The sequence below is a fragment of the Myotis myotis genome, unplaced genomic scaffold (genome assembly GCF_014108235.1).
Source record: "Myotis myotis isolate mMyoMyo1 unplaced genomic scaffold, mMyoMyo1.p scaffold_m19_p_5, whole genome shotgun sequence".
Taxonomy (NCBI): Eukaryota; Metazoa; Chordata; class Mammalia; order Chiroptera; family Vespertilionidae; genus Myotis; species Myotis myotis.
In genome coordinates this window covers 109113607-109690322 of record NW_023416357.1, presented here as the reverse complement: position 1 = coordinate 109690322, position 576716 = coordinate 109113607, and the positions used below count along the sequence as shown (strand labels likewise).

The following is a 576716-nucleotide window of genomic DNA, read 5'->3' as shown; positions in this document are numbered from 1 at the left end:
CCAGTGGGAGATGTGCAGGAGGTGGCTGATCGATGTTTCTCTCCCATCGATGTTTCTAACTCTCTATCTCTCTCCCTTCCTCTCTGTAAAAAAAATCAATAAAATATATTTAAAAAAAAAAAAAAAGAAGGGAAGGAAGAATCACTCCTAATAGTGTTTTACTTCATAATATCCAATTTCTATTTGGATGCTGCAATTTAATTCTAGATGAGGTTAACTGATTTCTTAACAAGAATTTTCTTTTTAATATTTTATCAGGGTCACGTTTTTGGCCACTTCATACTCTAAACCAGATCTGGTTGCTTGACACCAACTTGGTGTCTCTGTTTATGTAGGCATCCTTATTTGCCCTCAGTACCCTGACATAGACTGAATATCAGTATCTGGAAACACAATCTAGGTCAGCAGTAGCCAACTTGTGGTCTGGGGACCACTGGTGGTCCATGAGAAAATTTTGGTGATCCACAGAAAAATTTGGACCTTATTTGCATTTTTAAAAAACCATTTGAATATTTTCAAAGAGTGCATGAAAATATGCAAAAGCAAGTAATTGCTGTAACAAAAATGACTGTTGGAGATAAATCCTCATTAAAGGCTTCTTATCTGATAGCACTTCAGATCTCGAAAAATAAAAAGCCGTATGCAATTGGAGAAGAATTAATTCAGCCTTGCATGTTACAAGCCTGGGAAGAGGTTTTGGGAAGGCAGGCTGTCCAGACGCTGAAAGCAATTCCTATGTCTGTTAACACTGTCAAATGCAGAATTGAAGACATGGCTGAAGATATTGAAAATCAAGTTATAAAATCAAGTTATTCAATTCAACTTGACGAATCAATGGTGAAAGTAACAAAGCGCTTCTTTGTTTTGTGCGGAGAGCTGCAGGAAGAACTACTTTGTTGGCTCAGCTTGCCGGTGGAACAACCAGCTCTGGGATTTCTGAAGCAGGTTAATAGTTATTTCGTGGAACTCGGAATTGAATGGGAAGAATGTACAGACGGTGCCGCAAACATGACTGACATCTTTCAGGAATTGTTGCAAAGGTGAAAAATGTTGGCCACCCGGACATTTTGTCTACACACTGCATTATACATCGTGAGCAATTTGTGGCGAAAAAAATTTCCCCAGAACTACACGAGGTATTATCAGATGTTATTAAAATTATAAGTGAAATTCGACACAAAGCACTCAATTCTCGAATATTTGAGGCGCTTTGCGAAGAAGTGGGTTCCCAGTATACTCACCTTCTTCTTCACGCTGAGGGGAGACGGCTGTCGAGGGGCAAGGTACTAACCCAACTGTTAGCCCTGCGCGAAGTCAAACTATCTTCCCAAAGTAAATTCCAGTCATACTTACCAAGACCCCATTTTTGGTTCTCCATTAAAAGTGAATACCCATTGCTGAGTGAAAAAGCAATGAACATTTTGATTCAATTTCAACAATATATTTGTGCGAAAAAAGCATTTTCATCTGTCACAGCAGTTAAAACTCGGTAGCGGTCTCGGTTTGAAATAAATACGGCTCTCTGTCTTGCAGTAATGTCATTGGAGCCAAAAATCCATAAATTTATTTCAAGCAAACAGGAGCAAATATCACACTCTAAAAATGTGTAATACTTAAGCTTCAATTATTTCGTAAAAATTAATATTTTAATAAATTTGTTACAATTAAACAACCTTTGAAGATTTTGTTATAATTAAACAAGTATTTATAATGTTATATCAAATAGGTACCTTTCATATTAATAAAATGGAAGTTCTCTGATTATTATTTTACAAATGTATTTTATCTTTTTTTAAAAAAATCATATTAGTGGCCTGCGAGATTTAAAATTATGAATTTAGTGGTCCGTGAGGTCCAAAAGTTTGGTGACCGCTGATCTAGGTATTTTCTGATTATGCCAATGATAGTATTTACAATATTTTATGTTGGGTGATAATAAATATGTAAATTTCCATTAAAAGCTGCAATAGTCATAGTTACTGCATATCTAATGATAAATTCAAGAGAAAGTAGTTTTTTAAATGTTTTAATTTTCATCTTTTATTCATTCAAAAAATACTTTTAAGCACTTAATAAGTGTCAAACATTTTATAATGTGCTGAGGAAGTAGTGGTGAGCCGAGCAGACCAACGTCTATTCTCAATGTGCTTCAACTTTTAGGGCACTCGTAATAAAACCAAGGTATTTTTATTTCAGATTTTCAGATTGTTTGACTTGACCGTATTATTTCTCTCTGATTGGCAGCACACTTTGCTATATCTATTGGAGGCTTCATTTATTTAATCAGCTACTTTCCAGCTCCCAGGATCTCTTCAAGTTATGCACAGATGACACTCATCAAGAAGCTGGCTTTTTCCCTCAGCTCAAATGTCGTAATGGCACTGGGAACCAAATACCTTGTCAGGGCAGAAACAGACAGTGAGTGGTAACCTTGTAAATTTCGCCACGTTCTCATAGGGTATTCAGAGTTTTAATATTACTGATATTGCTAAACTGTCCTAAAAAATTCACACTACTTTATACCGTTGCCTATAGTGCATGAGTTTGCACATTCCCTCCATAAATTTACTCAGGTCTTTTAAAAATTTTAAATGTCTTTATTGATTGCAGAGAGAGGAAGGGACAGGGAGAGAAGGATAGAAACATCAGTTATGACAAAATATCATTGACCGGTTGCCTCCTGCATTGCCCACTGCAGATCCAGCCCCAACCTGGGCATGTGCCCTGACTGGGAATCAAACTGTGACGTCCTGTTTTATAGGTCGATGCTCAACCACTGAGCAACACTGGCCAGGCCTCAGGTCTCTTAGGGACTCTCCCTACTCCTTTTGGAGTTGCCACCTTCTGTTTAGGGGTAGGGATGAAGTGACATGGTTCTGCCTTTTAGTAACTTCCTTCTTCCTTTTTCCATCAATGAAAAACTATGCAAAACCCTTCTAGTGTGTTCTTTAGTTCTCATTCATCTCTACTGTGCAGTGACTGCATTTTTCCAAAATTATATATGTCAGTGAACATTTAGTATGAGGACGGGGTGGGGAGAGGAGCCACTGTCTAAGCCAGGGGTGGGCAAACTTTTGGACTCGAGGGCCACAATGGGTTCTTAAACTGGACCGGAGGGCCGGAACAAAAGCATGGATGGAGTGTTTGTGTGAACTAATATAAATTCAAAGTAAACATCATTACATAAAAGGGTACGGTCTTGGTTTTTTTTAGTTTTATTCATTTCAAACGGCCCGGATACGGCCCGCGGGCTGTAGTTTGCCTACGGCTGAAACTAAGCATGTTAACCTCAAAGGCTAACATGGGCCAAATAAACAAGGTTTAACTTTACATGGGCCGCAAATAAGCAAAAGCTTTAATTTTCATAGAAACTTGGGTTTATTTTGATAGAGACATGCTGAATACCAAGGTCTGAAATAAATGAGTCGTCATTAACATAAAATATAGAACATTTTAATAAAAATTAATATTTTTTCTTGAACATTAACTTAGCAGACACTGAATATCTGCACAAATTAATAAGTGTAACACAAATAAACCTAATTTTCTTGTTCTCCGAAAGTGAAATATTTCCTGTTGTGCCCACCTAACAAGTCAGTCCAAGACTAATGACAATCAAGACTAATGACAATCAAGACTAATGACTAGTCCAAGACTAGTGGCAATCAGCTGCTAAAATATTCGCTGCTGGTATTAGTGGAGAGAAATGGTGCGCCTGCACGTAAGGCGCGTAAGGAAAATGAATGAAACATGATTGTAGTAATCAGTCATTAGCGAACGTTGTAGTTCGTTATTAATAATTATGTATAACAGGATATTGTAAAAATTAAGTTATGAAATTTTTGTTAAAACATTTCTTACATACCGTTATATTGGCTGGGCTGCAAAAATATTCGTTGTGGGCCACATGCAGCTCGCAGGCCGTGAGTTTGACATGCTTGGTCTAAACCTATAGCTCTGCTTATTTTTTGTAAAACTCATTTTCCTGACTTTTTAGTATATTTTATTTTTGTTTAATTTATTACTGATTGTCTTTGTCATAGTAGGAAGCATATTACATGATTACTTGCTCAGATGTCCTAAATTCTAACAGCATAAGAAAGTAGCTGAATATAATAGTAATCTCTAGAGAACATTAACTTTTTTCACTCTTTTATTATGATACACATGAATAACTTTGTCAGTTGCCACCTAAATGTAATGTCTCCTGTTATCTCAGAAATTGGAATTAAATGGAGTAACATCTTCTCACCAAACACGATGGAGAACTTTGTCTTTGCCTACATACTGGGAATATTTTTACTTGATGCTGTCTTGTACGGCCTTGTGGCTTGGTACATAGAAGCCGTCTTTCCCGGAGAGTATGGTGTGCCGAAGCCATGGAACTTCTTTTTGCTGGTGAGTTGTACTGCTTCTGTTATTGAGAGAGGCCACAGTCCTATGGACATGATCTGTAATTTATATAAAAGGCAGCAGTAGTTAATTTTGCCCTGTCTATAATTGAATCAATAGGTCAGGTGAAAGAATCATTCTAATTACTTCAGGCATATGAGTTCACTAACCTTTCCCTAATACACTATAAAGCCTCTACTATATATGTAATCTGTAGTTCATGGCCTGCCATCCAAAACTTCAATAATCCATCACTTTTGCAGGCTAGTGTTTCATAAGGGATTGGACCCCAGTTAACATAGGGTGGCGTCTCCGGATACTAACACGGAGAAGTTTAGTTATGTTCCATATCTTGCTTGGCACTCCCCACGTTTGGTTAGCCACACTTTTCACAGCCAGAGCCACAGCAAAATGGACAGCATGTCTCCCTTCTTTTTCCCCTTATTATTACTGGCTTATGTGTTGCTAAGAGGAGATATGGCCGAGTGATAGGATATGTTCTACTGTGACCTCATGTTGCAGTGATTTCCTTTTGTTTCTCTCAGAGTCATCTCTTTTTATGCCTTGGGGTTCAAATTATAGCCAATTAGTTCTAAAACTTAATCCCAAGCAATGTTCTGCCCATCTCAACATAAAGAATAGCAGGCTAACTGACTTTCTACTGTGTTTTCTTCAGTGGTTTTTGCAATGATTACATTTTATTCTCTTCTTAGTCCTCTTACTGGTTTGGGGAAAAACCAAAGAAAACAAATGAATCAAGGCAATTTTACAAGACAATTGAAACCAAGTATTTTGAAGCTGAACCTACTGATTTGGTGGCAGGTATCCAGCTCCAACATTTGTGCAAGGTATCGTTTCACACATCTCTTTTCTTGATGAAACTGATACTTAGTTTACAATTCATTGTCCATGTTTTTGTTATTGTAAATACCAAGAAACAGATCACATGATAATAAAAGAGGGCATTCTGCTTACTTCCTTTGAGAAAGGTATAAATGAAATTTATAGAAGATATAATAAAATTTTCTCCTTCCTCCAGAATAGTATCAGGCTTTCTATAAACTATAACTGTGGTCTTCTATGAATATACTCATTTTAAAATGTAGAGTCTAGAACAGTGATTTTCAACTGGTGTGCCACAGTGTTTTAAAATGTGATTATTTGGGGGCACTAATCTCTTTTTTCTTAGATTGTCAAATAAAAATGACAACAGCCAACACAAAAATAGCCATCCAGTGTGAATGAATCAAAATTATACCAATTTTTATCAGATCAGCAAGAAATATATTTTTTGGTGTGCCACAGCAATTTTAGTAATTAGTTTGTGCATGCCACGAGATGAAAAGGGTGAAAATCTCTGTTCTAGAACATTAGTTTCTGTTCACAATGTTTTGCACTTGTCTATCTGTACTCTCCTCTGTTAGGGAAGGGATTCTTGTATCTCTCAATCTATTTGGATCAGTTGCAGGCATGTAGCATTCAGGTATCCTGTGTACTTACTGGCAATACATTGCCTCTTGAAGGTCTACCTACCTTGATTTGAGTTCCTAACCCTACAGCTTTGGTAATCACAGATCCTTCCATGCAAATTCAGGTTAATTTTGGAGGTGTTTATACTCCAGTGTGCTATATGCAGGTCTCTCTTTTGGTTGTGTAAGCCAAATACAAAACTCATTTTTTGCTCCTCAGGATTGCTTTGGCTATTTGGGTCTTTTTTGTGGTTCATACAAATCTGGTAATTGTTCTGTTTCTTTTTTAAAATGCCATTGCAGTTTTGATGGGATTGCATTAAATATGTATATTGTTTTAAGTAATATGGGCATTTTAACTATCTTGATACTTCCAATCCATGAACATGGAGTATCTATTCATTTCTCTGTATCTTTTTCAATTGCTTTTAATAATGCCATGTCGTTTTCAATGTATACATCTTTCACATCCTTTGTTTAAGTTTATTCCTAAGTATTTTATTCTTTTTGTTTCAATTATAAAATAAATTTTTTCTATTTCTTCTTCTGAAATTTCATTGTTAGTATATAGGAATGCAATGTGTTTTTGTATATTTATTTTGTATTCTACAACATTACTGTATTTGTTTATTGTTTCTAATAGTTTTTTGGTGGAGTCTTTAGGCTTTCTATATACAGAATCATGTCATTTGCAAAAAGTGACACTTTTACTTCTTTATTCCTAATTTGGATGCCTTTTATATCTTTCTCTTGCTTGAGTATATCTTTCTGATTGCTCTGGCTAGGACCTCCAGTACTATGTTGAATAAGAGTGGTTAAAGTGGACAGACTTGTCTTGTTCCTGACCTTAGAGAAAAAAGCTTTCAATGTTTCACTATGAAGTATATTAGCTGAGGGTTTGTCATATATGGCCTTTATTATGTTGAGGTACTTTCCTTCTATACTCATTTTATTGAATGTTTTAATAATGAATGGATGTTATATCTTGTCAAATGCTTCTTCTACATCTGTTTATATGATCATATGATTTTATCCTTTATTTTGTTAATGTGGTGTATTACATTGATTAATTTGTGTATGTTGAACTATCCTTGCCTCCTTCAACTGAACCCCTCTTAATCATGATGTATTATCTTTTTAAAGTATTATTGAATTCAATTTGCTAGTATTTTGTTTAGCATTTTTTACATCTGTGTTTATGAGAGATATTAGTCCATAGTTTTCTTTTGTTATTGCTACATTTGCCAGTTTGGTCTTAAGGTTATGATGGCCTCATAAAATGTGTTGGGAAGTGTTGCCTGTCTTTTAGTTGTTTGGAAGAATTTGAGAAGGACAGGTATTAAATCTTCTTTCTCTGAAAATATGGCTACTGTGGATGCTGGCCACCCTCCCAACAGTAACCTCAGCTGAACAGTCACCTCACACAAAATGAGGCCCATTTTCTTGTGGGGTTGTCTTTGTTGCGACTATACTACAAGCCAACTCTTTTCTGTTCGCGCACAGGTGCTGATCTCAAGAGCATTCCTACACACCAATTTCTATCTTATATACACTTCCTGGATGCTAACTCCTATATTAAGGTGTACTTTCCAGAAAACCTGATTGGTGATTGTCTGTACCTGAGTGAACTGAGAAAGCAGATGACAAGATGAGAGGTAGACTAAAGTACAGTGGGGCCTTGACTTACGAGTGTCCCGACTAACGAGTTTTTTGAGATACCAGCTGTCTCTCGGCCGATTTTTTGCATTGAGTTGCTAGAGTAATTTGAGTTAACGAGCTCCTTAACGAGCTCAGTCTCAGAACAAATTAAACTTGTAAGTCAAGGCCCCACTGTATAAGGAAGCAGTACAATGTCCACATGTGGTGAATTGGGGTGGTATTCAAGGGAAAAGAAATTTTCCTTTGGTGTCATGTGTCAAGTGTTTGAAAAAAAATGTGGGGAAAGTAATTATAGGGATTATGGAAGTGGATGGATATTGTTGGGTGAACTGATACACTGGAGATGGAAAATGAAAGGCTGTATGTGATTACCCATTAGAGGCTAGCTGAAATCCGGTGAGATTACCAGGAAGCATATGACAATATTTTCCTCTCCAGCAGCCAAAGAGCATAAGAGCTGAGAACATTGCCCTATACTGAAACATAAGAACAGCAGGGCTCTAGAGAAGGTTAAATTCCTAATTAAGCAGGTCTGCCATCCTAGGATGGGGGTGGGGGGGTGGGGGGCGATCTTTCTTGGGAAGGAATATAACATGGATACATAGGATAGGAAATGTAAGATGCAAAAATCTTGAGTTCCAATTTCCCCTGAACCCTCAGCCTGCCAAAATGGCTCACTCCCCCCATTTAGGGGCAAGAATTTCTTTCTCTCTTCCTTGAAGATGATACAGTAGCCTCTGCCCCACAAGACAATCCACACCTCCTTCTTGCAACTAGAAATATAACTTGGGTGATGTCACAAAGGGTGGTAGACAGCCTCTAAGAGGACCTTCAGTGACCCACATCTCTTGATTTTCATGCCATTGAGTAGGACTGGCCTGTAGAACTAATAAAAAACTGCACAAGTGACAGACTGCCTCCAGGGCTAAGTCACAGAAGGGAAGTCAGATTCTAACTTAGGAGGGTCCTCAAGCCGTCACCTAAATGACTGAAGAGAGTCTCACATGGGATGAAATGACTCCTTCTCCCAGCAACTAGTACCGACTGTCAGCCTTCTGAGTAAGCTACTTTAAAGTGGACCCTCCCATCTTGATCAAGCTTTTAGATGACTATAGCCCTTGCTAACATTTTAAATACAAAATCATGAGACAAAGCTGCCCAGTTCAGCATTTCTGAGGCCAGAAACTATGAGAAAATTACATATTTATTGTTGCTTCAAGCCACTTTGTTTTGGGTCATTTATTACTCATCAATAAACTTTAAATAGATTTGGCACCTGGAAGTAGGATCCTGCCATAACAAGTAACTAATAATGTGGGAGTAGTTTTGGGATTGGAAAGTGAGGAAAGCTGGAAGAACCTTGAAGAGAGTTTCTGGTGGAGCTTAAAGGGCCTAGAATAGATTGTTAACAAAAGCCAAATGGTCTTAGAGGTGGCTGCCACTGAAGTCTTAATCAGTGGTTTTCAACCTTCTGGCCCTTTAAATATAGTTCCTCATATTGTGACCCAACCATAAAATTATTTTTGTTGCTACTTCATAAGTGTAATGTTGCTACTGTTATGAATCGTAATGTAAATATCTGATATGCAGGTTAGTCTTAGGCGACCCCTGTGACCGCCAAAGGGGTTGCGACCCCCAGGTTGAGAACCGCTGGCTTAAGTGGAAGTGAGGAACTGCTGTTTAAACTGGAGGAAAGAATATTCCTATTATATAACAACTAGTGGCCCGGTGCACAAATTCTTACACATTGAAAGGAAATTAATTAGAAGAAATATTTTAATATTGCTATTTGACTTTTTTCTATAATAGAAGTGTCAGAGGTGAAAGAAAATTAGTAAAATGTACATGAAAATAGTATGTAAATTGATTAATAAATAAACAATAACAACATGATATAACAACAACAACAAAGACCTGGTATGAAAACAACAAAAACATGAAATAAAAACAACAAAATGATATGAAAACAATAAAAACATGGTATAAAAACAACATTGATACAAACAATGACTGGTAAATTGATTAAACTTATTCTAATATCTCCATGTATACCACATTAAGAGTAAAAACACTTTCAGAGTGCTTGACTAATTTCCCTTGTGATGAAGTATTTACAACTTTAACTTAAACATCACATGCTCTTAGAACTCGAGAGAAAGCAACATATAACTGACCATGTCCAAAAACGGGTTCAGGTAGGAATAGTCCTACTCTGTCTAGAGTTTGTCCTTGTGATTTGTTAATAGTCACCATGAATGATGGCATCATGGAAAACTGTCTTCGAATTAATTTAAATGGAAGGCCAGTGTCAGATGGGGACAAATCAATTCTTGGAATCAGAACAACCTCTCCTTTGCAGATCCTATTAATACTTCAGCTTTGATTATGTTAGGTCACAATCTTGTGATAATAAATCTGGTATCATTACAAGACCCCATTTACTATTAAGATTTCTCAGTAGCATGATGATTGCACCTACTTGCCAAATAAATTGAATTTACATATATCATTTAAAAGAGCATTCAGCTTAATATTAAAAACCCTGGCTACCAAGTCAGATCTGTTTTCACTTTTTTTGCCAGCGTTTTAAATTATTTATAACATCTGCCCATTTGGGGTTGCACGTCATAGTTACAAATAAATAGGGCTTGCCATACTTAGTTACAATTGCCATAGCATCCTGATATCGCTGCTGCATATTTCGGGGACTACCATCAAAAGATGATAGAAGTATTATCATTTTACCAATCGGCACATTGTCATTTTCAGATCTAGATGTGAGATAATCCATCAAACCACTATATTTTTCAACTCTCAAGATTGGTTGCTTTAATGAAATTTACCTGATTGGCTTCCATTTTTGAATATGAATTGACAATATACTGTTGAGTGTCCTGCATTTAAAATAGGATTGAACGTGTCCCAGATGGAGAGATGAAATCCATAATATTGCATTTGTGTGACTTGCGTCCTTACATTTCATCTAGTATTATTGTCAATTGCTGGGGTCCAACCCCAGCAGGTCCAGGGGTTCCCAAAGGTGTAGACGGAGTCAGCAAAGAAGGAATGACACAGAGACAGCGTTCAGTTGATCAGCAGCCTAGCCAGGATCTCTAGCCAAGTTCTGGTCAGGCTCTCCAGCGAAGTTCTGGCTAGGATCTCCAGCCAGGTTCTGTGTCCATGTTCTCTTGCTAGGTTCTCCAGCCAGGTTCTCCAGGTTCTCCAGCCAGGTTCAGTCACCAGGTTCTAGTCAGGTTCTCTTGCCATGTTCTGTCTCTAGGTTCTGTAGCCAGGTTCTCTCGCTAGGTTCTGTCTCTAGGTTCTGTTGCCAGTTTCTGTCCAGGATCTTTTGCCATGTTCTCTCCAGTGAAGTTCTTCTGTCTCTAGGTTCTGTGTAGGTTCTGTCTTCTTTGGTTCTGTCTTCTAAGTTCTGTCTCGTTACATCTGTATTTATACCAGTTGATTCCAATCCTATCAATCTCTATTCCAAAGGTTAGGGCGTTTCTTATCTCCATTCCAGGGAGTAAAGATTATGTAGCTTAAGCATGATTGTTCATAGTTAAAGTGATTAATTACCCGCCTGGCACTTAGTTAAGAGGTTTTATTCCCTCTCTAACTTCAGGGGAAAATCCCTACCTGGGGAAACAACCTTTCTCAGAGACCTTGGTTAAAACACATAGTGCCAAGAAGGTGAGCAAACATATTAAGAACAGTATGCCATATATGCCAGGTCCCTTGAAACAGCAAGCATGGACCGGCTCCCGGCAGTCAATTACACTGTTGTCTCTGAGTCTTAAGGCAATATTTGTTTCCCAGCCTTTTTCACCATGTGAAAAAAGAATAGGATACATCACCCTGACCGTTTGGCTCAGTGGATAGAGCGTTGGCCTGCGTACTCAAGGGTCCCGGGTGTGATTCCAGTCAAGGGCATGTACCTTGGTTGCAGGCACATCCCCAGTGGGGAGTGTGCAGGAGGCAGCTGATCAATGTTTCTAACTCCCTCTCCCTCTCCCTCTCCCTTCCTCTCTGTAAAAAATCAATAAAATATATTTTTTTAAAAAGAAAAGAATAGGATACATCATTGCATCTCATGTAGGAAACAGGATACTGATTTGTTTCATTTTAGTGGCATTTAGATTATTGGGATCTGGTTTACAATGAATGAGCAAGTCCCTTTCAATAGGAGGTTCTCCATCTTCGTTTCTGAATATGACAGCAACCTCGGTTACCCCGGGGAAAATTATATCTACCCAGGTAACTGTTACAATCGTATTTAATTGCCATTGTTACTTTTGAGGGAGCAATACCTTTCACTGCTGCTTCAGATCGGGCTTCCTTTTCTAACTCATGTAGCATCTTGTATGATTTTGTTAATTTATTTATTTCATTCATGAGGTTGCTGATATTGATCATGAGTCTTTCTGAGCAAGCTTGGCTTTCTGGCATTGCTAATCTTTTCCTCATTGCTACAGCTGTATCTAAAATATAGAGTTGAGCAAACTTCCGAGAAACACCATCCGAAGGATGTGAAGTTCCAGTACGGTGATAAACTTGACTGTGTATTCTAAAACACTATGGCCCATATCCTGATGGTGATGTAATATTTGCACCCATTGAAGCAAAAACAAAAGAACTATTTATCAAATGAATATTTGCCATGAAATTTTTTCTGTCAGAACCTTCGTTTATCATTAATTGTTTTAAATATGCCGGGTATTCTGGAAAATTTATATAATTTGGAGAATTGTTGCCTTTGCTACAACATTAAGTAAATTTACCATCAGATGGTTTTTCATTGGAGAAATTTAGGGATAGACAAAAAAACAGTCATCCTGCCACAACTGTGTTTGATAATTGCATCCTCATTTACCTCATTTTCGCTATGAAGGCAGTTCCTACCAGTATTGGTAGTACTTGTTGATAACTGTTCTTTAGACATATTCTGTCGATGACACCGCTTTCTTTCAGCCTCAGAGGTATGTTGTGCCAATAGTTGGTCTTCAGACATATTCTGCCGACAGTTTCAGCTTCAGAATGTCAACAAAAATGTGACGTCATTATCCGGCACCCACAGCCACCGTTTGCGGGGTGGGCTGGGCTGTGGGCCACATTTCATGCCAAGGCAGCATGGGCTGCGATTTGGTGGGCTGTTGCTCCGGGGTGGTGGTGGGGCCTGTGTCCCACTTGGGGGAAGCCAAGTGTTGTTTTGTGGTGCTAGGTCCATGGTGTTGTTTCTCTGTGCGCATCATGGCAGCTCCTGCATTGAGTGTCTGCCCCCTTATGGTCAGGGCATGTTATAGCAACCAGTTGGAAAGTGGGAAGGACAGTTAGCTTATATATATATATATATATCATCACCTCCAATAACGTGGGAGCAGAGAGAAAATGTACCTTATGAACTGTTTGAGCTAAAGTTATTTTCAGGCATATTAATGAAGGAACTGCCTGCATTTTTGTTGCCTTAAGTAAAATGTAGTTTATGTGAGAGGAGAGAGAAGCAGAAGAAAGGACTGTTGAACATAAAGGAGACAGGTATTGGTTTTGATAATTCCTAGCCTCTCTAGGAATTATGATGTTGAAATTAAAGAGTGGCTTCCAATCAAAGAGAAAATCCAGGTCATTGTCAGAAAAACATTATATAATGTTGAAGACAAAATGGTGAGTAAAACCTTTTGTTTTTAAGATAGCAGAAGGATCTAAGGCAGTGCCTCAGAGAGCTTTTCTTTCTTTCTTTTTTTTTTTTTTAAATATATTTTATTGATTTTTTACAGAGAGGAAGGGAGAGGGATAGAAGAGTTAGAAACATCGATGAGAGAGAAACATCGATCAGCTGCCTCCTGCACACCTCCCACTGGGGATGTGCCTGCAACCCAGGTACATGCCCTTGACCGGAGTCGAACCTGGGACCCTTGAGTCCGCAGGCCGACGCTCTATCCACTGAGCCAAACCGGTTAGGGCCAGAGAGCTTTTCAATCAAACAGCATTGTGGGAGCCTCAGCAGAAGCCACAGGTAGAGAAGAATTGTTTCAAATTTATTTGTGGGCCTGGATTTTGTCACTACAGTGAGTGCAATGTTTTAAATAAAACTGTACCAGAAGAAATACCAGCAGCTTATACCTAAAAGGACAGAGATAGTAAAAAATAAAAAGCGGACTTTGGATTACCAAAATCTACAAATAGAAAGCAGGCCAAAAATAAAACTCAGCTGTAGACATCAACTGCCTTTCATGGAAGCATAATTCAGAAGGCAGAGCTGACCAAAGGGGGAAAAGCCAAGAGCCTTGTAGAAGGATTCTCTTGTTTTGAGACCTAATCAAGGAACTGCCAACATTCTGATTAGTGGATTTCAATGTTTTCCACTATTTCGGCGGGAATGTATGCAGTGGTTAACCTTTGTGTGTACCACCATTTTATGTTGGATTTCTGGGGAAGGATGGGGGATGATAGATTTCATGTCTCTTTGGTTGACAGGTTTTCAGATATGGAGTAATTGTACTTTAGGAGGTGTTCTCTAGAAACTAGACCACAGAAGTCTTATTCACACCTGGACTTGATTTAGGTGACAAGTCCCTGGAATTTGAGCCGATCCTATTAAAGGATTAAAACTTTTGTGGAACGGAAGCAGATGAAGGCATGTTTGAGAAGAATACGAATCATTGGAGACACCTGGTGGATGATTGTTGGCAGCCTTCATGACGGCTTCTAGGGATTCTCACTTCCTTGCATTCACATCCTTGGACAGCCCCCTCCTGCACTGAATATGGCTGACCTCTGTGACTATGTAATATTGTAGCAATGAAGTATGGGACATCCAGGACATGGAAGTCATTGTAGCTTTTTCTTTGGTCTTGAATATCATGCTCTGAATACAGCCACCATGTCATTTAAGCTGCCATGTGGAGCAGCTCATATGGATAAGAACCGAGGCTTCCCAAGACAACCAGTGCCAACTTAAGAATGCCTGCTGGGTAGTAAATGCACAGGTGTCAGCCAGACCTTCAGATGACTGGAGCCCTGGTTGTCATCGTGATTGCAGCCTCAGAGAGACCTGCACCAGTCCCGCCCATCTAATGTACTACGTGCCTGTGCTTCGCTGGTAAGCCCGGAAGACATTCATTAACGTCTAGTGAGAGGAACACAGCATCACTGATAACTACTGGAAGTAGGAGCTATTTTAACAGAACTGGACTCACTGATAGCAGTGGAGATAATATGACTCCAAAAAAATCAAAGCCATGCCCTAGCTGGTTTGGCTCAGTGGATAGAGCGTCGGCCTGCAAACTGTAGGGTCCCAAGTTCGATTCTGGTCAGAGGCATGTACTTTGGTTGCGGGCACATCCCCAGTGGGGAGTGTGCAGGAGGCAGCTGATCGATGTTTCTCTCTCATCGATGTTTCTAGCTCTCTATCCCTCTCCCTTCCTCTCTGTAAAAAATCAATAAAATATATATTTAAAAATAATAATCAAAGCCAGGTGGTGGCATGGGGAAGAACATGTTTTTAATAAGTGGCAAGTATGGAGTGCCAGTTTGGGACACCTGATCCACAAATGATTGTTAAAAAATCTCAGGTTTCTTGAGGCAAGATAGATGGATAGCCAATGAGGGTATTGCTCAAGCCATACAACTAGAAGCAAGAAAAGTAGATCATCAAGGGTTGAGGACAGGTGCCCAGTGCAAATTAGTGGTCTCTTCCACAGTTTCCAGTGTTCAGATCTGACGACACCCATTGACTGAAGGAAGAGCTGGATTGCTAAGGGAAACACTCAGCAACATCATTGCAAATGTACTTGATAATGACTACACACCTTTTGCAAAGGGACGTCAGCCATTTGAGTAACCATATCATCATGGACCACTTATTAGAGCAGGGGTATATGCAGGCTGGGTAATTAATGGAATTCTGGCCCTTGTCTGGCATATAGTGGGTACACTGGGACTATAGACCCACTTAGTTGGCATTTTCACAGTAGTCAAATGTAATTAGAAATGACATACTTGGTAGTTATATTAACCCATGTATTGACCCCTTGGCCTCAGAAAGAGCTGTCATACTGGGGAAAATCAAGTGGAATCCTTTGAAAATCAAAAGCAATCACATTCTGGGGGGAGTGGCAAAGATTAGAGTGGTATGAGTGACAATACCCCAATATATCTCCCTCCATTTAATTTGCCATTTTAGTTTTTGCAAAAATCTATCCAGATGGATCCTAGGGGATGACAAATACCAGAAACTCAAGCAAATAGCACCTAGTTACAGCTGTTGTGCCAGATGTGGGACTTTTCATCTATGGTAGGAGATAGACACAGCCCAAGAACATGATATTGGGCCATTGATATGGCAACTTCTTTTTTTCCATCACCAGCAGAAATGAGGATCATAGAATTTTGTATTCATTTGAAATGAGCAAAAACAGTACTCAAGTATTTGCCCAGGGCTATAAATTCCTTGGCCCTCTGTTCTAATATATTACGAACAGACCTGGACTTTCCATTCATCTTGCAGAGTGTCACTCTGGTCCACTATATGATAGTTGGACCAGATAAACAAGAAATGGGAAGTATGTTGGAAGCCTTGGTAAGACACATGTACTCTAAGGAGGGGACAGATAAAGTCTATAAAGATTCTGGGGGCTCACCACATCAGTAATATTTTAGGAGTTTAGTTGTCTGGGACCTGCCAGTTATCCTTTCCAGAGTAAAGGAGGACTTAGTGTAGTTTACATCTCTCACCATGAAAAAGGAAGAATGATGCCTAGTAGGCCACTTCAGGTTTTGGAGGCATATTGTGTACACAGGGATACTGCCTTTCCCTATACTAAATGATGTGAAAAGCTGCCACTTCTGAGTGGAGTCCAGAGCAGGAATGGGTGCTGTAGCAGGTCCAAGCTGTAGCAAAACCAGCCCTGCTGCTTGGACATCACAACCCAGAAGACCCTGGTATTAGAGGTGTCATGCTGGAAGAGGATATGCTGATTTCATGGCAAGCTTCAGTGGGAGAATAACAATGCTGATCTGCAATTGAAGCTGAGAACTATATCTTTCAAAAACAGTTCCTGGTATGCTGTTGGGCTTGGTAGAGATGAAGCATGGGGCACCAAGGAATGCTGTGTCCAGAATGGCCATTATGAGAGGGTTTCAAGATCGTGGTGGAGTAGGTGGAAGCTATACTTGCTTCCCAGGATCAAACTGGAATTACAACTAAATCTACAATAATAAAAGTGAAATATGCTAATTAGATTGGATATCCTTCTGGACGTCCTTCGGGACAACCTTCCAGACAAAACCGGGGCTGCGAGGGAAGCCTGGGTCCTGGGTGCCAGAGGGAAGCTGGTGCTGGCAGCTGGGGGAAGGAAGGCCTACTCTTGCATGAATTTTGTGCATCAGGCCTCTAGTTAAAGAATAATCATCCTGAATAACCAACTGGAGACTAGCTGAAGAGAAGACTTTTAACCAGGGAAGAAGCCATACCGAGACTGATAGGAAGGGTGGAGATGTGAAAAGGCCTGGTCCCACTCCCATGAGTGGCAGCTGAGGTTCTGGAGGGTTATTTCAGCTGAAGGAACGTTCCCACTGAGAAGGTGGATCCTAAACAATAAGCCTGACTCCCCAGCCCAGAGCACCAGAACCAGGAAGAAGCGTCCACATAATATTCAGTTGTGAAAAGCAGAAGTGTTTCTGTCCACCATTGGAAGACCACTAGAGACACAGGCACACTCTTAAATGGCCAACACACAAAATTTTGTTCACAGCTATTCATCCTGGGCTCCAGCAGAGGGAGGGTGGAGTGGACTAGAATTGCCTGAGGAGAGTCTGGGGTTTGTGGCTCTGGGGAGGGAGCTGAGGTGACAGCCCCCATACAGCATATGCCAACCTTCTTGGGTGGAGCACTCTCCTCTGTGAGGCATCAGCCTTGGGAAAAGCAATTGCCTCACCTTCTGGACACCCTCTCATCCCACCCTGCAGAATTCAGGCCCTGCTGAAGAGTGAGCTGCACGGCCAGGGCGTTAGAGGTCTGGACAGACTCAGGGGATGTCAGTGCCTGAGATGTCTGGCTATGGATTGGGGGCCATTCCCTACACGTTCTTGTGAATTTGACTCACACTTTCCCCTCATGGAAGATCTGACTGAACCACCTTCCTGGGTTCTGGCTAAACCAATCTCTGGGCTTCAGAGGCCCCACTCACCCAACTTCTAGTGACTCCACCCAGCTAGGTTCAAGGCAAAATTTGTACAGACACACTCATGTGACCCTGGGGCAGGAACCACACCCATTACCTTTCCAGAAGCCTGACCAGTTCCTTCCCCTCACAGGAGATCCTTCTGACTCCACCAGAGGCTTTTTCAGTGACTGGGCCTAACAAGTAGCCAGCAGGCAAAGGCAGGTGGAAGCAGATCTTGGGAACCCTTTGAACATTTGCTGACCTGCCTCTGGCCCAATGCTGGAAAAATACCTTGGTGCGCAGCTTAGTCCTTTCTACATGCACCCAGGCCCAGCAGAGGCCACCACAAACTATGAATTGCATGTAGCTCCAAACAGGTTGCTGAGGGCCAGTCACACACATGCCTGACATTAACCTGCCCTGCAGTCCCTCCAAAGAGGCTCAGAACCAACACACCCAGTGGCTAGCTTCAGACAACATTGGAGCAGGATCCAACAACTTCACAAGAAGCATATTCAAAGGGAGATCTCAGCAGGCACTAAACCTGCTGAATTCTTCTTTGTGTGGTCAGCACCTGCACAACAGCTCGCATGCTATAGTCATGGTTGAGCCTCATAGGCAGCCAGCCTGAGTGTCAATCCCATGCACAAAGGGGCCAATAACAAGCAAGACTCAATCACAAAAGGAGGGCCCACATAACACACACAAAGGACATTCCTAGTGCACCCAGCTCAGGAGATCAAGGATAATGTGTGACTAGGTCCCACATGACACCTACTACATAAGGCCACCCCACAAAGACTGGGAGTCATAGCAGATCTACCTAATACATAGAAACACACACAAAGAGGCAGCTAAAGGGGACCCAAAGTGAAAGAACAGGAAAAATCTCCAGAAAAAGAGCTAAGTAAAATGGAGGCAAGCAGCTTATCAGATATAGAGTCCAAAATAATGGTCACAAGGATGCTCAAGGAACTTAATGAGAACTACAACAGCATGAACAAGGACATAGAAAACATAAAAAAGGACCAGAGAGAAAGGAAGAATACAATATATGACACCAAGAGTACTCTTTAAGGAATAAAGAGTAGGTTCAATGAAGCAGATAATCTACTCAGTGATTTGGAAGACAAGATAGGAAATAAAATCTTTTATCAGAGCAGAAAAAAGAAAAAATAATTAAAAAGAATGAGGATAGTTTAAGGGACCTTTGGGACAATATGAAGCTTAACAACATCTGCATTATAGTGATATCTGGAAAAGACAGAGAGTAAGAGATCAAGAACTTGATTAAAGAAATAATAACCAAAAACTTCCCTAACCTGGTGATGGAAAAAGACGCACAAGTCCAGGAAGCACAGAAAATCCCATACAAGATGAACCCAAAGAGGCTCAATCCAAGACACATCATAATATGCCAAAGGTTAAAGACAAAGAGAGATTCTTAAAAGCAGCAAGAGAAAAACAGTTAGTTACCTACATGGGAACTCCCATAATACTGTCAGCTGAAATATCAACAGAAACTTTGTAGGCCAGAAGGGATTGGCATAAAATATTCAAAGTGATGAAAATCAAGGACCTACAACCAAGACTACTTTACCCACCATGGCAATCGTTTAATATTGAAGGAGAAATAAAAAGCTTCCCATGCCCTGCCCAGTGTTCTCAGTGGATAGAGTGTCAGCCCATGCACCAAAGGCTTGCAGGTTTGATTCCCAGTTGGGGGCACATACCTGGGTTGCAGGTTTGATCCCCAGCCCTCGTTGGGGTGCATTCAGGAGGCAACTAATTGATGTGTCTCTCTCACATTGATGTTTCTCTCTCCCTCCCTTTCACTCACTCTAAAAATTAATGAGGAAAAAAAAAGTTCTCAGATAAGGATTAACAAAACAAAACAAAAAAGCTTCCCAAACATGAAAAAGCTAAAGGAGTTTGTTACCAACAAACTTGTATTATGAGAAATGTTCAAGGGCCTGCTTTACTAACTAACATTAGTAGTAGTAGTAGTAGAAGAAGAAACAAAACAGAGAATTATAATTTAGAAAATAAAATGGCAATAAATATATACCTATCAAAGTTCACCTTAAATGTAAATAACTTAAATGCTCAAATCAAAAGACATAGGGTGGCTAAATAGATAAGAAACAGGACCCATATACATGCTGTCTCCATGACCCACCTCAGAACTAAAGATACATATAGACAAAAGTAAAGGGATGGAAGAAGATATTTCATGCAAATGGAAATGAGAAAAACTGGGGTAGCAATACCTACATCTGACAAAATAGATTTTAAAAGGCTATAGTAAGAAACAAAGAAGGATACTACATAATGATAAAGGGAGAAAGCCAACATAACTTTTGTACACATTTATACCAGAATATAAAAAGCAAATTTTGATGAACATAAAGGGGGAGATTGACAGTGATACAGTCATAGTAGGGTATTTTAAGACCCATTGACATAAACGGATAGAACTTCCAGAAAGAAAGTCAATAAGAAAACAGTGACCTTAAATGACATATTATATCAGATCGATTTAATTGATATCTTCAGAGAATTTCACCCCAAAGCAGCAGAATATACATCCTTTTAAAGGGCACATGGAAGATATTTTTAGGATAAACCAAATGTTAGTACACAAAACAAGTTTCAATAAATTTAGGAAGGTTGAAATCACATCAGGCATATTCTCTGACCATAATAGTATGAAACAAGAAATCAATCACGAGAAAAAACTGAAAAATACACAAAGACATGGAGGCTAAATATCATGTTACTAAACAATGAATGGGTTAACAATAAGATCAAGGAAGAAATAAGATACCTTGCAACAAATGAAGATGGTAACACAACAACCAAAATCTATGGGACACAACAAAAGCAGTCCTAAGAGGGAAATTCATAGCATTACAAGCCTACCTCAAGAAACAGAAATATCTCAAATGAGCAATGTAACTTTACACTTAAATAAACTGGAAAAAGAACAAGAAACAAAGCCCAAAGTGAGTACAAGGAAGGAAATAGTAAAGATCATAGCAGGAGTAAACAAAATAGAGTCTAAAAACATAATACAAAAGATCAGTGGAACCTAGAGCTCTTCCTTTGAAAAGATAAACAAGATCAACAAACCATTAATCACACTCCAAGGAAAAAGAGAGAGGACTCAAACAAAATCAGAAATGAAGAAAGATATAACAACTGACATAAAAGTGATACTAAAGATTGTAAGAAAATATTATGGACAACTCTATGCTAAAACATTGGACAATCCAGAATAAATAAATTCTAGAAACATACAATCTTCCAAACCTGAATCAGGAAGAATCAGAGAATCTGAATAGACAGATTACAACTAGTTAAATTGAAGCCGTAATTTAAAAAACCTCCAGTAAACAAAAGTTCTGGGCTGGATGGCTTCACAGTTGAATTTTACCAAACATTCAAAGAGTAACTAACACCGATCCTTCTCAAACTATTCCAAAAGAATTCAAGAGGAGGGAAGGCTCCCAAGCTGTTTTTATGAGGGCAGCATTACTCTAATTCAGCGGTTCTCAACCTGTGGGTCGCGGCCCCTTTGGGGGTCGAACGACCCTTTCACAGGGGTCGCCTAAGACCATCGGAAAACACGTATATTGTCTTTGTGATTAATCACTATACTTTATGTTCAACTTGTAACAATGAAAATACATCCTGCATATCAGATATTTACATTACAATTCATAACAGTAGCAAAATTATAGTTCTGAAGTAGCAACGAAAATAATTTTATGGTTGGGGGTCACCACAACATGAGGAACTGTATTAAAGGGTCGTGGCATTAGGAAGGTTGAGAACCACTGCTCTAATTCCAAAACCAGTTAAAGACATGATAAAGAAAAAAAAATTATAGGCCAGTCTCTCTCACAAGCATAGATGCTGAAATCCTCAACAAAATATTAGCAAACCAAATCTAGCAATACGTTTAAAACGTCATACATTGTGATCAAGTGGGATTTATTCCAGGGATGCATTATTGGTACAGTATCTGCAAATCAATAACTGTGATATACTGCATAATAAACAAAATGATAGGATAGAATCACACAGTCATATTAATAGATGCAAAAAAGCATTTTATAATATCCAGCACCCATTTATAATAAAATTTTTTCGTAAAGTGGGAATAGCATGATAAAGGCCATATGTGACAAACCCCACAGTAAACATCATTCTCAATGGGCAAAACTAAAAACATTTCCCTTGAGTCAGGAACAGGACAGGGATGTTTGCTTTCAGCAGTATTATTCAACATGGTTCTGGAAGTCTTAGCCACAGCTATCAGACAAGAAGGAGAAAAAACCAGGCATCCATTGGGAAAGGAAGAATTAAAACTGTGACTGTTTGCCGATGACATGATATTGTATATAGGGAACCCTAAAGATTCCACCAAAATACTACTAGAACTGATAAATGAATTCAATGAAAGTTGGAAGATATAATATAAATATCCAGAAATCAGTTCCATTTTATTTTATTTATTTTTAAGATTAATCTCTTTTTTAAAAAAATATATTTTATTGATATTTTACAGAGAGGAAGGGAGAGGGATAGAGAGTTAGAAATATCGATGAGAGAGAAACATCAATCAGCTGCCTCCTGCACACCCCCCACTGGGGATGTGCCCCCAACCAAGGTACATGCCCTTGACTGGAATCGAACCTGGGACCCTTCAGTCCGCAGGCCGACGCTCTATCCACTGAGCCAAACCGGTTTTGGCAACCTAGCAGTAATTTAACAAAGGATGTAAAAGACCTATATTTGGAAAATTATAAGACACTTGGTAATACTTGGATTCTATTTTTTAAACATTGGGCAATAATTATAACTATAGGAATTTATGAAGTAGAGGGACATGATCTGATTTATATTTTGAAAAGACCACACTGGCAGCTGTGAGGAGTATGAATGGAAGGAAGAAAACAGATTGGAGGCTTTTATAGAAGCATAGGTAAATGAAGGCAGCAGGGATAGGCTTGTGGTAGTGGAAAACAAATTATGCAGATTCAGAATATATTTTGGAGTTAGAACTGAAGAAAACTTGCTCTTCAGTTGGATGTATGATTGAGGGAAAAGGAGGAATTACAGTGGCTGTCAGTTGTAGCTTGAGCAAATTGGTGGTTAGTGGAGCAATTCGTGGATACTGGAGACACTGGGGGTAGAATTTGAAATTTGTTTGTTTTCAAGTGAAGCTTTGGGGAATTAAGAGCTACAGAGACACTTAAACATTCATCCAAGTGGAGATTTAAATAAGCAGTTACACAACAGTGGTGTTCAAGCCTAGGGACAAGGCAGAATGAGGACACCTAGATAGAAAACACCCACTGCCGTTTGGGGTTAAAAAGGAACAGCATCTTCTTTTTGTTACACAAGATGGTTTGTCTTTATTCACCATCAGTGGCATGTGTTGGAAGGAATATATACTTTAAGTCTGAATGAAATGTGCTTGAATACCAACTCTCCCATTAAATATTGTTTCTTAAGCTGCCTTTACTCAATTATAATTAAAAATTTAACCAATATTTTCTCACTAGTTTTTATAGTGACTATTTCTGCTCTAGGTAAGCAAATATTCATATACCATGTCTCCTTGAAGGCATCTATGTTTCCTTAAATTTAAAGCTAGTTGCCTGATAAACTCACCTCTCTGAGGGGTTCAAGTAAAGTTATGATTTTGTATCTTACTAGGTACTTGCTTGCTAGAGTGGGAATGATGCTCTTTCCATATTTTTGCATCTTAAGCAGAAGTGCTGCAAGTCTACACATAAGAAATTTGAGATGCTGATAGAACATCTAAGTTTTAGATGTCCTATCTATATTTTCAGTTTTGAGATGCCTATAGAACATCTAAGTTTTAGATGTCCTATCTATATTTTCAGTTTTGAGATGCCTATAGAACATCTAAGTTTTAGATGTCCTATCTATATTTTCAGTTTTGAGATGCCTATAGAACATCTAAGTTTTAGATGTCCTATCTATATTTTCAGTTTTGAGATGCCTATAGAACATCTAAGTTTAGATGTCCTATCTATATTTTCAGTTTTGAGATGCCTATAGAACATCTAAGTTTTAGATGTCCTATCTATATTTTCAGTTTTGAGATGCCTATAGAACATCTAAGTTTTAGATGTCCTATCTATATTTTCAGTTTTGAGATGCCTATAGAACATCTAAGTTTTAGATGTCCTATCGATATTTTCAATTGTCCTATCTATATTTTCAAATTAGGAAAAAGGCTTTGACTGAAAAAGAATATAGCCTTATCAACTTGAAGATGATTATTGAAACAAACAAGAATGGATGAGATTGCTCAAGGGGTATTTATAGATTTATTGTGAAATTCTGAAACTTTTGTTATGCTATCACATTTTTCCCTTTTCACAGTTTTTACTTCTCACATTTTGATTTTTCTGCCTCATGAGCTTATGTGGTATTGTTTTTTTCTATAGATAAGTCATATATATGTGCTTGTTCTTCCAAAGTGATATATGTAGATAAAATTAGTATTTTGGTGTTTTTCCTTCACAGGAATTCCGAGTGAACAACACTACCAAACTAGCTGTAAAAGACTTGTCTTTGAATGTATATGAGGGACAGATCACTGTTCTTCTAGGACATAATGGGGCAGGAAAATCTACTACTCTATCTATTCTCTCAGGTATGTATTTACCTCTGGTCAGAGGGTGTCCTCACATAGACACTGTAGATTAAGCTTACAAATTTTTATGAATTCACTTCATGTTAACAGTTTAGTCATTTCAGTGATACATAAAATTGTTTAGTAACACTCTGTCTTTTTAAGTTGTAAATGACTTGTGAGAAATACCAGGTGTCAGATTTTGCAAAGACATCAAAGTAGCCATTATAAACGTGTTAAAAAAACAAAGAACTTATATGCATATATGCATAGCACATGGACATAGACATTAGTGCAGTGAAGACTGGGGTGGGCAGGAGTGGGGTGGAATGGGTCAATGGGGTAAAAAAGGGGATATACGTAAAACTTTCAACAATAAAGATAAATTTTAAAAAAAACTAACGGAAACAATGATTAAAGAAATAATGGAAAGTATGAAAAAAATCTCATTAAGTAGAAAATATAATAGAAAAATTGAAATTATTTTTATTTTATTATTAATCCCCACTAGAGTTTTTTTTTTTTTTCATTGAGAGAGAAAGAGAGTGGAAGAGAGGGAGGGGAAGAGAGAGAAAAACATCAATGTGAGAGAGACACATTGATTGGCTGCATATTACATGCACTCTGACCAGGGCCAAGGAGCAAACCCACAACCCAAGTACGTGCCCTTGACCAGGAGTCAAACCCATGATCCTTTGTTCACAGGCCAATGCTCTAACCAATAAGAAACATTGGCCAGGTTAGAAATTATTTTTAAAAACCAAGTGGAAATTCTGGAGTTTAAAAACACAATAACCAAAGTGAAAAAATATATTAAGAAGCTCATCGATAGATTAGAATTGTCAGAGAGAATCAGTGAACTTGAAGATAGAATGATAGAGGTTATACAGTCTGAAAAACAGGAAATAAAGAATTAATAAAAATTAACACAGGTAAGGGATCAAGATGGCAGTGGATCAGGTGGAAATTACACTCACCTCCTCACAGGACTGAATTGGAATTACACTAAATTATAGAACAATCAACCTGAATATCTAACTGAAGATCAGCTGAACAGAAGTCTTATAAGCAAGGATTTACAGAAGAAGCCACTTTGAGACTGGTAGGAAGGGCAGAGATATGAAAAGAGCTGGCCCTGCATCCCCATATAGCTGTTGAGAATCAGGAGGGATATCTTATCAGCAAAGGTGACCCCTTAAAAGTGTGCGGTCTCAACCCTATGCAGAGCTCCTCAGCATAGAGCACCAGAACTGGAAGAGGAGACTGCATAAAACCTGGCTGTGAAAATCAAGGATTCTGTCTTCCAGAGAGAGAGAGGGGAGTCTGCTTGAAACCCAGGCAACCTTTTTTTTTTTTTTTTTTTTAAATATATTTTATTGATTTTTTACAGAGAGGAAGGGAGAGGAATAGAGAGCCAGAAACATTGATGAGAGAGAAACATCGATCAGCTGCCTCCTGCACACCCCCCACTGAGGATATGCCCGCAACCAAGGTACATGCCCTTGACCGGAATCGAACCCGGGACCCTTGAGCCCGTAGGCCAACGCTCTATCCACTGAGCCAAAACCGGTTCTGGCAACCTTTTAAAGGGCCAGTGCACTAAATATCATTTGTAGCCATTCGCCCTGGGATCTGGTGGAAGGAGAGTGGCTCAGAATGGGCTGGAGTCATGCAAAGAGAAAATGGGTTGAGGCTCCAGGGAGAAAGCCAAATGGATAGCCACCAGGGTCTTTGTTCTGAGTCTCTCTCCCACACCACCCACAGACACCGTTTTCCCTGGATCAAACACTCCTCTCCCTATGACATTAGCCTGGTAGAATGCAATAGTCACTCCTTTCCAATTCCCTGTTGCCCTGCCAAGCTCATGCCCTACAGTGGAGACTTTTCTAGTGGCCTCTTGAGGAGGTTTAGACAGACTTAGGATGTATTAGAGACTGAGTTGTGTGGCTCTGGGGTGAGGTCCATTCACTCTCCCATGTACACCTGACTAGTGTTGCCCTCCCTGGGCGGGGATCCTCTACTCTCACCCTCCCAACTCCTGGTGGCCATGTCCTGCTAAGCTCATGCCCTTCAGAGAAGTCTGATGGCTATTGCCAGCCTGACCCCATGATGCAGACTTTCATGGAAGACTCTCAAGGAGGTCCAACCAAAATTGCAGCAGACTGAGTTGTGTGGCTCTAGAGAAGGGGCCATTTATCTTTTGCACGCTCTACTGGTGCCACTGTTTTTGTATAGAGCCCTCCCTCCACATGGGCAAATCTTGGTCTGTTAGGGCCGGATGAACTCTGCTGGCCTCACCCAGATGAGTCTCTGAGACCCTGCCCCACCACAAAGTTCTGTGGATACCCAGCAGTTGGTGAGTAGCCTTAGTGTAATCTGGGACTTTTACTGAGTGGCCTCAGGCCAAGTACTGGCTTCAAGTTTACATATGTATCAGTCTGGTGACCACTATTCATCCCTACCTGGTGATTCACTGAGAAACTACCTCATGCAACTCATGTACCACCAGAAGCTCCTTTAGTGATGGAGCCTAACGGGAACTAGTAGGCTGGTGCCTTGGGCTTTTTTCCGACTCACCCCCAAGATTGGTGCTGAGAGAAATGAGCCTTGGCTACTCTCATGCATAGCCATGCACTGCAGAGGTAGCCAAACACTGTGGATCACTTTATAGTACCCAACTAATAATTGAGGGCCAGTCACAGGAAGTGCCTAATATTGAACTGCATCAGAGTCATGGCCAACATACCCCAGAACCAATACACCTGATGGTATGCTTCAGACCACATAGAGCACGACCGAACTATCTCCACAGCATCACAAAAAGGAGATCTCAGCATGCACCAGATCCTGCTAGGGCCAATTCTGCTTCATGGTGTTATCCCTGGCACAGCAGCTTGTTCACCATGGTCGGGGTTGATGCTCATAGTCAACCTGCCTGAGGGTCAGCCCCACCCCACAGAAGTACAAAAAGCAATCAAGACTTAACTACAACAGGAGAGCTCATATAACCCACACAAGGGACATTCCTGGAGCACCTATCTCAGGTGATCAGGAAGACTTTAATACTGAGCTCCACAAGACACCTGGTACATAAGGCTACCATGCCAAGACTAGGAGACATAGCAGATTTACCTGATATACAGAAATGAATACAGAGAGGCAGCAAAAATAGGGAGACAAAGAAACATGACCCAAATGAAAGGACTGGAGAAGTCCCCAGAAAAAGAATGAAATGAAATGAAGGTAAACAATGGCTGATACAGAGTTCAAAGCAATGGCTATGAAGATCCTCAAGAAATTTAGAACTTAGAATTTCACCAAAGAGATAGTAATCATAAAAAAGGACACAGAGCCCTAGTTAGAGTGTCAGCCCATACACCAAAGGGTTGTGGTTCAATTCCCAGTCAAGGGCATGTACCTGGGTTATGGGTTCTATTCCTGTCCCCAGTCAGGGTGCATGCAGGAGGCAACCTGTCAATGTGTCTCTCACATCAATGTTTCTCTCTCTCTTTCTCTCTCTCTCTCTCTCTCTCTCTCTCTCTCTCTCTCTCTCTTTCTCCTCCACTCTCTCTTCCCTTCCACTCTCTCTGAAAATCAATGGGAAAAAATATCCTCAGGTGAGGATTAACAAAACAAAACAAAACAAAATGGATGTAGAAACCATAAAAAAGAACTAGTCAGAAATAAAACAATATCTGAAATAAAGAATACACTGAAAGGAATCAACAGCAGATGATTAAGCAGAGGACCAAAACAGCAATTTAGAAGGTAGCAGGAAACTCCCAATCAGAGCAGCAAAAAGACAACAGATTTTTTTTAAAAAGGAGGATAGTTTAAGGGATACCTGGGACAAAGAGTAGTATAACAATATCAACATAATAGGGGTTCCAGAAGGAGAAGAGAGCAATTGATTGAGAAACTATTTGAAGAAATAATGACTGAGAACTTTCCTAACCTGATGAATGAAAAAGGCATACAAGTCAAGGAAGTGTAGAGAGTTCCAAACAATATGAACTGAAAGAGGACCACAAGATACATCATAATAAAAATGGTGATAGTTAAAGACAAAGAGCATCTTAAAAACAGAAAGAGAAAGTCAGTTATCTACAAGGGAACTCCAGTAAGACCATCAGCTGATTTCTCAACAGAAACATTTAAAGCCAGGGGGATTAACACAAAATATTCAAAGTGAAGGAAAGCAAGGATTTAAAACAAAACTAATCTAGCCAGCAAGGCTATCATTTATAATTAAAGAAAAAATAAAAAGATTTTCAGACAACAAAACCTAAAGGATTTCATTATCACCAAGTAAGCATTGTGAGAAATTTTAAAGAGACTTCTTTAAGAAGAAAAGAGAAAACAAACAAACAAAAGGAACATAGTTAGAAAGAAAAATATGGCAATAACCACTTTAAAGAGAAATACTCCAGTCAAAGCATACGTAGCTGAAAGTATAAGAAAACAAGAATCTTATATATGCTGTCTACAAGAGACTCACCTCAGAATAAAAGACAGGCTAAAAGTAAAGGTATGGAGTTATTTCACACAAATGGAAATAAGAAAAAGCTGAGGCAATAATACTTATATCAGACAAAATAGACTTTAAAACAAAGGATCAATCCAAGAAGAGAATTTAACCCTTGTACATACTTATGTACCCAAATATATAAAGCGACTCTTCATGGGCATATGGAAGAGATCAACAGTAGTACAATCATAGTTGGGGATTTCAACACCCCATTTAAATGAATGGATAGATATTGCAGACAGAAAATTCACAGGGAAACAGTCTTAAATGACATACTATAACTGAATTAATTGATATCTTCAGAGAATTTCACCCAACAAGCTGCAGAATATACATTCTTTTTAAGACGCATGAAACTATATCTAGGATAGACCATATAATAGCACACAAATCAAGTCTCAATAAATTTAAGAAGATTGAAATCATTTCAAGCATTTTCCCTAGCAACAATGGCATACAAGTAGAAATAACAAGAAAATAAAACTGAAAACGACATGAAAGTTAAATAACATGTTATGCTCTAGCTGGTTTGGCTCAGTGGATAGAGCACCAGCCTGTGGACTGAAGGGTCCCGGATTCAATTCCAGTCAAGGGCACATGCATGGGTTGCAGGCTCAATCCCAATTTGGGGGCATGTAGGAGGCAGTCAATCAATGATTCCCTCTCATCATTGATGTTTCCATCTCTCTATCTCTCTCCCTTACTCTCTGAAATCAATAGGAATATATTTTAAAAATAAATAAATAACATGTTACTAAACAATGAATGGGTTAACAGTGATGTCAAGGAAGAAATCAAAACATACCTTGAGACAAATGAAAATGAAAATTCAACAAGCCCAAATCATTGGGACACCAGGAAAACAGTCGTAAGAGGAAAATTCATAGCATTATAGAAAGAAACAAGAAAAACTCAAGAAACAAGAAAAACCTCAATCTAACCTTACACCTAAAGTAACTAGAAGAATAACAACAAACAACACCTAAAGTGAGTAGAAGAAATGATAAATATCAGTGCAGAAATAAACAAAATAGAGTCTAAAAAGACAAGACAAAGGTAAATGAAACCAAGACCTGGTTCTTTGAAAAGATAAACAAGGTTGACAAACATTTCTTCTTGACAGACTCTTCAAGAAGAAAAAATAGAGAGGACCCAAATAAATAAGATCAGAAATGAAAGAGAAGTAAGTGACCACAGAAATACAAAGGATTATAAGAAAATATTACAAACAACTATATGCCAACAAATCAGAGAATATGGAAGAAATGGTAAGTTTCTAGGAACATACAATGTCCCAAAAGTGAATAAAGAAGTAAGAGAAAATCTAGGAGGAGCGAAGATGGCAACCAGCAGGACGGCAATGAGGGAGAGTGTGAGGGAGGGAGGGAATGAAAGGGGAGTGAGTGGAGGTGGGGTGTGTGTGTGTGTGTGTGTGAGTGAGGGGCAGTTAGATCCTGTGGGAGTCTCAGGGCCTGGCATACTGGCCTCTCCTAGATGAGAAACCCCCACTACTGCTGCAAACACTCCTGGGCGTCTGGCAATGACACAGAAACCATTTTATCTTGAAGGGTAGAGCTGCTGTGACTAGGAGCCCAGCCTCACCACCACCCAGACTGGCCTCAGACGCAACCCAAGACTCTATAGCCACTCTGGCCATGACCTGCTACTATAGCTGCAGACCCACAAACACCAGGACTCCAGCGTTCTTTGCCACAGGCTCCTGTGAGTCCTGGAGTGTATTCCTCTCCCACTGACCTACCACAGTGGCACAAGCCCCATGCATTCCGGCCCCTGGGCTCTCCCATGACTCTTGGCATGTGTGAAGCTCCCGCTGACCCACTGTATCCACGCATCCTGGTGCCTGAGCTCTCCCGAGACTCTTGGGACGCATGATGCTCCCGCCAACCAACCACTGTGGCACAAGCCCCACACAGCTCAGCACCTGGACCCTTCAGTGATAGTAAAAATAGGGAGACAAAGTAAAATGTCCAAAGGAAAGAAAAGGAGGATCACCAGAAAAGGAACTAAATGAAACGAAGGCATGCAATATATCAGACAAATAATTCAGCGTAATGGTCATAGAGTTCATAAACCAGATGGATGAGAAAATCAACAACTTATGTAAGGATCAAGAGGAGCCCTCACTCGCTACCAATTGCCTGCCTCACCATCTGCATGCCCTGCAGAAATGCTTCGATTACACACAGGCCTTTGCCAGGTTAGGCCCATGTCCAGGGCATTGGCTCCTCATCTCACTTGTTCTTATGCCAAAGATGTAAAATTTGGTGCAGAGGCTAAAGCCATAATGCTTCAAAGTGTAGACCTTTCAGCCAATGCTGTAGCCATTACTATGGGGCCAAAGGGAAGAATAGTGATTATTGAACAGACCTGGGGAAGTCCCAAAGTAACAAAAGATGGTGTGACCGTTGCAAAGTCCATTGACTGAAAAGATAAATATAAAAATATTGGTGCTAAACTTGTTCAAGATATTGCCAATAATACAAGTGAAGAGGCTGGGGATGGCACCATGACTGCTACTGTGCTGTCATGCTCCATTGCCAAGGAAGGCTTTGAGAAGATCAGTAAGGTACTAATCCAGTGGAAATCAGGAGAGGTGTGATGTTAGCTGTTGATGCTGTAATTTATGAACTTAAGAAGAAGTCTAAACCTGTGACAACCCCTGAAGAAATATCAGGTTGTTACAATTTCTGCAAATAGAAACAAAGAAATTGTCAACATAATTTCTGAGGCAATGGAAAAGGTTGGAATGAAAGGTGAAATCACTGTAAAGGATGGAAAAACACTGAATGATGAATTAGAAATTATTGAAGGCATGAAGTTTGATCGAGGTTATATTTCTCCAAACTTTATTAATACAGCATAAGGTCAGAAATGTGAATTCCAAGATGCATATGTTTTTTTGAGTGAAAAGAAAATTTCTAGTGTTCAGTCCATCGGACCTGCTCTTGAAATTGCCAATGCTCACTGTAAGCCCCTGGTCATAATTGCTGAAGATGTTGGTGGAGAAGCTTTAAGTACACATGTTTTGACTAGGCTAAAAGTTGATCTTCAAGTTGTAGCAGTCAAAGCTCCAGGTTCTTGGAACAGTAGGAAGAACCAGTTTAAAGACATGGCTATTGCTACTGGTGGTGCCATGTTTGGAGAAGGATTGACTGTCAATCTAGAAGACGTTCAGCCTCATGACTTAGGAAAAGTAGGAGAGGTCATTGTGACCAAAGATGATGCCATGCTCTTGAAGGGAAAAGGTTATAAGGCTCAAATTGAAGAACATATTCAAGAAATCATTGAGCAGTTAGATATCACAACTAGTGAATATGAAAAGGAAAAACTAAGTGAATGCCTGGCCAAACTCTCAGATGGGATAGCTGTGCTGAAGGTTGGTGGGACAAGTGATATTGAAGTTAACGAAAATAAAAAGTCACAGATGCCCTCAATGCTACCCGAGCTGCTGTGGAGGGAGGCATTGTTCTGGGAGGGGGCTGTGCTCTGCTTCGGTGCATTCCAGCCTTGGGCTCATTACCTCCAACTAATGAATATCAAAAAATTGGTATAGAAATTATTAAAAACTCCTTCAATGACCATTGCTAGGAATGCAGGTGTTGAGGAATCGTTGATAGTTGAGAAAATTATGCAAAGTCCCTCAGAAATTGGTTATGATGCCATGGTTGGAGATTTTGTGAATATGGTGGGAAAAGGAATCATTGCTCCAACTAAAGTTGTAAGAACTGCTTTACTGGATGCTTCTGGTATGGCCTCTCTGGACAACAGAAGAAGTTCTGGTCACAGGAATTTATAAAGAGGAGAAGGACCCTGGGATGGGTGGGATGGGCGGCATGGGAGGAGGGATGGGAGGCAGCATGTTCTAGCCCTTTGCCATCATTACTGAGAACTGAGAGGAAGCTCAGGGCATCTCCTCACCTATAACTTCAGAGAAGTTAGTTGAAGGAAATGATTGATGAAAAGGCTGGCTGAGATTCAAGAAAATCACTCTAACCATCAGTTACTGGTTTTAGTTGACAACATGCAATGTTTACTGTTGTCATTGTCCATGCCTACAGATAACTTATTTTTCATCTTTTAATAAAAATGCATTTGTACATTTCTGATAAGTGCAAGAGCCATATACCAATGTACTGCTTTGAACTTAAATCACTGAGGCATTTTTACTACTATTCTGTTAAAATCAGGATTTTAGTGCTTGCCATCACCTGATGAGAAGTGAAGAAGCAGCCATTCTGTGGAGAGTAAGAATAATTGTGTACAAAGTTGAGAAATATCCAATTATGTGACCTTTGTAAAATAAAAACTTAAAGTTAAAAAAATAATCAAGAGGAAATCAAGAATGATATGGCTACAATAAATAACATGATGGAGGGTGTCAACAGTAGACTAGAAGAAGCAGAGAACCATATTAGTGAGTTAGAAGACAGGGCAGAAAAACAAGCCCGATCTGAACAACAATTGCAGAAAAAAATTAGAAAGAAAGAGGAGAGCATAATGGAGCTTTGGGAAAAAGTGAAATGAAGTAACATACATATAATAGGGGTGCCAGAAGGATGGAAGAGGAGCAAGGATTAGAGAACCTATTTGAAGAAATACTAACAGAAAACTTCTCTGATTTGTGGAAGAAAAAGTCACATAAGCACAGGGAGTCCCAAACAAGATGAACCCCAAAAGACCTATATAAAGATATGTCATAATTAGAATGGCAAACATCAACAGCAAAGTAAGAATCTTAAAGGCTTCAAGAGAGAGAGAGAGTTACCTACAAAGGATATCCCATTATATTATCAAATGATTTCTCAACAAAAACACATCAGACCAGATGGTAATGGAATAAAGTATACAAAGTGATGCAAAGCAAGGGGCTGAATCCAATAATACCCTATCCAGCAAGGCTATCATTCAAAATGGAATCAGGAGATTCACAGACCAAAAAAGGGCTAAGGGAGTTTATCGCTACCAAGCCAAAAATGCAAGAAATGCTAAAGGGGAAATCAGGAGCTTTTCATACAAAAGAAAGGCTAAGGGAGTTTATCACTACTGACCAAGCAATGCAAGAAATGCTAAAGAGAATGCTGTAAAAAGAAGAAATAGATAAGGAGGAAGGAACACAGGCATAAAGTACAGAAATGGCTACAAACAAGTACCTATAAATAATAACATTAAATGTACATGGATTAAATGCTCTAATCAAAAGACATCTTTGTAGGATAAGATAACATGACCCATATATATCCTGTCTACAGGAGACCCACCTCAGAACAAGGGACTCACACAGACTGAAAGTGAAGGGATGGAAAAATATCATTCAGGCAAATGGAAATGAAACAAAAGCTGGGGTAGCAATACTTATATCTGACAAAATAGACCTCAAAGTGAAGACCACATAACAGGAGACAAGGAAGGCCACTTAATAATTCTAAAGGGATAAATACAACAAGAGGATATAACTCTGGTAAACATATATACACCCAATGCAGGAGCATCCAAATACATAAAACAAACTTCTGGAAGATATCAGGGGAGAGATCAACAGCAATACAATCATAGTAGGGGGCTTTAACACACCACTGACATCATTGGATAAATCCTATAGACAAAAAATCAGCAAAGAAACAGCAATCCTAAATGACTCACTAGATCAGATGGACTTAATTGACATCTTTATAACATTCCACCCCCAAACTACAGAATATACATTCTTCTCATGTGCACATGAGACATTTTCTAAGATAGACTACATATTGGGACACAGGCAAAGTCTCTTCAAATTCAAGAAGATTGAAATCATATCAAGCATCTTCTCAGATCACAATGGCACAATATTAGAAATAAACTACAATAAAAACAATAAAAAATTCAAACACTTGGAGGCTGAAGAGCATATTATTAAACAATGACTGGGTTACCAAAGAACTCAAAGAAGAAATAAAAAACATCCTGGAAACAAATGATAATGAAAACATAACAATCCAAAATCTTTGGAACACAGTGAAAGCAGTCATGAGAGGGAAGTTAATAGCATTACAGGCCTACCTAAAACAACAACAAGAACAAAACAACAAGAAAAACTGGTAATAAAACATGTAACTCTGCAACTTGAAGAATTAGAAAAAGAGCAACAAGAAAAGCCCAGAGTGAGCAGAAGGAAGGAAATAAAAAAGATCAGAGTGGAAATAAATGACATAGAGACAAAAAAAAATTACAAAAGATCAGTGAAACCAAGAGCTGGTTCTTTGAACAAATAAACAAGATTGATGAACCTCTAGCCAGGCTCACCAAAAAAAAAAGAGAAAGGAAAAATGGAGAACAGGAGAGAAACAAAGATGGCAGCATAGGTAAACACCTGAAATTGGTGCCTCATACAGCCACTAGAAAACTACAACTAAAGACAAAACAGACATCAACGAGAACCACAGGAAGCCTGGCTGAGTGGAAATTCTACAACTAGAAGGAAAGAGAAAAGCACACTGAGACTCAGAGGAGGTGCGGAAGTAAGGTGCAGAGGTACAGAGGCACGCGCGCGGAAAGGGCTGGCAACTGAGGACGCTGGTGTCTTCTTCAATTGGGAGGGAGTCTCAAGCTCCCGACAGCCCTGACTCCAGCTCCGGGCGAGTCTCTGGGGACCCAGACTCATATGGGGAGAAACTGGACTGTCTGGCAATGGGTGGAACTCAAGGAGAGCTTTCTCAGAGGTGCTTGCAGTGATTACCACAGGACACTGAGAACCGGGGGCCTCAGGGCAGGGCTGAGGATCTGCCATAGCTGTTTGCTCCACCCTGTTGATTCCCTGAGATCCAGCCCCACCCAAGCTGTGAGCAGAGGCTTTTGCATATGAAAGGCCTGGCCCTTTGCAATCTGAAAATTACATAACAAACTGCAGCTGGGTCAGAGAGACCCAGAACTTCCAAAAGAAGGCTCAAGGCCCCACAGCAGCTTGCATTGCTTCACAGCTGGGCCTCATCTGGGCACCTCCAAAACCCAAACAAGGAAGAGGAATCTGCAGATATCTCTGTAGGTCCTGCTGTGTAGCCACAGGCAGAAGCTAAATTAGCACCTCCTTAGAGATCCAAGAGCCTGTGTACCTAGTGGTCAGAGTGGGACCATCCAGATTACAACTCCTCAGATCCATAAGGGACACACTCAGGGGGCAGACTCAGTGAGCACCAAAGCCCCATTGAAGCCAGTCTTGCCCCTTAAGGGTGACTTCAGCACAGAACTTCTCCCACTGTAGACACAGCTGATTCTCACAGCCAATTGGCCTGGAGGTCAATTCCTCCCAGTGATACCTACAACAATCAAGGCTTAACTACAACAAGACTGTGCACACAGCCCACAAGGGGGTCCACCAAGAGTGTCCACCTCAGGTAATTGGGGAGGCTGAGCTACTGGGACCTATAGGACACCTAGCACAGAAAGCCATTCTGTCAACACAGGGAAGCAGCCAAAATGCAGAGACAAAGAAACAGATCACAAATGACAGAAATGGAGGAAAGCAAACTACTGGCTATAGAGTTCAAAACCAATCTTATAAGGTTTTTCAAGAATTTTCTAGAAACCTCTGATAAATTTAGTGAGACCCTCGAGGATATGAAAAAGGACCAATTAGAAATTAAGCATATACTGACTGAAATAAAGAATAATATACAGAGATCCAACAGCAGACAAGAGGATCCCAAGAATCAAGTCAAAGATTTGAAATATGAAGAAGCAAAAAATACCCAACCAGAAAAGCAAAAAGCAGAAAGAATCCAAAAATATGAAGATAGTGTAAGGAGCTTCTGGGACAACTTCAAGTGTACCAACATCTAAATTATAGGGGTGCCAGAAGAAGAGAGAGAGAGCAAGATATTGAAAACCTATTTGGAGAAATAATGACAGAAAACTTCCCCTACCTGGTGAAAGAAATAGACTTACAAGTCCAGGAAGTGCAAAGAACCCCAAACAAAAGGAATCCCAAGAGGACCACACCAAGACACATCATAATTAAAATGCCAAGAGCAAAAGACAAAGAGAGAATCTTAAAAGCAGTAAGAGAAAAACAGTTACCTCCACCGGAGTACCCATACGACTGTCAGCTGATTTCTCAACAGAAACTATGCAGGCCAGAAGGGAGTGGCAAGAAATATTCAAAGTGATGAATAGCAAGAACCTACAACCTAGATTACTTTACCCAGCAAAGCTATAATTCAGAATTGAAGGTCAGATAAAGAGCTTCACTGATAAGAAAAAGCTAACGGAGTTCATCACCACCAAACCAGTATTATATAAAATGCTGAAAGGTATTCTTTAAGAAGAGGAAGAAGAAAAAAGGTAAAGATAAATATTATGAACAACAATTACATATCAACAAGTGAATCTAAAAATCAAGTGAATAAAAAATCTGAGGAACAGAGTAAACTGGTGAATATAATAGAATCAGGGGCATAGAAAGGGAGTGGACTGACAATTCTCGGGGGGCGGGGGGTTGGAAAGGGGTGTGTGGGGTGCAGGAAGAGAGTGGACAAAAATCGTACACCTGTGGATGAGGACAGAGGGTGGGGTGGGAACTGGGTGGAGGGGATTTATGGGGGGGGGGGGGAAGAGTAACAACTGTAATAATCTGAACAATAAAGATTTGTTAAAAAAACCAAATAAACAAAGAGAAAGGACCCAAATTAGCAAAATCAGAAATGAAAGAGGAGAAATAACAATAAACCCCACAGAAATACGAAGAATCATAAAAAAGATACTATGTGCAACTCTATTCCAACAAACTGGTTAACCTAGAATAGACATATTCCTAGAAAAATACAACCTTCTAAATCGCAACCAGCAGGAATAAAAAAAATCTGAATAGTCTGATATCTATGGAGGAAATAGAAGCAGTAATCAAAAAACTTCCAACACACAAAAGCCCTGGACTAGACAGATTCACAGGGGAGTTTTATCAAACATTCAAAGAAAAAATAAAACCTACCTTCCTCAGACTATTTCAAAAAATTCCAGGGGAAGGAACACTTCCAAGCTCTTCACAAAGCAACCATTACCCTAATCCCAAAACCAGATAAAGACAATACAAGAAAGGGAATTACAGGCCAATATCTCTCATGAACATAGACGCCAAATTTCTCAACAAAATTCTAGCAAATCGAATCCAGTATTACATTAGAAAAATCATACACCATGACCAAGTGGGATTTATTCCAGGGATGCAAGGATAGTACAATATCTACAAATCAATAAATGTGATACATCACATAAACAAACTGATAGAAACCATATAATCATACCCAAAAGCATTTGACAAATTCCAACACCCTTTCATGATAAAAACTCTCATCAAGGTGGGAATAAAAGGATCATACGTTAACATAATAAAAGCCATATATGACAAACCCACAGCTAACATTATACTCAATGAGCAAAAACTAAAACCATTTTCCCTAAGAACAGGAACAAGACAGGGATGCCCACTCTCACCACTCCCATTTGACATAGTACTAGAAGTACTAGCCATTGCAATAAGACAAGAAGAAGAAATAAGAGGCATCCAAATTGGAAAAGAAGAAGTAAAACTGTCCTTATTCTCAGATGAGATGATATTGTACATAGAAAACCCCGAAGACTCTATCTAAAAACTACTAGACTTAATAAATGAGTTCAGTAAGGTAGGAGGATACAAAATTAATACCCAGAAGTCTATGGATTTTCTATACACCAATAATGAACTCACAGAAATAGAAACTAAAAAAACAATCTCATTTACCAATGCAACAAAAATTAAGATAGGTAAGAATAAATTTAACCAAGGAGATAAAGGACTGTACTCAGAAAATTTCAGGACGCTGAAAAAAGAGATCGAGGAAGACATGAACAAATGGAAGAATATACTGTGTTCATGGATTGGTAGAATTAACATCATTAAAATGTCCAGAATACCCAAAGCAATCCATAAATTCAATGCAATCCCCTTTAAAATACCAATTGCATACTTAAAAGACCTAGAATAAATTATCTAAAAATTAATATGGAATAAAAAAGACCTCAAATATCTGCAGCAATCTTCAGAAAAAACAATGTTGGAGGGTTCACAGTACCAGATACCAAGCTATACTACAAAGCCACTGTTCTCAAAACTGCCTGGTCCTGGCAGAAGAACAGACATATAAACAAATGGAACAGAACAGAGGACCCAGAAATCTACACAAGCCATTATACTCAATTAATATTTGACAAAGGAGGCAAGAACATACAATGGAGTCAAGACAGTGTCTTCAATAAATAGTGTTGGGAAAATTGGACAGATACTTGCAAAAAGAAATGAAACTAGACCACCAACTTGCACAATACACAAAAATGAACTCAAAATGTATAAAGGACTTAAATGTAAGATGGGAAATGATAAACATCTTAGAAGAATCCATAGGCAGCAAAATATCAGACATATGTCATAGCAACATCTTTACCAATACAGCACCCAGGGCAATGGAAACTAAAGAGAAAATAAACAAATGGGACTACATCAAAATAACAAGCTTCTGCACAGCAAAAGAAACCATCAACAAAACAACAAGAAAGCCACTGCATAGGAGAACATTTTTGCCAATGTTATCTCAGATAAGGGTTTAATATCCAAAATTTACAGGGAACTCACATAGTTTAACAAAAGGAAGATAAACAATCCAATCAAAAAATAGGCAAAGGACCTAAATAGACATTTTTCTAAAGTGGACATACAGAAAGCCAAGAGACATATGAAGACATGCTCAAAGTCACTAATCATCCAGAGATGGAAATCAAAACAACAATGAGGTACCATCTCACGCCTGCTAGAATGGCTATCAACAATGAATCAACAACCAGTGGTGGAGAAAATGCGGAGAAAAAGGAACCCTCATGCTCTGCTGGTGGGAATGCAGACTGGTGCAGCCACTGTGAAAAACAGTATGGTGTTTCCTCAAAAAATTAAAATTGGAACTGCCATTTGACCCAATAATCCCACTTCTAGGAGTATATTCCAAGAAGACAGAAACACTAATCAGAAAGGATATATGCACCCCTATGTTCATAGCAGCACATTTTACAATAGCTAAGATTTGGAAACAGCCTAAATGTCCATCCGCTGATGAGTGTATTAAAAAACTGTGGTACATCTACACAATAGAATACTATGCTGCTATAAAAAAGAACTAATTCTTACCATTTGCAATAGCATAAATGGAACTGGAAAGAATTATGCTAAGCAAAATAAGCCAGTCGGAGAAAGATAAATACCACATGATCTCATTCATTTGTGGTGTATAAAGAACATTATAAACTGATGAGCAAAAATACAGAGGCAAGGAAGTATCAGATTGTCTAACTACAGCGTGAAGGCAGGGGAGCATTGGGGGGAGGTAAGAGATCAACTGAAGGACTTGTATGCATGCATATAAGCATAACCAATGTACACAAGACACTGGGGGGGGCGGTGAGGGCACATTCGGGGGGTAGGGGAAGCTGAGAGGAGGTCAATGGGGGGAAAAGGAGACATATGTACTACTATTTGTAATGCTTTAAACAATAAAATAAGATTTAAAAAATAAAGATAGTGTAAGGAGCTTCTGAGAAACATCAGAGGTACCAACATTCACATTATGGGGGTGCCAGAAGGAGAAGAGAGAGAAAGATATTGAAAACCTATTTTAAGAAATAATGACAGAAAACTTCCCCTAGCTGAGGCGGGTGGCGGGGGGTGGGGGGGTGGTTAGAGAGCAACCAAAGTTCTTGTATGCATATATATTAGCAGAACCAATGGACATAGACACCGGGGTGGTGGGGACTTGCCCGGGGTGGGAATGGCTAGGGCTGTGGGTTAACTGGGGGAAAAGGAGACATATGTAAAACATTAGACAATAAAATAAATAAAATTTAAAAATAAAGAAAACTTCCCCTACCTGGTGAAAGAAATAGACTTACAAGTCCAAGAAGTGCAGAGAGTCCCAAACAAGAGGAACCCAAAAAGGCCCACACCAAGACACATCATAATTAAAAGGCCAAGGGTTAAAGACAAAGAGAAAAATCTTAAAATCAGCAAGAGAAAAGCAGTTAGTTACCTCAAGGGAGCTCCCAAACGACTGCCAGCCGATTTCTCAATAGGAGCTTTTCAGGCCAGAAGAGAGTGGCAAGAAATACTCAAAGTGATGAATAACAAGGACCTACAACCAAGATTATTCTACCCAGAAAAGCTATCATTTAGAAATGAAGGTTAGATAAAGAGCTTCATAGACAAGAAGAAACTGAAGGAGTTCATCACCACCAAACCAGTATTTCATGAAATGTTGAAGGGTATTCTAGAAGAAGAAGAGGAAGAGGAAGAGGAAGAGGATTAAAATATGAACAATAAAGTGGCTATAAATACATATCTATCAACAATTAAATCTCAAAATAAACGAACAGGGAATCTAATGAACAAAAATAAACTGATGACTAAAATAGAACCGGGGGTGGAGATTACCCAAAGACTTGTATGTATATATGCATTACCTATGGCCACAGACAATAGGGTGGTGAAGGGCTGGGGTGGGGTGGGAACCCCTTAGAGGTAGAAATAGGGGGAAAAGGATACATTTGTAATACTCTCAACAATAAAGATTTCTTTTAAAAATAAAATTAGAACATACAGTTAATGAAATAAAAAATTCTTTCTAATCTCTTCACTCCAAAGATAACAATTTATGTTTTCTAGAATTTTCCTTTGTGTGAGGTATTCCTAATTATTTTTTCAGGTGGATGGTATGAGGATTTATTATACTGTTCTTGCAAATTTTCTGTAGGTTTGGATTTTTTGCAAAATAAAAACTTAAAAACATGGAAACAAAATGCCTCTCCTAAATGTACCACTAATATCACAAAAGCCTCATTTTTTTTTAAAGCTCAGTAGGGCTTCAATATTAGTTTATTTTTCATTAAATGTATCAGGTTAATATTGTTTAAGAACAAATTTCAGGTGTACAACTTTATAATACATGTGTATACTCTGATGTGTGCTCACCACCTACAGTCTAGTCTCCTGCCATCATCATATATTTATTTCCTTTACCCTCTTCATCCTTTCCTCACGCCCCTACCCCGCTGGTAACCATCATTTTGTTGTCCATATCTATTTGTTCGTTTGTTGCTTTTTGTTTTATGTCCCACATATGAGTGAAATTGTATAGTTCTTATCCTTTTCCATCTGGTTTACTTCACTTAGCACGATATTCTGTAGGTCTATCCATGTTGTGGTAAATGGTAATGTTTCATGTTTTTATTTTACTTATTAAGTTGATTGGAGTGACATTTGTCAACATGAACATAGGGGCTTCATGTATGGGTTTCTATGTTACAAGACCTGTATACTGCTCTGTGTGCCCACCACCCAGAGTCAAATCTTCTCCTGTCACCTTATATTAGGATCCCCTTCTTCCCCTATCCTCTTCCCTCTGACAACCAATGTCACCCAAATCAGCCACTATTTGTGTTGCATGTTTTTATTTATATATATATGTATCACTCTTCTTTAATCATCCGCTGAAGAACTCTTGAGTTGTTTCCATGTGTGGTCCATTGTAAATAATGCTGCAACGAACATATGTAATCTCTATTTATGAATAATTGTTTTCAGAATTTTCAGGTAGATACTTGGTAAAAAGCTTGCTGGGTCATATGGTAGCTCTAGTCTTAATTTTTTTAGAAACCTCCATACTGGTTTTTCAGAATGATTATACCCACCAGCAGTGTACGAAGGTTCTCTTTTCTTCACATCCTCTCCAACACTTATTATTTCTTGTCTTATTGATAATAGCCATTCTAACAACTGTGAGGTGCTGAGATATTTCTAATTCTAATGAGTAATCTACAAGTATATTTTGAAGTTTGGGTGCTAATGAACAGTTTGTTGTCCTGGTCCCTCATGAAAACTAAGCTTCTGCATGTCTTCTGCTTGATTCTAGGTCTCTATCCTGCCACCAGTGGAGAGGCCTATATTAATGGATTTGCCATCTCAAAGCAGATGGTCCAGATCAGGAAAACCTTGGGCCTGTGTCCCCAGCAGGACTTGTTGTTTAATTACTTGACAGTATCAGAACACCTTTATTTCTATTGCACGGTAACCAAAGACATGTTGCTTTATTTCCACTCTGTTCCTGTACTTAAGACAGAGTACCTACTAGCAATATTTTTATTCTTTGAACTTTCTTTCAAAAACTTATTTTTGGTGAATTATTCTTTAAACATACAGAGACGCAAAGGGAAGAAGACACTGTGTAGATGATGTAAGAAAAGAGCTGGCGAAACATGTTTCTGACGATGAAGTTGGAAGCACCATATAAAGTCTGCCTTTTCTTTCTAGATTAAAGGAGTCCCTCGAAAGATGTACCCTATAGAAAGTGACCGTATGCTGTCTGCTTTTAACCTGATTGAAAAGCGAAATGCATTTTCAGCATCACTGAGTGGAGGAATGAAGCGCAAACTCTCCGTCATTATAGCACTTATAGGGGACTCCAAGGTAAAAGTAAAATAAAAGCTAAAAATGGATCCCCACTGAAGCATGTCTAAAAAAAATAAGCTGACACAAACCCATGTGCTTCTATGTACCTAACACTCTAAAAGGAGCCTGCCAAATCCCAGATGTGCTTACATTATCAACCTTGTTGGAATAAAATGGTCATAGGTTTGGAATCAGTCCAGCATTCCTCATTCAGTTTTAGTCTAAGCTTATCATCTTAGCTCAGTTGGACAAGTGACTGGAAAGACCCCAGTGCACTAATCTGTCGTGTTTAACGTGGTCATGGAATTGTTCTTCTGGTCTCTAGGTGGTGATACTTGATGAGCCCACAGCTGGCATGGACCCTGCCTCGCGAAGGGCCACCAGGGACCTCCTTCAGCAATATAAACAGGGCCGCACCATCTTACTGACCACCCACTACATGGATGAAGCTGACATCCTGGGTGACCGCATTGCCATCATGGTGAAGGGATCCTTACGATGCTGTGGCTCTTCACTTTTCCTCAAAAACATATATGGTCTCTCTCCCTTTAATCATTCTTTTGATATTGATGTCTTAATATTATTCTGACATAACTTTTATGAATATTGATATCTTAATATTATTTAACATAGTTTTTGTGTGTGTTTTATATCTACCAATCACTTCAGTGATTCCCTCTATTTTTTTAATTGGGTTCAACTATGAGCCCTTTGAAATAATGGTCATATTTCAATTTCTCAAAACTATTGCATTGTCCAGATTTCATGTTTATTTCTTTCATATGACATCCATATAAATTGTAATTTGCCCAACTGCAGTTGGGCCTTTAGTGAGCTAGATATCTCAATACATAGATAGATGATAGATGATAGACAGTAGATGGATGATGAATAGATAGATATATTCATGAATTATATGAAAAATGTAGGGAATAAATATCTACTCCTTGTTTAAATCAGTATAAAATTGCTTCTGTATGTGCAGAATATTTTGTTCTAATTTTGAGAAGACTTTTTCTAAACATAAAAATGCCAAATATGTCTTAACTAGAGGCCCGGTGCACAAAAATTTGTGCACTCGGGGGGTTGGGGGGGGGTCCCTCAGCCCGGCCTGTGCCCTCTTGCATTCTGGAACCCCTCAGGGGATGACTACCTGCTGGCTTAGGCCTGCTTCCCAGGGGATTGGGCCTAAGATGGCAATCAGACATCCCTCTGGCAGCCCAGCAGCGCTCGGGGGATGTCCACTTGCCAGCAGGGAGCAGGCCTAAACTGCAGTTGGACATCCTTAGCGCTCCCACCACCACCACTGTACTGGCAGCCATTAGCCTGGCTTGTGGCTGAGCAGAGCTCCTCCCATGTGAGAGCGCCCTGACCACCAGAGGGCAGCTCCTTCATTGAGCGTCTGCCCCCTGGTGGTCAGTGTGTGTCATAGTGACCAGTCATTCCTAGTCCTTCTGCTGTTAGGGTCAGTTTGCATATTACCCTTTTACTATATAGGATAGAGGCCTGGTGCACGGGTGGGGGCCAGCTGGTTTGCCCTGACGGGTGTCCCGGATCAGGGTGGGGGTCCCGCTTGGGTGCCTGGCCAGCCTGGATGAGGGGATGATGGCTGTTTGCAGCTGATCACACCCCCTTCAGGGTGGGGGTCCCCACCGGGGTTCCTGGCCAGTCTGGGTGAGGGGCTGAGGGCCGTTTTCAGGCTGGCGGGTGACTGAAGCTCCCAGCCTCTCCTTTTTTTCTTTTTTTTTATTCTGGGGTTTTATTTACCTTCTGTGGCTGTCACTGAAACTGAGAGCCAGCTTTAGCTCTGAGGCTCGGCTCCAGCTCTGAGACCTCGGCTGCTGAAAGCAGGTATCTGGGTTTGTTTGGCTTCTATAATTGCAACATTGCTTCTTAGAGTGCAGCTCAGAGCCCAGCAGCGACAGGCGGGGAACCTTGGCTTCCTCCATCACTGGAGCAAGCAAGCCTCCTGTTCGCTTCAGCTGCCTGGCTGCCAGCCGCCATCTTGGTTGGCAGTTAATTTGCATATCGCCCTGATTAGCCAATGGAAAGCGTGTTGGAGGTATGGTTAATTACTATGTTTGTCTATTATTAGATAGGATAGCTTCCTTACCTCTTTTAGGTAATTATTTAAAATTATCTATCCATCAGTTTTCTTTGGCCCGCTAAATAAAATTTCAGCAGCTAATCTCCAACTTTTCATATTTCTTTCCATTTTTTCCTGAAGCATTAGCTTAATAAAATATATAATTTATTCATTTACCTTGTTTATTATCTGTCTCCCCTCTATAGAGGAAAAATTGTCAAGGAAAAAATTTTAGTTGAAGTCTAATTTATGTAATTTAGTTGAGTACAGTGAGTAGATATTCCATGCTCAGTTTGATGAGTTTTTACAGTTATATATGCCCATTTGACTCCAAGTAAAGCAAGATACAGAGTATTTCTATGACCCCAGAAAATTCCCTTTAACCTCTTTCCGTCAATTCCTTTTCCAGAGGCAATTGCCTTATCATTTTTATTACCATACATTAATTTTGCCTGTTCTTAGAAATAACAGAAATGAGTCATACACAATAATTTCTTGTTTCTGGTTTCTTTACCTCAGCACAGTAGTTTGAGATTAATCTTTGTTGCTGCATGTATCAGTAGTATACCTGTTCTACTCTTCATGGATTTTTAGGTTGTTTTAGGTCATTTCCAATTTCCAAATATCATGAGTGAATATGTTGTAAACTTGCTTGTAAAAATCTCTGTTGGATAAAAATTTATCTTGGGTGAAAATACATAGGAATGTAGTTACTTGGTCAATTATTAAGTGTAGATTCAGCCAAAAGAGTCTCCAAAGTGCTTGTATTATTTTACAACTACCAGCATATTTGAGAAATCAATTTGCTCTACATCCATACCAATATTTTGGTATTGTATTTGGATTTTAGCTGATCTAGAGAATGAGAAACAATATCTATTACTTTAATTTTCATTTTCTTAGGAATAATTATATTTAGTACATTTTCATGTACAAATTGGTTTTTTGTATAATTTACTCTGTGAAATATAAATGTTGGTTTTGTATCTTTTTTGTTGTTAATTTGCAGTTCACATATTCTAGAAGTCCTTTATCAGATATATGTATTGTGAATATTTCTCAAATGCGTTTCTTGCCTATTTATTTTTTTGCTAGTATCTTTTTATTGAGCATAAATTTTTAAATTTGGAAAGCCCAGTTTATCAATTATTTTCCTTTTTTTGGCCCATGCTTTTAAGGAAACCTTTGCTTATGTAAAGGTTACAAATATATTCTCTTATATTTCTTCTGGATTTTTTATGGTTCTAGCTTCTAAAAGTTTATGACCTATTTCAAGTTAGTTTTTGTGTGAATGGTGTTAGATAAGTTGTTGATGTTGATTTTTCCGTGTTAATATCCAGAATACATTTAACTTTTTTTTCTGTTGAATTGGCACTTTTGATGAAAATCAGTTGATTCTTTATATGTTGGTCTACTTTTGGATTTTCTATTCTTTCATTGACCTATGTCTATCTTTCTACAAATATCATAGTCATGAATACTGTGTCTTTGTAGTAAGTCTTGAAAACAGGTAATATAAATCCACTAACTTTTTTTTCCCCAAAATTAGTCCCCCTGTTTTAGTCCCTTTTTAGTTCCATATGAATTTTAGGGTCATTTTGTCGAATTCTACAAAAAAGCCTGGAAGGATATTGATTGGGATTGCTATGAATCTTTATATCATTTTGAGAAGACTGTTCATTTTAATAATATTGACTCTTTTCATATATGAACATGGTATAATTTTCTTTATTTATTTAGGGTCCATCCATTTAATCATTTTGGGCTGTATTTTGTTGTGTTTATTGGGAAGGTCTTTCATTAGATTTATTCCAAGCTATTTTTGTTTTTAATTTTATGTAAATAATATTACCTATTTAAATTCATTTTATAATTGTGTCTTTTCTAATATTTAGATATATAATGACTTCTATATTGATCTTGTTTCCTATGAACTTGTTTATTCATATATTAGGTCTGATAGTATTTTTGTGGATTTTGTGCAAAAATCTTGTCACCTGTGAATCAGTAAAGTTTTACTGGTGTAAGAACAGACACATAGATCAATGGAACAGAAGAGAACCCAGAAATAATCCCACAAATATATGGTGAATTAATTTATGACAAAAAACTCAAGAATATATAATGAGAAAAGGGCAGTCAATTCAATAAATGATGTTAGGAAACTTGGACAGCCATATTCAGTTGGAACACTATCTTACACAGACACAAAAATCAATTCAAAATGGATCTATGACTTTTCAAGTCAGTGTTTTTTGTTTTCCTCAGATAAATGCCCAGAAGTGGAATTGCTGGATCATTTGGTAGTTCTGGTTTTTTAATTTATTTTATTGAATTTATTGCAGTGACATTATTTTGGTTTGCAAAATTTATTGTTTTATTTAAGCATAGTTGTTATACAACCTTATATTGGTTGTATTAGTTTTTGTGTACAGTATAGTGACTGGACATTTTTATACCTTGCATTATGATCAGCCAACTAATTCTGGTAATCATCTGTCATCTTGTAAACTTATTGCAATACTAGAGGCCTGGTGCATGAAATTTGTGCACAGGTAGGGTCCCTAGGCCTGGCTGGCGATCAAGGTCCATTAGAGCCTTCCGGCTGCCAGCCGGGGCCTTCCTTTGTTCTGTGCCACCCCCTGGTGGTCAGTGCACATCATAGCGAGCGATCAAACTCCCTGTTTCCTGGTCTAACTCCAGAGGGGACACTTTGCATAGTAGGCTTATATAGAGATAGATTATTGACTATATTCCCATTCCTCTTTCAACCATCCCCTACCAACTTTCTTCTGGTAACCATCCCTTTGGTTTCTGTTCCTATGAGTCTGTTTCTGTTTGTTTTTTAGATTCTACATATAAGTGAAACCACATGGTATTTGTCTTTCTCTGACTGACTAGTTTTAAATTTTGAGGAACCTCCATACTATTTCCTACTGTAGCTACACCATTTTGCATTCCCACCAACAGTGTACAAAGGTTCCAGTTTTCTCACATCTTCCCCAACACTTGTTGTTTTTGTTTTTTAATAGTTGTCTTAATGGGTGTGGGTGATATCTCATTGTGGTTTTGATTGGTAATGTTGAGCATCTTTCCTTTTTTTTCTTTTTTTTAAAATATATTTTATTGATTTTTTACAGAGAGGAAGGGAGAGGGATAGAGAGTTAGAAACATCGATGAGAGAGAGACATCAATCAGCTGCCTCCTGCACACCTCCTACTGGGGATGTGCCTGCAACCAAGGTACATGCCCTTGACCGGAATTGAACCTGGGACCCTTGACTCCGCAGGCCGATGCTCAATCCACTGAGCCAAACTGGTTAGGGCATGTTGAGCGTCTTTTCATATACCTCATGACCATTTCTGTGTCTTTGAGAAATGTTTATTCAAATCTTTAACACATTTTAAAATCAGGATATTAGGGTTTTTTGCTATTGAGTTTACTACTGAGTTGGGATTCCTTATATATTTTAGAAATTAATCATTTACTTGTTATAATCTCTGCAAATACTTTTTCTCATTCCATAGGTTTGCCTTTCCATTTTATTGATTGTTTCCTTTGTGGTGCAGAGGGTTATTAGGTTGATGTAACCCTACTTGTCTATTTTTGCTGTTGTTACCTGTACTTTTGGCGTTATATCCAAAAAAAATTATTGCCAAGACCAATGTAAAGAAGCTTTTACCCAATGTTTACTTTGAGGAATTTTGTAGGGTCAAGTCTTATGCTTAAGTCTTAAATACACTTTGACTGTATTTTTTGCAATTATGTAAAATTTTTGTGTATGATGTCAAATATGGGCCCATATTCAGTTTTTGGTAGGTGAATATCCAGTTTTCTCAATACTATATGCTGAAGAAACTGTCTTTTCTCTATCGTGTATTCTTAGCACCTTGTTGAACAATTGACTATATATGTGTTGGTTTATTTCTGGACTCTCTACGTATTACATTGATCTATTTTTTTTCTTCTAATTTTATTCCAGTACCATACTGTTTTAATTACTGTTTATTTATAATATATTTGAAGTCAGAAAGTGTGATGCTTCCAGGTTTGTTCTTTCTTGAAAAAATTTTTGATTACTCAGGGTCTTTTGTGTTTTCAATTAATGTTAGGATCTTGTTCTATTTCTATAATAAGTGCCATTGGGATTGCATTGATAGGGGTTGCATTAATTCTGTAGATCACTTAAGGTACTATTGACATTTTAGCAATATTAATTCATGAACACAGGATATTTTCCCATTTGTTTGTGTCTTTATTAATTTTTTTATTAATGATTTTTATCAATGAATTTTAGTTTTCAGTGTACAAATATTTCACCTCCTTACTTAAGCTTAATTCTTTATTCTTTTTTTTAATGCTATTGTGAGCTTATTTTCTTAATTTTCTTTTTGGGTAGTACAGTGTTAATGTGTGGAATACAATTTATTTTTGTATGTTTTTTTATATTTTATTGATTTTTTTTACAGAGAGGAAGGGAGAGGGATAGAGAATTAGAAACATTGATGAGAGAGAAACATTGATCAGCTGCCTCCTGCACACCCCCTACTGCCGATGTGCCTGCAACCAAGGTACATGCTCTTGACCGGAATCAAACCTGGGACCCTTCAGTCCACAGGCCGACGCTCTATCCACTGAGGGAAACCAGCTAGGGCTATTTTTGTATGATTTTTTTGATGATTTTTTTATTCTACCTATTGCTGAATTATATTAGCTGTAACAATTTTGTGTGGTTTTTTTGTGTGGAGTCTTTAGGGTTGCTTATATATATCATCATGTCATCTGTAAACAAAGATCTTTTTTCTCTTTCTGATTTGGGTACCATTACTTTTCTTGCTTATTACTTGAATAGAACTTTCAGGATTTGTTGAATAGAAATGGTGAGAGTGGTTACCCTTGTCTTATTCCTGATCTTAGAGAAAAAGCTTTTAGTTCTTCACCATAGAGTATGATATTAGAAGTCAGTTTTTCTTATATGGAATTTATTATGTTGAGTTACATTGCTTCGATATCAGATTTATTGAGAGTTTTTATTATGAAAGGGTATTACATTTTGTCAAGTGCTTTTTCTGCACCTATAGAGATGATCATGTGATTTTTTTCTTTTATACTGTACATGTGTTTCTTTTATTAATTTGTACATGTTGAACCATGTTTGTATATCAGGAATAAATCCCACCAGATCATGGTATTTTTCTTTTAATGTGTTCTTGGATTCAGTGTGCTCATATTTTGTTAATGATGTTTACATCTATGTCTGTCAGTGTTATTGGCCTGCAGTTTTCTTTTCTTGTGCTGTCTTTTTCTGAGTTGGTTATCAGGGCAATGTTGGCCTCATAAAGTGAGTATAGAATTGTACTATACTCTTCAATATTTTTTGAATTATAAAGAATTGTCATTAATTCTCTTTAAAATGTTTAGTAAAGTTCCTCAGTGAAATTATCTGCTCCTGGCATTTCCTTTTCAGGAGATTTTGATGATTGATTTAGACTCCTTAGTAGTGATAGTTATGTTTAGACTATCGTCTCATGATTTAATCTTGGTAGATTGTGTGTTTCTAGGAATTTACCAATTTTACTAGATTATCCAATTTGTTGCCATATACTTGTTCGTAGAACTCTCTGGTGATCCTTTTTACTTCTATGATATTAATTGTAATGTCTCATAATTTCTGATTTTATATTTAAGTCTTTTTCTTACTACTGTAGCTAATTATTTATTTATTTATTTATTTATTTATTTATTTATTTATTTATTTATGTTTTTAAACCACCAACCCTTAAAAAGAAAAACTCATGGACAGAGATAGCAGTATGGTGATTGCCAGAAGGAAGAGTATGTGAGGGCAGGTAGAAAGGTAAAGGGACGATAAATGGTGATGGAGGGAGACTTAACTTGGGGTGGTAAACATACAACAGAATATACAGATGACATATTGTAGAACTGAAACCTATATAATTGTATTAACCAATGTCACCCTAATAAATTTAAATAAAAACATGGGAAAAATAAGTTTCATAAATTTTTTCTATTGTTTTTATATTCTCTATTTCATTTATTTGTGGCATATTCTTTACTATTTTGTTCCTCTGGTAACTTTGCAATTAGTTTGTTCTTTTTCCAGTTCCTTGAAGTATAAACTTAGGTTGCTTATTAGAGCTCTCTCTTCTTTTTAATGTTGAGGTTTATCATCATAAACGTTCATCTTAGTACTGCTTTGCAGCATCCCATAAATTTTGGTAAATATATTTTTATTTCAGAGAGGAAGGGAGAGAGAGAAACATCAATGATGAGAGAGAATAATTAATTGGTTGCCTCGTGCACATCCCACACTGGGGATTGAGCCTGCAACCCAGGCATGTGCCCTGACCAGGAGTCGAACTGTGACCTCCTGGTTCATAGGTCCACACTCAACCACTGAGCCACACTGGCCGGGTGGTATGTTGTATTTTTATTTTAACCTGGCTCAAGATATTTTCTAATTTGATATCTTCTTTGACCCTTTGGTTGTTCAAAATGTGTTGCTTAATTTTGAACAAATATTGGGATGTGTTACAACTTTACAGACAGTCCTCGGGTTATGTTCGACTCGACGTACATCGTTTCGTGGTAGCATCACCACCTCCCATCCTATATAATAAAAGGCCATGGACCATAAGCATAACAACCAAAACGACTGCTTGACCAGTGGCCACGAGGTGCACTGAACATCTCTTGGTCCCTCCCCACCCCTGGCCTGTGAGCAGCGGCTCACGGGGGCGAGTGGGGCAGCATGCAGCTCAGTGAGTGGGCAGGGTGGCTCCCAGCTCCCAGCGGTGAGCAGGCAGGGCAGCAAGCAGTGGCGGGTGGGGTGGCAAACAGTAGAGAGGTACATGTGCATGATTTTGTGTGCTGGGCCTCTAGTTTATTTATAAAAAAATAAAGTTCCGTCATTTCAACATATGTACATCTGTACTTTGTTTTTTATTATTTATTTACCACAAGTAAAGGTCAGGAATTGTTATCTTTCTTTTAAATTTTTTTTACTGTTTCACTTCATTACTGCTGTGTATGTGCTCCATGTGAGTGACGTAGGTGCTTATGCAGGTGGGTCCAACTTACAGGGAAAATTGCGTCACATCACGCAGTAGGAACGGATCTCTGGCGTAACCCGAGGACCTACTGTATTTAGATTCTGATCATAGCTGTCTTCAAACATTTTAAGAATGGGATTAGGATTTTGCTCTTAACAGAGGTTGGGATCTGTGCATAAACGAGATTATAGAGATCACTTTACGTTACAGTCTAGTTCCCAGTTGTCTTTTTATCTGACACATCCTCTTTGTTATCCATCACTGCAGTATTTTACCTTAAAGGGTTTCTCTCTACCCTACTGCCCTCTCCCAAACCTTTGAAGGGCCATTGCAATAAAAGACTAATGAATCCCACAGCTACTTCTCCAGCCTTTTTGTCATACCCGGGGCTATCAGAATGCTATGCAATGTTTTCTACCAAGTCCTGGAGAACCCTGGAGGGATTTTTGTCACTACCCATCCCCAGATTCTGGAAGGCTTGTGCAGTGCACCTAGTAAAAGTGCAGGATACTCTGGAAATATTTCTCAGGTCTCTGAAGGATAGGAGTTTTAGCTGATTTATTTACTTACTTGCACATAATAGGCACCCAATAAATATGTGTTTAATGAATAAAAATCTTGTCTTCTCAGAGTTCATTGTATATAATACAAGTGGCCAGATAACAGAAGCTTTTCTTTCTATCTCTCATCTATTGGTCTGTAAGAAAATTAATAAGGTTAAAATAGAAGCATTTATTAGACTTTTTAGACTTGTAATCAGATTGAATTGTGGCATGCCATATCTTATTCTTGCTCATCCAAGTCATGAAAATCCAGTGGATTCTCACTAGAATAAGGGAAGTAACAAGATTTTTTTTTAATGGATTTCCTCAGGTGTGGGATACCATATAGTCATAGTGAAGGCACCTCACTGTAATGTTGAAGAAATCTCCAAATTGATATGTTATCATATACCATCAGCCGCTTTGGAGAAGAATGTTATGAATGAATTATCTTTTCTTCTACCCAAAGAGTACACACACAGGTATGGATTAAGAGAATGCTAATGTGGATGTTTAGATAACAGGAAATTATTGTTGCTTTTCCTGGTTTCTTCAGGCTTAGCAAGTAGAGTTCATTCAACAAGCCAAATCTCCAGTCCTTCCTGCCACTTGCACTGAAGAGAGGGGTGTAACTTTATGGTTGTAGTGGGCTGGTTTCAATTGGTGATAATGGATGGGATGGTGTAGGTAGAATAAAAGTTGTGTGGTGAGTAGAGTGAATGGAAATATTAAGATAATGAGAGAAAAAGTGCTTACAGTGGTGGCCCTTGAAGTCAGGGTGACAAGAAACTAGAGGAAAGAGGCAGTATTACTGCATTAGTTAGCCAAGTTATTACTCATCAGGGGGAGTCACAAAAAATAAAAACAGCCCTAACCGGTTTGGCTCAGTGGATAGAGCATCAGCCTGCAGACTGAAGGGTCCCGGGTTCGATTCTGGTCAAGGGCATGTACCTGGGTTGCGGGCACATCCCTGGCAGGGAGTGTGCAAGAGACAGCTGATCGATGTTTCTCTCTCATCGATGTTTCTAACTCTCTATCCCTCTCCCTTCCTCTCTGTAACAAATCAATAAAATATATTTAAAAAAAATAAAAAATACAAATGCCCAGCTGGTGTTGCTCAGTGGTTGAGTGTCAACCCAAGAATCAGGAAGTCAGGATTTGATTCCTGGCCAAGGCATATGCACAGGTTGTAGGCTCAATTCCCCTTAGGGAGCATGCAAGAGGCAGCAGATCAATGATTCTCTCTCATTATTGATATTTCTATCACTTCTTCTCCCTTCCTCTCTCTGAAATCAATAAAAATATATTTTAAAAAAGAATAAAAACTTTACTGAGGTAACCATCCTAAAAATTTGAAATGAAAACTAAGAGTACTCATCAGTGACTTTCAGAGTACTTATCTTTATTTCTTGTCATATACAAATAAGTACTTGCTTTGGTTTTTCCTAGAGTCAAGCCAGTTGTCATAATCAAGAAGAATATGAAAAACTTTCTGTCTCCTTTTCTAAGAAAAAGAGGAATGTGTCAAAAATATTTAAAAAGGAAAAAAACATGATTTTAACTATTTTTTCTTTCAATTCTTAATGTAATATAATTTTTTAAAGATCACATTACATTCAATGAACTCCATTTAAAAGTATGTGCAAGATGCTATAGAAATTGCTTTTTTTTAAAAACAAAATTACTTTATTGTTAAATAAGCAGGTCAGAGAAAGATAAGTACCACATGATCTCAATCATATGTGAACAAAATAAGTCGAATGAACAAAATAAACTGATGAATAAAATAGAACCAGAGACATACAAGCATGGAACAGACTGAAAAATTTCAGAGGAAAGTTGGGGGTGTGGGGCTGGAAGAGAGAGATTAATTGGGGAATGTATATGCATATATGCATAATCATGGACAGAGACAATGGCGGGGTGAAGGCCTGGGAGAGGTGGGTGCAGAATGTTGGGGGGGTCAATGGGGGAAAAAACACACTCAACAAACAAAGGCAACATCTGTAAGACTTTCAATAATAAAAATAAATGTAAAAAATAATAAAGAAAATAAATTTTTGAAAAAGTATTACAGTTTGCCCCCTCCCCAAGGCCTCTGTTGCACCATTGTTGTGTCCATGGGTTATGCACATATAGACAAGTTCTTTGGTTAATCTTTACTCCTCCCTTCCTTTTGAGATTTGTTAGGCTATTGCTCATGCTTCCATGTCTCTGGATCTATTTTGTTCATCAGTTTATTTTGTTCATTAGATTCCACATATAAGTGAGATCATGTCTTTCCCTGATTAGTTCTTTTTGCTTAGCATAATGATCTCCAGGTCCCTCCATGCTGTTGCAAATGGTAAGAGTTCCTCCTTTTTTATAGCTTCGTAGTATTCCATTATGTAAATGTACATCTTTATTATTCACTTATCTACATAATTAAGAGCTAGAAATAGCCCAAGTGCCCATCATTAGATGAATGGATTTTAACTTTTTATTTAGCAATCTAAAAGTGATTGAAAAGCAGTAGCATGGAACAATGGGATCGAGTAGTGGAAGAGAACCCAGACCCTCATCATAAGCAGGAATGAAAGAATAGAGCATCATAGGGAATTGGGAGTAAAATTCTAGACATGTGTCCCTAGAGAACCGGGAACCAGGGGGGAGCTGTGGACCATCATGATGGTTGTGGTTCATGTGAGGCTGCAGCATTTCTCTGGTGATTAAGGCAAAGCACTTCTTAAACTGATCACACTCCCCACCTGGCCTCACTCATGTGGACACATGGGATTTTTAAAGATAAAAAAGGAAATTAAACTATTTGGAAGCAGATGATGTTAATTATATCCCCTACCAATCATTTGGACCTAGAGGACAAGAGAGAGGAGAGAGGAGAGGAGAGGGGAATGGGAGGGGAGGGAAGGGGAGGGGAGGGGAGGAGAGAAGATCTTAGAGGTGAACAACTAATTGTAGATTGCTATACCATACATCCAGATTTGGAATGATAGACTCACTAGAAATAAAATAAAAACCATGAAATTAGGGAAGAATGTTTTTTCTCTAACACACAGAGTTTTAAACGAAAAAAAAAAAAAAGGTAGGGGAAATTATAAGAAAAAGAAATACCTATGGATCCAGTTATTTCAGAGATTCTTAATGATTTTCATTCCAGCTACTGTTTTGATAGCTAATAGTAATTGAGGTCTTACTTTTTACTAGGCATTGATCTAATATACATTTATTTACCTGAATAAATATCAATCTATTTTCATAAGGATGAAAGAAAAATAAGCTATAGGAAGGATACTGAATTTGAAAATAGAAGGACCACAAGAAATGCCTACTTTGAAAATTAATGTACTGAAAAAATATAAAACTTAGAGACTCTGTTTTCATGATGTGAATCCAATTGAAGAGGACACTGTGAATCTTTCAGAGGGCTCTGTGAGGAAGGAAAATGACATAAAGTGAAATAAAATTCCTTTTGGCTAATAAAAATCTGACAAAGAGAAGCAATGAAAGAGAAGACTGTGTCAAGAATTCTTCCCAGAACTATAAGCAACATTTCAAAGAATAAAAAGAGACGAATACATTGCCACCACACAGCCATGAGAATGGTTAAAACTGAAAGGACATGTAAACGTGGCAATTGACTCTCACTGCTGAGGGAAGTGTAAAATGGTAAAATGGCTTTGGAAAATGTTTGACCATTTCTACTAAGCTAAATTTGTGCGCATACTATGACCCAGCAATTATTCCTAGTGTGCACCTCAATGAATGTTGATCAAAGATATCCTATCTAATAATAGAAAAAGATGCAAATTGACCGTACCGTCACTATGCCCACCATTGGTTAATCAGCAATATGCAAATTAACCACCAACAAAGATGGCAGTTAATTTGCATACATAGGCGCGAAGCAGCTGAGCGAAGACTGAAGGCGGCTCCGGCGGAGCAGCGAAGGCTTGAAGACGGCTCCGGCCGGAGCAAAGGCCTGGGTCCCGGGTGCCAGAAGAAAACCAGTGCCGGCAGCCAGGGGAAGGGAAAGCCTATTGCATGAATCTTTTCATGCAACAGGCCTCTAGTGTCTATATAAAATAGTGTTTATAAACACTTTTTCCTAATAGTTCCAAACCCCAAACAGCTGAAAATGGTTGAATATTACTCAACAATAAGAAAGAATGAACTAGTGGTATACACAACATGAATAAATCCCACAGACATTGTATTGGGCAAAACAGTATAGACTGTAGGATTCCATTTACATAAAGTTCAAGAAGAGATAAAACTAAAATTTTTGGTTATGGGATTCTAAAATTAAAATGATAAGATATGTAGGGTGTGTGTGTACACACATATGCAGGGGAGTGCATTATTGAGTAGAAAGAGGAATGCTAAAATTGAATTCTGGGATGCACAAAATGTTCTCTATCTTATATGAATGGTTGTCTAGTTATGAACATATGTAAATATTCATTTATAATTAATGTACTTTATATATGTTATACCTTAGTAAAAAGAAATCTAAACTTAATATATGTAATAGAAGGAATTACATCAAATGCTAATAATAGTACACTCTATGTGGTCACATATTGTTTCTTTTCCTTTTTATATTTCTTGTATTTCCCTCAAAGTATATTATACATATATAATCTAAATATTTATATATTAAGTACACTATATATTTTAAATATATTCATATGTATAAGATATTGTATATACTGTATCATGAAACATAACTAGGAAAGCAGCTTTATTCAAGTTTATCAAATATGTTTTCTTTTAAAAAAATTTTTAAATCTTTATTGTTGAAAATTTTACATATGTACACTCCCCCCCCCCCCATTGACCTCTTCTAGCCTGTCCCCCACCCTCTGCCCCAGGCCTTTACTACTCTAGTGTCTGTGTCCATGGGTTATGCATATATGCATACAAGTTCTTTGCTTGGTCTCTTTTCACCCACCCAGGAGGTTCAACAGTGTGTTACATGCTTCCATGTCTCTGAACCTATTTTGTTTATCAGTTTATTTTGTCATTAGATTCCACATATGAGTGATATCATGTGATATTTTTCTTTCTCTGACTGGCTTATTTCACTAAGCATAATGCTCTCCAAGCCAGTCTATGTCAGTGGTTCTCAACCTGTGGGTCAAAACCCCTTTGGGGGTCAAACGACCCTTTCACAGGGGTCGCCTAAGACCATCAGAAAACACATATATAAAAACAATATATAATATATTGATTTTGTGATTAATCACTATGCTTTAATTATGTTCATTTTGTAACAATAAAATTGGGGGTCACCACAACATGAGGAACAGTATTAAAGGGTCGTGACATTACGAAGGTTGAGAACCACTGATCTATGCTATTGTAAATGGTAAGAGTTATTTTTTTTACAGGTGCCTAGTATTCCACTGTGTAGATGTACCATGGTTTTTTAGTCCATTCATCTGCTAATGGGCAGTTGGGCTGTTTCCAAATCTCAGATATTATAAATTACTAGAGGCCCGGTGCACAAAAATTTGTGCACTCAGGGGGGAGGGGGGCGTTCCTCAGCCCGGCCTGTGCCCTCTCACAGTCTGGGACCCCTCAGGAGATAACGACCTGCTGGCTTAGGCCTGCTCCCGGGTGGCAGAGGGCAGGCCTAATCGCTAGGTGCAGCCCCTGGTTGGGCTCAGAGCAGGGCCAATTGGGGAGTTGGGGTGCCGCCCCCTGTCATGCACAGAGCAGGGCAGCTTGGTAGGTTGCAATGCCACCCTCAGTCACACTCAGGGTAGGGCCGATTGAGGGGTTGGGGCACCGCCCCCTGTCATATTCACGGCAGGGTCCATGGGGAGGTTGCAGCACCACCCCCTGTCATGCACAGAGCAGGGCCAATCAGGGGGTTGGTGTGCTACCCCCTGTCAGGCACAGAGCAGGGCCCATCAGGGGGTTGGGGAGCTCCCCCCTGTCACTCACAGAGCAGGGCCCATCAGGGGGTTGGGGAGCTCCCCCCTGTCACTCACAGAGCAGGGCCCATCAGGGGGTTGAGGAGCTCCCCCCTGTCACTCACAGAGTAGGGCCGATAGGGGAGTTGGGGAACCGCCCCCTGTCACACACAGAGCAGGGCCGATCAGGGGGTTGGGGTGCCGCCACTCTCACACTCAGGGCAGGGCCAATGGGGAGGTTATGGCTCTATCCCGTCACACACAGAGCAGGGCCCGTGGGTTGGGGAGGTTGGGGCGCCACACCCTGTCACACACAGAGCCGCAGGGCAATCGGGGTTTGGGCGCTGCCCCCTGTTATGCTGATCCTGGTGCCTGGAGGCCTCGTGGCTCTGCTGGGAGGCATATTACCCTTTTACTATATAGAATAGAGGCCTGGTGCATGGGTGGGGGCTGGCTGGTTTGCCCTGAAGGGTGTCCTGGATCAGGGTGGGGGTCCCCACTGGGGTGCCTGGCCAGGCTGGATGAGGGGATGATGGCTGTTTGCAGCTGGTAACACACCCTTCAGGGTGGGGGTCCCCACTGGGGTGCCTGGCCAGTCTGGGTGAGGGGCTGAGGGCTGTTTTCAGGTTGGCAGGTGACTGAAGCTCCCAACTGCTCCTTTTTCTCTTTTTCTTTTTTTTTTTTTATTCTGGGCCAGCTTTAGCTCTGGCTCCAGCTCCGAGGCCTCTGCTGCTGAAAGAAGGTATCTGGTTTGTTTAGGTTCTATAATCGAAACTCTGTATCAACTCCAGCTCTGAGATCCCAGCTCGCTGAAAGCTGATTTCTGGGGTTTTGTTTAGCTTCTATATTTGTTACAATGTTTCTTAAACTGCAGGCTCAGAGGCCAGCAAGGCAGGCGGGGAACGCTGGAGTCCTCCGTCACTGAAGCAAGCAAGCCTCATGTTAGTTTCAAGCTGCCTGGCTGCCGGCCGCCATCTTGGCTGGCAGTTAATTTGCATATCTTGCTGATTAGCCATTGGGAAGGGTAGCGGTCGTACGCCAATTACCATGTTTCTCTTTTATTAGATAGGATATTACTATGAATGTAGAGCTGCATATAGACTTTCTGATTTCTTATGCTATATTAGAGGCCTGGTGCACGAAATTTGTGCACGAGGGCGGGGGTGTTCATGTATATGTGTATCCCTCAGCCAGGCTTATGCCCTCTCCAATCCAGGACTGCTGGCTCCCAACCACTCACCTGCCTGCCTGATTGCCTGTAACTGCCTCTGCCTGGCAGCCTGATCACCCCCTAACCACTCCTCTGCCAGCCTGATCGATGCCTAACTGCTCCCCTGCTGGCCCGATTGCCCCTAATGCCCTCCCCTGCCAGCCTGGTCACCCCAAACTGTCCTCACCCTGCAGGCCTGGTTGCCCCTAACTGCCTTCCCCTGCTGGCGTGGTCACACCTAACTGCCCTCAGTGCTGTCCTGGTTGCCCCTAACTACCCTTCCCTGCTGGCCCGGTTGCCCCCAACTTCCCTCCCCTGCTGGCCTGGTCCCCCCCAACTGCCCTCCCCTGATGGCTTGTTTGCCCACAACTGCCCTCCCCTGCTGAACATCTTGTGGTGGCCATTTTGTTTCCACATGGGGGCGGCCATCTTGTATGTTGGAGTGATGGTCAATTTGAATATTACCTCTTTATTATATAAGATTCTTAGCAGTGGGATCACTGGGTCAAATGGGACTTCCATATTTAATTTTTTGCCAAGACTCCATACTGTTTTTCACAGTTTTGTTCAGGTTGTCCAGTTTGTTGGAATATAGTTGTTCATAGTATTTTTTTAAGTGTCCTTTTTATTTCTATGAGGTCAGTTGTTACTTCACCACTTTTGTTTCTGATTTTATTTATTTGGGTACTCTTTGTTTCCTGGTGAGTCTTGCTAGAGGTTCATCAATCTTTTCAAAGAACAAACTCTTAGTTTTATTGATATTTTGTATTTCTTTTTAGTTTCTATGTCATTATTTCCTCTCTGATCTTTATTATTTCCTTCCTTCTTCTTACTCTGGGCTTTTCTTGTTGTTCTTTTTCTAATTATTTAAGTTGTAGGGTTAAATAGTTTATTATTAATTTTTCTTGTTTTTTTGAGGTAGGCCTCTAGTGCTATGAACTTCCCTCTCAGGACTGCTTTCAATGTATTCCATAGATTTTGGGTTGTTATGTGTTCATTTTCATTTGTTTCCAGGATGTTTTCTATTTCTTCTTTGATCTCTTTGGCAGCCCATTCATTGTTTAATAGCATGTTATATAGCCTCCATGTGTTTGAATGTTTTTGAGTGTTTTTATTGTAGTTGATTTATAATTTCATGCCATTGTCATCTGAGAAGATGCTTAATATGATTTCAATCTTTTTGAATTATAGAGACTTAGCATATGTCCTAATATGTGTTCTATCTTTGAAAAATGTCCCATGCACATTGAGAAGAATGTACATTCCATAGCTTTGGGGTGAAATGTTCTGTGTATGTCAATTAATTCCATCTGATCTAGTGTATCATTTAGGAGCACTGTTTTCTTGTTGACTTTTTATCTAAAAGATCTATATAGTGATGTCAGTGGGGTTTTAAAGTCCCCTACTATGATTGTATTCCTGTTTATCTCTCCCTTGAACTCCCCCCAGAAGTTTTTTTAGACATTTGGAAGCACTTGTATTGGGTCCATATATGTTTACTAGTGTTATAGCTTCTTATTTTATCAATCATTTTATGATTATGAAGTGGCCTTCATGATCTCTTGTTATGGCCTTCACTTTGAAGTGTATTTTGTCAGATATGAGTATTGCTACCCCAGATTTTTATTCATTTCCTTCCCTTCACTTTCATTCGTGTGAGTCCTTTGTTCTGAAATGGTTTTTTGTAGATATCATATGGGTCATCCATTCAGCTACACTATGTCTTTTGATTGGAGCATTTAAGCCATTTACATTTAAGGTTATTATTGGCTAGTGTTCCAGTACACTGATTTGTGCACATTGAAAGGAAATTAATTAGAAGAAATATTTTAATATTGCTATTTTCCCTTTATCTATAATAGAAATGTCAACCAAATTCATGATTGACAATGACACATCAAAACACACACGTGTGATTGGCTCCAGTGAGAGCTTTATATGTATCGCACATGTGTGAGTCAACTTAGACTTTTATATATATGTAGAATAAACTTGCTTAATTAGACCTGCTTTCTAATGTAACTAAACTTTTTCCAGCCCAGTGAAGCACCCCAACTTCTCTTTCAGGTAATTGTTAGCAACACTGCAGTAAATAGCAACATGAAACAGATTATTATTGTAGATCACGTAGGGAGAACAAAGGGTAAAATATTTAACTGTCACAGTGTTTGACTATATTCTGCGCAGTGAGAAAACCTGAAGTCATTTTCAAGTTCCACCATTTCTTACTTCTTTTCAGTCGGGTCAAGTTTCTAAACCTTCTAAATCTCCATTTTCTGGCTAATGAAAAGAAAATAGGATTCTACTGAGTCTCCTATCTACCTACTCCAGGACTTCTGTGAGGATCAAATGAGATGAGGCACGGGAAAATGCTTCACAGACATTTGGTTAAACTGTAAAATGTTTGCACCTGGCTATAAAGCAGATTGGGTTTCTGGGCTGAAGAAACTCAAAGGAGGCTAGTTGCTAGGAAGAGGAAGCCAGGCGTTGCTATGTGACATCATTACCCACTGCCCACAGCGACCATTTCTGGGCTGTGCTGGGCTGTGGGCCGCATTTTGCGCCATGGGGTCTTGGCAACATCAGCTGCGATTTGGTGGGCTATCACTCTGAGGTGGAGGTGGGGCCTGTGTCCCACTTGGGAAACTGAGTATTGGTTTGTTGCTGTCAGGTCCATGGTGCTGTTTATTTTTAAATGGACAGTGCATGTCATAGCAGCTCCTCTATTGAGGGTCTGCCCCCTGGTGGTCAGTGTGCGTCATAGCTACCGGTCGGACAGACGGACACTTAGCCTTTTATATATATACTAGAGGCCTGGTGCACAAAAATTTGTGCACTCGGGGGGGCGAGGGGGGTCCCTCAGCCCGGCCTGTGCCCTCTCGCAGTCTGGGACCCCTCAGGGGATGACCACCTGCTGGCTTAGGCCTGCTACCTGGGGGATTGGGCCTAAGATGGCAATCAGACATCCCTCTGGCAGCCCAGGAGCCCTTAGGGGATGTCCACTTGCCAGCGGAGAGCAGGCCTAAACTGCAGTCAGACATCCTTAGTGCTGCTGAGGAGACAGGAGAGGCTTCCACCACCACCGCTGTACTGGCAGCCATTAGCCTGGCTTGTGGCTGAGCAGAGCTCCTCCCATGTGAGAGCGCCCTGATCACCAGGGGGCAGCTCCTGCATTGAGCGTCTGCCCCCTGGTGGTCAGTGTGTGTCATAGTGACCAGTCATACCCAGTCCTTCTGCTGTTAGGTTCAGTTTGCATATTACCCTTTTATTATATAGGATATAGATAGGTACTTATTTATTTTTATTCTTTATGCCTGTGTTCTTCTCTTTCTATCTCTTGTTCTTAAAACAGTCCCTTTAGCATTTCTTGCAGTGCTGGTTTGGTGGTAATGAAGTCTTTTAGCCTTTTTTTTTCTGTAAAACTCTTTATTCACCTTAGGTTTTGAATGATAGCCTTGCTGGATAGAGCAGTCTTGGATTCAGTCCCTTGGTGGTCATTACCCTGTATACTTTGTGCCATTCCTTTCTGGCCTGAAATGTTTCTATTGAGAAGTCAGCTGACAACCTAATGGGAGCTCCATTGTAGGCAACTCTCTGTCTCTTCTTTGCAGTCTTGAAGATTCTTTGTCTTTAACGTTTGCCATTTTAATTAATATGTGCCTGAGTGTGGGTATTTTGGGGTTCCTCTTGATTGGGATTCTCTGTGTTTACTGAACTTGAGTGATTTTTCATGAGAAGGTTAGGGGAAATTTCTGCAATTATTTCTTTAAACAAGTTCTCTATTCCTTTCTCATATTTTGCTCCTTCTGATACCCCTATAATGTGGATGTTGTTATTTTTCATAGTTTCCCAAAGCTCTCGTAGACTCTCCTCCTGCTTTTTAATTTTTTTTCCATTTGCTGCTCTGAATGGGTGTTTTTGTCTACTTTGTCTTCTAATTCACTTATTCAGTCCTCAGCTTCTTTTAGTCTACTACTGAATCCTTCCAGGGTGTTCTTTTCTTTTTGTTTGTTTAGCCTTTTAAAAAAAATCTTTATGTTGAGATTATTACAGCTGTGCCTCTTCCCTCCTCACCCCCCATAGCTCCCCGCCACCCAGTTCCCACCCCACCCCAGGCCCTCGCCACCCTATTGTCCATGTCCATAAGTACTGCATTCATGCATATAAGATCTTTGTCTAATCTCTCCCCACACTGCCCCCCACACCCCCTTCCCTCTGAAATTGTCAGTCTGTTCCATTTCCATGCCCCTGATTCTATTACATTCATCAGTTTATTCTGTTCATCAGATTTTTTATTCATTTGATTTTTAGATTCACTTGTTGATATATATATATATATATTTGTTGTTACTTTGTTGTTCATAATTTTTTTATCTTTACCTTTTTCTTCTTCTTCCTCTTCTTAAAGAATACCCTTCAGCATTTCATTCAATACTGGTTTGGTGATGATGAACTTTAGCTCTTTCTTGTCTGTGAAGCTCTTTATCTGACCTTCAATTCTAAACGATAGCTTTGCTGGGTAGAGTAATCTTGGTTGTAGATTCTTGCTATTCACCACTTCTAATATTTCTAGCCACTCCCTTCTGGCCTGCAAAGTTCCTGTTGAGAAATCAGCTGACAGTCATATGGGTACTCCCTTGTAGGTAACTGACTGTCTTTCTCTTGCTGCTTTTAAGATTCTCTCTTTGTCTTTAGCCCTTGGCATTTTAATTATGATGTGTCTTGGTGTGATCCTCTTTGCATTCCTTTTGTTGGGGTTTCTGCACTTCCTGGACTTGTAAGTCTATTTCTTTCACCAGGTAGGGGAAGTTTTCTGTCATTATTTCTTCAAATAGGTTTTTAATATCTTACTCTCTCTCTTCTTCTGGCACCCCTATAATTTAGATGTTGGTACGCTTGAAGTTGTCCCAGAGGCTCCTTGCACTTTTTTCATATTTTTGGATTCTTTTTTCCTTTTGCTTTTCTGATTGGGTGATTTTTGCTTCTTCATATTTCAAATCTTTGCCTTGATTCTTGGGGTCCTCTAGTCTACTGTTGGATCTCTGTATATTATTCTTTATTTCAGTCAGTGTATGCTTAATTTCTAGTTGGTTCTTTTTCATATCCTTGAGGGTCTCACTATATTTCTCAGAGGTTTGTAGAAGATTCTTGAGTAACTTTATAACCGTGGTTTTGAGTTCTATATCCAGTAGTTTTCTTTCATCCATTTCTTTCATTTGTGACCTGTTTCTTTGTTTCTGCATTTTGGCTGCTTCCCTGTGTTGATAGAGTGGCTTTGTGTTCTAGGTGTCCTATAAAGTCCAGTGTCTCAGCTTCCCTAATTACCTGAGGTGGACACTCTTGGTGCACCCCTTTGTGGGCTATGTGCACAGTCTTGTTGTAGTTAACCCTTTGAATGCTGGGGAGTGCAATTGCACTCCTCCTGTCTTTTGCCAAAAGTGCCGGGAGCGCTATCAGCAATTTTTTTCTACTAGTATTTTATAATACAACTAGAGGCCCGGTGCACAGAATTTGTGCACCCCTATATTCATAGCAACACTCTACAATAGCTAAGATTTGGAAATATCCTAAGTGCCCATCAGCAGATGAGCGGATAAAAAAAAACACAGTGGTACATCTACACAATGCAATACTATGCTGTTGTAAAAAAAAAAAAAAAGAAAAAAAAAAAAGAAGGAATTCTTACCATTTCCAACAGCATGGATGGACCTGGAGAGCATTATGCTAAGTGAAATATGCCAGTCAAAGAAAGATAAATATCATATGATCTCACTGATTTGTGTAATATAATGAACAACATAAACTGATAAACAAATATAAAATTCACGCAAGATTTGAATTTTACACCATTTGTGCCATAAAGTGTTGCCAACGAAAAAAAAAGATACCGTGACAGCTGACAGTTCAGAGTTATTAAAAATGGAGCGCTACACAAAAGAACAACGCATTTTCATTGTTGAGCAATATTTTAAAAATAATAAAGGTTTGGCAGCTACAGTTCGCAATTTTTGTGCAAAATAGGGTCAGAATAATGATTTAACTTCATCAACTGTGAAGAGATTAATTAAAAATTTTAGGGAGATTGGATCAATTAGTGATCTTAAACACTCTGGCTGTCCTTCAACAAGTCGTTCAACACAAAACGTCGAAGCAGTTCGTGAGAGTGTTGCTGAGAGTCCAGGGAGATCTATTCGGCACCGTGGTCAAGAATTGGACATTTTGAGAAGCTCTCTACAGTGTATTCTCACGAAAGATTTGCATCTTCATGCTTACAAAGTTCAATTGACCCAAAGTTCTACTGACCATGCACAGCAAATAGAGTTCGTTGAATGGATTATGGAACAACAAGTGGATGCTGATTTTTCTAACAATATCATCTTCAGCGATGAGGCTCATCTTCATCTTGATGGCTTGGTTAATCAACAAAATTGTTGCATTTGGGATTCAGAAAATCCACGAGTGATTGTTGAGAAACAAATGCATCCACAACGTGTCACTGTTTGGTGCAAATTTTGGGCTGGAGGCATCATGGGATCATTCTTCTTCGAAAATGTGGCTGCTCAGGCAATAACAGTTAATGGTGCTCGCTATCGTGACATGATAATCCAGTTTTCTGTGCCTAAATTGCAAGATATGGATGTGGACGACATGTGATTTCAACAAGACAGTGCCACATGCCATACAGCCTGAGAAACAATTCAATTACTGCATGAGTCATTTCCTGTTTTGGTGATCAGAATTGGCCACCCAGATCATGCGATTTAACACCGTTGGACTTTTTTCTTTGGGGTTTTTTGAAGTCTAAGGTTTATGCCAACAAGCCCACGACCACCCACACCTTGAAGGAGGAAATTGAGTGCTGTATCAATGAAATTCAGCCACATTTATGCAAAACGGTCATGGAAAATTTCAACAAAAGAGTGTGTATGTGCCAGCAAAGCTGTGGAGGCCATTTACCTGATATGCTATTCCATCTATTCCATACATAACCCTATACTGTATACTTTATGAATCAATAAAAATTTACAATTTTTAATTATAAACCTGTGTTTTTTATCAAAATTACTTCTTGCGTGAATTTTGGGACACCCTATAGATATAGAACAAGAACAACAACAAAAAACAGACCATCAAACCTTAGAGGGAAGGCGGGGGTGGGGGTAAGAGATCAACCAAAGGACTTGTATCCATGCATATAAGCATGACCAATGGACACAGACAATTAGGGGGGTGGGGCATGTTATGGGAGGTGGGAGTGGGTGTGGAGAAGTCAATGGAGGAAAAAGGAGACCTATGTAACACTTTCAACAATAAAGAATTAAAAAATAAATAAAAATCCCATTTTAGTTAAATCTTATTGTATCATACAGTCATATTATAATGTATCTACTTATTTACTAAACTGTTGATGGATCTTTATCTCCACTTTGTGCTTTATTAGTACACTTTAAAGTACCACACAGTTTAATTCTAATTTTGTCATATATTGTGTAAAGCCAAAAGAAACTAATAAATATGTGAAAATATTCATGTATTAACACTGTTTATCTATGAAGGATATTATAATTATTTTTATATGCATTCATTTTCTGAATTTTGTACAATGCACTCATATTAATTTCATAACTAATGTAAAAGCAGCAGAAAAAGATGTGGGTGAATCCTAGTGGAAAAGCCAGGCATTGGGAAGGATGAAGCATAGAAAGAAATGGACTTAAAACATGTGAATGGCTATCATGTAGATAGATTATATCTGATTATATAACTTAAAGGTGCCAGCTGGGAACCAATGTGCAAAACTATATAGAATTGAATGGAAAGCAATTTAAGCTCAAATATGAAGCTTAAATTTTAATAGATATTCCAAAAAAGGGAAATTTGAGTTCTTCAACACTGAGAATGAAAAGATAGGTTCAGTTGCTCATACTGGGACTATAATAGGTGATCTTGAACACCTGGAGGTTTCTGGAAAAGATGATCCTTTGAATATGAAGTACAGAAAACTGTTCTTTAAAAGCCCTGATGTCTCCACATTTCATCTGTCTTGGATTCTACAGATTTCCTTGGCTGTTGAGTCACATGGTTCTCTCTACATCTTCATCTACTGAACCTGATCCATTTTCTATTTTTGAGTGTCTTTTTCCCACTATTAACTTGAGTCTGATTTTCTATCTTGATTTACTAAATAATTGACTGAGGGACCATAGCATACATGTGTGTGATAAGTCAACTATGTCAACTTGATAGAGTTTTAGCATAGATAGAGTCTCTTGATATTTTATTAGAAGACCAAAAATTTGTGTATCCAAGTACAAAGTAGAGTGGGAAACAATTTGCTATAGTAATTTGCTAGTTTCTTTTTTTATTCAACTTTCACACCTTTTTGATTTACCAGAGGCATGAAATTATAAAGAGCATTGAAGTGAAGAATGATCTACATTTTCCCCAATGCTGAAAAAATGTTAATTTAGAATAAAAATGCATAACTAAGAAAATCTTCTGATTTGGTGCTAGCATTTTCTCCTCCCTCCTCTTCCTCATTCTTACTCTTAATCATATTCTTACTCTAGGTTTGAAGCTCTGTTTACTGATCTGGAAAGGAGACATACAGAGCTGGGCATTGCTAGCTTTGGTGTCACTATCACTACCATGGACGAAGTCTTCTTTAGGTGAGCAGCAGTGCATAGGGAGCACCAAAACATTGAGTGGGGAAAGGACCACCTCTTAGTCCCCTTTATAAACTCACCACACTCTCAGATGCACACATTAATAATTTAAGAATTGTAGGGGGCGGGGCCTGACATAATTTCTTTTACAATAAGAACATTGAAAAAATATCATCACCATCATTTTATAAAGAATTTAGAGGCCCAGTGCATGAATTTGTGCACAGATGGGGCCCCTCAGCTGGACCAGCAACCAGGCCGATGATCGGGCCTATCAGGGCGATGGGAGGTTGGCCGGGAGGAGGGACCGTGGAAGGTTGGGTGGCCAGCCTGATCTGGGCCACTGGGGTGGCCATCTGGGGGGAGGGGCTGAGGGAGATTGGCTGGCCAGGGGGAGGGGCCGCAGGAAGTTGGCCTGCAGCTGGGGGGAGGGGCCATGGGAGGTTGGCCGGCTGGGGCAGGGAGGGTTCAGGGGAGGTTGGCCGGCCAAGGCAGGTTGTTGTGGGAGTGCACTGACCACCAGGAAGCAGCTCCTGCATTGAGCATCTGCCTCCTGGTGGTCAGTGCACGCCATAGCGACCGATCGTTTGTCATTCAGTTGCTTAGGCTTTTAGATAGATAGATAGATAGATAGATAGATAGATAGATAGATAGATAGATAGATAGATAGATAGATAGATAGATAGATAGATAGATAGATAGATGATAGATAGATATTTTAACTTTCTCAACGTAGGAGTTAAACCTTAATCTTTAACTTGAATGAGTTCCACTTAATGAAACATTGTGTTGCCCTTGTTTTTCTAGCTTCCCATGGTCTGGCAGCAGTCATGTGACTGGTGCTGGGGAACCACTTGCTCTACCATATTGCTTTCATATAGTGCTCCTACCAGTCAGCAAGCAAACCAGGGAGTCTTCTAAGTTGGGTGTTGTGACTCATTCTCCAAACAAGATGTATTGGGATAAAGTCGAAATGTAATATTTTGTACTTTTTAAATGTAGGGTCAGTAATATGGAAGAGACACAAACAGACATTGTATCTACCCCACCTCAGCCTCTCTCTCAGATGAGTGAAGTGTCAGTCAAGAACCAGAATAGGAATATGTCAAGAAATGAGGGAGCAGATTTGTCTACTGTGAATGGAAGACCTGCTGTTATGTTTAATACTGGGGTAAGGACCTTTAAGGAAAACTGATATGTATTTGGTTGGGGCACAAGAGATACATTTTGAAATACTTGGACAAAAAGAGTGTGGAATTCGCAAGCATTGCAGAGCCAACCAGATATGGAGCACCCTGTACCATGGTCTAATTAATTTCTCAATGCAGAGGAATGTGTTCTAGATAAAGATCTTAATAGTTACTTCTCAGTTGTATTTGTTTTCTGTTTTAGAATTCTTTTGTTTTTTCAAGTCGATAATCCAGAAATTTGTTAGTTCATTGAAGCTAGAATGAGCTGGAGTGAGCATAATTCTTAATAATCAAGCATGCACAATATTTTAAATTTTTTGCAATGGTAATTGATATTACATAAGGAATTTCTATTTAATCACTATGATTCTCAGTGTGGTAAGTTTGTTTGAGTTGCCAAGCATTTCTTTTATTCTCCTAATTATCCATTCCTCCTATAAAACACTTTGGTTTTCTTGACTATAAGAAGACTGAGGAAAATCATCTTGTTGAGACTTTTAAGTATGCTATATCAAAAGCCAGAACGTAAATATCTTAGTTAATCCTTATAGCAAAAGTTAGAAAACTTTATGTAAGGAGATGATAAATATATAAGGCTTTGTGGGCCATATGGTCTCTGTTGCAACTACTCAGCCCTGTCATTGTGGCAAAAAGCAACCATAGACAATGCAGAAATGAATGGGTGTGATTGTGCTGACCCCTGTTTTATATAGACAAAAGGATGCACATACTCTTGTGCATTATCATACTATGTTTGAATTCTATTCCAAGTATGTAGAAACTATGTATCTCTACCATAAAATTCCAGTGTTCATGTTTAATTTCAATGTGAGTGGCCTGTTTAGGTCTATAAATATTGTAATGTTCTGTTTCTCCTTTCTTCAGTGTTCCCTCTACCACCAGCAGTTCTGTGCCATGTTCATAAAGAGGGCAATATTCAATTGGCGCCACTGGAAACTCATTTTGCTGCAGATACTGGCACTTCTAGGATCACTTATCCTTCTCTCAGAGACTGTTACGTTTACACATAGTAATGATGATACGGCCAGACTAATGAGTTTGAGTCAATATGGTCAAACCATTGTGCCTTTATCAATTTCTGGGAATTCTAATTTGACTCTGATTTTCTTAAAACATCTTAAAAGTATGCTAGAGCCTGACAACCACACACTTAAGGAAGTGCAAGGTAAGGCTCATCAAGAAAAAGTTTGTTCTTAGATGAAGATCTGGTTTTGTAAAGAAAGGTCTTAACTGTATATGTGGCTTCCTCTCCATTCTTTTCCTGTTAGTCACTAATTTTATAGAGGCAGCTCAGAATCAAGAAATGCACTCTTTAAGGTTACTGGCCTCAAAATGTTAATTATTATTGGCATTTTAGCTGTGAGTTGCCTACATGACACTTGTCCCTTCCAGTAAATAAAAGTGCCAAAGTACCATGAAATTAAGCATGAATTTTGTTTTGTTATTCGAGATCTGGTCAGAATGCAATGTATCACATGACTCCCTTACAGAATAGAATGGTGGCCCCCAAGCTATTCTTCCATCTCCCGCATCTTTTCCACCATTCATGTCATTATTTTTATTTTAGCCATCCTGGTAGGTATGTAGTGATATTTCATTGTTGTTTTAATTTGCTTTTTCCTAATGTGCACATCTTTTTCATGTGTTTATTTTTCATCTGAAATATGTGTTCATGTTTTTTGCTCCTTTTAAAAAATATGTTTTTATTGATTTTAGAGAGAGAGGGAGGAAGAGGGAGAGAGAGGGAAACAGATGTGAGAGAGAAACAATGATTGGCTACCTACTGTACATACCCCAACCAGGAACTGAACCGGAAACCTCTCCATGTTCCCTGACGGGGAATGAAACTGATGGCCTTTCAGTGCACGCGGCAACACTCAACCAACTGAGCCACACCGCCAGGGCTCTTTTGCTTCTTTTAAAATTGATGGTGTTTTCTTTTACTGTTGAGTTATGGGGGATCTTTATATGTTTCCTCTTATACTGTCAACTGTATTTTCATCATCTTAATTGGTTTTCCAGAAAAAAGTTTTATTTTGATGAAGTCCAATTTGTTAAATTTTTCTTTTATGGATTGTGTATTTTGTGTCAAGTCTGAATTTCTGCATAGCCCTAAATAATGAAGACTTTTCTCATAAAAACGTTTATAGTTTTCTAAAATTTTTATAATTTTATATTTTATATTTAGGTTTATCATCCATTTCACATTAATTTTAGTATAATGTATAAGATGTGCATCAAGGTTAAGTTTTTGTGTTCCAGCAACATTTGTTGAGTGATGATATCCATTTAATATTTTTATACCTTTATCCAAAATGAATGGGGCATGTGTGGGTCTATTTTTGGGTTCTCTATTCTACTCATTAATCTATGTATCTGTTAATTCACCAATAGTGTGCTTAAAATATGGTAGACTATTATTCCTACTTTATTCCTGTTTTTCAAAGGTTTTTAGTTCCTTTGATTTTTCCATACAGATTTTAAAATAACCTTGTCCATACCTATAAAATAATTTGTGGGAATTTTTATAAGAGTTGGATTATATCAGTTTGGGAGAATGAACATGGGTTTTCCAATCCATGCACATAATATATGTCTCCATTGAATTAGATCTTTTAAATTTCTTTCATCAGTGTGGTGTACTTTTCATCAATGAATCCTGTGCACATTTTATTATATTTATAGCTAACTATTTCCTTTTTTTTGAACAGACTTAAATGGCATTGTATTTTTAATTTTTGTGTCCATATATTTATTCTAGTGTATAGAAAGCAATTGGTTTATATGTTTATCTTGCATCCTGCAACCTTGGTGAACTCACTTATTAAAGCTAGAATTTTTTGTTGATTCCTTGAGATTTTTCTAGATAGACAGTTATGTCATCTGCAATTAATAGTATTATTTCTTTATTTATGGTCTATATGCCTGTTTTTTCTCTTCATGCTTTATTGCACTGGACAGAATCTCAAGCACGATGTTGAATCAGAGTGATGAGAGTGGACATTCTTTCCTTGTTCCCAGTCTCAGGGGGAAAGTATATAGTTTTTCACCATTAAGTGTAATGCTAGCAGTAGGGATTATATAGATGTTCTGTATAAAGTTAAGGAACTTCAACAATATTCCCATATTCTTATCATGAGTTGAGTACTGAGTTTTTTCAAATGTTTTTTTCTGCATAGATTGATATTATTATGTAATTTTTATTCTTCAGCCTATTAATACGGTGGATGACATTGATTGACTTTAAATATGGAACCAGCCTTGCATTTCTAAAGTAGACCCCACTTGGTCATGGTGTTTTATTCTTTTTTTATGTTGCTTAATAATTTTTGCTAATATTTTCAAGGAGATTTACACCTATATTCATGAAAGATATTGGTCTGTATTTTAGGTTTTGTACTTCTTTTGTATGGTTTTTCTATCAGGGTATTACTAGCTTCATAAAATAAATTGATAAATGTTCCCTCCTTCTCTGTTTCCTGAAACATATTGTCTATAATTAGTGTTTATTTTTCCTTAAATATTTTTTAGAATTCTCTAGTTAAAACATCTGGACCTGGCAGTGCTTTAGAGCCTGCCCACCTTCCACATCCCTGAGGGTGTACTAATACCCTTTAAGTCAAAGTAAAATCTTGCCATCATATAAAAGAAAGGAAGAAAGAAAGAAAGAAAGAAAGAAAGAAAGAAAGAAAGAAAGAGAGAAAGAAAGAGAGAAAGAAAGAAAGAAAACACCATCCAGACCTGGATATTCATTTGGGGGAAATTTTTTAATTTGTAAATTAAGTTTCCTTAGTAATTATTCATTAGTCTCTATTATATTGGGTGAGGTAAGCAATAGTTTATGTTTTGAGAAAGTAGGCCATTCCATCTAAACTGTCAGAGTTATGTGTGTAGAGTTGTGCATAGTATTACTTTATTATTCTTTTGATATGTGAATATCTATAGTGATTTCCCATGTCATTGAGAATATTGTTAATTAATGTTTTCACTCTTATTTTCCATTCTGCTTCTGCTTCTTTTTTTTTTTTGTATTGTGCGATTGGCTAATTTTTTTTTGAATCAACCTATCTTTCTTCATTGTAATTAATATGTGTTTTTCAATTCTAACATCAACATTTATTTATTCTATGGACTCTAGTTCTCTTTTGAATTCTTTATCTCTAATGCCTACTTTACCTGTGGCTCTGCTTCTCTTATTTGTGCTTTTTCTTGGTTCTGTTTTTGGTATACCTAGAAATTTTCTTATTGAATACCAGATATTGTGTATTAAGGTTATAAATAATTTGCATGAGGTTATATTCTCCTGAGAGGTTTACTTTCTTTCTTTCTTTTTTTAAATATATTTTATTAATTTTTTACAGAGAGGAAGGGAGAGAGATAGAGAGTTAGAAACATCGATGAGAGAGAAACATCGATCAGCTGCCTCCTGCACATCTATCACTGGGGATGTGCCCGCAACCCAGGTACATGCCCTTGACCGGAATCGAACCTGGGACCCTTGAGTCTGCAGGCCGACGCTCTATCCACTGAGCCAAACCGGTTTCAGCAAGAGGTTTACTTTCTGATGGCCAATAAGATTAAGGACAGGTGTAAATCCAATCAGGGATTTAAGTGATTTGATACTAGATTGAAATTGTTATGAGGACTGGTCTATTTCTTACTGTCTTACTCCTAAGCTATAGCTCTTCATGAGCTCTATTGAGGACTAAAGGATTTACCACAAGACACCACTACCATTAACAGATCTAAAATGCCTCAAAAGGAAAAGGCACATAGAATGAATGCATTTCATTCTTTCCAAGGTCTTGGACCCCAAATGTTTATTGCTTTCCTAGATATATGATACCTTAAAATAGGTGATTTCTCATTTCTTTTATCCATTTTCTCATGGGAAGTTTTTGTCTGCTGTAAGATAAGCAATAAAATCTATAACTGAAAGTAATCATAGATAAAGTTAAGACATGTAAGCAAGTATAAAGAGTCTATACCAGGTCACCTGTGTTTTCTCAGTGAAGTAGGAATTTAGATTATGGGCAGTGAAGTGCTTAAGGAGAATAGAAAATGTTTGAAATAATTATTATCAGAAACTGAAAAGGATAATAACCAAGTAAAATTAGTTGTTGTTCTTCCCGAATATATATTGTGTTTTGGACAAACTGACCAATATTGTGTCCTCATACTAGGTGACCTACTAAAATATTTGATGGAAAATGAAGATTGTATTCACTTATGCATTGTTGCATTTTCCATTGAGGTGAAGAAAGATAAAATAACATTTACTGGTCTGTTCAACAATCAAGCATATCATTCACCAGCCCTGTCACTGGCAATGCTGGACAATATTCTTTTCATGTCAACTTCTGGCCCCGATGCTTCCATAACAGTCTTCAATAAACCTCAGCCAACCTCTACTTATCAGAAATACAGCTCAATGTATGTTTTTCTTTTTATTAGAATAGAATTTTATACTTAAACTAGAGGCCCGGTGCACAAAAATTTGTGCACTCGTGGGGGGGGGGGCGGTCCCTCAGCCCGGCCTATACCCTCTCACAGTCTGGGACCCCTCGGGGGATGTCCACTTGCTGGCTTAGGCCTGCTCCCCAGAGAATTGGGCCTAAGCTGGCAGTCAGACATCTCTCTGGCAGCCCGGGAGCCCTCAGGAGATGTCCACTTGCCAGCAGGGAGCAGGCCTAAGCTGCAGTTGGACATCCTTAGTGTTGCTGAGGAGGCGGGAGAGGCTCCCGCCACCACCGCTGTACTGGCAGCCATCAGCCTGCCTTGTGGCTGAGCAGAGCTCCCCCTGTGGGAGTGCACTGACCACCAGGGCCAGCTCCTGCATTGAGCATCTGCCCCCTGGTGGTCAGTGTGTGTCATAGTGACCAGTCATTCCCGGTCATTCTGCTATTAGGGTCAATTTGCATATTACCCTTTTATTATATAGGAGTTCATGGCCAGCCTGGGTGAGGGGCTGATGGCTATTTGCAGGCTGGCCACAGCCCCTTCAGGGTGGGGGTCCCCACTGGGGTGCCTGGCCATCCTGGGTGAGGGGCTGAGGGCCATTTGCAGGCTGGCCACAGTCCCTGCAGGGTGGGGGGTCCTGATGGGGTGTCTGGCCAGCCTGGGTGAGGGGCTGAGGGCCGTTTTCAGCCTGGCTAAGCCCCCCAGCAGGGACCCACACCCCATGAGGGTGTGGCCAGCCTGGGTGAGGGGATGATGGCTGTTTTCAGGCTGGCCACAACCCCCAGCCACCCAAGATCCCAGTGGAGGCTGGCTGGAAGCAGGTATCTGGGATTTATTTGTCTTCTATAATTGAAACTTTGTTGCCATGAACAAAGGCCACAGCTGGCTCAGGGCAGGCGAGAACCTTGGCTTCCTCCATCGCCCGGCAACCAAGCCTCCTGTTTGCTCCAGCTCAGTGGCTTCCGGCCGCCATGTTGGTTGGGTTAATTTGCATATAGTTGCTCTGATTGGCTGGTGGGTGTGGCTTAGGACATAACGAAGGTATGGCCAATTAGCATCTTTGTCTTTTATTAGTGTAGATGCTTTCATACAATGTTGATGATATCTGTATGATTAAAATAGCAATTGATGGAAATTTATATTTTCTGCTGTTGATTTTTTAATACACCTACTTTTGTTCCTAATTTTCTAGGTTGTCAGAAGGAGACCAGGTGGCCATAAATATACATTTTGGGATGGCTCTTTTGGTCAGTGGCTTTTGTCTCCTGACAGTGACTGAGAGAATCACTAAGGCAAAGCTCATCCAGTTTCTGAGTGGGGTCTATGTCCTTGCATACTGGCTTTCTGCTTTACTGTGGGATCTCACCATATTCTTCATTGCCTGCTGCCTACTGCTGGTGAGTGTTAAATAAAGATTTTTTTGAGAGCTTCTTTATTTTAGGTACACTGTGGAAGTTTGCTACTCTCAAATTATATCATAAACTTAACTCTGCTGATAAATTATCTTTGCTCATTATCTTAGAAAACACACTGAAATGTGTGTACATTTTAATCAAGAGGCATGTGAAAGAAAATCTTTGGAATTTATAATAATTTTTTATCCTCACCCAAGGATATGCTTATTGATTTTAGAGAGAGAGGAAGGAAGAGATAGAGAGATGGGAGAGAGAGAGAGAGAGAGAGAGAGAGAGAGAGAGAGAGAGAGAAATGAAACAGAAACATCAAGGGATTACTTCCCGTATGCACCCCAACCGAATATTAAACCCCCAAACTAGTTATGTGTCCTGACCAGAAATCAAAACCGCAATCTTTTGGTGTATGGGATGACACTTCATCTGATTGAGCCACCCAGCCAGGGCCATAATAATTTTATGAGCTAAATTATATTCCCCAAATTTCATATGTTTAAGTTCTAAAGACCAGTTCTTCAAAAATGTAACTATATTTAAAGTTGGGGCTTTCAAATAGTTATTATTGGCATTTCAAATTCAAGTTAAAATGAAGAAGTTAGGGTGGGTCCCAATTCAATCTGACTGGTGTCCTTTTTATGAAGAGAAAATTTAAACATACAAAAAGACAAGGTAGTATAAACCACCCAAGCACTGCAGCAAATAGAAAAAATACTTAAAAAGCAGGAGGAGAGCCTAAGGGAGCTTTGGGACAACATGAAACAAACAAACAAACGAACAAACGAACAAAAAAACCCATCCACATAATAGGGGTGTCAGAAGGGGAGGAAGTGGAGCAAAGAGTAGGAAACCGGTTTGAAGAAATAATGACAGAAAACTTCCCTGATATTGGGAAGAAAAAAAGCCACACAAGCCTAAGAAGCACACAGAGTCCCAAACAAGATGAAACCAAAAAGACCGACACCAAGATACATTATAATTAAATTGGCAAATATCAAGGACAAAGTAAGAATCTTAAAGGCTGCCAGAGAGAAAATTACTTACAAGCGATCTTCGATTAGACTATCAACTGACTTCTCAACAGAAACACATCAGGCCAGAAGGGAATGGAATGAAATATACAGTGATGCAAGGCAAGGGACTGAAGCCAAGAATACTATACGCAGCAAGGCTATCATTCAAAATTGAAGGTGAATTCAGGAGCTTAACAGACAAAAAGGGCTAAGTGAGTTCATTACCACCAAACCAGCAATGCCTGAAATGCTAAAGGGGCTGCTGTAAAAAAAATAAATAGAATGGGAAGAAGGAAAACAGGCATAAAGAATAAAAATGGTGACAAACAAGTACCTATCAATAATAACCTTAAACATAAATGGGAGGAGAAGGGAAGATGGCGGCGATATAGGCAGACGTGTCCCAGGTCGTGTCCCGGAGCAAATGGAGTGAGCAGCTGAAACTAATAGCATCCACCCGAATTGGCGAAATTGCTCAGCTGGTGAGACGGTTTGCAGCCGGGAAGAGCAGAACTCCCCTGGAAAGGTAAAAAAACCAGGGTTTTGGGCAGGAAAGTTTGCCAGACCTCTGAGCCCAGAGAGTTGGCGGGAGACCGCGTGGCAGACAGCCGCGTCCCTTGGGACAGGCACAGCCCCTGATGGGGGAAAGGAGAACCGCGGGATTCCTGGCGCCGCCGGGGGAATTGAGAGCTGGGTTCTGTGATCACAGAGGACTGAGCCTAAAGGGGACAGCCTGAAGAGCTGACCAGACCAGGCAGTCCCGGTAAGAGAAGAAGCTTACAGAAACCAAGCCTTCCCCGTTTCCACGGCCAGCGTTTGTTTGTTTGTTTTCACTGAATCCTGTTCATGGGACATTTCGGATACAGACATTCACCTGTGCTGAAGAGAGGGAGAGTGTGCAGAGGAGTGGAATCTGGGGAGAGACTGAAGAGAGAAGGGGGGCCGGGAGAGGTGGCAGCGAATTGAGTGCTGAGACATCCCTGAGCCCAGGTCTGGGGCAGCCATTCTCTCCGGAGAGTGAGACTCCTTCCCTCAGCCCCCAGGCAAGGAGCACAGCCACACCCAAATTCCACCCTGTAGGAGATCAAGGACTAAAATAACCTGATCAGTCCCTGGGAGTTAACAGGGTCTGGCCTATAAAGGGATTTTCAATCCCAGCAACAACACAGCGCCAGTAACTAACTATTACGCAGCCAGCTCTGGGCAGTGAACTTCTACTGGACAGAGAGGCCCTATAGCCTCAGAGGCCAACCCGAGAACACTGCCACCCAGAGGCTGACCCACAAACTGACTCTTTGCTAAACACAAAATAAGGCAGTCTGGGAAACAAATGCGGCCTGCTTTAAAATAAGGACTGTGGTTTACAACACAGAGGAACAGTGTATTTCAGGGAAACCAAACACTCTCCTGAATACCTGGCAGGTCTAAGGCAAGCCACACTGAAGAATAGAAGAACCGAAGAACCTTCACTACTGCAATTTTTTTTTTCTTTTTTCACCTTTTAACTAAGAAACCAATTTTTTTTCTTCTTCTTTTTTTTCTTTTCTTTTTTTCTTCTTTTTCCATCACCTGATTTTACCCTTTTAATTACTACCTTCTTATTTTTAACCAGTATTATTACTGCTACCATTTTACCATTTTTTAAAGTGCCATTTTATTTTCTCTTTATTTTATTTTGGGATTAGTGTTCTCCATTCTATTTTCATCATTATATTATTGGTTGTTTCTAGTTTGCATTCATCTCCAGGGAGCTGTTGCTGGAATCTCTTGGGATTAATGGCTGTTCTATAGGAGTATTCTCCTCATATTAAAAGTCTCTTCCCCTCTTCCACTTCATTCTCTCTTTTCGCTCTTTTTTTTTTCTTTTTTCTCTTTCTTTTTTTTTCTTTTCTTTTCTTTTCTCACTTTTATTTTCCCCCCTCCTTTTTCCCAATTTCATTTTTGTACTCCTTTTTTTGGTCCCTACTTTTCTTTTCTTTTTTCTCTTTTATCTTTTTCCCTTCCTTCCTCCTTATCCCCTAATTCTGTTAATTCAGGTGGTCACCTTTATTTGGGGTTATTAATATCGTGAATATATTTGTGTATACTGCCTGGTACGTGGTGCCTTGTTGTGTTGTATTTTGTGCCTTTGAATTAACGCAGCAGATCGAAGCTACAGCAACCTCCAGAGCACCACACCCTCTGCTGAGGAACAGCAGCTGTATGTGAAACCTCGCCCCACCAGCCAGAAGAGCCACCTCAGCTGTGAACAGCACCCACCAGAGGAGATGCTGCCAACTGAAGAGCAGCTGCTACCGCAACCGCCCGAAGAGCAACGACAGACCAAGGAGTCACTGCCACCAAGGGAGCAACCACTGAATGACTCAACGTCTAGATATGTCAGTGAGATCAAACATGGGTAGACAAAGAAACCCCCAAAGGAAAGAGAAGGAGGACTCTCCAGAAAAGCAGCTAAGTAATACAGAGGCATGCAACATGACAGAAAAAGAATTCAGAATAAGGGTCCTAGAGTGCATAAACCAGATGGAAGAAAAAATCGACAACCTCTGCAAGAAGCAAGAAGAAACAGATGAAAAAATCGATAACATATGGAAGAAGCTAGAAGAAACAGATGAAAAAATCAACAACTTAAGTAAGACCAAAGAAGAAATGAAGAGTGATATAGCTGCAATGAAAAACTCCATTGAAAGTATCAACAGTAGACTAGGAGAAGCGGAGGACCGAATTAGTGAATTAGAAGACAAGGAAGCAAAACACACCCAAAATGTACTGCAATTGGAGAAAAAAATTAAAAGACAGGAGGAGAGCCTAAGGGAGCTTTGGGACAACATGAAACGAAACAACATACGAATAATAGGAGTACCAGAACAACAGAAGGATGAACAAGGATTAGAAAATCTATTAGAAGATGTAATATCAGAAAACTTCCCTGAGGTGGGGAAGAAAAAAGTCACACAAGCCCAGAGAGTCCCAAACAAGGTGAACCCGAAAAGACCCACACCAAGACACATCATAATTACCATGGCAAATGTTCAGGACAAAGAGAGAATCTTACAGGCTGCAAGAGAGAGACGGAAAGTTACATACAAGGGATCTCCCATTAGATTGTCAAATGATTTCTGAACAGAAACACATCAGGCCAGAAAAGAATGGACGGAAATTTACAAAGTGATGCAAAGCAAAGGACTGAATCCAAGAATACTCTATCCAGCAAGGCTATCATTCAAACTTGAAGGGGAAATAAGAAGCTTCACAGACAAAAAAAAGGCTAAGGGTGTTTATCACCACCAAGCCAGCAATGCAAGGAATGCTAAAGGGACTGGTATAAAAATAATAAAAAGCTCAGAAAGAAAACAGCCACACAAAAAAAGAAATGGCTATAAACAAGTACCTTTCAATAATAACTTTAAACGTAAATGGACTAAATGCTCCAAACAAAAGACATCGAGTGGCTGAATGGATAAAAAAACATGACCCATACATCTGCTGTCTACAAGAAACCCACCTCATTAGAAGGGACTCACACAGACTGAAAGTGAAAGGATGGAAAAATATCTTTCAGTCAAATGGAAAGGAAAAGAAAGCTGGGGTAGCAATACTTATATCGGACAAAATAGACCTCAAAGTGAAGGCCATCACAAGAGATAAGGAAGGCCACTTCATAATACTAAAGGGATCAATTCAACAAGAAGATATAACCCTGGTAAACATATATGCACCCAATGCAGGAGCACCCAAATTCATAAAAAAAACTCCTGGAAGATATCAAAGGAGAGATCAACAACAATACAATCATAGTAGGGGACTTTAATACACCACTGACAGCACTGGATAAGTCCTCTAGACAAACAATCAGCAAAGATACAGCAATCCTAAATGACTCACTAGATCAGATGGTCTTAATGGACATCTTCAGAACACTTCACCCCAGTGCCACAGAATATACATGAAAGGGCGAGGAGTACGCCCTCCACCTTGCCCCAGGGTAAGGGCTATGCCCTTCATCTTAACTTGGCCATGTGCTCAGCAAGCTTCTTCCCGGAAGATAGTCAAGGGAAGTGCACGCCATCACTATGACCACATCCTGTGTACTCGCGCCTGGCCAATCAGCAGGGCCCACAGTCCTTTCTCCTCCCCTTACCCCAAACCCCTATAAAACCTCTCTCCACACAGAGTTCTCTCTCTCTCAGCCACTGGAGCTTACCGTTGCATCGGTGAGTGTGGCAGGGGAGCCAAACCTAGGTTTGAAATGAATGACTCTTTGCTTTTGCATAGGACTCGCTGGCTCCCTGTGGGTTCTTGGGAATCATGAAATCTGGGCACAACAATACATTCTACTCAAGTGCTCATGACACATATTCAAAAATAGACCATATATTGGGTCACAAGCAAAGTATCCCCAAATTCAAGAAGATTGAAATCATAAAAAGCGTCTTCGCAGACTACGATGGCATAATATTAGAAATAAACTACAATAAAAACAACCCAAAATACTCAAACACCTGGAAGCTGAATAGCATGCTATTAAATATTGATTGGGTTACCAATGAAATCAAAGAAGAAATTCAAAACATCCTGGAAACTAATGAGAATGAAAACACAACAATCCAAAACCTATGGGACATAATGAAAGCAGTCCTGAGAGGGAAGTTTATAGCTCTACAGGGCTATCTCAAAAAACAAGAAAAAATGGTAGTAAATCAGCTAACTCTACAACTCAAAGAATTAGAAAGAGAGCAACAAGAAAACCCCAGAGTGAGCAGAAGGAAGGAGATAATAAAGATTAGAGCAGAAATAAATGACATAGAGACCAAAAAAACAATACAGAAAATCAATGAAACCAAGAGCTGGTTCTTTGAAAGGATAAACAAGATTGACAAACCTCTAGCCAGACTCACCAAGAAGCAAAGAGAGAGGACCCAAATAAACAAAATCAGAAAAGATAGAGGCGAAATAACAACAGACCCCACAGAAATACAAATGATTGTTAAAATATACTATGGACAGCTCTACTCCAACAAACTAGACAACCTGGAGGAAATGGACAAATTCCTAGAAAAATACAACATTCCAAAACTCAATCAGGAAGAATCTAAAAATCTCAACAGGCCAATAACTATGGAAGAAATTGAAGCAGTCATCAAAAAGCTTCCAGCAAACAAAAGCCCAGGACCAGATGGTTTCACAGGGGAGTTTTACCAAACATTCAAGGAAGAACTAAAACCTATCCTCCTCAGACTACTACAAAAAATTCAAGAGAAAGGAACACTTCCAAGATCATTCTATGAAGCCAGCATCACCCTAATACCAAAACCAGGTAAAGACAACACAATGAAAGAGAATTACAGGCCAATATCCCTCGTGAACATAGATGCCAAAATCCTCAACAAAATCTTAGCAAATCGGATCCAGCAGTACATCAGAAAGATCATACACCATGACCAAGTAGGATTTATCCCAGGGATGCAAGGATGGTACAATATCCGCGAATCAATAAACGTGATACATCACATAAACAAATTGAAAGAAAAAAACCACATGGTCATATCAATTGATGCAGAAAAAGCATTTGACAAAATTCAACACCCATTTTTGATAAAAACTCTCAGCAAGGTGGGAGTAGAAGGATCATACCTCAACATAATAAAAGCCATATATGACAGGCCCACAGCCAACATCAGACTCAATGGACAAAAACTAACACCATTTCCCCTAAGAACAGGAACAAGACAGGGATGCCCCCTCTCACCACTCCTGTTCAACATAGTACTGGAAGTGTTAGCCATTGCAATTCGGCAAGAAGAAGAAATAAAAGGCATCCAAATTGGAAAAGTGGAAGTAAAACTGTTCTTATTTGCAGACGACATGATATTATACATACAAAACCCTAGAGACTCCATCAAAAAGCTATTAGACTTAATACATGAATTTGGCAATGTAGCAGGATACAAAATTAACCCCAAGAAATCTGAGGCATATCTATACACCAATAGTGAACTTTCAGAAAGAGAGATTATAAAAACAATCCCGTTTACCATCGCACGAAAAAAAATTAAGCTACCTAGGAATAAACTTAACTAAAGAGGTAAAAGACCTCTACTCAGAAAACTACAGGACATTGAAAAAAGATATAGAGGAAGACATAAACAGATGGAAGAACATACCGTGTTCATGGATTGGTAGAATCAACATCATTAAAATGTCCATACTACCCAAAGCAATCTATAAATTCAACGCACTTCCCATTAAAATACCAACGGCATACTTCAGAGATCTAGAACGAACTCTCCAAAAATTCATCTGGAATAAAAAAAGACCCCGAATAGCTGCAGCAATCCTGAAAAAGAACAAAGTAGGTGGGATCTCAATACCAGATATCAAGTTGTATTACAAAGCCACTGTTCTCAAAACTGCCTGGTACTGGCACAAGAATAGGCATATAGATCAATGGAATAGCATAGAGAGCCCAGAAATCGGCCCGAACCAATATGCTCAATTAATATTTGACAATGGAGGCAAGAACATACAATGGAGCCAAGATAGTCTCTTCAATAAATGGTGTTGGGAAAATTGGACAGATATATGCAAGAAAATGAAACTAGACCACCAACTTACACCATACACAAAAATAAACTCAAAATGGATAAAGGACTTAAATGTACAACAGGAAACCATAAAAATTCTAGAAGAATCCAAAGGCAACAAAATCTCAGACATATGCCGAAGCAATTTCTTCACTGATACAGCTCCTAGGGCACTTGAAACTAAAGAGAAAATGAACAAATGGGACTACATCAAAATTAAAAGCTTCTGCACAGCAAAAGAAACCATCAACAAAACAACGAGAAAACCCACTGTGTGGGATAACATATTTGCCAATGTCATATCTGATAAGGGCCTAATCTCCAAAATTTATAGGGAACTCATACAACTTAACAAAAGGAAGATAAACAATCCAATCAAAAAATGGGCAAAGGACCTAAATAGACACCTTTCAAAAGAGGACATTCAGAAAGCCAAGAGACATATGAAAACATGCTCAAAGTCACTAATCACCCGAGAGATGCAAATCAAAACAACAATGAGGTACCATCTCACACCTGTCAGACTGGCTATCATCAACAAATCCACAAACAACAAGTGCTGGAGAGGATGTGGAGAAAAAGGAACACTTGTGCACTGCTGGTGGGAATGCAGACTGGTGCAGCCACTATGGAAGACAGTATGGTGTTTCCTCAAAAAACTGAAAATGGAACTCCCATTTGACCCTGTGATCCCACTTCTAGGAATATATCCCAAGAAACCAGAAACACCAATATATCAGAAAGGATATATGCACCCCTATGTTCATAGCAGCACAATTCACCTTAGCTAAGATCTGGAAACAGCCTAAGTGCCCATCAGTAGATGAATGGATTAGAAAACTGTGGTACATCTACACGATGGAATACTATGCTGCTCTAAAAAGGAAGGAACTCTTACCATTTGCAACGTCATGGATGAAACTGGAGAGCATTATGCTAAGTGAAATAAGCCAGTCAATGAAGGAAAAATACCACATGATCTCACTCATTCATGGATAATAGAGACCATTATAAACTCTTGAACAATAATAGATACAGAGGCAGAGCTGCCTCAAACAGATTGTCAAACTGCAGCGGGAAGGCCGGGGAGGTTTGGGGGGCAGGAGGTAGGGGGGTAAGAGATCAACTAAAGGACTTGTATGCATGCATATAAGCATAACCAATGGACATAAGACACTGGGGGATAGGGGAGGCTGGGGGACTGTCTAGGGCGGGGGGATAAAATGGACACATATGTAATACCCTTTGTAATACTTTAAGCAAAAAAAAAAATTCAAATAAAAAAAATAAAATAAAGTCAAATCTCTGTAAAGACAAAAAAATAAATAAATAAATAAATAAATAAATAAATAAATAAATAATTCATTCAGCTAATACATGGAGGACCGTCTGTGTGTGAGAAAGGCCGAAAGCAAACCCCGGGCCTTCAAGAACTGTCAGCCAATCAAACAGCCCACTTAGGCCAGCAGGTGTAAGAGAAACAGAGCAAGTGCAACTCTGTTAAAAATAACACTTCTGTCTCTATAAGGAAAACATATATTTATTGTGAACAAATGGTGCCCAACTGGAGTGACTCAGTTGGTTGAATCACTATGTTGACTCATATGTTGTCCTATGCACCAAAAGGCTGCTGCTTTGATTCTAGTCAGGGCACATGCCTGGGTTTTGGGTTTGATCCCCAGTTGGGTCATGTATGGGAGGCAAGTAATCGATGTTTCTCTCTCATGTGGATATTTCTTTCTCTCTCTCTCTCTCTCTCTCTCTCTCTCTCTCTGTCTCTCTCTCTCTCTCTCCCTTCCTCTCTCTAAGCATGTCCTCGGGTGAGGATTTTTTTTAAATGGGAAAATGATGAATAAAGTACTTTTACTATTTAAAAATTATATACATTATTTATAAATAAAATATATTTTATCTGTAAAAAAAAAACAACAAACATAAATGGATTCAATGCTCCAATAAAAAGACATAGGGAAGCTTAATGGTTAGAAAACATGACCCATGTATTTGCTGTCTACAATAGACCCACCTCAGAACAAAGGACTCACACAGACTGATAGTGAAGGGATGGGAAAAAATTTTTCAGGCAAATGGAAATGAGAAAAAAAGCTGGGTAGTAATACTTATATTTGACATAATAGACCTCAAAATAAAGGCCATAACAAGAGATAAGGAGGGCCACTACATAACACTAAAGGGAGCAATTCAACAAGGATATAACTCTGATGAACATATATGCACCCAACACAGGAGCACCCAAATACATTAAAAAAAACTTCTGTAAGATATCAAGGGAGAGATCAACAGCAGTAAAATCATATTAGGGGACCTTAATACCCCATTGGCACCACTGGTAAATCCTCTAAACAAAAAATCAGCAAAGAAACACCAATCCTAAATGACTCACCAGATCAGATGGAACTAATTGACATCTTCAGAATATTTCACCCCAAAGCTACAGAATATACATTCTTCTCAAGTGCACATGGGACACTTTCAAAGATAGACTATATATTAGAGACCACATATTAGGACATAGGCAAAGTCTCTTCAAATTCAAAAACATTGAAATCATATCAAGCATCTTCTCAGACCACAATGGCATAATATTAGAGATAAACTACAATAAAAACAAACAAACAAATTCAAATACTTGGAGGCTAAATATCATGTTATTAAACAATGATTGGGTTACCAAAGAGATCAAAGAAGAAATAAAAATCATTCTGCAAACAAATGACAATGAAAACACAACAGTCCAATATCAATGAGACACAGTAAAAGCAGTCCTGAGGAAAGTTCATAGCATTAAAGGCCTACCTCAAAAACAAGGAAAACTGGTAATAAATTATCTAACTCTACAACTTAAAGAATTAGAAAGAGAGCAACAAGAAAAGCCAGAGTGAGCAGAAGGAAGGAAATAATAAAGATCAGAGCAGAAATAAATGACATAGAGATGAAAAAAACTATACAAAGGATCAATAAAACCAAGAGCTGGTTCTTTGAAAGGATCAAAGATGAGTGGATTAAAAACTGTGGTACATCTACACAATGGAATACTATGCTGTGGTAAAAAAAGAAGGAACTCTTACCATTTGCAACAGCATGGATAGACCTGGAGAGCAATATGCTAAGCGAAATAAGCCAATTGGAGAAAGATAAATATCCCATGATCTCACTCATATGTGTAATATAATGAACAAGGTAAGCTGATGAACAAAAATAGAAACAGTCATAGAAGCATGGAACAGACCATCCAACCTAAGAGGGAAGGCATGGGAGGGGGGTAAGCAATCACCCAAAGGACTTGTATGCGTGCATATAGGCATATCCAATGGACACAGACAGTAGGGGGTGAGGGCCATGTGCTGGGGAGTGGGAGTGGCTGGGGAGAATTCAATGGGGGGAAAAGGAGACTTCTGTAATACTTTAAACAATAAAGAATTTAAATGGTGGGGGGAAAAGAAGTCTCATCTGGGTTGTCTGACAATGTGACTCCCCCAGCCTCTGGTGCAAGTTGTTGTTGTGTGCTCATGGTTCCGGCTCTTGTGGAAAGGGTTGCCTGAGGTCTCACTGGCTGCACTCGCCGTGGATCCCGGAGTCCATGGCCTGAGCGGAAGGGTTCTCTGGGCCTGAGGTAGTGTGACTCTGGCCTGTGTGGTGTGACTCTTGCTGGGGTAGTGTCACTGCAAATCACTGTGAGGGTCCACGAGCCTGTGATGATGGGAGGCACATGTCCCGTGTCTGTGGATGAGGCAGCGGGGACTGGCCAGGGTGATTTCACTCTGCGAATCACAGGGGGTAAAGGTGGAGAGGTGGCAGGAGCCAGCGGCTGGGGATGCGGGAATCTCGGAATCTGTGGCTGAAACAGCACAACTTTGACCAGAGAGGCAGCACGGGAGGGGGAAGTCACGGGGTCTGCTGCTGGAGCCTTGTGTCCTCAGCTGCAGAGGCACGCACTCAGCAACTCCTGAGGGGCCCACGTCCTGGGGCCCGGGAGTGGTAGCGGCAGGTTCTACAGCTGAAGCCGAGCGCCCTTGCCTGCAGGGTCGCACACTCAGCAACTCATCCATGGGCCCAGGATCCAGTGACCCAGCAAGCAGTATTCTTGGTGTCCGTTGCTGGAGCAGCAGGACTGCAGTGTTCAGAAGCCGGCCTGGGAGGGGGCAGTCACGGGCCGCCTCTGGGCTGGAGTGGTGCAACTGTGGTGTCCAGGAGCTGGCAGCCGGGAGGTGGACGTCCTGGGGACTGCAGGTCTGCACCGAGGCAGCATGACTTTGGCTGTGTGGCTGCAGGGTCCCGGGCAGTGTCCAAGGCAGTCTGGGGGGTGGTGAGGCTGGGTTCCTAGTGGAGGCCACTCTCCCCTTCTAAATGGCATGGGCTCCATGCCCAAGCCCCACAGCCGGGGGAGTGCCCACAGCAGTGGCAGGGGCTCCCGGTTCATGAGAGCTCCGTCTGCCAGCCCCTGAAACTCTCGAGAGATCTGTCCCTCACTCACACATGCACACACCACACACGTCCACACACGCCTCTTTCACTCCCTTACTCACACCCTCTCCCTCACTGCTGTCCTGCCAGCTGCTGTCTTCTCATCTCCTACAAAGCATTATTAAAAGAGATTGCAAAAAAAGCCTGATCCGTGTGGTTCAGTGGTTGAGAATGGACCTATGAACCGGTCAGTCACAGGTCAATTCCTGGTCAAGGCACTTGCCCAGGTTGTGGGCTGATCCCCAGTAGGGGTCATGCAGGAAGCAGCCAATCAGTGATTCTCTGTCATCGTTTATGTTTCTATCTCTCCCACTCCCTTCTTCTCTGAAATAAATAAAAATATATTACAATTTTTTAAGGGATTGAAAAAGATACAAGAAATGGGAAGATATTCCATGTTCATGGATTGGAAAAATCAACATAGTTAAAATGGCCATATTACCCAAAGCAATATATATAGATTTAATGCAATCCCCATGAAAATCCCAATCCCATTTTTAAGAGAAATAGAACAACATCATCAGATTTGTATGGAATCACAAAAGACCTCAGTAGCCAAAGCAATCCTGAGAAAAAAAAGAATGAAGCTGGAGGTATCACGCTGCCTGGCTTCAAATTATACTAAAGGACAATGATAATCAAACAGCAGAAAAACAGATACACAAACCAATGTAACAGATTTGGGAGTGCAGAAATAAAACCACATGTATATCGGCAAATAATTTTTTACAAGGAGCCAAAACATACAATGGAAGGAAAGCCTCTTCAATAAATGGTGCTGGGGAAATTGTAAAGATACATGCAAAAGAATGAAAGTAAAATATAGTTTGTCTCCATGTACAAAAACTTATTCAAATGGCCTACCCCGTGTGGCTCAGTGGATTGAACATCATCCCATGCACCAAAAGGTCACCTGGCCAGGGTACATGCCCAGGTTGCGGGCTCGAGCCCCAGTAGGGGGTGTGCACTAGGTGGCCGATTGATAATTCTTTCTCATCATGGATGTTTCTTTATCTCTTTCCTTCTCCCTTTACGTCTATCTAAAAATCACATTTTTTAAAAAGTTAAAATATTTACTCAAATGAACAAAAGACATAAATATAAGATCTGAAACAATAAATTACATGGAAGAAAAGGTAGGTACTAAATTTATGAGCCTTGGTCTTAGAGAACATTTCATGAATTTGACCCCAAAGGCAAGGGAGATAAAAGCAAAAATAACGAATGGGACTATATCAAACTAAAAAGCTTCTACACAACAAAGAAATTGCCAACAAAACAAAAAGACAACCAGAAAAATAGAGGAAGATATTTGGAAACAACAGCTCTGACAAGGGGTTAATATCCAAAACACATAAAGAGCTCATACAATTCAACACCCAACAAATAACCCAATTAAAAAACGGGCAGAGAACCTGAACAGACACCTCTCCCAAGAAGACATATAAATGGCCAACAAATATATGCAAAGATGCTCAACTTCACTAGCTATTAGATAAATGCAAATCAAAACCACAATGAGATCCCACCCACACCTGTTAGAGTGGCTGTTATCAGTAAGACAAGTAATAACAAGTGTTGGAGCGGTTTTGGAGAAAAGGAGCCCTCACTTACTACTGGTAGAAACGTACACTGGTACAGCCACGATGGACACCAGTATGGAGGCTCCTCAAAAATTAAAGCTGTGGCTACCATATAACCCAGCAATCCCACATCTTCCTTATCCAATCATCTATGGAAGAGCACTTCAGTTGTTTCCATGTCTTGGCCATGATGAATAAATAAGGATGCAGTGAATATAGGGGTAAATATATCTTTTTGAATAAATGCTTTCAAATCTTTCTGGTGGATATTTATGGAATACTACTCAGCGATAAGAAAAGATGAAATACCGCCGTTTGCGACAAAATGGATGGATCTTGAAAATATCATGCTAAGCAAAACAAGTCAGAGAAAGCTAAGAACCATAAGATCTCACTGAGATGTGGGCTATAAAACTGAAACTCACAGGCACAGACAACAGAATGGTGGCTACCAGAGGGAAGGGGGTTTAGGAATAGAAGGCAAAGGACGTCAAATATATGGTGATGGAAGATGATTTGACTTTGCATCATGGGCACACCATGCAATATACAGATCATGTATCATAAAAATGTGATACATGATGCCTATATAATATTAACCAATGTCACCCCAATAAATTTAATTTAAAAAAAAGATGGACATGGATACTAAGGAAAGCCTATTGTTGCTTCATGTAATTACTCTGTGCAATGAATTATGGGGTGGGGAGTGAAAGACAAATTAAAAAGCAAAAAGTGTAATAGCAAAAACATAAGAGAAAACATGGGAGTGGGAATTTAGAGTGCCAGCGAGGCAAAATTTAAAGAGCACAGAATCTGGAGACAATAACCTTGGCTACTTTGGAATCCGCCACCTCTGGCAAACTACTTAAATGGTTTGTGAAATGCGAATAATGACACAACCTTGCTTACTTCACTGGCTGCTGAGAATGACACTGTAAAGGGAAAAGTACCAACAAGAAAAAGAAATTTAGAAAGAAATCTCAGAGTTGCTGCAGTGGATGTGATGAAGTGTGGGAGTGGAATAGAACCAGGAGACCTAGCTTAAAGGTGGATAGCAGTGAGAGGTCAGGCATGTAGTCAGGAGGAAAAATATTTAAAGAAATAGTTTCTCTTTAGATAAATAATCTACTTTCTGGGAAAGTGGAGAATTCGGATTATTTGGGGAAAATGATACTGATTCTGTTTATGAATTTAAAAAACTTTCCCAAAGGGAGTTACAATGGTTCTGTCTCTGGACTGCCCTTGGAGAAGATGAAGCGAGTAGGGCTTTTTTTTTTCTTTTTTTTTTTTGGCAAAATGATCTAATTAATGAGTATTCTGTGCTAAATAAGAACAGGTCTTGCTATTTCCTTTTCTAAGTGTTCTAGCTTGAATTATTTTTGCACTTAGGCCTCACTTGCCTTTATCACTGTATCCTGTGTATTCCAGGGCGTGTTCAAGGTCTGCCAACTGGACGTGTTTCTCACAGACTACCACTTCCTGGACACAATGCTGATCATCATGCTGTTCGGCTGGAGTGCCATCCCCCTCGTATATCTGCTGAGCTTCCTGTTTTCCCAAAGTACTTCTGCCTACATCAAACTTGTGGTGTTCAGCTACCTTTCAGGCATTTGCAGTCTCATCATAGATGCCACATTTCAGTTTGGTAAGTGTAAATAAATGAGGACATTAGGAGACAATTATGTTCCAGGCTTGGAAAAATCCTGAACTTGATGTAAGTCAATAAAAATTACCTTGAGCCTGGCCAGTGTGACTCAGTGGTTGAGCTGAGGTCATGGTTCAATTCCCAGTCAGGGCACATGCTCAAGTTGTGGTCTCGAATCCCAAGAGGCCCATGCAGGAGGCAGCCGATGATTCTCTCTCATCATTGATGTTTCCATTTTTCTCTCCCTCTCCCTTCCTCTCTGAAATAGATAAAAATGTACATTGAGAGCCTGTGAACCCACTCCAGGTCTGCTGGAACGGGGTCTTCCTACTGAAGTGACGGGACTGAACCTGATATATGGTTCTTTGACAAGATTCCTCCTTCTTACCCTCACATCCAGTAACACTATCACATGACTTAAGGAAACTGTTTTGCACAAGATTTTGGACATTTTAGGAGCATTTGTTTCTGAAACTCACTTGTCAGAAAAAGACAGAAAAATGAAAACAAAAGAGCAACTTTATTCTTAAAAGGACAGGCCTCAGTAAGTTAGAATAAATCATATTAAAAATACACTTGACCGTAGGCCCTCATTATTTTTAAAAGTGAGATCCCTTGATGTTAGGCACTTTATAGTGTGGTGATGGGAGGGAAGAGTGGAGAGGAATCCTGAATTCTTGAGAGAGGCCAACAGTTTCGTCGAGGAAAGGTGTATGGTGCAGCTATTCTTCCCAAACTTAAAGATCCTGAGCAGCCAAATGTGATTTTCCAGAAAGAAGAAAAACTCTGTATGCACCTGACACCCTTACAGCTGAGCCAGCTCGGCTTCCTTACTGCACGTCAGCCTGGCTTCTGCAGGATTCTTACATTTGTCTCTCCCCCGACCCCTTCCTTCTCTGGCGAGAGTTTGAACTGGCTTGAGCACTTGACCACGTCATTCTCCCTGTTATCACAGAGCCCCATAAGCACAGGCTTCCCACCTCATTCCCTGCCACAAAAGAGTATTTCACATGAGTAAGGCTTATGCCTCTGGATGGCAGCAAAAAAATGTTAAGAGATATGCCTTAGCACTAATTCTCAAAGCAATCCCAAAATTATGGGAAGCAGTATCTGTATATGCTGCACACCTCTTTACTGTGCTAAGTGGGGAAGACTCCCCTTAAAGCATCTGAGTTTGTGAGTTTATACATATAAAACACATAGACATAGACAACAGTGTGGTGTTAGCCAGAGGAAAATGGGGGGAGGGAGGGGACAAGGGGGAAGAGATGGGGGCAGAAAGGGACTGTTCTTTGAGCAATAGGTGCATGATGTGGTGTGAAGATGATATTTTGTTGAGCCTGTTTGGTTTGGTGAACTAATGTCACCCCAATAAAAATCCTATTTAATAAAAGGCTAATATGCAAATCGACCAAATGGCAGAATGAATGCTCACTATGACACACACTGACCACCAGGGGGCCGATGCTCAGTGCAGGAGCTGCCACCTGATGGTCAATGTGCTTCCACAGGGGGAGCGCCACTCAGCCAGAAACTGGGCTCATGGCTGGTGAGTGCAGCAGTGATGGCGGGAACCTCTCCCACCTCCATGGCAGAGCTAAGGATTTCCGACTGACGGCTCCTGGACTGCGAGAGGGTGCAGGCCAGTCTGAGGGACCCTCGAGTGCATGAATTTCATGCACCGAGCCTCTAGTAATTAATAAGAAGAATTAGAAGAAATTACTGTTTCAGAAAGTTTAAAAAACATTTTGGGGGAAGAATATGTTTCAAAGAGACATGAAGGGTGAGAACAAAAAAAGAAGCCAATAGATTTGGCAATTAGAATGTCAAAGGAGACTTCCTTTTTTCAGTAGCAGAACAAACACTGTAAATGATACTCTATCAAAATAATGAATTAAGAAGAAAGTATGGAATTGGCAGAGGCCAACAGTAAAATGGAAGCTCGTGTTCCTGAAGGTAAGCAAGCATGAAAGGTAGCTCTGACGTGAGCTTGTTGACAGAATCTGGTTCCCTGCACTTTACATTCGCACAGGTAGTGAGTAACCTGAAGTCAGAGCAGAAAGCATGAAGCATGTACCACAAAGGTTTCAGTAGCTTCCTACCTAAAACTGGAGTTAGAAGGGCTTCAGGACAAGGGTGAATAAAACCTAACTAATGCCACAACGGGACACAGAAAGAAAATTTACAAAATTTGAATTTGGCACTGGAACAAAGAATAGTAATTTCCCTTTTAATTTGTAACCACAGGCAAGTCCCCATACGTTTGTTTCCTGAAATCATAGTACCTATGTAACCCAAAAAACATACCAGATCATTTATTTAAAATAACTTCAGTTGATTGTGTTCCCAGGTGAGTGGCAAAGGTATACACAGTTCCCAGACTTCAAAGTACTCCCACAGGTAAATTATCTAGAGAAATTGAGATCAACTTAAAATTACAAAGAAAAAAAAGAAGCAAGGACCTAAGAGCAAATGCTACCAGAAAACACAAACTGTAGAATAAGAATCAGGCCTGCAACATTTAAGATTTGAGGATTTTTAGAATAGAACATAAAATATGTATTTTTAAAATATTTAACTAGTAACAGAGAGTGTCAGGTCTATGAGCATATAGAACATATATACATATATTGCACATATGCATGTACTATAGATACATATGTATGGGCACTATATATGTATATGGAGAGAGAGAGAACAAGTAGATTTGAAAAAGATCCAAATAGAATCTTAAAAAATGAAAAGAATTAATTTAAATTAAATACTTAATAGATAGAAGTATCAGAATATTAGACATAGTTGAAACAGTTGAAGAGAGAATTGGTGGTTAAAGATGAATAAAAAAGAGTCACAGTCTTGCAGCTGATCAACCTGGTTAAATCCCTCCTATTGAAATACCAACAGCAATTAAGACTCAGCTACAACAGGAGGGTGTACAGCCCGCTGGGCCCTACAGGATACCTACTACATTAGGCCATGCTACCAAGCCTGGGAGATGTAGCATCTTTACCTAATACATAGAAAGAAACACAGGGGGTGGGAGCTGCCAAAATGAGGAGACAAAGAAACATGTCCCAGAGGAAACAATAGAACAAAAGTCCAGAAAAAGAACTTAATAAAATGGAGACAAGCAATCTACTAAATGTAGATTCAAAACACTGGTTATAAGGATGCTCAAGGAACTTTGTGAGGACCTCAACATAAAAAAGAACCAGTTAGAAATGAAGGCTACACTAAGAAATAAAGAATAATTTACAGGGATTTAACAGTTGAGTAGATGAAGCTAAGAATCAAGTCAGTGATATGGAATATAAGAAGGCAAAAAACACCCATTTGGAACAGCAAAAAGAAAAAAGAAGGGATAGTGTAAGGAGTCTATGGAACAACTTCAATCATACCAACATATTATCATGGGGGTGCCAAAAGGAGAAGAGAGAAAGCAAGAAATTGAAAACTTATTTGAAAAAAATGACAAGATTTCTGTAACTTGGTGAAGGAAGCAGACATAGAAATCCAGGAAGCACAGAGTCCCAAACAAAGTGAACCCAAAGAGACCCACATTGAGACATATAATTAAAATGCCAAAAGTTAAATTAAAAAAAAAAAGAGAGAATCTTAAAAGCAGCAAGAGAAAAGTTCCCTACAAGGGAGTACCCATATGACTATCAGCTGATTTCTCAACAGAAACTTTGCAGGCCAAAAGGAAGTGGCAAGATATATTCAAAGTGACCTATAAGCAAGATTACCCAGCAAAGCTATCATTTAGAATTGAAGGTCAGATAAATAACTTTACAGACAAGAAAAAGCTAAAGGAGTTCATCACCACCAAACCAGTATTATATGAAATGTAAAGGGTCTTATTTAAGAAGAAGAAATGAAGATCAGAAATATGAACAATAAAATGCAATAAATACCTATCTATCAACAATGGAATCTACAAACAAAATGAACAAGCACAACATAAATAATATGGGAAGGGAGTGAGAGAGGGGGCAGAAAAGGTGAAGAGATTAAGAAGTACAAATTGGTTGTTACAGAATAGTCATGGGGATATAAAGTACAGCATAGGGAATATAGTCAATAATATTCTAATAGCCAGGAATGCTGATTGATAAGTACAGGATTTATTGAGATAATCATGCATTAAGTTATGTTAAGTCTGGTCACTGGGGTACACAAAATGTTTTAAAAATATAATAAAAATAAATAAATAACACTTAGAAAGATGAATACAAAAGAAATATGAGATAACAAGATGGAAAATATTAAATAAATGTGAAAAACCATGGAAGATGGAGTGAGGAGATTTGATATATTGGTATAGAAAGAATTAGTGGAAGAGCAAATAGTGTTAAAAAGATAGTTGCTGATAATTTCAGAATTGTTTAAAGTCAGACATCCTAAGTTTCAGAAAGCCCACTAAATCATTTTGAAAAATTACTTGCCTATACATATCATCATAAAACTTCAGAACACCAATGCTAAAAAGTTATTTGAAGCAGCCAGAGAGAAAATTTATGTAGGCATGATTAAATTCAGTGTAAACACTAAAAGGATATTTTAAAAGTATAATTTCCAAAACATAATGAAAAAGAAGGAAGAAAATAAATTCAGTCACATCCAAAAAGGATAGAAATAAAAGTGAAATAAAAATAATAAATAGCAAAGTAATGTGATGATAGTAATTAGCCCAAATATATCAGTAATAAAAATAATTAGCATCAAAAGAGGCTTATTAAATAAATGACAAAAACTGCTATTTTGGATCAATTTTAGCATTATTCCCTTTATAGGAGACATTGTTAATAAATAAAGATACAGAAAATAAAGGAATGTAAAAAGATATATTAAACAAGTGCCCACAAAATAATACTGATATCAGAAAAAAAGACTCGTTGAGATAAAAAGTATTACTAGAAATAAAGAGGCTCATTACATGATAGCAGATTCATTTGCACATTAAGTTGTAACAATTATAAAATTTTATTTAGCTAGTAATATTATCTAGAAGTATATTTAAAATTTCCAGAGCTACTTGAACTAGGCAAACTATACATAATAGAGGAGATATTAGCATACCTCTCTTGTAACTATAGAGAACATAGAATTTCAAACACATGTTTTCAAACACACATGGTCTTCACAAAACTGACTAGATGATACACAATGAAGACTAATGAATGACACATTCAATACATTTTGCAATTAAATTAGACATTAGTAAGAAAAATAACACACAAGCCCTAACCGGTTTGACTCAGCAGATAGAGCGTCAGCCTGCTGACTCAAGGATCCCAGGTTCGATTCCAGTCAAGGGCATGTTCTTTGGTTGTGGGCACATCCCCAGTGGGGAGTGTGCAGGAGGCAGCTGATTGATGTTTCTCTCTCATCGATGTTTCTAACTCTCTATCCCTCTCCCTTTCTCTCTGTAAAAATCAATAAAATATATTTTAAAAATATAACACACAACTGGGAATTTTAATACAAGTTTTTTTTGTGGTTTTTTTTTTTGGTTTTTTGTTTTTTGGTTTTTTTTTTCAAAAAATATGGAATGCTTCACGAATTTGCGTGTCATCCTTGCGCAGGGGCCATGCTAATCTTCTCTGTATCGTTCCAATTTTAGTATATGTGCTGCCGAAGCGAGCACACAAGTTTTTATACAAGTTTTTAATAGGCTAATGAGGGAATCATAATGTAAATTTGAGAATATTTAGAACTGAAGAATAACATAAATACTGTGCAGCTAGATATTTTATAGCTTTAACTATTACCATGAAAAAGGTTAAAACTTAACAAACTGTTCAACTTAATAAGTTAGAAAAAAAAGCATAGTAAACACAGTTGAAATAATGAGCAAATAAGTGCAAAAAATTAATCAAATAGAAAACAAATATATAACAGAGAAGACCAACAGTCCCATGAATCAGCAGTTGGAAGAATTAATAAAATTTACATAAATATTAGGTATATATATATATATATATATATACACACACACATATATATATATATGTGTGTATATATAGAGAGAATATATATATATGCTAATTAGACCAGATGTCCTTCTGGACGTCCTTCCTTCTGGACAAAGCCGCAGCGGACAGAGGCCATGGCAGAGGCCGCAGAGGCCCTTGGCCGCGGTGGCGGGCGGGAGCCGGGGCCAAGGCCCTTGCATGAATTTCATGCATTGGGCCTCTAGTATATATATATTTGTTACACATTGAAAAATAAGAGAATATAATAATGTAAGGACAAGTCTAAGAACTTTGAACAAATTGTTATATTTCTAGGAAAAAATGAAATTCACTAAATCTGATTTAAGAAGTATTAGAAAATTCCAGTTGTACTACAAGAATCCAAGTAGTTAATAGTTTAAATTATTTTCAAAAAGAAAACATAAGGCCTAGGTGACTACTGGTGAGTCCTGAATTGTCCTCCAGGAGATACAGAAGAGTAAGATCACACTTCCAGCCCCTTCTACAAGACTAACAAAAGCCTCATGTCAAAACCTGACAAAATAATCATGAACTAATTTCATTCATAAACATAGATTCAAAAATGTTAAATAAAATATTAGCAAACAATCTAAAAAGGTTGTTTTTATATTAGAAAAATCTATAAATAAAATTCCCATTTTAATGGGTTAATAGAAGAAACATAATTATCTCAATAGATGCAGAAAAATAAATGATATGTGATAAAATTTCTTAGTAAATAGGATTAGGGGAGAAAAGTGCCTAACTTTATAAAGGACAAAACTCTATAGCAGGGGTCCTCAAACTTTTTAAACAGGGGGCCAGTTCACTGTCCCTCAGACCTTTGGAGGGCCAGACTATAGTTTAAAAAAAAAAACTATGAACAAATTCCTATGCATACTGCACATATCTTATTTTGAAGTAAAAAAACAAAACGGGAACAAATACAATATTTGTATTTGCATGTGGCCCGCGGGCCGTAGTTTGAGGACCCCTGGCCTATAGCATAATATTTGATGATTCATTGAAAGCATTTCCTTTACAGATGAAGAGCTGGATAAGAGTGACTGCTGTTGCCACTTGTATTAAACATTATACATTAGGCTGTGTAATGTATAAGAAAAGTAAATAAAACAAATGCAGAGTGGACAGAAAGAAACTACCATAATTCTAAAATGTGACAAACCGAGAACTGCTACTGGAGTATATAAAACAAATGCTGGGGCTGGTGAAGTGAGCACATAAAATATTCCTTCGCTGGGAGTCTCTAGAGAAGTGGCGTCCCATCATGTACGTCCAGATGGCCACACCAGGGGTATAGTAGTTTACAATTTAGTTGATTTATAGTCTGTTCTGAACAGTCAATGCCATGCTGAGCTGGATGATAATTATTTTTAGTAACACTTTTTTGCCAGTTTTTCCCTTTTCCCATCCCTAAAGAGTCTTTCATCGTTTGCCAGGTAAGATATTTTGTTTCTCTTCCTCACCTAAGATTTTTCTCTACTCTTTGGAAGAGAAGACACTCATGATTGCTACAGGGTGAGTTCACAAGATATCAGACTATATCTGAACTGTGTAATATGGTAGCCACTAGCCACATGGGGCTTTTTAAACTTAAATTTATTGAAATTAAATACAATTTAAAATTCAGTTCCATAGCCACACTAGCCACTTTCTAGTCCTCAATAGCCATACTTATATCTGAGTGCAGACATAGAGCTTCCCATGATTAGATATATTAGATAGTGCTAGTCTATAAAATTAGTGCCATTTTTTGCATTTGTTCAAGTAGACAATAAGCAGAATTCTTTAATCTGGATCAATTGTTTGCCTCTATATCAAGTTAATATCTCCACAGGACAGAATCACCATGGCTTTGGCACTGCTTGGTCACCTCTTCTTGCTCAAAGTGTCTTATGTGAACTTTGTGTTTAGGCTAGCCTGTATCTTCTTCCCCAAGAACAGAATTATCAAAATTCATAAATTAAGCATGTTCACATCTCCAGGCATTTAGTCTAATTATTATTCATATCCAATACATTCTTTAGAGAGATATCAGTTACACATCAACTGGTTTCTTTGAAGATTTTCCTACTCTCAAATATATCATAAATTCCCTATGTGTTCTCTATTGGTGAATTCTAGGCTGCATCTCATACGTTGCCTCCCCGATTGATTTGATTCATTTAGAAATGTGGAAAAGAGACCGTAGTTGTTTTCTGTTCATAACGGTGCCAGGAAGACTTATGCTGGCATCCACTTCATCCAAGAGACTTTCAGACTCTTCAGTTATCAACACAAACTGTTATTAGCTGTCAGCAGGAACAAACCTATTGGGAAATAGTGTTCTTCAAGCATAATCATCTGACTTTTGATTCCCTGAGCTTGGTTTGATTATAAATTGGAGATTTTTTTTTCCTGGGATAGTTCATTTCCTATAATGAGGCTCAATCTTATCATCTTTTTAGAAAATGAAAGTATGGTATCAAATTCCACCAGAACCTTCATACTGAGATCGTTACTGCTCCTTCCCAATTACAACCTGGGGAAGTGCATCATGAACTATTTTGATTTCTACTACAATAAAAAAATGTGCATGGAAAATCCTTATGCCTTCTTAGACTGTGATGAAAAAAGTAAGTATCTTGGGAGTCCCTAAGTATCTAGGAAGTTAGTTTCAGGGTCAGCCCATGGGACATGTGGGGTCTGCCCATATTTCAAAGGAGTCAGGCTACCTGTATTTAGGTCATTTTACAAGGCTGGGGAAAAGAACTTTTAAATATAATAAGCCTCAAAAGAAAATCCAAGGTAAATTTGAAGTTGTCATCAGAACTAGGCGGTGCTAACAATCAACCACCTAATAACTTTATATACATTATTCTAAATCTTCACAAACTCAACCTTCTTAAAAGTCACTTTGAGGAAGTGCCTGTGCCCAATCTTACACAGCTTTCCTGGGCTAGGGCTGGGATTCACAGCTATGTTCTTTCCTTCTGTGATGTACTTCCTCTATGGCAGGAGTGGGGAACATCCGGCCCACGGGCTGTCTAAGGCCTGCAAAATCATCTTGTCTGGCCCTGCCAAGGCATTAGGAGTGAGTTATTTAAATGTTTGACCAAATACTAATTTTTAAACTGATAATTTTGTGTGGCCCACAAATTTTGTTATAAATATCCAAATGGCCATTGGTAGAAAAAAGTTTCCCCACACCTGACCTATGGGAAAGACCTCTAGGGAAAGGCTTTGTATTGTAATTGTATTATATTTACTTGTATTCCCCCCAACACCATCACCACTCAGAATCACACATTAATTGGCACACAAGTTATTTCAAGGAATGAATCATTTGGGTATCCTATTAATAATTTGGGAGCTCTAGCTAGTTTTGCTCAGTGGATAGAGCATCATCCTGCAGACCAAAAGATCCTGGGGTTTGATTCCAGTCAAGAGCACCTACCTCAGTTGCAGGCTCCTCCCTGGCTGGGGCATGTGCAGGAGGCAACCAATTGATGTGTGTTTCTCTCACATCAATATTTCTCTGTCTTTCCCTCTCTCAAAAAATCAATGGAAAAGTGTCCTCAGGTAAGGATTTAAAATAATAAATAATATGATAATTTGAGGAGAGGCATTATAGAATTTTTCTAGGATCATTTAATTTACCTACATTTTAAAATTTATTGGAGTAAATTTGTTTATAATATATTATGGTATTTTAACAATTATAAGTTTGAATAGTGATGTTGCCATTTACATTTGTGATATTCCTAATCTTTCCATTTATATTTTTTCTTGATAAATCTTACCAGAAGTAAGATTTTATCAATTATATTAGTAGCCTTTTAAAGAAGCAAGCTTTTACATTTATTGATTCTTTCTATTGTATCTTTGTTTTCTAAATTTTTTTTAATTAATAAATCTTTATTGTTCAGATTATTACAGATGTTCCTTTTTTTCCCCATAGCTCCCCTCCACCTGGTTCCCACCCACCCCATGCCCTTACCCCCCGCCATTGTTCTCAACCATAGGTGTAAGATTTTTGTCCAATCTCTTCCCGCACCCCCCTCACTTCCTTCCCCCCAAGAATTGTCAGTTCACTCCCTTTCTATGCCCCTGCTTCTATTATATTCACCATTTTAATCTGACTTAATTTTTAGGTTCACTTGTTGATAGGTATTTGTTGTCACTTTATTGTTCATAGATTTTATCTTTACCTTTTTCTTCTTCCTTCTCTTCTTAAAGAATATCCTTCAGCATTTCATATAATCCTGGTTTGGTGGTGATGAAGTCCTTTAGCTTTTTCTTATCTGTGAAGCTCTTTATCTGACCTTCAATTCTACATGATAGCTTTGCTGGGTAGAATAATCTTGGTTGTAGGCTCTTGCTATTCATCACTTTGAATATTTCTTGCCACTCCCTTCTGGCCTGCATGGTTTCTGTTGAGAAATCAGCTGACAGTCGTATGGGTACTCCCTTGTAGGTAACTAACTGTTTTTCTCTTGCTGCTTTTAAGATTCTCTCTTTGTCTTTAGCCCTTGGCATTTTAATTATGATGTGTCTTGGTGTGGTCCTCTTTGGATTCCTTTTGTTTGGGGTTCTCTTCACTTCCTGGACTTGTAAGTCTATTTCTTTCACCAGGTAGGGGAAGTTTTCTGTCATTATTTCTTCTAATAGGCTTTCAGTATCTTGTTCTCTCTCTTCTTCTGGCACCCCTATAATTCGGATGTTGGTACGTTTGAAGTTGTTCCAGAGGCTCCTTACACTATCTTCATATTTTTTCATTCTTTTTTCGTTTTGCTTTTCTGGTTGGGTGTTTTTTGCTTCTTTATATTTCAAATCTTTGACTTGATTCTTGGGATCCTCTTGTCTGCTGTTGGATCTCTGTATATTATTCTTTATTTCAGTCAGTGTATGTTTAATTTATGACTGGTCCTTTTCCATTTCTTTGGCATTCTCATTAGGATCCTTGAAGGTCTCACTAAGTTCCTCGGAGGTTCGTAGAAGATCCTTGAGTCACCTTATAACTGTGGTTCTGAACTCTTTGTCCTCCATTAGTTTGCTTTCCTCCATTTCTTTCATTTGTGACATGTTTCTTTGTCTTCGCATTTTTGGCTGACTGCGAGGACCCACTGTGTCTATAAGAAGTACTGCTGTGCTGGAGACACCCTTATGGGGCAGGACTTGCTTCAGTGGGGCTTTGGTGCTCACTGAGTCTGCCTCTTGAGTGTGTCCCTAATGGATGTGAGGAGTTGAAATCGGGTATCTGACCAGGGGTACCCTGGCTCCTGGATCTCCAAGTCAACCACTGTGTGAGTCCACCCAGCAGGAGCTACAGCAATATCAGCAGATTTCTCCTCTTTGTTTGGAATTTGGAAGTTTTGGAGCTCTCTAACCCAGCTGCAGTTAGATTAGGCTGCAAAAGCTGAGGTGATTCCTTTGCACCGCTGAGCACAGCTTGGGAGGGGTAAATTGACCAATTTGTAAATTGAATGGGGCGGGGTCTCAGAGAATCACCAGGGCAGAGCGACTGTCATCAGTGTGTCTGCAACTCCTGGCGTCTCTGCGACTCTGTGTCTCTGTAGTCCCACACCCCCACAGCAACAATGATCCCTCCAAGCAGCTCTGCGAGAAAGCCCCCCTCACTTTCCAAACCACTGAAAGGCAGTCCAGTTTCTCCCCGTAAGAGTCTGGGACCTCAGAATCTTGCCTTAAACGAGCTCAATGCATTCGAGAGCTTGTATCCCCTTCTGATTGAAAAAAACTGTGCACCAAGGTGCAGTCTCCTCGCACACGCCTTCATACCTCTGTTATTGGCACCTCTGCACCTCCTACCTGTTCTCAATGAGCTTCATTCTTTCCTTCTAGTTGTAGAACTTCCACTTGGCCAGCTTTCCTGTGGCTCTGGATGATAGCTGTTTTGTCTTATAGTTGTAATTTCAGTGTTGTTGTGGGAGGCAGCACGCACAGGTTTATACCTTATGCTGCCATCTTGGTTCTCCTGTTTTCTAAATTTTTAATTGATGTTATTATTTTCTTTCACATTCTCCATTTTGGGGGATTACTTTTCTAACATCATAAGATGGGTTCTTAAGTAATTTATTGTCAGCCTGTCTTCTTTTCATTACTAGGATATATCTCACTGGAGCTTGGGAGGTTTGTATTTTTCTTAATTAGATTCTCTGACCTTCTTGCCTCTGTGACTTGATGTCTCAATACTTTTGGAAAATTCTTATCTTGGGAAGGCAACACTTTTGAGAAGAGCAACTTGAAAGGCTGAACAATCCCTTAGAGGCCTGATATATAAAAAGGTGACAACAGCATAAGTTAAAAGTACTGCAGAAACAAAGGATTAAAGGGGAATTAGAAAACTTCATCCACACCACCACTAGCAGAAAAGCATTTATTAAAGAAATTATATTTTGACTTACAACAGAAATAGCTTTCATATAGTAAGCAACCAAGTAATCATCCCAGAGCCATCATCACCACCCCATAACATTGTTGTTTTGATTGTGCAACAGAAAGAGACAACCAATAGCTATGCAAAGTTGATATGATTATAAAAATATAAATAAAAATATAAGAAATTAATCTATTAAAAACCATGGATTCAAGTTAATTAAATATATACATTTGGTGGGGGTAGGCATGGGGAGGAAATATGGCTAAGATAGTTGATACTAGGTGGAGGAAATGGTCTTTATTATACAATTCAATTTCACTTCATATGAGAGATTTTTTAAAATGACAGCATGGAGGGGGTATCCAAGATAGCAGCAAAAGTTACAAAGTTCAAAGTGGAATTACAAAGGAGTCAGCAGGAAGAAGCCATGACCCAGTGCCCCTAGACCACAGACAAACTGCTGGGACAAGAAACCCTCAGACACATGGGCCTGATGTTGCAACCTGGTGTGCCTGAACCATGACACTGGGATGACCGGTCCCACTGCCTAGGTGAGTACATGCCCAGATGCATAGATCTAATGTCCTGATCTGGCAAGCAAACCCACTGCCACTGGATGACTGGTCCCACTGCCTTGACATGGCACACCTGGCCGTGCCACTGTGCTTCAATGACCCCAGATGCATGGTTCTGCCATCAGAACCCATTGTGACTGACCCGGTGCTCCCAGATGACTAACCAAGCTGCCTTGAGACCAACCTTGCAGTTATGACCCAATGTTCCCTGCATCCATGACCTGATGCCCCTGGACATATGGACCTGCCACCATGACCCAGCACACCTAACCTGACACCACCAGAAGATAGGACCCACCACCACAAACCAGTGCAACCCATTGTCCCCAGATGCACAAACCTGCCCCTTCAATTGGCCCACCTCACCTGGTGCCCCAGACAACTGGACAGCTAAAATGGGGAGACAAAAACATAATTCCCAAATGAAACAAAAGGAGGAATCTTGAGAAAAAGAACTAAATGAAATTGAGGCAAGCAATTTGTCAGATAAAGAATTCAAAGTAATGGTTATAAGGGGGCTCAAACAAATTAGTGAGAACTACAAGCAACTTAATGAGAACTATAAAGAACCTACTGAGAACTACACCAGCATGAAAAAAGTGGTAGACAATGAATAAGAATCAAGCAGAAGATTCCAATATGGCAGTTGGCAGGACTGGAGTTAGGGAGAGGGTATGAGTGAGTGAGTGGGTGAGTGAGAGGGTGCATGTGTGGACGTGTGTGTGTGTGTGTATGTGTGTGTGTGTGTGTGTGTGTAAGAGAGAGAGAGATAGATAGATAGATAGAGTCCGATGGTGCAGGAGTCTCAGGGGTGGGTGGTTTGGGCTCTCCTGGCCAAAGAGTCCCTGCTATTGCCACACGCATGCCCCTGGGTGTGGCTCTGGCTTGGAAACCATGCCATCTTGAAGGATTTACAGGGTCTTTCTTCGGAGAAGGTTGCAGGAAGCTTCAGAGGCTAAGCACCCAACCTCACCACTCCCCAGACTAGCTGTAGTCAAGGCCTGAAACCACGAGCACCCCACCTCAAAACCCACACAAACATGTGCCCCAAGGACACAACCCAGACCCAGTGCATGCCAGCCAAAGACACTACCAGACAGTACACTTAAGTGAACACCAGCTGGACTCTGTGTATGCCCACCACAGGCACCGCTGGGGCCCTGCACCTAAGTTAACATTAGCCCAGACACCCCTCTAGTCTGTGCAGCTATGTGAACATCAGCTGAAACCTCTGTGCACCTGCCACAAACACTTCCAGGACCAGCTCCATGGGGGAAGGGAGTGCTGCTCAGAACAGGAACAATCAAGACATGAGACTCAAGGCAGACCCAGCCTCTTGACTGAGGAGTCTCTGTCTTCTGGACAACTAGGGGCTTGATCCTCTCAGACCTCAATCAGGTTGCCCAGGGCCAGAAAGGAACGGTGAGTAACATTCGCCTGCACAGAGAAGCTCCCAGGAGGCTCAGGATAGACACGCCAAGGGACCAGACTCAACAACATCAGAGCAAAATGCAGTGAGCAAAATAAATTGTGTACCCAAAGGATTGAGTGTGTGTGCGTGTGTGTGTGTGTGTGTGTGTGTGTGTGTTGTTTGTGTTTTTGTTGCTTGTTTGTTTTTTCTCCTTTTTTCCTCTCTTCTCTTTTTTCTTGCATCTCTCTAATTTCTCTCTTTGATTCTATTCAACTTTTTTCTATTATTATTAATTTTTCTTATTTATCTTGTTTGTCTCCTTTTTTCCATTTCACTTTTCTATCTATATCTTAATATATCAATTATTATTATGTTTTAAATTTATTTTGGTTTCTTTTTATTTTTTCCTTCTATATTTGCTTTTTTATATTCTTCCTTGCTTCCATATAGCAATTTTTGGTCTCCTTCTTTCTCCCATTTTCTTTACATCACCTCTAAGTCTTTGGTTGAGTGTTTTATGGTATTCTTTTTATATTTTCTTTGCTTTGCTTTTTTTGTTTTTCCTTCTTAGTTTTCCTTTTGTTGCATTGAGTACCTTGATTTTCATGGTGTGATTAGTTTGGTCCTGTTGGTTCTTATTCTATTCTATCAGCACCTGTATAATAGCTGGCACAATGACGTTGGGGTTGAATCTCACTGGCAGCAAGTCAGAAGAAAAATTTCTCCTGCAAATGGGACATCAACAATCAAGTCCCAATTACAATAGGAGATCCCAAATAATACACACAAGAGGCATTCCTAGATATCAAGTTCAGGTGAACAAAGAGACTGTACCACTGAATCCCTCAAGATACTTTCTACATAAGGCCATCCCCAAAACACTGGAAGGCATAGCAGTTTTATCTAATATATAGAAGCAAATACAAAAAGACTGCTAAAATGGAAAGACAAAGAAACAATCTTCAAATGAAGGAGTCTCCAGACAAAGAACTAAATAAAAGGAGGCAAGCAACCTATCACACATAGAGTTCAAAGTAAAGGTTATAAAGGTGCTTAAGGAGCTTAGTGAAAATTACAAGGAACTCAGTGGGAACTATAGCAGCATGAAAATGAAATAGAAACCATGAACCAGAACCAGATAGAAATGAAGAATGGTATATCTGACATCAAGAACACACTGGAAGGCATTAAAAGTAGATTGGATGAAGCAGAGGATCAAATCAGTGATTTGGAAGATAAGGTAGAAATTAATACTCAAAGCAGCAAATAGAAAAAAGAATGAAATAGCAGGAAGATAGCTTAAGGGAGCTCTGGGACAGCATGAAACAACAACCTTCACATTATAAGAATGCCAGAAGGGGAAGAAGATGAATAAGGAACAGATAACCTATTTAAAGAAATAATGACAGAAAACTTCCCCAACCTGATGAAGGAAAATAGCAGTTTTATCTAATACATAGAATCAAATACAAAGACACTGCTAAAATGGAAAGACAAAGAAACAACCTTCAAATGAAGGAGTCTCCAGACAAAGAACTAAATAAAATGAGGCAAGCAACCTATCACACAGAGTTCAAAGTAAAGGTTATAAAGGGGCTTAAGGAGCTTAAGGAGCCCAGTTGGTGTTCACTTAGGTGCACTGTCTGGTAGTGTCTTTGGCTGGCATGCACTGGGTCTGGGTTGTGTCCTTGGGGCACATGTTTGTGTGGGTTTTGAGGTGGGGTGTTCATGGTTTCAGGCCTTGACTACAGCTAGTCTGGGGAGTGGCGAGGCTGGGTGCCTAGCCTCTGCAGCTTCCTGCAACCTTCTCCCAAGGAAGGCCTTGTAAATAATCACACAAATTCAGGGGGCAGAAGGGGTCCCAATAAAGATTTACCCAAAGAGAACCTCACCTAGACACATCATAATTAAAATGGCAAATGTTAAAGACAAAGAAACAATTTTAGGGGCAGCAAGAGAGAGACAGAAAATTATCTACAAAGGAGTTTCCATCAGAATGTCAGTTGACTTCTCAATAGAAACACTTCAGGCCAGAATGGAGTGGAATGAAGTATTCGAAGTAATGAAAAACAAGGGCCTAAATCCAAGACTACTGTGTCTAGCAAGACTATCATTCAAAATTGAAGTTGAAATAAAAAGCTTTACAGAGAAACAAAGGCTAATGGAGTTTATTACCACCAAACTATAAATAGATGCAAAAAAAGCATTCAACCAAATCGAGCACCCTTTTTTGTTAAAAAACAATCTCAGTAATGTGGGAATAGAGGGATTATAGCTCAACATAATAAAGGCCATATCTGACAAACTGACAGCCAACAGGATACTCAATGGTCAATAACTAAAAGCATTTCAGTTAAGAATGGGAACAAGACATGGATGCCAACTTTCACCACATTTATTCAACATAGTACTTGATTTCCTAGGCATAGAAATAAGATGAGAAGAAATTAAAGCCATCCAAATTGTAAAGGGGGAAGAAAACTGTCATTATTTGTAGATGACATGATATTGTACAAGGAAAATTCTAAAATCCCACAAGGGAACTACTAAAGTTAATAAATGAATTTGGCAAGGTAGCAGGATACAAAATCAACAACCAGAAATCAATGGCATTTTTATATACCAATCATGAACTCTCATTGAGAGAAACTTTAAAAAAATCCCATTTACCATTGCAACAAAAAAATAAAATACCTAGGAATGAACTTAATCAAGGCAGTAAAAGAACCTGTATTTGGAAAACTATAGGACATTGGATAAAGAAATAGAGGAAGAAAAAATGGAAATGTATTCCATGTTCATGGATTGGAAGAACTAACATCAGTAAAATATCTATATTACCCATTGTAGTCTATAGATTCAATGCAATTCCTATTAAAATACCAACAGCATACTTCACAGAACTATAAAAAATACTCCAGAAATTTATATGGAACCATACAAGAACCTGAATACTGGTAGCAATTTTGAGAAACAACATCGAAGAGATCACAATATTGCATATCAAACTCTACTACAAAGCCATTATAACCAAAACAGCCTGCCACTGGCACAAAAACAGGCAATGGATCAGAACACAAACCCCAGAAATTGACCCACACAATTATGGTCAATTAATATTTGACAAAGGAGGCAAAAACAATGGCAGGAAGATCATCTTTTCAACAAATGGTGTTGGGAAAACTGGACAAATACATAAAAAAACCTCACTCTGAGCAGCAATTTGGGTGGGGGGAAGCAGTAGAAGAGTTTAACAGAGCTTTGGGACAACATTCTCATCATAGGGGTGACAGAAGAAAAAGAACATGAGTAAGGAATAGAGAACCTGTTTGAAGAAATAATGACAGAAATCTTCCCTGATCTGGTGAAGGAAATAGTCACACAAGACTAGGAAACACAGAGTCCCAATCAAGATGAATGTCAAGCCGAAACCGGTTTGGCTCAGTGGATAGAGCGTCGGCTTGCGGACTGAAGGGTCCCAGGTTCGATTCCGGTCAAGGGCATGTACCTGGGTTGTGGGCATATCCCCAGTGGGAGATGTGCAGGAGGCAGCTGATCGATGTTTCTCTCTCATCGATGTTTCTAGCTCTCTGTCTCTCTCCCTTCCTCTCTGTAAAAAATCAATAAAATACATTAAAAAAAAAAAGATGAATGTCAAAAGACCCACACAAAGAAACATCACAATTAAAATGGCAAACTTTAAAGACAAAGAAAGACTCTTAATGGGAGCAAGAGAGAAGCAGAGAGTTATGTGCAAGGAGTTCCCATTAGGTTGTCACCTGATTTCTCAATAGAAACACTTCAGGCCAGAGGGAGTGGCATGAAGTATACAAAGTAATGAAAAACAAGGGGCTGAACCCAAGACTACTATATCCAGCAAGTCTATCATTCAAAATTCATGGTGAAATAAAGAGCTTTACAGAGAAACAAAGGCTAATGGAGCTTATTACCACCAAACTATCCCTGCAAGAAATGCTAAAGGGACTGTTGTAAGAAGAAATGGGAGTGGGGTGGGGGGAGAGAGAGAGACACAAATATAAGTAATAAAAATGGCAACCTATCAATAATAATCTTATGTAAATGGCTCAAGTGCTCAAATGAAACTATACAGCATAGCTGAAGGGATAGGAAAACATGACCCATATATACATATCTTTATAAATAAAAGCCTAAGAGAACATTATGACTGAACAACTGAATTACCAGTCACTATGATGCGCACTGACCACCAGGGGGCACACGCTCAATGCAGGAGTTGCCCCCTCGTGGTCAATGCACTCCCGCAGCCAACCTCCTGTGGTCCCTTCCACCCCACATGCAGGAATTCGTGCACCAGGCCTCTAATGCTATATATGAGACCCACCTCAGAACAAAAGACTTACACAGGATGTAAGTGAAGGGATGGGGAAAAATTTTTATGCAAATGGAAACAAAAAAGATGTGGGATAGCAATACCCACATTTCCCAAAATAGACTTCAAAATGAAGGCCATAACAAGAGACAATGAAGGCCACTTCATAATACTGAAGGTATTGATCCAACAAGAAGATATAACCCTGGTAAACATATATGCACCCAATTTAGGAGCACCCAGATATATAAAAACAACTTGTGGAGGACTTAAAGGGAGAGATCTACAGCAATACAATCATAGTAGAGGACTTTAATATTACTGATATTACTGGGTAGATCTTACTGATATTACTGGATAGATCTTCCAGACAAAAAATCAACAAGGAAACAGTGACCCTAAATGACACAATAATTTTAATGCATTTAATTGACATTTATAGAACATTTCACCCCAAAGCTGTAGAATATACATTCTTCTCAAGTGCACATGTGACATTTTAAAAAATAGACCACATGTTAGGACAGAAACTAAGTCTCTACAAGTTCAAGAAAATTGAAATCATATCAAGCATCTTTTTGGATCACAATAGCATAAAACTAGAAATCAACTTCAATTTAAACACCCCAAAGCATTAAAATGCATGGAGGCTAAATAGCATGTTATTTAACAATGAGTGGATTACCAATGGGATCAAGGAGGAAACCTAAAACTTCATGAAAATGGACACACAATAGCAAAAGCAGTCCTGAGAAGGAATCTCATAGCATTACAGGCTGTGGAAACCACACCAGGGTCCCCAGATAGTCAAGGCCAATGGGAGCACAGAGGCCTTGTTGTCAATACACCAGAATGGCCAAAGCCGCACTGAGCATGAGCCTAATTGGGGTGCCCAAGGCCAAGATACCATGAGCAGGTGCAAGGACACTGTGCCCTTCTGTAGCCAAAATACAGTTGATGTAACTATTGGCACGAAGCCTTCTTTGCCTAAGGAGTAATATACAAGTATATTACTAAGGCCAGTGTGTTGGGCAGAGCAGAGGCTAGAGAGCTCAGAGAAGCAGAGGCAGTAGGCACAGAAAACGTAGCTCCTATGTATGTGGGCGGGAGAGGCTAGAGAGCGCAGACGGAGCTGAGAGCTGCTGCTGCGATGTAAGATGAAGACTCATAGCTCAGAAGTAGCTACTATGTGATGCTACAGAGACCAACCAGTGTGCTGGGGGCAGGAGAGACAGGAGAAGCTGCTGAGGCAAAGAGCCAAGGTACCACTACGATGTGAGGTGGTGAGTCCAGGGGCCAGCGTGCAGCTACTTAGATTAGTAGCTGTGGGTACAGAGACTGATGCTGCTGTGTGGAAAAGATGTACAGGTTAACCAGCCAGTGTCCAGATGCCTGCCCATAAGAGACTTTGCTGTATTGGACTGTCTTGTCTGATGGCTATGTGGCCACTGGCTTCTGCAATAAAGACGCATTCTTATACACCCACAACCTCTCATGGCTTCTCCATCTAAGACCTGGTGTCCTAGGAGGTCCAGACCCAGGCAGAGGGCTCAGACCCAACACTTGTAGCTAGTGAGCAGAGGACAAAGGAGGAACTTGGACTAAGTTCCCAACAGTTAGTACAGTGGGCAGGGTTCCAGAAGGACCTGCCCTGGCATAGTCCGGAAGCATTTAGAAGAATATATGGACTCAGGGCAACTCAGAGCAGCAGTGCTCGGGCAGTGATCCTGCTGTCTCTGACACAAGCCTACCTTAAGAAATAAGAAAAATTTCTAATGGACTATATAATCCTACAATTTAAAGAATTAGGAAGAGAACAATAAGCAAAGCCCAGAGTAAGTAGAAGGAAGGAAATAATAAAGATCATAACACAAATTAATGACATAGAGACTAAAACACAACACAAAAAAATCAATAAAACCAAGAGTTGGTACTTTTAAAAGAGAAACAAGATTGATGAACATTTAGCCAAACTTGTCAAGATACAATGAGAAAGACCTATATAAATAAAATCAGAAACAAAAGAGGTGAAGTATCAACTGACCCCACAGATATACAAAGACTTTTAAGAAAATACTGTGAGCAACTATATGCCAACAAACTGGACAACCTGGATGAAATGAACAAATTCCTAGAAAAATACAATCTTCTAAAACTAAATCAGAGAGAATCAGAAAACCTGAATAGGCCAATAACTACTGATGAAATTGAAGCACTAATTAAAAAAACTCCCAGCAACAAAAGCCCTGACCCAGACTGCTTCACAGGGTAGTTTTACCAAATATTAAAAGATATAACACCTATATGCCTCAAACTATTCCAAAAATTCTAAGAGAAAGGAAGACTTCCAAACTCTTTTTACAAGGCCATCATTACCCTAATTCCAAAACCAGATAAAATCAAAGAAAGAATTACAGGCCAGTATCCCTGATGAACATAGATGCTAAAATCCTCAACAAAATATTAGCAAATCGGATCCAGCAGTATATTCAAAAGATCATGCACCATGACCAAGAGGGATTTATTCCAGTGATAAAAAGATGGTACAGAGAAACCAAGATGGCGGCATAGGTAAACACTGGAAATTGCTGCCTTGTACAACCACTTCAAAAATACAACTAAAAGACAAAACGGACATCATCCAGAATGACAGGAAGGATGGCTGAGTGGAAATTCTACAACTAGGAGGAAAGAGAAAAGCACACTAAGACTCAGAGGACGTGCAGAAGTAAAGTGCAGAGGTATGGAGGCACACGTGGAAAGGGCTGGCAAGTGAGGACCTGCTTGTCTTTTTCAATTGGGAGGGAGCCTCAAGCTCCTGACTGATCTGAACTCTAGTTCTGGGTGAGTCTCTTGGGACCCAGACTCTTATGGGGAGAAACTGAACAGTCTGGCATCAGTTGGAACTCGAGGGTGGCTTTCTCTCAGAGGTGCTTGTAGCGATTACCAAGACACTGAGAAGCGGGACCTCTTATGGCAGGACTGAGGATCCGCCATAGCTGTTTGCTCCGCCCTGTTGATCCCCTGAGACCCCGCCCCACCCAAGCTGTGCGCAGAGGCTTTTGCATATGAAAGGCCTGGCCCTTTGCAATCTGAAAACTACCTAACAAACTGCAGCTGGGTCAGAGAGACCCAGAACTTCCAAAAGAAGGCCCAAGGCCCCACAGCAGCTTGCATTGCTTCACAGCTGGGCCTCATCTGGGCACCTCCAAATCCCAAACAAAGGAGAGGAATCTGCAGATCTCTCCATAGCTCCTGCTGGGTAGCCTCAGGCAGAGACTAGATTAGCACCTCCTTAGAGATCCAAGAGCCAGTATATCCAGTGGTCAGAGTGGGACCATCAGACTACAACTCCTCAGATCCATAAGGGATACACTCAGGGGGCAGACTCAGTGAGCACCAAAACCCACTGAAGCAAGTCTTGCACCAGAAGGGTGTCTCCAGCACAGAAGTTCTCCCACTGTAGACACAGCTGATTCTCACAGCCAATGGCCTGGAGGTCAATTCCTCCCAGTGATACCTACAACAATCAAGGCTTAACTACAACAAGACTGTGCACAAAGCCCTCAAAGGGGTGCACCAAGAATGTCCACCTCAGGTAATTGGGGAGGATGAGCCAGTGGGCCCTATAGGACACCTAGCACAGAAAGCCACTCTATCAACACAGGGAAGCATAAAAAAATGCAGAGAAAAAGAAACAGGTCACAAAGGACAGAAATGGAGGAAAGCAAACTACTGGGTATAGAGTTCAAAACCAAAATTACAAGGTTTTTCAAGAATTTTCTAGAAACCGTCGATAAATTCAGTGAGACCCTCAAGAAATCTATTAAGACCCTCGAGGATATGAACAAGGACCAACTAGAAATTAAGCATACACTGACTGAAATAAAGAATAGTATACAGAGTTCCAACAGCAGACTAGAGGATCTCAAGAATCAAGTCAAAGATTTGAAATACGAAGAAGCAAAAATCACCCAACCAGGAAAACAAAAAGAAAAAAGAATCCAAAAATATGAAAATAGTGTAAGGAGCCTCTGGGACAGCTTTAAGCATACCAACATCCAAATTATGGGGGTGCCAGAAGAAGAGAGAGAGCAAGATATTGAAAACCTATTTGAAGAAATAATAGCAGAAAACTTCCCATACCTGGTGAAAGAAATAGACTTACAAGTCCAGGAAGTGCAGAGAACCCCAAACAAAAGGAATCCAAAGAGGACCACACCAAGACACATCATAATTAAAATGCCAAGAGCAAAAGACAAAGAGAAAATCTTAAAAGCAGCAAGAGAAAAACAGTTAGTTACCTACAAGGGAGTACCCATACGATTGTCAGCTGATTTCTCAACAGAAACTATGCAAGCCAGAAGAGAGTGGCAAGAAATATTCAAAGTGATGAATAGCAAGAACCTACAACCTAGATTACTCTACCCAGCAAAGCTATCATTTAGAATTGAAGGTCAGATAAAGAGCTTCACAGATAAGAAAAAGCTAAAGGAGTTCACCACCACCAAACCAGTATTATATGAAATGCTGAAAGGTATCCTTTAAGAAGAGGAAGAAGAAAAAGTTAAAGATACAAATTATGAACAACAGATACACATCTGTCAACAAGTGAATCTAAAAATCAAGTGAACAAATAATCTGATGAACAGAATAAACTGGTGAATATAATAGAATCAGGGGCATAGAAAGGGAGTGGACTGAATATTCTTGAGGGGAAAGGGGTGTGGGGGTGCAGGAAGAGACTGGACAAAAATTGTACACCTATGGATGAGGACATTGGGGGGGGGGAGTTGTAAGGGCAGAGGGTGGGGTGGGATCCAGGTGGAGGGGAGCTATGGGGGGGAAAAAAGAGGAACAACTGTAATAATCTGAACAATAAAGATTTTAAAAAAGATGGTACAATATCTGCAAATCAGTAAACATGATACATTACATAAACAAATTGAAAGACAAAAATCACATGATCATATCAATAGATACAAAAAAGAATTGGACCTATTCTACCACCTACTTATGATAAAAACTCTCAGTAAAGTGGAATAGAGAGAACATACCTCAATATGATAAAGGCCATAGATGACAAACTCATAGCTAACATCATACTCAACGGGGCCAAAGTAAAAGTGTTTTCCTCAAGATCAGGAACAAGACAGAGTCATCTACTTTCTCCACTCTTACTCATCATAGTAATGGAAGTCCTAGCCACAGCAATCAGATAAAATAGGAAAGGAAGATATAAAACTATCATTATTTGCATATGGCATTATATTGTACATAGAGAACCCTAAAGATTCCACCAAAAACTATTAAAACTGATAAATTCATTTAGTAAATACCAGGATACAAAGTAAATATTCAGAAATTGGTTGCATTTTTACACACCAAAATGAACTGGCAGAAAGGAAAATCAAAATATATTCTCATTTACAATTGCATCAAAATACAAAATACATAGGAATAAACTAAACCAAGGAGATAAAGAAACAAATAAACAAACAAACCTGTATTCAGGAAATTATAAGACACTGAAGAAAGAAATGGAAGCAGATTCAAATAAATGGAAGCATGTACCATGCTCTTGGATGGAAGAATTAACATAATTACTACCCAAAGAAATCTATAGATTCAATGCTATTCCTATCAAAATACCAATGGTGTATTTCACAGAACTAGAACAAATAATCAAAAAATTTGTATGGAACCACAAAAGTCCCTGAGTAGCCGCAGCAATCTTGAAAAAGAACAGAGTTGGAGTTATCATGCCACCTGATATAAAACTAAACTATAAGGATAAAGTAATCAAAGCAGCATGTTCCTGGCATGTAAATAGACACATAAATCAATGGAACAAAATAGAGAGCCCCAAAACAAGTCCCTGGTCGATTAATAATTCACAAAGGAAGCAAGAACATACAATGAAGTGAAGACTGTTTATTTAATAAATGGTGTTGGGAAAATTGAACAGATATGGTCAAAAAATGAAACTAGATCACCTTCTTACTCCACACACAACAATAAATGCAAAATGAACGAAAGAGTTAAAATGTAAGACTCAAAACCATAAAAGTCCCAGGAGAAAACACAGGCAGTAGTATCTCAGGCATTTTTCTTAGCAGTATTTTTTCTGATATATCTCTTCATGCAAGAGGTAAAGAAAAAAAGAAACAAGTGGGACTACATGACACTAAAAGGACTTTACACAACAAAGAAAATCATCAACAAAATGAAGCCAGCCCACTGAAGGGGAGAAGATATTTGCCAAGGCTAAAAAAACTCCTAATACTCAACACCAAAAACAAACCAAACCAACAATTGCCTGAAGGATGTGGAGGAAAAGGAACCTCATGCACTGTTAGTGAATACAGACAGGTCTGGCCACTGTGGAAAAATAGTATGGAGGATTCTTAATAAATTAAAAGTGGGCCTGCTTTATGACCAAGCAATTCCACTTCTGGATACATATACAAAACATTAATTCAAAGAATATATACACCCCTAAGTACATTGCAGCATTATTTACGAGAGCTAAGATATGGAAGCGGATAAAAATGTGGTGGTACATATATACAATGAAATACCACTCAGCCATAGAAAGGAATGAAATCTTACCACTTGTGACATGGATGGACATGAGGATATTATGCTAAGGGAAAAAGTTAGACAGAAAAAGACAAATACCATATGATTTTACTTATATGGATCTAAAGAACAAAACAAAGAAACAAACAAAAATTTAAACAGGTTCATAGACACAGAGCATAGAATGATGGTTGCCAGCATGGAGGAAATTGGGGACCTAGGTGGCAATGGTGGAAGGATTAAGCAGTGCAAATTGGTTGTTACAGAATAGTCATGAGGATGTAAAATACAGCATGAAAAATATAGTTAATAATATACAATAACTATTTATGGTGTCAGGTGGACACTAACCACCATACTATAAACCTGAAACTAATACAAAATAATATTGAATGTCAAGTTTAATGGAAAAATAAATATTAAAGATTAAAAATAGAGAGATCTGCCCTGGCCAGTTAGGCTCAGTGGATAGAGCATCAGTCTGCGGACTGAAGGGTCCCAGGTTTGATTCTGGTCAAGGGCATGTACCTTGGTTGCGGGCACACCCCCAGTGAGGGGTGTGCAGGAAGCAGCTGATTGATGTTTCTCTCTCATCAATGTTTCTAGCTCTCTATCCCTCTCCCTTCCTCTCTGTAAAAAATCAATAAAATATATTTTAAAAAAATAAAAAAATAGAGATCAGAAAAAAATAACATGGAGTAACAATAGTTTCCAGAAGACCACATTAAGTATTATACTATTTTTATGAAGTTCAAATTTTAAAATTAAAGTATTATTTACTGAATATATATAAATGTGTAATTGTCTACTTGTATTTAAGATAGGAATTCAGAACGCAGTTATTCATAGTGGTTACTTCTGGAGGATGGGAAAGTGAAGGAGCACGTAAAGTATGGAAGGGAGTGAGAGGAGTAGCTTGACAGCAGAGAGAGCTGACAAACTACCTCAAGCAGGTGATCAAGGTCAACATCCACAGTGATATGGCACTTCTGTGATATTCCTCCCCAAATCCCTAATTATTTTCATAATTAAATTTGTCTAATTATGAAAAAAAAATCGATCCCAATTGAAGAGCATCCTATAAAATGCCTGACCAATACCACTCCAAACTGTCAGTGTCATCAAAAAGAAGGAAAATCAGAGAAACTGTCACAGCCAAGACATACCTAAGGAATCAAGACTACTAAATGTAGTATTCCGGATTGGATTATGGAGCAACAACAAAGGAACATTACATTATTTATTTAATTTTGAGAGAGAGAGAGAGAGAGAGAGAGAGAGAGAGAGAGAGAGAGAGAGAGATTTGCTGCTCCACGTACTTATGCATCATTGAGCGTGCCCTGACTGGTGATGGAACCCACAGCCTCGGTTTATCAGGACAGCACTCTAACCAACTGAGCTCCTGCCCAGGGCAAGAACATTACATTATTTTAAACTAGAAAATCCAAATAAATTAGGAACTTTAGCTAACAATGATGTATTCATATTTGTTCATTAATTGTAACATGTACCACACTGATGTATGCTGCTAATAATAAGAGAAACTGGATGCAGGGTATATGGATTTATTTCTCTGTACTATTTTCATTTTTTTGTTGTTGGTAAATTTAAAGCCATTCTAATTTTTTTAAAATAAGGGGCATTTGCAATTCTATCATAACAATCCTTCTGTTCTTTTTACTCAACTTTCTTCTCAAGAAAGTTCAGGCCCTGGCTGGTGTGGCTCAGTTGGCCGGGCGCCATCTGTGCCCAGAAAGGTTGCCAATTTAATTCCTGGACCATGCAGTCTGTCTCTAATAGGGGGGCCTGTGTGCAGGAAGCAGATGATTGATGTTCTGCTTTCATATCAGTGTTTCTCCTTATCTCTCCCTCTTCCTTCCTCTCGCTCTAAAACTCAATAAGCTATTCTTTTAAAAAGAAAAGAAAAAGCTCACAAGTGTCAGATGGTTATTTTTTTTTACCATTTTAAAGCATAGTAAAAATAAATAAATAAATAAAATAATAAAGCATAGTATGTTATCTTTTTCAGTAGTATTTACATTTTAATATTTTCCTCTAATTATCAATGTAAGATTTTACACTTCTGAAAGGATTTAAGGAATATTTTTATGGCATGAAATAATTATGAAACATATCAATTAACATGTCAATAGTCATAGGCTTATTTGATTAACTTGAAAATAAGCTTTCAAAATTTATTATTCAAATGGTATTTGTGTAGCAGAACAATCACTTCTCACACTCTAAATGCTTGTCAACTTAGCCTAACATTTCATTTTATCCTATATTTCTTACTATTTGCTGTTTTTCTTAGACTGTATTTATTCTGTCAATGTCCTGCAGTAAGCTCTCTCTCCCTTTGCCATTCTCAGACGCTGCAAAGACTGTTTATTCTTTGGAAAAGAAGAGGATTGGACTATATATGGTCATGATGAGTACCATAGGCTTTATTTGCCTTCTCTTGGTTTTTTTTTGTGACACAGCTTTGTGGAAACTAAGAGCATTTCTCAATCAATATATTTACTTTGGTATCTATAAGATATACCAGAAGGTGAGTAATTAAGCATGGACCTTAAGAATAACTCTAAAAAAAAATGGAGCATTAGACCTGAATAGCATGTTACTACATATAACTAACTCAGTCACTAGAGAAAAGAAAACACTATGTCTCCAGAAATATATTTTCTTAAATAAAATTTTATTAAGGTATAATTTACCTACAGTAAACTGTATTCATTTTGTTGATCACTTCAAAGAACTAAATTTTATCTGTTAATTTGCTCTATTATTGACTATTTTATCTTTTATTGATTTTTTTTTTTTTTGGTTCTTTATCATTTCCTTCCATCTACTTTTGGTTTACTCCCCTTTGTTCTAGTTTCTTTAGGTGAAACCTAAAGCCATAGCGTTTATGTCTTTCTTCTTTTCTAATATAAACATTGAATGCTAAACATTTCCCTATAAGCAGTGCTCTAGCTGTACCCTGAAAAAATTTGATTTCTTATATTTTTATTATCATTTAAATGTTCAAAGTATTTTCTAATTTCCTGTATGATATCTTTTTTGACATATGGATTATTTAAAAGTTTGTATATTAACTTCCAAGTATTTGGGAGTTTTCTAGGTATATTGTTGTTATTGGTTGCTAATTTAGTTCCTCTATGGTCAAAGAACATACTAGCATGTAATTTTTTTTATTTTTATTTTATACTAGAGGCCCGGTGCATGAATTCATGCATGGGTGGGGTCTCTAGGCCTGGCCAGTGATCAGGGCTGATCAGGGCCTTCCAGCTGCCAGCCAGGACCTTCCTTCATTCCACGCCACCCCCTGGTGGTCAGCGCATGTCATAGCGAGTGGTCAAACTCCTAGTCGGTTGAACTCCCGTGGGGGAAATTATTAGCCTTTTATTATATAGGATTTTAAATTCTTTATTATTGAAAATATTATATATATTTCTGTTTTCCTCCAATCATCTCTCCCAACCTGCCCCATCTCCCAGCATATGCCCTCACCCCCTACTGTCTGTGTCCATGGGTTGTGCATATATGCATACAAGTTCACTGGTTGATCTCTTCCCATCCATCCTCCCCTACAATCCCTCTGAGGTTCAACAGTCTGCACATGCTTCTATGTCTCTGGGTTTATTTTTGTTCATCAGTTTATGTTGTTCATTATATTCCACATATGAGTGAGATCATGTGATACTTATCTTTCTCTGACTGGCTTATTTCATTTAGCATAATGCTGTACAGGTCCATCCATGCTGTTGTGAATGGTAAGAGTTCTTCTTTACAGCTGCATAATATTTCATTGTGTAGATGTACCACAGGTTTTTAATCAACTCATCTACTGATGGGCACTTAGGCTGTTTCTAAATCTTAGCTATTATAAATTGAGATGCTATAAACATAGGGGTGCATACATTCTTTCTGATTGGTGTTTTTGATTTCTTGGGATATATTCCTAGAAGTGGGATCACTGGGTCAAATGGGAGTTCCATTTTTAATTTTTTTTAAGGAAACTCCATACTGTTTTCCACAGTGGCTGCACCAGTCTGCATTCCCACCAGCAGTGCATGAGGGTTTTTTTTTTCTTCACATCCTTGCCAACACTAGTTGTTTGTTGATGATAACTATTCTGACAGGTGTGAGGTGATGCCTCATTGTTGTTTTGATTTGCATCTTTTGGATGATCAGTGACTTTGAGCATTTTGTTATACACCTCTTGGTCTTCTATATGTCCACTTTGGAGAAGTGTTTATTTAGGTCCTTTGCCCATTTTTTAAAAAATCTTTATTGTTCAGATTATTACATTTGTTCCTCTTTTTCCCCCCATAACTCCCCTCCTCCCAGTTCCCACCCCACCTTCCTCCCTCACTCCCCACCCACTGTCCTCATCCATAGGTGCACGATTTTTGTCCAGTCTCTTCCCGCATCTCCCACACCCCATTCCCCCCCAAGAATAGTCAGTCCATTCCCTTTCTATGTCCCTGATTCTATTATAATCACCAGTTCATTCTGTTCATCAGATTATTTATTCACTTGATTCTTAGATTCACTTGTTGATAGATGCGTATTTGTTGTTCATAATTTGTATCTTTACCTTTTTCTTCCTCTTCCTCTTCTTAAAGGATATCTTTCAGCATTTCATATAATACTGGTTTAGTGGTGATGAACTCCTTTAGCTTTTCCTTATCTGTGAAGCTCTTTATCTGACCTTCAATTCTGAATGATAGCTTTGCTGGATAAAGTAATCTTGGTTGTAGGTTCTTGGTATTCATCACTTTGAATATTTCTTGCCACTCCCTTCTGGCTTGCAAAGTTTCTGTTGAGAAATCAGCTGTCAGTCGTATGGGTATTCCCTTGTAGGTAACTGAGTTTCTTTCTCTTGCTGCTTTTAAGATTCTCTCTTTGTCTTTTGCTCTTGGCATTTTAATTATGGTGTGTCTTGGTGTGGTCCTCTTTGGATTCCTTTTGTTTGGGGTTCTCTGCGCTTCCTGGACTTGTAAGTCTATTTCTTTCACCAGGTAGGGGAAGTTTTCTGTCATTATTTCTTCAAATAGGTTTTCAATATCTTGCTCTCTCTCATCTTCTGGCACCCCTATAATTCGGATGTTGGTATGCTTGAAGCTGTCCCAGAGGCTCCTTACACTAACTTCGTATTTTCGGATTCTTTTTTCATTTTGCTTTTCCGGTTGGGTGTTTTTTGCTTCTTCGCATTTCAAATCTTTAACTTGATTCTTGTGCTCCTCTGGTCTGCTGTTGGGAGTCTGTATAATATTCTTTATTTCAGTCAGTGTATGTTTAATTTCTAGTTGGTTCTTTATCACAACATCGAGGGTCTCATTAGATTTCTTGAGGATCTCACTATATTTATCGGCGGTCTCACCAGTCTTTTCGAGGGCCTTACTAAGTTTATCGGTGGCTTCTAGACAGTTCTTGAGACACCTTAAAAGTGTGGTTTTGAACTCTATATCCTCCATTTCTGTCATTTGTGTCCTGTTTCTTTGTCTCCGCATTTTTTATGCTTTCTTTGTGCACCCCCTAGTCCTTTGCCCATTTTTTAATTTGAATATTTATCTTCCTTTTGTTAAATTGTATGAGTTCCCTATTAATTTTGGTGATTAACACCTTTGCCAATGTATCATTGGCAAATTAGTTCTCCCATGCAGTGGGCTCTCTTGTTATTTTTATGATTTTTTTTTCTCTGCAGAAGGTTTTTATTTTGATGTAGTCCCATTTGTTTATTTTCTCCTAGGAAATGTATTGGTAAACATATTGCTATGAGAGATGGCTGAGATTTTTCTGCCTATGGATTCTTCTGAGATTTTAATGGCTTCCTGTCTTACATTTAAGTCCTTTAACCATTTTAAGTCTATTTTTGTGTATGACATCAGTAGGTCATCTAGCTTCATTTTTTTGCATGTATCTGACCAAATTTCCCAACACCATTTATTGAAGAGACTATCTTGACTCCATTGTATGCTCTTGCCACCTTTGTCAAATATTAATTGAGCATAATAGTTTGGGTTGATCTCTGGGTTCTCTGTCCTGTTCCATTGGTCTAAATGTCTGTTCTTGTGCCAGTACCAGGCAGTTTTGAGAACAGTGGCTTCGTAATGTAGTTTGATATCTGGAATTGTGATCCCTCTGAGTTGTTCTTCCTCAGGATTGCTGCGGCTATTTGGGGTCTTTTTTTATTCCAGATAAATTTTTGGAGAGTTTTTTCTAGATCTTTGAAATATGCCATTGCTATTTTAATGGGGATTGCATTAAATCTATAGATAACTCTGGGTAATATGGACTTTTTAATGATGTTGATTCTACCAATCCATGAACACAATATATTCTTCGATTTGTTTATGTCTTCTCTATCTTGTTTTTCAATGTCCTGTAGTTTTCTGAGTACAGGAGGTCTTTTACCTCCTTAGTTAAGTTTATTCCTAGGTCTCCTAATTTTTTTGTTGCAACAGTAAATGGGATTTTTTGTTAGTTTGTTTTTGTTTCTCTTTCTATGAGTTCATTACTGGTGTATAAAAATGCCATAGATTTCTGGGTGTTAATTTTGTATCCTGCTACATTGCTGAATTCATTTAAATCTAGTAGTTTTTTTATGGAGTCTTTAGGATTTTCTATATATAATATCACGTTATCTTCAAATAATGACAGTTTTACTTCCTCTTTTCAAATTTGGATGCCTTTATTTCTTCTTGTCTGATCACTGTGGCTAGCATTTCCAGTACTATGTCAAACAGGAGTAGAGAAAGTGGACATCCCTGTCTTGTTTCTGTTCTTAGGAGGGATGGTTTTAGATTTTGCCCATTGAGTTGTACTCAATAATTTTAAATCTAATCATATTTGTTCTTTGGCTCAACATATGATCCATCTTTGAAATGTGCCATGTGTACTTGAAATAAATGTGCATTTTGATTAGTTAGTTGTAATGGTATTGCTTATATCACTTAGTCTTTCACTGATATTTTTGTCTGACTGATTATTGATTGCTAACAAAAGCAAAATTTCCAATCTTGATTGTAAGTTTGTTAATTTCTCTCTTTAATTCTGTGAATTGTTCCTCTATATATTTTAATCTCTATAATTATTTCAATAAACATTTATTATTGTATATCCTCCTGGTGAATTGACTAATGAAATGTCAACCTATATCTCTGGTAATATTCTTGGTCTTGAAGTCTATTTCCTCTGATATTCAAATGGCACCTCCAATCTTCCTGTGCTTACTATTGTATAGTATATCATTTTACACCCATTTATTTTCAAACTTTTGCCTTTATATTTTAAGTGGCTCACTGTAAACAGCATGTAGTTAGTTCCTAACTTTTAATGTATTTTGATAGTTTCTGATGTTTAAATTTGAGCATTTAGTTCTTCATTGATATGGTTGTATTTCCATCTACGATATTGATTATTTGTCTTCTCTTTGTCCCTTCTTTTTCTATGCTTTCCCATTCCTGGCTTTCTTTGGGTTACTTTAATAAGCTTGGAATTCTATTTTAATTTTCAATTGACTTTTTAGCTATACTTCTTTGCATTAGCTTTAGTGATAAGTGTAGGGTTTACCAAATATGTACATAATGTTTCATAGTCTTTTTAGAGTTAATATTTTAAACTGTAGATGAATGAAACCATAAATGTCCATTTTAACCCCCCTTGGCTATAATGCTATAGTTTTCATATGTCTTATACGTCTATGTCATTGTGTTATTTATTAACTATGATGCATAATACTATAAGTGTGGCTCTGCTTTCCACTTCAGTAATCATGTTCATTTCTTTTTGGTGATGGAAAGCTGTCATCACATATTTCAAAGTAATTAATAGGAAAATTCTTTTGTATTTACCTAGATATATGGCATCTTTGGTGCTATTCATTTTTCCATTATATGTGAGTTTGCCTCTGCTATCATTTCCCTCTAGACTGAAGACTTTCTTAAACATTTCTTAAGTGAAGAACTGGAGAAGAACTATCTTAGTTTCTTTTATCTGAAAATTATTTGCCTTTATTCTTTTTTTAAAATATATTTTATTGATTTTTTACAGAGAGGAAGGAAAAGGGATAGAGAGTCAGAAACATCCATGAGAGAGAAACATCGGATCAGCTGCCTTCTGCACACCCCCCACTGGGGATGTGCCCACAACCAAAGTACCTGCCCTTGACCAGAACCGAGCCCGGGACCCTTCAGTCTGCAGGCCAACGCTCCATCCACTGAGCCAAACTGGCCAGGGCTGCCTTTATTCTTGAAGTACATAATTTTAAAAGTCTGGATTTGTAGGGTTTTTTTCTTCCTTTCTTTTTTTTCTCAACACTAACAATGTCATTGTACTTCCTTCTGGTTTTTAAAAGTTCAGATGGGAAATTATCACTCAGATCATTTCCTTCTATGTAATGCATTGTGTTCTTTGCTTTTTCTCAAGAGATTCTCTTTATCTTTAGTCTCCACACCAGTTTGATTATTATGTACCAAGGCATGATGCCAACGGGGCTGAAGCCATGTTTTCCAGAACCCCATTCCCTGCATTATTCCAGTCTAGAGTTGGTGATGAAAAAATTCACATGAGATTGTGAAGACAGGACTGAAGCAGCACAGTGCTCTCTTAAAGTCATTGTGGTTAGTGGTAGTGAAGACAGCTGCAAAGGGCTGTTGGAGCCCAGCCTGTGTGTGCTCTCCCCAGCCTCCCTTCACTTCTGACAGCTTGCCCCCCCTGACAACAGCCAAGGCTCTAATGCACAGACCCCAGAGCCTCTCTATCCACTTTCCTCCAAAGTTCCACCCACCAGCTGGAAGTGGCTGGCTTTCAAATTCCCTGGCAGGTTCTGAACTCTCTACCTGCACTATTGCTACAGCATATCTGTTAGTGACTTTTCTCTGCTTTGCCAGTGTTCCTGTTTATTTTGATTTACATCTATTTTTTTCCTTCTTGAGTCAATTTCAGTAATTTGTGTCTTTGAAAAACTATAATTTCACCTAAGTTATTTAATTTATTTGTCTGCAATTGCTTATCCTATATAATAAAATAGAAACATGCAAATTAACCATCCCTCCATTACACTCAAGCCATGCCCACAAGCCACACCCACAAGCAATCAGGAGCGAGTATGTAAATTAACCCAACTAAGATGACAGCGGCCACAGAGCTGGAGTGAGCAGGAGGCTTGGGTTGCCCACGGCGATGGAGGAAGACAAGCTTCCCACCTGCCCTGGCCAGCCCTGGGCTCCACTCAAGGCTACAAAGTTTCAGGTATAGAAGATAAATAAATCCTAGATACCTGCTTCCAGCCGGCCGTGGCCTCCACTTAAGGAGGGGCTGGGATCCTGGGTTGCCAGGTGCAACCTTGGCTCCATTCAAGGCTACAAAACTTCAATTATAGAAGATAAATAAATCCCAGAAAAATAAAAGAAAAAAAGAAGAGGCTGGGAGCTTGGGTCGCCGGGGGAGTGTGGCCAGCCTGAAAATGGCCCTCAGCCCCTCACCCAGGCTGGCCAGGCATCCCAGCAGGACCACCACCCTGATCTGGGACACCCTTCAGGGCAAACCAGCTGCCCCCCCTCCCACCATACACCAGACCTCTATCTACACTAATAAAAGACAAAGATGTTAATTGACCGTACCTTTGCTATGCCCATCAGCCAATCAGAAGTGTATGCAAATTAACCCAACAAAGATGGCCATTAAATTTGCATACTGCAGGAGGGGGGGACAGCGCGAACCACCATTAGGGCCTCCCGTGTGCGACCCGGGGCGGCAGGGCGGGACAGCGTGAGCTGCTGCCTGCCCCGCTGCCATCTGGGCCTCCCATGAATGAGCCAGCAGGTGGTTATCCCCTGAGGGGTCTCAGACTGCAAGAGGGCACAGGCTGGGCTGAGGGCCCCCCCACCAAGTGCACAAATTTTTGTGAACCAGGTCTCTAGTCCTATCTAATAAAAGAGAAACATGGTAATTGGCGTACAACCGCTATCCTTCCCATTGATTAATCAGGGCAATATGCAAATTAACTGCCAGCCAAGATGGCAGCCGGCAGCCAGGCAGCTTGAAACTAACATGAGGCTTGCTTGCTTCAGTGACGGAAGACTCCAATGTTCCCCGCCTGCCGCTGCAGGCCTTTGAGCTGCAACTCTAAGCAACTATGTTACAAATATAGAAGCTAAACAAACCCTGGAAACCTGCTTTAGTCCACCGGGCTTCAGCCAGCAGGATTGCAACATTGTAAGCAAAGGTCAGAAACATACTTTCAGCAGCGGAGGCCTAAGAGCTGGAGCCAAGCCTCAAAGCTAAAGCTGGCCCAGAATTTTAAAAAAATAGAAAAAAGGGAGCGGTTGGGAGCTTCAGTCACCCCCAGCCTGAAAACAGCCATCATCCCCTCACCTAGGCTGGCCAGGCACCCCAGTGGGGACCCCCACCCTGATCCAGGACACCCTTCAGGGAAAACCAGCTGGCCTCCACCCGTGCACCAGGCCTCTACCCTATATAGTAAAAGGGTAATATATGCCTCCCAGCACTGGGATCAGCAGAGCCATGAGTCCTCCCGACACCGGGATCAGTGTGACAGGGGGCGGGGCCACAACCTCCCTATCCACCCTGCTCTGTTTGTGACAGGGGAAGGTGCCCCAACCCCCTGATCATCCCTGCTCTGTGCCTGATAGGGGGGAGCTCCCCAACCCCCTGATCGCCCTGCAGCTCTGTGTGTGACAGGGTGCGGCACCCCAACCCCCTGATCAGCCCTGCTCTGTGGGTGATAGAGGACAGGGCCCCAACCCCCCCCCCATGGGCCCTGCTCTGTGCGTGACAGGGGGCAGCACCCCAACCCCCTGATTGGCCCTGCTCTGTGCATGACAGGGTACAGAGCCGCAACCCCCCTGATGGGCCCTGCTCTGTGCGTCACAGGGGGTGGCGCCGAAACCTCCCCATCGACCCTGCCTTGAGTGTGACAGGGGACAGTGCCCCAACCCCCCAATCAGCCCTACCCTGAGCGTGACTGAGGGTGGCATCACAACCTCCCGATTGCCCTGCTCTGTGCATGACGGGGCGGTGCCCCACCTCCCCAATCGGCCCTGCTCTGAGCCCGACCAGGGGCTGCACCTAGGGATTGGGCCTGCCCTCTGCCACCCGGGAGCAGGCCTAAGCCAGCAGGTCATGATCTCCCAAGGGGTCCCAGACTGCGAGAGGGCACAGGCTGGGCTGAGGGACTCCCCCTCCCCCCGAGTGCACAAATTTTTGTGCACCGGGCCTCTAGTCCTATATAATAAAAGGGTAATATGCAAATTGACCCTAACAGCAGAATGACTGGGAATAACTGGTCACTGTGACACACATTGACCACCAGGGGGCAGATGCTCAATGCAGGAGCTGCCCCCTGGTGGGAAGTACGCTCCCACAGGGGGAGCTCTGCTCAGCCACAAGCCAGGCTGATGGCTGCCAGCACAGCGGTGGTGGCGGGAACCTCTCCCACCTCCTCAGCAACACTAAGGGTGTCTGACTGCAGCTTAGGCCTGCTCCCCACTGGCAAGTGGACATCCCCCGAGGGCTCCCAGGCTGCTAGAGGGATGTCTGACTGCCAGCTTAGGCCTTATCCCCCAGGGAGCGGGCCTAAGCCAGCAGGTGGACATCCCCCAGGGGGTCCCAGACTGTGAGAGAGCACAGGCCGGGCTAAGCGCCCCCCGGCCCCGAGTGCACAAATTTTTGTGCACCGGACCTCTAGTTCCTTTATAAGCCCTATATATATGGGTATATATACACAATACGCACACACACACACACACACACACACACACACACACACACACATCAGTAATGATATCCTTTTTTCTTATTTTTAATTTTAGTAGCTTTAGTGTACTCTCTTTTTGTCTTGATAATTGTAAATAAAGGTTTTGGGATGTTTTCATCTTTACAAAGAATAAACATTGATTTTATTGATTTTCTTTATATTTCTACTAGAGGCCCAAGGCAGCAACCCTGGCTGCCGCCCCGGCCCTCGCAGCCCCGCTTTATCCAGAGGACATTCTATCTAATTAGCATATTATGCTTTTATTATTATAGATTTTGTTTTTATTAATTTCTGCTCTAATGTTTATTTTCTTCTTTTGCTTGCTTTAGGTTTAGTATGCTTTGTTTTTTTTTCAGTGTCTTAATATGGCAGGTTATGAAGCTGATTTGAGATCTTTCTTCTTTAAATACAGATGTTTAGAGCTGTAAATTTCCCTCTAAGCCAGTGGTTCTCAACCTTCCTAATGCCACGACCCTTTAATACAGTTCCTCATGTTGTGGTGACCTCCAACCATAAAATTATTTTTGTTGCTACTTCATAACTGTAATTTTGCTACTGTTATGAATCGTAATGTAAATATCTGATATGCAAAATGTATTTCCATTGTTACAAATTGAACATAATTAAAGCATAGTGATTAATCACAAAAACAATATGTAATTATATATGTGTTTTCCGATGGTCTTAGGCGACCCCTGTGAAAGGTTCGTTCAACCCCTAAAGGGGTGGCGACCCACAGGTTGAGAACCATTGCTCTAAGCACTAATTTAGCTGCATTTCAAAAAGTTTGTAAACGATTTGTTAAACAAATCGTGTCTCTTAATTTTTATTCATCTCAAAGAATATGGGGTGCATATATTCTTTTAATTTTTTTGTATTTTCTTATTAAATTTGTTAGGGTGATATTGATTAATACAATTATACTGGTTTGAGGTATACAATTGTACAATACATCATCTGTACTAGTATTGTGCATTGTGTGTTCACCACCGTAAGCCAAGTCTCTTTCCAGCACCATTTATCCTGTTTGCCCTCTACTACCTCCCCCTCAATCCCCTTTCCTCTGGTAATCACCATACTTGGTCTGTGTCTATAATTTTTTTTCGTTGTTTAATCTCTTCATCACTTTTTTTTATCTACTTGTCTATTGATGGGCACTTGCATTGCTTTTATATCTTTACTATAAATAATGCTGAAATCAGCATGGGGTGCATATAGTCTTTCAAATTAGTGTTTTGGGATCCTTCAGGTATATATCAAGGAGTGGGATTGCTGGGTCATAGGCAGTTTCGTTTTTAAGAACTTCTGCACTTTTTCCCATGGTATTGCACCTATTTGAATTCCCACTAACACTGCACTATGGTTCTCTTTTTTCTTTTCTTTTTTTTTTTTTCTTTTCTTTTTTTTTATATATATATTTTATTGATTTTTTACAGAGAGGAAGGGAGAGAGATAGAGAGTCAGAAACATCGATGAGAGAGAAACATCGATCAGCCGCCCCCTGCACATCTCCCACCGGGGATATGCCCGCAACCAAGGCACATGCCCCTGACCGGAACCGAACCCGGGACCCTTCAGTCCGCAGGCCGACGCTCTATCCACCGAGCCAAACTGGTTTCGGCTGGTTCTCTTTTTTCTACATCATCAGCACTTACTTGTTTTTGGGTTTATTGGTGATAACAATTCTGACAGGTGTGAGGTGGTATTTCATTGTTTAATTTACATTTCTCTGATGGTTAGTGATGTTGAGCAAATTTTGATATGTCTATTGACCATCTCTACGTTCTCCTTGGAGAGTTATCTATTCAGGTTTTCTGCCTACAATTTAACTGGATTGTTTGTTGAGTGTGTGCATCTGTGTGTGTGCACGCGTGTGTGTATTGAGTTGTGTAAGTCATTAAAAATTTTGGATTAATTCCTTATCGAATCTATCATTGGAGAATATGCTCTCTCATACAATCTTTATCTTTTTTTTTGCTGATGGTTTCCCTTCCTGTGCAAAAAAATTTAGTTTAATGTAGTCCCATTTATTGTTTTTACCTTGCCTGAAAAGATATATCAGAAAAAAAAATATTGCTAAGAGAAATGTCCGAGATTTTACTGCCTACATTTTCTTCTAGCAATTTTATGGTTTCAGGTCTTACATTTAAGTTATTAATCTATTTTAAGTTTATTATTGTACTAGAGGCCTGGTGCACAAAAGTTTGCCCCTCAGCCCAGACTGTGCCCTCTCGCAGTCTGGGACCCCTCCAGTGATGACCACCTGCTGGCTTAGGCCCACTCCCCAGGGGATTGGGCCTAAGCTGTCAGTCAGACATCCCTCTGGCAGCCCGGGAGCCCTTGGGGGATGTCCACTTGCCAGCAGGGAGCAGGCCTAGCTGCAGTCGGATATCCTTAGCGCTGCTGAAGAGGCAGGAGAGGCTCCCACCACCACCACTATACTGGCAGCCATCAGCCTGGCTTGTGGCTGAGCAGAGCTCCCCCATGTGGGAACACACTGACCACCAGAGGGAAGCTCCTTCATTGAGTGTCTGCTCCCTGGTGGTCAGTTGCCAGAAGCCGGTCCATCCTTGCTGTTTGACACAGGTGCTGCAGGGAAGAAACATCTGCACAGCATATGTTTCAAGGGACCTGGCGTATATGGCATACTGTTCTTAATATGTTTGCTCCCCTTGTTGGCCCTATGTATTTTAACCAAGGTCACCTCTCTGAGAAAGGTTGTTTCCCCAGGTAAGGATTTTTCCCTGAAGTTAGGGAGGGAATAAAACCCCTTAAGTAAATGCCAGGCAGGTAGTTAATCACTTTAACTACAAACAATCACCCTTAAGCTACATAATCTTTACTCCCTGGAATGGAGATAAGAAACGCCCTAACCTTTGGAATAGAAATTGATAGGATTAAAATCAACTGGTATAAATACAGATGTAACAAGACAATAAAATACAGAACCTGGCTGGAGATCCTGGCTAGAACCAGGCAAGAGAACCTAGCTATGATGATCACCTGAATGCTGCCTCTGTGTCATTCCTTCTTTGCCGACTTGTCCACACCTTTGGGAACCCCTGGACCTGATGGGGCTGGACCCCAACAGTCAGTGTGTGTCATAGTGACCACTAATTCCAAGTCGCTCTGCTGTTAGGGTCAATTTGCGTATTACCCTTTTGTTATATAGGATAGAGGCCTGGTGCATGGGTGGGGACCAGCTGGTTTGCCCTGAAGGGTGTCCCAGATCAGGGTGGGGGTCCAGCTGGGGTGCCTGGCCAGCCTGGGTGAGGGGCTGAGGGCCATATTCCGACTTGCCACACCCCCTTTAGGGTGGGGGTCCTCACTGATGTGAGGGGCTGAGGGCTGTTTTCAGGCTGGCCACACCCCCTTCAGGGTGGGGGTCCCTGCTTGGGTGCCTGGCAAGCCTGGGTGAGGGGCTTATGGCTATTTGCAGGTTGACCAAGCCCCCCAGTGGGGACCCTTACCCCATGAGGGTGTGGCCAGCCTGGGTGAGGGGCTATGGCTGTTTGCAGGCTGGCCACAGCCCCCAGCCACCCAAGCTCCCATTGGAGGCTGGCTGGAAGCTAGTATCTGGGATTTATTTAGCTTCTATAATTGAAACCTTGTTGCATTTTGTGGAGGCCAGAGCTGGCGAGAGCAGGCAGGAAGCTTGGCTTCCTCCATCGCCAGGGCTACCAAGCCTCCTGCTTGCTCCAGCTCCGTGGCTGCCAGCCACCATCTTGGTTGGGTTAATTTGCATATAGTCACTCTGATTGGCTGGTAGGCATGGCTTAGGCATAGCAAAGGTATGGTTAATTAGCATCTTTGTCTTTTATTAGTGTAGATATGGTATGTGAAGATGGTCTAGATTCATCTTTTTTTCATATATTTGTCCAATTTTTCAAGACCATTTATTAGACTACCAAATTGAATGTTCTTGATTTCTTTGTCAAATATTAATTGACCATATAGTTTCTGTCTAGTTCCATTAATCTATGTGTCTATTTTTATGCCGGTAACATGCTGTTATTATTATTATGGCCTTGTAGTATAGCTTGATATCAGGTAGTGTGATACTACTTTGTTCTTTTTCAAGATTACTGCAATTAGTATTTGAAAAATTTTGTGTTTCACACAAATTTTTGGATTATTTGTTCTAATTCTGTGAAAAATATCATTGGTATCTTGATAGGAATTGCATTTTTATCCAGTCATCTATCAATGGACACTTAGATTGTTTTCATGTCTTGGTTATTGTTAATAATACTGCAATGGACATAGGGGTACATATATCTTTACAAATAAGTGTTTTCATATTTTGGGGGCAAATACCCAGAAGAGGAATTTCTGGATATTATGGTAGTTCTATTAAGTTTTTGAGAAACCTCAATACTATTTTTCATAGTGGCTGCATTAATTTATATTCCCAACAGTGTACAAGCTTTTTCTTTATTCCATATCCTCAACAATACCTATTTCTTGTCTTTTTTACAATAGCCATTCTGAAAGTATGAGGCAATATCTCATTGTGATTTTGATTTGCATTTCACTGAGGATTAGTGATGTTGAGCATCTTTTATTTTTAGTTTTTAAAATCTTTATTGTTGGAAGTATTACATATCTTTCCCATTCCTCCCCATTGGCTCCTTATAGCCCGCCCAGTCCCGGTCCCAAGCTTCCACCACCCTCTTATCTGTGTCCACGGGTTATGCATATATGCATATAAGTTCTTAGGATGATCTCTTCCCACCCGCCCACCCACCCACCCTCTCCTTTCTTGTTGGCCATCTGTATGTCTTTGTTGGAAAAATGTCTGTTCCAATCTGCCTGCTTTTTAAACCAGACTTGGATTTTTGTTATTGAGTTTTAGGAGATTCTTATATATTTTGCGTATTAACTGTTTGTCAGATATATTATTTTCTTCCATTTAATAGTTTGTCTTTTCAACCTGTTGATGATTTTATTTCCTTGCAGAAGCTTTTTAGTTTGTTGTAGTGATGTGATAGGCATGAGCAGAGAAGAAAAGATGGACCAAGTACAAATGGTCACAAAGACAAAGGCCCGGGTGCCTAGCAATAGGCAAAATTGGGAAAAGAAGAACTTTCCCCCCAGGATGACCTTTCTTTCTTTAGCACATTGCCGGTCACATGGTTTACATCCCCTGACCTTTCCTCCCCTGGCATATTGCTGGTCATGTGGTTTTAGACCCCCTTAGAGGGGGAACAAGGGACAGGAGAATAATTTCATGGGCCTCCCATACAAGTCCTTGCACAACCACTCCCTTAACACATTAAGCATCCAGTTAGTCACCGGTGACTCACACTATACTTTTCGTCGGGAAGACAAAACAGGCTGGGTGCTTAACGTGTTAAGCATTAATCCCTAGGAACACCATCTAGGCCTCAGTTGTGTTTCAGCTCCAGGCCCTGAAAAGCAGCAAAACCAGACAAGTGATGCCATGACTGACATCAGGACCAGCTGCATTGATATTGACCCCCTGCCCTGGCATTGACCAATAAGTGGAGGTCATGACCTTGAAAGGACACACCTGGAAAGCTGATGAATATTCTATGGAGATCCTTACCCCTGAAACTCTCAACCTTAAAAGTCCTTAGGATTGAGGATCCAGTTCCATCTCTCTCCCAGGAGCATGCCTTTGTCTTTCCCCTCACGCTCTTCTTCCTCATAGGTGTGTTACCTTTACCTTTTTCTCTCCTAAGCTCCAAGAGCCCGTCTTTTGCCTCTGTTTCTAGAGCCCATTTATCCTACAGCTCACTTCTACTACCTCTGTGACTTTCTAAATAAACGTTCTTTTCTAGTTTGAGTCTTGGCTCTGAATTCTTTCTTTGCCAGAAATCAAGTACAAGGTTGCTGAAACAAGGTCCAATCACTGGTAACATTCTGGTGTTGTTTGGCTGCCAACAGTACACCTATCTATTAGGGTCACCAAAGGAGGAATGCATGAGGCCAAACATAGTAAGGGATTATAAATTTATTAGGTCATTTGGAAAACCAGATGGCTGAGCCCCCAAATGGTGCCAGCACACAGGGGCAGTGAGTCATAGATTTTAAAGGACTCTAGTTGAGCTTTTTCTAGGCTGAGAATTCTCTGTGCAAGTCCAGATCCTGGGAAGGTCCAGAAGGGAAGGATAATGGTCTTAGCAAGTGGAATGTGGTCTAAGCGAAAGGGAATGTCCATTGTGAAGTGGTCTAAAGGTTAGTTCCCAGAAGAGGGGTATCAATTCAATTATTTGATCAGCACTGACATTCCAGCCTTTTTGTTTTATGGAACAGGGATGGAGGTCATACCTTCCATAGTTACTTCCTGCTGAGAGGGGGCATCAAGATCATGGACTTTGATTGTAGTCTGCTGAAACACTGAATAGATTCTTCCTGGTTGGAGTGAGGGGTTGCAGCAGCATGGTTTTCCTGAGAGACTGGTTGGTGAAGGCTCAAAAGCAGTCCTGAGGGAAGATAAAAATGGTGCAGAATACATGGGCCCAAAATAGGAATGTTAATAGTCTTATGAAGGGAAGTAGTCAGGTATACTAATTTATATTCTTCAGCCAGTACTCCCATGAATTTGATTGACATTCTCTAATCTTTGTGGCCCTTTCTGTCAATATTTGGGTGGCATCCCTGACAGCTTCTGGTGAGTCTATCTGATCCTGAATTTGAACTAAAGTTTTGGCAATGCATCTAGGCTTTCTTGTAGATCCTGATACAGGATTTAAGAATATGATAGAGTAGTGGTTAGGTCCTCTATGCCAGTTCCAACCTCTGCTCCGATGCAGAGGATTATGAGGACAGGGATTATCTGGACTGACCTTTGTGTCAGATATGGTAGGTTACGGGAAAATGTAAAGACTGATTATTGGTGGCTACATCTACATTGAATGAGAGATAGAGAGTACAGGTTCCTATCCAGCTGGTCAGGAGGCAGATGTATGTGTTTTCCCCACCGAGGAAGAAAAATCCCTGATCATGGAGAAAAGCTGAAAGGAGTAGAGAGAAGAGGTGATTAAAGGATATGAGGTTTCTCTTCCTGGTTCTGCACTCTAAACCAAGAGTGTAGTTGCCATGGCTCTACTGGTAAGGGGGTGACAGATGAGTGCTTGAGATTCTATTGTAGTGAAAGTGGGTAGGAATGCTAGAATGGGCTGTTATCCAAGGGAAAAGTGTAAAGGAAGGAAAGAAGCTGTTGAAACTTTGGGTCTTCTAGATGGTTAGATAAGAAGTAAAACAGACCAACTGTAGGAAATAACCATTGGCTTCTGGGGGAGACCTCATTGTCAACCCGTTGGGACCAATGGCCATTCAGTAGTTCAAGGCTGACTGTGGTGTTGCAAGTTGATGATGGGAGGTGGCCTATTGCTATATTGCCTTGTGACCTTGTAAAACACAAAGAGTGTGGGCGATTAGTGGGTGTGTAAAGTGACCCGCAGGGAGGAAGTAACTACCTTAGTAAGAGGTAGAATATACATACAGAAATGAAAGGAGGCTTGATGCCTGGGCTTTAGGGTAATTACCTGGAAGGGTGTTTGACGTTTTAAGAAATATACTTTCCTTTTCCTTTTTATAAGCTAGAATGATTTTTGCCTGATTCCATCTCTTGATTGGTATAGGAATGGTGGTATACACTGAAGAGAAGAGGAAAAAGTATAGCCAGAAATTCCTGGCTAAGGCTGAATTGGTCTGGTTTAGGATGGAATGGGTAAGGTTACGTATTTGTTTGAGATGAGTGGAGTTGAGAAAGTTTTCTGTAAAAGTAGGAGTAGAGGGTTGAAATAGGATGAGAAGGAGAGCTAATCCCCTCTTCCAAGGTCAGAATTGTCCCAAGGGAGGAAAAAGGTATGTTTGGGATCTAGAAGAAAGGAAATCTCTTCCCATGGGTAATCAAAGTCCCCCTGCAGTAGAGCATCCCATGGAAGGATGAGAGTCCTGCTGGGAAGGAAGGGGGGCAGGACCTAGGTCCTAGAGGATTTGTATTGGGAAAGGAGTTGGGCTTTCAGGGAAGTCAGGGTTATTAGGGTCAGTATATAGAAGGCACATGCAGGGGTATTCACTAATTCATCCTCTTCTGGGATGCAGGTAAGGTAGAGTCTGGTAGGACTGTGATACTTAGGGGACTCCAGCTCATGGGATGAGGTGTCCCGGGGATGGGTTTTAATCTGGAAATTATCTGATGGATGGATTTTCTTTAGGAGGACCCAGTCCCCTGGCTGTTGAGGAGTAGGGGAGGATCTAATCAGCATGTTCCCTCAATAATTGTTGGATGAGACTTAAAATGGGGACATAGTCTCCTAGAGGGGTACCTGTGGAAGGGAAGTTTTCTAATAAGAAGGGTCTTCCATACATGAGTTCAAATGGTCCCAGAAAATTTGGGAGGACAGAATGAGTGGCCCCAGTGTCAATTTAAAAATGTGATCAGCTTACCTGCCACCACAATCATTACCCAAGGCTCTGTCCTGGTGATATAAGTCTGTAGGGCCTTGTAAGGGCCTGGGCAGCTTCAGTCTCCAGTGGCCAGTCCCAGGTGGTCTGGGAGCCTCACACTGGATCCAAACGGCTGCCTTGCTGGATTGGCTGAGGTCTGACCTGGAGGGGTCAGACTTCAGTCTGATTTTCAGTGACCTTCCCTTCCGCACCTTGGGTAGGGCCCAGGCGGGGGTCTTGGGTTTGGGCAGGAGTTGGCCCAGTGTCCTTCCTTGTTGCATTTGAAGCATCGGCCTGGAGGAGGCTTAACCTCTGACTTACCTTTGTTTGGAGGACTGGCACTTCATTTGGAGGTTGTAAGAGTGGTGGCTAGGAGCTGAATAAAGGCCACCTGCTGGGCCTTAGTCTTGGCCTGATCTCACCTCTGTTTTTGGAGCTCGTCATTTCTATTATTAAATATCTTAAAAGGTCATATTAAGGAGGTCTTTTTGAAGGGTTTGTGAACCTGTGTTTACTTCTTGAAGTTTATGGCATATGACAGGGCTGATCTATACTAATAAAAGCCTAGGTGGTCCTCACACCTTCTCACGCAATTTCGTCACAAGATGGCTGTCACAAGATGGCCACATGAACAGTAGAGGTGGGGTCCGGCAGGTGCTTCATGCGGTGAGGCCTGGGGGTCCCACAGCTCCACATGGCGTGGAGGAGGCTGGTCCCAGCGTCTCTGCCACCTCATGCAGAGGAGGCAGGTCCTGGCAGAGGAGGTGGGTCATGGCAGGGGAGGACAGTTGGGGGCAATCAGGCGGGCAGGGGAGCAGTTAGGCATCAATTAGGCTGGCAGGGGAGTGGTTAGGGGGTGATCAGGTTGGCAGGAAGAAGTTTTTAGGGGCAATCAGGCAGGCAGGCAGGCAAGCGGTTAGGAGCCAGCAGTCCCGGATTGTGAGAGGGATGTCCATGTGCCAGTTTAGGGATCAGGCCTAAACCGGCAGTTGGACATCCCCCAAGGGGTCCCAGATTGAAGAGGTACAGGCTGGATTGAGGGTCACACTCCTCCCCCTGCATGAATTTCATGTACCAGGCCTCTAGTTGGGATATAAAATGGGTGTTCAGAAGGGTTCCCTCTGGGGAGGTCATGTCTAAGGTGGTAAATTTCTGTAAGGCCTCTATGAGGCAGGAGAGGAAGAGAGCTGGGTTTTCATCAGGGCCCCAAGTGATTTGTATTAAGTTTGTCATAGTTGAGCACCTATGGGCAGCCTTTTTGAGCCTAGCAATGAGACAGGTGATTATATAGCTATAGAGCTGGTGCTTTGGAGAATTAACCTGATAGTCCCATCTCTGGTCAGTTTAGGGAAACACATCAGTGCCAAACAGGGTTTGCTGCTACGTTCTGTCTATGGAGGGCATGGGCATGGTCCTGAGCTGCTAACCAAATGCTATCCTTCTCCTCTGGGGTTAGAGAGGAGGACAGGATGACATAGATGCCTTGCCAGGTAGGTCATAGAACTGGGTCAGAGACTCAAATTCCTTGGTAAATGTGGTTGGGTCTGTGGAAAAAGACCTGAGATGCCTCTCAATCTGTGCAAGGTCAGACATGGAAAATGGGATGTGTACCCAGACAATACCCTCAGTTCCTGCTACCTCTCTCATAGTAGAGTGGGTGCAGGAATAGAAGTGGCTGTTGAGGAGGGTGGTCTTTGGATGGCCCAAGAGTGAGTGTTAGGTGGGGAAAAGGCTATATTTAAGCTCAAGTTCTCAGGATTTCAGCTCTCAAGAGCCAGGAAAGAAGATGGTTGCTGGTTAAGAGGGTATAGGTTTTTGGAATCTACTGTGGGGGTGTATAAGGGGTGCAGGGGTTCTTGTCCCAGCATCAAGAAGGGTTCAGGAATCTGGAGAAGGCTGTGAGTAGATGTTAAATAAGAGTCCAGAGACTAATAAAGAGTCCGGAGACAAGATATAATTTTGAATGGCATTTTAGGGGTCAGAGGAGCTTAGCTAAAGGAGCTAAGTTCTATGGTCTTAAGTCTAAGGCCTTAGGTTCTCCTTGTCCCCAGGGCCCCATGCTTTTTATTAACACAACTTGTCCTGAGGTGAGGCAGAGATATACACTTCAAAGGGTCAGGGTTTGGTACAGAGTCCATTGTCAGAATGCGGAAATTAGCCTACAGCTGTTCAGGTGTTTGGCCAGTAGGAGGCAATAACATGTAGATTAAGATGCCCTTTAACTGTCTGGCAGCCAAGCAATAATCCCCTTTCAGGTTTGGGGAAATGCCTTCAACCATTCCCAGATGCAGCCCTGCTGTCATGCTGTAATTGGTCTCCGGCAAAGTGGGTGGAGGTCGGTGGGTCAAAAGTAGATTCAGAATCAGAAGTGTTAGGGTAGCCCTAACCGGTTTGGCTCAGTGGATAGAGTGTCGGCCTGTGGACTCAAGGGTCCCGGGTTCAATTGCGGTCAAGGGCATGTACCTTGGTTGCGGGCACATCCCCAAGTAGGGGGTATGCAGGAGGCAGCTGATCGATGCTTCTCTCTCATCGATGTTTCTCTCTATCCCTCTCCTTCCTCTCTGTAAAAAAAATCAATAATATATATATTTTTTTTTAAAAAAGAAGTGTTGGGTAAGAGGTTTTGTGTGAAGGAGAAGGATCTAATGGGTAGAGAAGGACTGACAGAGAGAGGGTCTGGACTGAATGGTGAAAACAGCCAATCACTGACCAATTTCCATTGTGGTTACAGCAATGATCTAAATCATGCAATGTGTTTGTTATGCCCAGATTTCAAGATCCCCAATAGTTCACCAGGGAGCCAGCCGAGTCCAATGCAAAAGCAGAGAGTCTTTATTCAAACTAGTTTGGGCCCCCCATCAGCCACACTCGCGGACGCAGCGGCAAGCAGCCAAGAGAGTGTGAGAGCCCTGTGGGAAGAGGGGTTTAATAGGGGGGTTGGAGTAAGGGGAGGAGAGAGGACTGTGGGCCCTGCCAATTGGCCGGGCGCAAGTCGGTGTTTTGTTACACAGGATATGGTCATATCTATGGCGCTCATGTCCCTTGATTGTCATTGGTTAGTTTAAAGAAATCTTGGGTGTGGCTAGCAGAGGCTTGGGCTTCCTGGATGAAGCTCCTTGCCGAGCACATGGCTGCCCAAAAATGGAGGATCCAGGGTAAGATGGAGGGCGTAGCCCTTACCCTGGGGCAAGATGGAGGGCATAGCCCTCACCCTTTCAGTGTTAAAATTGAAAGTGCTGTTCTCAGGCCATTAAGACTTATTATCTAGTTTATATTGTGACCAAATAGTGTTACAAAGGAAAATGAGGTGTTTAGGCATGATCTCCCCCATGAGTGTACAGAGGGAGTGTGGCGTGGGCCACGAGAGAGGAAGGGTGACAGACCCCAAATCCAAAGTTGACTGTTTAGGGCAGGCATCCCAACTGCTAAACCAATCATCACGAGAAATGAGGAGTGACCCTCCAGACTGGGTGTCCCCAATCCAGAAGGACCCAAAGCCAATGGCTGAGGATTCTTCTGACCAAGTGCTAAGACTTTTGCAATGAGAGGATTTTTAAGAAGTCAGTGAGAGTGAGTTGGCAGAAGACTCAAGACAAGGGAAATTGTGGAACATCACTCACCTAGAGAAGATTGTTGGTGTGGGATAGAGGGTCAGCAATGGAGAAGGAGAGACTCCCAATCCACCATCCTCCTTGGCTGGTTCGGGAGGGCCATTAAGAGAGGGAAGTCTAATGGAGGCCAGCAATAGAGTCACCTGAGTATATTCAGAAGCTAGCCCAGAATGAGCTGCTACTGCCTACTGCTCTCAGAGTAGCAAACTTGGGTTGACTGAAGCCAGGGCGATGGCTCCCTGTGCACTGCCAGCACAGCCAAGGGTAAACCTGAGGAGGTGTGGTGAAGGATTGAAGAAAAGACAGACAAGAGAATATAGCTGGGGCTTGGTGGATCTCCCATGCTTGGATGAGGACACAAAAGACCCAGCCTGCAAGCTGATGCTTTATTTTATAGTCTGATGAAACAAGGGTAGAGTAACATGTACACAAATGTTCTTGTTTTGGCAACACTTGCTGCACTTCCCACAGCCGATTAGCTACTTAGGAAGGAATTAGGGAGGGCTACAAGGTCAGGCTTAATTATGCTAGGAGAGCTCTGCCCTCCAGGCTGGGACTTGTTTGTGACCCTGCCACAGGTCAGCCGGAGGCTTGACTCTAGAGCCACTCCCTACATCATCCCCTTTTTTGTTTTTAAGCTACTACAATAAAAATAAACTTGAACATAACTTTGGCTATTAAAACAATAACAAAACAATCCTAAAGCAACACAGCAATAAGAGAGAAATCAAACTACAGTCATGTTTAACATTTTGGGCTACAAAATGATAGTTTCTTTTTTGCTCTGGTGTCCTTGGACTTGGCTGTGCAAGACTTTGCAGAAGACTGGCAGCTAACCAATGCTAGCATAGCCAGAAACATGGTTGAAGGAGTAGCTTCCACTTCTTGCTTTTCTACCATCTGCTGGGCTTCAGTTGTTAGCTTCTTCAGCTGACCCCATGTTGGCTGTTATGTGTTGGCTCAACGAGATAGACCACTGACTCAGAATTGAAATTTAAGAGCCTTTTATTAAGCTGGCCAGCTGACCACAGCGCCTATCTCCCCCTCTGGGAGATTCGGAGCATGTGGCGGAGACCAAGGGTGCAGTATGATCTTTATGTAGCAAAGCAGTGTTAAAAATCAATTACAAAGCATTCCATTAAAAGTTCATAAAGAGTTCACAAGCACAAAGGGGGTAAACAGAGTCACACCTGCCTGGAGCATATCATAATTCATTGTTTTTCTAAGACAATCTAACAATTTTTCTTCCACTGTTACCCTGACACAATCCTGCTTCCACGGTTACCCTGACACAATCCTTGAACACAATCCTCCCTCGTACATCCCCCTCCCTTCGAGCACATTCAATTTCTCATGTCTTATTTCCTCCCCTCAGCACATTCTATAACATTCTGTAACCCTTCCATGGCACAGTCCCTCGCCCTAGCACATTGGCCCCTTGGCCCCTTGCATAGCCTTCGTTTTCTTCTTCTTCCACATTGCTATCATTGGGGCAACTCTCAGTCTTTTGAACGAAGAGACAAGGAGCTTCTCTGGGTCCATTATGGTGACGCACGTAACGTTCTGGCACCCAAATTGGCTGAACTGCTCCTTCTGGAAAGATATGAACACAACCTCTGCCCCACATCATTACTGGACTAAACCATTGTCCATTTTGTGCATCCTTCCACTGGGTTAACCCAGTGGAGGCTATTGTACTGGAGCCCGATGCCTTTCAGCGGCTGTACAACCCTCTGCATCGCAATTCAAAAAATTTAAAGTATAAAGAGCATGACTGAGTTTATTTTGAGGTAACATTCATCTCCCCCTTTTTTTGTTTTAGTAATTGCATTTTAAGAGTACGATTGACTCTTTCCGCTATTGCTTGAACTTGAGGGTTGTGAGAGATACCAGTTTTATGACAAATTTGATATTGCTGACAAAAGTGCTGAAAAGCAGAACTAGCATATGTGGGTCCATTGTCTGTTTTTAGCTCTAAGGGAGGACCTAGTACTGCAAAGGTGGCTAAGCAATGATTAATTACATGCTTGGCACTTTTCCCTGTTTGGGGAGTTGCAAAGATAAAGCGGGTGCAGGTATCTACATTAACATGTATTCATCTATGCTTGCCAAACTCTGGGATGTGGGTGACATCCATTTGCCAATTTGATTAGGTTTAAGACCCCTAGGATTAACCCGTAACGATTGTACAGGGCAATGAATTACACACTGAGAGCACTGCTTAACAATTTGATAAGCTTGCTCCTGAGAAATACTGAATTGTTTGTGCAAGGCAGCAGCATTTTGATGATGCAATGCGTGGGAGGACTGGGCAAGAGAAAATGGGGTAGCCTTTTGCATTACAGCAAGGAGGCAATCAATAGCATCATTGCCTATAGCTAACGGACCAGGGAGACCTGAATGAGATTGGATATGACCAATAAGGCAGGAAAATTGTTGTTCTCTAATAACCTTTTGAAGGCTGAGAAATAAATGAAAGAGTTCCTCTGAATTAGTGTGCCATATAGTAGCTGTTTCAATAATTTTGGCCATACTTACCACATAAGCACTATCACTATATAGGTTGATGGGCTCTGTAGCAAAGTCTGTCAAGGCATAAATAAGAGCTTGTATTTCTACCCATTGTGCTGAAATATAAGGGGTTTGAAGGACTTTTGCTCCCCTGTTGCAGTAGATCCAGCCTTTCCAGAACTGGATCCATTTGTAAAAATGGTTAGTGCTTGAGGTATAGGTTGTGATTTCACTATCTTTGGGAAGGTAAACGTAGTAACTGAGAGAAAATATAAGACTTTATTTGCAGGATAATGGTTATCAACCTGTCCGGAGTAATTAGGAAGGGCAATTGCCAACTTGATCATTGCCAGAGCCAGTCTTGCTGTATAGCTGTAAATGGCACTACAATGAGGTCAGGGTCTTGGCCCACTAACTGGCCTGTTTGAAGGCGGGCTCAAGCTATTAGCTGGGAAACTGAATCATGGGAAGGAGTTAATACCTTGGTCGGAGAATAAGCCAAAGATAGCCATTCAACAACTCCAGGAGCTTGCCAAATGACCCCAGTGGGTGTATGTGTAGTAGGGAAAATTAAAACCTGTAAAGGAACTTAAAACCTGTGCTGAACTTTAGGGATCCTAAACTTTATGTAGGGCTGTCCAAGCAGCATGGGGACGATGGAGATGAATCTCCCCTAAGTATATTAAATAAAGGGCTTAAGTCAGCAGTAGTTAATTTTAAAGCAGGTTGAATATCTCCTAATAATTTCTGGAAGTCAATTAATGTAAGTAAAGTGCCAGTCTGAATTTGAATTTTCGGAGGTTTTATTGTTTTTCCCCTCAATAATGTTGCCAAAATAAGAAAAAGGAAATGTCCTTTGAACCTTTTCAGGTGCTATGCATAATCCTGCACAATGCAGGGAACCCTGCAAATCTATATAGATAGTATTTAGAAGCGTTTCATGATTATGAGCTAAGAGAATGAATTATCCATATAATGAATAATATAAGCCTTGGGATATTTTTTCCTTATAGGATGTATGGCTGCATCCACAAAATCCTGACATCAGGTAGGACTATTGGCCATGCCCTGAGGCAATACTTTCCATTGGTACCTCTTTATGGGCTCCTTAAAATGTATTGCAGGGACACTAAATGCACATCTTTTGCAATCCTCAGGATGGAGAGGAATAGTAAAAAAACAGTTCTTAAAATCTAATACTAATAAATGGTATTTCAATGGGATACCTGTTGGGGCTGGTAACCCTGACTGAAAAGGCCCCATAATCTCCATGGTTTTATTAATTGCCCTTAAGTCTTGCAATAGTCTCCATGTACCAGATATTTTCTTTATTACAAATATGGGTGTGTTCCATGGACTGTGAGTGGGTTCAATATGTCCTGCCTCAAGCTGTACTCGAACCAACTCTTATGCAGCTTTTAACTTCAGGGGCCACTGATCAACCCAGACAGGGGTATCTGCAAGCCAGGTCATTTTAGCTGCTGTACTCTGGGTGGGAGAGATAATCAAGCCCCCTGTTGAAAATTCTGGTAACCTAATCCGTGCCTCCCCTTTTGAGTGGACATGGGAATAGATGAATGCCTCCCTTGCTGATTCTTTCCTAAATCCCCTTAGGGGGTGAAATCCTTGATTAAGCATTTGAGAAGTAACAGTGGAAATGGGACTTGTTACTAAAACCCCCATCTGCTCCAGCGTATCTCATCCCCATACGTTAACAGGTAAATGTTGCAATACATAAAGTTGAAAATAGCCTGTATTTCCATCTGGATCTTCCCATCGAAGGAGTTGAGCACTCTGCAAGGGTTGAGTAACATGGCCCACTCCTTGCAATTCGGAAGCCATGAGGTTTAAAGGCCAGGCCTGCGGCCAGTGTCTGAAAGCTCCAATATCTATAATCCCTTTAAAAGGCTTCCCATTAATCCTTAGTTCTCACTCAGGCTAGCTCTGCTTAACTATTCTTGCTCAGTATACTGAGTCGCTGGATCCAAAGCCCACTGCACCACGGGGCTGACCGGTTAAAGGCGGCCCTTCTGGATAGTAGGGCAGAGGGAGAATTTGTGCTATTTTTGTTTCTGGTAAAACCTGAATCATAGTATTAGTTGTTTGTGCCATTACTTTAATTTCTCCAGTATAGTCCTGATTTATCACCCCAGGGAGAACTTGACATCCTTTCAATGTCAAATTGCTCCTCCCTAAAATTAATCCCATCGTGCTTGTGGGTAGGGGACTATACACTCCCGTAGCAATCGCCTGAGGCCCCATCTCAGGGATTAGTACACATCGGGAGGTGGGACTGAGGTCCAACCCTACACTTCCCAGGGTGGCACAAAAAGGTTTCGAACGGTTGGCTTTGGGACTGAGTCGGCTGTAAAGGCTGCAGTGGGGTCAAGGATAAGGCCCCTACTGTTTGGTGGGACCGGGCCCTGCCTAGGGGGCATTGAGTTATCATCAGCATCAGTCTTGGAGCGGCATTCATTTGCCCAATGCTTTCCTCTCCTGCATCTTGGACATAGTCCAGGCTGCTTGTGTCCACTCCCTGTAGCCTGTTGACTTCCATTTCCAGCACTGCAGTTTTTAGCAAAATGCCCTAGTTTGCCACCGTTAAAGCAACCCCCTTTCCTTTTCTGCTGACCAGCAAACAACATTTCTTCTAAGGCGGCAGCTAATACTGCACCTTGCACGTAGGCTGGTCCAAGGTCAGCACAAACGGATGAAATCATGTCCAGGACCGTTCTTCTTGTGGGGACTTAAAGCCTCTTAACATACTCCATTTGCATTTTCAACAGCTAATTGTTTCACAAGTATCATTCCAGCCTTGGGGTCAGCCACAACCCTGCCTATGGCTTGGAACAAACAGCCACAAAATCATGATATGGCTCCTCAGGGCCTTGCCTAATCATGCTTATGTCTAGAGATTATTCCCCTTTTGTTGGTAGTTGCCTCCAGGCTTTGGCGGCACAGATTTTTATCTGCTGATAAGCTCGTGTGGGGTATACTAACTGAGCCTGCAAAGCCCCATGAGGCCCGGTGCCCATGAGCATAGTAATTGTAATGGGTCCCCCATGAGTGTGGTTTCTGCTGGCCTGCTCCGCACTAAGCTCTGCCCAATTACACTTCCACAGTAAGTGATCTCCAGGTGAGAGAAGCCTTCCCGACAGCATTCCAGTCACCAGGAGCCACGGCTTCCTCAGACACTGCATCTCGTAACCCCAGCACAAAGGGGGAGGTTGGTCCATACATAGGACAAGAAGTGTTAACTCCTTCAAAGTCTTAAAAGGTATAGACTGACGGCCACGGAGCATCTGGCCTGGATTCTGAGGACCAGGCTGCTCAAATACAGGATATAGACTGAATCCTGACATATCTTCCCCAGCCTGCCTGGCCTTTACGAGTCTGCTGGAGTAGAGACAAAGGCACTATATTTGTTTCTGCTTGTTTTGGGGGTAAAAGGAGAGGCTTATGAGCAACAGTAAACTCCCTGGATGCTAGCATCAGACCCCCACCATCCCATTCAAACTGGCGCTGTTCCCTTGCTGCCTCCTCCTCCAATTCTCATTCATTTTGGGGAGGAAGCACATTGTTCAGAGGCTCTCCCCCACAGGAGCTGTAGCCCCAGGGACTGGAAGAGGCAGCGGAGGCACCAATGGTACAGGTGGAGTCGGAAGCCTCTGGTAACCTTCCCCCATCTGTCTTTTTTTTTTTTTTTTAATTGTTTTATTGCTTAAAGTATTACAAAGAGTATTATATATGTCTCCTTTTTTTTCTCCCCTTGACCTTCCCCTAGCCTCCCCTACCCCCCCAGTGTCTTGTGTCCATTGGTTATACTTATATGCATGCATACAAGTCCTTCAGTTGATTCCCCTGCCACATTCATTCATTCCTTTTCCGAAGTGGGCTCTAGGCAGTCCCGAATCAGGGACCACAGACTAAAAGGAGAGGCAGAAATTCCCTCTGGACCTTCAGCTATGTAAAGATCTATAACTTGCTTTCCTACCTTCTCCCATGCCTCTACATTTACCTTTCCTTCCTCAAGAAACTACGGGCAAGTTTTATTTACAAAATCTAACAAATAAAGGAGCTGTTGATGTCTAACAGAACAGCCCCATGCTTGGAGCATAGCTTTATTTATTATTTTTTAAAATAAATCTTTATTGTTCAGATTATTACAGTTGTTCCTCTCCCCCCCCCCCATAGTTCCCCTCCACCCGGTTCCCACCCACCCCATGCCCTTACCCCTCACCACTGTCCTCGTCCATAGGTGTATGATTTTTGTCCAGGCACTTCCTGCACCCTACACTTCTACCCGCTGAGAATTGTCATTCACTCCCTTTCTATGCCCCTGATTCTATTATATTCACCAGTTTATTCTGTTCATCAGATTTTTTTATTCACTTGATTTTTAGATTCACTTGTTGATAGATATGTATTTGTTGTCACTTTGTTGTTCATAATTTTTATCTTTACCTTTTTCTCCTCCTCCTCCTCCTCCTCCTTCTTGTTCTTCTTCTCAAAACCGTGGTTTTGAACTCTATATCTAGTTAAGTCTTGCTGATTTTTTTAGCTCTCACTGTTTCTTTTTGGCAAAATTTATTTATTGTTAAAATTTTATGACTGTATTTTTTAGTTTTTTATCCTCTTGAGATAACTTCTTTCTTAAGAATCTGAGTGATAAAAACAAAACAAACAACAAATAAACCACACCCATTTACCTGAATATTTTAAATTCTATCTTTTAAAGATTTAAATTTTACAAATTAGCATGTTAATTCACACTCTTTCTAGTATATGAAATAACCTTTCCTTCTCCTCTGGGCTACCCCCTCATTCTAGTGATGAACTATTTATTATTTAAAACTTAGTCAAGGTGTACATGGGATGCTGAGCTGATATCAAGAAATTTCTTGAATTGACTCAAACCTTCAGTTTTGACATCTTTGAGATTATCCTCCAGTTTAGGTTTCATGAAGCCATTCAGTCTAGACCAGAGGTCTAAAGGGTATCCACTTTTGTAATTTTTGTCTTGAAAATATAGGGGAAAGTGTCTGAGGAGTTATCCGGGGAATGTAAAGATGAAGACGTAGAAAATGAAAGAAAGAGGATCCTGGAGCAGCCGCAGGAGCTGCTGAATTCTTCAGTACTTATTAAGGAGCTCATAAAGGTAACATCTTTCACTGTCCAGCATAAGCTGGCTCATTGCCACCCCAGAGCATGCCATTGGTGTCCAGGGTTCACTATACTTCTTTGGGATCTGTGTATATTTCCCAGTGTAATGGAGGAATTTTTATTGTCTGAAGATAGTGGTCCATGGGGTTGTTTTACTTGACCTACAAATATTCTTTACTATATTGCTTTTTTTAGATCTATTTTAAGTGTCCAGTCATTCTGGCTGTGAAAAATATCTCCATTACAATCCAAAAGGGGGAGTGCTTTGGATTGCTTGGACTCAACGGAGCTGGAAAAACTACTACCTTCCAAATTTTGACTGGAGAAGAGACTGCTACATCTGGGCATGTGTTCATTGAAGGCTTGAGCATCACTGACAATATCCACAAGGTAAGACTCTATTACTGTCTGAGATGTGAGGTGCATGATGAGTGGGGTACTGGTAACAGCAGATGGCAGGAGAGAATAGATAGGAATTATGGGAGGAATTGATATGATACTGTTGACACAGATTCTGGAGAGATAGTGAAGCATCAAAAGCAAAATCAAGAGTATGTTTGAAACTGTTAGTGTAAAAGGTAAGTTCTATCAATATCTAGAATATGCCAGACAGGGTGCTGTAAGGAAAGAAAGACTGGCCTGAAGGAGAAGGTGACCTGAAATTGAGTTGCAAACTGAAGCTTTGATTCCTCTTGGGGGGGAACAGGATGGCCTGACTGAGCAATCCCAAATTGAAACCAGATAGCTGGCCTCTGTATCCCTGAAAAGCCAGTCATTAGCTGCGCGTGCTACATGAGAGGACATAACCTTGAAAAGAAACCAAGTGGGGAAAACATTCAAGAAGGGAAAATGGGCAAAGATGTCAAGTTCAAGGAAGTCTCAGGCACGGTAAAGCCGGAATAGGGTCCATTGGCTTTAGTGACTAGAACCGCACTGATGAACCGCACTGATGCACTAGGGCTGCACTAAGGTGGTAATGGGAGCCTGGATGGTGCATTCTTTCCTCTCCAGTTCACAGAGAACCACCATCATAACATCAGAAGATAGTGCTAGGAGAGCCTGCATATTGTAGGACAAGCATGTCAGAGTCAAAGGCTAACACGGGCCAAATAATCAAGGTGTAAGTTTCTGTGGGCCGCAAAAAACCTCCAAAAGCTTCAATTTTCATAGAAACGTAGGTTTATTTCAATAGAGACATGCTGAATACAAAGGGCTGAAATAAATGAGTCATTGTTAACATAAAATAATAGAACATTTTAATAAAAATTAATATTTTTTCTTGAACATTAACTTACCAGACACTGAATAACTGCACAAATTAATAAGTGTAATGCAAATAAACCTATTTTTCTTGTTCTCCAAAAGCAAAGTATTTCCTGTTGTGCACACCACACAAGTCAGTCCAAGACTAATGACGTGGCAGTCGGCTGCTATAATATTCGCTGCTAGTATTAGCGGAGAGAAATGGTGCGCCTGCGCATAAGGCGCAGAAGGGAAATGAATGCAACATGATTATAGTAATCAGTCATTAGCAAAAATTGTAGTTCATCATTAATAATTATGTATAACAGGATATTGTAAAAACTAAGTTACAAAATTTTTATTAAAATATTTCTTACATACCATTATATTGGCTGGGCTGCAAAAATATTCGACAATAGTCTGGTAACAAAGGTGAAGCTAAGAATTTGGATTATAGTTTGAAGAAAGTTATCTGTGAGACAAAGGGAAGACTTAGAATTTATTCAGAGTTGTGAGAATGAGACAGCGGTTATTTTACACATTGAGCCATTTGATCACTAGACTGGAAGAAGTTGAGGAATTAGAGGAAGAAGTGGTAGATGATGAAGAAAGGTGAGCGGGTCCTGTCAGGTGGTTCTTGGATGGAAGGGTGAGTGGGGCTCATCCTAAGAATCCCCATCCACACCACTGAGCAAGCCCCTGGGGGGACATAGGTTTGTGAGGAATGACAGAAAAATCAAATGAAGATGGTGCCAAACAGAAAAGGCTAACTTAGGAACAAAAGAGATAGTCCATATAAAGTGTCAAATTTAAAAAGAGATCGTGCAGACAAGTAAGGAGCCTTTTGCAATGGTGCATTCAGTGAGTCTGAGAGAGCTTTCCAGTCTTTAAGGAATCTCTCCAAGTTGGCTCATCTGAAACATAACAGGTGATCTTTTCATTTCCTTGGGCTTTAAAAATGTTTCTAACATTGTACATTTTATTGTGGTAAAAATATGTAACGGGAAATTTACCCATTATAAACATTTCTGAATGTGCAATTCATTGGCATTCAGGACACGCACATTATTGTGCAAACTTCACCACTATCCATCTCCAGAACTTCTGCATTTTTTTCAAAATGAATGTCTACCAGTTAAACAGTAACTCCTCATCCCCCTCCTTCCCTGGTATCCACTATTCTACTTTCTGGTTTTATAAATTTGAGTATTCTAGGTACCTCATATCAGTAGATTAATATAATATTTGTTCTTTTATGTCTGACATTTTATCTAGCATAATCCTTTCAAAGTTCACATATGTATCAGAATTTTATGCCATTTCAAGACTGAATAATATTCCATTATAAAAGGACCATGCTTTGTCCATTAATCTATTGATAAATATTGGGGCTGTTTCCACCCCTTGGCTATTGAATGCTATTCTGAACATGAGTGTACAAATATCTTTTTTTTAATATATTTTTTATTGATTAAGATATTACATATGTGTCCTTGTCCCCAAGTTACCCTCTATACCCCCCACCCCCCCGCTCATGCCCTCACCCCCCCACCCCCCGTTGTCCGTGTCCATTGGTTAGGCCTATATGCTTGCATGTAAGTCCTTTGGTTGATCTTTCCCCCTTACCCCACCCTCCCCTACCCTCCCCCCAAAGCCCGACAGTCCAATCAATGCCTCTCCTTCTCTGGATCAGTCCTTGTTCATCAGTTTATGTTGTTCATTATATTCCACAAATGAGTGAGATCATGTGGTATTTATCCGCTCTCCAGTTCCATCCATGCTGTGGCAAATGGTAAGAGTTCTTTTTCTTCTTCCTCTTCTTAAAGAATACCTTTCAGCATTTCATATAATGCTGGTTTGGTGGTGATGAACTCCTTTAGCTTTTTCTTATCCGTGAAGCTCTTTCTCTGACCTTCTATTCTGAATGATAGCTTTGCTGGATAAAGTAATCTTGGTTGCAGGTTCATGCTATTCATCACTTTGAATATTTCTTGCCACTCTCTTCTGGCCTGCATGGTTTCTGTTGAGAAATCAGCTGACAGTCGTATGGGTACTCCCTGGTAGGTAACTGACTGTCTTTCTCTTGCTGCTTTTAAGATTCTCTCTTTGTCTTTTGCTCTTGGCATTTTAATTATGATGTGTCTTGGTGTGGTCCTCTTTGGATTCCTTTTGTTTGGGGTTCTCTGCGCTTCCTGGACTTGTAAGTCTATTTCTTTCACCAGGTAGGGGAAGTTTTCTGTCATTATTTCTTCAAATAGGTTTTGAATATCTTGCCCTCTCTCTTCTTCTGGCACCCCTATAATTCTGATGTTGGTACGCTTGAAGTTGTCCCAGAGGCTCCTTACACTATCTTCATATTTTTGGAATCTCTTTTCTTTTTTCTTTTTCGGTTGGGTATTTTTTGTTTCTTTGTATTTCAAATCTTTGACTTGATTCTTGGGATTCTCTCATCTGCTGTTGGATCTCTGTAAATTATTCTTTATTTCAGTCAGTGTATGCTTAATTTCTAGTTGGTCCTTTTTCATGTCCTCCATGGTCTCACTATACTTATTGAGGGACTCATTAAATTTATCGGCGGTTACCATAAAATTCTTGAAAAACCTTATAAACGTGGCCTTGAACTCTATATCCAATCGTTTGCTTTCCTCCATTTCTGCCATTTGTGACCTGTTTCTTTGTCTCCGCATTTTGGCTGCTTCCCTGTGTTGATAGAGTGGCTTTGTGTGCTAGGTGTCCTGTAGGGCCCAGTGGCTCAGCCTCCCCAGTTACCTGAGGTAGCTATGCCTTGGTTGTTGTAGGATCACTGGGAGGAATTGACCTCCAGGCCAATTGGCAGTGAGAATTAGCTGTGTCTGCAGTGGGAGAACTTCTGTGCTGAAGACACCCTTCTGGGGCAAGACTTGCTTCAGTGGGGCTTTAGTGCTCACTGAGACTGCACCCTGAGTGTGTACCTTATGGATCTGAGGAGTTGTGTTCTGGATGGTCCCCCTCTGACCACTGGGTACACTGGCTCTTGGATCTAAGGAGGTGCTAATTTAGCCTCTGCCTGAGGTTACACACAGGACCTACAAAGAGAACTGCAGTTTCCCCTTCCTTTTTTTGGCCCTGATGAGGCTCAGCTGTGAAGCAATGCAAGCCGCTGTGGGGCCTTGGGCCTTCTCTTGGAAGTTCTGGGTCTGTCTGGACAGGCTGCAGTTAGGTAATTACAGGTTACAAAGGGCCGGGGCATTCATATGCAAAAGCCTGTGCCGCAGCCTGGGTAGGGCGGGGGCTCAAGGAATCAAAGGGCGGAGCAAGCAGCTATGGCGGAGCCTCAGCCCTGCCCTAAGGAGTCCCGAGTCTCAGTGTCCCGGTAACGGCTGCAAGCACCTCTGAGGGAAAGCTGCCCTCAAGTTCGCCCGCTTCCAAACAGTCCAGTTTCTCCCCGTATGAGTCCTGGGTCCCCAGAGACTTCCCGGAACCAGAGTTCAGAGCTGTCGGGAGCTTGTGACTCCCTCCGGATTCAAAAAGACAGCTGCGTCCTCAGGTGCCAGCCCTTTTCCGCGCGCGCGAGTCCCCTACATCTGCACTTTACTTCCGCAGCTCCTCTGGCTCTCAGTGTGCTTTTCTTTCCTTCTAGTTGTAGAATTTACACTCAGCCATCCTTCCTGTAGTTCTGGATGATGTCCGTTTTGTGTTTTTGACGTAGTTTTCAATTGTTGTGGGAGGCAGCAATTTCCCGGTGTTTATCTATGCCGCCATCTTAGTTTTTCCTCCAAATATCTTTCAATTATTTGGGATATTTTTCTAAAAGTAGATTTTCAGACTATAGGGTAATTAGTTTAATTTTCTGAGGAAATGCCATCCTGTATTTTAAAGTGGCTGCACCATTTTATATTCTCACCAGCAATCACAAGAGTTCCATTTTCTCCACATCATCACAAACACTTGTTTGTTTTTTTGTTTTCTTGTTTTTTATCGATAATACCCATCCTAATGGGTGTGAAGTGGTATGTCATTGTGGTTTGACTTGCATTTCTCTAATGATTTTGATGTTGAGCATCTTTACATGTGCTTATGGGCCATTTGTATATCTTCTTTGAAGAACTTTCTACTCAATCCTTAGTACATTTTAAATTTGAGTTGTTTGATTTTTATTGTTGGAAAAGTTCTTTATGTAATCTGGATAATTATCCCTTACCATATGTGTGATTTGCAAATATTTTCTTTCATTCTGTTGCCTTTCCAATATCCTTTGATGCACAAAATTTTTAAATTTTGATGATGTACAACTTATATACTTTTTTTTATTGCCTGTGCTTTTGGTTTCATATTCACACATCATTACTAAATCCAATATCACGAGCTTTTCTTATGTTTTTTTCTAAGAGTTTTATAGTTTTAGAACTTATTTTTAGGTTTTTAATCAATTTTAAGTTAGTTATTATATAGCAGAAGGTAAGGGTCAAAATTCAGTCTTTGCACCCTGGCTGGTGTGGCTCAGTTTGTTGGGCATTGTTCAGTGCACCGAAAGGTTGCCAGCTTGATTCCTGGTCAGAGCATATGCCCTAGTGTGGGCTCATTCCCTGGTAGGAGGCATGCACAAGGCAGTTGATTGATTTTTCACTCTCACATCAATGTTTTTCTCTGCCTTCCTCCCTCTTCCTCTCTCTCACAAATATATCATTTTAAAAATCTTTTTTTAAAAATCAGTATTTTCATGTGAATATACAGGTGTCCCAGCACCATTTGTTGAAAAGACTGCTCTTTCTCTCATGAGTGTCCTTGGCACCCTTGTTGAAAATCATTTGACTATTTTTGCAAAGGGTCGTTTCTGAGCTATCTTGTTTCATTGTTCTACATGTCTGTCTTTATGCCAGTATTACAGTGGCTTTAAAGCAAGTTTTGAAATCAGGAAGTGTGAGTTCTCTAAATTTCTTCTGTTTTGAGATTGTTTTCAGTAATTAGGGATTCAAGCTCCCCACACAAAATTTAAGAATGGGCTTTTCTATTTCTGCAAAAAAAAAAAAAATCATTAGGATTTTGCTAGAGATTGCATTGAACCTGTAGATAATTTTTGGTAACTTTGACATCTTAATTTGAGTCTCTTAATCTATGAACATTGGATGACTTTCCATTTATTTATGTCATCTTTAAATGTTTTGTAGTTTTTAGTGTACATGTATTTTGTTATTTTCTTTTAATGCTCACCCAAGGATATTTTTTTCCATTGATTTTTAGAGAGAGTGGAAGGGAGGGGGAGAGATTGAGAGTGAAACATTGATGTGAGAGAGACACACCGATTGGTTGCCTCTTGCATGCAACCCGATTGGGGCTGGGGATCGAGCCTACACCCAAGGCATGCTTTTGACTGGAATTGAACCCAGGACCCATCAATTTGAGGGCTGATGCTCTATACACTGAGCCAAACCAGCCAAGGCTAGTGTACATGCATTTTGATTCCTTGGTTATTCAGAATATTTCTATTCCGAAGTATTTTATTATTTTTTATGTTACTGTTGATTGAATTGTTGTTGTTGTTTAATTTCCTCTTTGGATTATTCATTGTTAGAAATGTGACTGATTTTTGCATGTTGATTTTGTATTTAATAACTTTGGTAAATTTTTCTATTCATTGTGTATAGAAATGTGACTGATTTTTGCATGTTGATTTTGTATTTAATAACTTTGGTAAATTTGTCTCTTGTAACTGATTTTGTGTGTCTGAGGTTTCCTACATATGGGATCATATAATCTGTGAACAATGGTAATTTTACTTGCTTTGAATTTGAATGTTTTTAATTTATTTTTCTTGAAAATGTCTCTGTATAGAATTTCAATCCTTTGTTAAATAGAAGTGGTGAAAGCATGCATCCTTGGTTTGCTCCTGATCTTTGAAGGAAAGCTTTCAGTCTTCCACCATTGAGTGTGGTGATAGCTGTGTATTTTTCTATATTTACTTTTTTATGGTGAGGAAATTTCCTTCTATTGTTAGTTAGTTGTGTGTTTTTATCATGGACACATATTTTTTTTTTTTTTTAAACTTGGAAAATTTACTTTCCCACCTCACCAATCACTGATGTAAGTAGCTAAATCATATATCTCTTCAGGACAAGATAGACACTATTGAGTGTCTATTACATCCTATGGAGAACTTCAATTTTAGGTCACAGCGTTAAGAGCTCCTGGTTTTAGTCCCATAAGCTCTCTTTGAAATGACCCACATGGACACATATTAAACTTTGTCAAATGCTTTCTCTTCATCGATTAAGTTGATTATTCATTCTGTTAATGTGGAGTATTGAATTGATTGATTTTCATGTTAAATCATACTCACATGCCAGAAATAAATCCCACTTAGTCATTGTCTATAATCCTTTTAACAGGCTACTGATTATGTTTTGTAGTATTATGTCAGGGGGTATTGCATCATTGTTCACAAATGATATAGGTCTGTTGTTTTCTTTCTATGGCTTTGGTTCTAGGGCAGTGGTTCTCAACCTTCCTAATGCCGCGACTGTTTAATACAGTTCCTCATGTTGTGGTGACCCCCAGCCATAAAATTATTTTCTTTGCTACTTCATAACTGTAATTTTGCTACTGTTATGAATCGTAATGTAAATATCTGATATGCAGGATGTATTTTCATTGTTACAAATTGAACATAATTAAAGCATAGTGATTAATCACAAAAACAATATGTAATTATATATGTGTTTTCCGATGGTCTTAGGCAACCCCTGTGAAAGGGTCATTCAACCCCCAAAGGGGGTCACGACCCACAGGTTGGCGACCCACAGCTTGAGAACTGCTGTTCTGGGGCATTGCTGGCATCGAAAAATGAATTAGAAAGTGTCCTTAAGATTTTGGAACAACTTAAGAAATACTGTTGTTAATTTGTAACTGGATAAACAATGGGTCCATGTTGCCTGTCACTACTTGAGTCAATTAAGCAGAGACAGGGTTGAATCATTATGAGCATTTATCCCAATACTGCCGGCAGTACTGGAGAGCAGCAGGTCATCCACAAAAATCTACTCTGCCCCCCACCATAAGCCGGCTGTTTATATTGGTAGAAGTACAAAGGAAAGTAGGCAAAAGGGCAAATGGGCAGTTTACAGATATGTAAAAGAGCTAGGGTCTTCAAAGGGCTGGAGATTCTGGTTTCTGGCTTTAGTTTCTGCAACAAAGTTGTTAATCTTCCATGCTAATAGGCAGCTCCAAATGGAAAGGTTGAACTGCATTTCCAGGTGAGCTCCCAGGTCCAGAGTGCGGCTGCCAGCCAGGTTAGAATGTGCCTTCCTTAATCAGAGCAAAACAATCACGGTTAACAGAGCAGGATTAATATTTCTCACAATCCTAGCTGGTTCCCCAGCATCCTGTTTCTGCCCTATCAAATTCTTCTTGAAGTGTTTGGTAGAATTCACCAGTGAAATCATCTTGTTCAGGACTTTTCTTTGTTGGGAGGTTTATGATTAGTGATTTGATCCCTGTTCTAGTTATCAGTCTATTCAGATTTTCTTATTTTTTTAATTCAGTCTCAGTATTTGTGTCTCTAGGAATTTTCCCATTTCATCTAGGTTATCCAATTTGCTGCTGTGCAATCATTCACGGTAGTGCCTTATAATCTGTATACAGGGGTGGTGTCAGCCAGCATCAAGAGCACTGCACAGCTCTGCTGGGCTGACCGGCTCTGAATGGCTGAGTCCATGTATTCTTCTAAATCTCCCTATCCGACTACGCCAGGGCTGGTTCTTCTCGAACCCTGCCCACTGTGCAAACTGTTGGGAACTTAGTTCCTCCTTTATCCTCTGCTCGCTAGTCACAGGGGTTGGGTCCGAGTGCCTCTGCCTGGGGCTGGACCTGCTAGGGCCCCGGGTCTTAGACGGAGAAGCCATGAGAGGCTGTGGGTGTATAAGGATGAGTCTTCATTGCAGAAGCCAGTGGCCACATCGCCATCAGACAGAACAGTCCTCACAGCACAGTCCATGCAGGCAGGCAGCGGACACCGGCTGGTGAACATAGATTTTTCCCATAAAATAGCATCAGTCTCTGTACCCACAGCTATTATCTGAGCAGCCGCACGCTGCCTCCTAGACTCACCACCTCCTGTTGTAGTGTGATCTGAGTTCTCTGGCTCAGCAGCTTCCCCTGTCCCTCCTGCCCAGCTGCTCTCTCTAGCAGACGTCTTCACACTCCATCCCAGCTGCTCTCTCTTCATACTCCAGCAGACTTCTTCTCACTCCTGCCTCAGCCAACTATAAATAGGTCAGTAACCTATTTTTATACCATTTAGACAAAGAAGGCTTTGTGCCAACAGTGACATCAATTATATTGGCTATTGAAGGGCACAGTGTACCGTGTGTTCTTGCACCTGATCATGGTATCTTGGCCTGATTAGGACTCTCAGGCTCAGAGTCCTTGAACATTCCATGTAGGCACATGCCCAGAGCGGCCTTTGGCCATTCTGGTGTATTGATAACAAGGCCTCTGTGCTCCCACTGGCCTTGACTATCCGGGGACCTGGCATGGTTCCCACAGGTGAGCAAAATATGTTTATAGTTGTTTGTATGGAAAAATAATGTAATAATTAATAAATTACACAAGAATAAACTGTGTTTCACATATTCACAACTGTAAACTTACTTTTGCCCACCCCATATTTGTATAAAAACAGTAGTAATGTTCACACTTTACTTCTGATTTTAGTGATTTGTGTCTTCCCTTGTTTTCTTAGTCCATGTAGTAAAGGTTTGTTAACTCTGTGATCTTTTCCAAGTACTAACTTCTAGTTTCACTGATTTTCTCCAGTGTTATTTTAGTCTCTATTTTACTTATTTACCTGATTCTAATCTTTATTATGTCTTTTGTCAACTGATGGTCATTGGCAGGAATTCAAGGCCATCAGGAATTCCCAATTTGGGGTGTGATGAAGAAGAAAACTCTATTCAGTGCAAAGCAGCTCAACTGTGATACAGCAGGGTGTGAAAACTCTAAGGCCAGACAACTCTGTTCTGCTCCATGCTGGTCTACTCAGCACCGTGCTGGTTTGCTCCCGGTGCTTTGGTCTGCTCTGCTCTGTGCCAGTCTGTTCTGGCCTGCACTGGTCTGCTTCGCTCTGCTCCAGTGAGACAACCTCAGTGTTTTAGCTCAGCCAGGGGATGTAGTCTTCAGTCTTGAAAGGAAATTACTCTCTTAGAGCCAGTGGGGAGCTGGCTTCCCTGGACAGAAGTCCTCACCCCTGGACTGAGAACTCTAAATCCTTGCAGTTGATTGATCCAAAAGGGACTGTCCTGATTGACCAAAATAGGGCCACTCTGGTTGGTCAGAGCTGTGCAGGTCTGATTGGATGGGAGAAGCCTCCATCCTATTGGTTGAAATCAAATTCCAAGGACTCCTTCATAAGGGGTGGCTCAGATGCAGAAACACCATGCAGTGGGCAGTTTAGTGCAGAGGCAAGAGGTCCAGGGCAGGCTGCTCCCTGAAGTGCATGTAGTGTGAGATCCTCTGTGTAGAAATGGCTGCTGGGTTCTGTTTTTCAAAAATGAGCCCAGTTAGCCACAGGAGCCCTTCTTAGTAGGTTTGTTTTTTCTGCTAGATTTGAGTTTAGATTATTCTTTTGTGTACTTGTTAAAGATGTAAAGTTAGGTTATTGATTTGAGATTTTCCCTTAAAAATAGTTTTCTATTGGTTTTTGAGAGAGAGAAACATCTATGTGAGAGCAAAACATCTCTCAGCTGCCCCCACACCCACTGTGAGGGTTTAACCGCAGCCCAGACACGTGCCCTGTCTGGGAATTTCCTTTCTGTGCACAGATGACACCGAACCAGCTAAGCCACACTGGCCAGGGCAAGATATTTCTTTTTCAATGTTAGCATTTATAGCTATAAAATGTTCCTCTTAGTACTGCTTTCAATGCATTCCATAACTTTTGGTGTGTTGTTTTAAGTATTTTCTAATTTCCTTTGTGACTTCTTCTTAACCCATTTGTTGCTGAAAAAAAAAGGGTTGTTTAATTTCCACATACTTGTAAATTTTCAAGTTTTCCTCATGTTATGATTTTCAACATAATACCAATGTGGCCATGAAGATGTTTTGTATATATTTTTAAAGTATTAGACTTGATCTGTGGCGTACTATATGGTCTCTCTCAGGAATGCCTCATATACACTTATAAACGATGTGTATCCTATTGTTGTTGGGTTGAGTATTCTGTATATGTCATTAGTTCCAATTGGGTTACAGTGTTGTTCAAAAATTCTCTATTCAAGACTCTAATTCAGCCAGAACCGGTTTGGCTCAGCGGATAGAGCGTCAGCCTGCGGGCTCAAGGGTCCCGGGTTTGATTCCGGTCAAGGGCATGTACCTTGGTTGCAGGCACATCCCCAGTGGGGGGCGTGCAGAAGGAAGCTGATCGATGTTTCTCTCTCATCGATGTTTCTGGCTCTCTATCCCTCTCCCTTCCTCTCTGTAAAAAAGCAATAAAATATATTTAAAAAAAAAAAGGACTCTAATTCAGTGGTTCTCAACCTTCTGGCCCTTTAAATACAGTTCCTCATGTTGTGACCCAACCATAAAATTATTTTCGTTGCTACTTCATAACTGTAATGTTGCTACTGTTATGAACCGTAATGTAAATATCTGATATGCAGGATGGTCTTAGGCGACCCGTGTGAAAGGGTCATTTGACTGCCAAAGGGGTCGCGACCCACAGGTTGAGAACCGCTGCTCTAACTCCTATTATTCAGCTGTCTATTTCTCCCTTCAAATCTGTTACTCTTTACTTCATATACTTTGAAGCTCTGATGTTTGATGTACGTGTATAACTGTTATATCTTCATGGTGAATTGGCCTTTTATCAATTTATAACATTGTATTTGTTTGATTCTGAAATTTTTTTATATTTTTCAATTAAAGTTTACAGTCAATATTATTTTGTATTAATTTCAGTTGAACACATAATAGTTAGACAATCATATACTTTACAAAGTGGTTCCCCCAATATTTCAAGTACCTACCTGGCACCATACATGGTTATTACAATATTATTTACTTCCTTATGCTATAATTTACATTCCTATAACTATTCTATAACTACCAATCTGTACTTCTTAATCCCTTCAGTTTTTTCACCCAGATTCCCAAGGCCCCTTCATTCTGGTGACCATCAGTCTGTTGTTCTCTGCATCAATGAGTCTGTTTCTATTTTGTTTGTTTATTTTGTTCTTTAGATGGCACATATAAGTGAAATCATATGGTATTTGTTCTTGTAACAGTTATTTTTTTTTTTTTGAGATACAGTGTTTGTTTATTAAAAGGAAAAAAAAAAAAAAGAATGGTAGAAGGAGAAGCTCTTCTCATCCTCCCCTTCCTGTCTGAGTGAAGGAGGTGAGGATGCCTGTCTGTCAACCATATTTTGTCAAGGGTACGAAATTCATTCCGAAGGAAAGCTCGATCAATTTATTTTTGCTGCTTGCAATAACACAGCTGGACGATGCTTTGAGCTCATGCTAGACTGGGGCTCATCATTCATTCGCCAAGAACGGGCCTAAATTGTGCTTGTGGGATTAGGTCAATTTTAGTGGATCTACTTCGCCTCATTTGGTTACTAATTGGTTTCTTGTTTTATAAATCGAAATCTCATTTTCAGGAAATTACAAAACCCGCGCAGTCAGTCCATTGAGGTAATCCTTGGGTCAGGGGGTATTTAAATGGAAATGGCTCCTCCGCGCACTGAGGGTAAAGCAACAGTGAAACTTGTCAGAGTTTTCACATGAAATGTCTGTAACAGTTATTGACTTAAATTCTATTTTGTCTAATAATAGTATAGCCATCCAGATCTTTTGGGCACTATTTGCATAAATTTATTTTTTCTCCTTTTACTTTCAACTTCTTTATGTCCTTAAATCTCAGTGAATCTCACTGGATATCATATAGTTGGATCATTTTGTTGTTGTCTTTTTACATTCATTTTGCCAATATGTGCTTGTTGAATGAGGTATTAAATTCATTTGCATTCAAAATGAATATTGCCTTGCCAGTATGGCTCAGTGGTTGGGCATCAACCATGGGCCAGGTGATTGCAGTTCTGGTGTTGATCTCCAGTAGAGGGCATGCAGGGAGCACTTGATCAATGATTCTCTCTCAACATGATGTTTCTATTTCTCTCTTCTTCTCCCTTCCTCTCTCTGAAATCAATTTAAAAAACATATTAAAGTGAATACTAATAGGGAGAGACTTATTTTTGCCATTTTGTTGTTTTATGTATGTCTTGTTTCCTCCATTACTTTTTTCTATTGTATAGAGCAACGGTTCTCAACCTGTGGGTCGTAACCCCTTTGGGGGTCGAATGACCCTTTCACAGGGGTTGCCTAAGACCATCGGAAAACACATATATAATTACATATTGTTTTTGTGATTAATCACTATGCTTTAATTATGTTCAATTTGTAACAATGAAATTGGGGGTCACCACAACATGAGGAACTGTATTAAAGGGTCATGGCATTAGGAAGGTTGAGAACCACTGGTATAAAGTACTTTTTAAATAAATCTTTATTGTTCAGATTATTACAGTTATTCCTTTCCCCCTCCCCCCCATAGCTTCCCTCCACCCGGTTCCCACCCCACCCATTGACCTCATCCATAGGTGTAAGATTTTTGTCCAATCTCTTCCTGCAACCCCCACCCCCACTTTCCCTTACCCCCAAGAATTGTCAGCCCACTCCCTTTCTATGCCCCTGGTTCTATTTTATTCACCAGTTTATTCTGTTCTTCAGATTTTTTATTCACTTGATTTTTACATTCACTTGTTGATAGATATGTATTTGTTGTCACTTTGTTGTTCATAATTTTTATCTTTACCTTTTTCTTCCTCTTCTTAAAGAATACCTTTCAGCATTTCATGTAATGCTGGTTTGGTGGTGATGAACTCCTTTAGCTTTTTCCTGTCCATGAAGCTCTTTATCTGACCTTCAATTCTGAATGATAGTTTTGCTAGATAGAGTAATCTTGGTTGTAGGTTCTTGCTATTCATCACTTTGAATATTTATTGCCACTCCCTTCTGGTCTGCATAGTTTCTGTTTAGAAATCAGTTGACAGTCATATGGGTACTCCCTTGTAGGTAACTAACTGCTTTTCTCTTGTTGCTTTTAAGATTCCCTCTTTGTCTTTTGCTCTTGGCATTTTAATTATGATGTGTCTTGGTGTGGTCCTCTTTGGATTCCTTTCGTTTGGGGTTCTCTATGCTTCCTGGACTTGTAAGTCTATTTCTTTCACCAGGTAGGGGAAGTTTTCTGCCATTATTTCTTCAAATAGGTTTTCAATATCTTGCTCTCTGTCTTCTTCTGGCACCCCCATAATTTGGATGTTGGTATGCTTGAAGCTGTCCCAGAGGCTCCTTACACTATCTTCGTATTTTTGGATTTGGTTTCCTTTTTGCCTTTCCGGTTGGGTGTTTTTTCCTTCTTCGTATTTCAAATCTTTGACTTGATTCTTGGGATCCTCTCATCTGCTGTTGGATCTCTGTATATTATTCTTTATTTCAGTCATTGCATACTTAATTTCTAATTGGTCCTTTTTTTACAACCTTGAGGGTCTCACTAAATTTCTTGGAGGTTTCTAGAAGATTCTTGAGTAACCTTATAATTGTGGTTTTGAACCACAATTTTTTTCATTTGTTACTTGTTTCTTTGTCTTCACATTTTGGCTGCTTCCCTGTGTTTGTTTCTATGTTCTGGGTTGCTGCTAAGTCTCCTTGAGTTGATAGAGTGGCCTTGTTTGGTGGGTGTCCTATAGGGCCCAGTGGCTCAGCCTCCCCAGTCATCTGAGGTGGACGCTCTTCTTGAACCCCTTTGTGGGCTGTTTTCACAGTCTTGTTGTAGCTAAGCCTTGATTGCTGTTGGTATCATTGGGGGGAATTGACTTCCAGGCCAATTCGCTGTGAGGACCAGCTATATCTACACTGGAAGATCCGTTACACATGAGACACCCTTATGGGGCAGGACTTGCTTCAGTAGGGCTTTGGTGCTCCCTGAGTCTGCCCCTTGAGTGTATCTCTTATGGATGCGAAGAGTTGTAATCCATTATGGTCTCACTCTGACTACTGGGTACACTGGCTCTTGGATCTCCAAGGAGGTGCAAGGTCAGCCCCTGTCTAGGTCCACCCAGCAGGAACTACAGAGACATCTGCAGATTCCTCCTCTTTGTGTGGGGTTTGGAAGTGCACAGACGAGTCCCAGCTGTGAAGAAAGGCCACTGCTGCTGCCAGGAAGTGGGCCTTCTTTTGGAATCTCTCAGGCTCTCTGACCCAGCTGCAGTTTGTTTTAGGCGAAAGGACAGGCCATTCATATGCAAAAGCCAATGGGCACAGCTTGGGTGGGTTGTAAATTGGGTGGGGCGAGGTCTCTGGGAATCACCAGGGCAGAGTAAACAGCAGTGGCTGCCATTCAGCCCTGAACCGGAGAAGTCCCTTGTTCTCTGCGTCTCGCGCACCTGTGCAGGAACAATGGTCACTGCGAGCCCCTCTAAGAGTAAGCCGCCCTCACACTCCTGTCCCAATGCCAGACAGTCCAGTTTCTCCCCATATGTGTCTGGGTCCCCAGAGTCTTGCCCAGAACGGGAGTTCAGTTTGTATCTCCCTCCTGGTTTAAAGAACAGCACACCCAGGTGCCAACACTTTCTGTGCCTCCGCACTTCTTGCCAGTCTCAATGAGCTTCCTTCACCTCTATAGTTGTGGAATTACCACTCAGCCAGCTTTCCTGCGGTTCTGGGTGGTAGTTGTTCTGCCATTTAGTTGTAATTTTGATGTGGTTGTGAGAGGCAGCAAGTATAGGTTATTACCTATGCCACCATCTTGGTTTCTCCTTCTGTATAGAGTATTTTTTGTATTTAAATGTTTTGATACTTTTCTTGTTTCCTTTCATGTGTATTCAAAGATATTTCTTTGTGATTACCATGGGGATTTCATATAACATTCCAATGTTATCACAATCTACTTTGAATTGATACCAACTAAATTTCAATCACATATGAAACTCTGCTCCTATATAGCTTTGTTTCTGCCTCCACACTTTGTCATTGTTGTCACAAATTACAACTTTATACATTGTGTACCCACTACAAATTATAATTATCTTTATTCATTTTTTTTTAAATCCTGTATAAAATACAGTTGAGTATAAGTAAAAATTGCAATAGTATTGGTTTTTATATCTGCCAATGCACTTAGCTTTCCCAGAGAGCTTTATCTCTGCATATACCTTTGATTTACTGTCTAGTGTCCTTTAATTTCAATTTAAAAGACTCTTTTTAGCATTTATTGTAGGGTAGATCTAGTAGTAATGCATTTCCTCAGCTTTTATCAGGGAATACTTTGTTGTTTCTTCTATTTTTGAAGGACAGTTTTGTTGGCATAGAGTTATTGGTTGACAGGTGTGTGTGTGTTTTCTTACAGCACTTTGTATCACTTCACTACTCTACAGCCTCCAAAATTTCAGCAGATGATCATATTAAGGATCCCTTCTTTTGTGACTGCTTTCCCTTGCTGTTTTCAGGGTCCTCTCTTTTATTTAGTTTTCTACAGTGAGATCATTATTATCTGTCTCATTGTAGATCTCAAGCACTTTTCTTAGAATTCATAAGTTTCTTGAATTTGTAAATTTATGTATTTCATTACATTTGAGAAGTCTCTTTCAATAACCTTTCCTCCTCTTTCTTTCTCTCATCTTCTTCTGAGACACCAAAATATATATATTGCTTTCATTGATGGTGTGCCATAAGTCCTTTAGGCTCTCTTTACTTTTCTTCATTCTTTTTTCTTCTTACAAGTCATACTGAATAATTTCAAATTTTCTATACTCATCACGTTCACTGATTCTTTATTATAACTGCTCACATGTGCTGTTGAACCCCTCTAGTGAATTTTAAATTCACTTATTATATTTTTCAGGTCCCAATTTTCTCTTTGTTTTCATTTTATAATGTTTATTTGGTGATTTTTCCATTTGTTTATGTATAATTTTCCATATTTTCTTTAGTACTTTGTGGTTTTCCTTAGTTCTTTGAGCATATTTAAGAGTTATTTTAAAATCTTTATCTAGTAAGTCTGATGCCAATTTATTTTCCTTCAATTGTTTGAGCTTATTTTCATGTTTACTTATATGTCTTGAAAATTGGCTTTTTTGAAAATTAAAAATGTAACTGCCTTTGACTCAGTGATTCCACTTCTGGGAATATATCCAAAGAATAGTGAAATACTAATCCTAAAAAATATATGTATCCCTATGTTCATTGAGGCATTATTTACAACTAGAGGCCTGATGCACGAAATTCATGCAAGAGTTCGCCTTCCTTCCCCCAGCTGCGGGCACTGGCTTTCCTCTAGCATCTGGGACTTGGGCTTCCTTCTCAGCCCTGGCTTCATCCAGAAGGTCGTCCAGAAGGACATCTGGTCTAATTAGCATATTACGCTTTTATTATTATAGATAGCCACGCTTTGGAAGTGCTCATAAGTAGCTGAGTAGATTAAAAAAGCTGTGGTACATTTATACAATGGAATATTACTTAGCCATAAAAAAGAAGGAAATCTTATCTTTTGCTACAAAATGATGGACCTAGAGGGTATAATCCAGTCAGAGAAGAACAAGTACCATATGATTTCATTTATCTGTGGAATCTAATGAACCAAACAAACAAACGAGCAAAATATAAATGGATTCATTGATATAGAAAACAGACTGACAGCTGTCAGAGGGAAATGGAGTGGGGGGCTTACGTGAAAAAGACAAAGGAATTAAGAAAATCCCAGTATGGTGATTACTGGGAAAGGGGGGTGGGGCAGGTAGAAGAGGTTAAATGGGGTGGAGGGGTAAATGGTAATGGAAGGGGATTTGATGTTGGGTGGTAAACACACAGTACAACATACAGATGATATATTATACAACTGTGCACTTGAAACCTATATAATTGTATTAATTGTCACCCCAATAAATTCAATACAATTTTTTAATTGGCTTTTGAAAACAAGTCACCTCTCCCATCTTTTCAGACTGGCTCTGTGCCAAGGCACTTTTTCACTATTTAGCTAAGTATATTCTAAACCAGTGATGGCAAACCTTTTGAGCTCAGCATGTCAGCATTTTGAAAAACCCTAACTTAACTCTGGTGCCGTGCCACATATAGAAATTTTTTGATATTTGCAACCATAGTAAAACAAAGACTTATATTTTTGATATTTATTTTATATATTTAAATGCCATTTAACAAAGAAAAATCAACCAAAAAAATGAGTTCGCATGTCACCTCTGACACACGTGTCATAGGTTCGCCATCACTATTTAGCTAAACATGTTTTAAACCTAGGGATCAGCTCTAGGTAAAAATGTATGTTATTCTCATGTCTTTTCTGTGCATGCAGCTTGCCTGTGCCTGTTTGTGTGGGTTTTTATATTCTTCTATATACGTGGCTTTTTAAAAAAGTCTTAATTTATTAAAGAGTGTCACTCCTGCTTGTCTTCGAGAACTTAGATGTTCTGTCTTCACCTGTAATCTCTTGGCCCAGGAGTCTGCAGGTCTGTAATCCCCCTGCAGCTTCCATAAGAAGTACCCTCTGGTTTGGGGCCGAGTTAAAAGGAACACCAGTCCTTCAATCAACTCCCCAAACAGGTTAGGCCACTGAAAATAAGGTTGGCTTTTCTTCTGATTTGAAAGAGGCAATAGGAAAATGGGCTGCTGCCTCCTCCAGACCAACGCTGCTCTGAAACAGTGTTGTGGCAAGGGTGCCGCAGCGTTTCCTAACATTTTGGAAATAGCTTTTTCTTGATTTTTCTGGATATCCACTTGGTTGCTGTAAACTTGAGCTGTGTTCTAGGGTTCCTGTAAAGTTAGTTCAGTCACTTTCTGGTTGTTTTAGAGTTTTCCCAGGAAAAAGGACTTGTAGCTTCCTTGTCTTCTGTTTCACTAGTGTCACTCTGTAATATGTGTTGTTTTGTAATTCTACCCCTGAAGTCTTTTACAATTTAGCAGATTTATTTCCTTGTATCTTACATACCTTACTGATTTTATTTATGCTCTTAAGGCTGTCTTTTTTTTTTATCATATTATAAATTGCTAGTATTTAGAAATGTTATTGAATTTTACATGCTGATCTTATTACCAGAAACCTAGATCAATTAATTTTCTAATTAGTTTTTACAGTTTTTATACGATTATCTTGGCTTTCCTAGATAGACTTTTAATCTAGAAATAATGACACTTTTTCTTTCTTTTAAATTATCAAACCCCATTTCTTGTGCTATTGCATAAAGTGGGACCACTGGTACAATACTGAATACTGATGGCAATAATAGATATCTTTTTTCTTATTTTTTTTTTTGCTTTTGAATGGAATACCTTTAAATTTCTTCTACTGTATATTATATTTGGTAGCTACCCTTCATCAGTTTAAGAAAATTCATTTCTATGCCTAGTTTACTACAAGTTTTTAGCATTTTACTGTTGGTTTTTATTGTATGCATTTTTGGTATCATATGAAAATATTATATAGTTTTCTCTTTTAATTAATTACTATCTCTTGTTAATGTAAATATTCATTTTTAATCAATCAATTCCAATGTAAACTACCATGCTGACTTTTTAATTACACATTAGTCTCACTTATTTATGAATATAATTGTACTGTATACTTCTTCCTGGCTTCTTTATTCCAATATTATGTTTGTAAGCTTCATCCACATTGTCACTTATAATGGTAGTTTGTTTATTTACATTGTTGTATAATATTTAGTTGTATGAATCTAAAACAATATATTTGTTTACTGTAAGTTTGAGGAACATTTATATTGTTTCTGAACTTTAGTTATTATTAATTTGCCATGATGTCTTTTGGTACAAGTATGTACACATTTATGCTAGATATATACTTTAATACATAATTACTGGATCTTAAAGTATATAAATATTCAACTTTAGTCAATACTTCCAATACTTTCCATCATTCTACATCCTTGCCAATATTTGGTGTTGACAGTCTTTTAGACTTTTAATTTTGAACATTATGTTGAGATTTTGTACTTTCCATTTTTTCTTTGATAATGTATGAAGTTGAATAGATCATCAAATATTTATTGAAAACTTAGATATTTAAATCATTGACCCATTTTTCTATTGAATCACCTGTCCTCCAATAATTATTTGAAGAAATGCTTTGTATATTTTTCTTTCGATGGAAAGTTTTTTTAAAAAAAATTTCAATGCAGTCTCTTTTTTCCCTTTGCTCATTGTTTTATGAGTTCTGTTTAAGAATTCCTCACCAGTCCAATATTTAAATTAAATATTAAACATCCTTTGTTCTCATGCTTAATTTCATTGCATTGCATTATCATTCACTTTCAATATTTTAAAAAATTCTTTATTGATTAAGGTATTACATATGTCTCCTCCCCCACACACACTGCCCCCTCTGCATATGCCCTCACCCCTCACACACAATTGTCTGTGTCCATGTCCATTGGTTATACTTATATGCATGCATACAAGCCCTTTCGTTGATCTCGAACCCCTTCCCCCACCCTTTCATGCATTCCCTCTGAAGTTTGACAGTCTGTTTCTTTTGCTGTGCAGAAAATTTTTATTTTGATGTAGTCCCATTTGTTTGTTTTCTCATTAGTTTCCATTGCCTTAGGAGCTGTGTCTATAAAGATATTGCTATGACATATGTCTGACATTTTGCTGGCTATGAATTTCTCTGACATTTTTATGATTTCCCATCTTACTTTTAAGTCCTTTATCCATTTTTGTGTGTGGTGTAAGTTGGTGATCTAGTTTCATTTTTTTTTTTGCATGTATTTGTCCAGTTTTCCCAACACCATTTATTGAATAGACTGTCTTGACTTCATTGTATGTTCTTGCCTCCTTTGTCAAATATTAATTGAGCATAAGGCTTGGGTCGATTTCTGGGTTCTCTGTTCTGTTCCATTGGTCAATATGTCTGTTCTTGTGCCAGTGTGAGACAATTTTGCGGTCAATGGCTTTGTAATATAGCTTGATATCTGGTATTAAGATCCCTCCAACTTTGACTTCTTTCTCAGAATTGCTGCAGCTATTTGGGGTCTTTTTTTGTTCCATAAGAAATTTTGGAGTGTTTGCTGTAGGTCTGTGAAATATGCTTTGGTATCTTAATGGGGATTGCATTGAATTTATAGATTGCTCTGGGCAGTATGGACATTTTAATGATGTTCATTCTACCAATCCATGAATACAGTATATTCTTCCATTTGTTTGTGTCTTCCTCTATCTCTTTTTTCAATGTCTTGTAGTTTTCCAAGTAGAGATCTTTTACCTCCTTAGTTAAGTTTATTCCTAGCTATCTTAATTTTTTTGTTGCAATGGTAAATGGGGTTTTTAAAAATTTCTCTTTCTGTAAGTTCACTATTGGTGTATAAAAATGCCATAGATTTCCTGCTATTAATTTTGTATCCTGCTACATTGCTGAATTCATTTATTACATCTAATAATTTATTTTTCAGTCTTTAGGGTTTTTTATGTTCAGTATAATGTCAATCACCTGTGAATCATGATAGTTTTACTTCTTCTTTTCCAAATTGGATGCCTTTTATTTCTTCTTCTTGTCTGATTGCTATGGCTAGCTCTTCCAGTACTATGTCGAATAGGAGTGGTGAGAGTTAGCATTCCTGTCTTGTTCCTGATCTTAGGTGAAATGGTTTTAGTTTTTGCCCATTGAGTATGATGTTGGCTGTAGGTTTGTCAGATATGGCTTTTATTATGTTGAGGTATGATCCCTCTATTCCCACGTTGCGTTTTATCAAGAAAGAGTGTTAGATTTTGTCAAATGCTTTTTCTGCATCAATTAATATGATTATGTGATTTTAGTCTTTCAATTTGTTTATGTGATGTATCACGTTTATTGATTTGAGGATATTGTACCATCTTTACATTCTGGGAATAAATCCCACTTGGTCATGCTGTATGATCTTTCTAATGTAATGCTGGATCTGACTTGCTAGAATTTTGTTGAGGACTTCAGCATCTATATTCATGAGGGATATGGGCCTATAATTCTCTTTCTTTATATTGTCTCTATCTTGTTTTGGGATTAAGGCAATGCTGCTTCATAGAAAGAGCTTGGAATTGTTCCTTCCTCTTGAATTTTTTGGAATCATCTGAGGAGGATACGTTTTTTTAAAAAAATATATTTTATTGATTTTTTACAGAGAGGAAGGGAGAGAGATAGAGAGTTAGAAACATCGATGAGAGAGAAACATCGATCAGCTGCCTCCTGTACATCTCCTACTGGGGATATACCCGCAACCAAGGTACATGCCCTTGACCGGAATTGAACCTGGGACTCTTCAGTCTGCAGGCTGACACTCTATCCACTGAGCCAAACCAGTTTCAGCAAGGAGGAGGATAAGTTTTAGTTCTCCTTTGAATGTTTGGTCAAACTCCCCTGTGAAGCTGTCTGGTCCTGGGCTTTTGTTTGCTGGAAGCTTTTTGATTGTTGCTTCAATTTCCTCCTTAGTTATCTTCCTATTGAGATTTTTTAATTTTTTTTCTGATTTTATTTATTTGGGTCCTGTCTCTTTGCTTCTTGGTGATGAGTCTGGCTAGAGGTTCATCAATCTTGTTTATACTTTCAAAGAACAAGCTCTTGGTTTCATTGATCTTTTGTATTGTTTTTTGGACCCTATGTCATTTATTTCTGCTTTAATCTTTATTATCTCCTTTCTGCTCACGCTGGGCTTTTCTTGTTGCTCTCATTCTAATTCTTTGAGTTGTAGAGTTAGGTCATTTATTACCAGGTGTTTTTTTGTTTGTTTTTTGAGATAGGCCTATAATGCTATGAATTTCCCTCTCAGGACTGCTTTCATTGTGTCCCATAGATTTTAGATTGTTGTATTTTCATTGTCATTCATTTCCAGGATGTTTTAAATTTCTTCTTTGATCTCTTTGGTAACACAATCACTGTTTAATAACATACTACTCAGCATCCAAGTGTTTGGATTTATTTTCTTGTTTTTCTGGTAGCTTTTTTCTAATCTTGTGCCATTGTGGTCTGCGAAGATGCTTGATATGATTTCAGTCTTCTTGTATTTGGAGAGACTTTGCCTGTGACCCAATAGGTGTTCTATATTTGAAAATGTTCCATTTGCACTTGAGAAGAATATATATTCCGGAGCTTTGGGTGAAGCTGTTCTGAAGATGTTCGAAGATGTCAATTAAGTCCATCTGATCTTGTGAGTCATTTAGGATTGATGTTTCTTTGCTGATTTTTTTGTCTAGAGGATTTATCCAGTGATATTAATGGGGTATTAAAGTCCCCTACTATGATTGCATTGCTGTCAATCTCTCCTTGATATCTTCCAGGAGATTTTTTTATGTATTTGGGTGCTCCTGCATTGGGTGCATATATGTTTACCAGAGTTATATCCTCTTGTTGTATTGATCTCCTTAGTATTATGCAGTGGCCTTCCTTATCTTTTGTTATGGTCTTCACTTAGAGGTCTATTTTGTCAGATATAAGTATTGCTAACCCAGCTTTTTTTTTTTTTTCATTTTCATTTGCCTGAATGATATTTTTCTATCCCTTCACTTTCTGTCTGTGTGAGTCTCTTGTTCTGAGGTGGGTCTCTTGTAGGCAGTATATATATGGGTCATGTTTTCTTATCTATTCAGCCACTCAATGTCTTTTGATTGGAGCATATAGTGCATTTACGTTTAAAGTTATTATTGATAGGTACTTGTTTGTAGCCATTTTTATTTTAGTGCCTGTGTTACTTCTTCCCTTTTTATTTCTTCTTTTTAAAACAATCCCTTTATATTTCTTGCATTGGTGGCTTGGTAGTGATAAACTCCCTTAGCCTTTTTTTGACTATGAAGCTCCTGATTTTCCCTTCAATTTTGAATGATAGCCTTGCTGAATAGTGTAGTCTTGTATTCAGTCCTTTGCTTTGCATCACTTTGTATACTTCCTTCCATTCCTTTCTTGCCTGATGTGTTTCTGTTGAGAAATTATTTGATAATCTAATGAGAGGTCCCTTGTGGGTAACATTCTGTATCTCTTGCAGCCTTTAAGATTCTCTCTTTTTCATTAATGTTTGCCATTGCAATTATGGTGTGTCTTGGTCTGGGTCTTTTTGGGTTCATCTTACTTGGGACTCTGCTTGTGTGATTTTTTTCTTCCCCAATTCAGGGAAGTTTTCTGACATTATTTCTTCAAATAGGTTTTCTAACTCTTACTCCTCTTGTTGTTCTGGCACCCTTGCTATACGTATGTTGCTTTGTTTCATGTTGTCCCAAAGCTCCCTTAGGCTCTCCTCCTTCTTTTAATTTTTGTCTCCAATTGCAGTTCATATTGGGTGGGGTTTGCTGCCCTTTCTTTTAATTCACTAATTCGGTTCTCTGCTTCTTCTAATCTAGTGTTAAAATCTTCCATAGTGTTTTTTTAATTTCCGCTTGATTCTTACATAAGTTGTTGATTTTCTCATCCATCTGGTTTATGAGCTATATGACCCTGATTCTGAATTCTTTTTCTGACATATTGCATGCCTCCGTTTCATTTAGTTCATTTTCTGGATTCCTCCTTTTCTTTTTTTGGTGGTTATTTTTTGCATCCCCATTTTTCTCTCACCAAAGGATCTAGGTATTAGATTGCATGTTCATGGCTCCTAGGTCAATTTTTTGGGCTTGGCAGCAGATCACACCGTCACGGCTCCTGGGGTCAATGCATTGGGCTTGGTGGTTCTTTGTGCAATCACTAGACCCAGGGTTGAAACTGATGGCTTGGCTTGAGTAGTCGCAGTGATGCCTGCTCAGGTGGCTGCTCCTCAGGCATTTGCAGCGGTGGCTGCACACGTGGTTGCTTTTGCAGTTGTGTGGCGGATGCTCCTCAGGCATTTGAGGGCAGCGGCTGCTCCTCTGGCGGTCATGATGATGGCTGCTTATGCAGTTGTGATGGTGGCTACTGGCCTGGTTGCAGTGCCCAGGGCTAAAACTTTGGGCCACCGTTTTCTAACCCTGCCTCTGGTATTTCTATCTGAAAACTAGATAGAACCTGCCTCTGTGGAGGATGGAGTCCCAGTAGTGGGTTCACAGCCAAGGCCTACCTTTCACCTTTAAATCTATAATTCATCTGCATACTGTCCATAAGGGTAAATATTCATTTTTTCCCCCTAACATATAGCCAGTTGACCCAGCACATTTTGGTGAGAGATTGTCATTGCTCCAACTCCTCTACAATGTCAACTTTGTCAACTATCAAGTATTACCTAAATATGAGTCAGTTTCTGGACTATGTTGTTTTTCATAGGTTTATTTGTTTAGCCTTTAGCCAGTACTACACTTTCTTAGTTATAGTAGTCTTATAACAAGTCATAATATTTACTAGTGAAAAGTGTTCTTCAGTGTTACTTTGGTTATTCTTGAACTTTTAAAAATTATAGATATATTGAGGAAATATCCTATCTTTGCATATACTTACTGAGATTTTTGAGTGGGCATTCCAGAAGATTAACATATTTATAGTACATATGTCATTTCCATAAATTTGTTTCTCAGTAAGTGCCTCAGAATAATAGTTTAATAGTTGTGCATGGATGATACATTAATAAGAGAATTCAGCTTATTGTGTACAATTTATTTCAATATATTTTGTTTTAATATTAACTTAAATGATTTTATTTTTATGCTTTATTGATGGTCTATAGAATTACAATAGACTTGAAATACTAAACTTGTTCAACAAAATTGCTAAATTCTATTAATTCTAATATTTATTTATAAATTTTATTAGAATCTTTACTTACACAATCATGACCACCTGCAAATAACAAAGATTTGTTTTCCTTCCCAATCCTATGCTTGTTTCCCTTGTTTACAGCAAGGGCTACAGCCTCTACTCTGCATTGAACAGCAATGGCAATTGCAGACAATTTCTCCCTCTTAATCTCAGGGGAAAACCTTTTATTATTTGTTTTCACTTTCTTTCTGCAAATGCCATTAATTCACCCTCACTGGCAAAAGATAATTTCACTATGTGTAGAATTTGAGGTTTGCAATTATTATTTTTAAAATATAGTTTTATTGTTTGCAGAGAGGAAGGGAGGTGGTGAGATAGATAGAAACACCAATGATGAGAGAGAATCATCCATTGGCTGCCTCCTGCATTCCCCCTACTTGGGATCAAGCCTGAAACCTGGGCATGTGCCCTTGACCTGAATCGAACCCTGGATCTTTCAGTCCACAGACCAATGCTCTATCCACTGAGCCAAACCAGCTAGTGCTGCAATTATTTTTAATGAGCCAGTTATTATGTTGTTTCACTATCACCTAGCTTCCACCACTACTTTTAAGAAATCAGCTGTCAGTATGACATACTTTATATTATAATCTTTTTTCCTCTATGGGCTGCTTTATAATTTTTCTCTTTGTTTTACACAAGCTTCAATATGAAGTACTTAGACGTGGATCTTTAAATTTGTATTCTCTTGAAAGTTATTGGCATTCTTGAATTCATTAATATGTTAAATTAGTTCTGTATAATTTTTATTAGTTTTCAAATATTTTTCTTGTTCCCATCTTTTTGTCCAGATGCAATTCTGATGATCCAGACGTGATATTTCTAGTTTATCATCCCAATCTCTCAGTGTTATTTTATTCGTTCCCCACTTTTTATTTTTGTGCTGAATTCTAGGAACTTTCTTATGACCTATCTTCAGCAGATTAATTTCTTCCATTGTAATTAATTCAACCCATTCACAGAAATTGTAACATGATTTTTTCATTTTTAGATATTTAGATATATGGTTCATTTCTAAAAGGTCTACATGACTTTATACTTTCCTCTTTTATCAAATAGTTTTAAACTTTTAAAATTTATTTAAATATAATAACTACTATCATTTTTTTCATCAGATCTACTAATCCCAATACCTGAAGTTATTACAAATGTTTCTGGTATTGGCATTCATGTTATTTTTTTCCTAGTTTGTTGACTTATCTTTGCATGTAGCTCATTTATTATATGAGAGAAATTATATGAGAGAATAATTTCATATCTAGAATAAAGAGTTTAGTTAATTTCTGCCAAGAGTCTAGGATCACTGTAAATGAATTAATAAAATCCCAGAGAAAAGCTATGAATTTTACTTATTTAAAATAACTTTATTTAAAATGTTTAATTAATTAATTTTAATAAACTAATATTCATCTTTTCTCTGGATATGCAGTCTATGTACATCTGAAGACAAATATACAAAAGGCTTGGTTAACTGATAAAGCAACTCATTGATTTACCCTGCTTATGAGCATGGGAAAGGCCTGCTTCCAGTTCAACCTTCCTATGAAACGAGGTCTACAATGACTGTGCAACCTGTGCAGGGCAAGAACATCCTTTGTGGCCATGTGCCTTGGAATTCTTCATTAATGAGGAGAGAATCTAATATTCTAATGCCCCAAATTCAATGGTGCTATAGGATTTTATTTCTAACTTCTTCATCCTCCAGATTATTAAAACTGAATTGGGGAATCTGTTATTTTAATTTGAGACAATAGATCCACTCATCATAATTTGTAGTCTTTAGAAAAGAAAATTCTTGGTAGTACACTTAGAAGCATAGCCTGGAGAAGTGAAGGTCTTCTATCTTATTAAAAAATGCTCAGTGGGACTGATGACTTGGGTCCTTATCAAGGCAATTCTTATAATCAGGTGAAGTCAAGAGTTGGCTATTGTCCTCAGTCTGATGCCTTGCTGGAATATATGACTGGTCGGGAAATAATGATCATGTATGCCAGATTATGGGGAGTCTCAGAGTCCCAGATTCAGCTGTATGTGAGCAAATGGTTGACTTCACTGCAACTGGAGTCTCATGCTGACAAGATTATCAGAACCTATAGGTGAGTCAATATACTGATCTTTTCATTGTGGCTGCTAATGTTGTGATGCTTCCCTGTGCTTCTGATGTTTGAAATAAATGCTTACAGCATCACCTAATTCCCTCTATCACACAGTTATTTAATTGTGAAACCGTCTAATGAGTTGTTAGGTTAAAATGCAGTAATAAGACAGGTCAATGTGGTTCCATGTCTTTCCTATACAGAGATGAAACTCAAAATCTTAGTTATGATTGAACCATAGCCTCTGAATCTCAAAGGTGAGCATCTTATTCTTCCTAGTGGCCACATGGTTCTTTGTGTCTCAACAAATTATGGTGGAATTTATATACCTGGAAAATCAGAACATCCTAAGAACTAGTAAATAAATGTCAGTGATAATACTGCTAAAATCAGTTACCTAACAGTCACTCCTTTTCATTTCAAATGAAAAAAATTAGATATAGATATAGATACAGATATAGATATAGATATAGATATAGATATAGATATAGATATAGATATAGATATAGATATATCTGTACTTGAGCCTGCTATCTCATTGAAGTCACATTTAACCAGCACCGTGGATATCCATGTTTTGTGCTTGCTGAGACTCTCAACATTTGAAATGTTACTATCCTATAAGCAACTGATTTATATATCCTTCCCTTTCCCTGCATTCTCTCTCCTCCTATGACCATGAAGTGGAGGAAACAAACGTAGGCTGAGTACTGCTATTGCCCTGATGGGAAAACCCACAATCATTTTGCTGGACGAGCCATCAACTGGCATGGACCCAGTAGCCCGACGTCTGCTCTGGGATGCTGTGATGCAAGCACGTGAAAGTGGAAAAACCATTATTATAACCTCCCACAGGTGTGACTCATTGGGAGGCTTGGAAGAGGGTTGGCAAGCATTGTAGTGGTTGTTCACGAGAATTATTTGGGGCTAGGAATTTGGACAGCAAACTTGCTTGAGAATGTGAGTTCCTCATTAATCCTAATCAGTGGAAGAGTCAAGAATCCATTAAGTTACATAACCAAGAGTGGGGAGAGGACAAGGAGTTCAGATGTTCTATGTGAGGGTTTCATACTCATTATTTGAAAAATTTCCACTTCTCAAGTATGAGCTTTATGATTGGCAAATTCCACTTCTCTTTGGAAATAGAATCACAAAATCCTGAATTACAGAAGGTCCTCCAACAGGAAATGTTTCAATTTTACATTATTCTGGTACCTTATTTTGCTAGAATGGAGGAATGCGATGCCTTCTGTACCAGGCTGGCCATCATGGTGAAGGGAAAGTTTGTGTGTCTGGGCAGCCCTCAGCACCTCAAGAACAAGTTTGGCGATGTTTACATCCTAAAGGTCAAGGTCAAGACTGATACACACAAGCATACATTAAATGATTTTAAAGATTTCATCACAATTACATTCCCAGGTAAATTATATTGGGCTGTTTTGTTCAAGATGTATTATATCATATTTGTTGTTCTCACTATGCATAAGTTTTATGTCTTCAGTACCTGTTCCCTATGGGTTACCAATATAATTCCTTTTGGTATTGTTGTTTCTATAACTTCTTGTGTCTGGTTATGCTAAGAAATTTTGCACACACAGAAAAAGGGTTCACACTAAATTCCTATATCACTTTAATAAGACAGATTTGGATTTCTTCTGTCCATGTAAATTATATCTCTAAGTCACAATTATCATCATAATTCTCAATTATCTATATACTAGAGGCCCGGTGCACAAAATCTGTGCACGGGTTCGGGGGGAGGGGTGTGTCCCTCAGCCCAGCCTGCACCCTCTCCAATCTGGGACATCCCTCTCACAGTCCAGGACTACTGGCTCCCAACCACTCGCCTGCCTGCTTTCTTGATTGCCCCTAACTACTACTGCCTGCCAGCCTGATCCCCCCTAACCACTCCCCTGCCAGCCTGATTGAAACCTAACTGCTCCCCTGCCAGCCTGGTCAAATCTAACTGCCCTCCATTGCCAGCCTGGTCGCCCCCAACTTCCCTCCCTTGCTGACCTGGTCGCCCCCAACTGCCCACCCCTGATGGCCTGGTCACCCCTAACTTCCCTCCCTTGCTAGCCCCGTTGCCCCTAACTGCTCTCCCCTGCAGGCCTGGTTCCCCCCAACTGTCCTCCCCTGCTGGCCTGGTTCCCCCCAACTGCCCTCCCCTGCCAGCCTTGTTGCCCCTAACTGTCCTCCCCTGCAGGCCTGGTCACCCCCAGTGTCCTCCTCTGCTGGCCTGATCGCTCCCAAGTGCCCTCCCCTGCCGGCCATCTTGTGTCCACATGGGGGTGGCCATCTTTGACCACATGGGGGCAGCCACCTTGTGTGTTTGGAGTGATGGTCAATTTGCATATTACTCTTTTATTAGATAGGATATATATAAAAGCCTAAGTGACCGTTATGGTGGAATGACCAGAACAACTGGTTGATATGATACACACTGACCACCAGGGAACATCTCCTGCATTGAGTGTCTGCCCCCTGGTGGTCAGTGTGCTCCCACAAGGGGAGCACTGCTCAGCCAGAAGCCAGGCTCACAGCTGGTGAGTGCAGCTACCATGGCGGGAGCCTCTCCCAACTCCGCAGCAGCAGTACTGAGCGGCGGCAACAGGCACAGCGGGTCGGGATGAGCATGAATGGCATGGCACCCGGCCCCAATTCTGGCTCCTCTCTGGCTGCCTGCCACTTGGTGCACTGCTACATCCCCCGAGGGGTCCTGGACTGCGAGAGGGATGTCCAACTGCCGGCTTAGGCCCCATACTGGTGCCGTTCTCTGTAGAAGGCAGTCAGTCAGAACAACTCAGTGACTCAGGGAAGTGCAAGGAACTCAGGGTGAGCCTGCCTTCGCATTTGACTCACCCACTCGATGGTGTTCACAGGACAGTCCATGGTGACCCAACCCATGCACGTGCAGCAGCTGCTGAAGCTCATACAGCAGGCCGTGCAGCAGCAGAAGGCCATCAAGCCACAAGCCAGCAGGCAGACATCCCCTGAGGGGTCCTGGACTGTGAGAGGGCACAGGCCAGGCTGAGGGACCCCTGCTCCACTGCACAAATTTCATGTACCAGGCCTCTAGTTTTTATATAACATCCATGCAAAGTTTGAAGGCTTTTTCCCTCCAGCTGAACATGTAACTCTGGTCTTTTGGTCTTAGCCAGGATAAGATATTACAATACAAAGAAGAACCACTAAGCTTTTCTCTCCTTTCATGAACATATCTGCTGGCAGGGGGCAGGGGTGGGTAGAAGGGGTCCATGAGGGAAAGAAGGGCCATGTGTAATTCTTTCAACAATAAAGATTTTTTTAAAAGAACAGGTCTGCTTCTGTATGTTAAAATCAATAAGCCTCTCTCTGCCTACATGTTACCAGAGATAGAAACTCTTTCTCTCCTTTATTGCTCTTTCCTAAACATAAAACAGGGACATGGCAAGGCTCTTAATAGTTCTGTTTTTTATCTTAGTTTCTAATTTTCTAGGTTGTGCAAACTACCACAGAAGTTCCCATTGTGTGTCAGACTGAGGAGTTAGAAGTTTATCCCTAGGCAAGGGGAAATAGTATGATTAATTACACAGTAAAAATGGGGATCAGAAAATTGATAAAAAATGGATGGTAGAGCAGATGTGGAGAACAGATATATGGGAAAACAATTCCTCACTGCTGGTCATAGGGAATATGAAGTGCCTATGACACATGCACGTTGATATGTCCATTGACTTATATATTCATTCAGCAAATATTTTTGAATACTTTTGCATCAAGAGTTCTATTTCATGTGGCCTCTAAATTACCACAATGAGAAGTTGTGACCAGAAAACCTCTTTTACTGTCAACTGTCCTAGCAACTTGCTCTTCCTGAAGGAGAAACACTAAACTCCGACCCAAGGCCTATCCTCAACACTGTGGACACAAAAATGTGTCCTTTAATGGGAATGTGGGTTAGAGGCCCAGTTTCAATACTAAGGTGGTTGTTGCCAAGTCCTTCCTCACAATATCCTTAAACAAGTAGCCATTAAAATATGACAGAATCAAAAAGAAATTAATATGAAACCTATACCTAAATATTGATTTTTAAAGAAAATAAATAAATATTACAAAATAGTCATCTAGAATATATATTTTTAAAAGGACCAAAGTAATGAGAATATTTAGTAATGATTCTACATAATCTCAAGGAAAATTAAGTAACCATGTATTTTTTTTAAATGCACAAGTAAGATGATTTTGTTTCTGCCATATGGAAGACTATGTACTCTGAAAAGCCATCCTAGTGAAATAAAACAAGAAATTGGTAGAAATTAAACGCCTATATCTTTAATTGAGAACTGGCTCAGAAGCAAAAGTCTGAAAACTCTTTTTAACAAACAACAGAGAAAACAGGAAAAAAAGGAGAAAAGTAAAAGAAAGGAAACTGAGCTGTAAGAAAATGCAAATCCTGGAAGCAAATACCGTTGTCAGCACTGGGATCAGTGATAAAGCTCTGGACCCTCCCGTTGGGGAGCTCATGCTGAGATGCCATGTGAAGGGGGCTTCTAATGGGTGGTCAGTAGCACCCTCTAATTCCAAGCAGGAGCACACAGCAATCTTCTGTTGAGAAGAGCATCCCTAATTTAGGTTTGGACTGAGGCAGATAGCAGGAAGTCCCAGAGAAAGATCTCCACTGAGAAGCCATATGATTTAATACATCCCAGAACACTCTGAAGCGGGAGCCCTACAGTACAACCTAAAGCTAAGAAAGTTTTTCTGGGGTCCAAGATAGATTATGACCAAATCTACCGCTATGTATGGAACAATTTCTGCTGAAAAAGACTAAAAACTAGCTGAGAAGCTTTTCCACACAGGAATACAAGGGCCGCATCGAGATGTGTGGGAGCGGCAGAGGCACAGTCTCACCAAAACCACCCCTGGTGCAGAATCCACAACAGGGGGATCTCCACGCCTCAGCTTCTCCCTAGGAGCGAGAGGCTTGAGCCCACACTGAGTACTCCAACCCTTGGGACCTGCCCTGAAGAGACGAGGCCCACAGAACATTTTACATGGGAAATCAGCGAGGCTATGCCTAGGGGTTGGGGGTTGGGGGGTTGTGGGATCTGAGATACTTCTTCTAGGGGGATAACATGACCCAGGACCTGGTGCAAGGGCAGCAGCAGTTTGAGAGGTACATGGATTATGTGTGAAGGCTTTTTTGCTAATCTTGTGTGTGTGTGTGTGTGTGTGTGTGTGGCCTTGGAATTAAAGTGTTCAGGTCTCAGATCTGCTACCTTCATTGGTGTCTTTAATCTAGTGACTTATACTCTCTCCCTGGCCAACCTTTGTTTCTTTATCTGTAAAAATGTAGATAATTATTTTAAGCATAAGATTATTGTGAGGATTAAGTGAAATGATGTAAAAGTATTGGGCAATACATGCACTTTATGCAAGTATAAGGTATTATATCATCAAATATTATATTAACTAGAAGCCCAGTGCACAAAATTGTGCATGGGGGTGGGGGTGGGGGTGTCCCTCAGCCCAGCCTGCACCCTCTCGCAATCCAGGACCTCTTGGGTAGGGTCCCTAGGCCTGGGCAGTAATCAGGGCCTATCAGGGCTTTCCTTCCCCTGGCTGCCAGCAGCTGGCCCTGCCCCCACCACTGCCACTGCTTGTGATCTGTGCGGTGCTGCCCCCTTCCCATGCCACCAGTTGCCTCCCTCTGCAGGCAGCAAGTGTGGGGTCCGATTGCTTGGCTGGCCTGGGCTTCCCTCTGCAGGGCTATCGCTGGCCGCCCTGCACACCTGCCACAGCACTGCTGGCCGGTGGCCTGGGCCTCCCTCTGTGGGGCAATCAATTGCCAGGAGGTGGGGGGGCGGGCTGATCGATGGCCCCAAAGAGGGAGGCCCCACCCACCCAGCTGGGGCTCTGCAATTAATCGCAGTGCAGAGGGTGGCCTGGGCATCCCTCTTTGGGAAGATCAATCACAGAGCCCTCCCATTGATTGCCCCACAGAGGGTGGCCTGGGCAATCGTGGGGTGAAGGCAGGGGCCCCTCGCCAATTGCATTGCACTCACTTTGGCTGGCTTGCGTGTCATAGTGTGGTCGTCCGTAAGGTCGTCCAGACAGTCGTTCTGCTGTTTGGTTGTTCAGTCAACTTGCATATTATGTTTTTATTACTATAGATAATGATATAATTCTAGGCACTATGATAGATTGTGGCCTTCCTGTGGCCACTCCCTTTATACTAGAACATGTTCTAGACAAAAATCTATCTTACTAAGGTAACATACAATGGGTGGAAAGGGATGCTTATTGATTTTTCCAAGTATAAGCACCAAAACCATGACCACAATAGTAGAATGAAATCAGCCTAGTCCAGGTAAGTGTCTATAACAATTCCTGGAGGATTTCTTTAGTTCTGAACTTTATGAAGTGAACAAGAGATAGTTTAGGAAGAAGTGTCCGAGTCTACACAGAATCTATTAAAAGAGGCTGGTAAATAGTGTCTGCAGGCAAGGGTCAGGAAATTGCTGGCAAAACTAAATCAACTCATCACAAATTGTCCAGTGGCTATTTGATTCCTATGTATATTTCTTAATTCCGTCTACTTCAATTGTAATAATCAGCACCTAGACAAATATTGAAAAAAAGTTGAGTGATACCTTCATTTTTGCCTCCTTTCTCCCAATAGAAAAGTTCTTTGTTCAGTGCCCAGAGGGATCTGGCCAAATATACACCCTGGGGCTTTCCCATCATTCAGAGAGTCACCCTTACAGAACAGTCACAGGATGCTCAGAAGGAGTGGCTGAGGCTGTGTGCCTACTTTATGGGCAAGACTTCATTTTCCCCAGTGCTTTGAGTTTCATGGGTCTGCCATTTATGAATCTCCAAATCAGGATGTGTACCTTAAAAGTGTTTTAAATTTGTGAGCCTCTTTTTGTAGAAAACCTGACAAATCACACATTTAGAAATTGCCTTAGTTGAAATAAAAGTTGAATTCCATGAAATGGGACCATCTTTAAAAATGTGAAACGGTATTGTACAATAGAACTTTCTGTCATGATTGAAATGTTCTAGATCTGTGCTGTCCAATGAGGTAGCCATTAGCCACCTGTGGTAATCAAACACTTGAAATGTGGCCAGTGCAACGAAAGAACCTAATTTTTATTTTATTTTATTTTATTTTATTTTATTTTATTTTATTTTAATTGATTTAAATATATATTTTTAATTAAATCTTTATTGTTCAGATTATTACATTTGTTCCTCTTTTTTTTCCCCCCATAACTCCCCTCCTCCCAGTTCCCACCCCACCCTCCGCCCTCACTCCCCACCCACTGTCCTCATCCATAGGTGCACGATTTTTGTCCAGTCTCTTCCCGCATCTCCCACACCCCTTTCCCCCCCAGGAATAGTCAGTCCATTCCCTTTCTATGTCCCTGATTCTATTTGTAATCAACAGTTCATTCTGTTCATCAGATTATTTATTCACTTGATTCTTAGATTCACTTGTTGATAGATGCATATTTGTTGTTCATAATTTGTATCTTTACCTTTTTCTTCCTCTTCCTCTTCCTCTTCTTAAAGGATACCTTTCAGCATTTCATATAATCCTGGTTTGGTGGTGATGAACTCCTTTAGCTTTTCCTTATCTGTGAAGCTCTTTATCTGGCCTTCAATTCTGAATGATAGCTTTGCTGGATAAAGTAATCTTGGTTGTAGGTTCTTGGTATTCATCACTTTGAATATTTCTTGCCACTCCCTTCTGGCCTGCAAAGTTTCTGTTGAGAAATCAGCTGACAGTCGTATGGGTATTCCCTTGTAGGTAACTGAGTTTCTTTCTCTTGCTGTTTTTAAGATTCTCTCTTTATCTTTTGCTCTTGGCATTTTAATTATGATGTGTCTTGGTGTGGTCCTCTTTGGATTCCTTTTGTTTGGGGTTCTCCGTGCTTCTTGGACCTGTAAGTCCATTTCTTTCACCAGGTGGGGGAAGTTTTCTGTCATTATTTCTTCAAATAGGTTTTCAATATCTTGCTCTCTCTCATCTTCTGGCACCCCTATAATTCTGATGTTGGTACGCTTGAAGCTGTCCCAGAGGCTCCTTACACTATCCTCACATTTTTGGATTCTTTTTTCATTTTGCTTTTCCGGTTGGGTGTTTTTTGCTTCCTCGCATTTCAAATCATTGACTTGATTCTTGCGCTCCTCTGGTCTGCTGTCGGGAGTCTGTATAATATTCGTTATTTCAGTCCATGTATTCTTAATTTCTAGTTGGTTCCCCAGTATAAGATCGAGGGTCTTATTAGTTTTCTTGTAGATCTCATTAAGTTTATCGGCGGCTTCTAAACAGTTCTTGAGAGACCTTAAAAGTGTGGTTCTGAACTCTATATCTTCCATTGACAATTTTGTCCTGTTTCTTTGTCTCCGCATTTTGTTATGCTTCCTTGGTGCACCCCCTAGTGGTCTTTGTTCGCAGTCTTATAGTTAAATCTTGATTGTTGTAGCTAATTCCAGGGAGGGTTTGACCTCCAGGCCAAGTGGCTATGAGAATCAGCTGTGTCAGCAGTGAGAGAACTTCTGTCCTCTAGGGAGGTGCTAATCTGGCGTTTGCCTGAGGCTATCCAGCAAATGCCTGTGTTCAGGGCTTGGGCGGGGCGGGTCGCACAGGATCAACAGGGTGGGCCGGAGAGAGCAGTTATGGCGGCTCTCAGTCCTGTCCCCAGGGGCTCTGCCTCTCTGAGTCCCAGCACCCGCTGCAAAGCTCAGAGAGAAAGCTGCACTCACTCTGACCGAAGCCAGACAGTCCCGCTTCTCCCGTTTGAGTCTGGGTCCCTAAAGACTCGCCCGGATCTGGAGCTCAGAGTCTGTGACTCCCTCCCGATTGAAAACGCCAACCGATTGAAAACGCCAACCGCGCCCTCCGCCGCCTGCCCGCTCCTCGCACTCCGCACCACAGAATTTGACTTCAGCACTGTGCCTCCTCTGAGTGTCCGTATGCGTTTCTCTTTCCTCCTAGTTGTAGGACTTCCACTCAGCCAGCGTTCCTGTGGTTCTGGGTGATGTCCCTTCCGTTTTTTGGTTTCACTTTTGAAGTAGTTGTTCAGAGCAGCAAACTCCGGCGTTAACCTATGCTGCCATCTTGGTTCTCCCCCAAGAAATCTCTGATTTAAATATTTATGGCCACATGTGAGTCAGTGTAGATTTTGGAACATATAGTAGCTTCACTTATTTACCTCTATTAGGGCTTTCTTTTTTGGTTACACCTTTGTACTACCTTCTCTGTGGGCTCCTTCACATTCCTCTAACACCATAAAATGATTACACTTGCTGATATGAGGCTTGGAAAGTAGAATAAAAATGTGTCCATTCTCTGAACAACTATATCCACGTGTCAAGAGTTTTATCTTGGGAACTTAACAAAGAAGATTTAAGAAGATTTATCATTTAATTAATATTAGGATAACAGTATGTGTCAGGCACTAAATGCTTTATCAATATGAATACATGTAATACCCATTACAATTCTATTTGGTAGGTACTCTTTTTTATTTTTTTAGTTAAAATATCTTTATTTTATTTATTTTTCTTTTTTATTTTATTATTTTTAATATTTCAAGAAAAATTATTTTAAATATAATAATGTTACATGCAATAAACATTAATATTTCAAGAAAAACTTTTTAAATATAATATTACATGCAATAAACATTAATATTTCAAGAAAAAAATTTAATATAATAATATTACCAAAACTGTACTAACATAGTATAATATCATAAAAGTTATAGGAAATATAAAAAACTACAAATAACAGGATTACTTCTATTGTATTCTAGAATATTTTTTTCCTCTGGCTCTATTTTTGTTCATCAGTTTATGTTATTCATTATATTACCCCAAATGAGTGAGATCATGTGATATTAATCTTTCTCCGACTGGCTTATTTTGCTCAGCATAATGCTCTACAGCCAACATCATACTCAATGGGCAAAAACTAAAACCATTTCCCCTAAAAACAGGAACAAGACAGGGATGCCCACTTTCACCACTCCTGTTCCACATAGTACTGGAAGTGCTAGCCATAGTGATCAGAAAAGAAGAAGAAATAAAAGGCATCCAAATTGGAAAAGAAGAAATAAAACTGTCATCATTCACATAAAAAACCCAAACACTCCATCAAAAAACTATTAGACTTAATAAAAGAATTTGGCAATGTAGCAGGATACAAAATTAACAACTAGAAATCTATGGCTTTTTATACACCAATAATGAGCTCACAGAAAGAGAAACTAAAAAAACATTCCCTTTATCATTGCAACAAAAAAATTAAGATGCCAAGGAATAAATTTAACTAAGGAGGTAAAAGACCTGTACTCAGAAAACTGCAGGACATTGAAAAAAGAGATAGAGAAAGATATAAACAAATGGTAGAATATGCTGTGTTCATGGATTGGTAGAATCAACATCATTAAAATGCCCATACTACCCAAAGGAATCTACAGATTCAATGCAATCTCCATTAAAATACCAATGGCATATTTCACAGACCGAGAACAAACTCTCCAAAAATTCATCTGGAATAAAAAAAGATCCCAAATAGCCTCAGAAATCCTGAGAAAGAAGAACAAAGTTGGTGGGATCATATTACCAGATACCAAGCTATATTACAAAGCCACCGTTCTCAAAACTGCCTGGTACTGGCCTAAGACATATAGACCAATGAATGGAACAGAACAGAGAACCTAGAAATCGACCCAAACCATTATGCTCCATTAGTATTTGACAAAGGAGGTATGATCATACAATGGAGTCAAGACAGCCTCTTCAATAAATGGTGTTGGGGAAATCGGACAGAAACATACAAAAAAACTGAAACTAGACCCCCAACTTACACCATACACAAAAATAAACTCAAAATGGATAAAGGACTTAAACATAAGATGGGAAACCATAAAAATCTTAGAAGAATCCATAGGCAGCAAAATATCAGACATATGTCGAAGCAATATTTTTACTGATACAGCTCCTAGGACAATGGAAACCAAGGAGAAAATAAACAAATGGGACTGCATCAAAATAAAAAGCAAAAGAAACCATCAACAAAACAAGAAAGCCCACTTCATGGGGGAACATATTTGCCAATGCTATCTCAGATAAGGGTTTAATCTCCAACATTGACAGAGAACTCATACAACTTAACTTTAGGAAGATAAACAATCCAATCAAAAATGGGCAAAACCTAAATAGACACTTTTCAAAAGAGGACATACGGAAGGCCTAAAGACATATGAAAACATGCTCAAAGTCACTAATCATCCAAGAAATTCAAATCAAAACAGCAATGAGGTATCATCTCACACCTGTCAGAATGGCTATTATCAACAAATCAACAAACGACAGGTGCTGGTGAGGATGTGGAGAAAAGGGAACACTTGTGCACTGCTGGTGGGAATGCAGACTGGTGCAGCCACTGTGGAGAACAGTATGGAGTTTCCTCAAAAAATTAAAAATGGAACTCCTATTTGACCCAGTGATCCCACTTCTAGGAATATATCCCAAGAAGCTAGAAACACCAATCAGAAAGGATATATGCACCCCTATGTTCATAGAAGCACAATTCACCATAGCTAAGATTTGGAAACAGCCTAAGTGCCCATCAGCAGATGAGTGGATTAAAAAACGGTGGTATATCTACACAATGGAATACTACACTGTGGTAAAAAAGGAATTCTTACCATTTCCCAATCTTAAAGCATCTACTAGCAGCAGTTCTCAACCTGTGGGTCCTGACCCTTTGGTGGTCGAACGACCCTTTCACACGGGTCGCCTAAGACAATCCTGCATATCAGATATTTCCATTACGATTCATAACAGTAGCAACATTACAGTTATTAAGTAGAAACAAAAATAATTTTATGGTTGGGGGTCACCACAACATGAGGAACTGTATTTAAAGGGCCACAAGGTTGAGAACCACTGTGAGGGTCAGGGGCCAGCTGAGATTTTCTTGGGTAGTGGAGGTGCTGAAAGCTGCCACTTTTGTGCTCTCCCTCTCCGTCGCTAGCCCAGGTGGGCATGCAGGCCAGGCATGTCCCTCTTCGGGTGCTCCTCCTCTGCATCGGTAAGGCTGTGGGCACCTTTCTTCAGCCGCACTAAATCTGGGAGTTCAGTTCACACAGGGACCTCCCTTGATCACACTGCCCTTGTGACCAGAGGAGCTTGTGTTCCTGGGCCCCTAGCCTGGTGACTGCACCCAATGCACTGCACAGACAGCACACTGACACACACCCCCAGTCTGCCTACGAAAAAGACTCCTTAGTTATCCTGGAGCTCAAACCTGAGGTCAGGCTTCAGGTTTGCCACACATCAGGAGGCTATAGAGGTGCTTAGGGAATGAGGGAGGGAGACGCCATCCTGGGGCCTCACCACAGCTCACTAGTTTCTCCCAGAAAGGAACTTACACACTCATCTGAAGCCGATTTTTTGCAGCTGTCACCCAGGAGTCACTTCCAGATTTCCTGGTCAAGAGGTCAGCAGCGTTTACAATGGCAGACCCACCGGACTGTATTTGCAACTTTAAAAGCTGCTGCCTGAGGATCTGGCTTCCACCCAGCCTGGAGCTAGGTGCTGGCTGGGATCACCTGAGACCTATTGAGAATAAATCAGGCCCGGCTGGTGTTGCTCTGTGGTTGAGCATCAACCTATGAACAAGGAGGTCAGAGTTTGATTCCTGGTCAGGGCACATACCCAGATTGCAGGCTCGATCCCCAGTAGGGGGCATGCAGGAGGCAGCCGATCAATGATTCCCTCTCATCTCTGATGTTTCTATCTCTCTCTTCCTTTCCCTTCCTTTCTGAAATCAATAAAAACGTATTTTAAAAAATAATAAATCAGGCTACTAAAATAATCACAAAGGTTGAAGAGACAATCAAAAGCTAGGCCAAGGTTGAGTGATAAGGTTTATCTCCTATACAAGGCCATTCCTTCAAGAATGAAAGATGTCACTGTTTTCCTAATACATAGAAATAAGCACAGACAAGCAGAATAAGGAAACAAAGGAATACATTCCAAACAAAAGCAGACAAGAAAACATCAGAAAAAGACCTGTCTTTTTGGAGATTAATATTCTTATACAGTGGGGCCTTGACTTATGAGTTTAATTCCTTCCGTGACGGAGCTCGTTAAGGAGCTCGTTAACTCAAATTACTCTGTCATCTCAAAGCAAAATATCGGCAGAGAGATGGCTCGTATCTTGGAAAAACTCGTTAGTCGGGACACTCGTAAGTCAAGGCCCCACTGTAGTTTCAGTGGCTAAATGGAAAATACATTGTGGAATATTTAGAAGCCAGATTATAGTTTAGAAAGGAAAATAAATGAATTGTAGCAAGATGCAACCACATAAATGAATCTTACAAAAACTGAGTGAAAGAAGCAGAAAGAAAAGAATGTATCCTACATGGCTCCATTCACATAAGGTTCAAAAGTAGGAAAACTCTGCCTAAATTTTTAGGGGCACGTGCATAGATAAGAAGACACTAAAAAATAAATGTCCACAACACCAGTGGCGGCATTGGTTATTTTTTATGGGGGCCAGAGGCTGGGAAGTGGCACATGGAACTATCTGAGTTACTATCACTTGACCTAAATGAGGTAGTTTCAGCAGTGTTTGCTTTGAGTAACTCCTTAAGCTAGCTGAAGTATTTCAACAGGGAAAAACAGAGCTTTATGTGATCATGGAGATAATACATGTGTTAAAATTCTTATTGAGAAAAGCCACACATCATTGTAAACATGTATTTTTTTTTACTTTAATACATTTTAATTACAGTTAATCCAATTTGCAGTAACCTGCAAATATGCATTGTGTAAATACCTCAGTTCGTTCTAAATTAGAAATGGTTTCTTACCTGTAAAAGAAACAATACAGCCTCCTGTGGGTGGTGTACTTGAATGGTGGCCCCTCTCACATGGGGTGTAATCGTAGCCAGGACTACTTGTCCTTCTCTCCTCCCCAGCAAACACACTGTACAACACTCCTCCTCCTCACACAGGCCGGCTGAACGTCCTCCCAGCGCAGATGCTCAGCACATGTTTACAAACAAAGTCTACTAGTGATAACCTTAGAATTGTTGAAGGCTTGGTTTCATTCACTGGGCATGTGAGCTGATATTTTGTGTGTGTGTGACTGCAAGCCAGCCTTAATTATTATAAACCTCACATAATAAGGCTATTTCTTCAGGAACAAATCTGCTGACAGGAATGAACCATGTCATGTAAGTCAGAGAGAGTGGGCTATTTGATCATACCGCCTTTGTTATAACGGCATCTATTCATAGTTCTATTATATATAACTAATAAATGTAGCAATATCTTGGCAATTTTAAATGAAATCTGTAAGATTACTCACCTATGTGTAATATATTTACTTTTTTTAGGTAGTGAATTAAAGCAGGAGAACCAAGGGATCCTTAACTACTACATTCCCACAAAGGACAATAGCTGGTCCAAGGTGACTATAGAAATCATGCCATTCTAACATCACATGTTAAGAGAGCACTAATGATGGGGCAAATATTTGCTATTCAGGCATGTGTAATGGCAGCCTGTTATAGGAGCAGAGACTGCAGGTTACTCTTCAGACACCCTAGATTTTAATTGCTTCAATTTCTGCTCCCTAAAGTCCATTGTTAGTCCATGTCCATCAACAGAACGGGGACAGAGAACTGCTTTCTCTCAGGCTCTCAATTATGATGTCCTCCCATGTCCTCACCTCCCCTCTGTGCCTTTTCCCCACGTGAACTTCGCAGCAGCTGGGAGTGGAGGAGAGGCTCATTTGGGTTGGGGCCGGAGGGGAGGACAGCGATGGTGATTGCACTTTTCTGTCATTGAAGGTGTTTGGTGTTTTGGAGGAAGCGAAAGAGCAATTCAATTTAGAAGATTATTCTGTCAGTCAGATAACGCTGGAACAAGTCTTCCTGACCTTTGCCAACCTAGAGAACAACGGACTTGATGGCAACGAGGAGGTGCCCTGAGATTCAGTTCCAACCCGAGGCCTGTCTTCTTAGGCCTCTCTCTGCTACACCTGGATACGTAGAGGGGCATTCCTGTGCGTGTGTAGATGTTGGCGTAAATATGCTTATGTAATAAAGAGTCCCCCAAAGGACCATATGTCCCTTCTTTGTAGACTTACATGGGTGGCCTGTGAAGCCAGCATGTGCAAATCTAAAGACATGTGGCGAAATTCATGCTCTCTCACCTAGAAATATGTAACACCAGCTTTCATCAAGGTGGGAACAACCTATTTCTGAGAATTCTGAGTGTTTGAACAGAAACATCCAGAAATGATGGCGCTGTTAGATGGGAGAGCTGGAAGACCATGAGATTTATTTTTGAGTTATGGGTAAGAGAAGCATTATGCCTTGAACAAAGCATATTTCCCGTGTGTGTGTGTGTGTGTGTGTGTGTGTGTGTGTGAAATACACACACACACACACACACTCACCAATTTTATACCAAAAATAATTTTATACCAAAAGTAAGATATTTGTACCAAGACCATTTTAGAGTCAAAGAACATAAAGCAAAAACATTCTTTGAAAATAGAATGTTTTCCTTCCTACTCTTGCCTACCTCTGATTAAGAAGTAAAGAGGAGAAACTGGATTGTTAGGTAGGATAGATAGATACTAGGGCAGGAGAGGGGGCATATTATCACCCCCAAGTAGTCCTGAGACCTGCCAAGACAAGATTATCAACAGTTAATGACAAAGGGGAGCTTGAAACCCTGCATGCTAATCCCAATACCAGGCGAGGGGTACCTTGAAACTTGCAAAAAAGAGATAGATAACCCTTACAACCCCAATGGGTGGGGTGCTCAGGCTAGATGAGTTGCCTGTTTGTGCTTCATGCCAAGTATCCTATCTAATAAAAGAGAAGCATGGTAATTGGCGTACGACCGCTACACTTCCCATTGGCTAATCAGGGCAATATGCAAATTAACTGCCAGCCAAGATGGCGGCCGGCAGCCAGGCAGCTTAAAGCGAACATGAGGCTTGCTTGCTTCAGTGACGGAGGACTCCAACGTTCCCCGCCTGCGGCTGCTGGCCTCTGAGCTGCAACTCTAAGCAACTATGTTACAAATATAGAAGCTAAACAAAACCCCAGAAACCTGCTTTAGTCCGCCGGGCTTCAGCCAGCAGGATCGCAACATTGTTTCAAATACAGAAGGTTAACCAAAGCCAGAAACCTACTTTCAGCAGCAGAGGCCTAAGAGCTGGAGCCAAGCCTCAAAGCTAAAGCTGGCCCAGAATAAAAAAGAAAAAAAGGAGCAGTTGGGAGCTTCAGTCACCTGCCAGCCTGAAAACAGCCCTCAGCCCCTCACCCAGACTGGCCAGGAACCCCAGTGGGGACCCCCACCCTGATCCAGGACACCCTTCAGGGCAAACCAGCCGGCCCACCCATGCACCAGGGCTCTATCCTATATAGTAAAAGGGTAATATGCCTCCCAGCACCAGGATCAGCGTGACAGGGGCCAGCACCCAAACCCCCTGATCGTCCTGCGGCTCTGTGTGTGACAGAGGGTGGGGCCACAACCTCCCTATCCGCCCTCCTCTGTTCATGACAGGGGAAGGCGCCCCAACCCCCTGATCAGCCCTGCTCTGTGCCTGATAGGGGGAGCTCCCCAACCTCCTGATTGCCCTGCGGCTCTGTGTGTGACAGGGTGCGGCACCCCAACCCCCTGATCGGCCCTGCTCTGTGTGTGACAGAGGACAGCGCCCCAACTCCCTGATCGGCCTTGCTCTGTGTGTGACAGGGTAGAGCCATAACCTCCCCATCGGCCCTGCCCTGAGTGTGAGAGTGGCGGTGCCCCAACCCCCTGATCCGCCCTGCTCTGTGTGTGACAGGGGGCGGCGGCCCAACCCCCACCCCACGGGCCCTGCTCTGTGTGTGATGGGGTAGAGCCATAACCTCCCCATTGGCCCTGCCCTGAGTGTGACAGTGGCGGTGCCCCTACCCCCTGATCGGCCCTGCTCTGTGAGTGATAGAGGGCGGCGCCCCAACCCCCTGATCCGCCCTGCTCTGTGACAGGGGGCAGTGCCCCAACTCCCCTATTGGCCCTACTCTGTGAGTGACAGGGGGGAGCTCCTCAACCCCCTGATCAGCCCTGCTCTGTCTGTGACAGGGTACAGAGCCCAATCCCCCAGATGGGCCCTGCTCTGTGCGTGACAAGGGGTGGCGCCGCAACCTCCCCATCGACCCTGCCTTGAGTGTGACAGGGGGCGGTGCCCCAACCCCGCAATCGGCATTACCCTGAGCATGACTGAGGGTAGCATCGCAACCTCCCAATCTGCCCTGCTCTGTGCATGACGGGGTGGCGCCCCAACTCCCCAATCGGCCCTGCTCTGAGCCCGACCAGGGGCTGCACCTAGGGATTGGGCCTGCCCTCTGCAACCCAGGAGCAGGCCTAAGCCAGCAGGTCGTTATCTCCCAAGGGGTCCCAGACTGCGAGAGGGCACAGGCCGGGCTGTTGCCCCCCCCCCCCCCCAGTGCACAAATTTTTGTGCACCAGGCCTCCAGTCCTATACAATAAAACCCTAATATGCAAATGACCGAATGGTGGAAGGACTGCCCGCTATGATGCACACTGACCACTAGGGGGCAGACGCTCAATGCAGTCATTTTGGGATGGTTTGTTCAAGGTTTTCATTGTCTCAGTCTTACAGTACAAGATGATATCCAACAGGTATTCCCTGTTCTATTGTTTTTAGCTTAATATAACTTCCGGTGAGTCCCATTCCCATACTACCATTGGTCTCCCAAAAGCGATTTCTGTAATTGTAAAATTTGTTTCCTTAGCTAGCCGAGTTTCAAAGGGGGAGAGAAGCTACTTAGTAGCTCTTGCATCTAGTCTCCCAGTTGGCTTCCTCACTGACCCTTTAAGACATTCCCTTCCTCTGGTAGCCCCTCCCACTGTCCCTCCCTGCACCCAGCTCACCTCTTCGTCTTCCAGCAAGAAACAAAAAATATTATGCATCAGGTCCTCTGCTGAGCACTTTCACAGGGTTAGCTGTAAGGAGGCACCTAAAGCGCATGCCCTAAGCCCGAGGCTAAGGGAAATGACCCAAGGAAGAAACAAATCTGAAGAGAAGGTGGGGATGTTGATGGCCCTGGGCCAGGCCTGTTTCACACCTGCCAGCAGCAGGAAATGCCCTCAGGGTCAGCCTGCTGGACCACTGGGAGCTGTGGCCTGGGCTGGCAAACAGGATACACCGTTCTGGGGTGGCTGGCAGGCTGCTGGCAGTAGGGGCACCTGCGTGAACCACTGGGAAGCCACACTTAATGGGGTGTGGACGGGCGGGGGTGGGGGCGGGGAGGCACGTGCGGGGCGGGGGGTGTCCGGGGAGGGGCAGCGCGGAGGGGGCGTGCGGTGCGGTTGGGCCGGGCGTTGGTTGCCGCGCGAGCCCTGCCGGGCGGAGGCGGTTGAGAAGTCCGAGGGGTGAGTGTCCACTGCTCCAGCTCCCGGTCCCCGGCGCCGTGCCCGCCCCGTCCTGCTCCAGGGGCTGCACCTCGGACTCCCCTGGAGGCCGCCCGCTGTCCGCCCTCTGAGCGGTGAACCCTCAAGTGCGTACCCCCTTCCCCTCGGCGCCCGAAAAGGACAAGCTCCGGCCTCCGCAGCCTCTCCCTCCACAGCAGCCCGGGCGTAGGTCACTGTCCCGACCAGGCCCGACCCGGTGCGCGGCGCCCTCCCGCCCGGCCCCCGCCCCGCCCCGCCCCGCGGGCCTCCGGGCGCGGCCCCTGGGGGTTCAGGGCGGAGGCGGCCCGGGCCGGCGGGCCAGGCGGGGCGGCAGGTGCCGGTCCTCCCCGCGCAGCCTGTCCCGCTGCCGGTCCCGCCAAGGGGCCGCCTGCAGAGCTCACCTGCCTTCTTCCCGCCGGTGACCTTATGATCTCTGAAGCCGGGGCTTGGGGCAGGACAAAAGGAATCGTTCAATTCATTGTTAAAACTATACATTGTTTTAGCCTCTGAATTCAGGAAATCTGTTTGTCAGGTGTTTGCGGTCTAGCTTGGAACTTGGCTTCAGTGGTGTTTGCGATTTTAAAATTTGATCTGAGCCTTTGGATGAGGAATAAGCTCCCTTATTGTTTATTTTGCGGACGTTTACCAAACGCTCAATACCAACTACCGTGAGGGCAATATTTGTACAGAATTTAATGATTATTTTGAAGGGAACCGAATAAAATATAACCGGTGAATGAAATGAAATTATGTAAGCCCTCCACTACCCCCTCCAATTAAAAATTCTCTTAATGTTAGAAGCCGCTGGCAAATGGCCTAGAGCCGTGGTCAGCAAACTGCTGCTCCGGAGCCACACGCGGCTCTTTGGCCCCTTAAGTGTGGCTCTTCCTAAGCCTTAGGAGTACCTTAATTAAGTTAGTAACAGTGTACCTACCTATATAGTTTAAGTTTAAGAAATTTGGCTCTCAAAAGAAATTTCAATCGTTGTACTGTTGATATTTGGCTCTGTTGACTAATGAGTTTGCCGACCACTGGCTAGAGTAGTTTGTTGGTTTGTCTGGTTTGTTTCCTTGGCCTTGGGAGATGACTTTGGGAGTGTTTTCTCCTCCTCAATTTTTTTAGAGAGTTTATTCACAGTAAAACTATCTGGTCCTGTTTTTTGTTGTTGTTTTGTTTTTAATTTATTTTTTATTTTATTTTTTCCCATCACCATTTATCCCCTCTATGCCCTCTTCCACCTCCACCCCCACAAATCGCCACACTTCTGTCCCTGTCCATGAGTTCTCTCTCTCTCTTTCTTTTTTGCCCAACCCTCCCCCCAAACACACACACACACACACACACACACACACACACACACACACACACACTGGAGCTGTCTGCCTGCTCTCTATCTATGAGTCTGCCTCTATCTGGGTTTTATTTTTTTGTTGTTAGGAGGCTTTTGATTACTAATCCAACCTCCTTATTCAGTATTGGTTTACACAATGGCCAGTTTTTGAAAATAACTTCATCTTGGTAGGTTGTATATTTCTAGAAATGCATCAGTTTCTTCTAGATCAGTGGTTCTCAACCTTCCTAATTCCGCGACCCTTTAATACAGCTCCTCATGTTGTGGTGACCCCAATTTCATTGTTACAAATTGAAGATAATTAAAGCATAGTGATTAATCACAAAAACAATATGTAATTATATATGTGTTTTCCGATGGTCTTAGGTGACCCCTGTGAAAGGGTCGTTTGACCGCCAAAGAGGTCACAACCCACAGCTTGAGAACCGCTGTTCTAGATTATCAAATTTGTTGGTGTAGAATTGTTTATAAGTCGTCTGTCATGACCCATGGTATTAGTGTGGTGTCATTTGTAAATTTAATCTTTAAAAAAAACCAATTCTTAGTTTTGTTGATAATTTCTATTGTTTTTCTGGTCCCTTTTTCTTTTTTTTTTTAATCTTTTTTTTTCAATTAAATCTTTATTGTTCAGATTATTACATTAGTTACTCTTTATTCCCACCATAACTCCCCTCCACCCAGTTCCCACCCCACCCTCCGCCCTCACTCCCCACCCACTGTCCTCATCCATAGGTGCACAATTTTTGTCCAGTCTCTTCCCTCACCCCCACACCCCTTCCCCCCCCCACAAGAATAGTCAGTCCATTCCCTTTCTATGTCCCTGATTCTATTACAATCACCAGTTCATACTGTTCATCAGATTATTTATTCACTTGATTTTTAGATTCACTTGTTGATAGATGTGTATTTGTTGTTCATAATTTGCATCTTTACCTTTTTTCTTCTTCTTCCTCTTCTTAAAGGATACCTTTCAGCATTTCATATAATACTGGTTTGGTGGCGATAAACTCCTTTAGCTTTTTCTTATCTGTGAAGCTCTTTATCTGGCCTTCACTTCTGAATGATAGCTTTGCTGGATAAAGTAATCTTGGTTGTAGGTTCTTGGTATTCATCACTTTGAATATTTCTTGCCACTCTCTTCTGGCCTGCATAGTTTCTGTTGAGAAATCAGCTGACAGTCGTATGGGTACTCCCTTGTAGGTAATTGACTGTCTTTCTCTTGCTGCTTTTAAGATTCTCTCTTTGTCTTTTGCTCTTGGCATTTTAATTATGATGTGTCTTGGTGTGGTCCTCTTTGGATTCCTTTTGTTTGGGGTTCTCTGCGCTTCCTGGACTTGGAGGTCTATTTCTTTCACCAGGTAGGGGAAGTTTTCTGTCATTATTTCTTCAAATAGGTTTTCAATATCTTGCTCTCTCTCATCTTCTGGCACCCCTATAATTCTGATGTTGGTATGCTTGAAGCTGTCCCAGAGGCTCCTTACACTATCTTCGTATTTTTGGATTCTTTTTTCATTTTGCTTTTCCGGTTGGGTGTTTTTTGCTTCTTTGTATTTCAAATCTTTGACTTGATTCTTGCGACCCTCTGGTCTGCTGTTGGGAGTCTGTATAATATCCTTTATTTCAGTCTGTGTATGCTTAATTTCTAGTTGGTTCTTTATCACAACATCGAGGGTCTCATTAGATTTCTTGAGGATCTCACTACATTTATCGGCGGTCTCACCAGTCTTCTTGAAGATCTCACTACATTTATCGGCAGTCTCACCAGTCTTTTTGAGGGCCTTATTAAGTTTATCGGCGGCTTCTAGACAGTTCTTTAAAGACCTTAAAAGTGTGGTTTTGAACTCTATATCCAACAGTTTGCTTTCCTCCAATTCTGTTGTTTGTGTCCTTTTTCTTTGTCTCGGCATTTTTTATGCTTCGCTGTGTCGATAGAGTGCCTTTCTGTGCTAAGTGTCCCAATTACCTGAGGTAGACACTCTTGGTGCACCCCCTTGTGGGCTTTGTGCACAGTCTTGTTGTAGTTTAGCCTTGATTGTTATAGTTATCACTGTGAGGAATTGACCTCCAGGCCAGTTGGCTGTGAGAATCAGCTGTGTCTGCAGTGGGAGAACTTCTGTGCTGGAGACACCCCTCTGGGGCTAGACTTGCTTCAATGGGGCTTTGGTGCTCACTCCCCTGTTTCATTTATTTCTGCTTTTAAGCCTTGTTATTTCCTCCCCTCTACTAATTTTGGGCTTAGTTTGTTCTTTCTCTAGTTTCTTCAGGTGTAAAGGTAGGTTATCTATTTCAGATCTTTCTTTTTTCTCAATGTAGATGTTTATCATTATAAAATTCTCTCTTAGAATCACTTTTGCTGCATCCCATTAATTTTGGTATGTTGTGTTTCCTGTTTCCTTAGTTTCAAGATGTTTTTTAATTTTCTATTTGATTTATTCTCTTTATTTTTTATTAAATTTATTGGGTTATGACTTTGGTTAATAAAATTATATCCTGTGTCCCATGCCCCATTCAACCTTTATTTGCTTCAGAGAAGATTACAATATAGGTTTTAAGTGTATAATTACATCATCTATAATTGTATTGTGTGTTTACCACACAAAATCACATCTTCCTCTGTCACCATGTATTTGACGCCTGTTACACTTTACTGCCCCCTCCACCTCTCTTCCCTTTGGTAACTACCATGCTGATGTCTGTGTCTGTGAGTTTTTGTTTGTTTCTTTTTCTTATTTGTTCAATTCTTGTGCTCAGTTTTATATCCCACATATATGAGTGCAATCATATGGCTCTTGATTTCTGTCTGACTTATTTAACTTAGCATAAAATTCTCAAGATCCATCCATGTTGTCACAAATGGCAGTATTTTTTCTTTTCTTATAGCTGAGTAGTATTCATGGTATGTGTATACGTATGCATCTTCTTTATCTAACCATGTATGAGGGACACTTTCATTTTTTCCATGTCTTAGTCACTGCGAATAATGCTGCAATGCTTAAGAGTATATATATTTGTGCAAAGTATTGTTTTAAAATTTTGTGGGTAGATAGTCAGAAGATGGGTTCTGGGTCATATGGTAACTCTATTCTTTAATTTTTTTGAGAAACTTCCATACTGTTTTCCATAGTGGTTGTACCAGTCTACATTCCCACTAACAGTGAGTGAGGGTTCCTTTTTCTCCACAATCTTATTACTTGTCTTGTTGAAAATAGCCATGTTAACAGGTGTGAAGTGGTATCTCATTGTAGTTTTGATTTGCATTTCCCTAATAGCTAGTAATCTTGAGCATCCTTTCACATATCTGTTAGCCATTTGTATGTCTTCTTGGGAGAAGTGGATGTTGAGTTCCTCTGCCTGTTTTTTAATTGGATTGTTTGTTTGTTTGTTTGGTGTTAAGTTGTATGAGTTCCTTATATACTAGTATAGGATGTCCAAAAAAATGCATACACATTTAAGAGCTGATAGCTCAATTGATATTTATTTCTTTTCAGATTTAACAGATTGGAATTAATAATTATTCAAAGTGTGTATACACTTTTTGGGGGGAGCACTGTGCATTTTGGATATTAACCCTTTGTCAGAACTTTTGTTGCAAATATCTTTCCTGAACCGGGTTCAGCACGGCCAGGGGTGAACCTGAGGAGGGGCGGTGAAGGATTAAAGAAAACAGACAGGAGAATTCAGTTGGGGCTAGGTAGGATCACTGTGCCTGGATGAGGAAACCGTGACACAGCCTGTAAGCCGAAGCTTTATTTTGTAGTCAGATCACACAAAGCAAAACAAGGGGAGTGGTCAACATGTATACAATGTTCTTGTGATTTTTAAATCTATTTTGTTACTCAAGCCTTGTTTGGCAGCACTTGCTGCACCTCCCATAGCCCATTAGCTACCTAGGAACAAGGGAGGACTATTAGGTCAAGCTTAATTGTGCTAGGAGGGCTCTGTCTTCCAAGCTGGGACTTGTTTATGGCGGTGCCACAGGTCAGTCCCAGGCTTAACCCTATAGCCACTGTCTACACTTCCCCAATTACATTGGTTGCTTTGTTTTGTTTTGTTTTTTGTTGGTAGTTTCTTTTGCTCTGCAGAAGTTTCAGATAGTCCCACTCATTTACTTTTCCTTATACTTCCCTTGCCTCTGGGGTTAAATTCAGAAAATCCTCTCTAACACCAAGATGCATAAGTTTAGTACCTAACTTTTCTTCTATGTAATTTATTTTTCAATTTATATTTAGGTCTTTGATCCATTTGAGTTAATTTTTGTACATGGGGATAAACTGTAGTCTAGTTTCGTTCTTTTCAATGTGGCTTTCCAATTTTCCCAGCACCATTTATTGAAGATGGTTACTTGTCATATATATATATATATATTTTGTTTTAGTGCTTAAAATATTACAAAGAGTAGTACACATGTCTCTTTTTTTTTCCCTGCTGACCTTCCCCGGGCCTCCCCTAACACCCAGTGTCTTGTGTCCATTGGTTATGCTTATATGCATGCATACAAGTCCTTTGGTTGATCTCTTACAACACGCCCCCCCTCACCCCCCCGAACCCTCCCCGGCCTTCCCGCTGTAGTTTGACAGTCTGTTCGAGGCTGCTCTGCCTCTGTATCTATTTTTGTTCATAAGTTTATAATAGTCTTTATTATCCATAAATGAGTGAGATCATGTGGTATTTTTCTTTCATTGACTGGCTTATTTCACTTAACATAATGCTCTCCAGTTGCATCCATGCTGTTGCAAATGGTAAGAATTCCTTCTTTTTTACAGCAGTGTAGTATTCCATCATGTAGATGTGCCACAGTTTTCTTTTTTTTCTCTAACAACAATAATTAGTTTAATTTATTTTTTTTTATTAGTTAGGTATTACAAATGTGTCCTCATTCCCCCCATTAACCCCAACCTCCCCCCTCCCCCGCCCCGCACAGTCATGCTCCCATCCCCCTGTTGTCCATGTCCATTGGTTTGGCTTATATACATGTATACAAGTCCTTCGGTTGATCTCTTCCCCTTACCCCCGCCCTCCCCTACTTTCCTTCTGGGGATTGATAGCCTGATCGCTGTTTCTCAGTCTTTGGATCTGCCCTTTTCATCAGTCTATGTTGTTCTCTATAATCCACAAATGAGTGAGATCATGTGGTATTTATCTTTCTCTGACTGGCTTATTTCACTTAGCATAATGCTCTCCAGTTCCATCCATGCTGTTGCAAAAGGCAAGAGTTCCTTTTTTTTTACCGCAGCATAGTATTCCATTGTGTATATGTACCACAGTTTTCTAATCCACTCATCTGCTGATGGGCACTTAGGCTGTTTCCAAATCTTATCTATGGTGAATTGTGCTGCTATGAACATAGGGGTGCATATGTCCTTTCTGATTGGCGTTTCTGGTTTCTTGGGATATATTCCTAGTAGTGGGATCACTGGGTCAAATGGGAGTTCCATTTTTAGTTTTTTGAGGTAGCTCCATACTGTTCTCCACAGTGGCTGCACCAGTCTGCATTCCCACCAGTAGTGTACGAGGGTTCCCTTTTCTCCACATCCTTGCCAGCACTTGTTTTTTGAAGATTTATTGATGATAGCCATTCTTATAAGCATGAGGTGATATCTCATTGTGATTTTAATTTGCATCTTTCTAATGATCAGTGACACTGAGCATCTTTTCACATGTCATTGAGAATCTGCATGTGCTCTTTGAAGAAGTGTCTATTCAGGTCCTTTGCCCATTTTTTAATTCGATTGATTTTTTGGTGTTGAGTTTTGTAAATTCTTTATAAATTTTGGATATTAACCCTTTATTGGACGTATCATTGGCAAATATATTCTCCCATTCAGTGGGTTGTCATTTCATTTTGTTGATGTGCAAAAATGTTTGAGTTTGATGTAGTCCTATTTGTTTATATTTATTTATTTTTGTTTCTCTTGACTGAGGAGATATATCAAAAAATATTGCTATGAGAAATGTCCAAAATTTTACTGCCTATGTTTTCTTCTATGCCAGTGGTTCTCAACCTGTGGGTCATGACCCCTTTGGCGGTCAAACGACCCTTTCACAGGGGTCGCCTAAGACGATCCTGCATATCAGATATTTACATTACGATTCATAACAGTAGCAACATTACAGTTATGAAGTAGCAACAAAAATAATTTTATGGTTGGGTCACAACATGAAGAACTGTATTTAAAGGGCCAGAAGGCTGAGAACCACTGTTCTATGCTTTTTATGGTATTAAGTCTTACATTTAAGTCTTTAATCTATTTTGAGTTTAATTTAGTACATGGTGTAAGTACATGGTCTAGTTTCATTTATTTTGTACATATCTCTTCAATTTTCCCAACATCATTAAATGAACAGACTGTTTTTACCACATTGTATATTCTTGCCTCCTTTGTTAAATATTAATTGACCATGACTTTATTGAGGTTGGGTTTATTTTTCTGCTTTCTGTTCTGTTCCATTGATTAGCATGTTTGTTTTAATTAGAATAATATGCTGTTTTCATTACTATGGCCTTATAGTATAGTTTGATATCAGGTAGCATTATTCCTCCAACATTGTTCTTTCTTAAGATTGCTATGTATTCAGGCTCCTCTGTGGTTCCATATAAATTTTTGGAATATTTGTTCTATTTCTGTGTGGTATCCCATTGGTATCATGATAGGAATTGTGTTGAATCTATATACTGCTTTGGCTATTACGGAAATTTCGTGATGTTATACTAGTATATTCTTATGCACGAACATGGTATATGCTTCCACTTATTTGTATCTTCATCAATTTCTTTTTTCAGTGTCACATAATTTTATGAGTACAGGTCTTTTACATCCTTGTTTAAATTTATTTCTAGGTATCTTTTTTGATGCAATTATAATTGGGATGATTTTCTTAGTTTCCCTTTTGATAGTTTATTATTGGTGTATAAAAATCAACTGACTTCTGGCTATTTTGTATCCTGCCACTTTACTGAATTCATTTATTTGCCTATTGTTTTTATGAAAGGACTATGAGCAGTTTTCACAAATATTTCATGTGCGTTTGATCAACAATATGAATTTTTGTGTAGAAAAATATATCTATATATATAAAAGCCAAGCGACCAGAACAACTGAAACAACAGGAATGACCAGTCACTATGACATGCACTGTGGCGGCCAACTGCCCCAAATTGGGGCACCAATTTCCCCCACAACCTCCCACGTCCCCTCGCCTCCTCCCCACTGACCCGGCCCCAGTCAGTCCCCATTGGGACGGGCTGGTTGGATCCCACCCATGCACGAATTCATGCACCAGGCCTGTAGTGTGTGTGTGTATATACATATACATTTATGTATATGTATACACACACACACACACACACACACATACATATATATATATAACTTGTTAATTATGTTGTGTTTGGATCTTCTCTATTTTTCCTGGTATTTTTCTGCGCCATAGGTCTATATCAGTGATGGCAAACCTTTTGAGCTCAGCATGTCAGCATTTTGAAAAACCCTAACTCTGGTGCCGTGTCTCATATAGAAATTTTTTGATATTTGCAACCATAGTAAAACAAAGATTTATATTTTTGATATTTATTTTATATATTTAAATGCCATTTAACAAAGAAAAATCAACCAAAAAAATGAGTTCACGTGTCACCTCTGACACACGTGTCATAGGTTCACCATCACTGGTCTATATCTTTGTTTTTCTCCTAGTACCATCCTATTTCAATTACTGTAGCTTTTTAATATATTTTGAAATCAGGAAGTGTGATGCCTTTAGCTTTCACCCCTCCCGTCCCTCAAGATTGCTTTTGCTATTAAGTCTCTATGTCAGTGGTTTTTAACCTTCTAGCCCTTTAAATACAGTTCCTCATGTTGTGACCCAACCATAAAATTATTTTTGTTGCTACTTCATAACTGTAATGTTGCTACTGTTATGAATTGTAATGTAAATATCTGATATGCAGGATGGTCTTAGGCGACCCGTGTGAAAGGGTCGTTCGACCGCCAAAGGGGTCACGACCCACAGGTTGAGAACCGCTGCTCTATATGTACTTTAGGGTTGTTTTCTATTTTGGCTTTAAAATCGTTTGAATTTTGATAGGGATTGTATTTCATTTGTAGATCCCTTTATTTTTTTTTAATTTACTAGTAAAGGCAGTGTTTATTAAAATACATTTCATTTTCAAAATGTAGTAGAATTAGCTGTTAAGTGCGTATACATTTTTGGGGGACACCTTGTATTTTCCGGGTAGAATGACAAGAAGAGTGAAAGTGAGGTGGAAATCACTTTTTAACTTGCTCTAATCTTACATATATATATGGTATTTCTCAAAATATTTTCCAAATGTGTTAGATCCTAACATGTGAGGTTCATGATACCACACTTAGAAACAAATTTTAAAAACCAGTTGGAGAAAAACATCCTAATATGCATCCACTTTAGCATTCCGTCCTTCCTTCCTCCAAGAGTGAAAAAAGAAGAGCCCTTCAGACATTTCTTAATTATAACAGGAGGCTTGGTGAGGCCGGCACCGAACCTCAGAGCCTTCTGGAAAATAGAACAGAAATAGCCTTCCTCCCCTTAACGTTTGTATTCACTTATTATCATTGGGATTGAAGAGTGTCCTGAGGAAAAAAGACTAGAACGATTGCACTATTGGAATTCAGACATAAATGTGATGAATGGGTGGCCCTAGTGAAAGACTACAAGTAGGAGCCATAGGGCTTCTGAGGGAACATTAGAGCTAAAGCATAAAGTCAACACGTTACAATCTTCTATTTACACTTAGAAACATCAGAGTTGGTGCCAAGAATTGGTGAAACTTCTTTTAGACTTTTCGTTTGTACGGAGGGCATAAAAACACCTGGACTCAGAGGGCTTGGGAAAGGGGTTTTCCCTGAAGAGAACTGTGCTATGCGACCTTTGGGTTCCCCGGGTTTGGAAGGGTGGGGGGACACTTGCCCCTCATCACAAGCTAGTGATCAGGATTTCAACAGGACTGCAGAGAACACACGCACTGGTGTCTGATTCTCACTTTAAACTTAATGAGTGAATGAATACAGCAAAAAGTAAATGGCGGCATGGGCAGCCTATACTCTCAGGTTTGGTCAATGGGAAAAATGGGTGAGTGTTTCCCAAGGGCAGGGCTACCTAACCAAGAATGAATGTGGGGTCAGCTTTGGTTCTGTCCAGTGAGACTTCCTGGAGGGTCACACAGGCCCTAGTGGAGAGAATCTACAGATCGCACCAGGGATCCGTGGTGTTCCTAGACTGATGACCTTCCACTCTGTGGCTTAATCCCTTGTTTCTCCTGCTCCCTTCTCCTCCTTGCTCTCCATTTGTAGATCCCTGTAGATTATATGGACAGTTTAACAGTTACAAATCTTCCAATACATTAACACAGGACATCTTTCCACTTACTGGTGTCAGCTCTAATTTCTGTCATCAGTTTTATAGTTTTCAATGTACAAAATTTTTACCTCTTTGGTTAAGTTTATTTCTAAATTTTTTTTTGTTTTTGATGCTAGTGGAAATGGGATTGTTTTCTTAATTCCCTTTTCAGTTATGTTATTAGTCTCTAGAAACTCAACTTATTTTTCTATGTTGATTTTGTGTCATATAACTTTGCTGAATTCATTTAATTAGTTCTTTTAGTTTTATTAGTTCTAATACTGTGTTTTTTGTGTGGAGCCTTTAGGGTTTATATATGATTATGCCACCTGGGAACAGAGAAAATTTTAGTTATTTATTTGGATGTATTTGATAATCTTGAATATTGTTCTTATCAGGACTGCTAGTATTATGTTCAATAGAAGTGACAAGAGTGGGCATCCTTGCCTTGCTTTAGGTCTACCAGGAAAAAGCTCTCAGTTTTTCACTTTTGAGTATGATGTCAGCTGTGAGCTTCTCATATATGACCTTTATTTTGCTGAGTAATTATTTTTGTATATATAATTTGTTGAATGTTTTTATTCTGAAAGAGTGAATTTTGTCAAATGCTGTTTTTGCATCTATTGAGGTGATTAGATGATTTTAAACCTTCATTCTGTTATGTGTTATATTACATTTAATGATTTTCATATGCTGAACCATCCTTGCATCCCAGAGATAAATTTCATTTGATCATGATGTGTGATTTTAATGTACTGTTGACTTCAATTTGAATACATTGAGGATTTTTCATCTGTGTTTATCAGAGATATTGGCCCATTGTTTCTTTTTCTTGTAGGTTCCTTATCTGGATTTGGCATCAAGATAATGGTGGCCTCCTAAAATGAGTTTGGAAGTGTTCTTTACTCTATAATTGTTTTGGAAAACTTTTGAAGAGGATTGGTATTAACTTTTATTTAGATGTTTGGTAGAATTCACCTGTGGATCTACCTGGTCCTAGAAACTAGGATAGGAAACATCAGGTTCTGGAGAAATAGAACCACTTCTTACTGTTATTTCTTTATTTTCTTGTGTTTTAAAAACATATTGGAATTTCATTAGATATTAAGTAAATTAATAGATAGAAAAATATAAACAATATAATTTTCTTTATCTCAAATACATAATTATTCATGTATCAATCTTTAAGTCTTAATAAGAAGAAAATTAGGAGAAAGGAGTAATGCTGTTATTTGCTTGATCTTCACATTATTAGGTAGCTTAACATTAAAAAAAATCCTTTTCTCCATAATTGGAGTTGAATATACACTCTTTGTAGAAGAATGGATTTCTTGACATTCAATCAATTTGCCGTGCTTCTCTGGAAAAATTTTACCATAAAGGTAGGTAAAAGCATTCAAGGAAAATTTCTATAAATGCCTGCCTGTTGCAATTCAGGATATGTGTGTTTTAAAAATCAATTTAATAGCTGTAGGTTGCTCTTCCAAACCTATAAAACTATATTAATCAATAGTATAGTCTGATCTATAAGAAGGTTGGTAGTGGAGAGGGGAGGGGGGGGTACAAGAAAGTCCAGGAAAGACTAGTATTTTCTAGTATTAAATTAGAAGAATATAATAGAGCTATTCATTGGCATTTAATGGGTACTCTTAATTAACACTATCTTTTGTTCCTCTTCTAGAGAAGGCATTACATTAATTTATTATTTGAAGTCCTGACAGCAGTGGTGTTTCCAATGCTGCTTTTGCTGTTCCGTTCACTTACTACTATATATGTTGCTGGACCTCAGTATTTTAAACCTGTACACGTCAGTGGTTTGCCTTCTTTCCTCCAAAATCCTCAAGAGTGGGAATTGATTTACGTGCCTTCTAATATTAATGTGGTAAAAGAGATCATTGAGAACATGAAGATGAATTTAAACATCAGTATAAAAGGTTAGAAATAAAGGTTTTCTGTAAAACTTATCCTTAATTTGTTATAGAACTAAAACAATCCTATATAATAAAGAGGTAATATGTAAATTGACCATCACACCCTTGCACAAGATGGCTGCCCCCATGTGGTCAAAGATGGCCACCACAAGATGGCCAGCAGGGGAGGGCAGTTAGGGGTGATGAGGCCAGCAGGGGAGGGCAATTGGGAGGGACCAGGCCTGCAGTGGAGTGCAGTTATGCAGTTACGGGGGACCCAGGCATGCAGGGGAGCAGTTAGGTGTCGATCAGGCTGGCAGGGGAGTGGTTAGGGGGTGATCAGGCCAGCAGGCAGGAGTGGTTAGGGGCAGGCAGGCAGGCAGGCGAGTGGTTGGGAGCCCACAGTCCTGGATTGTGAGAGGGATGTCCGACTGCCTGTTTATGCCTGATCCACTGGGATCAGGCTTAAACAGGCAGTCGGACATCCCTCAAGGGGTCCCAGATTGGAGAGAGTGCAGGCTGGGCTGAGGAACACGCCCCCCCCCCCCCCGCACAAATTTCATGCACTGGGCCTCTAGTGTAAGAAGTAATAAAGTTGGAGGAATTACACTTTAAAATTACAATTTTAAGACTTATAATAAATTGTAGTGTTAAAGACACTGTACTATTGGAGGAATAGACACATAGAACAAAGAACCCAGTGATAGACCTACACAAATAGTCCAGAATATTTTTTATAATGGTGCAAAAGAATTCAGTGGGAGGATAATTTTTCAACAAATGTGCTGAACAATTGGACATCAATAGACAAAACAATAAAAATTGCATCAAAATGAATCAGATCTAAAAGTAAAATGATACAAAATTTGGAAAGAAAATATTTGTAACTTAGAGTTAGTTGAAAAATTTTCAAATATGACACCCAATGTATCATCCATGAAAGAAAAAAAATGGATTAATTATGCTTCTGGTATATATGGTTGATCTTGGAGTTAAAATATACATACTTAATTTTCACACTTTACCTAGTTTACCACTTGTCATAATGTCAAATGATTACCAATATATATAGATCCCTTTATTTCTCTTTATGTTGTAGTTTTCAAATCTACATAAGTTGAAAATCTTACCAGGAAATGTTATAATTCACACACATATTTTAAAGAACATAAGAGCCAAAACCGGTTTGGCTCAGTGGATAGAGCATCAGCCTGTGGACTGAAGGGTCCCAGGTTTGATTCCGGTCAAGGGCATGTACCTGGGTTGTGGGCACATCCCCGGTGGGAGATATGCAGGAGGCAGCTGATCGATGTTTCTCTCTCATCGATGTTTCTAACTCTCTATCTCTCTCCCTTCCTCTCTGTAAAAAATCAATAAAATATACATATATTTTTAAAAAAGAACATAAGAAAACTATTTTTCGCATATTTACCATAACTGTGGCTCTTCCTTGATTCTCGAAGTTCCAAGTTTTCTTTTGATATCATTTTCCTTCTTTCTGAAGAAATTCCTTAAATAATTTCTTAGAATAGGTCTATTAGTAACAAATTCTCTTTGTTTTCCTTCATGTGAGGATGTATATATTTCAACTTCATGGTCTTGAGGTTATTTTCATTTGTTATAAAATTCTGGATTGACAGTTATCCCTTTCAGCATAAAAAAAAAATATTTTCCACTTTCTTCTGATCTCCTTGGTTTCAAAGAAAAAATATCTGTGATACTTTGAATCCTTGTTTTCCTATATATAATGTGTCATTTCTCTCTGGGTGCTTTTAAGACATTTTCTTTCTTTGTCTGTCAAAAGTTAGATTATGATATGTCTGAGCATGGATTTCTTTTGGTTTATTCTGTATAGAGTTCACTGAGCCTTTTGAATCTGTAAGTTTGTCTCTTTCAACAAATCTGGAGAATTTTGGGCATTATTTCTCAAATTTTTTTTTCAATAAGGCCTTCTTTCTCTTCTAAGACTATGAAGACATAAATGCTAGACATTTTGTATTTCCCAAAAGAGGCTCTATTCAATTTCTTTTCAAATTTTTTTCTCTCTTGTTTCAATTAGGTAATTTCTCCTGATCTGTCTTCACTGACTCCTTTCTCTGGTATTTCAGTACAGCTATTGATCCATAAATAGTGTTGTTTTTTTTAAAGTACAGTTTTAAGTGATCGCCATCTTCTGATTTACCTAAAAAAAGAGAAAAAAAACCCAATAGCTTTTTTGAGATATAATGCACATACCATACATTCACTCATTTAAATTCAATGGCTTTTAGCATATTTCCAGAGTTGTGCAACCGTTACCACAATCAGTTTTAGTGCATTTTTTCATCAAAAATAAAGTCGCATAACCTTCAGTCAGGACACCACCATTTCCTATCTTCACCAGGATTAGGAAAACATCTACTTTTTTTCCAAATACATTTGCCTATTATAAACCTTTTATATAAATTGTTTATATACACCCTTTCCATATTGATTTTATATAAATTCAATATGTAAATTTTTGTGATTGGCTTCTTTCACTTCATATAATGTTTTCAGAGTTTATCCTTGTTATAGCATGTATCATTACTTCATTCCTTTTTGTTGTTAAATATCCCATTGTATGAATATACTGTATTCAGTCGGTATATCCTTCATCAGTTGATGGGCATTTGGGTTGTTTACACCTTTGGGTTATTATAAATTGTACTTCTGTGACTACACATTTGTTAGTTTAATGTAGACATATGTCTTCATTTCTTTTGGGTATACACCTAGGAGTAGAATGAGTACCTCATGTGGTAACTCTGTGTTTAACTTTTTGAGGGACTGACAGGCTTAATTTAAAGTTGTACCATTTTACATTCTGGTCAGCAGTGTATGGAGGAACCAATATTTCAACATCCTCACCAGCACTTGTTGTCATCTATCTTTTTATTGTAGCCATCTCAATGGATGTGAAATGGTATCTCATTGTGATTGTGATTTGCATTTTCCTGATGAATAATGACTTACCTGTATACAGGGGTGGGCAAAACTAGGTTTACAGTTGTGACTACATGAAACACAGAGTTTATTCTTATATTATTACTAGAGGCCTGGTGCATGAAAATTCATGCACTGGAGTGGGGGTCCCTCAGCCTGGCCTTCCCCCTCTCACAGTCCAGGAGCCCTCAGAGGTGGGAGGTGACCCAGTGATCAGGGGAAGGCGATGCCCCCATCACACCTCTGCTGCTGCCACTGCCGGCAGCGCAAACCTCAGCTGGCCATGGTTACCTGAGCCTCGGGCAGCCCTAGGCAGCTGGGCAACCACCATCTGAGGCTTCCCTGCACCTCAGGATGGTCCTAGGCTGTTGGGCAGTTGCCATCTGAGGCTTGCTTGCGCCTTGAGCCAGCCCTGGGCAGCTGGGGGGCTGAGGGGTCGGGGGACTCCAGGGGCAGGTGCGCAGCAAGGCCGGGCCTATCTGAGGGAGGGCCTGGCCTTGCCGTGCACCTGCCACCCTGGCGGGGCTCAGGGGACTGGGTGCTGCCATCTTGTGGCTGTGGTCACCATCATCTTTGAGAGTGGGGCAGTCAATTAGCATATTCCTTCCTTATTGGCTGTGGGCACCTCCATCTTTGCAATGGTGTGAGGGTCAATTAGCATATTCCCTCTTTATTAGATAGGATTTATTAATTATTGTATTATTTCCCTTATGAACAAGTCTAAACCTACTTTTGCCTACTGTATATGCTTTATAATGATTATTATTTAAAATTATAGTAAAATTTTATAAAATACCTAAAATTGTTTTGAACTCCAAATTCCATTAAGTAGTTATGATAGCAATATTTGAGAAACAGTGTTTTTAAACTTATAATATTTAGACAAAATTTTGTCCATGTAAACTAGTATCTCCCCCCTCATGAGGAATTATCAGACATTTTTATTTAAGTGAACACTTTTCCTCTCTACAGTTAAAGGCTTTTATTCAGAAAGTGAGTTTGAGAAGTATGTGAAGTATGACTATAAATCTCAAAAAGTGCTGGCTGCCATTGTTTTTGACAATGACTTCGAAAACATCAATGACTCTCTGCCACTTCAGGTGAGAAAGTTTTATTTACAATTTTCTAATAATTTCCCTTCTAGTTCCTAAAATCTTAATGAATTTGACAAAATTAACTCTATTTTATAAATGAAAAAACCAATTTTTCCAAGAGGAAACTGCTAGTATACAGTAGAACAAGAATATGAATCCAGATCTTGTGCCTTAGATTTATGGGAAACTTTGACTACTCAAACAATGCTTCTGGTTCTATGAAGCATGGTGGTGTAATAAATAAAGCAGATGCATCTTCACTAATAGACAACCAGTCATGAGAAAAAAATCCTCTTTCTTTGAATGAAACAGAATTTGAGTCCTTTCATAAATCTCTAGGGAAAACTCTAAGGCTTTGCCACACTGATTTAGAATTAGGTCATCTATAGGCATTGAGAATCTGATTATAGCATAGCCACTGGGAAGGAGAGAGAAAGTGCTTTGAAATTGTTATCTCCTAAGAAGATCCTATAGAGATTATATTGGTGGTGGTGATGGAAATAAATGGTCAGTCTGCAATATATAAACACTAGAAGCCTGTTGCACGAAGATTCGCGCAATAGGCCTTCCTTCCCCTGGCTGCTGGCACTGGTTTTCCTCCGGCACCCGGGACCCAGGCCTTTGGTCCGGCTGCAGCGGAGAAGCCAAGCCTCTTCAGTTCTTCAGTCTTTAGTCTTCAGTCTTCACTCTGGCTGGAGCCTCCAGTCTTTGCTCTGTGCCTGTGTATGCAAAATAACCGCCATCTTGTTGGGTTAATTTGCATACTCATCTGATTGGCTGGCGGTGTAGTGGAGTGACACCAATTTGCATGTTTCTCTTTTATTAGTGTAGATGGAGCCAAATTCTTTGTTTAAAATACAGATGCTTGTCAGTTTAAGGCAATATTAATAAAGCCACTACTAGAATAGTTCATGTTATTTCTGTGTGTCCCATCCTTACATGACTATTCTTCTGTTCCAACTTCTTTCCATTTATGGAATCAAAATTATCCATATGCTTATATGGGTTTAGGCTCAACAATATACATTGGCTTAAAGTATATTCAGTGCTATTTCAACTTTTATTTTTATCACTGATTGACTGTGCTATGTCCCCAAATATTTGAACTCGATTCCTGACACCAAAATTTCTCAAATTTTTTGCTCAGGTGCTTGGCCTTCTCCCCCAGTTTTATTTAGATACTAGTGGCCTGGTGCACGAAATTCATGCACATTAAAAGGAGATTAATTAGATTTTATGAGACTGATGTGCTGCCTACTGCGCTAAGAGGGCCCCCTGTTAATTAGATTTTAATATTGCTATTTGCCCTTTCTCTATAACATTATATTTAGATTTTTTTCTCTATAATAGAATTATCAGAGATGAAAGAAAATTAGTAAAATGTATATAAAAATCTTCCTCCTGTCAGAGTCTGGGGTGCACCTCGGGACCCAGAGTCAAGTCCCCACCCACCTGCGTGTACCTCAAAATCGCATGACGCCAGACCCAGTCAGCCCCCCTCATTGGGCTAGATCCAGACCTGGCTGGTCCCACCCTTGTCAAGCCCCACCAGGTGGGGGGCACAGCCTCAGGTCCCCTGGCCTGGTGCCAGGGTGAGGATGTGGCCTGAGGTCCCCCAGCCTGGGCTGGGGCAGGGGGCATGGCTTGAGATCCCCTGTCAAGCCGCACTGGGCAGTGGAGTGGCCTGCCATCCCCCAGCCTGGCTCTGGGGCATGAGGTGCAGCCTGAGGGTCCCCTGTCAAGCCCCACCGGGTGAGGGGTGTGGCCTGAGGTCCCCTGGCCCAGCACTAGGGTGGGGGGCACACCTTGATGTCCCTAGTTAAGTCCCACTGGGTGGGAGGCACAGCCTCAGTACCCCTGGCCCAGTGCCAGGGCGGGGGCATGGCCTGAGGTCCTCTGGCCTGGCACCAGGGCAGGGGGCACAGCCTGAGTTCCTCCAGCCTGGAGCTGGGACAGGGAGCAACCTGAGGTCCCCTGGCCCAGCACCAGGGCAGGGGGTGCACCTACAGGTCCCCTGTCAAGCCATGCCTGGCGGGGAGCACAGCACCAGGTCACCTGGCCTGGCGCCGGGGTGAGGGGCATGGCCTCAGGTCCTCTGGCCCAGTGCCAGGGTGGAGGGCATGGCCTGAGGTCCCCAAGCCCAGCACCAGGATGGGAGGCGAACCTTGAGGTCCCCTGTTAAGCCCCGCCATGTTGGGAGACACGGCCTCAGGTCCCCTGGCCCAGTGCCGGCTGGGGGCATGGCCTGAGGTCCCCTGTCAAGCCCCACTGGGCGGGGGTGTGGCCTGAGGTCCCCCCCTTAAGCTGTGCAGGGTGGGAGGCGCAGCCTCAGGTCCCCTGTCAAGCCCCACAGGGGGCAGAAGGCGCAGCCTCAGGTCCCTGGTGGGAACTCGGCCTCACCTGTGGGTGCAGCCATCTTTGTGGCTGAGTTATGGTCAATTTGCATATTCCCTCTTTATTATATAGGACTAGAGGCCTGGTGCACAAAAATTTGTGCACTCGGGGAGGGGGGGGTCCCTCAGCCCAGCCTGTGCCCTCTCGCAGTCTGGGACCCCTCAGGGGATGGGGTGGGGGTCCCCACTGGGGTTCTTGGCCAGCCTGGGTGAGGGGCTGATGGCTGTTTGCATGCTGGTCAAGCCCCCCCAGTGGGGACCCTCACCCCATGGAAGTTTGGCTAGCCTGGGTGAGGGGCTGATGACTGTTTTCAGGCTGGCAACCCCCCCTTTAGGGTGGGGTGTCCCCACTGGGGTTCCTGGGCAGTCTGGGTGAGAGTCTGAGCGCTGTTTTCAGGCTGGCCAAGACCCATGGCGACGGAAGCTCCCAGCCTCTCCTTTTTTTCTTTATTTTTTTATTCTGGGATTTATTTACCTTCTATAATTGTAACTTTGTTGCCTTCAATGGAGTTCAGAGCCCCGCGGCAGGCGGGAAGCTTGGCTTCCTGCTCGCTCCAGCTCCGTTGCTATGGCCGGCTGAAGCAGGTATCTGGGGTTTATTTACCTTCTATAATTCAAACTGTGTTGCTTTGAGTGGAGCTCAGAGCCAGCCACGGCAGATGGGAAGCTTGGCTTCCTCCAACACTGGAGCAACCAAGTCTCCTGCTTGCTCCAGCTCCCAGGCTGCCGGCTGCCATCTTGGTTGGGTTAATTTGCATATAGTCGTTCTGATTGGCTGGTGGGCATGGCTTAAGGCAGGGGTGGGCAAACTTTTTGACTCGAGGGCCACAATGGGTTCTTAAACTGGACCGGAGGGCCAGAACAAAAGCATGGATGGAGTGTTTGTGTGAACTAATATAAATTCAAAGTAAACATCATTACATAAAAGGGTACGGTCTTTTTTTTTTTTAGTTTTATTCATTTCAAACGGGCCGGATCCGGCCCGCAGGCCGTAGTTTGCCCACGGCTGGCTTAAGGTGTAGTGAAGGTATGGTCAATTTGCATGTTTGTATTTTATTATATTAGATAATTGACATATAATATTGTATATGTTTAAGATGTACAAGTATATATTGCAAAATGTTTACCACAATAGGTTAACTACATATTCATCCCCTCACAGAATTACCATTTTTGTTGTGTGCTGAGAATATATCTATCTATCTATATATATAGATATACCCCTTCCCGCAGCAAATGCCTTCACCCCCCTAGTGTCTGTGTCCATTGGTTATGCTTAAATGCATGCGTGCAAGTCCTTTGGTTGGCTCTATTGCAACCATCACAACCCCCCCCCCCTTCTTCCCTCTGAAGTTTGATGATCTGTTCCATGCTTCTCTGTCTCTATTTTTATTCATCAGTTTATGTTGCTCATTATATTCCACAGATAAGTGAGATTATGTGACAGTTATCTTTCTCTGAATGACTTATTATGCTTAGAATAATGCTCTCCATGTCCATACATGCTGTTCCAAATGGTAAGAGTTCTTTCTTTTCTACAGCAGCGTAGTGTTCCATTGTGTAGATGTACCACTGTTTTTTAATCCACTCATCTGCTGATGGGCACTTAGGCTGTTTCCAAATCTTAGCTATTGTGTTGCTATGAACATAGGGGCACATATATCCTTTCTGATTGGTGTTTCTGATTTCTTGGAGTATATTCCTAGAAGTGGGGTTACTGGGTCAAATGGGAGTTCCCTTTTTAATTTTTGAGGAAAGTCCATACTGTTTTCCACAGTGGCTGAACCAGTCGGCATTCCCACCAGCAGTGCAAGAAGGTTCCTTTTTCTCCACATCCTTGCCCGCCCTTGTCATTTGTCGATTTGTCGATGATAGCCATTCTGACAGGTGTGAGATGGTACCTCATTGTTGTTTTGATTTTCATCTCTTGGATTATTAGAGACTTTGAGCATGTTTTCATATGTCTCTTGGCTTTCTGAATGTCCTCTTTAAAAAAGTGTCTATTTAGGTCCTTTGCCCATTTTTGATTGGATGGTTTATCTTCCTTTTTTTAAGTTGTATGAGTTCCCTATAAATTTTGGAGATTTGAGATTGAAAAAGACACAATGAAATGGAAAGATCTTCATTGTTCATGGTTTGGAAGAGTCAACATAGTTAAAATGGCCAAATTATCCAAAGCAATATACTGATTTAATGCAATCCCCATCAAAATCCCAATGAGAGCCCTAGCAGGTGTTTTCAATGGTTAGAGCATTGGCCCATGCACTGAAGGGTCACAGGTTCAATTCCTGGTACCTAGATTACAGGTTCATCTTCGGTCCACTGGGGGGTGCACAGGTGGCAACCAATTGATGTGTTTCACATCGGTTTTTTTCTCGCTCTTTCTTCTTCTCCCCCTTTCTCTCCCTCCCTTCCACTCTCTCTAAAAAGCAATGGAGCCCTAGCTAGTTTGGCTTAGTGGATAGAGCATTGGCCTGTGTACTACAGGGTCCCGGGTTAGATTCCGGTCAAGGTCACATTCCCAGGGTTGCAGGCTCGATCCCCAGTAGAGGCATGCAGGAGGCAGCCAATGGATGATTCTCATCATTGATGTTTCTATCTCTCTCTTCTCCCTTCCTCTTTGAAATCAATAAAAATATATAGTTTTAAACAGCAATAGGAAAACTATCCTCCAGTGAGGATTAACAACAATAAAAATAATCCCAATGACATTCTATGAAGAAATAGAACAAAAACTCATGAGATTTGTATGGAACCACACACACACACACACACACACACACACACACACACACACACAAAACAACAACCTGAATAGCCAAAGCAACCCCCCCCCCCAAAAAAAAGGATGAAGCTGGAGGTATCACACTCCCTGACTTCAAGTTATTCTACAAAGTGACAGTAATAAAAACTGTATGGTATTGGCAGGAAAGCAGACACACATACAAATGGAACAGAATTGAGAGCCTAGAAACAAAACTACATGTACATAGGCAAATAATTTTTGACAAAGGAGCCAAAGACATACAATTAAGAACAGAAAGCCTTTTCAATAAAACATGCTGTGAAAATTGGAAAGTCACATGCAAAGAATGAAATTAGACTTTTTTTTATTCCCACATAGAAAAGTTGACTCAAAGTAGATCCAAGACTTAAATATAAGTCCTGAAACAATAAATCATGTAGAAGAAAAACATAAGCACTAAACTTATGGACCTAGGTTTTAGAGAATATTTAAAGAATTTGATCCCAAAGGCAGGGGAAGGAAAGGCAAAAATAAATGAATGGGAATATTGGACTTAAAAACTTCTGCACAGTAAAAGAAACTGCCAACAAAACAGAAAGGCACCCAAGCAAATGGAGAAGGTATTTGAAAACAGTTCCAACATGGGTTAATGTCGGGACTGTCCAGCAGACCCTGAGCAACTGATGAATGATTACTCTCACACATTTCTGTGAAAAAGAGGGCTAAGGGACTGCCTGGCTAAAGGAATCAGATAGCCCTATTCACCTGCCTCCTTGGGCTTTTATTGTAGCAACAGTTTGAACTAAAATCTAGATGCTATCAGCAAGGTAAGTCTCCCTGTAGTGTCTTTAAAACAAGGACATTTTGAAGTCTAAATATAAAGATCCAGGAAAATACCCAGGGGCTCAGACTTGTTTGCAAAAGTCAAGGCAGGGTCTGCCACTTTTGGCAAGAATCTCTTAGAGCAGCGGTTCTCAACTTGTGGGTCATGACCCCTTTGGCGGTTGAACAACCCTTTCACAGGGGTCGCCTAAGACCATCCTGCATATCAGATATTTACATTACGATTCATAACAGTAGCAACATTACAGTTATGAAGTAGCAACGAAAATAATTTTATGGTTGGGTCACAACATGAGGAACTGTATTTAAAGGGCCAGAAGGTTGAGAACCACTGTCCTAGAGGCCTCCAACCTTTCAGTGAATCCTCCTTACAGACTTTCCAACCAAGTCTCTTCTTCCCCACAGGTTAATATTCAAAATATGTAAAAACTCATACAATTCAACATTACAAAAATAAATAATCCAACTAAAAATGGGCTGAGGACCTAAACAGACACGTCTCTCAAGAAAACATACAAATGGCCAAGATATATATGAAAAGATGCTCAAGTTCAGTAGCTATTAGGAAATGCCAATAAAAAATAAAGTGAATTTAAAATAAAAAACGATAATGAGATACCACCTTACACTTGCTTGAATGGCTATAATCAACAACACTAGTAATAACAAGTGTTGAAGAGGTTGTGGAGAAAATGAAACCCTAATTTACTACTCACTGCTGGTGGTTCAGGCACTAATGAAAACAATATGGAGGTTCCTCAAAATATTAAGAATAGAGTTACCATATGACCCAGCAACCCCTCTTCTGGGTATATACCCCAAAACTTTGAAAACATTTATTCATAATGATATATGCACCCCTATGTTCATTGAAGCATTATTAGCGGTGGCCAAGGCATGGAGAAAACCAAAGTGTTTTTTAATAGATGGTTTGATGAAGAAGAATGGTACATATATACAATGGAATACTACTCAGCCATAAGAAAAGATGAAACACTGCCACAAACAACATCGAAGGAGATTGAGAATTTCATGCTAAGTGAACTAAGTCAGAAAAAGTCAAGCACCATATGATTTCACTCATAAGTGGAATATAAAACTGAAAGCAACAAATGAACAAACAAGAAAAGCATACAAAACTCATACACTCAGACAGCAGTATGGTTACTAGATGGAGGTGGGGAGTGTGGTAGGAAAGGGTAAGGGGGTCTAATATATGGTGATGGAAGACTTGACTGGGCACACAATGCAATATACATGACCTGATGTATGAAAGAAATGTACACTTTTTAAATTCACCAATGTCACCCCAATTCATGTAACTTTAAAAAATAAACATTAAACAAATAAAACTAAAAAGATACCATCCATGGAGAGATTAATATTTAGAATATATAGAGAACTCCTAAAAGCCCCAACAAGAAAAATTTAAAAAAAGAAAATGAATTCAAAGATAGGCAATGGACATCAACACATGTCTTCAAAGGGGTTAAATAAGTAGTGAATAAGCACATGAAAAAATGTTCAGTATTGCTAATCATGAGGGAAATATGCATCAAAACTACACTGAGATGCCACCTCACATCAGTTAGGATAGCTAATATCAAAGCATGGAAATAGGTGTTGGTGAGGATGTGGAGAATTAGAGCTTTATGGACTTTGCACTGTTGGTGGTAAAATGGTATAGCAGCTGTGGAATCACATGGAGGTTCTCAAAAATTAAAAATAGATTACTACATGTCCACACAACTCCACTTCTGGGTATATAATTAAAAGAATTGAAAGTAGGTCTCTACCCAATGTTTATAGAAGCATTATTCATAATAGCTTCAATGTGGAATCCACCTGAGTGTCCATGATGGGTGAATAGATAAGTAAAATGTGGTTTATACATACAGTGGAATGATATTCAGGCTTAAATGAAGGAAATTCTGATACACAATTCAACATGTATGAATCTTGAGGACATTATTCTAAGTGAAATAAATCACAAAAAGACAAATATTGCATGATTCTACTTATGTGAGGTATTTAGTCAAAATCTTAGAGACAGGAAATATAATGGTGGTTCCTAGGAGCTGTGGCTGGAGGAAGAATGGGTAGTTACTGTTTAACTAGAGGCCCAGTGCATGAAATAATGCACTGGGGTGCAGGTGAGGGGGTGCCTCAGCCTGGTCTGTGCCCTCTTGCAGTCCAGAACCCCTCAGGAGATGTCTGCCTAAACTGGCAGTCAGGCATCCCTCTCGCAATCCCGGATCCCTCTCTCCTTACTGCGCACCTGCTCACTCCTTACCGCTCGGCTCACTGCTCCTGAGCACTGCCGCGGAGGAGGGAGAGGCTCCTGCCGCCACCACTCCACTCGCCGCCATGAGCCCAGTTTCTGGCTGAGTGGTGCTCTCCCTGTGGGAGTGCACTGACCACCAGGGGGTAGCTTCTGCATTAGCAAAATTCATGCTCAGGCAGGGTCCCTACGCCTGGCCAGCGATAAGGGCTGATCTGTGAGGCGACTGGTGGGGTTATGGGGGGGACTCCCTGGCACCCACCTTGGCTGGCCTGGGGCCTGCAGACTGGGGGCAGCTCCTGTGTTGAGCCAGTCTGCCCTCTGGTAGTCAGTGCACATCATAGTGACAGGTTGTTCCACCGGTCATTCTGCCATTTGGTCAATTTGCAAATTAGGCTTTTATTATATAGGATAGGTATAGAGTTTCAGTTTTACAAGATAAAAAGAAGTATAGAGATGAATGATGGAGATGGTTACACAAAAATGTGAGTATATTTAAAACCACTGAAGTGTACACTTAAAAATGGTTAAGATGATAAATTTTGTTATGTGTCTTTTATCATAAATTAAACAAATAAATAAGCACACACAACTATTTAGCTAAATCTCCAAGGAATTATATGGGTTGAAAAAACAATTTCAAAATATTAATACTGTGATTCCACTCATATAACATTTTTTACAATACAAAATTTTAGAAATGAAGAACATATTCTTGGCTGTCAGAGAATAGCTAGCAGGATACAAAATTAACACCCAGAAATCTATGGATTTTTTATACACCAATAATGAACTCACAGAAGGAGAAATGGGAAAAAAAATCCCATTTACCATAGCAACAAAAAAAATAAGATACCTAGGAATAAATTTAACCAAGGAGGTAAAGGACCTATATTCAGAAAATTATAGGATGCTGAAAAAAGAGATAAAGACATAAACAAATGGAAGAATATACAATGATCATGGATTGGTAAAATCAATATCATTAAAATGTCCATACTATCCAAAGCAATGTATAGACTCAATGCAATCCTCATTAAAATACCAACAGCATACTTCAAAGACCTGGGACACTCTCCAAAAATTTATCTGGAATAAATAAAGCTGTAGCAATCTTGAGAAAGAAGAACAAAATTCCAGATATCAAGCTATATATTACAAAGCCACTTTTCTCAAAACTTCCTGGTACTGGCACAAGAACAGACATATAGACCAATGGAACAGAACAGAGAACCCAGAAATTGGCCCAGGTCATTATACTCAATTAATATTTGACAAAGGAGGCAAGAGCGTACAATGGAGTTAAGACAGTTTTCAATAAATGGTGTTGGGAAAATTGGACGGATATATGCAAAAAATTGAAACTAGACCACCAACTTATACCATACACAAAAATAAACTCAAAATAGATAAAGGACTTAAACATACAACGGAAAACCAGAAAAATCTTAGAAGAAGCCATAGGCAGCAAAATATCAGACATATGTCATCTTTACCGATACAGCTCCTAGGGCAATGGAAACTAAGGAGAAAATAAACAAATGGGAATTCATCAAAATAAAAAGCTTCTGCACAGCACAAGAAACCATCAACAAAACAACAAGAAAGCCACTGCATGGGAGAACATATTTGCCAATGTTATCTCCAATAAGGGTTTAATCTCCAAAATTTATAGGGAACTCACACAATTTAACAAAAAAATGGCTGAAGGAACTGAATAGACACCTTGAAAGAGGACCTACAGATGGCCAAGAGACACATGAAAACATGTTCAGATGCAAATCAAATCAACAGTGAGGTACCATCTCACACATGTCAGAATGGCTATCATCAACAAATCAACAAACAACAAGTGCTGGCAAGGATGCGGAGAAAAAGGAACACTCGTGCACTGCTGGTGGGAATGCAGACTGGTGCAGCCACTGTGGAAGACAGTATGGACTTTCCTCAAAAAGTTAAAAATGGAACTCCCATTTGACCCAGTGATCCCACTTCTAGGTATATACTCCAAGAAATCAGAAACACCAATCAGAAAGGACATATGCACCCCTATGTTCATAGCAGCATAATTTACAATAGCTAAGATTTGGAAACAGCCTAAGTGCCTATCAGCAGTTGAATGGACTAAAAAACAGTGGTACATCTACACGATGGAATACTACACTGCGGTAAAAAAGAAGGAACTCCTACCATTTGCAACAGCATGGGTGGAACTGGAGAGCATTATGCTAAGTGTAATAAGCCAGTCAGAGAAAGATAAATATCATATGATCTCACTCATTTATGGAATATAAAGAACAACATAAACTGATGAACAAAAATAGAACCAGAGTTGAACAGACTGTCCAACCTATGAGGGAAGGCGGGGAGTTAGAGATCAGCCAAAGGACTTGTATGCATGCATATGAGCATAACCAATGAACACAGACAGGGGAGAGGGAGGACATATGCTGAGGTGTGGGGGCGGCGGGGGAGTGGGCAATGGGGGGAAAAGGAGACTTAACATAAATATTATTTAAAGTATTATGTAAGTCTCCCTTTTCCCCCCATTGACCACTCTCCCAGATAAGGACACATGTAATACCATAATCAATAAAGAAAAAAATTTTTTTTTAAATTTATATTTAAAAAAAAAGAAAATAAACCTCTAAAATAAAAAGGGGGGTGTCAGGGAATAACTATCAGAAAAAAGGGATGTTGGAACTGTTTTGTATCTTGAACTTTCACATCTGATAAAGTTGTATAGAACGTAATACATATGACATGTGAGTACAAGTAAAACTAGGGAACTCTGAATAAGATTAGTGATTTGTATCAGTGTTAATACCCTGGGTATAGTATTATATTATAGTTTTATGAAATTTTATCATTGGGGAAAATTAGTTAAAGATTATACACAATCTGTTTATTATTTCTTAAACCTGCATGTAAATTTACAATTGTCTTATATCTATCTTGCTCTATATAGCCTATATAATAAAAGCCTAATAGCTAAGTGTCCGGTTGTCCGATCATCCGTTCAACCAATCAAAGTGTAATATGCTAATGATATGCTAAGGCCACTCAACTGTTGGCTATGATGTGTACTGACCACCAGGGGGCAGACACTCAATGCAGGAGCTGCCCTCTGATGGTCACCCCACAGGGGGGTGCTGCTCAGCCAAAAGCTAGGCTCAGGTGAGAGCAGCAGCCATGGCAGGAGCCTCTTCCACCTCCACGGCAGCGCTAAGGATGTCTGACTGATGGCTTAGGCCCGCTCCCCCGCCATCAGTCAGACATCCCCCAAGGGCTCCTGGATGGTGTGAGTGTGCAGGCTGGGCTGAGGGACCCATCCAAGTGCACAAATTTCATACACTGGGCCTCTAATATGTTATATTACATTCAAAAAGAATTGTTTTCTTGATTGAGAAAAGGACATGAAATGCAAAATCACACTTTTGATAGTTGGAAATTGCCGATTGTTTTGCAGTACTTTATTATATTGGGTGTCTTGGCTTTCTTGCGTTTTTTAGTTAGCTAATGAGTGAATATATTAGATAATTTGGGGTTTTAGTTGGGATTTTACTTCTTTGGATCTTTGCTGTTTCTATTAACCCAGTGGTCAGCAAACTGCAGCTCGCGAGTCACATGCGGCTCTTTGGCCCCTTGAGTGTGGCTGTTCCACAAAATACCATGTGCGGGCACACATGTACAGTGCGGTTGAAACTTCATGGCCCATGTGCAGAAGTTGGTATTTTGTGGAAAAGCCACAGGGACCAAAGAGCCGCATGTGGCTCGTGAGCTGCAGTTTGCCGACCACTGTAACAACCATGGCATTATTTTAATAAATGTTATACTACCAACCTAAAAAAAATTACAGTTGTTTTAATATTTAAATTAGTTAAAAATATTTAAAAAATCTATATAAGGAGGTAATGTGCAAATTTGTCCTAATGGCATCATAGTAATGACCAATTTGCATATTAACAGGCCAGCAGGAGGCTGCGCGTGCAGCAGGGGGGTTTTCTGTGCCCGGGCACTCACAGCTGCGGGAGTCAGGCCTGTGTCACAGTCGCCCGCAGCGGCAGGAGTCAGGCCTCTGTCCTGGGTGCCACAGTGGCAGGAGTCAGGCCTCTGTCCTGGGTGCCACAGTGGTGGGAGCCAGGCCTGTGTCCCGGGCACCACAGCAGTGGGATTCATGTGTGGTCCATCACCAGTTAGAAAGCATCTCAGAGTGAGGACCATCACCTCAACTAGAACTCAAGATGGTCACCTGGCCTGGCCTGGGCCCTCCTCAGAGGCAAGCCTTTCCTCCATATTCACTGCAGAGGACAGACAGGGATGCCTAAGAGGCTGGAGCCATGGTGCCCCATCCCTACCCTACTCCCCTGACCTCCTTCACTGTGGCCTCCACAGAAGGGTATGTATGAGAGCCCTTCCCCTGCTACCTCTCACCACTGTCTCCGGCCATCCCTCAACACACAGGCGTATCGGCTTTCAAGTGAGTAGTGCCCTACTCACTTCCTCTCACTCCATTCCAGGGCCTGTGCTCTGGATGGGGCCTTTGGAATCAGGGCTCTGGGGTTTTACAACAGACCTGGGGTGGGAAAGGGTAAACAGCACCAAAGTTGGCTGATATGGCCACCCACCTCTGCCTCAGCTTGACCAATTAGTTCAGCCTCAGAACATGGCACTCGGGGAGGATGCCTACTTCCCCAGCAATGGCTCTAGGGCAGCCGTGGGCAAACTACGGCCCGCGGGCCAGATCCGGCCCATTTGAAATGAATAAAAATAAAAAAGAAAAAGACCATACCCTTTTATGTAATGATGTTTACTTTGAATTTATATTAGTTCACACAAATACTCCATCCATGCTTTTGTTCCGGCCCTCCGGTCCAGTTTAAGAACCCATTGTGGCCCTCGAGTCAAAAAGTTTGCCCACCCCTGCTCTAGGGTCTTGGCCCCAGTACTAACCTCCTCTTCCCCTTGGCCCTCCCCACAGCTGGTGCTTGCTGAACCTCCGTGTGCCTTACTTAACCACCTTCCTTCCCTGTTCCTACAAAGGAAGCTGCATCTTTGTATGTTATCCTATATAATAAAGAGGTAATATGCAAATTGACCATCACTCCAACACACAAGATGGCTGCCCCCATGTGAACACAAGATGGCCAGCAGGGGAGGGCAGTTGTGGGGGACCAGGCTGGCAGGGAAGGGAAGTTAGGGGTGACCAGGCCAGCAGGGGAGGGCAGCTGGGGGCGATTGCGCTGGCAGGGGAGCAATTAGGCGTCAATCAGGCTGGCAGGGGAGTGATTAGGAGGTGATCAGGCTGGCAGGTAGAAGCAGTTAGGGGCAATCAGGCAGGCAGGCAGGCGAGCAGTTGGGAACCAGCATTCCTGGATTGTGAGAGGGATGTCCGACTGCCTGTTTAGGCCTGATCCCGGTGGGGTCCCAGATTGGAGAGGGTGCAGGCTGGGCTGAGGGACACACACACACACACACACACACACACACACACACACATGCATGAATTTCATGCACCAGGCCTCTAGTATTCATATAAACTTTGTAACATTTTCTGGGGGGAAAAAACGATGACCAAGAGAATGCCACAGTCACTGTGTCTGGAGTCCGGCTCAGGAGAACGGAGAGACGGGAGAATTCTATAAATTGGCCGATGCCAAGATATTTCTGAGTGACTGCCTGGCGTGTGACAGTTGTGTGACCGCAGAGGAAGGAGTCCAAGTTTCTCAGCAGAACACCCAGGACTTCTTCCATGTTTTGAACCTTTGCTTTGGTTTTCAGAATTCCCTGCTCCCCATCTGTTGGCTCCCTCCTTCTGAGAGGTGCTGTCGTCATCACATGGGTGCAACTGGAATATTGTATCTCAAAAGGATTGCCCCAATGTACGTATCCATTTATCTGACAATGAAAAAATCCCAAAGAATAAGAATGGAGATGGAGACAGACTACTGACCTTTAGGCTTAAAAAAATCTGGAAGTGTCCTGCAAAGAGCTGAGACTTGGTTCTGTCCACGCACCTCAGAGAGATTGGATGAGGAAATGGCCCTGTTTGGCCCTGACTTTACCCATTTATGTTACTCTTTTTTTAATATATTTTTTATTGATTAGGATATTACATATGTGTCCTTATCCCCACGTTACCCTCTACCCTTCCCCCCCCCCCCCGCTCATGCCCTCACCCCCCTGTTGTCCGTGTCCATTGGTTAGGCCTATATGCTTACATATAAGTCCTTTGGTTGATCTTTCCCCCTTACCCTCACCGTCCCCTACCTTCCCTCCAAGGCCTGACAGTCCAATCAATGCCTCTCCGTCTCTGGATCAGTCCTTGTTCATCAGTTTATGTTGTTCATTATATTCCACAAATGAGTGAGATCATGTGGTGTTTATCCTTCTCTGACTGGCTTATTTCACTTAGCATAATGCTCTCCAGTTCCATCCATGCTGTGGCAAATGGTAAGAGTTCCTTTTTCTTCTTCCTCTTCTTTTTTTTTTAATATATTTGTTTTATTGATTAAGATATTACATATGTGTCCTTGTCCCCACGTTACCCTCTACCCCCCCCCCCCGCTCATGCCCTCACCCCCCCGTTGTCCATGTCCATTGATTAGGCCTATATGCTTGCATATAAGTCCTTTGGTTGATCTTTCCCCCTTACCCCCACCCTCCCCTACCTTCCCTCCAAGTCCCGACAGTCATCAGCTTATGTTGTTCATTATATTCCACAAATGAGTGAGATCATGTGGTATTTATCCGCTCTCCAGTTCCATCCATGCTGTGGCAAATGGTCAGAGTTCCTTTTTCTTCTTCCTCTTCTTAAAGAATACCTTTCAGCATTTCATATAATGCTGGTTTGGTGGTGATGAACTCCTTTAGCTTTTTCTTATCCGTGAAGCTCTTTATCTGACCTTCTATTCTGAATGATAGCTTTGCTGGATAAAGTAATCTTGGTTGCAGGTTCTTGCTACTCATCACTTTGAATATTTCTTGCCACTCTCTTCTGGCCTGCATGGTTTCTGTTGAGAAATCAGCTGACAGTCGTATGGGTATGCCCTTGTAGGTAACTGACTGTCTTTCTCTTGCTGCTTTTAAGATTCTCTCTTTATCTTTTGCTCTTGGCATTTTAATTATGATGTGTCTTGGTGTGGTCCTCTTTGGATTCCTTTTGTTTGGGGTTCTCTGCGCTTCCTGGACTTGTAAGTTCATTTCTTTCACCAGGTATGGGAAGTTTTCTGTCATTATTTCTTCAAAAAGGTTTTCAATATCTTGCCCTCTCTCTCCTTCTGGTACCCCTATAATTCTGATGTTGGTACGCTTGAAGTTGTCCCAGAGGTTCCTTACACTATCTTCATATTTTTGGAATCTCTTTTCTTTTTTCTTTTTCGGTTGGGTATTTTTTGTTTCTTTGTATTTCAAATCTTTGACTTGATTCTTGGGATCCTCTTGTCTGCTGCTGGATCTCTGTAAATTATTCTTTATTTCAGTCAGTGTATGCTTAATTTCTAGTTGGTCCTTTTTCATGTCCTCCATGGTCTCACTATACTTATTGAGGGATTCATTAAATTTATCGGCGGTTTCCATAAAATTCTTGAAAAACCTTATAAACGTGGCCTTGAACTCTATATCCAATCGTTTGCTTTCCTCCATTTCTGCCATTTGTGACCTGTTTCTTTGTCTCCGCATTTTGGCAGCTTCCCTGTGTTGATAGAGTGGCCCTGCGCGCCAGGTGTCCTGTAGGGCCCAGTAGCTCAGCCTCCCCAGTTACCTGGGGTGGACACTCTTGGTGCACTCTTGGTGCCTTGGTTGTTGTAGAATCACTGGGAGGAATTGACCTCCAGGCCAATTGGCTGTGAGAATCAGCTGTGTCTGCAGTGGGAGAACTTCTGTGCTGAAGACACCCTTCTGGCGCAAGACTTGCTTCAGTGGGGCTTTGGTGCTCACTGAGTCTGCTCCCTGAGTGTGTCCCTTATGGATCTGAGGAGTTGCAATCTGGATGGTCCCCCTCTGACCACTGGGTACAGTGGCTCCTGGATCTAAGGAGGTGCTAATTCAGCCTCTGCCTGAGGCCACACAGCAGGAGCCACGAAGAGGCTCAGCTGTGAAGCAATGCAAGCCGCTGCGGGGCCTTGGGCCTTCTCTTGGAAGTTCCGGGTCTGCCTAGTTCGGCTGCAGTTAGGTACATTCACATGCAAAAGCCTCTGCCGCAGCCTGGGTGGGGCGGGGTCTCAGGGAATCAAAGGGCGGATCAGGGAGCTATGGCTGATTCTCCGCCCGGAGTCGCGGGTCTCAGTGACCCGCTAATTGCTGCAAGCACCTCTGAGGGAAAGCCGCCTTCAAGTTCCCCCACTGCCGGACAGACCAGCTTCTCCCCGTATGAGACCTGGGTCCCCAGAGACTTCCCGGAACCGGAGTTCAGAGCAGTCGGGAGTTTGTGATTCAAAAAGACAGCCGCGTCCTCAGGTGCCACCCCCTTTCCTCGCGCCCACGAGCCGCCGTACCTCTGCACTTCACCTCCGCAGCGCCTCTAGCTCTCAGCGTGCTTCTCTTTCCTTCTAGTTGTAGAATTTACACTCAGCCAGCCTTTCTGTTGTTCTGGATGATGTTTGCTCAGTCCTTTGCGGTAATTTTCAATTGTTGTGGGAGGCGACAATTTCCCAGTGTTTACCTATGCCGCCATTTTAGTTTCTCCCTTCTTCCTCTTCTTAAAGAATACCTTTCAGAATTTCATATAATGCAGGTTTGGTGGTGATGAACTCATTTAGCTTTTGCTTATCTGTGAAGCTCTTTATCTGACCTTCAATTCTGAATGATAGCTTTGCTGGATAAAGTAATCTTGGTTGTAGGTTCTTGCTGTTCATCACTTTGAATATTTCTTGCCACTCTCTTCTGGCCTGCATGGTTTCTGTTGAGAAATCAGCTGACAGTCGTATGGGTACGCCGTTGTAGGTAACTGACTGTCTTTCTCTTGCTGCTTTTAAGATTCTCTTTGTCTTTTGCTCTTGGCATTTTAATTATGATGTGTCTTGGTGTGGTCCTCTTTGGATTCCTTTTGTTTGGGGTTCTCCGCGCTTCTTGGACCTGTAAGTCCATTTCTTTCACCAGGTGGGGGAAGTTTTCTGTCATTATTTCTTCAAATAGGTTTTCAATATCTTGCCCTCTCTCTTCTTCTGGCACCCCTATAATTCTGATGTTGGTACGCTTGAAGTTGTCCCAGAGGCTCCTTACACTATCTTCATATTTTTGGATTCTTTTTTCTTCTTTTTTTTTTAATTAAATCTTTATTGTTCAGATTATTACATTTGTTCCTCTTTTTTTCCCCCCATAACTCCCCTCCTCCCAGTTCCCGCCCCATCCTCTGCCCTCACTCCCCATCCACTGTCCTCATCCATAGGTGCACGATTTTTTCCAGTCTCTTCCCACATCTCCCACACCCCTTTCCCCCCCAGGAATAGTCAGTCCATTCCCTTTCTATGTCCCTGATTCTATTATAATCAACAGTTCATTCTGCTCATCAGATTATTTATTCACTTGATTCTTAGATTCACTTGTTGATAGATGCATATTTGTTGTTCATAATTTGTATCTTTACCTTTTTCTTCCTCTTCCTCTTCCTCTTCTTAAAGGATACCTTTCAGCATTTCATATAATCCTGGTTTGGTGGTGATGAACTCCTTTAGCTTTTCCTTATCTGTGAAGCTCTTTATCTGACCTTCAATTCTGAATGATAGCTTTGCTGGATAAAGTAATCTTGGTTGTAGGTTCTTGGTATTCATCACTTTGAATATTTCTTGCCACTCCCTTCTGGCCTGCAAAGTTTCTGTTGAGAAATCAGCTGACAGTCGTATGGGTATTCCCTTGTAGGTAACTGAGTTTCTTTCTCTTGCTGTTTTTAAGATTCTCTCTTTATCTTTTGCTCTTGGCATTTTAATTATGATGTGTCTTGGTGTGGTCCTCTTTGGATTCCTTTTGTTTGGGGTTCTCCGCGCTTCTTGGACCTGTAAGTCCATTTCTTTCACCAGGTGGGGGAACTTTTCTGTCATTATTTCTTCAAATAGGTTTTCAATATCTTGCTCTCTCTCATCTTCTGGCACCCCTATAATTCTGATGTTGGTACGCTTGAAGCTGTCCCAGAGGCTCCTTACACTATCCTCGCATTTTTGGATTCTTTTTTCATTTTGCTTTTCCGGTTGGGTGTTTTTTGCTTCCTCGCATTTCAAATCATTGACTTGATTCTTGCGCTCCTCTGGTCTGCTGTCGGGAGTCTGTATAATATTCGTTTTTTCAGTCCGTGTATGCTTAATTTCTACTTGGTTCCCCAGTATAAGATCGAGGGTCTCATTAGTTTTCTCGTAGATCTCATTAAGTTTATCGGCGGCTTCTAAACAGTTCTTGAGAGACCTTAAAAGTGTGGTTCTGAACTCTATATCTTCCATTGACAATTTTGTCCTGTTTCTTTGTCTCCGCATTTTGTTATGCTTCCTTGGTGCACCCCCTAGTGGTCTTTGTTCGCAGTCTTATAGTTAAATCTTGATTGTTGTAGCTAATTCCAGGGAGGGTTTGACCTCCAGGCCAAGTGGCTATGAGGATCAGCTGTGTCAGCAGTGAGAAAACTTCTGTCCTCTAGGGAGGTGCTAATCTAGCCTTTGCCTGAGGCTATCCGGCAAATGCCTGTGTGCAGGGCTTGGGCGGGGCGGGTCGCACAGGATCAACAGGGTGGGCCGGAGAGATCAGTTATGGCGACTCTCAGTCCTGTCCCCAGGGCTCTGCCTCTCTGAGTCCCAGCACCCTCTGCAAAGCTCAGAGAGAAAGCTGCACTCGCTCTGACCGAAGCCAGACAGTCCCGCTTCTCCCGTTTGAGTCTGGGTCCCTAAAGACTCGCCCGGATCTGGAGCTCAGATTCTGCGACTCCCTCCCGATTGAAAACGCCAACCGCGCCCTCCGCCGCCAGCCCGCTCCGTGCACTCCGCACCTCAGAATTTGATTTCAGCACTGTGCCTCCTCTGAGTGTCCGTATGCGTTTCTCTTTCCTCCTAGTTGTAGGACTTCCACTCAGCCAGCGTTCCTGTGGTTCTGGGTGATGTCCCTTCCGTTTTTTGGTTTCACTTTTGAAGTAGTTGTTCAAAGCAGCAAACTCCGGCGTTAACCTATGCCGCCATCTTGGTTCTCCTCTTTTTTCTTCTTCGGTTGGGTATTTTTTGTTTCTTCGTATTTCAAATCTTTGACTTTATTCTTGGGATCCTCTTCTCTGCTCTTGGATCTCTGTATATTATTCTTTATTTGAGTCAGTGTATGCTTAATTTCTAGTTGGTCTTTTTTCATATCCTCCAGGGTCTCACTAAATTTATCGGCGGTTTCCATAAAATTCTTGAAAAACCTTATAAACGTGGCCTTGAACTCTATATCTAGTCATTTGCTTTCCTCCATTTCTGTCATTTGTGACCTGTTTCTTTGTCTCTGCATTTTTTTATGCTTCCCTGTGTTCATAGAGTGGTTTTGTGTGCTAGGTGTCCTATGGGGCCCAGTGGCTCAGCCTCCCCAGTTACCTGAGGTGGACACTCTTGGTGCACCCCCTTGTGGGCTTTGTGCACAGTCTTGTTGTAGTTATGCCTTGATTGTTGTAGGATCACTGGGAGGAATTGACCTCCAGGCCAATTGGCAGTGAGAATTAGCTATGTCTGCAGTGGGAGAACTTCTGTGCTGAAGACACCCTTCTGGCGCAAGACTTGCTTCAGTGGGGCTTTGGTGCTCACTGAGTCTGCCCCCTGAGTGTGTCCCTTATGGATCTGAGGAGTTGTAATCTGGATGGTCCCACTCTGACCACTGGGCACACTGGTTCTTGGATCTAAGGAGGTGCTAATTTAGCCTCTGCCTGAGGTTACCCAGCAGGAGCTAAGAAGAGAACTGCAGATTCCCCTTCCTTTTTTGGAGTTTGGAGGTGCCCTGATGAGGCCCAGCTGTGAAGCAATGCAAGCTGCTGTGGGGCCTTGGGCCTTCTCTTGGAAGTTCTGGGTCTGTCTGGCCCAGCTGCAATTTGTTAGGTGATTTTCAGGTTGCAAAAGGCCAGGGCATTCATATGCAAATGCCTCTGCCGCAGCCTGGGTGGGGTGGGGTCTCAGGGAATCAAAGGGCGGAGCAAGCAGCTATGGCGGATCCTCAGCCCTGCCCTAAGGGGCCGTGAGTCTCAGTGTCCCGGTAATTGCTGCAAGCACCTCTGAGGGAAAGCCGCCCTCAAGTTCCGAGTTCTGCCTGCTGCCAGACAGTCCAGTTTCTCCCTGTATGAGTCCTGGGTCCCCAGAGACTTCCTGGAACTGGAGTTCAGAACAGCTGGGAGCCTGTGACTCCCTCCAGATTCAAAAAGACAGCCGTGTCCTCAGGTGCCCGCCCCTTTCCGCGCGCGCTCGAGCCTCCGTACCTCTGCACTTTACTTCCGCAGCTCCTCTGAGTCTCAGTGTGCTTTTCTTTTTCCTTCTAGTTGTAGAATTTCCCCTCAGCCAGCCTTCCTGTAGTTCTGGATGATGTCCGTTTTGTCTTTTCGTTGTAGTTTTGAAGTTGTTGTGGGAGGCAGCAATTTCCCGGTGTTTACCTATGCTGCCATCTTGGTTTCCTTTATGTTACTCTTGAAGGTGACTTTGCCACAATGTGAATAAACTGCCACCTTTTGGAGTAGGGGCTCATACGAAAGTCTGCATTCCCAACTTTTCTTGAAACAGATCTATGTTCTGCAGCTGTGGCCATCATCCTGAGACCAGGTCCTGTCGCTGGGATTTAGGGGGCACTGGAGTGGAGGCTCTCCCCACCGTGCCCTTTTACATTCAGGGATTGAGCTGAACTCACTTTGGGGGAGGCCTGGCAAGGGTGACAGGTGTCACAGATAGAAGGATAGAGAATGGAGAGGCAGACAACCTGCTTGGTCCCTGCCTGGGTAGGGTCAGGCAGATGAAGGCCAGCCAGCCTTCCCCATAATTGGGTGAGATAGTGTCTTATGTGTCCACCTCTCATCCCATGGGCCCGGCCACACCCCTCAGCTCTGGGCAGCCCACTGTGTTCCATGACAGCACGGTCTACCCTCACATGTTGCTCGCCCTAAATGAGTAGGAAGAGAGCAGTTGGCCCATAGACAACTACACAGAAAGATAGGGCTCATGGCTGGTGAGTGCAGTGATGGTGGCAAGAGTCTCACCTGCCTCCGTGGCAGCACTAAGGGGCAGCAAGCCAAGTGGTAAGGAGCAGTGAGTAGGCAGACGGTAAGAAGCGAGGGGTCCCAGACTGCGAGAGGGATTTCCAACTGTTGGCTTAGGCCCGGGCCTAAGCCAGAAGGTGGACATCCCCTGAGGGGTCCTGGACTGCAAGAGGGTGCAGGCTGGGCTGAGGGAATTTTGTGCACTGGGCCTCTAGTACATTAATAAAATGAAGTATCAAAGCACAGTGTTGGAGCATTTATTTACATATATGTGACAATGTATTAGCAGCCAAGATACTTATTTTTTATTTATATATTTATTTATTTTAAATCTTTATTGATGAGAGTATTATAGATTCTCCCAGTTTTCCCCCCATTGCCACCCTACACCCAGTTCCCACCATGCCCCAGGCCTTCATCACCCTATTGTCTGTGTACATAGGTAATACATATCCTATATAATGAAGGAAACATGCAAATTAACTGTCCCTCCACTATGCTCAAGCCATGCCCACCAGCCAGTGAGGAGTGAGTATGCAAATTAACCCAACAAAGATGGTGGGTAATTTTCATACATAGCAGAATGGGAGAGCCAGCAGCTTGGGGGGTGTGGCATGACTCCCTCGGTCGCTACCTTAGGGGAACGTGGCTCCCTCAGTCACTGGACGGAGAGCAGAGCAGGAGAGCCGGAGGCTTGCAGGGACATGGCTCCCTTGGTTGGGGAAAACCCAGAGCATGGGGAGCACCAGGAATTCTGGGAATAGTAGTTTTGATGGCAGCCCCAGGACTGGAAGTGCTCGCCAGCCGTGAGCCCAGCTTCAGACTGAGCAGTGCTCCCCCTCTGGGAACACACTGACCACCATAGGGCAGCTTCTCCATTGAGCGTCTGCCCCCTGGTGGTCAGTGCGTGTCATAGCAACTGGTCATTCTGCCATTCAGTCCATTTGTATATTAGCCTTTTATTATATACAATATTTTTTATCTTTTTATTCTTCTTATTAAAGAAGACCCTTTAAAATTTCTTGTAATATTGTTTTGGTGGTGATGAACTCCTTTAGCTTTTCCTTGTCTATGAAATTCTTTATTTGACCTTCAATTCTAAATGATAGCTTTGCTGGATAGAATAATCTTGGTTGTAGGTCCTTGCTTTTCATCACTTTGAATATTTCTTGCCACTCCCATCTGGCATGCAAAGTTTCTGTTGGAAAATCAACAGTCATATTGGGCACTCCCTTATAGGTAAGTAATTGCTTTACTCTTGCTGCTTTTAAGATTCTCTCTTTGTATTTAAATTTCTGCATTTTAATTATGATGTGTCTTGGTGTGAGCCTCTGTGGGTTCCTCTTTTTTGGAACTGTCTGTGCTTCCTGGACTTGTAACTCTTTCCGGACTATTTCTTTCACCAGGTAGGGCAGCAGTTCTCAACCTGTGGGTCGCGACCCCTTTGGTGGTCGAACGACCCTTTCACATGGGTCTCCTAAGACCATCCTGCGTATCAGATATTTACATTACAATTCATAACAGTAGCAACATTACAGTTATGAAGTAGCAACAAAAATAATTTTATGGTTGGGTCACAACTTGAGGAACTGTATTTAAAGGGCCAGAAGGTTGAGAACCACTGAGGTAGGGGAAGTTTTCGGTCATTATTTCTTCAAATAGGTTTTCAATATCTTGCTATCTCTCCTCCTTCTGGCACCCCCATAATGTGAATATTGGTATGCTTGATACCAATTGATATGCTCGAAATTGTCCCAGAGGCTCCTGACATTATCTTCGTATTTTTGGATTCTTTTTTCATTCTGCTCTTCTGATTGGGTATTTTTTTCCTCATATTTCAAATTGTTGATTTAATTCTCAGAATCCTCCACTCTACTATTAAATCCCTGTAAATCATTTTTTATTTCAGTTAGTGTATGTTTAATTTCTGACTGGTCCTTCTTCATGTCTTTGAAATTCTCCCTAAGATCCTTGCACGTCTCACTAAGTCCCTTGAAGCTCTCATTAATTCCCTTGAAGCTCTCGTTAAGATCCTTGAGCATCCTTTTAACCACTGTTTTGAACTCTGTATCTAAGTTTGCTTGCTTCCATTTCATTTAGTTCTTTTTCTCGGCATGTCAGATTTCACCTGTTTTTTCATTTGTGACACTTTTTTTGTCTGTATTTTGGCTGCTTTCCTGTGTTTGTTTCTATGTATTAGGTAGAGCTGTTATGACTCCTGGAATTGGTAGAGTGACCTTGTGTAGTAGATGTCCTGTATGGCCTAGTGCAGTGATGGCGAACCTATGACATGCGTGTCAGAGGTGACACACAAACTCATTTTTTTGGTTGATTTTTCTTTGTTAAATGGCATTTAAATATATAAAATAAATATCAAAAATATTAATCTTTGTTTTACTATGGTTGCAAATATCAAAAAATTTCTATATGTGACACGGCACCAGAGTTAAGTTAGGGTTTTTCAAAATGCTGACACGCCGAGCTCAAAAGGTTCACCATCACTGGCCTAGTGGCTCAGCCTCCCCAGTCACCTGAGTGGGCACTCTAAGTGCAAACCTTTGTGAGCTATTGTGCACAGTCTTGTTGTAGTTGAGACTTGATTGCTGTTGGTGTCACTGGGAGCAATTGACCTCCAGGTCAATTGGCTGTGAGGACCAGCTGCGTCTATAGTGAAGCGCTGCTAAGAAGACACCCCTAAGGGGCAGGACTTGCTTCAGTGGAGCTTTGGTGCTCACTGAGTCTGCTTCTTGAGTGTGTCCCTTGTGGATGTGTAGGCTTGTGATCTGGTTTGGTCTGAAGGTGTCCACCAGGTGCACTGGCTCTTGGGCCTCCCAGGAGGTGCAAAGTCAGCCACTACCTAGAGCAGTGGTTCTCAACCTTCTGGCTCTTTAAATACAGTTCCTCATGTTGTGACCTAACCATAAAATTATTTTCGTTGCTACTTCATAACTGTAATGTTGCTACTGTCATGAATCGTAATGTAAATATCTGATATGCAGGATGGTCTTAGGAGACCCATGTGAAAGGGTCGTTCGACCGCCAAAGGGGTCACAACCCACAGGTTGAGAACCGCTGACATAGAGTCATCTGGCAGGAGCTACAGAGCCCCTTGCAGATGGTTACTACTTGAATTGAGCTTGGAAGTGTCCAGGCCAGGTCAAGCTGTGAAGCAAGGCAGGCTGCTGCTGGTATAGGGTCTGGGCCCACTTATTGATAGGTATGGGGCACACTGATGCCAACTACTACTTGTTTGAGAGATTTTAGAAAAGTCTGAAGACTGATCCAGGACAGGCCATTCATATGGAAAAGTCTCTGCAAACAACTTGGGTGGGGCTGCAAATTGGATGGGGCAGAGTCTCAGGGAATCACAAGGGAGAGCGGACAGTGTGTGTCAGGCTGATGGAGACTTAGATATGGCTGCCAGACAGCTCTGCGACAGGGAGGCCCCAGCATTAGAACAATGACCCCGCAAGTACCCCTATTTGGGAGAAAGCCATCTCCAAGTTCTTGCCCTGATGCCAGACAATCCAGTTTCTCCCCAAGTGTCCCAGGTTCCTTTTAAGCCATAGCCCTGGGGCTGGAGCTCAGAGGGAGCAAGTCTGACTAAGACAGTGATGGCAAACCTTTTGAGCTCGGCATGTCAAAATTTTGAAAAACCCTAACTTAACTCTGGTGCCGTGTCACATATAGAAATATTCATAATTTTTTTAAATATTTGCAACCATAGTAAAAAAAAGATTTATATTTTTGATATTTATTTTATATATTTAAATGCCATTTAACAAATCAACCAAAAATATATATAAAATGAACAAAAACAGAAAAACAATGTACATTTAGGAAAAAATAATAATAAAAACAATGATAATCAAATGGTATGAAAACTAGAAATTAGTGACTTTTTTGGTGCTGAAGTTTGCCTGCTAATTCTTTGATTGCAGGTTCATACTTGGTGCACTTCAAGGCCAAGCAAGCGCCACTAACTTCATCTGTTAGCCGGTTTCTTTTGTTTGTTTTAATATTATTTAATGCTGAGAACAAAGTCTCACAAAAATATGTTGATGAAAAAATCGTTAGCAAAGCCATCGCTAGATTTTTTATGTTGCCAAAAGTGTCAGGTACTCTGTTCCAAGCACTCAAATTTCTTGTTCGTAGTTGCACTCTTCTTCATTATTCAAACGATTTCATTCCAGATTTTCAAGTTTCGACCTTAAGTCGACAAACACATGAGTCCAAATGCTACCTTGATAATTTGCAAGTTGCATCTCTAAATCGTCAATTTGCATCCATTGGAAATCCTTTAATTTCAAAGTACTGTAAACAACTACATCTGGATACTTAATTATTTTAATGGTCTGTTCTAGGCTTCTAAATTGGTTGAATCTTTCGCAGAACTGTTCAAATAACGAGTTTACTATATTCTGGTACATAAGTATGGACTCCATTACACTTGTTGTAGTGGCCTTCTCAAAATACTTTTTTATCCAAGGAAAATACTTAATAAGTTTTAGTTTCAATATCTCACTTGAAAATTTTAAGTTTACTTTCAAAAGATTTGATGTATCCAAACATAACGTCAATACTTTTGCCAAAACCTTGTAATTTTAAGTTCATTTCATTCATATGAACAGAGTGATCTGTAAAAAACATCAAATTGCTGACCCACTTATGATCATTGATCTGAGGAAAGTTTGCCAGATCCTTATTCTCAATAAATACCGTAATTTCTTCAAAGCACTCCGCAAATCACTCAAGTACTTTACCTGGACTCAGCCATCTCACATTATTGAACATCAGTAGTCCACTGGAGGTTGAATCAACTTCCTGTAAAAGTGCAGAAAATTCTCGCTTGTGAAGGGGTCGAGAAGCTATAAAATTCACAATTTTTGTTACAACTGACATTAAATCATTCAATTCTGAGAATCCCAATTTGGCACACAACACCTCCTGATGGGTAATGCAATGAAAAGGTACAAGTGGATGTCTAATAGCTTCCATAAACAATTTCAGGAATCCCACATTTTTCCCCACCATATTTGGTGCCCCATCTGTCGTGACTGACACAATTTTAGAGATATCAATGTTTAGGTCACTGAATGTTTTTATAACAACCTTACATATTTCGTTTCATGATGTACTTATTGGCACTGATTCTAACTTTATCAACTCTTCTCTCCTTGTGAGACCATCAGAATATCTAGCAATAATGGCCAACCGAGCATTTGATGTGACATCAGTAGTTTCATCAAGAGAAATCGAAAAATATTTACAACTATTTAAGTCTTTTTTTAATTGATGTTGTACATTTTTGTTAAGATCTATTATTCTGTCTTTGATAGTATTTCTACTGAGTGGTAACTCAGAAATTCTTTTAATAATATCATCTTTATTTTTCATATTGTGAAATAGAGCTGGCGCACATCTTAGAAATGTTTCCTTAATAAATTCTCCGTCACTGAGGGCTTTTCCATGCTGAGCTATGGAGTGAGCAATACAGTAACTTGCTGATGTTAAATTTGTAGAGCATCTTACAAATTTAATGATGGAATTTGATTGACTTTTATAGAGGTGTAGCTGCCTAGAAATGTATTCCTTCCTTTCATCGATACTTTTTTTCAAGAGCTGACAGTGATTAGTTTCAAAATGTGTCTTTACATTCCATGTTCTGCTTACTACCGTTTCATTACACAGTACGCACAATGATCTGTGGTTTCTGTCAACAATCCCGTACATCTCGGTCCGTATGTCTTGAAAGGGTCGGCTACTGCTGCTTCCACTTCCTTTATCATTCAATCTTGCTTTTTTTTATTTTTATTTTTGTTTCTCCATCACAAGGCTGCAGAAATAAATAAATATAAATCACGGCGTTTTTTATAAAAGGTTGGTAGGTTTCTTGCCTAGTAACTTTTTGCAGTGTTGTTGCACTGACTCCTGGTGCAAAACAATTCAAAGGTAGTATGTATAACCAACAAATATATGGTGCTGTAATCAATTATCCGACACACAGAATGTCTCGTCGAGCCCTGTTGCACTGTATATCTTTTTCTTCTAACCCTCCCACTCCTGTCTCCTAACAAACATGGCGATCAAGTGCGTCCGTTTGCCGAATGCACCCGAACGCACGGGAAGCTCATCTGAGGCACATGTTGACAATAAGGAGGCTGTTTCCAGAACTGGGCATTTTGTCACTCGAGTAAAAATAAAATGTCATGAGTAAAGATTAATCTCTTTATAGTGCAATTCTTAACCTTTTTATATTAATGTCAATATTGGAACAATGTATCTTGGATGTTTTCACTGTGTATCTTTGCTACGAACACCGATGTACATGTTTACATCCGGTTTTAGAATTGCATTATTGATCATGAGTAACGTGAGTAATAATATTACTCGAGTGATGCCCAACTCTGGCCATTGCGAGAGACAGATATTTGAATTATGCAACTTTTTGTCTCTGTCATCCAAAATGAGTTCATGTGTCACCTCTGCCACGCGTGTCATAGGTTCACCATCACTGGACTAAGACCATTTGCTGGCTCTTTAAGAGGAACTGCTGGGTTTCCAGCAACCTCAGTGTTACTTGCCACAATCCCCGCTGGTTTTTAAAGCCTAAAGTTACAGGGACCTCTCTTCCCATCTCTGTCACCTTGGAGTGGGGGTCTGGTGTGGGGCTGGAACCGCCTGCTTCTCATAGGTGGCTTCCGCAGTGAAGATATCCCTCCTGATTAAAAACACGATGCAGGTGGGTGTTGGACCAGCTCCTTCTGCGCCTCTTCCCCTCCTACCAGCCTCAATGTTCTTTCTTTTTTGCTTCTCTATTTGTAAAACTTCCATTCAGCCCCAGATTTCAGGTGGTTCTGAGTGATGCTGGTTCTGGATTTTAGTTGTAATTTTGATGTGGTTGTGGGAGGCAGCAAGTATCGCCATCTTGGTTCTCCCAAGATATTTTTAAAAGTCCTACAACTCAATAATAAAGAGACAAGCAGCCCAGTTTCAAAGATAAACAAAATATTCAAATAGTTTATCAAAGCAGATATACGAACGGCTAATAAAGACATGAAAAGTATGCAATTCCATTATACATCAGGAAAATACAAATTTAAGCCATATGAGACACCTCTACCCTCCACCAGGAAGGCAAAAATTAGTCTGACGATACTGTTAAGGATGTGAAGCCACTGTTGGTGAGACTATAAAATGGTATGATCAGGTTAGAAATATGTCTGCCATTTGTTTGCTCAAATAAGTCTAAACACACATCTATTCTATATGAGTCATCAGTTGCACTCCTATGAATTACCCTAAAGAAGGAAAACATATTTTCACAAAGAGATGTGTAAGAATGTTCATAACAGCATTATCCATATTAGCCGAATAATTATTGGGAACAGTCAGGTAATTTTCAACCAGAAAATTAATGACCTCTGTTATATTTACACTGTGAAATATTGCTCAGTGACAAAAATGAATTAACTACTGAAAAAAGCAGTTACATTAATGAATCTTTTTTTTATATATATTTTATTGATTTTTTACAGAGAGGAAGGGAGAGAGATAGAGAGTTAGAAACATCGATGAGAGAGAAACATCGATCAGCTGCCTCCTGCACATCCCCCACTGGGGAAGTGCCCACAAGCCAGGTACATGCCCTTGACCGGAATCGAACCTGGGACCTTTCAGTCCGCAGGCCGACGCTCCATCCACTGAGCCAAACCGGTTTTGGCTACATTAATGAATCTTATTCTTTCTGATAAAGAAGCCTTATGGAAAAGAGTATAATCTTGTGGGTTTTATTTATATGAAATTATATTACAGGCAATATTACCCTATGGTGAAATAAAAAAAAAAATGCATCTCTGAGGGAGTGTGATCAGGATCGACTGGAAAGGGGCATGAGAGAACTTTCTGGGGTTGAGGCTCTTGTTTATCTTTTATGTGGTTTGGATTATGAAAACTGTATTTGCCAAAATGTATGTATAGTTAAGCAGATATACAGTTAAAATTTGTCCATTTTATTGTATCTAATTTTACCTCAAGAACTATAAACAAGTATTGAATTCTAGTAAATGCTGAAGTATTTTGGTGGAAGTGTACTTATATTTCCAACTTCTTTGGCAGTGCATCCAAAGATTAGATGTATTGATATATATAAATTACATAGGTATTATATATGAATGCATGGAGATATATACATTTAAATTAATATGTTATGTAGTATAAATTACATATGTATACTTCATTTTTTAAATGTATACTTATCAGTCTCTTTTTGAGCCATAAATCCATTCTTTTACTCTGCTCTTTAATGCTGTAGCTACGCTTCTGTTTTTTCAGCCAGCTCTGTGTAAGACTCTACTGCTAAAGCACAGGACTTGGGGAAGAAATTTGATCTTTCCTGCTGGCTTTCTGTCTGCTTGTAGTTCCTGTGAGTGACATCCCAGCAACACTTCTTTTTTTGCAGTAGCACTTTCTTCCTATAGCAGCAGCCAAATACAGTTTGCAGATTGTCCAACAGTTTTCAAAATCAGCCTCATCACACCCTCTCAAAGGTGACCAGCTCGAGGTGGCTGGAGCTCCTTCTCAGAAATCTAGGTCCAGTCCCAGAGGGCCCTTCTCTCACACTCTGGGACAGCACCAGCTGACTCATGCATTCTCCTCAGAAGTTTGGTGTTCAGCCCCACAGGACCTCTCCTCTAAGTTTATAATTTTTAGTAATTATAAACTCTTGCTCTTGTTCCCTTAGTCCTAGGGCTGGTGGCTGCTTGCTGCTGTTGCTACCTGATACCTTAGAATTTTCCTACCCTTTCTATTTTCTGCTGTACCTTGAACAGATACATAGCTCTCTATTATGTTCATATACCATAGTTTATGCAGTCTCCTATTTATGAGCAATTGATTTCAATGTATTTCCACCACAGATAACATTAACAACAAACGTATACGTACCTTTTCTTCATATTGTTGGAGATATATATTTCAAGTCTGTTCCTGGAAGTAAGATTGCTGAATCAAACAGTAAATGCATATGTAATTTTGTTAAACATTACAAGATTCTCCATTACAGTTGTGCCATCTTGCATCCTACAAGCAATGAATTAAAGTGCCTTTTTGTCTATAATCTTGCTAACAGAGTGTGTGGTTAAGCTTTTTGATTTTTCCAGTGTGATAGGTAAGAAAAATATCACTGTGGTTTTAATTCACATTTATTTTACGTGTGACATTGAGAAACTTTTCATGTATTTGTGGGCCACATATATATCTTGCTTTTGTGAACTGTCTGCACATTGAGAGGACTTCAGATGTAGATGTGATTGGAGCATCTATATTATGTTGGGAGTCACTGCCATTTCCAGGCATTCAGTATCATGTTGACATCAGATGAGTCTCCTCTTTCAAATCACATGGTTTTCCTTATGTTCTTAACTGTCCTTTATTTATAATATTTGCTTTTCAGTTTGTTCAGTTTTAAGCATAGTTTGTTTCCTGTTGCTACTTCTAGGTAAAATACCATCTGCGTTTTGTTAGGATACAAAGGACTATCCAACATCCAAACCCATCAGGCTGGAAAACATCCTTACTCTTTCCTATTTACCCCTCTTCAGGACCCAGGAACCCAAAAGACCATGACGGAGGGAGTCCTGGTGAGTAGATATTTAAGCAAACTTATTTTATTATCCCAGTTGATACTAGCATATACATATATATACATACACACACATATACATATATACACACATATATACATATATACACACACACATAAATATGGTTTTATGTGTGTATATACATATACAACTATCCTATATAATAAAAGCCTAATATGCTAATAATATGCTAAGGCTGCTCAACTGCTCGCTATGATGTGCACTGACCACCAGAGGGCAGACAGTCCACTGGTCGACCAGTTACTATGATGTGCACTGACCACGAGGGGGCAGATGCTCTGACTGGTACAGTGATGGCGAACCTTTTGAGCTCCGCGTGTCAGCATTTTGAAAAGCCCTAACTTAACACTGGTGCTGTGTCACACAGAGAAACTTTTTGATATTCGCAACCATAGTAAAACAAAGACTTATATTTTTGATATTTATTTTATATATTTAAATGCCATTTAACAAAGAAAAATCAACCAAAAAATGAGTTTGCGTGTCACCTCTGACACGTGCGTCATAGGTTCGCCATCACTGGACTGGTAGGTTAGCTTGCTGCTGGGGTCCTGCCAGTTGGGACTGAGTGAGATGGGCCAGACATGCCCTGGAGCCCTCCCATGTCCCCCCCAAGCTGGCCAACCTCCTGCACCCCTCCCCGGCCCCGACCATGCACAGGTGGGTCCCTCAGCCTGGCCTGTGACCTCTCTCAATTTGGGCTGAGGGACGTCCCCCAAGTACATGAATTTCATGCACCGGGCCTCTAGTACATATTAAGTTTGTTTATTCTTGTGGTAATTTTAAGAATTAGATTTATATTCTATGAAAACCACTTTTCAATTCCATATATTTGACAAACTTAAAAAATATATATAATATATCTATATCATGCTTTATTCTCTTTCGATTCTTTTTAAATATATATATATATTTTATTGATTTTTTACAGAGAGGAAGGGAGAGGGATAGAGAGTTAAAAACATCGATGAGAGAGAAACATGGATCAGCTGCCTCCTGCATACCCACTACTGGGGATGTGCCCACAACCAAGGTACATGCCCTTGGCTGGAATCGAACCTGGGACTCTTCAGTCCACAGGCTGATGCTCTAGCCACTGAGCCAAACTTGTTAGGGCTCTCTTTTGATTCTTATAGCAATATATCTATCTTTATATAGTTGTGGTTCAGTGTTATGCTTTTCAAATGTGCATATTTTCATGTGTTGGCATTGCTTGCCTATTTATGTCTATATATAATTTTATTGATTTGATCTAAAAGTTTTTACATTGGGATGGTAATTTTTAAGTCAAATTTTTCACTTGGTATATTATCATATGTGAAAAACCCTTAATGAGGAATTTGCATTTACTGAATATCTTGAGATTTTATCTTTGGCAAATATTAAATAGAAGGAAAAACTATGCACATTCTAGCATTAGCAACAAAAATTGGAAACAACATAACCAGTAAGAGAATAGGTGAACCTGTTAGGCAGTCATTAAATATACTCTTTTATGATATATCTGTTGAGAACAAAGTATTTAAATTGAATCTAGAGGTACCTGAATAACTAGCTAAATGGAGATGGATGGGGTTATTCCAGGCAATGGAATTATACTCATGAACACATGTAGGACAGGAGGCCATATTCAGGGAGCTACATGACCTTCTGTTTACTTTTTAATAGCTAGCATGGAGGGTGCACATGGGAGACTAGTAGAGATGAGGCTATGAGGAAAATAGGTCATTAACGATCTAGTTTGTAAAGTGAAAAAGTATGAAATTTCTCCTGGAAGTTATGAGAGAGAATCAGAACAATATTTAACATGAATAGGAGAAATGATATGATGTGGTAGTAGATGCATCTCTCCAAGTTTTTGTTTGTATCTGAACACAAAAGTTTTGTTTTATACTGTTGCTGAACAAAGAATATTGTGACTTATGTTTTGAAATCCTATATAATAAAAGCCTAGATGGCGTCAATCCTCATGTGACATCCTCGTGTGATGTCATCACAAGATGGCTGCCACAAGATGACTGCCACAAGATGGGCAGCAGGAGAGGGCAGTTGTGGGCGATTGGGCCAGCAGGGGAGGGCAGTTAGGGGCAATCAGGCCAGCAGGGGAGCAATTAGGCGTCAATCAGGCCGGCAGGGGAGCGGTTAGGGGGAGATCAGCTGGCAGGCAGAAGAGGTTAGGGGCAGTCAGGCAGGCAGGCAGGCAGGCGAGCAGATAGGAGCCAGCAGTCCAGATTGTGAGAAGGATGTCCGACTACCAGTCAGTCCCATAGGGGTCCCAGATTGGAGAGGGTGCAGGCTGGGCTGAGGCACCTCCCCGCCCCACCATGCACGAATTTTATGCACTGGGCCTCTAGATTATATAATAATTTGTGTAATTAATCAAATTAATTTAGCTCGGCCATAGTGGCTCAGTAGGTTGAGCATTGTTCCATGCACCACAGGATTGCTAGTTTGATTCAGTCAGGGCTCATACCTGGGTTGCAGATCTGATCGACAAGTGGGGGAGCATATGGAAGGTAACTGATTGATGTTTCTCTCTCACATCAATGTTTCTGTCTCTTCCACTTTCTTCTCTCAAAGCATGTCTTCAAGTGAGGGGAAAAAAACCTACAGTATTTAAGAGAATGACTTGTTTTTCCTTGAACATTGGGATTTTATTTTGTCATCACTTACCAATTTTGGGTGGCATATTACTTGAGAACAGGCAGTATACCCTTAAGTTTCCTTAATGCCACACTATTTCTGGGGGAATGTTAAATATAGAGAAAGAAGGATGAAAGACTGAACATTCAAATTAAGGAGAAATGACAAGAGACAAGGGTACAAGGACTAAGGATTGGAAGGAAAACAAGTAGGAAATTTAGATATATATTACATGAAATGAGGGAGAAATGGAAAACTATGCCTAATATTTTAGTTCAAACCCACAAAAGACCTTATTGATATTTTTTCCTTTTTTATTAAATTTATTTGGGTGACATTGGTTAATAAAATTATATAGGTTTCAAGTGACATTTCTGTGATGCATGATCTGTCTATTACATGGTGTGTTTACCACCTAACGTCAGATAATCTTTCATCACCATATATTAGGCCCCTTTAGCTTTTACTATCTCCTAAACTCCTTATCTCTGGTAACCACAATACTGTTGTCTGTCTATGTTGTTTGTTAATTTGTTGCTTTTAGTTTTATACCCCACATATGAGTGAAATCATTATATGGTTTTTAACTTTTCCTGATGGACTTATTTTGCTTAGCATGGTATTCTCAAAGTCCATCTGTGTTGTCACAAATGGTAGTATTTCATTTATTATATCTGAGTAGTATTCCAGTATATATATGGACCACATCTTTATCCAATCATATATCAAAGGACAGTTCAGTTGTTTCCATGTCTTGGCCACTGTGAACATTACTACAATGAACATAGGGGTGCACATCATTGTGAATCTGTATTTTCAAATTTTACCCAAAAGGGAATTTTCTGGGTCATATGGTAAATCTATTCTTAATTTTTGAGGAACCATCCTACTGTTTTCTATCGTGGCTATACCAGTCTACACTCCCACCAGCAGTGAATGCAAGTTTCTTTTTTTTTCACATCCTCTCCAATACTTGTTATTACTTGTTTTATCCTATATAATAAAAGGCTAATATGCAAATCATCCCCTCGGGAGTTTGACTGACTGGGAGTTTGACCACTCGCTATGACATGTGCTGACAACCAGGGGGATGCGCGGAATGAAGGAAGGCCCCTGTTGGCAGCCAGCAGCTGGGGGAAGGAAGGCCTTGGCCAGCAGCTGGCAGCCTAATCATACATGAATTTAATGCACTGGGCCTCTAGTCTCTCTATATAACAGGCTAATATGCTAAGTGTCTGACCATTCGACTGGTCGCTATGACACACACTGACCACCATGGGGCAGGTGCCAACACAGAAGCTGCTGAGCTGCAGTGACTTAGCAGCAGCGGTTCTCGGGTGACGCACCCCGAAACCAGACAGGAGAGAGCCCAATTTCTTGTGGGGACCACGCGATTCCACCTTCGGCTATGAATTATGTTGTTGCTGGGGCACTGTTGGCCCTGCATCTGATTTACTGCACACTTGCATTTGTGTTCCACATCCTGTATGACTGAAACTTTGCAGAGTGCCCTCTCACACTCCGGGACCCCTTAAGGGATGTCGGAGAGCCTGTTTCAGCTCAATCCCTGCAGGCCAGGCCAAGAGACCCCACCTGCTGGAGGGACCACACTAACTCCACAGATGTCTTTTGAGCCATGGCACCCCAGGTGCAGCTGGCTGGGGAGGGACCACAGAAGGTTGGCTCCAGTGCATGTCTGGCCCGTCTTGCCCAGTCTCGCCCTGCCAGCCACCTTTTAATTAATTTCCTTATCAATTAAGGAATCTTAATTAATTCATGCAATCTTAATTGCATGAATCTGTGCACTGTGTCACTAGTTTATAATAGCCATTCTAAAGGTGTGAGATAATATCTCATTGTATTTTTTTGTTAATCCTCACTCAAGGATATTTTCTCCATTTATATTTAGAGAGAGTGGAAGGGAGAGGGAGAGACAGAGCGAGAGAAACATTGATGTGAGAGAGAGATATCAATAGGTTGCCTCCTGCACAGCTTGGGACTGAGCCTGTATCTGAGGTAGGTGCCCTTGACCGGAACTGAAGCCAGGACCCTTCAGTCCACAGGGTGCTGTTCTCTCTACTGAGCCAAACCAGCTAGGGCTCATTGTAGTTTTTATTTGCATTTCCCTAATAGCTATTGAAGTTGAGCATCTTTACATATACCTGTTGGCCGTTTGTATGTGGCCTTGAGAGAAGTGTCTGTTCAGGTTCTCTGCCCATTTTTGTTTTTAATTAAATCTTTATTGTTCAGATTATTACATTTGTTCCTCTTTTTTCCCCCCATAACTCCCCTCCTTCCAGTTACCACCCCACCCTTCGCCCTCACTCCCCACCCACTGTCCTCGTCCATAGGTGCAGGATTTTTGTCCAGTCTCTTCCCGCATCTCCCACACCCCTTTCCCCCCCAGGAATAGTCAGTCCATTCCCTTTCTATGTCCCTGATTCTATTATAATCAACAGTTCATTCTGTTCATCAGATTATTTATTCACTTGATTCTTAGATTCACTTGTTGATAGATGCATATTTGTTGTTCATAATTTGTATCTTTACCTTTTTCTTCCTCTTCCTCTTCTTAAAGGATACCTTTCAGCATTTCATATAATCCTGGTTTGGTGGTGATGAACTCCTTTAGCTTTTCCTTATCTGTGAAGCTCTTTATCTGACCTTCAATTCTGAATGATAGCTTTGCTGGATAAAGTAATCTTGGTTGTAGGTTCTTGGTATTCATCACTTTGAATATTTCTTGCCACTCCCTTCTGGCCTGCAAAGTTTCTGTTGAGAAATCAGCTGACAGTCGTATGGGTATTCCCTTGTAGGTAACTGAGTTTCTTTCTCTTGCTGTTTTTAAGATTCTCTCTTTATCTTTTGCTCTTGGCATTTTAATTATGATGTGTCTTGGTGTGGTCCTCTTTGGATTCCTTTTGTTTGGGGTTCTCCGCGCTTCTTGGACCTGTAAGTCCATTTCTTTCACCAGGTGGGGGAAGTTTTCTGTCATTATTTCTTCAAATAGGTTTTCAATATCTTGGTCTCTCTCATCTTCTGGCACCCCTATAATTCTGATGTTGGTACGCTTGAAGCTGTCCCAGAGGCTCCTTACACTATCCTCGCATTTTTGGATTCTTTTTTCATTTTGCTTTTCCGGTTGGGTGTTTTTTGCTTCCTCGCATTTCAAATCTTTGACTTGATTCTTGCGCTCCTCTGGTCTGCTGTCGGGAGTCTGTATAATATTCGTTATTCCAGTCCGTGTATTCTTAATTTCTATTTGGTTCCCCAGTATAAGATCGAGGGTCTTATTAGTTTTCTTGTAGATCTCATTAAGTTTATCGGCGGCTTCTAAACAGTTCTTGAGAGACCTTAAAAGTGTGGTTCTGAACTCTATATCTTCCATTGACAATTTTGTCCTGTTTCTTTGTCTCCGCATTTTGTTATGCTTCCTTGGTGCACCCCCTAGTGGTCTTTGTTCGCAGTCTTATAGTTAAATCTTGATTGTTGTAGCTAATTCCAGGGAGGGTTTGACCTCCAGGCCAAGTGGCTATGAGGATCAGCTGTGTCAGCAGTGAGAGAACTTCTGTCCTCTAGGGAGGTGCTAATCTGGCATTTGCCTGAGGCTATCCGGCAAATGCCTGTGTGCAGGGCTTGGGCGGGGCGGGTCGCACAGGATCAACAGGGTGGGCCGGAGAGAGCAGTTATGGTGGCTCTCAGTCCTGTCCCCAGGGGCTCTGCCTCTCTGAGTCCCAGCACCCGCTGCAAAGCTCAGAGAGAAAGCTGCACTCACTCTGACCGAAGCCAGACAGTCCCGCTTCTCCCGTTTGAGTCTGGGTCCCTAAAGACTCGCCTGGATCTGGAGCTCAGAGTCTGCGACTCCCTCCCGATTGAAAACGCCAACCGCGCCCTCCGCCGCCAGCCCGCTCCGCGCACTCCGCACCTCAGAATTTGACTTCAGCACTGCACCTCCTCTGAGTGTCCGCATGCGTTTCTCTTTCCTCCTAGTTGTAGGACTTCCACTCAGCCAGCATTCCTGTGGTTCTGGGTGATGTCCCTTCCGTTTTTTGGTTTCACTTTTGAAGTAGTTGTTCAAAGCAGCAAACTCCGGCGTTAACCTATGCCGCCATCTTGGTTCTCCCGAAAATATCTCTCTGCCCATTTTTTAATTGGATTATTTGAGTTGTATGAGGTCTTTATACATTTTGGATATTAAACTCTTGTCAAAACTGTTGTTTGTAAATATATTCTCCTATTTTGTTGGTTGTCTTTTGTTTGTGGTTTCTTGTGCTGTGCAGAAATTTTTAGTTTGATAGAGTCCCATTTTTTTATTTTTCCTTTGTTTCCCTTGCCCTTTGAGATATGTAATAAAAAAAATACTGTCTTTGCTCCGTTGAGTATTCTTGCCTCCTTTGTCAGATATAAATTGACCATAAAGATATGGGTTAATTTCTGGGCTCTCTGTTCTGTTCCATGGATCTATAGGCCTGTTCTCATCTCAGTAACAGGTTGTTTTGATTATGATGGTTTTGTAGTATAGTTTGATATCTGCTACTGTGATCCCTCCAACTTTGTTCTTCTTTCTCAAGATTGCTGAGGCTGTTTGGGGTTTTGTCAATTCCATACAAATTCTGGATTTGTGAAGTATGCCACTGATATTTAAATAGGGATTGCATTGAATCTAGATTGCTTTGGGTAGGATGAACGTTTTAATTATGTTAATTCTTCTAATCTGTGAACATGGTATATATTGACACTTGTTTGTTGGTTAAGTTTATGACTAGCTACCTTATTTATTTTGTTGCAGTCATAAATGGGATTGTTTTCTTGGTTTCTCTTTCTGAGAGTTTGTTATTGATGTATTAAAATACCCCTGGATATTAATTTTGTATCTTGCCACTTTGCCAAATTCATTCATTCAATCTAATAGTATGTTGGTGGAGTCTTTGGAGTGGTTCTCAACCTTCTGGCCCTTTAAATATAGTTCCTCATGTTGTGACCCAATCATAAAATTATTTTTGTTGCTACTTCATAACTGTAATGTTGCTACTGTTATGAATCATAATGTAAATATCTGATATGCAGGATGGTCTTAGGCGACCACTGTGAGTCGTTCGACCGCCAAAGAGGTTGCGGCCCACAGGTTGAGAACCACTGCTTTAGGGTTTACTATGTATGATATCATGTCGTCTACAAATAATGTCAGTTTTATTTCCTCCTTTACAATTTTGATGACTTTCATTTCTTCTTATCTGATCACTGTGGCTAGGACTTCCTGTACTATCCTATATAATAAAAGGGTAATATGCAAATTGACCCTAATGGCAGAACAACCAGGAACGCTATGACATGCACTGACCACCAGGGAGCAGATGCTTAATGCAGGAGCTGCCCTCTGGTGGTCAGTGCACTTCCACAGGGAGAGTGCTGCTCAGCCAGAAGCCAGCTCATAGCTGGCTAGCGCAGTGGTAGTAGCAGAGCCTCTCCTACCTCCGTGGCAGTGCTAAGGATGTCTGACTAATGGCTTGGGCCCGATCCCCCGGGGAGCGGGCCTAAGCCATTAGTCGGACATCCCCTGAGAGCTCCCAGGCTGCTAGAGGGATGTCTGACTGCCAACGGGCCTAAGTGGACATTCACCTGAGGGCTCCTGGGCTGCCAGAAGGATCCCGGACTGCGAGAGGGTGCAGGCTGGGCTGAGGGACACCACCACCCCCACCGAGTGCATGAATTTTCGTGCACTGGGCCTCTAGTGTTGAATAAGAGTGGTGAAAGAAGACATTCCTGTCCTGTTTCTGACAAAGGAAATGCTTTTAGTTTTTGCCCAGTGGGTATGAGGGTGGCTTTAAGTTTGTCAAATATGACCTTTATTATGTTGTGGTATGATTCCTCTATTCTCACTTTGCTGAGAGTTTTTATCAAAAATGGGTGCTGGATTTTGTTGAATTCCTTTTCTGCATCTATTGATATGATCATGAGGTTTTTATCCTTTATTTTGTTTATGTGATGTATCACTTTGATTTATTTACAAATATTGCATCATCCTGTATCCCTGGAATAAATCTTACTTGGTCATGTGTATGATTTTTGTAATGTATTGCTGGTTCCAATTTGTTAATATTTTGTTGAGGATTTTAGCATCTTTTTTTTCAGAGATAATGGCCTATAATTTTCTTTTTGTATTGACTCTTTGTCTAGTTTTTCAATTAGGATTATGCTGACCTCATTAAAAAAAGCTTGGAAATCATCCTTCATCTTAAATTTTTTGGAATAGTTTGAAGAGAATAGGTGTTAACTATTTGAATGTGTGGTAAAATTTACCTGTGAATCCATCTGATTCAGAATTTTTGTTTCCTGGGAGTTTTTTTATTACTCTTTCAATTTCTTTTTTTTTAAATTAAATCTTTATTGTTCAGATTATTACATTTGTTCCTCTTTTTTCCCCCCATAACTCCCCTCCTTCCAGTTACCACCCCACCCTTCGCCCTCACTCCCCACCCACTGTCCTCATCCATAGGTGCATGATTTTTGTCCAGTCTCTTCCCGCATCTCCCACACCCTTTTCCCCCCCCCAAGAATAGTCAGTCCATTCCCTTTCTATGTCCCTGATTCTATTATAATCACCAGTTCATTCTGTTCATCATGTTATTTATTCACTTGATTCTTAGATTCACTTGTCGATAGATGCATATTTGTTGTTCATAATTTGTATCTTTACCTTTTTCTTCTTCCTCCTCTTCTTAAAGGATACCTTTCAGCATTTCATATAATCCTGGTTTGGTGGTGATGAACTCCTGTAGCTTTTCCTTATCTGTGAAGCTCTTTATCTGACCTTCAATTCTGAATGATAGCTTTGCTGGATAAAGTAATCTTGGTTGTAGGTTCTTGGTATTCATCACTTTGAATATTTCTTGCCACTCCCTTCTGGCCTGCAAAGTTTCTTTTGAAAAATCAGCTGACAGTCGTATGGGTATTCCCTTGTTAGGTAACTGAGTTTCTTTCTCTTGCTGCTTTTAAGATTCTCTATTTGTCTTTTCTCTTGGCATTTTAATTATGATGTGTCTTGGTGTGGTCCTCTTTGGATTCCTTTTGTTTGGGGTTCTCTGCGCTTCCTGGACCTGTAAGTCTATTTCTTTCACCAGGTAGGGGAAGTTTTCTGTCATTATTTCTTCAAATAGGTTTTCAATATCTTGCTTTCTCTCATATTTTGGGACCCCTATAATTCTACTGTTGGTACGCTTGAAGCTGTCCCAGAGGCTCCTTACACTATCTTCGTATTTTCGGATTCTTTTTTCATTTTGCTTTTCCAGTTGGGTGTTTTTTGCTTCTTTGCATTTCAAATCTTTGACTTGATTCTTGCGCTCCTCTGGTCTGCTGTTGGGAGTCTATATAGTATTCTTTATTTCAGTCAGTGTATGCTTAATTTCTAGTTGGTTCTTTATCATAACATCGAGGGTCTCATTAGATTTCTTGTAGATCTCATTAAGTTTATCGGCAGCTTCTAGACAGTTCTTGAGAGACCTTAAAAGTGTGGTTCTGAACTCTATATCTTCCATTGACAATTTTGTCCTGTTTCTTTGTCTCCGCATTTTTTTTATGCTTTCTTGGTGCACCCCCTAGTGGTCTTTGTGCACATTTTTGTTGTAGTTAAGCCTTGATTGTTGTAGTTAATACTGGGGGGATTTGACCTCCAGGCCAACTGGCTGTGAGAGTCAGCTGTGTCTGCAGTGGGAAAACTTCTGTCCTCTGTGGAGGTGCTAATCTAGCCTTTGCCTGAGGCTATCCGGCAAATGCCTCTGTGCAGGGCTTGGGCAGGGCGGGTCGCACGGGATCAACAGGGATTGCGGAGGGAGCAGTTATGGCTGCTCTCAGTCCCGTCCCCAGAGGCTCTGCCTCTCAGAGTCCCAGAAACCGCTGCAAACCTCGGAGAGAAAGCTGCCCTCTCGTTCCGACCGAAGCCAGACAGTCCCGCTTCTCCCGTTTGAGTCTGGGTCCCTAGAGACTTGCCCAGAACTGGAGCCCAGGACCTGAGCCTCCCTCCCGATTGAAAATGACAACCGCGCCCTCAGCCACCAGCCCGCTCTGCGTGCACCTCCACACCTTTGTATTTTCCGCACTGCGCCTCCTCTGAGTCTCAGTATGCTGTTCTCTTTCCTTCTAGTTGAAGAATTTCCCCTCAGCTAGTTTTCCTGTGGTTCTGGGTGATGTCCGTTCCGTCTTTTAGTTGTATTTTTGAAGTGGTTGTGCGAGGCAGCAATCTCCGGTGTTTACCTATGCTGCCATCTTGGTTCTCCTACTCTTTCAATTTCATTAGTTGTTATCCATCTATTTGGTCTTCTCATTCTTTCTAATTGAGTTTTGGATAATGGTATTTAAATATTTATTTAATGATTTATAATTATTCAAGATTTTCACATATAGTTTACATATATCCTTGTTTCCAAATATTAAAAGTACCTTTTCCAATCTATGATTTTATCCATTCTGTTCTTTATTGAACAAAAATCTTTACTTTGACATAATTCATCATTTTTTTGCCATGTGGTCTCTTCTATTAGGTCTTCATTTAAGAATTCCAACGCTACTCCTAAATTCATAAATATTCTCCTAATATTTCTCTTTTATGGTATTTCCTTCTATAATTTTGTTGTTAATCTATGACAAGTTCACATTTGTATTTGGTTTTGGTTAGAATTCCATATTATTTTCCTTCCCATAGAGAAAAACAGTTTTCCTAAAATAATCTGTCCTAAAATTATCTCTTTCTCCATATTAGTCTGTCTATTCTTACACAGATGTCATATTATGGTTAACAATTATTTTTGGTTAGAAATAGCCTCCAAGAAAATCCATATTATGGAATTTAGCAAACAAGGACTTTGAAGGTGGCTATTTTAACTATTCTCATTGAAATAAGAGAAAATAAGTGTTCTATGAAATAAATGATTTTTAGAAATTGCAGCCAATAAATACAAATGATAATAAAGAAGTAAGACACTAAATCTAGAATTAGAAAATACAGGACAGATTTAATAGCCAAACTGAGATGACAGGAGAAAGAGGAAATGATATTGGAACAGTAAAATATATTCAATTAAAAAATAAGTAAATCAAAATGGAGTTACAGTGAAAAGTGGGTAAATAAAAAAATTCTAACATATGTGTTACTAGAGTCCTCAGGGAAAAGGAGAAAAGAAGGTAGAATAAATTAGGTATAGAAAAATGGCTGTAAGAGTCCTAAATTTAAGACAATAAACATAAAGTGACTGGAGCAGATACAGTGGGGCCTTGATTTACGAGTGTCCAGACTAATGAGTTTTTCGAGATACAAGCTGTCTCTCAGCTGATGTTTTGCTTTGAGTTGCGAGCTAAAATTCAGGTTACGAGCCAGCTTCAGATACCCCACCGCTAGTTGGTGCAGCGAATGTCACAGTGAAATCACAACATCATCCCAGCATCACGTGTCTCACTCGTTCACAATTGATTTGACATACGAGTAATTTGAGTTACAAGCTCCGTCACGTAATGAATTACGCTCATAAGTCAAGGCCCCACTGTATCTTATCTAATAAAGAGGGGATAAGCAAATTGACTGTCACATTGTAATGGTCAAGATGGCTGCGCCCACAGCGGAGGCCGAGTTCCTGTAACGAGCCTTAACGAGCAATCAGCAGGGACCTGAGGCTGTGTGGTGCTGGGCCAGGGAAGGGGACCTGAGGCTGCATCCCCCACCTGGTGGGGCTTGATGGCGACCTCAGACCACGCCCCATACCTCTGTAGAGCTTGATGGGGGACCACAGGCCACGCCCTCGACCCTGGTACCCAGCCAGGGGAACTTACAACACACCCTACTCCCTGGCGCTGGGCCAGGAGGCCTGAGGCCGTGCCCTCCCCCCTCCTGCACCAGGCCAGGAGACATCAGGCACGACCCCTCCAACCCCGGCACCAAGCCAGGAGACCTCAGGCCATGCCCCCTGCCTGGTGGGGCTTGACAGGGTCCTCAGGCCACTCCTTGCCTGGCAGGGCTTGATGGAGACCTCAGGCTGTGCCCCCCACCTGGTGGGACTTGATAGGGGACCTCAGGCCATGCCCCACACCCCAGTGCTGGGCCGGGGGACCTCAGGCTGCACCCCCCCACCTGGCGGGGCTTGACAGGGGACCTCAGGTTGCGCCCCCTGCCCAGTCGGTCTTTATGGGGATCTCAGGCTGCACCCCTCGCCTGGTGGGGCTTGACAGGTGACCTCAGATCACACCCTCCCACCCCAGCGCTGGGCCAGGAGACTTCATGCCATGCTCCCTGCCCCATTGCTGGGCTGGGGGACCTCAGGCCGCTCCCCCTACCTGGTGTGACTTGTCAGGGACCTCAGGCTGTGGCCCCCACCTGGCAGGGCTTGACAGGGTTCCTCAGGCCATGCCCCCCCCTCCCGTGCCAGGCCAGGGGACCTCAGGCTGTGCCCCCTGCCCCAGGGCCTGGGCTAGGGGACCTGAGGCTGCACCCCCCTCTCAGAGGGGCTTAACAGGGGGGTGTCTTGCTGGGTCTGGGTCTCACCCAGTGGGGGTGGGGCCAGCCGGGTCTGGGTCTCCTGCATTTTCGAAGTGCATGTGGGTGGTGGGCAGGGACTTGACTCTAGGTCCCACAGCACACCCCAGACTCTGAAAGGAGGGAGATTTTCATTTACATTTTACTAATTTTCTTTCATCTCTGACACTTCTATTATAGAGAAAGGGCAAATAGCAATATTAAAATATTTCCTCTAATTAATTCCTTTTTAACGTGCACAAATTTTGTGTACTGGGCCATGTTTTTATAAAATGAATATCTCTTCCCAGAAAGGAAATGGCCTTTTGACATTATAATAAAAAATATTTGTTGTAAAAAATTCATACATATTCATATTTTTGCATGTGGCTTTCCAATTTTCCTAGCACCCTTTATTGAGGAGGGTTCTCTTTTCATCATTGTATGTTTTAGGTTTTTTATCGAGAATTATTTGCCCATAAATAAGTGGTTTTATTTCCTGGCTCTCTATTCTGTTCCATTGGTCTGTGTGTCTGTTTTGTTTATTTGATTTGCCAATACCATGCTGTTTTGATGATTGTTGCTTTCTAATAAAATTTGAAGTCAGGGAGGGTGATACCTCCAGCTTCATTATTTTTTGTTGTTGTTTCCCTCTTCAGGATTGCTTTCGCTATTTCAAGTTTTTTGTGGTTCCATACAAATTTATTGATTTTCCAGATCTTGGTTTTTGTAAATGATGCTGCTATAAACATAGGGGTGCATATATCCTTTCTGATTGTTATTTCAGAATCCTAAGGATATATACTCAGAAGTGGGATCGCTGGGTCAAAGGTCAGTTCCATATTTAATATTTTGAGGAAACAGCATACTGTTTTCCACAGTGGCTGCACCAGTCTGCATTCCCACCAACAGTGCACTAGAGTTTCTCCACATCCTATCCTGCACTTGTTGTTTGTTGATTTGTTGATATTAGTCAGTCTGGCAGGTGTGAGGTGATGCCTTGTTTTAGTTTTAATTTGCATCTCCTTAATGATTAGTGACCTTGAGCATTTTTTCATATATCTATTGGCCATATGTATTTGCTCTTTGGAGAAGTGTCTATCCTGGTCCTTTGCCCATTTTTTAATTGGGTTGTTTTTCTTTTGTTAAGTTGTATGAGTTCCTTATATATTTTGGAAAGTATCCCCTTATCAGATGAATCATTGGCAAATATGTTCTCCCATACAGTGGGCTTCCTTTACATTTTGATGATACTTTATTTTCTGTGCAGAAGCTTTTTTATTTTTACAGAGTCCCATTTCTTTATGTTTTCCTTTGTTTCCCTTGTCCTAGAAGATGAATCAGCAAACATATTGCTACGGGAGATAACTGAAATTTTTTTGCCTATCGTTACTTCTAGGATTTCTATGGTTTTGAGACTTATATTTAAGCCTTTTATCCATTTTGAGTTTATTCTTGTGTTTCTTTCTTTTTTTTTTTGGCATCTACCTGTCCAGTTTTCCCAACACCATTTATTTAGGAGGACTATCTTTACTCCATTGTATGCTCTTGCCTCCTTTGTCAAATATTAATGGGTTTAGGTGGACTTCTGGGTTCTCTCTTCTGTTCCATTGATTTATATACCTGTTCTTGTGCCAGTACCAGACTGTTTTAATTACAGAGGTTTTGTAGTATAATTTCATATCTGGTATTGTGATCTCTCCTACTTCTTCTTTTTCAAGAGTGCTGTGGCTATTCAGAGTCTCTTTTGGTTCTATATAAGTTTTTTGAGTATTCATTCTAGATCTGTGAAATATGCTGTTGGCATTTTATTAGGGATTGCATTGAATATATAGATTGCTTTGGGAAGTATGGGCAATTTAATGATGTTAATTCTTCCAACCCATTCTTCTTTGTATCTTCCTCTATTTCTTCTTTCCTTTTCCTGTAGTTTTCTGAGTTTGGGCCTTTTACCTCCTTGGTTAAGTTTATTCCTCAGTATCTTAATTTTTGTTACAATGGTAAATGGGATTGTTTTTTAGTTTCTCTTTCTGATTATTTATTATTGGTATATAAAAATGACATTGATTTCTGGGTGTTAAATTTATACCCTGCTACATTGCCAAATTAAACCCAGTAATTTTTTGTGGAGTCTTTAGGATTTTCTATGTACAATATTATCTGAAAATCATAACAGTTTTACATCCTCCTTTCCAATTTGGATACCTTTTATTTCTTATTGTTTGATTGCTGTGGCTAGGACCTCTAGTACTAACTTAAATAAAAGTGGTGAAAGTGAACAAAACCTGTCCTGTTTCTATATATATTATATATTATTGATCTCAGAGAGGAAACGAGAAGGAGAAAGAGATAAAAACATCAATGATGAGAGAGAATCACTGATTGGCTGCCTCTTGCATTCCCCACACTGGGGATTGAGCCCACAACCTGGGCATGTGCCCCAACCAGGAATCAAACTTTGACCTCCTGGGTCATTGGTCAACACTCAACCCCCTGAGCCATGCCAGCCAGGCCTCTTGTTCCTGTTCTTAAGGGAAACGCTTTTAGTTTTTTTCCCATTGAGTATGATAGTGGCTGTAGGTTTTTCATATATGGACTTTACTATTTTAAAGTATGCTCCCTCTATTCCCTCTTTGCTGAGAGTTTTTATCAAAAATGGGTGCTGGATATTGTCAATTGCTTTCTGCATCTATTGAAATGACCATGTGATTTTTATCTTTCATTTTGTTTATGTGATGTATCACATTTATTGATTTGTGAATATTGTACCAACCTTGCATCCCAGGGATAAATTCCTCTTGGTCATGATGAATAATCTTTTTAATGTATTGCTGCATCAAATATTTTGTTGAGGATTTGGCATCTAAGTTCATTAGGGATATTGGCTTTTAATTTTATTTCTTTGCATTGTCCCACAACTCCTTTAAATTGTCCTCCTGTTTTTTAATTTTTTTTCTTTTTGGTTCTCTGATTGACTGTTTGTTTTCTAGCCCTGTCTTCTTTTCACTGATCCAATCTTCAGCTTCCTCTAATCTGCTGTTTATTCCTTCCAGTGTATTCTTTATTTCTGCTATGTCATTCTTTATTTCTAACTGGTTGCTTTTCATAGTTTCTAAGGCTTTGTTCATGCTGTTGAGCATCCTTATAATCATTACTCTGAGCTCTGTATATGATAAAATGCTTATCTTCATTCTTTTCTTTTAGAAATGAAAACATTTTATTTTATTTTTAAAATTTATCTTTATTGTTGAAGTGTAACAGATACTCCACTTCCCCCTTCATTAACTCCCTCCTCTCCACTTCTTTCCGCTCCCCAGGCCTTCACCCTACTCTTGTCTATGCCCATGGGTTATTCATGTATAAGTTATTTGGTTTATCTATTCTCGCCCCTCTCACCCCATTCCCACTAAGGATCCTCAATCTGTTACATGCTTCCATGTCTCTGGATCTACTTTGGTTGTCAGTTCATTAGATTCCACATATAAGTGAGATCATGTGATACTTGTCTTTCTCTAACTGACTTATTTTACTCAGCATGATACTTTCCAGGTCCCTCTTTACTGTCACAAAGATTGAAACCTCCTTTTATTACAGCCACATAGTATTCATGGTGTAAATGTACCACAGCTTGCTTTATCCACTCATCTACTGATGGGCACTTGCGCTGTTTCTAGATCTTAGCTATTGTAAATAACACCACAATGAACATAGGGGTGCTTATATTCTTTCTGATTGGTGTTTCAGGTTTCTTAGAATATATTCCTAGCAGTGGGGTCATTGGGTCAAATGGCAGTTCTCTTTTTAATTTTTTGTGGAAACTCCATGCTATTTTCCTAAGTGGTTGTACCAGTCAGCATTCCCACCAGCAGTGTACAAGGATTCCTTTTTCTCCAGATCCCACAAGCACTTGCTGTTGGTTGACTTATTGATGGTAGCTACTCTTGGAATATCTGGTTTAGGAATTAGGATAATGCTGGCCTCATAAAAAGTGCTTGGAAAGCTACCTGCCTTTTGAATTTTTGGAATAGTTTGAGGAGGATTGATGTTATATCTTTGAACGTTTGTTAAAATTCATCTGTGAATCCATGTGGTCTACGACTTTTGTTTGTTGGGAGTTTTTCTTTTTCTTTTTCTTTTTTTTTTTTTTTACACACTTGGTTTATAGCATTTATTATACTGTGATACAAAGAACTGCTTGCCTGTGTGTCTTCTTCTTCAGGGGTCAACATGGCGTTGATTCATGGTGATGTAAATGCCCCAAGAATAGAAGGTTTGTGGGGTAAAGGATCCTTTTTTGCTGCTCTGTCCCTGGGGCCTAGGGTAGTGCTTGGATCGGAGTGGGTTCTCGGTTAGCATTTGTTGAATGAATATCGTTTGTAACCTTTCTGCCCTGGCACAGTTCCTGGCATGGGGCAGGCCCTCAGCTGTTGAAGGACGATATTTGCAAGGTCAGAAGTGTTTCTGATCTTTATTTTTATTTTTATTTTTTTAATTAAATCTTTATTGTTCAGATTATTACATTTGTTCCTCTTTTTCATCCCATAACTCCCCTCCTCCCAGTTCCCGCCCCACCCTCCGCCCTCACTCCCCACCCACTGTCCTCATCCATAGGTGCACGATTTTTGTCCAGTCTCTTCCCGCATCTCCCACACCCCTTTCCCCCCAAGGATAGTCAGTCCATTCCCTTTCTATGTCCCTGATTCTATTATGATCACCAGATTATTTGTTCACTTGATTCTTAGATTCACTTGTTGATAGATGCATGTTTGTTGTTCATAATTTGTATCTTTACCTTTTTCTTCCTCTTCCTCTTCTTAAAGGATACCTTTCAGCATTTCATATAATACTGGTTTGGTGGTGATGAACACCTTTAGCTTTTTCTTATCTGTGAAGCTCTTTATCTGGCCTTCACTTCTGAATGATAGCTTTGCTGGATAAAGTAGTCTTGGTTGTAGGTTCTTGGTATTCATCACTTTGAATATTTCTTGCCATTCCCTTCTGGCCTGCAAAGTTTCTGTTGAGAAATCAGCTGACAGTCGTATGGGTACTCCCTTGTAGGTAACTGACTGTCTTTCTCTTGCTGCTTTTAGGATTTTCTCTTTGTCTTTTGCTCTTGGCATTTTAATTATGATGTGTCTTGGTGTGGTCCTCTTTGGATTCCTTTTGTTTGGGGTTCTCTGCGCTTCCTGGACCTGTAAGTCTATTTCTTTCACCAGGTGGGGGAAGTTTTCTGTCATTATTTCTTCAAATAGGTTTTCAATATCTTGCTGTCTCTCATCTTCTGGCACCCCTGTAATTCTGATGTTGGTACGCTTGAAGCTGTCCCAGAGGCTCCTTACACTATCTTCGTATTTTTGGATTCTTTTTTCATTTTGCTTTTCCAGTTGGGTGTTTTTTGCTTCTTTGCATTTCAAATCTTTGACTTGATTCTTGCGCTCCTCTGGTCTGCTGTTGGGAGTCTGTACAATATTCGTTATTTCAGTCAGTGTATGCTTAATTTCTAGTTGGTTCTTTATCACAACATCGAGGGTCTCATTAGATTTCTTGAGGATCTCACTACATTTATTGGCGGTCTCACCAGTCTTTTCGAGGGCCTTACTAAGTTTATCGGCAGCTTCTAGACAGTTCTTGAGAGACCTTAAAAGTGTGGTTTTGAGCTCTATATCTTCCATTTCTGACATTTGCGTCCTGTTTCTTTGTCTCCGCATTTTTTTATCTTTTCTTGGTGCACCCCCTAGTGGTCTTTGTGCGAAGTCTTGTTGTAGTTAAGCCTTGATTGTTGTCGGCAATAGTGGGGGGTCGGGAGTTTTTCTTTTATTACTGCTTCAATTTCATTACTTGTTATTGGTCTAGTCAGATTTTCTGATTCTTCCTGAATCAGTTTTGGAAGATCATATGTTTCTAGGAATTTGTCCATTTTGCCCAGGTTGTCCAATTTGTTACAATATAGTTTTTCACATTATTTCCTTACAATCTTCTGTATTTTTGTGGAGTAAGTTGTTAGTACTCTTCTTTCATTTCTGATTTTATTTATTTGCATCCTTTCTCTTTGTTTCTTGATAAGTCTGACTAGGGGTTCATCAATCTTTTTTATCTTTTACACGAACCAGCTCTTGGTTTCATTTATCTTTTATATTGTTTTTTTAGCTCTATGTCATTTATTTCTCCTCTGATCTTTATTATTTCCTTTCTTCTATTACTCTGGGCTCTATTTGTTGTTCTTTTTCAAGTTCCTTTCTGTGTAGGGTTAGAATTTTTATTTGTGGAGAACCAAGATGGCGGCATAGGTTAACGCTGGAGTTTGCTGCCTTGAACAACTACTTCAAAAGTGAAACTAAAAAACGGAACAGACATCACCCAGAACCACAGGAACGCTGGCTGAGTGGAAGTCCTACAACTAGGAGGAAAGAGAAACGCATACGGACACTCAGAGGAGGCGCAGTGCTGAAGTCAAGTTCTGAGGTGCGGAGCGCGCGGAGCGGGCTGGCGGCGGAGGGCGCGGTTGGCGTTTTCAATTGGGAGGGAGTCGCAGACTCTGAGCTCCAGATACCGGCGAGTCTTTAGGGACCCAGACTCAAACGGGAGAAGCGGGACTGTCTGGCTTCGGTCAGAGCGAGTGCAGCTTTCTCTCCGAGGTTTGCAGCGGGTGCTGGGACTCGGAGAAGCAGAGCCCCTGGGGACAGGACTGAGAGTCGCCATAACTGCTCTCTCCGGCCCACCCTGTTGATCCTGTGCAACCTGCCTCGCCCAAGCCCTGCACAGAGGCATTTGCCGGATAGCCTCAGGCAAAGGCTAGATTAGCACCTCCCTAGAGGACAGAAGTTCTCTCACTGCAGACACAGCTGATCCTCATAGCCACTTGGCCTGGAGGTCAAACCCTCCCTGGTATTAGCTACAACAATCAAGGTTTAACTATAAGACTGTGCACAAAGACCACTAGGAGATGCACCAAGGAAGCATAACAAAATGCGGAGACAAAGAAACAGGACAAAATTGTCAATGGAAGATATAGAGTTCAGAACCACACTTTTAAGGTCTCTCAAGAACTGTTTAGAAGCCGCCGATAAACTTAATGAGATCTACAAGAAAACTAATGAGACCCTCGATGTTATATTGGGGAACCAACTAGAAATTAAGCATACACGGACTGAAATAACGAATATTATACAGACTCCCGGCAGCAGACCAGAGGAGCGCAAGAATCAAGTCAAAGATTTGAAATGCGAGGAAGCAAAAAACACCCAACCGGAAAAGCAAAATGAAAAAAGAATCCAAAAATGCGAGGATAGTGTAAGGAGCCTCTGGGACAGCTTCAAGCGTACCAACATCAGAATTATAGGGGTGCCAGAAGATGAGAGAGAGCAAGATATTGAAAACCTATTTGAAGAAATAATGACAGAAAACTTCCCCCACCTGGTGAAAGAAATGGACTTACAGGTCCAAGAAGCACGGAGAACCCCAAACAAAAGGAATCCAAAGAGGACCACACCAAGACACATCATAATTAAAATGCCAAGAGCAAAAGACAAAGAGAGAATCTTAAAAGCAGCAAGAGAAAGAAACTCAGTTACCTACAAGGGAATACCCATACGACTGTCAGCTGATTTCTCAACAGAAACTTTGCAGGCCAGAAGGGAATGGCAAGAAATATTCAAAGTGATGAATACCAAGAACCTACAACCAAGATTACTTTATCCAGCAAAGCTATCATTCAGAATTGAAGGTCAGATAAAGAGCTTCACAGATAAGGAAAAGCTACAGGAGTTCATCACCACCAAACCAGTATTATATGAAATGCTGAAAGGTATCCTTTAAGAAGAGGAAGAGGAAGAAAAAAGTAAAGATACAAATTATGAACAACAAATACACATCTATCAACAAGTGAATCTAAGAATCAAGTGAATAAATAATCTGATGAACAGAATGAACTGTTGATTACAAATAGAATCAGGGACATAGAAAGGGAATGGACTGACTATTCTTGGGGGGGGAAGGGGTGTGGGAGATGCGGGAAGGGACTGGACAAAAATCGTGCACCTATGGATGAGGACAGTGGGTGGGGAGTGAGGGTGGAGGGTGGGGAGGGAACTGGGAGGAGGGGAGTTATGGGGGGGAAAAAAGAGGAACAAATGTAATAATCTGAACAATAAATATTTAATTTAAAAAAAGAAGAAAAAAAACGAAAAAGTAGACATGAAAAACAAAGGAAAAAAAAAAGAATGTTTATTTGAGATTATTTTATTTTATTTCATTTGCTTCTTGAGGTAGGCTTGTAATGCTATGAACTTCCCTCTCTGGACTGCTGTTGCTGTGTTCCATAAATTTGAGGTTGTTGAGTTCATTTTCATTAGTTTCCAGGAAGTTTTTTCTTTCTTTCTTGATCTTGTTGTCAACTCATTCATCTATATATATATAAAAGCCTAAGCAACCGAATGACTAAACAACCAGTTGCTATGACACGCATTGATCACCAGGGGCAGACGCTCAACACAGGAGCTGCCCCCTGGTGATCAGTGTGCTCCCACAGCAGGAGCGCCTCTCAGCTGACCAACCCATCCCGTGGCCCACCAGATTGGCAGAAGCCACTCACTCCCTCAGTAGTCCTGCAGGTCCAATTTCTGGAGAATGGGCCAGGCACCAACACACCAGCACCACCGGCACAATCCCAACAACACTGCCAGTCTCCTGGAAGTTGGCCTCAGGCACTGCAGCCGCTTCCCCTCCCTAGACACTTAGCAAGGAAGAAATGATATAAAAGCAGCTGCCAGGTGGCTCCCGACAACCAGTGTGAATATCAACAGGATGGATCCAGATCCCAGGCCGGCAAAGGTGTCCCATGTCCTAGCCCCCGACACTCCCACACCCCCAACCACCAACCCCCACTCCCACACCCACTTTGGCATGGGTGCCAGACACAGGGCTCACAGCTGGTGAGCACCACTGAAGCAGTGCAAGCCTCTCCTGATCTCTCCCAGTCAGGATTGATGACGCAAGCCAGGACTGACGACGCAGGTACAGTGGGGCCGGGATGAGCGGGAGCAGCAGGTGGCATTGAATTGCAGGTTTTGACTTGATTCCCGCAGGCCAACCCCAAGGAACCCCACCTGTGCACGAATTCGTGCATTGGGACTCTAGTTGTTTAATAACATACTATATATCCTACATGTGCTTGAGTGTTTTTATTTTATTTTGAGTTTCATGCTATTTTGATCTGAGAAGATGCTTGATATAATTTTAATCTTTTTAAATTTGTTAAGACTTATTTTGTGTCCTAACATGTGGTCTATCTTTGATAATGTTTTATATGCTCTTGAGAAGAATATATATTCTACTACTTTGGGATGAAATGCTCTGTATTAATTAAATCTGTCTGATCCAGTGTGTCATTTAAGGTCAATGTTTTCTTATTGATTTTCTTTTGTTTGGAATTTCTATTCAATGATGATAGTGGTGTGTTAAAGACCCCAATTATGCTTGGCTGGCGTAGCTTAGTGGTTGAGCATCGACCTACGAACCAGGAGGTCATGGTTTGATTCCTGGTCAGAGCATATGCCAGGGTTGCAGGCTTTATCCCCAGTGTGGGGCCTGCAAGCGGCATCTGATCAATGAGTCTCCCCATCATTGATGTTTCTATCTCGCTCTCCTTTTCTCGTCCTTTCTTAAATCAATAAAAATATATTTTTTAAAAAAGTCCCAATGGCTGTATTGCTATCCATATTTCCCCCAAAGTCCACCAAGTGTTGGGGTCTTTTGGTGTATATTTAGGTGTTCCTATGTTGGGTGCATATATCCTCTTGTTGGATCAGTACCTTTAGTATTATGGAGTGACTATGTTCTCTTGTTATAGCCTTTGTTTTGAAGTCTATTTTTTCAGATATAAGTATTGCTACCCCAACTTTTTTGTTGTTCATTTGCATGGAATATTTTTCATCCTTTCACTTTCATCCTGTGTGAATCTTTGGTTCTGAGGTGGGTCTCTTGGAGACAGCATATATATGGGTCATGTTTTCTTATCCATTCAGCTACTTTATGTCTTTTGATTGGAGCATTTAACCCATTTATATTTAAGGTTATTTTTGATAGGTACTTATTTATTGCCATTTTTCTTCATACCTATGTTTCTCTATATATTTTTTTCTTATTTCTAGAGAAGACCCTTTAACATTTCTTAGAGTGCTGGTTAAATAGTAATGAACTCTTTTAGCCTTTTTTTGGTCTGGGAAGCTCTTTATGTTTTAAATGACAACCTTTCTGGATAGAGTTGTCTTTATGTCCTTGCTTTTCATTACTTTGAATCCTTCATGCCAATCCATTCTAGCCTGAAGTGTTTCTGTTGAGAAATCAGCTTAAAGCCTTATGGGACCTACCATAACTTTTTTTCCCCCTCCCTGCCTTTAAGATTCTCTCTGTCTTTAATTTTTGCCATTTTAATTATAATATGCCTTAGTGTAGATCTCTTTGGGTTAATCTTGATTGGGACTCTCTGTTCTTTCTGAATTTGTGTAACTTTTTCCTTCACAAGATTAGGGAAATTTACTTGATGTCATTCTTCATTTCTGACTGGTTCTTTTCATAGTTTTCATGCCCTTTTTATGCTGTTGTAGTTTCCACTAAGTTTCATGAGCATCCTTATTACCATTACTTTGAATTCTATATCTGATAATTTGCTTGCCTCCATTTAACTTAGCTTTTTCTGGAGATTCCTCCTATTCTTTCATTTTGGGTCTGTTTCTTTGTTTCCATTTTGGCTGTCACTTTGTGTTTGTTTCCAGGGAGTCATTTCTATGACTCCCAGTATTTTGGGTGGTCATATGTAGTAGCTGTCCTGTGAGACCCAGTGATGTAGTCTCCTTATTATCCTGAGCTGGGTGCTCTAGGAATTTCCCTTGTGTGGTTTATGTGGGAACTCATTTTATAATTGAGTTTTGGTTGCTCTTAGCCCTTTCATTTGTGGGATTGACCCTCAGGTTGGCTGACTGTGAGACTCAACCCCGAGCACAGCATGCAAGCTGCTGTGCAGATGCACTCTTGAGGTGTCTTGTTGGGCTTAGTGCCAGTCTTCCAGATCACCTGAGATCCATGCTCTAGGAATGTTTCTTGTGAGTTACGTGCACCCCCTGTTGTAGTCGAGGCTTGATTGCTGTTTGCATTTTCATGGGTGCCGTTAAAACTTCAGGCTGGGTGACTATTGGTATAAACCTATCTCATCTTGTACAAGACGCTGTGCAGGGTCTGCACCCCCCGCCCCCTACCAGGGATTGTTTGTTTCAAGCAGTGTCTGGTGCCTACAGGGATCCGCATTTGGGTGTGCCAATTGTGTGGTTAGTTAGGTGATGCTCTGGTTTAGTCTGAAGCTCACCACTGATTATGTTGTTTCAGGGTCCACTGGTGTGAGTTGCAGGAGCAAGTTGCTGTCAGATATTGATTGTAGCCAGCCTTAGACTACCTGTCTGTAGCTACCACACTGTTCACTATTTGTATCTGCAGCTACTACACCTATGTGTGCATGGGAGGGGCCAATCTGTGTGAAAGGGTCTTCTTCCAGCTTAGAGCTGGGGGCAGATCTGTGATAGGACTCGGGCTCCCTGAGGTCTACCTTCACCAGTTAGCTACTCCACCTACCCCTGAGGTTACCTGGTCTTATTCTAGGGCTTCCAAAGAGACACTGAAGTATGAGCCCAGGCTAGCTGAGAAAGGCCCCTACTTGGGGAAATTAGTCCCTGATTCATAGCTGGACCCTTCAGTCTCTGCCACAGTCTCCAACTCTAGTTCCCCCTACCAGGGCTTGTTGCAGGCTTAGGTTGGGACACCCAGCCATCTCCTGTCAGGACTGACCAGCATACCCTGAGCGATGGATGAATGATTACTCTGACACACGTTTCTGTGAAAGAGAAGGGTAAGTACTGCTTGGCTATAGGAACCAAAACAACCCATTGGCCCGCCTCCTTAGGCTTTTATTGTAACAACAGCTTGAACTAAACTTAACTATTAGGTACTATCACCAAGGTAAGCATCCTTGAGAAGACACATGTGTCTGTAGTGTCCTTTAAGCAAGGACATTTTGAAGTCTAAATACAAAGATTCTAGTTTTGAAAAGTCAAGGCAGGGTCTGCCACCTTTGGCAAGGTCTCCCGAGAGGTCCCCAACCTTTCAGATTCCTCCTTACAGACTTTCTAACCAAGTCCCATCCTTTCCCACATAACACCTCCCCCCGCCCTTTTTGTTTTGCTGGCTGCAGAAGACAGAGGGGGATGGCGAACTTTCTTCTTTGGAATGGTGGGGTCCACGAAGCATGTTTACTGCTCGAGTTCCAATTTTGTAGACTATAAGAAAAACAAAGAGAATTACAATGACAGCAATGGTTACTCTAATTAAGAAGACAGAGTGCTTACAAGCATCAAATCTTGCCTTCTAGCAAGGTGCAGGGGACAGAATTATAAAGGGGAAGGGGTTAGGGTGAGGAATGTAGCTACGTGCAGGCCTGGGGTCTGTAGACATCAGCTATTGTCAGGTGATGAGATGATGTTGACGAGATGATGTTGACTCCTACTGGGTCAGTCTGACCATGCTTATTGGTTCTGCTTCCTAGATTTACAGCTGAGTCACCTCCCTAATTACTTTGCACAGGCCTTGAAAAGAAAACATTAAGAAAACCTTAACCCCCTATTCACATATAAGTATGTGTTCTAAAATTTAAAATAATATGATTACTTTTCAGATTAATTTAGGTCCTCTATCAGATTTATTATTCAGCATACTTATAATCCCTTTTAAGATTTCTCTTAATAAGCCTTCTATGACTTTTATAAACATTCTTATAACTTTCACAATTATTCTTAAGTATTCCTACTCTAATTTTTTTCTTCCTGTTATATTCCTTCCTTTATATCTCTTCTCACAAGTTTTAATTCCTCCACTCTAGTTCTTCTTTACTTGTATATACTCTGTGTATCTTATACATACATTTTACAATTTATATATGACTTTTGTAACTTATGTATACCTTTTGTAATTTATACATAACCTTTCCATTTGTCTATTTCACTTTCTCTTTCCTTTATCTCTATACCTTCTATTACATGAAAACTATAAATTCCTTTCAATTAGTTATGATTGAAGGTTAGTTCTACACAGGTTCCTCTGTTCCTGGCTTCAGAGCAGTTGGAGTGGTGAGATGTCTCAGCGTCTATCTCTTTTTCCTCTAGTTGGCCCATCGTCCTTGCTCGGCCATGTCTGTCTAACTGCCTACTGTATGCCCCTCAAGGATTTTGGCTCTGAATTCTCTCAGAGAAAGTGGACACCAGATTTCTTCTGTAGCTGCTTCGTGCTGAGGCAGGTCGAAGGTTTCTCTCAGAGCAAAGAGATCCTTGGTCTCTGTCAGAGGGATAATGATGCCTGGGCACAGAAGGTTGTGGCAATGGTGCCTAGAGGTGGTATTCCCTAGGTGTAAGTAGGGCTTATAATCTGGTGGAGACAAATTGTGTTAGAAAATTTAGTATTATTGGGCAACAGTCAGAACAGTTTCTAATAATTTCCTGTTGAAACAATTTTTCTCCCTAAAATCACCCTTATTTTTATTAATTAAATCTTTACTGTTCAGATTATTACAGTTGTTCCTCTTTTTTCCCCTCATAACTCCCCTCCACCCAGTTCCCATCCCACCCTCTGTCCTTACCCCCGCTACCCACTGTTCTCATCCATAGTGGTATAATGTTTGTCCAGTCTCTTCCCACACCCCACACACCCCTTCCCTCCCCACCCCCGAGAATAGTCCACTCCCTTTCTATGCCCCTGATTCCATTATATTCACCAGTTTATTCTGTTCATCAGATTATTTCTTCACTTGATTTTTAGATTCACTTGTTGATAGATGTGTATTTGTTGTTCATAATTTGTACCTTTACCTTTTTCTTCTTCTTCCTCTTCTTAAAGGATACCTTTCAGCATTTCATATAATACTGGTTTGGTGGTGATGAACTCCTTTAGCTTTTTTTTTATCTGTGAAGCTCTTTATCTGACCTTTAATTCTGAATGATAGCTTAGCTGGGTAAAGTAATCTAGGTTGTAGGTTCTTGGTATTCATCACTTTGAATATTTCTTGCCACTCCCTTCTGGCCTGCATAGTTTCTGTTGATAAATCAGCTGACAGCCGTATGGGTATTCCCTTGTAGGTAACTGACTGTTTTTCTCTTGCTGCTTTTAAGATTCTCTCTTTGTCTTTTGCTCTTGGCATTTTAATTATGATGTGTCTTGGTGTGGTCCTCTTTGGATTCCTTTTGTTTGGTGTTCTCTGCGCTTCCTGGACTTGTAAGTCTATTTCTTTCACCAGGTGGGGGAAGTTTTCTGTCATTATTTCTTCAAATAGGTTTTCAATATCTTGCTCTCTCTCTCTTCTTCTAGCACCCCCATAATTCAGATGTTGGTATGCTTGAAGTTGTCCCAGAGGCTCCTTACACTATCTTCATATTTTTGGATTCATTTTTCTTTTGCTTTTCTGGTTGGGTGATTTTTGCTTCTTCGTATTTCAAATCTTTGACTTGATTCTTGTGATCCTCTAGTCTGCTGTTGGAACTCTGCATAATATCCTTTATTTAAGTCAGTGTATGCTTAATTTCTAGTTGGTCCTTTTTCATAACCTCGAGTGTCTCACTAGATTTCTTGAGGGTCTCACTAAATTTTTTGGCAGTCTCACTAGATGTCTTGAGGGTCTCGCTAAACTTATCGGTGGTTTCCAGAAAATTCTTGAAAAACCTTAAAAGTGTGCTTTTGAACTCTATATCCAGTAGTTTGCTTTCCTCCATTTCTGTCATTTGTGACTTGTTTCTTTGTCTCCGCATTTTTTATGCTTCCCTGTGTTGATAGAGTGGCTTTCTGTGTTAGGTGTCCTATAAGGCCCAGTGGCTCAGCCGCCCCAATTACCTTAGGTGGACACTCTTGGTGCACCCCTTTGTGGGCTTTGTGCACAGGCTTGTTGTAATTAAGCCTTGATTGTTGTAGGTATCACTGGGAGGAAATGACGTCCAGGTCAATTGGCTGTGAGAATCAGCCGTGTCTGCAGTGGGAGAACTTCTGAGGTTGAGACACCCTTCTGGGGCAAGACTTGCTTCAGTGGGGCTTTGGTGTGCTCACTGAGTCTGCCCCTGAGTGTGTCCCTTATGGATCTGTGGAGTTGTAATCTGGATGGTCCCACTCTGACCACTGGGTACACTGGCCCTTGGATCTCTAAGGTGCTAATCTAGGCTCTGCCTGAGGCTATCTAGCAGGAGCTATGGAGAGATTCCTCTTCTTCGTTTGGAGGTGCCCAGATGAGGCCCAGCTGTGAAGCAAGGCAAGCTGCTGTGGGGCCTTGGACCTTCTTTTGGAAGTTCTGGTTCTCTCTGATTCAGCTGCAGTTTGGTAGGTAATTTTCAGGTTTCAAATGGCCAGGCCTTTCATATGCAAAAGCCTTTGCCCACAACTTGGGTGGGGCGGGCTCTCAGGGGATCAACAGGGCAGAGCAAGCAGCTATGGCTGCTCCGCAGTCTTACCCTACTAGGCCCCTTGTCTCAGTGTCCTGGTAATCACTGCAAGCACCTCTGAGAGAAAGCTGCCCTCGAGTTCTGCCCGATGCCAGACAGTCCAGCCTCTCCCCGTAAGAGTCTGGGTGCCCAGAGACTCACCCGGAACTGGATTTCAGAACAGTCGGGAGCTTGAGACTCCCACCTGATTGAAAAAGACAACCGTGTCCTCAGTTTCCAGCCCTTTCCATGTGCGCCGCGTCCTCAGCTGCCAGCCCTTTCGGCGTGTGCCTCCGTACCTCTGCATTTTACTTCCGCACGTCCTCTGAGTTTCAGTGTGCTTTTCTCTTTCCTTCTAGTTGTACAACTTCCACTCAACCAGCCTTCCTGTGGTTCTGGATGATGTCCATTTTGTCTTTTAGTTGTATTTTTGAAGTGGTTGAGCGAGGCAGCAATTTCCGGTGTTTACCTATGCCGCCATCTTGGTTTCTCCTCTCAAATCACCCTTATTTTTATTAAAGACTAATTTACTTTCTGTGTTAAGTCTAGTTATAATTTGGCCTGATTGTTTGCATGATTACATAGACTATTAAAAAAAAATGCTTTGCTGGAATTGCATGAGAAAGTTTATTCCCAGGGCATAGAAACCAAGCCACACAGTTGCCACCAGAATTCGCCTGTAATACCTACAGAATTGGGGTGCACTCCTCAAGTTGAGGTCCCTACAGGTGTCTTGAGGTTTCTTTCATGCCATCTCTCAGGAAAGCAACCTTCATTCCTTACCTGGAAAGACTGCCATGAACTACGTAACCAAGCAAGGGACCAGGCTATTTATCCAAGGGGCTTATCGGCTTCAAGATCAGTCTTCATTCCTGGGAGCTTTCTGGTGACATCCAGAGTCCTGGCATGTCTCATTCAGACATGACATTCCTGGAAAGTTTTGGTTAATAAAACTATAATTGGAAACTGACTTATGTCCTGTTATGAAGAAATCAGATTCTTACTGGATTCATGTAAACAAACACATTACCATGAGAAAAATAATTGCTAAAACTATAATTAATTTTAGTTCATTTAGTCCTATAGTAAAATTCTTTTTCTCCTGATTTTTCTTGCCAGTATTTCTATAAATCCAGATACCCTATAGAGTTCTAATAAATTTTTATCCAATTTGAGGGGATGATATGAAAGTTTATTCTCAGAGATATGTAAAATAAATTGGAGTCCTTTCTATGGATTCCTCTGAAGATGTAATTTTTTTTAATGCATTACAATTAAACAGTGACTGTCTCCAAATGACAAGAAATTTAAAATGACATGCTTATTGATTTGACTATAATGCAAATGACATGGAATCTTATCCTTTCTGTAAAACACAATATTCCACAATATTATAACTTATAACAATTACTTATAAATAATTATAATATATGTAATATGCATATGTAAATAGAATATAATTATTATTTACTTATTTCACAGAGCTTCTTATATACTTCAAGTATAAAATTTTCCTCATAAGGAGAGAAAGCAAATCCTTGAAGCATTCCAGGGCCCATTGGAATGACCTAAAGCCAATTCTAGGTTAAGGAAAAGTTTCTTAAAATTCAAACCCTGGGAAGGTAGTCAAATACATTAAACTAAAAGATTATATATTATTATTATTACACTATTAAGTAATCTATTCATGTAAAGTAATAACTTCCTGATTAACATAACATAATCATTTTAATAATATATATAAAACCTTTGCTTCCTAGGCAAATACAGGAAAAACTTTTTTTCCTTACTTTCAGGAATAAGCTTATTTTTTCCAATAGAAAATATATTCACATTCTTAAGAAGCATAACAGAGATAGTGAATTCCTTAGCTGAGAATTCCCTCCAACTTGGAAATCCCAAGCGGGTTCTGATGACTTACTGCACAGTTACTTTTATTTTCTTACTCTTCATTTTCAAGGACTTCGTCACATTTCATTGCATACCTGGGTCCTCACATGGGGAACCACTTGCCAGGACTGACCACCAGATCCTGAGTGACAGATGAATGGATTACTTTGACACACATTTCTTTGAAAGAGAAGGCTAAGGGACTGCTTGGTTATAGCAACCAAGCAGCCTCATTCGCCTGCCTCCTTAGACTTATTGTAGCAACAGCTTGAATTAAAATTAACTATTAGATTCTATTAGCAGGGTAAGCATCCTTGAGAAGGCACATGCATCTGAAGTGTCCTTTAAGCAAGGAAGTTTTGAAGTCTAAACATAAATATTCCAGTAAAACACCTGGGGGCTCAGACTTGTTTGGAAAAGTCAAGGCAGGTTCTGCCACCTACAGCAAGGTTCCCCTGGTGGCCCCAACCTTTTGGGAAATCCTCCTTTCAGACTTTCCAGCCAAGTCCCGTGCTTCCCCACAGTCTCTGTGGGAGTGAGGTCAGCCCCTCTGGGCTCAGGAGGACAAATCAAAAAGCCTCCCATTAGGATGATACCAGCCCAGCTCACAGGAGGGGACTAATTACCTTCACCCAGTCCTAGATAATAGTCTCTGAGGGTCTCATACTTTGATTGTCCCCACTTGAGCCTCTCTCTCTCTCTTCCCCCACAGAACTGTGCCAAGTGTAGCAGGGTCTAAACCAGGGGTGGGCTAACTTTTTGACTCGAGGGCCACAATGTGTTCTTAAACTGGACCGGAGGGCCAGAACAAAAGCATGGATGGAGTGTTTGTGTGAACTAATGTAAATTCAAAGTAAACATCATTACATAAAAGGGTACGGTCTTTTTTTTTCAATAGTTTTATTCATTTCAAATGGCCGGATCCGGCCCGCGGGCTGTAGTTTGCCCACGGCTGGTCTAAACTCACAGGGGAGCTTTGATATGCCTCCCCCCAATGTAGCTGCAGAACCTTCCACTCACCCCTCTGATTCCCAGACAGAAGCCTCCCTGGGAGATACAGTCCGAAAAACCCAGCTCTGTGTGTATCCTGGCACCCCCATGCCATCAAACCCAGCAGGACAAGCCAAGAATCCCAGCCCTGTTTCTTCCTCTGTGCCACTGAGCCCAGAAGGATGGGGCAGACCAAGTAGTTTAGCAGAGGGGAGAGGAGTGTGGACCATGCACTTGAGGTGGGTGAGTCTGATTTTCTTTCCCAAGTCACACAGTTTAGTCACTGACCAACTCTCTGCCCAAAGCCTTTCCAGAGAATCGAGGGCCCCCCTAAGAGGAGGGAATTCTTCAGCCACAATATCCCTCTGGCTTCTCAGCTGCAACACCTGCACGAGGGTGTGCTCCCTTTAAAAAAATCTGTGTGTAAAATGATTCCCCTCAAATTTAGTTTTCTCTTGGTATCTACTGGCAATTGGTTATAGGATTTCCTGAGTATACCAAAATCCAAAGATACTATAAAAAAAAAAGTCATAGATCAATGCACACAGTTGGCCCTCTCCTTTTGTGGATTGAAAACAGCATAGTTATTTTTTGGAAAACAAATATACTGTAAGTAGACCTAAGCATTTCAAATCGTGTTGTTCAAGGTTTAACTGTAATCAGAAAAATTTCAAATATGAGGACATATCTATAACATATCTATAATAATAACATATCTATAATAATAAAAGTATAATATGCTAATTGACCAGACAGCCAACAGCATATCTATAATAATAATCAACATATCTATAATAATAAAAGCGTAATATACTAATTAGACCAGACGGCCAAACAACCTTCTGGATGACCTTCTGGACAAAGCCGGGGCTGCAAGGCAAGCCTGGGTCCCAGGTGCCAGAGGGAAGCCAGTGCTGGCAGGAAGACCTACTTTTGCATGAATTTTGTGCTTTGGGCCTTTATAAGTAATTCATGAGTCAAAGAAGAAGTTACAAAGACATTGGAAGATATTTTAAATTGAATAATGAACAAAATATGACATATTCAGATTTAGAAGTAAAATTTGGGGGACGCAATGCTTTGAACTTTACCACTTTAAGTGTCTACACCATTGGTTCTCAACCTTCTGGCCCTTTAAATACAGTTCCTCATGTTGTGACCCAACCATAAAATTATTTTCATTGCTATTTCATAACTGTAATGTTGCTACTATTATGAATCATAATGTAAATATTTGATATGCAGGATGGTCTTAGGCAACCCCTGTGAAAGGGTTGTTCGACCACCAAAGGGGTCATGACCCACATGTTGAGAACCGCTGGTCTACACTAATAAAAGAGAAAGATGCAAATTAACCATTATCTGTCACTCTGCCACTCTGCTACACCCACAAGCCATGCCCACCAGCCAATCAGGAGTGAGTATGCAAATTAACCCAGCTAAGATGGCGGCTGCCATGGAGCTGGAGTGAGAAGGACGCTTGGGTTGCCCCTGGCGATGGAGGAAGCCAAGCTTCCTGCCTGCCCTGGCCCGCCCACAGCTCCGCTCAAGGCTACAAAGTTTCAATTATAAAAGGTAAATAAATCCCAGATACCTGCTTCCAGTCCACCGTGGTCTCTGCTCAAAGAGGTGCTGAAAAAAAAAAGACAAAAAGGAGTGGCTGGGAGCTTGGGTCTCTGGGGGGGCATGGCCAGCCTGAAAATGGCCATCAGCCCCTCACCCAGGCTGGCCAGGCACCCTACTAGGGACCCCCACCAATAAGTATAGTACTGGCCAGTCTGAAAATAGCCCTCAGCCCCTCACCCAGGCTGGCCACACCCCCATGGGGTGAGGGTCCCCACTGTGGGGGGCTTGACCAGCCTGCAAACAGCCATCAGCCCCTCACCCCGGCTGGTCAGGCACCCCAGCGGGACCTCCACCCTGATCCGGGACACCCTTCAAGGCAAACCAGCGGGCCCCCACCCATACACCAGGCCTCTATCCTTCTATATAATAAAAGGTTAATATGCAAATTGACCCTAATAGAAGAACGACTGGGAATGACTAGTCACTATGACACACACTGACCACCAGGGGGCAGACGCTCAATGCAGAAGCTGCCCCCTGGTGGGCAGTGGCTCCCACAGGGGGAGCTCTGCTCAGCCACAAGCCAGGCTGACGGCTGCCAGTACAGCAGTGGTGGCAGGAGCCTCTCCTGCCTCAGCAGCGATAAGGATGTCCGACTGAAGCTAAGGCCTGCTCCCTGATGGCAAGTAGACATCTCCTGAGGGCTCCCGGGCTGCCAGAAGGATGTCTGACTGCCAGCTTAGGCTCGATCCCCCAGGGAGCAGGCTTAAGCCAGCAGGTGGACATCCCCTGAGGGGTCCCAGACTGTGAGAGGGAACAGGCCAGGCTGAGGGACACCCCCCCCCCCCGAGTGTGCAAATTTTGTGCATTGGGCCTCTAGTTCATATTATAAACACAGAAAAGTCTAAAATTAGTTACCTGAATTCCAAACTTAAAAATTAGTAGAAGAAAATAAAATTAAAGCTTTAGCTGCCTTTTAGTTGTTTGGCTGACTTGATTTCAGTGAGACCATGTTCCTTGGGGCCATCCTGCATTACTAGAACAGTGGTTCTCAACCTGTGGGTCACGACTCCTTTGGGGGTCAAACAACCCTTTCACAGGGGTCGCCTAAGACCATTGGAAAACACATATATAATTACATATTGTTTTTGTGATTAATCACTATGCTTTAATTATGTTCAATTTGTAACAATGAAATTGAGGGTCACCACAACATGAGGAACTGTATTAAAGGGTCGCGGCATTAGGAAGGTTGAGAGCCACTGCACTAGAATATAGCTGTCATTCTGAGTTTTAGTTCTTTTATTACATTTCCAAGTCTTCATTCACCAATGTTTTATTAAAGCTGCATTTTACAGAGAGGAAGGAAGATAGTTAGAAACATCAATGAGAGAGAAACATCGATCAGCTGCCTACTGCACACCTCCCGCCAGGGATGTGCCCATAACCAAAGTACATGCCCTTGACCGGAATCGAACCTGGAACCCTTCTGCCCGCAGGCCAACGCTCTATCCACTGAGCCAAACTGGTTACAGCTAAAGCTGCAGTTTTAGTAAAACTAAATTGCATTCAGCAAATCTACTGCTTTCCTTTAAGATACTTAGTTTTCAGAAGATATAAATCAGATTCAGCTGAAAAAGTCAAACCTAGAGGGAAGGCAAGGGAAGATGGGATGGGGGGAGGGTAAAAAGAGAACAACAAAATACTTTGTATGCATATAAGCATAATGAATAGACAGACAGTAGGGTTGTGGGGGCCTGGGCTGGGAGAGGACAGTGGGGAATAAAGGGGACATATGTAATACTTTCAACAGTAAGATCTTTTTTAAAAAAAACAACAACGAAAAGAAGTATCCCTTTAGTGCCCAAACTGTGATATGTTCTCAGAGTAATTATGTTCAGTTGGCCTTGGTACAAAATTAAATTTATGTTCTGTAGATGACAAGCTATGACTTACTTGAATTGCCTTGTTCGTCTGAGCTGCCCCTCAGTCTGTTTTATTTGACACTGCTTTGTCATGCAGGGTACATCAGAGAAGGGTTCGTGGCTGTGCAGCATGCCGTAGATAAGGCCATCATGCTGTACCATGGGGGCCGCGCTGCCCAGAAGCTGTTTGATGGCATCAGTGTTCTTATACAGAGATTTCCACATCCAGCTTATGCTGAAGACAGGTTAATTAGGATCCTTAGTGGCTTCTTCCCTTTGATGTTCATACTCATGTTCTCTCCAACTGTACTTTCCACCATTCGAACCCTTGTGTCGGAAAAAGAAAAAAGATTGAAGGTAATCCCAATTATTATCTGATAAAGTTTCTGTAATTATATTTTTATGCCAATGGAGCTCTTCTAAATGGAGACTTAGACTATTTCTGCATATTCAGCATTGGTAGGTAGATGTTACACCTAGTGGCAGCAAATTACATCTCAGTAACAGCAAATGTAGAACAGAAAGTGATGCAACTTTCTAATTTTTCAAGCTGGCAGAATTGCTGAGGCAAACCATCTCTGGGAAGCCACAAAAAGGAAAATCCTGAAGGCACGGAGGTCACTGGTGGAATTTGTAGTCTGTAGTACCTAGGAACCCCAAACACAGTTCACCACCTAACTAAATTAACTTAAATTCCCACTCTTTCAGTCTATTTACCTTGATAGCTACAGCCCTAGATAACATGTCTGGGTTTCAACAAAAAAAAATTACAAAGCACATCAAAAATTAAGAAGTGACAGTCCAAAGAGTCAAATTAGTTATCAGAACTAGACTCAGATAAGACAGAGATGTTGGAAATATCAGACAAGGAATTTAAAATTATTATGGTTAGTAATTTAAAGGCTCTAAGGGAAAAGGTATATGTGTCCAGCATCAAGACCATCCCCATTTTCTGAAATGCAGTGGGACTCAGCATATAGTTATACTCACATCTGGAATTTCTTAGAGTGGTGTAGTAAATACCCATAGCTAGATCGTAAGAGGAAATGACACAGGAAAAGCCTAGAAAAACTGACCTTGCAAACACGACTTCCTAATCGTCTCAAGCCTCTTTGTTAGCTCTTTTCTGCACAGCAGAAAACATGCAAGATCAGACAGTTAATGCTATTAGAGAGAGAAAAACTATAAGGAGTTAAAGGAAAATGATAGAAGTAAAATTATGCTAGCAGAAATGAAGAATGCTTTTGACAGGCTCATCAGTACATTTGACCTTGATGAGGAAAGAATCAGAGAATTGAATAAAACAGTTGAAATTATACAAACTTAAAGAGAAAACAAAATTTAAAAATTCAGAAAAAAGCATACAAAAAGCGTAGGACAATATTAAGTGGTATAACATGTACATAATTGGAATCCCTCTAAGAAGATATGAGAGAATAGAGCTAATGTGCAGAGTATTATGCTAAGTGAAATACCAGTAAGCTAGTGAGAAAAAGACAAATATCACATGATCTCTCTTATATGTGGAATCTAATGAACAAAATAAACTGACAAACAAAATAGATACAGAGACATGGAAGCATGGAACAGATGATTCTCAGAGTGGAGGTGGGGAGTGGAAAGAAATTAACCAAAGAATTTATATGCATATGTGCATAACCCTTGGACACAGGCAATAGTGAGGTAATGGCCTGGAGGGAGGTTGGAAGTGGGGAGGAGGGTATCAATGGGGAGGAAAAGGGAACATCTGTAATACTTTCAACAGTAAAGATAAATTTTAAAAAGAAGTAATGGCAGAGAGTTTTTTCCAAAATCAGTGGTATGTATCAAACCACAAATTGAAGAAGCTCAGAGAACACAAAACAGGATAAATACAACACTACACACACACACGCACACACACATGCACGCACACATGCGCACACACATACACCTAGACATAATTATATTTAAACTTCTGAAAACCAAACACAAAGAGAATATATTGAGAGCAGCCAGAGGTGGAGAAAAGGCCACATTGTCTACAAGAAACAAGCATAAGAAGTATAACTGACTTCGAACTTACAATTGAATTTTTAAAATAAAAAACATAGACACATTTCTCTAATATTCCAGAAAGTATACTATAATATAAAAGAGATCTTAATATTTCAAAGTTTAATTTGAAATGCTTTCCATTTTGGTCCCATACTAAGTATAGTACTGAAAAAGATGTCTGAAATCAGGAGAAATATCCTATAATGCTAATACTGTCCTTATTAACTCCATAATTTTGACCAACATACTTGACTTTGAGCATTGCTTCTTCTCATTCACAAAATAGAGATATTACCTATTTATATAGGATTTTATGGGAATTTAATTTTAAAATGTATGTGAAAGCACTATGAATTACTGTTATATGTTATATTTGATTTGTGTTGACTTTCCTACAGGAGTACCAACTCATAATTGGACTTAGAAACTGGATGATCTGGGCTTCCTATTTCCTCGTAGTCTTCTTTTTTTATATCATTATCATCTTTTTGATATGTGTGTTATTCTTTGCCAAGGCAAGTGTCTAATTTTGTGCTATCCAATAGATATTTGAGTCACTATGAAATATTAAATCTTTAGTAGCCACTATACATTTTAAAGAAAGAAAGAACAGGTGAAATTATTTTAATAATATATTTAATTTAACTCAATATATACAAAATATATCAACATGCAATCTATTTGAAAATTAAGATATTTTATTTTACATTCTTTTTTGTGCTGTCTTCAAACTGCAGTCTGTGTTTTATATTTAAAGCACATCTCAATTCATATGCAATATCATCATTAGAAGTACCTAATATGTACTTGACACTGTATTTGTTTTTTAATTTAAATTAAAGTAATTAAAATTAAATGATATTTACATAAGCTACTTCTGAGTGCTCAGTAGCTAATGTGGTTCATGTCTGCCATATTGGATATTTTCTTCCAATATGGTAGCCTGCTGCAGCTGTCCTCTGAGAGGGATAAAGTCATTCCTCTCAAGTGTGCACTGATTGGTCTCAGGAAGATGAAATATGGCTTATATTGCATCCACTATGGATACTCATAGGCTGCTGAATCTCCAAGGGAAAAAAAAACACCAGAAACCCTTCTGTAAGAAATAAGTTATTTAGTTAACTTTCCCACAAATTAAGCTTCAGTAACTGAGTAATGTGATCTATTTCTTTAGGGCCTTCATTTTCTCCTTCTTCCCTTCTGTTTATGTGACAGTACTTATGGTGTGCCTTAAATTGTCATATTGTTTTATTGTAGATTTTCAATGAGCCAATTTTCCGCTACAGTGACTATAGCTTCATCTTTGTCTTTTTCATGTGTTATGCCATTGCTTCAATATTCTTTGGCTTTATGGTTAGCACATTCTTCAGTAAAGGTGAGTCACCCCATACATAATGCAATTTCTGTTCTAATTGACCAAAATGGGATCTTATTTGGGTGCTCCTTCTAGACATCTCATGTGTAGTCTTTGTGTGTGTGTGTGTGTGTTGATTTTAGAGAGGAAGGGAGAGGGAGAGAGGGATAGAAACATCAATGATGAGAGAGAATCATTGATTGTCTGCCTCCTGCATGCTCCTACTGGGGATCAAGCCCACACCCAGGCATGTGCCCTGACTGGGAATTAAACCATAACCTTCTGGTTCATAGGTCAACACTTAAACACTGAGCCACGTCTGCTGAGCTCATATGTATAGTCTTGACTTACATTCTATCATAGAAGATGAATTGTATATGAAATCATTTAACAGGAGGTAAAGAGAACATTGAAAATTAATGTGGCCCAATGTATATATCAAAAAGGATATAAAATAAAATTGTGACCAGTTATAACTTAGGATAAATAAACAATTCTTCCTGCAGAAGAATTGATTTCTTTTTTTTAAATTTTTTTATTTTCCCACCTTTTTATTGAATTTATTGGGGTGACACTGACAACAAATTAAAATTATACAGGTTTCAGGTACACAATTCCAAAACACATCATCTGAACACTGTATTGTGTGTTCACCACTGTAAGTCAACTTCGTCTGTAACCATTTATCCCCTCTATAAATGCAATTTAAATTGGAGATTTATTTCACATTAAAGACTTTAATCCATTACTTTTTAAAAATTCTTTGTTGTATAAAGTATTATGTAAGTCTCCTTTTTCCCCGAATGACCTGTCCCTGGATACTCCCACCCTTCCGGCACCTGCCCTCACCCACTTAGTGTCTGTGTCCACCGGTTATGCTTATATGCATGCATACAAGTCCTTCCGTTTATCTCTTACGCCCGCCCCACCCTCCCCTGCCTTCACTCTGAGGTTTGACAATCTGTTCCATGCTTCTCTAGTTCTGGATCTATTTTTGTTTATGTTGTTCATTATATTCCACAAATGAGTGAGATCATGTGATATTTATCTTTCTCTGACTGGCTTATTTTGCTTAGCATAATGCTCTCCAGGTCCATCCATACTGTAATGAATGTTAAGAGTTCTTTCTTTTTTTTACAGCAGCGTAGCATTCCATTGTGTAGAGGTACCAATGATTTTTAATCCACTCATCTGTTGATGGGCAATTAGGCTGTTTCCAAATCTTAGCTATTGTAAATTGCGCTGCTATGAACATGTGGGTGCATATATCCTTTCTGATTGGTGTTTCTGGTTTCTTGGGATATATTCCTAGAGGTGGGATCACTGGGACAAATGGGAGTTCCATTTTTAGTTTTTTGAGGAAACGCCATACCATTTTCCACAGTGGCTACACCAGTCTGCATTCCCACCAGCAGTTAATAGTCTATTTCTCCACATTCTTGCCAGCACTTGTCGTTTGTTGATTTGTTGATGAAAGCCATTCTGACAGGTGTGAGATGGTACCTTATTGTCATTTTTATTTGCATCTCTTGGATAATGAGTGACTTTGAGCATGTTTTCATATGTCTTTTGGCCTTCTGTATGTCCTCTTTAGAAAAGTATCTATTTAAGTCTTTTGCCCATTTTTTTGATTGGATTATCTTCCTTTTGTTAAGTTGTATGAGTTCCCTATAAATTTTGGAAATTAGGCCCTTATCGGAGATAACATTGGCAAATACTGGTATGTTCTTTCATGCTTTCTTATTGTTTTGTTAATGGTTTCTTTTGCTGTGCAGAAGCTTTTTATTTTGATGCAGTCCCATTTATTTTCTCCTTAGTTTCCTTTGCCCTAGGAGCTGTGTCGGTAAAGATATTGCTATGGTATATGTCTGATATTTTGCTGCCTATGGAGTCTTCTAAGATTTTTACCATATGGCTTCCTGTCATACATTTAAGTCCTTTATCCATTTTGAGTTTATTTTGTGTGTGGTGTAAGATGGTGATCTAGTTTCATTTTTTTGCATTTATCTGTCCAATTTTTCCAACACCATTTATTGAAGAGACTGTCTTATTCCATTGAATGCTCTTTTAAAGGTGTGGGTTTATTTCTGGGACCTCCATTCTGTTCCATTGGCCTATATGCCTGTTTTTATGCCAGTAACAGGCTATTTGGATTATAATGGCCTTGTAGTAGAATTTGATATCCAGTATTGTGGTACCTCCCATCTTATTCTTCTTTCTCAAGATTGCTGTGGCTATTCAGGATCTTTCTCGATTCTATATAAATTTGGGGAATATCTTTTTCTAGGTCTGTGAAATATGCCATTGATATTTTAATACGGATTGTGTTGAATCTATAGATCACTTTGGGTGTAATGGATGTTTTAATGATGTTAGGTCTTCCAGCCATGAACATGATATATGCTTCCACTTATGTCTTCCTTAATTTTTTTCTTCTATATCATATACAGATCTTTTACCTCCTTGGTAAAATTTATTCCTATTTATTTATTTTGTAATAGTAAACAGGATGGTTTTTTAAGTTTCTCCTTCTGAGAGTTCATTATTGGTATATAAAAATGCCATTGAATTCTGGATATTGATTTTGTATCCTGCAACTTCTGTGAATTTATTTATTAAATATAGTAGTTTTGTTGAAGTCTTTAGGGTTTTCTATGTAAAATATCATGTCATCTGCAAATAATTATAATTTTACTTCCTCTTTTCCAATTTTGATGCCTTCTATTTCTTCTTGTCTGATTACTATAGCTAAAAATTCTAGTACTGTGCTGAACAAGAGTAGGAAAGCAGACATCCCTGACTTGTTCCTCATCTTAAGGGAAATGCTTTTAGTTTTTGCCCATTGAGTATAATGTTAGCTGTGGGTTTGTCATATATAGCATTTATTATGTTAAGGTATGATCCCTCTATTCCCACTTTGCTGAGAGTTTTTATTATAAAACTAGAGGCCTGATGCACGAAATTGGTGCAAGAGTAGGCCTTCCTTCCCCCAGCTGCCGGCACTGGCTTCCCTCTGGCACCCGGGACCCAGGCTTCCCTCTGGACGCTGGCAGGCACCCAGGACCCCCTGGGCTTCCCTTGCAGCCTTGGCTTCATCCAGAAGCTCATCAGGTCTAATTAGCATATTATGCTTTTATTATTATAGATGGTGCTAGATTGTATTGAAGGTTTTTTCTGCATTTATTGATATGACCGTGTTGTTTTTATCTTAACTTTTGATTTTGTGATGTATGACATTTATTGATTTGCAAATATTGTACCAACCTTCTATTCACAGAATACATCTCTCTTGGTCATGAATATATGGTCTTTTTATTCTATTTCTGGATCCGATTTGCTATTATGTTACTAAGGGATATTGGCCAATAATTTTCTTTCTTTGTTGTGTCTTATCTGGTGTTGGTATTAGGATAATTGTTGGGGTCCAACCCCAGCAGGTCCAGGGGTCCCCAAAGGTGTGGACGGAGTTGGCAAAGAAGGAATGACACGGAGACAGCGTTCAGTTGATCAGCAGCCTAGCCAGGATCTCCAGCCAAGTTCTGTTTCCATGCTCTCTTGCTAGGTTCTCCAGCCAGGTTCTATCCAGGTTCTCCTGCCAAGTTCTGTTGCCAGGTTCTGTCCAGGTTCTGTTGCCATGTTCTCTCGCTAGGTTTTCCAGCCAGGTTCTGTCACCAGGTTCTGTCCAGGTTCTCCTACCAGGTTCAGTCACCAGGTTCTAGTCAGGTTCTCTTGCCATGTTCTATCCAGGTTCTGTAGCCAGGTTCTGTCTCTAGGTTCTTCAGCCAGGTTCTCTCGCTAGGTTCTGTCTCTAGGTTCTGTGGCCAGTTTCTGTCCAGGATCTTTTGCCATGTTCTCTCCAGCGAAGTTCTTCTGTCTCTAGGTTCTGTGTAGGTTCTGTGTCTAGGTTCTGTGTCCTGTTGTCTTGTTACATCTGTATTTATACCAGTTGATTCCAATCCTATCAATCTCTATTCCAAAGGTTAGGGCGTTTCTTATCTCCATTCCAGGGAGTAAAGATTATGTAGCTTAATCATGATTGTTCGTAGTTAGAGTGATTAATTACCCGCCTGTCACTTAGTTAAGGGGTTTTATTCCCTCCCTAACTTCAGGGGAAAATCCCTACCTGGGGAAACAACCTTTCTCAGAGAGGTGACCTTGGTTAAAACACCTAGTGCCAAGAAGGTGAGCAAACATATTAAGAACAGTATGCCATATATGTCAGGTCCCTTGAAACAGCAAGGATGGACCGGCTCCCGGCAGATAATGTTGGCTTTGTAAGAAGAGCTTCAGAATCTTTCCTCCTCTTGAATTTTTTAGAATACTTTGATCAAGATAGGTGGTATTTCTTGAATGTTTGCTAAAATCTGCCTGCAAAGCCATAAAGTCCAAGACTTTTGTTGCTGAGAGTTTTTAATTATTGCTTCTATTTCATCATTTGTTATTGGTCTGTTCAGGTATTCCGCTTGTTCCTGATTGTGTTTCTATGAATTTGTCTGTTTCAAATCACTATTTTGTTTCCATATAGTTGTTCATAATATTTTCCTAAAATCCTTTGTATTTCTGTGATGTCAGTTGTTACTTTGCTACTTTCATTTCTGATTCTATTTATTTGGGTCCTCTCTTTGTTTTTTGATGAGTCTGTTTAAAGGTTCACCAATCTTGTTTATCCTTTCAAAGAACCAGCTCTTGGTTTCATTGATCTTTTATATTTTTGTTTGTTCTATGTCATTTATTTCTGCTCTGATTTTTATTACTTCCTTTCTTCTGCTTACTGTGGGCTCTTCCTGCTGTTCTTTCCCAAATTCTTTTAGGTGTAGGGTTAGATTGGTTACTAGAGATTTTATTTGCTTCTTGGGGTAGGCCTATAATGCTATGAACTGGCAGCACTGCTTTTGCTATGTCCCATATGGGGGTTGTTGTATGTTCTTCATTTTCATTAGTTTCCAGGTAATTTATTATTTATTTCTTGATCTCATTGGTAACTCATTCATCCTATATAATAAAGAGCTAATATGCTAATTAGACTGAACAGCAGGATGACCTTCCGGGCAAAGCTGGGGCTGCAAGGGCCGAGGCACCTGGGTCTGCCAGGGCCAAGCCCTTTGCACCAATTACATGCATCGGGCCTCTAGTTGTTTAATAACAGGCTATTTGGCTTCCATATGTTGGAATATTTTTGAGCTTTTTCATCATGGTTGATTTCCAGTTTCATGCCATTGTGACCCAAGAAGATGCTTGGTATGATTTCAACCTTCTTAAATTTATTGACTTTTTTGTGTCCTAACATGTGGTCTATCTTTGAGAATGTTCCATGTGCACTTGAGAAGAATGTATATTCTGATGCTTTGGGATGAAATGTTTTGTAAATATCAACTAAATCTATCTGATTCAGTGTGTCATTTAAGGTTGGTGTTTCCTTCTTGTTTTTTTGCCTGAAAGATCTACCTATTGATGACAGTGGGATGTTAAAGTTCCCTACTATGACTGTAATGCTGCTAATCTCTCCCTTAAAGTCCTCTAGGAGTGTGTGTTTGTGTGTCACACACACTAGAGGCCCAGTGCATGAAATTCATGTACGGATAGGGTCCATAGGCCTGGCCAGTGATCAGAGCCGATCGGGACCTTCCTTCTCTTGGCTGTCAGCCAGGGCCTTCCTTCATTCTGCGCCGCTCCCTGGTGGTCAGTGCATGTCATAGTCAGTTGAACTCCCAAGGGGACAATTTGCTTATTAGCCTTTTATTATATAGGAGATATAATACACAGACACACACACACACACATATATACACACATATATACATATATATATATACACATATATATGTATATATGTATATATGATATATATTAAGGTGCTCCTATATTGGGAGCATATGTGTTTATAAAGGTTGTATCCTTTTATTGGATCAGTCCCTTTATTGTGTAGTGCCCTTCTTTGTCTCTTTTTATGGTCTTTGTTTGAAGTCTGTTTTCTTAGATATGTGTATTTCTACTCCACTTCTATTTTTGCTTCCATTTGAATGAATTATAATTTCCATCCTTCCACTTTCAGCCTCTGTGTATCTTTTGTCCTGAAGTGGGTCTCTTGTAGACACATATATATGGGTTGCGTTTTATAATTCATTTCTTTTTTTAAAAAAACCAGGCATTCTGACTCCAAAGACCTAGTTCTTTTTTTCTTTTTCTTTTTTTATTGATTTCAGAGAGGAAGGGAGAGAGGGAGAGAGAGATAGAAACATCAATGATAAGAGAGAATCATTGATCAGCAGCCTCCTACATGTCCCCCACTGGGGTTGGAGCCCACAACCCAGGCCTGTGCCCTTGACCAGAATCTAACCTGAGATACTTCAATCTGAAGGCCAATGCTCTCTCTACTGAGCCAAACCAGCTAGGGCCATAATTCATTTCTTATCTATTTAGCTACACCGTGTCTTTTGATTGGAGCATTAATCCATTTACATTTAAATTTGTTATTGATAGGTACTTATTTATTGCCATTTTTTTCTTTATGTCTTTGTTCCTCTCTCTATGTATTCCTTCTTACAACAGTCCCTTTAACATTTCTTACAGTGCTGGGTTGGTGGTAATAAACTCCTTTAGGCTTTTTTTTTTTTTCTATAAAGCTCTTTATTTCATTTTAAATGACAGCCTTTCTGGGTAGAGCTGTCTTAGTTGCAGGTCCTTGCTTTTTATTACTGTGAATATTTTATGCCATTCCATTCTGGCCTGAAGTGTTTCTGTTGAGAAATCAGCTGACAGCCTTATGAGAACTTCCTTGTAGGTAACTATAAGGTAGATTGTTGACTTAAGATCCTTCTTTTTGAATATAAGCAATTACAGCTATAAATTTCCCACTTAGTACTGGCTTCAATGAATTCCATAGTTTTCTTCTTTTTTTTAAATTAAATCTTTATTGTTCAGATTATTACATTTGTTCCTCTTTTTTTCCCCCATAACTCCCCTCCTCCCAGTTCCCGCCCCACCCTCCGCCCTCACTTCCCACCCACTGTCCTCATCCATAGGTGCACGATTTTTGTCCAGTCTCTTCCCGCATCTCCCACACCCTTTCCCCCCCCCAAGAATAGTCAGTCCATTCCCTTTCTATGTCCCTGATTCTATTATAATCACCAGTTCATTCTGTTCATCAGATTATTTGTTCACTTGATTCTTAGATTCACTTGTTGATAGATGCATATTTGTTGTTCATAATTTGTATCTTTACCTTTTTCTTCTTCTTCCTCTTCTTAAAGGATACCTTTCAGCATTTCATATAATCCTGGTTTGGTGGTGATGAACTCCTGTAGCTTTTCCTTATCTGTGAAGCTCTTTATCTGACCTTCAATTCTGAATGATAGCTTTGCTGGATAAAGTAATCTTGGTTGTAGGTTCTTGGTATTCATCACTTTGAATATTTCTTGCCACTCCCTTCTGGCCTGCAAAGTTTCTGTTGAGAAATCAGCTGACAGTCGTATGGGTATTCCCTTGTAGGTAACTGAGTTTCTTTCTCTTGCTGCTTTTAAGATTCTCTCTTTGTCTTTTGCTCTTGGCATTTTAATTATGATGTGTCTTGGTGTGGTCCTCTTTGGATTCCTTTTGTTTGGGGTTCTCCGTGCTTCTTGGACCTGTAAGTCCATTTCTTTCACCAGGTGGGGGAAGTTTTCTGTCATTATTTCTTCAAATAGGTTTTCAATATCTTGGTCTCTCTCATCTTCTGGCACCCCTATAATTCTGATGTTGGTACGCTTGAAGCTGTCCCAGAGGCTCCTTACACTATCCTCGCATTTTTGGATTCTTTTTTCATTTTGCTTTTCCGGTTGGGTGTTTTTTGCTTCCTCGCATTTCAAATCATTGACTTGATTCTTGCGCTCCTCTGGTCTGCTGTTGGGAGTCTGTATAGTATTCTTTATTTCAGTTGGTGTATGCTTAATTTCTAGTTGGTTCCCCATCATAACATCGAGGGTGTCATTAGTTTTCTTGTAGATCTCATTAAGTTTATCGGCGGCTTCTAAACAGTTCTTGAGAGACCTTAAAAGTGTGGTTCTGAACTCTATATCTTCCATTGACAATTTTGTCCTGTTTCTTTGTCTCCACATTTTGTTATGCTTTCTTGGTGCACCCCCTAGTGGTCTTTGTGCGCAGTCTTGTAGTTAAGCCTTGATTGTTGTAGCTAATACCAGGGAGGGTTTGACCTCCAGGCAAAGTGGCTGTGAGCAGTTTTCTTGTGTTTTCATTTTCATTTATCTCTATGTAGCATGTAATTTCTCTTGTGATTTATTTTTAATCCATTAGTCATTTAAGAATGTGTTGCTTGATTTTTACTAACCTGAATTTTCCATTTTTCTTCCTGTTATTGTATCCTAATTATATACTATTGTGGTCAGAGAAAATAGTTTGTATAATATGTCATTTTAAGTCTTATAATTAGATTTATGGGCTTGAGAAGACTGTATGATCTGTCGTTGGGTAGAGTGTTCTGTATATGTCTGTTAGACCTAGTTGATTTAAGTCCTCTGTTTTCTTATTGATCTTCTGCCTAATTATTCTACCCATTACTTAAAGTGGGATCTTGAAGTCTGAAACTGTTACTGTAAAATTGTCTATGTCTCCCTTTAATTCAGTAAATTTTTGGTTCATATATTTTGAAAATGTATTATTAGGTGTGTAAATGTTTACAATTACTATATCTTCCTTCTGCATCAAACCTTTTGTTAGAAGATAATGTATTTGTCTCATCACTTTAATAAAAAATATATCTTTTCTGATAATAGTATAGCCACATTGACTAGCTGTTCTGTTCCATTGATCTATATGCCTATTCTTATGCCAGTGCTAAGCTGTTTTTTTTAAAGATATTTTTATTGATTTCAGAGAGGAAGGAAAAGGGGGAGAGAATAGAAACATCAATGATGAGAGAGAATCATTGATCAGCTGCTTCTTGCATGCCCCCACTGGGGATTGAGCCTACAACCCGGGCATGTGCCTGACGTGGAATCAAACTGTGATGTCCTGGTTCATAGGCTGACTCTCAACCACAGAGAGCCACACCAGCTGGGCAGTACCAGACTTTTTTGATTACAGTGGCTTTGTAGTATAATTTTATATCTGGTATTGTGATTCCTCCAACTTTTGTATTGGGAGTTGTCCAATTTGTTGACATATATATTTGTTCATAACATTTTCTTACAATCCTTTATATTTCTGTGACGTCCATTATTTTGCTTCTTTCATTTCTGCTTTTATTTATATGGGACTTCTCTCTTTAACTCTTGGTGAATATGTCTAAAGGTTTTTCCATCTTGTTTATCTTTTTAGAGAACCAACTCTTGGTTTCATTGATCTTTTGTATTATTTTTTTAAACTCTATGTAATTGATTTTCACTCTAATCATTATTATTTCCTTTCTTTTACTTTGTGCTTTTCTTGTCTTTCTCTTTCTAGTTCTTTTAAGTGTATGGTTAAATTGTTTACTTGAGATTTTCATTGCTTCAGAGATAGACGTGTAATGCTATAAACTTCCCTCTCTGTACTGCTATCTCTGTGTCCCATAGATTTGGGGTTATTGTGTGTTCATTTTCATTTATTTCCTGGTAATTTTCATTTCATTCTTATTCTCCCTGGGAACCCCATCATCTATACTAATAAAAGGGTGACATGCTAATTAGACTGGGTCAACTGGCCATCTTCCGGACATCTGACTTCCTTCCGGACAAAGCCATGGTGGTGGGGGCCAAGGCAGAGGCAGTTAGGGGCAATCAGGCTGGCAGGGGAGGGCAGTTGGGGATGAGATCAGGCTGGCAGGGGAGGGCAGCTGGGGGCAAGATCAGGCCGGCAGGGGAAGGCAGTTGGGGGCAACCAGGCTAGCAGGGGAGGGCAGTTGGGGGCGAGATCAGGCCGGCAGGGGAGGGCAGTTAGGGATGATCAGGCAGGCAGAGGTAGTTGGGGTCGAGATCAGGCCAGCAGGGGAGAGCAGTTGGGTGCAAGATTAGGCCGGCAGGGGAGGTCAGTTAGGGGCGATCAGGCAGGCAGGCAGAGGGGTTAGGGGCAATCAGGCAGGCAGGCAGAGGCAGTTAGGGGTGATCAGGCAGGCAAGCAGGTGAGCAGTTAGGAGCCAACGATCCCAGATTGCTAAAGGGATGTCTGACAGCCAGTTTAGGCCCGATCTCTGTGGGATCAGTCCTAAACTGGCAGTTGAACATCCCTGAAGGGGTCCCCAATTGGAGAGGGTGCACACTGGCTGAGGGGAACTCCCCCACCCCTGTGCATGAATTTCGTGCACCAGGCCACTAGTTGTTTAATAATAGGCTATTTAGCCACTGTGTGTTTGAGTGTTTTTTGGCTTTTTTTATTGTAGTTGATTTCTAATTTTGTGCAATTATTATCTGAAAAAATGTTTGGTATGATTTCAATCTTCTACAATGTGTTAAGATATATTTTGTGCCCCAATGTCTGGTTTATCTTTGAGAATGTCCATGTACACATGAGAAGAATGTATATTGTGCTACTTTGGGATTAAATGTTCTGTAAATATCAACTAAATCTATCTGATCTAGTGTATCATTTAAAGTTACTGTTTCCTTGTTGATTTTGTTGATGACAGTGGGGTGTTAAAGTACTCTACTATGACTGTATTGCTTCTGATCTCTCCCTTAAAGTTCCCCAATTGTGTTTTTAATATATATTAGAGGCCCAGTGCATGAATTCGTGCACAGGTAGGGCCCCTAGGCCTGGAGAGCGATCAGGGCCTATCTGTGTGGTGACCAGTGGAATGATCAGCCAAGAGACATATGAAAATATGCTCAAAGTCACTAATCATCCAAGAGATGCAAATCAAAACAACAAGTTACCATCTCACACCTGTAGAATGGCTGTCATCAACAAAACAACAAATGACAAGTGCTGGCCAGGATGCGGAGAAAAAGGAACCCTTGTGCATTGCTGGTGGGAATGCAGACTGGTGCAGCCATTGTAGAAAATAGTATGGATATTCCTAAAAAAAAATTAAAAATGGAACTTCCATTTGACCCAGTAATCCCACTTCTAGGAATATATCCCAAGAAACCAGAAATACCAATCAGAAAGGATATATGCACCCCTATGTTCATAGCAGCACAATTTACAATAGCTAGGATTTGGAAATAGCCTAAGTGCCCATCAGCAGATGAGTGGATTGGAAAAGAGTGGTACATCTACACAATGGAATACTACGCTGCTTTAAAAAGGAAGGAACTTATACCATTTGCAACAGCATGGATGGATGTGGAGAGCATAATAGTAAGTGAAATAAGCCAGTCAGAGAAAGATAAATATCACATGATCTCACCCATTTATGAAATATAATAAAAAACATAAACTGATGAGCAAAAACAGATCCAGAGACAGAGAAGCATCAATCAGACCATCAAATCTTAGAGGGAAGGCAGGGGAGGGTGTGGGAAAGGGAGATCAAAGGACTTGTATGCATGCATATAAGCAAAACCAATGGACACAGACACTAGGGGGGTGAGGGCATGAGTGAGGTGGGTGGGGGTCATTGGGGGGGTAAAGACAATATGTAATCTACACTAATAAAAGACAAAGATGCTAATTGACCATACCTTTGCTATGCCAAAACCACACCCACCAGCCAGAGCAACTCTATGCAAATTAACCCAACCAAGATGACAGCTGGCATTCATGGAGCTGAAGCAAGCAGGAGGCTTGGTTGCCCCAGAAATGGAGGAAGCCAAGCTTCCCACAGCTGGCTGTAGCTTCCACAAAAGGCAACAAAGTTTCAATTATAGAAGCTAAATAAATCCCAGATACCTGCTTCCAGCCAGCTTTCACTGGGAGCTTGAGTGGCTAGAGGTTTGGCCAGCCTGAGAAGAGCCATCAGCCCCTCACCCAGGATGGCCACACCCTCATGGGGTGAGGGCCCTGCTGAGGGGCTTGGCCAGCCTGCAAACAGTCATCAGCCCCTCACCCAGGCTGGCCAGGCACCCAGCAGGGACCCCCACCCTGAAGGGGGTGTGGCCAGTCTGAAAATGGCCCTCAGCCCCTCACCCAGGCTTGCCAGGCACCCTAGCGGGACCCCTACTCTGATCCGAGACACCCTTCAGGGCAAATCAGCTGGCCCCCACCCATGCACCAGGTCTCTATCCTATATAATAAAATGTTAATATGCAAAGTGGCCCTAACAGCAGAGTGACCAGGAATCACTGGTCACTATGACACACACTGACCACCATGGGGCAGACTCTCAATGTAGGAGCTGCCCCCTGGTGGTCAGTGCGCTCCCACAGGGGGAGCTATGCTCAGCCACAAGCCAGGCTGATGGCTGCCAGTACAGCGGTGGTGGTGGGAGCCTCTCCCGCCTCCTCAGTAGCGCTAAAGATGTCCGACTGCAGCTAAGCCTACTCCCCGCTGGCAAGTGGACATCCCCCGAGGGCTCCCAGGCTGCCAGAGCCATGTCTGACTGCCAGCTTAGGCCCAATCCCCTGGGGAGCAGGCCTATGCCAGCAGGTGGTCATTCCCCGAGGGGTCCCAGACTGCAAGAGGGCACAGGCCAGGCTGAGGGACTCTCCTGAGTGCACAAATTTTTGTGCACTGGGCCTCTAGTAACTTAATAAAGAAAAAGAAAAAAGCGAGTATGTGGGGGGTGGGAATGGCCAGGGATAGGTCAGTGGGGGGGAAGGGAGACATATGTAATACTTTAAACAATAGTTTTTTAAAAGGCCATAAAAGAGACAAAGAAGGTCACTGCATAATGTTAAAGGTATATATCCAACAAGAGCATATAACCCTCATAAACATATATGCAACCAATATAAGTGTTCCTAAATGAATAAAGAAAATCTTGGTAGACTTTAAGGGAGAGATTGATAGCAATAAAGTGCACTGGGTCTTTCTTTGGCCTGTATAATTTTGATGTTGAAATACTATACTGAATTTTTTTTGTTGTTTTTGTGGTATTATTCAGCTCCAGAAATATTTTGTTTCTTTTTATGTTTTCTTCCTTATCATTGATATTTCTGTATTGTCCATACATCATTGTTTTTTTAGTTTGCCCTCTTCTTCCTTTAGTTCTGTTAGCATCATTAGAACCTTTGTCTTAAAAATAATGATCTAGTAAGTCAACCTCTTGATCTTCCTCAGGGACAATTGTTGTTTATTTCTTTTTTCTTCTGGATAGCCCATACCCTTTTGTGTTAGTTTTTCTTCTATGTTTTGTGAGATATTTTCAAAAGTTGACATTTAAACTTAAATTTTATAATGTGGTAACTCTGGAATTCAGATTCACGTATTATCACACAACTTTTAGGAAGGCTATTACCAAAAACAAAAAGAAGATAACATGTCTTAGTGAGAATGTGGAGAAAAGGGAAGCCTTGTACACTGGTGGGAATGCGCAGTGTTGTAGTCACTAGGAAACAGTTTTTAGTTTCCTCAAAGAAATAGAGCTACCATATTATCCAGCACTCTGATATTTATTACAGAATTTTTCACAATAGCCAAGGGATGGAAACAACCTAAATGCCCTCTGAAAGATGAATGGATAAAGAGAATGTAGTATATACATGCAATGAAATATTTTTCTACTTTATAAATGAAGGAAAGTCTGCTATTTACAATGATATGGATGAACCTGGAGGACATTATGCTAAGTGAAATAAGCCAGACACAGAAAGAGAAATAATACATGACACCACTTTTATAAGGAATCTAAAATACAGTACAGAAGGAGAGTATAGAATGGTGGTTGACAGGTACTATGGGGAGAAGGAGCAGGGGAGGCATTATTCATAAGATAAAGTGTTTTATTATGCAAGGTGAATAAATCTTAGAGATCTGTGTAAAATAGTGCCTGCAGTTGACAATATTATATTGTACACTTGAACTTTGCTAAGAGTGTAGATCTATGTTAAATATTCTTAAAACGAAAAATGATAAAGAAGGACAGAAAAAACTTTGGAAGATGATTAATATGTTTATAGTATAGATTTTTCTGATTGTTTCACGGATGTATAATTATCTTCAAACTAATCAAGTTGTTTACATTAATTACATGCACCTTTTTTGAAAGTCAATGATACTTCAGTATGGCGATTTAAAATTTTTTAAATGATTTATAATATAGTTTTATTTGGTTGAGTTTTTACTTTTTGAGTCAATGTTGATTTCACATCATCTTGATAATCTTGACAAGAATACTTTTCCGAGCTTATGGGATCCCATATTTATGGACCTAACCACATTCAAATTTCAGTAATTTTTGTTTATTCAACTATTTTTTTTCTTTTGAGGATCATGCTTTATATTTGGAAGCATGCGTTAAAAAATTCATCTAGCACTTTTTATTCTACCCATAATTTCAAACTCTTTGAAAACACTAAGTATATCCAAATTATCTAATATAGTGATGGTGTGCATTCATAATGTTTTTAGTCAAATGATCATGGATAAATAAATTTTAGTAAAAAAGGACTTTTCCATAATACATGTACTAGTAAAGGTTAATTTTGGGGGGTTTTTTGTAAATATTTGTTTAAATTATTTTATATTTTTTAATTGCAGTTGACATGCAATATTGTATTAGTTTCAGGTGACTAAACTAAATGTGACTAAGCATTGTATAGTGTCCCAAAAATGTATACACAAACTTTGAATAATTATAAAGGCAGTGTTTACTGAAATGCATTTCATTTTCAAAATTGAACTATCAGATATTAAAGTGTGTATACATATTTTGGGACATGCTATATGACTTCCTAAGTAATCATCAAGGTGAATCTCAACCATCTGACAACACACATAGTTATCAGAATACTAGAGGCCCGGTGCACGAATTCATACACCACTGGGGTCCCTTGGCCTGGCCTGTAGGATCGGGCCGAAACTGGCTCTCCAACATCCCCCAAGGGGTCCCAGATTGCGAGAGGGTGCAGGCCAGGCCAAAGGACCCCACCAGTGCATGATCAGGGCCGGGGAGGGATGCAGGAGGTTGTCCAGCTGGTGAGGGACCGCAGGAGGGCTCCAGATTCAGCCCATCTCGCTCAGTCCCGATTGGCCAGACCCCAACAGCAAGTTAACCTACTGGTTGGAGTGTCTGCTCCCTGGTGGTCAGTGCACATCATAGTGACTAGTCGACCAGCCGACTGTCTGCCCTCTGGGGGTCAGTGCATGTCAGAGCAAGTGGCTGAGTGGCCTTAGCATATCATTAGCATATTACACTTTGATTGGTTGAACAGATGACCAGACGAACAGACACTTAGCATATTAGGCTTTTATTATATAGAATTACTGACTATATTCCCTATGTTGTACTTTACATCCTCAAGACTATTCTATAACACCAATTTTTACTTTTTTTTATATGTACAATTTTCATTGTTGATAGTATTACAAGTGTCTACCATATTCCCTGCTTTATTACCCACCTCCCAGCCTCTACCCCACCCCTAGGTCTTCACCACCCTATTGCCCATATATATGGGCTATGCCTATCTATAATAATAAAAGCATAATATGCTAATTAGACCAGACGTCCTTCCAGATGACCTTCCGGAAGAATCTGGGGCTTCAAGAAAAGCCTGGGTCCTGGGTGCCTGCTGGCAGCCGAAGGAGAGCCCAACTCCCAGGTGATAAAGGAAGCCAGTGCTGGTAGCAGAGGAAAAAAGGCCTACTCTTGCATGAATTTGTGCATCAGGCCTCTAGTCCTATATCATAAAAGCTTAATATGCAAATAGACTGGACTGCAGAATGACCGGTTGCTATGATGCACACTAACCACCAGGGGGCAGACGCTCAATGCAGGAGCTGCTCCCAGCCCACAGACCTCATGCCAGCCAAGGCAGGTGCCAGTGGGTGCCCCCCGATTGCACCACCCGTCGCCCTGCAGAAGGAGGTGACCGGTGACAGTGGTGGGGGTTGGGGCTGGCCGGCGAGCGGGTGGCAGCAGGGGGCAGGGTCGGCCAGCAAGCTGGCGGTGCCAAGCCGGCCAAGGCGGGTGCCAGCGGGGGCCTCCCAATTGCCCTGCCAGTCACCCCACAGATCGGCCCTGATCGACTGGCCGGGCCTAGGAACCCTACCTGTGCATGAATTTCATGCTCCGGACCTCTAGTAGGTATATAAGTTCTTTGGTTTTTCTCTTCTTGTCCCCCCACCCCCACATCAAGGTAGCCAATCTGTTCCATGTCTCCCTGCATGTTTATTGGTCAGTTCATTTTGTTCCTTTGATTCCACAAATAAGTGAAATCATGTGATATTTGTCTTTCTAAGATTGGCTTATTTTACTGAGTATAATATTCTCCAGGTCTATCCATGCCGTCCCACAGGGCAAGATAACCCTCCTTTTTACAGCTGCATAGTATTCCATTGTGTAAGTGTCCCATGGCTTTTTTATCCACTCATCTACTGATGGGCATTTGTACTGTTCCCAAGTCTTAGCTATTGTAAATAATGCTGCTATGAACATAGGGGTGTATATATTCTTTCTGATTGGTGTTTCGGGAGTTTGAGGATATATTCTTAGAAGTGGAATTGCTGGGTCAAACAGAAGTTCCATTTTTAATTTTTTGAGGAAACTCCGTACTGTTTACCATAATGGCTACACCAGTCTGCATTCCTACCAGCAGTGCACGGGGGTTCCCTTTTCTCTACATCCTCACCAGTACTTGTTTGTTGATTTTTTTTTATGATAGCCTTTCTGACTGGTGTCAGGTGATATCTCATTGTTGTTTTAATTTGCATCACTTGGATGATTAGTGACTTTGAACATATTTTTATTTGTCTTTTGTATGTTCTCTTTAGAGAAATGTCTATTCAGGTCTTCTGCCCATTTTTAATTGGATTGTTTGTCTTCATTTTATTGAGTTGTATGAGTGGTTTATATATTTGGATATTAACCCCTTATCAGATATATACAGTGGGTTCCCTTTTCATTTTTTTAAATATATTTTATTGATTTCAGAGAGGAAGGGAGAGGGAGAGACAGACAGAAACATCAATGATGAGAGAGAATCATTGATTGGCTGCCTCCTGCACACCCCCCATTGGGGATCGAGCCCGCAACCCGGACATGTGCCCTTGGCCGGAATCGAACCTGGGGCCCTTCAGTCTGCAAGCCGGCGCTCTATCCACTGAGCCAAACCGGCGAGGTTGGTTCCCTTTTCATTTTGATGATGGTTTCCTTTTCTGTGCAGAAGCTATTTATTTTGATGTAGTCCCATTTGTTTATTTTATCCTTTATTTCCTTTCCCTAGGAGATGTATCAGTAAAAATTCGACTACATGACATGTCTGAGACATGTCGCCTCTGTTTTCTTTTGGTTTCATGCCTCATATTTAAGTCTTTTATGCATTTTGAGCGTACACTTCTGTATGGTGTAAGTTGGTGGTCTAGTTTCCTCTTTTTGCATGTGTCTGCCAGTTTTCCCAACACCATTTGTTAAAGAGTTTATCTTTACTCCATTATATGTTCTTACCTCCTTTGTCAAATATTAATTGACCATATGGTGTGGGTTAATTTCTGGGGTTTCTCTTCTGAACTATTGGTCTACTGGTATATGCCAGTTCTTGTGCCAGTACCAGGCTGTTTTTGTTATAATGGCTTTGTAATATAGTTTGAGATCCAATATTGTGAGCCCTCCAAATTTTTTCTTTTTTCTCAAGATTCCTGCAGCTTTTGAGGTCTTTGATGGTTCCATATAGATTTTTGGAGTATTTGTTATAGTTTCGTGAAGTATGCCATTGGTATTTTAATAGCAATTGCATTGAATCTATATATTAATTTGGGTATTATAGACATCTTAATGATGTTAATTCTTCCAATTCATGAACATGGTATATCTTCCCTCTTTTCTTTTGGTATGTTCCTCTATTTCTTTTTTCAATGCCATGTAGTTTTCCAAGTATAGATCTTTTACCTCCTTGGTTAAGTTTATTCCTAGGTATCTTATATTTTTGTTGCAATGGTAAATGGTATTTTTTTTAGTTTCTCTTAATGAGAGCTCATTATCTATAATTATAAAAGCATAATATGCTAATTAGACCAGACGTCATTCCTGATGAAGCCAGGGCTGTGAGGGAACCCTGAGTCCTGGATGCGTGCTGGCAGCCACAGGAGGGAACTCCAAGTCCTCAGTGCCTTTCTTCATTGTAAATAAAGAACAGGACAAAGCCTATGAAACATCTGTTTGCAAACATTGGACAACTGGCAATGCAGAATTCTGATCACTGAGAGAAGGGAAACAAAGGGAGAGAGCCCTAATATGTATGTCCCTGATTTTCTGCCTGGAGAACCTTTCTGGATCATACACAGTCTGTGGAAGGGGATTCTAAACAGAGCATGTTCTCACTGAGATGGGGAAACAGATCGGGGATCAGCGAGGCTGCAGTGGCTGGACTTTGTGGGCCAGTGTATCAGAGAGAAAGGCATTGCCCAGATAAAGAGCCCCAAATATCTGCATGGGGTCTCACTGAGTCACTAGCTGCATACTGTGCCCTGCATACTTAGAATGAGATTTCAAGTGGTTGGTCCAAGAACAATTACTGAGAACAGAAAAACTACTAGGAAGCTATAGGCTGAACAAGTCCCAGCACTAACAAAGAATTGAGAGATGGTAGAGTTCTGATCCCACACAGTAATGAGACCTTTTTGAACATCTGGTATAGTTAATAGAGACCCCCATAAGGGCCATGCCTTGATATTAAGGCTAAATAGCCCTAGATCAAAGGCCACCATAAGTCCATACCAACAGAGCTTAAATTCAAGTCTTGAAAGCTGATCTGAAGGCAATTTAACTGTCTTCCAAGTAAAGCTGCTATTTAAAAGAAGAACAAAAAATTTAGACACTTAGCAATTATTGGGAAGAAGCAGGAAAGTGAGAATCAAAATCAGGAAATATAAATAGACTAAAAAAACCCAATAATGATTGAAAGCAGACAAGAATTTTAGACAGCTATTATAAATATGTTGAGGAACTTAAAGGAAAGCATGAACGTAATAAGGAGATAAATAGAAGATATAGAAAAAAGCAAAGTATGCCCTAGCTGGTTTGGCTCAGTGGATAAAGCATCGGCCCATGGACTGAAGGGTCCCGGGTTTGATTCCAGTCAAAGGCATATGCCTGGATTGCTAACTTGATCCCCAGTGGAGGGCATTCAGGAGGCAGCCAATCAATGATCCTCTCTCATCATTGATGCTTCTATCTCTCTTCCCCTCTGCCTTTCTCTCTGAAGTAAATTTAAAAATATATAAAATTAAAAAAAGAAAAGAGCAAAGTGGAACTTCTAGGAATAAAAGATCCTATGTAATAAAAGGCTAATATGCAAATCGACCAAATAGCAGAACAACAGGTTGCTATGACATTCACTAACCACCAGGGAGCAGACACTCATTGCAGGAGCTGCCCCTTGGTAGTCAGTACGCTCCCACAGGGGGAACACCACTCAGCCAGAAACCCTTAGCCAGGCTCACAGCTAGTGAGCACAGTGGTGGTGGTGGGAGCCTCTCCCGCCTCCGTTTCAGCGCTAAGGATATCCGACTGTCAGCTTAGGGGGAGTGGACCTAAGCCACCAGTCAGACATCCCCCAAGGGCTCCCAGACTGCGAGAGGGTGCAGGCTGGGCTGAGGGACCCCCCCCTCCTCCAAGTGCATGAATTTCATGCACCGGGCCTCTAGTTGGTGTATAAAAATGCCATTGATTTCTAGATGTTGATTTTGTGCCCTGCTACATTGCTGAATTCATTTATTAAGTCTAATAGTTTCCTGGTGAAGTCTTTAGGGTTTTCTATATACGATATAATGTAATCTGTAAATTATGAGAGTTTTCCTTTCTCCTTTCCAATTTAGATGACTTTTGTCTATTCTACTTGTCTGATTGCTGTGGCTAGGACTTCTAGTGCTATGTTGAATAAGAATGCTGAAAGTGGAAAGCCCTGTCTTGTTTCTGTTCTTAAAGGAAACTCTTTTAGTTGTTAACCATTGAGTATTCTGTTGGTTGTAGGTGTGTCATATATGGCCTTTATTATGTTGAGGTATGATGACCCTATTCCCACTTTCTTGAGAATTTTTATCAAGAAAGGGTACAGGACTTTGTCTAATGCTTTTGGGGTTTGGGGTTTTTTTTGGCACCTGTTGATATGATCATGTGATTTTTATCTTACAATTTATTTATGTGATGTATCACATTTATTGATTTGTGAATATTGTACCAACCTTGCATCCCTGGAATAAATTTTACTTGATCATGGTGTATGATCTTTTTAATATATTGCTGGATCTGATTTGCTAATATTTTGTTGAGGATTTTAGCATCTGTGTTCATCAGGGATTTTGACCTGGAATTTTCTTTCTTCGTAGTGTCTTTATCTGGTTTTGGAATTAAGATAATGCTGGCTTCATAATAAGAGCTTGCAAGTGTTCCTCTTAAAAATTTTTTTGAATAGTTTTAGGAGGATAGGTGCTAGTTTTTCTCTGAACATTTTGTAAAATTTTCCTGTAAATCCATCTGGCACAAGACTTTTGTTTGCTGAGAGTTTTTAAATTACTGCTTCAATTTCCTCATTGTTATTGGCCTACTCAGGTTTTCTGATTATTCCTGATTGAGTTTTGGAAGGTTGTATGTCTCTAGGAATTTGTACATTTTGCCCAAGTTGTCCAGTTTGATGGAATATAGTTCCCACAGTATTTGTTTGCAATCCTTTGTATTTCTGGCTGCCCATTGTTAAATCACTACTTTCATTTCTGATTTTATTTATTTGTGTGCCTGTCTCTTTGTTTCTTAATGAGCCTAGCTGGGGGTTGATCAATCTTGTATCTCTTCAAGGAACCAGCTCTTAGATATATTGATCTTCTGTGCTTTTTAAAAAAATTCTCTATATCTATTATTTCCACTTTGTGCTTTATTATTTCCTTCCTTCTACTTCCTCTGGACTTTTCTTGATGTTCTCTTTCTAATTCATTTAGTTGTATGGTTAAATAATTTATTTGTGCTTTTCCTTGTTTCTTGAGGTAGGCCTGTAATGCTATGAACTTTCCTCTGAGGACTGCTTTCACAGTGTCCCATAGGTTTTGCGTGGTTGTGTGTTCATTTTCAATTGTTTCCAGGAAGTTTTTTTATTTCTTCCATGATCTCATTGTTAACCCATTTATCAATTGATAACATGCTGTTTAGCCACCATGTATTTGAGGGTTTTTTTATTGTAGTTGATTTCTAACTTCATGCCATTGTGATTCGAGAAGATGCTTGGTATTACATCAGTCTTCTTGAATATGTATAGATTTGTTTTATGCCTTAACATGTGATCTGTCTTTGAGAATATTATATTTGCACTTGAGAAGAATGCATATTCTGTTGCTTTGGGGTGAAATGTTCTGTAAATATCAGTTAGATCCATCTGGTGTAGTGTATCAATTAAGGCCACTGTTTCCTTGTTGATTTTTTGTATGGAAGATCTATCCAATGGTGTCAATGGGGTGTTGAAATCCAGTGCTATGACTGTATTGCTGTTAATCTCTCTCTTAAAGTCCATCAAGTGATTTTTATGAACTTGGGTGCTCCTATATTGGGTGCATATATGTTTACAAGGGTTATATTTTCTTATTGAATCATTACCTTTAGTGTTATGAATTGGCCTTCTTTGTCTGTTGTTACGGTCTTTGTTTTGAAGTCTATTTTGTCTGATATGAGTATTGCTACCCCAGATTTTTTTCCTTTCCATTTGCATGGAATATATTTTTTCATCCTTCACTCTCAGACTGTGTGTATCTTTTGTTCTTAGGTAGGCCTCTTGTAGATTATATATAGGGGTCATGTTTTCTTATCCATTCAGCTATCCTATGTCTTTTAACTGGAACATATAATCCATTTACATTTAAGATTATTATTGATAGGTACTTCTTTATTGCCATTGTTATTTTCTTTCTGCCTGTGATCCTTTCTCTCTCATTTTCTTCTTCTTAAAGCAGTCCCTTTAACATGTCTTGCATTGCTATTTTGGTAGTAATGTACTCCTTTAAGTGTTTTTTGTCTGGAAAGTTTTTATTTCACCCTTGATTTTAAATGATAGCCTTGCTGGATACAGTAGTCTTGGATTTAGACCCTTGACTTTCATTACTTTGATTACTTTATGCCACTCCCTTCTGGCACAAAGTGTTTCTTTGTAAAGTCAGCTGACATTCTAATGGGAACTCCTTTGTAGGTAATTTTCTGTCTCTTTCTTGCTGACTTTAAGATTCTTTCTTTGTCTTTAACATTTGCCATTTTGATTATGATGTGTCTAGGTGTGGGTTTCTTTGGGTTCATCTTGATTGGGATTCTATGTGCCTCCTGAACTTGTGTGACATTTTCCTTCACCAGGTTGGGGAAGTTTTCTGTCATTTCTTTAAACAGGTTCTTGCTCACCTTCCTCCCCTCCTGGTATTATTCCTATAATGTGGATGTTGTTACGTTTCATGTTGTCTCAGAGCTCCCTTATACTGTCTTCCTGCTTTTTCATTCTTGTTTCTATTTGCTGCGCTAATTGGGTATTTATTTCTACCTTGTCTTCTAAATCACTGATTCCATCCTCTGCTTCATCCACTCTACTTTTAATACCATCCAGTGTATTCTTGATGTCAGATATATCATTCTTCATTTCTGTCTGGTTCTTGTTTATGGCCTCTATTTCCATTTTCATGCTGCTACAATTTGCACTAATTTCCTTAAGCATCTTCATAACCATTGCTTTGAACTCTATGTCTGATAGCTGCTTGCCTCCGTTTTGTTTAGTTCCTTTCCCGGAGACTCCTTTCTTTGGGAGTTCTTTGTCCCCCCACTTTATCTGTCTCTCTGTATTTGCTTCTATGTCTTAGATAGAACTGTTATGCTTCCCAGTTTTTGTGGGATGGCCTTATGTAGAAAGTGTCTTGAGAGGTCTAGTGGTGCCATCTCTTTGTTCACCTGAACTGGATGCTCTAGGAATGCCTCTTGTGTGCATTATGTGGGCTCTCTTGTTGTAATTGGGACTTGATTTTTGATGTTTCGTTTGTGGAAGGATCTCCTCTCTGACTTGCTGCCAGTGAGGCTCAACCCCAATCTCATCATGCCAGCTGTTATACAGGTGCTGACAGAACAGAATAAGACACAGTACTAATCCAAAAAAACCCACAAAAATCAAACTACTCAATACAACAACAGGAAATACTAAGAAAGAAAAAGAAGAGAAAGCAAAGCAAAGAAAAAATAAAAAGAATATTAAAAGACACACGACCAAAAACTTAGAGGGAGTATAAAGAAAAAGGGAGGAAAAAAAAGATAAAAACAAAAACAAACAAAAAAAAACCCTAAATCAGCAGTTCTCAACCTGTGGGTCGCGACCCCTTTGGCGGTCGAATGACCCTTTTACAGGGGTCGCCTAAGACCATCTTGCATATCAGATATTTACATTACGATTCATAACAGTAGCTACATTACAGTTATGAAGTAGCAACAAAAATAATTTTATGGTTGGGTCACAACATGAGGAACTGTATTTAAAGGGCCAGAAGGTTGAGAACCACTGAACTAAATGGTAGCAAGGAGGAATCTAGAAGTACTATTATAATTGGGAAAAAGGAAAGGCAATAGAAAATAAGTGAATTAGTAATGTAGTGATAAGTAATATAAGATATAGATAGAAAAAGTAAAATGAAAAAAAATGAGAAAAACAAAACAAGGAATAATAATAATAATAATAATAATAATAGACAAAAGTAGAATAGAATCAATGTGAAGAGAAAAATTAGGGATATGCAAGAAAAAGAGAAGAAAAAAGGGAAAAATAAAAAACCCCACTCACACACACAGATAGAAAATCACAATTGCACACACTCACAGACTGAAAAACCGTTGGGTCTGCTATTTGTGGAGCTCACTGGATTTTGCTCTGATATTGTTGAGTCTGGTCCCTGGTGTGTCTATTCTGGGCCCCTTGGAAGCTTCTCTGGTGCAGGTCGTGTGAGTCACTGTCACTTTCTGGCCCTGGGCAGCCTGATTGAGGCCTGAGGGGTTGAAGCCCTTGGTAGTCCAATGGGCGGGGACTCCTTAGCCCAGAGGCTGGGCTGCCTTGAGTCTCACAACTTGATTGTCCCTGTTCTGAGCTGCACTCCCTTCCCCTCCCCTCATAGTGCTGGGCTCTGCGGGGGTAGCCTGGTCTTGGCTGGGATGGTTTTGTCAGACTGGTGTTGGGGTTGGTGCCAGTAGCTTGGGGGTGGTAGGCCCCTCCCCTCCTTCTAATGCCGCAGCTCTGTCTGCTTTGCTGGCAGCTCCTCTCTGCCACCTGCAGGGGCACAGACTTCCTGCCCCCCGCTGCTCCCCTTGCCTCAGGTCACTGCAGGTTGGGTCAGAAGCAGCTGTTTTGCCAGGAAAGAGGGGACCTCCCTGTGTTCCAGGTGGGCAGGGCTGATCCTCCTTCCTTAAGCCACTGTCCAGCCCCTTTCTGCTCTCCCAAAGGAGCTCCTCCAAGAAATAGAGGGGCCCCCAGATTCAGTGTCAAGTGTGTCCTCCAGGCCCCTCCAGTGCAGGCTGGGCCTGAGCTCCACTGCCCGGCCCTTCCCACTGGTCGGAGGAGCTTCCCAGGCTGCAGGAGGGTGGGTGCCAGCGCTGCTCTATCCAGGGACTTCCGCCCAGGCTTCCCTGCTCCACCCACTCATCTCCACAGCCAGTGCCCCCGGGCCTCCTCTCAGTCCCAGGCCTCCCGTCTCACCACAGATCCCCAGCCTCTTCAGTCTCCTCAGGTCCTCGGTTCTAGTAGGTTCAGGGCAGGGGAGGCCACGCCCACCTCCCAGCCTTCAGCTTAGTTCCTGCCCCGGATCCCTGGTGCTGCAGCCGAGCAGCTGGGCTCTAGGGCAGCACTGGCTGCACCATAGTGGTGGTGGTGGGTGAGTACAGAGCAGGGCCCTGAGTCCTGCTGGGTCTGTGGCAGTCATGTGGTGGTGGGTCTATGTGAGGCACACGGGTTTAGGCTGGGTACATGCCAGGTGCAGAGGTCCCGCTGGTGTCTGTTACGGGAGTACGGGTCTGAGTTGTGACCTCTGTGGGCTCACGGGTTCCAGGCAGGGTGCACATGGCTTTGGACCCAGGCCAAAGTGAGTTCAGATGGTGGCGAGGCTTGGCACCTGGCCACTGCCGCTCCCCAGGGCATCCTCCCAAGGAGGACCTCCTAAACCTTTCAAGGTGGCACCCTCTCCAAGCTGAAGCTGTGCCCAGGGAGTCACTGTGGTGGTAGCAGAGGCTTCTTGTGCCCATAGTACAGGGCCCCATTGCTGTTTCCTTAGGTGCACGGGGCCAGGCCTTGTCTGGGGTGGGTGCTAATTTTTACTTCTTAAGCCCTCACCTTTTTTATGCTCCACCCCAACCTGCCTCCCATCTGGCAACCATCAACATGTTCTCTGTATCTATGAGTCTTTTTTAGTTCTGCTTGTTCATTTATTTTGTTTTTTAGATTTCATTGTTGAAAGATTATATATATATATATATATATATATATATATATATATATATATATTGCAATCTTACTGTTCATATTTTTATATTTTCTTTTTCTTCTTTTTAAAGAAAACTCACATTTCTTTTAATACTTGTCTGGAGGCAATGAGCTCCTTTAGCTTTTTCTTGTCTGGAATGTAAGTGATAGCTTTGCTGGGTAGAGTAATCTTGTTTGTAAGTCATTGCTTTTCATCAATTTGAATATTTCTTGCCACTCCCTCTGGCCTTCAAAATTTCTTTTGAGAAATCAGCTGCACAGTCAGATGGGCACTCCCTTGCAGGTAACTATTTGCTTTCCTCTTATACCTTTTAAGATTATCTCTTAGTCTTCAACTTTTGGCATTCTAATTATGATGTGTCTTGGTGTGGGCCTCTTTGGGTTCATCTATTTGAAACTCTCTGTGCTTCATGGACTTGTATGTCTGTTTCCTTTACCAGGTAAGGAAGATTTCTATCATTATAATTTTTTACATAGTTTTTCAATTTCTTGCTCTCTATTTTTTTCTGGCACCGTCATGATGTGAATATTGGTATGATTGAAGTTGTCTCAGAGGCTCCGAAACTATTTTCATTTTTTTCATTCTTTGTTATTGTTGTTCTAATTGGGTATTTTTTGCTTCCTTATATTCCAAATTTCTGATTTGATTCTCAGATTTATCTATTCTACTGTTGATTCCCTGTACATTATTCTTCATTTAAGATAATGTATCCATCATTTCTGATTGGTTACTGCTTATGGTATCTATGTTCCTCTTTATGCTGTTGGAGTTATTACTAAGTTCTAATGAGTGTTTTGAACTCTGCATCTACTAAATTGCTTGTCTCCATTTTGATTACCTCTTTTTCTGGAGTTTCATTCAGTTCTTTCATTTGAGACATGTTTCCTTATTTTCTCATTTTGGCAGACTATGTTTATTTCTATGTCTTAGGAATAGTTGCTGTGTATCATGGGCTTGGTTGCATGGCCTTATGTAGTAGGAGTCTTGTGGTATCAAGTGGCACAGCCTTCTTGTTCACCTGAGCTGGGCATTCAGGTAACCCCACTGGTGTGGCTCTGTACTCCTTTCTGTTAGAGTTGCCTTGATTGCTCTTGGCAAGTCAATGGGAGGGATTTGCCTCCAGGCAGATTGGCTATAAGGAGTGGCTGTGATCATTTGGAGGATCAGCTATATAGGGGCCCACCCCTCAGAGCAGGATTTACTTCAGCAGGGCTGTGGTGCCCACCAAGCCACCCTCCTGGATGTTTCACTTGAGGAGGTGGTTGGATGGTGCTTATACATGGTCTGAAGCTGTCCACCGGGTGAGCTGGCTCTAGGCCTCCCAGGAGGTGCAGACCAAGGTCAGCTGCTGCCTGTGTTCTATTCTGGGCCACCCAGCATGAACTACAAAGTGACCTTTAGGTGGCTGCTACCTGTGCTGGGCTTAAAGGTTGTGAATCAAGTCCTGCTGCTGCTGCTAGTCCAGACCTGGGGTCACTTAGCAAGAGGTACAAGTTCAGATGCTCCTTTTTTGGGAGATTTTCGGAAAGTCTGAAGCGTGAGCCAAGATAGGATGTTTGTATGGAAAAGTCACTGGAAACAGCGTGGGTGGGTCCACAAGTTGGGTGGGGTGGGATCTCAGGAAATGTGAACAATGATAGTGAGATTGATAGAGATTCAGATATAGCACCCATCTGCTAGGCTGGGCAGGGGGGAGGGGGTGGGGGGGGAAGACGCATGGAGGGGAGGGACAGTCTCAGAAAAGGAACACTGGCCTCTGCCAGCCCTTCTGTCTGAGAGAAAGCTTCCTCTAGCTCTGGCCCTGATACCAGATGATTCAGTTCCTCTCCTTATGTCCCTGGTGCCTTTCAATGTGATGCCCCTTCCATGGAGCTCAGAGGGGCTGAGTCAAAGTTCCTATGCTGGCCCTTTAAGAGGGATGCCTGGGACTCCAGCAGCCCTCCTCCTCACTCAGACACAATCCTTGAGGCCTGGTATGGAGCTGGTATCCTTCTCTCCTGGGAGGAGATGGGGAAGACTTTTTCAGCTGAGATATTCCTCTTGATTTTTATCTGCCACAGGTGAGTATGAGACCAGCACGATCCGCATCTCCACCCATCCTACCAGTCTTGATGTGGCTTCTTCTTTATATCCTTAGCTAGTGGCCCAGTGCATGGATTCTTGCACATTGAAAGGAAATTAATTAGAAGGTGGCTGGCAGGGCAGTACTGGGCGATACAGGCCAGACACGCCCTGGAGCCAACTTCCCACAGTCCCTCCCCAGATGGCCACACCTGGGGCAGTGCTGTTATTCAAAAGAGCGTCTGCGGAGTGAGCGGGGTCCCTCCGGCAGGTGGGGTCCCTTGGCCTGGCCTGCAGAGATTGGGTGGAAACTGGCTCTCCAACATCCTCTGGGCAGTGATGGTGAACCTATGACACGCGTGTCAGAGGTGACACACGAACTCATTTTTTTTCGTTGATTTTTCTTTGTTAAATGGCATTTAAATATATAAAATAAATATCAAAAATATACATCTTTGTTTTACTATGGTTGCAAAGATCAAAAAATTTCTATATGTGACACGACACCAGGGTTAAGTTAGGGTTTTTTAAAATGCTGACACGCCGAGCTCAAAAGGTTCACCATCACTGCCCTGGGGGGTCCCATTTACTGTACACAAATGCAAGTGTACAGTAAACCAGATTCAGGGCCTATAGTGCCCCAACAACATAACCCTCAGCCGAAGGTGCCTCTCCGGTTTCAGGGTGCATCACCCGAGAACTGCCACTGCCAACTAACTGCAGCTCAGCAGCTCCTGCATTAAGCATCTGACCCCTGGTGGTCAGTGCCTGTCAGAGCACCTGGTCAGGCAGTCAGACACTTAGCATATTAGCCTTTTATATAGGTAAAAAGTTATTTGTAATTCATTATTTTGCATATTGCTTAAAACTGACCTTATAATTTCCATTTTATTTGCAGTCCATTTGGCTGCTTCTGCTGGAAGCCTCCTATATTTTGCCAGTTTCTTTCCATTTAAATCCATTATTGGTAAGTATGGACAGATAACCATCACCAACAAGGTGGCTGCCTGTCTCAGCTCAAATGTTGCACTGGCACTGGGGGTTAATCTTCTGCTCAACTTAGAAATAAAGGGTAAGTGTTTGCCTTGAAAATTTTGCCTTTACTTTTTGATTCCCAGAAAGGTAGAATAAGGCAGGGTGTGTGAGACAGTGGGTAAGAAGGTAAGAAATGTAACAAATATTATTTATTCCCAGATTTTCTTATTTTTTATAAAGACAATTATGTTAACTGTAAAAGAAATCAGAAATGTGTAAAATTAAAAGTTCCCATCGCTTCACAATAAACCCCCAGTTATACTCTTGAATAAAAGAATTTTAAACTTTCTAATCTACACTGTGCTATATTTACCTAATGCTTTATATTTTCCTCTTCCCATATAGACACACTCCTTTTTTATTACAAAGCTGTATATTTCATTGTGAAGAAGTACTATAATTAACTAGTTTTCTCAATGCACATTTACGTGGTTTCCAATTTTTTGCTATTATTCTCATAGTACGTATATATTTGCTCATACAAAATGCATACTAATATAAAAAATTATGAGATATAAAAATGCTATTTTATAAAGTATTCGTAACTTAATTTTTTTCTGATTATAATTATTACTTATTAATAAGGCTAATAAGAAGAAAGATAACCATATTTATTAGTAAATTCTTCAGATTTGAGGTACAGAATTTGGTTACCACATTCATATTGGATTTATCTACATTGCTCTCCTCAGATAAGGCTGACCCAGACAAAAATCCACTTAGCCATTGCCAGTGTTATGATTAGCTATAGTGAACCTGCTCCTAAAATCACATGCTCAGGAATCCACTGTCACTAATGGAACCCTTCATAGATTTGGCTTGGTTGGACTCCATTAAACTAGAATGGAGACTCATAGTTTCATAATAGGATCCAAATTGCTCTTTTCATTGTACCTATTTTTGTCTGTAAAAAACAACCATTAGTTAACAACTCCACTGATCTCATCAGAGAAGTCTAAGTGTACAGAAACTCTCCAGCTTGTGGTGACAGACAATAGCTTCCCAGATTCTGTCTTTCATGTGAAAGCTTGACTTCATTGATAACATATTCAGGTGTGGGCAAAAGTAGGTTTACAATTGTTCATATGGAAAAATACAAACAAATAATTTAAGAATAAACTTTTGTGTACTCACTACTATAAACCTACTTTTGCCCACCCATGTATACTGTCAGTCAGATTTTAAGCACTTGATTATTAGCTAATCAAAAAAGTTTCTGGAATATTATTAGTACTTCTTTTAGTTCTTCATTGTTGAAAGTATTATATATATATATCTCCCTTTTCCCCCCTTAACCTATCCCCGCCCACTCCCACACCCCAGCACAAGCCCTCATCTCCCCACTGACTGTGACCATTGGTTATGCTTGTATGCATGCACACAAGTCCTTTGATTGATCTCTTATCACCACCCTCTCCTAAGTATCTCTGCCTTCCTTCTGAGGTTTACTAGTCTGTTGGATGCTTCTATGTGTCTGGATCTATTTTTGTTCATCAGTTTATGTTGCTCAGTATATTCCACAAATGAGTGAAATCATGTGCTATTTATCTTTCTATGACTGGCTTATTTCACTTTGCATAGTGCTCTCCAGGGCCATCCATGCTGTTGCAAATGGTAAGAACTCCTTCTATTTTACTGCAGTGAAGTATTCCATCGTGTAGATGTACCACAGTTTTTTAATCCACTCACCTGCTGATAGGTGCTTAGGCTGTTTCCAAATCTTAGCTATTGTTGCCCTGACCGGTGTGGCTCAGTGGATAGAGCGTCAGCCTGTGGACTGAGGGGTCCCAGGTTCGATTCTGGTCAAGGGCATGTACCTTGGTTGCGGGCACATCCCCAGTAGGGGGTGTGCAGGAGGCAGCTGATCGATGTTTCTCTCTCATCCATGTTTCTAACTCTCTATCCCTCTCCCTTCCTCTCTGTATAAAAATCAATAAAATATAGTTTAAAAAAAAAAAAATCTTAGCTATTGTAAATTGTGCTGCTGTGAACATAGGGGTGCATATTTCCTTTCTGATTGGTGTTTCTAATTTCTTAGGGTATAGTCATAGAAGTTGGATCACTGGGTTAAATGGCAGTTCTATTTTTATTTTTTTGAGGAAAATCCATACTGTTTTCACAGTGGCTGCCCCAGTCTGCATTCCCACCGGCAGTGCACGAGTGTTCCTTTTTCTCCGCATCCTCACTAGCACTTGTCATTTGTTGATTTGTTGATGATAGCCATTCTGACAGGTGTGAGGTGATACATAATTGTCATTTTGATTTTTATCTCTCAGATGATTAGTGACTTTGAGCATGTTTTCATATGTCTCTTGGCATTCTGTATGTCCACTTTCAAAGTGTCTATTTAGGTCTATTGCCCATTTTTTTTATTGGATTATCTTCCTTTTGTTAAGTTGTATGGGTTCCCTATAAATTTTGGAGATTAAACCCTTATCCTATATAATAAAACCCTAATATGCAACTTGACCGAACAGTGGAACAACTGGCGAAACGACCAATCGCTATGATGCGCACTGACCAACATGGGGCAGACGCTCAACGAAGGAGCTGCCCCCTGGTGGTCAGTGCATTCCCACAGGGGGAGCACCGCTCAGCCAGAAGCCAGTCTCATGGCTGGCAAGTGCAGCAGTGGTGGCGGGAGCCTCTCCTGCCTCTGCTGCAGATGGGTGGTAAGGAGCAAGGGGTCCCGGCTGTAAGAGTCTCGGACTGTGAGAGGGATGTCTGACTGCCAGCTTAGGCCCATCTCCCCCGAGGATCAGGCCTCAGCCAGCAGATGGACATCCCCTGAGGGGTCCCGGACCAGAAGAGGGTGCAGGCTATGCTGAGGGAACCTCGCCCCCCTCAAGTGCACAAATTTCATGTACCGGGCCTCTAAGTTGGATATAAGATTGGCAAATATGTTCTCCCATGCACTGTGCTTTGTTGTTGTTTTGTTGATGGCTTCTTTTGCTGTGCAAAAGCCTTTTATTTTTATGTAGTCCCAGTTGTTTATTTTCTCATATTTTGGTGCTTATGGCTTCTTCTAAGATTTTTATGGTTTTTTCCATCTTATGTTTAAGTCCTTGATCCATTTTAATTTTATGTATGGTTTAAATTGGTAGTCTAGTTTCATTTTTTTTTCATGTATCTGTCCAATTTTTCCAATACCATTTATTGAAGTGACTGTCTGGACTCCATCATATGCTCTTGTCTCCTTTGTCAAATATTAATTGAACATAATGGCTTGCGTTGATCTGTTCCATTGGTCTAAATATTTGTTCTTGTGCCAGTACCAGGCAGTTTTGAGAACAGTGGCTTTGCAATATAGCTTGATATCTGGTATTGTGATCCCTCCAACTTTCTTTTTCTTTCTCAGGATTGCTGCAGCTATTTGGGGTCTTTTTTTATTCCAGATGAATTTTTGGAGAGTTTGTTCTAGGTCTTTGAAATACTCCATCGGTATCCTAATGGGGGTTGCACTGAATCTATACATTGCTCTGGGTAGTATGGGCATTTTAATGATGTTGATTCTACCAATCCATGAACATGGTATATTCTTCCATTTGTTCATGTCTTCCTCTATCTCTTTTTTCAGCATCCTATAGTTTTCTGAGTACAGGTCTTTTACCTCCTTCGTTAAGTTTACTCCTAGGTATCTTTTCTTTTGGGCGGGGGGGGGGGGGGGTGGTGCAATGGTAAATGGCATTTGTTTTAGTTTCTCTTTCTGTGAGTTCATTATTGGTGTATTAAAAAAAAGCCATAGATTTCTGGGTGTTAATTTTGTATCCTTCTACATTGCTGAATTCATTTATTAAGTCTAGTGGTTTCTTGATGCAGTCTTTAGGGCTTTCTATGTACAATATCATGTCATCTGCAAAAGAAGACAGTTTTGCTTCTTTTCCAATTTGGATGCCTTTTATTTCTTCTTCTTGTCATATCACTATGGCTAGTACTTCCAATACTTTGTATAACAGGAGTGGTGAAAGTGAGCATCCCTTTCTTGTTTCTGTTCTTAGAGAAAATGGTTTTATTTTTGCCCATTGAGTGTGATGTTGGCTGTAAGTTTGTCATATAAGGCGTTTATTATGTTGAGGTATGATCCCTCTATTCCCATTTTGCTGAAAGTTTTTATCAAGCAAGAGTGTTGGATTTTGTCAAATGCTTTTTCTGTATCAATTGTTATGATTATGTTTTTTTGTCTCTCAATTTGTTTATGTGATATATTATGTTTATTGATTTGTGGATATTGTACCAGCCTTGCATCCCCAGAATAAATCCCACTTGATCATGGTGTATGGTCTTTCTAATGTAATGCTGGATCCAGTTTGGTAGGATTTTGTTGAGGATTTTAGCACTTATGTTCATCAGGGATATGGCTTGTAATTCTCTTTATTTTGTCTTTATCTGGTTTTGGGATTAGGGCACTGGTGTGTTCATAGAAAGAGCTTGGAAGTATGCCTTCCTCTTGAATTTTTTGGAATAGTCTGAGAAGGATAGGTTTTAGTTCTGTGAATGTTTGGTAAAACTCCTCTGTGAAGCCATCTGGACCAGAGATTTTGTTTGATGGAAGGTTTTTTATTACTGCTTCAATTTCTTCCATAGTTATCAGCCTATTCAGATTTTTTTTTTATTTTTCCTGATTGAGTTCGGAGGATTGTATTTTTCTAGGAATGTTTCCATTTCATCTAGGTTGACCAATTTGTTGGAATAGAGATGTTCACAGTATTTTTTTTACAATCCTTTGTATTTCTATGGGGTCTGATATCACTTCATTTCTTTCATTTCTGATTTTGTTTATTTGGGTCCTCTCTCTTGCTTCTTGGTGAGCCTGGCTAGAGGTTCATCAATCTTGTTTATGCTTTCAAAGAACCAGCTCTTTTTTTTTGTCTCTATGTTATTTATTCCCACTCTGATCTTTATTATTTCCTTCATTCTGCTTACTCTGGGCTTTTCTTGTTGTTCTCTTTCTAATTTTTCAAGTTATAGAGTTAGATTATTTATTACCAGTTTCTCTTGTTTTTTGAGGTATGCCTGTAATGCTATGTACTTCCCTCTCAGGACTGCTTACAGTCTGTTCAATAGATTTTCAATTGGTGTAATTCCATTGTCATTTGTTTGCAGGATGTTTTTTATTTCTCCTTTGATCTCTTTGCTAATGCAATCATTGTTTAATAATATGCTCTTTAGCCTCCAAGTGTTTGATTTTTTAATTGTTTTTATTGTAGTTGATTTCGAATTGTATGCCATTGTGATCTGAGAAGTTGTTTGATATAATTTTAATCTTCTTGAATTTATAAAGACTTAGCCTGTGTCCTAATATGTGGTCTAACTTTGAAAATGTCCCATGTGCACTTGAGAAGAATGTATATTCCATATTTTGGCGGTGAAATGTTCTGAAGATGTCAATTAAGTCCATCTGACCTAGTAAGTCATTGTTTAGGATTGCTGTTTCCTTGTTGATTTTTTGAAGATTTATCCAGTGATGTCAGTGGGGTATTAAAGTCCCCTACTATGGTTGTATTGCTTTCGATCTCTCCCTTGATATCTTCCAGGAGTTTTTCTTTTATGTATTTGGGTGCTCCTGAATTGGGTGCATATATATTTACCATAGTTATATCCTCTTGTTGGGCTGATCACTTTAATATTATGAAGTAGCCTTCCTTTTATCTTTTGTTATGGTCTTCACTTTGAGGTCTATTTTGTCAGATGTAAGTATTGCTACCCCAGCTTTTTTTCATTTCCATTTGCCTGAAAGATATTTTTCCATCCCTTCACTTTCAGTCTTTGTGAGTCTCTTGTTTTTAGGTGGGTCTATTGTAGATGGCAAATACATGGGTCATGTTTTCTTATCCATTCAGCCACTCAGTATCTTTTGATTGGACCACTTAATCCATTTATGTTTAAAGTTATTATTAATAAGTACTTGTTTGTAGCCATTTTTATTCTTTATGCCTGTGTTCCTTCTTCCCTTTCTATTTCTTCTTTTTAAAACAATCCCTTTAGTATTTCTTGCATTGCTGGCTTGGTTGTGATAAACTCCCTTAGCCTTTCTTTGTCTGCAAAGCTCCTGATTTCCCCTTCAATTTTGAATGATAGCCTTGCTGGACAGAGTATTCTTGGATTCAGTCCCTTGCTTTGCATCACTTTATATACTTCATCCCATTCCCTTCTGGCCTGATGTATTTCTGTTGAGAAATCATTTGATAATATAATGGGAGATCCTTTGTAGGTAACTCTCTGTCACTCCCTTACAGCCTTTAAGATTCTCTCTTTATCATTAATGTTTGCCACTGTAATTATGGCGTGTCTTGGTGTGGGTCTTTTTGGGTTCGTCTTGTTTGGGACTCTCTGTGCTTACGTGACTTTCTTCCCCAAATCGGGGAGGTTTTCTGTCATTATTTTTTCAAATAGGTTTTCTAATCCTTGCTCCTCCTCTTGTCCTTAAGTCACCCCTATTTTACAGATGTTGCTTCATTTTACATTGTCCCAAAGCTCCCTTAAGTTCCTCTCCTGCTTTCTAATTTTTTTCTCCAATTGCTGTTTAGATTGGGTGTGTTTTTCTGCCCTGTCTTCTAACTCACTGATTCAGTCCTCCACTTCTTCTAGTCTACTGCTGAAACCTTCCATTTTTTATCATAGCTGTATCATTCTTCATTTACTCTTGGTTCTTACATATGTTGTTGATTTTTCTCATCCAGCCAGTTTAGGAACTGTATGACCCTTACTCTGAATTCTTTTTCAGACATATTGATTTCCTTAATTTCATTTAGTTTATTTTCTGATGACTTCTCCTTTCCTTTCCTTTGTAGGTTGTTTATTTGTCTCTCCATTTTTGCTGTCTCTTTGTATTTGTTTCTATGTAATGTGAGTTGCTGTCACTTTCTGGCCCTGGGAAACCTGCTTGTGGCCTGAGAATTTGAAGCCCTTAGCGATCCAATGGTCCAGGATTCCTTAGTCCAGAGGCTAGGTCTGCCTTCAATTTCATGCCTTTGTCTCTGCTCTGAGTTGTGTTCCTTTCCCCTATGGATCTGGTTCCTCAGTTGTCCAGTGCAGGTGCTTGGGGTCAGCAGGAGCACGTACATACTTCTTCTGGTATATGACTCCAACAGGGTCCCTGAAGCACTGATTCCAGGTGTGTGGCAACAGGGTGAGCTGGGTCTGGGCGTCCAGAGTCCCTGAAACTCCAGGTCCAATGGGGTCCTAAAGTGCCCAGTCCCTGAACTGGGAGCCCTAGATGCAGGGACCAATGCACAGAGTCCAGTTGCGGTGTTGCTGGTGCTGGAAAGCTGGTGGTCCCTGAAGCTTTGGATCAGGCACGCAGGATGAAGATCAGCATGAGGTCCTGAAGCTCTGGGTCCAGTCACGCAGTGTCCACACACATGGGGTGCTGGCACAGCGACCAATCACTGGTGTGTGGGGGTCCTTGAAGCTCCAGGTCTGGGCATGCAGCCACTGGGAGTGTATGGGGTTCTGAAGTGCTGGGCCAGGCCTGCGGCTACCAGGCATGCTGGGTCCAGGCATGGAGTGTCTCTGAAGCTCTGGTTCTGTGCATGAGGAATGGACACACAGTGTTCAGGTCAGCCAGGTCCTAGTATGTGGGGTGCTGTCATATGGGTTGCTGGCACAGCGGCTGGGCGCTGGAGTGCTTGGGATCCTGAAGAGCCACATTCAGGCGCACCACTACCGGGTGCTTACAGGGTCCTGAAGAGCCAGGTCAGGCATGCAGGGGAGATGCACAATGTTGGAAGTCTCTCTGTCCTGCTGTCCCTCCTGGGAGCTGCCAGCGAGGTAGGGTGCCACTCACTGCATGGGTGGCAGACGAGCAACTCTGGTGTCAGGGGGCAGTCTGGGTGTTGATGTCACTGTGCTATTGGCCTCTAATGCTCCCCCTTCAAGATGGCATAGGCTCTGCCCCAAGCCAGCAGCAGGGGCTCCATGTCCAGGAGAGCCCTTCCCACCAGTCCCCAGACTCCTGTGAGATCTAACTGTCCCTCACTCACCCCCACACACACCACACCCATCCACACCCGCCCCTCTTTCTCCTTTACTTACTCACACGCTCTCCCTCACTGCCATCCTGCTGACCACCACGTTGGGATATCCCATAACTTAATTTTAGTTGCTTTTACAATAATCTTCGAAAAGAAATCAATTTCTCTGATGGTGCATGAGTTTTCCTCCATCCTTTCCAATAATGCATTACCCTACTCTCATTTTAAAAACAAATATAACTTCTTTATTTCCTATAACTAATTTTCCTCCAAACTCTGCTCTACTGGGCTGAAAAAATGTCAGTCTAACCCAGTGACTTATTCATGTTCTGGATGAGTCAGTCTTCCAGGCATCTCTTCTCTTTTTATTCTTCAAAATTATATGCATGTGGGTGGGAATTTAGGAATCTCTTATGGTAGGTGAATATAGAGACCTCCAATCTATGTGGTGTCCTATGGAATTTTTGCCTCTGCGGTAGAATACCAAGACTGAGCTGAAGTGTGATTATTTATGGCCCATGTAGCACAATGTACTGGTAGCTCATCTGTTAGAAATGTGATTCTGGCTACTTTTCTCATCTGGGTCTCTGCCACTGTCTGGCTCTCTCTGAGAATCTTTAGCTTTCACAAACACTTAGAAAGTTCTGCAAGCTCTGACTTTTAAGACACAAGGAGCCAGTACACTGCCATAGGCCCATGTATCTAGCTGCCTGATTTTGCCAGTACCAGTGCCACAATTACACACTGTTGGATATTTCTACATGATACCCTGAATGATTTTGCAGGGTCTCCCTGAAATTGGAAAACCTAGGATCCATATACCTGCTCTCCATCCCTTTTATTTTATTTTTACTGTGGGTCTAGGAGTGTGCCTTTCCTCCTTGTCTTTCTTTCTAGAATAGACTTCCTTTCTAAAATGACATTTGCATTGTTAGCTTCCCTAATTTAATGTAATCATTTTGTCAGTCTTTTCCAAGAAATCCTTTCATACCCAGAGTCATAAAGATAAAAATCTTATAATTTCTTCTAAATTTTATGTATGTCCATTTTTACATTAGGATTTTCAATAAGCATAGAGTTGATACATCCGTTTATTATGAAGTAAGAACTTGATTATTTTCAATAGGAAAATGGAGCTATTACAATCATTTATTGGATAGTTTGTTCTCTGTTGGCTTCTAATTCCACCTTTGTTTTACACCAAGTTTCCATAGGTGCATGGATCTGTTTCTGGTGGTCTTTTCTGTTTTATTGGTCTTTTTTCATTTATTTTTTCTGTTAATACCACAATGTTTTTACTCATTATTGCTTTACAACAAGTTTTAATATGTTAGTCTTATACCTATACCTGTTCTTTAGTTACTCTTGTCACTTTGCTCTCTTCTTGAATTTTAAATTATTTTGTCAAATCTAATGAAAATTTTTGTTGGGATTTAAAGAGAATTTTGTTGCACTTACTGATGGATAAGGAGGCTTGAATAAACATCTACTTCCAATGAGTAGTCAATTGAAAGAATATATGTATGATTTCTTTATAGGTACTTATATTAGTCTTACTTTATACATGAAGCATTAAAAATTCACTAGAATTGATATGGATATGGGGTTTTCATTGACTTAATCTGCAACAGGATGTACACTTTAAGTTTTCAAATTGAGTTACTTTTATCCAGTTATTTTATTTTACTATGTAGTTACTAAAGGCTCAGTGCACAAAATTCATACACTGGGGTGGGGGTGTTTCTCAGCCCAGCCTGTGCCCTCTCTTAGTCTGGAACCCCTCACTCCTTACCCCCCACATGCAGCAGAGGTGGGAGAGGCTTCTGCCACCGCTGCTGTGTTTGCCAGCTGTAAGCCTGGCTTCTGGCTGAGCAGCACTCCCTCTGTGGGAGCGCACTAACCACCAGGGGGCAGCTCCTACATTGAGCGTCTGCCCCCTGGTGGTCAGTGCACATCATAGCGACCAGTTGTTCTGCCATTCGGTCAATTTTCATATTAGTGTTTTATTATATAGGATTGTTTCTTTTCTATACTATTTATTTTCTCTTTCAGGAACTCCTATTGTGCTTGAGTGTAGAATTTCTCAAGTTATGGTAGACTTTCTGAAAATTTATGTTATACCTTTGTTTTTTCCTGTGGTTTCTAATTTAGTATTCCTTGCCTCAAAATGGCTTTCATTTTGACAATCATAGCTTTCTGAAAGACGGTGTTCATGAATATTCAGCTGATGGTGCTGGTCTATAGGAAAGGGAGGGCTCATGTTGAAGGAAGGACAAATTACATGGGTCATTGTCATCTGCATATCTTGCCTCTTTGAATTAGGAGTTTACTGCAAGCCCTCATGCTTTTCCAGTTGCACTAACTTTGTCTAGAAATAGGGGAATTAGAAGAATAAAGGATTACTTGTCTTCTTTCAGTGGCTTCCTTTTTCCCTTTTATCAGCACTATAGATAAGAAAAACTACTTTTTCTCTTCTGATTGGTAGTCAGTATCCACCTCTAGTGCTGCTGAATATTTTTCCAAGTTTTATATCCTTATGGTTATTTCAGTGGGAGTTTAGCATGAGGGGTAAAGTAGAAGGATAGGATCTTGTAGATCTGCTTTTTTTCTTAATATTTTTGTTCTTTATTATTTCAGTTGTTGGTATTGTTGCAATAATTTCTATTTTTTGTAGGTTTTGAAGGGAGGAGGGATAAAACCAATGTTATTACATATTCCATTATTTTCTTAGATGAGCTACATACTAAGGGTATCAACATATAGATAATTCATAGTGGCAAAATTTAGAGTATCAACTATCTTTTTTCTCTGCTGTTTTAATCACAGAGCTTTCATTTATGGTAAATATCTCTTTTTTATTTCAGGAATTGGTCTTAACTGGAATAACCTTTGGACACCGGCCAGCCTTGAGGATAACCTCATATTTGGCTATATGATGGGGATGCTTTTACTTGATGCTTTCTTGTATGGCCTTGTGACATGGTATGTAGAAGCTGTCTTTCCAGGACAATATGGTGTGTCCCAACCATGGAATTTTTTTCTTATGGTGAGTTCTAATGCTGCTGTTATTGTGAAAGGTCATAGTTCTTATTTCACAAAATAAAATCAAAAGGTCAGGTGCAGAAAATCATTTTCATCTGTATACCAGCAATACTGAAATGTTAGCCATTTCATAATCTACCTTAAAGCCTTACACATATGCAAATGCATCTATCTATGGATAAGACACTGACATCCCATACATTAAAAATTATGATGACTATAACCCTTCTTTAGTCAGGCAGTATGTAGTGAATTTGATTGGAGAATAGAGCAACCTAAAAGTCTCTGCAAAAGTTCTTCCCAACTAAATTAATATGTGATAGTTTCTTAGATCCTAGTGAGAAGAGCATTAAGTATTGCTCTTGCCCGTGTTCTCACCACCTGATTATTTTCAATTGCTAGACCAATGTACTTACAGTAGGATAACATCTGCATTTTAAACCTCCATGCCCCCTAACCATTACTGGATAATGGTACAAAGAAGTGCTCTGATCAAGTCTAATAAAGTGCATTGGTTATGACCTCATTTTTTAGTAATTCCATTATGTCCTTACTTCTTGAACACTAGCATTTTAAACGTTTTTGCTTCCAAACCCTGGAGTTTCAAATCATACACAATTTGCTGCAAAATATAATCTTTGAAAATACGCTATAACTTTATCCATCTCACAAAATAAACCAAGCCAAAGTGTTTTCAAGTTCTTAAAATGACTCATTTCCATTTTTCACATTTTAATTGTAATTCAGATGGAATTCATATAACTTAGGGCAATGGTCAGCAAACTACGGCTCGCGAGCCACATGCGGCTCTTTGGCCCCTTGAGTGTGGCTCTTCCACAAAATACCACATGTGGGCGTGCATGTACAGTGTGATTGAAATTTCGTGGCCCGTGCGCAGAAGTCGGTTTTCAGCCTTGGCGAGTCTATTTTGAAGAAGTACTGTTGATATTTGGCTCTGTTGACTAATGAGTTTGCCGACCACTGACTTAGGGAAACATTCATATAACTTAAAATTAACAATTTTAAAGTGAACAATTCAGTGTCATTTAATATGATTATAATGTATGTGCACATATCTAGTTTCAAGATATTTTCATCACTAAAAAATAAAACCCTATATCAATTAGGAAATCACATCTTAATTTTCCCTATCCTAAACTCCTAGCAACCACTAATCAGTCAGCTTTCTTTATATATGGATTTAACTGTTTAGGATATCCTATCTAATAAAATAGAAACCTTGGTAATTAGCCATACCTCCGCTACCCTTCCCATTGGCTAATCAGGGGGATATGCAAATTAACTGCCAGCCAAGATGGCGGCTGGCAGCCAGGCAGGTGAAGTGAACATGAGGCTTGCTTGCTTCAGTGACGGAGGGAGCCAATGTTCCCCACCTGCCATTGCCGGCCTCTGAGCTTGCAGTTTGAAACATTGTTAAAAATATAGAAGCTAAACAAACTCCAGAAACCTGCTTTTAGCCAGCCGGGATCTCAGAGCTGGAGTTGAAACAGTGTTTCGATTATAGAACCCAAACAAACCAGATACCTGCTTTCATCAGCTGAGGCCTCATAGCTGGAGCCAAGCCTCAGAGCTAAAGCTGGCCCAGAATAAAAAAAGAAAAGAAAAAAAGGAGTGGTTGGGAGCTTCAGTCACCCGCCAGCCTGAAAACAGCCCTCAGCACCTCACCCAGACTGGCCAGGCACCCCAGTGGGGACTCCCACCCTAAAGGGGGTGTGACCAGCTGCAAACAGCCATCAGCCCCTCACCCAGGCTGGCCAGGCACCCAAGCAGGAAACCCACCCGGATCCGGGACACCCTCCAGGGCAAACCAGCCGGCCCCCACCCGTGCACCAGGCCTCTATCCTATATAGTAAAAGCGTAATATGCCTCCCACCACCGGGATCAGCGGAGCCGCGAGGCCTCCCCGCACCGGGATCAGCGTGACAGGGGGCAGTGCCCAAACCCCCTGATTGCCCTGCGGCTCTGTATGTGACAGGGAGCGGGGCCACAACCTCCCTATCCGCCCTGCACTGTTTGTGATAGGGGAAGGCGCCCCAACCCCCTGATCAGCCCTGTTCTGTGCCTGATAGGGGGGAGCTCCCCAAACCCCTAATTGCCCTGAGTCTCTGTGTGTGACAGGGTGCGGTGCCACAACCCCCTCTCCCCCCACGGGCCCTGCTCTGTGTGTGACGGGGTAGAGCCATAACCTCCCCATCGGCCCTGCCCTGAGTGTGACAATGGCGGCGCCCCAACCCCCCCCCCACATGGGCCCTGCTCTGTGTGTGACGGGGTAGAGCCATAACCTCCCCATTGGCCCTGCCCTGTGTGTGACAGGGTGTGGCGCCCCAACCCCCTGATCTGCCCTGCTCTGTGTGTGACAGGGGGCGGTGCCCCAACTCCCCTATTGGCCCTACTCTGTGAGTGACAGGGGGGAGCTCCTCAACCCCCTGATCGGCCCTGCTCTGTGTGTGACAGGGGGGAGCTCCCCAACCCCCTGATGGGCCCTGCTCTGTGCGTGACAGGGGAGAGCTCCCCAACCCCCTGATCGACCCTGCTCTGTGCGTGACAGGGTATGGAGCCCCAACCCCCTGATTGGCCCTGCTCTGTGCATGACAGGGGGTGGCGCCACAACCTCCCCATTGACCCTGCCTTGAGTGTTACGGGGCACTGCCCCAACCCCGCAATCAGCCCTACCCTGAGCGTGACTGAGGGTGGCATCACAACCTCCCAATCCACCCTGCTCTGTGCATGACAGGGGGCGGCGCCCCAACTCCCCAATCGACCCTGCTCTGAGCCCGACCAGGGGCTGCACCTAGGGATTGGGCCTGCCCTCTGCCACCCAGGAGCAGGCCTAAGCCAGCAGGTCGTTATCTCCCGAGGGATCCCAGACTGCGAGAGGGCACAGGCCAGGCTGAGGGCCCCCCCCTCCCCTCTGAGTGCACAAATTTTTGTCCACAGGGCTGCTAGTCCTATATAATAAAAGCCTAATATGCAAATTGACTGAATGGTGAAATGACCGGTCGCTATGATGTGCACTGACCACCAGGGGGCAGACACTCAATGCAGGAGCTGCCCCAGCCCACAGGGCCCAAGCCAGCCAAGGTGGGTGCCAGCGGAAGTGCCCCCTGGTCGGCCTGCCGGTCACCCTGCAGAGGGTGGCGACCAGCAGCGACGGTGGGAGGCAGGGCCAGTGAGCGGGTAGTGCCAGGCTGGCCAAGGCAGGTGCCAGTGGAGGCCCCCCGATTGCATTGCTGGTCACCCCACAGATCGGCCCTGATCACCGGCCAGGCCTAGCGACCCTACCTGTGCACAAATTTCGTGCACCAGGCCTCTAGTTTCATATAAATGGAATCATACCATATGTGACCATTTATGTCTGCTTTCTTTAACTGAGCCTAATTATTTTTAGTTTTATCCATGTTACACAATGTATCAGTACATTATTATTTTAGATTGCTGAATAACACTTCATTGTATGTATATATAAAACAACTCCTATATCTGTTCATCTGTAGTTGAACATATAGGACATCTTTTGGCTAATTTTGAATAGCTATGCTATAAATATTTCAATACAAGTATTAGTTTGAATACTTATTTCAATTCTTTGGGTAATATACCTAAAGGTAGAATATCTCATTCATATGCTAATTCTGTGTTTCATATTTTCAAGAACCACAAAACTGTTTTCCACAGTGTCTGCACCATTTACATTCCTATAAGCAATATACAGGGTTCTAGTTTCTAAACATCCTAATAAACACTTGTTATTCTCCTTTTTTCTTTTATTGTAACCACTAGAGGCCCAGTACACAAAAATTTGTGCACTCAGGGGGGTCCCTCAGCCTGGCCTGTGCCCTCTCGTAGTCTGGGACCACTCAGGGGATGACCACCTGCTGGCTCGCTGGCTTAGGCTCGCTCCCCAGGGGGTTGGGCCTAAGTTGGCAGTCAGACATCCCTCTGGCAGCCCGGGAGCCCTCGGGGGATGTCCACTTGCCAGTGGGGAGCAGGCCTAAGCCGCTGTTGGACATCCTTAGCGCTGCTGAGGAGGCGGGAGAGTCTCCCACCACCGCCACTGTACTGGCAGCCATCAGCCTGGCTTGTGGCTGAGCAGGGCTCCCCCTGTGGGAGCACACTGACCACCAGGTGGCAGCTCCTGCATTGAGCGTCTGGGCCCTGGTGGTCAGTGTGTGTCATAGTGACCAGTCATTCCCAGTCATTCGGCTGTTAGGGTCAATTTGCATATTACCCTTTTACTATATAGGATAGAGGCCTGGTGCACGGGTGGGGGCCGGCTGGTTTGCCCTGAAGGGTGTCCTGGATCAGGGTGGGGGTCCCACTTGGGTGCCTGGCCAGCCTGGGTGAGGGGCTGATGGCTGTTTGCAGGTTGGTCACACCCCCTTCAGGGTGGAGGTCCCCACTGGTGTGCCTGGCCAGCCTGGGTGAGGGGCTAATGGCTATTTGCAGGCTGGTCATGCCACCCCCCCAGTGGGGACCCTCACTCTATGGAGGTTTGGCCAGCCTGGGTGAGGGGCTGATGGCTGTTTTCAGCTGGCCACACCCCCTTTAGGGTTGGGGGTCCCCACTGGGGTGACTGGCAAGTCTAGGTGAGGGGCTGAGGGCCATTTTTGGGCTGGCCAAGCCCCCCTGCGACAGAAGCTCCCAGCCTCTCCTTTTTTTCTTTTCCTTTTTTTATTCTGAGATTTATTTACCTTCTATAATTGAAACTTTGTAGCCTTGAGAGGAGCATAGAGCCAGCCAGGGCGGGTGGGAGGATAGCTTGTCTTCCTCCATCACCAGGCACAACCCACACCTCCTGCTCGCTCCAGCTCAGTGGCCATAGCTGGCTGAAAGCTGGTATCTGGGGTTTATTTATCTTCTATAATTGAAACTTTGTTGCTTTGAGTGGAGCTCAGAGCTGCCACGGCAGGCGGGGAGCTTGGTTCCTCCATCATTGGGGCAACCAAGCCTCCTGCTTGCTCCAGCTCCATGGCTGCCAGCCGCTGTCTTGGTTGGGTTAATTTGCATATAGTCGCTCTGATTGGCTGGTGGGCGTGGCTTAAGGCACAGCGAAGGTATGGTCAGTTTGCATGTTTGTCTTTTATTAGTGTAGATTTTTATGGTTATAAATTTGTATCTTGGGTTTTGATTTACATTACCCTGATGACTAATGATGCTGAGACCTTTACATATACTTGTAAATATTCTTTGGATAAATGTCTATTTAGTCCTGTGTGCATTTTTAATTGGGTTGTCTTTTTATGTATTCTGAACACTAGATCCTTATCAGAAGTATGGTTTATTAATATTTTCTTCCATTCTATGGACTGTTTTTTTTTCATTCTTTTGATGTGTCCTTTCAAAATGTTTTAATTTTTCTTAACTCCAATTAGTTTTCCTTTTGTTGCTTGTGAAATTGGGGTATCTTATTTAAAGAGTCATTATCAAATCCAGCATTTACCCATATGTTTCCTTCTAACAGTTTTGTGGTTCAATATTTTATATTTAATTCCTGGATCAATTTTGAGTTAATTTTTATATAGTGTGAGGTAGGGATCCAATTTCATTCTTTTGCATGTGAATATTTGGTTGTTCCAGCACCACTCTTAGAAAAACATAGCTTTCCCCATTGGACCCTTGATAAAAATCAGTTGGCCATAGATGTATGGGTTTATTTTCCAACCCACAATTTTATTCTATTTATATATATATATTTATATATTTATATATTTATATATTTATATTTAAGCCAGCACAATATTGTTCTGATTACTGTAGTTTTATAATAAGTTTTGAAATCTGAAAGTATGAGTCCTCCAACCTTTCTCTCCTTTTTTAAGATTGTTTTGACTATTAGAGGGCCCTTATAGTTCCATATGAACTTGAGGATTTGCTTTTTATTTCTGCAAAAATGGCCACTGGAATTTTCATGAATATTATAATGAGTCTGTTGATTACTTTAAATATTATTGCCATATGAAAAATACTATATTTCAATTCATGAACTTTTTTAAGATATATTTTTATTAATTTTAGAGAAGGGAAGGGAAGGGAAAGGGAGATAGAAACATCAATGATGAAAGAGAATCCTGCAGGCCCCCTACTGAGGATGGAGCCCACAACCCGGGCATGTGCCCTGAGTGGGAATCGAACCTGGGACCCTTCAGTCCACAGGCCGATGCTCTATTCACTGAGCCAAACAAACTAGGGCATGAATTTTCTATTTATATGTCTTTGAATTCTTTAACCAAGGTTTTTTAGTGAGTCCTTTATTTCTTTGGTTAACTTTATTCCTATTTTACTCTGTCAGATGCAATGAAATTGTTAATATTCTTTTTTTGATTGTTCATTGATGGTATATAAAAACACAATTGATTTTTGCATGTTAATCTTGTATCCTGTATCTTTGCTGAATTTGTTTATTAGCTCTAGTAGTATGTGTGGTGGTGATTCTTTGGGCTTTTTCTATGTGTGGAAATATATGTATCATGTCATCTTTAAATACTGATAGTTTTACTTCTTCCTTTCCAATTTGGATGCCCTTTATTTCTTTTTCTTACCTCATTGCTAAAACTAGTGTAGCAGTAAATACCAGAAATGAAAGGAGACATCCTTAGCTTGTTCCTGATTTTAAAGAAAAACTTTTCAGTCTTTCACCATTTGGTATGATACTAGATTTGGGTTTTTCACATATGCCCTTGTCATTTTGAGAAAGTCCTCTTCTATTTCTAGTTTCCTGAGTGTCTTTAATCATTAAACCCTTTGTCAAACCCATTGATGTTGCTATCTCCCATACTTATATGGTTTATTCCATTTGTTCAATTAATGCAATATATTGCATTGATGGGTTTTCATATGTTGAACCTGCATTCCTTGGATAATTCCCCCTTGATCATCATGTATAATCATTTTGCTATGCTATGGGATTCAGTTTGCTAGCATTTGGTTGAAGATTTTTTTTTTCATCTATATTGATAAGGGATATTGGTCTCTAGTTTCTTTCTTCATGATACCTTTGCCTGGCTTTGGTGTCAGAGTAATGCTGAGCTCACAGAATGAGAGAGAAAATGTTTCCTCCTCTTACACTTTTTGGAAGACTTGGAGAAGAATTGTTGTTAATCTTGTTTAAATGTTTGGTAGAGTTCACCAGTGAAGCCATCTGCTCAACTTTTCTTTGTAGGGAGGTTTTGATCACTGATTCATGTGTGTTACATGTATAGGTCTGTTCAAATGGAGTGTTTCATTTCTTAATGCATGTTTTGGTAATTACATTTTGGCTTTGTTTGTAGCGTTCATACTGGTATGGCCCTCCAAGAATTAGAAGGAAAGAGGAAGACATGAAAGGCTATGGAAGAACTCAAAGCAAATATTTTGAGGCTGAACCAACTGGTTTGGTGGCAAGTATCCAGATCAAACATTTGCACAAGGTATTATTTCAAAGGCAAATCCTTTATTATCCTTGCCCAGAGGTCCTGGGCAGGTCAGTTGAAGGGGACCATGGGCAGGCCAGATGGCAGCATCCGTAAATGAGCTAACTAGTAGGCTCTATGTGTGGGCCAGGTACTTGCATCCATAGGCATGTAGTCCTGGTGCCAGACTCCGCATATGGTTGGGCAAGGTGCTAAGGTCCATGGGCAGCCCTGGTGCCAGGGTCCATAGGAGAGACTGGTTACTCTGCTTCTCCTTTAGTTTATGTTTGCCTGTTATATTTTGCCCATTCTTTTGCTATTTACCTATTTGTGTCTATAATTGAAGGACACTTTTATATACATATATAAACATTTGGTTAGTGCATGCTCTTTATTCAATGTGATTCTTGCTGCTTTTTAATTGATGAGTTCAGGCCATTTACATTTTTAATTTTTCAGTTACAGGTTACATTTCATACTATTTTGTATTTCAGGCCATTTACAGTTAATGTGATTATTTATATTTTTGGTATGGTTTCCATTTAGCATTTATTTGATTTCTAATTCTACCATATACTCTTTGTTTTCTTCCTCTTTCTTGCCTTCTCTTGAATTACTGATTATATTCCTGAGATTCCATTATATCTCCCTTTCTATATAATTTTGTTTTGGTATTCAACTGGTTTATCTTTGATACATTATACAACTCTGACTTATCACAGTCTTCCTTCAAATGGAACCATTTCACATATAGTATAAGAACCTTACGTCAGTTATACTTTTATTTTTATACTCAGACCCTTCATGCTGTTATTGTCATACATTTTACTTAAACATATATTATAAAACCTGCAATATTTTGTTACCAGTGTTCTTGATTTTCCATTTATATTTTAAGGAAGTTGAGGACAATGTGGTATATAATTACCAGTGTGCTTAATAATTACAGTGTTCTCCATTTCTTTGTTTATATCTAGATTTCATCTGGTATAATTTTCCTTCTGCCTCACAGAGTATCTTTGACATTTTTTCTTTTTAATTCGGGTATGCTAAGTGATTAATTCCTTCATATTTTCTATGTCTAAAAGAGCCTTTATTTTATCTTTGCTTTTGAAAGATATTGTCACTCATATAGGATATTAGGTTAAAGATGTTGTTCCACTGTCTATTCACAGGCATTGTTTCCAGTTTTTCCTGGAAGATTTTAAGGTGTTTATTTAGCAGTGGTTTTATGCAATTTCATAATGATGTTTCTTGGTAGTAGTTTTATTCTTGTCCTTTGGGTCTGTTGAGCTTTGAATGTGTAGGTTTATTGTTGTCATAAAATTTGAAAAACTTTTGGCCACTAGTTATCCAGTTATTTTAATGTCCCATACAGTGTCTGTTGGAGTTGCAGAGTTGTGTGGTCATAAGCACACAGGCAATGAGAGAGGGCAGGGTCTGAACCATGGGTGCACTGTGAATAAGGTCTGAATTGCATGCTTGAGTGGCAGGAGCAAAAAGTGGGTCAGCAGACGCCCACCCTACAGAGCTGCTCCCCACTGGTGGGCCTGGCGGTTGTCTTTCAGACAAAGAAAGTAAATCACAGAGCCCTGCCACTAATTAGACTCCCAAAACTCACTTCCCATTGCCCTTAGAGTTGGCTCCAGGAGTGTATTATCTGTAGGCCCAGAGCTGTTGCAGTAGAAAGTTTCCCTCTGTGACTGAACTCCAGGCGGGGTGCTTGGGCTGGATCCTTGGAGGGCAGGGGTCACATTACAATGAGGGAAAAACAAACCTCACCCCAAGCAGCAAAGGCTGTATAGTACTACGGAAGCCACGGAGGCTCAAAACTGTGAGGCCACAAAGGTAAAAATCTTGTGAATCAATGCCATCTACTGGAACAGAGTAGAAAGACCACCTCAGAGATAAATGGGAAAACAAAAAACAGTGAAAATCATAAATAACCATGGTAAAGATGATGACCAGAAAGGAAATGAAAAATCCCCAGAAAATAGGCTGGAGCACATGGAATTATGTGATATGAATGACAGAAATTTCAAGATTGCAGTTCTGAAAATACTCAATGAGATGCGAGAAAATGCTGACAGGCATTTCAGTGCATTGAGAAAACAAATTAATGAACAAAAAGTATTTTTGCAAGAAAATTGAAATTTTAAAAAAGAATCGATCAGAAATCGTGGAAATTAAGCATTTAAAGAACTTAAGAGTGAGTTGTTGAGCATAGAAAACAGAACCAACCAATTAGAGGGGAAAAATTAGTGATATTGAAGATAGGAGTCCAGAAAGGATGCAGAGGGAAGAAGAGAGAAACCTGAGAATAACGAAATGTGAAAGAGTTCTATGAGATCGCTCCGATTCCATCAAAAAAAGCAACGTCAGAATCACTGGCATAGTGGAGGAAGGAGAGTGGGAGTATGGAATGGAGAGTCTATTTAAACAACTAGTATGTGAGAACTTCCAAAATCAATGGAAAGAACTAAATCCTCGAATCCAAGAAGCAAACAGAGTACCTAGTTACCTCAATCCAAAGAGGCCCTCTCCAAGGAACTTGGTAATGAAGATGTCAAAAATAAATGACAAAGAAAAAGTCCTCAAAGCATCCACGAAAAAGAAGGAAGTGACCTACAAAGGAAAACCCGTCAGAATGTCACCCAACTTCTCAGCAGAAACTCTACAAGCCAGAGAGAGTGGAACCAAATATTCAAACGTCTAAAAATGAGAAATTACCAGCCATGCATGTATCCAGCAAACTTATCCTTTAAATATGAAGGAGAAATAAGAATATTCCCAGACGTATAGAAGTTGAGGCATTTCATTACTAGAAAACCTCCAATGCAGGGAATACTCAAGGGAGTTATTCTACCTGAAACAAAGGATATAAAGTCACACCACTATGAGTAGGGTCACCAAAAAAGTTGCGGCATAAATAGGGATAATTTGTGACAACAAAAACATACAAGGGGAAGGGGGAAAGGTATGAACTGGCAAAGGAAGATGAAGATCAGGTGCACTCAAAACGGGAAAAAACTATGGCATACATGCAACTTCACTCTTTATAAACCTAATGGCAACCACACACAAAGGTCCCCAAAATGGGACATATTGCTTAAAAAAGAGGAAAGATATATGGAATCCACCAAACAGACAGAAGCATAATGGAAAGGAACCAATGGTGGCACAGAGTTACCAGAAAACAAAAGATAAAATGGCTATAGGAAATCCTCATGCATCAATAATTACCCTAAATGTAAATGGCCTAAATTCACCTGTAAAGAGGCACAGAGTAGCAGAGTGGATGAAAAAACAAAACCGAACCATATGCTGCCTACAAGAGACATACCTAAACAGCAAAGACGAAGGTAGATTCAAAGTAAAGGGGTGGAAAATGAATCTCCAAACAAAAAAAAAATCCACACAAGAAAAGCAGGTGTAGCCATACTTATATCTGACAAAACAGATTTCAAGAAAATAAGACTTCAAGAAAATAAGACACAAAGATGAACACTTTATAATGATAAAGGGAACACTACATCAAGAAAACTTAACAGTTCTTAGTATATATGCACCCAATCAGGGAGCACTGAAATATATTAAACAGCTACTTACAGAACTAAAGGGAGAAACAGGTCAAAATAAATTATAGTTGGAGACCGTAATTCTCCATTGGCAGCTCTAGACAGATCAATCAAACAAAAAAATCAATAAAGAAATATTGGCCTTAAATGAAACACTAGACCAAATGGATATAATTGACATTTACAGAACATTTCATCCCAGAATATCAGACTATACATTCTTCTCCAGCGTATATGGAACATTCTTAAGGATAGACCATATATTGGGTTACAGAACAAGTATCAACAAATTTTAAAAGATCGAAATTATACCAATTATATTTTCTTTTTTAAAAAAATATATTTTATTGATTTTTTACAGAGAGGAAGGGAGAGGGATAGAAAGTTAGAAATATCGATGAGAGAGAAACATCTATCAGCTGCCTCCTGCACACCTCCCACTGGGGATGTGCCCACAACCAAGGTGCATGCCCCTGACTGGAACCAAATACGGGACCCCTCAGTCCGAAGGCTGACGCTCTATCCACTGAGCCAAACCGGTCAGGACATACCAATTATATTTTCTGACCTTGAAATTAAAAACCACCTGCAAAAAGGAAGTAAAGAAACCTGCAAATATGTGGGGATTAAACAACATACTACTAAAAAATGACTGTGTCAAAGAAGAAATTAAAGGTGAGATCAAAAGATATATGGAGACAAATGAGAATGATAACACCCTACCAAAAACTCTGGGATGCAGTGAAAGCAGTAATAAGAGCTTATATCATTACAGGCCTATCTCAAGAAACAAGAGAAAACCCAAGTAAATAAACTAATGACACATCTTAAAATACTAACAAAAGAAGAACTAAAGCAACCCAAAGTTAGCAGAAGAAAGGAAATAATAAAAATTAGAACAGAATTAAATGAAATAGAAAACAAAAAGATATACAAAAAAATAAATAAAAAGCTGGTTCTTTTGAAAAGACCAATAAAATTGACAAACCTCTGGCTAGACTCCCTAAGGAAAAAAGGGAAAAGACCCATATAAACAAAATCAGAAATGAGAGAGAAGTTACCACAGACATCACAGATATACAAAGGACCATACTAGAATATTATGAAAGACTTCATGCCACCAAATTTAATAACCTAGAGCAGGGGTGGGCAACCTTTTTGTGAGTGTGTGCCAAAACCAGCAAAATCTCTGACTCAAAATTCTTCTGCGTGCCAACCCTAATTTTTTGAGAACATGTTACGCCTACTTGATATCTCTTAAGGTGTATGTATGTGAAGAACCTTGAAGAAATAACAAAATTCATTCAAGCGACAAAAACACAGTATATGATGATGAAAAATACTTTTATTTTTTAATGTATACATGTACACTGATAGTCCGACAGAAAACTTTATGACTCCATTTGATATTATCGGTGGGACTTTTGCTGCTGCATCACTGATGACAGAGATTTTACATCAGGTTTATATTTCGTGACCTTCAGAGATATGCACGAGCTACTACTTTCATCCGTCAGGCTACTCCTATTACGAGACTTAACAAAATTCATCACTGAGAACAAAGATTCACAAGTGTATGTGGATGAAAACATGGAGAGTAACGCTGTTGCAAAGTTTTTTAAACAGAAAAAATTTCTGGAATGGCATTCCAAGTCCTCAATAGTTCATTTTCGACACTATTGAAATTGCTCTTCCCCTCTCTCGTCAATCCATGTCTGTGGTCTTTAAGATAACTTGTTATGTGTGATTATTTATTTACCTAAGCTGCACCTCCACTGAATTTATCTGAAAAATAAAAAAGTCGATATTAAGAAAAAAATTGTAAATGGAAGATTATAAGAGAGGGTTTCGCGTGCCAGCAATGTTTGGCACCCCTGACCTAGAGAAATGGATAAGTTCCTAGAAACATATAACCTTCCTAGATCAAATCATGAAGAACAGGAAAATCTAAATAGACTGATCAGCAGTGAGGAAATTGAAACAACCATCAAAAACCTCTCCAAAAACAAAAGTCCAGGACTGGATGGCTTCACCAGTGAATTCTACCAAACATTCAAGGAAGAAATAATATGCATCGTTTTCAAACTCTTCCAAAAAATTGAAGAAGAGCCGATACTTCCTAACACATTCTACAAGTCCAATATAACCCTGATACCAAAACCTTGCAAAGATAACACAAAAAAGATAACTATAGACCAATATTCCTGATGAATACAGATGGAAAAATCCTACGCAAAATACTAGTTAATCGAATACAACAGTACATCCAAAAAACAATACATCACGATCAAGTGGGGTTCATTCTAGGGACACATGGATGGTTCAACATTCACAAATCAATCAACATAATACACCACATTAACCAAAGAAAGGATAAAAATCACATGATCTTGTCAATAGATGCAGAAAAAGCATTTGTTAAGACACAATATTCATTTATGATTAAAAGACTCAATAAGATAGGAATAGAAGGAATGTCACTCAACATAATAAAGACATATATGATAAACCCTCAGCTGACATCATACTCAATGGTGAAAAAACTGAAAGTTTTCCCCGTAAGATCAGGAACGAGACAAGGATCTCCACTCTCACCTCTCTTCTTCAACACTAGAGGCCCAGTGCATGAATTTGTGCATGGGGGAGGGGAGAGGAACTGCAGGAGTTTGGCCAGCTAAGGAGAGGGACCATGGGAGGTTGGCCACTGGCTCTGAGGAGGGAGCTGGCCCTCAGCCCCCCTGGGAAAGGGACTGCATCCACTGCCACCCCAGGACCCAAAGGCCCCAGCAGGGTCAGGAGAGGAGGTGACAGTTGCCAGGCTGGGCACAGAAGGAACGGATGCTGATGCCACCTTTGCACCCCACCACTGCATGGTTCCCCACCTCTCCCCCTCCTCCTCCTCTCACCACCGTGCCATCACCACTGCAGGTGGGTGGCCCTGGGGAAGGAAGAGGAGGAGGTGATTCCCCGCCACCACGCAGTTCTCTGCTTCCTCCCTCGTCCTGCCTTTGCCGCAGTGCTGCCACCACAGCACGCAGGTGGCCCCTGGGGAAGGGAGTGGACAGAAGCAAGACAAACCCTTGTGTTGAGGGCTGACTTTCAATAGATCACAGCAAGGGAGCTGCTCTGCTATATACAAAACCCTGATCCAGAAGCAGGTCATCTACGAATGGTTTAGCACCAGGGGCTGATAGGGGCCGGCTGGCTGGGGGGAGGGACCAAGGGCAGTTGGCTGGCCACAGGTTGGCTGTGGGAGCGCACTGACCACCAGGGGAAGCTCCTACATTGAGCATCTGCCCCCTGGTGGTCAGTGCATGTCATAGCAACTAGTTGACCAGTCATTCTGATCGTTCAGTTGTAACAGTCGCTTAGGCTTTTATATATATAGACTAGTGGCCCGGTGCATGAAATTCGTGCACAGGGGGTGTCCCTCAGTCTAGCCTGCACCCTCACCAATCTGGGACCCCTCGGGGGATGTCCAACTGCTGTTTAGGCCCGAAACTGGCAGTCGGACATCCCTCTCGCAATCCAAGACTGCTGGCTCCTAACTGTCGCCTGCCTGCCTGATCACCCATAACCACTCTGCCTGCCAGCCTGATTGCCTGCAACTTCCCCCCACTTTCAGCCTGACCACACCTAACTGACACCCCCCCCCCCTGCCAGCCTGCTCACCCCCAACTGCCCCACTCCCGCTGGCCTGCTGGCCCGCAACTGCCCCCCTGCCACCTGCTCGCTCCCAACTGCCCACGGGTACCCTCGCAGGTAGCAGGTGCTGATTAGGGGAGGAGGGCATGATCGTTTCCTGGGACTGTACTTATGGAATCTTTGCAGAGGCTTCCACAGGCATCAGAGGGGCAGGCTCTGGCCAGCAGCCCTGTAGCACTGGTCATCCCTGGAGGCACTGGCCGGGGGGCAGGGAGTTAGGGGGGCAGCGAGGCCAAAGGGGGAGTAACTGTCAAACCTTCTCACTTGGCACCATTCTTTAAATTGTATGTGGCTGTTTCACAGCTATACCTGTTCAGGGCGGGGCTCCAATCTCCTGGAGCAGGGTGGGGGCTGGCCAGGGCAGAGCCAGGTGGGCTAGGAGGGCGGGTTTAGCCACGCCCCCAGCGAGATTCAGTGAGCTTCAGCTGCAGAGACAGCGCTGCTGCTGTTGGAGGGGGAGCGGGAGGGAAGGGTCTGACCCTGGGGAAGGGGTCGCTCAGGCCTGCCTCCACCCAGGTCTAGAGTTGTAGGGAGGAGAGGCATGCCTGGCCCCAGTAGAGGGGGCCTGGCAGTGATGGGCTGTGGGCCCCGGGTGCCTCTGGGCACTGACAGGTGGTTGCCAGCATGCTATTGTTGTGGGCACCCCTGGTGGGGTGGCAGGGGAAGAGATTGGGAGTCAGAGGTGCAGACTACAGATACCCCAGAGGCTGGGTCTTCTCCCTGTCCGGTCAGCCTCCCCGTCCCCCTGGGGGTGTGGGGGCTGGGGTAGGGTGTCTGTGCAGGGGGATTGGAAGAGCTCCCCACGGCCACTTCCTCTTCCTTCTGTGCAGTCTGGGCTCCTGTCAGGTGCTCTCCTCAGAACCCCAGGAACTTGGCTCCAGCTGCCTGCCTCCTGTTGCATGCACATCAATATACAAATAGGTCGTTAGGGGACACTGTCACAGACAAATTAGCATATTCCCTTTTTATTATATAGGATAGTGCTGGAAGTCGTAGCCAGAGCAATAAGGCAAGGGAAAGAAATAAAAGGCATTCAAATAGGGAAGGAAGAAGTCAAACTGTCACGTTTTGCAGATGACATGATGCTATATATAGAAAACCTTACAGACTCTACTAAAAAAACTACTAGAAATAATAAACAAATAGAGTTAAGTTGCAGGATACAAAATCAATGTACAAAAATCCATTGCCTTCCTGTATACCAACAAAAAAATTTCAGAAAAATAAATGGAAAAACAATTCCTTTTGCAATAGCAACCAAAAGAATAAAATACCTAGGAATGGACTTAACAAAGAGTGTGGAAGACCTTCATACTGAAAATTACAGAACATCATTAAAAGAGACTGAGAAAGAGGCAACAAAATGGAGGAAATATCCCGTGTTCATGGATTGGAAGAATCAACATAGTTAAAATGGCCATATTACCCAGAGCAATACAGATTTTATGCAATACCCATTGAAATCTCAATATCATTTTTTAAAGAAATAGAATGAGAAATCATCAGATTTGTATGGAACCACAAAAGACCCTGAAGCCAAAGCAATCCTGGAAAAATAAATAAAAACAAAACAAAACATGAAGCTGGAGGTATCGTACTACCTGACTTCAAATTATACTATAGAGCTACATAATCAAAACAGCATGGTATTGCCAGAGAAACAGACACACAGATCAATGGAACATAATAGAGAGCCCAGTTATAAAACCACACATATATAGACAGATAATCTTCAACAAAGGAGCCAGAAATGCACATTAGAGTAAAGATAGTCTCTTCAATAAATGGTGCTGGGAAAACTGGAAAGCCACATGCAAACAAATGAAACTGGATTGCAGTTTATCCCCATGTACAAAAATTAATTTAAAATGGATCAAAGACCTAAACATAAGACCCAAAACTATGTTACATAGAAGAAAATGTTAGTACCAAACATATGGACCTGGGTGGTAGAGAACATTTTATGGACTTGACCCCAAAGGCAAGGTAGGTAAAGGCAATGATAAATGAATGGGACTATTTCAAACTGAAGAGCTTCTGCACAGCAAAACAAGCAGGCAGCCAACCAGATGGGAGAGGATATTTGTAAACAGTAGCTCTGACAAAGGTTTATTTTCCAAAATGTATAAAGAACTCATAAAACTCAACACCAAACAAATAAGCAATCCAATCAAAAAGTGGGCAGAGGACCTGAAAATACACCTCTCCCAAGAAGACATACAAACAGCCAATAGGTATATGAAAAGGTGTTCAACCTCACTGGCAATTAGGGAAATGCTAACAGGTGTGAGGAGGTATCTCTTTGTAGTTTTGTTTTCGAAATAGCTAGTGAAGTTGAGCATCTTTTCATATATCTGTTGGCCATTTGTATGTCTTATTAGGAGAAGTGTTCAGGTTTTTGTTTGTTTGTGGGTTGTTGTTGCTTTTGGTATTGACTTGTATGAGTTTTTTCTATATTTTGGCTATAACCCCTTGTTGAAGCTTTTGTTTGCAAATATCTTCTCCTACTCAGTTGGCTGTCTTTTTTCTTTGTTGATGGTTTCCTTGGCCATGCAGAAGCTTTTCAGTTTGATATAGTCCCATTCATTTATTTTTGCTTTTACTTCCCTTGACTTAGGGGCCAAATTCATGAAAGCCTCTCTAAGAACAAGGTCCATAAGTTTAGTATCCATGTTTTCTTCTATGTAATTTATTTTTTCAGTTCTTATATTTAGGTCTTTCATTAACTTTGTGTTCATTTTTGTGTATGGGGACATGCAGTAGTTGAGTTTCATTACTTTGCAAGTGGCTTTAAACTTTTCATGGCGCCATTTATTAAGAGGTTTTCTTTTCTCCATAATATGTTTTGATTCTTTTGTCAAAATATTTTTGCTCATATACATGTGGGTTTATTTTTTGATTCTCAATTCTGTTTAATTTGTGTCTGTGTCTGTTTTGTCCACAAATACCATGCTGCTTTGATTATTGTTGCTTTGTAGTATCATTTGAATCAGGGGGTGTGCTGCCTCTAGCTTTATTTCCCCCGCCTTAGGATTGCTTTGGCTATGTAGGGTCTTTTGTGGTCCCATACAAATCTGGTCATTTTTTGTTCTATTTATTTAAAAAATGTTATTAGGATTTTGATGGGATTGCATTAAATCTGCATTTTGCTTTGGGTAATATGCACATTTTAACTGTGCTGATTCCTTCAATCCATAAACATGGAATATATTTTTATTTCTTTTCTTTTTCTATCCATTTTCATAATGCTGTTTAGGCTTCAATATAGAGGTCCTTCAAATCCTTTGTTAGGTTTATTCCTATGTAGTTCATTCTTTTTGTTACAATTGCAACAGGAATTGTTATTTTCATTTTGTTCTCTAAAATGTCATTGTTAATACTCTGGTTTCTCTTCAGATCGCATAAAATGTCATTGTTGATATATTGGAATACAGTGGATTTTTATATGTCAATTTTTTATTCTGCAGCTTTACTGCATTTGTTTATTGTTTCTAATCAATTTCTTGTGGAGTCATTAGGGTTTTTTATATAAAGAATCGTGTTATCTGCAAAAAGCAACACTTCTTCATTCCCTATTTGAATGCCTTTTACTTCTTTCTCTTGCCTCATGGCTCTGGCGGGGCCTTCCAGCTCCATGCTGGAGAAGAGAGGTGAGAGTGGGCGTCCTTGTCTTGTTCCTGATCTTAGAGGAAAAGCACTCAGTTTTCACCATTGAGTATGGTATTGGCTGAGGGTTTCATATATGGCCTTTAGTATGTTGAGGTACTTTCTTTCTATACCTATTTTATTGGTTATTTTAATCATAAATGGATGTTGTATTTTATCAAATACTTTTCCTATATCTATTGATAAGTTTGTGTGATTTTTATGCTTTATAGTGGAACCTCGGTTCTCGAACTTACTTTGTTCTGGAAGCTGATTGAGAAGCGATTTGTTAAAAAACAGAATCACTGTTTCCCATTAGAAATAATGTAAATTGAATTAATCCCTTCCTGACCCCCAAATAATTCCATCTTAACCTTTCTTATACATAGTACATGTCTAATGTCCTGTTTAATCTATAAATAAAAACTTTAAAAACAAAAAGGCTGTGGAATGTAAATGAAAATTTAACAAAAAGGGAATGAAATGTATAGTAAAATGTGAAAATTTACATACACACAAGAACTTACCTTTAATGTTGAGGGCTATTGATGACTGAACATGGAGAGGAGGGATGGAGGGTGGAGGGCTGAAGGGATGGGGGGCGAAGGGGTGGGATGGAGAGATGGAGGGATGGGGGATGGAGAAATGGAGGGATGGAGGGTTGAGAGATGGAGGGGTGGAGAGATGGAGGGATGGGGAATGGAGAGATGGAGGGATGAAGGGTTGAGGGAGGGATGAAGGGTTGAGGGATGGAGGGGTGGAGGGATGGAGAGATGGAGGGATGGGGATAGAGAGATGGAGGGGTGGAGGGATGGAGGATTGAGGAATGGAGGGTGGAGGGATGGAGAGATGGAGGGGTGGAGGGTTGAGGGATGGAGGGGTGGGGGGATGAGAGATGGAGGGGTGGAGGGATGGAGGGATGGAGGGATGGGGGATGGAGAGATAGAGGGATGGAGGGTTGAGGGAGGGATGAAGGGTTGAGGGATGGAGGGATGGGGGATGGAGAGATGGAGGGATAGAGGGTGGAGAGATGGAGGGGTGGAGGGTTGAGGGATGGAGGGGTGGAGGGTTGAGGGATGGAGGGGTGGAGGGTTGAGGGATGGAGGGATGAAGGGTTGAGGGAGGGATGAAGGGTTGAGGGATGGAGGGATGGGGATGGAGAGATGGAGGGATGGAGGGTGGAGAGATGGAGGGGTGGAGGGTTGAGGGATGGAGGGGTGGGGGGATGAGAGATGGAGGGGTGGAGGGTGGAGGGATGGAGGGGGGGGGGATGAGAGATGGAGGGGTGGAGGGATGGAGGGATGGAGGGATGGGGGATGGAGAGATGGAGGGATGGAAGGTTGAGGGAGGGATGAAGGGTGGGGATGGAGGGATGGGGGATGGAGAGATGGGGGATGGAGGGTGGAGAGATGGAGGGGTGGAGGGTTGAGGGATGAGGGGTGGAGGGTGAGGGATGGAGGGGTGGAGGGTTGAGGGATGGAGGGATGAAGGGTTGAGGGAGGGATGAAGGGTTGAGGGATGGAGGGATGGGGGATGGAGAGATGGAGGGATGGAGGGTGGAGAGATGGAGGGGTGGAGGGTTGAGGGATGGAGGGGTGGGGGGAGGGATGAGAGATGGAGGGTGGAGGGTGGAGGGATGGAGGGGTGGGGGGATGAGAGATGGAGGGTTGAGGGATGGAGGGATGGAGGGATGGAGAGATGGAGGGATGGAGGGTTGAGGGAGGGATGAAGGGTTGAGGGATGGAGGGATGGGGGATGGAGAGATGGAGGGATGGAGGGTGGAGAGATGGAGGGGTGGAGGGTTGAGGGATGGAGGGGTGGAGGGTTGAGGGATGGAGGATGAAGGGTTGAGGGAGGGATGAAGGGTTGAGGGATGGAGGGATGGGGGATGGAGAGATGGAGGATGGAGGGTGGAGAGATGGAGGGGTGGAGGGTTGAGGGATGGAGGGGTGGGGGGATGAGAAATGGAGGGGTGGAGGGTGGAGGGATGGAGGGGTGGGGGGATGAGAGATGGAGGGGTGGAGGGTGGAGGGATGGAGGGGTGGAGGGTGGAGAGATGGAGGGGTGGAGGGTGGAGGGTTGGAGGGATGGATGGTGGAGGGATGGAGGGATGGAGGGATGGGGGGATGAGAGATGGAGGGATGGAGGGTGGAGAGATGGAGGGGTGGAGGGTGGAGAGATGGAGGGGTGGAGGGTGGAGCGATGGAGGGTGGAGGGATGGAGGGATGGAGGGTGGAGGGATGGAGGGATGGAGGGATGGGGGGATGAGAGATGGAGGGATGGAGGGTGGAGAGATGGAGGGGTGGAGGGTGGAGAGATGGAGGGGTGGAGGGTGGAGGGATGGAGGGTGGAGGGATGGAGGGATGGAGGGATGGGGGGATGAGAGATGGAGGGATGGAGGGTGGAGAGATGGAGGGGTGGAGTGATGGAGGATTGGGGGGTGGAGGGGCTGAGGGATAAGGGGTGGAGGGATGTCATTGTTTGGAAGGGGAGTCCCCTCCCATGAAAACATCAGATGTCTGTTCTTCTGGGATTCTTTCTCTTTGCTCCACTAGAACTGGCTTCAGGCTCACTGGGCCTCACTGTTTTGGCCTGCTTTTAACACTTGCCTGCAGTGAAACACTGCAGCTGTCATTGAACTAGCTTATCGCGGGGTTTCCTACTTCTCCATCAGGGTGATTTCTCTCAGTGAAACTGTGTTTCTCCCCGTTCCCCAGAATTTCCCTGACGAGTGGAGTAGGAACTCCCTCCCTTCCCTCCTCCTCTGAAGAGACTCCACAGCTGCTGCCATTGCTGCTCCTCTGAAGGTCCCGGAGCTCCTGGGAGGTCAGCTCAGTGCTGTGTCCTCACCAAGTCCTCCCCATCACCATCCACCTCCAAGCCATGGACTTGCCCAGAGACACAGTGTCCCCCACAACAGACAGGCTCCCCTCTCAGCCCTCACAGGCTCTGTCAGCAACAGACGGGCCACAGTGTCTCCCAGGCTGGTTGCGGGTCCTGGAACACACTCCCCCATGCTGTCTGTGAGCCTCGAGCGAGTGAGGATATTAAAATGTTCCCTCCAGAACCCCCTGAGGGTTAAGTCTGTGTCAGAGGTCACCTCAAAGCACCTCTGAAACAGGGCCTTGGTGTAGAGCTCCTTAAAGTTAGAAATGACCTGCCGGCGCATGGCTGGGTGGAGTTGTTGGGTGGTGAGGACCCAGCAGGGGTGAGGCTGTGGGTGGTGAGGACCCGGCAGGGGTGAGGCTGTGGGTGGTGAGGACCCGGCAGGGGTGAGGCTGTGGGTGGTGAGGACCCGGCAGGGGTGAGGCTGTGCTCCTCCAGCAGCTCCGCTCCAAGCCTGGAGGGCGGGCAGGAGCCTTGCCCAGGACAAGAAGTGCCCTGAGTGGCAGTTGCGTTTCCCGGAGGTATTTCTTCACACTTGGGGCAAACACTTCATGAATCCATTCAATTGAAAATTGCCGGTTCCCCAAGCTTTGCTGTTAGCCCTCCACGTCACATTCCCTTGTTTTCATGACATTATCATTATTTTTAAACTCATGGGTTTTCAGAGTGGCCGAGTAGAGGCGTCCATTTAAAGTCCCCACCCACATTCCCTGCCTTGTGGCCGGGCAAGGCCTTCTCCTGGGAGGGGGTCCTCTTGGGCCTGTCCCCCAGGAGGGGCCTGTCTCATCACAACCGAACGCCGTGGGGAGCAGACCCTCGGCCTCGAGGTATTCTTGACATTCGGTCACGGAATCCTCACAGCTCCTTCGCGGATACCAGCGGCCTCCCATGGCCCCCACACCAGGAGGCCACTTCCCTAATGTATCCAACCGGCCCCTCGGCCTGAATGCGCCACTCTCACCCTCAGGCCAGGGGCTCTCAGGAGGTCAGTGTGCAGTGTCTTCCCCTTTTCCCAGATCACTGCCTCTGAAACGCGATCCCTGGCTGACTGCTTTTCGTTTATCTAGAATTCAGAGGTCCTCAAACTTTTTAAACGGGGCCAGTTCACTGTCCCTCAGACATTCCACACATGTGCACTGCGGGCCGGGCGGAGTCGGCTGCTAAGCAGGACAGGCAGCGGCGGCAAAAACACCCGGCGGCATCCGCATGTGGCCCGGGCCGTAGTTTGAGGACGCCTGATCTAAATCAACAACCATTTTTCTACCTCTTATTGCCTATGATCATTGTTTTGTGAGCACTTCACACCCTGAGCAGCATCAGCACTGTTGATGGTCTCTTTATGTTTTAAAATTGTGCTAATCGTCAGTTTCACTATGCCATGCTCGGTAGCCAGATCAGACACGTGAACACCTCTATCACACTTTGCAGTTATTTATTTTTAAAGCTCTACTGTTGTTCTCACAACCTTTCTTTTCACTTTGCTGCTGTCACTAACCTCCTTGGGACCCATGGTGACTTCCTGTATGTAGTTAATAATAATAAGCAGCAAAAGAAGCAAAAAAAAGTGAAAATATTCACAGCACAATTTCCTGAGATGTTCACAATGTGGTAAACAGACTCATATTTTTGCAATCTCTCCTTTGTTTGTCTCCTGAGAGTTGTGTGACTGATCATGCCCTATTAGCATGACAGGGTTGTCAGGTCGAGAACCAAATTGTTCGAGATGGATTATATTTGAGTACAGAGGTTTGACTGTACTTTGTTAATGTACTGTATTACATTGATTGATTTGAGTATGTTGAGCCATTTTTGTGCCCCTGAAATGAAACCCACTTGATCATGATATATTATTCTTTAATGTATTGTTTTATTTGATTTGCTAGTATTTAATAGCTTAGGATCTTTGCATCTATATTCATCAGAGGTATTGGTCTGTAGTTTTCTTCTTTAGTGTTATCCTTGCCAGATTTTGGTATCAGAATTATTTTGGCCTCAATGAAATGTGTTAGGAAGTCTTGACTTTTCAATTTTTTGAAAGAGTTTGAAAAGGATAAATTTAAAATCCTCTTTGAATGTTTGATAGAATTTACTAGTTAAGCCATTGATCCTAAACGCTTACTTTTGGGGAGATTTTCGATGGTTGTTTTAGTTTCCTTTAGTTAATCCACATTTTCCAGTTTTTTGTGATTAACTCTAGGGATGTTATGTATTTCTAGGAACTTAACAATTTCTTTTAGGTTATTGAATTTGTTGGCATAAAGGCTGTCATAGTACTCTGCATAGTCCTTTGTTTATCTCCTCTTTTATTTCTGACTAGAGGCCCAGTGCACAAAATTCATGCACTGGGGGTGTCCCTCAGCCCAGCCTGCCCCCTCTCACAGTCTGGAGGCCCTCAGGAGATGTCTTACTGACAGCTTAGGCCCGCTCCCCACAGGGAGCGTGCCAAAGTCACAGTCTGGTCTCCCTCTTCAGGAGGCAACTTGGCTGATCAGGGGAAGGCACCACCCCATCACCCTGCTGCTGCTGCTACCACTGCCAGCCGCCACAGCCGCCAAGGTGTTTTCATCAACACGGACTCCAGTCTCTTCACCACGAAAAAATGACAACTTTCTTTAGGCATTTTCAAGATGTCTCTTTCATAGGATATGATCTTTCTTTCTTTCTTTCTTTCTTTCTTTCTTTCTTTCTTTCTTTCTTTCTTTCTTTCTTCCTTATCCTCACCTGAGGATATTTTTCCATTGATTTTTAGAGAGTGTAGAAGAGAGAGGGAAAGACAGAAACATCAATGTGAGAGGCACACTTCAATTGGTTGCCTCCTGAATGAGCCCTGACCTGGGCCCCGGCCAAGGAGGAGCCTGCAACCTAGGTACATGCCCTTGATCAGAATTGAACCCGGAACCTGCAGTCCACAGGCTGAGGCTCTATCCACTGAGCCAAACTGGCTAGGGCAGGATATGACATTTCTTAGCCCTCCAGCAATAAATCTTCATTTTTTCCTCCAGGAGTGAGGTGGAAAAACCCTAGATCACCTTCTTGGATTCTTATTACCCAAGTTACCAAGAACACTGCAAATGGCATACAGGGAGCTTAGCCAATGAGTGGACAGAAAAGGTGTTTCCTCTGCAGCTCATGTGCCATGGCTGGCGGGCCCCCTGTGTGTGTCTCCACTCTGGGCCTGCTCCAGCCATGACTTGCCTCAACACGCACGCAGTCGCCTACCGCCCATCTATGCGCGCAGCCTCCTCCTGAGCTGGTCGTGACTGTTATAGCATCCTGGCTAATTTGCATATTACCTCTTTTTATATATATATTTAGATAGATTTTATTGGCGTCTTTTCCCTTTTGAATCTAGCCAGAGGTTTGTCAAGTTTATTAGTCTTTTTAAAGTACCAAGTCTTTCTTATACTTTTTATATTCTTTTTGTTCTCTACTTTGCTCCATCTGCTCTAATTTTTATTATTTCCTTTTTACTTCAGATTTAGGTGTGCTTTTTTTCTTTTTTCTCATTTTTAAGATGTAATGTTAGGTAGCTTATTTGATATTTTTCTTGTTTCTTGAGATAGGCCTATAATGATAGAGTCTCCCCACATAGTACTGTGTTTGCTGCATTGCAAAAGTTTTGATGTGTTGTATTGTCATTCTTGCTTTTCTCTACATATCTTGTTAGTGCCCAGTACTTACCTCTCCTTTTATTTATCCTTTGACAGTTGTTTTTTAGTAGTATGTTGTTTAATCTCCACCCATTTGTCTTCTTTCTGCTTCTTTTTTTGCACTTGATTTCTAATTTTAAAGTATTCTGGCCAGAAAATATTCTTGGTATAATTTCAACTTGTTAAATTTGTTAAATTTTAAATTTTGTGTCCCAACATATGGACTACCCTTGAGAATGTTCCATATGCTCTATAGAAAACTGTATAATATGATGTTTTTACATGAAATGCTCTGTTAATGTCTATTATGTCTATTTATGTTTCATTTAAGGCTGATATTTCCTTTTTTCTTTTTAATTGAATTTATTTGGGTCACAGTGGTTAGCAAAATTATATAGGTTTCAGGTGTACAATTCTGGAATACATCATCTGTATATTTTATTGTATGTTCACCACCCCAAGTTAAGTCTTCTTTCATCTTCATTTATATCTCCTTTACCCTTTTCTACCTACCTCACCCCCATTGCCCTCTGGTAAGCAACATACCATTTGTGTCTATGAATTTGTTGGTTTGTTTTTTCCTTAATCCCTTCACCAACTGTTTCAATATACAGTTCTTTCTGGAGATGGACAGATTGAAAAAAAAAAAAGCATCAAGGTATTCTACTATTCTAAAAGTTATACATTATTTTTTAAAGTTGCCCTTAATTTAAAAAGCACTATTTTTCTCTGATGATTTCAGTCTTAAAAAAAAGAAAAAGGAAACCTACAGGAAACTGAGTACAAATTAATTTGAACTTCTGTTTCATAAAAAATGGAAACATTTTGTCTAACTTTTGATATTGACATGTAATCTTATTCTTGTTATTTTCATGTGCTTTTAAATAAAATTTACTCTATACTTCTTGTCTTCATTACTCATCAATTAATATTTTCAATCCAAGAGAGATAGAGCAAGAGCAAGAGAGAGAGAAGTCTTTCCTGTCAAATAGTAAATCTATAGTCACTAGACCCCACCATCTTTTAAACACTTTAAAACAGGTACTTGAATAAATCCTTAGTTGCTATAGTGATCCTTTCATTAAATTTCTTTTTTTATCTTTATTGTTGAAAGTATTACATATGTTCCCTTTTTTCCCCATTGACCCCTTCTAACCTGCCTCTTCCCCCCACCCCAGGCCTTACTGCACTGTTGTCTGTGTCCATAGGTTATGCATATATGCATACAAGTTCTTTGGTTGATCTCTTCCCAGTCACCCACCCTGCCTTCCTTCTGAGAGTCGACAGTCTGTTCCATGCTTCTGTGTCTCTGGATCTAAAAAATGGGCAAAGGACCTAAATAGACACTTCTCCAAAGAGGACATACAGGTGGTCAAGAGATGTATGAAAAAATTCTCAGTCATTGATCTTCAGAGACATTCAAATTAAAATGACAATGAGGCATCACCTCACACCTGTCAGGATGGCTACCATCAACAAATCAACAAATGACTAGTGCTGGTGAGGATGTGGAGAAAAAAGAACCCTAGTACACTGGTGGTAGGAATGTAGACTAGTGAAGCCATTATGGAAAACAGTATGGAGTTTCCTCAAAAAATTAAATATTGAACTGCCATTTGACCCAGTGATCCCACTTCCAGGAATATATTCTAAGAAACTTGAAATACCAATTAAAAGACGGTATGCAATCCTGTATTCATAGCAGCACAATTTACAATAGCTAAGATCTAGAAACAGTTAAGTGCCTATCAGTAGATGAGTGAATAAAAAAGCTGTGGTACATTTACACCGTGGAATACTATGCATCTGTAACAAAGAAGAATCTCTTACCCTTTGAGACAACATGGAGGGACCTGGGACCTGGAGAGCATTATGCTAAGCAAAATAAGCCAGTCAGAGAAAGACAAGTATCACATGATCTCACTCATATGTGAAATCTATATTTCTTTGTTGATTTTCTGTTTTGATGTATGTTGATGTATAATTCATAGCTGTCACTTGGATTATTAGGTTTCCTACTATACTTGTTTTTGTCAGTTTCTCTCTTTAGTTCCATTAGTAGTTGCTTTATATATTTTGGTGCTACCTGATTGGGTGCATATATATTGGGAAGTATTATGTATTCTTGATGTTGTTCTTTTTATCATTATGAAATGTGCATCTTTGTCTCTTGTTACCTTTGTTCTCTTGAAATCTACTTTGTCAGATGTAAGTATGGTTATACCTGCTTTTCTGTGGGTGCTATTTGCTTAGAGAACCATTTTTCCAACATTTCACTTTGAATCTATATTTATCTTTGCAGCTGAGCTGTGTCTCCTGAAGGCAGCGTATGGTTGGCTTTTATTTTTTTGATCCAGTCTGCTACTTTGCACTTTACTTGTGATCTCAGTCCATTTACATTTAGGTGATTGTTGATGTGTGAGGATTTCATATAGCCATTTTATCTTTTGTTTTCTTGTAGCTCTGTGTCCTCACTTTTTCTTTTCCCTTGCGTTTCCATATGTTGTTTTAGTTTGGTAACATTCTACAATTATTTCCAAAATTTTTTTATGTTATGTGTCTCTGTTTTGGGGTTTTGGGGTTTGGTTGCCATTAGGTTTATGCAAAACACAAAGTGTCATGTATACAGTAGTAGTCCTTTTTACTTTTCAAATTCATTTTAAAGAGGGTGGAAGGGAGAGAGAGAGAGAAAAACATCGATGTGAGAAAGATACATTGATCGGTTTATTCCTGCATGTGCCGTGACCAGGACTGAACCCACAACCCAGGTATGTGCCCTACCTGGAAATCAAACCTGTGACCTTTTGGTGCATGGAATGAGGTTCCAACCAACAGAGCCACATTGGCCAGGGTCGTCCCTTTGCCTTTTTTTTTTTTTTTTAATTTGAAGCCCAAATTTACTTATATTTAAAAATGCTCAAGAGACTTTAAAAAGGCCCACAGGCCCTAAGGCCCCCAACATGTCCAGGTCAGTGGTTCTCAATCTTGGCTGCATGTTAGAATCACCTGGGAATCTTTTTAACATCCTGATTTCTGGGCCTCATCCTCCGGAAATTCTGTTTCTTTGTTACTAATGTTGTGGCCCCACCCCATAACAAAGAAACAGAATTTCCAGAGGATGGGGCCCACAAATCAGGATGTTAAAAAGATTCCCAGGTGATTCTAATGTGCAACCAAGGTTGAGAACCACTGGTCCAGGTTTAATTTAAGATCATCCCGAGGCTGTGTCTGTTGGTTTCTCCTTCTGTGAGGCATCAATCTGGTCCTTGTTACTGAAAAACCACAATAATTCTCATTGGATCATGGCAATTTCCTGTGACTCCCATTATCTGTCATAAATAGCCATCAGGTTATGAACAATAAAAAAATAATACCAGAAATAATCATGAAACGTCTGCAAATTCTGTTCTTTTCTGCATTATTCTTCACAGCCAGGCCCAGTAATGGTCAGTTTGAGTAGCGTAGTTCATGATGAGTGTCACCTGCAAAGACCGGTTTAAATGCAGCTCATTCAGAACAGAAACCAGGAAACACTCCATCCTTTTGCTTTTTAATGCATCTTATTTTTATTCTCTTTTGAAAGCTCAGACCCTTACCCTCTACCCTTTTATGGTGTGTGTTTTTTGTCACGAAATAAATCCTAATTATGTTGTATATTTACTTCTGAATTGCAGTAGCAATTGTCTTCTTTTTTCTTTTTAAATGTTTTCCCCTTTAACTTTTATGTGATATTTAACTGTGTAGAACTCCATTCTGAAAAAGGGTTGTTACATCCTGCTTCTGTCTGCCTGTTGGTGATCTTACTCATAGTTTTGTGTTATTTTGTTCTTTATATCAGGTAAAGAAAACCCCCTGGAGTACTTCCTGCAATGGAGGTCTTCTGATAATAAACTCCCTCAGCTTCTGTATGTCTGGGAAAGTATGTCTCCTTTATATCTAAAGGGTAACTTTGCTGGCTGCAATAGTCTCTGCTGGTCATTTCTCTTAAGTAATTTGAATAGTTGATTCCACTCTCTTTTAGCTTGCAGGGCTCTTGAGAAATCCAATGATAATCTAATGGGATTTTCCTTGTAGTCACTGTCTTCTTTTCTCTGGCTGCCTTGAGAATTCTATCTGTCATTAATTTTTGGCAGTTTTAATAAAAGAAGCCTTGAAGAAGGCTTTTTTTGCATTGAGATAATTAGGTATTCTGTTTGTTTCTTGGATTAGAGGATCTAGCTCTTTCCATAGATTTGCGATGTTCTTGAGAACTAATTAGTACATTGGTTATTTTCATATTATACTTTCTGATGGAGTCAGATAGTTCTTGTAGAGGCCCTTTCCTCTCTCTCTCTCTCTCTCTCTCTCTCTCTCTCCAGTCTCTCTCTTTTTCCACCTGTGTCAATTGTAGAATTTTATCTTTGATATTACTAATTAAAATATGTATCTGGTTTGCTTGATTGTTGAGTATATTGTTTTTTTGTTTTTTGTGTTTTTTTTTAGGATTGGTTGTGAGGTTGTTTTATTTTTTTTCTGCTGGTTCCCCCCCCCCCCCCGCACCCCCCGGTTATTTCTGTGCTTCTGTTTTCCCTTGCCTCACTTGATATTATTGGTTGTTTGTAGTTTGCATTCATCTCCAGGGATCTGTTGCTGGAATTTGTTGGGATTACTGGCAGTTCTATTGGAGTTTTCTCCTCATATAAATAGTCTCTTACCCTCTTCTACTTCATTCTCCCTTTTTGCACTTTTTATTTTCTTTTTCCCCTCTTTTCCCAATTTCATTTTTGCACTCCTTTTTTTTTGTTATTTTTTTACTTTTCTTTTTTCTCTTTTGTCTTTTCTTTCTTCCTTATCCCCTAATTCTCTTAATTCGGATGGTCACCTTTATTTGGGATTATTAATATCGTGAATACATTTGTGTTTAGTGCCTGGTACATTGTGCCTTGTTGTATTGTATTTTGTGCCTTTAAATCAACCCAGCAGATCCAAGCACCATCAGCCTCCTGATCACCACACCCTTTGTCTGAGAAACAGCAGCTGTACGTGAAGCCTCCCCAAACCAGCCAGAAGAGCCACCACAGCTGTGAATAGCACCCACCAGAGGAGCTGCTCCCAACTGAGGAGCAGCTGCTACCGCAAACGCCCGAGGAGCAACCACAGCCCGAGGAGCCACTGCTACCCAGGGAGCAGCCACTGAACGACTCAACATCTAGATATGTCAGTGAGATCAAACATGGGTAGACAAAGAAACCCACAAAGGAAAGAAAAGGAGGACTCACCAGAAAAGCAGCTAAGTGATACAGAGGCATTCAACATGACAGAAAAAGAATTCAGAATAAGGGTCCTAGAGTGCATAAACTGGATGGAGGAAAAAATCAACAACTTATGCAAGAAGCAAGAAGAAACACATGAAAAAACCAATAACTTATGTAAGGCCCAAGAAGAAATGAAGAGTGATATAGCTGCAATAAAAACCACCATTGAAAGTATCAACAGTAGACTAGGAGAAGCGGAGGACCGAATTAGTGAATTAGAAGACAAGGAAGCAAAATACACCCAAAATGTACTGCAATTGGAGAAAAGGATTAAAAGACAGAAGGAGAACCTAAGGGAGCTTTGGGACAACATGAAACGAAACAACGTATGAATAATAGGGGTGCCAGAACAACAGAAACAGGAACAATGATTAGAAAACCTATTCGAAGAAATAATATCAGAAAAATTCCCTGAGGTGGGCAAGAAAAAAGTCACACAAGCACAGAGAGTCCCAAACAAGGTGAACCTGAAAAGACCCACACCAAGACACATCATAATTACCATGGCAAATGTTCAGGACAAAGAGAGAATCTTACAGGCTGCAAGAGAGAGATGGAAAGTTACATACAAGGTATCTCCTATTAGATTATCAAATGATTTCTCAACAGAAACACATCAGGCCAGAAAAGAATGGATGGAAATTTACAAAGTGATGCAAAGCAAAAGACTGAATCCAAGAATACTCTATCCAGCAAGGCTATCATTCAAAATTGAAGGGGAAATAAGAAGCTTCACAGACAAAAAAAGGCTAAGGGAGTTTATCACCACCAAGCCAGCAATGCAAGAAATGCTAAAGAGACTGGTGTAAAAAGAAGAAACAAAAAGCTCAGAAAGAAAACAGCCACACATAAAAAGAAATGGCTACAAACAAGTACCTTTCAATAATACCTTTAAACGTAAACGGACTAAATGCTCCAACCAAAAGACATCGAGGGGCTGAATGGATAAAAAAACATGACCCGAAAGGAGAAACTAAGATGGCGGCATAGATAAACACCGGGAAATTGCCGCCTCCCACAACAATTGAAAAATACCGCAAAGGACAAAGCAGACATCATCCAGAACAACAGGAAGCCTGGCTGAGTATAAACTCTACAACTAGAAGGAAAGAAAAGCACACTGGGAGCCAGAGGAGCTGCGGAGGTGAAGTGCAGAGGTACAGCGGCTCGTGTGCACGCGGAAAGGGGGTGGCACCTGAGGACGCGGCTGTTTTTTTTGAATCACAAGCTCCCGACTGCTCTGAACTCCGGTTCCGGGAAGTCTCTGGGGACCCAGGACTCATACGGGGGAGAAGCTGGACTGTCGGGCAGCGGGCGAACTTGAGTGCGGCTTTCCCTCAGAGGTGCTTGCAGCAATTATCGGGTCACTGAGACGTGCGACTCCTTAGGAGAATCAGCCATAGCTGCTTTCTCCGCCCTTTGACTCCCTGAGACCCCGCCCCACCCAGGCTGCGGCAGAGGCTTTTGCATGTGAATGTACCTAACTGCAGCCAAGCCAGGCAGACCTGGAACTTCCAAGAGAAGGCCCAAGGCCCCGCAGTGGCTTGCATTGCTTCACAGCTGAGCCTCTTCATGGCTCCTGCTGTGTGGCCTCAGGCAGAGGCTGAATTAGCACCACCTTAGATCCAGGAGCCACTGTACCCAGTGGTCAGAGGGGGACCATCCAGATTGCAACTCCTCAGATCCATAAGGGACACACTCAGGGAGCAGACTCAGTGAGCACCAAAGCCCCACTGAAGCAAGTCTTGCCCCAGAAGGGTGTCTTCAGCACAGAAGTTCTCCCACTTCAGACACAGCTGATTCTCACAGCCAATTGGACTGGAGGTCAATTCCTCCCAGTGATCCTACAACAACCAAGGCACCAAGAGTGGACCAAGAGTGTCCACCTCAGGTAACTGGGGAGGCTGAGCCACTGGGCCCTACAGGACACCTGGAGCGCAGGGCCACTCTATCAACACAGGGAAGCAGCCAAAATGCGGAGACAAAGAAACAGGTCACAAATGGCAGAAATGGAGGAAAGCAAACGACTGGATATAGAGTTCAAGGCCACGTTTATAAGGTTTTTCAAGAATTTTATGGAAACCGCCAATAAATTTAATGAATCCCTCAATAAGTATAGTGAGACCATGGAGGACATGAAAAAGGAGCAACTAGAAATTAAGCATACACTGACTGAAATAAAGAATAATTTACAGAGATCCAACAGCAGACAAGAGGATCCCAAGAATCAAGTCAAAGATTTGAAATACAAAGAAACAAAAAATACCCAACTGAAAAAGAAAAAAGAAAAGAGATTCCAAAAATATGAAGATAGTGTAAGGAACCTCTGGGACAACTTCAAGCGTACCAACATCAGAATTATAGGGGTACCAGAAGGAGACAGAGGGCAAAAGAATGAAAACCTTTTTGAATAAATAATGACAGAAAACTTCCCCTACCTTGTGAAAGAAATGGACTTACAAGTCCAGGAAGCGCAGAGAACCCCAAACAAAAGGAATCCAAAGAGGACCACACCAAGACACATCATAATTAAAATGCCAAGAGCAAAAGATAAAGAGAGAATCTTAAAAGCAGCAAGAGAAAGACAGTCAGTTACTTACAAGGGAGTACCCATACGACTGTCAGCTGATTTCTCAACAGAAACCATGCAGACCAGAAGAGAGTAGCAAGAAATATTCAAAGTGATGAATAGCAAGAACCTGCAACCAAGATTACTTTATCCAGCAAAGCTATCATTCAGAATAGAAGGTCAGATAAAGAGCTTCACGGATAAGAAGAAGCTAAAGGAGTTCATCACCACCAAACCAGCATTATATGAAATGCTGAAAGGTATTCTTTAAGAAGAGGAAGAAGAAAAAGGAACTCTTACCATTTGCCACAGCATGGATGGAACTGGAGAGCAGATAAATACCACAGGATCTCACTCATTTGTGGAATATAATGAATAACATAAACTGATGAACAAGGATTGATCCAGAGATGGAGAGGCATTGATTGGACTGTCGGGCATTGGAGGGAAGGTAGGGGAGGGTAGGGGTAAGGGGGAAAGATCAACCAAAGGACTTATATGCAAGCATATAGACCTAACCAATGGACCCGGACAACGGAGGGGTGAGGGCATGAGCAGGAGGCGGGGGGGGGGGGGTAGAGGGTAACGTGGGGACAAGGACACATATGTAATATCTTAATTTATAAAAAATATATTAAAAAATTAAAAATAGCAAAAAAAACGAACAAAAAAACAAAAACAAAAACATGACCCATACTTTTGCTGTCTACAAGAGACCCACCTCAGAAGAAGGGACTCACATAGACTGAAAGTGAAGGGATGGAAAAATATCTTTCAGGCAAATGGAAAGGAAAATAAAGCTGGGGTAGCAATACTTATATCGGACAAAATAGACCTCAAAGTGAAGGCCATCACAAGAGATAAGGAAGGCCACTACATAATACTAAAGGGATCATTACAACAAGAAGATATAACCCTGATAAACATACATGCACCCAATGCAGGAGCACCCAAATACATAAAAAAACTCCTGGAAGATATCAAATGAGAGATCGACAACAATACAATCATAGTAGGGGACTTTAATACACCACTGACATCACTGGATAAGTCCTCTAGACAAAAATCAGCAAAGAAACAGCAATCCTAAATGACTCACTAGATCAGATGGACTTAATTGACATCTTCAGAACACTTCACCCCAAAGCCACGGAATATACATTCTTCTCAAGTGCTCATGGGACATTTTAAAAAATAGACCAAATATTGGGTCACAAACAAAGTCTCCCCAAATTCAAGAAGACTGAAATCATACCAAGCATCTTCTCAGACCACAATGGCATAATATTAGAAATAAACTACAATAAAAACAACCCAAAATACTCAAACACCTGGAAGCTGAATAGCATGTTATTAAATATTGATTGGGTTACCAATGAGATCAAAGAAGAAATTAAACACATCCTGGAAACTAATGACAATGAAAACACAACAATCCAAAACCTATGGGACACAATGAAAGCAGTCCTGAGAGGGAAGTTTATAGCTCTACAGGCCTATCTCAAAAAACAAGAAAAAATGGTAGTAAATCATCTAACTCTACAACTCAAAGAATTAGAGAACAACAAGAAAAGCCCAGAGTGAGCAGAAGGAAGGAGATAATAAAGATTAGAGCAGAAATAAATGACATAGAGACCAAAAAAACAATACAGAAAATCAATGAAACCAAGAAAGAGCTGCTTCTTTGAAAGGATAAACAAGATTGATGAACCTCTAGCCAGGCTCACCAAGAAGCAAAGAGAGAGGACCCAAATAAACAAAATCAGAGACGATAGAGGCGAAATAACAACAGACCCCACAGAAATACAAATGATTGTTAAAAAATACTATGGACAACTCTACTCCAACAAACTAGGCAACCTGAAGGAAATGGACAAATTCTAGAAAAATACCACATTCCAAAACTCAATCAGGAAGAATCTAAAAATCTCAACAGGCCAATAAGTATGGAAGAAATTGAAGCAGTCATCAAAAAGCTTCCAGCAAACAAAAGCCCAGGACCAGACGGCTTCAGAGGGGAGTTTTACCAAACATTCAAGGAAGAACTAAAAACCTATCCTCCACAGACTACTACAAAATATTCAAGAGGAAGGAACACTTCCAAGATCATTCTATGAAGCCAGCATCATCACCCTAATACCAAAACCAGGTAAAGACAACACAATGAAAGAGAATTACAGGCCAATATCCCTCATGAACATAGATGCCAAAATCTTCAACAAAATTCTAGCAAATTGGATCTGGCAGGACATAAGAAAGATCATACACCTTGACCAAGTAGGATTTATGCCAGGGATGCAAGGATGGTACAATATCCGAAAATCAATAAAAGTGATACATCACATAAACAAATTGAAAGAAAAAAAAACACATGGTCATATCAATTGATTCAGAAAAAGCATTTGACAAAATCCAACACCCATTTTTGATAAAAGCTCTCAGCAAGGTGGGAGTAGAAGGATCATACCTCAACATAATAAAAGCCATATATGACAGGCCCTCAGCCAACATCATACTCAATGGACAAAAACTAACACCATTTCCCCTAAGAACAGGAACAAGACACGGATGCCCCCTCTCACCACTCCTGTTCAACATAGTACTGGAAGTGTTAGCCATAGCAATTAGACAAGAAGAAGAAATAAAAGGCATCCAAACGGAAAAGAGGAAGTAAAACTGTCCTTATTTGCAGACGACGTGCTATTATACATACAAAACCCTAAAGTCTCCATCAAAAAACTACTAGACTTAATACATGAATTTGGCAATATAGCAGCATACGAAATTAACCCCAAAAAATCTATGGCATTTCTATACACCAACAGTGAACATTCAGAAAGAGAGACTAAATAAACAATCCCATTTACCATCGCACCAAAAAAATTAAGCTACCTAGGAATAAACTTAAAGAGGTAAAAGACCTCTACTCAGAAAACTACAGGATGTTGAAAGAAGAGATAGAGGAAGACATAAACAGATGGAAGAACATACCGTGTTCATGGATTGGTAGAATCAACATCATCAAAATGTCCATACTACCCAAAGCAATCTATAAATTCAACGCACTTCCCATTAAAATACCAACGGCATACTTCAGAGATCTAGAACGAACTCTCCAAAAATTCATCTGGAATAAAAAAAGACCCCGAATAGCTGCAGCAATCCTGAAAAAGACCAAAGTAGGTGGGATGTCAATACCAGATATCAAGATGTATTACAAAGCGACTGTTCTCAAAACTGCCTGGTACTGGCACAAGAATAGGCATATAGATCAATGGAATAGAATAGAGAGCCCAGAAATCAGCCCCAACCAATAAGCTCAATTAATATTTGACAAAGGAGGCAAGAACATACAATGGAGCCAAGATAGTCTCTTCAATAAATGGTGTTGGAAAAATTGGGCAGATATATGCAAGAAAATGAAACTAGACCACCAACTTACACCACACACAAGAATAAACTCAAAATGGATAAAGGACTTAAATGTACTATGGGAAACCATAAAAATTCTAGAAGAATCCAAAGGCAACAAAATCTCAGACATATGCCGAAGCAATTTGTTCACTGATACAGCTCCTAGGGCACTTGAAACTGAAGAGAAAATGAACAAATGGGACTACATCAAAATAAAAAGCTTCTCCACAACAAAAGAAACCATCAACACAAACAAGAAAGCCCATTTCTTTTGATAACATATTTGCCAACGTCATATCTGATAAGGGCCTAATCTCCAAAATTTATAGGGAACTCATACAACTTAACAAAAGGAAGATAAACAATCCAATCAAAAAATGGGCAAAGGATCTACATAGACACCTTTCAAAAGAGGACATTCAGAAAGCCAAGAGACATATGAAAACATGCTCAAAGTCACTAATCATCCGAGAGATGCAAATCAAAACAACAATGAGGTACCATCTCACACCTGTCAGACTGGCTATCATCAACAAATCAACAAACGACAAGTGCTGGAGAGGATGTGGAGAAAAAGGAACACTTGTGCACTGCTGGTGGGAATGCAGACTGGTGCAGCCACTATGGAAGACAGTATGGAGTTTCCTCAAAAAACTAAAAATGGAACTCCCATTTGACCCCATGATCCCACTTCTAGGAATATATCCCAAGAAACCAGAAACACCAATCAGAAAAGATATATGCACCCCTATGTTCATAGCAGCACAATTCACCATAGCTAAGATCTGGAAACAGCCTAAGTGCCCATCAGTAGATGAATGGATTAGAAAACTGTGGTATATCTACACAATGGAATACTATGCTGCTGTAAAAAAGAAGGAACTCTTACCATTTGCCACGTCATGGATGGAACTGGAGAGCATTATGCTAAGTGAAATAAGCCAGTCAATGAAGGAAAAATACCACATGATCTCACTCATTCATGGATAATAGAGACCATTATAAACTTTTGAACAATAATAGATACAGAGGCAGAACTGCCTCAAACAGACTGTCAAACTGCAGCAGGAAGGCCAGGGAGTGGAGGGGGGTATAAGGGGGTAGGGTAAGAGATCAATTGAAGGACTTATATTCATGCATATAAGCATAACCAATGGACATAAGACACTGGGGGGTATGGGAGACCAGGGGATTGTCAAGGGCGGGGGGAAAAAGGAGACATATGTAATACCCTTTGTAATACTTTAAGCAATAAAACTTAAAAAATAATAAAAAAATAAAAATAAATTGTTGTACACATTAAAAAATAAATAAATAAAATATGTATCTGATCAGGCCTATTTACTAAACTCACTGGATTATTTTTTATCTGTTTTGTTGAGTTTTTCATCTCTAAAATTTCTATTTGGTTCTTTTTCAAATTTTCTTTTACCTTTCTTCATTTTTTAAATTGCAGTTTGCATTTATTATTATTTTGTATTAATTTCTATTGTGCTGCATAGTGGTTAGACAGTCAGCATTTCCTCTGATAGGTCCAGGGCCCAATTGGAACCATACATAGTGATGACAGTATTATTGGCTATATTTCCTATGCTGTGCTTTACATCCCCATGACTATGTTGTAACTACCAATCTGTACTTTTCAATTCCTTCACTATTTTCACCCAGTCCCCCCAAATGCCCTGCCTCTGGGAACCATCAGTCTGTTCTTTGTATCTATGAGTCCGTTTATGTTTCCTTTGTTCATTTATATTGCTGTTTAGATTTTACATATGAGTGAAATAATATGGGATTTGTATTATTCTTTCTGCCTTATTTCACTTAGCATAATGCCATCTAGATCCATCCATACTGTCCCAAATAGTAAGTTTTTGTTTTTTCTACGGCCAAGTAATATTCCATTGTATATATGCACTTTTTTTCCCACCTGTCTATTGATAGGGACTTGTGTTGTTTCCACAGCTTCACTATTATAAGTAGCACTGCAATAAATGTAAGGATGCATATGTTTTTTGAATTAGTATTTGGAGTTTCTTCAGATATATAACCAGAAATGAGATCACTAGGACATAAGGTGGTTCCAATATTAAATGTTTAAGGAATTTCCATACTGTTTTTCAAAGTGCCTACACCAGTCTGCATTCCCACAAACAGTGTATGAGGGTTCCCTTTGCTCCACACCCTCACCAACATTTGTTGTTTGTTGATTTATTGATTATAGCTATTATGACAAGTGTCAGGTGATATCTTGTTGTTTTAATTTTTATTTCTCTGGTGATTAGTGCATTGAGCGTCTTTTCATATGTCCTTTGGCATCTCTATGTCCTCTTTGGAGCAGTATCTATTCAGGGTTTTTTCCTATTTTTTAATTGGATTGTTTAACTGGATTTTAGTGGTGAGTTATATAATTTTTTTATAAATTTTCAATATTAACCTATTATCAGATGTATAATTAGCAAAGATGTTCTATTCAATGGGTTGTCTTTTCAATTTTTAATGATTTTCTTTGCTGTACAAAAACATTTTTGTGTGATGTAGTTGCATTTGGGTTTTTTTGTTTGTTTGTTTGTTTTTTGTTTGTCTTGCTCAAGGAGAAATGTCTGAGTGTCCTAGAATTTTTATGGTTTTGAGTTTTACATTTAAGTATTTAATCCATTTTGAGTTTATTCTTTTTTTATTGCTTTATTGCTTAAAGTATTACAAAGGGTATTACATATGTGTCCCTTTTTCCCCCCACCCTTGAAAATCCCCTGGCCTCCCCTACCCCCCAGTGTCTTATGTCCATTGGTTATGCTTATATGCATGCATACAAGTCCTTCGGTTGATCTCTTATCCCCCTCCCTCCTGCCCCCCCCCCCTCCCAAACCCTCCCTGGCCTTCCCTCTGCAGTTTGACAATCAGTTTGTTTTTTTCTCATTTATTTTTTTATTTTTATTTTTTTATTTTATTTTATTTTTTTATTGCTTAAAGTATTACAAAGGGTATTACATATGTGTCCATTTTATCCCCCTGACCTAGACAGTCCCCTAGCCTCCCCTATCCCCCAATGTCTTATGTCCACTGGTTATGCTTCTATGCATGCATACAAGTCCTTTAGTTGATCTCTTACCCCCCTACCTCCTGCCCCGCAACCCTCCCCGGCCTTCCTGCTGCAGTTTGACAATCTGTTTGAGGCAGCTCTGCCTCTGTATCTATTATTGTTCAAAAGTTTATAATGGTCTCTATTATCCATGAATGAGTGAGATCATGTGGTATTTTTCCTTCATTGACTGGCTTATTTCACTTAGCATAATGCTCTCCAGTTCCATCCATGACGTTGCAAATGGTAAGAGTTCCTTCCTTTTTAGAGCAGCATAGTATTCCATCGTGTAGATGTACCACAGTTTTCTAATCCATTCATCTACTGATGGGCACTTAGGCTGTTTCCAGATCTTAGCTATGGTGAATTGTGCTGCTATGAACATAGGGGTGCATATATCCTTTCTGATTGGTGTTTCTGGTTTCTTGGGATATATTCCTAGAAGTGGGATCACAGGGTCAAATGGGAGTTCCATTTTCAGTTTTTTAAGGAAACTCCATACTGTCTTCCATAGTGGCTGCACCAGTCTGCATTCCCACCAGCAGTGCACAAGTGTTCCTTTTTCTCCACATCCTCTCCAGCACTTGTCGTTTGTTGATTTGTTGATGATAGCCAGTCTGACAGGTGTGAGATGGTACCTCATTGTTGTTTTGATTTGCATCTCTCGGATGATTAGTGACTTTGAGCATGTTTTCATATGTCTCTTGGCTTTCTGAATGTCCTCTTTTGAAAGGTGTCTATTTAGGTCCTTTGCCCATTTTTTGATTGGATTGTTTATCTTCCTTTTGTTAAGTTGTATGAGTTCCCTATAAATTTTGGAGATTAGGCCCTTATCAGATATGACATTGGCAAATATGTTTTCCCACACAGTGGGTTTTCTCGTCGTTTTGTTGATGGTTTCTTTTGCTGTGCAGAAGCTTTTTATTTTGATGTAGTCCCATTTGTTCATTTTCTCTTTAGTTTCAAGTGCCCTAGGAGCTGTATCAGTGAACAAATTGCTTCGGCATATGTCTGAGATTTTGTTGCCTTTGGATTCTTCTAGAATTTTTATGGTTTTCTGTCGTACATTTAAGTCCTTTATCCATTTTGAGTTTATTTTTGTGTATGGTGTAAGTTGGTGGTCTAGTTTCATTTTCTTGCATATATCTGTCCAATTTTCCCAGCACCATTTATTGAAGAGACTATCTTGGCTCCATTGTATGTTCTTGCCTCCTTTGTCAAATATTAATTGAGCATATTGGTTCGGGCCGATTTCTGGGCTCTCTATTCTATTCCATTGATCTATATGCCTATTCTTGTGCCAGTACCAGGCAGTTTTGAGAACAGTCGCTTTGTAATACATCTTGATATCTGGTATTGACATCCCACCTACTTTGGTCTTTTTCAGGATTGCTGCAGCTATTCGGGGTCTTTTTTTATTCCAGATGAATTTTTGGAGAGTTCGTTCTAGATCTCTGAATTATGCCGTTGGTATTTTAATGGGAAGTGCGTTGAATTTATAGATTGCTTTGGGTAGTATGGACATTTTAATGATGTTGATTCTACCAATCCATGAACACGGTATGTTCTTCCATCTGTTTATGTCTTCCTCTATATCTTTTTTCAACGTCCTGTAGTTTTCTGAGTAGAGGTCTTTTACCTCTTTAGTTAAGTTTATTCCTAGGTAGCTTAATTTTTTTGGTGCGATGGTAAACGGGATTGTTTTTATAATCTCTCTTTCTGAAAGTTCACTATTGGTGTATAGAAATGCCTTGGATTTCTTGGGGTTAATTTTGTATCCTGCTACATTGCCAAATTCATGTATTAAGTCCAGTAGCTTTTTGATGGAGTCTCTAGGGTTTTGTATGTATAATATCATGTCGTCTGCAAATAAAGACAGTTTTACTTCCTCTTTTCCAATTTGGATGCCTTTTATTTCTTCTTCTTGCCGAATTGCAATGGCTAACACTTCCAGTACTATGTTGAACAGGAGTGGTGAGAGGGGCATCCCTGTCTTGTTCCTGTTCTTAGGGGAAATGGTGTTAGTTTTTGTCCATTGAGTATGATGTTGGCTGTGGGCATGTCATATATGGCTTTTATTATGTTGAGGTATGATCCTTCTACTCCCACCTTGCTGAGAGCTTTTATCAAAAATGGGTGTTGAATTTTGTCAAATGCTTTTTCTGCATCAATTGATATGACCATGTGGTTTTTTTCTTTCAATTTGTTTATGTGATGTATCACGTTTATTGATTTGCGGATATTGTACCATCCTTGCATCCCTGGGATAAATCCTACTTGGTCATGGTGTATGATCTTTCTGATGTACTGCTGGATCCGATTTGCTAAGATTTTGTTGAGGATTTTGGCATCTATGTTCATGAGGGATATTGGCCTGTAATTCTCTTTCATTGTGTTGTCTTTACCTGGTTTTGGTATTAGGGTGATGCTGGCTTCATAGAATGAGCTTGGAAGTGTTCCTTCCTCTTGAATTTTTGTAGTAGTCTGAGGAGGATAGGTTTTAGTTCTTCCTTGAATGTTTGGTAAAACTCCCCTGTGAAGCCGTCTGGTCCTGGGCTTTTGTTTGCTGGAAGCTTTTTGATGACTGCTTCAATTTCTTCCACAGTTATTGGCCTGTTGAGATTTTTAGATTCTTCCTGATTGAGTTTTGGAATGTTGTATTTTTCTAGGAATTTGTCCATTTCCTCCCGGTTGTCTAGTTTGTTGGAGTAGAGCTGTCCATAGTATTTTTTAACAATCATTTGTATTTCTGTGGGGTCTGTTGTTATTTCGCCTCTATCGTTTCTGCTTTTGTTTATTTGGGTCCTCTCTCTTTGCTTCTTGGTGAGCCTGGCTAGAGGTTTGTCAATCTTGTTTACCCTTTCAAAGAACCAGCTCTTGGTTTCATTGATTTTCTGTATTGTGTTTTTGGTCTCTATGTCATTTATTTCTGCTCTAATCTTTATTATCTCCTTCCTTCTGCTCACTCTGGGGTTTTCTTGTTGCTCTCTTTCTACTTCTTTGAGTTGTAGAGTTAGATGATTTACTACCATTTTTTCTTGTTTTTTGAGATAGGCCTGTAGAGCTATAAACTTCCCTCTCAGGACTGCTTTCATTGTGTCCCATAGGTTTTGGATTGTTGTGTTTTCATTGTCATTAGTTTCCAGGATGTTTCGAATTTCTTCTTTGATTTCATTGGTAACCCAATCAATATTTAATAGCATGCTATTCAGCTTCCAGGTGTTTGAGTATTTTGGGTTGTTTTTATTGTAGTTTATTTCTAATATTATGCCATCATGGTCTGCGAAGACGCTTTTTATGATTTCAATTTTCTTGAATTTGGGGATACTTTGCTTGTGACCCAATATATGGTCTATTTTTGAATATGTCCTATGAGCATTTGAGTAGAATGTATATTCCCTGGCTTTCGGGTGAAGTGTTCTGAAGATGTCTATTAAGTCCATCTAATCTAGTGAGTCATTTAGGATTGCTGTATCTTTGCTGATTATTTGTCTAGAGGACTTATTCAGTGCTGTCAGTGGTGTATTAAAGTCCCCTACTATGATTGTATTGTTGTCGATGTCTCCTTTGATATCTTCCAGGAGTTTTTTTATGAATTTGGGTGCTCCTGCATTGGGTGCATATATGTTTACCAGGATTATATCTTCTTGTTGTATTGATCCCTTTAGTATTATGAAGTGGCCTTCCTTATCTCTTGTTATGGCCTTCACTTTGAGGTCTATTTTGTCTGATTTAAGTATTGCTAGCCAGCTTTCTTTTCCTTTCCATTTGCCTAAAAGATATTTTTCCATCCTTTCACTTTCAGTCTGTGTGAGTCCCTTCTAATGAGGTGGGTTTCTTGTAGACAGCAGATGTATGGGTCATGTTTTTTTATCCATTCAGCCACTCGATGTCTTTTGTTTGGAGCATTTAGTCCGTTTACGTTTAAAGGTATTATTGAAAGGTACTTGTTTGTAGGCATTTCTGTTTTTGTGTGGCTGTTTTCTTTCTGAGCTTTTTATTTCTTATTTTTATACCAGTCCCTTTAGCATTCCTTGCATTGCTGGCTTGGTGGTGATAAACTCCCTTAGCCTTTTTTGTCTGTGAAGCTTCTTATTTCCCCTTCAAGTTTGAATGATAGCCTTGCTGGATAGAGTATTCTTGGATTCAGTCCTTTGCTTTGCATCACTTTGTAAATTTCCGTCCATTCTTTTCTGGCCTGATGTGTTTCTGTTGAGAAATCATTTGACAATCTAATGGGAGATCCCTTGTATGTAACTTTCCGTCTCTCTCTTGCAGCCTGTAAGATTCTTTGTCCTGAACATTTGCCATGGTAATTATGATGTGTCTTGGTGTGGGTCTATTCGGGTTCACCTTGTTTGGGACTCTCTGGGCTTGTGTGACTTTTTTCTTGCCCACCTCAGGGAAGTTTTCTGATATTATTTCTTCTAATAGGTTTTCTAATCCTTGTTCATCCTTCTGTTGTTCTGGTACCCCTATTATTCGTATGTTGTTTCGTTTCATGTTGTCCCAAAGCTCCCTTAGGCTCTCCTCCTGTCTTTTCATTTTTTTCTCCAATTGCCGTACGTTTTGGGTGTGTTTTGCTTCCTTGTCTTCTAAATCACTAATTCGGTCCTCCGCTTCTCCTAGTCTACTGTTGATACTTTCAATGGAGTTTTTCATTGCAGCTATATCACTCTTCATTTCTTCTTGGGTCTTACTTAAGTTGTTGATTTTTTCATCTGTTTCTTCTAGCTTCTTCCATATGTTATCGATTTTTTCATCTGTTTCTTCTTGCTTCTTGGAGAGGTTGTCGATTTTTTCCTCCATCCGGTTTATGCACTCTAGGACCCTTATTCTGAATTCTTTTTCTGTCATGTTGCATGCCTCTGTATTACTTAGCTGCTTTTCTGGAGAGTCCTCCTTCTCTTACCTTTGGGGGTTTCTTTGTCTACCCATGTTTGATCTCACTGACATATCTAGACGTTGAGTCGTTCAGTGGCTGCTCCCTTGGTGGCAGTGACTCCTTGGTCTGCGGTTGCTCTTCGGGCGGTTGTGGTAGCAGCTGCTCTTCAGTTGGCAGCAACTCCTCTGGTGGGTGCTGTTCACAGCTGTGGTGGCTCTTCTGGCTGGTGGGGCGAGGTTTCACGTACAGCTGCTGTTCCTCAGCAGAGGGTGTGGTGCTCAGGAGGTTGCTGTTGCTTGGATCTGCTTTCCAGGGGAGTTCTGCTCTTCCCGGCTGCAAACCGTCTTGCCAGCAAACCGTTTCGCCAATTCGGGGTGGATGTTACTAGTTTCAGCTGCTCACTCCATTTGCTCAGGGACACGACCTGGGACGCGTCTGCCTATACCGCCGCCATCTTCCTGCTGACCCACCTCCGCTAGGCGCTCTCTCCACCTCTTCCTTCTGTGCCTCTTCTTATTGATCACTCTGGGGAGTCCTGTCCCTCAGGCAGACAGTATGCTCCCCAACAACTGGAGCCTCCTCTGAGTGCCAGCACCAGCTCTGGCTGGAATCCCAGAGGGCTGGCTGGGTGTGCAGTCTCAGCACTTGGCCCTGAGCAGCGTCCCCAGCACCTGCTTTTAAAAGTGCTTGATTTCCTCCTCCCAAAAAAGCCGACAATCAGTTTGAGGCAGCTCTGCCTCTGTATCTGTTTTTGTTCATCAGTTTATAATGGTCTTTATTATCCATGAATGGGTGAGATCATGTGGTATTTTTCCTTCGTTGACTGGCTTATTTCACTTGTGTATGGAGTAAGATGGTGGTCTAATTTCATTTTTTACAGGTATCTGTCCAATTTTTCAGCACCATTTATTGAATAGACTGCCTTTACTTCATTGTTCTCATCTCTTTTGCTAAGTATTAACTAAACATATTGGTGTATTTCTGTGCTGTTTATTCTGTTCCATTGATCTATATGTCTATTTTTAAAATTTATCTTTACTGTTGAAAGTATTATGATGCCCCTCTCCCTTTATCTTCCCCCATTAAATCCTCTCCTCCCTACTCCCTTCCCCTTCACAGGCCTTCACCCCACTATTGCCTGTTTCTTTGGGTTATTCATGTGTGCATAGAGGTTATTATTTGTTTGTTTGTTTGTTTATTTGTTTAATGCTAGTACCATGCTGTTTTGATCACTATGGCCTTGTTAGTATGGTTTGATATCAGGCCACGGATTTCTCCAACTTTGTTCTATTTTCTCAAGATTGCTATGACTAGTCGGGGTCTTTTGAGGTTCCATATTCTGGGAAATATGCCATTGGTATTTTGATAGGAATTGCGTTGAATCAGAAATGCTTTGGGTTGTATGTACAATTTAACAGTGTTAATTCTTCCTACTCATGAGCACAGTATATTGTATATGCTTCCACTTATTTGTACCTTCTTTAATTTCTTTCATTAATGTTTTATAATATTCTGAGTACAGATCTTTTACCTCCTTGGTTCATTTTATTCCTAAGTGTTTTATTTTATGATATAATTGTAAATGGAATTGTTTTCTTAGTTTCTATTTCTAATAGTCCATTATTAGTTTATAAAATGCAACTGATTCTGGATATTTATTTTGTATCCTGGTATTTTCCTGAATTCATTTATCTCTTCCAGTAGGTTTTTGGTGGAATCTTTTGGGTTCTCTATATACAGTATCACATCATCTGCAAATAATGACAGTTTTGCTTTTTCCTTTTCAATTATATATATATATATATATATATATATATATATATATATTTCACTTTTTCTTCTTCTCTGATAGCTGTGACTAGTACTTTAGTACTATGTTGAATAAGAATGGTGAAAGTGAACATCCCTGTCTTGTTCCTCATCTTAAAAGGAATGTTTTTAGTTTTCCCCCATTAGGTATAATGTTAGCTGGGGGTTTCTCATATATGTCCTTTGTTATGTTGAGGTATTTTATATCAATTCCCACTTTGCTGAGAGATGGGGGGATTTTATCATAAATGGGTGCTGGATTTTTTTCAAATTCTTTTTCTACATTTATTGATATGATCATATAGTTTTTACCTTTAGTTTTATTTATGTGGTACATCACATTAATTGATTTACAGAGATTGTACCCACATCTTAGAAATAAATCCTAATCATTATGGTGTGTGATCTTTTTAATACATTGCTGGATTCCGTTTGCTAATATTTTGTTGAGGAATTTTGCATCTGTATCCTTCAGGGATAATGATATTATCTTCATTATTTCCTTTCTTCTATTCACGTTGGGTTTTGTTCTTTTTGTAGTTCATTTAAATGTAAGGCTAGATTGTTGATTTGACATTTTTCTTGTTTTTGAAGTAGGTCTGTATTGCTACAAATTATTTTTATGAATGCTTTTGCTTTGTCCTATAGATTTGGGGTTGTTGTGTTGTCATTTTCATTTGTTTTCAGTGCTTTTTGCTTTCTTTATTGATCTCATTGTTAACTAATTTATTGTTTAGAATATGTTATTCAGCCTCAAGGTATTTGTGTGTTTTCCAGGTAATTGATTTCTAGAATGTATAGTCTCCTGCTTTGGGGTGAAATGTTCTGAAGATATCAATTAATTCCATCTTATTTAGTGTGTCATTTAAGGCTGTTGATTCTTTATTGACTTTCTCTCTGGGAGGTCCATTGATGTCAATGTGGTTTAAATACCCTACTATGACTCTATTACTCTTTATCTCTTCCTTTATATGCATCAAGATTTGCTTTATATATTTAGGTGCTGCTATGTTGGGTGCATAAATGTTTGCCAGCATTATCTCCTCTTGTTGGATTGGTCCCTTTGTCATGAGGCAGTGTTGTTCTTTGTCTCTTGTTATATCCATTTTGTCTGATGTAAGTATCACTACCCCAGTTTTTTTTTCAATTTCCAAAAAAAATCTTTTCCCACCTCTTTACTCTCAGTTTGCCTGTATCTTTCATTCTAAGATGGGTTTCTTGTAGTCAATATATATAGTTCTTATTTCTTTTTATCTATTCAACTATCCCATCTTTTCATTAGAGCATTTCAGACATTTGCATTGAAAAATATTATTGAAAGGTACATAGTTATTGCCATTTTATTCTTTATAATGGGTTCTTTTTTTTTCTTTCTTTATCTTGAGGAAAACCCTTTACCATATCTTCCAATACTGGTTTAGTGGTAAGAAATTACTAAATCTTTTTCTTGGCTAGGAAATTCTTTATTTCTCCTTCAATTTTAAATAATAATAGCCTTGTTGGGTAGAGTAGTCTTCATTGTCGGTCCTTGCTTTTCATCACTTTGAATATTTCTTGCCATTCACTTCTGGCATGAAATGTTTCTGTTGAGAAATCAGCTACCATCTTATAGGAGCTCCTTTGCAGGTAATGAACTATCTTTCTCTTGCTGCTTTTAAGATGCTCTCTTTGTCTTTAGTCTTTGCCATGTTAATTATGATGTATCGCTGTGTGGGCCTCTTTGGTTTCATCACTTTGGGGAGACTCTGTGTTTCCTATACTTGTGAGTCTTTTTCCTTCATCAGGTTAGGGAGGTTTTCAGTCATTATTTCTTCAAATAAATTCTCAATCTCTTGCTTTCTCTCTTCTCCTTCTGGTACTCCTGTTATGCAGATGTTTTTACCTTTTATGTTGTCCCAAAGGTCCTTTAAACTATCCTATTTATTATTTGTTTATAGATATATATTTATTTATTTCCTTCCTTATTTAGCTTCTCTGATTATTTTTCAAATCACAGTCTTTCAAATCACTGATTTGATCCTTTGCTTCATCTAACCCAAAGTTTATTTCTTGAGTATTCATTTCAGATATTATATCCTTCATTTCTGACTGGTTCTTTTTTATGGTTTCTACACCCTTTTTATGATGTTTGAGTTCTCAGTTAATTCCTTGAGCATCCTTATAACCATTGTTTTGAACTCTATTATCTAGTAGATTGCTTGCCTCAATTTTATTTAGTTATTTTCCTGAGGGTTTGTCCTATTCTTTTGTTTGGATCATATTTCTTTGTCTCTCCATTTTGGTTTCCTATTGTTTTTGTTTCTGTGTACTAGGTAGATATGCTATGTTTCTCATCTTGGTAGGGTGGCCTTATGTAGTAGGTGCAGTCTTCTTGATCACCTGTGATGGATGCTTTAGGAATGCCATTTATGTGATTTATATATGCCCTCCTGCTGTAATTGAGTATGATTGCCATTGGCCCATTTTTTGTGGGGTTATCTCTCAGGCTGGCTGATTGTGAGGACCATTTTCAAGCACAGCTGCTATTCAGGTGCTGCCGACACAAAGTGGAATTTACCTAAGCAGTGTCTGGCAACTGCTAAGATATCCCTTTGAATGTGCTGCTTGTGAAGCTAATTGTATCCTACTCTGATGGTGTCTGAAGCCTGCCATTCCGTGTGTTGGTTCTGGGCCTCTTGGGAGAGACTCTGGTTCAGGTAAATGTCAGAGACTGTCTGTGACTGGCCCTAGGCATCCTGTTTAGAGTTATGAAGTGATCCATAGCTTATGACTCCATCTGCTGGGCCTGGATATGCATGGGAACAAGAAAGCTGTGCGCCAAAACTGCTTCCACCAGCACTCAGACCAGGTGGAGGTCAGAAAAAGTTCCAAGGAGCCCTGAGATCCACCTCCTATTGCCTTTGACTGTCTGCTGCCTGTTAGGCTTACTCACTGAAAGAACCCCTGACAGTACTCAAGTTACATGAGGAAGGTTCTCAGTGTGTCACCAGGTATGGGCAAGTAGTGTTCACCATATTGGTACAGATTCAAACTCAGTTGCATTGCTGGGTTTGTGACCACTCATCAAAAGCTCCAGGGTATACCTCACTAAATGTTACCCACCAGGGGACTGCAGATCTTTGTGGTGTGGTAGAGTTTCAGGGATTCATCAGGGTGAGGCCAGTAGAGTTTTTCAGGCCCAAACAGATCAAGATTTGACTGTGTGAAATGGGGGCTCTGCATCAAACAGGCATATGAAGGAAAAATGTCCTCCATCCTTGGGCCACACAACTCAGTCTGTTCCAAATTCTGCCCTGACCTCATGGAGAGTCTGAGCTCAGCAAGGAGTGCAGATGGTAGAACTATTAGATCTCTCATGAGGGGGTGATGCTGGTCAGACACCCTGGGAGGTTGGGGGATGACTCTTCTAGATGCACAAAAGCCAGTTTGTTCCAGATTCTGCCTGGACCTTCTGGAGAGCCTGACCTTGGTAGAAACAGACTGCCAAGAGTCAGGAGGGTGGGGCCATCAGGAATCAGGAGGGAGGGGCCAGAGGATCTCTCATGCTGGGGAGATGCTGGTCAGGCTCATGGGAAAGTGAGAGGAATGGACTTTGCCTCAGAGTCACGCAACTCAGTCACTGACACTGCCTGTGTCTGCCCAGACGCTTAGACTTCAGGACCAAGCAGCTGATTCCTGCACATGTCACAGGGTGGGGCAACAGGAAGTCTTAAGGGTGGGTCTACTACATTCCCCCAGGCTGATGCCATATGGATGGGAGTTCTCCACCCCCCAAAAAAGGTATCTGTGGTGTGGGAGAGGGTCTCAGCACAGTTCTCTCCCCAAAGCCACAATCCCTAGTCCCTCCTCACATTACTCTAGGCCAGGGGTCCTCAAACTTTTTAAACAGGGGGTCAGTTCACTGTCCCTCAGACTGTTGGAGGGCCTCTGCTCTAGTTTGCTCTGCAATCACTCTGCCAGAGCCCATGGTGAGTAGCTGCCAATGAGATTTTGTGCACTGGCCCTTTTAGAGGGTGCCTGGTTTTCTGTCTGCCTCCCCCAGCAGACAGAATCCCTACTAATTTTCACAGCCAGATGTTATATGGGCACCTATTCCCAGCTCTGGTGCTTTGGACTTGGGAGCCTTGCATGGGGTTGAGACTCCGCACTCCTTAGGCCGAACCTTTGCAGTTGAGATATCCCTCTGGTTTTTCAGCTGCCACCTGTGGGTACAGAGCTTTCTGCATCTCCACAGTCTTGATGTGGCTTCTCCTGTAAGTCCTTGGTATAAGTCTTCTGTTCAGCTAGTCTTCAGTTGGTTATTCAGGTTGATTGTTCTATATTTCAGTTGTAATTTAAGTTCGGTCCTACTTCACCACGATCTTAGATCCTCTTATAAAGTTTTAATGTCTTTTTTAAAGTACTCATTTTGTTCATTGATTTTATTTCTGAGTTCATTAAACTGCCTATCTGTGCCTTCTTACATCTTGTTGAACTGCAATCTTGAATTCTCTATTATCTAAATGACATATTTCCATATCTTTAAGTTTATTTCTTGGAGATTTTTCATTTTATTTTTGAGCTGCCTTGTTACCTTGGCTGTTTGTGGTATTTAATGGATTCCTTCTATGTATGAGTGGAATTTCTCTAGTAGATTGAAAAGAAGAAATCCTCCTAATGTTTTCTAGTAGGTGGCACTGAAGCACACGTTTTTTAGTTCTCTTGCACTACCTTGGCTTTTCAGATCTCTGCAGGGTGGCGGAGGACGTCCTGTGTCTCCTACAAAGGTGAGCATCTCCTTTATCATCAGGTTGTCTTGTCTCCAAGCACCAACCTTTGGGGGAATGTGGTGGGCAATAGGGTTCCAGATCCATGAAATTCCAGAACTATCCTCTGCAGCCAGCTGCTACTGGCAGTGCAGCCTCCTGATGTGGGAGTGGCATGAGCTTGGAAGCTGGATGGTGCCTATGTGGCTTTTTTATCCCAGTAATGGTAACTGGAAGACCTCCATAGCCAACCCCTCTATATCTCCACTTGTCCCTGGGATTAGCCACAGAACACACCTATCACTCAGGGAAAAAATATTTCTGTTGTTCCAATTCTCAGATTTGTAGATAATGTGCTCTGCAACCCCTTTGCTACAGTTTCTTCTGAGGCCTGATGCCAGCTCTATGAGGGTGAAGGGAAGCAGCCTGGCTCTGTGACTTTGTTTTTCTATCTGGTGATGGCGACTGCCAGACAACTGTGACCTACCTCAGTGTTTTATTTATGCTCAGGTCACTGGTTTCAGCCACAGTGCATATGGACCACTCCCGGAGGAATGCTTGTAGTTTCTCTCTGCTTCTCCCAGTTAAAGGGAGTGTTAACAGCAACCTGATTCCTCCCCCTGTCCAGAGACCCACAGTGAGCTTTGGTCTGTCAGTAGCACAGTCTTAGCTCCTCTCTTTTTCTTCCTCTTTGCTTTGCTCCCACTCTATCAACTTCAGATGTTTCGAAGCACAGATCTCTCAGACAAGTTTGTGTAGTAGGCAGGGAATCCTTTGTTGAGTTACAGCTGTTCTGCTTGTTTTAACTTCAAGGGGAGAGAACAAGGGGAAGTCTCATGCCACCATTTTTCTGATGTCACTGTATTGGGTTTTTGTGTGTGTGTGTTTTTTTAAATTAAATCTTTATAGTTGAAAGTATTAGATACAGTAAGATACCCTCCCCCCCCCACATTGATTCCTTCTAACCCGCCCCCATCCACTGCCCCAGGCCTTCACCACCCTATTGTCTGTGTCCATGGGTGATGCATATATGCATACAAGTTCTTTGGTTGATCTCTTCCCACCCACCCACAGACCCTCTGCCTTCCCATTCCACAGTCTGTTCCATGCTTCCATGTCTCTGGATGTATTTTGTTTTATTAAATTCCACATATGAGTGAGATCATGTGATACTTGTCTTTCTCTAACTGGCTTATTTCGATTAGCATAATGCTCTCCAGGTCTCTCCAGGACACTTTTCCCATTGATTTTTTAGAGAGAGTGGAAGAGAGAGGGAAATACAGAGAGAAACATCAATGTGAGAGAAACACATCAATTGGTTGCCTCCTTCACGTGTCCCGACCAGGGCCCAAGCTAAGGAGGAGCCTGCAACTGAGGTACATGCTCTTGACAGGAATCAAATGTGGGATCCTTCAGTCCACAAGCGATGCTCTATCAAAACCAGACAAGGTGAGGCCCTTCTTTTTTACTGCTGCGTAGTATTCCATGGTGTAAATGTACCACAGCTTTTTTTACCCACTCATTTACTGATGGGCAACTTGGGCTGTTTCCAGGTCTTAGCTATTGTAAATTGTGTTGCTATGAACATAGGGGTGCATACATTCTTTCTGATTAGTGTTTCAGGTTTCTTAGGATATATTCCTAGAAGTGGAATCACTGGGTCAAATGGCAGTTTCATGTTTAAATTTTTCAGGAAACTCCATACTGTTTTCCATAATAGCTGCACCAGTCTGCATTCCCACCAGCAGTACACAAGGGTTCCCTTTTCTCCACATCCTCACCAGCACATGTCATTGTTGATTTGTTGATGGTAGCCAATCCGACAGGTGTGAGGTGATATCTCATTGTCATTTTAATTTGCATCTCTCTGATAATTAGTGACTTTGAGCATTTTTTCTTACGTCCTGGTCACTTGTATGTTCACTTTGGAGAAGTGTCTATTTAGGTCCTTTGCCTATTTTTTAATTGAATTGTTTGCCTTCCTTTTGTTAAGTTGTATTAGTTCCTTATATATTTTTAATATTAACCCTTTATCAGATGTAGTATTGCCAAATATGTTCTCCCATACAGTGGGCTTTGTTTTCATTTTATTAATGGTTTCTTTTTCTGTGCAGAACTTCTTTATTTTTATGTAGTCCCAATTATTTTCTCATTTTTCTACTTGTTTATATCTTCCTATATCTCATTTTTTAAATCTTTAATTTCTTTATTGGTTAAGGTATTACAAATGTGTCTTCATCCCCCCATTAATCCCTAACTTCCCTCCCCCCTCCAATCATGCTCTCATCCCCCTGTTGTCCATGTCCATTGGTATATCTCATTTTTTAATATTACATAGTTTCCTGAGTATAAGCATTTTAACCTCTTTGGTTAAGTTTATTTCTAAGTGTCTTAACTTTTTGTTGCAGTGGTAAATGGGAATTGTTTATTTAGTTTCTCTTTTTGAGAATTCATTATTGGTATATAAAAATGCTGTTAATTTCTGGGTACTCATTTTGTATCCTGCTACATTGCTGAATTCCTTTATTAAATCTAGTAGTTTTTTGGTGGAGTTTTTAGGGTTTTCTGTAGGGAGCAGCTCTAGAGTTAAGCCTTGGATTGACCTGTGGCAGAGCCACAAACAAGTCCCAGCTTGGAGGTCAGAGCACTCTTAGCTTAATTAAGTTTAACCTTATAGCCCTCCCTAGTTCCTTCCTAGGTAGCTAATGGGCTGTGGGAGGTGCAGCAAGTGCTGCCAAAACAAGTGAAACTCACAAAAACATTGTAACTTGCCTGGTATCTATTATAAATATCTATTATAAATAAATATTTTTTTCACATGTTGACCACTACTTTGTTTTTCTCTGACTATAAAATAAAGCCTCAGCTTGCTGGCTGGATCATTCTCTGTGGCCTCATCCATGCACAGGACATCCACCAAGCCCCAGCTATATTCTCTTTGTGTGTCTTTTCTTTAATCCTTTGCTGCCCCCATCCCCGCCCCCACCCCCCTGCCCCAGGCTCACCGAACCCTTGGCTGTGCTGGCACAGCACATTTTCTATGTAAAATATCATATCATCTATGAATAATGAGAGTTTTACCTCTTCCTTTCCAATTTGGATGCCTTTTTTTCTTCTTCTTGTCTGATTGTTGTAGCTAGGACTTTCAGTACTCTGTTGAATAAGAGTGGTGAAAATGAACATCCTTGTCTTGTTCCTGGTCTTAGGGGAAATGGTTTTAGTTTTGACTCATTGAGTATGATGTTGGCTGTAGGTTTGTCATATATGGCCTTTATTACTCTATTGTTTTTTAAATATTGTCAATATCTTAACTTTTTCAACAGATGACATACATTTATAATAATCATTTAAATGTGTCTGCTCATTTTAACATTTGTGTCAGTTCTAGTTTTATTTCGATTGATTGATTGATTGTCATTATGGGCCAAATTTTTCTGCTTCTTTACATTTTAGGGTCTTGGGCATTTCTGTATTTCTTGAAATACACCTGAAATTTGGTTTTGGAAGAATTAAGTTACTTCCAAATGTTTTGAATATTTTTTGTCTGTTTTGCTTAGTCCAAAGTTAATTGTTTCCCACTATTAAGGCAAGATCCTTCTGTGTAATCTACTCACTTCTCTGTGGATCTTAAAATGTCCTAGTCTGGCTGTGGGAACAAGCAGCCTTCCTGGTCCTAGATGAGTCTCAAGGACTGTTTCCTCTGAACCCTACATGGTTTTCTCTTTTCTCAGGCAGTTTCCTCACATGCATATGCTGATCATTTCTTACGAGAATATTCTTGGGGGCCCCACTTTTGATCTCCAAGTTTGTCTCAGCATGCTCTGTCTTTTCTTCAATATTCTCTCCTCACCAGACTCTCAGAATAAATTATTGGATTTAGTCTCTGTCTGAATTATTCAACTCTGTGTTTGCTTTGAAACTATGCTGGGGCATTTTCTGTTCAATTCTCAAGAATCATTACCTTTGTTGCCTGATATCTATTATAAATATCTATTATAAATAAATATTTGTTTCACATGCAATACCATCACACCGTGCATTTTTCAAGCCCTTTGTTTTATTTATTATGTTGATCATAATTCATAATTATTTTATGTACCTTTGCTTTTTTCTGTCTTCCTTTGCCAAAGCTTCATTAAAGGTGGAACTATGTATCACTTACTTCTAAATGTAATTCTAAAATATAGAACAATGCCTGGTATATAGTCGACATTCAGTAAATAGTTTTTGAATTAATTGGAATTGATGATTTATTGCCTACAGTGGTTAATAGCAATGAATTTTAGGGTTATATTCAGGTTTCCAGTTTGAACATCTTAGTGAATTTTGGGATCATTCATTGACCTAAGGAGTACAGTTGAGGACTATAAATTCAGGACATGATAATGAGCAGAGTTATAGACAATGAATTTGAAATATTTATAAAGATTTAAACTTATGTTTCTGGTAGACATTTGGAGATATAGAGCTATAGCTTTGAAAAGATTATGAATGAAACAGTATTATCAACATCGATAAGGTAAATGAATTCATAGGAGAAAACTAGTTTCCCTAGAAAAGTCATTTTAAACTGGGGATAATTATATCCATCCAGAAAATGTCTATAACAATACCTGAAGATAGTTTGGTTATCATAACCAAGGAAAAGACAGATGAGGAGAGAAGTGATACTGGCATCTGCAGGGTAGAGACCAAAGAAGCTCCTAAACATCCTACAGATTAGAGGTGAGCCCTCCAAAACAAAAAATTCTTTAATATAAAGGTCTAGATTGCTACTATTGAGAAACCCAGAGTTTGTAGACACACTCTCCTAGTGTTGTCAATTTGCCAACACTAGCACCTCTTTCTAAGGTGTCTCCTACATTGCAGAAGAAAACCCATGAACTGCATTCCCCGAAATTGCCTTTTCTGTTTTCTTATTACTTAGAATTTTCCAATGAGAGGAACCAACAGATGAGTTTAGATTCATCTAAGTGAGCTCTTAGGAACCACAGGATTTCTAATTTCAGACTGAAATATTAGAAGTTTCCAAGAGACACTTTAGTAAAGTTTTCAAACATGTTCTGTGAAGGACTGGATAAATATTTAGAGTCTTAATACAGTTGAATAAGCCCATAAATACTATATTACACTCTTTATAGATAGAATATAAAGAGGTCTTCATTTTTATTAGCAAATATAGATAGATATACATACCCCTGTGCCTTTATACTTACTTTGACTAATATACAAACTCAGTGCGCCTGCAAATATTGTTTCTTGTTCAAAATATCATTATGTATGATTATATAATGTTCATTGTTCTAAGAATAGAGGATATGAGCATTTGTCTTTCACAAATGAAAAATAACAGGTATCAAGTTATTTTTCTTTTATTTCATAGGAATTTGGTGCCAACGTAGCAGTAAACAACATGTCTTTGAATTTATATAAAGGGCAGATCACTATTCTTCTTGGAGAAAATGGGGCAGGAAAAACTGTCACCTTGTCTATTCTCACAGGTATGTATTCAGCTCTGTCCAGAGCAGAAGTCAGGTTTCTTTTAAGACTGTAAATCAATCAATAACTTGTGATGTTGAGTATGTCACTTCAGCTTTAGTGTTCTTACAGTTTCAGTTATTTACAGCCAAGATGCTTCATTTGATGTAAAACATTTTATTCATTTATTCAATGATAAATTTTATATATAATTATTTTTTAGGAATTTACAATGCAGAGATGATTACAAGGCTATTACACTCAATTTTATACTCTGATGGAAATACAGACAAAAAAACTTGAAATTAACACCATAAGATGATAGATATTATATGTAGGATACCATTCACCCAATAGAATAGTGATGAGGAATAGGGAAGTGACATCAATCTGAGGCAAATACAACATATAAAAAGCTATGAAGGAAAAGAAAGAAGAATATTATAGGTATAAGCAAAGACCAGGAGGCTCAATAGCAGAGGTCATCTATACAACTAGATCAGATAAAAAAGAAATTTAATGGCAAAAGTTGGATGAATAATCAAAAGGTCAAATCCCATCTGGAAGATGGCTGCTGATGGGACAGTAGGCTGTAAGATAGTGTGTGAGTGAGAGAGCAAAAGGAGAGTGTGTGGACATGTGAGTGTCTGTATTTGTGAGTGAGGGACAGCTATATTCCACAGGACTGTTGGGGACTGGTGGACCAGGCTTCCCTGGCCGGGCAGCCTCTACCACTGCTGAAATCTCTCCCAGAGCGGCCAGCTCTGCTGCAGAGACTGCACCATCTTAAAGGGGAGAGCGGCTGTGATCAGAAGCCCAGCCTTACCTTCAACCGGGGAGACCTTGGATACCTCCCAGGACCCTAACAACCACAATGCCCAGGGACCAGCTGCCTCAGCTGTGAACCCACAAACACCGAGACTCCAGCCTCCCCAACCATGGGCGCCTAAAAAGTTTGTACAGGGGAAGACAAAGTGGAGACAATACGTGGACGGGCACTGAGCCTTCTCACAGAGCAGATAGAAGGAGCAGCTGAACTGAATAACATCCACCTGGAATTGATGAATTAAACACAGCTGGTGATGCAACCCATGGACAGAAAGGTCAGAGATCAATCACCTAGAGCAATGGTTCTCAACCTTGGCTGCACATTAGAATCACCTGGGAATCTTTTTAAAATCCTGATTTCTGGGCCTCATCCTCTGTAAATTCTGTTTCTTTGTTATGGGGTGGAGCCACAACATGAGTAACAAAGAAACAGAATTTCCGGAGGATGAGGCCCGGAAATCAGGATTTTAAAAAGATTCCCAAGTGATGCTAATGTGCAGCCAAGGTTGAGAACCACTGGCCTAGAGAGAGGTGAGATCTGGGATCCAGGCTGGAGGGAGAAACATGCACAGTGGGATCTAGAGTCTCAGAGGAAGACTGCGCTCCACCAAACCTGTGGTCCTTGGGTCAGTGTAGCCCTCTAAAGTGGAAGGGGGTCCACAGGGCTGCTGGCAGAAGCAGACTCTAGATATAAAAATAGAATGTAGAACACTAATCCAAAAAGAAACTAAACTAAACTAAAACTTTAAAAAAGGTAAAATAATAGTAGTAATAATAATTAAAACTAAATATATAATAATAAAAAAGTAAAATCAAGTGAGAAAAAATTAAGTTTCTTAAGTAAAATATAAAAAATAAAAAAGTGAAGTAGTGCAGGTTGGTCACTTCCTCTACTGTTCTGTTTGGCACATCTGTTTCCTGTCAGATAGTCAGCACAGTGTTGAAGTTCCCTGTGATCCACTACTCCTCTGTGTCATAATCCACAACCTTGTTTTCAAGCAGGTGGGATCTATTTGCTCACTTTGTTTCTCCCTGCCAATTACCAACTCAAACCAAGAGAATCTGTGCCTAGAAAGGAAGCCTGAGGTTCTATACCAGCTGCACAGTACCAGGAGAAAAGGACACAAGTTGACGTAGTTCCCTTTGTCTTTCTTTCTTTTTCTTTTTCTTTTTTTTTTTAATTTATTGCTTAAAGTATTACAAAGGGTATTACATATGTGTCCATTTTATCCCCCTGACCTAGACAGTCCCCTAGACTCCCCTATCCCCCAGTGTCTTATGTCCACTCGTTATGCTTCTATGCATGCATACAAGTCCTTTAGTTGATCTCTTACCCCCCTACCTCCTGCCCCCCAACCCTCCCCGGCCTTCCCGCTGCAGTTTGACAATCTGTTTGAGGCAGCTCTGCCTCTGTATCTATTATTGTTCAAAAGTTTATAATGGTCTCTATTATCCATGAATGAGTGAGATCATGTGGTATCTTTCCTTCACTGACTAGCTTATTTCACTTAGCATAATGCTCTCCAGTTCCATCCATGACGTTGCAAATGGTAAGAGTTCCTTCCTTTTTAGAGCAGCATAGTATTCCATCGTGTAGATGTACCACAGTTTTCTAATCCATTCATCTACTGATGGGCACTTAGGCTGTTTCCAGATCTTAGCTATGGTGAATTGTGCTGCTATGAACATAGGGGTGCATATATCCTTTCTGATTGGTGTTTCTGGTTTCTTGGGATATATTCCTAGAAGTGGGATCACAGGGTCAAATGGGAGTTCCATTTTCAGTTTTTTAAGGAAACTCCATACTGTCTTCCATAGTGGCTGCACCAGTCTGCATTCCCACCAGCAGTGCACAAGTGTTCCTTTTTCTCCACATCCTCTCCAGCACTTGTCGTTTGTTGATTTGTTGATGATAGCCAGTCTGACAGGTGTGAGATGGTACCTCATTGTTGTTTTGATTTGCATCTCTCAGATGATTAGTGACTTTGAGCATGTTTTCATATGTCTCTTGGCTTTCTGAATGTCCTCTTTTGAAAGGTGTCTATCTAGGTCCTTTGCCCATTTTTTGATTGGATTGTTTAACTTCCTTTTGTTAAGTTGTATGAGTTCCCTATAAATTTTGGAGATTAGGCCCTTATCAGATATGACATTGGCAAATATGTTTTCCCACACAGTGGGTTTTCTCGTCGTTTTGTTGATGGTTTCTTTTGCTGTGCAGAAGCTTTTTATTTTGATGTAGTCCCATTTGTTCATTTTCTCTTCAGTTTCAAGTGCCCTAGGACCTGTATCAGTGAAGAAATTGCTTCGGCATATGTCTGAGATTTTTTTGCCTTTGGATTCTTCTAGAATTTTTATGGTTTCCCATAGTACATTTAAGTCCTTTATCCATTTTGAGTTTATTCTTGTGTGTGGTGTAAGTTGGTGGTCTAGTTTCATTTTCTTTGCATATATCTGCCCAATTTTCCCAACACCATTTATTGAAGAGACTATCTTGGCTCCATTGTATGTTCTTGCCTCCTTTGTCAAATATTAATTGAGCATATTGGTTTGGGCTGATTTCTGAGCTCTCTATTCTATTCCATTGATCTGTATGCCTGTTCTTGTGCCAGTACCAGGCAGTTTTGAGAACAGTGGCTTTGTAATACAGCTTGATATCTGGTATTGACATCCCACCTACTTTGTTCTTTCTCAGGATTGCTGCAGCTACTCGGGGTCTTTTTTTATTCCAGATGAATTTTTGGAGAGTTCGTTCTAGATCTCTGAAGTATGCCGTTGGTATTTTAATGGGAAGTGTGTTGAATTTATAGATTGCTTGGGGTAGTATGGACATTATAATGATGTTGATTCTACCAATCCATGAACACGGTATGTTCTTCCATCTGTTTATGTCTTCCTCTATCTCTTCTTTCAACGTCCTATAGTTTTCTGAGCAGAGGTCTTTTACCTCTTTAGTTAAGTTTATTCCTAGGTAGCTTAATTTTTTTGGTACGATGGTAAATGGGATTGTTTTTATAATCTCTCTTTCTGAAAGTTCACTATTGGTGTATAGAAATGGCTCAGATTTCTTGGGATTAATTTCGTATGCTGCTACATTGCCAAATTCACTTATTAAGTATAGTAGCTTTTTGATGGAGTCTCTAGGGTTTGTATGTATAATATCATGTCGTCTGCAAATAAGGACAGTTTTACCTCCTCTTTTCCAATTTGGATGCCTTTTATTTCTTCTTCTTGCCTAATTGCAATGGCTAACACTTCCAGTACTATGTTGAACAGGAGTGGTAAGAGGGGGCATCCCTGTCTTGTTCCTGTTCTTAGGGGAAATGGTGTTAGTTTTTGCCCATTGAGTATGATGTTGGCTGTGGGCCTGTCATATATGGCTTTTATTATGTTGAGGTATGATCCTTCTACTCCCACCTTGCTGAGAGCTTTTATCAAAAATGGGTGTTGGATTTTGTCAAATGCTTTTTCTGCATCAATTGATATGACCATGTGGTTTTTTTCTTTCAATTTGTTTATGTGATGTATCACGATTATTGATTTTCAGATATGGTACCATCCTTGCATCCCTGGGATAAATCCTACTTGGTCATGGTGTATGATCTTTCTGATGTACTGCTGAATCCGATTTTCTAGGATTTTGTTGAAGATTTTGGCATCTATGTTCATGAGGGATATTGGCCTGTAATTATCTTCATTGTGTTGTCTTTACCTGGTTTTGGTATTATGGTGATGATGCTGGCTTCATAGAATGATCTTGGAAGTGTTCCTTACTCTTGAATATTTTGTAGTAGTCTGAGGAGGATAGGTTTTAGTTCTTCCTTGAATGTTTGGTAAAACTCCCCTGTGAAGCCGTCTGGTCCTGGGCTTTTGTTTGCTGGAAGCTTTTTGATGACTGCTTCAATTTCTTCCATACTTATTGGCCTGTTGAGATTTTTAGATTCTTCCTGATTGAGTTTTGGAATGTTGTATTTTTCTAGGAATTTGTCCATTTCCTCCCGGTTGTCTAGTTTGTTGGAGTAGAGCTGTCCATAGTATTTTTTAACAATCATTTGTATTTCTGTGGGGTCTGTTGTTATTTCGCCTCTATCGTTTCTGATTTTGTTTATTTGGGTCCTCTCTCTTTGCTTCTTGGTGAGCCTGGCTAGAGGTTTGTCAATCTTGTTTATCCTTTCAAAGAACCAGCTCTTGGTTTCATTGATTTTCTGTATTGTGTTTTTGGTCTCTATGTCATTTATTTCTGCTCTAATCTTTATTATCTCCTTCCTTCTGCTCACTCTGGGGTTTTCTTGTTGCTCTCTTTCTACTTCTTTGAGTTGTAGAGTTAGATGATTTACTACCTTTTTTTCTTGTTTTTTGAGATAGGCCTGTAGAGCTATAAACTTCCCTCTCAGGACTGCTTTCAGTGTGTCCCATAGGTTTTGGATTGTTGTGTTTTCATTGTCATTAGTTTCCAGGATGTTTTGAATTTCCTCTTTGATCTCATTGGTAACCCAATCAATATTTAATAACATGCTATTCAGCTTCCAGGTGTTTGAGTATTTTGGGTTGTTTTTATTGTAGTTTATTTCTAATATTATGCCATCGTGTTCTGAGAAGATGCTTTTTTTGATTTCAATCTTCTTGAATTTGGGGATACTTTGCTTGTGACCCAATATATGGTCTATTTTTGAATATGTCATATGAGCACTTGAGTAGAATGTATATTCCGTGGCTTTGGGGTGAAGTGTTCTGATGATGTCTATTAAGTCCATCTGATCTAGTGAGTCATTTAGGATTGCTGTTTCTTTGCTGATTTTTGTCTAGAGGACTTATTCAGTGCTGTCAGTGGTGTATTAAAGTCCCCTACCATGATTGTATTGTTGTCGATCTCTCCTTTGATATCTTCCAAGAGTTTTTTTATGAATATGGGTGCTCCTGCATTGGGTGCATATATGTTTACCAGGGTTATATCCTCTTGTTGTATTGATCCCTTTAGTATTATGAAGTGGCCTTCCTTATCTCTTGTGATGGCCTTCACTTTGAGGTCTATTTTGTCCGATATAAGTATTGCTACCCCAGCTTTCTTTTCCTTTCCATTTGCCTGAAAGATATTTTTCCATCCCTTCACTTTCAGTCTATGTGAGTCCCTTTTTCTGAGGTGGGTCTCTTGTAGACAGCATATGTATGGGTCATGTTTTTTTATCCATTCAGCCACTCGATGTCTTTTGGTTGGAGCATTTAGTCCCTTTACGTTTAAAGTTATTATTGAAAGGTACTTGTTTGTAGCCATTTCTTTTTTGTGTGTGGCTGTTATCTTTCTGAGCTTTTTGTTTCTTCTTTTTACACCAGTCCCTTTAGCATTGCTTGCATTGCTGGCTTGGTAGCGATAAACTCCCTTAGCCTTTTTTTGTCTGTGAAGCTTCTTATTTCCCCTTCAAGTTTGAATGATAGCCTTGCTGGATAGAGTATTCTTGGATTCAGTCCTTTGCTTTGCATCACTTCGTAAATTTCTGTCCATTCTCTTCTGGCCTGATGTGTTTCTGTTGAGAAATCATTTGATAATCTAATGGGAGTTCTCTTGTATGTAACTTTTCATCTCTCTCTTGCAGCCTGTAAGATTCTCTCTTTGTCCTGAACATTTGCCATGGTAATTATGATGTGTCTTGGTGTGGGTCTTTTTGGGTTCACCTTGTTTGGGACTCTCTGGGCTTGTGTGACTTTTTTCTTGCCCACCTCAGAGAATTTTTCTGATATTATTTCTTCTAATAGGTTTTCTAATCCTTGTTCATCCTTCTGTTGTTCTGGCACCCCTATTATTCGTATGTTGTTTCGTTTCATGTTGTCCCAAAGCTCCCTTAGGCTCTCCTCTTGTCTTTTAATTTTTTTTCTCCAATTGCAGTACATTTTGGGTGTGTTTTGCTTCCTTGTCTTCTAATTCACTAATTCGGTCCTCCGCTTCTTCTAGTCTACCTTTGATACTTTCAATGGTGTTTTTTATTGCAGCTATATCACTCTTCATTTCTTCTTGGGTCTTACTTAAGTTATTGATTTTTTTCATCTGTTTCTTCTAGCTTCTTCCATATGTTATTGATTTTTTCATCTGTTTCTTCTTACTTCTTGCATAGGTAGTTGACTTTTTCATCTGTTTCTTCTAGCTTCTTGCAGAACTTGTTGATTTTTTCCTCCATCCGGTTTATGCACTCTGGGACCCTTATTCTGAATTCTTTTTCTGTCATGTTGCATGCCTCTGTATTACTTAGCTGCTTTTCTGGAGAGTCCTCCTTCTCTTACCTTTGGGGGTTTCTTTGTCTACCCATGTTTGATCTCACTGACATATCTAGACGTTGAGTCGTTCAGTGGCTGCTCCCTGGGTGGCAGTGGCTCCTTGGGTTGTGGTTGCTCCTTGGGCGGTTGCGGTAGCAGCTGCTCCTCAGTTGGCAGCAGCTCCTCTGGTGGGTGCTGTTCACAGCTATGGTGGCTCTTCTGGCTGGTGGGGGGAGGCTTCACACGCAGCTGCTGATCCTCAGACAGGGGGTGTGGTGATCAGGAGGCTGTTGTTGCTTGGATCTTTCCGTGAGAAGCAGTACTCCATGTAGTCACGCCGTCCCCGATCCGGTGTCTCCGGGTTAGCAGCCGATCTCTGGATGCCGGGTCTTTGGGTGTACCCCATGCGTACTTGAAAAGAATGTATTCTGCTGCTCTGGGTGAAATGCTTTAAAAATATCAATTAGCCCAACCAGTGTGGCTCAAGAGGTTGCTGGTTCAATTCCCAGTCAGGGCACATGCCCGGGTTGTGGGCTCAATCCCCAGTAGCGGGTGTGCAGGAGGCAGCAAATCAATGGTATTTCTCTCTTGTCTATGTTTCTATCTATCCCTCTCTCTTCCTCTCTCTCTCTCTAAAAATAAATAAAAACATATATATAACATCAATTAAACTATTCTGGTCCAATGGGTTGATTTTTTGTCTGGGAGATACATCCATTGATGTCACTGGGATATTAACTTCCCTCACTATGGTTGTTTTACTATTGATCTGTCCCTTTATGTTCATCAATAATTGCTTTATGTATTTAAGTGCTCGCATGTTGGGTGCATAAATATTCACAAGGGTTATATACTCTTGTTGGATTATCCCTTTATCATCTTTATGTTGTTTTTCTTTGTTTCAGATTATAGCCTTTGTTTTAAAGTCTATATTGTCTAATGTACGCTATCCCAGCTTTTTTGTTTGTTTCTATTTCCATGAAATATCATTATCCATCTCTCCGTTTTCATTCTGTATTTATTTATCTGAAATGGGTCTCTTGCATACAGCATTATGTATGGGTCTTGTTATTTTATCCATATAGTTATCCTATGTCTTTTGATTATAGCTTTTAGTCAATTTATATTTATTTTTTCCATCACCATTGATTCCCTCTATGCCCTCTTTCACCTCCACCCACCACCTCACAGTTATTATTAATAGGTATGTCATTATTTTTATTTTATTATTTATATTTATGTTCTTTTTTCTTCTTTTTCATAAAGCTAACCCACTAATATTCATTGAAACACTTTTAGTGGTGATAAATTTCTTTAGCTTTTTCTTATCTGGAAACCTCTTTATCTCACCTTTGAATTTAAATTATTGCCTTGTTGGTTAGAGGAGTCTTGGTTATAGGTCTTTGCTTTTCATCACTTTGAATATTTTGTGTCAATCCTTTTTGGCCTAAAAAAGTTTCTATTGATATATCAACTGACAATCCTATGGGAGCTTCCTTATAGGTAAGTAACTGCTTTCTTTTATGATTCTGTCTTTGTCTTTAACTTTTGCCTTTTTAATTATGATGTGTCTTGGTGTGAGCCTCTTTGAATTAATCATGTTTGGGACACTATCTGCTTCCCATATTGTATGTCTATTTCCTCTGCCAGTTATGGATATTTTTAGTCATATTCCTTTAAATAGATTCTAAATTCTTTGCTCTCTCTCTTTTCCTTCTGGTACCCTATGATGCAAATGTTAGGTTGGATGTTGTTCCAGAAGTCCCTTAAACTATCCTCATTTTTTGAATTCTTTTTTTTTCTGTTCAGATTGGGTGTTTTTTGCTACCTTGTCTTCTAGTACAATTATTTGAGTTTCTGCTTCATCTAATTTGCTGTTGATCTGTTCTAGTATATTCTTCATTTCACTTAAAGTATTTTTCTGTCTGGTTCTTTTTTATGACTTCTATGTCCTTTTGTAGCTTACTATGTCTTTGTTGAAGTTCTCACTGAGTTCCTTGAGCATCCTTATAACCAGTGTTTTGAACTCTGTATCTGATAAATTTCTTGCCTCCATTTCATTTAGCTCTTTTTCTGGAGAATTATTTTCTTTCATTGTGGTCATGTTTTATAAAGTTTTCCCTATTTTGTCAGCCTCTTTGTATTTCCTTTTCTGCATTAGGTTGATTTGCTACTTTTCTCAGTCTTGGAAGGGTTTCCTTATATAGTAGGTGTCCTGTAAAGCCAAATTGTGCAGTCTTTCTAATCACCTGATCCAAGTGCTTTAGGAGTGTCCCTTGTTTTGGTTTTATGTACCCTCCTGTTACAGTTGAGTCTTGACTGCTATTGGCACCTCCATGGGTGGGACTGACCCTCAGACTTACTGGCTTTGAGCACTGGCCATGACCACAGCATATGAGTTGCTGTGTGGAAGGTGACCCCATTGAGCAGTATTTTCCCCAGTGGTGTCTGTTGCCTCCTTAGATTAGTCTTTGGGTGTGCCTCTTTTGAAGCTAAGGAGGTGGTACTCTATAGTGATCTGAAACTGGCCACCATGTATGTATTGTTCTGGGGCCTCTTGGTGGAGGGAGGCTCTGGTTCAGGTCAATGCCACCTTTTACCTGTGACTACCTGTTAGGAGATACAAAGCAGCCCACAGTTGTTAACTGCTTGTGCTAGGCCTAGATGGATGTAGGAGAGGCCATGCTGCAAACCAAGGCTAGCTGCCACCAATACTAGGCCTGGGGCACATCAGCAAAAAGCAGAAGGCATCCCACACCCTGCCACCACCTACTGGTTGGCTGTAAGGCTCAGCCACTTAGTGTCTCATGCCATACATATGTTGGGTGAGGTAGGACTTTAAGGATTTGCCAGAGTGGAGTGACTGGTGCTCACCTGGTTGATACATATTCAGATTGTCACCAGTGCTGAGCCAAAGATCACTTAGCAAAAGTTTCAGGGTACATGAGGCCACTTGATTGGGAGCCTGGGGAGCATTGCAGTAGGGCAGGGTCTCAGGAAGTCTTCAGGGTGGACCTAGTAGAGTTCACCAGGCTAATGCAGAGTTATGTTTAACTGTGTTGGGTGAGGGCTAAACTGAGGGAAAAAGGCATCCATCAGCCACACAGAAATAGGGCTGTGCACAGGAATAATGGTAGGCATTCCTCCAACCCATTCCCTGAAATCATACAATGTAGCCTCTCCTTATGTGTTTCTGGCACTCCGCAAGCTTGGCTGGAATTCCTTGAGAGTTTTCAAAGAAAGATTGCAATGAGGGCTCAGACTGGTTGGCGCCCGAAGAGCCTTGGGCCATGGGAAAATTGGGTGGGGTGGTGTCTCAGGGAGCCATCAAGGTGAAGATAGCAGAATTCACCAGGCTAATGGAGATGCACATTTGGTTGTGTTGGGGTGAGTGCTCCACACAAGAAAGAAGGCACCCATCAGCAGTGTGGAAGGAGGGCTCACCACACGGAAAGTTGTGGCCATCACTGCAGCCCTTGCCCCAAAGCCACAGAATTCAGTTTCTTCCTGTATGTCTCTGGCATCCATTAAAGCCCAAAGTGAGTGCCTGTGAGTGCAAGTTTGTGTACATGCTCCTCAAGAGGAGGCCTAGATTTCCAGCAGCTTTCTGTCTTTCCAAGATGAACGGAACCCCAGCTCGTTTTCACAGCCAGATGTTATACGGGCTCCTCTTCCCAGCACTGGTGTTACAGGCTTGGAGATTAGCTTAGAGCTGAGACCCCTGCTTCACAGCGGAAACCTATGTTGCTAAGATATCCCTCCAGATTCTCCACCACCACACATGGTTGCGGGACAAGCCCATTTTGTGTGTCAGCCCTTTCTACCAGTCTTTATGTGGCTGCTTCTTTATATCTTTAGTTTTAAGACTTACGTTAAGGTAGTCTTCAGATGATTATACAGGTTTATTGCTCTATAACAGTGATTTTCAACTGGTGTGTAGCAACAGGTACACTGGTGTGCCACAAAACAATTTTTAGAACTTGACCTCTTTTTCCTAAGATTATCAAATTTAAATTTAAAAAATGACAACAGCTAATACAACAATAAGCTTTCCAGTATTAATGAATCCAAGTTATACCTAATTTTTGTCATATTGGCAAAAAAATGTAATTTTTTTGGTATGCTGCAGAATTTTAGTAGTTAGTTTATGTCTGACATGAGATGAAAAATGTTGAAAATCACTGTTCTATAATTTACTTGTAATTTTGGTGTGATCATGGTATAAGGTGAGAACACTGTCCACTGACTCCACCATCTTCCATCTTGAGCTAGATTTATTTCTTTTGTTGCAGCATTATTTACAATAGCCACAACATGGGAGCAATCTAAGTGTCCTTTGCTGAAAGAATGGATAAAGACAATGTGGAGTTGATCTTCCTACCAACCTGGATTGTTCACTTTTGGATTATCCTGTGTATATAAAATTTGTCTTCTTTTAGCTCCTTTTACATAACAGTTTAACCTTTACCCTAACCCGGTGATTCTCCAGGTCTGGTCCTCTGACCATCAGAATCACCTTGGAATGTATTAGAAGTACAAGTTCTCCATGATGGATAAATGGATAAAGTAGACATATGATATGTCTAATATATAGATATAGATAGAGATAGAGATAGAGATAGAGATAGAGATAGAGATAGAGATAGAGATATGTATAGATAGATACACACACACACACTCTAAGGGCCTGGTGCATGAAATTCATGCACAGGAGGCGGAGAGGGGTGTCCCTCAGCCTGGCCTGCATCCTCTCCAATTTGAGACCCCTTAGGGGATAACCGGCAGTCGGACATCCCTCTCACAATCCAGAACCACTGGCTCCTAACTGCTTGCCTGCCTGCCCAATTGTCCCTAACTACTTCTGCCTGCCAGCCTGATCATCCCTAACTGCTCCCCTGCTGGCTTGATTGCCCCTAACCATCTCTGCCTCAGCCCCGTACCCGGGACCCAGGATTCCCTCCTCCAGCCGACCACAGGCACCTGGAACCTGGGCTTCCCTCCCTCTGGTCAGCCATAGGCACACGGGACCCTGGACGGCTTTGCCCAGGCCAGCTGCAGCCACAGGGGATTTTGGGCAGATGGCTTCACCCGGGCTGCAACCACAGGTGCTGGTGCTCAGGACCACAGAGTGGGCAGCTTCTCTGTCTCCTGGGCCTCAGCCAGACACAGGTGCTGGTGCCCGGTACTGCGGCAGGCGGCTTCGCCTGGGCCCAGCTTTGTCAGGAAGGATGTGCGGATGGTCGTCCGGAAGACGTGCAGTCTAATTAGCATATTACCCTTTTATTAGAATAGATCATGGTATGTTTTTTCTTGCCATCATTACCCAAATAACTGTTGCTTATATATTAAAGTTCTATTCCTGCTAAGTCTAGAAGCAGCCTCAGAATCCTTCTCACCATTCATCTTAAGTCTGATGCTTAGTTGATCAGAATTAATACCTGAGGTGAAGCCTCTTACTGCAGATGTATCCCAGAATGTATGGCATCCTCTCTGCTTTATGATCCAGCTAATAATACATTGCCTCAATCATGTTGATTGAGGTCATTTCTCCCCTTGCAGTTTCTGGTTGTAGATTACCATCTACTGCCTAGGAAGTAAAATTGACTGTCTCCATGTAGATCGCAAAATAAGGCATTTTTCTCATCAATAAAATTTCATTCTTTCTGCATAAGTAGTTTTGTCAACAATGTTTTGAGGCAGTAACAGTTTATAACAAATTGAGTGAATTATTGTTTCAGGTGCTGTGCTGTGTCATACACAGATTTCATTTTACCTTTGCAACAACTCTATACAATAGGTGCTATAATGACACAGATGAGGACACTGAGATACAGAGAGATCAGGTAACTTGACCAGTAAAACCCAAAAGTGGCTGAGTCTCATTTCAAATCCATGAGCCATGCCATTTAACCATTACACTCCACTCAGTATTGTGCTAGTAGAGCCTGCTCTTACTGGCTCACAAATTTTCAGGAATTTTATAAGCTGGTTGTTAAACATGTTCATTATTAAAAATTAAATTATATAATCTTAAAAGTGAATAAATTACATTACAACCAAAGGTAATACATACTCTAAATCAGGGGTCCAGTTCACTGTCCCTCAGACCGTTGGAGGGCCAGACTATAGTTGAAAAAAAAAACTATGAACAAATTCCTATGCACACTGCACATATCTTATTTTGAAGTAAAAAAACAAAACGGGAACAAATACAATAATTGCATTTGCATGTGGCCCGCAGGCCGTAGTTTGAGGACCCCTGCTCTAAATTCATCACTCCTCAATTATTTACTACACTTTTCTGTTCTGACTCTTGACATTATATCTTTTGGGTCTTTCTGGTAGAATATAATAGTGTATTACTGCATATTTCTCCTCAGCTCTGCATTTAGTGGCATCACATTAGCAGCTGAAATCAGCCATGGATGGAGAATTTATGCCACAGAAATTGGCCAATAGTATAAATCAGGGTTTTGTTTTCTTTGATTGAGAGTCAGTTGTTAAACATTTATCAGCACAACACTGACCACAATGGTGGTGGTGGTCTTGTCAAAATGTGTTAGATTATGCAGATGAAAATCTATTTAAACAGACTTGATGTAGATATTTTCAAAGATGGAAGAATTGTCCCTGTCAACTATTTTAGTTGATTCATATCTTCACTAATTGTCATCATTGCAAAGTTTTCATTCCCCATATGGATTGCTGGATATAATATGTCATGTCCTGTCCCTGTCCCCTCCCTTTGTAGCCTTTGTTACCTTAAGGACTCTAGTTTTCCATTTATATGTTTAAGTACCAACATTACCAGCTTAAAAATGTAAGCTTTTAACACTGCTCTCTCTGTTCCGTATCCTTCCAATGAAAAGTGGAGTTGGGTTGTGGCAGAGGAGAGAAATTCAGAAGGGGAATATTGAAGTAATGACTGCAGTGGGAAAAGAGGGAACCTATATCCTGGGCCACAGGCGCTGGTGCCCTGGACCACAGGTGGGCGGCTTCTCCGTGTCCCCTGTGATGCAGTGTGGGCAGCTTCTCCAGCCGGCTGTGGCCTGGGATCACCGGGCAGGTGGCTTCTTCGTCTCCCAAAACGCAGCCACCCTCAGGCACTGGGCCCGGGTTCTCTGTCTCCCCTGGGATCAATGTGGGTGGCTTCTCCAGCTGGCTGTGGCCTGGGATCACGGGGTAGGTGGCTTCTTCATCGCTGGGCCGAAGCCAGCCTCAGGCGCTGGAGCCAGACTTCTCTATCTCCCCTGACTTCTGCGTCTCCAACAGGCCTGGAGCACCCAGAGCCAGGATGCTTGCATGGTAGCCGTGGCTGCAAGGCAAGTATCCCAGCTCCAGTCTCTGCCATCTTTATTGGGTTAATGTGCATATCACTCTGGATTGGCTGGTGGGTGTGGCTGGTGGGCGTGGCTTAGTGTAGCAGAGGGATGGCTAATTTGCATGTTTGTCTATTATTATATAGGATATATATATATATATATATATATATATATATATATAATTTAGGTATATAATTCAGCTATTAAAAACAAGGAAATCCTGCCATTGGTGACAACATGGATGGATTTTTAGGGCATTATGCTAAGCAAAATAAGTCTGACAGAGAAAGACAAATATCATATGATCTCACATACATATAATCTTTTTTAAAAAATTGAACTCATAGAAGAGAGCAGATTCGTAGTTGCCAGAAGCAGGGGATAGGGGCTTGGCTAAATGAGTGAAGGGGACCAAAGGTACAAACTTATAGTTATAAATATGTTATGGAACTATCCTAATAAGAGACAAAAAGGGTAATTAATCATACCTCCGCTATGCTTCCCATTGGCTAATCAGGGCAATATGCAAATTAACTGCCAAGAAAGATGGCGGTTAACCGCCAACAAAGATGGTGGTTAATTTGCATATGTAGGCGCCAAGCTATGGAGCAAAGCCGGCTGGCCCTGAGCAGAAGCAGCGAGCGAAGGCTGGCGTGGCGAGCAAAGAGCAAAGAGGGGGGCCTGCCTGCCGCACGCTGTGGCCTCTGCCACACTCCCGGGGCCACCAAGTGGCAGGCCAGGGGCTTAGCTAGGGCTTAGCTAAGTCTTAGCGCATACTCCCTGGTGGCCCCACAGCAGGGCATCCTGGCAGCCTCCTGACGGGAGGGCGGCCAGGAGAGCCAAGTGGGGCAGGGGCTGCAGGGAGCCATGTGGGGGCAGAGCGGCCGGAGCCAAGTTCCCGGGGGTCTGAAGAGAGTGCTTGACAGGAGCCCGGACTGCAAAGAAGGAAGAGGAAGCAGCCACAGGGAGCTCTTCCAATCCCCCTTCACGGACACCCTACCGCAGCCCCCGCACCCCCGGGGGGACGGGGAGGCTGACCGGACAGGAGAATACCCAGCCTTGGGGGTAGCTGCAGCCGTATCTCCGACTCCCAATCTCTTCCCCTGCCACCCCCGCCAGGGGTGCCCACAATAATAGCATGCCTGCGACAACCCATCAGCGCTCCCGAGGCCCCCGAGACCCCCGAGGCCAGTGGCCTGCCACTGCTGGGCCCCCTCCGCTGGGGCCAGGCACGCCTCTCCTCCCTACAACTCCAGACCCGGGTGAAGGCAGGCCTAAGCGCCCCCTCAGGGTCAGACTCATCCCCCCCAACACCCCCTCCCCAACAGCAGTGGCGCCGTCTCCACAGCAGAAGTGCACTGAACCTTGCCGGGGGTGCAGCTAAACCTGCGCTCCTAGCCCACTAAGCCGTCAGTTGGACATCCCCCCAGGGCTCCCAGACTGTGAGAGGGCACAGGCCACATTGAGGGACCCCCCCCCCAGTGCACGAATTTCGTGCACCGGGCCTCTAGTAGTTAATAATACTGTATTGTATATTTGGAAGTTGCTAAAAGAGGAAACCTTGAATGTTTACATCACAAGAAAAAAATCTCTTAACTATGTATGGTAATGGATGTTAACTATACTAATTAAACTGATCATTTAACAATATACACATATATCTAATCATGTTGTATACCAAAACTAATATAATGTTATATGTCAACTATATCTCAATATCAAAAAGAATATATTTTAAAGTAGAATAAATTATTTATAGGGTTTAAGTGATTATATAATTTCTATCTTACATATTACCAAATCATTTCCCATAAAATCTGTACAGGTTGTTAATATTTAAATTTCTGAAGGATAAAAATTTTATATTATAGATATCTATTTTTCATAGCATTTACACAGTACCTAATAGGTCACAAATATAGTAACTGGCTGGTTTCAATGTAAATATATTGGAATATAACAAAATATTTAAATGTTATTATTACCAATATAATCCATATCAATTGCAACAAACTAGTATATATTAGCAACAAATTAGTATATATTAGCAAAAAGAAAAGGAAAGGAAAGGAAGTTAAGTAGTATATAATATTAGTATATATTAGCGGAAAGGAAAGAAAATTAAAAGATAGCTAATTCCACCACCCAGATGTAACTCAACATTTTATTAAACTGTTCTTCTGCAGGAGATAGTGCTCATTCTTTTGAGTAATCCATAAGTGGGCTGAATTCGAGATACTAATTTTCATTGTCTTATCATGTTTGCTCACCAAAGCTCAGCTTCTATCATGTTTACTTGTAGGTTGCCATCCTCCAACCAGAGGAGAGGTCTATGTTAATGGATATCCCATCTCAAAGAACCTAACTGATATTCGAAAAAACTTTGGCTTCTGCCCACAGCATGACTTACTGTTTAATGACTTGACACTATCAGAGCACCTTTATTTCTACTTTATGGTAAGTCATAATTTTTTAAATTATACAGTAAATTTTACTTTTTTATATACAGATCCATGAATTTTTTAATACATTTAACCAATACAGAACAGTCTCTTCACTCTAAAACACTCCCTCATGCTATTTCTTTGTAGTTATCCCTCTACCTCTGGTAACCACTAGTATCTTTCATTACTGTTGTTTTGTCTTGTTGAGAAATCATATAAATGGAATCATGTAGTAGATAACCTTTAGAGATTAGCTACTTCTACTGAGCAGAATGCCTATAAGATCCATCTGTGCTATATATTTCTTTTAATTCCTGAGTAGTAGTACATGTTTGGATGTTAGACAATATACCAATTGAAGGACATTTGCATTGTTTTCAGGCTTTGGTGAGTATGAGTAAAACTGAATTCTATGTATATCTTTTAAACATAAGTTTCATGTCTTTCAGAGTATGATTACTGTATTATAAATATTTGTTTAACTGTATCAGAAACTGCCAAACAGCTTTCCAGAGTGATGGTATCATTTAGTACTCACACCAGCAATGTATGAGAATTATAGTTGCTCTACATCTTTGCCAAAATTTGGTATTGTTAAGACTTTTAAATTTTTTAACTTTTTAAATCTATGTGTACTTGTATCTAATCATTGTTTAATATGCATTTCATTAATTGATAATTATGTCATTATCCATCTTTAATGTGCTTATTTGACACTTTAATATCCTCTTTGATGAAATATTTATTGAGGATCTGTGTCCATTTTTTTAGTCTGGATTATTTATTTCTTATTGAATTTTTGACAGTCTTTATGTCATTTGATATATGTTTTATAATTTTTTTTCTAAACTGTAGCTTGTCTTTTCATTTTTCATTTTGAAATCCAATTTATCACATATTCTTAATGAAGCTTGCCTTTGCTGTCTTCCTAGAACTCTATACCTAATCCCAAGACATGAAGATTTTATTTTATATTTTCTTCCAAATAATTTTAGTTTTACATGTTACACTGAGATCTATAATCCATTTTTAGTTAATCTATGTATAAAAGTGTAAAGTTTAGGTCTAGATTCATTTCGTTGCATACAGATGATGAATTGTTCTAACACCTTTTTTTTGGAAAACACTTTCACCCTGATTAGTGTAGCTTCACAGTCTTAATATACTATTTTTTCAAATATATCCTTTTTTAAAAGTATTTTAGGTATTATAACTGCTTGGCTCTTCCTTATAAATTTTTTTATGTAGCTACAAAGTTCTACTGAGATTTTTATTGGTATTACATAAAATCTATATGTCACTTTGGAGAGAATTAACATTGTATCATTGTATCTCTCTTCATTAATTTAGGTTCTTTGAAAATTTTCAATTTATTGGGGTGACATTGCTTAATAAGATTATATAAGTTTCAAGAATACGATTCTATGATACATGATCTGTTTATTGAATTGTGTGCCTATCATCCAAGGTCAAATCTTCTGTTACCATATATTTGCCCCTTTTACCCTTTATTATCTCCAACCCCATCCCCTCTAGTAACCACCATACTGTGGACTGTGTCTATGAGTTTTGGGGTGTTTTTCATTTGTTCATTTGTTGCTTTTAGTTTTTTTAATTGAATTTATTGGAGTGAAATTGGTTTGCAAAATGATATAGGTTCCAAGTGTACTATTCAATAAAACATCATCTGCAGGGATTTATAAACATCATTCTCCAAAGGGAAGATCCATTAGATTTGCATCAACCACAAAGGAAAGGTTTATAGATCTAGTAAATAGGGCTTCTTTGCTTTCATAAAAGACTGAAATCCAGAGGTGTCTATGGTGTCACATGTAGGAGGGTACTCAGATAACAGATTATAATTGGAATCTCAAAGGCATATTTTATGATAATAAAAGGCTAATATGCAAATTGATCGAACAGCAGAACGACTGGTCGCTATGACGTGCACTGACCACCAGGGGGAAGATGCTCAATGCAGGAGCTGCCCCCCTGGTGGTCAGTGTGCTCCCACAGTGGGAGCGCCACTCAGCCAGAAGCCGGGCTCATGACTGGCGAGTGCAGCAGCGGTGGCAGGAACCTCTCCCGCCTCAATGGCAGCGCTAAGGATGTCTGACTGATGGGTTAGGCCCACTTCCTGTGGACTACAGGAGTTACATTTTATTATTATATTCTGTGCAGGCCCAGAGGAAAATGTATCTTTCAAATTCTGGGCCCCCAGTATGGAGGAAACTCTCTTTATTTATACTTTTTCCAGTCCTTTGTCTCCCAAATTTGGAATGAGACTTCCAGGCCTTCTGAGAAAGAAGACCTGTGTGCTGGGAAGGGGCCATGAGACCATATCTCAAGGCCTGGCAACTCTCTGGGTGTCAGCACTGACAACTCTGTCTGGGGCATAGTTTACGGCCTCTCTGGAATGGGAGTAGTCTTATTTTCCTTATTATTTAAAACAGAAACCATACTACCAGCGTTAAAATTTCAAACAGCAGTTTTTATATAAGATGGATACTTCATTCCCCACTGGTTTTATGTACATGAGTCAAATCATTTGACCCTTTTGGGTCATTGTTGGGGAGAGAGTTATATTGACCCCTGAGGACTATAATTAATTTTCTGCCAAATAAAGTCAGTGGGCCTGTTTATAAGATAAGGGCCTGGAATGAGGGCCAGAAGTAATCTCTAGAGGGTGTGAAGAGTCCTAGACTCTCTATTTTGCCTGGGCTGTCTTAAGCTGGGTGTGATGAAGCCACATCAGGATCCCGTTAACCTTGACTGCCATGGGAGTGGTCCTTTCCAGGTAGGAGTCAGTCCTTGGGTGGCAAATTTCTTTACCCAAACAGAGTCACCAGGTTGGAAGGGATGAACTGGATACAGGCAGAGCATCTCGGACGTGCTTCTGGTCTGCTTTCTGGGTAGACTGTAAAGCCTGTAAGAACTTGAGTAAAGATTAGTTGTGGATTTCAGCATTTCTAGATTGGGTTTCCATGTAAGCTGGTGATATGGGTAGGTCAGGGTCTGGAAGAGTCACGAGAATCTGAAGAGGCCCCACTGGTTTTAGGGCAGCCTCCCGGGCTGCTTCGTCTGCAGCCTAGTTCCCTCTTGCTTCTGGGGAGTCCCCTTGTCTTACATACATAGAGGTGGAAAGACTTAGTTACATCTGGCCCATCGTCCTTGCTCTGCTCATGTCTGTCTTACTACTTAATATATTCCCTCAAGGATCCTGGCTCTGAATTATTTCAGGGAAAGGGGACACAGGATTTCTTCTGTAGCTGCTTTGTGCTGAGGCGGGTTGAAGGTTTCTTTCAGAGCCAAGAGATCCTTGCTGTCTGTCAGAGGAACGATGAGGCCTGGGCATAGAAGGAGGTGGGCTTGTGACAAACTGTAACAAAGGGCAAAGGGTCTGGTGGGAGGGAAAGAAAACATTTCATTTTTAATAACCTCTATTGAAATAGAGTTTTTCTCCTTAAAATTATCCCTCTTTTTATTAAAATACTAATTTATTTACTGTATTCAATTTGGCCTGATTGCATAAACACAACAAGAATGGTAACTGACTACCTTTGCTGGAATTTCATGATTGAATCTTAATGTGCCCCATAGGGCCAGGAAACCAAGCCATCTAGCTGCTATCAGTCCTGCCTGCAGTATCTGCTGAGTTAGGTGAATTCCTCAACTGCAGTGGCTCTGCCCGGGCCCATTGTCCTTGCTTTAAGGCCCTTCTCAGCAGCCCTCCTACTCGTCGTGTCCCAGAGTGTGTGGGGGTTCCGCAGGGACACAGAGGCATCCTTATTGCTCCCCTTCTACTCTGACCAACCGCCAGTGATGGTAGGGCATGGGCCTGATGTTCCAGCGCCAGCTATTTTCAGGGCAACCAAGCAAGATACCAGGCTTTCTCTATGGCACTCTTATTGGCTTTAAGTCTTCAGAGCTCAGACAGGGCTCTTTAAAACATGATACTCCAGTCAAAGTTTTTGGTCAATAAAACCACTATTGGAAACCAGTCTTATTGAATTTATGCAAAGAAATGTATTGCCGTGATTTATTTAGCAAGTATTGCCAAATTTCGGAGGAATTACATAAGGAGAAAAAGCTACTGACCTGCCTTAAGATCTTCTGATTTTCCTTGCCAGTCCTTTTTATGGACTCTTCAGAGTTATAAGGAAACAGTAACTGTTGGATTTCTTTTATCAGTCCCCCTTAAGTACTTTGGCATAACTATTTACCCTCTGTTTAGGGAGGCAGAATATAAATTATTTACTCTTTCTGGCTTACTGGCCTGTATCATTTAATTAATTTCCTTTTAACATTTCTCCTTCTAATTACATACTTTCAAATTAGCCTTTAAACCTTCTTTCTATGTCCTTTAAAAATGCAGAACCATGCCTCAGATCTTCTACTCAGTAATTCCCTATCCTTAGAAACCTCAATCCTTTAATGATTACTATAAAGTAAACAGCCAGTATTTCTTAGATTACTAAGAGCAGGTAAGAACTGCTTCCTTATTTAATTTCAAGTATATTGTATCAGTCTAATTTAGTATTGGAAGGGTTAAAGAGAACAAAACAGGGCAGAGAAAAACTTGTTGTGCTTAGTAGCAGCTTGCAGCCTTGAGTCCAGCATAGTTCAGATAAGTAAAAATCAACAAAAACTATCTCTCCCTGCTCTCCCCACTGATGTCCCCCCTTTTATGCATTAACCATTTACTCTGTCCTTAGCTGCTCTCCCTCCTAGATTTTTCCTTTTTTAAGCCCCAGAGACTCAAATCCTTCTCTTCTTTTACCACTTTTGACCTCTCTGACTATCCCCTTGTCCCCCAGCCTAGGGCTCCTCCATCTCAGCAGGTTGAGAGCCTACTACCCTATCTAGCAAATCCTACTGCCACTACCCCATCTCACACCCACTCTGGAGCAGTTTTTGGCTCTCTTCCTCCCCCAGTCAGAGCAGATGCTGTCCCCAACAGAGACCAATTGTAAATCTATCACGAAGGGCAGGCAGGTCGCAGGTCTTGGGACCACATGATAAAAATCCAACAGTCCCTCTCCCTCACCCTACACAGGCCATGAGAAAACATCCTAATCTTAACCCAACAAGCCTTTGTTTAAACTTCTCTGGGTTGTAACCTTATACCTTTAAATTAACCCTAGACTTCTAAAATTTTAATCTAACACAGCAAAATTATACATCAGGGAAAAGCAATTAAAAGTTCTCTACTGTCTTCCCCCTAAAGTGGGGTTTGCCCTATCTTTAAACAAACAACAGAACAAATACTCTCATGTGTACAGCCAGACGGCACAAAGTAGCTTTCACTTCACATAGACTCTCACACTTACATTCATACACCAGACTGACCCTGACCCATTTTGACAAAGACAAAGACAACAAAGAACAAAGACAAAACAAACCAGACAAATGCAACCTAAGGTTGCCCAGACCAGGACCCCTAGACACCGTCGCGTCCGGGTGGTCGGACTCCGAGGTACCGCTGCGTCCAGCCCTCTTTTGAGTCCTGAAGGGAACGTTCCACAGACAGATACCAGATTCTTACCTCCCCACTGGAGGTCCAGGTGGCTCGTTTTCGGATTGTAGTTTTGAGAGGAAAACACTCCGCCTCCCTGGGACCCAGGATGGAGACTGGAATGTCCTCGCCTGGGGCGTCCAGGGTGTCCACCGGCAACTCGGCCAGAGTGGATCTCTCTGCGGGCCTCCAAATGTAATGGGCAACCCACGGAGACGACCACCAGGGACTCAGATCAAGATTTAGGAGCCTTTATTAAGCTGGCCAGCGACTACAGTTACAGCACCCTGCCGAAGCAAAGGCTGAACTGCAGTGCCAAATACAAGAGTTCCTTTTTTTATTAAATTCTGTGCAGGCCCAGAGAAAAATGTGTCTTTCAAATTCTGGGCCCCCAGTATGGAGGAAACTCTCTTTATACTTTTTTCCAGTCCTTTGTCTCCCAAATTTGGAATGAGACTTCCAGGCCTTCTGAGAAAGAAGGCCTGCATGCTGGAAAGGGACCCTGAGACCATATCTTAAGGCCTGGCAACTGTCTGAGTGTCAGCACTGACAACTCTGTCTGGGGCATAGTTTATGGCCTCTCTGGAATGGGAGTAGTCTTATTTTCCATATTATTTAAGACAGAAGCCATACTACCAGGGTTAAAATTTCAAACAGCAGTTTTTATATAAGATGGATACTTCAAGGAGATTAAGGAGACTACACCACTACTCCCCAGAAGGCTGGGAGTCATAGCAGTCCTACCAACACACAGACACAAACACAAAGAAATAGCAAAAATTGGGAAACAAAGAAACATGTCCCATATAAAAGAGTAGGAGGAATCCCTCTTCACACATACACACACAAAATGCTAAATGAAGTTAGGCAAGCCATTTATTAGAAACAGAGTATAAAGTAATGGTACTAAGAATTCTCAATAGCATGAATAAAAAAAACCATAGATACTATAAAAAACAGCCAATTGAAAATGAAGAATAACATAGCTGAAATAAAGAATACACTGGAAAGAAAAAACAATAAGAGGAACCAGTGAATTAGAAGACAAGGTAGAAAAAAAAAATCACTCAATTAGAGTGGCAAAAATATATATATATAATTTAAAAGCATGAGAATAGTTTAAGGAACCTTTGAAAAAAAAATGAAATGTAACAATATCCATACTGTAGGAATACCAGAGGGAGAAGAAAATGAGCAAGGGATTGAGAACCTATTTGAAGAAATAAGAACAGAAAACTTCTCTATTCTGGTGAAGAAAAAGTTCACACAAATTCAGGAAGCAAAGAGAGTCCCAATCAAGATAACCCCAAATATAACCTCAAAAAAATCACATCATGATTAAAATAGCAAACGTTAAATACAAAGAATCTTAAGGGCAGAAAGAGAGAGACAGAAAATTACCTGAAAAGGAGTTCCCATTAGAATGTCAACTGACTTCTAAATAAGAAACACTTCAGGTCGGAAGGGAGTGGCATTAAGTATTGAAAGTAATGAAAAGCACAGGTCTAATTCTAGACGACTGTATCCAGCAATGCTGTCATTTAAAATTGAAAGTGAAATAAAGAGCTTCACGGAAAAAAAAAAAAGACTAAAAGAATTTATTACCACCAAACCAGCACTGCAAGAAATGCTAAAGGGACTATTGCAAGAAGAAGAAAGAGATAGAAAGGAGCATAGGCATAAGAATAAAAATGGCAATAAATAAATATCAATCAAAAGACACAGAGTAGCTGAATGGATAAAAACACATGCCTACAAGAGACCCACCTCAAAAAAAAAAAAAAAAAAAAAAAGACACCACCTAAAAAAGGAATGGATAAAAGAAAATATTCCATGCAAATGGAAACAAAAAAAGATGAAGTGGCAATACTTTAATCTGACAAAATAGACTTTAAAACAAAGGTCAAAACAAGTAAAAAAGAAGGTTACAGCAAATACTAAAATTCAACTAAAGGATATAACCCTGGTAAACATATGTCTGCCCAATATAAAAGCTCCTAGATATATTTTTAAATGTATAGGGGTCTTTCAGATAAAGATCAACAGCAATATAGCCATAGTAGGGGACTTTAACACCCCAATGACATTACTGATTTATCATATGAATAAAACGAAGGATAAAAATCAAATGATCATATCAATAGATACTGAAAAAGCATTCAACAAAACTCTCAGCAAAGTGGAAATAGACCAGTAATGAATTTTCAGAAAGAAATTTTTTTTAAAAAATCCAATTTACTGTTGCAACAACAAAAAACAAGTTACCTAGGAATAATCTTAACCAATGAGGTAAAATACCTGTACTCAGAAAAATATAAGACATTGAAAAAAAATAGAGGAAGATACTAACAATTGAAAGTAATGAAAATCATGCTCATAATAATACCATGTTCATGTATTGGAAAGATTAACATCATTAAAATGTCAATACTAGCCCCAGTGGCCTAACGGATAAAGTACTGGCCTCCTAAAATGCCCATACTACTCAAAGCAATCTACCGATTCAGTGCAATCCTATTTAAATATCAATGGCATGTTTCACAGATCTAAAACAAATATTTCAAAAATTTATATTGAAGCAAGAAAGGCCCCACATAGCCTCAGCTATCTTGAGAAAGAAGAACAAGTTGGAGGTCCGTAATACCAGATATCAAACTATACTACCTAGCCGCTGTAATTAAAACAGCCAGGTACTGGCACAAGAATAGGCATATGGACCAATGGAAAAGAACTAAGACCCCAGAAATCAGCCCATGCCATCATGGTCAATTAATACTTAACAAAGAAGGCAAAAGTACATAATGGGGTAAAGACCATGTTTTTAGCAAATGGTGTTGGGAAAATTGAAAAGGAACATGCAAAAAAAATGAAATTAGACCACCAACTTACACCATACACAAGAATAAACTCAAAATGGATAAATTTCAAGTCACAAAACCAAAAAATGTAAGTTATGAAACCAAAAAAACCTAGAAGACCTATAAGAAAGCATATGTAGTAAGATCTGTGACATTCACATATTTTTGCCCCTACATCTGCTACGGCTAGAGAGACAAATAAAATGATAAACAAATGAAATACATCAAACTGAAAATATTCTGCATAGCAAAAAATACCATAAACAAAATGAAAAGGTAGCCCATATTTGTCCCTGACACATCTGATCAGGGATACATAAATAACTTATACAAGTTAACACCAGGAAAGCAATCCAATTTAAAAAATGAGCAAAGGACCTGAATAGACACCTCTCCAAAAACACATACAGATGGCCAATAGACACATGAAAAAATTACTCAAAGACACCAATCATCAGAGAGGTGCAAATTAAGACTATAATGAGGTGTCACCACACACCTGTCAGAATGGCTACTATCAATAAATCAACAAACAAGTAGTGTTGAGGATGTGAAGAAAAGGGAACCCTAGTGTAATGTTGAGAATGCAGACTGGTGTAGTCACTGTGGAAAACAGCATGGAGTTTCCTTAAAAAATTAAAAATTGAATTGCCTTGTGACCTAGCAATCCACTTCTGGGAATATATCCTAAGAGACCCAAAACACCAATCAGAAAGAATGTATGCACAACTGTGTTCATAGAGTGTTATTTACAGTAGCTGAGATATGGAAATGGCCCAAGTGCCCATCAGTAGTACATTCTGTTGATACATTTACACAATGGAATACTATGGGACTATAAAAAAGAAGGCTCTTTTACCCTTTGAGACACCATGGAGGGACCTGGTCATTATTATGCTAATTCAAATAAGCCAGTCAGAGAAGCAAATATCACATGATCTCACTTGTATGTGCAACCTAATGAACAAAATAAACTAACAAACAAAATAGGTTCAGAGGCATGGATGCATGGAACAGACACAGATTTCAGAGTGGAGGGTGCATGAGAGATGGCAAGATGTTAACCAACAAACTTATATGCATATAAGTTTGCCATGGGCAAAGACAATAATGTATTGTAGGTTGGGGTGGAGGTGGTGGCTGGGTGGAGGTGAGGAAAGGGGTGGATATGAGGACATCTGTAATACTGTCAAAAATAAAGACATCATCTGCACACTGCATCATACACCTGTCCCCCCATGCACAGTCTCTTTATCACTTGTTGCAGTGGTTCTCAGCCTTCCTGATGCCACGACCCTTTAATACAGTTCCTCATGTTGTGGTGACCCCCAACCATAAAATTATTTTCGTTGCTACTTCATAACTGTAATTTTGCTACTGTTATGAATCATAATGTAAATACTCCATATCTGATATGCAGGATGTATTTTCAGGGGTCGCGATCCACAGGTTGAGAACCGCTGTTTTAGGGTCTTGTAAGCTAGAGAGCAAGACGAGGCCTCAGATCTCCTGTGAACCAACTCGTTTGTTGTAGGCAACTCACTCTTCAGCGCAGCTATGGCCACTGTCTGTGGGAGTCTAGGCCTTCCCATTGGGTCAGTACACCGTGTATCTACATCAAGACAATTCTCTATTACAAAGTCTTTATTTCATTTTGACTTAAAGTTAAGCACAATGGTAGGGGTCGCTCCCCCATCAAATGGAATAAATGTTTATTTCAATTGCATAGTTATTTTCAGTGTGAGTGACAAGTCCTTCAAGAATGGTTGTAATTCTGGACTCCTGTTTGGAAATATATGGAGCAAAGCTATAGGAGCATCTGATTTCAAAGATCACTGTCCCATTTTAGTCAAGGCAAATCCTCTGCTACAGGAATTATGTTAGCTGCCTTGAAACAACCTGATGAGGGACCTAGGCTACCAGATCAGAGATTATTGTTTTCTTAGATTGTTGGCAACAAATGGGTGGAGAGAAATAGAGTCAACCTCAAACTGATAAACCTCATCCTTGCAGACCTGTCTGCCCAGTAGAGAATTTTAGTTTTTGAGATTTCACTCCTCAACTTGTTAAATTTAGCCACTATAGGGTGGACAGCAAAGTTGATGGTTGCAGGAGTAGGGAAGGGGTCAATGTGGAGGTGGGCTTTCCTCAGCATTTGTGTGTGGTTTTACTAAATTTATTGGGGTGACATTGGTTAATAGGGTTATATAGGCTTCAAGTGTATATACTATGATACATGATCTTTATATTGTATTGTGAGCCCACCACCCAAATTCAAATCATCTTTTACCACTATATATTTGGACCTTTTTTACCCTCTACTAGCCTCCCACCTTCTTCTTTCTGGTAACCATAGTATCACTGCATTTCTGTGTCTCTGAGTTTCAGTTTTATATCTCACATATGAGTGAAATCATATGGTTCTTAGCTTTTTTTGACTGATTTATTTCACTTACATAATATTCTCAAGGTCCATCCATGTTGTTGCAAATGGCAGTATTTAATCTTCTCTTGTGGCTGAGTAGTATTCCATCATATATTTGTGCCACATTTTCTTTATCCAGTCCTCTTTGGAAAAACACTTTATGCTGGGGTCCCAAAAGGTGTGGACGGAGTCAGCGAAGAAAGAATGACATGGAGACAGTGTTCAGTTGATCAGCAGCCTAGCCAGGATCTCCATCCAAGTTCTGGTTAGGATCTCCATCCAAGTTCTGGTTAGGATCTCCAGCCAAGTTCTGGTGTTTATTGTCTTGTTACATCTGCATTTATACCAGTTGATTTTAATCCTGTCAATTTCTATTTCAAAGGTTAGGGCGTTTCTTATCTCCATTCCAGGGAGTAAAGATTATGTAGCTTAAGCGTGATTGTTTGTAGTTAAAGTGATTAACTACCCGCCTGGCACTTAGTTAAGGGGTTTTATCCCCTCCCTAACTTCAGGGAAAAATCCCTACCTGGGGAAACAACCTTTCTCGGAGAGGTGACCTTGGTTAAAACACATAGTGCTAAGGGGAGCAAACATATTAAGAACAGTATGCTATATACGCCAGGTCCCTTAAAACATATGCTGTGCAGATGTTTCTTTCCTGCAGCGATTGTGTCAAGCAGCAAGGATGGACCGGCTTCTGGCAACTTTAGTTGTTTCCATGTCTGTGCTACCATGAATAATGCTGCAATAAACATATTGTTGCATAAATGCTTTTGAGTTTTTAGGGTAGATACCCAAGAGAGGGGTTGCTGGGTCAGTAGGTAACTATATTTTTAGACTTTTGGGGAACCAACGTACTGTTTTCAATAGTGGTTGTGCCACTTTACATTCCCACCACCAGTGAATGGGAGTTCCTTTTCCTCCACAACCTCTCCAATACTTGCTATTACCTGTCTTGTTGATAATAGCCATTCTAACAGATGTGCAGTGGTATCTCGTACTTTTGATTTGCATTTCCCTATATAGCTAGTGACGTTGAACATCTTTTCATATATCTGATGGTTGTTTGTATGTCTCCTTGGGAGTGGTGTCTGTTCAGCTCCTCTACCCATTGTTGTTGTTGTTGTTGCTAGTCCTCACCTGAGGATATTTTTTCCATTGATATTTACAGAGAATGGAAGGAAGAGAAGAGAAGAAACATCTACATGAGAGACACACATCAATTGGTTGTCTCCCACACATGTCCAGACCAGGGCTGAGGATTGAACCTACAACAATAACATATGCCTTTGACTGGGAACAGAGCTCATGACCCTTCAGTGTGCAGACTGACACACTAACCACTGAGCTCACCAGCCAGGGCCCTATGCCCTTTTTTTAGATTCTTTACATATAGTATTACATATGTCTCCCTTTCTCCCCCCCCCCCCCCATTACCTTCTCCCTGGCCACCCCCACCACCCAGCACATGCACTCACCCCCCTACTGTCTGTATCTATTGGTTAGGCTTATATGCATGCATACAAGTCCTTTGGTTGATCTTTTTCCCTGCCCCACCACCCTCCCACACCTTCCCTCTGAAGTTTGATGGTCTGTTCCATGCTTCTCTGCCTATGGATCTATTTTTTTTTCATTAGTTTATGTTGTTCATTATATTCCACAAATGAGTGAGATCATGTGATATTTATCTTTCTCCGACTGGCTTCTTTTGCTTAGCATAATGCTCTCCATGTCCATCCATGCAGTTGTGAATGGTAAGAGTTCTTTCTTTTTTACAGCAGCATACTATTCCATTGTGTATATGGAATCCACTCATCTGCTGATGGGCACTTAGGCTCTTTCCAAATCTTAGCTATTGTAAATTGTGCTTCTATGAACATAGGAGTGCATATATCCTTTCTGATTGGTGTTTCTGGTTTCTTGGGATATATTCCTAGAAGTGGGACCACTGGGAAAATGGAAATTTCATTTTTAATTTTTTGAGGAAACTCCATACTGTTCTCCACAGTGGTTTCACCAGTCTGCATTCCCACCAGCAGTGCACAAGGGTTCCTTTTTCTACAAATCCTCATCAGCACTTGTCGTTTGTTGATTTGTTGATGATAGCCATTCTGACAGGTGTGAGATGGTACCTCATTGTCATTTTGATTTGCACCTCTCAGATGATTAGTGACTTTGAGCATGTTTTCATATGTCTCTTAGCTTTCTGTATGTCCTCTTTGGAAAAGTGTTGATTTAAGTCCTTTGCCCTTTTTTTTATTGAATTGTTTATCTCCCTTTTGTTAAGATATATGAGTTCCCTATAAATTTTGGAGATTAGGCCCTTATCGGAGATAACTGACAAATATGTTCTCCCATGCAGTGGGCTTTCTTGTTGTTTTGTTGATGGTTTCTTTTGCTTTGCAGAAGCATTTTATTTTGATGTCTCATTGTTTATTTTCTCCTTCGTTTCCATTGCCCTGGGAGCTGTGTCTGTAAAGATATTGCTATGACATGTCTGATATTTTGCGGCCTATGGATTGTTCCAAGATTATTATGGTTTCCAATCTTATATTTAAGTCCTTATCCATTTTGAGTTTATTTTTGTGTATGATGTAAGTTGGTGGTCTAGTTTCATTTTTTTGCACATATCTGTCCAATTTTCCCAACACCATTTATTGAAAAGACTGCTTGGACTCCATTGTATGCTCTTACCTCCCTCGTGAAATATTAATTGAGCATAATGGCTTGGGTCTATTTCTGGGTTCTCTGTTCTGTTCCACTGGTCTGTATGTCTGTTCTTGTGCCAGTACCAGGCAGTTTTGCGAACAGTGGCTTTGTAATATAGCTTGATATCTGATTATTATGACCCCTCCAACTTTGTTCTTCTTTCTTAGGATTGCTGCAGCTATTCGGGGTCTTTTTTTATTTCATACTAGAGGCCCAATGCACAAAACTTGTTTTTTCAAGAGTAGGCCTTTGCATCCCCAGCTGCCTCGAGCCTTGCAGCCCAGGCTCCATCCAGAAGGTCGCCTGGAAGGTCATCCGGAAGGGCATCTGGACAGTCGTTCTGCTGTTTGGCTATTTGGTCGATTTGCATATTATGACTTTATTATTATAGAAGAATTTTTGGAGAGTTTGTTCCAGGTCTTTGAAGTATGCTATTGGTATTTTAATGTGGATTGCATTAAATCTATAGATTGCTTTGGTTAGTATGGACATTTTAATGATGTTGATTCTTTCAATCCATGACCTCAGTATATTCTTCCATTTGTTTATGTCTTCCTCTATAACTTTTTTCAGTTTTCTGAATACAGGTGTTTTACCTCCTTTGGTAAGTTTATTCCTAGGTATCTTAATTTTTTTGGTGCAATGCTAAATGGAATTTGTTTGTTTCTCTTTCTGTGAGTTCATTATTGGAGTATAAAATAGTCATAGATTTCTGGGTTTTAATTTTGTATCCTGCTATATTGCCAAATTCTTTTATTAAATATAGTAGTTTTTTAATGGAATCTTTAGGGTTTTCTATGTACAGTATCATGTCATCCACAAATAATGTCAGTTTTACTGCTTTTCCAATTTGAGTGCCTTTATTTTTTCTTCTTGTCTAATCACTATGGCTAGCACTTCCAATACTATGTCAAACAGGAGTGGTGTGAGTGGGCATCCCTGTCCTGTTCCTGTTCTTAGGGGAAATGGTTTTAGTTTTTGCCCATTGAGTATGATGTTGGCTGCAGGTTTTCATATATGGCCTTTATTAATGTTAGATATGATGTCTTTATTTCTACTTTGCTGAGCATTTTTATCATAAATGTTGCTCAATGTTTGTTGAATGCTTTTTCTGCATCTATGGTTATGATCATGTTATTTTTATCCTTCAGTTTATTTATGTGATGGATCACATTTATTGATTTGTGAGTATTGTACCAGCCCTGCATCCCTGGCAAAATTCCACTTAGTCATTGTGTATGCTTCTTTAAATGTATTTGTGGATCTCATTTACTAATGTATTGTTGAAGATTTTAGTATTTATGTTTATCATGAATGTTGGCCTCTAATTTTTTATTGTAGTTGATTTCTAACTTTATGCCATTGTAATCTGAAACAATGCTTGATATCATTTCAATCTTCTTGAATTTGTAAAGGCTTAACCTGTGTCCCAATATGTGGTCTATCTTTGAAAATGTCTCATGTGCACTTGAGAAAAATTTATATTCTGTAGCTTTGGGGTGAAATGTTTTGAAGATGTAAATTAAGTCCATCTGATCTAGTGAGTCATTTAGGATTGCTGTTTCCTTGTTGATATTTTGTCTAGAAGATTTATCCAATGATGTCAATGGGGTATTAAAGTCCCTAACTATGATTGTATTGCTGTTGATCTCTTTCCCCTGATATCTTCCAGAAGTTTTTTGTTTTGTTTTGTTTTGTTTTTGTTTTTGTATTTGGGTGCTCCTGTATTGGGTGCATACTAGTATATTGTACTAGAGTTACATCCTCTTGATGTATCGAACCCTTTAGTATTATGAAGTAGCTTCATTATCTCTTGTTATGGACTTCACTTTGAGGTCTATTTTGTCAGATATAAGTTTTGCTACCCCAGCTTTTTTTCTTTCATTTCCATTTGCCAGAATAATTTTTTTCTATCCCTTCACTTTCAGTCTGTATGAGTCCTTTGTTCTGAGTTGGGTCTCTTGTAGACAGTATATACAGTATAAGGATCCTGTTTTCTTATCCATTCGGCTGTCCTATATCTTTTGATTGGAGCATTTAATCCATTTACATTTAAGGTTAATGATAAGTTCTCATTTGTTGTTATTTTATTCTTTATGCCTGTATTCCTACCTCTCTTTCTATTTATTCTTTTTTACACCAGTCTCTTTAGCATTTCTTGCATTGCTGGCTTGGTGGTAAACTACCTTAGCCTTTTTTTGTTTGCAAAGCTCCTGATTTCACCTTCAATTTTTAATGATAGCCTTGCTGGATAGAGTATTCTTAGATTCATTCCCTTGATTTTTATCACTTTGTATACTTCTTGCTATTCCCTTCTGGCCTGATGTATTTCTGTTGAGAAATCAGTTGATCATCTAATGGCAGATCCCTTAGACTTTCTGTCTGATTTGCAGCCTTCAATATTATTTCTGTGTCTTTTATGTTTGCCAATTTAATTATGATGTGTCATGTTATAGGTCTTTTTGGATTTATCTTGAGAGGCACTCTCTGTGCTTCTTGGACTTGTGTGACTTTTTTCTTCCCCAAGTCAGGGAAGTTTCCTGTCAATATTTCTTCAAAAAGGTTTTCTATTCCTTGCTCAGCTTCCTCTCCTTCTGGCACCCTATTATATAGATACTAGAGGCCCGGTGCACAAAAATTTGTGCACTGGGGGGGGGGGGGTGCCTCAGCCCAGCCTGTGCCCTCTCGCAGTCTGGGACCTCTCGGGGGATGACCACCTGCTGGCTTAGGCCTGCTCCCCGGGGGATTGGGCCTAAGCTGGCAATCAGACATCCCTCTGGAAGTCCGGCAGCCCTTGGGGGATGTCCACTTGCCAGCGGGGAGCAGACCTAAGCTGCAGTCGAACATCCTTAGTGCTGCTGAGGAGGCAGGAGAGGCTCCCACCACCACCACTGTACTGGCAGCCATCAGCCTGTCTTGTGGCTGAGCAGAGCTCCCCCATGTGGGAGTGCACTCACCACCAGAGGACAGCTCCTGCATAATTGAGCGTCTGTTGGTCAGTGTGTGTCATAGTGACCAGTCATTCCCAGTCTTTCTGTTGTTAGGGCCAGATTGCATATTACCCTTTTACTATATAGGATAGAAGCCTGGTGCACGGGTGGGGGCAGCTGGTTTGCCCTGAAGGGTGTCCCGGATCAGGGTGGGAGTCCCGCTTGGGTGCCTGGCCAGCCTGGGTGAGAGGCTGATGGCTGTGTACAGCTGGTCACACCCCCTTTAGGGTGGGGGTCCCCACTGGGGTGCCTGGCCGTTTTCAGGCTGGCTGGCAACTGAAGCTCCCAGCCTCTCCTTTTTTTCTTTTTTTTTTATTCTGGGATTTATTTGCCTTCTATAATTGAAACTTTATTGCCGTCACTGGAGCTGAGAGCCGAGAGGCTCCTCCTCACTCCAGTTCTGAGGCCACAGCCTGCTGAAAGCAGGTATTTGGAGTTTGTTTAGCTTCTATAATTGAAACTTTGTTGCTTTCGGAGCTCAGAACCGGGCCGCGGCAGGCGGGGAACCTTGGCTTCCTTCATCACTGGAGCAAGCAAGCCTCCTGCTTGCTTCATCTTGGTTGCCGGCCGCCATCTTGGTTGGGTTAATTTACATATCGTGCTGATTAGCCAATGGGAGGCATAGCAAAGGTATAGTCAATTACCATGTTTGTCTATTATTAGATGGGATTATTGTGTGTTGGTCCTTTAGAACGGTGCCTGCATTTCCAGCTGTCTCTGCCTGGCAGACAGCAACCCTCTGCTTTTCACAGCCAGATGTGATGGGGGCACCTTTCTCTGTTCTGGTATTTCCTGCTGGAGGGCCCAACTTGAGGATTAGATCCCAGAGTTCTCAGTGGCAACCCCTCACAGCTGAGATATCCTTCTGGAATTTCAGCTGCTCTCTGTGGGAGCCCTTTTGCACCTCCACACTTCCTACCAGTTTTTATGTTGTCTCCACTTTCCATCTTTGGTTATCAGGGTTCTCTCCAACGAGTCTTCTGTTGATTATTCAGGGTGGGGTTTTTTGTTTTTGCTTTTTTACTTTAGTTGTAATTCCAGTTTGGTTCAGGGAGCATGTCTGTGAACTGCCACTTACTCTGCTGCCATTTTTACTCTTTATGCCTATGTTTCTCTCTATATATTTTTTCTTCTTCTTACAGCAATCCCTTTAACATTTCTTGCAATGCTGGTTTGGTGGTGGTAATCTCCTTTAGCCTTTTCTTGTCAGGGGAGATTTTTATTTCACCTTTAGTTTTGAATGATATCTTTTCTACTGAGTAGTCTTGGTTTTTAAATCCTTGCTTTGCATTACTTGAAGTGTTTCTTTGAGAAATCAGTTGACTGTCTTATGGGAGCCCTTTTAAGTAGCTGACTATCTTTCTTTTATGGCTTTTAAGATTTTCTTTTTCTCCATAACTGTTGACATTTCTATTATGATGTGTCTTGGTGTGGACCTTTTTGGATTTATCTAGTTTTGGGCTTTGTGGACTGCCTTAACTGGTATGTCTTCTTCATTCATCAGGTTAGCCATTTGTTCAAATTGTTTCTTGATTTCTCTCTCTCTCTCTCTCTCTCTCTCTCTCTCTCTCTCTTCTCCTTCTGTTACCCCTATGATGCGGATTTTCTTTCTTTTCATGTTGTTCCAAAGGTCCCTTAAACTATTCTCATTTTTAAAGTTATATTCTTTCTTTTTCTTTTTCTTCTTCTGTTCTGATTGGATGTTTTTCACGCCTTACCTTCCAGATTGCTGATGTGATCCTGTGGTTCATCCAATGTACTGTTTATTTCTTTAAGTGTATTCTTTATTTCAAATATTGTATTCTTTGTTTCGGACTGCTTTTATGGTTCTATGTGGTATGTGTGGTTTTTTATGCTGTTGAGCATTCTTATAACTATTAGTTTGAACTCTATACCTGATAAATTGCTTGCATTCATTTCATTTAGCTGTTTTTCTGGAGATTTGTCTTATTATTTTATTTGAGATATTTTTCTTTGTTTCCTATTTTGGCTGCCTCTTTGTGTTTGTTGCTCTGTATTGGACTGATATGCTATGACTCCCAGTATTTGTAGGGTGGCTTTATGTAGTAGATGTCATGGGACATTGTGGGAGCACAGGTCCTTCTCTGCTAGGAACTGGAACTATGTGGACACCAGGCAGTGGATGAAGACGATATGAATAGTCTTGGGCTTATAGGAGAATCTTTATTGTAGACCATGTAGCCATTATTACCAAAGAGCTATCAGATAAAACAGTTCTTCAAAGGAGCCCCACAAAGCAGTTGCTGCTAATATAGCAGCTATTGCAAACACAGTAGCCTAACTAAGCAGCCCTTGCTAATATAGTAGCAAACACAGGAGCCATACCAAGCAGCCACGCACTAGCTGGTTAACAGCATATCTTTATACCAACTCAGACAAAAGAGGCTTCTTGCCAATTAGTGACATCAATATTTGTGTTATAGAAAGGTACACCTGCACAGTCCATACCGTACAATCATTGTGTCCTTGCTCAGATTGGCCTTGAACATCTGGCATATTCTGGACAGGGCCCCCACACTGAAATTGGCTTTGAATATCTGGTGTATTCTAATTAGGGCTTCCACATTCCATCCCTTAACTGGATGGTCTTCTAAGGGGTACCCTGGCCCATAAGCTAGCACCTTGAGCACAGAGTCTACAACAGCAATACAAATTATAACATGTTATGACCAGAACTCTGGCCCCAGTAGTAAAATGTATAAATGCCCAGCACCATGCTCCTGACAGTCCATCCCACTACTCTCGGAGCAGGTCATGAGAAAGGGCTTGTATGGCCTGTACTTCCCTATCTAACTCTTGTAGGACACTGGTTATATTGCCAGGGTGGATCAAGGAGTGCAAGTATAACATAGTTGTACCTGCTTCCCAAAGGGATAGTAAGGCTACCCAGGGTCCTTCTCCTATAACAGAACATGGCCAGGTCCATACTCCTTGTTCCCCCTCTGCCAATGGGGAAGGCCTTGGGTCACAACAGTTCATCTGTTGCTTTTATGCAGTCCATGCAGTGTCTGAGGATACCTCTGTATATACTTGTCAAGCCTAATTTTTTAGACTAGGTGGGCCCACCCCTAAGGTGCTCACATTTCCTGTCCCCACATGGGGTGATGACCTACTAGCCACTATTGCTTGTGCCATTGTGGTAACTACAAAGACAGCCCAGCAGTTCGTTAACGGCCAAAGGGCTACTTTGCCTAGAATCTGAATTGAACTACATAGTTCGCATGTGTGCACACAATCACAGCTATCTATGTAGTAGAGCTCTTCCCCATTAGACCTGTCTATGTACCACATGGTCTCCAGAAGAGACGGCAAACTCTCTCAGAATGGACTAGGGAGTAGTTCCTCCATAGGAGCTTTATCCCTTTACAGGATCTCATATATCACAGGACACAACAGGGTTTGCAGTTCCTATGACAGAGGCCTGGTACTGACTGCTGCCCTCTGTTCCAAATAGGCCCCCCATTTTATAAAAGTTGGGGTTTGTGCCACTCCCAACATGAATGTGGTCACACAGGACTGAAAGGCAGTACATATAGCTGCCAACTGTCTCTCAACAGGAGAGTATTGGCTCCCAATTTTCTTCCATAACTGTGACCAAAACCTGATGGGTAGCCTTCTCCGCCCGCCTGGGTGACTGCCCTCTTGATAGCTAGGTATCCTCTACTTCTGGGGCTCAACCCTACATTGCCCACTTCTAGGACAACTGACACAGGGCCATAACAACAGTGCCAAGTGGAGACTGGACACATGCCAATACCCCAAAAGACCAACAGAAGTCTGTAACAACTTCTGGCAGCTGTGTTCAAATTCTGCAAGAGAGTCAGAAATTAGTGTAACATTATTAACACAATGGAATATTGGCACCATGGCCAACCCAGGCAGCCAAATGCCATCAAGCCATGATAAATGGTAGGGCAATGTAAACATCCCTGAGGGAGGGCGATCAAAGTCCACTGTCAACCCTTTCATGCAAAAGCAACCTGTCCTTGACTCTCTGGAGCCCTGTCCATGGAGGAGAAGGCACCAGCCAAGTACAGGGTGATCTATGCAATCTGCTACATCCGGCACTGTGAAGTATAGCAGAGGAATCATTCTACTCAGTTCTCTGCAAGCCACGGCCAGTTGCCAGGTGCTGTCAGGCTTTTTGACTGGCCATACTGGAGAATTGTAGGAGCTGTGTGTGGGCTGGATGATCTTTGCCTTCCCTAGCCGCAACACTATCTGTCCAATCTCCCTAAGATGCACTCTGGTATGGGAGAGAGTTGCTTGTAGCACATGGAAGCTCTGCCTCTGTACCATCTACATTAGCAACTAGGCCCGCATATCTATCCAGGCCACTACAGAGCAAACTGCATTCTGCACCAGTATCTAAATTGTCCTCTGGGCCCATTCTCCCAACTGGGTACCTCTGCCCATTCCTTGGCCTAGGAGATCAAACTCCTTCTCTCTGGAAGAGTCTAAAAGTCCTGGAGGCGCTCAGGCCTAGGGGTGTGCCTTCCCTCCAGACTCTCTTGGATTGCTGGCTCCACTGGCACCTGCCTCGGGAGGACAGCAGCACACCACTAGGCCTTTCATCTATCCTCCCTTCTCTATTGCTTGACTTCCAAGTCGCCAGTGAGAATCAAAATCTCCATGTGCATTGCTAAAATGCTCATTACCTGTGGCGGAGGCTCTGGCTCCCAGCCCTCCTCCTCTGCCATCTTTCACCTGCTAAGACTCCTGCTGTGGCCGCCCCAGGTAACAGCTGCCCCAGTGAAGCTGGGCTCACCTTTGCCTCCACCCAGATCACAGAAGCTCAGTCTCTCTCAAGCTGCTCTGCTCCCTGCTGCTCTTGAGGGATCTGGTCCGGCAGGGACCGCAGTGTCTTCTCCTCTGCCACTAGTATCACCTCGTCCTGTTGCCAATTCATCAGAACCACCACTACCAGAACCCCAGCCCAGTCTGAGGAAACATGACCTCCAGCAGGGTGAATGGGGCATTTACCCCTGGATCCTGTTCATAACGCCAAATGTCGGGTGCATGGGTCCTGAACCCTGCTCACTGCACCTTTCTCCCTAATCCTGCTCAACTATGCCAACTGTGGGGTTCATGGGGCCGTCTCTGCTAGAGGCTGTACCCCGTAGATGCCAGGTATTGGATGGAGAAGACATGAGGAGTCATAGGCGTATAGGAGAGTCACTATTGTAGACCATGTAGCCATTGCTACCAAGGAGCTATCAGACAAAACAGTTCTTCCAAGGAGCCCCACAAAGCAGCCGCTGCTAATATAGCAGCTATTGCAAACACAGTAGCCCGATCAAGCAGCCCTTGCTAATACAGTAGCAAACACAGGAGCCATACCAAGCAGCTGCGCACCAGCTGGTCAACAACGCAACTTTATACCAACTCAGACAAAGAGGCTTCTTGCCAATTAGTGACATCAATATTTGGGTTATAGAAAGGTATGCCTGCACAGTCCATACCGTACAATCGCTGTGACCTTGCTCAGACTGGCCTTGAACACCCAGCATACTCTGGACAGGGCCCCCACACTCCAATTGGCCTTGAACATCTGGCATATTCTGATTAGGGTTCCCACAGGTATCTAGTGTTGCAGTCTACTTGACTACCTGAGCTGGGTGCTCTAGGAACGTTCCTTGTGTGTTTTATGTGGGCTCTCCTGATGTAATTGAATTTTGATTGCTATTGGCTCATTTGTGCATGACATCAACCCTCAGGCTGGCTGATTGTGTGGCTGAACCCTGACCATGGCATGTGAGCTGCTTTGCAGGTGCTGACAACACAAAGCAGAATTTGCCTCAGCAGATTTGCTGCCTGCTGAGATCTCCCTTTGGATATGCTGCTTGTGAAGCTTATTGAATCCTGCTCAGATGTTGTCTGAATCTGGCCACTGGGTATGTTATTTCTGGACCTCTATGGAGGGACTCTTGGGCAGACCAGTGTTTAAGACACTGTAATTCCAGCTTGGTCCCAGGAGGAAGTGAGTGTAGCTCCCACCTCCTCTGCTGCCATCTTGGATCTCCTGAAATGATCCTCCGATTAACATGTAACATCCCTCTTTTGTCTCTGGTAATTTTCTTCGCTATAAAGTCAACTTTATCTGATATTAATATAACCATTCCAGCTTTCTTTTGATTTGGGTTTGCATGGTATTTCTTCAAACACTTTAAACCTACCTATATAATTAAGTTTTAAGCAAGTTTTGGTAGACATTGTATAGTTGGGTCATGTTTTGTATACAATCTGATAGTCTCTGTCTTTTAATGGATGTATTTAAACTATTTATTTTTAATGTAATTATTGATATGTTTAGATGTAAATGTATCATTTTATTATTTGTTTTCTGTTTTTCTCACTGCTTCCCCACCACCACCACTACCCTGATTCCTCTTTGCAGTCTTATTTTGGGTTACTTGGACTTCTTTCGTATTCCATTTTGTTTATTGTGATTTTTTATTTTACTTTATTTTATATCTTGTGTACATTTTTATTGGTTATTATAGGGGTTACAAAATACAGACTTTAGCTTTTCAATTATTTGTAATTAATAGTTTTCAACTTTATTTGAATGTAGATATCTTACCACACCATAGGTCCTTCCTTTAGGCCAGGGGTGAGAACTCTATTTCTGCCAAGGGACATTTGGATATTTATAACAGCATTCGCAGGCCATAAAAACTATCAACTTAAAATTAGCCTGCTATATTTGGTCAAACATTTAATTAACTCACAGGGCCAGATGAAATGATTTGCAGGCCATATATGGCCTGTGAGCAGGACGTTCCCCACCCCTGCTTAGGCTATAGTTGGCATAAATGACACATACATATACGGTGGGGCCTTGACTTACGAGTGTTCCAACTAACGAGTTTTTTGAGATACAAGCTTTGAGTTGCAAGCTAAAATTCGGGTTATGAGCCAGCTTCAGATACCCCACCGCTAGTTGGCACAGCGAACGTCACAGTGAACGCCACAACATCAGCCCAGCATCACGTGTCTCACTCGTTCACTTTAAGTTACGAGCTCCATCACGGAACGAATTAAACTCGTAAGTCAAGGCCCCACTGTACTGAAAACATTACCAGAAAATATTATTTGCTTAAAATGATCTAGTGTGTTTTAAAAACCATAAGAAAATAATAGTTATTATATTTACCATTTCTGCTGTGCTTTTATTATTCATGATGTTTCAAGTTTTCTGCATCATTTCTCTTCTGTCTGAAAAGCATTCTGTATCAGTCCATTTATACCAATACTCTTCGCTGAAGAGCCTCTTAGTTTTCTTTCACCTGAGAGTATCCTTAATTCACAAGGATATTTTTTACTTGACATAGAAATCTGAGTCAGTGGTTCTTTTCCTTTAGCACTTAAAAAAAAATGTTGTTCTTGCCCTGGCCAGTTTTCTCAGTGGTTAGGCATTAGCCTGTTGACCAAAGGGCCGTGGGTTTAATTCCCAGTCAAGAGCATTTACCGTGGTTGCAGGTTCCCAGGTCCCGGTGGGGCATATGTGGGACGCAACTAATCGATGTGTCTCTCTCACATTGATGCTTCTCTGTCTCTGTCTCTCCCCCTCTAGAAATCCCTCCCCCTCCTCTCTCCTTTTTATTCTCTCTAGAAATCAATGGGAAAATATCCTTGGGTGAGGACTTAAAAAAAAATGTTCTTGCCCTGACTGGATAGCTCAGCTGGTTGTAGGATCATCCAAATGCACCAAGTTTGCAGGTTCAAGTCCAAGTCAGGGGACATACAGGAAGCAATCAGTAAGTGTGTAATGGGTGGATCTCTCTCTCCCTCTTTATCAATCAATAAAAAGATTTAAATGTTGTCCTACTGCTTTCTGGACACCATGTTTATAAAACATCAAAATTCATCTGAATTATTCCCCTATAATTAATCATTTTTTCTTTGAGTTCTGACAGGAGTTTTTCTTTGTCTGTACATTTCAGCAATTTGGTTATGATTTATCTAGATCAGGTTCAATCAGCTTTTTCAATCTATAGGTTTGTATCTTTTGCCAAATTTGAGAAGTTTTCTGTCATTATTTCTTCAGTTATTATTTTAGCCACATACTCTTTCTTCTCTCATGTTAGAAGTTCTGTGACATGAAGTTCTCCCCAAAAGTCCCTTGGGCTTTTTTCATTTTTCATAATTATTTTTTCTTTCTATTGTTCAGAATGTATTATTTCTATTTATCTATCTTCAAATTCACTGACCCCCTTCTTTCTGTCACTTCTATTCTACTATTAAGCCATATGAGCTTTTTATTTGGGTTATTAAATTTTTATTTTTATTTTTATTTTTATTTATTTTTTTTTATTGCTTAAAGTATTACAAAGGGTATTACATTTGTGTCCATTTTATCCCCCCGCCCTAGACAGTCCCCTAGCCTCCCCTATCCCCCAATGTCTTAGGTCCACTGGTTATGCTTATATGCATGCATACAAGTCCTTTAGTTGATCTCTTACCCCCCTACCTCCTGCCCCGCAACCCTCCCCGGCCTTCCTGCTGCAGTTTGACAATCTGTTTGAGGCAGCTCTGCCTCTGTATCTATTATTGTTCAAAAGTTTATAATGGTCTCTATTATCAATGAATGAGTGAGGTCATGTGGTATTTTTCCTTCATTGACTGGCTTATTTCACTTAGCATAATGCTCTCCAGTTCCATCCATGACGTTGCAAATGGTAAGAGATCCTTCCTTTTTAGAGCAGCATAGTATTCCATCGTGTAGATGTACCACAGTTTTCTAATCCATTCATCTACTGATGGGCACTTAGGCTGTTTCCAGATCTTAGCTATGGTGCATTGTGCTGCTATGAACATAGGGGTGCATATATCCTTTCTGATTGGTGTTTCTGGTTTCTTGGGATATATTCCTAGAAGTGGGATCACAGGGTCAAATGGGAGTTCCATTTTCAGTTTTTTAAGGAAACTCCATACTGTCTTCCATAGTGGCTGCACCAGTCTGCATTCCCACAAGCAGTGCACAAGTGTTCCTTTTTCTCCACATCCTCTCCAGCACTTGTCGTTTGTTGATTTGTTGATGATAGCCAGTCTGACAGGTGTGAGATGGTACCTCATTGTTGTTTTGATTTGCATCTCTCGGATGATTAGTGACTTTGAGCATGTTTTCATATGTCTCTTGGCTTTCTGAATGTCCTCTTTTGAAAGGTGTCTATTTAGGTCCTTTGCCCATTTTTTGATTGGATTGTTTATCTTCCTTTTGTTAAGTTGTATGAGTTCCCTATAAATTTTGGAGATTAGGCCCTTATCAGATATGACATTGGCAAATATGTTTTCCCACACAGTGGGTTTTCTCGTTGTTTTGTTGATGGTTTCTTTTGCTGTGCAGAAGCTTTTTATTTTGATGTAGTCCCATTTGTTCATTTTCTCTTTCGTTTCAAGTGCCCTAGGAGCTGTATCAGTGAAAAAAATTGCTTCGGCATATGTCTGAGATTTTTTTGCCTTTGGATTCTTCTAGAATTTTTATGGTTTCCTGTCGTACATTTAAGTCCTTTATCCATTTTGAGTTTATTTTTGTGTATGGTGTAAGTTGGTGGTCTAGTTTCATTTTCTTGCATATATCTGTCCAATTTTCCCAACACCATTTATTGAAGAGACTATCTTGGCTCCATTGTATGTTCTTGCCTCCTTTGTCAAATATTAATTGAGCATATTGGTTCGGGACGATTTCTGGGCTCTCTATTCTATTCCATTGATCTATATGCCTATTCTTGTGCCAGTACCAGGCAGTTTTGAGAACAGTGGCTTTGTAATACATCTTGATATCTGGTATTGAGATCCCACCTACTTTGGTCTTTTTCAGGATTGCTGCAGCTATTCGGGGTCTTTTTTTATTCCAGATGAATTTCTGGAGAGTTCGTTCTAGATCTCTGAAGTATGCCGTTGGTATTTTAATGGGAAGTGTGATGAATTTATAGATTGCTTTGGGTAGTATGGACATTTTAATGATGTTGATTCTACCAATCCATGAACACGGTATGTTCTTCCATCTGTTTATGTCTTCCTCTATATCTTTTTTCAACGTCCTATAGTTTTCTGAGTAGAGGTCTTTCACCTCTTTAGTTAAGTTTATTCCTAGGTAGCTTAATTTTTTTGGTGCGATGGTAAACGGGATTGTTTTTATAATCTCTCTTTCTGAAAGTTCACTATTGGTGTATAGAAATGCCTCGGATTTCTTGGGGTTAATTTTGTATCCTGCTACATTGCCAAATTCATGTATTAAGTCCAGTAGCTTTTTGATGGAGTCTCTAGGGTTTTGTATGTATAATATCATGTCGTCTGCAAATAAGGACAGTTTTACTTCCTCTTTTCCAATTTGGATGCCTTTTATTTCTTCTTCTTGCCGAATTGCAATGGCTAACACTTCCAGTACTATGTTGAACAGGAGTGGTGAGAGGGGGCATCCCTGTCTTGTTCCTGTTCTTAGGGGAAATGGTGTTAGTTTTTGTCCATTGAGTATGATGTTGGCTGTGGGCATGTCATATATGGCTTTTATTATGTTGAGGTATGATCCTTCTACTCCCACCTTGCTGAGAGCTTTTATCAAAAATGGGTGTTGAATTTTGTCAAATGCTTTTTCTGCATCAATTGATATGACCATGTGGTTTTTTTCTTTCAATTTGTTTATGTGATGTATCACGTTTATTGATTTGCGGATATTGTACCATCCTTGCATCCCTGGGATAAATCCTACTTGGTCATGGTGTTTGATCTTTCTGATGTACTGCTGGATCCGATTTGCTAAGATTTTGTTGAGGATTTTGGCATCTATGTTCATGAGGGATATTGGCCTGTAATTCTCTTTCATTGTGTTGTCTTTACCTGGTTTTGGTATTAGGGTGATGCTGGCTTCATAGAATGAGCTTGGAAGTGTTCCTTCCTCTTGAATATTTTGTAGTAGTCTGAGGAGGATAGCTTTCAGTTCTTCCTTGAATGTTTGGTAAAACTCCCCTGTGAAGCCGTCTGGTCCTGGGCTTTTGTTTGCTGGAAGCTTTTTGATGACTGCTTCAATTTCTTCCATACTTATTGGCCTGTTGAGATTTTTAGATTCTTCCTGATTGAGTTTTGGAATGTTGTATTTTTCTAGGAATTTGTCCATTTCTTCCAGGTTGTCTAGTTTGTTGGAGTAGAGCTGTCCATAGTATTTTTTAACAATCATTTGTATTTCTGTGTGGTCTGTTGTTATTTCGCCTCTATCGTTTCTGATTTTGTTTATTTGGGTCCTCTCTCTTTGCTTCTTGGTGAGTCTGGCTAGAGGTTTGTCAATCTTGTTTATCCTTTCAAAGAACCAGCTCTTGGTTTCATTGATTTTCTGTATTGTGTTTTTGGTCTCTATGTCATTTATTTCTGCTCTAATCTTTATTATCTCCTTCCTTCTGCTCACTCTGGGGTTTTCTTGTTGCTCTCTTTCTAATTCTTTGAGTTGTAGAGTTAGATGATTTACTACCATTTTTTCTTGTTTTTTGAGATAGGCCTGTAGAGCTATAAACTTCCCTCTCAGGACTGCTTTCATTGTGTCCCATAGGTTTTGGATTGTTGTGTTTTCATTGTCATTAGTTTCCAGGATGTTTCGAATTTCTTCTTTGATTTCATTGGTAACCCAATCAATATTTAATAGCATGCTATTCAGCTTCCAGGTGTTTGAGTATTTTGGGTTGTTTTTATTGTAGTTTATTACTAATATTATGCCATCGTGGTCTGCGAAGACGCTTTTTATGATTTCAATTTTCTTGAATTTGGGGATACTTTGCTTGTGCCCCAATATATGGTCTATTTTTGAATATGTCTTATGAGCATTTGAGTAGAATGTATATTCCCTGGCTTTCGGGTGAAGTGTTCTGAAGATGTCTATTAAGTCCATCTGATCTAGTGAGTCATTTAGGATTGCTGTATCTTTGCTGATTATTTGTCTAGAAGACTTATCCAGTGCTGTCAGTGGTGTATTAAAGTCCCCTACAATGATTGTATTGTTGTCGATCTCTCCTTTGATATCTTCCAGGAGTTTTTTTATGAATTTGGGTGCTCCTGCATTGGGTGCATATATGTTTACCAGGGTTATATCTTCTTGTTGTATTGATCCCTTTAGTATTATGAAGTGGCCTTCTTTATCTCTTGTTATGGCCTTCACTTTGAGGTCTATTTTGTCCGATATAAGTATTGCTACCCCAGCTTTCTTTTCCTTTCCATTTGCCTGAAAGATATTTTTCCATCCTTTCACTTTCAGTCTGTGTGAGTCCCTTCTAATGAGGTGGGTTTCTTGTAGACAGCAGATGTATGGGTCATGTTTTTTTATCCATTCAGCCACTCGATGTCTTTTGTTTGGAGCATTTAGTCCGTTTACGTTTAAAGTTATTATTGAAAGGTACTTGTTTGTAGGCATTTCTGTTTTTGTGTGGCTGTTTTCTTTCTGAGCTTTTTATTTCTTATTTTTATACCAGTCCCTTTAGCATTCCTTGCATTGCTGGCTTGGTGGTGATAAACTCCCTTAGCCTTTTTTTTGTCTGTGAAGCTTCTTATTTCCCCTTCAAGTTTGAATGATAGCCTTGCTGGATAGAGTATTCTTGGATTTAGTCCTTTGCTTTGCATCACTTTGTAAATTTCCGTCCATTCTTTTCTGGCCTGATGTGTTTCTGTTGAGAAATCATTTGACAATCTAATGGGAGATCCCTTGTATGTAACTTTCCGTCTCTCTCTTGCAGCCTGTAAGATTCTCTCTTTGTCCTGAACATTTGCCATGGTAATTATGATGTGTCTTGGTGTGGGTCTTTTTGGGTTCACCTTGTTTGGGACTCTCTGGGCTTGTGTGACTTTTTTCTTGCCCACCTCAGGGAAGTTTTCTGATATTATTTCTTCTAATAGGTTTTCTAATCCTTGTTCATCCTTCTGTTGTTCTGGCACCCCTATTATTCGTATGTTGTTTCGTTTCATGTTGTCCCAAAGCTCCCTTAGGCTCTCCTCCTGACTTTTCATTTTTTTCTCCAATTGCAGTACGTTTTGGGTGTGTTTTGCTTCCTTGTCTTCTAAATAACTAATTCGGTCCTCCGCTTCTCCTAGTCTACTGTTGATACTTTCAATGGAGTTTTTCATTGCAGCTATATCACTCTTCATTTCTTCTTGGGTCTTACTTAAGTTGTTGATTTTTTCATCTGTTTCTTCTTGCTTCTTGGAGAGGTTGTCGATTTTTTCCTCCATCCGGTTTATGCACTCTAGGACCCTTATTCTGAATTCTTTTTCTGTCATGTTGCATGCCTCTGTATTACTTAGCTGCTTTTCTGGAGAGTCCTCCTTCTCTTTTTTGGGGGGGTTTCTTTGTCTACCCATGTTTGATCTCGCTGACATATCTAGACGTTGAGTCGTTCAGTGGCTGCTCCCTTGGTGGCAGTGACTCCTTGGTCTGTGGTTGCTCTTCGGGCGGTTGCGGTAGTAGCTGCTCTTCAGTTGGCAGCAGCTCCTCTGGTGGGTGCTGTTCACAGCTGTGGTGGCTCTTCTGGCTGGTGGGGCAAGGTTTCACGTACAGCTGCTGTTCCTCAGCAGAGGGTGTGGTGCTCAGGAGGTTGCTGTTGCTTGGATCTGCTTTCCAGGGGAGCTCTGCCCTTCCCGGCTGCAAACCGTCTCGCCAGCTGAGGAACTTCGCCAATTCGGGGTGGATGCTACTAGTTTCAGCTGCTCACTCCATTTGCTCAGGGACACGACCCGGGACGCGTCTGCCTATACCGCCGCCATCTCCTATTTGGGTTATTAAATTTTTAGTTCTAGCCCTGCCAGTGTGGCTCAGTGATTGAGCATCAGACCTATGAACCGGGAGGTCACATTTGATCCCCAGTCAGGGCACATGCCCAGATTGTGGGCTCGGTCCCCAGTGGGGCACATACAAGAGGCAACCTATCAATGATTCTCTCTCGTAATTGATGTTTTTATCTCTCCCTCTCTAATATAAATAAAAATATTTTTAAAATTTTTAGTTCTAAAATTTCATTTTATTTCTTCGTATTTTCTATATGTTGATAATACTTTATATGTTAACTAGAAGCCCAATTCATGAAATTCATGCAAGGGTAGGTCTTGACAGCCCCAGCTGCCAGGGCCCTCATGGTCCCAGCTGCCTCGCAGCCCCGTCCCCCGCCTGCATCCGCCTTGACCTGGTGCTGCCCGCATCCACTGCCACACACCCCCTGATCGATTGCCCCACCGGCCAGTGGCCTGGGCCTCCCTCTGCAGGGCGATCAGTGGGGTGATGGCCGGACTCCTGACCAATTGCATCGCACCCATGTTGGCTGGCCAGTTGCCAGTGGGTGTCATAGTGTGGTTGTCCGGTTGGTCATTCTGCTGTTCAGCCGTTCAGTCGATTTGCATATTACACTTTTACTATTATAGATTCCAACATCCATGCCATCCTATCATTGATGTCTGTTGATTGTCTTTTCTATATGAGATGAGATTTTTGTGTGCCAATTGACTTTTGTTTTTATCCTGAATGTTTTCAATAATATATCGTGACACTACATCTTTTTTTATATCTGTGGGCTGTGGTTCCCATATTAGTTCAATCTTAATAGTGCTATTTTAGTCTCAGCCTGTGTTACCCATTGGTCACTACACATCTCGGTAGAGATTTACTCATTAGCATAATTTTTAAAATTTGGTATTCTAATTAGGATTATATCCATGTGTGCAAATGACAGGGTAAACACATGAGCTCACCAACAACTTCCCCAGAATGTTCCAGTTCCCAAAAATTTCTCTTTCAGTCCCCCAGCCAGAAATCACTGACTTTCATGATCATGCCACATCCACGTGGCAGGAAGACAGAGAGAGTGGTACAAAGCAGGCAGATTTGGCCCTGTCCTTTTGGACCCAGGGCTTGACTAAACTGAGAAGGTTCACCTCCCTCACCACTTGAGCTCATTGAGGGTTCCCATTATTTTCTATTCTTGCCACCATCCCGCCCAGAAGACTTCCCATGGTCTGGGCCACAAGAGAGCAGAGGGGAAATGGGATTGGGCCTTCTACACTCTCTCAGAACATTAGGGGTTTTCCCTTTTCCACTCCTCAAACAAGAACTAGCGGGTTTCTCCTTAATCTCATTCTATTTACACTTCACTGCATTTCCAGGCTTTGGATTGCTTTGAGTTCAGGCTAGGGAATACACAAGGGGAAAATGGTAAACTCAACACCAGTTCAGTTGTATTTCAAGTTCTGGTTCTAGTATTCTTCCTGATCCAAGTGCTGATGTGTCTTACCATTATAATACAAATAAAATACAATAATTAACAAATAATAATACAAGAATAACTGTGTGTTTCACATACTCACAACTGTAAACTTATTTTTGCTAACCCTTGTAGATGTGTTATGATCTAAGAACTCTCTGAGGATAAAGTTGGCATCATGTAAATTCTGGCTTCTCTTTCTAGTCAAAAAGAAAATGTCAAGAGATGTACCCTATGGAAGCTGACCATATGCTGTCTACTTTTAACTTGCTAGAAAAGAGTAATACAATGTCAAAGTCACTGACTTCAGGAATGAAGCGCAAACTCTCCGTCATGATAGCACTTATAGTAGACTCTGAGGTATTAGAGAAGAAATAGAGAAAAAGGATGGAGCAGGGTGGGAAGGGCATGCACACATACATGTACTGAAAATGGGTTCCTGCCAGCTGATCCAGGAAACTCAGCTGACAAAAACCTGAGAGTTGAGATTAACCTTAAGGGGATGTGGCCAATGATAATTAAAGAGAATTTGCATTATTGGGTGAGCTGTTATAATATGGTTTGGGATTATTTTTTCTAGTTTTTACCATTATTATTAGTCTAGATTTTGTATCTTAGTTTAAATGTGTTCCCCTCAAGTAGTAAATTATCCCACAAGTACTTTGGCATCAATTATCAATGGTCATGGAGTTGTTCTTCTGGTCTCTAGGTGGTGATGCTTGATGAGCCCACAATTAGCATGGACCCCATCTCACAAAGAGCCACCTGGGACCTCCTTCGGCAGTATAAACAGGACCGCACCATCTTAATGACCACGCACCACATGGATGAAGCTGACATCCTGGGTGACCGCATTGCCATCATGGTGAAGGGAACTCTGCAGTGCTGTGGCTCTTCAGCCTTCCTGAAACAAATATATGGTCTCTCTCCCTTTGATCATTTTTAAGATATTAGTGTCTTAATCTTCTAACATGATTTTAATTATATTTTGTCTATTACCCAAAACTTCTTCAATGGCTTCTTCTGCTCTATTAATTAGGTCTCAGTTATCCTAATTAGTTTGTAAGACCCTTTGTAATCTGGAGAGTCCATATGCAGGTTGGGACAAAAGTAGGTTTACAGCTGTGAGTATGTGAAACACAGAGTTTATTCTTGTATTATTATTTATTAATTTTGTATTATTTTCCTACAAACAACTATAAATCTACTTTTAGGCTACCCTGTATGTACTTATTAATTGCTCTCCACCGCATATGTTCAGCCTCAGGAACTACTTTTATTAACCTACAAAAGACTGTGCTTATTTCTCCCATGTTGAACCTACTGACAGTTTTCTTTGTTCCTAGAATACAGTTGTGCCTCCAAACCAATTTATTTTATTGAGTAATTGGTTGGTTGATGAGGAGAGGAAGTAGAGAAATACTGACCTTTGACCCTAGTTCTTTATTTGCCAAGTCAGTCTCTAATCCACAAATATAGCAAATGACAGTTAAAATGTAGTGCAGACTGAAAAAAACAACATATAAGTGAAATAAAACAACCCTTGACTTTGATAGGAGGTAATACTGATACACCAAGCAGTGAATTGTTGAGGGCTAAAATTAATAGTAATTGGAATCCAAAATTGGAGGGTATAAATGTAAATAAAGATAATTGAGAATGAATTGCTTCATCATTAATTTACTTAGTATTTGAGTTTATTGAACTCACATTAATTATTTCCTCTATATCACAATGGTACTGTGATATCCACTTTATACATCATATTTAATATTTAAAACAATAGCTCCTTATTATGGAAGACAAATCTAGGGCCCAGATATATCAAAAGTGTATCTTAGTCATATTTATATACCCATTTAATTCTTCAAAGTTTTTGATCACCTTACAGATTTGAGTTTTACATCTGAAATTAGATTTATTCCATCTGAATTGAATGCACCTGGATGACGAGCCACATAAACATCTAAGCTTTTTATTAAATTTATTGGCATAACATTGGTTAATAACATTATACAGGTATCAAGTAAACAATTACATGGTACATTATTATATATGGCTTTGTGTGTTTGCCACCAAAACTCAAATCTCTTTTCATCACCATATATTTGATATCCTTCCCCCCAGTATTCTTTAATACCTCCTCATCTCCTTTCCTCTGGTAACCACTATGGTGTTGTCTGTGTCTATGAGTTTTTTGTTTGTTTATCCTGTTTGTTCATTTGTTGCTTTTAGTTGCATATTCCACATCTGAGGGAAATCTTATGATTGTTTACTTTTTCTATATGACATATTTCTCTTTAGCATCATACTCTCAAGATCAATCAATGTTGTAAAAAATGTCAGTATTTCATCTTTTCTTATGGCTGAGTAGCCTTTCATGTATATATGTACCACATCTTCTTTATCAAATCATCTATCAGAGGACACTTTGGTTGTCTCTATAGTTTAGCCACTGTGAATAATGTTGCAGTGAACAAAAAGAGTGCATATATATCTTTGCAAATTTTCAAATTTTCAGGTAGGTATCCTGAAGATGGATTGCTGAGTCATATAGTAAATCTATTCTTAATTTTTTTTAGAAACCTCTATACTGATTTCCATAGTTGCTGTACCAGTTTATATTCCTACCAGCAATGATTGGGGGTTTCTTTTCTCCACAACCTCTCCAACACTTCTTATTTATCACTAAAGGCCCGATGTATGAAATTCGTACAAGAGTAGGCCTTTCCTTCCCCTGGCTGCCAGCACTGGCTTCCCTCTGGCACCCGAGACCTGGGCTTCGTCAGGAAGGTTGTCTGGAAGGACGTTCAGTCTAATTGGCACATTATGCTTTTATTATTATAGATATTCCTTGTTGATAATAGCCATTCTGACTGGTTTGGTAGTATCTCATTGTAGTTTTGATTTACGTTTCCCTAATAACTAGAGAAGCTGAGCATCTTTTCCGATACCTGTTGGCCATTTGTATGTCTTCTTGGGAGAACTGCCTGACAATTTTTTAATTGGATTGTTTGTTTTTTTGGTGTTGAGTTATGTGAGTTCTTTATATGTATTAGTTATTAACCCCTTGTCAGAGCTTTTATTTGCAAATGGCTTCTTCCATTTTGATGGCTGCCTTTGTTTTGTTGGCAATTTCTTTTGCTGTGCAAAAGCTTTTTAGTCTGATATAGTCTCATTCACTTACTTTTACCTTTACTTCCATTGCCTTTGGGGTCAAATTCATAAAATCCTTCCTAAGATCAAGATCCATAAGTTTAGTATCTATGTTTTCTTCTATGTAATTTATTATTTCAGGTTTTATATTTAGGTTTTCGATCCATTTTGAGTTAATTTTTGTATGTGGAGACAAACAGAAGTCTAGTTTTAGTCTTTTCATACGGCTTTTCAGTTTTTCTAGCACCATTTATTAAAGAGGCTTTCTGTTCTCCATTGTATGTGTTTTGTTCCTTTATTAAAAATCACTTGCCCATATACTTTTCTTTTTTCTATTAATCCTCCTGAGGGTATTTTTTTTTCCATTGATTTTTAGAGAAAGTGGAAGGGAAGGAGTGGGGAGAGAGAGAAAGAGAAACATCTATGTGAGAGACATCAAATCGGTTTCCTCCTACACATGCCCCAACCCTGGGCTGGGATTGGGCCTGCAACCCATGTACATGCACTTGACCAAGAATCAAACCTGGATCCTTCTTTCCATGGAATGATGCTTTAACCACTGAGATAAAACATCCAGGGCTGCCCATGTACTCCTGGGTTTACTTCTGGTCTCTCCGTTTTATTTCACTGGTCTGTGAGTCTGTTTTCTGCCAATACCATGCTGTTTTGATCATCATTACTTTGTAGTATAATTTGAAGTCAGTGAGTATGACACCTCTGGCTTCATTCTTTTTTCACAGGATTGCTTTGGCTATTTGGGGTCTTTTGTGGTTCCATACAAATATGATGATTTTTTTTGTTCTATTTCTTTTAAAAATGTCATTGGGATTTTCTAAAATTGATTTGAGAGAGAGAGAATTATTGCTCCACTTATTTATGCATTAATTGGTTGATTCTTGTATCAAACTTTGGCATATGGGGACAATTCTCTAATCAATTGAGCTACCCATCTAGGGCCCCATTTGATGGAGATTGCATTAAATCTGTATATTGCTTTGAGTAATTTGTACATTTTAACTATGTTGATTTTTGTAAATCCATGAAAATGGAATATCCCTCCATTTCTTTGTGTCTTTTTCTGTCGCTTTTAATAAGGCTTTGTGGTTTTCAGTGTATAGGTCCTTCACATCCATTATTACATTTATTTTTAGGTGTTTTTATTGCAATTGCAAAGTGAATTTAATTTTTCTAAAACTTCGTTGTTACTATATAGGAATGTAATAAATATTTTTGATTTTTTATTAAATGTAATAGGGTTACATTGGTTAATAAAATTATATAGGTTTTAAGTATATAGTTCTGGGCATTATCTGTATATTGCATATGTGCCCACAATCCAAAATCAAATCTCCTTCTATCACCATACACTCAAATGGATTTTTTGTGCATTTATTTTATATGCTACAACTTTACTGTATCTGTTTATTGTTTCTAATAGTATATTAGATGGAGTCTTCAGGGATTTCTATAAAAAGAATTGTGTAATCTGCAAAATGTGACTGATGAAGTCAGCTAGTTCTTGTAGAGTTGGGTTTTTATATATATATATATATATATATATATATATATATATATATATATATATATTTTATTGATTTTTTACAGAGAGGAAGGGAGAGAGATAGAGAGTTAGAAACATCGATGAGAGAGAAACATCGATCAGCTGCCTCCTGCACATCTCCTACTGGGGATGTGCCCGCAACCCAGATACATGCCCTTGACCGGAATCGAACCTGGGACCCTTCAGTCCGCAAGCCGAGGCTCTATCCACTGAGCCAAACTGGTTTCGGCAGAGTTGGGTTTTTGTGTGGTTTTTTTTTTTAATCTCAAGTTTCTCTGTTCTTCCATGAGTCATTTCTAGATTTCTATTTTCAATGTCACCAATTCTTTCCTCTACCTGGTCAGCTCCATTTTCTAAGCTTGCTAGTTCATTCTTTATCTCTTTTATTAACTTCTCAATCTTTAAACAGCTAAACTTTTGATAAATAATTTATTGTCACTTCTAATATTACTTACTAATGTTATGAATTATTGATAAAATAGTATACAATAGTACTACTAGATATTTGGAGACATTCAGTTGCTTCTTACAGATGCTTAAGTTTAAATATGCCTAACCTCAGTTTTAAGAGGGCAAGATAATTGAGAAGCTTATTGTGTCATCATTGATGAGAAGTGAAAAACAATTTGTATATCATTTTGTAAATTAACCAAAAATAGTTTTGGTTCCCATAGCTAGTAAATAATGGATGTTGCCCCACTCTCTGGACACCTGTTGCCTCATTTTTAAAATGGAATAGCAGTGTCTTCTCTACTATAAGCCAGGTAAATAAACCAAATTCTCAGCTAAGGTGATATATTCTTAAGACCTATTATTTATTTATTTTAAATCATTTCTTAAGTCTCCTCAAGAAAAGGGGAGAGGAAGGGAAGGAGAGAGTGATGGGGGTGCAGGAGAGAGAGACTTGTTAAAGGGGGAGAGTAAGGGAAGGAGAGAGTGACGGGGGGCGGGGGGGGGGGCGTTGGGGGAGAGAGAGAGAGAGAGAGAGAGAGAGAGAGAGAGAGAGAACTTGTTCCACTCATCCATGCACTGATTGGGTAATTCTTGTATGTGCCCTGACCAGGGATCAAATCTGCAACCTTGGTGTATGGGGACAACGCTCTAAGCAACTAAGCTACCTGGATAGGGCCTTTTTAAAAATCTAAATAAGAAGTATAAATGTAAATGCAATGACCATTTAAAATGCATACACTTAAAAGCTATGATTTTTTCTTTTAATTCCAGACAATAATTTCTCTATATATGTGAAGCACTACTTAAGTGCAAAAGTTTTCTGATTTCTTTAAGATTTCTAATAAAGAAATAATTTCTAAAATTAAAAACCTTCTTTTCAACATTTCATACCTTCTTTCTCTGCTTTATCTTTTCTAACACAATATATATTTTAACTTATTTATCTTTATTATTATTTGTTCCCTTTGACTAAAAAGAAGCTCTTATGAGGACAGGAATTTTTATCTACTTTTTAAACTACTGTATCCCCAGGGCCTAGTTAATGCCTGATACACAATGGGCAACCCATGATTATCAATGAGTATTTATTAAGATTACAGTTTCAGTAGTTCTAAGTAGATGAAAACAGGGGCATTTCTTTACATAACTACTGTATCTGTTTATATATTTAAACTTATATTATAATTTAAAATTTTATTTAAATTATAGGGGAAATTCCTAGCTATTCAATGACTTGGTTTCTGGAGCAACATTTGGAAATTTTAAGTTGAGCCTTCCTAGAGTCAAAATAAAATCTTTTGTGACATACCATGTCTCCTTCCTGTGGACCTAGGTAACCTGAACCATGGAAAGCCACAGTTGGTCTTACAAGATGAAAAAGTACAAAACTTCTTAATTTGGTCTTCTAACTGATTTTTCTTTATTTTTATTTAATTAATTAATTAATTATTTTTAAATTGTTTTATTGCTTAGAGTATTACATATGTCTCCTTTTTTCCCGCCTTGACAATCCTCTGGCCTCCCCTACCCCCCAGTATCTTATGTCCATTGGTTATGCTTATATACATGCATACAAGTCCTTCGGTTGATCTCTTACCCTTCCCTACTGCCCACCAATCCTCCCCGGCCTTCCTGCTATAGTTTGACAGTCTGTTCGAGGCAGCTCTGCCTCTGTATCTATTTTTGTTCATAAGTTTATAATGGTCTTTATTATCCATAAATGAGTGATATCATGTGGTATTTTTCCTTCATTGACTGGCTTATTTCACTTAGCATAATGCTCTCCAGTTCCATCCATGCTAGTGCAAATGGCAAGAATTCCTTCTTTTTTATAGCAGCATAGTATTATATCGTGTAGATGTACCACAGTTTTCTAATCCATTCATGTACTGATGTACACTTAGGCTGTTTCCAGATCTTAGCTATGGTGCATTGTGCTGCTATAAACATAGGGGTGCATATATCCTTTCTGATTGGTGTTTCTGTTTTCTTGGGATATATATTCCTAGAAGTGGGATCACTGGGTCAAATGGGAGTTCCATTTTTAGTTTTTTGAGGAAACTCCATACTGTCTTCCATAGTGGCTGCACCAGTCTGCATTCCCACGAGCAGTGCATGAGTGTTCCTTTTTCTCCACATCCTCTCCAGCACTTGTCGTTTGTTGATTTGTTGATGATAGCCATTCTGACAGATATGAGATGATACCTCATTGTTGATTTGATTTGCATTTCTCAGATGATTATTAACTTTGAGCATGTTTTCATATGTCTCTTGGCTTTCTGAATGTCCTCTTTTGAGAGGTGTCTATTTAGGTCCTTTGCCCATTTTTTTATTGGATTGTTTATCTTCCTTTTGTTAAGAAGTATGAGTTCCCTATAAATCTTGGAGATTAAACCCTTATCGGTGATAACATTGGCAAATATGTTCTCCCATGCAGTGGGCTTTCTTTTACCTCTTGAGTTAAGTTTATTCCTAGGTATCTTAAACAATCCCGATGAAAAATGGGATTGTTTTTTTAGTCTCTCTTTCTGTAAGTTCACTATTGGTGTATAGAAATGCCATAGATTTCTTGGCGTAAGCTTTGTATCCTGCTAGATTGCCAAATTCATATATTAAGTCTAATAGTTTTTTGATGGAATCTTTAGGGTTTTTTATGTATAATATCATGTCATCTGCAAATAAGGACAGTTTTACTTCTTCTTTTCCAATTTGGATGCCTTTTATTTCTTCTTCTTGTCTAATTGCAATGGATAATACTTCCAGTACTATGTTGAACAGGAGTAGTGAGAGTGGGCATCCCTGTCTTGTTCCTGTTCTGAGAGGAAATGGTGTTCGTTTTTGTCCATTGAGTATGATGTTGGCTGTGGGCTTGTCATATATGGCTTTTATTATGTTGAGGTATTATCCTTCTATTCCCACCTTGCTGAGAGTTTTTATCAAAAATGGGTGTTGGTTTTTGTCAAATGCTTTTTCTGCATCAATTGATATGACTATGTGGTTTTTTCTTTCAATTTGTTTAAGTGATGTATCACATTTCTTGATTTTCAGATATTGTACCATCCTTGCATCCCTGGAATAAATCCTACTTGGTCATGGTGTATGATCTTTCTGATGTATACAGCTGGATCCAATTTGCTAAGATTTTGTTGAGGATTTTGGCATCTATGTTCATGAGGGATATTGGCCTGTAATTCTCTTTCATTGTTTTGTCTCTACCTGGTATTGGTATTAGGGTGATGCTGGCTTCATAGAATGAGCTTGGAAATGTTCCTTCCTCTTGAATTTTTTGTAGTGGTCTGAGGAGGATAGGTTTTAGTTCTTCCTTGAATATTTGGTAAAACTCCCCTGTGAAGCTGTCTGGTCCTGGGCTTTTGTTTGCTGGAAGCTTTTTGATGACTGCTTCAATTTCTTCCATAGTTATTGGCCTGTTGAGATTTTTAGATTCTTCCTGATTAAGTTTTGGAATGTTGTATTTTTCTAGGAATATGTCCATTTCCTCCAGGTTGTCTAGTTTGTTGGAGTAGAGTTGGCCATAGTATTTTTTAACAATCATTTGTATTTCTGTGAGGTCTGTTGTTATTTTGCCTCTATCATCTCTGATTTTGTTTATTTGGGTCCTCTCTCTTTGCTTCTTGGTGAGCCTGGCTAGAGGTTCATTGATCTTGTTTATCCTTTCAAAGAACCAGGTCTTGGTTTCTATGATTTTATGTATTCTTATTTTGGTCTCTATGTCATTTATTTCTGCTCTAATCTTTATTATCTCCTTCCTTCTGCTCACTCTGGGTTTTTCTTGTTGCTCTCTTTCTAATTCTTTGAGTTGTAGAGTTAGATGATTTACTACCATTTTTTCTTGTTTTTTGAGATTGGCCTGTAGAGCTATAAACTTCCTTCTCATGATTGCTTTCAGTGTGTCCCATAGGTTTTGGATTGTTGTGTTTTCATTGTCATTAGTTTCCAGGATGTTTGTAATTTCTTCTTTGATCTCATTGGTAACCCAATCAATATTTAATAACATGCTCTTCAGCTTCCAAGTGTTTGAGTATTCTGGGTTGTTTTTATTGTAGTTTATTTCAAATATTATGCCATCATGGTCTGAGAAGATGCTTGGTATGATTTCAATCTTCTTGAATTTGGGGAGATTTTGTTTGTGACCCAAAATGTGGTCTATTTTTTAAAATGTCCCATGAGCACTTGAGAAGAATGTATATTCTGTGGCTTTGTGGTGAAATGTTCTGAAGATGTCAATTAAGTCCATCTGATCTAGTGAGTCATTTAGGATTGCTGTTTCTTTGCTGATTTTTGTCTAGAGGATTTATCCAATGATGTCAGTGGTGTATTAAAGTCCCCTACTATGATTGTATTGTTGTTGATCTCTCCCTTGATATCTTCCAGGAGTTTTTTATGTATTTGGGTGCTCCTGCATTGGGTGCATATATGTTTATCAGGGTTATAGCCTCTTGTTGTATTGATCCCTTTAGTATTATGAAGTGGCCTTCCTTATCTCTTGTGATGGCCTTCACTTTGAGGTCTATTTTGTCCGATATAAGTATTGCTACCCCAGCTTTTTTTTCATTTCCATTTGCCTAAAAGATATTTTTCCATCCCTTCACTTTCAGTCTGTGTGAGTCCCTTCTTCTGAGGTGGGTCTCTTGTAGACAGCAAATGTATGGGTCATGTTTTTTATCCATTCAGCCACTCTATGCCTTTTGATTGGAGCACTTAGTCCATTTACATTTAAAGTTATTATTGAAAGGTAATTGTTTATAGCCATTTCTATATTTTGTGCCTGTTTTTTTTCTGAGCTTTTTATTTCTTCTTTTTATACCAGTCCCTTTAACATTTCTTGCATTGCTGGCTTGGTTGTGATAAACTCCCTTAGCCTTTTTTTTGTCTGTGAAGCTTCTTATTTCCCCTTCAATTTTGAATGATAGCCTTGCTGGATAGAGTATTCTTGGATTCAGTCCTTTGCTTTGCATCACTTTGTAAATTTCTGTCCATTCTTTTCTGGCCTGATATGTTTCTGTTGAGAAATCATTTGATAATCTAATGGGAGATCCCTTGTATGTAACTTTCCATCTCTCTCTTGCAGCCTTTAAGATTCTCTCTTTGTCCTGAACATTTACCATGGTAATTATGATGTGTATTGGTGTGGGTCTTTTTGGGTTCACCTTGTTTGGGACTCTCTGTGCTTGTGTGACTTTTTCATCCCCACCTCAGGGAAGTTTTCTGATATTATTTCTTAAAATAAGTTTTCTAACCCTTGTTCCTCTTTTTGTTGTTCCAGCACCCCTATTATTCGTATGTTGTTTTGTTTCATGTTGTTTCATAGCTCCCTTAGGCTCTCCTCCTGTGTTTTAATTTTTTTCTCCAATTGCAGTTCAGTTTGTGTGTGTTTTGCTTCCCTGTCTTCTAATTCGCTAATTCGGTCCTCTGCCTCTCCGAGTCTACTTTTGGAACTTTCAATGGAGTTTTTTATTGTAGCTATATCGCTCTTCATTTCTTCTTGGGCCTTACATAAGTTATTGATTTTTTCATCTGTTTCTTCTTGCTTCTTGCATAAGTTGTTGTTTTTTTCCTCCATCCTGTTTATGCATTCCAGGACCCTTAATCTGAATTCTTTTTCTGTCATGCTGCATGCTTCTGTTTCACTTTGCTGCTTTTCTGTTGAGTCCTCCTTTTCTTTCCTTTGGAGGTTTCTTTGTCTACCCATGTTTGATCTCACCAACATATCTAGATATTGAGTCATTCAGGGGCTGCTCCTTGAGAGGCAGTGGCTCCTCGGGCTGTGGTTGCTCCTCGGACGGTTGTGGTAGCAGCTGCTCCTCAGTTGGCAGCAGTTCCTCTGGTGGGTGCTGTTCACAGCTATGGTGGTTCCTCTGGCTGCTGGGGGGAGGCTTCACACACCGCTGCTGTTCCTCAGACAGAGGGTGTGGTGATCATGAGGCTTCTGTTCCTTGGATGGGGGCGGGCTACACACACAGCTGCTACTCCTTGAACTGGAGCGGACTGCTCACCTGGCTGCTGATCCTTGGATAGGGGCTGGCTGCACGTTGCTGTTGTTCCTCTGATGTGGTGGGCTGCTTGCGAGGCTGCTGCTCTTTGGACGGGAGTGAGCTGCACATGTGGCTGCTGCTCCTCGTACAGGGGTGGGCTGCTTGCGCGGCTGCTGCTCTTTGGACGCGAGTGAGCTGCACGTGTGGCTGCTCCTCCTCCGACGGGGATGTGCCACTCAACCAGCTGCTGCTCGTCGGGCAGGTGCAGGCTGTTGTGGCTCTGCTCCTTGGACTGGTGCATGCTGCACAGGGCTGCCACTCCTCAGACGTGGGAGGTCTGCTCGTGTGGCTCTGCTCCTCAGACCGGTGTGTGCTGCGCAGGGCTGCCATTCCTCGGACCTGGGTGGTCTGCTCATGTGGCTGCTGCTCCTCTGACCGGGGGAGGCTGCTGCTGCTCCTTGAATGGAGACGGGCTGCTTATAGACCTCCTGCTCCTCAGGATTTTCTCATGTGGCTGCTGCTGCTAGGATGAGAGCAAGATGTTTGTGCAACTGCTGCTCCTAGGATAGGGGCAGGCTGTGCAGGGCTGCCGCTCCTCAGACATAGGTAGACTGCTCATGCAGCTGCTGCTCCTCGGACGGGGAAGCGGACCACTCACACAGCTGCTGCTCGTTGGACAGGGGCAGGCCACATGAGGCTTCTGCTCTTAGGCTCGAGGCAGGCTGCTCACGGGGCTGATGCTCCCTGGACAATTGCGTGCCGCTCACGTGTCTGCTGCTCACGTGGTTGAAAAAATAATGTGAAAAGAAGTAGGAAATAAAGGAACATGCAAAAATAGGAGAACAAAGAAAAAAGCAAAAAAAAGCAACAAACAAAAAAAGGGAAAACAAAGAAAAAGGCAAAAAAAAGCTAACAAAATAATAATAAAAAAATAAATATTAAAAATTTAAATGTCATTCCTTTGGCTGGCTTAAGATCCCAGTTTTCTAGAATGTCTGTGATTTTCTTTTTCTAAATGATTTTTCTCAGGTGCTACATATCGCATAGTCATGGAGATTGACCCACAGTGTGATGTTGAAAAGCTCTCTGCAGTGATTCGGTCTCATATTCCACATGCCACTTTGGAAGAGTGTACTGGAGCTGACTTATCATTTATCCTACCCAAAAAGTATATACACAGGTATACATTTAGGGTGCTCGAGGTGGGTGGTTTGGGTCACCAAAACTTATTTTTAATTTTCCAGGTTTAGCAAGTTTAGTAAATAGTATTTTGCTAACGAACCATTTAAGTTGTCATTTGCCAACTATAGTTGAGAAGTTCAGAGCTGAAGATTTCTCTCACTAAATAGGGGATTGCTTCATCAATTCAAGTTCATTCAAAGCTTATTTGATGTTTTTCTTTCTTTTTTACTTTATTTTTAATTGCATTTAGTTAGGTGACCTTGTTTAATATGATCATATAGGTGTAGGTTCCTGTGTTACAAGATCTATATATTGCACTGTGTGCCCAAAAACCAAAGTTCTGGTTTTTCTTTTGGAGAGAGGTTCTCCACTTATTTTCTACTAGAGGCCCGGTGCACAAAAACTTGTGCACTCAGGGGGGAGGGGTTCCTCAGTCCGGCCTGTGCCCTCTCACAGTCTGGGACCCCTCAGGGGATGTCTACCTGCTGGTTTAAGCCCACTCCCCGGGTGATTGGGCCGAAGATGGCAGTCAGACATCCTTCTGGCAGCCCGGCAGCCTTAGGGGGATGTCCACTTGCCAGAGGAGAGCAGGCCTAAGCTGCAGTTGGACATCCTTAGCGCTGCTGAGGAGGCGGAAGAGGCTCCCACCACCACCACTGTACTGGCAGCCATCAGCTTGGCTTATGGCTGAGCAGAGCTCCCCCTGTGGGAGCACACTGACCACCAGGGGGCAGCTTCTGCATTGAGCGTCTGGCCCCTGGTGGTCAGTGTGTGTCATAGTGACCAATTATTCCCAGTCGTTCTGCTGTTAGGGTCAATTTGTATATTACCCTTTTATTATATAGGATAGAAGCCTGGTGCATGGGTGGGGGCCGGCTGGTTTGCCCTGAAGGTTGTCCTGGATCAGGGTGGGGGTCCCACTGGGGTGCCTGGCCAGCCTGGGTGAGGGGCTGATGGCTGTTTGCAGGCTGGTCAAGCCCCCCCCCCCAGTGGGGACCCTCACCCCAGGGAGGTTTGGCCAGCCTGGGTGAAGGGCTGATGGCTGTTTTCAGGCTGGCCACACCCCTGTTAGGGTGGCAGGTCCCCACTGGGGTGCCTGGCCAGTCTGAGTGTGGGGCTGAGGGCCGTTTTCAGGCTGGCCAAGCCCCCCCTCCCCGGCAACAGAAGCTCCCAGCCTCTCCTTTTTTTCTTTTCTTTTTTTTATTCTGGGATTTATTTACCTTCTATAATTGAAACTTTGTAGCCTTGAGTGGAACTTAGAGCCAGCCAGGGCAGGCGGGAGGGAAGCTTGGCTTCCTCCATCACCAGGAGCACCCCAAGCCTCCTGCTCGCTCCAGCTCTATGGCCACGGCCAGCTGAAAGCAGGTATCTAGGGTTTATTTACCTTCTATAATAGAAACTTTGTTGCTTTGAGTGGAGCTCAGAGCCGGCTACAGCAGGCGGGAAGCTTGGCTTCCTCCATCATTGGGGCAACCAAGCCTCCTGCTTGCTCCAGCTCTGTGGCTGCCGGCTGCCATCTTGGTTGAGTTAATTTGCATATAGTTGCTCTGATTGGCTGGTGGGCATGGCTTAAGGTGTAGCGAAGGTACGGTCAATTTGCATGTTTGTCTTTTATTAGTGTAGATAGCTTCCTAGTGTTCACCAGAGTAATTCATTATAAGATGTTCATAGTAAACAAATTTTTTTAATTTTTTTTTTATTTTTTACAGAGAGGATGGGAGAGGGATAGAGAGTTAGAAACATCGACGAGAGAGAAATATCGATCAGCTGCCTCCTGCACACCCCCTACTGAGGATATGCCTGCAACCAATGTACATACCCTTGACCAGAATCGAACCTGGGACCCTTGAGTCCGCAGGCTGATCCTCTATCCACTGAGCCAAGCCGGTTAGGGCTAGTAAACAAATTTTATCCTAAAGTTTGGGTTTTGGTGTGTGTTTATGTTGTTGCTTTGCAATTGGAAACAATCCTATGATGAACGTTTTTATAGCTAAATCTCTGTGGATGTCATTAATTATCTTCTTCAGTAAATTACTGGCAGTGAAATGACTGGATCAGAGGATATATAATACTAAATGGACCCGCAGGAAGGCTGTACCAAGTAAATGTGTTTAAAATCTCCTCGATGAAGATAAGCCATCTGGTCCCCTCCTCCCTGAAGGGGGGTGTGCATGGGCTTCTGCCTCAAGAAGTCACCCACTGACCAGCAGTTTCTCCCCTGATTCCAACCAGGGATGTTGTTCTTATCCTTTCCTTTCCAAGTTCCAGAGGGGGCAATGCCTACCCTTCCTTATTTCCCTTTTCTCCCTCCCTTCCTGAGACTGGATTTATCATCCCAGTGAGCCAAGCAAGGCCCCTTCCCACAATCTAGGAATTTTCAGAATCTCTGTGAAGAACAAAAGCCCTGAGTGAAGCTATTAGGCCACCGCGTGGAAAGCAGGAAGGAATGCAGGAGCACATACCACTCCAGCTCGTGGGTATCGGGTGTGTCCAAGTATCCCCATCAGGCGATGTCCAGAACCCTAGGAGGAGCATGCCATGGCCTGGCAAGGGAGGAAGGACGCCGGCTTCACCTGGCCTGCTGGTGGAGTGGTGTTTGAGCTGGCAGCATCGGAATGGTTTTAATACTCGGCAGCCATAGCTGTGTGTGTCTCCCAGAAAACATCTCTGCGAGGACAAAAGAGGGCAGGTGTTGTCACAACCCCTGCTGCTGAGCACATTGCCCACATTCCTTATCCAGGGGACTGCAATGTGAGGAAGATCTGTGTCTTTCCTGTCAAAAGAGTATACTTCCTTGCCTGGCTGGCATGGCTCAGTGGTTGAGCGTCAACCTATGAACCAGGAGGTCACGGTTCAATTCCCAGTCAGGGCACATGCCCAGGTTGTGGGCTGGATCCCCAGTGGGGGGCATGCAGGAGGCAACCAATCAATGATTTGCTCTCATCATTGATGCTTCTATCTTTCTCTCCATCTCCCTTCCTCTCTGAAATCAATAAAAAAAATTTTTAAAAAAAAAAAAAAAAAATTTTATGTATGGTAAGATCCAGGGAGACATTGAGATGAAATAAGAAAGTAGCTTCGATTGCAACTCTTGGAGTAAGAATAACAAGGACAGTTGTTGGGTAATTATAAATCTGGAGGTTCTGAGTAATGCTTTAAAAGAAATTAGAGAAGCTGCTTAAATGTATCACATCTGTCCATCCTATATCATGTGTATACAAATGGCATTATCAGAAAGAATAATAAATACAGCATTTATATAAAGTACAAAATAGGAAATGTAAGGACTTAGAAACAGGTAATATTTTTATCCTGTACTCCCACTAAATACTTTGAACATGGAAGGAAGAAAGAGAAAGAATTTCTGAGAAATGAATAACTAGCCATACAGTTTATTGTCAACAGTTTAACTGTGGAGATTCTGGGCCATGGACAGTGGACCTAGTAAGCATAAAAGTAAATCATGAAGTTAGGGGAAAATATATGAACTCAGAATGAAATTAATTTTAAACCAAGTGTTGAAAGAGAAAAAAAAACAACCTGAATAAAATGTCCATAGCCTGTTTATTCTCAGACTTATTCACTATAGTAAGAGAAGAATAAAATGGCAGAGTTCTTGGTTATTTTCAAGACTTTGATAGCTTAATTAATTGTTTATTTGCTTTGGGATGGGCACAACTCTAAATGTTTTCCAAACTGTGTATTTACATAAAAACGAGGGAGAGACTTAGAATCAATACTTATAACCTCAATGCCTATATTCTAATCTATAAAATATGGCTAACAAAATGAACTTGAAATTTGTAAGTTGGTTCTTTGAGAAGACCAGTGAGGTTAGTAAAACTTCAGTCATACCAATCAGAAAGAGAAACGGGAAAGACACAAATTACCAACACTATCTCAAGAAGAAATTAATTTGAAAACCTCTATTTATTAAAGACATTTAATTTGTACTTTAAGACATCCCCACAGAGAAAACTCCAGGACCAAATGACTTCATAGATGAATTCTACTAAACATTTAAAGAAGAAAAAGTAGCAATTCTATATAAACTTTTCTAGAAAATGAGAGAAAACAGAACATTTCCAAATTTGTTTTATAAGGCCAGTATTGCCCTCGTACTAAACCCAGTCAAAAACATTACAAGAATATTATTATTATTCAATAATCCTTACCAGAATATATGGACCCTTGAATAGGGATTCTATTGAGAAGATTAAAAAAGGAAGATGGGAATGACCTTAAAATATGTGAAGAGCTATAATTGGAAGAGAGGTTAGATTGAACTGGGTTAAAAGTAGAAGTAAGAGTCATAACTAGGTGAGGTTAGATGAAAATGGTGTTCAGCCTTAAATATGGATGAAATTTAGAAGTTGAAGAGTTTTGAATCTACCATCTCTGAGGGTAATAACACATAGACTTGATAGTTCCTTACAAGGAATTGAAGGTGTGTTTAAGGAGTGGATGGGTCTCTGGAGACCTTTTCAACCTAAAACAGTGTTCACTTTTCCTGGTAAAACTAGTCATGGAATCTTGATGTAACTGCACTACAATTAGCAATACCTTCATACAATTTACATAGTTGATTAAATCTCTCCAGTGCCCAGCTACTGCTTCACTAACTCTATTTTCTGTCAATTATGATTCATACCTCCTGTACTTTGCAAATTTTTTCACTTGATGTAGGAATCACATGTGAGTAAATTAAATTTTATTAACACTTCTAAAAATAAATTTATAATTTTAGAAGAATAAAAGAATATATATCAAAGACAAAGTTACAGTATAGAGAAATTTGCTAAGATAAAAAATATCTCTTTTTTCATTTGTTTCACAATAAGTATTACAGTGAAGAATAATCTAAACATTTTTCCATGGCTAACTAGAAATTATTATGGAACAAAACAAAACTGAAAATTCATCTTTAAAAAAGCCTAAAACTTAAAAATGGGCAAAGGACTTAGAATAGACATTCCTCCAAAGAAGATGTACAGATTGCCAATAAGAACATGAGATGTTCAACATCACTACTCATTAGGTAAAAGCAAATTAAAAAACAAACAAACACAAAAATAGCAAAAGTTGGTAAGGATGTGGAGAAATTGGAACCCTGTGCATTATCACTGGGATATAAAACAGTGTATCTGCTGTGGAAAACAGTATAGAGATTCCTCAAAAAGTTAAACATAGAATTACTAAATGACCCAGCAATCCCCCTTCTAGGTATATACCCAAAGTAATTGAAAACAAACTCTAACAGATATTTGTACACCAATGCTCATAGCAGCATTATTCACAAAATCCAAAAGATGGAAACAACCCAAATGTCCATTGGATTAACGGGTAAGCAACATGTATATCCATACAATGAATATTATTCATTAATAAAAAGGAATAATATTCTCACACATACTACAGCATTGATGAACCTGGAAAGAATTATGCTAAATGAAATAAACCAGACACAAAAGGACAAATATTGTATAATCCCAACTTATATGTGCACTCAGAGCAGGCAAACCCACAGAGACAGAAAGTAGAAGTGAAGCCGAGGGAAGGGGAATAGGGAATTATTGTGTAATGGGTGTAGAGTTTTAGTTTGGGGTTGTGAAAAAGTTCTGGAAGTTGGAAGTGATTCACAACATTGTCAATGTGCTTAATGCTGCTTCAATTATATACTTAAAATAATGAAATGGTAAATTTAATGTTTCACATCTATTACCCCCGTAAAATAATTTAAGAAAACACTAGGAAAGAATACAATTGGGAATGGAATCCTATATAATAAAAGGGTAATATGCAAATTGACCCTAACAGCAGAACGACTGGGAATAACTGGTCACTATGACACACACTGACCACCAGGGGCCAGACGCTCAATGCAGGAGCTGCCCCCTGGTGGGCAGTGCGCTCCTACAGGGGGAGCTCTGCTCAGCCACAAGCCAGGCTGATGGCTGCCAGTACAGTGGTGGTGGTGGGAGCCTCTCCTGCCTCCTCAGCAGCACTAGGGATGTCCGACTGCAGCTTAGGTCTGCTCCCCGCTGGCAAGTGGACATCCCCGGAGGGCTGCCGGGTTGCCAGAGGGATGTCTGACTGTCAGCTTAGGCCCAATCCCCCAGGGAGCGGGCCTAAGCCAGCAGGTGGACATCCCCTGAGGGGGTCCCAGACTGCGAGAGGGCACAGGCCGGGCTGAGGCATCACCCCCTCCCCCCCCGAGTGCACAAATTTTTGTGCACCAGGCCTCTAGTTAAGTATAAAATAGAGAAAATGTAAGTGCTCAGGTTTCTTATTAAATTAATTGGGGTGATGTAGATTAATAAAATTATATAGCTTTCAAGTGTATAATTCTATAATACATCATCTTTATCTTGCATGGTGTACCTATCACCCAAAGCCCAGTCTTCTTTCACCCCCATATATCTGACCCACTTTACTGCCCTCCTATTTCCCTTTCCTCTGGTAAACACCATACTGGTGTCTGTGTCTATGAGTTTCTGTTTATATATTTATCTTGTTTGCTCATTTGTTGCTTTCAATTTTATATTTCACATATGAGTGAAATCATGTTCTTAATCTTTTCTGATTTATTTCCCTTAGCATGATATTCTCAAGATCTCTCTCTCTCTCTCTCAAATCAATAAATAAAAAATTGTAAAAAAAATCCATCCATATTGTCACAGATGCCAGTATTTTATCTTTTCTTATGGCTGAGTAGTATTCCATTATATATATATATATATATATATGTTTTATTTACTAGAAAATAAAATGTATCTAAACTAGTGCTTTTTTTCTTTCTTCTTGTCTCCAGATTTGAAGCTCTGTTTAATGATCTGAAAGAGAAAAAGAGTGAGCTGGGCATTACCAGCTTTGATGCTTCCGTTACTACCATGGAAGAAGTCTTTCATAAGTGAGTAATAATGACCTTAAAAAAATTTCCACCACTAAAATTATACACCATTTTGAAGGCAAACCTCACCCTATTTGCATTGCAATAAATTAATTACAGTTATGGATTTTTAAAAATACGTTAATATTTATGCTAATGTAGTTCTGTATTTTCAGCTATGAATGTGTAAAGATTTTCAACTTGGGCCTTGATGCATATGTCTTACTATGTTAGTCAAGAAAAAAAAACAACAATTAATATTAATGTTATCATAGGAAAAGTTAGAATTGTAATTGGAGTCTGAACTAGAAATGACTTTAAAATTTTGACCTAACCATGTTTCCATAATTTATTTAATTTGTACATTATTTTATTTTATTGACAGTGTTACGATGTCCCTCAGTTTCTCCCCCATTACCACCCTCTTCCCAGCACCTAGCCAACTCCAGCCTTCACCATCCTATTCTCTGTCCGTGGGTGATGCATATATGCATACACATTCTTTGGTTAATCTCTTCCCACCCACCCACCCCCACCTTCCCTCTGAGATTACACAGTCTGTTCTGTGTTTCCATGCCTCTGGACCTATTTTGCTCATCAGTTTCTTATGATAATTAGATTCCACTTATAAGTGAGATCATGTGATATTTATTTGTCTTTCTCTAACCGGCTTATTTCACTCAGTATAATACTCTCCAGATTCCTCCATGCTGTCTCAACGGATAAGAAATACTTATTTTTACAGCTGCATAGTATTCCATGGTGTAAATGAACCACCACTCATCTACTGATGGGTCCCTGGGCTGTTTCCAGATCTTAGCTATTGTAAACAACACTGCTATGAATATAGGGGTGCATATATTCTTTCTGATTGGTGTTTTCGGATTATTCTTAGGATATATTCCTAGAAGTGGTATTACTGGGTCAAACAATAGTTCCGGTTTTTTAAGAATATATATTATTTTTAATTGTTTACAGTATTAGAGTTATCTCTCATTCACCTCCTTGACCCACCTCTACCCAGCCCCTACCCAACTCCCAGGTCTTCACCACCCTATTCCCTGTGTCCATGGGCTATGAAGATCAGTACATAAGTTTTTTTGGTTTAATTTCTTCTCATCCTCTTACCCCCAAATTGAGGTATGTCTGTCTGTTCCATGCCTCTATGCTTCGAGTCTTACTTTGTTGATCACTTTTTAAAAAATTAAAAATGGAACTTCTGTTTGACCCAGCAAATCCACTTCTGGAAATACATCCTAAAAGACCCAAAACACCAATCAGAAAGAATATAAACACCCCTATGTTTATAGCAGCTTTATTTACAGTGGCTAAGATTTAAATAGCCAAACTGCCCATTAGTGGATGAATGGGTAGTTCATTTTTTATGTTTTGAGGAAACTCCATACTGTTTTCCATAATGGCTGCACCAGTCTACATTCCCACCAGCAGTGAACTAGTGTCCCTTTTCTCAACATCCTCCCCAACACTTTTTGTTTGTTGATTTATTGATGGTAGCCATTCTGGCAAGTGTGAGGGAAGGGTATTTCACTTAGCATAATGCTCTCCAGGTCCCTCTATGCTGTTGCAAAGGATAAGAGGTCCTTATTTTTTACTGCTGCATAGTATTCCATGGTGTAAATGTACCACAGCTTTTTTATCCACTCACCTACTGATGGGCACTTGGGCTGTTTCCAGACCTTAGCTTTTGTAAATTGTGCTGCTATGAAAATAAGGGTGCATAGATTCTTTCTGATTGGTGTTTCGAGTTTCTTAGGCTATATTCCTGAAAGTGGAATTGCTGGGTCAAATGGCAGTTCCATATTTATTTTTTTAAGGAAAGTCCACAATGTTTTCTATAATGGCTGCACCAGCCTGCATTCCCACGAGAAGTGCACTAGGGCTCCCTTTTCTCCACATCCTCGCCAGCACTTGTTGTTTGTTGCTTTATTGATGGTAGCCATCTGGCAGGTATAAGATGACACTTTGTTGTAGTTTTTAATGTGCATCTCTCTGATGATTAGTGACACTGAGCATTTTTTTTTTCATATGTCTGCTGTCCATCTGTATGTTCTCTTTGGAGAAGTATCTATACTGATTCCACATTTTTTTAAAAAAAATTTATTTTTATTCATTATTGTCTTAAGTTTTACATATGCCTCCTTTTTTCCTCAATTGACACCCCCCCCCAACCATTCCCACCCCAGGCAGGCCACCACCGCCCCAGTGTGTGTGTCAATTGGTTATGCTAATATGCATGCCTACAAGTACTTTGGTTGCTCTCTAATCCCCGCCCCCCATCTTCCCTGCCATTTGTCTCTGAATCTATTTTTGTTCATCAAATTATGTTGATCATTATATCCCACATATGAGTGAGATCATGTGATATTTATCTTTCTCTGAGTGGCGTATTTCACTTAGCGTAATGCTCTCCAGTTCCCTCTATGCTGTTCAAAGGGTAAGAATTCCTTCTTTTTTACAGCAGTGTAGTATTCCATTGTGTAGATGTGCCACAGTTTTCTAATCCACTCATCTTCTAAAGGGCACTTAGGCTATTTACAAATCTTAGGTATTGTAAATTGTGCTGCTATGAACCTTGGAGTGTATATATCCTTTATGACTGGTGTTTCTGATTTCTTGGGATATATTCCCAAAAGTGGGATTACTGGGTGAAATGAGAGTTCCATTTTTAACTTTTTGAGGAAATGCCATAGTATTCTCCACAGTGGCTGCACCAGGCTGCATTCCCACCAGCAGTGCATGAAGGTTCCTTTTTCTCCACATCCTCACCAGCACTTGTCATTTGTTGATTTGTTGATGATAGTCATTCTGACAGGTGTGAGATGGTACCTCTTTTGTTGTTTTGATTTTAATATCTTGGATGATTAGTGACTTTGAGCATATTTTCATGTCTCTCAGCCTTCTGTATGTCCTGTTTTGAGACGTGTCTATTTAGGTCCTTTGCCCATTTTTTGATTGGATTGTTTATCTTCCTTTTGTTAAGTTGCATGAGTTCTCTGTAAATTTTGGAGATTAAACCCTTATCTGAAATAGCATTGGCAAATATGTTCTCCCATGCTTTCTTGTGTTGGTGATGGTTTCTTTTGCTGTGAAGAAGCTTTTTATTTTGATGTAGTCCCATTTGTTTATTTTCTCCTTAGTTTTCATTGCCCTAGAATCTGTGTCAGTAAAGATATTGTTATGACATATTTCTGCTATTTTGCTGCCTAAGGAGTCTTGTAGGATTTTTATGGTTTCCCGTCTTACATTTAAGTCCTTTATCCATTTTGAGTTTTTTTGTGTGTATGGTGTAATTTGGTGATCTAGTTTCATTTTTTTGCATGTATCTGACCAAATTTCCCAGCACCATTTATTGAAGAGACTGTCTTGACTCTATTGTATATTCTTGCCTCCTTTGTCAAATATTAATTGAGCATAATGGCTTGGCTAGATTTCTGGGTTCTCTGCCCTATTCCATTGATCTATATGTCTGTTCTTGTGTCAGTACCAGGCAGTTTTGAGAACCATGGCTTGGTAATATAGCTTGATATCTGGTATTGTGATTCCTACAACTTTGTTCTTTTTTCTCTAGATTGCTGCAGCTATTTGGATTCTCTTTTTATTCCATATGAATTTTTGGAAAGTTTGTTCCAGGTCTTTGAAATATGCTATTGGTATTTTAATGGGGATTGCATTGAATCTATAAATTGCTTTGGGTATTCTGGACATTTTAATGATGTTGATTCTACCAATCCACGAACATGGTATGGTCTTCCATTTGTTTATATCTTCCTCTATCTCTTTTTTTCAGTGTCCTGTAGTTTTCCAATTACAGGTCTTTTACCTCTTTAGGTAAGTTTATTCCTAGGTATCTTAATTTTTTTGGTGCAATGGTAAATGGGATTTTTTGTTTGTTTCTCTTTCTGTGAGTTCATTATTGGTGTATAAAAAGGCCATAGATTACTGGGTGTTAATTTTGTATCCTGCTACATTGCCGAATACATTTATTAGGTCTAGTCGTTTTTTATGGAGTTTGTGGGTTTTTCTATGTACAGTATCATGTCATCTGCAAATAAGGACAGTTTTACTTCTTCTTTTCCAATTTGAGTCCTTTTATTACTTCTTGTTGTCTGATTCCTGTGGCTAGCACTTCTAGTACTATATCAAACAGGAGTAGTGAAAGTGGGCACCCCTATCTTGTTCCCGATCTTAGTGGAAATGAGTTTAGTTTTTGCCCATTGAGTATGATGTTGGCTATAGGTTTGTCATATATAGCTTTTATTATGTTGATGTATGATCCCTCTATTCCCACTTTGCTGAGAGTTTTTATCAAGAAAGTGTGTTGGATTTTGTCAAATGCTTTTTCTGCATCATTTGATATGTGATTTTTGTCTCCCAATTTGTTTATGTGATGGTATCACGTTTGTTGATTTGCGGATATTGTACCATCCTTCCATCCACACTTGGTCATGGTGTCTGATCTTTCTAATGTAATGCTGGATCCGATTTGCTAAAATTTTGTGGAGGATTTTAGCATCTATGTTCATCAAGGATATTGGCCTGTAGCTCTCTTTCTTTGTGGTGTCTATCTGATTTTGGAATTAGGGTAATGCTGGCTTCATAGAAAGAGCTTGGAAGTGTGCCTTCCTCTTGAATTTTTTGGAATAGTCTGAGGGGTATAGGTTTTAGTTCTTCTTTGAATGCTTGGTAGAACTCCCCAGTAAACCCAGTCGGACCAGAGCTTTTTGTTTGCTGGAAGATTTTTGATCGTTGCTTCAATTTCTTCAGTGGTTATCGGCCTACTCAGGTTTTTTTATTCTTCCTGATTGACTTTTGGGAGCTTGTATTTTTCTAAGAATATGTCCATTTCGTCTAGATTGTTCATTTTGTTAGAATAGACTTGTTCATAGTATTATTTTCTTAACAGTTTGTATTTATGTAGGATCGGCTGTTACTTCACCTCTTTCATTTCTCATTTTGTTTATTTGTGTCCTCTCTCTCTGCTTCTTGGTGAGCCTGGCTAAAGGTTCATCAATCTTGTTTATCTGTTCAAAGAACCAGCTCTTGGTTTTGTTGATCTTTTGTGTTGTTTTTTTGGTCTCTCTGTCGTTTATTTCTGCTCTGATCTTTATTATTTCCTTCCTTCTGCTTATGCTGGGCTTTTCCTGTTGCTCTCTTTCTAACTCTTTGATTTGTAGGGTTAGGTAATTTATTACCATTTTTTCTTGTTTTTTTGAGGTACTCCTGTAAACTTCCCTCTCAAGACTCTTTAAATGTGTCCCATAGGTTTTAGATTGTTGTGTTTTCATTGTCATTTGTTGCCACGATGCTTTTTATTTCTTCTTTGATCTCTCTAGCAACCCAGTCGTTGTTTAATAGCATGCTATTTAGCCTCCAGGTATTTGATTTTTTTCATTGTTTTTATTGTGATTGATTTCTAATTTTATGCCATTGTGATCTGAGAAAATGCTTGATATGATTTCTATCTTCTTGAATTTGAAGAAACTTTGTTTGTGCCCCAATATGTAGTCTATCTTTGAAAATGTCCTATGTGCACTTGAGAAGAATGTATATTCCATGGCTTTTGGGTGAAATATTCTAAAGGTGTCAATTAATTCCATCTGATCTAGCGAGTCATTTAGGATTGATGTTTCTTTTTGATTTTTTGTTTAGAAGATTTACCCAGTGGTGTTAGTGGGATATTAAAGTCCCCTATTATGACTGTATTGCTGTCAATCTCTACCTTGGTATCCTCCAGAAGTTTTTTATGTATTTGGGTGCTCCTATATTGGGTGCATATATGTTTACCAGAGTTATATCTTCTTGTTGAATTGCTCCCTTTAGTATTATAAAGTGGCCCTCCTTACCTTTTTTTATGACCTTTGCTTTGAGGTCTAATTTGTCAGATATAAGCATTGCTACCCCAGCTTTTTTTTCATTTCCATTAGCCTGAAAACCCTTTTCCCATACCTTCACCATCAGTCTATGTGAGTCCTTTGTTCTGAGGTGGGTCTCCTGTAGACAGCAGATATATGGGTCATGTTTTCTTATCCATTCAGCTATCCTAGGTCTTTTGATTGGGCATTTAATCCATTTACATTTAAAGTTATTTTTGATAGATACTTCTTTGTAACCATTTTTATTCTTTATGCTTGTGTTCCTTCTTCCTTTCCAATTTTTTCTTTTTACAGCAGACCCTTTAGCATTTCTTGCATTGCTGGTTTGGTGGTCCTTCCTTTGTCTGTGAAGCTCCTGATTTCACCCTCAGCTTTGATTGATACAGTATTGTATCAATACTTGTTGGGTATAGTATTCTTGGATTCAGACCCTTGCTTTGCATGACTTTGTATATTTCATTCTATTCCTTTCTGGCCTGATGTGTTTCTGTTGAGAAATCTGTTCATAGTCTGATGGGAGATCCTTTGTAGGTAACTTTCTGTCTCTCTCTGGCAGCCTTTAAGATTCTTACTTTGTCATTGATGTTTGCCAATTTAATTATAATGTGTCTTGGTGTCGGTCTTTTTGGGTTCATCTTGTTTGGGACTCTGAGCTTCTTGGACTTGTGTGAGTTTTTTCTTGCCAATATCAGGGAAGTTTTCTGTCATTTTTTCAAACAAGTTTTCTATTCCTTGCTCAGTTTCCTCTCCTTCTGGTACCCCAATTATGCAAATGTTGCTTTGTTTCATGTTGTCCCAAAGTTCCCTTAGGTTCTCCTCCTGGTTTTTAAGTTTTTGTTCTAGTTGCTGCTCTCTTGGGTATTTTTCCTACCTTGTCTTCTAGCTCACTGATGCGGTCCTCCACTTCCTCTAGTCTACTGTTGATGCTTTCTATTGTGTTCTTTATTGCAGTGATGTCATTCTTCATTTCTGCTTGGTTCTTCTTCATTTCCTCTTAATTCTTACACATATTGTTGAATTTGTCTTCTATCCTTTTCAGCGCCCTTCTGATCATTGCTCTGAATTCATTCTCTGACAAATTGCTCGCCTCCATTTCGTTTACTTCCTTTTCCAGTGATTCCTCCATTTCTTTCATATGGGTGCTGTTTCTTTGTCTCCCCATGTTCGCTCCTCTCAGGGTGTCTGGTTATGGAAATGTTGGTCAAAAGGTACAACCTTTCAGATATAAGATGAGTAAGTTCTAGAGAATACAGGTCTCCACAGTACATTATGGTAACTATATTTAATAATAATTGTAAATTTGAAATTTTCTAAGACAATAGATCACAAATAATTTTTTTTGCCCAAAAGGCAAAAGTAACTCTGTGATGTGATGAATGTGTTAATTAGCTTGACTGTGGTAATGATTTCACAATGTATACACATACCAAAACACCATGTTCTATACTATAAATACATATATAATTTTTATATGTCAATCATACTTCAATAAAGCTAAAAAATAAAAAAGATCAATAGAAGGAAACAAGATGTTAGATATAAACCCAAATATATTGATAATTATGTAAATGGATGAAATACAATTTGGTTGCCACTTTTAAGAGAATGTGTATATGTTTGTGTATGTTTTTGCCTGTTTATACATTTCTGTGGAAAATATCTCATCAGGATTCTCTCTAGGTAATAAGAATTTTTTTCTCCCACTTATTTATATTATTGGATGGTTTCTTAATGGAAATTTATTGCCATTGAGTACAATATGAAGAATTAAAAACTTCATATGACAAAGAAAAATATTAAATGATTATTTTAGAAAGTATAATGGTCCTCAAGACTTTTAGTATCAAACAACAGACAACCCTGCAGGGACGTTTTAAAGCAAGGTTTTAATATGCATATGTGATCTTTAAAGGCTACAGAAGTCATCAATGTACTCATTACTGGGAAGGTCATAATTCAGAATGATTAATGTTGTATTACATACAAATGCTAATGGTGGAATTTAAATTACCTTGATAGTTCTATGGCTTAGAAAAAATACATCTTTTAAATCATGTATTTCTTACCGAGTATTTTATCACTTTAGTGTATTTTTTCCTGTCTCTCAGTATAATATTTTTCTAATATTCTACTTAGTACTTTCCTCCTCAGATTGTAATTACTTGTGTATATCTCTTTATTTTTCTCGAATATCTATACCCAAAGACCCAGCTTTAAACATAGGCAGCAGTAGGAAATGTAAGGACTTAAAAAAAAAACAAAAAACAAAAAAACACTAGCCTATGTCCCCATAATTTCATAAAATACATAACATTGTAACCCTCAAAGGAGAGTTACTATCTTTTATGAAAGGTAACTTCTTTAACTTGTATATGTTTAGCTTAAGGCAACATTGAATATATTCAAATATTTTTTGCATGATAACACAGTTCCTCAGAATTATCGGAACTCTGCCTTGAATTGCTGTTATCCCTCTGCCTGGTTTACTGGGATCCCCTGTTACCATGCTGCCTCAAAACAATATGCCGGCAGTCAGTGAGAACGAGGAAGGAGGGTCCATATTTGGAACTTTCTTTTACATTCCCCAAATAAAATAGTTTAAGGCTCTTGTCAAAATAAAATGTTTTGTGCTTTTTCTGTGTACTTGTGTGTATGTAGGGCCAATAAACTGGCACATTCCCAAATGGATAGTCTACCCTCCCTATCCTCTTCCTTGGAGGGCCAAAGAAAAAGGCAAGACATGAAGCAGAATAGGATTATGCCCAGAAACTACAACACAACAGTTTTCTCCAGATTGAGTGAAATTACTACCATTGAATTTAACACTGGGGTGAGCACATTTACTAATAATTTAATCAGTAAGTTTGGTTTGTGTTTGAGATGTACAATTTCAAATCTGAACTTAAAAGATGTTTGAAGTTTAGCCATAGAAGACCCAGACAGATATGGTATCCTGATGCAGGAGAAATGGGTTCTAAAGAAAAGACAGCTGCTCTCACTATTGATATTTTTCAGAATCACTTTGCAAAGTACTCATTCATTTTCTCATAAATTTTTCCCTTTGTTCAGATCTAACAAAAAACTCAAGATTTATGACAGTTGTGATCAGATGATACTAGTTGATCCAATTAGGGGTATTTTTTTCACTATAAATCATAGTTTGTGTATTAAAACCTAGCAAAGGATAATACTTCCATATAAGTTTTGTAGGGATATTTCCTTTTAAAATGGAGAAATAGAAGGATGATTTTTTTTATATTAAGTAAAAGAAATAAATATAATTTTGTTTTTCTAATCAGAAACACTATATGTATATTAATGAATAAAATCATTAGATTTTTCATGTAGTTAGATCAGAAACCAGATTCTAATTATTTCCCTTATTACCTTACACAAATAAAACTTTTTACACCATCTTGTTGTTTTCTTGGGTCCAATTCAAGTATATATTTCTATTATATGTGTATATCTTCTGCTGAAAAAAATTGAAACATTTATATTAATGGGTTCCAATATGAATATCATACTTGAGTCACCAACAATTGTACTGCTATGTTTTTTTCTCTCTTTTCAGTTTCCACTTTACCGCCAGCAATTTTATTGCATGTTTGTAAAGAGAGCACTGTTCAGTTTGCGTAACTGGAAGCTGGTGTTACTACAGATATCAGTAATTGTCGTTGTCACTACGTATCTATTAACAACTGCAAACTTACGTTCTGAGATACCCGTCAGAGAAATTGATTTGAGTCAGTATGGTCAAACAATTGTGCCTTACTCAGTTTCAGGGAAATCTGATTTGGCTATGAATTTAATAAAGAACCTTAAGATTTTTCTAGCACTTGCGAACCAACAATTGCATGAAGTGCAAGGTAAGATCCATCTATAATAAAAAAAAAACACGGTAATATGCTAATTAGACCAGACATCCTTCTGAACGACCTTCCAGATCAAGTCGGGGCTGCAAGGGAAGCCCGGGCCCCGGGTGCCAGAGGGAAGCCAGTGCTGGCAGCCAGGGAAAGGAAGGCCTACTCTTGCATGAATTTCATGCATCGGGCCTCTAGTAGGAAATAAAGAGACTGCTGCTATATGAAGACATTTGTATCACTTGCAAAAAAAAAGGGATTTAACGGTGGTATTTAGCTACCCATTTCTTTCTTTTTCTACAAATAACTTTAGAGGCAGCTAAATAAGAGGCAAAAAAAAAATGTACACTAAAGGCAACTGACCACAAAAGTAGTAAGTAATTAATGGAGGTGTTTTGGCACTGGGTGGTCTTTCAGCTAATTGTATCACCATTCAGAGGATGGGTAAAATAGCCAAAATACTATGTTGTGAAATTTAGCATAGATTTTTATTCTAACAAGAATATAAATATGTTTCTCCAAGCTCTCATAGGGTGAAATGGTTTCAAGAAGGGACATTGTCCTTTTATCTAGTATATTGGCCATTCTAAAAACAAGTGGCTGCCCTATCTGGTTTGGCTCAATGGATAGAGCATTGGCCTGCGGACTGAAGGGTCCTGGGTTCAATTCTGGCCAGAGGCACATACCCAGGTTTTGGGCTCAGTCCCAGTAGGGGGCATGCAGAAGGAAGCTGATCAATGAGTATCTCTCATATTGATGTTTCTCTCTCTCCCTCTTTCTTCCTCTCTGAATCAATGAAAATATTTTTTATATATATAAAAACAAGTGGCTGAAGACTTAGTAGACTGACTCCTCAAACTAAGTTTTTGAAGATAGTATAAGTAACTATCCTTAATTAGTTCAATGTTTATTTTCATAAAAACCATATTGAACACATTTTCTGCATTTTTATTTTTGATGCTAAAAACACTCTTTTTATGTAGCTTACTTGTTATCTATTGTGTAACAAATTTCCCCAAAACTTAATGGATGGAGAATTTGAATTTTTGGTATGGTGAAATGAACCTCTCTCCAACAAAAGCAACAAAGTACTTAAAAAACATTTTTCCCATTTTTAATCATCTTTATTTTTCAATTATAGTTGACATATAATATTATATTAGTTTCAGTTGTACATCCCAATGATTAGACATTACATAACTTACTAAGTTATTATCCCAATAAATCTTACACCCACCTGACACCATGAATAGTTATTAGAATACTAATAACTATATTTCCTATGCTACACTTTACATCCCATGACTACTCTGTAACAACCAACTTGAATTTCTTAATCCCTTCAACTTTTTCACCCAACCCTTCAATCACCCTCTCATCTGGCAATCATCACAATGTTCTCTGCATGAATCTGTGTCTGTTCTGCTTGTTCATTTGTTTTGTTTTTTAGATTAAATTGTTGATAGAAATGTATTTATTGACCTTTTTTAAAATATATTTTATTGATTTCAGAGAGGAAGGAAGAGGGAGAGAGAAATAGAAACATCAATGATGAGAGACAATCATTGCTCAGCTGCCTCCTGCACGCCCCCTACTGGGGATTGGACCCACAACCCAGGCATGTGCCCTTGACCAAAATCGAACCTGGCACCTTTCAGTTTGCAGGCTGATGCTCTATCCACTGAGCCAAACCAGCTAGGGCTTTATTGACCTTTTATTATTCATATTTTAAGCTTTTGTATTTCTTCTTCTTAAAGAAGACCCTTTAACATCCTATCTAATAAAGAAGGAATATGCTAATTAACCCTCACACCATCACAAAGATGGAAGTGCCCATGGCCAATAAGGAGGGAATATGCTAATTGACTGTCATGCCCTCAAAGATGGTGTTGCCCACAGTCAATAAGGAGGGAGTATGCTAATTGACTGTCACACCCTCAAAGATGGCAGCACCCACAGCCACAAGATGGCAGTGCCCAGGCCCCTTAGCCCCGCCAGGGAAGCAGGCATTCCTCGTGCCTGCCTCTGGAGACCCCCAGTCCCCTCAACCCCCCAGGCACCCAGGGCCAGCCCAAGGCTCAGGCAAGCCTCGAATGGCGGCTACCCAGCCACCCAGGGCTGCCTGAGGCTCAGGTAACGAGGGCTGGTTGAGGCTTGCACTGCCGGCAGTGGCAGCAACAGAGGTGTGATGGGGCATCATCACCTTCCCCTGATCACCAGGTCATCTCCCACCCTGAGAGCTCCAGGACTGTGAGAGGGGACAGGCTGGGCTGAGGGACCACCCCCCCTCTAGTGCATGAATTTTCATGCACCAGGCCTCTAGTTTCATATAATACTGTTTTGGTGGTGATAAACTCCTTTAGCTTTTTCTTGTCCAGGAAGTCTTTATATGTCCTTCTATTCTAAATGATAGATTTGCTGAGTAGAGTAATCATAATTGTACATCCTTTTTTAAAATTCTTTATTGTTTAAAGTATTACTTATGTCTCATTTTCCCCCCCATTGACCTCTCCCCAGCCACCTCCCCCACACACACATACCCCCTTCCCCGTAGAATCTGTGTTCATCGTTTCTGCTTATACTAGAGGCCTGGTGCACAAATTCATGCACCAGTGGGGTCCCTCAGCCTGGCCTGTGGGATCAGGCTGAAACTGGCTCTCTGACATCCCCTGAGGGGTCCCAGATTGTGAGAGAGTGCAGGCCAGGCTAAGGAACCCCGCCAGTGCACGATCAGGGCCAGGGAGGGGCACAGGAGTTTGGCCAGCCAGGGAAGGATCTCAGGAGGGCTCCAGGGTGTGTCCAACCCGTCTCACTCAGTCCCAATTGGCCAGACCCTAGCAGCAAGCTAACCTACCAGTTGGAGCATCTGCCTCCTGGTGGTCAGTGCACATCATAGCAAGCAGTTGAGTGGCCTTAGCATATCATTAGCATATTACACTTTGATTGGTTAAACGGCCAACCAGACGACTGAACATATTAGGCTTTTATTATATAGGATGCATGCATACAAGTCATTTGGTTTATCTCTTCCCCCCTCCCCTGCCTTCCCTCTGAAGTTTAACAGTCTGTTCAATACTTCTCTGTCTCTGGATTTATTTATGTTAATCAGTTTATGTTGCTCATTATATTCCACAAATGAGTGAGATCATGCAATATTTATCTTTCTCCAACTAGCTTATTTTGCTTAGCTTAATGCTCTTCATGTTCATCCATGCTGTTGTGAATGGTAAGAGTTCTTTCCTTGCATTCTATGACTGAATATTTCTTGCCACTTCCTTCTGGTCTGCAAAGTTTCTGTTGAAAAGTCAGCTGGAAGTCTTGTAGGAATTCCACTGTAGGTAACTAACTGCTTTTCTTTTGATGCTTATGAGACACTCTCTTTGTCTTTAACCTTCTGCACTTTAATTATGATGTGTCTTGGTTTGCGGCTCTTTGGGTTCATCTTGTTTGGGACTCTCTGCACTTTTTAAACTTGTATGTTTATTTCCTTCACCAAGTTGGAAAAGTTTTCTGTCATTTTTTTTTCCAAATAGGTTTTTCTATTCCTTGCGCGCTCTCTCTCTCTCTCCTCCTTCCATAATCCCCATGATACAAATATTGGTATGCTTGAAGTTGTTCCAGAGGTGCCTTACACTATCCTGATTATTTTTTATTCCTTATTCTTTTTGCTGTTCTGATTAGTGTTTTTTCTTTCTTAACTTCCAAATAGATGATTTGATTCTTGGTTTCATCTGCTCTACTATTGATATACTGCAAATTATACTTAATTTCAGTTAGTGTATCCTTCATTCTCCCTGGTTCTTTTTATGCTGTTGAGGTTCTCACTAATTCATTGAGCATCTTATAACCAGTGTTTTGAACTCTGCATCTAGTAGATTGCTTGTCTCCATTCCTTTCAGTTCTCTTAATGAAATTTTCTTCTATTCTTTCATTTGGGGCATATTTCTTTGTCTCCTCATTTTGACAGCCTCCTGGGTGTGTGTATATATTAGGTAGGGCTGCTACATCTCCCAGGCTAATGCAGTAGGTGTTCTGTAGGATCTAGTGGTATAGTCTCTTGATCATCAAAGCTGGCCCCCACATTTGGGTCCATGTAGACCCTCCTATTTTAGTTGAGTCTTCATCGATGTTGGCCCATCAATGGGAGGTAGTTACCCTCAGGCCAATCAGCTAAAAGGACTGAATACAACCACTGACAACCAGCCATTTTATTATTGAAAGTGTTACAGATATCCTCTGTTATTTCCCCATTGACTTCATTAACCCCACTCCCACTCTATTGTGTGTCCAGAGGCTGTGCATATATGCATATAAGTTATTTGGTTAATCTCTTCCTGCTACTCTGAAATTAGTCAGTCTGTTGCAAGATTCAATCTCTCTGGATCTGTTTTATTCATCAGTTTATTTTATTCGTTAGACTCCACATATAAGTGAGATCATGTGATACTTGTGTTTCTCTGACAAGCACATTTCACTTAACATAATACTCTCCAGTTCCCTCTATGCTGCCCCAAACGGTAAGAAATCATTCTTTTGTAGAGTTGCATAGTATTCCATTGTATAAATGTACCAGAGATTTTTAATCCACTCATCTGCTCAGGGCACTTCAGCTGTTTTCAGATCTTAGCTACTGTAAATAATGCTGCTATAAACACAGGAATGCATATTTTTTTCTGACTGGTGTTTCAGGCTTCTTAGGATATATTCCTAGGAGTAGGATTACTAGATCAAATGGCAATTCCATTTTTAATTTTTTCAGGAAACTCCACACTGTTTTCAAAAGTTGTTGTACCACGCTGCATTCCCACCAGCAGTATACTAGTGTTCCCTTTTCTCCATATCCTTGCCAGTTCTTGTCATTTCTTGATTCCTTCACCAGTACTTGTCATTTATTGATTTCTTGGTGGTAGCCATTCTGACAGGTATGAGATAATACCTCATTGTCATTTTAATCTGAATCTCTCTGATGAATAGTGATGTTGAGCATTGTTTCATATGTCTCTTGGCCTTTTGTATGTCCTTTTTGGAGAAGTGTCTATTTAGGTCCTCGCCCATTTTTTAATTGGGTTGCTTGTCTCTTTTGTTGATATGTATGAGTACTTTTTATATTTTGGAGATTAACCACATTATCAGATGTGTCATTGGCATAAATGTAATCCCATGCCAGGGGTTCCCTTTTCAATTAGATGCTGGTTTTCTTTTGCTTTGCAGAAGCATATTAGTTTGATGCAGTCCATTTGTTTATTTTTTCTTTTGTTTCTCTTTCCCTAGGAGATGTATCTGTGAAAATTCTAATATGTGAGATGTCTAATATTTTAGTGCCTATGTTTTCTTCTAGGATTTTTATGGTTTCACAACTTACATTTGAGTCTTTTACTCATTTTTAGTTTATTCTTATGTACAGTGTAAGTTAGTAATCTAGTTTAATTCTTTTGCATGTACATATCCAATTATCCCAACACCATTTATTAAAGAGACTATCTTTACTCCATTATATGCCTTGCCTCCATTGTCAAATACTAATTGAACATAATAACTTGGGTCAATTTCTGGGTTTTCTGAACTGATCCGTTGTTCTCTATGCCTGTTCTTGTGCCAGTACTAGGCTATTTTGAGTACATTGGCTTTATAGTATAACTTGATATCCAGTATTGTGATCCTTCCAAATTTGTTCATCTTTCTCAAGATTGCTGTGGCCATTTTTTTAAATCCCTTTATTGATTAAGTTATTACATACGTGTCCATATCCCTCCTTTGCCCCCGACGCCCCCCACTCATGCCCTCAACCCCTGTTGTCTGTGTCCATTGGTTAGGCTTATATGCATGTATACAAGTCCCTTGGTTGATCTCCCCACTTACCCCACCATCCCCTACCTTCCCTCTGAGGTTTGACGGTCTGATCAGTTCTTCTCTGTCTCTGCATCTGTTTTTGTTCATCAGTTTATGTTGTTCATTATATTCCACAAATGAGTGAGATCATGTGATATGTATCTTTTCTCTGACTGGCTTATTTCACTTAGCATAATGTTCTCCAGTTCCATCCATGCTGATGCAAGTGGTAAGAATTCCCTTTTTTTAGAGCAGCGTAGTATTCCACTGTGTAGATGTACCACAGTTTTCTAATCCACTCATCTGATGATGGGCACTTAGGCTGTTTTCAAATCTTAGCTATGGTGAATTGTGCTGCTATGAACATAGGGGTGCATATATCCTTTCTGATTGGTGTTTCTAATTTCTTGGAATATATTCCTAGAAGTGGGATCACTGGATCAAATGGAAGTTCCATTTTTAGTTTTTGAGGAAACTCCATACTGTTCTCCACAGTAGCTGCACCAGTCTGCATTCCCACCAGCAGTGCACAAGGGTTCCTTTTTTCTCCACATCCTCGCCAGCTCTTGTCATTTTTTAATTTGTTGATGGTAGCCATTCTGACAGGTGTGAGATGGTACCACATTGTTGTTTTGATTGAGCCTGTTTTTATATGTCTCTTGGCCTTCCTTCTGTCTTCTTTCGAAAAATACCTACTTAGGTTCCTTGCCCATTTTTTGATTGGGTTGTTTATCTTCCTTTTGTTAAATTGTATGAGTTCCCTGTAAATGTTGGAAATTAAACCCTTATCAGAGATAACATTGGCAAATATGTGCTCCCACGCAGTGGACTTTCTTGCTGTTTTGTTGATGGTTTCTTTTGCTGTGCAAAAACTTTTTATTTTGATGTAGTCCCTTTTGTTTATTTTCTCTTTTAGTTTCTATTGCCCTAGAAGCAGTATCGGTGAGGAAATTCCTTTGACATGTCTGAGATTTTGCTGCCTGTGGATTCCTCTACTATTTTTATGGTTTCCTGTCTTATGTTTAAGTCCTTTATCCATTTTGAGTTTATTTTTGTGTTTGGTGTAAGTTGGTGGTCTAGTTTCATTATTTTTTTTTTCATGTATCTGTCCAATTTTCCCAACACCGTTTATTGAAGAGACTGTCTTGACTCCATTGTATGTTCATGCCTCCTTTGTCAAATATTAATTGAGCATAGTTGTTTGGGTCAATTTCTGGGTTCTCTATTCTATTCCATTGATTTATATGTCTATTCTCATGCCCGTACCAGGCTGCTTTGAGAACAGTGGCTTTGTAATACAGCTTGATATCTGGTATTGAGATCCCGCCTACTTTGTTCTTCTTACTCAAGATTGCTGCAGCTATTCAGGGTCTTTTTTTATTCTAGGTGAATTTTTGGAACGTTCATTCTAGGTCTGTGAAATATGCCATTAGTATTTTAATGGGGAGTGCATTGAATCTATAGATTGCTTTGGGTATTCTGGACATTTTAATGATGTTGATTCTACCAATCCATGAATATGGCATGTTCTTCCACCTATTTATGTCTTCCTCTATCTCTCTTTTCAGTGTCCTATAGTTTTCCATGTATAGGTCCTTTACCTCCTTAGTTAAGTTTATTCCTAAGTATCTTAATTTTTTGGGTGCAATGGTAAATGGGAGTGCTTTTTTAGTCTCTCTTTCTGTGAATTCACTGTTGGTGTATAGAAAAGTCATAGATATCTTGGCATTAATTTTGTATCCTGCTACATTGCCGAATTCATTTATTAAGTCTAATAATTTCTTGATGGAGTCTTTAGAGTTTTCTATGTACAGTATCATGTCATCTGTGAATGAGGACAGTTTTACTTCTTTTCAAATTTGGATGCCTTTTATTTCTTCTTCTTGTCTAATCACAATGGCTCGTACTTACAGTACTATGTTGAACAGGAGTGGTGAGTATGGGCATCCCCTTCTTGTTCCTATTCTTACGGGAAATGGTATTAGTTTTTGCCCATTGAATATGATGTTGGCTGTGGGTGTGTCATATATGGCTTTTATTATGTTGAGGTATGATCCTTCTATTCCCACCTTGCTGATAGCTTTTATCAAGAAAGTGTATTGGATTTTGTCAAATGCTTTTTCTGCATCGATTGATATGACTATGTGATTTTTATCTCTCAATTTGGTTATGTGATGTATCACATGTATTGATTTGTGGATATTCTACCATCCTTGCATCCTTGGGATAAATGCTACTTGGTCATTGTGTATGATCTTTATGATGTACTGCTGGATCTGATTTGCTAGAATTGTGTTAAAGATATTGGCATCTATGTTCATGAGGGATATTCACCTGTAATTCTCTTACATTGTGTTGTCTCTATCTGGTTTTGGTATTATGGTGATGCTGGCTTCATAGAATGAGCCGGGCAGTGTTCCTTCCTCTTGAATTTTTTGGAATAGTCTGAGGAAGATAGGTTTCAGTTTTTCCTTAAATGTTTGGTAAAACTCCTCTGTGAAGCCATCTGGCCCCAGGCTTTTGTTTGTTGTAAGCTTTTTTATGACCGCTTCAATATTTCCATAGTTATTGGCCTATTGATATTTTTAGATTCTTCCTGATTGAGTTTTGGAAGGTTGTATTTTTCTAGGAATATGTCAATTTTCTCCATGATATCTAGTTTGTTGGAATAGATTTGTTCATAGTATTTTTTTTTAATATGGAATGCTTCACGAATTTGTGTGTCATCCTTGCGCAGGGACCATGCTAATCTTCTCTGTATCATTCCAATTTTAGTATATGTGCTGCCGAAGCAAGCACTCATAGTATTTTTTAACAATCCTTTGTATTTCTGTAGGATCTGTCATTATTTCGCCTCTTTCATTTCTCATTTTGTTTATTTGAGTCCTTTCTCTTTGCTTCTTGGTTAGCCTGTCTAGAGGTTCATCGATCTTGATTATCCTTTCAAAGAACCAGCTCTTGGTTTCATTGATCTTTTGTATTTTTTTTTTTTTGGTCTCTATGTCATTTATTTCTGCTCTGGTCTTTATTATCTACTTCCTTCTGCTCATTCTGGGCTTTTCTTGTTGCTCTCTTTCTAATTCTTTAAGTTGTAGAGTTTGATGATTTACTACCATTTTTTTTGTTGGTATTTTTGAGATAGAGCTATAAACTTCCCTCTCAGGACTGCTTTCATTGTGTCCCATAGATTTTGGATTGTTGTGGTTTTGTTGTCATTAGTTTCCAGGATGTTTTTAATTTCTTCTTTGATCTCATTGGTAACCCAGTCATTGTTTAATAGCATGCTATTCAGCTTCCAAGTGTTTGAATTTTTTGGATTGTTTTTATTGTTAGTTTATTTCTAATGTTATGCTATTATGGTCTAAAAAGAAGCTTGGTATGATTTCAATCTTCTTGAATTTGGGGAGACTTTGTTTGTGACCCAATATGTGGTCTATTTTTGAAAATGTCCCGTGAGCACTTGAGAAGAATGTATATTCTGTGGCTTTGGGGTGAAGTTTTCTGAAGATGTCAATTAAGTCCGTTTGATCTACTGAGTCATTTAGGATTTCTGTTTCTTTGCTGATTTTTGTCTAGAGGATTTATCCAGTAATGTCAGTGGTGTATTAAAGTCCCCTACTATGATTGTATTGTTGTCGATCTATCCCTTGAGATCTTCCAGGAGTTTTTTATGTATTTGGGTGCTCCTGTATTGGGTGCATATATGTTTATCAGGGTTATAGCCTCTTGTTGGATTGATCCCTTTAGTATTATGAAGTGGCCTTCCTTATCTCTTGTGATGGCCTTCACTTTGAGGTCTATTTTGTCCGATATAAGTATTGCTACCCCAGCTTTCTTTCATTTCCATTTACCTGAAAGATATTTTTCCATCCCTTCACTTTCAGTCTGTGTGAGTCCCTTCTTCTGAGGTGGGTCTCTTGTAGACAGCAAATGTATGGGTCATGTTTTTTTATCCATTCAGCTACTCTATGCCTTTTGATTGGAGCACTTAGTCCATTGACATTTAAAGTTATTATTGAAAGGTACTTGTTTATAGCCATTTCTATTTTTTTGTGCCTGTTTTCTTTCTGAGCTTTTTATTTCTTCTTTTTACACCAGTCCCTTTAGCATTTCTTTCATTGCTGGCTTGATGGTGATAAACTCCCTTAGCCTTTTTTTATCTGGCAAGTTTCTTATTTCCCTTTCAATTTTGAATGATAGCCTGCTGGATAGAGTATTCTTGGATTCAGTCCTTTGATTTGCATCACTTTGTAAATTTCCGTCCATTCTTTTCTGGCCTGATATGTTTCTGTTGAGAAATCATTTGATAATCTAATGGGAGATCCCTTGTACGTAACTTTCTGTCTCTCTCTTGCAGCCTTAAAGATTCTTTCTTTGTCCTGAACATTTGACACCATAATTATGATGTGTCTTGGTGGGGGTCCTTTCCAGTTCATCTTATTTGTGACTCTCTGTGCTTGTGTGATTTTTCTTCTTCCCCACCTCAGGCAAGTTTTCTGACATTATTTCTTCAAACACATTTTCTAACCTTTGTTCCTCTCCCTGTTGCTCTGGCACCCCTGTTATTCGTATGTTGCTTCGTTTCATGTTGTCCCATAGCTCCCTTAGTCTCTCCTCCCGTGTTTTAATTTTTTTCTCCAATTGCAGTTCAGTTTAGGTATGTTTTGCTTCCCTGTCTTCTCATTCACTAATTTGGTCCTCCGCTTCTCCTAGTCTACTCTTGAAACTTTCCATGGTGTTTTTTTTTTATTGCAGGTATATCACTCTTCATTTCTTCTTATTTTAAAATATATTTTATTGATTTTTTTACAGAGAGGAAGGGAGAGGGATAGAGAGTTAGAAACATCGATGAGAGAGAAACATCAATCAGCTGCCTTCTGCACACCCCCACTGGGAATGTTGCCCGCAACCAAGGTACATGCCCTTGACTGAAATCAAACCCAGGACCCTTCAGTCCGCAGGCTGATGCTCTATCCACTGAGCCAAACAACTTAGGGCTCTTCATTTCTTCTTGATTCTTACATAAGTTGTTGCTTTTTTTCATCCCTCCAATTTATGAACTGTGTGATCCTTTTTCTGAATTCTTGTTCTGAAATATTGCAAGCCTCTGTTTCACTTAGATGCTTTTCTGGTGAGTCCTCCTTTTCTTTTTTTTTCTTTTTTTTTGGGGGGGGGGCTTTTCTTTGTCTACCCATTTTTTATCTCACCGACATATCTAGAGGTTGAGTCATTCAGTGGCTGCTCCTTGGGTGGCAGTGGCTCCTCAGGCTGCGGTTGCTCCTCGGGCGGTTGTGGTAGCAGCTGCTCCTCACTTGGCAGTGGCTCCTCTGGTGGATGCTGTTCACAGCAGTGGTGACTCCTCTGGCTGGTTGGGGGAGGCTGCTCACACAGCTGCTGCTCCTCGAGTAGGGTTGGGATGATCATGAGGCTGCTGCTCCTCAGACGGGGGTGGGCTGCACGCAGCTACTGCTCCTTGTCCGAGCAGACTTCTCATGAGGCTGCTGCTCCTTTGACAGGGATATGTTGCTCACAGGACTGCTGCTCCTTGGATGGGGCAGACCGCTCACCCAGCTGCTGCCCATCAGACAGGTGCGGGTTGCATGTGGCTGCTGCTCCTCATACCAGTGCAGACTGCACAGGGCTGCTGCTCCTTGGATGTGGGCAGTCTGCTCGTGTGGCTGCTGCTCCTCGGACCAGGGTGGGCTGCTCAAGAGACTGATGCTCCTCGAATGGAGGTGGGCTGCTTGCGCAGCTGCTGCTGCTTGGACGGGGTGTGCTACCCTCGTGGCTGCTGCTCCTTGGATGCGAGTGAGCTGTACATGCAGCTGCTGCTCCTCAGACAGGGGCAGGCCACTCACACAACTGTTGCTCCTCCAATGGGTGTGGGCTGCACAGGACTGCTGCTCCTTATATGTGGGCAGTCTGCTCATGTGGTTACTGCTCATCGGACTGAGGTGGGCTGCTCAGGCAGCTGCTGCTCCTTGAATGGAGGCAGGCTGCTTGAGGAGCTGCTGTTCCTCAGACGGGGGTAGGCTGTTCACAGAGTTGCTGCTCCTCGGATGGTGGCAGGCTGCTTGTGTAGCTACTGCTCCTTGGACAGGAGCTTGTTGCTTGTACAGCTGCTGCTCCTCAGATGGGTGCAGGATGAGGGCTGCACACAGCTGCTGCTCCTCAGATGGGGTTGGGCTGCGCGGGTATGCCGCTCCTCAGTTGTGTTCAGGCTGCTGGTGCAGCTTCTGCTCCTCAGACAGGGGTGGGCTGCTCATGTGGTTGCTGCTCCTTGGATGGGGGAGCAGGTTGCTCACTCAGCTGCTGTTCCTTGGGCAGGGACAGGCCACGTAAGGCTGCTGCTCTTTGGATTGGGGAAGGCTGCTCATGGGGCTGCTGCTCCTTGGACAGGCACAGGCTGCTCACATGTCTTCTGCTCACGTGGTCGCAGAGCCCTGGGCTAAAGCGTTGTGGCAGTCAGAGGGAAGCGCAATTCAGAACTCACAGGAGCCTGTGCCCTGGGTTGCTGGAGACCCGGTGACCGTGAGACCACAGCCGAGGTAGCAGGTCCCTGGCGGGGATGGCTGTAGAGTCCCAGGAGTTATCTGAGGGCACCCTGGGTGGAGGTGAGGCTGGGTTCCCAGTTACAGCAGCTCTCCCCTCCAAAAAGGTGAGGCCTCTGAGGAAGAGCCGGCCTCCCGGTGCCATTTTCGATGGTAGCATAGGCTGCCTAGTTAGGGAAGCCCAGTTAGCCCACCCCCGAAGGTCCTGTGGGATCTAGCTGTGCCTCACTCACACACACACATACACACACACACACACACACACACACACACACACACACCACAGGACCACACATTCCTCCTTTGCTCCCTTCCTCACTCACGCTCTCTCCCTCACTGCCGCCTTCTTCCTGTCTCTGTAGTTGGGTTTGGGGTATTATTGACCCATTCAGGATGGAGTTTCCTCTCCAGGTGTCTGGTTATATTGCTCACTCTCTAGCATATTGGCTGGACAGGATAAAATTAACCTTGACAAGACACGACACAAAGGGAACAAAACACAAATGTATTCATGACATCGATAACTGCAATATTAGTGATCACCTGAGAAAAGAGAATTAAGGGAGAGAAAAGTGATTACAAATGATGTCAAAGAGAGAAAAAAAGATAAAAGAAAAGAAAAAGGGGAATATATATATATATATGGAGAAAACATCACAGAACAGGTAAACCAAAAAAATGCAAACATCAAACACCCGGCAAAGAGGGTGGGGGCAGAATCTGTAGAGGCTGAGTTATATACAGAAAATAAGGTTAAGAATTGCATCAACCAAAGGACTTATATGCACGCATATAAGCATAACCAATGGACATAAGACACTGGGAGGTAGGGGAGGCCAGGGGATTGTCAAGGGCAAGGGAAAAAAGGAAACATATGTAATACCCTTTGTAATACTTTAAGCAATATAAAAAAAAGAATTGGATGAATATGGGGAGTACCTCAGTTCAGTATAGAGGAAGTAGAAAGAGGATGAGTGGATAAGAAGAAAGAGAATGAGAAGAAAATAATCTACACTAATAAAAGAGAAACATGCAAATTGGTGTCACTCTGCTACACCCACCAGCCAATCAGATGAGTATGCAAATTAACCCAACAAAGATGGTGGCTAATTTGCATATGCAGGCATGGAGCAAAGACAAGACAATGTAGAAGGAAGCCAAGTGCTGCAGAAGGGAGCGAAGCTGCGGAGAAGCAAGCGGGGCAGCAGAGGTGGGAGGGAAGCAAGCGGGGCAGGGGAGGCGGGAGGGAAGCAAGCAGGGTGGCAGAGGCGGGAGTAAAGCAGCGGATTTCGCTCCCTTCTCTGCTTCGCTCTGGCCACAGGAAGCCATATTCTTGCAGGAATCTTCCAGCAACAGGCCTCTAGTGATAATAATAATAATATAATAATAAATTTGCAAAAATTTGATTTTTTTAATTAAATCTTTATTGTTCAGATTATTACAGTTGTTCCTCTCCCCCCCCCCCCATAACTCCCCTCCAGCCGGTTCTCACCCCACACTCTGCCCTTACGCCCCACCCTCCACTGTCCTCATCTATAGGTGTATGATTTTTGTCCAGTCTCTTCCTGCAACCCCACACCCCGTTCCCCCCAAGAATTGTCAGTCCACTCCCTTTCTATGCCCCTGATTCTGTTATATTCACCAGTTTATTCTGTTTATCTGATTTTTTATTCACTTGATTTTTAGATTCACTTGTTGATAGATATGTACTTGTTGTTCATAATTTTTATCTTTACCTTTTTCTTCTTCTTCCTCTTCTTAAAGGATACCTTTCAGCATTTCAGATAATACTGGTTTGGTGGTGATGAACTCCTTTAGCTTGTTCTTATCTATGAAGCTCTTTATATGACCTTCAATTCTGAATGATAGCTTTGCTGAGTAAAGTAATCTGGGTTGTAGGTTCTTGGCATTCATCACTTTCAATATTTCTTGCCACTCCCTTCTGGCCTGCAAAGTTTCTGTTGAGAAATCAGCTGACAGTCGTATGGGTACTCCCTTGTAGGTAGCTGACTTTTTTTCTCTTGCTGCTTTTAAGATTCTCTCTTTGTCTTTTGCTCTTGGCATTTTAATTTTGATGTGTCTTGGTGTGGTCCTCTTTGGATTCCTTTTGTTTGGGGTTCTATGCGCTTCCTGGACTTGTAAGTCTATTTCTTTCACCAGGTAGGGGAAGTTTTCTGTCATTATTTCTTCAAATAGGTTTTCAATATCTTGCTCTCTCTCATCTTCTGGCACCCCTATAATTCTGATGTTGGTACGCTTGAAGCTGTCCCAGAGGCTCCTTACACTATCTTTGTATTTTTGGATTCTTTTTTTCATTTTGCTTTTCCAGTTGGGTGTTTTTTGCTTCTTCGTATTTCAAATCATTGACTTGATTCTTGCGCTCCTCTGGTCTGCTGTTGGGAGTCTGTATAATATTCTTTATTTCAGTCAGTGCATGCTTAATTTCTAGTTGGTCCTTTATCACAACCTCGAGGGTCTCATTAGATTTCTTGTAGGTTTCATTAAATTTATCGGCAGTTTCTAAAAATTCTTGAAAAGCCTTAAAAGTGTAGTTTTGAACTCTATATCCAGTAGTTTGCTTTCCTCTATTTCTGTCATTTGTGTCCTTTTTCTTTGTCTCCGCATTTTTTATGCTTCCCTGTGTTGATAAAGTGGTTTTCTGTGCTAAGTGTCCTCTAGGGCCCAGTGGTTCAGCCTCCCCAATTACCTGAGGAGGACACTATTGTTGCACCCCTTTGTGGGCTCTGTGCACAGTCTTGTTGTAGTTAAGCCTTGATTGTTGTAGGTATCACTAGGAGGAATTGACCTCCAGGCCAACTGGCTATGAGAATCAGCTGTGTCTGCAGTGGGAGAACTTCTGTGCTGGAGACACCACTCCGGGGCAAGACTTGCTTCAATGGGACTTTGGTGCTCACTGAGTCTGCCCCCTGAGTGTGTCCTTTATGGTTCCACGGAGCTGCAAACTGGATGGTCCCACTCTGACCTCTGGGTGGCTCCTGGCTCCTGGATCTCTAGGGAGGTGCTAATCTAGCCTGTGCCTTAGGCTATCCAGCAAAAGCCTCCCTGCAGGGCTTGGGCAGTGCGGGTCCCAGGGGATCAACAGGACGGGGCTAGCAGTTATGGCTGTTCTCAGAGGCTCTGCTTCTCAGTGTCTGGGCAATCGCTGCATGCCCCTCCAAGAGAAAGCTGCCCTCAAGTTCCGACCGACGCCAGACAGTCCCGCTTCTCCCGTATGAGTCTGGGTACCCAGAGACTCACCCAGAACTGGAGCTCAGAGACTGAGACTCCCTCCTGATTGAAAACGACAACCACGCCCTCAACTGCCAGCTCTCTCCGCATGCACCTCCGCACCTTAGTATTTTACTTCCGCACCGCAGCTCCTCTGAGTCTCAGTATGCTTTTCTCTTTCCTTCTAGTTGTGGAATTTCCACTCAGCCAGCCTTCCTGTGGTTCTGGATGATGTCCGTTCAGTCTTTTAGCTGTATTTTTTAAGTGGTTGTTCGAGGCAGCAAACTCCGGTGTTTACCTATGCCGCCATCTTGGTTTCTCTCTCCCTGCCTTTTTTATTTTTATTTTCATATGCATATAACATTTTTTTCTCTTCCTTCCCTGTCATTCTCTGTGAGTCTTTTGTATTGAGATACATCCCTTGTAGACCCTATATGTGGGTCACGTTTTCTTATTCAGCTATCCTATGTCCTTTTATTGGAGCATTTAATCCATTTACATTTAAAATTATTATTGATCGGTATGTATTTATTGCCATTTTTATTCTCTATGCCTATATTTCTCTCTGTCCATATTTCTTATTATTATTGCACTAGTCCCTTTAACATTCTTTGCAAACATCCCCACAAGAACAGGAACAAGACAGGATTGTCTGCTTTTACCACTTTTATTCAACATAGTACTAGAAGTCTTAGCCACAGTGATCAGACAAGAAGAAAAAAAATAGGAAAGGAGGAAGTAAAATTCTCATCTTTGCAATGCTGGTTTGGTTGGTAATAAACCTCTTTAGCCTTTTTTTTTTGTCTGGGAAGGCCTTTATTTCACCATCTATTTTGAATGATAGTCTTGCTGGAGAGAGTAGCCCTGGTTTCAGATGCTTGCTTCTCATTACTTTGAATACTTCATGCCATTTTATTCTGGCTTGTAGTCTTTCTGTTGAGAAAATAGCTGACAGCCTTATGGAGTTTCCCTTTTAGGTCTCTAACTGTCTCTCTCATTTAGCCCTTAAGATTCTCTCTTTGTCCTTAACGTTTGCCATTTTAATTATGATGAGTCTTGGAGTGGGTCTCTTTGGGTTCTTCTTGCTTGGTACCCTCTGGACTTCCTGAACTTGTGTGTCTTTTTTCTTCACCATTTTAAGAAAGATTTCTGTAATTATTTCTTCCAACAGGTTCTCCAAGCCTTGCTCTGGTACCCCTATGATGCAGATGCTGTTTCATTTTATGTTGTCCCACAGTTCCCTTAAATTGTCCTTGTGCTTTTTAAGTATTTTTTTCTTTTGGCTGCTCTAATTGAGTGTGTTTTTTCTACCTTATTTTATTATGTAATTATTTGATCCTCTGCTTCATTGAGTTTGCTTTTAAATACTTCCAGGGCATTCTTAATGTCAGCTATAATATTCCTCATATCTGTCTGGTTCTTATTCATAATATCTATATCTTTTTTCATGCTAATGTAGCTTTTACTAAGTTCCTTGTAATTTCCACTAAGTCCCTGGAAGTTCCCATTAAGTTTCTTATAATTCTAACTTCATTGAGCATCTTTATAACCATTATTCTGAAATCTATGTCTGATTTCAGACCTCCATTCATCTAGGTCTTTCTTTGGTGATTTCCCCTTTTCTTTAATTTTGGGGTTGACTCTTGGTCTCTCATTTAGTTATCTCTTTGTGTTTGTTTCTGTGTATTGATATATTTGCTATGACTCCCTATCTTTGGGGTGGGCTTTTAGAGTGAATGTCCTGTGGAACCTAGAAATGCATTTTCCTTGGGCTTTGATCTATATGCTCTAAGCATGTCCCGTTTGTGGGTTATTTGGCCTCTTCTGTTGAGATTGGGTCTAAATTCCTGTTGTCCCTTTGGTGAGAGTACACTCTTTCAGGCTCGTTAACTGTGAGACTCGGCTGCTACCACATTGTGTGAGCTGTTGTATAGGTGCTGAAAGGGTAAAACAAAAACAAACCAAAGGCAAACAAACTGGAACATACAACATGTACTGAAAATCACAGTTAAAACAACACAAGAAAAGAGAATTAGGAAAAAGAAGAGAGAAGACAAATACTAAGACAAAAAGAGAAAAGGATATTATTGCTTAAATAATAATAATAATAATAATAATAATAATAATAATAAAAGAAGCTACTGGGAGATAAAAAGGGAAGACCAAAGATTCTGAAATGAAAATAAGGAAATCAAACAATAAGAGTAAAGAGTAGGAATAGGCAAGTAATTTTTAAAAATCAAAATAAAAGACAAGACAGAGCAAGAAAGAAAAATTATGCAAGGGTATCAAGAAGAAAAAGAAAGGTAAAGCAATAGAAAAAATGAAAAATTGAAAGGGGGAAAAGAGGGGAAAAAGATAAAGAAGGAGGCAAATAAGAGATATGGAAGAAACAAGAGAGAAAAACAATAAACTTTATAATAAAAACATCAAAGTGATAAAGTAGAGAATATCAAAGAAGATATTGAAAAAAAGAACAAAAACTATAACAAAAGAAACAAGCAAAACTAAACTAAACTAACAAAAGAAATGCCAGCCAAGTGAAGTTGAGCTGGGCAGCATATGATGTCTGAAGCTCACTGTTGCTTGCTGATTTCAGGCCTCCTGGGCAGTACTTTTGTGTCAGCCAATGTCACAAGCTGTCCAAGTTTGGCTCTGAGTGTCCTTTTGTAGCTGGCCACTCTGAGCTTCTCTATGGACCACCTACACCTGTCAGCTACTCCACCACCACCCCTGCCCCCCTGTGGTTGCCTGGACTTTCTCCAGGGTCTGTTGAAGACAGTCTTTAGGGTAGAGTCAGGCGAGTGTGTAGCTAGGGCTAGTGGACCCCTTACTTAGAGACCTCCCCGTCAGGCACGCACTCAGGGGAAATTAATCTCCAAAGCCAAACTCCTCTGTCTCTACCTATCCTCCGACTCTATTACCCCTAATATGGGCTGATGCAGGTTCAGCTTGAATGCAGCCGACTGCCTTCTCTGTAGGGACAGTTTCAACTGGCTAGGCTCACTGGGATTGATCAAAAGAGACACCTGTGAGCCCGCTGCCTGCTGCCTGGTCCCAAGTAATAGTCCAGGGGATCTTACTTTTGGAATGTCCTCCATTGAGCTGTTCTCCCTTTCCCCATCCAACTGTGCCCAAACGGGGGATATGGGACTTCAAAGAGCTGATCCCATGCCTTCCTGTTGGGAGATCCTCCTAGCCTGCAGGAGAGGTAGACATGCTCCACCCCTCTCCCAGTTCTGGCCGGGTGAACTCATTGGGCACTTGGCTCACTCTCCATATTGCAGGCACAAAGTCCAGCTCCTGCTGGTCATCTCCTCAGTCAGCCTTCCTGGTGGATGCCTTGGGGTCCTGTCCAAACATAAAAGCATAGAGAGAAATGAACCACAGACAGCCTGCTTTGCAAGGACCTGGAGCTCTTGCGCCTACAGTCCAAGCAGGAGGCATTACAAAGAGCCCCATGAAGGTCTCCCACATAGCCGATCCCAGTGTAGTTGGCTGGGGACAAGATTCTCCACTCCACTGGAAACCTCACCTCTCTGCTGTGCCGATCAAAATTCCCCACTCCGCCCTGCCAGCAGCTCGTCTCTGTGGTGGTGGGAGGGCCCCCTTTCCCTTTGCTGAACCACCCAGTTTAGATACTTTATGCCTTACAGGACAGCGAGAGTTCCCTTTAGGTCACTGCTGGGTGCAGCCACACACCATGGCACAGCCTTTCCAGCAGTCAGTGCCCAAAGTGATCTCTCCTGCCAGGGTTGCTGCCATTAGGTGCATTCTTTCACTTGGAAGGTATGACCCCATCTCGCAGGCAGACTATTCCCCTGTATCCCTCTACCCTCCTTCCCTCTCCATCACTCAGGGTGTGAGATCCCTGCATTTGGATGCCAGCCACACTCCCCAGGGGAGGGAGAGTTGCAGCCACTATTTCCCCAGCCCCTCAGCTGAGCACCAGCTCCAGGGGAGCTTCCCCTTTCCATGACTCCCCCTCTCACAGTTTCTATGTTGTTTTTTCAGTGCTCCTTAGTGAAAATATGTCCAATCCGCGATGTTTCTCTTGTTTTTCCATGCTGATTGTGCAGTATTGTAACTGTAAATCCAGTCCAAGGCTGGAAGCAAGGGCACTCAGCCTTCTGTTAGAGTGTAGCCATCTTTGCTGGCCCCCTTTTTTCATTTATCTTTATTATTGAAAGTTTTAGAAATGTCCCCTTCCCCCACCCATTGACTGTCTCAGTGCACTCTCAACCTCTCCCCACACTTTCACTGCACTATTGTCTGTGTCCTGGGTTATGTATGTACGCATATAAAGTCTTTGGTTGATCTCTTCCTATCCCCTGCCACTTCCCTCTGAGAATCCTCAGTCTTTGCATGTTTCCATGTCTGGCTCTATTTTGTTCATAGTTTATTTTTATTATATTCCACATATAAATGAGATATCATGTGGTATTTGTCTTTGACTGGCTTATTTCACTTAGCATAATGCATTCCAAGTCCCTTCATGCTGTCTCAAAGGTTAAGACTTTTTTTTTTTTTTTACACATGCATAGTATTCAAGTGTGTAAATGTCCCACTGATTTTTTTATCCAATCACCGACTGATGGGCACTTGGCCTGTTTCCAGATCTTAACTATTGTAAATAAAGCTGCTAGGAACATTGGGGTGCATACATTCTTTCTGAACGGTGTCTCTGGCTTCTTAGGATATATTCTTATACTTGGTATTGCTGGATCAAAAAGTAATTTTTTTTTTTAGTAAATTCCTTACTATTTTCAGTAGTGGCTGCCACCAGTATGTATTTCCATCAGCAGTGCACTAGGTTTCCCTTTTCTCCACATCCTCACCAGCACTTGATTTTGTTGACTTATTGGTGGTAGCCATTCTGGCATGTATGAGGTGGTACCTCGTTGTTGTTTTTGGTTTTTTGGTTTTGCTTTATCAAAAATATTGTATTGGCAAAGTTGAAAGGAAGCATTTAAGTTTTCCCACTCTTTCTAGTATATTGTAATAAACAGTTTGTCTCTGAATAAAAACATAAGATGAAGTCATTCTTTTATTGAAATATTTGCATACTTCCATACTGATTTGTAACTATGTTTTATAATCTTTGTGATTTTTTTAAATTTGCCTCTCTCTGAGGATTAGTGATGTTGAGCATTTTTTCATATGTCTCTTGGCCATTTGAATGTACTGTTTAGAGAATTTCTATTTAGTTCCTCTGCTCATTATGTAAAAATGTTTTTTTTTTGTTTTGTTTTGTTTTCATTGTTTAAAGTGTTACAAGTAGTAGTACATATGTATCCTTTTTTTTTCCAATTGACCTTCCCCCAGCCTCACCTATCCCCCAGCACATGCCCTCACTCCCCTTCCAGTGTCTTGCGTCCATTGGTTATGTTTATATGCATGCATACAAGTCTTTCAGTTGATCTACTACCTCCTCCCCAATCCTCCCCAGCCTTTCCGCTGTAGTTTGACAGTCTGTTCGATGCTTCTCTGGCTCTGTATCTATTTTTGTTCATCAGTTTATGTTTTTTATTATCCACAAACTAGAGGCCCGGTGCACAAAAATTTGTGCACACGGGGGCAGGGTCCCTCAGCCCGGCCTGCGCCCATTCACAATCCAGGACCCCTTGGGGGATGTCCTCCTGTCAACTTAGGTCCACTCCCCGGGGGATCAGGCCTAAGCTGGCAGTCAGACATCCTTCTGGCAGCCAGGGAGCCCTCAGGGAATGTCCGACTAAAGGCTTAGGCCCCCAAAGGATCGGGTCTAAACCATTAGTTGGACATTCTTAGTGCTGCCACGGAGGTGGGAGAGGCTCCTGCCACCACCACTGTGCTGGCCAGCCATGAGCCAGCTTCTGGCTGAGTGGTGCTCCCCCTATGGAAGTGCACTGACCACCAGGGGGCAGCTCCTGCATTGAGTGTCTGCCCCCTGGTGGCCAGTGCGCATCATAGCAACCAGTCATTCTGCTGTTCGGTCAATGTGCATATTAGCCTTTTATTATTATTATATAGGATGTCCCTATTTCCCCCCCTTTGCCCCTTCTACCCAGCTCTTGCCCCCCACTTCTCTCTGGCCATCACCATACTGTTGTCTGTGTCCATGGGTTGTGCATATATTTTCTTTGGCTAATCCCTTTAAATTCACTTCTTTAAATTTTTATTTTCAGATAAGTGCTTATAACTACACTATTATATATGTTGTATTATATCATTTAGAATTAAGATATTTTTTAATTGAACCCTTGTAAATTTTAGCACAATTTAATAAATTATGCTAGAAGCAATTAGGAGATTTTTCATGTAATGCATACACATTTCAATTAATACTTTATTAATTTTTAATTTTTTAATATTTTAATTTGAAATAATCTTATACATGTAAAAAAACTATAAAATACTACAGCATATTATATGTACCCTTCACCCAATTTCTTAGGTGTTAATAATTTAAACATAACCATTATACAACTAAAAAAATTTGGAATATATTTTTTTTATAATCTCTTTAATGTCACTTAATCCATTTACTTTGTTTTTGTTAATCTTCACCCAAGGATATTTTCCATTAAATTTTAGAGAGAGTGAAGGGAAAGGGGGAGACACATTGATTGGTTGCCTCCTGCACATGCTTTGATAGGGACTGGGGATCAAGCCAGCAACTGAGGTACATGCCCTTGACTGGAATCGAACCTGAGACCCTTCAATCCATGGGCTAATGCTCTATTCACTGAGCAAAACTGGCTGCAGCTTAATTCATTTACTTTTAATCTATATGTGTCTTTATATTTAAAGTGAGTTTTGTTTTTGATTCACCCTCATAATCTGTCTTTTAATTGATGCATTTATGCCACTGACTTTCAGAGTGCTTACTGATAGAGTTACTACCATATCAAGCGGCTTCTGTGGCTTCTGGGGCGGGCATGCTTTGCCGCCCCGGGACCCACCAATCTCGGGTCCCAGGGCAGCAAGGCATAGCCGGCTGCTGGGGCTTTCTGGGGTGGGCGTGCCTTGCCACCCCAGGACCCGCTGATGGGATCCCGGAGAGGCCAGCCTGCCCTGGGTGGCAGCGCGCTGGCAGTTCACGCTGTCTGGCCCTGCCTGCAGTATGCAAATTAGCCGCCATCTTTGTTGGTGGTTAATTCGCATATCGTGCTGATTAGCCCATAGGAGGCGTAGCAAAGGTACAGTCAATTACCATGTTTGGCTATTATTAGATAGGATGAGTGTGATCATGTGGTATTTTTCTTTCACTCACTGGCTTCCTTCACTTAGCATAATGCTCTCCAGTTCCATCCATGCTGTTGCAAATGGTAAGAATTCCTTCTTTTTTATAGCAGCATAGTATTCCATTTGTGTAGATGTACCACAGTTTTTTATCCACTCATCTGCTGATGGGCATTTGGGCTGTTTCCAAATCTTAGCTATTGTAAATTGTGCTGCTATGAACACAGGGGTACATATATCCTTTATGATTGGTGTTTCTGTTTTCTTGGGATATATTCCTAGATGTGGTATTACTGGGTCAAATGGCAGTTCCATTTTTAATTTTTTGAGGAAACGCCATACTGTTCTCCACAGTGGCTGCACCAGTCGGTATTTTACCAGCAGTGAAGAAGGGTTCCTTTTTCTCCACATCCTCTCCAGCACTTATCATTTGTTGATTTGTTGATGATAGCCATTCTGACAGGGGTGATGTGGTACCTCCTTGTCCTTTTGAGTTGCATCTCTCAGAAGATTAGTGACTTTGAGCATGTTTACATATGTGTCTTGGCTTTCTGAATGTCCTCTTTCAAAAAGTGTCTATTTAGGTCATTTGCCCATTTTTTGATCGAGTTATTTATCTTCCAAGAAATCCCATTTACCGTTGCAACAGAAAAATTAAGATACCTAGGAATAAACTTGATAAAGGACCTGTACTCAGAAAATTTCAGAACCCTGAAAAAAGAGATAGAGGAAGACATGAGCAAATGGAAGAATATACCATGTTTATGGATTGGTAGAATCAACATCATTAAAATGTCCCGAATACCCAAAGCAATCTATAAATTCAATGCAATCCCCACTAAAATACCAACAGTACACTTCAAAGACCTAGAACAAATTCTCCAAAAATTCATCTGGAATTTTAAAAAAGACCCCAAATAGTTGCAGCAATCTTGAGAAAGAACAAAGTTGGAGGGATCATAATCCCATATATCAAGCTATACTACAAAGCCATTATTCTCAAAACTGCCTGGTACTGGCACCAGAACAGACATATAGACCAGTGGAACAAAACAGAGAACCCAGAAATTGACCCAAGCCATTATGCTCAACTAATATTTGACAAAGGAGGCAAGACTATACAATGGAGTCAAGACAGTCTCTTCAATAAATGGTGTTGGGAAAATTGGACAGATACTTGCAAAAAAAAAATGGAACTAGACCACCAACTTACACCATACACAAAAATAAACTCAAAATGGATAAAGGACTTAAATGTATGATGGGAAACCATAAAAATCTTAGAAGAAGCCATAGGCAGCAAAATATCAGACATATGTCATAGCAATATATTTAACAATGCAGCTCCTAGGGCAATGGAAACTAAGGAGAAAATAAACAAATGGGACTACATCAAAATAAAACGCTTCTGCACAGCACAAGAAACCATCAACAAAACAACAAGAAATCCCACTGCATGGGAGAACATATTTGCCAATGTTATCACTGATAAGGGTTAATCTCCAACATTTATAGGGAACTCATGCAACTTAACAAAAGGAAGATAAACAATCCAATTAAAAAATGGGCAAAGGACCTAAATAGACACCTCTCAAAAGAGGACATTCAGAAAGCCAAGCGACATATGAAAACATGCTCAAAGTCACTAACCATCCAAGAGATGCAAATCAAAACAACAATGAGGTGCCATCTCACACCTGTCAGAATGGCTATCATCATCAAACAACAAGTGCTGGAGAGGATGCAGAGAAAAAGGAACATTCGTGCACTGCTGGTGGGAATGCAGACTGGTGCAGCCACTATGGAAGACAGTATGGAGTTTCCTCAAAAAGTTAAAAATGGAACTCCCATTTGACCCCATGATCCCACTTCTAGGAATATATCCCAAGAAACCAGAAACACCAATCAGAAACGATATATGCATCCCTATGTTAATATCAGCATAATTTACTATAGCTAAGATTTGGAAACAGCCTAAGTGCCCATCAACAGATGAATGGATTAGAAAACTGTGGTACATCTACACAATGGAATACTATCCTGCTGTAAAAAAGAAGGAATTCTTACCATTTGCAACAGCATGGATGGAACTGGAGAGCATTATGCTAAGTGAAATAAGCCAGTCAATGAAGGAAAAATACCACATGATCTTACTCATTTAATGATAATAAAGACCATTATAAACTGATGAACAAAAAAAGATACAGAAGCAGAGCAGCATTGAACAGACTGTCAAAATACAGCAGGAAGGCCATGGAGGATTGGGGGGGGGGGGCGGGTAAGAGATCAACCAAAGGACTTGTTTGCATGCATATAAGCATAACCAAGGACACAAGACACTGGGGGGTAGGGGAGCCCGGGGGAAGGTCAAGTGGGGAGAAAAAGGAGACATATGTACTACTCTTTGTAATATTTTAATCAATAAAACAAAATTTAAAATATATATACCAATGGCATATTTCACAGATGTAGCACAAATATTCCAAAAATTAATATAAAAACAAAAGGACCTTATATAGTCTCAGCAATTTTGAGAAAGAAGGACAAAGTTGAAGGTATCACAATACCTAATATTGTAAGGCCATTGTAATCAAAATAGCCTGGTATCAGCATAAAAACGGGCACATAGATCAATGGGACAGAACAAATAGCCCAGAAGTAAACCCATGTGTTTATGGTCACTTGGTATTTGACAAAGAAGGCAAGAGCATACAATGGTGTAGATTCCGTCTCTTCAATAAATGGTGTTGGGAAAATTGGGCAGGTACATGCAAATATTGCAACTGGACAGCCAACTTACAGCACACAAAAGAATAAACTCAAAATGGAAAAAACACAACTGTAAGGCACAAAATCATAGAAATTCTAGAAGAAAACTTAGGCAATAAAATCTCAAGCATTGCTCATAGCAATATTTGTGTTGATATATCTCCGAGGGCAAGGAAAACAAGGAAAAATAAATAAATGGGATTATATCAAGCTAACAAGCTCCTGCACAGCAAAAGAAACCACCATCAAAATGAAAATAGAAAATCTGAACATGGTGGCTGGCAGGACTGGAGTAAGGGAGAGAATGTGACACCTGTATAACAGCTGGCACAATGACATTGGGGTTGAACCTCACTATGGTAAGTCAAAGGGGAGATCTCTCCCACAATTGGGACATCAACAATCAAGTCCCAATTACAACAGTAGAGCCCAAATAATGCACACAAGGGGCATTGCTAGAGCATTCAGCTCAGGTGAACAGAGTCTGCACCATTGCATGCCTCAAGACACTTTCTTCATAAGGCCATCCCACAAAGATGGAAGGCATGGCAGTTCTTTCTAATATATAGAAGCAAATACAGAGAGACAGCTAAAATGAGGAGACAAAGAAATAACACTCAAATGAATGAAAAGAAGGAATCTCCAGAAAAAAAGAACTAAATTAATTAAGCAAAAACAAGCAAACTATCAGATATAGAGTTCAAAGCAATAAACATGCTTAAGGAAATTAGTTCAAATTAGAACAGCCATAAAAAAGGAAATAGAGGCCATGAACAAGAACCAGACAGAAATGAAGAGTTCTATATCTGACATCAAGAACACACTGGTTGGTATTAAAAGTAGACTGGATGAAACAGAGAATTGAATCAGTGATTTGGAATACAAGGTAGAAGTAAATACCTAATTAGAGCAGCAAATAGAAAAAAGAATTAAAAAGCAGGAAGATAGCTTAAGGGAGCTCGGGACAACATGAAACATAACAACATCCACATTATAGGAATTGCAGAAGGGGAAAAGGTGAGCAAGGAACAGAGAACCTGTTTAAATAAATAATGATAGAAAACTTCCCCAACATGATGAAGGAAAATGTCACACAGGTTCAGGAGAATCCCAATCAAGATGAACCCAAAGAGACCCACACCTAGACACATCATAATCAAAATGATAAATGTTAAAAACAAAGAAAGAATCTTAAAGACAGCAAGAGAGAGATAAAATTACCTACAAAGAAGCTCCTATTAGAATGTTGGCTGACTTCTCAATAGAAACACTTCGGGCCAGGAGGGAGTGACAGGAAGTAATCAAAGTAATGAAAATCAAGGGCCTAAATCCAATACCACTGTTTCCAGCAAGGCTAAAAATAGACAGTGAAATAAAAAGTTTTCCAGACAAACAAAAAGTAAAAGGAGTACATTACCACCAAACCAGCAATACAAGAAAGGTTAAAGAGACTGCTTTAAGAAGACGAAGAAAAGGAAGAGAGAGAATCATCGGCATAAAGAAAATGACAATGGCAATAAAAAAAAAAACTATCAATGATAACCTTAAATGTAAAGGGATTAAATGCTCTAGTCAAAAGTCATAGGGTGACTAACTGAATAAGAAAACATGACCCCTCTATATACTGTCTACAAGAGACACACCTCAGAACAAAAGATAGACACAGATTGAGAGTGAAAGGGTGGGAAAATGTATTCCATACAAATGGAAAGGAAAAAAAAAGCTGGGGTAGCAATACTAATATCAGACAAAATAGACTTCAAAACAAAGGCCATAACAAGAGACAAAGCCACTACATATTACTAACAGGAATGATTCAACAAGAAAATATAACACTTGTAAACATATATTCACCCAATATAGGAACATCCAAGTTCATTAAAGAAAAAAAACTCTTGATGAACTTTAAGAGAGATATTAACAGCAATACAGTTATAGTAGGGAACTTTAACACCCCCACTGACACCACTGGATAGATCTTCCAGACACCCCAAAAAAAATCAACAAGGAAACAGGCCTTAAGTGACACACTAGATCAGATGAATCTAACTGATATTTACAGAACATTCACCCCAAAGCAACAGAATATACATTCTTCTGAAGTGCACATGGAACATTCTCAAAGATAGACCACACATTAGGGAACAAAACAAGTATATACAAATTCAAGAAGATTGACATAATACCAAGCATCATCTGGGATCACAATGATGTGAAGTTAGAAATCAACTACACTTAAAAAAAACTCAAAACACTCAAATTAATGGAGGCTAAATAGAATGTTTTAAACAATGAATGTCTTACCAATGAGATTAAGCAAGAAATTAAAAACTTCTTAGAAACAAATGAAAATGAATACACAACCAGACAAAACCTATGGGACACTGTGAAAGCAGACCTAAGAGGAAAGTCCATAGCATTTCAGGCCTACCTTAAGAAACAAGAAAAAGCACTAATAAACTATCCAACTCTACAACTAAGTGAATTAGAAAGAGAACAGCAATAAAAGCCCAGAGGAACTAAAAGGAAGGAAATAATAAAGATCAGAGTGGAAATAAATGACATAGAAAAACAGTACAAAAGATCAATGAATCCAAGAGCTGGTACTTTGAAAAGATAAATAAGACTGTTGAACCCTTAGCCAGGTTCATCAAGCAACAAAGAGAGAGGACCCAAATAAATAAAATCAGAAATAAAAGAAGTGGTGATATAACAACAGACACCACAGAAATACAAAGGATTGTAAGCAAATACTATGAACAACTTTATGCCAACAAATTGGATAACCTGAGTGAAATGGACAAATTCCTAGAAACATACAACCTCCCAAAACTCAATCAAGAAGAATCTGAAAACCTGAGTAGGCTGATAACAACTGAGGAAATTGAAACAGTAATTTTAAAACTCCCAGCCAAAATAAAAAGTCCTGGACCAGATGGATTTATAGGAGAAATTTACCAAACATTCAAAGACGAAATAACGCCTGCTCTCCTCAAACTATTCCAAAAAATTCAAGAGGCAGGAATACTTCAAAGCTCTTTTTACAAAGCCAACATTATCCTAATTCCAAAACCCAATAAAGACACTACAAAGAAAGAAAGTTACAGGCCAATATCCCTAACAAACATAGATGCTAAAATCCTCAACAAAATATTAGCAAATCGGATCCAGCAATATATTAAAAAGATCATACACCATGATCAAGTGGGATTTGTTCCAGGGATGCAAGTGGGATTTGTTCCAGGGATACAATATTCTCAAATCAATAAATGTGATATATCACATAAAATTGAAAGATAAAAATTACATGATCATATCAATAGGTGCCAAAAAAGCATTTGACAAATTCATCACCCTTTCTTGCTAAAAACTCTCAGAAAAGTGGGAATCGAGGAATCATTCCTTAACACAATAAAAGCCATATATGTCAAACCTACAGCCAACATCATACTCAATGGGCAAAATCTAAAACCATTTCCCCTAAGAATAGGAGCAAGACAGGGATGCCCACTTTCACCACTCCTGTTTGACATAGTGCTGGAAGTCCTAGCCACAGCAATCAGACAAGAAGAAAATATAAAAGGCATCCAAATTGGAAAGGAGAAAGTAAAACTGTCATTATTTGCAGCTGACATGATGTTGTACATAGAAAATCCTAAGGACTCCACCAGGAAACTATTAGACTTAATAAATGAATTTGGCATGTAGCAGGATACAAAATTAACATCCAGAAATTGATGGCATTTTTATACACCAATAATAAACACTCAGAAAGAGAAACTAAAAAAAAAAATCCCATTTACCATTGCAACCAAAAGAGAAAAAGAAAAAAGGATACCTAGGTATAAACTTAACCAAGGAGGTAAAAGAACTTCAATTGGAAAAGAATAGGATATTGAAAAAAGAAGCAGAGGAAGATTGAAACAAATGGAAATGAATAGACATTTCTCCAAAGTGGACATACAAATGGTCAAGAGACATATGAAAAAATGCTCAAAGTCACTAATCAGAGGAATGCAAATTAAAACCACAATGAGATATCACCTCACACCTGTCAGAATGGCTATCATAAAAAAATCAACAAACAACAAGTGCTGGCAAGGATGTGGAGAAAAGGGAACACTAGTTCACTTTTGGTGGGAATATAGATTGGTATAGCCACTGTGGTAAAGAGTATGGAGTTTCCTAAAAAATTAAAAATGGAACTTCTGTTGCCCCAGCAATCCCACTTCTGGGAATATGTACTAAAAATCCCAAAGTACCAATCAGAAAGCATATATGCACCCACCCCTATGTTCATAGCAGCATTATTTACAACTAGAGGCCCAGTGCATAAAATTCACTCGGGGGGTTTCTCCGCCTGGCCTGCACCCTCTCGCAGTCCGGGAGCCCTCGAAGGATGTCTGGCTAATGGCTTATAACAATTGACCATTGTTATAATTAGTTCATCCCTGGGGAGCTGGCCTAAGCCATCAGTTGGACATCCTTAGCACTACTGCAGAGGTGGGAGAGGCTCCCGCCACCACCGCTGTGCTCACCAGCCATGAGCCTGGCTTCTGGCTGAGCGGTGCTTTCCTGTGAGAGCACACTGACCACCAGGGGACAGCTCCTGTGTTGAGAATCTTCCCCCAGTGGTCAGTGCACATCATAGCGACTGGTCGACCAGTTGACTTTCTGCCCCTGGTGGTCAGTGCATGTCATAGTGAGCGGTTGAGCGGCCTTAGCATATCATTAGCATACTAGAGGCCCAGTGCACAAAATTCGTGCATGGTTCAGGTCCCTAGTGGCTGCCGGCTGCTAGCTGGGGCCTCCCTTTCCCAGCTGCCATCTGGTGGTCAGTGCACGTCATAGTGAGCAATCGAACTCCCGGTCGGTCGAACTCCTGAGGGGACACTTTGCTTTTATATATGTAGATTACACTTTGGTTGAACGGATGACCGGATGACTAGACATTTAGCATATTAGGCTTTTATTATATAGGATAGCTAAGATTTGGAAACAGCCCAAGTGCCCATCAGTACATGAAGAAATAAAATAGCTGTGGGACATTCACATAATGGAATACTATGCAACTGTAAAAAAAAAAAAAAAGTATATATTACCCTTTGGGGCAGCATGGTTGAACCCGGAGAATATCACACTAAGTGAAATAAGCCAATCTGAGAAAGACAAATATCACATGATTTCACTTATTTGTGGAATCTAATGAACAAAATGAATTTACCAATAAAATAAGACCCAAAACAAGGAGGTATGGAACAGACTGACATAGCTTGATGTTGGGGTAGGGGGACGAGAAGAGATAAAAGAAAGAATTTATATACATATAGGTATATCCCATGGACACAGGCAATAGGGTGGTGAAGACCTAGAGGAATGGGTATGGACTGGGAGGAGATAAAGGGGGATAGGGGTGGGAACTGGAGAGACCTGTAATACTATCAACAGTAATGACAGTTTTACTTCCTCCTTTCCAATTTGGATGCCTTTTCTTTTTTCTTCTTACCAGATTGCTATGGCTAATATTTCCAGTTCTATGTTGAATAAGAGTGGTGAAAGTACATAGATTTGTCTTGTTCCTATTCTTAAGGGAAAAGTTTTTAGTTTTTGCCATTTGAGCATGATATTGGCTGTAGGTTTGTCATATATGGCTTTTGTTATGTTGAGGTACGTTTCCTCTATTGCCACTTTCCTGAGAGTTTTTATCAAAAATGGGTGCTGGATATTGTCTAATGCTTTTTATGTCTATTGAGATGATCATGTAATCATTATCCTTAATTTTGTTTATGTGATACATCACACTTATTGATTTGCAAATATTATATCAGCCTTGCATTCCTGGAATAAATCCCCCTTGGTCATAGTATACAATCTTTTTAATATATTGCTGGATATGATTTGCTAATGTTGTTGAGGATTTTAGCATCTATGTTCATCAGAATTGTTGGCCTAGAATTTTTTCTTTGTAGTGTTTTGGGGTTAGGATAATGCTGGCCTCACAAAAGTAGCTTGGGAGTTTTCCATCCCTTTGAATTTTCTGGAACAGTTTGAGGAGAATGGAAGTTAATTCTTCTTGCAATTTTTAGCAAAATTCAATTGTAAACCCATCTGGTCCAGGACTTTTGTGTGCTGGGAGTTTTTCATTACTTTTTTAATTTTATTAGTTGTTATTAGCCTATTCCAATTTTATGATTCTTTCTAATTGAGTTTTGGAAGATTATATGTTTCTAGAAATTTCCCCATTTCACCCATGTTGTCCAGTTTGTTGGCATATAGTTGTTCATAGTATTTTCTTACAATCCTTTATATTTCTGGGTGTCAGTTGTTATAATGCCTCTTTCATTTCATTTATTTTTATACAGTTGTATTGATATATTTTCATTTTTAATATTTTTATTTTTCTATTAGAGTTGAGGTACAGTATAGTTTCAGGTGCACAGCAACCCAGACATTGATATAACTTACAAAGTGATCATCCCAATAAATCTAGTACCATCTAACACCATACAAAGAAATTATAATATTATCTATATACTGGAGGCCCAGTGCACGAAATTCATGCACAGGGGCCGGCAGGGGGGTGTCCTCAGCCCAGCCTGCACCCTCTCCAATCTGGGACCCCTCAGGGGATGTCCGGCTGTCTGACCATCAGTCAGACATCCCTCTCACAATCCTGGACCACTGGCTCATAATCACTCACCTGCCTACCTGCCTAATCACTCCTCACTGCCTCTGTGTGCAAGCCTGATTGCCCCTAACTGCCCCCCCACCGGCTTGGTCTCCCCTAACTGTCCCCCACTGCCAGCCAGGTTGCCCCCAACTGCCCCCTCCCTGCTGGCCTGGTCACCCCTTACTGCCACCCCCTGCTGGCCTGGTCACCCCTCACAGCCTCCCCGCCAGCCTGGTCGCCCCATGCACCCTGCTGTTCAGTCATTTGGTCATCCCTCACCCCCCTGCAGGCCTGGTTGCCCCACACAGCCTGCTTGTTCAGTCGTTTGGTTGTCCCTCACTAACCTCCCTGCCAGCCTGGTCATAGGCAGCCATCTTGCGAGGGTTAATTTGCATATCACCTTTTTATTACATAGGATATAGAAAGCCAGCGACCTTAACACTGTCATGACCAGAATGACCAGAGACCAGAACACTGCAGCCCCTCACCCAGGCCAGCCTTGACCCCCATCAGAGACCCCCACCCCGATTGGGAGCATGGCCAGCCTGTAAACCGCCAGCAGCCTTTTACCCAGGCTAGCCTTTCCCCCCCAGCGGGGACCCCCACCCAAATCAGGGGCATGGCCAGCCTACAAACTTCCCGCATCCCCTTCCCAAGGCTATCCCCGCCCCAGCAGATTCCACCCACTGGATCTGAGGCCCCTATCCGGGCAGGCCAGCTGGTTCCCACCTGTGCATCAGGCCTCTAGTCCTATATAAGAAAAGGGTAATATGCAAATTGACCCTAAAGACAGAAGAACCAGAAGACCTCTGGACCAGTCACTATTGAGGTGCACTGACCACCTCTTGGTCCCTTTCCCCAGCTGGCAGGCTCCAATCGCCTGATGGCAAAAGAAGAATGGGGATGGGTGGCAGGGAATGGGTGGCGCCAGGCCACACACAGAGGGCGACCCACAGTGGGGGTGGGGCCTGCGAGCAGGCAGGAACAGCTGACCTCTCAGTCCCTTCCCCCAGCCGTCAGGCACCAATCACCTGATAGTGAAAGGGGAACCAAGGGCAGAGGGTGGGGCCGGCTGTGGGCAGCCAGGGAAGATGGCCCTGATCACAGGCCAGGTCTAGGGACCATACCTGTGCATGAATTTCGTGAGCTGGGCCTCTAGTTTACTATATTTCCTATGCTGTACTTTACATTCCCATGACTATTCTGTACCTGCTAATTTGTACTTCTTATTTTTAATTCTTTATTGTTGAAGGTATTATATATGTCCACTTTTCCCCCATTGTCCTCTCCCAGCCCACCCTGCCCCCAGCCCAGGCATTGATTGTGTCCCACCTATTGTCTGTGTCCATTGGTTATGCTTATATAGATACAAGTACTTTGGTTGATCTCACTCGTCCCCCTCCTCCCCACTGGTTGTTACTTCACCTCTTTCATTTCTGATTTTGTTTATTTGGGTCCTCTTTCTTTTCTTCTTGGTGAGCCTGCTAGAAGTTCATCAATCTTGTTTATTGTTTCAAAGAACCAGCTCTTGGTTCTTTTGATCTTCTGAATTGGTTTTTTGTTGTTGTTTGTCTCTATGTTATTTATTTCTTCTCTGATCTTTATAATTTCCTTCCTTTCCAATTACTCTGGGATTTTCTTGTTGCTCTCTTTTTAATTCTTTAAGTTTTAGGGTTAGATAACTTACCAGTTTTTCTTGTTTTTTGAGGTAGGCCTCGAGTGCTATGAACTCAGGATTGTTTTTACTGTGTTCCATCAATTTTGGATTGTTGTGTTTTCATTGTCATTTGTTTCCAGGATGTTTTTTATTTTTTCTTTGATCTTTTTGTAACCCAATCATTGTTTAATAGCATGCTACTTATATTCCATGCATTTTATTGTTTTTTAGTGTTTTTACTGTATTTGATTTCTAATCTGATGCCATTGTGATCTGAGAAAATGCTTGATATGATTTCAATCGTTTTGAATTTGAAGAGACTTAGCTATTGTCCTCATATGTGGTCTATCTTTGAAAATACCCCATGTGCACTTGAGAAGAATGTATATTACATGGCTTTGAGGTAAAATGTTCTAAAGGTATCAATTAGTTCCATATGATCTAGTGAGTAGTTTAGGTTTAATTTTTCTTTGTTGATTTTTTTTATTGTTTCAAGTATTACAATTAGTAGCATATATGTCTCCTTTTTTTCCCCATTGACTTTCCCCTAGCCTCCCCTAACCCCCGGCACATGGCCTCACACCCCCCGCCCCAGTGTCTTGCGTCCATTGGTTATGCTTATATGCATACATACAAGTCCTTCAGTTGATCTCTTACCTCCCCTCCATCCCCCACCAATCCTCCCCAGCCTTCCTGCTTCTTTGTTGATTTTTTGTCTAGAAGATTTATCCAGTGATGTCAATTGGGTATTAAAGTCTGCTACTATTATTGTATTGCTGTTGATCTCTCCCTTGATATCTTCCAGAAGTTTCTTTTTTATGTATTTGGGTGCTCCTGTATTGGTACATATGTGTTTACCAGAGTTATATCCTCTTGTTGTATCAATCTTTTAGTATTATGAAGTAGCCTTCATTATCTCTTGTTATGGGCTTCACTTTGAGGTCTATTCTGTCAGATATAAGTTTTGCTACCCCAGCATTTTTTTCATTTCCATTTGCCTGGAAAAATTTTTCCCATCCCTTCACTTTCTGTCTGTATGAGTCCTTTGTTCTTATGTGTGTCTCTTGTAGACAGCATATATATGGGTCATATTTTCTTATCCATTCAGCCACCACATGTCTTTTGATTGAAGTATTTAATGCATTTACATTTAAGGTTATTATTGGTAGGTACTTTTCTGTTGCCATTTTTATCCTTTATGTCTCTGTTTCTCCTTCTCTTTCTATTCATATTTTTTTACACTAGTACCTGTAGTATTTCCTGCATTGCTGGTTTGGTGGTAATAAACTCCCTTAGCCTGTTTTTCTCTGTGAAGCTCCTGATTTCACCTTCAATTTTGAATGATAGCTTTCCTGGATAGAGTATTCTTGGATTCAGTCCCTCGCTTTTCATTACTTTGCATATTTCATTCCATTCTCTTCAGGCCTGATGTGTTTTTGTTGAGAAATCATTTGATAGTCTAATGGGAGATTCTTTATAGGTAACATTCTGTCTCTCTCTTGCAGTTCTTAATTTTCTTTCTTTGTCATTAACATTTACTGTTGTAAATACGATGTGCCTTTGTGTGGGTCTTTTTGGGTTCATATTTGTTTGGGACTCTCTGTACTTGTGTGACTCCCCTGCCCCATCGCCAACCCCCATGCCAGGGGAGTTTTCTGTCATTATTTCTTCAAATAGTTTTTCTATTCCTTGCTCAGCTTCTACTCCTTTTGGAACCCCTATTATGCTGATGTTGCTTCATTTCATATTGTCCCAAAGCTCCCTTAAACTCTCCTGCTTCTTTTTAATTGTTTTTTCCAATTGCTGTTCAGATTGGGGGTTTTTTCTACCCTGTCTTCTAACTTTCTGATTCAGTCCTCAGCTTCTTCTAGTCTACTATTGAAACCTTCCACTCTGTTCTTTATTGCAGCTATGTCATTCTTCATTTCCTCTCGATTCTTTTTTTTAATTAAATGTTTATTGTTCAGATTATTACATATGTTCCTCTTTTTTCCCCCCATGACTCCCCTCCACCCAGTTCCCACACCACCCTCCTCCCTCACTCCCCACCCACTGTCCTCATCCATGGGTGCACGATTTTTGTCCAGTCTCTTCCCGCATCTCCCACACCCCTTTCACTCCCAAGAATAGTCAGTCCATTCCCTTTCTATGTTCCTGATTCTATTATAATCACCAGTTCATTCTGTTCATCAGATTATTTATTCACTTGATTCTTAGATTCACTTGTTGATAGATGCGTATTTTTTGTTCATAATTTGTATCTTTACCTTTTTCTTCTTCTTCCTCTTCTTAAAGGATAACTTTCAGCATTTCATATAATACTGGTTTGGTGTGATGAACTCCTCTGGCTTTTTCTTATCTGTGAAGCTCTTTATCTGACCTTCAATTCTGAATGATAGCTTTGCTGAGTAAAGTAATCTCAGTTGTAGGTTCTTGGTATTCATCACTTTGAATATTTCTTGCCACTCCCTTCTGGCCTGCAAAGTTTCTGTTAAGAAATCAGCTGACAGTCGTATGGATACTCCCTTGTAGGTAACTGACTTTTTTTCTCTTGCTGCTTTTAAGATTCTCTCTTTGTCTTTTGCCCTTGGCATTTTAATTATGATGTGTCTTGGTGTGGTCCTCTTTGGATTCCTTTTGTTTGGGGTTCTTTGCGCTTCCTGGACTTGTAAGTCTATTTCTTTCACCAGGTAGGGGAAGTTTTCTGTCATTATTTCTTCAAATAGGTTTTCAATATCTTGCTCTATCTCATCTTCTGGCACCCCTATAATTCGGATGTTGGTATGCTTGAAGCTTTCCCAGAGGCTCCTTACACTATCCTTGTATTTTTGGATTCTTTTTTCATTTTGCTTTTCTGGTTGGGTGTTTTTTGCTTCTTCGCATTTCAAATCTTTGACTTGATTCTTGCGCTTCTCTGGTCTGCTGTTGGGAGTCTGTATAATATTCTTTATTTCAGTCAGTGTATGCTTAATTTCTAGTTGGTTCTTTATCACAACATTGAGGGTCTCATTAGATTTCTTGAGGATCTCACTACATTTATCGGCGGTCTCACCAGTCTTCTTGAGGGCCTTACTAAATTTATCAGCAGCTTCTAGACAGTTCTTGAGAGACCTAAAAGTGTGGTTTTGAACTCTATATCCTCCATTTCTGTCATTTGTGTCCTGTTTCTTTGTCTCCGCATTTTTTATGCTTTCTTGGTGCACCCCCTTGTGGTCTTTGTGTGCAGTCTTGTTGTAGTTAAGCCTTGATTGTTGTAGGTAATACTGGGGGTATTTGACCTCCAGACCAACTGGCTTTGAGAATCAGCTGTGTCTGTAGTGGGAGAACTTCTGTCCTCTAGGGAGGTGCTAATCTAGCCTTTGCCTGAGGCTATCCCGCAAATGCCTCTGTGCAGGGCTTGGGCAGGGCGGGTCCCAGGGGATCAACAGGGCGGGAGGAGCGAGCAGTTATGGCTGCTCTCAGTCCCGTCCCCAGAGGCCCTGCCTCTCAGTGTCCCAGCAACTGCTGCAAACCTCGGAGAGAAAGCTGCCCTCGAGTTCCAACCGATGCCAGACAGTCCCGCTTCTCCCATTTGAGTCTGGGTCCCCAGAGACTTGCCCGGATCTGGAGCTCAGAGCCTGAGACTCCCTCCCAATTGAAACAGACAACCATGCCCTTAGCCGCCAGCCCACTCCACACCTTAGTATTTGACTTCAGCACTGCGCCTCCTCTGAGTCTCAGTATGCTATTCTCTTTCCTCCTAGTTGTAGAACTTCCACTCAGCCAGCCTTCCTGTGGTTCTGGGTGATGTCTGTTCCATCTTTTAGTTGTATTTTTGAAGTGGTTGTTCGAGGCAGCAAACTCCAGCATTAACCTATGCCACCATCTTGGTTTCTCCTTGTAGTTGAGCTTTTAATGCTTTTAACCCTTTTGTGGGTGGGGTTAACCCCTCAGACAGGCTGACTATAAGGATAAACCTCAATCCCTGTGTACAAGTTACTGCCCTTCAAGGCTGTGTTGCTCCCAGCAGGGTCTGGCACCTGCCTCAATCTTCCTTTGGTTTTGCAACTTGTATGGTAAATTGGGTTGAACTTGATGTGGTCTGAAGCCCACCACTAGTTTTGTTGGTTTGGGGTCCATTTGGGTGGAGTTCAGGTATAGGTTTATGTCAGATGTTGTGGGTACCTGGCCTTGGGCTACCTGTCTGGAGATACCACACTGTTCACTGTGGCTCCATCTACTGGGCCTTTGTGTACAAGGGTTGACTTCCTTCAGCTTAGAGTTGGAGGCAGATCTATAAAAGATCTGATGCTGAGGTTCACCTGTCAGCTACTCCCCCTCACCCAGAGGTTGCCTGGTCTTTCTCCAGAGCCTTTTGAATTAAGACTGTAGGATGACCCCAGGGTAGCTGTGAGCCACAGACTCTTCACAGGTTGTGAACTCAGTAAGACAGAGCAACTGTGTACAGGAGATGGGGGCCCTTATTGGAGGTTATATGGTCAGGCATCAATGAGAGGAATGTGGACCTTATTCCAGACACTAACCACTCAGCTTCTGCCAGTCTCCAACTTCAGCTTTCCCAGAAGGGACTTCTTGCAGGTTCAGGTTGGATGCAACCTGCTGTCCCCTCTGCAGGAGCAAACTCACTGGGTGGAGGCACCTGGCTCAGGAGTACAAATAAAGAGTCTCTTGTTGGGGGTGATGCCAACCCATCCTAAAGGAGGGGGCCTAGCACCTTCCTCCTGGTTCCAGTCAGTAGCTTCTGAGGGACACACACTATGAATGTCCTAGCTCCCAGAAGCTCTCCCTTCTCCCAAAACCCCTAGAAATGAGCTCAGCAGGGCAGGGAATCAGGGAGTTGGAGGAGCATATTCCCATTGAGGGTGGTGCCTGCAAGCCTGTTGGAGGGGGGACAGGCTCTTTTTCCCCTTTCCAGGATAGTACAGGCTGAGATGGCAGGGGGTAGAGGAGTGGCTCCTCCATCATGTAGTCACACAACCCAGCACCTGCCCATTTGATTCCTGGACAAAAGCCCTTCCAGGAGACATGCTTTGAGAGGCCCAGCTCTTCACAGCCCTCTGATTCCCTGTGCAACTGAACTCAGAAAGACAGGGTCAGCCATGTGATTCGACATGTTGCAGGGTGGGCAGTGCCAGCTGTGTGCTAGAGGTGGGGGAGACTGGTCCCCTTTCCAAAGTCACACAGTTCAGTCATTTTCTGAGTCTCCATCAAGAGCCTCCCCAGAAAAAGAGCACCCCAAAGTTCACTGCTGGATGCATTCTGTAGACCCCTCCACAGGACCTGGGCATGACAGAGTGTCCTCACCAGCCATTGGAGGACCAGACAATGCACTCCCTAAGCTGGTGCTATAATAGGAGTTCTTATGCCTGAAAGATGGCGTCTGGATTTTCAGCAGACTCCTTCTCTCCCAGGTGAATTGAATACCCACTGATTTTTCACTACTAGATGGGTCCTATTCCCCTCTCTGTTGCTTTGGGTTGAGCATCCTGGCATGAGGTTGAGATCCCGTGCTCCTTGGGGGCAAGCGAGTTTTGCAGCATAGATATCTTACTGGCTTCTCAGCCACTGCATATAGGTGAGAGGGCCAACCCTTTCTGTGTCTGTACCCTTCTTACCAATCTCTATGTGGCTTCTTCTGTAAATCCTTGGTTATACTACTTTAGTTCAGCTAGTCTTCAGTTGATTATTCAAGTTTGATTGCTCTATAATTTATAAATCTGGGGCTGGTGTCAAGTGAGTATAGCTGCCACCTACTCTGCAGCCATCTTGGAATCCTACTGGTTTTTTCCAAGTTGTAGAGTATAATGTGAGATTGTAGAGAGTAACAATGGGGTAGAATTATTGAGAATCAAGACAAAAAATTTAACTAACCATTATGAGAAGTTGGAAGAAGAACAGGAAAAAAAATGCTTGGTCTTTCTTCTCCAATATAAGAAGTAGGTGATTTATTACATGTTGACTCACTGACCAATTTCTTTCTTTTTTCTAGGTCATGTAACAAATTACATATTGAGAATTAAAAAGTTTAATGACTTCTCCATTATTGCCTTTTCCATTGACGTTGGGAAAAACAAAACAATGTTGACTATTTTGTTCAATAATGAGGCATATCATTCAGCTACAACATCTCTGGCAGTGTTAGACAACATCCTCTTCATGTCACTCTCTGGCCCCAGTGCTTCCATTAAAGTCTCCAACAATCCTCAGCCTCTCCCTCTTTATGTTTCTCATGCAGTGTGCGTACCATTTTCCTTTTATTGGAATTGAGTCTTCATATATCCCCTTGTAATTTGGCCATTACAAGAAAATAGCTACTGAAATCATCATTTTCTACTTTTATTTCATCATTTATTTGAATTTTTATTTCATCCTTTGTAGGCCTAAAGAAGGAAGACATGTAGTATTACATTTGGCATTTGGCATGGCTGTTGTAGTCGCTAGCTTTGGCCTCCAGACAGTGACTGAGAGAATCACTAAGGCAAAGCACATCCAGTTTGTGAGTGGGGTCTATGTCCTCACCTACTGGCTTTCTGCTCTCCTGTGGGATCTCATCTACTACTTCATTTCCTGCTGCCTACTGCTGGTGAGTGTTACCCGAAGTTACATGAAGGCTAATTTTTCTATATCACCCACCAGAAATTCCTAATCAAGTAATTGTATCCTAAAATAAAACTTGTAAAGAAGTTTACAAGTTAATTATGTCAGAGAATATATTGTGGAAATGTTCTCCCTCATATTCTTTCAGCTGGAGAAAATATTTTTCTTTGAAAAATCTCTCAAATTGGTTTCTTATGTAATTCTCAGCATGATGCCCTGACCAAAAACTCTAGGATGGACTATTATTTGTCACTCGTCTCTCACTACCCATATTACTTCCCAATGCTGTGTCCTTTGGTAAAACTGGACTATAGAAAACAAGGTAGAATCAAGACCTAAGTAAAGCTTCCTGCTACCATTCACCCCCACGCCCCACCCCACCCCACCCCCTCCACACACACACACACTTTCATACCTCAAACTCAAGATGGCTAGGTCTGCAAAGCAAAACTTGTTTTGACTCAGACAACTGATTTTAGACATTGAGAAAGTGGCTTAAAGAATGTACATGTAAGGATAGTACAGCAGCTTTTAATGTAAAGACTTTGCTCATTAAGGAAGTTGGCAACTTCTTTTGTATGCATATTGAAGTTGAGGAAGATATGAAGCTATGCAGTTACAAGGGGTAAACACAGGAGTAAAAGAGGTAAAGCTCCTTTCTTTGCAAGAGTTACTGGGGAATTAAGTCGAATAGGATAACATCTCAGCCCTCAAATAGTTCACTGTTTAGCAATGGATACAGCAGTGAAATAGATCATTATAAAATAGCATGCTAATTGCCACTATAATGGATAAACCACCATAGAATGGTAAAATTAGTTGTTGGAGGAAAAAAGAGAAACTTTCCATCTATTTGGCTCCAACAACTTGTGAATATTGCACAGGGCCTAATATTGGTTCTGAAGGAGAACCAGGATCTCACCAGCTAGAACAGCTTCTCAGCACGGGCCAGGGGCTAGGCTGGTTGGGGCAGGGATGGTGAGGTAGTGTAGTGAGCAAGTAGTATGTACAGAAGAGTCCCAAGATGCAGAGAGCAGTGTGGGGCTTCCATCGTCTCACAACAGTGCACGACTCCAGTGGTGTTCTCCTGCCAGTCTCTTCTGCTCACAGCTCACCAACCAGCCAGCGTAACAAGAGAAAATCACCATCCTCTGTAATGGATGCTCCTCTCATTCTTCACCACAGGAACTTGGGTACCTACTCCAGACAGAGTCTCTGGCTTTACTAGCTCCCCTGTGTAACTCAGTGCGCATTGAATCAATCAGAAAACCCCTGAATAATTTCATCTCCATGTCGAGAATCCATTCTTTCCCTGATTCTTGAAGCTTGGCTGACACACCCAGCTATCCTTTCCTAGTTAATAGGTCTATATAGAAGACTATCCATTATTAATACTTCTGCAAATATTGGCATTTATGGCTCATGAGAAAAGTTACTTGTCATATGTTTTTTATGTGTTACATCATTCAATAGTACAATGATGTTAATTCATTATATTTATAGACAAGGAAACTGAGGCTCACATAAATAAGTTACCTGCCTAACTTCACTCAGATAGTACAGTTTCAAACCCGGGTTGTGGTTATTCCAAAGCTCATTGTCTTTTATACATTCAAAGTCTTCCTGGATAATATACTACTAATGTATGTTAAAGTCATGTCTACATCTTACTCCAGCTCCTCTATTTTGTTTGTTCTCTCTGTCCTTCTATCTCTTCCTCTCTTCTCTTCTCTTCTCTTCTCTTCTCTTCTCTTCTCTTCTCTTCTCTTCTCTTCTCTTCTCTCTCTTTTTTTTCTCTCTCTCTCTCTCTCTCTCTCTCTCTCTCTCTCTCTCTCTCTCTCTCCCCAAAATTTCCCTTAATGATTCTCAGACTGTGTGGTCTATATGGCTTCTTAGCTTTGCTTGCTTATCTGACTTGAATGTCCCTGGTTTTCAGTGGAATACTCTTCCACCCTGCTCTGATTCTATGAAATGCCACCAACTGGACTCATTCTTGGACTCAACAAGAGGAGGCAAGATTCTATCATTTTGCCTAGCAGCTAGGATTTCTATTTCACCCCTTCTCTGCTGGTCAGATTCACAAAGCAGGGGACTTTACTGCTCAAATGTCAGAGACAAGGATTAAGCTATGTTGCTGACTCCAAACCCTGATGCATTATCTTCCCCCAACACTGTTTTCCCAGCCACCCCAGGAGATTGTTGGTGAGGTTTAGTGAAGTCCTCTGCCTTTTCCCATGACTGAGCCCATGCAGGAAGGCTCAGGAAAGAAGAACAGGTAACTTTTCTCGTGTATTATGTGACCAGGGACGCTGTGCGGTGAGGCTTCCCTCTCATGCGGTCTGTGTGCCTGTCTTGATGACTGTTAGATATACTATATCCCCACCTTTCTGCACACATAGAATTATTTATTCAGCAAACATTGAACTCCTGCTTGTAAGCTAGTCTATGCTTTAGGCATGGATACAGCATGGGGGAGGTAGACAAGGGCTCATCTCATACTGGTCTCACCAAGGACTTGGATAGCTAGCTCAATGTCTCTTTGGAAATATGTCTCTCATAAGCCTTCAGATGCACTATTTTCATCATTTTACAGTTCTGGAAATTTGTCCAGGAGTTACCCTTTTCTCTCAATCAGGCCATTATGCATTGGACACAGATTACTTTGCTAGTATTATTTTTTGCTATTTCATTCTCATTCATTAATTTATTTTTAAGTAAAGAGCCAAGTTAGTATTCACTTTTTTCCCTAAGTAGCTAACCCATTGTTCTACCATCTTTTTTTGACAGCCAACTCCCACTGATTTGAAATGTATATCAACTAATACTCATTTCAGTATATTTTATATTCTTTATTCCATTAATGTGTCTGTAATTTTCCATTACCAATATGTTTTGATTATGGTAGTTTTGTAATACATTTAATTATGTTTTCTGTATTGACCTTTCTTACCTTTCCCATTAATCTTCTGTGGAATTTCCTGACCATCTTGACATGGTGTGTGTTTTTACAGGTAATGTTTAAAATTAGATTATCTAATTTCAAAAATACCTGTTTCTATTTCTATTTAGAGTAATTTTGGGAGAATTTACACTTTTATCATGTTGAGTCATACCTTGCCTAAAAATAGGATATGTGTTTCCATGTATCCAATATATCCAAATAGCTATTTAAATTTTCTTTGAAATAGATTCTGAGACATCTCTAAGCATTATAAGGCTTGGAACAAAGTAAGCTGCTAGGTTACTTGCTATTTTTCTGACTGTATTTATTCTTTTTATTTCACCCTCTTAATTGGAATGGGGGAAACAACTATAGTTATAGCTGTTCAAGTTCTTTCACCTAAGCTGGCTCATTCTCTACATATACTTTCTTTACACACTATTGCTTAAATAGAAACTACCTCTAAGAGCATCATAAGGTTCTAATAGGGGTATTCTTATTTTAATCCTTCTTTTCCTCTGCTAGTAGCCTTGCTAAACAATTCTGTGATTGCTCCAAAGAGGCATCCTGGCTATCTTTAGAGAAACTGTAATTACCAACTATAATCATACATATTTCTGGAAAATTCTTTAAAAGCTCTGGCAATTCTCCTCCTCTTAATCTAGTGCAATCTAAAGTTATGCTTCTTTGTCTGATTTGCAAATGGATTAAGAAATAAATGAATAAGGTGGCCCTTGATATGAGGGGCTTGGGGGCAGTCTAAGCGTGTGGCGTTATGCAAGAGAGGTTACATAATATGACAGCAGCCCCAGGGAAAATCTGTAGAGAAAGAGTCTACTTCCTAGGTCATTTGTTTTCCTGGGAAAATTCAGAGTTGGTCTTAAGGCAGACATAATTACTTTTACTTTAATCATGGGATCAGGGTAGGGAATAAAAAGTAATATTTTCCAAATGGGGGAAGAAAACAGAAAATAAAAGTATAGTCCTTCTGTTCATGAGAGTCCTCTATTGAGGAAGAGGTAATTTAGTTCAGGCTCATAAGCTAAGACTAGCTATTATTTCAGAAAGGAAGGGAGAGGGAGAAAGAGATGGGAACACCAATGATGAGAGAGAATCATTGATTGGCTGCCTCCTGCACGCTCCACACTGGGGATTGAGCCTGCAGCCTGGGCATGTGCCCTGACCAGGAATGGAACCGTGACCTCCTGGTTCATGAGTTGATGCTGAACCACTGAGCCAACTGGCTGGGTGAAGCTAAGGCTTTTTTTACTGGGTAAGCTAATTTAAGTAATAAGTAGTTTTATGTGCTAATGATGCAGTGCTTGCTGTCTCCTCAGTGTCTGGCTTGGCTCCTTGTTGCACTGTGTCCTTCACCTGCCCTTACTCTGCATTTGTCTTAGGGAGTGTTCAAGTACTGCGAACTGGGTGCATTTGTGGAAGACTACAACTTTCTGGACACAATGCTGATCTTTATGCTGTATGGTTGGGCTACTGTTCCTCTCATGTACCTGGGAAGCTACCTGTTTTCTAGTAGCACTGCTGCCTACATCAAACTCACCCTCTTTAACTACTTTTCAACTGTGTTCAGCATCATCGTTGATACCATAATGCACCTCCTTGGTAAGGACTTTCCACACTTTCCCTTTTCTCCAGGAAATATATTAAATAAATGAGGATGAAGGAGCTAGAGAACAAAATAATAATTGTTAAGCACTTACTTTCCAGGCATTTGAAAAACTATGCTTTTTGGAAAACAGCAAATATTTATTGAATATGTGAAAAATAGAAGTTGAAGGAGAGAGGGAGAGAAAGGAAATGGGGAAGAGAAAGGAAGAGAGAGAGGCACTAGGCCATCTGAAGGAGCTGGGCTTGGTATCACTCTAGTTTCATTAAAGAAAAAGAAGAGTAAAAAACTACAGTATAAGTGTGCAAACCACTTATCTCCTTTGAAATGTTCCCCCTCTCCCAGACTTAGTCCTTCAGTTCTAAAATCTTAGCAGCACTCACTTTGAAGCAAAGTAGGGAGATGGAAGGGTGGGAGGTTCTATGGGCTGACTTCTGCCTAATTTAATGCAGCACATCATCCTGACCCTTCAAATGAGATTTTTTCTGAAGAAAACAAGGAAATATGCAACAAATGTAGTTATCATTAAACCATTTTCCCTTCTTTTGAGTAGATTCTCCCTGTCTTCCTTCTCTGATTATAAAATTTGAAGAGAGTTTGACTGCTGGTGATTATCACAAATGGGATTTGTTTGGTTTTAGAACATTCCTTGGTTAAACTTCTGTTTAAACATGAACTTTGAACTGTGTTAATCATTTTAGCTCTGCCTGAAGTGGTAGAACTTTACCAAAAGAGCTTCCAGACTCATTCCCTAACTTTAGGTGTTGGCCTTACACAAAAGGAAACAGAGTGTGTGGACCAAGCACATTCTTTTGCAGTCTTCTCCAAGAAGTGGTATTATGCCTGGTGAGGAAGACTTGAGCCCCTGCATAATAAGCCAAGCAGGAGTTATGCATTCGTGCTCATTCCCTGAATCAGTGGTGGTATTGTCAATCACTTTTTTACTACCTATAGATTCTACCTGTGTTCTGTCCTATTACAGTTAATGTGCCACATATGATGTTTCGGTAAATGACAGACCACATATACAACAGTCGTACAGATTATAACAGAACTGAATTTCCTGTAAGAAATGGAAGGATATGTCGTTTAGGAAGAATTTTTTCTTTGATTACAGCAATATCTATGGGGCTTGACAATAGGTTCCCTCTCACTCACAGCTCCTCAGTTTTGAGTACACAACTTACATTCCAATCAGTCAACCACTGACCTGTTTCAGCACAGAGGAGCCTGTCCCCCCAATACTAATTTTCAAAAGATGCTACAACCCTCCCAGCTCTGGCTTGATGGTCTTCAGAGCACATTACTATAAATTCTTCGTTGAGGACATAAGATCTTGTACAAGAACCCAGACGCACAGGAACTGCCTCAACTAGTACAAAGTACCACTGACACTTCAGTAAAAGGTTTCTGTGGCAGTTTGGAGCCAGCCCATCCCTGTACTTTGAAATATTTTCAGGTTGTACTGATGTAAAGCATAGGTAAGTTTTATTTCTTTAATAAATTCAATGCCAGAGAGAGCCTGTTGTGCCAGATAGGGTCAATGGAACAAAAAAACAAATTTCCAATATCAAAATATTGACTCCTGAGTTCTATCCCTCTCCATTTTAAACACCATCTTTTTTGTGGACACCACAAAGTTCCTTAATCTGACCACTGCTCCAGCATGCAAGAGCCAAAACCATGGTGCCATGACACCCCCGAAGTCCTTCTCTCCACCTCGGTTTCATATTCGTACTGATCTCCAGGGCCCCTCAACTCCCTCCTGACTATTACTGTTATGGCGACCTGGTCCTCACCCAGCCAGTTTCTCCTCACTATTTCTAGTCAATTCACCCACAATCTATCTCTGAAATCTCCCTTCATGATAAGTGCCCTTCTCTTTAACTCTATAATTGATAAATCCATGTTACAAGCTATCAAGATGAATAAGCTTGGTGACTTAAATAATGAGTGTTTTCTCAGGGATCATCTGCGAGATTGGTAATTATCTGAGAATTGTTTAGTTATCTTGAGGAAGTTTATTATGGGAGGTTCATTTTTTATAATTAATCTATCCTCTTTTATTTAATTTTTAATTAAATTAATTGTGGTGACAGTGGTTAATAAGGTTACTATTAACCAAGTGTACATTTCTATGATACATGATCTGTATATTGCATTGTGTGCCCACAACCCAAAAATCACAGGCAATGAAATTTCTTACTTCACTAAAGTCTTCATAAGTAATGTGTTAGTGATGCTTCCCAGTTACAACTTTGCAATGAGTGTCAGGAAATTCATTGATGACTATGAAGTAAAAAGACTGTGTACCCAAGAAATTCAAAACGTCTATGTGGACTGCAGGAAAAAATGTGAGTATTGGGGCTCCCCATGTTGTTAACCACAACCTATTCCTGTCCAGACTTCCACATTTCACAGACTGGGGCGGGGGAGGGAGGGGTGAAGCCTCAAAATAAAATCCAAGATAAATTTCATGAAGTCACAACCAGATTTTGAATGAATTACTACTACTACTCACTCACCTACTATGTGAAAATAGCTTAACATTATTTTGAATATTCCCAGCACTCTTTGAGTTAGCTAATATTATCACAGTTTTATTCCCAATGAGGAAACTGAGCTCTTTACTTAAACTGGATATTAAATAAGTTCCCTGGGACACTAAGCTTTAAGTGTCACACAGATAAAAGAAAGGCAAATTCCCAGAAAGATCAAAATGAGGAAAAAACAAATGCATTCTATTAAATTTTCATATTTTAGGCTGATTTCATGTTTCAGACTGATTCTAAAAATTTATAAGCCTATTTACTGTGTGTGTATAATTTGTTGTAGAACCAAATAATTTATATGCAGTCACAGAAAGAGAAATGTAATTTTATTTTACTAAATCAGTGCAGGATAAAATATAATTATCAGGGTCAAATAAATTATATTTTCTTAAAATCTCTGAATAATAAAAATTATGTCATATTTTAGTTTGCATCATATTTGGATTATAAATTCCTCTCTCTGCTTTTTAAAAATAGCTCTATTGAGTTATTATTAACATACTGTAGTCACCAGGTTTAATTAACCTGTTGGATGGAAGTGGGGGAGGGCTTGTTGGACAGTGTTTATAAAGTCTATAGTAGCGGTCCACACTATTATTGAATTAAAAATTTAATTTATTTCATTTATTATTTTAATTCACTGTTCTGACCCTCAGCTTCCCCTGTGTTGTGTATGCCTTCGAATGTGTTCTTTATAGTGTTACTAGTATGTCATTGTTTATTTCTGACTGGTCTTTTTCCATAGTTACTATATCTTCTCTCATGCTGTTGGCATCCTTGCCATCATTATTCTGATCACTATATCTGATAAATTTATTATCTCCATTTCATTTAGTTTTTCTTTTGGAGAATTCTCTTATTCTTTCATTTAGGGCTTACTGTTGTTTCTTGTCTTCCCATTTTGATTGCCTGCTTGGGTTTGTGTCTATGTACTAGGTAACTCTGCTATGACTCCCAATCTCTAGTGCAGGACAATGTCAGATGCTGTGTGTAGCCGGCCCTGAGTACCCTCTTTGGAGCTATCAGCGACCCACAGCTAGCGGCTCCCTCTGCTGGGGCTGGGTGCCTTTGGAAAGGACCAGGATATGGATCAAGGTTAGCTTTTCCTAGCCCTAGGTCCTGACTTATATCAGGCAATGACTCAAAAGTCTCTGATCTGCCTCTGCCTGCAATCCGATTGTTATTCATTCTTGATTAGCCTTGGGCTATTGCCTACCGGCTGGGGAAAGATATTTTCCAACAGGTTGGAGCAACTTCTTCCCCCAAATGCAAAAGCTTCCTGGATGGTAAAGGTCTGCCCGAGAATGATGTCCTCTGGAGTATGAGGGGATGACTCAGCACTGGAAACCCGGGTGTCTGCCTTTGAGGTCTAACCCCAAATCTGGATTCTGCTCACACAGCTCCAGTCCACTCTGCCCTCCCTCTGCCAGAGCCCAAGGTATGTGGCTGCACAAGAAATTTTATTCATTGGCCCTTTAAGAGGGTGCCTGCATTTCCAGCCATCTCTCCCAGATGTTGTGTGGGCCTTCTCAGTTATGGTTCTCTAGACTGGGAGGCCCAGCTTTGGGGTTAGACCCCAGAGTTCTCAATGAGAAACCCTCCCTCCTAGATGAAATATCTCTCTGGAACTTCAGTTGCTGTCTATGGGAGCGTGGCCAGCCCTTTCATGCCTCCTCCCCTCCTACCAGTCCCTATGTGACTCTACTTTATGTCCTTGATTATTATGGTTCTCTCCAGTTAGTCTTCAGTTGATTATTCAGGATGGTTTTTCTGTATTTTAGCTGTAATTTCAGTTTAGTCCTGGGAATGTGTTAGTGTAGCTCCCACTTACTCTGCTGCTATTTTAAGGGTGTCTTTTGAAGCATAAAAGTTTAGAATGTTGAAGGGGTTCAAGATGGCTGCAGAGTAGATGGAAGTTACACTTACTTCCTCCCAGGACCATATCAGAAGAGTAGCTAAAGTATGGGAAAATCAACCAAATAACTATCTGAAGACTAGCTGAACAGAAGTGTTATAACTAAGGATTGAGAGTAACATCCAACAAAACCTGTAGAAAGGGAAGAGCCACAAAAAGGCTAGCCCTACACCAGGTGTGCTAGGAGAGAATCTCAGGTAATGAGATTCCCCCTGGAGAAGGGAGTGGCCTCGGCCCCAAGCTGGGCACCCTAGCCTGGAGAACTAGGAAATCAGCAGGAATTTAACTTGCCCTGGTAAGAAGGGAAATGGCTTTCTTAAAGGGCCAGTGCATAGAATCTCAGTCACATCACTCACTCTCGGCTCTAGCAGGGACAATAGTGGCTCTCAGTAGACCAGAGTCATAAAAAGAGAAATTGAATGGCATTGCTAAGGAAAGAGAACTGGCATGAGAGCAGCAGGTACCCTGTGCTGGGTTGGGTTCCTTGCCCATCTAACTCATAGATGTCATCTTCAATAAAAACATCTCAGACCAGAAAGAATGCTATGAAATATTCAAAGTGATGAAAAACAAGGCCTACACCCAAGAATACTCTACCCAGCAAAGCTACCATTTAAAATTGAAGGAGAAATAAAGAGCTTGCCAGAAAAGAAAAGGCTAAAGGGGTTTATTACCACCAAACCAGTAAGAAAAAGGAAAACAAAAGAAGAGAAACATAATTATAAAAATAAATTGGCAATAAATACATACAAATTAATAGTCACTTTAAATGTTAATGGATTAAATGCTCCAATCAAATGACACAGGGTACTTTTGGCCAGTGTGCCTCAATTGGTTGAACCATCATTCCATGAATTGAAGGGTGGGGGGGTTCAATTCTCATTCAGAGGATATACCCAGGTTATAGGTTCAATGCTCAGTTTAGGATGTGTATTGGAGGCAACCAAATGATGTTTCTCTCACACATCAATGGTTATCTTTCTCTCTTATTCTCCCTTCCTCTCTCTCTTTCTAAAATCAATTTTAAAAAACTTATACTTGATCAAAAAGCAACCATGTTTGTTACATTTGTTGCTTGGTGTTAAAAAAAAAAAACAAAGAAAGAAAGAAAGAAAGAAAGAAAGAAAGAAAGAAAGAAAGAAAGAAAGAAAGAAAACATATTCTTTTTTTTAATATATTTTATTGATCTTTTACAGAGAGGAAGGGAGAGGGATAGAGAGTTAGAAACATCGATGAGAGAGAAACATCGATCAGCTGCCTCCTGCACACCCCCTACTTGGGGATGTCCCTGCAACCAAGGTACATGCCCTTGACCGGAATCGAACCTGGGACCCCTCAGTCCCCAGGCCGACGCTCAATCCACTGAGCCAAACTGGTTAGGGCGAAAACGTATTCTTGAGTGAGGATTTTTTTAAAAGACACAGGATAACTGAACAGATAAGAAAACATGACCCATATATATTCTATCTACAAGTGACCCACCCAGGAACAAGAGATTCACACAGCCTTAACCGGTTTGGCTCTGTGGATAGAGCGTCAGCCTGTGAACTCAAGGGTCCCAGGTTCGATTCCTGTCAAGGGCATGTACCTTGGTTGCAGGCACATCCCCAGTAGGGAGTATGCAGGAGGCAACTGATTGATGTTTCTCTCTCATCGATGTTTCTAACTCTCTATCCCTCTCCCTTCCTCTCTGTAAAAAATCAATAAAATATATTTTTTTAAAAAAGATTCACACAAACTGAAAGTGGACAGATGGAAAAAATATTCCATGAAAATGAAAATTTAAAAAAACAATGCCGGGGAAGCAATACACATATCTGACAATACAGGCTTCAAAGCAAAGGCCATAATAAGAGACGAAAGCAGGCATACACAGGGAGAATGCCATGGAAAGATGAAGGCAGAGGTTGGAGTAATGCAGCAGAAGCCATAGTACTGGAAGTCCTAGCCAAAGATTGGCAGCAGCCACTGGAAGCTAGGGGAGAAGCCTGGAACAGATTCTTACTCACAAACTTCAGAAGGAACAATCCTGTCCACACCTTGAAGGACTTCTAGGCTCCAGAATTATGAGATAGTTTCTATTGTTAGACTTCCCAGTTTGTGGCATTTTGTTTGTGGCTGCCCTAGTAGACTAATAAAGCATACCAGGGAGGAAAAGGAGACAAAAACAGGCCATCACATAATACTGAAGGGAATTTTACCAAACATTCAAAGAAGAACTAACACCTATTTTCCTCAAACTATTCAAAAAAAATCCAAGAGGAGAGTACACTTCCAGGCCTTTTTGATGAAGCTAGCATTATCCTAATGCCAATGCCAGATAAAGACATTACAAAGAAAGAAAATTACAGGCCAGTATCCCTTATGGGAACATACTAGTACATGCTAAAATACTCAGCAAAATATTAGCAAATTAGAACCAGCAATACATTAAAAATATCATGCACTATGACCAACTGGAATTTATTATGGGAATGCAATAAATTGGTATGATATTCACAAATCATTAAATGTGCTACATCACATAAACAAAATGAAGAATAAAAATTACATGACCATATCAATAGATGAAGATAAGCATTCCACAAAATCCAGCACCCATTTATGATAAAAACTCTCAGCAAAGTGGGAATAGAGGGATCATAACTCAACATAACAAATGTCATATATTAAAAAACCTATAGCCAACATCATACTCAGTGGGCAGTTACTCAACATCGTACTGGGAGTCCTAGCCATAGCGGTCAGACAAGAAGAAATAAAAGGCATCCAAATTGAAAGGAGTAAGTAAACTGTTACTATTCACAGATGGCTGCTATTGTTCATAGAAAACCCTTAGGGTTCCACCAAAAAACTATCAGACCTAATTCAGCAAAGTAGCAGAATACAAATTTAATTCACAGAGATCAGTGGCGCTTTTATACATCAATAATGATCTCTCAAAAAGAGAAACTAAGAAAACAATCCAATTTACTACTGCAACAACAACAACAAAAAATAACGTACCTAGGAATAACTTAACTCAGAAAACTGTAAGACATTGAAGAAGGAAATAGAGGAAGATACAAACAAATGGAAGCATATACCATGTTCATAGATTGAAAGAATTAACATCAGTAAAATGTTCATACCACCTAAAGCAATCTATAGATTCAATACAATTCTTATTAAACTACAAATGCCGTATTTCACAGATCTAGAACAAATATTCCAAAAATGTATAGGGAACCAAAAAAGATCCTAAATTGCCTCAGCAATCTTGAGAAAAACAAAGTTGGAGGGATCATATACTGGATATCAAACTATATTAAAATATATTTCTTTATTGATTTCAGAGAGGAAGGGAGAAGGAGAGAGAGATAGAAACATCAATGATGAGAGAGAATCATTGATTGGCTGCCTCCTGCACACCCCCTACTGGGGATTGAGCCCGCAACCCAGGCATGTGCCCTTGGCCAGAATCGAACCTGGGACCCATCGGTCCGCAGGCTGACGCTCTATCCACTGAGCCAAGCCGGCCAGGGCCGGATATCAAACTATATTACAAAGCTACTGTAATGCCAATAGCCTGATAATGGCACAAGAACAGGTTTATAAGTCAATGGAACAAAACAGAGAGCCCAGAAGTCAACCCACACCTTTATAGTCAATCAGTACTTGACAAAAGAGGTAAGAGTATACAATGGAGTAAAATCAGTCTCTTCAATGAATGGTGTTGGGAAAATTGTACAGACACATAAGAAAAAAAAGGAAATGAAACTAGACCACCCACTTATACTACACACAAGAATAAACTCAAAATGGATAAAAGACTTAAATGTAAATCGTGAAACCATAAAAATCCTGGAAGAATCCATAGATAGGAGGAGGAAGATGGTGGCCATATAGGCAGACCTTTATTATACCTCCTCCAACAGACAGACTGGAAATATAACTAAATTGGAAAAAATTCACCGGGGATTACCAGCTGAGTTCCACTTGAGGAGAAGACACATAACGAAGGGAGAGAAAACGCCTGGAGACTGGTAGGAAGGGTGGAGTCGGGAAAGGGCCTGGGCCCAGCTTCCACAGGCGGCAAGCCAAGAGTGAAGGGGACCTCTCAACTATGATAGGGTCCTTTCCCGGAAGACATTGAGGCCCGGAGCCCAGGCTGGGCTCCACAGCCCAGAGCACCAGACCAAGATCAGCAGCCCACCTCACATCCAGCCATGAAAGGTGGCAGGGCTGCTGGCCACCAGGGAGTCTGGAGCAGGTCAGATATAAAGCCACAGGTTTTTTTCCTCTTTTTATTTTTTTGAAAACCCAGATCACAAGATTTTCATTTGCAGCTACTTACCTGAGACTTCAGGGGAGGGAGGGCAGTGTGGACTGAAGGTGCCTGAGGAGAGGCTGAGGTAGGAAGCATTGTGGGGAGATGTGGAAAAGAGGTGACTGGGAGACATGCATCAGTCAAATCCCCCAAACCGAAATGGCCATTTTACCTCAGAGGCGCTGGCCCTTTCCACAAGCCACAGCTCAGGAAAAGGAGAAACCCATCCTAAGTGGTACAGCCCGCCCTACCCTCAGGAGCCTGTCTGCCACACCCTGCATCTTGACTTTGCAGAGGAGGCACAACAGAAGCCAAGCCTAGGCGTTAGATCAGTTCCAGGAAGCACCAGTCACTGGCTCGGGGGTAGAGCTGTCTACCTCACTAACCCAGGAACCTAACTGATGAAAACTCCAGCTTTCCAGCTGATCCCACTGGACTGTATATGAGGATCTCTGTCCAGCAGTGGGCAGGGAAATATTCTGGGCCACTCTACAAGGGGTCACTCTGGGAAGGGGAAACACACCCACTTTCCCTGAAATCTGAATGGCACTTCCCCCTCATGGAAGACCCAGATGTCTAGACTCCCTATTCTGCCTAAAGCCCCTTCAAAAACAGACTTTTGAGTACTAAGATAGACAGTTGGCTGGCAGGCGAACGCAAGCAGAGGCAGAGCCTGGGGAACCTGGAAAAGTTAGCCGACCCAGCCCTGAGGTCCCTGCTGCTAACAAACTGGCCTTAGAGCGCAACTGGGACTCTCCCACATGCAGGCATGTCCTGTGGAGAAAGACACAAACTGTGGATCACTTGAAGCTTCAAACTGGTCGCCGAGAACCAAAGAAGGACAGTTTCTGACAGTAGTTAGCACATAACTACCTCCCAGGGGGTCCAGCATTGGCAAACAAAAGAGTCTGCCTCAGTCATCAGAAGAGCAGGATCCAAAGAGAGCTCCCAGGAGGCACTAAACTCCCAACCACATTGTTCGAGCTGTTTTGCAGGTGCTGCTAGACAAAACAAAACACAAGAAAACAAGAAACAAAACAAAAACATACACCAGACCCTTACAACCACAAAAGCAACCACAAAGGAAGAGAGAGTTAGGAAGAAAAAAGAACAACACCACCTTCCTTTTTTTTATCGTCTTCATTTTTCTTCTTATTGATTTCTTATTCTTTTAGTCTCTCTTTTTTCTTTCATAGATCTAATTTTTTCCTCTCCTTTTCTTACTTGATTTTTCTTCTTTCTCCAGCTTTGTCTTTGTTTTTTCTTTTCTAATTTTTTGTCTATCTTCTATCTCCTCTATTTTCCTTTGCACCATTTTTTCCTCTTTTATAACATTTCCTTTCCCTTTTCCTTATTCTTATTTTCTTGTATCTCTATGCTTTCATATCCCCTTTTCTTCCCTTTTTTTCGCCTTGTATTTTTTTTCTTTTCTATTATGGTTCTCTTTTGTTCATCCTAACTCTCTCTTCCTTTGTGGTTGCTTTTGTGGTTGTAGGGGTCTATTATATGTTTCTGTTTTGTTTCTTGTTTTGTTTTGTTTTTGTGCTTTGTTTTGTCCTAGCAGCACCTACCCAACAGCTCACACAATGTGGTTGGGATGAGCCTCACAGTCAGCCAGCCTGAGAGGAGATGTCTCCCACAAGCAGGACAATAACATTTAAGGCCCAGTTACAACAGGAGAGTCCAAATAACTCACATAAGGGGCATTCCTAGAACAACCAACTCAGGAGACCTAAAAGACTATACCACTGAGGCCCACAAAACTTACTACTTAAGGCCAACCCCTGAAGACTGGAGGCATAGCAATTTGATCTAATACACAGAAACAAATACAGAAGGGGCAGCAAAACTGGGGAGACAATGACTAACACCCCCTAAGTAAAAAATGGAGGAAACCCAGAAAGAGAGCTAAACAAAATGGAGACAAGCAATTTATCAGATACTAGAGGCCCAGTGCACAAAAATTTGTGCACTGGAGGGGGGGGTCCCTCAGTCCAGCTTGCACCCTGTCACATACTGGGAGCCCTCAGAGGGTGTCCTACTCCCCGCTTCCTGCTCCCCTAGGGGAGCGGGCCTAAGACACAGTCTGGCCTCCCTTTGTGGGAGGCGACCGGGCTGATCAGGGGAAGGCACTAGCCCAGCCGTGGGCAAACCACGGCTCGCGGGCCGGATCCGGCCCGTTTGAAATGAATAAAACTAAAAAAAAAAAAGACCGTACCCTTTTATGTAATGATGTTTACTTTGAATTTATATTAGTTCACACAAACACTCCATCCATGCTTTTGTTCAGGCCCTCCAGTCCAGTTTAAGAACCCATTGTGGCCCTCGAGTCAAAAAGTTTGCCCACCCCTACACTAGCCCCATCACCCCGCTATTGCAACCACTGCCAGTCACCGCAGCCACCAAGGTGTTTTCGTGGACTCCAGTCCCTCTACCTTGACTAAATGACAACTTTCTTTAGGCATTTTCAAGATGTGTCTTTCATAGGATATGACATTTCTTTCTTTCTTTCTTCCTTTTTTATTCTCACCTTAGGATATGTTTCCATTGATTTTTAGAGAATGTGGAAGAGAAAGGGAAAGACAGAGAGAAACATCAAAGTGAGAGGAACACTTTGATTGGTTGCCTCCTGCATGAGCCCTGACCTGGGCCCAGGCCAGGGAGGAGCCTGCAACCTAGGTACATGCCCTTAGTCAGAATTGAACCCAGACCCAGCAGTGGGCAGGCCGAGGCATTATCCACTGAGCAAAACCAGCTAGGGCAGGATATGACATTTCTTAACCCTCCAGCAGCGGACCTTCCTTTTTTTCTCCAGGAGTGTGGTGGAAAACCCTAGATCACCTATTTGGATTCTTATTACCCAAGTTACTAAGATTATTACCAGTGGCATACAGGGAGCTAAGCCAATGAGCAATCAGAAAAGGTGTTTCCTCTGTAGTTCACACCAATTGCCGACTTGGCCCCTGCCCAAGCCTAATGCCTCTGGCCGAGTCATTAGCCCTGGGCAGGGGACCTCCAGCTCCCTCAATCGTCGGCTCAACCCCTGCTTCCCATAATCGCTAGCTCTGCTCCTGCTCCCCGTCATCGCCGGCTCCCTCCCTGCTCCCGCAAATCACTGGCTGTGCCCCTGCACAGGCCTAACGCCTGTGGCTCAGGCATTAGGCCTGGGCACGGGACCCCCAGCTCCCCACGATTGCTGGCTCCGCCCCTGCCCAGGCCTAATGCCTCTGAACAAGGAATTAGGCCTGGGCAGAGGACCCCCAGCTCCCACCATCGCCGGCTCCACCTCTGCTACCCGTGATGGTTGGCACCGCCCCTGCTCACACCTAACGCCTCTCACTGAGGCATTAGGCCTGGGCAGGGGACCCACAGCTCTCCACGATCTCCCACTCTGCCCCTGCCTAGGCCTAACGCCTGTGGCCAAGTCATTAGGCCTGGGCAGGGGACCCCCAGCTCCCCTCAATTGCCGGCTCCGCCCCAGCTTCCCATGATCACTGGCTGGGGGCTCTTGGCTGCCACCTTGGTTTCCGATCACCGTCAGCAGCAGGAGGCTTCTTCCATCCTTCCTCTTTTGCCTCCCAGCATTGTGCCTACGTATTCAAATTAACCGCCATCTTTGTTGGCAGTTAATTTGCATATCACCCTGATTAGCCGAGGGGAAGCATAGCGAAGGTACAGTCAATTACCCTTTTTGTCTTTTATTAGATAGGATAGAGTTCAAAGCAATGGTTATAAGGATACTTAAGAAACTTAGAGGGAACTACAACAGCATGAAACAAGAAATAGAAACCATAAATAAGAATCCATTGGAGATGAAGAATAACATATCTGACATTAAGAATACACTGGAAGGAAACAAAAGTATAATAACTGAGGCAGAAGATCAATTAAGTGACTTGGAAGAGAAGATAGAAGAAAACACCCAATTAAAGCAGCATAAAGAAAAAAGTAAAAAACAGAAGAATAGTTTAAGGTACTTTGGGACAACATGAAATGTAACAACATCTGCATCATAGGGTTATCCAGAAGGAGAAGAAAGTGAGCAAGGAATAGAGAACCTGTTTAAAGAAATAATGACAGAAAACTTCCCTAACCTGATAAAAAGTCACACAAGTTCAGGAAGCAAAGAAGGTCCAATCAAAATGAACACAAAGAGTCACATGCAAGACACATCATAATCAAAATGACAAACATTAAAGACAGAAAAAGAATCTTGAAAGTAGCAAGAGAGAGACAGAACTAGTTACCTACAAGAGAGTACCCATTAGAATGTCAGCTGATTTCTAAACAGAAAAACTTCAGGCGAGAAGAGATTAGCATGAAGTATTCAAAGTAATGAAAAACAAGGACCTGAACTCAAGACTACTCTATCCAGAAAGACTATCATTTAAAATTGAAGGGGAAATAAAGAGCTTCCCAGGTCAAAAAAAAAAAAAAGTAAATGAGTACATTACCACCAAACCAGCATTGCAGAAAATGTGAAAGGAAGTGCTTTAAGAAGAAGAAGAAAAAGAGAAAGAGAGGAACATAGCTATAAAGAAAACGTGACAGTAAATGAGCACCTATCAATGATAACCTTAAAGGTAAATGGATTAAATGCTCCAATTGATAGACATAGATTAGCTGAATGGATAAGGAAACATGATCCGTATATATACTGTCTATCAGAGACCCACCTCAGAATGAAAGATTCACACAAGCTGAAAATTAAGGGATGGAAAAATAATTCCATGCAAATGGAAACTTAAGAAAAAACAGGAGTGGCAATAAAATAGACTTAAAAGCAAAGGCCATAACAAGAGACAAAGGACACTACATAATACTAAAGGGTTAGATATAACAAAAGGATATAACCCTGGTAAACATAGGAGCACATAAATGTATAAAAAGCTCTTGGAGAATTTAAGGGAGAGATTGACATGGGACATTCTCAAAGATAGACCACATGATAGGACACAATATAAGTCTCTACAGGTAAAATAGGATTGAAATCATCTTAAGCATCCTCTTGGATCACAATGGCATACTACTAGACATCAATTACAATAAAAGCACTCAAAAACAGTCAAACACATGGAGGTTAAGTAACATGTGATTAAACATGTGATTACTAATGAAATCAAGGAAGAAATAAAAAACATCTTGAAACAAACAAAAATGAACACACAACAACCCATAATCTATGGGGCACAGCAAAAGCAGTCCTCAGAGGCATACCTCAAGAAATAAGAAAAACCTCTAATAAACTAACATTACAACTAAAAGAATTAGAAAGAGAGAAATAAGAAAAGCCCAAAGGAAGTGTAAGGAAGTAAATATCAGAGCAGAAATAAATGACATAGAAACCAAAAATTAAATTAATTAATTAATTAATTAAACAAACCAATAAGTCCAGGAGCTGGTTCTTTGAAAAAATAAAGAGAGGACCCAAATAAATAAAATCAGGGGAAAAAAAGTGGAGAAGAATTGACACCACAGAAATACAAATAACTATGAACAACTATATGCCAACAAGCTGGACAACCTGGGCGAAATGGACAAATTTCTAGAAAAATACAATCTTCTAAAACTGAATCAGAAAGAATCACAAAAGCTGAATAAGCCAGTAACAACTGATGAAATTGAAGCAGTAGTCAGACTCCCAGCAAACAAAAACCCTAGACCAAACTGCTTCACAGGGGAATTTTAACAAACATTCAAAAAAAGAACTAACACCTATACTCCTCAAACTCTTCCAAAAAATTTAAGAGGAAGGAACACTTCCAAGCTCTTTTTATGAGGCCAGCATTATCCTAATCACAGGATCAGATAAAGACACTACAAAGAAAGAATTACAGGCCCATATCCCTGATGAATATAGATTCTCAAAGGATGTCAAAGGAATGGCGACATGAAACATCCCCGTGGCCTCTCTCCCCGAAACTACAATCAGTTTACCAATTAAAATTCAACAAAGAATTCCTTGCTCAATGCAGAGGCATGTCTGAGAGATCCGCACATTGAAACATCTAAAGGTTGTAAAGGGGAATAAAAAGGGAGATGAGAAGGGAGGAAAGCGAAGATGGCCCTCAGATGCAGCCCTGAAGGTGGGCATTTTTGGCTAGGCCTGGAAAGGGGAGAAAGTCTGTGATTCATTCAGGCAGGAAGAACAGAGAGCTGTGGGGACCGCGGGGAGGCACATCCCAGCAGGGTGAGCAGGAACAGAGTGAACAGTGTCTGAGGCAGCAGATGCCTGACAGAGCACAGGTTTCTGCATTCAGCTCTCCACTGTTGGGCTGTGTGGTGGTGTTTCAGAAAAAGAAATGGAATCACAGAGACCCTGCCACCACTTGGACTCCCAAAGCTCACCACCTGTTGCCCTTGGAGTTGGGCCTAGGAGCATATTATCTGAAAAACAAAAGCTATTGCAGTAGAACTACTGTTTCCATCTATGACTGAGACCTAGGTGGGTTGCTTGGGGTGGGACCCCATGGAGATCAGGGGGTCACCATTATGATGAAGGCAAAACAAACCCCAGCCCCAAGCAACAGCTCTACTGTCTTTTTTTACTGGTGACATTTTCTTTTTTAAAATATATATTGCCAGCCCTGACCCTCCCCACCCTATTGCCTGTGTCCATCAGCTGTGCCTATCTATACTAATAAAATGGTAATATGCTAATTAGACCAGACAAAGCCACGGTGGCAGGGGCAAAAGGAGAGACAGTTAGGGGCAACCAGGCCAGCAGGGGAGAGCAGTTAGGGGTTATCAGGCAGCAGGCAGAGAGGTTAGGGGTGATCAGGCAGGGAGGCAGGTGAGCAGGTGGGAGCTAGCAGTCCTGGATTGCGAGAGGGATATCTGACTGCCGGATATCTAAACAGGCAGTCAGACATCCCCCGAGGGGTCCCAGATTGGAGACGGTGTACACTGGGCTGACGAACTGCCCCCCACCCCCGCCCCATGCACGAATTTCATGCACTGGGCCTCTAGTAAGTATATAAGTTCTTTGGTTTCTCTCCTCTTCCCCCCAATCCCCATACCAATCTATGTCAGTCTGTTTTATGCCTCCATGTTTCGGGTCTTATTTCATTGGTCAATTCATTTTGTTCATTAGATTCCACAAATAAGTGAGATCATGTGATTTTTTCTTTCTCAGATTGGCTTATTTCACTTAGCATAGTAGTCTCCAAGCTCATCCATGCAGTCCCAAAGGATAAGGGACCCCTCTTTTTTACAGCTGCATAGTATTCCATTGTGTACATATCCCACATCTTTTTAATCAATTCATCTACTAATGGGCACTTAGGCTATTTTCAAATCTTAGCTGCTATGTTCTTTCTAATAGGTGTTTCAGGGATTTTAGGATATATTCCCAAAAATGGGGTCACTAGGGCAAACAGAAGTTCCATTTTTAACTTTTTGAAGAAACTCAATACTGTTTTCCATAATGGCTGTACCAGTCTGCATTCCCACCAAACGTGAACTAGTGTTCCCTTTTCTCCACATCCTCACCAGCACTTGTTTGTTGATTTTTCATGATTAAACAAATTTAATTAATTAATTAATTAAACAAACCAATAAATCCAGGAGCTGGTTCTTTGAAGAGATAAAGAAGATTGATGAACCTTTAAGCATGAAAACCATGACAAAAGGCCTCACGAAGCCACCCACCGTACACACATCTGTGGGTTTTTCCATACAGTGGGCTCCCTTTTTATTTTGATAGTAGTTTCTTTGGCTGTGTAGAAGTTTCTTATTTTGATGTAGTCTCATTTGTTTATATTTCCATTGTTTCTCTTGCCCTATGAGATGTATCGGCAAAAATTCTGCTACATGAAGTGTCTGGGATTTTACTGCCTATGTTTTCTTCTAGGATTTTTATGGTTTTATGCATTACATGTAAGTCTTTTTTCCATTTTGAGTTTATTCTTTTGTATGGTGTAAGGTAGTGGTCTAGTTTCATCTTTCTATATGTATCTGTCCAGTTTTCCCAACACCATTTATGAAAGAGACTGTCTTGACTCTATTGAATGTTCTTGCTTCCTTTGTCAAATATTAATTGACCATAATAACTTGGGTCAATTTCTGGGGTCTCTGTTCTGATCCATGGGTCTATATACCTGTTCTTATGCCAGTACCAGGCTGTTTTGGTTATAATGGCTTTGTAGTATAGTTTGATAAGTGGTATTGTGATCCCTCCAACTTTGTTCTTCTTTCTCAAGGTTTGCTGCAGCTATTCAGGGTCATTTGTAGTTCTATACACATTATTGGAATATTTGTTCTAGTTCTGTGAAGTATGCCATTGGTATTTTAATAGGAATTGCATTGAATCTATAGATTGCTTTAGGTAGTATAGACATTTTAATTATGTTAATTCTTCCAATCCATGAACATGATATACGTTTCCATTTGTCTGTATCTTCCTCTATTTATTTTTTAATGTCCTATAGCTTTTTCCAAGTACAGGTCTTTTACCTTCTTGGTTAAGTTTATACCTTGGTATTCCTTTTCTTTCTTTCTTTCTTTCTTTCTTTCTTTCTTTCTTTCTTTCTTTCTTTCTTTCTTTCTTTCTCCCTTCCTTCCTTCCTTCCTTCCTTCCTTCCTTCCTTCCTTCCTTCCTTTTTTTCCTTTTTTTGCAATGGTAAATTGATTTTTTTTTTAGTTTCTCTTTCAGAGAGTTTATGATTGGTGTACAAAAATGCCATCAGATTATGGATGTTGATTTTGTATCCTACTACCTTGCTGAATTCATTTATTATTAAGTCCAGTAGTTTTCTCGTGAAGTCTTTAGGGTTTCCTATGTACAATATCATGTAATCTGCAAATAATGACTGTTTCACTTTCTCCTTTCCAAGTTGAATTCCTTTTATCTCTTCTTGTCTGATCGCTGTGGCTAGGACTCCCAGCGCTATGTTGAATAAGAATGGTGAAAGTTCACGTTCTTGTCTTGTTCTTCTTGTTAAGGAAAATGCTGATAGCTTTTGCCCATTGAGTATGATGTTGGCTGTAGGTTTGTCATATATAGCCTTTATTATATTGAGGTATGAACCCTTAATTCCCACTTTCTTGAGAGTTTTTATCAAAAAATGTTGCTGGATTTTGTCAACTGCTTTTTGTGCATCAATTGACAAGATCATGTGATTTTTGTCTTTCATTTTGTTTTTGTGATGTATCACACTTATTGATTTGCAGATATTGTGCCAGTCTTGCATCCCTGGAATAAATCCCACTTGGTCATGGTGGATTCAATTTGCTAATATTTTGTTGAAGATTTTAGCATCTGTGTTCATCAGGGATATTGGCCTGTAATTTTCTTTCTTTGTAATGTCTCTACCTAGTTTTGGAATTAGGATAATGCTAGTTTTATAAAAAGAGCTTGGAAGTTTCCCTTCCTCTTGAATCTTTTGGAATAGTTTGAAGAGGATAGGTGTTGGTTCTTCTTTGAATATTTGGTAAAAATTTTTCTGTAAACCCATCTGGTCCAGGATTTTTGTTTGCTGGGAGTTTTTAAACTACTGCTTCAATTTTATCAGTTGCTATTGGTCTATGCAGATTTTCTGATTCTTCATGATTAAAGCTTTGGAAAATTGTTTGTTTCTAGGAATTTGCCATTTCATTGAGTTTGACCAGTTTGTAGGCATATTAGTTGTTCATAGTGCTTGCTTGTAATCCTATGTATTTCTGTAGTGTTCATGGTTATATCACCTCTTTCATTGCTGATCTTGTTTATTTGGGTCCTCTCTCTTTGTTTTCTGATGAGTCTGGCTATGGGTTCATCTATCTTGTTTATCTTTTCAAAGAACCAAATTTTGGAATCATCTTTTGTACTCTTGTACTGTCTTTAGGAAGCCATGGAGGGCAAGATTGGGAGATCAGAGAGATAAAAAAATCTTGTGATTTCAGTGCCATCTACTGGAAAATATTAGAAAGAATTCTTCATTAATATAGGCAGATATAAATACCTAGGCAAAGAACAGCAAATACCATGAATAATGATGTTAATAAGGATGATCAGAGAGAAATTGAAAAAATCCCCAGAAAGCAAGCTGGAACACATAAAAATCTATCTATCTATATATATAGAAGCCTAAGCAACCATTACGGTGGAATGACCAGAACGACCAACCAGTTGCTATGATGCACACTGACCACCAGGGGAAGACACTCAACACAGGAACTGTCCCCTGGTGGTCAGTGTGCTCCCACAGGGAGAGTGCTGCTCAACCAGAAGCTGGGCTCACAGCTGGTGAGTGCAGCTGCAACAGTGGAGCCTCTCCCAAGCCTGCAGCAGCACTACTGAGCAATGGCAGCAGGTGCAGTGGATCAAGATGAGTGGAAGCAGCGTGCCACCTGGTCCTGGTTCTGGCTTCTCCCTGGCTGCCTGCCACTTGGCACACTGCTACATCCCTTGGGGGTCCCATATTGCGAGAGGACGCAGGCCAGGCTGAGGGACACCCCCCCACCACCACCGCCAGTGCATGAATTTCATGCACCAGGTCTCTAGTATGTGATATAAATGACAGAGATTTCAAGATTACAAGTCTGAAAATGCTCAATGAGATGCGAAAAATATAGACAGAAAATTCAATGGACTCGGAGGATACAAATCAATTAACAAAACGTGTATTTAACAAGAGATTGAAACTTTAAAAAAGAACCAATCAGAAATCCTGGAAATGAAGCATGCAATTAAGGAGATTAAGAGAGAAATACTGAGCATAGAAAACTGAGCCAATCAGAGGGAGGAAAGAATTATTTATATTGAGGATAGGAATCTAGAAATGACACAAAAGGAAGAAGATTCATTGGTTCTGATCCATTGGTCTATATATCTGTTCTTATGCCAGTACCAGGCTGTTTTGGTTACGAAGAGTGAGACTGAAGCATAAAGAAAAATGAAAGAGCTTTGAGAATTATATAACTCCATCAGAAAAAGCAATAGCCTACTCTTCCAATATTCTGGAAGAGGAAGAGAGGGAGCAGGGAATGGAGAGTCTATTCTAACAAATAGTGGATGAGAACTTCCCAAAACTATGGAAAGAACTAGATCCTCGAATCCAAGAAGCAAACAGGATACCTAGTTACCTCAATCCAAAGAGGCCCTCTCCAAGGCACTTTGAATTGAAACTGTCAAAAATTAATGACAAAGAAAAAATTCTCAAAGCTGCCAGGGAAAAGAAGGAATGACCTACAAAAGAAAACCCTTAAGAATTTCATCTAATTTCTCAACAGAAACTCTACAATCTAGAAGAGAGTGGAACCAAATATTCAAACAACTGAAAGAGAGAAATTACCAGCCAAGAATAATATATCCAGCAAAATTATCATTTAAATAGGAAGGAGAAATAAAGACATGCCCAGTCATACAGAAGCTGAGGGATTTTATCACCACAAATCCTCACTGCAGGAAATACTCAAGGGGGCTATTCTACCTGAAACAAAGAACATAAGCTCACAACACTAAGAGTACAATCAACCAAAAGATTTACAAAATAGACAAGGATAATTTGTGACAACAAAAATATAAAAGGTGCAGGTATAATGGTCTGAATTGGCAAAGGAAGATGAAGATCAGATGCATTCAAAAGAAAAAACTGTATATATGAAACTTTATTTTTTATAAACCTAATGGTAGCCACAGACAAAAATCCCCAAACTAGTACACGTAGTTTTAATAAAAGGAGGAAACAGAGGAACAGAGCTAGAACACCACCAAGTAAAAATAACAAACAGAAACACAAAAGAAAAGAACCAATGGAAGCACAGAACTACCTGAAAACAGAAGATAAAATGGCTATAGAAAATCCTCGTACATCAATAATCACCTTAAATGTCAGTGGACTGAATTCACCAGTAAAGAGGCGCAGAGTAGAAGAGTGGATTAAAAGATAATACCCAACCATGTGCTGCCTTCAGGAGACACATATAAGCTGGAAAGATGAAGGTAGATTCAAAGTTAAAGAGTGAAAAAAATGATTCTCCAAGCAAATAAGAGCCATACTTATATCTGACAAAGTAGATTTCAAGATAACAAGAGACAAAGATGGACACTTGATATAATAAAGGGGACACTACATCAAGAAAACATAACACTGCTTAATATATATACACCCAACCAGGGAGCATCAAAATATATAAAACAACTGTTCACAAAACTAAAGGGAGAAACAGATAAAGACACAACCATAGTTGGGGACCTTAATACTCCATTGACAGCTCTAGACAGATTAACCAAACAGAAAATCAATAAAGAAGTATCAGTCTTAAATGAAACATTAGACTAAATGGACAAAATTGACATTTATAGAACCTTTAATCCCAGAATATCAGATTATACATTTTTCTCCAGTGCACATAAAATATTCTCAAGGATAGACCATATGTTGGCTCCCAGAACTAGCATCAAAAAATTCAAGAAGATCGAAATTATACCAAGCATATTCTCTGATCATGGATGCCTTGAAATTAGAAATCAACTTCAAATACATGGGGATTAAAAAACATACTACTAAAGAATGGCTGGTTCAAAGAAGAAATAAAAGATGAGATAAAAAGATATAGAGACAAATGAGGATGAAAATACAACATATCAAAACTTCTGGGACACAGTGATAAGAGGGAAGTTTATATTATTACACACCTATCTCAAGAAACAAGATATATCCCAAGTAAATAACATTACATCTAAACAATCTAGAAAAAGAAGAACAAAAGCAATCCAAAGTCAGCAGAAAAAAAGGAAATACTAAGAATTGGAGCAGAATTTAATGAAATAGAGAACAAAATGACTATACAAATCATTAATAAAACAAAGAGCTGGTTATTTGAAAAGATTAATAAATTGACAAACCCCTGGCTAGATTTGCTAAGGAATAAAAGAGAAAAGACCCATATAAACAAAATCAGAAATGAGAGGGGAGAAGTCACCACAAACATCACAGGAATACCAAGGATCATACTAGAATAATATGAGAGACTATATGCCACCGAATTCAATAAAATTTTTAAAAAATGGACAAATTCCTAGAAATATATAACCTTCCTAGAAGAATTCAAAAATCTAAATAGACCTGTCAGCAGTAAAGACATTGAAACAACCATAAAAAACTAGAAACATCATTCAGAAAGGATATATGTACCCATATGTTCATAGCGGCACAATTCACTATAGCTAAGATTTGGAACCAGCCTAAGTGCCCATCAGCAGATGAGTGTATTAAAAAGCTGTGTTACATCTACACAATGAAATACTATGCTATGGTAAAAAAAAAAAAAAAAAAAAAAAAAAAAAAAAGGAGGAGGAGGAGGTGGCGGAGGAGGAGGAGGAGGAATTCCTACCATTTGCAACACCATGTATGGAACTGGAGAGCATTATGCTAAGAGAAATAAGCCAGTCAGAGAAAGACAAATATCACATGATCTCACTCATTTATGGAATATAATGAACAACATAAACTGATGAACAAAAACAGATCCAAAGACAGAGAAGCATAGATCAGACTGCCAAACCTCAGAGGGAAGGTAGGGGAGGGTGGGGGTAAGGAAGAGAGATCAACCAAAGGACTTGTAGGCATGCATATAAGCCTAACTAATAGACACAGACAACAGAGAGGTGAGGGCATGAGTGGGGAGGCCGGGGGGCGGGGGGGAGGGTATGAGGGGATAAGGACACATAAGTAATACCTTAATCCAGTGGTTCTCAACCTTTATAATGCCACGACCCTTTAATACAGTTCCTCATGTTGTGGTGACCCCCAACCATAAAATTATTTTTGTTACTACTTCATAATTATAATTTTGCTACTGTTATGAATCGTAATGTAAATATCTGATATGCAGGATGTATTTTCATTGTTGCAAATTGAACATAATTAAAGCATAGTGATTAATCACAAAAACAATAAGTAATTATATATGCGTTTTCCGATGGTCTTAGATGACCCCTGTGAAAGGGTCGTTCGACCCCCAAAGTGGTCGCGACCCACAGGTTGAGAACCGCTGCCTTAATCAATAAAGAAAAAAAAATGCCAACAGCATATTTCCCAGATCGAGAAAAAATACTAAAAAAAAAAAAATCATATAGAACCAAAAAAGACCCCAAATAGAGCAATCTTGCAAAAGAAGAACAAAGTTGAAGGGTTCTCAATACCAGATATCAGGTTATACTACACAGCCACTGTAATAAAAACAGTCTGGTATTAGCACAAGAACAGGCATACATATCAATGGAACAGAACAGAGACCCCAGAAATTGACCTGAGCCAATATGCTCAATTAACATTTGACAAAGGAGGCAAGAGCATACAATGAAGTAAAGATAGTCTCTTCAATGCATGGTGTTGGGAAAATTGGACAGATACATGCAAACAAAATGAAACTAGACCACCAACTTACACCACACACAAGAATAAACTCAAGCCAAAACCGGTTTGGCTCAGTGGATAGAGCATTGGCCTGCGGACTGAAAGGTCCCAGGTTCGATTCCGGTCAAGGGCATGTACCTGGGTTGCGGGCACATCCCCAGTAGGAGATGTGCAGGAGGCAGCTGATCGATGTTTCTCTCTCATCAATATTTCTAACTCTCTATCTCTCTCCCTTCCTCTCTGTAAAAAATCAATAAAATATATTAAAAAAAATAAACTCAAAATGGATAAAAGACCTAAATGAAAGTCCTGAGATCATAAAAATCCTAGAAGAAAGCATAGGCAACAAAATATCAGGCGTCTCATATAGCAGAGTTTTCACCAATACATCTCCTAGGGCAAGAGAAACAAAGGGGGGAAAAAATAAACAAGTGGGACAACATCAAAATAAAAAGCTTCTGCTCAGCAAAAGAAACCAGCATCAAAATTAAAAGGAAGCCCTAGCTGCTTAGGCTCAGTGGATAGAATGTTGGCCTGCAGACTGAAGGGTCCCAGATTCAATTCCAATCAAGGGCACATGCCCGGGTTGCAGGCTTAATCCTCAGTAGGGGGCGTGCAGGAGGCAGCTAATCAATGATTCTCATCACTGATGTTTCAATTTTTCTCTCCCTCTCCCTTCCTCTCTGAAATCAATAAAAACATATTTTTAAAAAATTAAAAGGGAACCCACTGTATGGGAGAACATATTTGCCAATGAGACATCTGATAAGGGGTTAATTTCCAAAATGTATAAAGCACTCATACAACTCAACAAAAGAAAGACAAACAACCCAATTAAAAAATGGGCAAAGGGCCTACATAAACACTTCTCCAAAGAGGGCCTACAGATGGCCAATAGGCATATGAAAAGATGTTCAACATCACTAATTACCAGAGAGATGCATATTAAAATAACAATGAGGTACCACTTCACACTTGCCAGAATGGTTACCCTCAATAAATCAACAACAAGTGCTGGTGAAGATGTTGGGAAAAGGGAACCCTAGTTCACTGCTGGTGGGAATGCCGACTGGTACAACCACTATAGAAAACAGTGTGGAGTTTCCTCAAAAAATTAAAAGTGGAACTGCCATTTGACCCCGTGATCCTACTTCTAGGAATATATCCAAAGAAGTCAAACAGCCATCAGGAAGAATATGTTCACTCTTATGTTCATAGCAATTTTATTTATAATAGCAAGACCTGGAAATTGCCCAAGTGCCCATCAGCAGATGAGTGAATAAAAGAGCTGTGGCACATATAAACAATGTAGCTATTTAAAAGAAGAAGAAGGAGAAGGAGAAGGAGAAGGAGAAGGAGAAGGAGAAGGAGAAGGAGAAGGAGAAGGAGAAGGAGAAGGAGAAGGAGAAGGAGAAGGAGAAGGAGAAGGAGAAGGAGAAGGAGAAGGAGAAGGAGAAGAAGAAGGAGAAGGAGAAGAAGAAGGAAATCTTACCCTGTGAGACAGCATGGAGAGACCTAGAAAGTATTATGCTAAGTGAAATAAGCCAGTCAGAGAAAGATAAATATCATATGTGTGCAATCTAATGAACAAAATAAACAGAAGAACAAAATAGATCCAGAGACATGGATGCATGGAACAGAATGGCAGATCTTAGTGGGAAGGGTGGTTGGGGAGAACTGGGGAAAGGAAGGTGAAGGGATTAGATAAAGAAAATGAATGCATAGCCCATGGACATGGACAGTAGTGTGGTGAGGGTCAAGGTAATGGGGGGAATGGAGGCGTGGTGAAGGTGGGCAAAGGGGAAAATGGGGGGCATTTGCAATAGCATTAACAAGGTAAAATGTAAATTAAAAATTTTTTAAAGAGGCAAAAGAAAAGGAAACCACAGCAGGAAGAGAAGAAGAACCCTCAAAAGAATATTCCAGAAGAAGGCGTTGTAAAAAAAAAAAAAAAAAAAAAAAAACACGTTATCACAGGATATGACTTCCCCCTGTGTTATTGCCCCTGAGGACCTTCAAGTGGGACAAGATGTAAAAATGAAAGTGATACTGATTATCCAGCCCTCTGTAGGCATAGGCTGGTGTGTGTGTGTGTGTGTGTTTTGGTTTATTATTGTAATCTTCCCCTGAGAACATGTTCATTGATTTTTAGAAAGGGGAGAGAGAGACATTGATCATATGTCTTTGTTTTTATAAAAATCATTTTAAAAGTAAAAGTTTAGGGAGAAACCAAGATGGTGGCATAGGTAAACACCGGAAATTGCTGCCTCACACAACCACTTCAAAAATACAACTAAAAGACAAAACGGACATCATCCAGAACGACAGGAAGGATGGCTGAGTGGAAATTCTACAACTAGAAGGAAAGAGAAAAGCACACTGAGACTCAGAGGAGGTGCGGAAGTAAAGTGCAGATGTACGGAGGCGCACATGGAAAGGGCTGGCAACTGAGGACACGGTTGTCTTTCTCAATCGGAAGGGAGTCACAAGCTCCCAACTGCTCTAAACTCCAGTTCCAAGCAAGTCTCTGGGGAACCAGTCTCATACCGGGAGAAACAGGACTGTCTGGCACCGGTCAGAACTCATAGGCGGCTTTCTCTCAGAGGTGCTGGCAGCGATTACCAGGACACTGAGATCAGGGGCCTCTTAGGGCAGGACTGAGGATCAGCCATAGCTGTTTGCTCTGCCCTGTTGATCCCCAGAGACCCCACCCCACCCAAGCTGTGTGAAGAGGCTTTTGCATCTGAAAGGCCTGGCCCTTTGCAATCTGAAAATTACCTAACAAACTGCAGCTGGGTCAGAGAGACCCAGAACTTCCAAAAGAAAGCCCAAGGCCCCACAACAGCTTGCATTGCTACACAGCTGGGCCTCATATATGCACCTCCAAACCCCAAACAAAGAAGAGGAATCTGCTGATCTCTCCATAGCTCCTGCTGGCAGAGGCTAAATTAGCACCTCCTTAGAGATCCACAAGCCAGTGTACCCAGTGGTCAGAGTGGGATCATCCAGATTACAACTCCTCAGATTCATAAGGGACACACTCAGGAAGTGGGGCTTGCCCAAGAAGGGTGTCTCCAGCACAGAAGTTCTCCCACTGTAGACACAACTGATTCTCACAGCCAATTGACCTGGAGGTCAATTCCTCCCAGTGATACTTACAACAATCAAGGCTTAACTACAACAAGACTGTGCACAAAGCCCACAAAGGGGTTCACCAAGACTATCTACCTCAGGTAATTGGGGAGGCTGAGCCACTGGGCCCTATAGGACACCTAGCACAAAAAGCAACTTTATCAACACAGGGAAGCATAAAAATGCAGAGACAAAGAAACAGGTCACAAATGACAGAAATGGAGGAAAGCAAACTACTGGATATAGAGTTCAAAACCACACTTATAAGGTTTTTCAAGAATATTCTAGAAACCGCTGATAAATTTAGTGAGACCCTCAAGAAATCTAGTGAGACCCTCGAGGTTATGAAAAAGGACCAACTAGAAATTAAGCCTACACTGACTGAAATAAAGAATATTATACAGAGTTCCAACTGCAGACTAGAGGATCGCAAGAATCAAGTAAAGATTTGAAATACGAAGAAGCAAAAAGCACCCAACCAGAAAAACAAAAAGAAAAAAGAATCCAAAAATATGATTAGTGTAAGGAGCCTCTGGGACAACTTCAAGCAGACCAAAAGCCGAATTATGGGGGTGCTAGAGGAAGAGAGAGAGCAATATATTGAAAACCTATTTGAGGAAATAATGACAGAAAACTTCCCCTACCTGGTGAAAGAAATAGACTTACAAGTCCAGGAAGCACAGAAGGACCCCAAACAAAAGGAATCCAAAGAGGACCACACCAAGACACATCATAATTAAAATGCCAAGAGCAAAAGACAAAGAGAGTATCTTAAAAGCAGCAAGAGAAAAAAAAGTCAGTTACCTACTAGGGAGCACCCATATGACTGTCAGCTGATTTCTCAACAGAAATTATGCAGGCCAGAAGGGAGTAGCAAGAAATATTCAAAGTGATGAATAGCAAGAACCTACAACCAAGATTACTTTATCCAGCAAAGCTATCATTCAGAATTGAAGGTCAGATAAAGAGCTTCACAGATAAGAAAAAGCTAAAGGATTTCATCACCACCACACCAGTATTATATGAAATGCTGAAAGGTATCCTTTAAGAAGAGGAGGAAGAAGAAAAAGGTAAAGATACAAATATGAACAACAAATACACATCTATCAACAAGTGAATCTAAAAATCAAATGAATAAATAATCTGATGAACAGAATAAATGGGTGAATGTAATAGAATCAGGGGCATAGAAAGGGAATGGACTGACTATTCTTGTGGGGGAAAGGGGTGTGGGGGCGCTGGAAGAGATTGGACAAAAATCGTACACCTATGGATGAGGACTGTGGGGGGATACGGGCAGAGGGTGGGGTACGAACTGGGCGGAGGGGAGCTATGGGGGGAAAAAAGAGGAACAACTGTAATAATCTGAACGATAAAAGATTAATTTTAAAAAAGTTTATATTTAAAAATATCTTAATTAATAAATAATTTTGATATGAAAAAGTAAAATTTTAACGATTAAATAGAAATATCCTTATAGAATAAGGATATAAACAGAGAAAATATTTTTGTACAGCTATATAATGTGTTTAAGATAAGTGATATTACAAGAGTCCGTGTTTTACAATTTTTATTTTTTATTTTTTTATTGAAAAATAACAATTCTTTAATAACATCAAATATAGCCAGTATTCAAATTTCGAATATCTATAGAAATTTAAAACATTTTATTTTATTTTATTTTATGTTTTATTTTTTTATTGCTTAAAGTATTACAAAGGGTATTACATATGTGTCCTTTTTTCCCTCGCCCTTGACAGTCCCCTAGCCTCCCCTATCCCCCAGTGTCTTATGTCCATTGGTTATGCTTATATGCATGCATACAAGTCCTTTGGTTGATCTCTTACCCCCCTCCCTCCTGCCCCCCAACCCTCCCTGGCCTTCCCGCTGCAGTTTGACAATCTGTTTGAGGCAGCTCTGCCTCTGTATCTATTATTGTTCAAAAGTTTATAATGGTCTCTATTATCCATGAATAAGTGAGATCATGTGGTATTTTTCCTTCGTTAACTGGCTTATTTCACTTAGCATAATGCTCTCCAGTTCCATCCATGCCGTTGCAAATGGTAAGAGTTCTTTCCTTTTTACAGCAGCATAGTATTCCATCGTGTAGATGTACCACAGTTTTCTAATCCATTCATCTGCTGATGGGCACTTAGGCTGTTTCCAAATCTTAGCTGTGGTGAATTGTGCTGCTATGAACATAGGGGTGCGTATATCCTTTCTGATTGGTGTTTCTGGTTTCTTGGGATATATTCCTAGAAGTGGGATCACAGGGTCAAATGGGAGTTCCATTTTTAACTTTTTGAGGAAACTCCATACTGTCTTCCATAGTGGCTGCACCAGTCTGCATTCCCACCAGCAGTGCACAAGTGTTCCTTTTTCTCCACATCCTCTCCAGCACTTGTCGTTTGTTGATTTGTTGATGATAGCCAGTCTGACAGGTGTGAGATGGTACCTCATTGTTGATTTGATTTGCATCTCTCGGATGATTAGTGACTTTGAGAATGTTTTCATATGTCTCTTGGCTTTCTGAATGTCCTATTTTGAAAGGTGTCTATTTAGATCCTTTGCCCATTTTCTGATTGGATTGTTTATCTTCCTTTTGTTAAGTTGTATGAGTTCCCTATAAATTTTGGAGATTAGGCCCTTATCAGATATGACATTGGCAAATATGTTTTCCCACGCAGTGGGTTTTCTCGTTGTTTTGTTGATGGTTTCTTTTGCTGTGCAGAAGCTTTTTATTTTGATGTAGTCCCATTTGTTCATTTTCTCTTTAGTTTCAAGTTCCCTAGGAGCTGTATCAGTGAAGAAATTGCTTCGGCATATGTCTGAGATTTTGTTGCCTTTGGATTCTTCTGGAATTTTTATGGTTTCCCATAGTACATTTAAGTCCTTTATCCATTTTGAGTTTATTTTTGTGTATGGTGTAAGTTGATGATCTAGTTTCAGTTTCGTGCATATATCTGTCCAATTTTCCCAACACCATTTATTGAAGAGACTATCTTGGCTCCATTGTATGTTCTTGCCTCCTTTGTCAAATATTAATTGAGCATATTGGTTCGGGCCGATTTCTGGGCTCTCTATTTTATTCCATTGATCTATATGCCTGTTCTTGTGCCAGTACCAGACAGTTTTGAGAACAGTGGCTTTGTAATACATCTTGATATCTGGTATTGACATCCCACCTACTTTGTTGTTTTTCAGGATTGCTGCAGCTATTCAGGGTCTTTTTTTATTCCAGAGTTCGTTCTAGATCTGTGAAGTATGCCGTTGGTATTTTAATGGGAAGTGCGTTGAATTTATAGATTGCTTTGGGTAGTATGGACATTTTAATGATGTTGATTCTACCAATCCATTAACATGGTATGTTCTTCCATCTGTTTATGTCTTCCTCTATCTCTTTTATCAACGTGCTGTAGTTTTCTGAGTAGAGGTCTTTTACCTCTTTAGTTAAGTTTATTCCTAGGTAGCTTAATTTTTTTGGTGCGATGGTAAACGGGATTGTTTTTATAATCTCTCTTTCTGAAAGTTCACTATTGGTGTATAGAAATGCCTCAGATTTCTTGGGGTTAATTTTGTATCCTGCTACATTGCCAAATTCATGTAGTAAGTCTAGTAGCTTTTTGATGGAGTCTCTAGGGTTTTGTATGTATAATATCATGTCGTCTGCAAATAAGGACAGTTTTACTTCCTCTTTTCCAATTTGGATGCCTTTTATTTCTTCTTCTTGCCTAATTGCTATGGCTAACACTTCCAGTACTATGTTGAACAGGAGTGGTGAGAGGGGGCATCCCTGTCTTGTTCCTGTTTTTAGGGGAAATGGTTTTAGTTTTTGTCCATTGAGTATGATGTTGGCTGTGGGCCTGTCATATATGGCTTTTATTATGTTGAGGTATGATCCTTCTACTCCCGCCTTACTGAGAGTTTTTATAAAAAATGGGTGTTGAATTTTGTCAAATGCTTTTTCTGCATCAATTGATATGACCATGTGGGTTTTTTCTTTCAATTTGTTTTTATGATGTATCACGTTTATTGATTTTTGGATATTGTACCATCCTTGCATCCCTGGGATAAATCCTACTTGGTCATGGTGTATGATCTTTCTGATGTACTGCTGGATCTGATTTGCTAAGATTTTGTTGAGGATTTTGGCATTTATGTTCATAGGGATATTGGCCTGTAATTCTCTTTCATTGTTTTGTCTTTACCTGGTTTTGGTATTAGGGTGATGCTGGCTTCATAAAATGAGCTTGGAAGTGTTCCTTCCTCTTGGATTTTTTATAATAGTCTGAGAAGGATAGGTTCTTCCTTGAATGTTTGGTAAAACTCCCCTGTGAAGCCGTCTGGTCCTGGGCTTTTGTTTGCTGGAAGCTTTTTGATGACTGCTTCAATTTCTTCCATACTAATTGACCTGTTGAGATTTTTAGATTCTTCCTGACTGAGTTTTGGAATGTTGTATTTTTCTAGGAATATGTCCATTTCCTCCAGGTTGCCTAGTTTGTTGGAGTAGAGTTGTCCATAGTATTGTTGAACAATCTTTTGTATTTCTGTGGGGTCTGTTGTTATTTCGCCTCTATCATTTCTGATTTTCTTTATTTGGGTCCTCTCTCTTTGCTTCTTGGTGAGCCTGGCTAGAGGTTCATCAATACTGTTTATCCTTTCAAAGAACCAGGTTTTGGTTTCATTGATTTTATGTATTGTTTTTTTGGTCTCTATGTCATTTACTCCTGCTCTAATCTTTATTATCGCCTTCCTTCTGCTCACTCTGGGCTTTTCTTGTTGCTTCTTTCTAATTCTTTGAGTTGTAGAGTTAGATGATTTACTACCATTTTTTTTTGTTTGTTTTTTGAGATAGGCCTGTAGAGCCATAAACTTCCCTCTCAGGATTGCTTTCATTGTGTCCCATAGGTTTCGGATTGTTGTGTTTTCATTGTCATTAGTTTCCAGGATGTTTTTGATTTCTTCTTTGATCTCATTGGTAACCCAATCAATATTTAATAACATGCTATTCAGCTTCCAAATGTTTGAGTATTTTGGGTTGTTTTTATTGTAGTTTATTTCTAACATTATGCCATCGTCGTCTGAGAAGATGCTTGGTATGATTTCAATCTTCTTGAAGTTGGGGAGACTTTGTTTGTGACCCAATATGTGGTCTATTTTTGAATCTGTCCCATGAGCCCTTAAGTACAATGTATATTCCGTGGCTTTGGGGTGAAGTGTTCTGAAGATGTTAATTAAGTCCATCTGAGTCATTTAGGATTGGTGTTTCTTTCCTGATTGTTTGTCTAGCGGATTTATCCAGTGATGTCAGTGGTGTATTAAAGTCCCCTACTATGATTGTATTGTTGTCGATCTCTCCTTTGATATCTTCCAGGAGTTTTTTTATGTATTTGGGTGCTCCTGCATTGGGTGCATATATTTTATCAGGGTTATATCCTCTTGTTGTATTGATCCCTTTAGTATTATGAAGTGGCCTTCCTTATCTCTTGTTATGGCCTTCACTTTGAGGTCTAGTTTGTCCAATACAAGTATTGCTACCCCAGCTTTTTTTTCATTTCCATTTTCCTAAAAGATGTTTTTCCATCCCTTCACTTTCAGTCTGTGTGAGTCCCTTCTTCTGAGGTGGGTCTCTTGTAGACAGCAAATGTATGGGTCATGTTTTTTTATCCATTCAGCCACTCGATGTCTTTTGGTTGGAGCATTTAGTCCATTTACGTTTAAAGTTATTATTGAAAGGTACTTGTTTTTAGCCATTTCTTTTTGTGTGTGTGGCTGTTTTCTTTCTGAGCTTTTTATTCCTTCTTTTTACACCAGTCCCTTTAGCATTTCTTGCATTGCTGGCTTGATGGTGATAAACTCCCTTAGCCTTTTTTTGTCTGTGAAGCTTCTTATTTCCCCTTCAATTTTGAATGATAGCCTTGCTGGATAGAGTATTCTTGGATTCAGTCCTTTGCTTTGCATCACTTTGTAAATTTCTGTCCATTCTTTTCTGGCCTGATGTGTTTCTGTTGAGAAATCATTTGATAATCTAATGGGAGATCCCTTGAATGTAACTTTCCGTCTCTCTCTTGCAGCCTTTAAGATTCTCTCTTTGTCCTGAACATTTGCCATGGTAATTATGATGTGTCTTGGTGTGGGTCTTTTTGGGTTCACCTTGTTTGGGACTCTCTGGGCTTGTGTGACTTTTTTCTTGCCCACCTCAGGGAAGTTTTCTAATATTATTTCTTCAAATAGGTTTTCTAACCCTTGTTCCTCTTTCTGTTGTTCTGGCACCCCTATTATTCTTATGTTGTTTCGTTTCCTGTTGTCCCATAGCTCCCTTAGGCTCTCCTCCTGTCTTTTAATTTTTTTCTCCAATTGCTGTTCAGTTTCAGTGTGTTTTGTTTCCCTGTCTTCTGATTCACTAATTCGGTCCTCCGCTTCTCCTAGTCTACTGTTGAAACTTTCAGTGGTGTTTTTTATTGCAGCTATATTACTCTTCATTTCTTCTTGGTTCTTACATAAGTTATTGATTTTTTCATCTGTTTCTTCTTGCTTCTTGCATAAGTTGTTGATTTTTTTCCTCCATCCGGTTTATGCACTCTAGGACCCTTAATCTGAATTCTTTTTCTGTCATCTTGCATGCCTCTGTATCACTTACCTGCTTTTCTGGCGAGTCCTCCTTTTCTTTCCTTTGAGGTTTTCTTTGTCTACCCATGTTTGATCATACCACCATATCTAGATGTTGAGTCATTCAGTGGCTGCTCCTTGGGTGGCAATGACTCCTCGGGCTGCGGTTGCTCCTCAGGCGGTTGTGGTAGCGACTGCTCCGCAGTTGGCAGCAGTTCCTTTGGTGGGTGCTGTTCACAGTTGTGGTGGCTCCTCTGGCTGGTGGGGGGAGGCTTCACGCACAGCTGCTGTTCCTCAGTCAGAGGGTGTGGTGATCAGGAGGTTGCTGTTCCTTGGATGGGGGCAGGCTATACAAGCAGCTTTACAATTTTTAAATCTATACTAATAAAAGGCTAGGTGACCCTCGTGCCTTGGTGCAATGCCCTCACATCATCACAATGTGGCCGCCCCTCATCATCACAAGATGGCTGCCGTAAGATGGCCACCACAAGATGGCCGGCAGGGGAGGGCACTTGTGTGCAGGGGAGGGCACTTGTGGGTGATCAAGCCTGATGGGAGGGTATTTGGGGGGGGACCAGGCCTGCAGGATAGGGCAGTTTGTGGGGGGACCAGGCCTGCAGGGGAGAGAAGTTTGGGGGGGGGACCAGGCCTGCAGGGGAGGGAAGTTTGGGGGGACCAGGCCTGCAGGGGATGGCAGTTGGGGGCCATTGGGCTGGCAGGGGTGGGCAGATGGGAACCATCAGGCTGGCAAGGGAGGGTAGTTATAGGCCATTGGGCTGGCAGGGGAGGGCAGTTGGGAGCCATCAGGCTGACAGGGAGCAGTTATGGTGCAGTCAGGCTGGCAGGCAGAAGCAGTTAGGGCCAATTAGGCAGACAGGTGAGCAATTAGGAGCCAGTGTCCCGGATTGTGAGAGAGATGTCAAAGGGGTCCCAGATTAGAGAGGGTGCAGGCTGAGCTGAGGGACACCACCCCCAGTGCACAAATTTTATGCACCGGGCCTCTAGTGTTTAAAATAAAAAAGTTATACAGTGGGGCCTTGACTTACGAGTGTCCCAACTAACGAATTTTTCAAGATATGAGCCATCTCTCAGCCGATTTTTTGCTTTGAGTTGCGAGCTAAAATTCAGGTTACGAGCCAGTTTCAGATACCCCACCGCTAGTTGGCGCAGCGAACATCACAGTGAACGCCACATTAGCCCAGCATCACTTGTCTCACTCATTCACTTTTTGATTTGACAGACGAGTAATTTGAGTTACGAGCTTCGTCATGGAATAAATTAAATTCGTAAGTCAAGGCCCCACTGTAGTAAGTTAAGTTTATTATTAAAGGAAGAAAATAATTGTTATAAATTTAGCATAGCCTAAGTGTATATCATTTATAAAGTCTAAAGGAGTGTACAGTGATATGCTGGGCCTTTACACTTACTCATCACTAACTCATTGACTCACCTAAAGCAACTTCTAGTCCTCCAAGCTCCATTTAATATAGGGCTGTATGTAGGTGCACCATTATGTTACAACTGCCTGCAGCATTCATGCAGCATGCTGTACAGGTTTGTATCCTAGGAGCAGTAGATTCTACCATATAGTAGGCTATACCGTCTAGGTTTGTGCACTCTAATGTTCACACAATGACAGAATTGCTTAGTGACACATTGCTCAGAATATATACATCCCTGTCAATAAGTGATGCATGACTATATAATGAATATAGGCAATAATATTGTACTGTAATGATGTAATGTGATAAATATTGCTACATCATCAATCATTACAATACATAAATGTTTCAAAGTAACATACTTATATCTTAAACTTACACAATGTTACATGTCAAATGTATTCCCTAAAAAAACATATCACTTCACACATACTTGGATGGCTGTAATTTTAAAAATGGAAAGTATTAAAAGTTTGGTGAGGATATGAAGAAATTGTTACTCTCATTTATTTCTGGTAGGAATATAAAATGTTGCACCTGCTGTGAAAAAGTTTAGTGGTTCCTCAAAAAGCAAAACATACAATTACCATATGACCCAGCAACTCTATTCCTGAGTATAAAACCCCAAACTCTAAAACAAGTATTTAAACAAGAGTTTTACAGATATTCTGCATGGCCTACAATAATGGTTAGATATGTCATAAATACCTTTATTTTGCTTTCTTTATTTAATTACTAAGCATTCTTCTCACAAAGGCTCAGCCTTTGACATTTATTATGTAGTAAGGTGATCTCCTGTCAAGACTGGTAAAAAGTAGAGAAAAATTATTGGTAGGCAAACTTGCATATTAATTATAAATATCAGGGAAGATCAAATAATACAAATAGCTTATGAAGACAATTACTACCTCTGCTCCATACTTCTCTGAATCTAACTTAAGTGCACTTTGAATCTGTATTTCTTGACATGTGGTATCATCGTAGACTTTGCATCAGTTTTTAAAGTAAGGCTGTCTCTCTTATTATCCTCAGTGACTAATAACAGTGTCTATAATTTTGGAGAGAATGGGATTGCAAAGTTTTTGATTTCGTTGGCTGTCCTGGGCTTATTTTATCTCCTCTTGCTTTTTTGTCTGGAGACTACATCCTGGAGATTGCAAAACTTTCTCTTTCAAAAAATTGTGTCTAATGTGTACAACATATTCATGAAAGGCAAGAAGGTGAGTAACATAGACTTTTGATACAATTCAAAGAAGGCTCAATGTTAGGCCAGCAAGTATTAATTTGCATATTTCTATCTCTATTATTTGATGAAAGTATCATTTAATTATACCAAGATCTAATGGGTACTAATTGAAATTACAACTCTTTCATCTTAGTTTGTATCTTAGGCTCTAAGCTTTGAATCCTCTACCAACCAGGAAATAATGTATTTGTAATGATAGAAAGCATGTGGACATGTCCTACCTTTAGATGTATTTGGTTGCAGTTATGAAGTGACTTTAAAACCATGTGGGCTTATGGGACATCATAGCCCCTACTAGTCAGATTATTAATTATTGCTGTAAATAACACTCACAATTTCACATAATCCCAGAGTTTTGCCTAGAATTTATATATATTTAATGGTCTGTTGTTCTATAACTTAATCCCTCATGGTTTATATGAGAATTTCTGTTGAGACAGAAAACCGCTACATCTATCTCTTTGTAATTTCTCTTCATTCATCCCAGTTCTCTGTCGGGGTGGCTCTAGATTTTGTCCATAACATTCTCTGAGTCAGCATATCTCTAATATTTCAGAGGGAGGATATCTTGAGACCATAATGGCCTTTGCTACCAACTGGAGTTGTGACTAGTATGATTCGCATTCCACCTGCACTTCAGTTGCCCCTTATGTGTTGCTAACTAATGACTAGAACTATATAACAAATCAAAAGTGCTATTCTACCTACTTTTACACCAAAGCCCATCAGATCTTACTACTGTAAACAGGATACCTGGTCTAAGATATGGCAACAAGAATAAATTTAAGGTTTTGAGCAACATGAAAAAGAAAGGATTTATTTCCTGGTGCCTAGAATTAAACATGTGAATGTTACCTTGAGACTTTTTCCTGCCCTGACTTTCCTAAGCTTGAACAGTAGCCCCTGAACCATGTCACACTTCAGAAGTAAATGTGATAAAAAGAAATATAATGAGTATGGAGGGAGAATTCATGGTAAAATTATAAGAATATTTGGCTTCTAAATGCTTCCCCTTTTTGTCACTACTGCTGAATACAGAAGAAAACATGGCCAAGCAAAGGAGTAATACTTACATTAGACCAAGGCCTCAATCTTCATATAGTTATCTAATAAACTAGTTTGGTTAACCGTGGTATCCTTAAATCAAAATAAACTGAATTTCCTAAGCCAAAGGTTCAATCTCACTTTTTTTAACATTCCAAAATAAGAAAAAGTCACCCCTGTCAATGAGAAGTACAAAATAGTTCATGAACTATAAAAAGTGAACATCTTACATCTTCACTGACAGATGTTTCTTTCCTCCCTGAGAGCACATCACACCACTGCCCTTCAGACCCCACTGTCTCTGTGACAGGGAGACCAGATTTCATGAGGAGCTGGCTGTTCATCTTGTTGATCTTTTTGTGTTTAAACCACTTGGAATTCATTTAAATTATTGGATATATAGATTAATATTTTTCATGAAATTTAAGAAATTTTTGGCCACTATTTCTTCATGTATTTCCATTACTAAAGTAAGGTCATAATAGATCTGTTTCATAGAGTTATTAAGAAGGTTAATTACCTGTGAAGGGCACATAATAAATAATAAATGCTGGGTTTTAGTAGGAGCGTTATTGTTGCTTATTAACATCCTCTTCTTCCACTGCCACAAAACCTCCCAATGTTCCCTATTTTAATAACTAACACCATCAATTATATATTTGTTGAATAGAGAAATCTGAGACTTGTCCTTAACTTCTTTTTTAAGTTTCATCCCTAATCTAATCTATCTAAAATCCATGTACATGTGTTTCACTTTGTTTCGAAAGGACTTCTTGGTACTTTATGCTAGGATCAAACATTTTCTCTGTGGCTGCTATGTATGTCCCAGAAGATCAAAGGGTAGAGTGCACTGTCCAGATCCCCCTTCAGCGGAGTTGGTGCCCCCAGCTTCTTGGGAACTCTGTCTTCAGACCCTTCAGCTGTCATTGTCTTCATGGATGCTTTAGCTGCAGAGATCCTCCTCTCCCAAGGTGATACTCTTCCCAGATGACCTGCATCCAGTCACTCGCAGGTGCAGAAGTAAAATGTTTGCTCATCTCAATGCCACTCAAACAACTTTAGGACTTCCCACTGGGTCAACTGAGGATGTCATTTGACCTTCATCATAGCTTGATTTCTATCCTTTGCCTACTCCTGATTTTTCTCTCCCTTCCACAGGTGTTGGTACCAAAGGAAGTCCACCTGCAACAGTTAGTACCAGGAGAGGTTTGAGAAAATACACAATCACATAGGGTTTTAGTGAGGCCCACATCACTGGTGGTAAAGGAAGAATAATAACCTCTGGCACAAAATAATGGTCCAATTGTAAAACTTTTTATCTGTTCTGAAGTGGGATAACGTACCAGAGGAACAGAAAGCATGTCTGATGCGATAAGTCAAGTATTCTTTAAAAATGGGGGAAATAGCAACTGAAAGAACAATGGGGATATGAGTTATTGGTAAGCTCCTTCCTCCATAGGATGAAAAGCTGAGAGTTATTAGTAGGAAATTGAAAGCCAAGTGTGAGAGTCAAAGAGCCTCTTTGGTAGCATTTCCTGCCATGAAAGGGCAGAGAAAACTGAGTACTCAGATCAAGGTTTAACCTTCAGATTAGATGAGCTCCAGGAAGATCAAACTCTCAACCAAGGCAGATCTGCTCTGCCAAGATCACACCTCTTGTTAGAAGAGCGGTGCCCTAATTCATTAGCTGGAGACATCTGAGTTAATGACCCTGCAACCTTAAATCCGCACACTTCCCTGAACACTGAGTTTAAGAACTCCCACTACCCCCTCAGATAAAAATAAATACAGGGGTCTCTGCTTCAAAACAACGTATGCTCATTCAGTTGTGTTGGTAACCAACCAATTACTCCTTTAGTGATCAATAGAACACAGAGACAGAAAATTATTAATAAAAGAACTGCAAACTAACTAGATCTAACTGGTATTTAGAGAGCATGCACCCAATAAAAGCAGGACACATGGAACATTCACCAAGACACACCATTCACAGTTTTAAGAGATTTAACATAATGAAGAGTATGTTTTCTGATCATCATGAAATTAAACTATGATTTAATAACAGAAATATATGGGAATATCTCTATAAACATTGGGAAATTAAACAACACACTTCTCTCAAACCCATCAGTCAAGATGAAAGTTGCAGAAGAAATTAGAAAATATTTTAAACTAAATGAAAGGAAAATACAACATATCAAAACCTGTGGGGTGCACCGAAAGCAGTGTTACCATGGGCATTTATAGTCTTAAATATTTACATTAGAAATGGAAAAAGGTCTCAGTTTAAAAGTTTGTATCTCAATAAATTAGGAAAAGAAGAGCAAAATAAGCTCAGAGCAAACAGCATTTAAGTTAACAAAACAAGAAAAGGAACTGCAAACAGAAACACAACAGAGAAAAATCTGTGAACACAACCAAAAGCTAATTCTTTGAAAAATGATTAAAAGTGGTAAGCCTCCAGGCAGAGTGACCATAAATTAAAAATAGGTGACACATACTAACCAATGTAAAGGCAAAATGAAAGTGCATAGTTTAAAACCTCCAAAAAAAAAAAAAAAAAAAAAAAGAAAGAAAGAAAGAAAGAAAGAAAGAAAAAGAAAACACCACGTCAGGACAATTTCACTAATAAATTCTACCAAAAGTAGCAGCATCAATTCTTGTAAAGTATACCGTAGGCAATAATATTGTAATAATTTTATATGGTGCCAGGTGGGTACTGGAAATATCAAGGTAATGGTTTGTAAAGTATATGATTGGTTAACCACTCTCCTGTACTCCTAAAACTAACAGAAAATAATATTGAATGTAAACTGTAATTAAAAAATAAATTAAAAAAACAAATAGCATCAATTCTATACAATTTCTTTCAGAGTATAGAAGTAGGAGCTTTTTCCAATTCTATTTATGAAACTATTATTACACTTGATACCAAAATCAGAAAAAGTACAAGAAACTAATATCCCTTATGAACACAGAAACACAAATCCTCAACAAAATATTCACAGATAGAATCCAGGAATACATAGAAAGACTACCATGAACAAGTAGGGTTTATTTCATAAATGTAAAAAAAGCTAGTTTAATATTTGAAAATCAATGTTACCCATGAATTAATAAATGTCAAGAAGAAAAGCCACATGTTTATATCCACATTTCACACTTATATACATAAAAAGTGTCAGAAACTAGGGAAAGAAAGGAGCTATCGCAGCCTGATCGGTGGCATCTGCTTATATATATAAAGCCCACAGCAAACATAATGGCAAAAGATGTCATGAGCACCCTAAGACTGAAAACACAGCAAGGATGTTCACTTAGCACTCTGATACAACCAATTTTAAAATTGGGGAAAAGCAGTCTTCTCATTCTTTGGATTATCCTGTTTACTGGGCTGGATAATATAATGAGTACTTGATGTAAAAGTAGGCAATTCAAATCAACCAATTTTTGCTCAAGCAGTTTGAGTTACTAATCCCAGTGTTACCAGAATGCCGGCCTGTCGCGTGTGGGTTCTTGACTTCATGTAGGGAAGATCTCACACCATGAGTCCGGATGGGTTTGAGAGTGTTTATGAGAGGTAGGGACAGCGACACAAAGGAAGGACTTGGGTAGAAGCAGCGACAGGAGAGAGCCTAGGCGGCGCTCTATTTTAGCTCTCCAGAAATGTTTTAGGAGAGACGTGAGCCTGGGCTGTCAGCTCACTAGGAAGTTGAAGTCACAGTGATGGAAGTGGGCTGGGCAGGGCTGCGTTGGCTCCCTGGGAAGTCAGAGGAAAAGGGGGCCTTGGAGACAGGGCCAGAGAGTGAGCCTGGGTCGAGTTGCTACTGCCCAAGGCTCCCCTGGTTGCGAGTCTCATGGGGACCCTTAGAAAGAAAGTTCACGCCTGAGAAGGGGCATGATCATGTCCTAGAGGGAGTCTTTGTCCTGGCGGCTTGTCCTGGGGGCTTTTTATCCTTTTTTCTTCAGGTGAAAATCTTAGGGGAGGGTTTCAGCAGAATATTCATCAGCGTTCCAGGTGCATTTTTAATATGCTGAGGCATCAAAATAAGTGTGGATGGGAGTTTGGGGTTGTTCTTTGGTCTATTGTACTGTTATCTTAGGTCTGTCTGGCTTTAATGGGGTTTTGTTACTTGTTACCCACTTCCATCTGTCCCTGGCTTGAGCTGGCACACATGGCGTTCATAGTGTCTGTGTCCTCTGTTGTCCCAGGCCAGGGTGAGGTAAGCTAGGTGTTTTCTGGTTATGAAACAGCTGCTCTCCAGCATCCTTGGTGAAGGAAGATTAGGTCTTGCAGTTCACAGACTGGCTGTAAGTTGCCCAAACTGTGGAACCGTATTTAATTTTTTTTTCATTGAATTTTTTTTAATCTTTATTGTTCAGATTATTACAGTTGTTCCTCTTTTTTCCTCCATAGCTCCCCTCCACCCGGTTCTCACCCCACCTTATGCCCTTACCTCCTCCCCCTGTCCTCATCCATAGGTGTACGATTGTTGTCCAGTCTCTTCCCTCCACCTCCACACCCCTTCCCGCCCCCCGAGAATAGTCAGTCCACTCCCTTTCTATGCCCCTGATTCTATTATAATCACCAGTTTATTCTGTTCATCAGATTATTTATTCACTTGATTTTTAGATTCACTTGTTGATAGATATGTATTTGTTGTTCATAATTTGTATCTGTACCTTTTTCTTCTTCCTCTTAAAGGATACCTTTCATCATTTCATTTAATACTGGTTTGGTGGTGATGAACTCCTTTAGCTTTTCCTTATCTGTGAAGCTCTTTATCTGACCTTCAATTCTGAATGATAGCTTTGCTGGATAAAGTAATCTTGGTTGTAGGTCATTGGCATTCATCACTTTGAATATTTCTTGCCACTCCCTTCTGGCCTGCAAAGTTTCTGTTGAGAAATCAGCTGACAGTCGTATGGGTACTCCCTTGTAGGTAGCTGACTGTCTTTCTCTTGCTGCTTTTAAGATTCTCTCTTTTTCTTTTGCCCTTGGCATTTTAATTATGATGTGTCTTGGTGTGGTCCTCTTTGGGGTCCTTCTGTGCTTCCTGGACTTGTAAGTCTATTTCTTTCATCAGGTAGGGGAAGTTTTCTGCCATTTCTTCAAATAGGTTTTCAATATCTTGCTCTCTCTCTTCTTCTGGCACCCCCATAATTCGGCTTTTGGTATGCTTGAAGTTGTCCCAGAGGCTGCTTACACTATCTTCGTATTTTTAGATTCTTTTTTCTTTTTGCTTTTTCAGTTGGGTGTTTTTGGTTCTTTGTATTTCAGATCTTTGACTTGATTCTTGCGATCCTATAGCCTGCTGTTGGAAGTCTGTATAATATTCTTTATTTTAGTCAGTGTATGCTTAATTTCTAGCTGGTCCTTTTTCACAACCTCGAGGGACTCACTAGACTTATTGAGGATTTCATTAAATTTATCGGCGGTCTCACTAGATTTCTTGAGTGTCTCACTAAGTTTATCAGCAGTTTTTAGAAAATTCTTGAAAAACCTTATAAGTGTGGTTTTGAACTCTATATCCAGTAGTTTGCTTTCCTCCATTTCTGTCATTTGTGTCCTGTTTCTTTGTCTTGGCATTTTTTATGCTTCACTGTGTCGATAGAGTGGCTTTCTTTGCTAAGTGTCCTATAGGGCCCAGTGGCTCAGCCTCCCCAATTACCTGAGGTAGACACTCTTGGTGCACCCTTTTTGGGCTTTGTGCACAGTCTTGTTGTAGTTAAGCCTTAATTGTTGTAGGTAACACTGGGAGGGATTGACCTCCAGGCCAATTGGCTGTGAGAATCAGCTGTTTCTGCAGTGGGAGAACTGGCTCCTGGATATCTAAGGAGGTGCTAATCTAGCCTCTGCCTGAGGCTACTCAGCAGAGGCCAGCTGTGAAGCAATGCAAGTTGCCCTGGGGCGTTGGGCCAGCTGCAGTTTGTTAAGTAATTTTCAGATTACAAAGGGTCAGGCCTTTCATATGCAAAAGCCTCAGTGCACTGGCTTGGGTGGGGCAGGGTCCCAGGGGATCAACAGGGTGGTGGGAGCAGTTATAGCTGCTCTCAGTCCTGCCCTCAGAGGCCCCGGCAATTGCTGCGAGCACCTCCGAGAGAAAGCTGCCCTCGAGTTCCAACTGATGCCAGACAGTCCCGCTTCTCCCGTATGATTCTGGGTCCCCAGAGACTCACCCAGAACTGAAGCTCAGAGCTTGAGACTCCCTCCCAATTGAAAAAGACAACTGTATCCTCAGCCACCAGCCCTCTCCGCATGCACCTCCGCACCTTTGTATTTTACTTCCGCACCGCACCTCCTCTTAGTCTCGATATGCTTTTCTCTTTCCTTCTAGTTGTAGAATTTCCACTCAGCCAGCCTTCCTGTGGCTCTGGATGATGTCTGTTCTGTCTTTTAGTTGTATTTTTGAATTTGTTGTGGGAGGCAGCAATTTCCGGTGTTTACCTATGCCACCATCTTGGTTTCTCTGGTGGCCTTTCTTCTTATCCCCACTTGTGTTCACGCTCTCAATAGTCCTTCATATTCAATTCAGCCTTCCCTCAAAAAGAAAGAGGCCATTTTCTCCTCTCTCAGTTCACATTGTCTCATGAACATATTTTAGTTGTAACAAATGGTACTTAGACAATAACAGTATTGATGTGGCTTTTGCTTTCCATGATGTGTCCATTTTACTGACAAGAACATGCTGCTTCCTCACAGTGGTAGAAAAACTTGTTCATTCTATAGTTTCCAAAAGTAAGCAAGTCAAGAATAAACTTTCATAAGAATTTAGGAAATTGGTAGGAAGGCTTTTGAAAATTAGTCCAATATTTTCTGACATCTTTGAAATTACTCCTTCAGGTCAGCTTTCAAAATCTCACTCAGTTTATACAAGATCTCTAACATGTATTCACATCTGTGGTCCTTGTTTTGAAAATATAGGCTAAAGAGTCCATGCATGAAATCAACGAATATGTGGATGAAAATGTAGAAAATGAAAGGAAGAAAGTCTTGGCACAGTCTCCTAAATTGAAGAATAGCCCACTGCTTCTCAAAGAACTTGTGAAGGTAAAGTCGTACAGTGACAATATTTCCCTGAGCTTTGTCCCTGCCAAGGATGTATTGGACGAATTCATTGGGCTGCTGTGGGGTCTGTGCATATCCTAGTAAAACAGATGGCTGGAAGGCAGAGTGCTCCTGAGAAACTGTCCACAGGTAACAGTTATAATTGTGGGTGACCCACAATCGGTGCTTCAGTACATTGTGATTTTTTAATGTTTTCAGACTTATTATAAGTATCCAGCTGTAAAGGCTGTAAGAAATGTTTCCCTTGTCGTAAAAAATTCTGAATGCTTTGGATTATTTGGATTAAATGGAGCTGGAAAAACCACTATATTGAAAATGTTAACTGGAGATGAGACCATAAGCTCTGGAGTTGTATTAATTGATGGCATTAGCCTCATTGAAAATATCAGAAAGGTAAGTGTGTTCCTAATCACTGAGTTTTGCCCCAAGGGAGGAGGTAACCAGGCAGGTGGGCGGGAGACATGGAAGGGAAGCTGGGAGAATTCAGATATATAAGATGAAAGATAGATAAATGCTAGATAGATAATAGGTACATAGATAGGATAGAGATAGATGGAGATAGAGGTGTGAAGTGATATCTTGTGGTTTTTATTTGCATTTCCCTGATTAGTGATGTTGAGTACCTTTTTGTGTACCTGTTGGCCACCTATGCATTGTTTTTTGAAAAATGTTTATTCAGATCCTCTGCCCAATTTTCATTCAGATTGTCTGGGAAGAGGTTGCTATTAGGTTGTATGAGTTCTTTAAAGATTTTAAATATTAACTTTTTATCAGATATGTGACTTGGAAATATTTTCTCCCACTTAGTAGATTGCTTGCTTGCTTGCTTGCTTGCTTGCTTGCTTTCTTTCTTTCTTTCTTCCTTGCTTTCTTTCTTTCTTTCTTCTCCCTTTCACTTTATTGATGACTTCCTTTTCCTTTGCTGTGCAGAAGTTGATGTAGTTCAACTTGTTTGTTTTTGTATTCTTTATATATACAAAGATATACATAATATATATCTTATCATTCTTTTCTGTGGGAAGATTAGCCTGACAGAAGTTACTTGGCCAATGTTGGAAGTGAAGTTCTATACATTGTCTTAATGGACTTAATAGAATGGCTTTGCCTAATGATATCTGAATAGGCAACTTCCTCTAACAAAAATCTCTACACAATAGATGTTTGTTGAAAATTTCAGTTAGGAATGTTAGTATGACATTTTACACAGTGAGTTGCTGCTGTAAATATTCTTTAGACTAGAACTCTGTGGGTATCAAAGCTTCTTCACAGCATGGGCTTAGGGTTTTTTAGCTCATCTATGTGAATTGTATGCTCAATGGAACAGTTGACTTGGATCTTTTGCTTATTATTACCATCTTGATTCAGGTTAGGTCAAGAATTGGCTATTGTCCTCAATCTAACCCTTTGCTTAACCACCTGACGGGCCGGGAATTGCTGATCATGTATGCCAGGCTGCAGGGGGTCCCTGAGCCAAATATCTGCAAGTATGTAGAAATCTTTTTGCTTTCAATGCACCTAGAAAACCATGCTGACAAGTTTGTCTACACATACAGGTGAGATATTATTCTGCCTGCCTGTGTTTCTAGTGTTTAGAAAGAATGCCTGCTAACACAAACTGATCCCTCTGTCACACAGAGGCAATGACTATGAATAGCCTCATGTCTTGTCAGGGTTCTAATGTAAGGAATAAGGCAGATAAAGTTAACCTTTTGTAGAGATGGGCTATAGCCTTTGCATTTAAAAAAGAACACCTGCATCCTTATCTCCCTATGGTTCTTTATCTCCCAAAACAAAAATATTACAGCAATAATGATGCTGAAATAAATTACCAAAAATGTCATTTCAATGAAAATGAGTTACTATATACACCTGGATTTGGGCCTGCTACTTTGTGGTTCATATCAAATCAGCATTCTGGATATGTGAGCTAATTCTGTCCTGGAAATTAATGACTTGTGTACCCTTATTTTTCTCTTTCTCCTCCACTTTTCTCTCTCTTTTGACGATAAAGTAAAGAAAACAAACGTAAATTGAGTACTGTCGTTGCCCTAATGGGAAAGTCCTCAGTTGTCTTCCTGGATGAGCCAGCTGCTGGCATGGACGCCATTGCCAGGCGCCTGCTCTGGGACACAGTAACATGGCTGTGTAAAGCTGGCAAGACTGTCATCATAACTTCCCACAGGTATGACCTACTGGGGCGTTTGGTTGAGCATTAGGAGAGTATAGGAGGGAATTAGTTGGAGCCGGGAATATAAGTCAATGAACTTATCTAAGTATATGAGCTACATACATAAGAGGAGCTGTGGGTAGAGGCTAATTTGGGCTAAAGTCAAGAATCCTAAATTGAGTTCTGAAATCCAGAAGCAACAGAAAATAGGAAGTAAGGTCTTTCTACCATGGATTTAGAAATCAACTGCTTTCAATTTTTAAAATCTTCTCTTCCCAAATATGGTCTTAGTGGTGATGTTCTGCAACACCAAGCTTTCCTACTGCAAATATTACCGTATGGTCTTAGCTCTGCTTTGAAATACTGCCCTTATCCTCTGAAAGAGAGTCTCTTCAGCCAAATCTTCTTTGTCCCCTAGCATGGGAGAATGTGAGGCCCTTTGTTCCAGGCTGGCAATCATGGTAGAGGGGAAGTTCAAGTGCCTCGACAGTCCTCAGCAACTCAAGAACAAGTTTAGTGATATATACACTCTGACAGTAAAGATTAAGATTGATAAGAATGAAAATAAGCAAAAGGAGTTCAAAGAATTCATTGCAACAACATTCCCAGGTAATATAGGTAGGGCTTACTTGTTACAGCTGTGTTAAGTCATATCCTATGTAAAAAAAAGCCTAATAGGCTAAGTGTTCAGTCATCCAGTCGGCCGTTCAACCAAAGCATAATATGCTAATGATATGCTAAGGCACTCAACTGCTCGCTATGACATGCACTGAACACCAGGAAGCAGACAGTCTACCGGTCGACCAGTTGCTATGATGTGCACTGACCACTAGCGGACAGATGCTCCAACTGGTAGGTTAGCTTGCTGCTGGTGTCCAGCCAATCAGGACTGAGTGAGATGGGCTGGACATGCCCTGGAGCCCTCTTGCAGTCCCTCCCCAGCTGGCCAACCTCCCATGTTCTTCCCCGGCCTCAACTGTGCACTAGTGGGGTCCCTCAGCCTGGCCTGCGCCTTCTCACAATCTGGGCTGAGGGACCCTCCCCCTCCAAGTGCACGAATTTTGTGCACTGGGCCTCTAGTATATAATAAAAATAAATGAAGTACAGCTTTACACAATATGAATGAGAGAAAACATAAAATTAATGCAAACTATGTTTTTGCATTTATATGAAGTACAAAAGTGCAAAACCAAACTATAGGCTTCAGGGTTCCATATTTAGGTAATCTACACTAATAAAAAACATGCAAATTGACCATACCTTTGCTATGCCTTAAGCCACGCCCACCAGCCAATCAGAGCAACTATATGCAAATTAACCCAACCAAGATGGCGGCCAGCAGCCACAGAGCTGGAGAAAGCAGGAGGTTTGGTTGCCCCAATGATGGAAGAAGCCAAGCTTCCCGCCTCTGAGCTCCACTCAAAGCAACAAAGTTTCAATTATAGAAGGTAAATAAACCCCAGAATTAAAAAAGAGAGAGAGAGGGAGAGAGAGGCTGGGAACTTCCATCACCGGGGGGCTTGGCCAGCCTGAAAATGGCCCTCAGCCCCTCACCCAGACTGGCCAGGCACCCCAGTGGGGACCCCCCACCCTAAAGGGGGTGTGGCCAGCCTGAAAACAGCCATCAGCCCTCACCCAGGCTGGCCAGGCACCTCAGTGGGGACCCCCACCCTGATCCAGGACACCCTTCAGGGCAAACCAGCCGGCCCCCACCCAGGTCTCTATCCTATATAATAAAAGGGTAATATGCAAACTGACCCTAACAGCAGAACGACTGGGAATGACTGGTCACTATGACACACACTGACCACCAGGGCCCAGACGCTCAATGCAGAAGCTGCCCCCTGGTGGTCAGTGTACTCCCACAGGGGGAGCTCTGCTCAGCCACTAGCCAGGCTGACTGCTGCCAGTACAGCAGTGGTGGTGGGAGCCTCTCCTGCCTCCTCAGCAACGCTAAGGATATCCGACTGCAGCTTAGGCCTGTTCCTCGCTGGCAAGTGGACATCACCCGAGGGCTGGACATCCCCCACTCCCTGGGGGATCGGGCCTAAGCCAGCAGGTGGACTTCCTCTGAGGGGTTCCAGACTGCAAAAGGGCATAGGCCGGGCTGAGGGACGCCCCCCACCCCGAGTGCACAAATTTTTGTGCACTGGGCCTCTAGTCTATATATATAAAAGGCTAATATGCTAAGTGTTTCTCCTACCATCTGACTGGTCACTATGATGCACACTGACCACCAGGGGGCAGACACTCAACCCAGGAGATGCCATGTCAGGCACTGGCTGGCAAACCAACACTTGTCTTCCCCCAAGAGGGACACAGGCCCTGCCACCACCCCAGAACAACACCCCACCAAATCACAGCCAATGCTGCCAAGACCCCATGGCACAAAATGCAGCCCACAACCCATTCCAGTCTGGAAACTGTCGCTGTGGGCTCCAGGTAATGACGTCACAGAGCAACACCCAGTTTCCTCTCCCTAGCAACTAGCTTCCTTGCAGTTTCTTCAGCCCAGGAACATAGATGGAAACATTTTACACTTTAACCAAATGTCTATGAAGCGTTTTCCAAAGGCCTCATAGCATTTGATCCTCACAGAAGTCCTGGAGTAGGTAGATAGGAGACTCGGTGGAATCCTATTTTTTTGTCTCATTAGCCAGGAAACAGAGATTTAGAAAGCTTAGAAACTTGACCTGACTGAAAAGAAGTAAGAAATGGTGGACCTTAAAAATGACTTCAGGTTTTCTCACTGTGCAGAATAGAGTCAAACACTGCTGCAGTTAAATATTTCACCCTTTGTTCTTCCTGTGTCATCTACAATAATAATCTGCTTCGTGTTGATATTTACTGCTGTGTTGCTGACAATTACCTGAATGAGAAGTTGAGGTGCTTCACTGGGCTGGAAAAAGTTTAGCTACATCAGAAAGCAGGTCTAATTAAGCAAATTTATTCTATAAATATAAAAGGCTAAGTTGACTCGTGCATGCGCAATACATAAAAAGCTCTCACTGGTGCCAGTTGCACCCATGTGTTTCCATCTGTCATTGTGGATCATGAATTTGGTTGGCGCTTCTATTATAGAGAAAGGGTGAATAGTGATATTAAAATATTTCTTCTAATTAATTTCCTTTTGATGTGCATGAATTCATGCATTGGGCCACTAGTAAATTTATAAAGAATAGCAAATAAATGCTTACCATAAAAATCAAGATAGTTTCTTTAAGGGGGAGGAAGTGAGTCTTGCTAGTGGCATATAGGTGACTTTTAGAATTCTAGGTGTTGATGACATAACTTTATTATAATTCACTACACTGTATATTTATGTTCCATACACTCTTTATATGTTTGATATATATCACAATTTTAAACATTTTTTAAATTTTTACTAGAGGCTAGTAAAAAAAATGCTACATACTATTATTGACATATAGCTTATTTATTTTAAATATTTTAACTTCAATGAGTATCACTTGCAATAATCGCCAACTGTGTTGTAATAAATATAAAGTCACACTATCAACAAGGAATGGCTACCTACAATATTACTACCATATTTTCAAAAGCTATAATAGCTCCTTGCTCCAGTGAGTGCCTTCACATTTGTGTTTTATATACATGAATTATATCTTTCCTTTAGAATGAAGGTTGCGTCATCATGAGAATAGTATAGAGATGTTCTGTGCCAGCATAGCCAAGGGTGAACCTGAGGGGGCGGATGGGGGGCGCGGGGCAGTGAAAAGACAGGCAAGAGAATGAAAGCTGGTTCTCAGTGGGACGCTGCTTCTTTGGCGGAGAGACAGCGACAGCGCCCGCAAGCCAAGTCTTTATTTTATAGCCAGATTCCACAAGGTAAAGTAAGGGCGTGGTCAGGGTGTTAAACAATGTTCTAATCCACTCAATTACATGCACCTGAACTCTATCAAGCCCACATCACTAAGTTACGTGGGACCACAGGTTCGGACCATAAGGTCAAGGTTACAACTATAGCCTTTGGCTATCAATGGGCTGGGAGGGCTCTGCCCTCCAAGCTGGGACTTGCATGTGGCTTTGCCACGAGTGGACTGTGCCCTCTCATTAGTCCGAGGCTTGAACCTGTCCAAACACTGTAGCTGCTCTCCACATACAGATCCTAACACACACACACACACACACACACACACACACACACACACACACACAACTGGGAAAAGAAACCACGCCACAATTTTATGAGTATAGTTTCAGGACAATGTCTAGAAACGGTTCCACACAAAATTAGGATTCATATACATCAGGTTTGGCAAAGTGAGCATGTGAGCTCAATTTTTCAGTGCCTAAAAGTGACTATCCCAACTCTACAATTTTTACTAACTACAGGCAATAAAGCCATATTTCACCACATGGCTGTAAAGCTAGTGAAACACTTAATATATACTTAACACATGCTAAAAAGAAAGGGCTTTGGAATTCTTATCTTTTGTATAACTTGCATGTGATATCTCTTCCATTGGTGTGGACAATTGGAATGGGAATCATTGGGGAATGTTGTAAAACATCAAATATGGAGCCCTCCCTGTTACTTACCTTTCAAATCTTTCTTAGGTAACATTGTAAACCAGGAGTGTCGAGGAATTATTTACTACCACATTCCCAGAAATGAAATCTGCTGGGGAAAGGTGATTATTAAAATCATACCAATATGACATTGTGTGCTAATAGAGGACTGGCAAGGAGTGTGAGGATTCAGGCCTGCGGAATGGGGACTGGCATTGTTAGAGATGGAAAATCTAACTTACTTTTCAGTGTCCTCTGTGGTAGGACTAAGACTTCTGGCCTAAATGCTATTATCCCATACCTATCAGAATAAGATGGAGAACTGCCTCCTCTTCTCTCGGTTTTCCAACCATCTTTTCCTTCTACTTTCTAACTTCCCCCTTCTGTATTTTTTTGCCTAAAGTATAAACCTAGCAGGAGTGAGGGGATGATTGAGTGAGGGGGAGGAAAAGGTTCATCTGGGGATATTGCAATGATAACACCACCATTTTTTCTGTTAAAGGTGTTTAATATTTTGGAAGAAGCTAAAGTGCTATTCAATTTAGAAGACTATTCTATCAGTCATATAACACTGGAACAAGTCTTTCTGGCCATTGCTAATGTTGATAAAATGGAAAGTGATCAAGGAGTAAAGCTGCTATAAAATTCAGTTCCAATAAGTGACCTTTATGTATTTCTTAAACTGCTGCCTGCAACTAAGTACATAGAGGTACCTTTCTCATCTCTTTTTTCTTTTTTCTCCTCCTCCTCCCCCTCCTCTTCTTCTCCCTCTCCCCACATTCTCTGATGCCCCCTCTCTCTCTGTATGTGTGTAGAGAAATTGAATGCCCCAAAAAGAGAGTTTGCAATCTTTGGAGATGAAGATAAGTGACCTGTTGTCAATATTGAACTGTGATGGGCCTGAGATCTTACTCTACTTGCAAGTTATCAGATTAGCTTACCAACGGTTCAGGAACACTGGCAGAGGGCATGGGATTCTGAGTCCAACACACGGGACTTTATTACTCACAGCAATAGCAGCAGTCTGAGATCATATCTGTGCCAGTTCCCCAATCTCTAATTTTCACAAGACAACACAAAGAAAGCCAGGTGATGCCTGTAAATTCAGTGGGTGGTGTTATAAGAGAGGAACCATGAGCTTATAAGCCTGAATCTCTTATAATGGGCTGTAACTAAACCTATCGAGCTTTGCTCTAGAAAGAAACATTTTGACTGTACGGAACAAAGAAACATTCTGACTGTATTGAACATTAAGTAAATCTTCCCTCGGCCTCTTTTCAAAGGCCGTTTGCTCTACAATCATCCTTCTTAAAACAGCCTGAGACAGGGAGGCGGTTAGCCTTCTGTGTGCAAGTAATGCAGAGATGCAAGAGACCTATGAGAATGTCTCCCAGAAATACCCACTCTAGTTTCCATACCATACACCCCCCTCTTCCCTCATCGACTTTTAGGTTTATTTTCATTTCATTCATTTTAGGTAGGAGAGACACCAAGTCCTCCTTAGCAAAGACTAATGATTTAAACTAAAGAAAAAAATATATATAAACTAACTTAATTTCCACGGTATATGGAGGTAATAAACCTAAGAGCATAAATTTACCAAGAAGGGGTGGGTGGTCCTAACTGGTGTAGAGGGATGCAGAGGGCTTGGCTGGGGGAAGCTTGAAGCAACACGCACAAGGACTCACATTCGGCACTTTCTTTTACCCCATTTTGCCCTGCTTGGGGCTCTTGCCCCTCCCAGCGATGTTCCTGTTGTTCTCATTATAGGTTTCATGATTAATAGCCTTCAATTTCCAGTAAGCCGCCTCACTCAGATTCCAGTGGACCGCCTGCACCCGGCCCCCACCTATACCTGGTCTCCACCTATACCTGGTCTCCACCTGCACCTGGTCCCCACCCACACCTGGTCCCCACCCGCACCTGGTCCCCACCCACACCTGGTCCCCACCTGCACCTGGTCCCCACCCACACCTGGTCCCCACCTGCACCTGGTCCCCACCTACACCTGGTCCCCACCTGCACCCGGTCCCCACCTACACCCGGTCCCCACCTGCACCCGGTCCCCACCTACACCCGGTCCCCACCTGCACCCGGTCCCCACCTGCACCTGGTCCTCACCTGCACCCGGCCCCCACCTAGACCTGGTCCCCAATTACACCTGGTCTCCACCTGCACCTGGCCCCCACCTGCACCTGGTCCCCGCCTGCACCCGGCCCCCACCTATACCTGGTCTCCACCTGCACCTGGTCCCCACCTGCACCTGGTCCCCACCCACACCTGGTCCCCACCTGCACCCGGTCCCCACCTACACCTGGTCCCCACCTGCACCCGGTCCCCACCTACACCCGGTCCCCACCTGCACCCGGTCCCCACCTGCACCTGGACCCCCACCTACACCCGGTCCCCACCTGCACCTGGTCCTCACCTGCACCCAGCCCCCACCTAGACCTGGTCCCCAATTACACCTGGTCTCCACCTGCACCTGGCCCCCACCTACACCTGGTCCCCACCTGCACCTGGTCCCCACCTGCACCTGGACCCCCACCTACACCTGGTCCCCACCTGCACCTGGATCCCCACCTACAGCTGGTCCCCACCTGCACCTGGACCCCCACCTACACCTGGTCCCCAATTACACCTGGTCCCCACCTGCACCTGGACCCCACCTACACCTGGTCCCCACCTACACCTGGTCCCCACCTACACCTGGTCCCCACCCACACCTGTCTCCACCTGCACCTGGTCCCCACCTGCACCTGGACACCACCTGCACCCGGTCCCCACCTGCACCTGGCCCCCACCTGCACCCGTTCCCACCTGCACCCGGCCCCCACCTGCACCCGTTCCCACCTGCACCCGGCCCCCACCTACACCTGGTCCTCACCTACACCTGGTCCCCACTTGCACCTGGTCTTACCTGCTACTCTGACTGACCCTTACAAGGACATAAATATCCCATTCCCCCTACTCTGCCCCTCTGGTGCCATTTTGGTCTTAACTCTTCTGCTAGCAGATATAACAATAAATTTATAATTCTTTACCTCTTTTGGCCTCATGTGTTGCTCCTTCAGCGGCCCTAACATTTGGTGCCAAAATCCAGGAGGGTTCCACAGGGAAGGGGAGCCATCACCCTGGCTGCAGTCACCCCAAGTTTGCTACTCTGAGAGCAGTAGGCAGCTGCAGCTCGACCTGAGTTTATCGCCGAATCCTCCTCAGGGGACTCGATCGCTGGCCTCGCTCTCGCCTCCCTCCCTTTCTGGCCCTCCCAAACCAGCTAAGGAGGATGCTGGATTAGGGACCTGTCCTTCCCATTGCTGACCCGGAGGCCTCTGATCTGTCCTACCTCGACGCTTCAGATTATTCAATTTTTCATTTCCCTAGGGGTCCCCTGAACTCACCTTCTTATGTCCCTCCTTCGACTGCCCCCCTGTCTTCAGACTCTACCTCTTCATCCACCCCTTCCTTATTGAGCCCCCCTCTTGTTTGTTCCCATGCAACTCAGCCTCCAGCCCTTGTCTTTCCCTTCCAAGAGGTGGCCAGGGCCGAGGGTATTGTCCAGGTACACATCCCATTTTCCCTGTCCAACCTCGCACAGATTGAGGCATCTTTTACCAGGGAAGTTGAGTACCTGACCCAAGTCCTATGACCTGACCTGGCATGACCTCTATGTCATCTCATCCTCCTCTCTCACCCCAGAGGAGAAGGAGCACATCTGGCCAAGTCCTGCCCAAACCCAAGACCCCCCACCTGAGCCCTGCCCAAGGTGTAGAAGGGATGGCTACTAGAAGTCAGACTGCATTCTGGCCACTCCATGTTGGCCCTCCACAGACAGGACACGGTGGCTAACTCGGTTGGCACTGACACAGTTCCTCAAACTGACCCGATGTGGGACTATCAGGTCAATTCTCTAGGGCGCCGGCTCCATAGCCATATGATCATCTGCTTCATTGCTGGACTCAAAAAAGCTGCCCATAGACAGACAACTATGACCAACTTAACGAGATCATTCAAGGCCCTGAGGAAAACGCAGCTCTCTTCCTCTCCTTCCTCACAAAGGCCTTACAGAAATATACCCAATATACCCCTTAAGCCCCACCTCCCCAGAGGGAACCCACCTTCTGAACATGCATTTTATATCCCAGTCAACCCCTGACACACAACATAAACTCTGAAATATAGACACAGGTCCACAGACCCCTCAAAAAGACCTCCTTAACCTAGCCCTTAAGGTCTTTAATAATAAAGATGAGGAGACACAAATCCAAAAACAAAGGTGACATTAGGCCAAGGCTGAGGCCCAGAAGGAGGCCTTTCAGCTCCTAGCCACCACTCTCATGAACCCCAAATGAAGTGCCAGTCCTCCAACCAAGGGTAAGTCAGGGGCCAAGCCTTCTCCAGGCCCATGCTTCAAATGCAGCAAGGAAGGACACTGAGCCAAGTCCTGCCCAAACCTCTAGATCTGGTTCAGGGCTCCCAGAAAACCTGGAACTATCCACCAAAGACTGAGGCTGCCCAGACCCTGACAAGGCCCCACAGACTTACATCACTGAGCTAGAGCCTTGGGTAACAATTGTGGCGGGTGAGCCGATCTCCTTTTTAATTGACACTGGGGCCACTTATTCTGCCTTTCCCAAACTGGCTGGGACCCTTGTCCCTTTCTCAGCCTCTATTATGGGGGTTGACAGTTAGTCTCATAGCCATTAGCCACCTCACCTCTATACTGTATCTAACTAGACACCCCCTTTATCCACTCTTTTCTTGTTCTACCGCACATCCCCTCATAAAGCCCACTTGTCCTGAACCACAGTCATCTACCTCAGTTTCACTCTCACCCCACAAAAATGAGCCATTACCTTGAACCATAAATGCTTTATCTCCTCCATTACTGTCCCCTCCTCTAACTTTTGTTACAGAAAATCTATAAAGTAGATTTGGAAATGTTAATGTAATATCTTGTGCTTTGTTGAAGGTGTGTTTTTTGAAAGTGAGAGTGTTCATAAATGTCAATCTAAGAAATGCTAAATGTCTACTTTTTGGTTAAATGCTGGTTACTTACTTTTTTTATTATCATTTGAAAATTAAGGTTTCTAAGAGTTAACAATTCTAATTAAATTGTAAAAGAATTGTATGGTTTTAGTAATAGAAGGCCTGAGGCATGGACATGCATTTTGAAAGAAAAAGAAAGTGATTTAAAATTGTAAGAAGATTCATGAAGTTGTAAGAAGGCTTGTTAAAATTGTCAAAACGTTTGTGAATGTTATAGAAGGTCTGTAGGGAGAAGTGTCAAAAAAAGTTATATAAATGACATAGGCCAGTAAGTCAGAACAAGCAGGATAGGGAAACTGAGAGAGTTAAACAGCAGTTTGCAGCTATCTAGTAAATCATATCTCCCCTAAACCAAGGACAATTAAGAGTAACTAATTTGCACTATTCCTCCCCAGCCAGAGGGTAAATAGCTTACATCAATGTACTCAGGGAGACAGCAGAAATCCAATTAGGGCTATTTGCTGACCACACCCAAGGACAAATGAAGTTAAGAGAATAAACCTCATCCTATCTAATAAAAGAGAAACATGGTAATTAGCCATACATCCGCTATCCTTCCCATTGGCTAATCAGGGCGATATGCAAATTAACTGCCAGCCAAGATGGCGGCCAGCAGCCAGGCAGCTTAAACTGAACATGAGGCTTGCATGCTTCAGTGACGGAGGACTCCAACGTTCCCCACCTGACTTGCCTGCCTCTGAGCTTGCAGTTTGAAACATTGTTACAAATATAGAATCTAAATAAACTCCAGAAACCTGCTTTCAGCCAGCCAGGATCTCAGAGCTGGAGTTGAAACAGTGTTTCTATTATAGAACCCAAACAAACCAGATACCTGCTTTCAGCAGCAGAGGCCTCAGAGCTGGAGCCAAGCCTCAAAGCTAAAGCTGGCCCAGAATTTAAAAAGAAAAAAAAGAGCGGTTGGGAGCTTCAGTCACCCGCCAGCCTGAAAATAGCCCTCAGCCCCTCACCCAGACTGGCCAGGCACCCCAGTGGGGACCCCCCCTGAAGGGTGTGTGACCAGCTGCAAACAGCCATCATCCCCTCATCCAGGCTGGCTAGGCACCCAAGCGGGACCCCCACCCTGATCCAGGACACCCTTCAGGGAAAACCAGCCAGCCCCCACCCATGCTCCAGGCCTCTATCCTATATAGTAAAAGGGTAATATGCCTCCCAGCACCGGGATCAGCGGAGCCGCGAGGCCTCCTGGCACCGGGATCAGCGTGACAGGGGGCAGCGCCCAAACCCCCTGATCACCCTGCGGCTCTGTGTGTGACGGGGGCGGGGCCACAACCTCCCTATCCGCCCTGCTCTGTTTGTGACAGGGGAAGGCGCCCCAACCCCCTGATCAGCCCTGCTCTGTGCCTGATAGGGGGGAGGTCCCCAACCCCCTGATCGCCCTGTGGCTCTGTGTGTGACAGGGTGCAGCGCCCCAACCGCCCCCCCACGGGCCCTGCTCTGTATGTGACAGGGTGCAGCGCCCCAACCCCCCCCCCCACTGGCCCTGCTCTGTGTGTGACGGGGTAGAGCCATAACCTCCCCATCGGCCCTGCCCTGAGTGTGACAGGATGCGGCGCCCCAACCCCCTGATCCGTCCTGCTCTGTGTGTGACAGGGGGCGGTGCCCCAACTCCCCTATCGGCCCTACTCTGTGAGTGACGGGGGGAGCTCTTCAACCCCCTGATGTGCCCTGCTCTGTGCATGACAGGGGGCGGTGCCCCAACCTCCCCATCGACCCTGCCTTGAGTGTGACAGGGGGCGGGGCCCCAACCCCCCAATCGGCCCTACCCTGAGTGTGACTGAAGGTGGCATCACAACCTCCCGATCCGCCCTGCTCTGTGCATGACAGGGGGCGGCGCCCCAACTCCCCAATCGGCCCTGCTCTGAGCCCGACCAGGGGCTGCACCTAGGGATTGGGCCTGCCCTCTGCCACCCAGGAGCGGGCCTAAGCCAGCAGGTCGTTATCTCCCGAGGGGTCCCAGAGTGGGAGAGGGCACAGGCCGGGCTGAGGGACTCCCCCCCCCCCCCCCCGAGTGCACAAATTTTTGTGCACCGGGCCTCTAATCCTATCTAATAAAAGAGAAACATGGTAATTAGCGTACAACTGCTACCCTTCCCATTGGCTAATCAGGGCGATATGCAAATTAACTGTCAGCCAAGATGGCGGCCGGCAGCCAGGCAGCTTAAACTGAACATGAGGCTTGCTTGCTTCAGTGATGGAGGACTGCAACGTTCCCCGCCTGCCTTGCCGGCCCCTGAGCTTGCAGTTTAAGAAACATTGTAACAAATATAGAAGCTAAACAAAACCCCAGAAACCAGCTTTCAGTGAGCTGGGATCTCAGAGCTGGAGTGATACAGAGTTTTGATTATAGAACCTAAACAAACCAGATACCTGCTTTCAGCAGCTGAGGCCTCATACCTGGAGCCAGGCTAAAGCTGGCCCAGAATAAAAAGAAAAAAAAGAAAAAAAGGAGCAGTTGGGAGCTTCAGTCCCAGCCTGAAAACAGCCCTCAGCCCCTCACCCAGACTGATCAGGCACCCCAGTGGGGACCCCAACCCTGAAGGGTGTGTGACCAGCTGCAAACAGCATCATCCCCTCATCCAGCTGGCCAGGCACCCCAGTGGGGACCCCCACCCTGAAGGGTGTGTGACCAGCTGCAAACAGCCATCATCCCCTCATCCAGGCTGGCCAGGCACCCAAGCGGGACCCCCACCCTGATCCAGGACACCCTTCAGGGAAAACCAGCCAGCCCCCACCCATGCACCAGGCCTCTATCTTATATAGTAAAAGGGTAATATGCCTCCCAGCACCGGGATCAGCGGAGCCGCGAGGCCTCCTGGCACCGGGATCAGCGTGACAGGGGGCAGCGCCCAAACCCCCTGATCACCCTGCGGCTCTGTGTGTGACGGGGGCGGGGCCACAACCTCCCTATCCGCCCTGCTCTGTTTGTGACAGGGGAAGGCGCCCTAACCCCCTGATCAGCCCTGCTCTGTGCCTGATAGGGGGGAGCTCCCCAACCCCCTGATCACCCTGCGGTTCTGTGTGTGACAGGGTGCAGCGCCCCAACCCCCCCACCCCACGGGCCCTGCTCTGTGTGTGATGGGGTAGAGCCATAACCTCCCCATCGGCCCTGCCCTGAGTGTGACAGGATGCGGCGCCCCAACCCCCTGATCAGCCCTGCTCTGTGGGTGATAGAGGGCGGCGCCCCAACCCCCTGATGGGCCCTGCTCTGTGCGTGACAGGGGGGAGCTCCCCAACCCCCTGATCGGCCCTGCTCTGTGCGTGACAGGGGGTGGCGCCGCAACCTCCCCATCGACCCTGCCTTGAGTGTGACAGGGGGCGGTGCCCCAACCCCGCAATTGGCCCTACCCTGAGCGTTACTGAGGGTGGCATCGCAACCTCCCGATCCGCCCTGCTCTCTGCATGACAGGGGGCGGCGCCCCAACTCCCCAATCGACCCTGCTCTGAGCCTGACCAGGGGCTGCACCTAGGGATTGGGCCTGCCCTCTGCCACCCAGGAGCGGGCCTAAGCCAGCAGGTCGTTATCTCCCGAGGGGTCCCAGAGTGGGAGAGGGCACAGGCCGGGCTGAGGGACACCCCCCCCCTCCCGAGTGCACAAATTTTTGTGCACTGGGCCTCTAGTCTATAATAATAAAAGGGTAATATGCTAATTAGACCAGGAGACCTCCGGACAAAACCATGGTGGCAGGGCCGAGGCAGATGTGGTTAGGGGCGATCAGGCCAGGAGGGGAGGGCAGTTGGGGGTGAGCAGGCTGGCAGTGGGGGTCAGTTGGGGACCATGTGAGCAGCAGAGGGGGGCAGTTGGGGGCAAGAAGGCTGGCAGTGGGAACCAGTTGGGGGTGATCAGGCTGGCAGGGGGAGCAGTTGGGGACGAGAAGGCCAGTGGGGGGGAGGGGCAATTGGGAGCAAGCAGGCCAACAGGCAGAGTGGTTAGGGGCAATCAGGCAGCCAGGTAGGTGAGTGGTTAGGAGCCAGCAGTCCTGGATTGCTAGAGGGATGTACAACTGCTGGTTTAGGCCCAATCGCTATGGGACATCCTCCAAGTGGTCCCAGATTGAAGAGGGTGCAGGCCAGGCTGAGGGACACCCCCCACACCCATGCACAAAGTTCATGCACCACTAGTTTTGGTATATTCAACTACAACCCTCCAAACTAAATGTCTCCTTCCACCAAACTATTTGTCATAATTCTTGTTGGTCTAAATTGTTTCAGTAATACTAAAATTTATAAAACAGCTTGTCTCCACCAAGTTACATGCCCTCCTCATACTCAGGAAATAATGCCCCTGGCCACCATCACAACCTCCTTTTGTGCCCAGGCCTCATCATCCTTCTGACAGAGCAAGGATTTTGGCTCTGAAGGGAAATGTTATCCCCTTTCATCAGAGAGAATTCAGGGCCAAAAATCATTGGGGGGGGGGGGATGTAGACCCTGAGACCCCCCCAGAGCAAGGACGATGGGCCAAGTACAGGTATAGATAGGTCAGAAAACTTTGGATGCCTAGCAAGGGAAAAAACTGGAAAAACAAGTACCTTGCCTCCCAGGGTAACCTATCCTCCCCTTTTATATCACTAGTCAGGCAGCTTAGACCCTTGATCTTTTCCTCCCTAAAGATCACATCTAGGCCTCAGTTGTATTTCAGCTCCAGGCCCAGAAAAGCACCAAAACCAGACAAGTGATGCTGTGGTGGCCACAGGACCAGCTTTCACCTCCCACGTCACTAACAGGACTTCAGCAACCAGTCTCTTGGGGAACTCATGCTGCTACAACCGTCACTACAAACCATGAGAAACCTACACCGTGTGCCAGCCGACTACACTCAAAGCCCATCCCTCATGATTTCGACATCCCATCTAAGCAGGAAATAACTAAAGAAGATATTAACAACCAGAATAGGAAGCGTAGGGTTTTTCCCAAGGTCGTGCCTTGCAATGCCGAAGAGTAAGCTCCGCGAACCAGAAGATTTAAAGAAAAGTGTGGAAAATGTATCACAAGCAGATTCAGACTCCCCTCATGGGGAGGGAGGCCCAGTAATTGGCTGCCCCTCCAGAGCCTTGTAGTCCAGGAGTATATATTTGCTACAAGCTTGCTTCTATATCTATCCGTGTCATCACCTGATTGATTCCGGCTATTGTTCTTGCCCAGTTTCTGTGTTCTTTCTCTGTCCCTGTGCTGAACTTTCTCTGTTTCTGTGTGCCAGTACACCTTATTGTTGCAGGCCCTCCCTTGGTTTCCCATGCCTCCTGCTCTGAGTCCAGAAACATTCTGTTATGTCTGCCTGGTTGGTCCCTGTGGGTAGGCTGCTCAGACTGCCATGTCTGCCTCTGCCTATGTTCCATCTGCCTTTGTTTTCCACTTGACCCTGCCCTATCTGCCTGCATCTCAAAGTAACCCTCTCAGTTAAGAAACCCCAACTGCTGTTGGGATCAGGGGTGACAACCACTCTGGCTACTTCCTGCTGGCAGTGGGCATTGTGCTGGAGCAGTTGTCCGTTCCCATCGGAGGAGACCAGTCTAGGGATCCACGGTAAAAGGCAGTTGTCTCCATCTGGGGCTACATTTGGAGTTTTCTAGCCTTTATGCAAGAATAAACAAAAATGTATTAGGAGGTTTAATACGCAAGGGCCAAAAATAAACAATAGAAATAGCTAAACAAAGGGCCAACCAGCTTCTTAGGGATGGGATTATTTCTTTTTAAGTCTTGTATGAAAAATGATACCTGGAGAGGGCAGATAGTAGTCAGGGCCTGGGTGGCTGAGTTCCCTTGGGTCTTGGTGGGACTTGTCCTTCCAGGGGTTTTGTATTATAAGGAGGACCAGATGGCTTAGGTGTATTCTATGGGCCACTAGGCCCAGTCACCTTCTAAGGAGTTCTTGACTCTCTGGTATTGTTTTGGGTCAAGGCTGTCAAGAGCTAGGGTTCAATTTTGCATTGCTGACATAATTTTTTATTGCTTCTTAAAGTAAAGAACACCTGGATATATGCGAGCTTAAACCACTTCTCTTTACTCATATAGAAAAGACTTAATTGCAAGATGGTATTGTAGTTAATATTTCCCTCTGGGACCTATGTCTCTCTATCTGCCAGTTAATACTGAGGCCAGGCCTGGGTACAAAAGAAAATCCGTGTTTCTTCTTAAGGGTCTGAGGGTCAGTATGCCAATGTTTAAGAATACAGCCCAAAGGGCTATCTGTATGGGGTGTGAACGAAGTGCTTCACATCCATAAGAAAACACATAAAACATGTCCAGCATCCTCTGTGATCTTCCCTTCTCTGTTTAGGGCATCTCCCTCCTAGATAAGTGATGTGCCTCTTTGTGTGTGACCACAGAAGAGGATCTGCCAGACTTAGTCACACTTACCAGCAAGATTTGGGGCTAGAAAACTTGTTAGTGTGCGCCCACTAACAGAACTGACCTACTGGACTGTGCGCACTTACCAGCAACGTCCTACCAGGCACCCGCCCTGCTCCAGATGTGGGGAAGCCTGTACTAACCCGTGTCCCTGATTGAAAGTGTCTGATATGGTTCCAATGTTTCTGAAGTACTCATCAAGTTTCCTAGGGAAGTTTAAAAGGAAGTGACTCTAGGCCAGGGATGGGCAACCTTTTTGTGAGTGCATGCCAAAACCAGCAAAATCTCTGACTCAAAATTCTTCTGCGTGCCAACCCTAATTTTTTGAGAACATGTTACACCTACTTGATATCTCTTAAGGTATACGTATGTGAAGAACCTTGAAGAAATAATAAAATTCATTCGAGCGACAAAAACACAGTATATGATGATGAAAAATACATTTATTTTTTAATGTATACATGTACACAGATAGTCCGACAGAAAACTTTATGACTCCGTTTGATATTATCAGTGGGACTTTTGCTGCTGCATCACTGATGACAGAGATTTTACATCAGGTTTATATTTCGTGACCTTCAGAGATATGCACGAGCTACTACTTTCATCCATCAGGCTATTCCCATTATGAGACTTAACAAAATTCATCGCTGAGAACAAAGATTCACAAGCGTATGTGGATGAAAACATGGAGAGTAATGCTGTTGCAAAGTTTCTTAAACAGAAAAAATTTTCTGGAATGGCATTCCAAGTCCTCAATAGTTCATTTTCGACACTATTGAAATTGCTCTTCCCCTCTCTCATCAATCCATGTCTATGGTCTTTAAGATAACTTGTTATGTAAAATTATTTATTTATCTAAGATGCACCTACACTGAATTTATCTGATAAATAAAAAAGTCAATATTAAGAAAAAATTGTCTAGAGGAAGGGCCTAGGCCGGGCCTGCCGTGTTGGGCTCGCCAAATGCCTGAGCTCGTGTCCCGCCAAGATCTCTACCCCAGTGTCGCCCGCTCCCCGTCCCAAACGGGCTGGGCATGGGGAAGACCTGCCGGAGCCATGGAAGATGAGGTGGTCCGCATTGCCAAGAAGATGGGCACGATGGTGCAGAAGAAGAACCCGGCTGGAGCATTGGATTTGCTGAAGGAGCTTAAAAATATTCCCATGACCCTGAAATTATTACAGTCCACAAGAATTGGAATGTCAGTAAATGCTATTCGCAAGCAGAGTACAGATGAAGAAGTTACATCTTTAGCAAAGTCTCTCATCAAGTCTTGGAAAAAGTATTAGATGGACCATCAACTGATAAAGATCCTGAAGAAAAGAAAAAAAATACTGCAATTACATCACAGAATAGCCTTGAAACAAGAGAAGAAAGTAGCTCCAGTGGCAATGTAAGCAGCAGAAAGGATGAGACGAATGCTCGAGATACTTATGTGTCGTCATTTCCTCGGGCACCAAGCACTTCCGACTCTGTACGGTTAAAGGGAGATGCTTGCTGCAGCTCTTCAAACAGGAGATGACTACATTGCTATTGGAGCTGATGAGGAAGAATTAGGATCTCAAATTGAGGAAGCTATATATCAAGAAATAAGGATACAGACATGAAATACAAAAATAGAGTGCGAAGTAGAATATCAAATCTTAAGGATGCAAAGAATCCAAATTTAAGGAAAAATGTGCTTTGTGGTAACATCTCTCCTGACTTATTTGCTAGAATGACGGCAGAGGAAATGGCTAGTGATGAGCTCAAAGAGATGAGGAAAAACTTGACCAAAGAAGCCATCAGAGAGCATCAGATGGCCAAGACGGGTGGAACCCAGACTGACTTATTCACATGTGGCAAATTAAAAAGAAGAATTGTACTTACACACAGGTACAAACTCGTAGTGCTGATGAACCGATGACAACATTTGTTGTCTGCAATGAATGTGGAAAGTGATGGAAGTTCTGTTGAGTTGGAAGAATTGGGAAAATGTCTAGACCATTGAGAAAATAGATTTTGTAACTGGCTTTAAAACTAGGCCAAGGAAGTAGTTTTTCTCCAAATCAGATTTTTAAAGAAAATGCATCCCTATGTCTTTGTTTTTAACATAGTATCATCCTTTCTTAAATGCCCATAGTTTCAGATCAGTAGGGAGACAAATAATAATTATATGGTATCTATTTCAATTTTTTTCATTTTTATAAGTAATTGATATTAAACTTTTATCAATTAAATTTTTGGCAATTTATTTTTACCTTTTTTTCCTTCTTAAAGGAAAATTACCTTAACTTTTTTACAGTCCGAAACAAACACAGTAGAAATGTTATTCTTCTCAGTTAATACATAAATGAAAATTACATTTTTTCTTTATTGGCATGTACCTGCAAATATTAGAGGAGAAAGGTAATATAATTGTAAGTTTATTAAATGTGGCGTATACTTGACCAGCTTCTCTAAATTGTACATATTTGAACTAGCATATGAAATTGTTTTTAATTATTATATTCACAAGTCTGGGATAATTAGATACTATTTTGCATTTGTAACTAACCATGATCATTATTTCTTGTAATTTCTTGTACATGTTTATTACTTGTTCTTAATGGATTTTACTTTTGGAAACATGACTTGGTTTTTTTGGAATCAGTTCAGTTTTGTTTTATGTACCTATTTGAATTTATAGTATTTTAGTTTTTCAGAACACTGAGAAAAAGAAAAGAAAAAAAAAGAACAAAATTGTAAATGGAAGATTATAAGAGAGGGTTTCGCGTGCCAGCAAAAGTTACTAGCATGCCATGTTTGGCACGAGTGCCAGGGGTTGCCCACCCCTGCTCTAGGCTAAGGACTGGGAGAGTTCTGCCAGTACCTGGAACTCTGGACGGCCAGTACCCAGAGTCCAGGGAGAGTATAAACAGCTCCAGTCTTATCCCTATGTATGCCTTATTCAGTCTTATTTGCTATCAAAAGATCTATCTTCTTCATTCTGGTCTCCCCAGTTTGTCAGTAATGAGGGACTTGTATGGAAAGGGTAGAACTCTACTTTAGTTAAGACTAGGACTTTACATCCCCTGGTGAGATAATCTCCTTGATGATATAAAGCCAGGGGTCCTCAAACTTTTTAAACAGGGGGCCAGTTCACTGTCCCTCAGACCGTTGGAGGGCCAGACTATAGTTTAAAAAAAAAACTATGAACAAATTTCTATGCACACAGTGGCGGCAAAAACACCCGGCGGGCCGGATAAATGTTTTCAGCAGGCCGCATGTGGCCCGCAGGCCATAGTTTGAGGACCCCTGATATAAGCGTTTAGTATCTAAGGCTAGTTTTTTACAATTGAAACCCTGGAAAGGCTGTCAAACTTATTTGACCAAAAGATCTACACTAATAAAAGACAAACATGCAAATTGACTGTACCTTCGCTATGCCTTAGCCACGCCCACCAGCCAATCAGAGCAACTATATGCAAATTAACCCAACCAAGATGGCGGCTGGCAGCCACAGAGCTGGAGCAAGCAGAAGGCTTGGTAGCTCCAGTGATGGAGGAAGCCAAGCTTCCCGCCTGCTGCAGCTGGCTCTGAGCTCCACTCAAGGCAACAAAGTTTCAATTATAGAAGATAAATAAACCCCAGATACCTGCTTTCAGCCAGCCATGGCCATGGAGCTGGAGCAAGCAGGAGGCTTGGATTGCCCCTGGCAATGGAGGAAGCCAAGCTTCCCGCCCGCCCTGGCTGGCTCTGAGCTCCACTCAAGGCTACAAAGTTTCAATTATAGAAGGTGAATAAATCCCAGAATAAAAAGAAAAAGAAAAAAAGGAGAGGCTGGGAGCTTCCGTCGCAGGGGTGTGTGGCCAGTCTGAAAAGAGCCATCAGCCCCTCACCCAGGCTGGCCAAACCTCCATGGGGTGAGGGTCCCCACTGTTGGGGGGTGGTTGACCAGACTACAAACAGCCATCAGGCCCTCACCCAGGCTGGCCAGGCATCCCAGTAAGGACCGCCACCCTGAAGGGGGTGTGACCAGCTGCAAACAGCCATCAGCCCGTCACCCAGGCTGGCCAGGCACCCCAGCGGGACCCCTACCCTGACCCGGGACACCTTTCAGGGCAAACCAGCCGGCCCCCACCTGTGCACCAGGCCTTTATCCTATATAATAAAAGAGTAATATGCAAATTGACCCTAATAGTAGAATGACTAGGAATGACTGGTCACTATGACACACACTGACCACCAGGGGGCAGATGCTGAATGCAGGAGCTATCCCCTGGTGGTCAGTGCGCTCCCACAGGGGGAGCTCTGCTCAGCCACAAGCCAGGCTGATGGCTGCCAGCACAGTGGTGGTGGCGGGAGCTTCTCTGGCCTCCTCAGCAGCACTAAGGATGTCCAACTGCATCTTAGGTCTGCTGGTAAGTGGACATCCCCTGAGGGCTGCCGGGCTGCTGGAGGGATGTCTGACTGCCAGCTTGGGCCCAATCCTCCATGGAGAGGGCCTAAGCCAGCAGGTGGACATCCTCCGAGGGGTCACAGACTGCAAGAGGGCATAGGCCGGGCTGAGGGACCCCCCACCCACCCGCCGAGTGCACAAAATTTTATACACCAGGCCTCTAGTTATATATATAAGACACAGTTTTCCTTTTAACAGACTGGAAAAGGACTAAACAAACCCCACATTAAAGGGGGTAACATTTTTCTTCAGAGCCAAGAAATCCTTGTTCTCTGTCAGAGGGATGAGGAGGCCTGGGCAACAAAGGAGGTGGCCATGGTATTTAGAGCTGGTATTCCCTGTGTGTGAGTAGAGCTTGTAACCTGGTGGAGACAAGGTGAACAACAAGAATCATGACAAGTGATCCAGTGAAAGAAAAGTGTTTCAGTGTCAATGATTCCAAGGCAAAGGATAGAAGAAAAGCAAGTATTAGTCTGGAGAGTTGTAGCTAAACATCCAAGAAAACTAGACAAACTTAGGATTCAGTTCAATTTATGGGTGAAAGATAAAACTTCAAAAAAATTAATTGGAATCAACTCAGAATTGTGTATTATAGTCTGTTGAAATATAATTTTTCTCTCTAAAATCACCCCTATCCTCATTAAGGACCAATCCATTTATTGAATTAAGTCCAGTTTTAATTTGGCCTATATGCATGAATACAATAAGAACAGTAATTGACTGTATAGGCCAGCCGTGGGCAAACTACGGCCCGCAGGCCGGATCTGGCCCGTTTGAAATGAATAAAACTAAAAAGAAAAAAGACCATACCCTTTTATGTAATGATGTTTACTTTGAATTTATATTAGTTCACACAAACACTCCATCCATGCTTTTGTTCCGGCCCTCCGGTGCAGTTTAAGAACCCATTGTGGCCGAGTCAAAAAGTTTGCCCACCCCTGGTATAGGCTCTTTAAAAATCTATTTTGCTGGACTCCCATGACCGAGTTTCAATGAGGCCTTCAGGACAAAGAAGCCGAGCCATCCAGCCGCTATCAGGCCAGCCTGCAGTACCTGTTAAGTTGGGTAAATTCCTCAAGTTTTTGAGGTCCCCACTAGTGTCTTGAGGTTCTTTCATGCCACCCTTCAAAAAAGTAACCTTCATTCCTTACCTGGAAAGATTATTATGAATCATGTGACCAAGTGAAGTACCAGGCTTCTAAGGTGCTCCCATTGGCTTCCAGTCTTCCAGTGACATCCAGAGGCCAGGCATGTCTCTCTCAGACATGACACTCCAGCAAAAGTCTTGGTCAACAAAACTATTATTGGAAACTGGTATTATTGAACCCATGCAAAGAAACGTATTGCTATGACCCATTTATTATGGATTTCCAAATTCTGGAGCGATTAGGTAGGGAGAAAAATATGTAATTTACCAAATTGTTCTGTTTTCTTGTATTTGAAATACAAAGCCCAAAAATCAGGAATACTTTTAACAAAAGTCACAAAACCTGAATTTTGTCTTTTTACATAAATGAATTTATATGAGAGACCTTAACCGTACTGTGAAAAGCCAATCAATTAAAGCAATTAAAGCATCTATCTTTACTGGAAAAGTAAAACAAGTAAACTATACATCTGGCTCATGAAGTATAGATGGGCCCCCAGCCAATCCGAAGAACAGGCTGGGTGGGGGTCAAAGGCATCATACACCCTCCTGTCTGTAGGTCTTAAAATTGCTCCATTGAATAAACTGATGCAGATTAATTCCTAAGATTCTGTTAGTTTGTTGTGGTCCAGAAATCATGAGAAGGACGGGCAACCTTACCTTGCCAAGGCTTGAGACTGCCAGCCTCTCTGCCTAGGGAGTAAAACACCCTTTTTTCCCTTCCCCCGCCTCCCTCCCTTTCTGTAGGGAGGTTTTGGGGTTGTTTTGTTTTGTTTTGTTTTGTTTTGACCACTTGTTTTGTGTCCTTGGCTGGAGAAGATAAATGGTTTGTTAGTTACAAGTTGGCTGCAAGTTGCCCACATTATTTGGCTTTCAATATTTTTCCTTACAAATCTATAATTTTCGTGAACTTTTTACAGCTTTTAGAAATAACTAGTTTTCAAAATGCAACTCTATGTACCATGCTTTCTATTACCAAAATCATACAATTTCCAATTAATAATTCTTAGAAGCCTCAATCCTCAATAACCAAGGAAAGCAAACAATCAGCATTCCTTAGATTGACCCTTCTGGACAGATTTTAAACATACTCAGTTTTAAAGCACATTCTCAACAAAGCAAAAGACCTTATAACAGCTCCAAGTCCACTTCACAAACTTCTTCCAAGATAAAAGCAGGCAATCTAGCAATCAAAGCTGAAGTTAACTTTATCTGCACACGTGGCTAAGTTTTCCCAGGAACTTGTACCTTTAAAGATGGCCAGACTAGAGTTTTTTACCAGGTACTTGCATTTCAAAGGTCCCAGGAACCACAGGGGAGCACTGTAGAACATGCTGAAGGGCCTTGAGCACTGAGCACTGCTGTAAATCCAAACCCTGCAGTCCTCCTCCATCCTGTCTGGTGACCTAATGCCCTCAAATATGGAACCGCCCTGATCTACCCCCCCATCCTACTTCAATGCTCGCCAGCACATGGTGTGTTATAAGCACCAGGGGCAGGCTGTGCCCCAGGCAAGGGCATTCCCTCCCTGGCTCCCCTAACATTCTATTGAAGACCCGAATACCCTCTGGTCCCCACCAGGCCACTGCCAGGAGCTGGAAGAAGTCAGGTCTGTGGGGCCAGGTCCAAGGAGGCACTGAGGGGATGAGGGAATCCTCTGCTCACCTATGCCCGGGTCCATGTTGGAAGGGGACACCAAGAACGGCAGATCAACCAGCCTAGCCAGGATCCGAAGGGCTTAGCGTCCCTCTGCCCCCGCCCTGCGCAGGAGGAAAAGGCAGGGAAGTTTGAGCAGATCTCTGGCAATAGGCCAGGGTTGGGCTGTGTATAATGGGTCAAAGTGTGCTGCTTGTGGGGGGAACTCCCAGAGGCAGTGAAGCCGCTGGTCACATACCTTCTCTTGCGTGCCTCAGTTCCTCCCTGGGCGTCTAAAACATCCCTGGAGGGGTCAGGCTTTGATTACAGTTGTATTCAGGAGTCCCCTGCACATCTTAGGGTTCAACCCCAGACACCTCTGCAAGGTCCTTACTCATGTTAAGGACATTCGAGATTCTCAGACCAGAGGGAGGAACTTGCCTCTTTGACCTTCAGAGCCTGGGTGGGGGCCCAAGCACTCATTTAGTCGCTGGTCAGATTTTGTCTTACAACTGGCGGGAAGCCTACTGCTTTCTAACCCAGCCCAACAATCAGTTCTGACCCATGTTTGCTTTTAAATGGCCCAAAGGCAGGAGACTGCATATGGCAAGTGAAAGAAAAATGCCCGCTGGAGACAGCAGCCTGATTAAGTGGCTGATGGACACCCAGCAATGCCTCAAAAATTATAAAGGAAACATGGAAAGAAGTGATAGGGTCCGTAGATCCACCATTTAAGTGGCCAGGTTGGATCCTGGATCGAGCCCCCAAAGCTGATATACTGAATGGTGAGCTGAGGTTTTTCCTGAGGTCGTGTCTTGGAACACCGAAGAATGAACTCCATGGACCACAAGATTTATGCAAAACTGTGGAAAATTTGTTACAGATTCAGACTCCTCCCAAGAAGACAGGGGCCAATAATGGGCTGCCAGTTAAAGCCTTGTAGTCCAGGGGTACACTAGTATATTTGTTAAAAGCCTGCTCTAGTCTGTGTTGTCACCTGATTGATCCCTCAATTCTTCTAGACCGGCAACAGACCTGAACTGTCCCTGTGTCTATGTGTTCTCTCTCTGTCCCTGTGCTGGACTGTCCCTGTGTCTATGTGTTCTCTCTCTGTCCCTGTGCTGGACTGTCCCTGTGTCTATGTGTTCTCTCTCTGTCCCTGTGCTGGACTCTCTCTGTGTCTATGTGTTCTCTCTCTGTCCCTGTGCTGGACTGTCCCTGTGTCTATGTGTTCTCTCTCTGTCCCTGTGCTGGACTCTCCCTGTTTCTATGTGTTCTCTCTCTGTCCCTGTGCTGGACTCTCCCTGTTTCTATGTGTTCTCTCTCTGTCCCTGTGCTGGACTTTCCCTGTGTCTATGTGTTCTCTCTCTGTCCCTGTGCTGGACTTCCTTTGTCTATGTGTTCTCTCTCTGTCCCTGTGCTGGACTGTCCCTGTGTCTATGTGTTCTCCTCTCTGTCCGCTGTGCTGGACTGTCCCTGTGTCAATGTGTTCTCTCTCTGTCCCTGTCTGGACTCTCCCTGTGTCTATGTGTTCTCTCTCTGTCCTGTGCTGGACTGTCCCTGTGTCTATGTTTCTCTCTCTGTCCTGTGCTGGACTTTCCCTGTGTCTATGTGTTCTCTCTCTGTCCCTGTGCTGGACTGTCCTGTGTCTATGTGTTCTCTCTCTGTCCCTGTGCTGGACTGTCCCTGTGTCTATGTGTTCTCTCTCTGTCCCTGGTGCTGGACTCGTCCTGTGTCATGTGTTCTCTCTCTGTCCTGTGCTGGACTGTCGCCGTGTCTATGTGTTCCTCTCGTCCCTGTGGCTGGACTGTCCCTGTGCCTATGTGTTCTCTCTCTGTCCCTGTGCTGGACTGTCCCTGTGTCTATGTGTTCTCTCTCTGTCCCCTGTGCTGGACTGTCCCTGTGTCTATGTGTTCTCTCTCTGTCCCTGTCTGGACTGTCCCTGTGTCTATGTGTTCTCTCTCTGTCCCTGTGCTGGACTGTCCCTGTGTCTATGTGTTCTCTCTCTGTCCTGTGCTGGACTGTCCTGTGTCTATGTGTTCTCTCTCTGTCCCTGTGCTGGACTCTCTCTGTGTCTATGTGTTCTCTCTCTGTCCCTGTGCTGGACTTTCCCTGTGTCTATGTGTTTCTCTCTCTGTCCCTGTGCTGGACTGTCCCTGTGTCTATGTGTTCTCTCTCTGTCCCTGTGCTGGACTTTCTCTGTGTCTATGTGTTTCTCTCTCTGTCCCTGTGCTGGACTTCCCTGTGTCTATGTGGTTCTCTCTCTGTCCCTGTGCTGGACTCTCCTGTGTCTATGTGTTCTCTCTCTGTCCCTGTGCTGGACTGTCCCTGTGTCTATGTGTTCTCTCTCTGTCCCTGTGCTGGACTCTCCCTGTGTCTATGTGTTCTCTCTGTTCTGCTGGACTCTGTCCCTTGTGCTGGACTCTCCCTGTGTCTATGTGTTCTCTCTCTGTCCCTGTGCTGGACTGTCCCTGTGTCTATGTGTTCGCCTCTCTGTCCCTGTGCTGGACTGTCCCTGTGTCTATGTGTTCTCTCTCTGTCCCTGTGCTGGACTGTCCCTGTGTCTATGTGTTCTCTCTCTGTCCCTGTGCTGGACTCTCTCTGTGTCTATGTGTTCTCTCTCTGTCCCTGTGCTGGACTGTCCCTGTGTCTATGTGTTCTCTCTCTGTCCCTGTGCTGGACTGTCCCTGTGTCTATGTGTTTCTCTCTCTGTCCCTGTGCTGGACTGTCCCTGTGTCTATGTGTTCTCTCTCTGTCCCTGTGCTGGACTGTCCCTGTGTCTATGTGTTCTCTCTCTGTCCCTGTGCTGGACTGTCCCTGTGTCTATGTGTTCTCTCTCTGTCCCTGTGCTGGACTGTCCCTGTGTCTATGTGTTCTCTCTCTGTCCCTGTGCTGGACTGTCCCTGTGTCTATGTGTTCTCTCTCTGTCCATGTGCTGGACTGTCCCTGTGTATATGTGTTCTCTCTCTGTCCCTGTGCTGGACTGTCCCTGTGTCTATGTGTTCTCTCTCTGTCGCCTGTGCTGGACTGTCCCTGTGTCTATGTGTTCCACTGGCCCTGTGGTCATAGGTTCTCTCTCTCTGCCCCTGTGCTGGACTCTCCCTGTGTCTATGGTGTTCTCCTCGCTGTCCCCTGTGCTGGGACTGTCCCTGTGTCTATGTGTTCTCTCTCTGTCCCTGTGCTGGACTGTCCCTGTTTCTATGTGTGCCCTCTCTGTCCCTGTGCTGGACTGTCCCTGTTTCCTATGTGTTTCTCTCTCTGTCCCTGTGCTGGACTGTCCCTGGTCTATGTGTTCTCTCTCTCGTCCCTGTGCTGGACTGTCCTGTGTCTATGTGTCGCTCGCTGTCCCTGTGCTGGACTTCCCTGTGTCTATGTGTTCTCTCTCTCGGCCCTGTGCGGGACTCTCCCGGTCATGTGTTCTCTCTCTGTCCTTGCTCGCTCTACCTTTCTATTCTTTCTCTCTCGGTCTGGGTGACTGTCCTGTGTCGATTCTCTCTGCTCTCCCTGTCGGGTGCCCTTGTCTATCTCTATTTCTGTCTGCTGCTGGGACTCGCTCTGTGGCTAATGGTCGCTTTGTCCCTGTGATAACGGGCCCTTGGCTTGGTCTCTTCTGCCCTGTGTCGCTTTCTGTGCTAGTGCTCTTATCTGTCAGTGCGGCTGTTCCCTTGTCTTGTTACTCTCTTGCTGGGCGGCCTCACAGGGGCTATGGTTCTCTCTCTTGTCCCTGGGCTGGACTGTCCGTGGCGACTGTTTAGCTCTCTGTCCACTGTGCGGACTGCCCAGGGTCTAGTGTCGCTCGCTTTCCCTGTTTGTGGACTGTCCCTCTGTCTAGTATTCTTGCTCTTCCCTCTCTCTTTCCCGTGTCTAGTCTTATTCTGTCATGTGCTGGACTGTCCCTGTGCCCATATGTGTTCTCGATCCGTCACCTTGCTGGACGGTCCCCGTGTCGTGCTGTCTCTATCTGTACCCTGGCTGGACTGTCCGGTGTCTATGTGTTCTCTCTCTGTCCTGTGCTGGACTCTCTCTGTGTCTATGTGTTCTCTCTCTGTCCCTGTGCTGGACTGTCCCTGTGTCTATGTGTTCTCTCTCTGTCCCTGTGCTGGACTCTCCCTGTTTCTATGTGTTCTCTATCTGTCACTGTGCTGGACTCTCCCTGTGTCTATGTGTTCTCTCTCTGTCCCTGTGCTGGACTGTCCCTGTGTCTATGTGTTCTCTCTCTGTCCCTGTGCTGGACTGTCCCTGTTTCTATGTGTTCTCTCTCTGTCCCTGTGCTGGACTGTCCCTGTGTCTATGTGTTCTCTCTCTGTCCCTGTGCTGGACTCTCTCCTGTGTCTATGTGTTCTCTCTCTGTACCTGTGCTGGACTGTCCCTGTGTCTATGTGTTCTCTCTCTGTCCCTGTGCTGGACTCTCCCTGTGTCTATTTGTTCTCTCTCTGTCCCTGTGCTGGACTCTCCCTGTGTCTATGTGTTCTCTCTCTGTCCCTGTGCTGGACTCTCCTGTGTCTATGTGTTCTCTCTCTGTCCCTGTGCTGGACTGTCCCTGTGTCTATGTGTTCTCTCTCTGTCCCTGTGCTGGACTGTCCCTGTGTCTATGTGTTCTCTCTCTGTCCCTGTGCTGGACTGTCCCTGTGTCTATGTGTTCTCTCTCTGTCCCTGTGCTGGACTGTCCCTGTGTCTATGTGTTCTCTCTCTGTCCCTGTGCTGGACTGTCCCTGTGTCTATGTGTTCTCTCTCTGTCCCTGTGCTGGACTGTCCCTGTGTCTATGTGTCTCTCTCTGTCCCTGTGCTGGACTGTCCCTGTGTCTATGTGTTCTCTCTCTGTCCCTGTGCTGGACTCTCTCTGTGTCTATGTGTTCTCTCTCTGTCCCTGTGCTGGACTGTCCCTGTGTCTATGTGTTCTCTCTCTGTCCCTGTGCTGGACTCTCCTGTGTCTATGTGTTCTCTCTCTGTCCCTGTGCTGGACTCTCTCTGTGTCTATGTGTTCTCTCTCTGTCCCTGTGCTGGACTCTCCCTGTGTCTATGTGTTCTCTCTCTGTCCCTGCTGGACTCTCCCTGTGTCTATGTGTTCTCTCTCTGTCCTGTGCTGGACTCTCCCTGTGTCTATGTGTTCTCTCTCTGTCCCTGTGCTGGACTCTCCCTGTGTCTATGTGTTCTCTCTCTGTCCCTGTGCTGGACTGTCCCTGTGTCTATGTGTTCTCTCTCTGTCCCTGTGCTGGACTGTCCCTGTGTCTATGTGTTCTCTCTCTGTCCCTGTGCTGGACTGTCCCTGTGTCTATGTGTTCTCTCTCTGTCCCTGTGCTGGACTCTCTCTGTGTCTATGTGTTCTCTCTCTGTCCCTGTGCTGGACTGTCCCTGTGTCTATGTGTTCTCTCTCTGTCCCTGTGCTGGGACTCTCCCTGTGTCTATGTGTTCTCTCTCTGTCCCTGTGCTGGACTGTCCCTGTGTCTATGTGTTCTCTCTCTGTCCCTGTGCTGGACTGTCCCTGTGTCTATGTGTTCTCTCTCTGTCCCTGTGCTGGACTGTCCCTGTGTCTATGTGTTCTCTCTCTGTCCCTGTGCTGGACTGTCCCTGTGTCTATGTGTTCTCTCTCTGTCCCTGTGCTGGACTGTCCCTGTGTCTATGTGTTCTCTCTCTGTCCCTGTGCTGGACTGTCCCTGTGTCTATGTGTTCTCTCTCTGTCCCTGTGCTGGACTGTCCCTGTGTCTATGTGTTCTCTCTCTGTCCCTGTGCTGGACTGTCTCTGTGTCTATGTGTTCTCTCTCTGTCCCTGTGCTGGACTGTCCCTGTGTCTATGTGTTCTCTCTCTGTCCCTGTGCTGGACTGTCCCTGTGTCTATGTGTTCTCTCTCTGTCCCTGTGCTGGACTCTCCCTGTGTCTATGTGTTCTCTCTCTGTCCCTGTGCTGGACTGTCCCTCTTTTAATGTGTTCTTTCTCTCATGGGCCCTGCCATCTTGTGACCACATGGGGCGGCCATCTGTGTGAGCATGTGACAGTCAATTTGCATATTACCTCTTTATTTCACAGAAAGAAAACAAAGCATTACATACAATAGGTTGACCTATTCATTTATTCATACAGGAAAACATTTTCCCAATCTATGATACATGTATCAGCCTATGAAATAGAAAATAATATATTGTGCCCCACAAGCATGGCTCAGTGGTTGAGCATCAACCTATGAACCAGGAGGTCATGGTTCAATTCCTGGTCAGCGTTCATGCCCATATAGCGGACTTGATCCCCGGGGGGAGGAAGGGTGCAGGAGGCAGCCAGGCAATGATTCTCTCTCATTATTTATGTTTCTATTTCTCTCTCCCTCTCCCTTCCTCTCTGAAATCAATAAAAATATTTTAAAGAAATACATTTGTAAACATTGCTAGCAAAGTCTGTTTAGAAAAGTCTAGAGTGAGTGTTTAAATAAAATGGACTGTATGTGTACAACATGCAGAGAAGTCTGTGAACACTCTTCTAATTAGTGCCAAGCAGGTTTTGGCACAGTGTGTGTTTGTCTATTTCTTTTTCTTTCTTTTTTTTTATCCTCCCCAGAGGATATTTTTCCATTGATTTTTAAGAGAGAGTGGAAGAGAGAGGAAAAGACAGAGAGAAACATCAATATAAGAGAAACACATCGACAGATTGTCTCCTGCACACGCCCTGACTAGGGCCTAGGCCAGGGAGGAGCCTGCAACCGAGGTACAGTGGGGCCTTGACTTACAAGTTTAATTCGTTCTGTGATGGAGCTCGTAACTCAAATTACTCTGTATGTCAAATCAAAAAGTGAAAAAGTGAGACACGTGATGCTGGGCTGATGTTGTGGCGTTCACTGTGACGTTCGCTGCGCCAACTAGCGGTAGGGTATCTGAAGCTGGCTCATAACCCGAATTTTAGCTCGCAACTCAAAGCAAAAAATTGGCCGAGAGACGGCTCGTATCTCGAAAAACTCGTTAGTCAGGACACTCGTAAGTCAAGGCCCCACTGTATGTGCCCTTGACAAGAATCAAACCTGGGAACCTTTAGTGTGCAGGTTGACAATCTATCCACTAAGCCACACTGGCTAGGGCTGTTTGTTTGTCTTTTCTTGCAGATTATAATTTCTAAATGAAACTCCTGGAGATTAAAAATGGCAGCAGGGTAAGTGGAAGAAACTCACAAACATGTTTCCAGGACCAAACTGGAATTACAACTAAAATACAAAGCCGTCACCCTGAGTAATCAACTGAAGACTCGCTAAAGAGAACACTGACAAGGATGGAAAGTGGAGACCACATAGAGCCTGATAGGAAGGGTCAAGGTGCAAAAGGGCTGGATGGGCTCCCACAGATAGCAACTGAAGTCCCCAGTAGGGAGTGTGCAGGAGGCAGCTGATCAATGTTTTTCTCTCATCGATGTTTCTAACTTTCTATTCCTCTCCCTTCATCTCTGTAAAAAAAAAAAAAAAAA

The 576716-nt window shown here is 40.9% G+C and overlaps 2 protein-coding genes, 3 non-coding genes and 2 pseudogenes across 5 annotated transcripts in view; 4 read left to right on the top strand and 3 right to left on the bottom strand.

Moving 5' to 3' along the window:
- The window catches only part of LOC118656596 (ATP-binding cassette sub-family A member 3-like), a 231346-nt gene extending 39133 nt beyond the window's left edge, over positions 1-192213 (top strand). The window contains exons 5-27 of the mRNA XM_036310024.1: positions 2245-2418; positions 4220-4398; positions 5106-5240; positions 24248-24377; positions 42864-43018; positions 43262-43417; positions 43725-43935; positions 53432-53582; positions 68799-68897; positions 69897-70065; positions 70970-71270; positions 75289-75538; positions 76758-76962; positions 92071-92287; positions 100731-100898; positions 119954-120132; positions 148945-149070; positions 149271-149465; positions 177021-177208; positions 177893-178063; positions 178437-178627; positions 191617-191690; positions 192073-192213. Coding sequence (XP_036165917.1) covers positions 2245-2418; positions 4220-4398; positions 5106-5240; positions 24248-24377; positions 42864-43018; positions 43262-43417; positions 43725-43935; positions 53432-53582; positions 68799-68897; positions 69897-70065; positions 70970-71270; positions 75289-75538; positions 76758-76962; positions 92071-92287; positions 100731-100898; positions 119954-120132; positions 148945-149070; positions 149271-149465; positions 177021-177208; positions 177893-178063; positions 178437-178627; positions 191617-191690; positions 192073-192213 — 3965 coding nt within the window. The remainder of the gene's footprint in view (positions 1-2244; positions 2419-4219; positions 4399-5105; positions 5241-24247; positions 24378-42863; positions 43019-43261; positions 43418-43724; positions 43936-53431; positions 53583-68798; positions 68898-69896; positions 70066-70969; positions 71271-75288; positions 75539-76757; positions 76963-92070; positions 92288-100730; positions 100899-119953; positions 120133-148944; positions 149071-149270; positions 149466-177020; positions 177209-177892; positions 178064-178436; positions 178628-191616; positions 191691-192072) is intronic.
- Positions 31073-32771, top strand: LOC118657050 (annotated as a pseudogene).
- Positions 97828-97934, bottom strand: LOC118657270. Its single transcript, XR_004967965.1, has one exon. It is a non-coding gene; the product is annotated as a U6 spliceosomal RNA (small nuclear RNA).
- LOC118657191 lies at positions 156391-156518 on the bottom strand. Its single transcript, XR_004967916.1, has one exon. It is a non-coding gene; the product is annotated as a small nucleolar RNA SNORA25 (small nucleolar RNA).
- A 15529-nt stretch (positions 192214-207742) lies between the features above and the next one.
- On the top strand, positions 207743-551298 carry LOC118656595 (ATP-binding cassette sub-family A member 3-like). Its single transcript, XM_036310023.1, has 31 exons — positions 207743-207802; positions 208102-208354; positions 212267-212394; positions 243328-243469; positions 278600-278859; positions 280938-281048; positions 281797-281914; positions 310335-310508; positions 321309-321490; positions 328776-328913; positions 377538-377684; positions 394354-394486; positions 421405-421415; positions 426422-426577; positions 426927-427137; positions 438410-438560; positions 445374-445472; positions 447885-447906; positions 454920-455214; positions 495123-495369; positions 495512-495716; positions 500072-500291; positions 502485-502649; positions 535629-535816; positions 543812-543937; positions 544154-544348; positions 545321-545508; positions 545967-546137; positions 546541-546731; positions 550704-550777; positions 551158-551298. The coding sequence occupies exons 1-31, from the start codon at positions 207743-207745 to the stop codon at positions 551296-551298; spliced, it is 4902 nt and encodes a 1633-aa protein (XP_036165916.1).
- On the bottom strand, positions 463730-463836 carry LOC118657115. Its single transcript, XR_004967854.1, has one exon. It is a non-coding gene; the product is annotated as a U6 spliceosomal RNA (small nuclear RNA).
- An 11820-nt stretch (positions 551299-563118) lies between the features above and the next one.
- LOC118656335 lies at positions 563119-564111 on the top strand (annotated as a pseudogene).
- Positions 564112-576716: the final 12605 nt, after the last annotated feature.

Bases quoted from the DNA above. Each gene is read 5' to 3' on its own strand.
- LOC118656595 (XM_036310023.1), top strand. From the start codon at position 207,743: ATGGATTTCTTGACATTCAATCAATTTGCCGTGCTTCTCTGGAAAAAT. The intron at 495,717-500,071 runs GTGAGTGTTACC...CATTTGTCTTAG, and splicing joins TTTCCTGCTGCCTACTGCTG to GGAGTGTTCAAGTACTGCGA. The intron at 544,349-545,320 runs GTAAGTGTGTTC...ATCTTGATTCAG, and splicing joins TCATTGAAAATATCAGAAAG to GTTAGGTCAAGAATTGGCTA.